We start from the raw sequence: 487,587 nt of genomic DNA, 5'->3' as shown, positions 1-487,587 counted from the left end.
AATTTTAGTGGACAAAAAAGCAGTTGTAACTTTCATATAAAAATAATTTATCCTAGGGCCTCCCTGGTGGCACAGGGGTTAAAGTCTCAAAGCTATCAAGCTATCACCCGCCACTGCAGCATCAGTTCAATCCCTAGCCACGGAGCTAACCCACACGGCGCAGCAGACCTCTCCTGTCTTGCCCGCTGCTCCCCTCAGCAGTGTATTTCAGTCAGTCTGCCTGTTCTGTTCCCTGCTCTGTCTCTGGTGAATCCTCACAGCACCTGCACTTCTGGCCTGTACTCCAGTTCTTGATGTATAAATAAATAGATCTTTTTTAAAAAAGTTTCTTTTTGTGTCAACTTAAATAGTAGTTGTCAATACAAGAAAACTCAATGATGATTTTGTAAAAGATCCTCATCCTAGTTTTTGGAAGTTTCCATGGTGATAGCAGTGATGTTACTGGGTCATGAGTACCCATGATCAGAGCACTGAGAACATGTGCTACTTTCAAAGTCCCCATTAAATATGATATACCTAACAGACATCTGCACAAACACAAATAACTTTATTCATGTTAGAACAGTGTTTAAGAAGACAGAGTTTTAAGGACTCTTGATATAATCAATTTCTTGAACTCAGATTTGTTTTCAAAAAACTATATTCACGCTGAGTATTTTACTTACAGAATTTTGCATGTAGCCCACTATTTCTGCCTAAAGGTAAAATACTGACTGGATTTGCTTAATTCCCCATTGTTTTGCTGTTTCAACATGATTGTTATACCCCCTGTCATTTCATTGTTCAGTCTAAGGTTATATTTCTTTCACTTTTAGCCTCTTTTGAGCTTCATTTTCTCTCTTTATGTTGTCGAGTATAGCTTCGAGGTATAGGGGATGACTTCCCAAGGTCCACAACAATTACCTCCTTAGAAAATGTCACTCCTTTTAAAGGTCTTTTGTGGTTTTCAGCAGCTGAAGGAGGTTTATGCAAACTCTGATCCTGGAAGAAAATAGGACAAATTGTATAAATTGATCAATTAATGAATGCAACAAGTCCTGCTTTTAAAAAACATAGGTTGATTGGGCCTCACTGGTGGCACAGAGGGTTAAAGTCTCAGTGCTATCAAGCTATCAGCAGTCACTGCAACTTGAATTCGATACCCAGCCAGTGAGCTAACCCTCATGGTGCAGCAGACTCCTCCTGTCTCGCCTGCTGCTCCCCTCAGCAGTGTATTTCAGTAGATCCACCTGTTCTGCTCCCCATTCTGTCTCTGGTGAATCCTCTCACCTCCTCTCATATCTGTCCTACACCCCAGTTCTCCTATGCATAAATAAATAAAAATAAATCTTTAAAAATAAAATATATAGGTTGATAGATATATGTGCCTTGTTAGTGAGGAACAGAAAAATTATTTCTAAAAGATGTAAGAAAACAGTGATAATCCATCGTGATCTCATTTTAATAGTTCTGTGGTTACAAAAGCATATATTGATCTATTCAAATAGAATTTAGTGATATGTTATTCTCTCTGTGAAGTACTCAAATCCAAAAGGCACCTGGCCTGTCTTGCCTGACTGGGCAGGGGTTGTGTGCTGGAGGGTGGGAGGGTGAAAATCACTATGGAGCCCCAAACATGGAACTCAAGAAGGCACTGGCAACAGTTGTGTGCTTTTAGAGAAGAAGCCTGGAACTAGAACAGGGATATAGGGTCGGGTCCTGAACTTGGCCATTGTGGAGGTGTGGTCTTGAACAATTCATCTCATGTTCTCATTTGTAACACTCCTGAGAGTGCTGGATCCCTATGTGATCTCCAAAGTCTCTTTCCAGTTCTAAGATGCCAGGATTCTGAGAAAAGCAAAATGAAGGGGAATTATCAAGAAAAACACAAGTGTTGGGAAGAACAAGAAGCAAGTGTCTGGGCTTGGCACATAAAACCGGTTTAATAATATGAACCACTAAGAAGAGTGATTTAAATGACTGTGGATGGGCCTCCTGGTGGCGCAAGGAGTTAAGCACAGCACTATGAAGCAAACGGCAGCCTCTGCAGCAGCCTCTGAGTTTGATCCGAGGCCAAGGAGCTACCTACATGGTGCGGCAGCCCTCTTTTGCCTCGACCGCTGTTCCCTTCAGTAGTGTATTTCAGTCAGTCTGCCTGTTCTGTTCCCCACTCTGTCTCTGGTGAATCCTCACCCCCTGCATCTCTGGCCTGTACCCCAGCTCTTGTATGCATAAATAAATAAATCTTTAAAAAATAAAAATAAGGGCCTCCCTGGTAGCACAGGCGGTTGAACACAGCGCTGTGGAGCTGTCCGTGGCCTCTGCAGTGCTGGTTTGATCCCCGCCAGCCTTGGAGCAACCCACATGGCGAGCAGACCGCTCCTATCTCACCCGCTGTTCCCCTCAGCAGTATATTTCGTCAGTCTGCCTGTTCTGTTCCCTGCTCTGTCTCTGGTGAATCCTCTCACCCTCCCGGGCATCTGGCCTATACCCCAGTTCTTGTATAAATAAACATAATTCTTAAAAATAAATAAATAATAAATAATAAAATAAATAAATAAATGACTGTGGACACCGCAGGCCTTATAGGTCCAAACTAAGTTACAGGCAGACAAGACTCTTATTGTATCTAATCAAAAAATGTACCTCCTTTTCAAGCTAACATTCCAAATTGCCCCTCAGAATAGAAAAGCCCATCACCTCTTTATCATCTTTGTCACCATCCTCAGCATCTTGCTTCTCTTCTGTTTTGTCCTCGTCACCCACTTTGTTCTCTGTGGATATGGGCACTGATTCTTTACTGTGTCTCTGGACAAGAATGCCAGGCCTCGGGGGCATGTTCAAGTCCACGGGTTGCTTTAGGGGAGTCCTAGAAATCCATCAATCAGTAAACTTTTAAAAATTTGTACAGGGCCTCCCTGGTGGTGCAAGGGGTTAAGCAAAGCACTGTGAAGATATCCACAGCCCCTGCAGCAGGGTTTGATCCCCAACCAGGGAACTAATCCACATGGCAGAGCAGACCTTTCCTGCCTGGCCCGCTGCTCCCCTCAGCAGTGTATTTCAGTAGATCTGCCTGTTCTATTCCCCACTCTGTCTCTGGTGAATCCTCTCACCCCCCGCACCTCTGGCCTGTACCACAGTTCTTGTATGCATAAATAAATCTTAAAAAAAAAAATTTGTACATCCTAGCCACCATTCCCACATGCAAAAAACAGCTTTCCACTACACTGCAAGATGCAGACTTACTTTCCTTGGTCTCCTAAATTGCTCTTCTCCACATTAGCAGCTAAACAATCTCTACCATCTGTACAAGGAATGTTTTCTGAATCTTCCGGTTTCTCGATTTGGAAACTAAAAAAACAAATAAAAAAATTTCAGGGAAAAAAAATTGGTCTTGATTTTAAGACTTGGCTTGGAACATCACTTTTAAAAAGAAACTAGCATTTCTAAATCCCTGAAATGGAATAAGTAGATAGCTACAGCAGTATTCTTTGCTCAATTTTAAAATGTTTTATATTATTTCTAGATAGATTTTCTAGTGTGACTTGAAATTTGATCCCAATTTATCAGCATGAATTTATACCATTTATATAAAAAAGCCACCAATAAAAGGAAGATGCAAATGAGACAAAGTAGAAGGATGGTGAAGAAAGTGTTTGCTGTGGTTTCCAATCTCATAAGGTTAGTTAGAAGGCTCATCCACGCTCACAATCACAGACTGTCCAAATACTTTTTTCCAGCTCAGTTTGAAGGTCGTTCTCTTGTTCTTTCAGTTTTCTAGAAACAGAAGAATAAAAGGTTGTTTTCTTTGTTGTTCTTACGACGAGTATCATAAAAGAAGCTCTGCTTATTTCGGCGGAGTTGACTCACACTGGCTAATTTCTTTCCATGTGTTGGGGGCTGAGGTGGCTAGAGGGGAGACTGAGCTGGGACACTTGTGATCACTCAGGTCACCTCCCCTCACCCCAAAAAACGATCAGAATCTGGAGGAGAAAGGAATTGGAGCAGCTGGAGCTGAGCCCAGCTCCCCATTCTTTCTTCGGTGACATCACAGAATCATGGAACCACTGAATTAGAGAGACAGGAAGGTCACCCAACCCACCCATCACTTGAGGCAGAGGAATCACAGAACTCTTCTCAGAGGGCATGGGTGAGTGCTGCAACACACTGTTCTGGCCACAATTTGGGTAAGAATTTTCCTTAGTCTCCAAACACCATCTTAACCTCAGATAACATCTTGCTGCTGCTTTCACAGACCATGAAGTGCGGGCCCACTTTCTTCTTACAAAATTCCTTTCCATGACTCTCAGGTCAGTAATCAACTTACCTCCTAATGATATTCTCTCCAGGTTACAGCCCATATTCTTCAGATTCTGCTGGACTGGATCTACTCCCTAGACACACAAGGAAACAAGCTCTAAAGGGCCTGGCAACAGAAGAAGATGAAGAAGATGCTCAGAGAGAAGATGACCTGCAGTCTTGACCTAACTCCAGGCGAGAGTGAGTGATGACAACAAGGAGGAAGAGGGTAGGGCTACGGTTTTCTGAGTGTTTAGAAAAGGAGCTACAAAGGAATATGGCAGCTGCTGTCAACTATTTCTCAAAGTCAGAAGGTGAGCTCTGGGGGTCTTTGGGTTGCAGTAACAATAGCTCTCCTGGGGCCTCCCTGGTGGCACAGGGGTTGAAGATAGCACTATCAAGCTGTCGCCAGCCACTGCAGCAGGAATTCGATCCCCTTGCCAGCCAGGGAGCAACCCACATGGTGCAGCAGACCGCTCCTGTTTCGCCCGCTGCTCCCCTCAGCAGTTCACTTCAGTAGATCCGCCTGTTCTGCTCTCCACTCTTTCTGGTGAATCCTCTCGCCCCCCCACACCTCTGCCCTGTACCCCAGTTCTTGTATGCATAAATAAATAGATTTTTTAAAAAAAATAGCTCTCCTCCTGAAGTGCAGGGACTGCGACTTTTTTGTCCTTAGACAAGCCACCAAATCAGGACCTGCACATTCCATAAATGTTGAATAAATGTGTGTGTGTGGGGGGAGGGGGCATGTGTAAGCATAAGTGGAGTTATTGGAGGACTCAGGCCAAGGCTGATTTTGTAGATTATGTGAACATCTGAGGGCCTCTCTGGTGGCACAGGAAGTTGGGCACAGGACTGTGAAGCTATCCGCAGCCTCTGCAGCTCGAGTTCAATCCTGGGCCAGGGAGCACATGGTGCTGCGGCCCTCTCCTGACTCGCCCGCTGCTCCCCTTAGCAGTGTATTTCAGTCACACTGCCTGTTCTGTTCCCCACTCTGTCTCTGGTGAATCTTCTCACCACCCACACTTCTGGCCTGTACCCCAGTTCTTGTATGCATAAATAAATCTATCAAAACAAAATCATCTGGGCCTCCCCGGTGGCTCAGCGTTGAGCGCTGGGTTGCGAGGCTTGTCCTTGCTTTCCATCTACACTGCTGCCAGACTGAGACTTCTCTTTTGTCTTCTCTTATCTCATGTCCACGTAAAAGATTTCTTTGGGAGATGCGGATATTTTGTATAAATCTACTGTGGTCACACTGGTCTAAGCATGTGTAGAATCCCACCAAACTGTATACTTAAAATGAGAGTACTTTCTCCTCCTTATTTTGTAGATATTATACCTGAATAAAAAGGGGGAAAGGGCCTGCCCCCATCTGAGTGAAAGACAGCGCTGGTCCAGAGTGCCTGCTGCTGCCAGCTGGTCCTGTCTCCAAGATTAGTTGCCACATACTCTGCAAGCAGAGCCCTTCAGCAAGGATACAGTACTGAAACAGATCTGCCCGTGGCCCAGCAGCTCCACCTCTTATTGCGTACACTAGAGAAGGGAAAGCCAGACTCAACCAGATGTTTGTGCCTTATTGGACATTAAATAGGTTCTCTTTAGTCTCCCAATGACAACTGAAGTAAGAGTCTCGCCTTTTTTTTCCTTTGATCAAATTAATGCAGACTTTTCCTCTATCAAGTTAGTGGGCTGCTTGGAAATCTCATTTTAGGTTTTAGAAAGCTAAGTATAAGTTCCTGAAACTCTTCGAATTGTGATATTTAATAGGGTACTTCGGTTAAACTAGTTTTATTTTTCCTTTTACATTGATAGTCAAAACCTCTCAAAACCATTTTTATTAGAGGATGAAAGAGAAAAAAATGGCATCAGATACCAAGATAAATGGCTCTTACCACAGTACACATAATTTCCACACAGAAAAATTTGCTCTGCTGAAAAATCTTTGTTATTTATGATTCGCAGTTAACCTTTTCATGCAGAAGTCATTTAAAAACTTCAGAAAGTCATTACAGCTTGATAGGTTTCAGGCAATCTATTCATCACCCAAAGGATTTTCATGGAACAAGTAGCACCGGTTTGCCTTTGGCAGGATTGGTGATAGCAGACAGCACTCCTCTCGGTAAGAAAATGGGCACCAATCCCCAAATGTGACTTTGTAGTAGAAGCACCTGAAAATTCAATGCGAAAGATTTAGCCAACTTTGACAGTTAAGTTCTACTCATCTGGAATTGAAAAGTCCTTGAAAGAGAAAGTGTCAGGAGCAGTGTACAGTTGCTATTATATTACAACGGCCCATATTTGGGTTATAGCCACAACACTTGAGAGCCACCCCACCCGCCCCCCTTCCAGGGCACATTAAAGTTCCCTTGTCTTGTGCTCTGCTACAGGCTTTGTGAGGATGGACGAATACAGAGTTGGATTCAGCACACTGAGCCATCACTTCAGAGGCCCCAGCCCACTCTCCTGGATTGTGAAGGGCCCACCTGGGCTGCAAGCAGGAGAATGTTCTTGCCACTTGTTTGAGCATCATGTCTCTGCCTGAGGCTGCTGCTGTTAGAGGTGACGTTGTTACCACAGCTGTTTACCCAACTGGAACAAATTGGTGGGAGTAGTTTGTTCCTCCTCTTTTTTCATTTTCTTCAACTTATACACTTTTTGCCTTAATTTCCTTCTAAATATAATTTTCTCTAAATATAATTTTCTCTAATGTGACACAGTTAGTGAGCCCCACATTCCAAGGACTTTGAAAACCAGATTGGTCCCTGATCCCATACCTTTTCTGAAATGTCTGGGAAACATGAAAACTGATCTGGTTTATATGTTTCTGGGATACAACCTGACCTATTACTATGAGTCCAACCCAGGGCCTCCTTGGTGGCACAAGGGGTTAAGCATCAGCACTATGAAGCTATTGGCAGCCACTGCAGCATGAGTTCTATCCCCCACCAGAGAGCTACACACATGGCACAGCAGGCCTCTCCTGTCTCGCCCTCTGCTTCCCTCAGCAGTGTGTATCAGTAGATCCTCCTGTTCTGCTCCCTACTCTGTCGCTGGTGAATGCTCTCACCCCCCACATCTCTGGCCTGCACGCCAGCTCTTGTATGCATAAATCAATTTTTTTTTCATTTGCATATACCAAGCCCCTTTTCGTGACGTCACCAGAGCGCGCCTGACAAACCTGTGACCCTTTTTTTTTTTTTTTTAAGATTTTTTTATTTATGCATACAAGAGCTAGGGTACAGGCCAGAGGCGTGGGGGTTGAGAGAACTCACCAGAGACAGAGTGGGAAACAGAACAGGCAGAATGACCAAAGCACACTGCTGAGGGGAGCAGCTGGTGAGCCAGGAGTGGTCTGCTGAGCCATGTGGGTAGCTCCCTGGCTGGCTGGGGATCGAACTCGTGCTGCAGTGGCTGCGGACAGCCTCACAGGCTGCGTCCTAACCCCTTGCGCCACCACAGAGGACCCCAATAAATAAATATTAAAAAAAAAATAGTCCAACCCAGCGAAGGGCACTGCCTAATTCCAGCCCACCTCCAGAGCAAGCTTCCCCCAGAGCATGTACAGGCCATACCTTTTGCCCATTACAATGTTCCTCCCCATTTAACACCCCCTTAAAAACTCTAGCACCATAGCAGGCATTGGGGACCATTATCAAGAGGCAGCTGGAGGGCCTCCCCTGGTGGCGTAGGCGGTTGAGCACTGCACTGTGAAACTGTCCGCAGCCTCTGCAGCGCAGGTTCAATTCCAGCCAGCCGGTGAGACTCCCACATGGCGCAGCAGACCTCTCCTGTCTCGCCTGCTGCTCCCCTCAGCAGTGCATTTTGTCATTCTGCCTGTTCTGTTCCCCGCTCTGTCTCTGATGAATCCTGTCACCCTCCTGCACATCTGGCCTGTACCCCGGTTCTTGCATAAATAAATAAATAAATCTTAAAAAAAAAAAAAAGAGGAGGATGGAGGGACTGATTTTGGTGTTTGCCTTGGTAGTTCAAGCCTTACAGGCTCAGGGCACTGTCTCCGCCTGAGGCTGCTGCTGTTAGAGGTGACGTTGTTACCACAGCTGTTTACCCAACTGGAAGAAATTGGTGGGAGTAGTTTGTTCCTCTTCTTTTTTCATTTTCTTCAACTTACACACTTTTTGCCTTAATTTCCTTCTAAATATAATTTTCTCTATTTATACTGTTATGATTTATATATATATTATTTTCATCTATTTTTTTATTTGTCTTTCTCAACCCCTCTAATCATAACCGCTGACCTAAACATTTTCTGAAAAGAATAACAGGAATTATCTAGGGCTGGGCTTCTCTATCTATGGCAAAGAAGCAGATTTTCATTTTTTCCTCTCAATCCTCTGAGGACCAATACTTTAGTAACACAGAATTAAAGTGATCAATAAAAAGTGTGAAATCGGGGCCTCCCCAGTGGCGCAGTGGGTTGAGCACAGCGCTGTGAAGCTGTCCGCAGTCTGCAGTGCGGGTTCGATTCCCGGCTGGCCAGGGAGATTCCCACAAGGCGAGGCAGACCTCTCCTGTCGTGCCCACTGCTCCCCTCAGCAGTGTATTTCATCAGTCTGCCTGTTCTGCTCCCCACTCTGTCTCCGGTGAATTCTCTCACCCTCCTGCACCTCTGGCCTGTACCCAGTTCTTGTATAAATTAATAAATCTATTTTTTAAAAAGTGTGAAATTGTTAAGGTTTCTAGGCATTTACTCTCAATTTCTGGATTTTGTTACAAATAATTTAGGGACCAACACTAAGGAGCAGTGATTACCAATTCTCTCATTTATTTGTCTTTGACAGCATTTTCCTTTAGAAATTTTGGAAAATGCAGAAAAAAGAAAATAAAATCTCTTATAGTTCCACCACTGAAGAGATAAAAACTGGTGAAATATACTGATATTTCATACGGTATACACACATACACACTCCCCCCCACAGATCTTACTTTACATTTAAAAACTTTTAAAGCTTTTTTATTTATTTATTTATTTATTTATTTATTTATTTATTTATTTATTTATTTTTATAGAGGTATGCTTTATTTATTTGTTTTGCTGGTTTGTTTGTTTGTTTTGTTTGTACATGCACTGGGTACAGTCAGAAGCGCGGGAGGGTGAGAGAATTCACCAGAGCCAGAGTGGGGAGCAGAGCAGGCAGAAGGACTGAAGTACACTGCTGAGGGGAGCAGCGGGCGGCAGGAGAGGTCTGCGCACCATGTGACCCTCGCCGGCGGCTGGGGAGCAGCCAGGGATCGAACCGGCGCCACAGAGGCCGCGGGCAGCTTCGCAACCCAGCGCTCAACCGCTGCGCCACCGGGGAGGCCCTAAAGCTTTTTTTAATTGAAGTTACATTGCATTATAACATATTTCCAGTGTGCATCACTGAAAATCAACTCGCGTATATACAATATTCAGTTTACCACTAAAAGTCCAATTCTATTCTTTGCTTCTCACCCGCTTCTCACCATATGTTTATCTACCCTTCTTCCCCCCTTTCCTTCTGGTGTATATGTATTTTTAAAAAAGATTTATTTATTTATGCATACAAGAACGAGGGTACAGGCTAGACGTGCAGGGGGGTGAGAGGATTCATCAGAGACAGAGTGGGGAACAGAACAGGCAACTGACTGAAATACACTGCTGAGGGGAGCAGTGGGCGAGCTCCCTGACTGTCCAGGGATTGCACGTGTGCTGCAGAGGCTGTGGTTAGCTTCATAGTGCTGTGCTTAACCCCTTGCGCCACCAGGGAGGCCCTGTATATGTACTTTTATATTAAATTTTTTAAAATTTGGAACTACTGTATATATTTTGTTAAATTTAACATTTTTATTATGAAAATTTTCCAATGTCTTTCAATTTTCATGAAAATGACCCTTGGGACCCCTCTTTTGGGCTGCTCATTAGAAAGCCCCACTCTGGACAGCTTACTTGGCCCCAAGGGCCCTGTTGCAGCAGTCAGCTGCACACACTCTTCCTTGGATCAGAATAGCAGCATAGGTGCTGAGATACATGGAAGGACTAAAGAATTGTTTGTTTTTTCTCTGTTAAGCTCCAGAGAAACTTCTGGAGTTATACTTTCATAGATCTCTCAGGCAACTGTGAAGCAGAGCTGTCACATGCAACGACCTGCAGATGCATTATAGCATCCACGACTATGGAAGCCATGACACCATGGATCTATGGCCTTGACTCTCCACATACAGATTAAGTGACACACAACCCCAGAGGAAACCACACTCATTCCCTGCCCCCATCCCCATCAACTCGCTCAAGAACCTCCTTCCTTCATCTAGATTCAGGCACCATGCTTAAAATTGGAAGAGGAGGGCGCAAGGGGTTAAGCGTCAGCACTATGAAGCAGTCCACAGCCTCTGCAGCACGAGTTCGATCCCCAGCCAGGGAGCTGACCCATATGGCACAGCAGGCCTCTCCTATCTTGCCAGCTGCTCCCCTCAGCAGTGTATTTTAGTCAATCTGCTTGTTCTGTTCCCCACTCTGTCCCTAGTGAATCCTCTCACCTCCCCGCCGCCACACAACCTCTGGCCTACACCCCAGCATAAGTAAATAAATTTTCAAAAAAATTTCAATCTGGTATAACAGGGTAAAAGATAGTAATTTTCCAGCACCCATCAGTCTATGATAGTTGAGGGCCAGGCATGCTGTGTGTGAGGGTTCAATTTCTTACCCACACATAGACATCTAGAGGGTTGTGTGTGGGTGTGTAAAGATGTGCCCTGGGAAGGACTGAAGAAAGAGCATTTTCTTTGAGGGAAGGGAGTGAAGGATTGATTTCAAGAGAAGAGCGCAAGACTAGGACCCAAACATAAGGCATACTGTTTTCTTTTCCTTGGATTTTGGGAACCATCATATTTACGATTCTCCCCTCCCCACTGAAAGGTTCGGCTCGGTAAAGAAAAGGAGAGCCAGGCTAAATTTCTCAAAGGGAGGGAAAATTTATTGCACCCTGGGCGGACACATGGACCCAAGGTGGGGGTCCGTGAAGCCGCGCCCATTGTGAGGAGAGATGTCCCTTTTATAGGTTGAGGAGAGGTTAGGCAGGAAAACTGGGTTGGCAGCGGGGGAAACAGGTTTAGGTGGAACAAAGTTGTTTTTCATGGAGCCGAGTTGTTTTTCTCCTGTTTATGGCTTCAGTTTTGGGTTGTTGGTATCAGTGGTCCTGGTGTCAGGGTCATCTTGTCTTTTTCTATGTGGGCTTCCTCATTCCTGGCCCCTGCATCGACTTTTCACCCACCATGTTGTAACTCCTCCTAGTTATCCCCAAGTTTTCAGTAAACCCTTTGCACCCTTCTTTACAGAGGCACTGGAGACTTAGGTGGGAAAAGGCTATCCATGAGACTTTGGACTCCTTCCCTCCACCCCCTGTTGCTTCTGCCAAGGTGGACAGTGAGAGAGGAAGGCCCGTTCTCTACGGCTTGCACACCAGCATACGAAGAACATCTGCAGAGGTTCAATTTCATCCCCTCGGTAAGTATTCAAATAAAGAATACTCACTTTCACCCTTCTCTCTGTTTCAAGAGAAATAACAATAGTAAACCATTTCCCTCTCTCCTCACTCCTCTTAGATGTCCAGTCACCACCAGCTTCCTTCCTCTCAAGTACAAAATTCTTTAAAAACTATTTCTTTCCCTTGCAAGGTTAGTTTCTTAAATGGCATGCTGTTCATCTTAAAAGGCAAATAACCTCAACTAGAATTTGAATAAAAAAATTTGCAGCACCCACACTTCCTACCCTGATAGATTATGTGCGAGGATGACGGCCAACAATTTCTCCCATTCCTGTCTACACAAGCCACACCTCCACCCAGAGGGGGAGTCATTTCCTCTGCCTTTGAATCTGAGGTGGCTAGTGACTTGCTTTCACTAATAGAAAGTTAACAGAAGAAATGCACTGCTGATTCAGCCCTAGACCTCAAAAGACTTGCAGCCCTTGCACTAACTCTAGGGGCCCTGAGGCACCAGGTAAGAAGTCTAACCTTCCAAGCAGAGGGTAGACCTAAATGTGAAAAAGACACTAAATGTGAATAAGGTCATCTTGGAAAATTCAGTCCCAAACAAGTGATCTCAGCTGTCTTAGTCCATGGGGTGCTATAACAGAAATATCATAGAACTGATATGGGCCTCCAGGGGTTAAGTCTCAGAGTAATCACCACTACAGCCTGAGTTTGATCCCTGGCCAGGGATGTGACCCACATGGTGCAGCAGACCTCTCCTGTCTCACCCGCTGCTCCCCTCAGCAGTGTATTTCAGTAGATCTGCCTCTTCTGCTCCCCCCTCTGTCTCTGGTGAATCCTCTCATCTCCCTCGACCCTGGCCTACACCCCAGTTCTTCTATGAAAAAATAAAATCTTAAAAAAAATACTTTTAAGACTAAACCAAGAAAGATGGTGGGAGAACATGTATCTACTATTAATAGTAGTTACCTTAGGAAGGTGAAATGGGCCTTCCTGGTGGTGCAAGGGGTTAAGACACAACCTGTGAAGCTATCTGCAGCCTCTGCAGCATGAATTCGATCCCTGGCCAGGGAGCTACCCACATGGTGCAGCAGACCTCTCCTGGCCCGCCCGCTGCTCCCCTCAGCAGTGTACTTCAGTCAGTCTTCCTGTGCTGTTCCCCACTCTGTCTCCCGTCAATCCTCTCACCCCCACACCTCTGGCCTGTACCTCAGTTCTTGTATACATAAATATTTTTTTAAAAAGGTTAAATTATGGGAGATTTTTATTTTTTATGTTGCACATTTTTGAATTTGAAAAAGTTACTGCTTTATTTTTTTAAAAGGATAAATTTAAATGGTTCCAAAAGAAATATGAGGTACACACTGAGAAGCTTCTTACCCCACTTTAGTCTTTCCTTCCATCCCATAGGAAAACATGATTAGTAGTTTCTTGTGTATCTTTCCAGAATTTATGTGAAAACAAGAAAGGATCATACAATCCTATTCTAGTAATTCCATTGGCACCATTTTGCCATCAGTATAGCTCACTTTGTACCTGTGTCATATGTGGTAATTCTTGAAATACTCCAAACTTTTCAATATTATTATGTCTGCTGTGGTATCTGTGATCAGAGATCTTTGATGTTACTATTATAATGGTTTGGGGGCACCATGGCTATACCCACATAGGATTAACTTAAATGTTGTGTGTGTTCTGAGTGCTCCACCTACTGGTGGTTTCCCACCTTTCTCCCTCTCCTTGGGCTCCTTGAGAGATGAGGTCAATTAATAACCCTACAATAGTTTCAAGTGAAAGGAAGAATCATACACCTCTCACTTTACCTCAAAAGCTAAAAATAGCCCTCCATGGTGGCGCAGGTGGTTAAGTGCGGCGCTGTGAAGCTGTCTGCAGCCTCTGCAGTGCCAGTTCGATCCCCGCCAGCAGCGGAGATGCCCACACAAGGAGGCGGACCTCTCCTGTCTCGCCTTCTGCTCCCGTCAGCAGTGTATTTCATTAGTCTGCCTGTTCTGTTTCCCCGCTCCGTCTCTTGGGAATCCTCTCACCCTCCCGCACATCTGGCCTATACCCTGGTTCTTGTATAAATAAAAAAATTCTCAAAAAAAAAAAAAAGCTAGAAATAATTGTTTTGAAGAAAGCATGTCAAAACCCAGATAGGGCCTCCCTGGTGGTGCAAGGGGTTGGGACGCAGCCTATGAAGCTATCCGCAGCCACTGCAACATGAGTTCAAACCCTGGCCAGGGAGCTACCCACATGGTGCAGCAGACCTCTCCTGACTCACCCACTGCTCCCCTCAGCAGTGTATTTCAGTCAATCTGCCTGTTCTGTCCCCTACTCTGTCTCTGGTGAATCCTCTCACCCCCACACCTCCGGTCTGTACCCCAGTTCTTGTATGCATTTGCATTCTCTTATTACAACTGATACGAAAAATCTTTTTGTCTTAAACATATATAATGTTTAAGTCTATTTTTTAAAAAGATTTATTTATTTATACAAACACTGGGGTACAAGCCAGAGGCACAGGAGGGTGAGAGAATTCACCGGAGACAGAGGAGGGAGCAGAACAGGCAGAAGGACCAAACTACACTGCTGAGGGGAGTAGCGGGCGAGACAGAAGAGGTCTGCCACGCCATGTGGCTATCTCCCTGGCAGGCCGGGAATGAACCCGCGCTGCAGAGGCTGCAGACAGCTTCACAGAGCTGCGCTCAACCCGCTGTGACACCGCGGGGACCCTAAGTCTATTTTTAATGCTTTTTTGTGAGCTTTTTGTTTCCCAGTCCTTGGTCAATTTTTCTAGTAGCTGACCATAAATTAGTAGGTGTCACACAGTAATTAGTTAACATATTTGTATTTGGAGAAAACGATTAAAAAAAATAAAAAGATGTTAAAATTCCTTTTGTAAAAATGAACATACCAGCTTTCCTCCCCGGAGTCTGTAAAGCTGCCAGATTGATTCACCAGCTCCACCAGGAGGGGCACAGGGACATGCCGATGCCCACTCCAAGAGGACCACGCCGACGCCGGGCATCCATGGCGCACGCGCACTTCATTTCTACCGGGAAATTTGCCTGCGCATGCCCCACTGACTCCCAAATACCCGGGCACGGGCTTATAAACCCACGTTCCTGGGAAACTCTGCTACATGATCCTGCCTTCTCAAGGCTCATCATGTCTCAGAAAATTTCAGAAGATGTCTCCAGGCACTCTGAATAAGAAATTCCATTACAGCATGACAATTCCTGTGACACTCCAACAACAGTGTTTCATCCAGCGGCATTCAACACCTGAGTGCTCAATGGCGTCTCAAACAGTATTTAAAGTTGATACTTTTTCTTTGAGGAGGAAATTGGATAAAAATTATATTCAAGCATGTTGAGTTTAATAATGTTATGCTTTTTTAATATGCCACAGGTTTTGCAAGAGAGAAGCGCTCTCAGACAGAAAAGCCTGAAAAAGCCACCTGTTTCACACATAAGAAAAGTTGCTGACTTGTCTCAGTTTGGTTGATGCGATAATTGAAACCTCACAAAAATATATAACCTAATTGGACAAGGGGTCACATTTCTGTAATTTGTGAGACTTCTTGAAAGTGGTGGATAGAAGCCCAAGGAGTTCAAGCTAAATCTAGAGAGCTGGTTCTACATGTCGGAGAACTGATTTCTTCCATAAGGAGCAATAATGTTTTCCCTCCTGGAAAAACATCTTGGATATCCAGTATCTGGTTGTATTATAACCTGAAAAGAGAAGCTTATTGAGAAACCAGTACATTTTTAAAAATAGGTCCTAGTAAATGTTGCCATTTTTGAAATGAGATAGCATAGCTCAATGTTTCTTCAAAATGCACACTTTTTACATCATTTCATAAATGGTATGTGTGTATACACAGAAACTGGAATATTATTCAGCTGTAATAAAGAATAAAAATCTCAGCATTTGCAACAGCCTGGATAGATCTTGCGCACATTACGCTAAATGGAATAAGACAAAATTGCCTTTTGGCTAAGATCAAGTGTGGAATAAGACAAAGACAAATACCATGTGCTTTATATGTATTGTCAAACAAGGATCTTAGAGAACTGGGAAGCAAATGGCTGAGACAGTTCCAGATCTCAACATATAGGAGAGCAAAGAGTTAAACCTTCTAATTGCAAAACTCTGAGGAGATTCAGAATCCTTGCTTGATATACTGAAAGCAATAGTTTGTTAAAACTGGTCCTTTTAAGTCAGGTAGATTTCTTATCTGATTTACTCAAGGACATTAGTGTCTAATCAAATGTCACCACATTTTATTACTCAAAGGTAACAATATATAGGTAAAAACTATCTTATTCTGATACCAGGTTCTAACTACTGCTCTTTGGTGAATGGTCCATTTCACCAGAAAGAATCCAGAGGATGAACAGTTTGTTTCCTTATAACCTAAAATTCATACCAGCCTCATTAACATACTAAAATCTCCACCTGTGGGAGGAGTTGAACAATTTTTCTGAACCTGCCACACATGTGGAAGTATGAGATACCCGCAGAGATGAACGGTGCCACCCAGACTTTGTCCCACTCTTTTCCTCCCTTTTCAAAAACCCTTAAAAAAAGGAAAAAAGAAAGAAACCTTTCTCCTATTCAGGGAGAATGTCTGTGGGACCTTAACCCCTTTTTTGCTATTACCCACAGAAAGGAAACTATCCTTCCTATGACAAATTTTGTGTCTGGTCTATTTGAGGCACTTCCAAGTGATGAATCCCTTGAGTTCAGTAACATGTAGGATCTATAAAGAAACACTTGATCTTTGATCTGTTTTGGGTCAATATTTTTTTTCTTTTTGTGCAAGGTATGAGGTGAGGGTCTAACTTCATTCTTTTGTATGAGGTTATCTATTCAATTGTCTCAGGATTATTTGCGGAAAAACCTATCTTTCCCCACTGCACAGTCCTGGTACTGTTACTGAAAATTACGTGGTCATAAATATGAGCTTATTCCTGAACTCCACTCTGTTCCATTGATCTGTCTTTATGCTAGTACTACATTGTTTTGACTACTGTAGCTTTGCAGTTAACATTTGAAATCAGGGTCTCCCTGGTGGCACAAGGGGTTAAGATGCAACCTGTGAAGCTAATCACAGCCACTGCAGCATGATTTCGACCCACAGCCAGGGAGCTACCCACATGGTGCAGCAGATCTCTCCTGACTCACCCGCTGCTCCCCTCAGCAGTGTAGTTCAGTCCCTCTGCCTGTTCTGTTCCTCAGGTGAATCTTCTCACCTCCCACACCTCTGGCCTGTACCCCAGTTCATGTATGCATAAATAAATAAATCTTTAAAAAAAAGCATTTGAAATCAAGGGATGAATCTTTTTTAATTTCTTTCAAAATGCTTCTAGTTTTTATAAGAACTGGTCATGTCACTGACAAATATTAAGAGCCAAGCTAGGTATATTTTCTCAAAGAAAAATCTTGGAATGAGAGCTGCTATTAAGACTATATTCTAATAAACCCACAGATTTATGGTCAACTAATCTTTGACAAAGGAACAAAGACTATGCATTGGAGCAAAGAAAGTTTGTTCAATAAATGGTGCTGGGAAAACTGGGTCGCTACATGCAAAAGAATGAAGCTTGACCACTACCTCACACCATACACAAAAATCAACTCAAAATGGATTAAAGAACTAGACATAAGACCTGAAACCATAAAATACATAGAAGGAAATATAGGCGAAACACTACGGGATTTGCACATCAAAGACATCTTTACAGACACATCACCCAAAGCAGTGATAGTGAAGACAAAGATAAACAGCTGGGACTACATCAAATTAAAGAGCTTCTGCACAGCAAAAGAGACAATAACAAAAACAAAGAGAAACCCCACCAACTGGGAGAACATTTTTGCACCCAACACTAATGATAAAGGACTGATCACAAAAATCTGCAAAGAGCTGATGAGACTCAGCAACAACAAAGAAAATAATCCAGTCAAAAAATGGGCAGAAGAGCTAAAAAGAAACTTCTCTGAAGAGGAAATGCAAATGGCCAACAGACATATGAAAAAATGTTCAACATCACTTGTAATCAGGGAAATGCAAATCAAAACTACCATGAGATACCATCTCACACCAGTGAGAATGGCACATATTAAAAAAACTAGCAACAACAAATGTTGGCGAGGGTGTGCAGAAAAAGGAACTCTCCTGCACTGTTGGTGGGAGTGCAAACTGGTCCAACCACTATGGAGAGCTGTGTGGAGATTTCTGGACCTACTAAACATAGAGCTTCCATATGATCCAGCAATTCCACTCCTAGGTATTTACCCAAAGGACACAGAAACATCCATTCCAAAGAGCACCTGCACCCCTATGTTTATAGCAGCACTGTTTACAATAGCTAAGCTTTGGAAACAACCCAAATGCCCAAAAATAGATGACTGGATCAAGAAGATGTGGTACATATACACCATGGAATATTACTCAGCATTCAAAAAAGATAAACACATGCAATTTGCAGCAACATGGATGGCGCTGGAAGTTATCATGCTCAGTGAAATAAGCCAAAAAGAAAAAGAAAAATACCGGATGGTCTCACTCATAGCAGGAATCTAGAAAACTTAAATAAGGGACCAGGAAAATGAATATAAGAAAGTGAAAATCAAAATCAACAAAAAACTATGAACCAGAGATACTTTGTGGGGGGGGGGGGGCGGGAGGGGAAGGATTGGGGTCAGAATGGGGCATTTGCAATTGTATGGGGGAATATAAAAATAAAATTTAATATTAAAAAAAAAAAGACTATATTCTAGCCTTCACTCAGTAAACTTGTCTGAAAACAGCACAGGTTAATACAGTAGAAAATGGGGGACTCCCTGGTGGTGCAAGGGGTTAAAGCATCAGCACCATGGAGCAATCCGCAGCCACTGCAATACAAGTTCGATCCCCAGCCAGCAAGGTGGCCCACATGACACAGCAAACTTCTCCTGACTCGCCTGCTGCTCCCCTCAGCAGTGTATTTCAGTCAATGCGCCTGTTCTGTTCCCTACTGTCTCTGGTGAATCCTTTCACCCCCACACCTCTGGCCTGTACCCCAGTTCTTGTATGTATAAATAAATAAATCTTTTTTTAAAAAAAGTAGAAAATGAACTATAACCACTACCAAAGTATTAGGTGCCTTGTTTCTTTCATGCACTAAATGCAAACATACACCAGTCTCAGTAACAGGAAGAGGGATAACAAAACTTTCAACAATTAAAATAACAATGCAACAATAACAGTTAATATTATGGCAGACTTATTATTATTAGCCATAAAGTACTGTGCTAATAGTTTTAGATCTACAAATCTCCCCCACCACCCAACAATTTGCTAAGAGTGGGACTATCATCCCTATATTATTTTTCTCAAATAATCACCTTCAAATAAAACTGGGAGAGACAGCCTATTAGAGGTAGACTACTTAGTTCCTTATAACTGAGAGGTGTGAAAGGTGAGATTTATAATAGTTGCTCAGTGAATAGTTGAAGGTTGATTACAGGAAATGAAAGGTGCTTCTTTTTGCTCTTGAAAGATTAGCATGTTAGTGATTCAGGCTTTGTTTCCAAAGCTTTTAGCACATCATATAATACATGGGTGTGCCTTCTAAAGAAAAATAACAAATGATGCAATGGTGTAGAATCAACCCTATCACCAGATAACCTTTTATCTGGTGGTGATAGAATATTTTATCCTTTAAATGTTCTGTTCAATCTTTATCAGGATAGCCTCACTTGAAGGAATCTTAAAATTTACAAAGTTTACCTTGTGAAAAAGCTAATTTTCTATGAAAACGAGTGAGATAGAGCTCATCCAGACCATATCTGAGAAGATGTAATGACTCAGATCAAGGGACTTTTCAAAAACAACTTTTGTCATTAATGTTTATTTCAATTTAAGAAATGTGAATGTAAAATTAATGTAAGGTAAAATCTCAAAAGTATTTGGCAAAAGTGGGCCTCCTGGTGGCGGAAGGGGTTAAGCACAGCACTGTGAAGCAATCTGCAGCCTCTGCAGCATGAGTTTGATCCCCAGCCAGGGAGCTACCCACATGGCACAGCAGACCTCTCTTGTCTTGCCTGCTGCTCCCCTCAGCAGTGTATTTCAGTGAGTCTGCCTGTTCTGTTCCCCACTGTCTCTGGTGAATCCTCTTACTCCTGCATCTCTAGCCTGTACCCAGTTCTTGTATGCATAAGTAAATAAATTTTAAAAAAGTACTTGGTAAAAGAAATGCCATAGAGTTTGATTTAAATGTTTGTGGTAACTGTGCTATGTATTATAAACAAAAATTGACATAATAAAAAAGCACATTCTGAAGATAATTAAATTGTTTATAAAAATCAAATCAGTGGTACAGTCCACCCCCCAGAGGAGAAGTAATTTGCTTTGCTGTCATCAGTTAAAAATGAAGAAAGTGTTGTTTTTTTTTTTTTTTTTTTTTTTTTTGTGGGACCCTCGCTGGTGGCCGGGGAACGAACCGGTGCTGCAGAGGCTGCGGGCAGCCTTGCAGCCCAGCACTCAACCGCTGCGCCACCAGGGGAGGCCCGAAAGTGTATTAGTGTATTTTCTTTTTCTAACCTGTGACCATCACAACACTAAATACATGTACATACCTAAATCTTTTTAATTAGAGAATAATATAATAAACTACAACAAAACTCTGGTATTTAACAGGTAGATAATATGCTGCAAAACAATTTCTTTTAAAATAAAAAGTCTTATAATCCACTTCAAAAATATCAAACAACTTGGAAAAATGCATAAAATGGAACAAAATTCCCAAACAAGTTCAAAAACCATGGCAAAGTCATATAATATCAAATATCTAATTTCATTTATCAACTGAAACACTCACTAAAAATGATTTGTTACATTCAGTGTAGACTGAAAGTAACACTTCAGCATTTCAACAGAAACTGCCTTTCTGTTACATATTATCAAAGCCTGTCCTCTAAAAAATTTAAAGAATTTCAACTATAAGGCAAATGAAGACTAAAAATACAAACAGTGCATCTTAAAGTTTTTCAGAGACTTATGCTATATGTAATTTCTAAACGTAGCTTCTCATATGCTTCTGTGTGAAACAAATTTTTCCTGAGCACTCTTTCTGCTTGGTTAGTAATAACTGCTTTAAAGGGCTACAAAAATATGGTTGGGATTCAGAGCCCCGAGAACCGCAGAGTTGGGGTGTCACACAACTGAAATGATTTACTATGCCAAAACTTTCAACAGTTATTTTAAGAAATTCAGAATGACACTGGCTTCATAGATGAAAGTGGTAATAATTAGAAATGCCACTTTAGATGACCAACAGATAAGCATTAAAAACCAAAAGAAAAAAAAACGATTGGATTAACATTGTGCTTTCCATGGAATAATGCTGAAAAAAACGAACTCTTCTACCCAACACAGGTAATACCTCACCTTGAAACTTTATTTAATGCAGTCTTGAGGTCTGTCACTCCTTAGTATTCATGCAAACTTAATATTAGAATCACTGGAAATTTTATCACAAAAACTGTAGTCCTCAATGGTATCCCAAGATTTACAGCCCAAAAGACATACCACAGTCAGTGCATATGCATGGCAGCACTACCAGCTCTCCTCCCCTAAGGCTTTAAAAATAGCTTAGCTACTTGAGAATTTGGGTCTCTTCTCTTTCAAATAAATAAATAAAGGATAACAAATATTAGGAATCCCTTAACTATGCAATTTTATAAATACTAATTTTCTACACAGTCTAGATCACACTAAGGAAAATCAGAGTTAAGAAGTTTCATATTTACAATTAGATTTCATAAGAACTAACCATATAACCCTTAGCATTTATGTGGTTTGCATGAATGATTAATAACACATTTTAAAGTCATCAGTCTGAAGATCTTCAAGAAGTGAGCAATTTCAGACATCTAGAGGTGTGTCTTCTGTCTTTTCAGTTATATCTGAAGGTGCTTTATACAGGACGCCCTTGACCAAAACGATTTTTAGACCTAGATTTTTTAAACAGAAAAGAAAGTCAGTTGCTGCTATTTTAGATAATGTTGGCTTGACAGATCAAGGTTTAATAAAACTTCGTGTAATTCCATAATCCACTTTTTAAACCCCTGAAATGATTAGTATTTTGGTATTCAGTGTTCTTTGATTTTTGGGAGATAATATGGCATATGTGCATATATACATTAGCAGAAATGTCCCATAATTGAATATATGAATATTTCTTCAGTGAAATGAATGTTTACATCAAATGGGATAAATAAAAATTATAAATAGCATCATTGTAGCACAGTTAGGTTTTATTTACCACTTATGTATGAAAAAAATCTTCTGGCTTTCTAAGATTCTTGGATTTCAGAATTGCAGATAAGGCATTTAGATCTGGAGTACTAATGACCAAATCTCAGTTATTGTTCATCTTTATAAGAAAATTGTGAAGTAAAATAACACAGAACCCACAGATTAGATTTTATTAACAGAATAAAGTAAAACAAAGAAAAGACCTCAATGATTTATATAAATGATATATAACCTATAGACAGTATTAAAATTCTGCTAATTCACAGCACTATAGCTTATATTTTTATCAGCAGGGGACGCAACAGAGGTGATTCAAACAGAAAACTTAATAAACTATACATTTTTTAAAAAATTTTATTTAATTTAGAATATAAGGACTGGGGTATAGGCCAGAGGTGCATGGTGGGTGGGAGGGTGGGTGAGAGGATTCACCAGAGACAAAGTGCAGAGCAGGCAGTTTTAATACAGTTGCTAAGGGAAGCAGTGGGCAAGACAGGAGAGGACTGCTGTGCCATATGTGAGTTAGCTCCCTGGCTGGGGATTGAACTCAGCCATAGCAGTCACAGTGCTGAGACTTAACCCCTAGGCCACCAGGGAGGCCCTATACTTTCACTAAACTTTGTGTTCATGGGCCTCCCTGGTGGCACAGGGGTTACAGAGCTATCAAGTACTATCAAGCTATCACCAGCCACTGCAGCATGAGTTTGATCCCCTTAGCAGTGTATTAAATCTGCCTGTTCTGCTCATCACTCTATCTCTGGTGAGTCCTCTTACCCCTGCACCTCCCCGCCCTGCACATATTGCCAACACTCCAGTTCTTGTATGCATAAATAGATCTCTAAAAAAAAAAAAAAGGTGCCCCCCCCCCAAAAAAAAAAGGTCACCCCACAGCTTTCTAAGCTCATTTATGCTGATTTACCTTGTGTTTTTCTCTGAGTTGGTTTGCCGTGCACTGACTGGCACTGAGGCCTTGATTTGTGCTTCTAGCCTGGAGTAAATACCTCCTGCAAACTGCAGAGAAAGGAGCACAATTAAATTATCTTTAAGAAATCAACAAAAGCTCTGCTTTATTAAAATGGCACACATTTTAACGCAGAAGCAATTTTATTTGTGAGTTCTAAAATTTAGGCTCTTTGAGTTATAATTTACATGTGTAATTTTACATTATTCATTAATGTAAAGTTGATGCTTTTCTAGAGTACAATTCAAGTTTTGACAAATGCATGTGTTTATGTTAACACAGAACAGTTCTACCACCCAAAGAAAATTTTCTGTGCCTCATCCCCTTCTGCCTCTTTTAAATTGAAAATTTGCCATTATCAATTGCTGGCTACTAGTGATCTGTTTTACATCCCTAAGTTTTTCATTTTCCAGAACATTATATAAATAGACTTACATAGATCCTTTTGAATTTGGCTTTCACTTAGCATAATGTACAGGAGCTTCATCTACATTGCTACATGTATAAGTAACTTGTTCCTTTTTATATGTACCATAATTTTTCTCATTTGTCAGGTGAAGAATATTTGGGTTGTTTCTTGTGATCCAGAATAAAGCTACTATAAACATGTAGGAATTGATGTGTAGTGTAAAAGAATATTTAAGATACTACCAAAGTGGCCATTCCATTTTGCATCTCTACTAGTTATGAGTTATAGTTGCTCTGCATTCTTTTTTTTTATGTTTAATTTATTTTATATAAGTCTTACATCATTTTTCATTTTTTCACAATGTATGCATTTTCATTTTGGTTATAGTCCCCACACAATTGCTCCCCCCTTATTTTGACCCTAATCCCTCTTCTCCCCTGATTTCTCCCCCGTTAGTGTGTCTCTGGTTTATAGTTGCTTGTTGATTTTGATTTTTTCTTTATTATAATTAGTCTTTTTCCTAAGTCCCTTATTTAGGTTTTCTAAATTCCTGCTATAAGTGAGACCATCCAGGATTTTTCTTTTTCTTTTTGGCTTATTTCACTGAGCATGATCCCTTCCAGCTCCATCCATGTTGCTGCAAATTGCATGAATAGAGCTTCCATATGATCCAGCAATTCCACTCCTAGGTATTTACCCAAAGGACACAGAAACGTTAATTCAAAAGGGCACCTGCACCCCTATATTTATAGCAGCACTATTTACAATAGCTAAGCTTTGGAAACAGCCCAAATGCCCAAAAATAGATGACTGGATCAAGAAGATGTGGTATAGGGCCTCCCTGGTGGCTCAGCGGTTGAGCGCTGGGTTGCGAAGCTGCCCACAGCCTCTGCAGCGCCGGTTCGATCCCCAGCTGCTCCCCGGCCACCGGAGGAGGGTCCCACATGGCGCGCAGACCTCTCCTGCCGCCTGCTGCTCCCCTCAGCAGTGTATTTCGGTCCTTCTGCCTGTTCTGCTCCCCGCTCTGGCTCTGGTGAATTCTCTCACCCTCCCGCGCTTCTGACTGTACCCAGTGCATGTATACACAAACAAAAACAAAACAAACAAATAAATAGATAATACATGCCTCTTAAAAAAAAAAAAAAAAAGAAGATGTGGTATATATACACAATGGATAATTACTCAGCAATCAAAAAAGTTGCTCCACACGCATTCTTGCAGCAATTTTTCAAGATCTTCCTATTGGTGTATTGTGGTATCTCACTCAGGTTTTAATTTACATTTCCCTAAAACTAATGATGTTGCATCTTTTCATTTGCTTATTATTTGACATCTATTGATATATCCCTTCTTTCAATGAAATGTCTGGCTAATCTTCTGCCCATTTATTTTTATTGGATTGCTTATTTTATTATTGAATTTTAAGAGTTCTTTATATGTTCTGGATACAAAGTCTTTACTATTTAAGTGTTTTACACATATTTTCTCATAGTTTATGGTTTATCTTTTCATTATCTTGACAGTGTATTTCAAAAAGAATTTTAAAATTTTGATAAAGTCTAACTAGTTGTTGTTTTCTTTTACGGATCATGCTTTTGATGACATAGTTAAGAAATAGTTGCCTGACCTAACATCACAAAATTTTTTTACTATGTTTTCTTTTAGAAATTTTATAGGGAGATACATTTTTAGATAGAAGAGCTTAGGGCAAGAGTTATTACATCTACATAATATCAACACTAATGATATTATATAATGTTACAAGATGACATTTTATTTTAGAGATATATGTAAGCACTGCATGAAAAGTTGATTAAAATCAGTGATCTTCAGAAAGCCATTCTCTAGGTATGAGCATTAATCTACTCTTGGTGTGACATGAGTCTTTTGGTGATGCTGTACTTTATTCTGTATGTTACAGACAACCTATTGACCATGGGTAATATGAGATGGTGGGGAACTTTTATAGGAATGAACTGACTAACTGGTACACAATATAAAACTATTTAAATTATACATTTAAAATTCTGTTTAAAACATTTTTATATTCCTCACGATGAAAATGAAGTAGGAAGGCATATTTAAGCAACAAAAATATACTGTACATAATTCTTACTTCTTTTGCTTCCTTTGACTTGACACGGTCTAGATCACCTAATCTCATCTTTATTAGGTGTCCTGTAATTTCAGACATCCGTCGCTGGTCTGAAGGTAAAAAAAAACAACAAAACTTACTTTTTTTTTATGAGGGTGATTTATAACTTTTATTTCTCAAAGAAGACTGCAATCATCAAGAGTTTATGAAAATAGGGGCCTCCCCGGTGGCGCAGCGGTTGAGCGCTGGGTTGCGAAGCTGCCTGCGGCCTCTGAGGCGCCGGTTCGATCCCCGGCTGCTCCCCGGCCACCGAAGGAGAGTCCCACATGGCGCGCAGACCTCTCCTGCCGCCCGCTGCTCCCCTCAGCAGTGCGCTTCGGTCCTTCTGCCTGCTCTGCTCCCCACTCTGGCTCTGGTGAATTCTCTCACCCTCCCGTGCTTCTGACTGTACCCAGTGCTTGTATAAATAAATAAATAAATCTTTAAAAAATAAAAAAAAGAGTTTATGAAAATATCACTGGATATTATTTTACCTCCATATTGTTTGAGAACTTTAGGGTGCAAGTGGCCAAATGGTTCATATGTCAATAATGGTGCTATTTTGCGGACTGTAAACCAAGCCTAAAACATATTCAGTCATCTTTAAAGTGAAATAAATCAAAGTCAGCCTGAGAGACCTCAAAACCACGGGTGCATAAAACAATATATTATTTATTGGGATTGTCTAGTAATGAAACTGATATATAAGGGAATGTGCTAATTCTGGGTCTGATTCCAGCTGGACCTTTAAAGTTGGTCAGCATAATACATAAAATGAAAAAATCCTGTCATTGTTATTATATTTATTTTGTATATTATCCAAATAAAAAAGCTTACCATCTTCCCTTTGTGCATCCTGATTGAATCTCAATGATCTTGTGGCATCCCACTTATTTTTCTGCATACTCACACTATTAAAAAAATTAAATAAAATTCAGCATTGAAGCTGAATGTCTATTCTTAAGACTAGACATCAGACCAGATTAAAGAGCAATACTCACACGAAAGGAGACACATCTCTAGAAGTTGACTGAAAAAAAGTAGAAAACATTACGGCCCAATTAGAACATATTTACTCTTAGTGTCATAGTTAATAATAAAGGATTTATATTTTAGTGCAAGATACTGTACCAAGAGCAATACAAGTATTTCATTTAAGCTTTTTAATAATCATGTGAGACAGGTGCTATTTATGGTAAATTTATGGTAAAACTAGCTCAAAAATGTTAAAAAATTTGTCCAAAGAGATACAGACCTAGAATTTGAGCCCAACTTCATGTCTAATGTGGAAGTCCCAGCTCATGTAATCTTTTAGAATTAGCCCATTTGTGATACTTAATATGAAGAAGAAAGGACAACTTATCCAGTGCAATTATGTGGAACTTGTTTCAACTCTAACTTTTTACACATTTTTGAAATCTCTGGTCTTTCTTTAAGTCAACTGTGGTTTTTATTGTTCTCTTATTCTTACCTGGTTTTTTATCCCTTCCTTTGAAAGCATGGGGAAATAACAATTATTTTGAAAGGTAATAAAAATTGCATTGATTTAAACATTTAAAAACCTATCTTATTTTAAAGTCTCTTTATTTTTTGAATAATAGCTCAAAATTGAAAAGGAACAAACAGCACCCATAGTAAAAAACCTCTGTGCCCCACTCAGTTTTCTTCCTTCGGTACAACCAATATTAATTTCTTGTCTAGCTTGCCAGAGACATTTTCTGCACATACAAGGAAGTTCATATATTTCCTTTATCTAAACAAATTATTTCAGTTTACATAGCTCTGAACTTTCCTTTTCTCACCTGTAAATATATTATCCATTTTTACACTGCTAGTGTTCCATTATGATATGTTACTTTCATTTCCAGATTTCTCCTAGCTATACTTGCTTATGTATTTCTTGGTATGAACAACAGAACAGTACTGGATAATTCAGAGTTACCTTACCTTTTCCAATGCCTTCTCTTTTTTTTGACCACAGGGTGAAGACATCTGTTTTTTCGGTTGTTTAGTGAACTTCTTTGGTTTCTCCTTTTTCCCTGAAAACAGATGGTCAATATTTTGACATAAGCCCCAATACTTCTCCAATAAAAACTTAACAAATTTGTTACTTCCAAATAAAACTATTTTTAAGAAAAAGAAAACATTGCTTTTGAAAACTAACAAATTACCTCTGAGTAAAAAGTTGATTTATGGAGAAGCCAAACTGATAGTGCTCTACAGGGGTTCATTTTAATTACTTTTCATCTTTCTACATGGTGAAAACCTTTGAGGGGGAAAAATGAGGGCAATGAATTCAAAGTCCCAATGAAATTAAATGTAGAAAAAATGTTGGGGAAAACATCGTATTTATTTTCTGAATCTAATTCGACAACAGAATCAGTGCCTAATTCCAAACTTGGTATAAAGTAATAGCAGCCTAGAAATTTAAAAAGGAAATTTTAGAAATAGGAAAGCCACAGAAAATCTGAGATCCAAAATGTGAGCATAAACCTAAATTCCTAGCTGAGTAGTACACTACACAAGTATATGGGAGGCTCTACAAAATCCAGACAAAAGGGCAAGGAAAAACTAAGGTGGGATTGTCAATCTATATAAGACAGAATTGTTCTTAATGAGATATGGGCATTTCTTGTGCCTCTGACTGAAAGTTTTCCTCCAACAATTCGAGCTTCTGATATCAGATGCCTTACTGATTTGAGGTATAAGAAGTCAGACTTGAGAATGGAAAACAACTAGAAATCCAAAGGCAAACCTACTGAGTAGGTGAACCACTAAGTATTTAAGACTGCAAATATGAATATAAATTGTCTAAACCCTTGGCCAACGACCAAACTACTGAGGCTGCCTTGACTCCTGTGAGCAGGCTAATCTAACTATGGTAAGCAGCAGAAAACAAACAAACAAACAAACAAAAACCTCGTGCAGACAGAAGACAAAATAGATTTCAAAGTTGCACAATAATAATTTATGCCTAGTTTTAAACTAAAAGTTACAGGATAAAAAAATGGAAAGGAAGCAGCCAATAGAAACAGAATCTGGGGGCCTCCCTAGTGGTGGAAGGGGTTAAAGTCACCCCTATTAAGCTATTGCCAGCCACTGCACCATGAGTTCGATCCCCGGCCAGGGAGCTAACCCACATGGCTCAGCAGATCTCTCCTGTCTTGCCAGTTCCTGCCCTCAGCAGTGTATTTCAGTCGATCTGCCTGTTCTTCTCCCCACTCTGTCTCTAGTGAATACTCTCACTCCTGCCAACTCTGGCCTAACACCCCAGTTCTTGTATGCATAAATAAATAAAAATAAATCTTTAAAAAAAGATTTAAGAGGCCTCCCCTGGTGGCACAGGTGGTTGAGCACAGTGCTGTGAAGCTGTCCACAGCCTCTGCAGCGTGGGTTTGATCCCTGCCAGCTGGCAAGAATCCCACATGGCGCGGCAGACCTCGCCTGTCTCGCCCACTGCTCCCCTCAGCAGAGTATTTCAGCAGATCTGCCTGTTCTGCTCCCTGCTCTGTCTCGGATGAATCCTCTCACCCTCCCACACATCTGGACTGTACTCCGGTTCTTGTATGCATGAATAAATTAATCTTAAAAAAAAAAGATTTAAGGGCCTCCCCTGGTGGCGAAGCGGTTGAGCGCTGGGCTGTGAAGCTGCCCGCTGCCCACAGCCTCTGCAGTGCCGGTTCGATCCCCAGCCACCGGCGAGGGTCCCACATGGCGCGCAGACCTCTCCTGCCGCGTCCACTGCTCCCCTCAGCAGTGTATTTCGGTCCATCTGCCTGTTCTGTTCCCCACTCTGGCTCTGGTGAATTCTCTCACCCTTCTGTGCTTCTGACTGTACCCAGTGCTTGTATAAATAATAAATAATCTTTAAAAAAAAAAAGAAAAATAAATATTAAAAAAATTTAAGATTTAAGAAACAGGAAACTTAAATAGCACTATATTAATTAAAGAAGATGAATTTCATAATTACCTCCCCTCCCCAGAGAAACTCAAGGCCCAGGTGACTTTATCATACATCTATGGAAGAAATAATACAAATTCTATAGAAATTCCTTCAGAAGAGAGAAATGAAGAATACTTTCCAATTCATTTTATGAAATAAATCTTGCCCTGATATCAAAATTTGGATGGGACATCATTTAAAAAAAAAATCAAAACTACAAATATCTTGCTACAAATATTAGCAAGTCAAATACCATTAGAAAAAGAATATTTCGTGACCAAGTGGAAGTTACAGAAAACTTGAAAAAAATCAACATAATCAATCATACTGAGATGATGGAGAAAACTGATATTATCGCAATAGATAGAGAAAAAGCAAAATTGAATACCAATTCACTAAGTAACTCAGCAAATTAGAAATTGAAAGGAACTTCCTCAATGTCAAAAAGGGCATTTAAGAGAAATGAACAACTAATATTGCACACTTAATGGTTAAAAATTGAATGCTTTCTACCTAAGCCAGGGAACAATGTAAGGATGTATGTTCTCATCCCTTTTATCCATATCAAGCACTCAGTAGTAAAAAAGTTTAAGACAAAGAAATAAAAGAGATATATATTGGAAAGTCTAACGCATCTGGCCTGTACACCGGTTCTTGTATAAATAAATAAATCTTTTAATAAATAAATAAATAAATAAATAAATAAATAAATAAATAAATAAACCTACTTCCATAACAGCCTAAAAAATACTTAGGAATAAATTTAACAACAGATGTTTTACATGTGCATACTTTGAAACTACAAAATATTATTAAGAGACAATAGGGGCCTCCCTGGTGGCACAAGGGGTTAAGACACAACCTATGAAGCTATCCGCAGCCTCTGGAGTATGAGTTTAATCCCCGGCCTGCCAAGGAGCTACCCACTTGCGCAGCAGACCTCTCCTGATTCGCCTGCTGCTCCCCTTAGCAATATACTTTGGTCAATCTGCCTGTTCTATTCCCCACTCTGTCTCTGGTGAATCCTCTCACCCCCTACACCTCTGGCCTATACCCCAGCTCTTATATGCATAAATAAATAAATATCTAAAAAAAAAAAATCCTTAAAAAAAAAAAAAAGAGGACAATAAAGAAGACCTAAATAATGGAGAGAGATTTTGTGTACATGTACAGGAACCTACCAAAAAAAATTCTCCCCAAACTGATTTTTGTAAACTTACAACACTGTTTCTAAAATACACAGGAAATGCAATACACCTAGAAGTGCCATATAATTAAAAATGAAAGACCAATTTTGAAGGACTCACACCACCAGATTTTAACACTCACTAAAAACTATAAAAATTAAGCCAGTGTGATATTAATAGACTAATGTATAGATCTTAGACTCAGTGGAAGAGAATAAAGCATCCAGCAAGATACACATATAAATGCTCAACTGATTTTTTTAAACAAAGGTGCCTATGTAATACAACATGGGGAAGAACAGTCTATTCAACAAGTGACTCTGAACAACTGACTATGTACATGAGGGAAAAAAAGGAAGTTTAACCCATAACTAATATCACAAACAAAAATTAACCCGAAGGATCAGACTTTAAAAAAAAATGCTAAAAGTGTCAACTTCTAGAAGAAAACATAGCAGAAAATCTTTGTGACTTTGGAGCATGTAGAGATTTCTTAGCTATTAAAGTATGAAACAGAAAAGGAAAGCTACAAAAATCAGAGTTCACAAAATTAAAAACTTTTACTTTTCAAAGGAAACCTTTAAGAAAAGTAAAAGATTGAGAAAAATATTTGCAAAACATTGATTTGGATCTAAAACTTAAGAATTCATGATTAAATAATTAATAAGGCAACCAATTTATAAATAGACAAAAAATTTCAGCAGACGCATCACAAAAAAATATACAAATGGTCAGTAAGCACAAAAAAAAAGCTATTTTAACACTATATACTCACTAGAATAGCTATGAAAACAATACTACGAAGTATTAATATGATGTACAGCAACTGAAGCTCTTATACATTACTTGTAAAATGCAAAATGGTACAATCATTTTGCAAAACAATTTGACAGTTTTTTATAAAGCTAACCATAATCTTACTTATGATCTAGCAATTCCATTTGTAGGTATGTACCCAAGATACATGAAAATTTATGTCCACACATTTGTATGCAAATTCTCACAGCAACCTTATTTATAACAGATAATAGCTAAGAACTGGAAACATCCTGAATGTCCATAAAATGGTAAATGGATAAACAAATGATGCTATCCATATAATGGAATACTACTCTGCATTGAAATGGACCAAATTACTGATAGATGCAACAATATCAATCTCAAAAACATCATACTAACTGAAAAGTCCATTTACATGAAATCTTAGAAAAAGTAAACTATAGTGACAAAAAAACAGATTAGTGGATGCCTGGGGGTAGGAGTGGGGAAACGGAACTGAGTATAAAGGGGTAGGAAGGAATATTTTGCAGTGATGTTCTCGGCCTTGATTTTGGTGGTGGTTACACAACTGTATGCCAAAACTCATTGATTCATACACTTAAAAAATGAGTGAATTTGGGTCTCCCTGGTGGCACAAGGGGTTAAGACGCAACCTATGAAGCTATCTGCAGCCACTGCAGCACAAGTTCGATCCCCGGCCAGGGAGCAACCCACATGGTGTAGCAGACCTCTCCTGACACACCTGCTGCTCCCCTCAGCAGTGTATTTCTATCGATCTGCCTGTTCTGTTCCCCACTATGTGTCTGGTGAATCCTCTCACCCCCCACACCTCTGGCCTCTATCCCAGTTCTTGTATGCATAAATAAATAAATCTTTAAAAAAAATTGGAAAAAAGTGAATTTTATTAAATTATACTTCAATCAACTGTTAAAACAACAACATAGCAGCTTTTTTTCCTTGATTAATTAAAATTGAAAAATTATAAGGGACTAACTTTTTCATTAAGGGATTCAACATGTATGGAAAAATGTGAAACTTAGGAAGAAGACAGGGAAAGTTACATGTCCTTTCAATATCATATTGGAGAAATGTTTAATAGTCCAACTCACAAATTATTTCATTCTCTGAAAATGTCCTTCCTTTGTCTAACTTTTCTATGTACTACTGATTAAAGGCCCAGATGTTAAGTTTCATGTTAACTTGGAAATTTTTGTGTCAAATAGAAATGCAAATGATTAGTAGAAAAGATAATCTTAAAGGTTATGATGGGTTCACTGCCTTATAAAATATTAATCAGTTTTGTATCTTACTTGCAATTTTCTATTAACATTCTTTTTTCAAATGTTTATATATAGCCAAGTCTTCAAATGACTCTGAAATAATTTCCTGTTATTTCTTTCACTAAAGAGATGAATATTTCTTTCACTAAAGAGATGAAAATTTTTGACACATGTTCATTCTATAGTTGCATTAAATCACATTCTTAATTAAATCATACTTTAATGAATATTACTTAATGCTTCATTTGCATGTCACTTCAAATCATCTTGGGAACACAGATGTGAGTCATACATTTTGAGAAACATATTAGGTCATAACTGAAATGAAACTTGGAGGATTATTCCTCAGTACACTGCACATTATAACTTTATGAGTATACTGCCAGGGTTAGGGAATTTTTTCAATTAACTAATTTTTTTATTGAAGTAATACTTGATTATAGCATCATATAGGTTTCATGTATATAGCCTTTTTTACATCAGCATCTGCATATAACACATTGATATTTGCCACTTGACTCTAGTTTGTATTCATCACTATAGTGAATCTTGATGTCTTCCTTAATTTTTTCCCCATGTTATAAAATGCCATGCAGACTTATAAAGCCAGTTCCTTATCCTTTATACTACAGCCCTCAGGATATAACCCTTCATGTTTTATACTTAGACATTCAGATATTTTAACATATAAATCAATACTTTGTTTCTTGGATACTTCTTCTTCATCACCAACTTCATCTTCAGTAACCTCAGATCCAGTGGTATATTCTTCTTCTTCTGAAAATAACGACTGCTGCTTCTAAATAAAAAAAACATGAAACAAATTCTACTAAAAATGTAATATCACGTTATCTAAATTTATGTTGGATGAATTAGCCAAACTAGAGTTGATAAAATGATCACTGCCTACCACAACAACCAGGAAAAGGCCAATGAATATCTACATTTAGAACAGGATCATATTATAGCAAATGTTTTTCATTTATTTTCTTCATAGATCTTAGCAGAGTGATGGGCACATAATAAATACTCAGTATTTGTTGACCTGAATCTCTACCATTCAACTGGATGTATATTCCCTTGATAATAAGATTAAATTCAAATACAATAATGGCCAATATTAAAGCAGTCTCTTAAACAAGCACATGTGAATTCTCTGGGTGGATGTGACTTTGGATACTTAACCATATCTGCTTTAGTTTCCTACACCTATTCACTATATATTTGTCATCACTAAACCAAATCCCTCTTTCATTCTTGTGAATATTGGTGGCAGATTGCACAGTAAAAGGCAAACAGGTAAAGAAAAAAAAATCAACTGATCAATTAAACCAAAAAATTGGAAATAATGATTTGTTGTTTTGTTCACTATCCTATGTGACTTAAAATTTTAGAAGCTGTAAAGGATGATGACATAAATTATAATTTGTAAAATAAGATACTGTTAAGATTAAACTAAACTGTGCCTCCTCAGTGGCGCAGCAGTTGAGCGCTGGGCTGCGAAGCTGCCCGCAGCCTCTGCAGTGCCGGTTCGATCCCCGGCCATCAGGCAAGGGCCCCACATGGTGCGCAGACCTTTCCTACCGCTCCCGCTACTCCCCTCAGCAGTATATTTTGTCAGTCTGTCTGTTCTGCTCCCCGCTCAGGCTTTGGTGAATTCTCTCACCCACCCGCGCTTCTGACTGTATCCAGTGCTCGTATAAATAAATAAATAAATCTTAAAAAAAAAAAAAAAGATTAAACTAACTGTAATTTAGGAAGAAATAAATCCATATGAACATGAAATATAATTGCTCACTTACCAGCTGCAGAGTCCAGTTTTTCACTGACAAAAACTATAGAAAAAAAAGACAAAGGGAACAGAGATTAATGAATCTGCATATACCCAGACTGCATGCAGCTCCTTATTTCCATATGGATATTACAGAAGATAACTTTTTAATGTTTATACAATAGTTTATTATAAATTAAGGAAATAGATTATATATGAATATTCAAGAAATCTAGTTTGCTATTTTGCATTTATTCATAAATGTTAATGGCTGAATTATCTATAGCCAATTAGAGTATATAATGTACGTTACATAGTATATTTCACTTTCTTAAGTAAATGCCAGTTTAACTAACACAAAAGCAGGAAGTTCACAAGCAGAAATTCTCTGGTTGTTAGTAACAGGAATCAAAACTTTCCAGTCACCTTAAAACTATTTCAGTTCTGAAACCTTTAAAAAAACTAAATGTTCCTGATTACAACTGAAAAAAGAATTCTATACCAAAACAAAGTTTAGAGAAGTAGGAGTAGGCAAAATATCTCATTCTTACCATCTTCATTACTCAAATAATTTTTTGTCCCAATAAAATAATTATTTTTCCATAATAAGATCATGATTTTTTTCATCAAATTTATTAGTTATTAATTCTTTAAGGGCAAGAAATGTGTTCTACTAATTATCCCAATGATTCTATTTACTCAGTCATTAATACCTTATTATGGTTAGGTATAGTTACTAAATGCTAATTAACTGAAAATTTTAATTTCACTCAAAACCATTGTCTGTTCAAGATTACATATCATCAACTGTTTATATAAATAAAGAATAAGTGACACAAGCTACTCACAGCATTAAGCTCCCCACTTTTGGGGCCCCATGGTGTATTGGGCTCCAGCAAAACATCACAGTCCAGCCCTTTTTCATCAGAAGGACCAAGCCCAGAATCGCTTGAAAGAAAAAAGACATTTTTTTTATTGTGAAGTGTTCAATATTTTAAGAATTTAAATGCAAATTATTACCATTTATTACAAATTGCTCTTAAGATACATTAAAAATAATATCATTCTAAAGTATAAGGTAGGTACTGCAACATTACATTTCTTATCTAGTGATTCCCCTAACAAAAGTCACCATATGCAAGAAAGCACCACTGCACTATAAGAAGCATCCTGTCAGGTGGTGAGATGAGCTGCTGTGACAGGTACCGCTTTGACAAAAGCCTTTATCAAAGGGTCCTCCCACCCTCACAGTGACAGTCTGCTACAACTGCACAATGATGGCAGTGACTTCAGAAATTACTGAAGTCAAGGGGTTCAAATTTATGCAGAGCTGACCTCAACCATCACCTTTCCCCATATTGTATCAATTATGCATTTAAGAAAGGTTTAAGTAACATGGGAAAAGAAAAAAGTCCTCCAAAAATTAAATTGCAGGTTCCAACCTTTACAATCAAATTAGCTTTCTTCCTCCTGGACCTCTAATATTTCAAGGTATGTTTTCTATCAAATAAACACACCTGCTTGCTCTTATTCAAAGCTACCATGTATGTTCAGTTAAGCCTTCTGAAATAATAAAAACTATTAGTGATTTGGAGAGGCAGTAGGGGACACAGGATTCTGAGATGGAACCCACTAAATAAAACAACAGTACAGTGTCATCACAGCCTCCTCACCTAATTGCATCTTTAGAAAAAGGCACAATAATGACATCTTTGTGCTTGTGTAGATCATCCAGTATTCTAGCAGTCGGGCAGGATAGCAAATCTCCACCTTCACCTTGATCATGAAGAGCAACCATGTGGTCCCTCACTTTACAGCCCTGTCATGTAAAAGACACTAAATTAAAGAGGCTGGGGCATTACAGAAACATTCATTTAAGGATGACTATAAGTTTTTGTTTTTCTTTGCCCAGTCATACTATATCAACCATTTCACAAGGAAAAAAAAAAAAAAAAAAAACCTCAAACATAAATGTATGCCTTAACGAATATAAAAAAAAAATCCATGTAACAAACTTCCACATTAAGAAATAGAGTACTGCCAACATTCCAGGAGTTCCTGTGGACGGGCCCATTACTTATTACAACACTGCCCTTCTCCCAAAAGATAACCTCTATCCCAACTTTTTACCATTTACCAATGTACCCCTAAACAATATCGTTTAGTTCTGTCTCACTTGTTTTGTCCAACATTGTTTATATGATTGTAGTAACAATATTTGCTTTAATAGATAGTATTTCACTATATGAATATACACAATATAATACATGCAGGTATGGGTTTCTTATTATCTTATGGGGAGTCACCAGATTTCTTAAATCTATAAATATTTTTCAATAATTCTGAAAATTCTCAGCCAGTATCTCTTCAATTTATGCCTCTGATCCACTCCATCTTCTACTGGGAATTCCATTAAAAAGTGAGACACCCGGGGTCTCCCTGGTGGTGCAAGGGGTAAAGACACAACCTATGAAGCTCATCACAGCCATAACAGCACAAGTTCGATCACCGGCTAGGGAGGTGACCCACATGGTGCAGCAAACCTCTTCTGCCTCGCCCCCTGCTCCCCACAGTAGTGTATTTCAGTCGATCTGTCTGTTCTGTTCCCTGCTCTGTCTCTGGTGAATCCTCTCACTCCCCAAAAACTATGGCCTGTATCACAGTTCTTGTATGTATAAATAAATAAATCTTTTTTAAAAAAAAGTTAGATACCTCACACAAAAAGACAAAAACTATGATTTATCTATATAAAGTACTTAGAGTAATCAAATTCAGAGACAGGAAGTATAGTGGTATTTGTCATAAGCTGAGAGGAAGGGAAACAGGAATGGGGAATTATTATTTAATGAGTATACAGTTTCAGTTTTGCTAGAAGAAAAAGTTCTGGAAATTGAGAGGAGTCTGAAGAAGGAAGGAAGCAGGATGAGGAGCAAGGAGACCTGTAGGAGGCACATGGAGCGGAGAGACATGTGAAGAAACTGAACTTGCTTCTTGGTCCTGGACTGGTTGAAACAGATAACGAAAAAGACTTCAGCCAGAAAATGGACAAAATGCTTAAATTCAGCTATGGATGTCAGATTACTGGGAGTTTAAAAACAACAGCAACAAAGATGCTGTTTTTTTGCTGAGGGTGGTACTTAAGTGTTGGCAGCCCATCACCCTAAGGAAAGCCAGAGTCTTCTGAGAATGCCTGTTTACTCTGCACACGGAGTTCCAGGATCTTAGACGTTCTGGAAACAGAACTTTTTCCCAGAATTGACTACTGTTCTCTGAGGACATGCTGGCTTGTGCGCATGTTCCTTACTAACCAGAAAAGCTTGTTTTTAGTAGTGACTTATTAATTTGTATTAGCAAAAACACAATTGCATGCTATTTTCTTGTGCCTTTGTTCATATCTTCAATAAAAGCTGGGGCTGGGAGAGTGAAAGGCAGAGCTGCTCTCGATGGCACTCTCTCTAGCCTCCCCCATTGCAAATTCAAAAAAAATAAATAAATAAAAGTTCTGGAAATTGGTTGCACAACAATATGGATATACTGAACACTACCAAATTGTGCACTTAAAGTATGGTTAGATGGCTATTCATTATTATGCATATTTCACCACATTAAAAAAGTTAGATATGTATTCTCGTTCTTTAATTTTTCTCATTATTCTGTCTTTACGCTTCATTCTGGATAGTTTCGTCTGATATATCTTTCAATTCACTAATTCTTCAACTGTATCTAATGTGCTGTTAAATTTGCCACTAAGCTTAAATTTCTACTCCCAAGGTTCTTTTCGGTGCTAGCATTTCTATTTTAATTTAAACCATCTTTGTCCTTTTTTTTTTATAGTTTATAATTCCCTTCTATAAATTTCCAAGCTTGGCTTCCAATTACTTATGCAAGAAATCTTATTTATTTTATAGTCTGTGTCAGTAATTCCAATATTCATAGTTTCCATGGTTTGCTTTTGTTGAATAAATTCTGCAGTTCCCATTCTTGGTAACTTAGCTTTATCTTTATTTGCATATCAAATACTTCATTTAAGAAACAATTTGTAGAAATAAGCTGATGCGTAGAATAATATTATCTTTTTCCAAAGAGTATTTTAACTGCTTTTTCCAGATGTCTGGGGAGAGGGGCAATCCAAGATTACCTTAATCCAAAAATTCAAAGTTTGAAATTTTCTAGGGTAACTCCTTTTACTCACTGTGTTCCTTTTAGGCATACTGCTCTGACTTCTTTGAATACTCTTTCCCTTTCTCTTTGCCTCCCATACTCCTACCTACCTTCAGATTGCAACCAAATGCCAATTCTTTATGAAAGCTTTCCTAGACCAGGCTAGTCTGACATGTGTGACCTTACTTACTTCTCCAAACATTTCTTTGCACACTTTTTTTTCTCTTTTAATTATTATTGCCTAGACAATAAGGTTCATAATGGCAGAAACAATCTAATTTTACACACTGCTTTGCCTTGCACAGTTTGACACAATTTTGGTGCTTTATATTTATTGCATGGATGATGAAGAGAAAGATTTTTGGTTACTTTCATCTGCTTGTAAAACTTATACAACATTTGGGCCTCCCCTGGTGGTGCAGGCGGTTGAGTGCCACACTGTGAAGCTGTCTGCAGCCTCTGCAGCACCGGTTCGATCCCAATAGGCTGGTGAGGGTACCACATGGTGAGGCAGACCTTTCCTGTCACGCCCGCTGCTCCCCTCAGCAGTGTATTTCATCAGTCTGCCTGTTCTGTTCCCTGCTCTGTCTCTGGTGAATCCTCTCACCCTCCCACGCATCTGGCCTGTACCTTGGTTCTTGTATAAATAAATAAATCTTTTAAAAAAAATGGTGTAAATTAAAAAAAAAATTATACAGCATTTTAAAAAGTTTTAGTGATCTAGGATTCTAGCCTATATCAGAATTCACATATTGCACCAATATACATGTGTGAGGATATTCATTGCAACATCTGGAAACAACTAAAATGTTCACCAGTAGGAGAATGGTTTAATAAATTGTGATATAAGCATGTCTTGTAATACTATACAGGATTTAAATGAAATGACAGATAGATAACCCAAGTATACTGGTGAGTAAAAAAGGTGAATTGCAGAATAGCATGATCTTATTTCCAATTAAAAAAACCTACAAAAAATTTGTTAATGAAACATATAAACCAAGATTTGAAGGGAAACTGCTATCTATGGTTACCTCTAAGAACAGATGTTGAATAAGGAGAGATGTAAAGAAGAACTTCTACTTTGTATTATACTTACGTGTTGGTTAGTCTTTTCTAGATAAATGCATTACCTTTATACTTTAACAACAATAAAAGGGGGGAAGATATAAATAAAAAGTGTTACTCTATAACTACAAAAGGACAACATTCAAAATTCACCTTTGTAAGCTGAGTGGGATCAAACCGAAGAACCTTTTGGTTACAGCAGGGATAAATTCCAGTGCCAATGATAGTAAGCGAATTTGCTGTGGTAGGGTAAACCACTGTTTCCGAGTGATACTGACAATGTGAAAATTCTATACACAGAAAAGTCTGAATAGAAGGAAAAATAAAATCAAGTAATCTCACAATGAAATTATGTATCTCAAAAATACTTTACTCAAGTCTGTATGTTCCACTTACATAAAATGTACAGAAAAAGCAAATCTCTAGAGATACAACTGAGGCTAGTGATTTGGTTCCTGGGACTGGAAGTGGGACTGGGGAATGGCAGGAATTGAACACAAGTGATCTTTTGGGGGAGACAGAAATATACTAAAATTAGGTGATGGTGATGGTTTGCATAACTCTGTAAACTTACTAAAAATGTATACCAAAAAGTATGAATTGTATGGCATGTCATTACAGCACAAAAAAGCTATTAAAAAGCAAAACAAAAACACTTTGTCCAAAATTCAGATCAATTAAATTGATATTAAATGGATTAATTAATCAAATCAGATACATCAAACTAATTACATAAATCAATTAATTAAACTGATACTACATTTTATTTTATAATTGGTCAATCATAAAAAAATGAAATAAAAGTTTGCCTCATTTGGTTATTTTCTGATATTTTTTAAAGTAAATATTCAGTTTTAGTATTAATGAAAACTAGGGAGTAAAAATCACTGATAAAAAAACTTATCTAGGTTTAATTATAAAATTAGTAGGGCTCAGAAATGTTTATAAATTAGTAAAATAATTTAAAGATCATAAAATTAACAATTCTAAGCACTGATCATAAACACAAAAGGACAGATAGTCTATAATTCAGTATTCTTAGTTCGCTGCTCCCCTCAGTAGTGTATTTTGTCAGTCTGCCTGTTCTGTTTCCAGCTCTGTCTCTGGTGAATCCTCTCACCCTCCTGCGCATCTGGCCTGTACCTTGGTTCTTGCATAAATAAATAAAATAAATCTTTTTAAAAAAAAGAAAGAAAGAAAGAAAGAAAGAAAGAAAACCAGTAAGGGTTTCACTTGCTTTCTTCATAAAAGACCCAAACTAGAAATCTACAAAGTCCTTCACTGGTGAGGTAATAATCACACTGAGATACTTCATACAATGGAGGACTATCATGTAGCAATAAAAAGTAGAAAACTGATATATACACAACAAGATGGATAAATTTCAAGTACATTTTATAAAGTAAAATAAACTCCACTCAAAAAGCTTAACACTATATGATTCTGTTTACCTGACATTTTGGACCAAGGCTGGGGTAAGAGGGGCAGAAGCAAATTTTTTCAGGGTAATGGAAGTATTCTATGCTTTGACTATGGTGATAATTATATATGTATTTGTAAAATCTCATACAAGTATAAATCTAACTGTATATAAATTACACTTCAATAAATCCAATTTTTAAAAATTATGAGGCTGTATAGAGACACCACTGGGTGGAAATTATACAATTTGAAACATCTCATTATATATTTTTTCTCTACTAAAAATCATTATCTGGGCCTCCCTGGTGGCACAAGGGTTAAGACACAACCTATGAAGCTCTCTGCAGCCACTGCAGCACAAGTTTGATTCCCGGCCAGCCAGGGAGCAACACATATGGCGCAGCAGACCTCTCCTGACTCGCCCACTGCTCCCCTTAGCAGTGTACTTTGGTCAATCTGCCTGTTCTGTTCCCCACTCTGTCTCTGGTGAATCCTCTCACCCCCTGCACCTCTGGCCTGTACCCCATTTCTTGTATGCATAAATAAATAAATCTTTTAAAAAATAAATAAAAAATAAAAATCATTATCCAAGCCAGAGAGGAAAATTATCAGGGGAAGGAAGACATTAGAGAGTCATAGGAAATTTTCTACAGAACACTGTGGATTTATACATGAGACTAATGAGGAATGATTGTGACCCAAAAAGGATATAGGGTATATTATAGGTTCCTTCAAATAGCAAACTTTCTTGTGCTTTTATTATAGACTTCATTCATTAAAAAATGAACAAAACCTTTTTGGGACCCCTATCTGCAAGGGTACCTTTTGAAGTTCTAAAGAAATTTATGGGCTAACAAAGAAACAGTATGGTTGGAAATAATAAAAGACAATAAGGACTCTGTATTGTGTTCCATTGAAAAACTGGATTTGGTCACTAAAAACTTGGTTTTCTGGGCCTTCCTGGTGGCTCAAGGGATTAAGATATAACCTATGAACCTATCCGCAGCCACTGCAGCATGAGTTCGATAGCCGCCAGCCAGGGAGCATCCCACATGGCACGGCAGACCTCTCCTGACTCGCCCGCTGCTCCCCTCAGCAGTGTATTTCAGTAGCTTTGCCTGTTCTGTTCCCCACTCTGTCTCTGGTGAATCCTCTCACCCCCAACACCTCTGGCCTGTACCTAAGTTCTTGTATGCATAAATAAATCTTAAAAAAAGGTCATATATTGCCTATACCTTGTGCCTATGCCACACAAACATACTAATTAAATTGCATATATCAAAAGAGCCTGCTCTCAATAGTTTGTGAAGCAGGATATTAAAACAAAAAACAACTCACCTGATAACATCTTGAACAAGTTAGCCAGTTGACAGTTCCCCACAAACGCCAATATACATCTCTCCAAGACTTTAATTCTTCAAAAAGACTATTCAAATATTCATGAACATCCCAAGTCTTATCTCTGGGGAAAAGAGCAATCAATATAAACAAATTTTTTTAGGCAAATGCTTTTAAATTAGTAGCTGATTTCCAAGAATATTGGCCAAATGATGCTGTGGAATGGACTATATTGAATGATAGATAAAATTTCATTTGGTGGTGCAAGGGGTTAAGCACCGCACTATGAAGCAGCACGAGTTCAATCCCCGACCGGCCAGAGAGATACCCACATGGCGCAGCAGACCTCTCCTGTCTCACCCGCTGCTCCCCCTCAGCATCATATTTCTGTCAGTCTGCCTGTTCTGTTCCCTGCTCTGTCTCTGGTGGATTCTCTCACCCTCCTACCCCCGCATCTCTGTCCTGTACCCCAGCTCTTGTATGCATAAATAAATATTTTTTTAAAAAATTTCATTTGGGAGCTTTTTATTCTTTCTTTTTTCTGTGAAAAACAGAAAAAAGCATGAAAGAATTAATGGTATTGAATGCCAAATTATTTTAGCTAAGCTAGGTAAGGAATTATAAGATATATATAATTGGATCAGGTAACAGCTGGGATTTAGGAACATGTTGCTAAATGGAAGCTATATTCTAATTATACATATTGTAAAATAAGTAATTACTGATAATTCTAACATTTCATTAATGTTGCCAAGAGGTATAGCTCATAGGTAGAGCATTTGACTGTATTTCATTACTGTATTAGTTCTTCATATTATTTTTAAAAGGCATTTTCTAGTAATTGAGTAATATAGGAATATGAAAATCAGGTCTTGGTAACACACTTTTAAAATTAAATAATAAGCTTATTAAGTTAAAAAGGCTATTTGTAACTCTATTTGCTGTTCTCCTATGTAACTCATGTTCTTATTTCTCCCAAGTCTCTTAATCCTTTTGGACTTTTTCTATTTTTTGTCCTCACTTCAACAAATAACAAAATACAATTATTACAAATTACACAGGCACAACAGTTTTAAAGATATTTAAAGACAGTTTTTAAAATGTATGCATCGGGGCCTCCATGGTGGAGCAGGGGTTAAAGTCTCAGTGCTATCAAGCTATTGCCAGCCACTGCAGCATGAGTTCGATCCCTGGTCAGAGAACTAACCCACATGGTACAGCAAACCTCTCCCTCTCCTGTCTTGCCTGCTGCCCCTCTTCGCAATGTATTTTAGCAGATCTGCCTGTTCCGCTCCCCACTCTGTCTCTGGTGAATCCTCTTACCCCCTCGCCCCTGCACCTCTGGCCTACACCCCAGTTCTTGTATGCATAAATAAAAATAAAACTTAAAAAAAATAATCCATAATATCATCAAAGACAACATTACAAATAACTATGGGCCTCCCCGGTGGCGCAGCGGTTGAGCACTGGGTTGTGAAGCTGCCCGCAGTCTCTGCAGCGCCGGTTCAATCCCAGGCTGTTCCCCAGCCACCGGAGGAGGGTCCCATATAGTGCGCAGACCTCTCCTGCCGCCCACTACTCCCCTCAGCAGTGTACTTTGGTCCTTCTGCCTGCTCTGCTCCCTGCTCTGGCTCTGGTGAATTCTCTCACCCTCCCACACTTCTGACTGTACCCAGTGCTTGTATAAATAAATATATAAATCTTTAAAAAAAAAAAAAAAAGGACAAATAACTATTAGTGAACAAATTTCTAGTTTTGTTTATTTATCTTTATTTACTTCATTTACCACTAATAATTTTCTATGTAAGCATATATCCTTTTAAAACAGTATTCTCAAAGGCTGCACATCAAGAATGATTAGATGTGCTTTACATAGATATAATATTGTATGGGTATATTTTAGTTCAGTTAATCATTTGGGTGTTTAATCTTTTTCTTTTATTTAAACACTATAACAATAAATGTCCTTCTTAAGTGCTTTCACAAACCCAGCATAACCTCTCTGGATAAATCCCCACCAGTAAAATATTGTCAGACAATTTGCACATTTTTAAAGTTTTTGCTTCTCTGAGATAGTATCTCAATTTAAAACACTCTCCATCTCCAACTCAGAATGAGAATTAGTTTTGAACTTAAAGTTGAGTAAAACAGGACTAAGAATACTTAGTCCTGGGGGACTGGCAAAGCATGGTGAATAAATAGACATGGAAAAGACAGTTTTCTTCATTTATCAAATTAATCTGAAAATAAATTTGGTTCTCTCATCAAATTCAATACAACATCTATATGTGTGTGTGTGTGTGTGTGTGTGTGTGTGTATATATATATAACTATAACTAAAATCCATTAGTGAAGAGATATCATTTTAATGGCACTGATTAGAATAGCTTTGTAGATTGATGTATTTTTGGGCCTCCCTCGTGGCTCAAGGGGTTAAGCACAGCACTGTGAGGCAATCTGCAGCCTCTGCAGCACTAGTCTGATCCTCAGCCAGGGAGCTGACCTGCATGGCACAACAGACCTCTCCTGTCTCGCCCACTGCTCCACTCAGCAGTGTATTTCAGTCAGTCTGCCTGTTCTGTTACCCACTCTGTCTCTGGTAAATCCTCTCACCATCTGCACCTCTTGTCTGTACCCCAGTTCTTGTATGCATAAATAAATCATTAAAAAAAATTTGTACTACCTTGAAGCTTAAAAAGACATAAAATTTACCCATTGAGTAAAATACAACTTTGATTGGGAAGAAGCATTTTTCTAAATCAAAGTTGGATCTCATGTAGAAAAGATGCTATCCTAGTAGATTAGAGGAATTTTTTTTTTTAAGATTTATTTATTTATACAAGAACTGGAGTACAGGCCAGATGTGCGGGAGGGTAAGAGAACTCACGGGAGACAGAACGGGGAACAGAACAGGCAGACGGACCAAAGACACTGCTAAGGAGAGCAACAGGCAAGGCAGGAGAGGTCTGCCTTGCCTTGTGGGTATCTCCCTGGCCAGCCGGGAATTGAACCTGTGCCGCAGAGACTGTGGACAGCTTCACAGTGTGGTGCTCAACCTGCTGCACCACTGGGGAGGATGTAGAGTATTATTTTTTATAAATATATTATAATTCACATTTAAAAAGCTATTTTCTTTTCACTCACCTTATGTGAATGTAGATAATATTTCCATGTTGATCCACATTGATTTTTCCAGGAATACAAGGAATTCTCCTTTCTGTTTCTTTTGTTAAAAGTTTCTTACACAAACAACATCTATGATACAAAGAAGATAAAAAAACACCCAAGAAGAAAATTTTAAATGTGGCAAAATTAAATATTTAGGTGTATTATGTAGTATACCAAAGAAAAACACATCACCATACCTGTATAATGTTGCTGCATTATTCCGAGAATCTGGATTCAAGTACTCAGGATCAAAGAGTCTTTCAATCTTCTTACAAAAAAGTTTGCTATCAAGAACAGATGATTAATGAATTAATTTTCTATATTCACTTATCTAAGTTATATGATAGTGATGAAATAAACACTGACCGATGTTTTCTGCACATGTAGAAAGGAAGAAAGCCTCACTTTGGGGATTTATAACACATTTTCAGTGCAATACATCTACTAATGAAAACTGCTTGATTAAGAACCAATTTTCACAAAAAATAAGACTTATGGGTATCTAAACTCTTTTAATCCTTTTTTATTGGCATATTCAACATCAAAGATTTTGGAAATTGAACAATCCTAAATCTACTCATAAGCTGGCATGTGATCTCTGGCAACTTACTTAAACTTTCTCAAAATAACAGTTGGGATTTAGGCATATGTTGCTAAATGGAAGTTATAATCTAATTGTATATATATTGTAAAATAAGTTATTACTGATAATTCTAACATTTCATTAATGTTGCCAGGAGGTATAGCTCAGGAGTAGAGCATCTGACTGTATTTCATTAACATACTAGTTCACGTGAAAAAAAGCTGTATTTGGGCCACTCCGGTGGCACAGTGGGTTAAGCGCCATGCTGTGAAGCTGTCCGCAGCCTCGACAGTGTGGGTTCTGGTCCTGGCCAGCCCGCGAGAATCCCACATGGTGCCGCAGACCTCTCCTGTCGTGCCCACTGCTCCCCATTGCTCCTCTGTCGTCTGCCTGTTCTGTTCCCCACTCTGTCTCTGGTGAATTCTCTCACCCTCCCGCACCTCTGGCCTGTACCCCAGCTCTTGTATAAAAATAAATAAATCTTTAAAAAAAGAAAAGCTGTATTTTATTTTCCCTCACCTTATGTGAATGTAGATAATATTTCCTAGTTTCTCATCAATAAAATGTGGTTAATGATGCCATACTCACAATGTTTTATGTGGGTTAATGAGACAGTGTTTTTAAAACGTGCCATCATGTTAGACATTCAATAAATGTAACTACTAACTATATATTATGCATAACTACTTTATGTACAATATGACTGAACTTTAAAAATCTTCTGATGTAGGTCATTAATTCTAATCATAGGTCTGAACTCACCATTTCCTTTGTATGTCTGCTGCTGTTAAAGGGCACACTTGCAGTTAGGATCCCCAAAACTACTTTCAAGTATTTAGTTTGAGACTAATTCCCCTCTGTCTCATAGCTCTTAAGGACCAAGCTCTTAGATAATCTTCTGAATTATCAATTTCTCCCTCTCTAAAGAATCATCCTGAACAGTATATAAACATAATCCAGTATCTCACTTCTATAAAGGAATCCTCTCTTGAGCCTACCTAACAGTGACTGCTAATTTTTTTCAGCAATCATTAAGAGCAAAACATCTGGAAAAAGCTGCCTAAAACTAATTGGTCACATTTCTGTTCTCATCTTACTCTACACACCATGTTGATAGAATGAAAGGCTCAATATTATTAAGATGTTAAATATTCCCAAATTGACTATAGGGTTCAACATTAACCCCAAAATCCAGCAGAGGGTGTGTATGTGGTATGTGTGTGTGTAAAAGGGCAGGCTGATTATAAAATTTATATGGAAAAGCAAAGGCCCTAAAATGATCCAGCTGCAATCTCAAAGAAAGGCAAAGTTGGAGAATTTACATTACTAGACACCAAAAAAATATTAAAAAGCTTCAGTAACTGAGTGTGCTACTAATACAAGGATAAACAAAGAAATAGAACAAAAGGGAGAATTCAGAAATAAACCTTGCTTATATAGTCACCTGATTTATAGTAAATGTGACACTGCCATTCAGAGGGAAAAGGATGATTTTGTTAGAAAAGTTAATACTTACGTGGCTTCAAACCTCATTTATTTTTAAATTTCTGTTTTAAGTCTTGACCTCTGACCTAAATGTAAGCATATATCCATACACACATCCACATATCCAGCTATGTATCTGCCATCCTATGGACCTGCCATTCTAAGAAGTGTATTAACTATATCAAATAATCTTAACAAGACCCAAGTCTAATATCCTTCCCACAGCAATTAGAATGACCTTTTAAAAACAAATCAGGTTATATCGCTCATTTACTTCTATTCACACTAATAAAGTATATCCTCCTCGCTATGACCTAAATATTTTATAAATGATATGACCACAGCTGACCTCATACCATAAGGCTTATCTTAATAATTTTTCCACTAAGCCCTGTCTTAATAATTTTTAACACAATTCATTACCAAAATATGCTCCTGTGGGCATTATAAAATATAATTTAATTACTTTTTTTAATCTTGATTTGTTCATTGGCTCTATATAAATTTTAGTGCAGTTAAAATAAAATGCAGGGACCTCCCTGGTGGCCTAGGGGTTAAGTCTTAGCACTATCACCAGGATGACCCAGGAAGTTAGTCCACATATGGTACAGCAGACCTCTCCTGTTTTATCCACAGCTTCCCTTAGGAGTATATTTCAATAAATCCAACTGCTCTGCTCCCCACTCTGTCTCTGGTGAATCCTCTCACTTCCCACAATTCTGGCCTACACCCCAGCTCTTCTATGCAAAAATAAATAAAAACCTGAAATAAATAAAATGGAAATATGGTTCTAAATGTAATCTGAATATAAAATATTTCACTAAAATGAAATTGAAATATATTTCTTCTAAAAAGAACATTACATTTAAAATTAAATTAAACTACCTCCTAAACTTATCTTTCTTGTCCTTTAAATCATCAACTTCATTATGTGTAAACAGATCGGCTATACGTGTAAGAAGATTTGCATTAATACAGTTCATGTTGCATGGCGTAGCTACTATGGCATTCATATTTCTGTGGCAATACTGAATGCATTGTTCAACCTAAAAAAAGAAAACACACACACACACAGAATAGAAAATAAACATTGCTAAGTGTAGCATGAAAGATAATGTCACATCAGTACTTTTCAAAGATAAAATTCATTAAAAGCCTGATCCATGCACTAACTGGTTTTGCCAGTTAGTTAATCTATACTGAGTTAATCTATTTGAGTTAATCTACACTGTTTCAAAGAGGTTTAGCAGGCAAAATTTGTACAAACACATATGCAAAAGAGAAAGAAACAAGGACTTAATAAAACCCCAGTCAGGGCCTTCCTGGTGGCGCAATGGGTTAAAACGCAACCTATGAAGCTATGCACAGCCAGTGCAGCACCGAATTTGATTCCTGGCCAGTCAGGGAGCAACCCACATGGTGCAGCAGACCTCTCCTGAATTGCCCACTGCTCCCCTCAGCAGTGTATTTCAGTAATTCTGCCTGTTCTGTGCCCCACTCTGTTTCTGGTGAATCCTCTCACCACCTGCACTTCTAGCCTGTACCCCAGTTCTTGGATGCATAAATAAATAAATCTTAAAATAAAATAAAACCCCAGTCAAATAAACAGTTTGATCAGGGGTTAAACGCAAATATTCAAGACAATTCATAAAACATTTGAATGATAAATTCATTAAAGAAAAAGAAAACAAGTACATTTAATGTTAAGAGTTTGATATGTATATGTCAGTTCGATATGTATATGATATAAAATGTATATTGTGTTTTCATGTTTTTTTTAAAAGATTTATTTATTTATGCATACAAGAACTGGGGTACAGGCCAGAGGTGTGGAGGTGAGGAGGTGAGAGGATTCACCAGAAACAGAGTGGGGAGCAGAACAGGCAGACTGACTGAAATACACCACTGAGGGGAGCAGCAGGCAAGACAGGAGAGGTTTGCTGTGCCATGTGGGTAGCTCCCTGCCCGGGGATCGAACTCGTGCTGCAGAGGCTGTGGATAGCTTCACAGAGCTGTGCTTAACCCCTTGTGCCACCAGGGGAGCCCTGTTTTGTCAACTACTCTTAAAAGACACGAGCATTTGATTTATACATAATTAAACATACACAAAATTGTATTGTTTAGTAGTTGGATACTCATTCTTAATTCACTGAATAATAAATGAAAGACATAAATAAGCAAACCATGCTTAGAGGAAATAAATAGTAAAAGAGGGCCTCCCTGGTGGCACAAGGGGTTAAGTCAGCACTACCAAGTTATCAGCAGCCACTGCAGCATAAGTTTGATTCCTGGCCAGGGAGCTGGCCCACATGGCACAGCAGACCTCTTCTGTCTCACCCCCTTATTCCCTCAGCAGTGTATTTCAGCCAGTTTGCCTGTTCTGCTCCCTACTCTATCTCTGGTGAGTACTCTTGCCCCCCATCCCAGTTCTTGTATGCATAAATAAATAAATCTTTAAAATAAAAAAAAATAGCAAAACAAACACATTCCAACTTTTATCTAATTTGACTTTAGAACAGAACTTCATTGGGGTAAAATTAATTCTGTTTAGTTTCATCTAATATAATAGTGAACATAAAAAGATACATAGAAGTCTTAATTCTTTACTAACCAAAGTACCTCCAAACCCAAACAGTTTTTTCTAATAGAGTAACACTCTTGAATTAACAACTAATTCTAATATATCTTAGAATTTCCTGGACACTTGAAAGAAGATTCAAGTTATATGTTAAATCAAGCATAAGTGATCTTTTATTAACACTTACCAATGAATCCATTTTCAAAAACTCTGAAGAAATAAGAATTGATATGACATTTCCTGGCTCTGGAAAAAGAGAAAAAAATTAAATTCTCCTTTTGATTTGTACATCAATCTCCTCAGAACAGGTTCCTTCTCACCTTAAAAAAGGATGTTATAGGGCCTCGCTGGTGGCACAGGTGTTAAAGTCTCAGTGTGATCAAGCTATCGCCAGCACGAGTTGGATCCCAGGCCAAGGAGCTAATCCACATGGTGCAGCAGACCCCTCCTGTCTTGCCGCTACTCCCCTCAGCAGTGTATTTCAGTAGATCCGCCTGCTCTGCTCCCCATTCTGTCTCTGTTGAATCTTCTCACCTCCCCCCGACCTCTGGCCTACACCCCAGTTCTTGTATGCATAAATAAATAAAAATTAATCTTTAAAAAAAGGATGTTATACTTTAACATATATAACAAATTTTATATAATCTTACTGTATCATATAGTTCAAATGCATGAAAGAAAGAAAATATAATGTTATAAGTCAAGGAATAGAAGAAACTCATAATAAATTTGCCCTGAAACTAGATTCAGATCAAATAAAAAGACTTGACAGGAAGATATGACATACACAAACTTCTCCTTAACTAAATCAGGAGAAAAGATAATTAAAATTTAGAATGTAATTAATGTAATAAATCACATACCAAAATCAATGAGTTTTTAAATGATTAATGAGAGCACTTGTTGAAGTTATTTCAAAGACAGCTCAGTCCCTGTTTTGAACAAATATTTAATTAAAGAAATTCTAAGAGATAAACTTTACTACTACAGAAGGACTAAAGTTACTTCCTATAGGTACAGTAAATGAACTTTCAGAGGCAAAAACAGGGAAAGGGTGAGTGACAACATCGACTTGGCAGTGAAGAGACACTAGGATTAAGTTTTCCCATAAAAACAACTGATAGGGAGAAAAAATAGTAAGTTCCTGCAGGACCTGGACATATTAAACAAACTTGGTGATGCAGTGATTCACCCAGACACAGAAGAAAGCTGAAACAACAGGGGAAGGGAAGAGAGAAAAATCATTGGAACCCTTCTCCCCTCCCCCACCCACAAAGCTGGCCTACTTCATCTAGCAGAAAAGGAAAAAAGGCTTGGAGACCACAACACCCAGAGAATCCTGAGACATCTGGCAGGCCCAGACAGTGACAGGTGGGTAAATGGGGCCTTGGTGCAGGCACATAGCACTGGGCGCAAACCCCGGCACTGTGACACTTCCCCTTCTGGAGACTGGTGAGACCATTTAACTGGTCGCTCTTACCAGCAGGAAGGACATTAGGAGGAGCCTCATAGGGCTGATCCCTACTTTGGGGGCCTCAGGACTCCCACCCAACTATCTCATGGGCCCAGAAAGAGTGCTGATCTTTCCATCACCAATAGCTACAGTTCAACCCATACCCTTTTGTGTTCTTTTTTTTTTTTAATTTGTTTATACAAGCACTGAGTACAGTCAGAAGCGCGGGATGGTGAGAGAATTCACCAGAGCCAGAGCAGGGAGCAGAACAGGCAGACAGATGAAGTACACTGCTGAGGGGAGCAGTGGGCGGCAGGAAAGGTCTGCGTACCATGTGGGACCCTCCTCCGGTGGCCGGGGAGCAGCCGGGGATCCAACCAGCACTGCAGAGGCTGCGGGCAGCTTTGCAACCCAGCGCTCAACTGCTGCGCCACTGGGGAGGCCCCCTTTTGCGTTCATTTTTTACTCTCCCTCAATATACCACAAGGGAGATAGCGAGGGGAGGGGGACCCTGGGAAGACTATCCTACTCATTGAGTGCCCAGCAGACCAGACTCCCCAGCAGACAGACTAAAACAGCAATGACTAGCTTACTGGGAGCCATCAGAGTCCTGAGAAACAATTCTCCCCTCATCTGTTTTTGTGTTTCTTTGCTTATTGGTCAGATGGTTGTCTGTTGTTCCTTTCCGTCTTTCCTTTTCTGATTCTTCTATTTTTCTTCTTTCTCCCCTTCAACATTACCATCACTACTTTCTCGTCTCTGTTATATTCCCTCCTTTTCCACCTCCTCTTTCCTCTTCCCCCTATCTGACCCCTTTCTTTTTTCTGTCACCTGCATTCCTTTTACATTTCCTTAGCTTCCTCTTCTATCCTCTTATCCCTTCTTTCTCTTTCAATCCCCATATTCTTCTGAGACTTGCCTAGAGGGAACATCCCACCCAGCTGGTCAACATCCCACCCAGCCTTCAAGCATGTCCCAGTGGACTTGGCCTCAGCATGTGCCTGGAAGTGTAGTGCTCCACATGAGACTCTTGACTACCACAGACTGAGACACTGGATCCCATCCTATGTAGTGGGGGTCGGAAAAGCAGGGGCTCCTTGAGCAAATCACAGCTCAGAACAACACCTACCATAATAGAAGAGTGGCTGGACGTGCACCCAGGTGAGAACTGCAGGAATCCCCCCAACTCCCAAGTCTGGTAGCCCCCAATGCCCTGGGAAGAGTGAGAGGAACTACCACTTACCTAGAACAGGGGTACAGCTAAAGAGAGAGAAGGGGGAACCACAATAGCCATCACCTATACCTCTATCCACCAGCCACAGCAGCTCAGACACTAGGCAGACACATTCACACCTCAGCAATAGAAATCAGAAGTCATGCCCACCAGCACCAGTGGTACAGGGGCACTATGAATAGAGCAAAGCTGAAGGCTAACAATGGGAAGAAAGAAAAATAGAAATGATCAAGTAAGCCCTTCTGGGAACAATACACCATAGAAAGTAAGTCCACCTCCAGAACCTGATAATACGGACATGGAAGAATATCTACACCTAACAGATAAAGAATTCCAAAAGGCCATAATGAAAACAATTCAAGAGTTAAGAGAAAATGCAGAGAGATAAGAATATAATCAATGAGGAACAAGAAGGAATCCCTAAAGAACAAAGAGAAGGACTAGAGACTATCCAGAGATTAGTGAAGGAGCTCAAGAATTCTGGGAGAAGCCACAAAAATAGAAGAAATGGAAGAATGAATCAGCACTCTTGAAGATATAGATATAAAAAGAACCAAAAAAGAAAAGAAAAGGAAACCAAAATTTGGGTCTTCGAAAAAATAAAAATAAAACCTCTAGCCAGGCTCACAAAGAAAAAATAGGAGAAAGCACAAATAAATAGGATCATAAATGAAAGAGGAGAAATTATGACACAGCAGAAATCAAAATCATCAGAAATTTCTATGAACAGTTACATGCAAACAAGTTCAACAATCTAGTAGAGATGGACAAATTTCTAGAACTATACAATCATCCAAAGCTAAATAAAGAAGAAACAGAACACCCAATCAGACCAATTACAAGCAGTGAAATTGAAACGGTAATCAAAACTCTCCCCCAAACAAAACAAAAAAAAAACAAAACTCTCTCCCCAAAACAAAAGCCCACGAGCAGACGGCTTCACAAATGAATTCTATCAAATGTTTAGAAACAAACTAGCGCCTATCCTACACAAACTCTCTGAAAAAATTGAGAAGGAAGGAACACTACCAAATATATTTTATGAAGCCAACACTACACTAATACCAAAACCAAGCAAAAGAAAACTACAAGCCAATCTCTCTAATCAACACTGATGCAAAAATCCTCAATATAATCCTAGCCAACAGAATCCAACAATGCATCAATAAGATAATTCACTGTGACCAAGTGGGATTTATTCTAGGGGCACAAGGATGGTTCAATATCCCAAATCAATTAAAGTAATCCAACAGATCAACAAAAAGAAAAATAAAAACCATATGATCCTGTCAAATGCTGAGAAAGCATTTGACAAAGTTCAACATCCGTTTATCATGAAGGCCCTTGACACTTTTGGGATAGAAGGAACATACCTTAACATAATAAAAGCCATATATCACAAACCCATAGCTAATATTCTCAATTGTGAAAAGCTGAAAGCCTTTCCCTTAAGATCTGGAACAAGACCACTCTCACCGCTGCTTTTCAATATAAAAGTATAAGCCCTACCCAGAGCAATAAGACAAGAGAAAGACATACACGGAATCCAAATAGGGAAAGAAGTAGTAAAACTATCACTATTTGCAGATGATATAATATACATAGACAACCGTAGAAACGCCAAAGGAAAACTAATCAAAATAATAAACCAGTTTAGTAAAGTACCAGGATACAAAATTAGGGAAAGAAGTAGTAAAACTATGACTATTTGCAGATGATATAATATACATAGACAACTGTAGAAACTCCAAAGGAAAACTAATCAAAATAATCAACCAGTTTAGTAAAGTACCAGGACACAAAATTAGGGAAAGAAGTAGTAAAACGATCACTATTTGCAGATGATATAATATACACAGACAACCATAGAAACTCCAAAGGAAAACTAATCAAAATAATAAACCAGTTTAGTAAAGTACCAGGATACAAAATTAACACACAAAAATCAGTAGCCCTCCTATATGCAAGCAATTAATCTGCAAAAGAAGAAATGAAGAAAACCATCCCTTTTATAACAGAAACAAGAAAAATCAAATACCTGGGAATAAACCTAACAAAAGAGGTAAAGGACTTGCCCAAAGAAAATTATAAAACATGGTTAAAAGAAATAGAAGACAGAATAAAGAAAGGGGCCTCACTGGTGGCACAAGACGCAACCTATGAAGCAATCCGCAGCCACTGCAGCATGAGTTTGATCCCCAGACAGGGAGCAACACACGCGGCACAGTAGACCTCTCCAGACTCGCCCACTGCTCCCCTGAGCAGTGTATTTCAGTCAATCTGCCTGTTTTGTTCCCCACTCTGTCTCTGGTGGATCCTCCCACCCCCCACACCTCTGTACTTGTATGCATAAATAAATAAATCTTTAAAAAAATAAAACAAAGAAACAGAAAGACATCCCCTGCTCATGGGTTGCAAGAATTAACATTATCAAAATGGCCATCCTACCAAAATAAATTTACAGATTCAATGCTATTCCAATAGAAATTTTGATGATATTCTTCAAAGAAATAAAATAAATATTGAAGAAATTCATATGGAACCACAAAAATCCTCGAATAACCAAAGTTTTCCTGATTAAAAAGAAGGAGAATGGAGGTATCACACTCCAAACCATACTACAAAGACATGGTAATTAAAACTCTATGGTACTGGAACAAAACACAGACAAATGGAATTGAATAGAAAACCCAGAAATAAACTCACATATTTATGGAGAACTAATCTTTGACAAAAAAACAAAGACTATGCAATGGAACAAGTATAGTCTGTTCAATAAATAGTGCCAGGAAAACTGGACTGCTACATGCATAAGAATGAAGCTAGACTACTACCTTACATCATGCACAAAAACCAACTCAAAATGGATAAAAGAATTGGACATAAGACTTGAAACCATAAAATATATAGAAGAAAATATAGGCAAAACACTACATGACATACATCTCAGTAACATCTTTTTTTTTTAAGATTTATTTATTTATACAAGAACTGGGGTACAGGCCAGAGGTGCGGGGTGTAAGAGAACTCACCAGAGACATAGCGGGGAGCAGAACAGGCAGACGGACTGAAAACGCTGCTGAGGGGAGCAGCGGGAGAGACAGGAGAGGTCTGCCACGCCATGTAGGTATCTCCCTAGCTGGCCGGGAATCAAACCCGTGCTGCAGAGGCTGTGGACAGCTTCACAGCACTGCACTCAACTTTCTGCGCCACTGGGAGGCCCTCAGTAACATCTTTAAAGACATATTGCCCAAAAGAAAGAAAGTGAAGGAATAGATGAACAGCTGGGATTACATCAAACTAAAAAGCTTCTGTACAGCAAAAGAGACATTAACCGAAATAGACACACTATTGATTGGGAGAAAATTTTTGCACACAATACAAGTGATAAGGGACTGTTCACAAAGATCTACAAAGAGCTGATGCGACTCAACAAAAACAAAGTAAGCAATCCAGTCAAAAAAATGGGCAAGTCTTAAAAAGACACTTCTCCAAAGAGTAAGTACAAATGGCCAACAGATACATGAAACATCACTTCTAATCAGGGAAATGCAAATCAAAATCACAATGAGATACCATTTTACACCAGTGGAAATGGCAGCAACAAATATTGGCGAGGATGTGGAGAAAAGGAAACTCTCCTACACTGCTGGTGGGAATGCAAACTGGTCCAACGACTACGAAAAGCTGTGTGGAGGTTCCTCAAACTACTAAAATATAATGCAGCAATTCCACTCCTAGGAGTCTACCCAAAGGACATAAAAAAAATAGATCCAGATAACTGGATCAAGAATATGTGGTATATACACAATGGAATATTACTGCGGTCAAAAAAGATAAACTCATGCCATTCACAGCAACATGGATGGAGCTGGAAGGGATTATGTTCAGCGAAATAAGCCAGAAAGAAAAAGAAAAATATCAGGTGGTTTCGCTTATATGAGGAATGTAGGGGAAATAGGGAACAGGAAAAAAAACTATAATAAATTAAAAACCAAAATTAACAGGCAACTATAAGTCAGAGATGTTCTGTAGGGGAGGGGGAAGGAAAGAGATCAAAAGAGAAGGGAAGAGCACAAGAGACTATGGTGATAATGCATGGGTGAACTGGTGGTGGGAATTTTATGGGGACTACACCTGAGAGGAGAAAGCAAACATTGTACAAAAAAGAAGAATGATGTAAAATATATATAAAATGAAAACAAAAACAAAAATAAACAAAAAATAAAACAGGGAAAGGATGAAGCCAATTGTCACTTTTGTCTTAATAAACCTAAGTCATCACCTATTTAAGAAAAAGAAAAATTACAATTTCTTATTACATTAGTAAGAGAATCATTCTAAATAAAGAAATATGTACACAATGATTAAGAAATCCTAATCTTTCCTTAAATAATAATTCTAGCGTAAATGTTCTTAAATAGAATGCTGAAGAGAGGAAGGAGCTAGTGAAAACATTCCTGAGGAAACTGTAATATAATCTATTCTGGAGATGATACAAAGTATGGAAACCTTTCCCATTATTTGGTCTCTAAAGTGTAAATAAATAAATAAATAAAATTTTAAAAAGTAACAAATTATAACTTCCTTAAACAACTTTTATACTATCAGTATATTTACTAATAAAAATTTAGAAATATTTTGGTATGTCTATAAATACCAATTTTAGTACACAGACTTTATTAAATCACAAATGCAATTTCCTGTACAAGCTATACCTAATGAAAGACTACTTAGTTATTATACTTTGTATCATCTAGGACACTAACTTTATTTTTTTTTAACTTTTTTTTTAAGATTTATTATTTATTTTTATACAAGAGCTGGGGTACAGGTCAGAGGTGCCGGAGGGTGAGAGGATTCACCAGAGACAGAGCGGGGAGCAGAACAGGCAGAAGGACTGAAATGAAATACACTGCTGAGCAGCAGGCGAGACAGGAGAGGTCTGCTGAGCCATGTGGGATTCTCGCCAGCCGACCGAGATTGAACCTGCACTGCAGAGGCTGCGGACAGCTTCACAGCGCTGTGCTCAACCCGCTGCGCCACTAAGGAGGCCCTAGAACACTGTAACTTTAAATTTCAAAATTAGGGCCTCCCTGGTGGCACAAGGGGTTAAGATGCAACTTATGAAGCTGTCTGCAACCTCTGTAGCACGAGTTCGATCTCCAGCCAGGGAGCAACCCACATGGCACAGCAGACCTCTCCTGTCTCGCCCACTGCTCCCCTCAGCAGTGTACTTCAGTCAATATGCCTGTTCTGTTCCCCAATCTGTCTCTGGTGAATCCTCTCAACTCCCACACCTCTGGACTGTACCCCAGCTCTTGTATGCATAAATAAATAAATCTTTAAAAAAATAAAAATAAATAAATAAATCTCTCAAAATCCCTTTGTGATTTTAAAAATGGGAATCTGAAAGGGCTTTTGTTTATATGGGTTACACTTATCATTCTTTACCATAATAGAAATTATAACATAGAATTTTATTATTTATTAATTCATTTGACAAGAATAAACATTAATATATCTTTACAAAAAGTAACTATTTTCCAAAATGAAAAATAAATTAGTAAGAAGTGGGCGTCCCTGGTGGTACAAGGGGTTAAGATGCAACCTATGAGGCTATCCGCAGCCTCTGCAGCACGAGTTCGATTTCCGGCTGGCCAGGGAGCTATCCACATGGTGCGGCAGATCTCTCCTGACTCGCCCGCTGCTTCCCTCAGCAGTGTATTTCAGTCAGTCGCCCTGTTCTGTTCCCCACTCTCTGTCTCTGGTGAATCCTCTCACCTCCCACATCTCTGGCCTGTACCCTAGTTCTTGTATGCATACATTAATAAATCTTTCTAAAAAAAGAACTGTAACACTGACATTTTTTGCAAATTTCCTTAATGTCTGACTAATAGAATACAGTTGGATTCTCCTCTTTCTACATTCAATCTGTGGGTAGTTTTATTTGATGCTACATCAAAGCTGGACAAATGGTAATTTCTTAAAGGCTAGTTACAATGGAATGTGAAATCATATCAATGAACTTTTCCTAATCTGTTATCTCAAAATCCACTGACCTGTACCTTGCACTTTGCATAGATCTTTAACTCATGTATGATTTTTTTGAAAACATCATGCACTGGTCATTTGAAAACTATTGGCTCATTGAGTTGTGTAGATCGTCTATGTACGGAAAAATTTCATTGTACAATATATTAAAAAATCATATTCATTAATATGCCCACCATTCTAATTAGAAAAGTCTTCAGAGATTTAGAAGTTGCCAAGCACATAAAAGCAGATAAAGGTTTTCCAAATATAATGTGTTGTTTCCCTTTCATTGACTAGATCCACTTAGTACATTTTCAAGAAAATGTCTGTTATCTACCTAAGTATGAAAACTATAAACTGTCAACTACTTTTTCAAGAAAAGCAGTTTTCTGGGTTTTTTTTAAGATTTATTTTATTTATTTATGCATACAAGAGCTGGGGTATAGGCCAGAGGTGCGGTGGGGTGAGAGGATTCACCAGAGACAGAGTGGGGAGCAGAACAGGCAGAGGTACTGAAATACACTGCTGAGGGGAGCAGCAGGCGAGACAGGAGAGGTCTGCTGCGCCATGTGGGTTAGCTCCCTGACTGGGGGATTGAACTCATGCTGCAGTGGCTAGCATTAGCTTGATCGTGCTGAGATTTTGTGCCACCAGGAAGGCCGGGTATTCTAATTTTTTTAAGAAGTAGCTACTCAGGCTTATAACTCAAACAGCCATGCAAGCATTTCCTGAAGACATTACACTTGCTATCAGCAGCAGTGCAGCTCTCACGTCATCACTTAAGAGTACTGGCTAGATGTATGTTCAAGAGTCAGAAGTTAATAAAAAAGGTGATTTTAACTGTTGCGTCAAGGACATGCTTTTTTAAAAAAATTATTTATTTATGCATAAAAGAGCTGCAGTGTAGGCTAGAGGTGCAGGGAGGGGGTGAGAGGATTCACCAGCTACAGAGTGGGGAGCAGAATAGGCAGATCTACTGAAATACATAGCCAAGAGAAGCAGTGTGCAAGACAGGAGAGGTCTGCTGCGCCATGTGGGTCACCTCCCTGGCCGGGAGAATCTAACTCATGCTGCACTGGCTGGCAATAGCTTGATAGTGCTGTCTCTAACCCCTGCACCACCAGGGAGGCACCTTATCAAGGACATTCTTAAGTGGAACTGGAGTTTTTCTCCCTTTTTTTCCTTAACTATAAGAATACAGAGCTAAAGAATACAGTGACCACTAGTATAGTTTAGTGCCCCCACCTTGATGAGTGCTCAAGTTCCAAAATTTTTACCCTCTATTACTTCTGCACCATCTTAACAAATGTCAACACAGAAAGACAAAGAACATCCTAGCAATTCTATGCAAATTGTACTGCTTATGCATCTTCTTCTTAAAAAACCAAAACAAAAAGAAAAATCTCTACAACTCAAAGTGTCCATATAAAATACACTGAGAACTGCTGATGTAGAGACCTGTCCATTTGTTATAAATTCACTATAATTTACTGAAAAGGATGAGAGATGTTTTCTAAAAGGTGGTTATTACATCTGAACAAAAATATTAATGTCCAGGGTCTCTCTGGTGGCACAAGGGGTTAAATCTCAGCACTATCAAGCTATAGGCAGCCACTGCAGCATGAGTTCGATCCCCAGCCAGGGAGCTAACCCACGTGGTGCAAGCAGACCTCTCCTGTCTTGCCCACTGTTCCCATCAGCAGTGTAATTCAGTCAATCTGCCTATTCTGCTCCCCACTCTTTCTCTGGTGAATCCTCTCACCCACGTCCCACCACTTCCCCCACACCTCTACCCTACGCCCCAGCTCTTGTATGCATAAAATAAATTTATTATAACAAAATACTAAAGCCAAACAATTTTTCCACATTTCAAGTTCAGTCCAAAGCAATTACCAGGTGACACAAAAATTTCACTACAAAATAAAGTAACAGATTATCTTTTACCTAAAGTGGGGATCTCAGAATCTTTATTCTCTTTGGTGGTTCTTTTAACGTATTTTATCAACCAGTTGAAAATGTGAACATCACAATGAACTGAAATGTCCACCTCTTCCCAGCGCTGGGCATCCACAGATAAATATTCAGCAAAGTACTTCATTTCTGATATCAAAAGATCTCGTGGACAAATAAAATCTTCTTTCAAGTTTTTTGCTTCATCACATACATGGATCACCATGTTTGGCCTTCATAAAAAAAAGTCACACAGAAATGAAATTATTAGAGTTTCAGAAGAGGAGTCAAGAATATTGACATTTATTGGAGGTACAAAAACACATTTTTGAAGGTTTTGACCACAAATCAGTTTCATAGGCTTCAACATTTTCAGAATTTAAAAAATATTTTTCACAAGTGTCTTGTTAACCTGATCTTTATCTTAGAGTATAGCTAATTTTAGTTTAGTGACTGATGTAACAAAAATATTTACTTATGAGGAACATAAAACAGCACTTTTACATGGCAATGGAAAGAGATAAGATTAAATATTAAAATTTTCTTACTGCTAACAAAGAGGAAAAACAGTTAAAATTATTCATTAAAAACTCAAAAAACTATCATGGCTACTATAGACTCAAAAAATTTTCATGGCTACCAATTTATTTTAGTAGCAAGAAAGTTTGTTTCTAGGTATTCACTACAAATAATTAGTTAATAAAAGTAAAAAGATTCTAAACACTACAGTGTGCCAAATTACATATTTAAAAATAATTTAAATTCAGACAATGCATCAGAAAGATGACTTCAAAAATTACATACTTTCATTTACTTTTCTTTGAAATATATATCATCCCAAAAAGACACATCAGTGTGATCCACAACTGTCTTCATGTCATCATTTATTTATTTATTTTTTTGTGTGACCTTCACTGGCGGCTGGGGAACGAACCGGCGCGGCAGAGGCTGCGGGCAGCCTCACAGCCCAGCGCTCAACCGCTGCGCCACCAGGGGAGGCCCTTCTTGTCATTATTAAAGGAAGAGAAACACTACCCTACAATATGAATTTAAAGTGTGTTTAATAAAACTTCATAACTTCTAATACAAAAAAAAATTATATTTGAGATAAAAATGGGCTACCAGAAAAAGGATCAGTCAACTTACTATCAAACTGAAAGAAATTTAAATAATTCTTTGCAAATTGTTTTTCAAAATAAATTGTGGTTAAAATATAAATAGGTACTGACTGTATAATGAAACACAAAGTGTCTGTGGCTATTTGGATCACAATATAAAATACTAAATAATTCCAGTAAAAAATTTTCCAGTGAATTTTTGTGTCACACAAACAAGCCTATCAGTTAAAATATATGTGAATAAATAACAAACTTAAAACGCGTGAGTTTTGTTTGTGGTAAAAAAACACAGAACATAAAATCAAACAGTTCAGCCATTTTTAAATTCACAGTTCAGAGTTCAGTGGCATTCACATTGTTATACTACTATATACCCAGAACTTTTCCAAACTTTTATGGCATGTGAACTATATATTAGTAAAGCTATTATTTAAAAAAAATCGAAACTAAAAATACACAAAGGAACATTCAAAGAAAATGAAAATTTTCTATATCTTGAGTGAAGGTTACATGGTTTACTCATTTGTTAATACTCATCAAAGTGAATATTTAAAATACCTACAATTTATTGTATATAAATATATAAAGCTATCAAAAAACTCGCAATTTACTGAAAGATATATTCTATTTTTAAATGTTTCTACAATAAGTAATTTTATTCAAATAGTTCTATAATTTACATCCAGTTTCTTTAATATAATTGGGAACTAATGACAGATATTTTTCTGAGTTTTAAAATATATTTTTTCAGAGTTTTGCTAATAAACATTATTTCTAATATTTACAAATATGAAAATAATATTTTAAAATGGGAAATTATAGTCTAAATTATAACAACATGAATAAGTTATATGTTTAGCTATAAAGCAACCATTTCTAGTTTAACACACAAGTCAATTGTTTCAACAATTGCATGATGTTAAATTCCTAACTTGTGGTAACTGATGTATACAATCACCAATCATATATAATTTAAAGTTTGATATTCATATTAACTCTTATCCAGCAAAGAACCAGCCTCCTACCCTTCAGTTTCTTCAGTCTTTTCTCCACCATTACGAGTAGTACAATTTTCACTTTCTGAAGAACAATTCCTTGTGGAAGCTATACTATGTCTTCCTTAAATACAGAAACAAACACATACAAAAACAAAGGGGGAGGTTAGTGTTTCTAGCTGAAAATGGGTTTTTACTTATTGAATGGTTATACTGTAAATGTGGTTTCTAAGGCTAATTAAAAGATGGTCTTTCGTCAGGAAGCATTTCCTTAATATTTCTAAAGGTATTTGGAGAAAAAGAGTACCAAAAAAGGATTGCAAATTGCCAGTGTTACACTGATGATTTTAAAAATACTGATATGGTATATATAGATGGGATCCAATGTTCAAAAGACAGGAATATAGTTTTCTCTTCCTAAAGCAAATTTTATTATCAACATTTTGACTGCTGCTACTGAGATTAAAATAATTCATTACACTCTGGGGATTACTACAATCAGCTATTATTTCTAATATAATTGTAGGAAACATCTCTTCTACTCTTCTACTATGGCATTTGAAGCTACTGTCGACTACAAGAAATGGTAGCTGTAAAAAAGATATCAAGAGAGAAAAGCAATATCCTCTAGTTTAAAAAAACAACTGAGTGAAAAGTACAGGTCAAATACCTTAAATTGATGACATTACTAGGTTAACAGACTGAAGCAGTAAATTTTGATATAGTAAAGCATTTCTCTTTTTCTCTCTTTCTCTCTCTCTTTTTTGATAGTGTTTAACTTTCTAGTAACACCGAACATTTCTTTCAAATATAGCAAAGGAAATTTCCAAATTTTGTCAAGATACAAATAGATTTTTCTGTTAATGATTACATTAGCCTTTAAATAAAGCTGATTGCAGTACATAATATTTTACAGAATTATAAGGCCAAGAACTACATCTTGGTTTTAAAATCTCACCTGTTTTGGAAACTGTATCCTGACCGACTGGAGTCTCCTGAAATTCTCCCTGTGTGTCAAGAAGTGAGGATTTAATATACATGGCTAAAGTTTCAATAGGACTCTCTCCAGTAGCCATTAGGGTATTATACTGGTTGTCAACAGGTGAACTCCCACTGCTCTTCAGTTCATCAAACCTTTTTGCACACTGTAATGATATAAAAGGAAGGAAATGTAGGTCTGGGTTTTCAGGGTTTTTAATTAAAGAATGAGAAGTTATTTTCTTGCCTCTATTTGAAGATACTTTTCTATAATCATTCTTTGCTAGTGTATATTAATCTGCTGGGTAACACTGAGACAACTAGCACAAATTCCAAAATATACAAGTATTTGACTTATTTTCTATTTTTTTAAAATTTGGCATAGAGAACTTTTTTTTTTTTTTTTTTTTTTGGTGGGACCCTCGCTGGTGGCTGGGAAACGAACCGGCACTACAGAGGCTGTGGGCAGCCCAGCACTCAACCACTGTGCCACCAGGGGAGGCCCTGGCATAGAAAACTTATTAAACTAGTAACAAAACAGCAAATTCACAAATTAAAAAAGGACATGGAACAATAAAATACAAAATGTTCAATCTCTTTAGGCTTTAAAGAAAGGTAAATTAAAAGTACAATGAGATAAACTTTATTAAAATTAAAATAGTAAATAAATGAGAATTTTGAAAAGACACATATTATTTGATAAAGAATGTGCAAGTTCGAGTACTTAGCTATGTTGATTTGAGGATGGATGACCCTTCTAGTGGGCAACGTGTATTAAAAACCTTAAAAATTCATGTGCTCTTTGAACTAGTAATTCTGTTTCTGAGATAATCCCCTAATGAAAGGAGAATAAGATATTTCTTCCAGTGGTATTTGCAGCAGTCCAAACTCAGAAATAATAGACTAAATATCCAACGAAAAGAACTGGTTCAATCAATTGTGATATAGTTCAAATAATACTACAAGTCATCAAATGTTGTAGGAAAAAAATGTTGAATAAGTCTATTAACTGAAATATAAATGCTTACAATATACTAATTGGAAAAGGAGGTAGCAAAATAGTACATTTGTTGTATGTTCAGTTTAAAAATTCACATATGTACAGAAAAGAATCTGGAACGATACATATGAGGTGTCAACATATCACTTTAGGTAGATTCTTTTATTTTTTTGCTCGTTTCGTATGTGTGTGTGTGCATGTGTATGTATTCTTTAAGGACATATTTTCTTATAGTAATAAAAAAATTAACACTACATAAAAGTAATCTGATTAAATTCAATGTATTTTAGGGCCTCCCCGGTGACGCAGCAGGTTGAATGCAGTGCTGTGAAGCTGTCCGTGCGTGCAGCCTTTGCAGAGCAGGCTTGATCCTGGCCAGCCAGGGAGATACCCACACAGCAAGGCAGACTTCTCCTGTCTCACCCGCTGCTCCCCTAAGCAGTGTTTTTCGGTTTGTCTGCCTGTTCTGCTCCCCTCTCTGTCTCTGGTGAATTCTCTCACCCTTCTGCGCCTCTGGCCTGTAGCCCCGTTCTTGTATAAACAAATAAATCTTTAAAAAAATTTTTTAAATGTGTTTTAGTTAAAAAAAAAATTCCTTTATTTGGTGAATTTAACTGCAGTAGATAATAGATGATATAATGGAATTATTAATTTTCTTAGGTTTGGTCATGGTAATATGGTTATGTAATGCCTTTATTTTTTAGGTGTATGCTGTAGTTTCGGGGGTGTATTTAAAGGACATGGGGCACTTTCAACTTCTCTATTTGTTTGAAAATATTCACAATGAAAAATTGGAAAACAGGGGCCTTCTTGGTGGCGCAAGGGGTTAAGTGTCAGCTCTATGAAGCAATCTGCAGCTACTTGCAGCACGAGTTTGATCCCCATCCAGGGAGGTAACCTGAATGGCGTGCAAACCTCTCCTGCCTCGCCCGCTGTTCCCTCAGCAGTGTATTTCAGTACATCTGCCTGTTCTGCTCCCCGCTCTGTCTCTGGTGAATCCTCTCACCCACCGCATCTCTAGCCTACACCCCAGCTCTTGTATGCATAAATAAACAAATCTTTAAAAAAAAATTGAAAAACAGTGGCATTCACAGGTTTGTCCTGTTTTAAAATCTAACATGTAAAAACTTGAAAGGTAAAAGAATATAAACTGGAGAACCCTGCTCCCCTCCCCCGCCCACAGAGGCGGCACTCTCCGACCGGCAGAGAGGAGGAAAACAACAAACCAAAACAGCCCACAAGAACAAACTACGCAGCAAGCGGGACTGGGAGTGGAAAGGAACTATTGCAGCCACCACACCCCGTGAACGGGAGCTGAGGCGAACCCTGCAGGATCCGCCGCGGAGGTGAGCGAACGGCTCCGGGCGCCATTAGAGAAGAACAAAGACCCCGGGAGACGCGCACACAGCCCGGGCTGCCGGTAAGCTGGCGCGGGAAAGCGGCGCGCTAGGCGCGCTTGAAAAGCAAGTGCAGACCGGGATCACAGCTGCCCAGGTCCCCGCGCCTGCGACCTAGGCTTGCGGGGAGACGCGCGGAGGTCCTCACTGAGGTGAAGGTCCCTCCCTGAGTGAGCAGGAACCAGGCGCCCAGGCACGGGAGCGGTGCAAAAGGCGCCATTCCCGCGCCACTGAACTGGGCTACAGCCCGCATCCTGGAACTGAGGGCTTTGAAACTGAGACCGGGGCACAAAAATTCGGGGCGTGGGTTCTCCACGACGGTGGGGCACAAGGCAGACACAGCACCCCAAAGCTGTTGAGGTGTACCCTACCATTCCCGCTCTGTTCCCTGTCCCACGGGGTGGGGGGAGGCGAAAAACAGCCCCCCAAGGACAATAGGAGAGATCTCTGGCGCCACCTAGCGACCAGGAAAAAAAAGTCACTAACACCCCATAAAACAGGAAATTTCTTAAGACTGCTTGAAAAGGGCAGAAGGCGTCTGGAGGACCCAGTGGCCAGCCGGGAAGTTATTCCACGCCAGGCCCCTTCCGACCAGCAGTCTGAGCCCACAGAGGGAGCAGGCACAAACGTCCGGGGCAGACCGCGTGCGCAGAAGAGTGTGCCTGAAACCGGAGGCGCAGGGACTGCATCCCGCTTTGCTATTTGAGAACAGGGACATTTCTTCAGTAAAAACTGCCTAAAACCAGCAGAAAGCTCCCCCAGAAGACAGAGATGGCTCCTGGAAGAGCCAGAGGGGAGCGGAGAAGTTCACCCAAGATGTCAGTCAGTCCGAGCAATACAGTGTCCCAACGCATACGACAAATTAGAAAACAGACAGTAGGGAGTAGAAGAACCACACGCAACCTAACAACTCCTCAGGAAAGAAGCACACCACAAAAAGAAAACCACTCCCCAGATTGCAACGACAGCAACTTGGAAGAACTTCTGAGCCTTCCAGAAAGAGAATTTAAAATTGCCATGATTGAAAAAGTGATAGATCAGAAGAAGGAAATTGAGTCCCTAAAGAGGGAAAACAATGGTCAGAAGAATGAAATTGAGTCCCTAAAGAGGGAAGTAAAAGAAATGCAGGAGATCAAAGAATTAATGGAGGAACTAAAGAACTCCGGGAAAAGCAAGGAAAGCAGAATAGATGAAATGGAAGAACGAATAAGTTCTCTTGAAGACACAGAAATAAAAAGAACCAAAACAGAAAAGGAAAGAGAAGTACGAAGGAAAAAGAATGAAGAAAGACTTCGGGAACTATCTGACTCCATGAGGAAAGGAAATATAAGAGTTATAGGAATTCCAGAAGGAGAGGAGAGAGATGTAGGAACAGAGAAAATATTCCAGGAGATAATTGAAGAGAACTTCCCAAATGCGAAGGAGCTGAAAATTGATATACAAGAAGCAAGAAGAACACCAAACTTCCACGACGAAAGGAAAAACACAGCAAGACACATAATAGTAAAGCTCCCAAGAATCCAGGACAAGGAAAAATAATGAAGCTGACAAGAGGGAAGAAACAGATAACATTCAAAGGAAAACCAATCAGGCTGACATCAGACTTCTCTGAAGAAACACTACGGGCAAGGAGAGAGTGGAGGGACATAGTCAACAGACTCCAAGAAAACAGATGCCAACCAAGAATACTCTATCCCGCAAAGCTCTCTTTCCTCCATGAAGAAAGAATATGGACCTTCCCAGACAAAGAGAAACTCCGGAATTTCATTACGAATAAAACCCCACTCCAAAAAATACTACAAGGAATCCTAAAGCCAGAACCTCAGAGGGACAAATAACAACGAAAGAAGACCAAAAAAAAAAAAAGTTATTAAAAGAATAAATAAAATCAAAGGAAAGACAAACATAATGGCAAATACAGATGCTAACATATCAATATTAACTCTAAATTTAAATGGACTAAACTCTTCAATAAAAAGACACAGAGTTGCAGCCTGGATTAAGAAACAAAACCCAACCTTTTGCTGTCTCCAGGAAACACATTTAGCTACAAAAGATAAAAATAGGCTCAAAGTCAAAGGATGGAAAACAATCCTACAAGCAAATTGGCCAAAAAAGAAAGCAGGAACAGCTATACTTATATCAGATAAACAGACTTCAAACTCAAAAAAATAAAAAGAGACCCCAATGGTCACTACATTATGATTAAGGGGACAATACTTCAAGAAGAAATAACACTCATTAACATATACTCACCAAACGAAAGAGCACCAAAATATATCAGACAACTGTTGTCCTCTCTGAAAACAGACATCAGAGAAAACACATACGTAGTGGGAGACTTCAACACACCACTATCAACAATGGATAGATCAACAAGACAAAAAATAAGTAAAGAAACTAAAGCTCTAAATAAGGACCTAGAGCATTTGGGCTTAACAGACATCTATAGAACACTAAACCCAAAAAAAACGGAGTACACATTTTTCTCAAGCGCACATGGATCATTCTCCAGGATCGATCACATACTGGGGCACAAGACAAACATCAACAGATACACCAAGATTGAAATCATACCAACCATCTTTTCTGACCACGAAGGCATCAAACTAGAAATAAATCATAAAAAGAAGGCAAGGAACTATCCTACCTCATGGAGATTAAAAGCCACACTACTGGAAGACCACTGGACTAACGAGGAGATCAAAGAAGAAATTAAAAAATTCTTTGAATTGAATGACAAGGAGGACACCAATATCCTAAATGTATGGGATGCAGCAAAAGCAGTAATAAGAGGAAAATATATAGCAATAGAAGCTCACATCAAAAAACAAGAAAGAACTCAAAGAAACAACCTAATCTCGAAGCTCAAAGATCTAGGAAAAGACAACAAAAAAAAACCCAAAACCAGTAGAAGAAAAGAAATAATAAAAACCAAAGCAGAAATAAATGAAATTGAAACTAAAAAAACAATCCAAAAGATCAATGAAACCAAGAGCTGGTTCTTTGAAAAAATAAATAAAATAGACAAACCCCTAGCCAGGCTCACAAAGGAAAAAAGGGAGAAAGCACAAATACACAGGATCATAAATGAAAGAGGAGAAATCACAACGGACACAGCAGAAATCAAATGAATAATCAGTAACTACTATGAACAGTTATATGGAAACAAGTTCAACAATCTAGAGGAGATGGACAAATTCCTACAACTCTACAATCACCCAAAGCTAGATAAAGAAGAAACAGAACACCTAAACAGACCAATTACAAGCAGCGAAATTGAAATGGTAATCAAAAACCTCCCCAAAAACAAAAGCCCAGGACCTGATGGATTTACAAATGAATTCTACCAAACATTCAGAGACGAATTAGTGCCTATACTTCACAAACTCTTCCAAAAAATTGAGAAGGAAGGGACAATACCAAACACGTTCTATGAAGCCAATATTACACTAATACCAAAACCGAATAAGGACAACACAAAAAAGGAAAACTATAGGCCAATCTCCCTAATGAACACTGATGCAAAAATCCTCAATAAAATTTTAGCTATCAGAATCCAACAATGTATCCATAAGATAATTCACCACGACCAAGTTGGATTCATTCCAGGGGCACAAGGATGGTTTAACATCCGAAAATCAATCAACGTTATCCAACACATCAATAAAAAGAAATATAAAAACCATATGATAATATCAATAGATGCTGAGAAAGCTTTCGACAAAGTGCAACACCCATTCATGATAAAAGCCCTTGAAATTCTTGGGATACAAGGAACATACCTCAACATCATAAAGGCCATCTATGACAAGCCAACAGCCAGTATCATTCTCAATGGTGAAAAGCTGAAAGCAATTCCATTAAGATCTGGAACAAGACAAGGATGTCCACTCTCACCACTGCTTTTCAATATAATACTGGAAGTCCTAGCCAGAGCAATAAGACAAGAGAAAGACATCCAAGGAATCCAAATAGGAAAAGAAGAAGTCAAACTATCACTATTTGCAGATGATATGATAATATACATAGAGAACCCCAAAATCTCCACAGAAAAACTAATTCAACTCATCAATCAATTCAGTAAAGTGGCAGGATACAAAATCAACACACAAAAGTCAGTAGCCTTCCTATACACAAACAATAAATCTGAAGAAGAAGAAATCAAAAAAACCACCCCTTTTATTATCGAAACAAAAAAAATCAAATATTTGGGAATAAATCTAACAAAAGAGGTAAAGGACCTATACAAAGAAAATTATAAAACACTGTTAAAAGAAATAGAAGAAGACACAAAGAAATGGAAAGACATCCCCTGCTCATGGATTGGAAGAATAAACATTATTAAAATGGCCATCCTACCAAAAGCAATATACAGATTCAATGCTATTCCAATCAAAATCTCAATGGCATTCTTCAAAGAAATAGAACAATTATTGATGAAATTCATATGGAATCACCAAAAACCCCGAATAGCCAAAGCTCTACTGAAAAAAAAAGAAGGAAATGGAGTCATCACACTCCCAGACTTCAAACTATACTACAAAGCCATAATCATCAAAACTGCATGGTATTGGAATAAGAACAGACGTACGTAAGACCAATGGAATTGAATAGAAAATCCAGAAATAAACCCACAGATTTATGGTCAACTAATCTTTGACAAAGGAGCAAAGACTATGCATTGGAGCAAAGAAAGTTTGTTCAATAAATGGTGCTGGGAAAACTGGGTCGCTACATGCAAAAGAATGAAGCTTGACCACTACCTCACACCATACACAAAAATCAACTCAAATGGATTAAAGAACTAGACATAAGACCTGAAACCATAAAATACATAGAAGGAAATATAGGCGAAACACTACGGGATTTGCACATCAAAGACATCTTTACAGACACATCACCCAAAGCAGTGATAGTGAAGACAAAGATAAACAGCTGGGACTACATCAAATTAAAGAGCTTCTGCACAGCAAAAGAGACAATAACAAAAACAAAGAGAAACCCCACCAACTGGGAGAACATTTTTGCACCCAACACTAATGATAAAGGACTGATCACAAAAATCTGCAAAGAGCTGATGAGACTCAGCAACAACAAAGAAAATAATCTAGTCATAAAATGGGCAGAAGAGCTAAAAAGAAACTTCTCTGAAGAGGAAATGCAAATGGCCAACAGACATATGAAAAAATGTTCAACATCACTTGTAATCAGGGAAATGCAAATCAAAACTACCATGAGATACCATCTCACACCAGTGAGAATGGCACATATTAAAAAAACTAGCAACAACAAATGTTGGCGAGGATGTGGAGAAAAAGGAACTCTTCTGCACTGTTGGTGGGAGTGCAAACTGGTCCAACCACTATGGAGAGCTGTGTGGAGATTTCTGGACCTACTAAACATAGAGCTTCCATATGATCCAGCAATTCCACTCCTAGGTATTTACCCAAAGGACACAGAAACATCAATTCCAAAGAGCACCTGCACCCCTATGTTTATAGCAGCAATGTTTACAATAGCTAAGCTTTGGAAACAACCCAAATGCCCAAAAATAGATGACTGGATCAAGAAGATGTGGTACATATATACCATGGAATATTACTCAGCATTCAAAAAAGATAAACACATGCAATTTGCAGCAACATGGATAGCGCTGGAAGGGATCATGCTCAGCGAAATAAGCCAAAAAGAAAAAGAAAAATACCGGATGGTCTCACTCATAGCAGGAATCTAGAAAACTTAAATAAGGGACCAGGAAAATGAATATAAGAAAGTGAAAATCAAAATCAACAAAAAACTATGAACCAGAGACACTTTTTGGGGGGTGGGGGGCGGGAGGGGAAGGATTGGGGTCAGAATGGGGCGTTTGCAATTGTATGGGGGAATATAAAAATAAAATTTAATATTAAAAAAAAAATAAAAAAAAAAAAAAATAAAAAAAAAAAAATAAAGCCAAATGCTACCAAAAAAAAAAAAAAAAAAAAAAGCATAATGAGACTGATTAACCATGGGACAGTTCTCAGAAATGTGTCAATGTAAACAAAGTATCAAGAAGCTTCAAAGATCTAAACATCAGAGCAAAGACCAAAGACTAACAGAACAGTTTGTTAGAAATCACTGACTTAAGCCTTCCTGGTGGTGCAAGGGGTTGAGACCTAACCTATGAAGCTGCCCACAGCCACTGCAGCATGAGTTCGATCCCTGGCCAGGGAGCTACCCATATGGCACAGCAGTCCTCTCCTGACTCGCCCACTGCACCCCTCGGCAGTGTGTTTCGGTCAATCTGCCTGTTCTGTTCCCCACTCTGTCTCTGGTGAATCCTCTCACTCCCCCACCTCTGGCCTGTGCCCCAGTTCTTATATACATAAATAAATAAATCTTAAAAAAAAAAATATAAACTGGGAATAAGATATACTAAAAATTAAATTCCTTCATCATTTCATGAAAGACCTATCAAACTAGGGCAAGTAATCTTTGTGGGTCCTGATTTTCTCAACTATTAGGGAAGATGGCGGAACTTTATTCATTCAAAGATTTAACAAATATTTGTTCCTTATATGTGGCAGTGGTGGTAAACATGCTTAAAACCTACTGGTGAAAATCAATAATGTCATTTCTACTTCCAGAATTCTGAGGCTATTCACTCAGTTTAGGATTTCTTTCTTTCTTTCTTTTTTAAATGTTTAAAACATTTATTTTTACATAGAAAAACTGGGGTGTAGACCAGAAGTGGGGGGTGAGAGGCTTCACCAGAGACAGAGTGGGGAGCAGAACAGGAGGATTTACTGAAATATACTGCTAAGGGGAGCAGAGGGTGAGATTGAAATACTGGCTCTGAAATACTGGAGACTGGCTTGGCTCCCAGGCTGGGGCTCAAACTCAGGCCACAGTGGTGATAGGGCTGACATTTAACATCTAGGCCACCAGGGAGGCCAGTTAGGATTTCTTTTCACAGCAAAAATTCTGAGTCAAAGTTTCTCAAACTAGGGTTTATGGATAAATTGCCAGAAATTTAAGAATTCCCTATAAAAATTTTTAGATTTTAAGTTTTGTTTCCTAGGATAGCATGAATAAAATCTTCTATATCACCAGGATGACAGATTATTTCAGTGCCTACTATTCTGTTTACAATTAAATTTGTACCAAGAAATACTTCAATTGTCCAAGATTAATTCTAAATGATGACAAAGGTGAGTAAGGGACTTGATAGGGGAGTGATGCATTCGTGCCAAAGGAAGACAAGTAACATCATGGTGCAACCTAAGGCTCCACAAAAGGTGAAAGAGAGAAAAGTGGAGAAAGAGTGAAGGCTTTGAAAGGCATAGGGCAGTATAGGCTGAACACAAAAAATTCTGTGTACAAGAGATTGCATAATATTTGACTTATAATCAGCAATTTAATTTTGGCAAAACACTATTAATTTTTACTCTAAGTGAGCATTATTTTAGTTTTCACTTATGTCTATAACAGGTAAATTTAGTTTACAGTGGTATAGGTATGTTTATATGTAGTAATGTTAGTGCACATTTAACTTACATTATAATAAAAATAATTTAAGTCAATACTGAGAATTCAAAAATTTTTTTTAAAAAGATATATATATCACTCCAATTTGAGAATCATTAGGGCTTTAATAATACATAATCTAATTTACAAATACTTTATTACCTATAATTTTATAGAAACACTTTTACTGCTTAAATTAAGATCTTATTAATTTTCAGTTGTAAACATGTAAAATGAGGTTGAATTTAAACACACCAGGTGGATTTTTATATATATATATATATTTATATAGCTTGAATTTGGTCAAATTAATACTTTTTACATTCAGCATTTATACATGCATATGAATATGTAACTCAAAAAAGTTTTCTTCTCCTAGAGCTAAACAGACACTGCTCCAAAGAGGAAATACAAATGGCCAACAGGTATATGAAAAAATGTTCAACATCATTTGTAATCAGGGAAATGCAAGTCAAAACCACAAGGAGATACTACCTTACACCAGAGACAATGGCACATATTAAAAAAACAGGAAACCACAAATGTTGGCGAGAAAAAGGAACTCTCCTAGCTGCTGGTGGGAATGCAAACTGGTCCAACCACTATGGAAAGTTGTGTGGAAGGTCCTCAAATTACTAAAAATGGAGCTTCCATATGACCCAGCAATTCCACTCCTAGGAATCTACCCAAAGAACACAAAAAACATTAAATCAAAAGGATACCTGTACCCCTATGTTTACTGCAGCACTATAATAGGCAAGATATGGAAACAACCCAAATGCCCAAAATTAGATGACTGGATCAAGAAGATGTGGTATATATTCACAATGGATGTTATTCAGCAATCAAAAAAGATAAACTTGGGCCTCCCTGGTGGCGCAAAGGGTTAAGACGCAACCTCTGAAGCTATCCACAACCTCTATAGCACGAGTTCACGCCCCACCCAGCCAGGGAGCAACCCACATGGTGCAACAGACCTCTCCTGACTTGCCCGCTGCTCCCCTCAGCAGTGTACTTTGGTCAATCTGCCTCTTCTATTCCCCACTCTGCCTCTGGTAAATCCTCTCACCCCTGCACCTCTGGCCTGTACCCCAGCTCTTGTATGCATAATAAATCTTTTTTTAAAAAAAAAAGATAAACTCATGTCATTCACAGCAATTTGGATGGAACTTGAAGGGATAATGCTCAGTAAAATAAGTCAGAAGGAAGAAGAAAAATCTCAGATGGTTTCACTTATAGGAGAAATATAGCGGAACCAAATAAGAAACCAAAATTAACAGGCACACTATAAATCAGAGATATTCTACCGGGGAGAGGAGGGTTGGAGGGGGTGTGGTGCGGGGAGGGCCAAAACCGGAGGGAAGAGCAAAAGGGACTATGGTGCTGGTGCACAGGTGAGCTGGTGGAAAGAATTTTACGGGAACTGTACTTGAGAGGAGAAAGCAAATATTGTACAAAAATGAACAATGATGTAAAATATATATAAATAAATAAAATTTAAAAAATGTTTCTTCTCTTAACTGTTCCTGTAAATTGATCACTTTTCCTGGTTTTTTTTTTAAGAGGTACCTAAGAGATTGTTAGTTACCTCTTTAGGTGTTAATCCAGGCACAAGTCTTGCCACAGTTTCCCAATTGATGGTCTGATGGACTCCGATTAATGGATAAAGGATCATGTCCAACACCATTTGGCTGTTATTGTTCAGAAAATTGTTGTTTTCTGAATACCCACGACTCATCTTTTGGAACTATGGGTAAAGAAGACAAAAAGATTTATTTATAACTTGAAATCCAAATGTTTTCAAAACATTATAAATCAGGTATAATTCATTCCTAAGAATTATCTACTACTATGCAAAGAAAAACTAAAACTGACCAAAAATGAGCACAGACTATACAGTTCAAATATTTTCCAATATAATGAATGGTGGATGGATAAATATATGGATATTTGATTAAAAAGTATAAAAAAATTAATGGTAGAATTTACATAGTAGGCATATGGGTGTTTACTATAACATTCTTTTGACTTTGTTGTACGTTTAACATTTTCAAATAAGCACCAGACGGAAAACAAACACAATTTATCCTCCAAAAATAATTCTTAAGTGTTCCTGATTTATACTCTGTCTAGCAATTCATGGATGGCAGAATTAATATGTTAAAACAATGAAACCCAGCTGGTTAAAAAGAATTAGGATGTTATTCTAGTCCTAAGCAATAATTCCTTTAGAACATATCTAATTTCACTGATATAATGAAACAAAACATAAAACCAAGTTAATCTGACATTTTAGAACAAGCATAATCCTTGTTATTGTGCCATGTAATTACTAGTTATAAATGACAGGGAGATTATATCTTGAAGTTAGTTATAATTCAATGAAACAATTTTAAAAGCCTGTTTGTGAGGAAGGGAAGAGGGATGGCTCTGGTATCAAAAAAGAAAAGCTTCCTCATTCAACCTTAGAGAATTTTAGGAATTTATGTCAATTATACCTGAACGTAGTTGAAATTTAAAAAACAGAATTTTGAAAACCTTTTTTGTATCAATGTATATGGGACATTTCTTATTTTATTCAAATATTTACTAAGTCCCCACAACATGCCAAGCATTATAGCTGGTCAGAATATAAATTTACAGATGAAAATAATGATAAAGTTTTATAGCTAGTCATGTCTATGATTTAATTGATGTTGAATTTTGAGTTGGGAATATAACCTCCAAATATAAATTGTTCCTATGGAAAAATATTTTAGGCCAAGAAGAACAAAGCAAAGATACACTGACAAACCAGTACAGTGGAAAAAAGTAGTATATACAGGAGTCTGTCAAAGCAAATCATTTCAGTTTCAGTAAAAAATTAAGCACTGTTAATAATGGACTGATATAGGGGCCTCCCTGGTGGCACAAGGGGTTGAGCCGCAACCTATGAAGCTGTCTGCAGCCACTGCAATACCAGTTCGATTTCCCGGCGGGCCAGGGAGCAACCCACATGGCGCAGCAGACCTCTCCTGACTCACACCCGCTGCTCCCCTCAGCAGTGTACTTTGGTCAGTCTGCCTGTTCTGTTCCCCACTCTGTCTCTGGTGAATCCTCTCATCCCCCACACCTCTGGTCTGAAATCTTTAAAAAAAAACCAGACTGACATACAGAATCAAAGGGACTATTTTGTGAAAGCATTGTGAAGACAATAAAAGCATCTCACAAATGTGATGCAGTATAAAATACAAGTATCTACCTCCTTAGGAATATGCTGAGGATTACATGAAATGTTTAAATATTGGACTGGGGGGTTGGAATGGAGACCCACATATTCAATAACTGTTAACTATGATTAGTACCATGTAATGGTTTATATAAGACACTGGTACAGGACATCAGGTGGCAGACATCTTGAGGTTAACCTACATGTTCCAGTATGAACATTAAAAGGAAACAACAGGGCCTCCCTGGTGGCACAAGTGGTTAAGCACTGCGCTTGAAGCAATCCACAGCCTCTACAGCACGAGTTTGATCCCCGGCCAGCCAGGGAGCAACCCACATGGTGCAGCAGACCTTTTCCTGTCTCACCCACTGCTCCCCTTAGCAGTTTACTTCAGTCAATCTGCCTGTTTTGTTCCCCACTCTGTCTCTGGTGAATTCTCTCACCTCCCACATCTCTGGCCTGTACCCCAGCTCTTGTATGCATAAATAAATAAATCTTTAAAAAAATAAAATGAAATAAAATGAAACAAAAAGAAGCAGTCTAAAATCATAGCATCCTAGTAACCAGAGAGGTACCTTGTTGATTGGCCAGAATCATGTGGTGGATAACGGTGTGAGCTATGGAACCACACTGCCCAAATTTTCACCCCAGCTCTACCACTTAAGGAATTAATCTGATATCTGATTCCGATTTTTTTTCTCTATGCTTCAATTTCCTCACCTGTAAGACAAAGATAATAAATAGTAGCCAGTCCATATAATTTTTTTTAAAGATTTATTTATTTATTTATACAAGCACTAGGTACAGTCAGAAGCACGGGAGGGCGAGAGAATTCACCAGAGTCAGAGCAGGGAACAGAACAGGCAGACTGACGAAATATACTGCTGAGGGGAGCAACGGGCACCACAGGAGAGGTCTGCTGCACCATGTGGGACCCTGGCCGGTGGACAGGGAACAAACCTGCGCAGCAGAGGCTGCGGGCACCTTGCAACCCAGCGCTCAACCACTGTGCCACTGGGGAGGCCCCAAGTCCATAAAATTTTGAGGTTATATGGACAGATACCTGGCACATAGTGAGGACTATGTAATGTTTATAATACAGTAACATTACCATTAAAGACTTCCTCAGATTAGATTCATAGAGATAAACGTGACTGAGAAAAAGAGCTACTGCAGCATTCCAATGAAGTATACTCTCAACAAAATGAGTAAAAGTCAGATCTAAATTCTCAGCCAGCTTCACCACCTCTAGCAGTACAACCTGTGGTTTTAACAGTCTCAGTTATAACATAAGGAAAAACTGTATGTTCCTTTGGTGTTACTGTAAAGATTAAATAATAAAGTATATATGTAAAGCACCAAACATACTACCTGACATACAAAAGGTGTTCAATATAAATCACTTATTATTGTCATTAAAAAAATCAAGGATTAGTTTAATAAATGTAAAATACTGTTTTGAACCCAGTTGAAAATATTTTACAGAATTTCATTGTTCTCCAATTCTTTGTCCAGCACATTATCATTTTCATACCACACAATCTGAGATGTATTTATTAGAGCATGGGATATTCTATTATAATTTGTTTAGGCCTCAGAGAAAACAGATTAAAACAATGCTGGGCAAAGATGTAGGTGAGGTTTATTCCCTATTTCCAAAAAGATTGATTTAAAAGTTCTAAAGGGCCTCCCTGGTGGCCTAGAGGTTAAATCTCAGGCTATCACAGTTATGGCCTGAGTTCCATCCTGGCCAGGGAGCTAACCCATTGTGTGCAGCAGACCTTTCCTGTCTCAAACTAGCTGCTCCCCTCAACAGTGTATTTCAGTCAGTCTCCCTCTTCTGCTCCCCACTCTGTCTCTGGTGAATCCTCTCACCAAGATCCCACCTCTGGCCTGCACCCCAGTTGTTATACACACAAATAAATAAAATCTTTTAAAAAATTCTAAAGTGTTTTTGTGGACTACAAAGTGCAGGCAACTGTCGATGAATCAAATATATTTTTGTCCATATTAAATACTAAAAAACTTACATGTGGATTTCAAATGTGCAACTCATTTATAATATACACATTTTTTTTGTTTTTTTTTTTGAGATGAATAAACAATTTAATTGAATAGTATATAGCATTATTGAATAAACTGCAGCTATGTATTTCAACATGGATACATCTCACAAACATAACGTCTTCCAAAAAGAAACCCAATTATGTAAGGTCCAATAACTGTCAATATATAATATACACATTTAAGAACAATTTAAATCATCTATATGTGAAGACTTTTTCTTTTTACATTTCCTTTACACAACTGAATCACAACCCGGGGCCGCCAGTCAGTGTAAGTCCAGTTAAATCAGTGTTCAAGAAAGCATCCCTGAGAGTCTGAATGTTAGTATGAAAGACTAGAACAGATAATCCTTATTAACACATAAATTCTCTGCTAATAGCTGTCACAGTGTACTTAGGGAAAAAAAAGTACATATTTATCAAAAACTGTGACAATAACAAAAAGTTCGAAGTTCAAATTACACCACTACTAAACCTACTCCCATTCATGATAAAATGGGACTTTTAAAGAACACACCTCAATCCTCTCTCCCATTCCCACAACCTTAGTTTATTTAAAACGTATTAAGATCAATCTAATTAATGAGTTAAGCCCAAACAGACGTCCACGTCTGGAATCTGATTTTTCTTTTTCTTATTTTTCTTTTGCTTTATTTCCTTTTCCTTTTTCTTATTTTTTTCCTATAGAAAAAGGCTCTTATAGGAGACTCTTCCCGCCTTGACAGAGGCAAGATGGAAAGGGAGGGACCAGCCGGGCCTGTCAAAGCCTTCAGCAGAACAGAGGGTGGGCGACACACTGAGTCACTCTCTCCGGCGGGAGAAGCCGTGCTCGGCCCCCTGACCGCGGTCGGGACTGACCATGAAGAGGAGAGCGAACTCCGTCTGACACCGTGAAAATCGCCTTCAAACCTTCCGCCCAGAGGCGCTCTGCGCTGCGCGTCCGCCCGGCACCCAGCCTGTGGGGTCCCCCCTTCCCGACCCCTCCGCCCCACCGCAGCCTCCCCGGGGGCAGAAACCCTGCCGGCGCCGAGAGGTTGGGGTTCGGACAAAGGCGACGAGCGCGGGACGAGGCTGGGGGAGATGTGGGGCACCCCCCGGGCGCGGCGCGGCGGGCAGAACCCGGGGCTCCCTCAGCTGGCGCGCCGACGGGGCGGCCGCGGGGACCCGTGGAGGGAGAAGGGGCGTTTGGGCGACCGGGACCGGCTCGCGCGGCCGGGGGAGCCGGGCCGCGGCGGGAACGCTCCGGTGGCGGGCGGCACCGCCCCTCGCCGCTGGCCGCCCCTCGCCAGGCCGCAGGCCCCCGACGCCGGCGTCTCGCTCACCTGCCCTGGGCCGCGCAGCCCCTCGCTGCGCCCCAGTCCCCGGCCGCCGGCACCACCCACGCTCGAGCCAACAAGCTCCAGCCGCCAGGCCCGCAACCCGGCCGCGGAGCCGCCCCCGCCCGCTCGCGGAGGGGCGGGGCACGCCCCGGCCCGACCCCGCACAGCCAATCCCGAGCCAACGCCAGGGCGGCGGAGCCAATGGGCGACGACCTCCTGCCGGGAGGGAGGGGGCAGAGCCGCGGCCGCTCCGGGCCTCGCCTTGGCCTTCCCCTTCCCCCTCTGCCGGCGCGCCCGGCTTGTCGCAGTGCAGCGTCCCCACCCGCCCGGCGTCCTGCTTCTTAGCAACCAGATGTTCTGAGGCTGGTCTTTGGTGACCATCTCTGATTTGAGTTCAGAAGAAAGGGGAACAGAGGAGATAGATAAGTCAGAGAATGGATGAAATGAATGTGGTTGGTGCGGGGTCACTTTGATGTACTTTAGATTAAGAAGAGTGGGAAAATATCTTGGCTGAAGTGTATATGAGGAGGTGTGTGTTGAAAATGTGAATAGCTCTAGGTTACAAATTCAGTTTTCATACATCACCATGTGTTTTTGTGGTGACTGGGAACCTAGTGAGATGTATAAGGCACTGTCTTGGAGGATAAATGCAATGTCAGTATTTCTAATTTTCACTGGAATGTGTCTATTCTCAGAGCCAAAACTAAATGTTAGTATCAGAAAGGACAGAAAAAGGAAAGCCCTATTTAAATAAATAATTACTATAATAAGCTCTGCTAAGTTACAACTACAGAATGTAATTTTTTCCAGTTGTATCACCTGTGACTTTCTGCAAGTCTTTGTTCTACAGAGACATTAAAGTTAGGTAAAGTTTGAACCATAGAGCTGTTAGTTGACAAATCTTAAAGAGAAACTACAGGTTCTCTATTCTCTCTTATCACACTAGCTGGAACTCAGTCGTGATGGTGGGGAGCCAGCTTTAACCTTGAGCACAAGGACAAGTCCCATAAGGGATTGCAGAGCAATAACAGAGAAGGAAGCTGGGTCCTGAATTACATTGTAAAGGACAGAGGATAATAAGCCCTGTGCTGCCTACCATGGGACTGTTACATGAGGAAAATGTTTAGTTACTAAATTTTTATATATATTTTTGGATTGTTAAAGAAACTCAGTGTTAACTTAGTCCCTAAATGAGAAAATTGGTACCTGAATGTAGTGTGCTACAGTAACAAAAATCTAAGGCATGTATAACTGAATTGGTTATACACACATTTTGCAGGCCAGAATGCTGGTGACTCTTACCAGATATATTGAGCCAAGGGTCACTTGGAAGGCAGTTTATTAGCTTGTTAACTGAGGAAAGTGTTTTAGAAAAGGTCAGAATGTGTGTTTGTGTTAGCTGCCACAAAAGCAAGGTTCAACAAAATGAAATCAGTTAAATAATTGCAAGTAGATAGAAGACTGCTGCTCTACAACTGCCCCCTATGCATAACTGCATAACTGCTATTGTTGTTGATCCTATACTATGAATCTCTGAGAGATCAATTTAATTAATGTCAGAAGTTTTTCCTCATCACTCTCCAGTCTTTTTTGAGCAATATAGACTTAAGAATGACAGAAATCTGTTGAGAGATCACCCTCTTCAGTCTTTTCATTTTAAGGGCAAACACACAGTTTAAGTGACTTATCCAAGTTCAAACAAGCAACTCATTAGGTTCAATGACCTTTGCCTAAAGAATCTTCCACTGATACTATATACACATACCTTCTCAAGGCCTTTTCTGCAAAAAAGGGCAATTTCATTTAAGACTTCCATCTTTTGGAACCTCCCTGGTGGCGCAAGTGGTTAAACTATGAGGCTATCCGCAGCCACTGAAGCACGAGTTTGATCCCCGACCTTGGAGCTGATCCACATGGCTCAGCAGACCGCTCCTGTCTTGCCCTCTGCTCCCCTCAGCAGTGTATTTCAGTCAATCCGCCTGTTCTGCTACCCACTCTGTCTCTGGTGAATCCTCTCACTACCCCCTCCTGAGGTCTACACCCCAGTTCTTGTATGCATAAATAAATAAAATAAATCTTTTGAAAAAAAGACTTCCATCTTCCCTTCCTCAAGTCTAATCCTTTTGCCTTGATAAGCTTATTTACCCCTCTATTTGTTTTAGTACAAAATTGCTTTAATAGACCCAACAAACAGTGGCTTAAATGGTGAAAGTTTCTTTATCAAATTACAGTAGAGGAAAGTCTCAAACTATAGGCCAGGCCCACTATGGCTGTTTCACCATCATTGACATAAAACGTCCACTTCTGCATCTGAGATGGTTGCACAAGTTTCATTTTTAATTCCACACCCCACAAAAGGAATGGGAAGAAAGGGCAAAGTATGCATGCCCCAGCACTTTTAAAGGAAGACCCAGAAGGCACATGTATCATTTTCACTTATATCTCATGGGCTACCATTCAACCATAAAGGGGAAGGCTGGATGATGCATTCCATAGGAACAGTTGTGTATCCAACAAAAATAAAGGGGTTCACTTTTAAGTTATGGGATTTGAAGGATGATTAGCAGTCTGCACAACAGTCTAATTTCAAGGATTTAATGCTACCCAGACCTCTGTTATTGACATCATTTGAAAAAAATTACTTTCAAAACATTAACAAAAGTTAATTGTGAAATTCCATTAATACAAAAAAATGCAGAAAAAAATTTGATAAAAGGCAATAAAAACAAATGTAAATGTCTCTTGAACTCCAGCTACTACCAAACATTAACTGAAGAACAAGATTTAAAACTAAGCATAACTTTCTTTACGACAAGACAGAATTGGATAAAAAAAACAAAAAAGGGGTCTCCCCTGGTGGCACAAGGGGTTAAGTACTGCACTACGAAGCAATCCGCAGCCTCTGCCGCATGAATTCAGTCCCCAGCGGCCAGGAAGAAACCCACATGGCGCAGCAGACATCTCCTGACTCGCCTGCTGCTCCCCTCAGCAGTATATTTCAGTCAATCTTCCTGTTCTGTTCCCCACTCTGTCTCTAGTGAATCCTCTCACCACGCACATCTCTGGCCTGTACCACAGCTCTTGTATGCATAAATAAATAAATAAATAAATATTTTTTTTAAAAAACCAAAAAGGTAATATGGAAAAGTAAAAGGTGTCAATAAGCACATTTTCTTCATCTGCTTCAGTGTCTGCAAGAAATTAAAAATGTGCTGGAGGTCATGTTCATTTCCAAAAAATGTCCTCAATGGATACTATGTCCCTATATGGAAATTTTTTTTGTTTGTACTACCAAAATGTGGAGGCTCCTGTTCACACCACTCAAATTGATGTGCCAGGTGTTCAGACTGTAAGTCCTACATGATGTCATCACACAAGTATTTGTGCGTTCTTGTTCTGTCTCCCCAACATTGTAGAATCTTGATGGCTGATTTCTAAACAATCTTTTCCCTTTTCTCCTTAGTATTTGTGGTAGTTAAATGGTAGAGGTAATTTCTCACCCCCCTTTTTTTAATTTTAATTTTTTTAAATATTTATTCATGCATACAAGAACTGGGGTACAGGCCAGATGTGCGGGAGGGTGAGAGGATTCACCAGAGACAGAGTGGGGAACAGAACAGGCAGACTGACTGAAATACACTGCTGAAGGGAGCAGCGGGTGAGACAGAGGAGGTCTGCTACGACATATGGGTATTTCCCTGGCCGGCCAGTATCGAAACCCTGCTGCAAAGGCTGCAGACAGCTTCACAACGCTGTGCTCAAGAGCCTGTGCCACCAGGGAGGCACACCGCACCCCCCCCCTTTTTTAAGATTTATTTATTTAGGCCCAATTTCACACCCTTCTAACTTGCAGCTATTAGAAAATGTCCCTGTTCCTATCAGCACAGTTCCACCTATGCCCATTAGCAGGACTTTAGCCCTTAAAACCAGATTCTGATTCAAAGCTGCACCTTGATTACATAGTTATTAACATGCATTTATTGTTTCATCAAGAACCTTTATTATATGCCAAGTGCTCTGCTAAGTGCTTAATACACAGTATGTTCTTGACAATTCACTGATATATTTATACTTTGAATGCAATGAATACTGACAAATTTAAAATGGTAAATGTATCAAACATTCATATTATAAAACTTATTTTGGTTGACTTAAAAACTTGTTTTGTTTTTTTTTTAAAGATTTATTTATTTATTTATATAAGCGCTGGGTACAGCAGAAGCGCGGGAGGGGAGAGGATTCACCAGAACCAGAGCAGGGAGCAGAACAGGCAGACTGACAAAGTACACTGCTGAGGGGAGCAGCGCACCGCAAGAGAGGTTTGCGCGCCATGTGGGACCCTTGCCTGGCAGCCGGGGATCAAACCAGCGCTGCAGAGGCTGCGGGCAGCTTCGCAACCCAGCGCTCAACCGCTGTTGCCACCGGGGAGGCCCGACTTAAAAATTTGTGGTTTCACTTACAAATGGAAAAATGTAAAGTATTATATGCTTAATTATTAATATAATGGCTGATAAGTGGGTTGTTCCAATCAGCTTATTAGTGTAGTTGCCAAGTATCATATATGGGTGAAAATTTTCAAAGAATTTCAAAGAATATTGCTAGAGTACAAAAAATACATAAAATGACAAGTATATCTGCATTTTTTCTTTGATAGGTCACTTAGAAATATTCTAAACCTTAAGTTTCCAAATGTCTATCTTAATTTAAGGACCGGGCCTCCCTGGTGGCACAAGGGGTTAAGCACCTCACTATGAAGCAATACACAGCCTCTGCAGCACGAGTTCCACCCCTGGCCGGCCAGGGAGAAACCTACATGGCGCAGCAGACCTCTCCTGTCTTGCCCGCTGCTCCCCTCAGCAGTGTATTTCAGTCAGTCTCTCTGTTCTGTTCCCCACTCTGTCTCTGGTGACTCCTCTCAACCCCCACATCTCTGGCGTGTACCCCAGCTCTTGTATGCATAATTAAATAAATCTTTAAAAAAAATTTAAGGACTTCTGGGATCTGTGGCAAGTGAGCAAAATAGGATGAAAGATATGTGTTAGTTGTGTTATTAAGTTTATTTGCACAAACTGTCTTCTTTCTGGTGTTAAAATCATTTCTTCTTTCCTGGCTTTTCCTCATGTCCCATTGAGGATATTGAGTTTCCCAATTAATTTCAAACTAATAAGTAGTTTTTATTAAGAAAGTATTATGTTAAAAATCTCAAAGAGGGCCTCCCTAGTGGTGCAAGGGTTTAAGTGTCAGCTCTGTGAAGCTGTCCATGGCCACTGCAGCACGAGTTTGACCCCTGGCTAGGGAAACACCCACATGGCGCAGCAGACCTCTCCTGGCTCACCAGCTGCTCCCCTCAGCAGTGTATTTCAGTAGATCTGCCTATTCTGTTCCTATTCTGATCTGCCTATTCTGTTCTGTACCACTCTGTCTCTGGTGAATTCTCTCACCACCTCCCGTACCTCTGGTCTACACCCCATTTCTTGTATGCATATTAATAAATCTTTTTTAAAAAACTCAGAGAAATAAAAACAGATATTGTAAAATGTAAAATTTGAAATAATTGACTCGGCAGGTTCAAAAACTGAGGGAATTCCTACTTTTGGCATTGTGGTGTTGAGCAACATGTGTGACTCTCCTGCTTTAGGTAAGACCCTGGCAGAGATAAATATATTAAAGCAGAGATCATCTCATAGAAAGTGGGGATGGGGCTTAAAAATCTATCAAAATAGGTGAACTTAAAAACTGCAGGCAGAAGGAAGGGTACCATTGCCTGAGGTTGGATGCCCATGGCAACTTAGCTGTCAGGATTCTTAGCTTTGGGTAGGTAAGTAGACAGTGGGAGAAGTTGATCTTGGTTTCCCACTCTTACTCAAGGCCTTCAAGGGAGGACAAAGTGGTCCCAGAATGACGATGCCTTCATACTACTAGCAGATGCAGAAGTGAATGTTCTGTGGAGTCAAGTCCTTCCCAATTTTATCTTTCAGAATTCACAAACTAATAATCAATGAACTCATAAAGGTCACCATAAATGTGAAGGGGCAGACACTATGCATGAGTCAGCACAAACAACAAACATTTTGGGTGTTGGCGTTTGTATAGACATTAACATGGCATGATTAAGTACACAAAAAATTATTAGCAATGAACAAACAGACTGAAAAAAGGACAACTTCTAGATATAACTAATGAAATATAAATTTAAACTATAATTACCGGGGGGTTAATGTTAATCAGAAAGAGTTGAAAAGTGGATATGCAAAATACAAGAAAAAATTACCCAAACTGCAGCACACAATGTGGAAAATATGAAAGACAAAGATAGGAAGGACAAGATGAGATCGGACATATGTCTAATTTGAGTCTCAAAGAGAAGAGATAGAATGGAGATAGGTGGGGTTTTTTGAAGGATTTATTTATTTATACATACCAGAGCTGGGGTGCAGGCCAGAGATGCTGGGGGTGGGGAGTGAGAGGATTCACCAGAGACAGAGTGGAGAGCAGAACAGGCAGACTCACTGAAATACACTGCTGAGGGGAAGAGCAGGTGAGACAGGAGAGGTCTGCTGCGCCATGTGGGTCAGCTCCCTGGCCGGGGATTGAACTTGTGCTGCAGTGGCTATGGACAGCTTCATAGTTCTGCGCCTTAACCCCTTGCCCCACCAGGGAGACCCTGAAGATAACTGTTATGAAATTTCCAGAATTGATTAGAAAGATGAATGCACGGATTCACAGATCCTAGAAGCAAATGAATTATGAATAAAACAAATTGAGAGCAATTGAAGTATCAATTGTCATCTAAAATGTATGCAATCCAAATGACTTGTAGTCTTTTCTCTATAGTGTACTTTCTGATTGACACTTACTGTACCGGCTTTAGACTAAAATTTTGCTAGTGTGCTGGATTATGAACATATTATTCAAAGTTAAAATCAACTAATTTTAAACTACTCCAAATTTAACTGATTAAGGGCATACCATTTGGCATTTCTTTTTATGTGTTTTAATCTCATTGACTCTACTAGTAGGCTAAGCAACAAAATATGCCTCTGAATATCTGGGGAAATATACTATAGTTAGTAGTTATGAATTTAAGTACCTTGTGCTGATGCCATTTGTTATTTTTTTTAAGATTTATTTATTTTTGTACAAGAACTGGGGTACAAGCCAGAGGCAATGGTGGGAGAGAGGATTCACCAGAGACAGAGCGGGGAGCAAAACAGGCACACAGACTGAAAGCACTGCTGAGGAGAGCAGTGGGCGAGACAGGAGAGGTCTGCCATGCCATGTGGGGATCTCCCTGGCTGGCTGGGAATCAAACACACACTGCAGAGGCTGCGGACAGCTCCACAGCGCAGTGCTCAACGCATTACGCCACCAGGGAGGTCCCTGTTATTTTTTTTTTTAAGATTTATTTATGCATATAAGAACTGGGATACCGGCCAGAGATGTGGGGGTGAGAGGACTCACCAGAGACAGAGTGGGGAACAGAACAGACAGATTGAAATACACTGCTGAGGGGAGCAGTGGGCGAGACAGGAGAGGTCTGCTGTGCCATGTGGGTAGCTCCCTGGCCAGGGGCTGCTGATAGCTTCATAGGTTGCATTTTATCACCTTGCGCCACCAGGGAGGACCTCTTTCTAAAAACTTCTGACATTAGAGTATTAGGAAAATTACTACATTCTTTTAGTATATGATTACCTAAAATATGCCAGTTAGTTTCAAGTGTGGGATGCAAAAGGATGTAAAGCAATATATGCCACAAAGAAAAACAAAGACCAGCAGGGAATGCAGAGAATGAAGGGGTGCAGTTTAAAAAGTGGGGTGACACGTATGGACTCATGGAGAAAATGACTCTTGGGCAATGACCAGAAAGATGCACAACAGGGCCATTAGGATGCCTAGGAGAAAAGTGCTCCATGCATAAGAAAACTGTCTGCAAAGGTCCTAAGGTGAAAGTATGCCTGGAATATTCAATAACTGCAAAGAAGTCAATGTAACATCTGCAAGGAAAGCAGAAGGCAAAGAGCAGGAGATCAGATGGCATAACACTTGGTGGACTACTATAAGGTCTTTTGAATTTCCACTGAGTCAAATGCGAAGCCACTGGAGGGCTTTTGACAGGGGAGTCTTGGTATAATTTACATATAGTTTTATTTGTTTTTATTTTAAATTTTTATTTTTTTAAAAGATTTATTTATTCATGCATACAAGAACCAGGGTATAAGCCAGATGCATGGGAGGGTGAGAGGATTCACCAGAGACAGAGCAGGGAGCAGAACAGGCAGATGTACTGAAATACACTGCTGAGGGGAGCAGCTGGTGAGACAGGAGAAGTCTTCAGTGCCAGGTGGGATTCTTGCTGGCCAGCCGAAACTGCAGATACTGCGGACAGCTTCATAGCACTGCGCTCAACCTCCTGTGCCACCAGGGGAGGCCCTATATACAGTTTTAAAAAGAATACTCTTCCTATTTTGACAACAAACTATAGGTCTGGTGAGGTAAAGGCAGAAGCAGAATAACAAGTCACAAGGATATTATAATAATCTGAGCAAGCAATGAAGTGGCTTAAACTGGAGGAGTAGTAGAGATGGTAAGTGGTCAAATGCTGGAAATATTTTGAAGTTACTACAACAGGATTTCCTGATATAAGGGGATACAAAATGAAAAAGAGAAATAAGATTACAAAGATTTGGCAAAAACAAATGGAAAAATGTAGTTGCCATTTACTGACAACTCCATGGTGGGAAGGGAATGGTGGAAAAACAGGTTTTGGAATGAAGGTAAATTTTTAAGCATACTAAATGTGAGATGCCTATAGATACCAAGTGGAGATATTAAAATGGCAGGTGGATATAGATTTGGAATTCAGGTAAAAGATGAGACCTGAGGATACAAATTATGTAGTCAAGAACATATGGTGTTAAGGATGGTTCAATATCCGAAAATTAATCAATGCAATCCAACACATCAACAAAAAGAAATATAAAAAACATATGATAATATCAATAGATGCTGAGAAAGCTTTTGACAAAGTACAATACCCTTTATGATAAAGGCCCTTGAAATTCTTGGGATACAAGGAACACACCTTAACATCATAAAGGCCATATATGACAAGCCCAAAGCCAGTATCATTCTCAATGGCGAAAAACTGACAGCATTTCCATGAAGATCTGGAACAAGACAAGGATGTCCACTCTCACCACTGCTTTTCAATATAATACTGGAAGTCCAAGCCAGAGCAATAAGACAAGAGAAAGACATACAAGGAATTTAAATAGGGAAGGAAGAAGTTAAACTATCACTATTTGCAGATGATATGATAATATACATAGAGAACCCCAAAAACTCCACAGAAAAACTAATGAAACTAATCAATCAGTTTAGTAAAGTAGCAGGATACAAAATCAACACACAAAAATCAGTAGACTTCCTATACACAAACAATAAATCTGAAGAAGAAATCAAGAAAACTACCCCTTTTATTAATGAAACAAAAAAAAAAATCAAATACTTGGGAATAAACCTAACAAAAGAGGTAAAGGACCTATACAAAGAAAACTGTAAAACACTGTTAAAAGAAATAGAATAAGACACAAAGAAATGGAAAGACATCCCCTGCTCATGGATTGAAAGAATTAACATTATAAAAATGGCCATCCTACCAAAAGCAATTTACAGATTCAATGCTATTCCAATAAAAATTTCAAGGGCCTCCCTGGTGGCGCAAGGGGTTAAGCACCACACTATGAAGCAAGCTGCAGCCTCTGCAGCATGAGTTCGATCCCCGGCCAGCCAGGGAGCAACACATATGGCGCAGCAGACCTCTCTTGACTCACCTGCTGCTCCCCTTAGCAGTGTATTTCAGTCAGTCTGCCTGTTCTGTTCCCTACTCTGTCTCTGGTGACTCCTCTCACCCTCCACATCTCTGGCCTGTACCCAGCTCTTGCATGCATAAATAAATAAAAATAAATCTTTTTAAAAAATAAAAATAAATAAAAATTTCAATGACATTCTTCAAAGAAATAGAATGTTTATTGATGAAATTCAGATGGAATCAACAAAAACCCCAAATACCCAAAGCTCTCCTGGAAAAAAAAAAAAAAAAAGAAGGGAATGGAGGCATCACATGCCCAGATTTCAAACTATACTACAAAGCCATAATAATCAAAACTGCATGGTATTGGAACAAGAACAGATACATGGACCAATGGAACCAAATAGAAAATCCAGAAATAAACCCACAGATTCATGGTCAACTAATATTTGACAAAGGAGCAAAGAATATGCCCTGGAGCAAAGAAAGTTTGTTCAATAAGTGGCGCTGAGAAAACTGGGTCACTAGATGCAAAAGAATGAAGCTTGACTACTACCTCATACCATGCACAAAAAACAACTCAAAATGGATTAAAGAACTAGACATAAGACCTGAAACCATGAAATATATAGAAGGAAATATAGGCGAAACACTACATGACATGCACCTCAAAGACATCTTTACAGACACATCACCCAAAGCAGTGATAGTGAAGGCAAAGATCAACAGCTGGGACTACATCAAATTAAAGACAATAACCAAAAGAGACAATAACCAGCAAAAGAGACAATAACCAAAACAAAGAGAAATGTCACTGACTGCGAGAAAATTTTTGCACACAACACTAACGATAAAGGACTGATCACAAAAATCTACAAAGAGCTAATGAGACTCAAAAAATAATAATAATAATAATCAAGTCAAAAAATGGGCAGAAGAGCTAAAAAGAAACTTCTCCAAAGAGGAAATGCAAATGGCCAACAGGCATATGAAAAAATGTTCAACATCACTTGTAATCAGGGAAATGCAAATCAAAACTACCATGAGATACCATCTTACACCAGTGAGAATGGCACATATTAAAAAACTAGCAACAACAAATGTTGGCAAGGATGTGGAGAAAAAGGAACTCTCCTGCGCTGCTGGTGGAAGTGCCAACTGGTCCAGCCACTATGGAAAGCTGTGTGAAGAATTCCTCAACCTACTAAAGATAGAGTTTCCATATGATCCAGCAATTCCATTCCTAGGTATTTACTCAAAGGACACAGAAACTTTAATTCAAGGGCACCTGCACCCCTATATTTATAGCAGTACTATTTACAATAGCTAAGCTATGGAAACAACCCAAATGCCCAAAAATAGATGACTGGGGCCTCCCCCGTGGCGCAGCGGTTGAGTGCTGGGTTGCGAAGCTCCCGCAGCCTCTGCAGCGCCGGTTCGATCCCTGGCTGCTTCCCGGCCACCGGAGGAGGGTCCCACATGGCGCGCAGACCTCTCCTGCCACCCGCTGCTCCCCTCAGCAGTGTACTTCGGTCCTTCTGCCTGCTCTGCTCCCCGCTCTGGCTCTGGTGAATTCTCTCACCCTTCTGCTCTTCTGACTGTATCCAGTGCTTGTATAAACAAAACAAACAAATAAATAAATAAATAAAACATGCCTCTATAAAAAAAAAATAGATGACTGGATCAAGAAGATGTGGTATATATACACAATGGAATATTACTCAGCAATCAGAAAGATAAACTCATGCAATTGGAGCAACATGGATGGAGCTGGAAGGGATCATGTTCAGCAAAATAAGCCAGAAAGAAAAAGAAAAATACTGGATGGTCTCACTCATAGCAGGAATTTAGAAAACTTAAATAAGAGACCAGGAAAAAGACTAATTGCAATAAAGTAAAAATCAAAATCAACAAGCAACTATAGACCAGAGACACGCTACAGTTGGGGGTGGGGGGAGGAGAAGAGGGATTAGGGTCAGAAAAAGGGGGTGGAAATTTTGTGGGGAATATAACCAAAATGAAAATGCATACACTATGCAAAAATAAAAATGATGTAAGAATTATATAAAATAAAATAATTTATTAAAAATAAATAAATAAAAGAACATATGGTGTTGTCAGCTACCAGAATGAATGAGATCATCAAAGAAATGAGTATAGATTAGGAGACCCAAGGTCTAAATCCTGAGGTACTCCAATATTTAGAGGTAGGGATACGAGGAAAACTTAGCAAGATGACTGAAAAGTAGGGGTAAATGATACCTCGTGGAAACTAGGGGAGTATGCTGTCCTGGGAGTTAAGGGGGGAAAAGATTTTCAAGCAGAAGGAAGTGTTCAACTGTTATCACAAGTCAAGTACAACAAGGACTGAGAACTGTTCACTGAATAGCAGTGTAATGATCACTGTCATTTTGGTGGGGCCAAAAACTGGCTGGAGTGTATTAAGACAGAATAGGGACAGCACTGTGGACAACTCTTTCACGAGTATGTAAAACATGGTTGCAGAAAATTAGTTTTGTTTCTAGTCAAGCACAAGGGATTGATTTTCACCTTTATCTCCTTTTCCCTCAAAATCAGCCATGGTGACAATAAACAAATGAGAAGCATTAAACAAGGACACAGCATGAGAGAGAAGGCAACAAAGAATGAGACTTTAGGAACTCAAAAAGTGTTAACTGAGCCTCCCTGGTGGCCTAGGGTTTAAGTTTCAGCACTACCACTGCAAAGGCCCATCACTATTGCCTGAGACCATCTGAGTTCCATCCAGGCCAGGAAGCTAACCCATGTGGCACAGCAAACCTCTCCAGTTTCACCTGCTGCTCCCCTTAGCAGTGTATTTTAGTAGATCTGCCTGTTCTACTCCCTACTCCAATCCTCTTACCCCCTCCCCCATACCTCTGGTTGCACCCCAGTTCTTTGCAAAAATAAATGAAATCTTTATTTTTTTATTTTTTTTTTAAAGTACTTTATTTTTTTTAAGATTTATTTATTTATTTATACAAGCACTGGGTACAGTCAGAAGCGCGGGAGGGTGAGAGAATTCACCAGAGCCAGAGCGGGGAGCAGAGCAGGCAGAAAGACCGAAGTACACTGCTGAGGGAGCAGCGGGTGGCAGGAGAGGTCTGCGCGCCATGCGGGACCCTCCTCCGGTGGCCGGGGAGCAGCCAGGAATCGAACCGGCGCTGCAGAGGCTGCGGGCAGCTTCGCAAACCAGCGCTCAACAGCTGCGCTACCAGGGAGGCCCTAAATGAAATCTTTAAAAAAAAAAAGCGAGGGGCCTCCCTGGTGGCGATGGTGGTTGAGCGCAGTGCTGTGGAACTGTCGAATCCCCGCCGGCCTCAGAACAACTCACATGGCGAGCAGACCTCTCCTGTCTCGCCCGCTGCTCCCCTCAACAGTGTATTTTGTCAGTCTGACTGTTCTGTACCCCGCTCTGTTTCTGGTGAATCCTCTCGCCCTCCGATGCATTTGGCCTGTACCCCGGCTCTTGTATAAATAAATCTTTAAAAAAAAAAAAAAGTGATAACTGACTTAGCAGAAAAGAGGAAATAACATCTAAGACAGGGTTTTTAATGGCATCAATTAAAACTGTTTATTGTAGAACCTTTGAAAGGGCCAGCACTTAAAAACATTAACCACCATTTTTTTCTTAAAGATTTATTTATTTATACATACAAGAACTGGGGTATAGGCCAGAGGTGTGGGGAAGGGGGCTGGGGTGGGCGTATTCACCAAAGACAGAGTAGAGAGCACAACAGGCAGATTGACTGAAATACACTGCAAAGGGGAGGCGTGGATGAGACAGGAGAGGTCTGCTGTGCCATGGGGGTCACCAAACTAGCAGGCCGGGGATGGAATTCATGCTGCAGTGGCTGGCGATAGCTAGATAGTGCTGGGTCTTTAACTCCTGGGCCACCAGGGAGGCCCCTTAAGCACCATTCTTTGTAGCCAATTACAATAAACAGAAAGTAGGCAAATGAAAAAAGCAAGGCAATGTTATGCCAGGAAAACTAGAAAGTTATAAAGAAATGGACAATAGGAAGGAAAGACAAAATTTATATGATTTTGCATTACAATAATGCAAACATTCTCACTGACTTAATTGTTAAATATATATTAGTAAGATGGGGTAAGGAGAACTGTGGGATAGCAGTGTAAGGCAAATTCTTCATGGGGAAGAGGAGTGAATTATTGCTAAAATTGGTTGTCAATAAATCATAAAATTGGTTTATGATTATTATTTAGAAATCAGTAGCTAAAAATGTGGTTGCTTCTGGAGATTACTATTTCCTATGTTTGCTACAATTTGATTTTTAAAAACCATGTGGTTGTACTAGCTATAGAACTTTCAGTTAGCAGTTTAGTCTTGTGGATCAAGATATGCAGAAATCGTTGCTGCTGAAGATGTGAAGGAAAAAACCCCTCATATCTTGCGGGTGCAAGTATAAACTCAGCCAGCCATCTGGAAACAATCCAGCATTAGTTAATTGAAATTAGACATATTCACCCATTCCACTCTAAGACATATATAATAAAGACAAACTACAAACAAAAGGCAGGTGCATAGGAAGACATGTACAAGTTTATAAAAATGGGAACAATCTAAGTTATAGCATGTGAATAATAGAATAATATGTACAAATCAGAAGCACGTTATATAAAGGAACATGAGTAAGTCTTAAAAACCTACTATTTTATGATTAGAAGTAAAATTAGATCTACACCACAGTATCATTTATATAAAATTGAAAAAACATACAAAAATATTATTACATAGTATTTTAAAGAAATAATCCTAAATTTCAAAGATGGCTTGGAAGGACAAACATTAAATAAAGTGGTGAAGGAGGAATACAGATTCAGGCAGAAGATGAAAACTTGGGAAAATAAAGCAGAATAAAAGTGTAGTCTTTCTAGATCAATGATATTGGTGTCATTGGCCTCCCCTGGTGGCGCAGCGGTTGAGCGCTGGGCTGCAAAGCTGCCCAAAGCCTCTGCAGCGCCGGTTAGATCCCCGGCTGCTGGCGAGGGTCCCACATGGCGTGCAGACCTCTCCTGCCGCACCCGCTGCTCCCCTCAGCAGTGTATTTCGTCAGTCTGCCTGTTCTATTCCCCGCTCTGGCTCTGGTGAATTCTCTCACCCTCCTGCGCTTCTGACTGTACCCAGTGCTTGTGTAAATAAATAAATAAATCTTTAAAAAAAAACAAAAAACTTAGATTAAATATTATTTCTTTAAATATGAAGAACTATTCTTAGGGCATATTACATAGTAAGTACCCCACAGGATTTGTGTTAGCTAATTTTAAAAGAAACAATTCATTCTTCCAAATAAGATAAGTAAAAAATGACCTAATATCAAAAAACACTTCAAAATAATGGGAAAAAAATTTCTTTTGTTGAATAAATATCCCATTGTATTTTTATAATTTGACTGTTCTGGTACTAAGCAAATTAATTTAAAATTAAATTTTGGGCAAAGTTATAAGTGAATTCATTTAAATTTTTATTTTTTTTATTTTTTTATTTTTTTTTATATAGAGGCATGCTTTATTTATTTATTTGTTTGTTTGTTTTGTTTATACATGCACTGGATACAGTCAGAAGCGCGGGAGGGTGAGAGAATTCACCAGAGCCAGAGCTGGGAGCAGAGCAGGCAGAAGGACCGAAGTACACTGCTGAGGGGAGCAGTGGGCGGCAGGAGAGGTCTGCGCGCCATGTGGGACCCTCCTCCGGTGGCCGGGGAGCAGCCGGGGATCGAACCGGCGCCGCAGAGGCCGCGGGCAAATTCGCAACCCAGCGCTCAACCGCTGCGCCACCTGGGAGGCCCTCATTTAAATTTTTAAATTAAGTATGGGTGTATCTGAAATTCTAGACTAATATAAATATTTTGAAACATTTTTAGAGGATGTAAGACGTTTAAATATACATGGAAGAATTTACAAAGCATATAGTTGCCATTACATAATTTTGACTGTGATATAACATATATATAGTGTGCATGAGTACATTTTTCAAAAAGCATTCTCATATGCGGCAGATATAATAGCTGTTCCTAGAGCTATCAATGAGGAAACTGAAACAATGTGAGTTAATTCTTAAGTAAGTATATAGTGGTATCCAGATTAGAACTAGGTCTCCCAAAACCCAGTTTTGTAGATAGAAGTTTAATACTTTTCTTTAAATCACATGAAAGTAACGCAGATATACTAGTTTATAGCAGTTTAATATATACAATATGAAAAAGGACTTTTTAAAGTAATTTCAATCCTGCAAAAAGAGTATAGTTTATCTTAAAAAAGTCAATCAAGCTTAATATATTTTTATTTGTCCAACAAAAGTAACTTCACAATTTATTAAAATTAAAAATGTAACTGCATTCAATTTTTTGGTTTTTTCCCCCATTAAGAAAGCACAAGATAAAGGACAGCTGTATTCAAGTAAATGTGTAATTATGATTAACTGACAGACTAAAACATGAAAATTCAGAGTTCTCTTACTCTGAATAAGAGTTCTTTTTCTTTCTAAATTGAGCTGTTTAAGATGTTTTCTTATTGTAACTTGTCATTCATTTTTAATTGAAAATTTAATTGGTTCCAGTTAGTAATTTGCATAAAGTAGCACTTTCTCAAATATGTTCCTAAAAATAACAATATTGGAGTCTTAACATTACACTTAATGTCATTTAAAAAATTATACTAAAACTGTCATAAGAAAGGTTACAAAATTTCTCTGTTTTAGTCCTAAATCCCTTTTGCAGAACTTTGATAGCAAAGGAATTTTCAAATACAAATAGTAGCCAGATGATATATATTACAATATAGCATACCAACCAAAAAATAAACACTCTAAGAAAAGTGAAATTGTTATTCATTGTGTCCTTTAATTTTTCCCTATACATCTTCAGTAGTAGTCACAAATTCTATCTTAAAAGACTCACCTTTCAAACCTAGTGTGGACATAAGATTTCACTCCCATTTCTTCCAATTTAGACCAATTTAGAAGTCTCAATACTAAATTTAATAATTTGCTTTATCAAGAATTTGTTTCAAGAACAAAATTCACACAAATGATTCTCTAACAAATCAAAGCAGAACCTCTAACTGTAGAACACAAGTGGAAAATAAAACATAAGAAAACATTACTTCAACTTGAAGACTACGCCTAGGAAAAACAGGCATAAGACAAATAAACTTTACTATCTTTTTTTTCTGCACGAGGTCGTTTGTATTTTAAATGTTACGTATTTTACTGCCATTTTAAAAATGTTCCCAAGAAGCCTTTAGTAAAGTTTGTCTATGTGAGTATATATACTTTTTATATATACTGGTGAACATAAATTATGTTAAGAATGATAAAAATACTTAAAGTCCTTATCAAATAATTCCAAGTTTCAGGGGCCTCCCTGGTGGCACAAGGGGTTAAGTCTTAGCACTATGAAGCTATCTGCAGTCACTGCAGCAAGAGTTCCATCCCTGACCAGGAAGCTACCTTCAGGCACAGCAGACCTCTCCTGTCTGACCTGCTGCTCCCCTCAGCAGTGTATTTCAGTCAATCTGCCTGTTCTGTTTCCCACTGTCTCTGGTGAATCCCCTCACCCGCCCTCCACCTCCACCCTGCAACCCTGGCCTGTACCCCAGTTCTTGTGTGCATAAACAAATCAATCTTAAAAAAAAATTCCAAGTTTCAACAATACTTGTAAATGCTTTTTTAAAGAACTATATTCTTGATAGTATTATTTTGTAGTTTGATCATAGCAAGTATACAGATGTTTCAATTTTATGGGCAAATATCTATTCAGTGTACTGAAATTTAACAGCATTTAATGTCATTAAACAAAAAACAAGTCAAATAGCATCATCATATTCTAAATGGCAAGTGAGCATTTTATTTAGTTTCAGTAGTAAAAACTAAATCTAAAAGAAAAAAATTGTGAGTCCAATGAAACACATTTTCAATATTTAAAGAATAGCCTGAATATGTAATTTAAAAAGTAATTATACTAGGCAGAGCAGAGAATATTTGAGAAGACTGAAAATCATTACTGCTAGAACTAATTATATCATTAAGTACAAACACAAATGGCTTGTGTCTTGGTTGGAGCAAAAGGAAGCAAATCTTTCATATATTTTGATTCATTCAAGATGAAAACTAGTTATATTGCAAAGGGATAAAAAGTTATAAGACCCTCAGAAGAAATGGAAATAATCTGTAAGAAAGATAAATTTTAGTTTTTTTAGTAGCAAAGAGAACGATTAGGGCTGACCAGTCTGGAACTATCTCCCTTACAATGCTTCCAGTGACATTTTCAGGATACATTTTAAAAATACAATAATAGGTAACAGTATCAATTGTTGGTGGGTAAAAGTATATTACTGGCTAAAGCAAATCCAACACTAGACATAACATAGATCAGAAAACTTTTATTATTCAGTTTAATTAAGTTGTAAAAAAATCAGCTTTTTTGCCTGTTCTCATATGTTATCACTCAATTTCTGAGGATTCCAAGTCAATTAACATAGAATTAAAAAAAATTAATGATCCCTACTGTAGCAAACTGTGTATTCTATGGTTTATCAATCTTAGTCTTTCAATAAACACAGGGCTTTAAATAAGATGAAAATGATAGCAGTCTCCATAATCTTAAAATTGAGGTGATACAAACATACTTATGGTCCAATAACTTGTAAAATGTAACCAGGTCACTAGACCAACATACTAGCATATAACTTTAATAATTTCTAGCAGCAAAACACCTGGAATAGCCAATAACAAATGTTTTCATTGGATTTAGATTAATTTCTTTGTAACAAGTAATTTTAAAAAGTACTCTAAAGAACTGTTCAACTGCAGGCAAACATAAAAGATATCAGAGATCTTGTTTATCTCCACTTTTCCCAGTGGAATCAGATGCAACTGGAACCTTATTAATTTCGACAAAAACAGATTCAAAGGCAGCTTCCTGTTCATCCAAAGAATCAGTAGCTGTGGCTCCTTTATTTAGTGTTGTGTTGGTAAAAGGTTGTTGTTGCTTGGAAACTTTACTGGATTCCATTGCTTTTCTACCTCTTCTTTTACCAAGAATTTTGACATAATTAGCAGGTATAAGTCCTGTTGTTTGACCATCAAGACTAGCCAGAAGCCAACCACGCACTTTGGGTTGCTGCTCTGATGGAAGAAAAGACAGCCTTTTAATTATAACATACTTTAGAGGTTCAACAGAATACTGATAATATTAAAATTATTACGTAAAATATTAAGCAAATTTTGTGTTACACCTACATAGTAACGTATATAAACAACCTGTGCTGAGGTCCTTTAATAATACTTGACAATTTCTAAATATTCATGTTGGAGTTTCTGTAGTATACACTTCACATGAAAAGAGAAAGCAATACCAGTCTCAGCAAACAAAGACTAACAGGAATGCTTAGATGACACTACATAATTTCTTTGTTACATTTAGTGCTTGCCTCAAGTTTTTGTGTAGGGATTAACAGATTTTGAAATTCAAGTATTTTGAGTTTGGAAGAGATAATATAAATGAACTATTTCCTTATCTCAGTGAAATATTATCCTAAAAACTCCTCTGGGCAACCTCCCCTACTCCCCCAGATCTGGAAGGTCTTTAAATTGACATGAAAGAGAAATCCCAGTAACTATCTTAGAGTTAACTAATAATGACCAACATCCTTTGTTGCAGTTTTTAATACTACAATAACACATTCTAAAAATTCAGATAATTCTGATTTAATTTCATTACCTTTGAGAGCTAAGTTTAGCATATCACCAGCACGGAAAGATATTTCTTCTTCAGATACGGCAGTAAAATCATATTCTGCTCTAGCAACTACATGGTCATCCTCACCACTTGCCCAGTTGGTATTGTCTATAAACCAAGTGAAGAATTAAGATTATTAAAATTTACAAAAGGAAAATATATTTATTTCAGTGACTACTGGTTGCTAGCTGCATAAATTTATTTACCATGAATAAAGCACTAACACAAAGGAAGTTTATAACTAACAGTGTAAAATGAACAATATTTTCACTGGGATATCTATTATGAACTTTTTTTCCCAAACTCCAAATTCTAGTTCCTTTAAGCCAGAGGTTGGCAATTTTTTTCTGTAATAAGATTGTAAATATTTTAGGCTTTGCATGTCATGTGGCAAAATTAAACATTGTATAGTTATTTTATAAGGAGAAAAAAATTTCCATAATTTTTTTTACAAAATTCAAAATATAACAATTCAGTTATGTGTGGTTGTATCCTAATAAAAGTTTACTAAAAGACACTGATATTTGAAATGCATATAATTTTCTCATCATAAATAGTATTCTTTTTATTTTCCCGATTACTGAAAAATATAAAAACCATTCTTAGCTTATGGACTGTACAAAAACAGGATCAAGTCAGATTGGGTCTATAGGCCAGTTTGCAGACTCTAGCTCCAAGCAGCTAAGAACTTCTTTTTTTTTTTTTTTTTGTATTTGTATTTTTTTAAAGATTTATTTATTTATTTATACAAGCACTGGGTACAGTCAGAAGCACGGGAGGGTGAGAGAATTCACCAGAGCCAGAGCGGGGAGCAGGCAGAAGGACCGAAGTACACTGCTGAGGGGAGCAGCGGGAGGCAGGAGAGGTCTGCATGCTATGTGGGACCCTCCTCCGGTGGCCGAGGAGCAGCCGGGGATCGAACCGGCGTTGCAGAGGCCGCCGGCAGCCTCGCAACCCAGCGCTCAACCGCTGCGCCACCGGGGAGGCCCAAGAACTTCTTTTTACAGTTCTTGATCTTACTATAGCACATGACACCCACCATGCATCATCCTTCTTCCCCTTCTTGAAACTTCTCTCTCCACCTCCACTTCTATAATATAGGAATAACATGGTTCTACTTCTGTTCTTTCTGATTTCCATCCTATTCCCTCTCCTTTTCTTTCCTCCATATTAATAACATCCACGTATTTCAACTATCACTTCTATGTGAACAACTCTTAATGTTTCCCTCTTTCTTAAAATCTTATCCTCTCTTTTAAAGTGCTTTTCAAAACTTTCTCAAGTTCTACTTGAATGTTGCACTGGCACACCACATTCATTATATCCCTAACCAAATAACTGATAATTGCTCACAAACCAACTGTTCCATGCGATTTCTCTGTTATTTATTTTAGTGATTTTATCTTCAACTAAATATCCAGAATGTGGCTACATTTCAGTATCTTTGTCACTGTAACTCAGAGCCAAGCCACGATCATCTCTCATTTGCATTACTGTAATGGGGCTCTTGACTCTCTGAATTGGGTGCATCTATGCTGACTACCTAAAACCACTCTTAGCAAAAAAGTTTTCTCCTAAACCTTTGAAGTCTGACTATAACTGAGACTCTCAGAAGAGGAGGGTGGGAGACTGGGAGCAAAGTCGGGAGGGGACCCATTGGATTATGATAGAAGATTACAGGTACTTTGGTAGTAGGTGTGGTGTGATAACATACACTTGTATAGGTGTGAATCTATACTCCTAAAACATAGTGTTGTAAATCAATATGATCTCAATAAATACAATCAAAAATCCTTTTCCTTTTAAATCCTTAGTTAGGGCCTCCCCTGGTGGCGCAGGTGGTTGAGCGCAGTGCTGTGAAGCTGTCCGCAGCCTCTGTAGCACAGGTTCTATCACGGTTGGCTGGAGAGAAACCCGCATGGCGAGCAGATCTCTCCTGTCTCGCCTGCTGCTCCCCTCAGCAGTGTATTTTGTCAGTCTGTCTGTTCTGTTCCCCGCTCTGTCTCTAGTGAATCCTCTAACCCTCCCTCGAATCTGGCCTGTACCCCTGTTCTGTAAAAATAAATAAATCTTTAAAAAAAAAGTCCTTAGATCATATCACTCCTTTGCTCACAACTGCCATGGTTTCTCATTGCCAAATTCTTACAAATGCCTGTAAGGCTTATTATTCTTCACTCACTCTCCTGTTCCCTCATCTCCTACTTCACACACTGCTTCACTTCCACTATCCTGCTGTTCACATGACATCTCAGACACACTGCTATTTAAATACCTTTGCAATTTTACCATTCTCTATGCCTCAAGCACGTCTCTTAAATAGCTACATGGCTTACTCCCCTATCTCAGGAGGCTTTCCCTGACTATATGGAGCACTGTAACCCCAGGTTCTCCTGCTTAACTTTTTTTTACTTACTTGTTTATTGCTGTTTGCTCCCCAAGGTAGTCACAAGGGAAAGGATGTTTTATTTACTGCTTAAACCTCAAACTATCTGACATGTAGCAGGCTTTCCACATTTATTAGATAAATGAATAAAACGGTACCTTCTAATAACCCAAACTTAAAGGTTTAGGGTATTTCCTTCTTTTCCTTTATACAACATAGTTAGCTAGTAACTAAGACTGTTGAATATTGTATATCTGTTGGCCTAAATAACCACTTTTGCAGTCAAAAGCAAAAGCACAATAACTGATATTCCCAAATTAAAAATGACTTATTAAGCACCTTCTACATACCAAGTGCACTGTTAGCTTTTGGGAACAAAGGTAAATATAACCTTAAATTCTTATGAATCTTACCCTCCAATTTCAACATGTTTTAACCAACCCTAACCTACACTTATACACTGCAGACCAATCTCATTAGAGCACTGTTCAAATGTGTGTCACAAGCCTACTTAAAAACAAAAACTAACAAAAACCATCCTTTCTAAATGAAGATTAAATCTTTCAATGGATCTTCCACTATGAGCCTTCAACATAATTTCTCAGCCTTATTTCTTATTATGTTTCTCTTCAACATTATAGGGTATCTGCCAAACAAATGTCATGTTACCTGCCTATGTACTTTTGTTCAAGATATTCCATCTGTTTGGTCGTCTTTTTTTTTTTTTCTTCTAATACCTACCTAACTGATGAAATGGTACCAATCTTTCAAAAACCTAACTTAGATGCAGTTTCTTTCTAGATGCCATTAGCTAATAAAGGTGAGCTTCCTTTTCTAAGTTGACAGCATTCTATACCAGCTGATGGAGTCGGGATTTAAGAGTCAAAGAGGCCTGGTTTTGCTTCAGGTTCTGCCTTATTAAAAATATGAACTTGGGGCAAATGATTCTCTGAATCTCAGTTTTGTCACTTGTAAAATGAAGATATTTCCTATGTCTTAGGGTTATAATAAGAATAAAAAAAATACACAAGCTGATTCTTGCATACAAAAAAGGATCTCCTCAACTGTCACATTCCTCATCATTCTGCTTCATCACAATTACCTATATATTTGTCTTATCTACTTCCCCATTAATAAGTTTTAGAAATACAGGGGGAGTAAGTCCATCACAGCATCAAGTTTAATACCTTATAAATAGAAGTTAGACAATATATAGCATTAATTAAGATAACAATAACCAACAAACTTGTTTTTGTTACATATTCCTTTCCCAACTCTGAAGTTCTTAAACGAAAATATAACTGGATCAAAATATTAAGATACATATATAAATATTTAAATACATTTAAAGAATACTAATTTAACAAATCTATTCTTATAATTTAAGATTGTTATATGGTCTCTGAATCTATTTGCCTACTCTTACCTGTTATTTCATCGCTGTGGGTAGACAGCAGCTTCCAGATGAGGTAAGGACCACCAAGGATAACAGCAAAGAACAAGAATATTGGCCAAGATTTTGCTGAGTTAGCTGCTCTGTCCTCAGCACCCAGGCAAGCCACAGTTCCTTCACTTTCTGCCCATAGGTCCTCATTCTCAGAGCCTCTTCTTAAACCTATCATCCACTGTAACCGCCTATAAAGATACCTTATAGTCCTAACTAATGCGAAAGCTGAAAAAACCTTTGTAAAGTGTATTTTTAATCGGGAAAAGTGATTTGCTACATCCAACACAGCCCTGAAACTGTTATAGACAGCTGAAAAGGTAGCATCCATCATCATACTGACAGAGGCAAATGCATGTACAATACTTTCAATGGACTGAAATGCACCTCTGCTGCTTTCTTCAGCTTGCTGAACAAATCTACTAGGTGGAAGATCATCTACACGGAGGCGGTTATAACCTAACCCATTATATCCATAACTATAAGGGCTATAACTTCCATAAAATGAATTTCCATAGGCACCATATCCAGAGGAAAATGTACTGTAAGCAGGTCTGAAAGTGTTCACACTGCTATTTCCTGTCTGTTGTGATGGTCTTGGAAGAATAGGTGGGGGCACTCTGGTAAGTGTTGGTTGTCCAGGTCTTGTCAATAAAGTAGGACCCAAATCAGTAGATCTAAAACCAGAAAAGATTCAAAATATTAACTTAAGCATATAATAAATTCAATCCAAAGTAAACACTAACAGCCTCTATATTAGCAAGTATTATGACAGAGTCTACTGAAGATGTCTTGAGAGTGAAAAACTAATTTCTAATATGCAGAAGCTTAGAATCTTGTGTTAAGACAAAATGGATAAAATAAAATAGCTGACTGAACTCTGCTATTTTGCTTACTTATGCTGGCATTAATAGTTTCATCTTCAATCTGTGGTTTCTTTTTTAAGACACCCATTTCCCCAGGGTTAGTTACAACTAGATATCTGTCCATTCTAGCATCTAAAATGGCACTATCTTAACTATTAGTTTTTTTTAAGATTTATTTTTATTTATGCATATAAGAACTGGGGTATAGGCCAGAGGTGTGGGGGGTGAGAGGATTCACCAGAGACAGAGTGGGGAACAGAACAAGCAGACTGACTGAAATATGATGCTGAGGGGAGCAGCAGGCAAGAAAGGAGAGGTCTGCTGTGCCATTAGCTCTTTGGCAGGCCGGGGATTGAACTGGTGCTACAGAGGCTGTGGACAGCTACATAGGTTGCATCTTTTTTTTTTTTTTTTAAGATTTATTTATTTATTTATACAAGCACTGGGTACAGTCAGAAGTGCGGGAGGGTGAGAGAATTCACCAGAGCCAGAGTGGGGAACAGAACAGGCAGACTGACGAAATACACTGCTGAGGGGAGCAGCGGGCGACAGGAGAGGTCTGCGCGCCATGTGGGACCCTCGCTGGTGGCCGGGGATCGAACTGGCGCTGCAGAGGCTACGGGCAGCTTCGTAACCCAATGCTCAACCGCTGTGCCACCGGGGAGGCCCCATAGGTTGCATCTTAACCCCTTGCGCCACCGTTAGTTTTAAAATAGGTCTTAACAGTCAATAAAACAAGTCCTCCCACAATATTTCATCTTCAAGAGTGTACTGATTATTTGACGCTTTGAATTTCTATGTTTTATTTTCTTTTAAAGATTTATTTACTTATGCATACAAGAACTGGGGTACAGGCCAGAGGTGTGGGGGGGTGAGAGGATTCACCAGAGACAGAGTGGGGAACAGAACAGGCAGATTGACTGAAATACACTGCTGAGGGGAGCAGTGGGTGAGTCAGGAGAGGTCTGCTGCACCATGTGGGTAGCTCCTAGGCCAGCCAAGGATCAAACTTGTGCTGCAGTGGCTGCAGATTACTTCATAGGTTTCATCTTAAGCCCTTGTGCCACTAGGGAGGCCCCCTCTATATGTTTTAGGTGAGCTTGGTGTTCTATACCCATCTCAAAAAAAAAAAACAAAAAACAAAAAACCCCAAAAACAAATCCTAAAATTACAAAACACCATTGAGATTATGTTAAAGATTACATTGAATCTGTAATTTGAGGTAATCAACCTCTTTACAATATTGAGTTTCAACCCATGAATACAATGTATACTCCATTTAATTACATCTTTTAAATATTTTTTTCAATAATGGTTTATAAAAATAACTTTAGTATCACTAATGTTTTATAGTTTACTTTAAAAATTCCCATTATTTGATTTTTTTTTAAAGATTTATTTTTATTTATTTATACAAGAACTGGAGTACAGACCAGATGCGTGGGTGAGAGAATTCACCAGAGACAGAGCGGGGAACAAAACAGGCAGACTGACGAAACACACTGCTGAGGGGAGCAGCGGGAGAGACAGGAGAGGTCTGCCGCGCAGGAGAGGTCTGTGGGACCCTCGCTGGCCAGCTGGGATCAAACCAGCGCTGCAGAGGCTATGGACAGCTTCACAGTGCTGCGCTCAACTCCCTGCGCCACCAGGGGAGGCCCCATTATTTGATTTTTTGATGCTATTGTATATAGCGGCTTTCTAAATTTCATTTTATTGCTGTTATATGGAAATCATTAACCTTTTGTAATATGGCCTGCGAATCATTGTGGAAGTACCCCAAGTATTATTTTGGGGTTATCAATAAATTTTAGCAAGTAGGTGAATTAATACAGAATCCACAAAATAACTAGGATCTTCTGTAAATGGGAATCATACAGTAAGTATTTTATGACTGGTTCTTTCACTAGTCAGTCAGAAGGGTTACCCATGTTGTAGCATGAATGTATCAGTACTCTGTTCCTTTTTTAGTCAAGTTATACTTATCTATACATCAACTGATGGATATTCGGGTTGTTTAAACTTTTTTACCAGTTATGACTAATGCTGGTTTTGAACACCTATTTTCAATTTTTTTGTTTAGATATTTGTTTTTGTATCTCATGGATATATATATGCTAGTAGTATAAGCTAAGTCATTCACTAACTCTGTGTTTAACTATGTTAAATAACCTGGATCTGAACTGCCAGACTGTTCTCCAAAACTATTCATATGATATTTAACCAGCAACGGGGTGGGAGGTGGGGGTAAAGTTTTCCTAATTTCTCTACATTTTGCCAATATTTGTTATTTTTGATTTGTATTTCCCTGATGGCTAATGATATTAAATATGTTTTCATGCGCTTATTGACCAATTTTAGATACTTTGCCTATTAAAAAAATTAGGGGGCCTCCTTGGTGGCACAAGAGGTTAAGACTCAACCTAAGACGCAATCTGCAGCCAATGCAGCATGAGTTCGGTCCCTGGTCAGGGAGCTACCCACATGGCACAGCAGACCTCTCCTATCTGGCCCACTGCTCCCCTCAGGAGTATATTTCAGTCAATCCGCCTGTTCTGTTCCCCACTCTGTCTCTGGTGAATCCTCTCACCCCCCCACACCTCTGGCCTGTACCCTCGTTCTTGTATGCATAAATAAATCTTTTTTTTAAATTAGGCTATTTGCCTTTGATTTATGAAAATCAAAATGTCGTTTAATTTTTTTTTAAAGATTTATCTATTTATACAAGAACCGGGGTACAGGCCAGATGCACGGGAGGGTGGGAGGATTCACCAGAGACAGAGTGGGGAACAGAACAGGTAGAGTGACAAAATACACTGCTGAGGGGAGCAGCGGGCAACACAGGAGAGGTCTGCTTCGCCATGTGGGATTCTCGCCAGCCAGCAGGGATTGAACCCGTGCTGCAGGGGCTGTGGACAGCTTCACAGTGCGGTGTTCAACTGTCTGTGCCACCAGGGAGGCCCAAGTTTTTTTTTTAAAAACAAAAATTCAATTAAAGTTTGCACATTGTAGTTGGTTGTTTGTCTTCTCTTTGAAACTAGCCCAATCATATTTTTAAAATGTCCCTGAATTTTTGGAGAGTCCAATCAGTTTTCTTCTAGAATGGCCCTCATTGTGGGTTTGTATTATAAAATGTTTCACTTGTATCTATATTCTCTGTGCTTTCAGTTAAATTTAAGATTGCAACTAAAGGCTTGATTAGAATCAGGTTAACATTTTTTTAAAGATTTATTTATGCATGTACACAAGAACTGGGGTACAGGCCAGAGGTGTGGGAGCTGAAAGGATTCACCAGAGACAGAGTGGGGAACAGAACAGACAGACAGACAAACTGAAGTATACTGCTGAGGGGAGCAGCGGGAGAGTCAGGAGAGGTCTGCTGCACCATGTGGGTAGCTCCCTGGCCAGCCAGGGATAGAACTCCTGCTGCGGAGGCTGAGGACAGCTTCCCAGTGCTATGCTTAACCCCTTGCGCCACCAAGGTGGCCCAGGTTAACAATTTGACAAGAACAACTCCTCATGGGGCCTCTCTGGTGGCGCAAGGCATTATGACACAATCTATGAAGCAATCCATAGCCACTGCAGCATGAGTTTGATCCCCGGCCAGGGAGCTACCCACATGGTGCAGCAGACCTCTCCTTACTTGCCCGCTGCTCCCCACAGCAATGTATTTCAGTCAATCCGTCTGTTCTGTTCCCCACTGTCTCTGGTGAATCCTTTCACCCCCCCACATCTCAGGCCTGTACCCCAGTTCTTGTATGCATAAATAAATCTTATTAAAAAAATTAATTCATGGGTGATTTTTTTTCCTTCATATTATATCACATCATAAAAAATGGAACAAAACTTTATGCTTCCCTCAGCAGTTTATTTTAGTAGATCTGCCTGTTCTGCTTTCCACTCTATCTCTGGAGAATTCTCTCACCCCTATCCCCACACCTCTAGCCTACACCCCAGCTCTTGTATGCATAAATAAATAAGTCTTTTAAAAAATCACTTAACATCCATTAGACTACAAATACACAATTAAGAAATAGCAACACTGAGTGTCAAAGAAATGGAGAGAGACAATACCTTGCTAGTGAAAACGTAAAAAGTGGTATACAACCACTTGGGCGAGCAATTTAATAACAGTACTTCAAAATAAGCATATGCTGCTATGAAGTGATTTCCACTCTGAGTAATGCATTAGATATCATCCTCTTGGAAATGTGCACAAGGAGAAAGGCACAGAATGTTTATCACAGCAGCTTTAAATATGTAACAACTAATATCTACAATGGAACAAATAGTCACTTTCATATACCGGAATTTCCTATTGCAATTAAAATTAACTACAGCTACAAGTAGGAACAAGGTAAACCTCCAATGACAGTGGGAAAACATATTGCAAAGTGATACATACACTTTGAAGATATCTATTTAATTGAAAATATTTATTTTATACACATGTACATGTAAATGTAGACACAATATATATACACAAAATACACACACAAACCTAAGTAGTAAAGTATAAAACATTATTTGCTCAACTAAACACCAAGTAAGGGCAGTAGTTACTGGGGAAAGAATGGGAAGTTTGAACTATTTTTATAATTCTTATTTTTAAAAAATTCTGATGCAAACCTGGCAAAATGTTAGTATTTCTTTAAATTGGGAGTGAGTACACAAGTTTTTTTTGTGTTTTAACTATCAATATTTCACATTTCATTTGCAGAAGTGTGAACCTATACCCCTGAACCATATGTGGTATTGCAATCAATATTATCTCTATAAACATTAAAAAAAAATTACAAAAGGGGTCCTCTCTGGCACGCAGGGGTTTAAGCGTCAGCACTATGAAGCTATCCACAGCCACTGCAGCACCAGTTTGAGCCCCAGCCAGGGAGGTGACCCTATGGCGCAGCAGACCTCTCCTGTCTCCCCTGCTGATCCTCTCAGCAGCGTATTTTCAGTCAGTCAGCCTGTTTTGTTCCCCACTCTGTCTCTGGTGAATCTTCTGACCCCCCACACCTCTGGCCTGTACCCCAGTTCTTGTATGCATAATAAATCTTCAAGAAATAGAAAAGAACTATTTCACAATAAAAAATGGGAAATGGATTATTTTATATAAACAGATCTAAGAGCAGTTTAAAATTTTTTTAAGTCAAACCCACTCATAAACAATGTAGCAGAGTGTCATCTCAGCTTAACAGCATAATTAAAAGTTATGTATCTATCATCACTAAATTAAATAGCTACTGTATTCAGGCATTTTAGCGTTTAAAGAAAAGCTTACAACACTTTAAAACAAGCATAAATATGTTGCAGTATGTAGGGGATTTCTGTGTCAGGAAAACCTACAGTAGTAGATGATCTAACACCGAGTCTCATCATCTGAATTAGGATACCCAGATCATCCAACACAAACCCACAAGGTCGTGAAACTCATTTTTAAAAAATTCCACTTTAAACTCTTTCGAAATGTAGATCGATTTGATACTGATTAAAATGAAACAAAAACACGGCCTTATAAAAATCACACGTTTTGCACCCAGACCTTCGATAAGCCTCAGATTTAGAAATGCCACTTTAAAGTTGCTTCTCCAAGTCTTTATTCCAGAGCTTGATTTACACTGAAAAAAACAGAGAAAACCGCAAAGAGATCTTTGGGGTTTCCACCAACTTCTCCAGAGGTTGGTAAAAGATTTACGAGAGACTTTGTTCCTATCGAGCCGGGGCTGGACAAATGCCACTGTCATCTGCTGCTGACCGAAAGTCTAATACTTCAATAGAGTCAAGAAGTTCTGTCAAGGTGTCGCGCAAACACAAAGAGGCATGAAGCAGCCCCCTTTCTTCTAAGCTCTGGGATCCAAAGAGCTGGTCAAGACTTCACCGGAAAAGGACGCAAACAAGTGCTGCGAAGTCAGAAACAGCAGACAGACTACGAAATTCCCCTCCTATGCGCCTGGACTCCAACTCCAGCCCCTCAAAATTGGGGGGCACGTTGAGAGGGGGAGGGGACACCTCACCCCAACAACGGACTCAACCGCCTCCTGCAAAGTCCCGACTCCGGCCCACCAAAACCACGGCCTGAAGAATCCCACACTCACTGGAAAGCGGGGCCGGGCCCTGCCCCCGGGCCGGCCCCAGGAATTCGGCGGGTCTCCCAAGGTTTTGGGGGAGGCGGCGGCTGAGACCCCATCTCCTCCGGCTCCGCTTAGCTCCCGCTCGGCGCAGGGGCTCGGGCGGCCGGGGTACACTGGCACCTAGCGCGTCAGGCACAACGAGCAGAACGCCGAGCCTCCGCCCCGCCCACCCCTGAACTCGGGACGCGGCTTTTTTTGCTTTGCCTACTGGGACCAAAGGGCCGAAAATGCCATCAGGTGAGGGGAAACTCTGTTATTGTTGGTCCTAAAAAGAGTTTCCATTCTAAACCTGAGGGTTAGGGCTCATCGATATTTCTGTCAGCGGCTACTGTGTCCTAGACGTCGGAGTGTCTCCGAGGCTTCTCCCGGACTCGTCCAGTTGCAGCCCAGAGTATTGCCGCACTCACTCTTGCACTCTTAAACCCACGGGGGAGGGCTGTGTGTGCGTGCGTGTGTGTGTGTGTGTGTGTGTGTGTGTGTGTGTGGCGGCGGGCCAGGCATTTTTTCTGTTTCCTTACAAATAGGGAAGAGTTCGCTTAATCCTCTTGAGAGGGGCTGGTACTTTCGTTCTAAAGCTCTCGTTTCCTCGGGGAACAGAATTGCTAGACGCAATAGGTGCGTAGTCTTTAGTCTTCCCTGTCCCCTCTGAGGGCCGGAAGGGGTTAAATCTCAGGCTCCGGCTTGGTGGGAGAAGGTGAGGCAGGGGATACTGAAGTGGAGGCTTGCGAACGGGGTGCGGGAGAGGTGTGGATAGAGGGGATCGTTTCTTTCCTCCTGGATCGGCTTTGTTAGCAAGGAAGGGTGAGTGAGAAGTTTCTTGGAGCTGATCGAAGAAGGTAAGGTAAGGGTTTGCTTGGCCAAAGGAGAGATTCGAGGTTAGACGTGGGGTGAACCTTCCAGGACTCTAGTGTAGATACAGCTGAATGTATCGGCAGTTCAGTGAGGTTCTGAGCACCTGCTGTGGAAATCCACACCCCACCCTCGTCCCGGTAGAGGAATGCCACCCTGCTAGGTGGAAATGAGTTTTAAACGATCCTGGGATGTGACACTCAGTCTAGTCAGTTGGTGTTTTTTCCACATGCTCTGCTTCCCTGTTTGTTTATCCAATCGTCCGACAGGTGGAATTAAAGTATCTTTTATGAGTTTTATGTAAAACAAACATGTAAATGAAAACCAAAACTCTTTAAAAATTTTTACTGCAATAACTATTGGTTTGTAACATTCTGTTGGTTTCCTGTGTACAGCGTTAAAGTTTGACATCTCTATATGGTACATTATGATCCCCACCGAAAGTCTAATTTCTGTCTACCACCATATAACTGGCCCTTTTACCCTACTTGTTTACCACCTCTCACTCCATGACCACCATTTTATTATGGTAATCTCAGAGTTTGTTTTTATTTTGTCTGAAAAGCAAAAATCTTAACAAAGGCAACCAACAAAAACCTTACACTATGGACTTGCTTTCAAAGATAAGTCCCATGAAACAACTGATTTCAGATGTCTTATGAAATCCCACCCTTTGAGGGCTGTAAGTCAAGATGATGCAACTAAATTTAGGGCATAATTTAGTTCCGTCTTTTATTGTTAATGTGCTTGAGAGACTGCTAGGATGTTGCTAGGTGAAAATGATTTTGACAGCTTCATAAATCCATTAATTATTAACACATATACATTGTACAGGGCTTTATTTTGTTCTTTATTTTTTTTTCCAAGTCCCTTTCAAATTACTTAGGACAGGAGATTTCCTAATTCTCAACATGTTTGAGACCTTCTTAGAGACAAGAGATTGTTGATTTTGCATGATACCTTTATCCTGTTGAACCTACTGGAGAAATAAACGTTCATTCTTTAAATCAAAGGGAAAGAAGCATACATTTAAATAAAACCATTTCACTTAAATTCCCCAGAAAATCTTTGATACAAAGTGTACTTTTTTTTATACACTTACCAGTTTGTTTATTGGGGAGGAAGAATTCTCTCTGAGTTAAAGATTAATTCTGAATTAAATGAAATTGGCTTTAACTAATGGAAAGGAGAAAAGACCATTTAAAATAAAGGGTGAGGGCCTCCCTGGTGGCACAAGGGGTTAAGACACAACCTATGAAGTTGTTATCCACAGCCACTGCAGCAGAAGTTTGATTCCTGGCCAGGGAGCTACCCACATGGCGCAGCAGACCTCTCCTGTCTCTCCTGCTGCTCCCCTCAGCAGTGTATTTTCAGTCAACCCGCCTATTTTGTTCCCCCACACCTCTGGCCTGTACCCCAGTTCTTGTATGCATAAATAAATAAATCTTTAAAAAATAAAATAAATAAAGGGTGAAACAGAAACCGTTTCATTATGAAGGTAATGCTGTCAGGGATACACTTGAACTGCTGATAATTAGCCCCTCACAGAATTCCAACCCTATTTAGTGCCTAACTAGCAGATTAAATGAATTTGGGGCCAGGGATATAGATCAGTTAGAGATAATGATGACACAGAGCTTCATTATTTAGAGGGTGTCCTCCACATATTCTGTGTAATCTCTTAAAAATACCCTGGGACCCAAATTTACTTAGGCAACTGTGAATTGGTGTTTCCCAATCCTGAAACACTCCCAAGTCTGCAAATTCTCTCTGGTGTGTCTGGACAAGCCTGGTTTTCTTCTCTTCCTTTCTCTGTCAATCCAGCCAAAGGCAATCTAGTTTTTGTAGTCCTGACTGCTGAACTGATTTTTATGATGAAGACTCTTACTCTTTTTTTTTTTTAAATATTTATTTTATTTATTTATGCATACAAGAAATGGGGTTTAGGCCACAGGTGCTGGGGGGGAGGGGCAGGGAGTGAGAGGATTCACCAGAGACAGAGTGGGTCACCAGAAAACAGGTGAATCTACTAAGACACACTCTTGAGGGGAGCAATGGGTGAGACAGGAGAGGTTTGCTGTGCCATGTGGGTCAGCTCCCTGGCCGGGGATTGAACTCATGCTGCAGTGACTGGCAATAGCTTGATAGGGCTGAGACTTCAACTTCTGTGCCACCAGGGAGACCCCTAATTTTTGTTTTGTGTGAAGGATCTACTTCTTAATTAGTAGTCACAAACATTTAGAAACTTGCAAGTAAGTAGTGAGTTTTAAAGGGTTGGAAAGCAAACTAATTCTAAGAATCCTATCTTCATAGTAAGCAGGTGGTAAGAAGTTTACCCTCCCCCTAATTTTTAAAAAAGATTTATTTATTTATGCATACAAGCACTGGGGTACAGGCCATAGGTGCAGGGGGTGAGAGGATTCACCAGAGACAGAATGGGGAGCAGAAGAGGCAGATGTACTGAAATAACTGCTGAGGGGAGCAGCAGGCTAGACAAGAGAGGACTGCTGTGCCATGTAGATAGCTCCCTGGCTGGGGATCAAACTTGTGCTGCAGTGGCTGTGGATAGCTTTATAATACTGTGTCTTAATCCCTTGCACCACCAAGGTGGCCCCCAAATTTTAAACACATTCATTTGATTTATGAAACTGCACACATTAAAATGTGCCACTCACTGTCTTTTATCTACATAACCACACTTATACTGCAACATTGCCATACAATCATTATTTTATAAAATATCACTGGTTCTTCACTTTAAATAATGTGAACTGATTCATTAATCAGAAGCTCTATTTTTGCCAAACTAGATGATTAGTATTTTCCTTCCTGGCAACAAGAAACTTATATTGGATTTTCCTTCTTTCTTTAGTATTTTTTTTTAAGTGAGCCTGTTCAGTCTTAGAAGGTAGCAACTTACTTTCAATAAGTAATCACTCTATAAAGTATTTTGTGTTTGATTTTGTTGGTGGTTTTGCTTGTGTATTAAATGTACAGGTTTTTATTCTCATTTTGTTAGTAATTGGTTGTCATTTTATTATTTCATCAAAATAAAAATGATGTTTTTGGATACTGATCAATTTTTGTTAAATACTTGACTGCTTAACTATCATTAAGGTTAGTCAAGTATTATATAATATGGATCAATCTACCTTTTTTCTAGCTAACTCATTTTTAATTGCAAAAAGGAAAAATTTATTGACTGTGCTACTCTGTGATCTGAGTATGTACTAATACTGAATGGTACAAAATAAAAAGTGAAATTTGTCGTGTGCATTACTTTCCTCTGAGACTATTTTCCATTACTTTTATTTTTATATGTTGTGGTTATTTTTAGGTATTTAATCACAATGCAGAATGCTAAACTGCATTTTTTGACAAAGACTTTCATCTGATTCAATCCTATAAATTTCCTTCAAATTTATGTTTCAATGTGCATTTAATGAAAGGGACTATACTGAATAGTACAAAAAAATGTTTTCCAAACAAAAGCTAGTTTTTAGCCCCTAAAGTCTGTGAAAGTTTTTGAAACACAAAAGATGCTCATTAGCTTTTCATTTTTTTCTTTTTTTCTAGGTGTAATTCAGTATGTTTCCACTGACTGAGGAAAACAAGCATGTCGCCCAGTTGTTGCTCAATAGTGGTACCTGCCCAAGATGTATCTTCAGATTCTGTGGTGTGGATTTTCATGCACCTTACAAACTTTCATACAAGGTATCTTCATTTTTTTAAGTTAAGAAGATTTTTCTATTTTTACATGAATAGCTGTTTATTTGAGGGCATGTATCTATCATAATATTACTTTAAAGTTTTTAAAACTACAATAAAAAATTACTGATAATGTTAATGTATACAGTAAGTTATAAAGGAGCAGAGGTGATAGTCCTGAGATCCTTTATTAAGTGGGGACACTGTGGGTTTGGTTGCCTTTCCCCTCCCCTTTTTAAAAGATTTATTTATTTATGTGTAGAACTGGGATATAGGCCAGATGTGAGAATATTCACCAGAGACAAAGTGGGGAGTAAAAGAGGAGGATTTACTGAAATTCATTGCAAAGAGGAGCAGCAGGCAAGTCAGAAGAGGTCTGCTGTACCATATGTGGGTCAGCTCCCTGGCCAGGGGTGGAACTCATAGTGGTGAAAGCACTGAGACTCAACCCCTAGGCCACCAGGGAGACCCGGCTTTTTTCCTCTTCCTGTTTTCTCTCTTTTTTTTTTTTTCCATTTGTGTATACAAATAGGTATTTGGAACCCTCTAGAAGTGAGTACTTATCTTCATCATCTTTACTATGTGGAGATCTTTGTCATTTATGATAATATACAGAAAGCTTTGACATTTAATAAAATACTTGCCCATAAGATATGTAACATATATTGGTGAAATACATTTGCTTCTAATAGTGATGTTTTTGTCAGAGGCATATAATTACATTAGGTCTTTGACTAGTTTCTTTCAATGTTGTTTTGTTATAATATTGATGAGAAAAAACAAATCTGTCGTACTTGGATGAAATCACTTTATTTGAGGACCTGCTTGCATTTTAGGTTGCTTCACTTACAGTTTCTAAGAACCTATCGACTACATTAACATTTGTAAACAGTATGTACACAGACACACATACACACAATCAGTTTCTTACAATTTTTATTTTTATTTATTTTAAAGATTTGTTTATTTATACAAGCACGGGGTACAGGCCAAAGGCACGGGAAGGTGAAAGAATTCACCAGATGGCGCAGCGGTTGAGTGCTGGGCTGCAAAGCTGCCTGTAGCCTCTGCAGTGCTGGTTCTATCCCAGGCCACCGCCTAGGGTCTCACATGGCTGCTCCCCTCAGCATTGTATTTCGTCACTCTGCCTGTTCTGTTCCCTGCTCTGGCTCTGGTGAATTCTCTCACCCTCCCGTGCTTCTGACTGTACCCAGTGCTTGTATAAATAAATAAATAAATCTTTTAAAAAAAAAAAAAGAATCCATCAGAGACAGAGCAGAACAGGCAGAACGACAGAAATACACTACTGAGGGGAGCAGCGGGCATGACAGGAGAGGTCTGCCATGCCATGTGGGAATCTCCCTGGCCGGCCGGGAATCGAACTGGTGCCGCAGAGGCTGAGGACAGCTTCACAGCGATGCGCTCAACCCGCTGCGCCACTGGGGAGGCCCTTACAATTTTTAAAAATTGCTCAGGAGTTAGCAATAGCTTCTTTTCCCCTATGTATTGTTTCTATTATTTTGGAAATAATTATTATACCCAGTATTCATTTAGCATTATTATATGTCACGTTCTCATCTAATTCTATAATAATCTATTAGGTAAGTACATACTATGATTGTCTCTATTTTCAGATGAAGAAACTGAGGCACAGTTTCTGCCCAAAGTTACACAGCTGTTAAGTGAGCAAGCTAGGATATGAACTGTCTGAATCCAAAGCCTAGAATTTGGAGCTAGAAGACATGGATTTGAATTCCAGTTCCACAACCTCCCAGCTTCAGTTTTCTCTTCTATATATGGAAATGATAACATCCATCTCACAGAATTTTAAGGGACAATACCTAATAAAGTATGTGAAAATACTTTGAAAACTGGAAATGATATATATGCTATGATGATTAATATGTGTATATTTATTTATATACACTACAACTATAAAATAAGATTGATTTTGTGTAGCTCTCCTTACACATTTATTCCACACATTATAATATTTTATTCTAAGATATTACTGTAAGATTTAAAATACATATTATATAAGGAGACTGAGTGTTACTAACTTTTGTTTGTATCATTTTATGTAAATAAACACAATATTTGGTGAAAATTTTTTGGTAAATATAATTTTGATCTGTTCTATTCATATAACTATATATGTACACATAGCTATATATGTACACATATACTATATATGTATTATGTTATACTGATGTTATATATCTTAGATAATAAATAATAAATAATAAACATCTTTGTGTGGGTCATAATATATCTGTTTGAATATATTATATATATATTTTTGGTAGAGATAAAATAGATTTAATTTCTTAATAAAATGAATTAAATTTATTTGAATGAAAAAATTTTTTCCCGTTGAGTCAGTAAATTGTAATCTGAGTGAATTTCAAAAGAGTATTTATTCAGTGACTCAGTACAAAAATCTGTCTATTCTAAACAAAACAGAGGAAAAATTCTCTGGGCATTTTAGAATATTGGAATGTCTGAAATATGAGACTATGGTTTCATAAAAATGACATATTTTGTATTTTATTAATATTTTTTAAAGATTTATTTATTCATGCATACAAGCACTGGGGTATAGGCCAGAGGGGTGGGGGCGGGGTGAGAGGATTCACCAGAGAGAGTGGGGAGCAGAACAGGCAGATCTACTGAAATACTGCTGAGGGGAACAGTGGGTGAGGCAGGAGAGGTCTGCTGCATCTGTGGGAAGCTCCCTGGCCTGCCAGGGATGGAAGTTGAGCTCATGCTGCAGTGGTTGCCCATAGCTGTCTTTAACCTCTGTGCCACCAGGGAGGCCCAACACATTTTACATTTTAATACAAAGAGTGAAAGAAATTAGGCAAACCAGAAGGTAGTAGAGGGCTTATTTCAATTACTGCATATAAATGATGTGTAATCATGGTGCCAAATTTCAGTACTGCCAGCACCTGTTTACTTGTGCTTAGTAAATTGTCTTGAAATTATTTTTACTTAGAGTCTAATTTTTCAGATTTCATATTAAGTAAATATTATTCATACAAGATTTTAGTGATTGTGAGAGCCTAGCAAGGATGGAAATTCAGTTTGTATTTCTATTTGTTAATATTTAGGATTTATCTTTTTAACTGAAACTAGCAAATGAATCAGCCTTACAATAGAACTACAAATTAACAAGTTTGTTAATGGAACCCTTCTGTCTCAGATTTAGGATTTAAACTTTACTGATATATGAAACTCTTTTGAAAAAATATTCATACTTGTTATAGGAAGTAGCTAATTCTCTTTTAAGTTCTCCAGAAAGCCAGTGCTGGCTAATAAAATTAGTTGATTGCCTCAAAATTGATATAAATCAACATTTTGTAAATCTGTGATGTCATAACTTTCACAATTCACTTTACCCCTAAGGGCATTGTCAAAGGGTTATTACTTTTTTTAAACTTTCCAGGAGTTGCTCAGTCAACTGCAGAACTTTCTGGAAACTAAAAAAGATGAATTAATTTTGGAAGTTCCAAATCCACCTCCAAAGAAAATTCGACTACAAGCAATAGAAGATGGGATTGGTAATCTGAGTCAAAATGGAGAGGGGAGGATCTCTGTTATTGAAGATGGAAGCTTTGGTCCCAAGAACTCAAATTTAAATGTATGCAATATATGCCTAGGAATTCTTCAAGAATTCTGTGAAAAAGAATTCATTAAAAAGGTAAATAATCTATTTTTTCTAATTGTGTAATTTTCAATCTTAAGGCCTAGAATTCTTGAATGTAAAGTAAGAAAGCCACTGACTTAAATTTGTTTCACACCAATGGATCATTAAAATTTTCTTATTTTTTAAAACAAAAGCCTACTATTCTGAAATTGCCTTTTAACAACATGATATCTGACAATAAAATATGTATCCATGAATTTTGGTGATGAGAGCTATTTAGTTGAAAACTAATGACATTTTTCCCTTGCTGTTTCACATAACTAAGGAGATCGAGAAAAGCTCCCTCTCACTCATACCTGTTGGTGTCTCAAAAAGACAAGTATGATAGCCTTATGGAAGGTACATGATTGAATGTGGGATTGCCTTTTGATTCCAGCTGTCAAGAGTGTCAATTTTGGCTTTATTTTGTTTAAAATCTGTTTAAAATTATAAAGTAAGCTAGAAAACAATTTTGACATTTGACAGATAGTTCTGCAAGTGAGCCCTGTATGGTGTGACTTTTGTGTTATTGGTCTTCAGGGTCATGGGTAGCAAATGTTTGATCAGGATGTTTTTGAGAATTCTCTACTCAAAGATGAAAGTCTAAGAGTGTTGCAGTATCATCTCCTAGATCCAAAATTCATGTTATGAAGATTATAAAATTTTTGGGAATTTATGTAATTGTAATACTTTTTTAGGTGTGTCAAAAGGTTGAGGCTTCTGGGTTTGAATTCACCAACTTGGTATTTTCAGTCTCCTTTCCACCACAGCTATCTGTAAGAGAGGTAAGATCATTTATACATATAAAACTGTATGTGAAATGTATACAGGAATTTCTCAAAAAAAATGGAGCTGTAGAAATATTCCTTACTTTATTACATTTTGTACATTTTATATACTTAATAATTGAAAACAACTTACAGCTGCTTAATAATGTTGAGTGAATGGATGAAAATAGAAAATATTGGCTCAAGTTAATTTATTCATCACAGGACTGCCATCTTTCAGAAGGTTCATGTTCAGTTGCAGGCTTTGGTTTGGCATTAGCTCTGTGGAAGACATGTTCATCAGAGAAATAGATCTCATATAATGGTCATAGGATAGTATCTTTTTTTTTCTTAAGATTTATTTATTTATTTATTCATTCATTCATTTATTTATTTATTTTTACAAGCACTGGGTACAGTCAGAAGCGCGAGAGGGTGAGAGAATTCACCAGAGCCAGAGGGGGTAGCAGAGCAGGCAGGACCGAAGTACACTGCTGAGGGGCGCAGCGGGCGGCAGGAGAGGTCTGCGCGCCATGTGGGACCCTCCTCCGGTGGCTGGGGAGCAGCCGGGGATCGAACCGGCGCTGCAGAGGCTGTGGGCAGCTTCGCAACCCAGCGCTCAACCGCTGCGCCACTGGGGAGGCCCTAGGATAGTATCATTTAAACTATGATGAACCTTATATGCTGGAGTAAAATATAAAAAGGTGGCATTTCTAGTCAGTAGAAAAAGAGTATAATCTCTCATGTTTATTTTAACTTCTTTCTTAAGTGAAAAAAAAAAATAATAGTCATTACTGTAAAATTCTTGTGTGTGAAAACTGACATGAAAACATACAGTTTTTGTTAATATTGTTACATGAAGTATAGGAATAATGACCTATGTAATCTCAAATTATAGTTATGAGTGCTAAACATATCCATTTATATATTTAAGGTGTCTGTTCCCCAAGAATCCCAAATTATCACCAGAATATTACATTTGGTACCATCACTTTCTTTGGGTGAGATGTTTGTTAGCCCCAAAAAGCTTAAAGTCAATTTAAGAAAGATTGAGCTGGATAAAGTGGTAGAAAAGAGCTAGGAAGTAAAAAAGAATAGAATGATTTTAAGTAGTATGTCTGGTGATGACAAAATGAGTGAATGAAAGAATAAAGGGGTTAATAATGATATACTGAGTATATATTCATAAATACTTCAAGTCATTTTCTAATTAATCATTCAAGCACTTCTCACGAATAGGTTATCCAATTTTAGTAGAGAGAAACTTGCAAAAGCTAAGTGACTCACAAAAGTTGCAGTGTTTGAGTAGCAAAAATAGGAGTAAGTATGTTCAGGGCCTCCCTGGTGGCACAAGGGGTTAGGACACAGCCTATGGGGCTGGGGATTGAACTTGTGCTGCAGGCCTGTGATTGCTTTATAGTGTGGTGCTTAACCCCTTGCTCCACCAGGGAGGCCCTATAATTGATTTTTACTCCTAGACTTTCTAGAAGAAATATGCTACTATGCCAATTATTAGGGAATTAATAAATTTCCACAGTGTAGTGTGTCAGGTGACTCATTGTTTTCCTTATTATTATTATTTTTTATTAAAGATTTATTTATACAAGCACTGGGTACAGTCAGAAGCACAGGAGGGTGAGAGAATTCACCAGAGCCAGAGCGGGGAACGGAACAGGCAGACCGACAAAATACACTGCTGAGGGGAGCAGTGGGCGTGGCAGGAGAGGTCTGCGTACCATGTGGGACCCTCGCTGGCGGCCGGGGATCGAACCGGCACTGCAGAGGCTGCTGGCAGCTTCGCAGCCCAGTGCTCAACCACTGCACCACGAAAGGAGGCCCTGTTTTCCTTATTATTAATGAGTAATATGCTTTTACTAATTCTTTTAAGGCTAATAATTACTCAAGAGGTTTGTAGTTTATATGCAGTGTATATTTTCACAATGCAGATTTTTTAGCAATTATATATGGGTCACTTTGTGATTTTGTTTCATTGTGAGTTTTTATTTTATTGCCGTCTTTTATGACTTCTTTGTAGTTGAGATATGTTATTTAGGCCAGATAATATAAATTGCCTTTCAAGCTCATTAACTTATTTGTTACATATCTCAATTAAAACTTTTTGGAGTGGAACAATTTCTTAATAGTTATTCTTAAATATGCATAGGACTTACTTGGAGAATTTCCCAGGCCCCATCCACAGGGATTCTGATACAGTAGGTGGGTGAGATCCATGAATTTGCATTGGTGATGTTAGTGCTGCTGGTGTAAGGACCACACTTTGAAGCATAATGTCCCATCAGATAATGGGAGAACAATTGACAATTTGAAAATCTTTTTAAAGTTGGTCCTAAATGAAAAATAGGTAACTTTTGGAATCTGGGCTGGAAGATAAAAGGACTGGGAGGCTCAGAGAATGTGTAATTTAGATTTTAATTCAAATCAAATCATCCCGACCAATAAAAGAAAGTCTGAAAAGAATATATTCTAATGAATATGATATTGGAATGCTGTCTTTCTCCATATTTATATAAATGTTAATATCTGCATATATTTACTTGACTTTTTATTTTGTAGTAAATAGTATTTTATAGACAGTGGTAAGACTTGCCCAGTGAAGCTCTATGCATTTCACTCAACTCCAACCGTTATCAATTTTGTTTTTTTTGCTAGTTGAAGCTCAGTTTCAAAAAAAAAAAACATATGAGGGCCTCCCCTGGTGGCGCAGTGGTTGAGCGCTGGGCTGCGAAGCTGCCCGCAGCCTCTGCACTGCCGGTTCCATCCCCAGCCGCTGGAGAGGGTCCGACATGGCGCGCAGACCTCTCCTGCCGCCCGCTGCTCCCCTCAGCAGTGTATTTCGATCCTTCTGCCTGTTCTGCTCTCAGCTCTGGCTCTGGTGAATTCTCTCACCCTCCCGCGCTCCTCACTGTACCCAGGGCTTGTATAAATAAATAAATAAATCTTAAAAAAAATTATATGAAAGGTAAAGTTAGATTAGTGCAAATATAAAAAGCAAGCTTGCATTTGTAAGGATAACAATTAGAAAATAAAATTTCTAATGAGTACAGACTTGCAAGAATTTCTTTTTTTTTTTTGTAAGATTTATTTATTTATGCATGCAAGAGCTGGGGTAAAGGCCAGAGGTGTTGCGGGGGTAGGTGAGAGGATTCACTAGAGACAGAGTGGGGAACAGAACAGGCAGATTGACGGAAGTACACTGCTGGGGAGCTGCAGGCAAGTCAGGAGAGGTCTGCTGCACCAGACTTGCAAGAATTTCTAAGGAAGAATCGGGGTACTTAAAGTTATATTTAGAGCAAAAAAAAAAAGATGATAAAGGAGCTAAATCTGCTATATGGAATTTAAAATATACTGCTGTTAAATGATATAGAGAAAGCTGAATTCTGAAAAAATTGCTTCTGTCCTTTATGTCAAGGAAAGTGACCTTCAAACTGAAAAGGGTATACTGGGTAGTAGTAATGGAGAATAAAGCACCTCATGATGGGGCGTCTCTAAGGTGTACAGTGTTTGGATCTGCATGAAATACATTCCATGATAGATTCAGAAAGGAGTTACAGTTGTCTGCGATCTTTACTTTTAAAAGACAGTAGATTTTCTGAATGATTTGAGATTAAATAAGGGTGGTTCCAATTTCCAAAGTGAAGAAAATTAGTTTTGTTAAAGTTCAGCTGGTGAACTTGACCCTAAAACTCTGGCACAATTCTAGATGGGGAACTAGGGAAGTAAAATGTGGGCACTGAAGATAAAAAAGATGTTGTTGTTCACACAATGAACACGTTTCCTAAGAACAAAGCATGCATCATTTCTTCCTTTTCTAGGCTAGCAGGACTGGTAGAGCAGGGAAATAGAGTATGGTTATTGTGACTAATATTTTTTTTAGATTTATTTATTTATACAACAACCACCTGCGCCAACAGGGGAGACCCTATTGTGACTAATATTTTGACCAGGTTTCTTCTCATGATAACTTCCTGAAGGTGGCAGGAAAACATGAGAAGAGGGCCTCCGCCCTGGCACAGTGAGTTGAGCACAGCTCTGTGAAGCTGTCCATAGCCTGTGCAGTGGTTGGTTCTAGCCCGGCCGGCAGGCAAGAATCCCACATGGCGTGGCAGACCTCCGGTCTCGCCTGCTGCTCCCCTAAGCAGTGTTTTCGGTCCATCTGCCTGTTCTGTTCCCGGCTCTGTCTCTGGTGAATCCTCTCACCCTCCCGCGCATCTGGCCTGTACCCCAGTTCTGTATGCATGAATAAATCTTTAAAAAAAACACATGAGAAGAGTGTGAAGAAAATTGGATGGCTTGTCCCTGATTGGCCATACCAAAAAGGAGCCTGATTGATACCTGATATCAAACTGAACAGTGTTTTTCCACATGTGCTCTGCAGATTAATCACTTGAAACTTACTTGGGGGAAGGCCCTTTTCTTGGACTTCTTGAATCAGAATCTCTAGAGATGGGATGAGATATGCTTAATGTCTCCCTACACATTGAAATTCAAGAATCACTGAACTTTGGGGAGATTTCTGATCTACTGCAGGACTCTTCATGCCTTACTCTGTTCATATTTTCTATCAGTGATAATATAATGGGAACACTCAATATAGGTGAGTGTGACAGAGTTGAGAGTATAAGCAGATAGGCTGAGAGTTATAATTGAGATCCAAAACAATCTCGAGAATAAGGAATCTAACAAGATGAAACATAACAGGAATAAAGGTAAGTACTTAGATATAGAAAACCAGCTATCAAGTAAAGGATGAGGCAGTAGTGACTTAAAAACTGTGTTTAGACAAACTTAAGGGTTTTAGTTAATAGCCCAGTAAGAATTAGAGGTTTGATATAACCTCTTTAGGTTTAATGCAGACATTAGAAGTATAGTATCTGGAAATGAAGGTGATCAGTCCTGTTTTACTCAGTACTGGTCATTCAGTGACATTTCAGATGGCGCATTCTATTATAGAAGGAAGGACAAATGGAAAGGCATTTTATGGTAATCTGATTCGTAATCCTCCAAAACTTGTGAATATGTTACCTTCTGTGAAAAAGGGGGATTTAGTAGATATAATTAATAATGATTAAAGACTTTGAGATGGAGATTATACTGAATTATCTGGATGAACTCAACCTAATCACTTGAGTTCTTAAAAATATCTTTCCCCACTGAATTCAAGGTCAGAGGGAGATGTGATTATGGGAATATGTCGTGGAGATGCCGTGTTGTCTACTTTGAAGAGAGGAGAAGGAAGACAAAGAATATATGGCTGACCTCTAGAAGATTGAAAGGGCAACACAATAGGTTCTCATAGCCTAGTGCTTCCCTGCTGACAACTTAAATTTTGGCTCAGTGAGAACTATGCCTAAATAATTGTAAGATAATAAATTTCTTTTTTTTTCATTTTTAAAGACTTTATTTATTTATTTTTTGCATAGAAGAACTGGGATACAGGCCAGAGGAGACAGACTGGGGGCAGAGCAGGCAGATGCACTGAAATACACTGCTGTGGGGAGCAGCGGGTGAGACAGGAGAGAGGTCTGCTGCGCCATATGAGTTAGCTCCCTGGTCGTGATCGAATTCAGGCGGAAGCAGTGATAGTGCTGAGACTTAACCCATAGGCCACCAGGTAGGCCTCCTTTATCTTTATCTTATTTTAAACCAATAAGCTTGCAGCAATTTGTTATAACATTAGAAAATAAATATACATTTAGAGATGTGCTTTCAGAGTGGTGGAGACATCCAAAACCATTCATAGGAGCACCACTGCAGAGACTTGAGTGATTTTATTTGGAGAATAGATGATTCAGTGGGATGAATTTGCTCTCCTTACATATTTTCAGGACATCCTTATGAACAGGAGTTTTCTGCTACAGAGATAGAATCAAGAGAGAAATAGGGCTTCCTGGGTGGTGCAGGGGTTAAAGAGCACTATCAAGCTGTTGCCAGCCACCGAAGCACAAGTTTGATCCCACAGGAAGCCAACTCATTTGGTGAAGCAGATATCGCCTGTGTCGCCCACTGTTCCCCTCAGCAGTGTATTTCAGTATACCTGCTTATTCTGCTCCCCACTCTCTGGTGAATCCTCTCACTGTCTCCCTCCCCCCATACCTCTGTCCTACACCCCAGTTCTTCTATGCATAAATAAATAAATCTTTAAAAAGAGAGAGAAATAATTTTCAGATATAAGGGGTTATCTATAACAAGAAAGACTTTTTAGGGATTATGAGTTTTCTATTACCAGAATGTAAGCTGAGACTGGGCAAAACTTGGCAGAGATATTAGACTAAATTTGCATTTATGGGAAAAGAGTATGCCTTTAAGTCCTTTTAAAAGTAAACACTTCAGGGCCTCCCCAGTGGCGCATCGGTTGAGCGCTGGGCTGCGAAGCTGCCTGCAGCCTCTGCAGCACAGGTTCAATCCCCAGCCACCGGCGAGGGTCCCACATGGTGCGGCAGACCTCTCCTGCCGCCCGCTGCTCCCCTCAGCAGTGTATTTCATCAGTCTGCCTGTTCTGTTCCCCGCTCTGGCTCTGGTGAATTCTCTCACCCTCCCGCGCTTCTGACTGTACCCAGTGCTTGTATAAATAAATAAATAAATAAATAAATCTTTTAAAAAAAAAAAAAAAAAAGTAAACACTTTAGGGCCTCCCAGGTGGTGCAAGGGATTAAGTCGCAGCACTATGGAGCTATCAGCAGCCATTGCAGCATGAGTTCAATCCCCAGCCAGGGAGCTGACCCACATGATGCAGTGGGCCTTTCCTGTCTTGTCCTTAGCATTGTATTTCAGCAGATCTGATAGTTCTGCTCCCCACTCTGTCTCTGGTGAATCCTCTCACCCCCTGCACTTATGGCCTACTCCCCAGTTCTTGTATGCATAAATAAATAAATCTTTAAACAAAATTTAAAAAGTAAACACTTCAAAATCCTGTTCTTTAAGGTTTATCTTTACTAGTAGATTCCAGTAGAGGGCAGTGTTATACCATTAGTTTGGCTTATCGGCCCCTCCTCAAGGGTAATGTTTGGGAAAGTTTGTTTACTCTATTGGCTTTAAATGGATATGTTGCCTCTTAAATGTTACTTTGGTTTTGTGAAACTTTACTTTAAAAAAAAAAAGATTTATTTATTTATGCATACAAGAACTGGGGTACAGGCCAGAGGTGCAGGGGTGGTAAGAGAATTCACCAGAGACAGAGTGGGGAGCAGAACAGGCAGACTGAAATACACTGCTGAGGGGAGCAGCTGGCAAGACAGGAGAGTTCTGCTGCACCATTGGGCAGCTCCCTGGATGGCTGGGGGATCGAATTCGTGCTGCAGAAGCTGCGGACAGCCCCATAGTGCTCTGCCCAGCCCCTTGAGCCACCAGGGAGGCCCAGAAACTTTACTTTTTTGATATGCAACTTGATATGATTGGAGTTTTATTTATTAAATCAAACCTTCCCCCCCCTTTTCTATGTTATATGTTGTAATATCTATGTTTTGCACTAGTTCTACATAGCTCTAGGAAAGTAGCCAAAAATAAAAGCAGAAACATTTCTGTCATAGAATATATTTACAAAAATTGTCTATTCTTAAATTCTGACAAAGTGGTAATCAAAAGACTGGATTTTTTTTTTAATCTATAGATTCTTAACCAATTTGGGATCATCAATCTCATTAATAATCTGAAAAAAAAAACATAATGTCAAGAAAGCAGTGAATTTCTTCTCCTAAAAATACACATATTCAAAAGTTTGCATGTATTTATAGGGACCTCTTAAACTTCTAGCTATTTATCTGGAATCTTTCTTAACTGGATATGCCAGTAGTTTTCCCCTTTTATAACCGATGATGTGCTTACTTTTTCTGTTTTTTCTAATTGGGTTTAGCTGATAGACCAATCTGATGAAATTGCTTTCATTTCAAGTAAAGAGGGCTACACCTTTAAGTTCATATTGTGTGTAGGCCTGAGATGACTGTCTTCATTCATTAGTCTGACTGATTTAGCATGCATATTTTCTGCAGTCTATCTTCCATGACTTGTCAATTTTTAATTTGCATGGCAGGTACCTTACCTAAAGCAGTTTTTGTTCTTTCTCACCCATCATTTAAGGCCAACTCCAGGTTCACTTTATTTTATTTTATTTTTTTTTTATAGAGGCATGTTTTATTTATTTATTTATTTGTTTGTTTGTTTTGTTTATACATGCACTGGGTACAGTCAGAAGCGCGGGAGGGTGAGAGAATTCACCAGAGCCAGAGCGGGGAGCAGAGCAGGCAGAAGGACCGAAGGACACTGCTGAGGGGAGCAGCGGGCGGCAGGAGAGGTCTGCGCGCCATGTGGGACCCTCCTCCGGTGGCTGGGGAGCAGCCGGGGATCGAACCGGCGCCGCAGAGGCTGCGGGCAGGTTCGCAACCCAGTGCTCAACCGCTGCGCCACCGGGGAGGCCCTCCAGGTTCACTTTAATTGACAAACTTTTTTAGCACTTACTAAGGAGTTCTCAGAATTTGTAGCCCAATTTTTGTTTGTTTGTTTTTTTATTTAAATTTTATTTTTATATTCCCCATACAATTACAACCCCCTTATTTTGATCCCAATCTCTCCTTTCCCTGCCCCCACCCCCCCATAGAGTATCTCTGGTTCATAGTTGTTTGTTGATTTTGATATTTTATTTCTTTTTTTTTTCCATAGATATACTTTATTTATTTATTTGTTTTTGTTGGTTTTTTTTTAATAAATTTTATTTTTATATTCCCCATACAATTGCAACCCCCCCATTTTGACCCCAATCCCTCCCCTCCCGCCCCCCAACCCCCCAAAAGTGTCTCTGGTTCATATTTTTTTGTTGATTTTGATTTTCACTTTCTTATAGTTATTCATTTTCCTTGTCCCTTATTTAAGTTTTCTAGATTCCTGCTATGAGTGAGACCATCCAGTATTTTTCTTTTTCTTTCTGGCTTATTTCGCTGAGCATGATCCCTTCCAGCGCCATCCATGTTGCTGCAAATTGCATGTGTTTATCTTTTTTGAATGCTGAGTAATATTCCATGGTGTATATGTACCACATCTTTTTGATCCAGTCATCTATTTTTGGGCATTTGGGCTGTTTCCAAAGGTTAGCTATTGTAAACAGTGCTGCTATAAACATAGGGGTGCAGGTGCTCTTTGGAATTGATGTTTCTGTGTCCTTTGTGTAGCCCAATTTTTGTTTAGGTTTAGTTGGTTAGAACTTACTTCAATAATCCCTATATGGTCCACTTACCCATGCAAAGCATATTTTTTACAAGATTGCTGAATAAGACACTGAAAAACAGGGCCTCCCCAGTGGCGCAGCGGTTGAACGCTGGGTTGCAAAGCTGCCCACGGCCTTTGCAGCGCCGGTTTGATCCCAGCCGCTGGGCGAGAGGCCCACATGGTGCGCAGACCTCTCCTGCCATGCCTGCTGCTCCCCTCAGCAGTGTACTTCGTCCGTCTGACTGTTCTGCTTCCCACTCTGGCTCTGGTGAATTCTCTCACCCTCCTGCACTTCTGACTGTACCCAGTGCTTGTATAAATAAAGAAATAAATCTTAAAAAAAAAAAAGACACTGAAAAACATACAAAAATATGGAGATCACTATATTTGCCCCTTAAGGGTCTTTCAAGAAAATCTTCATTGATGGGTTGGGGAAGGGAGATTGGGGGTGGCTAAGTAACCTTGCTGTGTTTTGTATATAGAGGCTGCAACACTTAAAATCTTTCACAATAAGGGCCTCCCTGGTGGTGCAGGGGGTTAAGATGCAACCTATGAAGCTATCTGCAGCCACTGCAGCACTGCTTTGATCCCAGGCCAGGGAGATACACACATGGCGCAGCAGATCTATCCTGTCTTGCCCGCTGCTCTCCTCAGCAATGTATTTTGGTCAATCCGCCTGTTCTGTTCCCCACTCCATCTCTGGTGAATCCTCTCACTACCCCCTCACCCTAGTACCCTAATTCTTGTATGCATAAATAAATATATCTTTAAAAAAAACAGCTTTCACATAACATGCAGCAACTCAAACCCTCCTTTCTGATAAAAGGGAATTCCAAAGGCATGTTCCTGTGAGCACATTATGGGTGTATGAAAGGCTGTATTATTAGAATCATAGAATCAAAGATTTGTGGGAGATTTGTTCTAGAACTTCATTTAGAACAGGTTCATCTAGCTTTTTATGGAACTTGTTGAAAAATGATGATTTGTCAGTGCTCTTACCACCTCACCACTCCATGTGTAAATCCATTTACATCTATTGAGAGTCTCTAATTAAGAGTCTAGGAGTCCCCAACTTTTGTATATAAGCTGATTTCCTTTTAGTCTCTGAAAGTTTAATGAATCCCCAATATTTGTGTATTGGGTAGACGATATACTTGTATGATTTCTTTTTTAAAGCCACACAGATTGGGAACATTTTACTTAATCATCTCATCCTTATCTGAAGAGGAGAAGACAGGTTTGTCAGGTATATCACAGTTATTGGAATTTGGGTATGCCTCCCTTCTTCATGCTTTGTTTGTTTTTTTTCTTAAAGATTTATTTACTTAGGCATACAAGAACTTGGGTGTAAGTCAGAGGCGTGGAGGTGGATTGAGGAGGATTCACCAGAGAGAGTGGAGAGCAGAACAGGCAGATCCACTGAAATACGCTGCTGAGGGGAGCAGTGGGCAAGGCAGGAGAGGTCTTATGTGCCATGTGGATTAGCTCCCTGGCGGCCAGGGATCGAACTTGTGCTTGCAGTGGCTAGTGATAGCTTTATAAAGCTGTCTGCACCACCAGGGAAGTCCTTGTTTGCTTGTTTTTAAACTACACATCTCTCCATCTTTCATATGTGTACTTTATTTTTTTAAAAAAAGATTTTATTTTTACATAGAAGAACTGGGGTACAGGCCAGAGGTACAGAAGGTGAGAGGATTCACCAGAGACAGTAGGGAGCAGAGCAGGTAAATCTACTGAAATACACTGCTGAGGAGAGCAGCAGGTAAGTCAGGAGAGGTCTGCTGCAAGGGGATCAAACTCTGCTGCAATAGCTGCCAATAGCCTCATAATGAAGAGATTTAACCCCTTGCACCACCAGGGAGGCCCCCTTATGTGTGCTTTATTACCTAATTACCTTGACTCATTGCCTTTTCTTAACTACTCCACTAAGCCCAATTCAAGAACATAACTCTAAGGAGCAGGTGATCACCAGAATTATAAATCCAGGCAGAGCTGCTGTGTTGTGGGGAACATGGAACTAGACATGGAACCAGGTTCAAAATTCTTACTTGATACATAACTGGCACATGTTCCAAGGGACAAACAATGAGTGACATGTGATTAGTCAAGATCTATATAGAACCCAAGTCCTGGATAGGACAGATAGTCAGAAATCCAGTTGTCAAGGAGTCTCACATCACCACTATGCTTTAGACTTAGTAATTCTGACCTAGTAAGTTATGATTTTTTAAAAAAATCATTCATAATGATAGCAATATATAAGTATAAAGTGATACTTTATATGTAAAATAGTAACATCACCACAATTACTTATTCTTATGTTTTAGGAGGAATTAGATAAAACCCCTTTCCTAGGACAAAAATGAGTAGTGATTGCTACCGATTATTATTTGCATAATAGTTACTGCATGTCCTCTCATTTAATCATCATAGCCATTTAAAATAGGTGGTGTTATTATCCCTATTTTACAGATGATGAAATTGAAACTCAAATTGCATTGTTAATAAATAGCAGAGCTAGGATTTGAACTCTCTCTGTCCAACTGTAAAGTGTATGTTTATCATTATTGCTGTCCTGTACTGCCTACATTATGATTTGGTCAAATTTCAAAAAAAGGTTATTGTTTTTCTGTGACTATAGGGCACACTTAGACTAGGTTTTGATCTTCTGTGGCTTAACAAGTGTGGTGATAAACAACCAATCCGTTTGGTGATTCTCTAAAATTGTAACTTTGAAGATAAAATAAAAATTACATTTTTTTAGCATTTTCCCACCACACTTGTGGTTAAGTTTTGTTATCAGTTGACTAGAATAGGTTCAGAGGAGGTTTTGAATCCAAGATCTTATTAACAGCAGATATCTTAAAATAGAAGAATTTCCAGTCATTTTTGTGAGGAGCTACTTTTGATTTTCTTTGATTTAATGGAGATTGGTATGTTTGTGTGATAATGAGTTATAATGTTGAAGTTCTATAATTGACTTCTAAGTGGAGATGGGAATGTGTAAGGCTTTCAGCCATGTCCTTTATCATGGATGTGCCCAAATGTCCAAGAAGGAGGGAGATGGTGGCAGGTACTTCCTTAAAGTCAGACATATCCAACTTCATTAACTTGTCAGAAACCTTTCTTGAGGAGTAGAGCTAGTGCTTTCTTCCCTTTAAGAAAAAAAAAAGTCAGCTAGTATTTTTAGACCAACCAGGTTTGTGTTAAGAAGTGTTGATTATGGTAGTGCTGCAGCATTTGTTTCTCTTTCTTAAAATTATGCTGTGCTGCTTAAAATATTGAAAGTTATCTTTATAAATTTTTCCTTATAAATAAAACTGAGTCTACTTTCCCTTAATGATAATACAGAATCAATACTAGAAACTGTTTCCTAGAGTTGATACCATTCAATGTCCCATCCAGAAATCTTTATTTGTGCATTTATTGTTAAGAATAACTGAGGACTGCCGCCCGCTGCTCCCCTCAGCAGTGTACTTCGGTCCTTCTGCCTGCTCTGCTCCCTGCTCTGGCTCTGGTGAATTCTCTCACCCTCCCGCGCTTCTGACTATACCCAGTGCATGTATGAACAAAAAACAAACAAACAAACAAACAAATAAATAAATAAACATGCCTCTCTAAAAAAAAAAAAAAAAAAAGAATAACTGAGGACCTCCCCTGGTGGCGCAGCGATTAAGTGCTGGGCTGCGAAGCTGCCCACAGCCTCTGCAGCGCCGGTTTGATCTCCAGCCCAGGTGAGGGTCCCACATAGTGCGCAGACCTCTCCTGCCACCCGCTGCTCCCCTCAGCAGTGTACTTCGGTCCTTCTGCCTGTTCTGCTCCCTGCTCTGGCTCTGGTGAATTCTCTCACCCTCCCGTGCTTCTGACTGTACCAAGTGCTTGTATAAATGAATAAATAAATCTTTTTTTTTAAAAAAAAGAATAACTGAGTATCTTTCTTCTTGCCATAACTATTATGCAGTTATCCAAATAGATAACTATTTTTTTCAACTAATTAGGAGACTCATCATTTATAAAACTCACTGCAAAAATCTTAATTTACTCTTGGATTGTCATTTCACAGGCTACTTCCTTTTTGCTGCTTGCAGTTTTTTGTTTAACCATTAGCTGTGTGGCAGTCTCTATAACTATAGCAGGAGTGCTCAGAGAAAGTACTGGCAGAAGGAAGTGGGCATGTTTTTGCTTTTTTTAAAAAAGATTTATTTATTTATTTATGCATGCAAGAGCTAGGATGCAGGCCACAAATGTGGGGGGTGAGAGGATTCACCAGAGACAGAGTGGGGAACAGAACAGGCAGACTGACCAAAATACACTGCTGAGAGGAGCAGCGGGCAAGTCAGGAGAGGTCTGCTGCACCATGTGGGTATCTCCCTGGATGGGGATCAAACTCGTGCCGCAGTGGCTGTAGATAGCTTCATAGTGCTGTGTCTTAACCCCTCGTGCCGCCAGGGAGGCTTCAGGATGTGGACATGTTTTTATTTAAAATTTTTAGATATATACATATATAGCAATGTCATACATTTTCATTAAATCATAATTTAAAAACTCATATAGGTAATGTTGAAATATTGATATGATTTATTTATTAAACATCCTTGATTATCTTTTTTTCTTAAGATTTATTTATGCATACAAGAGCTGGGGTACAGGCCAGAGGTGTGAGATGATTCACCAGAGACAGAGCAGGGAATAGATCAGGCAGATTGACTGAAGTACACTGCTGAGGGGAGCAGCAGGTGAGACAGGAAAAGTCTGCTGTGCCATGTGGTTTGCTCCCAGGCAGGCCGGGAATCGAACTCGTGCTGCAGAGGCTGCGGACAGCTTCATAGGTTTCGTCTTAATCCCTTGTGTCACCAGGGAGGCCCCTAAACATCCTTGATTATCTTTTCATAAATATAGGATTTCTCCCCTCAGGTGCAGTTACCATTGTTTCCTCACCACCAAAATGGTAGTAAAGAAACTTATTTTTATAGTTCTAATGGTTTTGTTGTACATTCCTTAGGATATTTTACAATATGATCATTATTTTTAAAACAGTTTTTTTCTTCAGTTGATATTTTTTCCTTTTGATTTAACAAGGTCTCATTAAATTGGTACTTTTACTTTTCTGGATACTGCAAGGACCCTAGAATGCTTTAACTCCAGTTATCACTTTATTTATGTGTCTTGTGTGTATTTTCATTTTTTACATATTTAAATCTCACATTATTATTATTAGGACTTATACAGGCAATAGTCTATACAGTGAAAACTCATTTAGATTTACCCACTTACTTATCCTTTGTAACTCCTTGAATCGCTGTGCTTTCACCTGAAATCTGCTTAAAGAATATTCTTTTATTTCTTTCATTCTTCTTTTCTTTTTTTTAAAAGATACATTTATTTATTTATTTATTAAAGATTTATATTTATTAAAGATTTATTTATTTATTTATACAAGCACTGGGTACAGTCAGAAGTGCAGGAGGGTGAGAGAATTCACCAGAGCCAGAGCAGGGAGCAGAACAGACAGACGGATAAAGTACACTGCTGAGGGGAGCAGCAGGTGCGGCAAGAGAGGTCTACGCACCATGTGGGACCCTCGCTCGTGGCCAGGGATTGAACCGGCGGGCAGCTTCGCAACCCAGCGCTCAACCACTGTGACACCTGGGAGGCCCTCTTTCATTTTTCTTAATATGTGGCTCTGACAGTAAGGAATTTACTCAGTTTTGTGAAAATGTTTTTATTTCATCCTATTCTTGAGGAATATTTTCACTGGATATCTAATTCTAAGTTGTTTTCTCTTCTCTTAGCATTTAATTAATTCTGCTTGTTTTCTTTTCTTTTTTTTTTGTGGTTGTTGAGAAATGGATGTCATTTTATTAGTCATTCTTTTAAAGGTAATCTTTTTGCTTTGCAGTATTAAAGGTATTCTCCCTACTTTTATTTTTGAGCAACTTTGCTATGGTGTGTCTAGGTACATTTTCTTTATGTTTGACCTATTTGGGATTCATGAGATTTTTCATCTCTGGTTTGATATTATTTATCAGTTTTGAGAATTTTCATTTGTTATTAATTCAAATATATTTCTGTTCTGTTATTTTTCCTTTGCCTGAAATTCCAAATAGACATGTTAGACCTTTTCATTGAACCTATTTATATGTTAAAAAAAAATTATCCTTTTGATTCTCTTATGTTACTTTGGGTATTCTTTTAAACTGCCTTCCAGGTCATCATTATCATTTCAGTTATGTCTAATTTGTTGTTAAGCCTGTCTATTGAGTTTTTAATTGATGTTGGTGAGTTTTTTCATTTCCACACCTTAGGTTTGTTTAATTTATGTAGTTTCTATTATAGTTTTCTTTCAATGTGTTCAATATTTTATTTTTCCAAGTTTATTGAGATATAATTGACATATAACAATATTTTCTTTTTTATTTTCCCACATGTAGTTAACATTGCTTAAATTTTAAAGCAAGACCTGTTAACTCTATTTTATGGATCATCTGTGTATATGTTTCTACTGCTCATTTTTTCGTCATCTGTCTTCTTATGTGCCTTTTAAAAAAGTGTTGGGCATTAATTATAAAAAATATAAATAATTTGAAGCCTAGAATAATGTTATCTTTTGAGAAGATTGTTTTTTTCTTCTTGGTTCTGGCCCTGGACATCAGCAACTCTGAATCACCTTGACCGTTTTTTGTACATTTAAAGGCTGTTCTATTCCCCATTTACCCTTACTCCTAGAGTATAATCCTTCAGGGTTTCAGACAAAGCCCAGGTCTTGTCCTTTGTTAGTGGATGCTGGACCCTAATTCTGGGCCCTTTTTTCTTGATGCTCAGCTACCTCTTTTTTTTTTTAATATTTATTTATGCATATAAGAACTGGGGTACAGGCCAGAGGTTTGGAGGGTGAGAGGATTCACCAGAGACAGAGTGGGGAGCACAACAGGCAGAATGACTGAAAACACTGCTGAGGGGAGCAGTGGGCGAGGCAGGAGAGGTCTGCTGTGCCATGTGGGTAGCTTCATAGATGAATCTTAACCCCTTGTCCCACCAGGGAGGCCCTCAGCTACCTCTTGATTAACAGATGTTCCTTGGAGGGAAAGCTGCCTGACTTATCCTGGTTTCCTTCTTTTGGATTTTAGCCCTGTAATTTTTTATTGCTTTGTTAACTTTCTGATATCTTCAAGCTGATTTTAAAAAGTTTTGTCCAGCTTTTCTAGTTGTCCCTAGCAGGAGGACTGATCCACCATTACCAAATATTCTCAATTTTATTTCCAGTTTTCTTGCCAAGTTTTTCACAGCTATGTCTTTAATTTTCAACACTTAACATACTTTTTTCTCTTCTTTCCCAATGTATCTGTCTTTGTGTGTATGTGTGTTAGAAAAGTAAATTCCTGATTTGTTTGATAAATCTTTCTAAGAATATTGAGATGTTTTGCTATTGTTGAAGTTTTTTTCTTATCTCGCGCTTCTTAAAGGTTGCTTTTTTTTCTGTTTATTTTGGTGTGTCTCTTCCATGTTAGAGACTTTCCTCAGTTGTCTGCTGATCCTTGGTTGGCTGGTCATAATTAGGAGCACAGAATAAAAATCAATTGGAAGCCAAGTGCAAGTAAGGAGGGATGATTCACTGCCTCAGTGTTACTCAATAGTGAGTGATGTCTCCATTATGATTGTCTTTTGGTCTTTCCTTGAGCAGGTCATCTTCTTCGCAGAAGTGCACTCTCCTATCTAGAGAGCTCCTAAGGTCTCCAAGTTGAGGAGCTGGGGAGGGCTCAGGGGTGGTGTATGTCAGGATCTCTGTGCTTGTGTATGTCAGGATCTCTGTGCTTGTGTATACTCAGTGAAGTGTGACTGCTTTAACTGTGACTCATGATTCCAGTCAGAATACCCTCATTTGATCATAGCCAGAAACATTCTCTTTTCTAGGAGTTAGGGAGGGGCATTCCCCTGGCTGAACGGAGTGGGGTGAGGAATTCGAAGAGCTGCGTCTTTTTCAAACAGATTCTTAGTCAGTAATCTTTATTTTGCTCCCCCTACTCCTACTTCAAAAATTCCTTGGTGCTATTTTTTCCCCAGACTTTTATTGATTGTGGAGTGTCAGTTTCCCCTGCTCCCAAATTTAGGATTCAGCTTTTTGGGGGTCTGCTAAGTCCAAGCCACTCTTCTGCTTTCCAACTTCCAAACTATTGCTATTTCATACAGCCTCACTGTCCCCATCCTGGTAGATTTTATGTACTTTTACCAAATCTCTTTAATGTTGTTTTAGAGGATTAGCAAAAGTTCTTGCCTAAGTTTGACCTTCCCCTCTTACCCAGAAGTCCAACATATTTGTTTACTTTTAAGATATAATGTTTGTATTTAATTTTTATTATGGTTACATTATTTTTATTTAATGCATTAAATTACCAAGGTGTAACATCTTGTTTCTTTTAGCTGTGCTTTATTGTACTGTAACAATCCTAATGGAAATCTGTCCATTTATTTTACTAATTAATTATATGGAAGAATATGAGCAGAAAACATGTAAAAAATTTTATAGTAGAGTTTATATTCTTTTGGGGCATTAATAGTAGGATTCATACCCAATAGTGACCCTTAGAATGTTTGTAAGTTTTTGCAAACTGACCATAGATCTGAGGCATACAGCAGGGGAGGGGGAAGCAGAGGGGTCAAAATGGGGGGGGGTGGGAATAGCACAAGGGATGGGTTATGGGTGCTATGGTTGTGGAAGAACTATTGGAGACTACACCTGAAGGGAGAAATCAAATATTATACAAAAAGGAACAAAGATGTAATAAAATAAAAGAGAGAAGAATGTAAATTTTAAGCTTATATAATGGATGAGTGGTAGAAGAGAAGAGGGAAAAACATCAGACTTCTGAGTATATTTAATAATCATGAGATCATATACCTTGTCTAATTTGTTTAGTTATTTTAGTTTCTGTTTTAATATCGTATTGCACAAAATTATTGGTGGTATATGAATAACTCATCATACTACCATTCTCTAGAAATTTACTTGAAATGTCCCACTCACCACAGCGTTGTCATTAGATCTTGCCATTAGGCAGGTCTTTGCCAAGTTATTCTTAGGAACCCATGGTTCCTTTTTTCTTCTTTCTAACTGTCTCCCTGTTTCTTTTTTTTAAGATTTATTTATTTATACAAGCACTGGGTATAGTCAGAAGCGCGGGAGGGTGAGAGGACTCACCAGAGCCAGAGTGGGGAACGGAACAGGCAGACTGATGAAATACACTGCTGAGGGGAGCAGTGGGCACAGCAGGAGAGGTCTGTTGCACCATGTGGGACCCTCTCCAGCGGCTGGGGATGGAACCGGCGCTGCAGAGGCTGCTGGCAGCTTTGCAGCCCAGCGTTCAACCGCTGTTCCACCAGGGGAGGCCCTCCCTGTTTCTTACCTCTTTTTCTTTCCTTCTCCCTCTCCGCTCCTTACTCTGCCTTTCCTTCATTCTCCCTTCTCTCCTTCTCGCTCTTCTTTCCTTCTTTCTTAATACTAAATCAGTTCTATAAACTGGACAGGATTTAATGGCTAAGAGCCTTTCTCTTTTCTCTAGTATCTTACTGCATTTTAGTGTTGAGTGTGTAGTTTGATCTGCCTAGATCATTTGCCCTTATGTCTCACACATCTGTTAATAAGCATCCATAGCTAGAAACTGCAAATAGTATTCCATTCTCAGATTCACAACAAAATTTTAAAAATAGCATCTACCTTAAACTAAAACTAGGCTGAAAGACTGAAATTAGAACTGAAAGTTTGGAAAGGACAAAACTTGAAGAAATCTCCTTTTTTGTTGAATGTGCTTTAAGAAGTATCTTAATATACTTTTTGAATTGCCAGAGTCAAGAGACTTGTGTTATAAAAACAATTAATATTCTTTGATAGACTATTTCATTTAGGCTTCCAGTTATATAAGAAACAGTAATCTCTGTTTAATGGATGAGCAAACAAGAGATAAAAGGGTATTTTTTAAAAAATTTTTAAATTTATTATGCATGCAAGAACTGGGGTACAGGCCAGAGGTGTGGGGAGCGAGAGGATTCACCAGAGACAGAGTGGGGAGCAGAACAGGCAGATCTTCTGAAATACACTGCTGAGGGGAGTAGTAGACCAGGCAAGAGAGGTCTGCTGCACCATGTGAGCCACTTCCCTGGCCAGGGGTTGAACTCATGCTACAAGGATAGCACTCGTGCTGCAGTGGCTGCAGATAGCTTCATAGGCTGTGTCTTAACCCCTTGTGCCACCAGGGAGGCCTCTAAAGGATATTTAACAAATCACTTGCTGTTAAGTAGAAAGAGTTTTTTTTAAGATTTATTTATTTATGCATACAAGAACTGGGGTACAGGCCAGAGGTGTGGGGAGGGGCTAAAAAGATTCACCAGAGACAGAGTGGGGAACAGAACATGCAGATTGCTGAAATACACTGCTGAGGGGAGCAACAGGTGAGACAGGAGAGGTCTGCTGCGCCATGTGGGTAGCTCCCTGGTCGGGGATTGAACTCATGCTGTAGTGGCTGTGGATAGCTTCATAGTCTGCATCTTAACCCCTTGTGCCACTAGGGAGACCCAGGAAGAGAATTTGAACCTACTTCTTTTTTCTCGGTATCTCATGCGTTTTTCAGAACAATTTAGAAAGCCTCTTTCCCATTCTGGTTCTGACATCACTTAGGCAAATCCCTGGAAAGAAAAGGTAGTGATAGGCACACTAGACCTTAACAGATCAGAAGAGTTTATCATTTATTTGGAAAGATTTTGTTTATACTTTTCAGTGCTTTGTTTTGATAAATTTAGAACGACTCAAATAGCAATAGCTTGACATATAACCTGTTTTTCAAATATAATAAAATGTATTATTTTGGAGAAAGAACTTTCCATAAAAGTCATGATATATGAGAGTTTTGTATACATTTTGCAGTTTACAAAGATTTTATTCTGTCATTTCAACATCTGTATTGTACTTATGGGGAATGAGATTTATGTTAAAAATGGTCACTGTTCTCTTTAAATTGATTACAGAATCTTTTAAAACAACTGGGTTACTTTCAGAAACATACAATAACCTGAACTAGTTTAACATAGTCCATTCATTAAAATTTCAGCTTGAAATGATCCTTGAGGATATCTTTTAATGAATAGCTAAAAACAAATTTGCAATTGACATGTTAATTATATGCAAAAAGTATTTTTAATGTACTTGAGAGTCCTTTAAAACTGCTTTTTAATACATTTAAAGCATCCCCCCCATGCTCATTTGCATTATTAATCTGCTCTCTCTATGAAGGAAACATGTACTAAAGAAAGGTAACTTTTCCCTGACCCCTATTCAAAACATGCATTCTGAATTAATAGATACTCTTAATGCATTTTCTTTGGTTTCCTTGATATAAAAGTGCACTTTTTAAAAAAGATTTATTTTATTTATGTATGCATACAAGAACTGGGGTGTAAGCCAGAGGTGCGGAGATGAGAGGATTCACCAGAGATAGTGGGGAGAAGAACAGGCAGATCTACTGAAATACACTGCTGAGGGGAGCATCTGGTGAGACAGGAGAGGTGTGCTCTGCCATGTGGGTCACCTCCCTGGCCAGCAGGGGATTGAACTCGTGCTGTAGTGGCTTGCAGTAGCTTGATAGCACTGTGTTTAACCCCTGCACCCAGGGAGGCCCAAAAGTGCACATTTTTGATGTAGAAGTCTGTTTTCTCCTTTTAAGGTGTTCCTCACCCTTTCAGCATAATGCTAAAGGGCTGCAGACACCACTAAAGTAGACCATGTGATGTAGGGCCCATTCAAATAAGGCACTGAGGAATAAAGAGGAAGAGAAAGAACCAAGAAGTATATGTTAAGCACAAATCCCTCTTAGAAGTATTAGAGTTCAAAAAGCCTATACATTTTTATTTTTTATTTATTTATTTTTAAATTTTTTTTTAAAGATTTATTCATTTATTTATACAAGTGCTGGGTACAGTCAGAAGTGCGGGAGGGTGAGAGAATTCACCAGAGCCAGAGAGGGGAGCAGAGCAGGCAGACTGATGAAATACACTGCTGAGGGAGCAGCGGGTGCGGCAGGAGAGGTCTGCGCCATGTGGGACCCTCGCTGGTGGCCGGGGATTGAACTGGCGCTGCAGAGGCTGCGGACAGCTTTGCAGCCCAGCGCTCAACCGCTGCGCCATTGGGGAGGCCCCTATATATTTTTAAAAAATAAAAATTTATTCTCAACCCAAAGATAAAAATTATTCTGTTCTACTGATTTATCATTGCTATAAATCAATAGTGAAATAAGTATCCTAGAAATGTGGTGCATTTTAAGATAAAATGGTCCTTAATCTGTTAGATAGTATTTAATTTAGGACACTTCTAACTAAGAGTATATAAGCATATAGATTATATAATATCTTTTAAATTTCTGAAATGGATTCACAAGATTACATTTTTTTCTTTCTAAATTAAAGTATAGTATATCCTTGTTAATAACTTCAAACAAGAAGAGTATAAAGTTAAAAATGAACTCTTTTTCCTGCCTCCCATTTTCTGGAGTAACATTATGGTGTTTTTTTCCAGACCTTTTGCTGGGCACACACCAACACATACATACATGTACCTACATGGTTTGGGTTTGTTTTGCTTTCATGGAACATACATATTCTACAAACCATTTTTCTCATAACAGCCTATGGTGGACATTCTTTCATGTCAGAACTTATGAGCTCACTCACATATACTTCACTTGTATAAATTATGATTAAATCATAATTTCTAAAATCATTTCATTTAACCCATTGACATACATTTATATCACCTTCAATTTTTATTATTACAAATGAAATTTACAACAAGCATTTGTCATTGCCGCAGTCTATGTAGAGCTTCTGTACGATCTATATTTCTGTCCAGTGAATTCTTAGAAGTGGAAATGCGGGGCTGAAGGAAATACACATTAAAAATTTTGATAAAGGGCCTCCCCGGTGGCGCAGCGGTTGAGCGCTGGGTTGCGAAGCTGCCCGCAGCCTCTGCAGCGCCGGTTCGATCCCCGGCTGCTCCCTGGCCACCAGAGGAAGGTCCCACATGGCGCGCAGACTTCTCCTGCCGCCCGCTGCTCCCCTCAGCAGTGTACTTCGGTCCTTCTGCCTGCTCTGCTCCCCGCTCTGGCTCTGGTGAATTCTCTCGCCCTCCCGTGCTTCTGACTGTACCCAGTGCTTATATGTATAAATCAATCAATCAATAAACAAATCTTTAAAAAAAAAATTTTTTTTGATAAATATTTCCAAGTTGCCCTCTTAAAAGATGGTACCAGGACCTCCCTGGTGGCACAAGGGGTTAAGCATAACACTGTGAAACTATCTGCAGCCTCTGTAGCACGAGTTCAATCCCTGGCCAGCCAGGGAGCTACCCACATGGCACAGCAGACCTCTCCTGTCTTGCCAGCTGCTCCCCCCAGCAGTGTATTTCAGTCTGCCTGTTCTGCTCCCCACTCTGTCTCTGGTGAATTCTCTCACCACCCCTGTACCTCTGGCCTGTACCCCAGTTCTTGTATGCATAAATAAATAAATCTTTAAAGAAAAAAGAGAATTCCAAAAAGATGCCACTCTTTTCACTAAATTATTTTGGTTTATATAGTAACTTTTCAAAAAATGTTAATGTTAACATGTAATGAGTTTATTGTTTTCTTACGAATATTAAATGATTTAGCAATATTTTTTAAGTCCATAGTTTAATTGCTGATATGATAACTATTGATATATCCATAATCAGCAGAAACAAAAGCTAGTTTGGCTCCTCAGAATTTTTTTAATTAAAGATTTATTTTATTTATTTATGCAGAGAAGAACTGGGGTATAGGCCAGAGGTGTGGGGTGTGCGAAAATTCACCAGAGACAGAGTGGGAAGCCAAGCAGGTGGCTTTACTAAAATACTAAAATACGTTGCTGAGGGGAACAGCGGGGTGAGACAGGAGAGGTCTGCTGAGCCATATGTGGGTCAACTCCCTGAGAGGGGATTGAACTCAGGCCATAGCAGTGATACCACTGAGATTTAGCCCCTAGACCACCACACAGGCCCCAGAAAATTTTAAGAATGTGGTCAGGAAACTATTCCTCCTATTTGTAGACTCAGTGTCTCACCCTCTATTGTCTTATGTGTCCTGTCCTCCACTTTGCTGGATTTTCAGGGACTAGTATCTCCATTTGCCAGCACTTAGGGATCAACTTCCTGGGCCCTGCAACTTTCTACTCCTGCATTCCAGTTCTGGCTGGGGTGATTATTTTCTTTCTTTCTTTTTTTTTTTTCCAGAGATTTATTTACTTATGCATACAAGAACTGCAGTAGAGGCCAGAGGTGTAGGGAGTGAGAGGATTCACCAGAGACAGAGTGGGGAGCAGAACAGGCTATTGACTGAAATACACTGCTAAGGGGGGCAGCAGGCGAGTCAGGAGAGGTCTGCTGCACCATGTAGGTCACCTCCCTGGCTGGTCGGGAATCGAACTCATGCTGTAGTGGCTGCAGGCAGCCTCATAGTGCTGCATCTTAATCTCTTGAGTCATCAGGAAGGCCCTGGAGTGATTATTTTCTTGTTATTTTGTAGAGTTTCTTTTTGGTTTGTTTCTCATTCTCCATCTTATTGAAATTGAGCTGGTTTATAACACTGAAGTCTCTTAAATTCACAAGTTCACTTTATGTTAACTAGTATTTCAGTGAGAGTGCTAGTTCTCTAAAATCAAATTTTAAGAGGAAACACATTTGCACCCCCAGCCACACCCATTGCTAACTTATTTGTTGAGATGTTTTTGCTTCACTGATGTTAACTCTAGAGTTACCTGAAATTCTGCCCTCATTAGCAAGAATTATCCCCTTATTATCATATGATACTAAAAGAGAACACTGAACCATATTTATCATTATTTGTGTCTATCCCAGAATCTTTTATTCCTTGCAGCTGTTCTGTCTTTACTGATCCTTTTCTCTTCCTCCACTCCTATCCCACCTTCCCACTACCATTGATTTACTCTGAAGATAATTTCTAATCAGATCATTCACATCTAGGCAAATATTAGCACCTAGAATATTGGAAAATACAATGAAAATTCTCCTTAAAACTCACAACATAAAACCAATAATTCTTGGCCTGCCTTGTGGCTCAGGGATTAAAGTCTCAGTGCTATCAAGCTATCACCAGTCACTGCACCAGCCACTGCAGTATGAGTTCTATCCCTGCCTGGGAGCTGACCCACATGGCACAGCAGACCTCTCCTGTCTCGCCTGCTGCTCCCCTCAGCAGTGTATTTCAGTAGATCTACTTGCTCTGTTCCCCACTCTATCTCTGGTGCATCCTCTCACTCCCCCCCCCCCCACATCTCTGGCCTACACCCCAGTTCTTATATGTATAAATAAATAAAAATAAATCTTAAGAAAAAAGCAAAACACAATAATTCTTCTGGGAATTGGGTTAGTAGAGTCGTAAAACCTAATTTAGCCCTGAGATTCATTCTATCTTTGCTGATTTGTTCTTGCTTTTTCCCTCTTGTCAAAAATAAAAATCACCACCACTTTAATGCTATCTAAAGGCTTTTTTTTTTAATCACCAATAGTAGTAGTAAAGAAAGTTAGAGAAAGAAAGTCACTTTTCTTTTTTCTCAAACCTGTAAAGAAAGATAATGTAAAGGATTTGGGTGGGCCTTTGAGGCTCCGGGTGAAAGAATGGGATTGATGCAGGAAGATGGTGAAGGTGAGGAGATATGGGGGAGTCTTTACTTCAACCAAGTGGCAGAGTGGAGTAGTATTCTTCTTCCTCTCTTGCCTTCCTCTCTGCCTCCATGCCTGACACAAGGGTGCTGTGGGTCTCTGAGGCAAATATTCAAGGCTGTAATAGATTTGGGAGTGGGAGAGGGGGAGGAGGGAAAAATCTCAGGCAGTTGTGCTAGGTGGAAAGAAGGAAGAAGAGTTTATATTTTCACCAACCTAGTTTTTGAGCCTATTGAAGCTATTTGTGAATAATAAAAATACATAAGTGTCTATCTGTATGTGTGTGTAAATCTATATGCAAGGAGGAAAGGAAGGAGCCTTTCCTCTAGCTCTAGCTCCCCACACGAGAATTGTCATTTCCCTGTTGGTACACATCTATATTTGTATTATCTTTGTTATTATAAATGAACTCAAGATATTTGTGGACTACAAAAGACTTGTGGTTTAAGGGCATTAGTGATAATTCAGAAACCCCACATCACTGCTGATCAAGCTTGCTAGTCTTTATCTTCATATTTCTTAAAGCTGCCTACACCTTCCATCACAACCAGCACTGCCTTCATATGTTACTTCTTTCTTTCTTTTCTTTTTTAAGATTTATTTTTTTTTATTTATGCATACAAGAACTGGGATGTAGGCCATAGGAGCAGGAGGTAAGAGGATTCACCAGAGACAGAGTGGGGAGCAGAAAAGGCAGATCTACTGAAATACACTGCTTAGGGGAGCAGTGGGCAAGACAGGAGAGGTCTGCTGTACCATGTGTGTCAGTTCCCTTGCCGGGGATCAAGCGCATGTCACAGTGGCTGGCGATAGCTAGATAGTGCTAAGAGTTTAATCCCTGTGCCACCAGGGAGGCCCCGGTTACTTCTTCCTTGAATTACTGCTTCAGCTTATCAAATGTCTTCATTACGCTTCATTTTTATTTTCCCCCTAATTCACATCAGAGTGAGCATTCCTGAAGATAGATATGCTCATGAAGATTACACTGCTTAAAATCCTTCTGTGGTACCATATTGCCTTAAGTGTAAAGTTTGAACCCTTTAGTATTGGTATGGAAGTTCTGTGACTTAAATCCTGATTCCTCCTCTGTACTCCCAACCACACATTCTCAGCCCTTTAGGGACCATTGGCTCATAGTTCCCAGAACCTGCCTGACCATCTCTGGCCTTTGTACTATAGGATTTCCTCTTTGGGGAACATACTTTCCCCATTTTTCACCCAGTTAATGCTAAGTAACTGACTTTTAGAGCTTAGATTAGTTGTCAATTTTCCTGCAGACTGAGCTGAAGGGTGGAAGGGGTTAAGTCTCAGAGCTATCCAGCTGTCCGCAGCCACTGCAGCAAGAGTTCGATCCCTGGCCAGGGAACTGACCCACATGGCTCAGCAGACCTCTCCTGTCTTGCCTGCTGATCCCCTCAGCAGTGTATTTCAGTAGATCCTCGTGTTCTGCTCCCCACTCTGTCTCTGGTGAATCCTCTCACTGCCCCCCCGATCCCCCCACCTCTGGCCTACACCCCCAGCTCTTGTATGCATAAATAAATAAAATAAATCTTAAAAAAAAAGACAGCTGAAGTTGCCTTACATGTACTCTCTAAATATATCCCTGTCACAACCCTCACCACTCTATTTTTAATCAATATTTGTTATTTATTATTAGTATTTATATCATTTTGTTTCCCTTTACTCTCTCTTAGTTCATGGGTTTCCATTTGGGCAAAGACTGGTCTCTATTTTCAGTACAGATCTCACCATATAGGAGGTACAATATTTCAAATAATGAAATATTGAGCTCCTTCATTTATAGTTGAGAAACCAAGGTGCAGAGAAATAAATTACCCATAAATCAACACACACTATTATTTTTTTAAAGAATAGTTTTCTGCCATATTTTTTTTTAAAGATTTATTTATTTGTACAAGAACTGGGGTACAGGCCAGATGTGCAGGAGGGTGAAAGGATTCACCAGAGATAGTGCGGGGAACAGAACAGGCAGACTGACTGAAATACACTGCTGAGGGGAGCAGTGGGCGAGACTGGAGAGGTCTGGCGGTGCCATGTGGGTTGCTCCGCGGCTAGCAGGGATTGAACCGGCACTGCGGAGGCTGCAGGCAGCTTCACAGCACTGCGCTCAACCGCATGTGCCACCAGGGAGGCCCAACACACACTATTTAAAGGCAGACTGCCATCTAGTCTAGTGTTTGTTTTCTCTTTCAGGAATTACAGATTCACATGTCTATTAAGGCCAGAGAGACAACATATTTTTATAATTATTCTGTCATTTTCCCAGGACATGTGTTTTTCTAATACTACATTTTCCCATATATGATAAAGATCTATTTTGATAAAAGAAATGTTTTCCTCTTAAACTACCACATAAGAAAAACAATAGTGTGACGATCATGGTTATGTTGTGACTTGAGAAATTATAGATGATCCAAAGTTGTTCCTTCATTGAGGTGCCATGGGAGTTGTATACACATAAATATGGCGCTCAGTGTGTGGTTTTAGTCTTTGGATTCTTGCCCTAGCCTGGTACTCAAAAGCTCCTGACCTTTCCCGTTTCATCTCTAGTTGTTAAGCTCCCATATACACTGGTAGACACACGGACATACCCTGTACATACCATCTTTAATGCCTCTCATCCTCTCTGTCTTTTCTTCCTGCTGTCTCTGCTTAAATTAACCTCAATACATTGCCTGCTACCACCCACTCTTATTGTTTGGTGCTTGATGGACCCCAGCTCAAAACTCTAAACTCAAAAGCTGTTTCTAGGCAGAGACTTCTGTGGTGTGTGAGCGTGTGTGTGTGTGTGTGTGTATTAACAGATTACAAAAGAACTTTTGCAAATATGTTATTCAGCTGTCCCATTTAGGTACAGTTGCCTAGAATTCTTAACATAGTTAAAGGAGAGTCCAGGATTAAATTACATGGTTCTTGAATTTTCAAGAGGTGGCTTATTGCCTTTGGTATCAAATTTGATTAAACTTGTTAACTTTAATGCCATTTGGTTCTGTTGGGGAAGAAGAATTAAATTGCTTTCTCTAGAGATTGAATTTTTTTCTACTGACTAAGGAACAGAACATTTATTAAAATTATCTTGGTGACCTGAAAGAGAAATGTACTTCTTTTACCTCAGCGGAAGCAGGTCCAGGGCATTATTAGCACATGGTAAAAATTGAATAATTGAGCAACACTGACTTCTTTGGGATTCAGCCTTCCAGCCCCTGCTGTGTGATTAGTTCTGTCCAAGCTGCTGGCATGCCAGAGCAGGGAGCCTGCAGAGGATTAGGAGGGAAAAACCCTTTAGTAAGTCTCAGATACTAAAGACATTTGATTTAATTTTACATGTTACACATGATAATCTGGTTTCCCTTGGCAACCTTCAGTTCTGCCCTGCTTTATAATCAGATGATTGCAGGATACAGGCAGACTTGGTGGCCTCACCTGGAAGTGGCTATAGAGAACAGAGTTTACCTCAGGAGTGAAAAATGTCACTGAAAAAAGCCAGAAGAGTCTGAGTCCCCATGAAGGGACAGAAAATTCTCTATAGCTTAGATATCCGTGAAAATTTTGTTGATGAAGAAGGAGGTTCCAGAACTACCTATGGAGAGTAATTTGGGATGAGAGGGAAAGGGATCAAGTCTTGTAAATCTTTGCAGTGATAATGTTATTTGTGAATTGTAGACAAGGTTTTAATTAAAAAACTACAATAATAGTTATTATTTATTAAATACATGCCAGGAATCTTACTTGGTTCTTTACTTACACAGTTTCATTGAAACCTTACAATATCTCTGCAAAGGATGTATTAATATCTGTTTTATAAATGAGGAAGCAAGTACTTTGTAATGGCTTAAAATAAGGTGACGCAATTTTGACTACAAGATTTCAGCTTTAAGAGAGGTATTATTCCTTTTTAAAACACCTCAAAGTCCTCTAAAGTTTAATTTTACCTCTATTGGAAACATTATGTAGACTTATAAATGTCTATTAATGTAGCCACCTAGAAAAGTTTAAATTATAATCATTTTGTTCTAACTCTCTCATTTTGTATCTTAGGAAATTGAATAATAGTTCACTTAAAGCCTAAAGCAGGGTCTGCTGACTCCTAGGCTGACTCCTAGTAATTTATATATTATACTATGCTCATAAACTTTCAAAGGGGACTTGAATAAATGGAAGGAAAGTAGGAGGGGGTCTTATAGTATTATGAATGGTATTAGTTTGGGCTTGCAAAATTAACAAATCAGAAGGTACAGATATTTAGGCATTGGCAACAGTTCTTATAGCTAGTGATTAATTTATTTGGCTTGGCTCATGTCTTTTTTTTTTTTTTAAGAGTTATTCCTTTATTGTAAGATTTTTATTTTATTTATTTTTGCGTTGAAGAACTGGGATATAGGCTAGAGGTGCAAGCGGTGTCTCCCCACAGAGACAGAGTGGGGAGCAGAACAGGAAGATCTACTGAAATACACTGCTGAAGGGAGCAGTGGGTGAGACAGGAGAGGTCTGCTGTGCCATGTGGGTTAGCTCCCTGGCCAGGCATAAACTCAGGCAGTAGGGGCAGTAGTGCTGCAACTTAACCCCTAGGCCACCAGGGAAGCCCTTGGCTCACATCTTAATGAATTAATGTACTGAGTTTTTCCAAATGATCATAAGTTTCTAGAGCCCTCCTGGTCATTTAAAAAGACATACAATATCCACATACGTATCTGTGTGGGTATTCATATGTATATGTATGTATTCATATGTATGTGGTATGCATGTGTGCATGTATCTACAGGTCTAGAGGTGGATACAAATATGTGAGTGGTAATGTGATAATGACTGGCCATTTTTCTGACATGTAGAAACAGAGACTACATAATGGCATTTTAATGACTTACACATATCGACTTCTGTTACATTCACAAGGTGCTAATACTGAGGAATGGCATGTCTTTACCTTTCTTTGGGATGAAAACTGTGGGAGTCTAATAGCAAACTGAGCAATCTTAATGTTATACACTTACTATGCAAAGTATTGTACGTGAATTTCATTTAATCCTCCTAACAACTGTGTTTGTGAATGTTGTCTTCATTTCAGCAACTCTTTTAGTTTATTTATCCTTCTCAGCACATTTCCCCTAACATTTTATTATGAGAATTTTCAAATACAAAGTTGAAAGGATGGTACAGTGAACATCCACATACCCACCTAGATTCTATAATTGTTCCTATTTTTCCATATTTGCTTTCTTGAATATCTAGCCAACAGCTTATCCATCTATCCGTCTTAGTTTTTGTTCTATTTCAAAATGAACTACAGAGATTAGTACATTCTAGTGCTAACCATGTACATGTGAATGTCTTCAATTAGAATTAAAATGTGTTAGCCCTATTAAAAATAAAAACAAGAAAAAAATGAGCTTTTTCAGTTCTGTGTTATGGGGAAATAATGTGTACTCAGCCACTTTGGGTCTTCCCCTATGAAATAGTAAGATAATTTAAGAATAAAAAGTAAGCTACCCATGTTAAAAAAAAAAAAAAAACATTTGAACCTCAATAATGAGAAATAGAAATCTATCGGGAGAAAGGGGGGATACCCCTGTTGAATTCCTAAGCCACAGCAAGTCAGCATTACAAAGTGACATCTTACCTCATTTCTGAGGTCATCACACATTTCTGAACATTAACTCCTATGTAAAAGGGAGACTTTGATTAGCAAATTAGCTCTGTACTTTGGTGATGATATTGCAGCTTAATTTCAATGAACATTTTTTCTCCTTTTCTCCTTTCTTGGTGTGACTAAATTGCTACACAGCATGCTGCATGGTTGCTGGTAAAACAGGAAATGGGGTAAGTAATTTAGGTAGGGAATTTTTACTACCATTTAAATATAAGACACCTAGTTTTACTACTTTTACAAAGTAGTACAAAGTAGAAAAGCAGTACTTTTACTACTACTGTCTCTTTTTTTAGAGTGAGCTCACTAGCTACTAAAGAAATGGGCACAAAAAGAAAATTTTTATTGTATAAATAGGTGTCAACTTTGTTTAATTCATTAATTTTCATATCATATTCATAGTCTATGAAAGCAGATTCATTTTTTTTGGGTGACAAATGTGAATGTGAATATATATTTTATATGCATTAGGTACGTATATAATATAGTTTGTAAAGATAATTTAAAGGAATAAATTTGGTCTTAGAAACTATATTTTGAAATTAATTATTCTATAAAAGACACAAAGTGAAATCCTAGTTAAGGTTGAACAATTAAGTGAAACAGTTGGCAGCCAAATGTGTTTTGAATTTAGAATTTTTTAGATTTTGGAAATGTAATCTGATGTTAAATACCCTATGTAACATACCTCTCCTCCAGGGTTGGGGTGGGTGCTATATAATCAAATATATGAATGTTTCTGCAGTAAAACATGTAACTATTCACACACATATAGCAAAGTCTCTAAATAGCTACACATATTCAAATCACGGTTTGACTGACAACTGTGTTTTTGGAAAAAAAAAATCTGTAATTTTCCAGAGCTTTAAGGATTTTGAAGCTAAAAATCTAGTAACACAAAAAGGGCCATGATGTTGCTGGAGGGCCTGGTATTCTCTAGAGAGAAAAACACAGAGGAAAGTATGGGTTTCTCTATTAGCATCTCTTATTTCGTAAAGTGATTTATAGAAAGGTAATTTGGCTTTTTTGGAGGATTTGTACTTCATATTTGTACTTCATATTTGTACTTCATACTTCAAAAGGTAATAATCACTTGTTTATTGAAGGTTTTGGGGTTTAGTCAGGTTGTATTAAATTAGTCTCCAATGTTTATTATTCTGGCATAATAATTTTGATTCTGCATTTGAGAAATTTGTCAGCAAAGTCTGAGCATACTATTTTTAAAATGCTTCCAGTTTCCAGCCACTGGCTTGTGAGTTGCTATTGTTATTTTTCATTAAAGGATTTTAAACTAAGCTTAGTTCTTTCAAAAGATTCTGATTAATATATAGATACTGAGACAGAAAAAATAGGACACTAATCTTTTCCTTCAGTGTCTCCAGTTCATTCTATGTTTAAAAGATTATAGAGGAATTGTTATTAAATAATTGATGCAATTGGAAAAAAAATTGTGTTGGCTATTTTGGGTCATCTTTTCTCTAGAATGGTTGTCATGTATCTATACAAAAGTGACTGCAGTTGACATCCTCATTTGTAGTTACCTGACAGAGGAGAGAGGGAAATGCAATTTCTAAGTACTAAATGGGGGTTGAATTTACCTTAATGACTACTAATTCCACTAAAAGACAGGCTTTCATGCTAAGGATCTCTGTGAAAACATGTACCCTAAATCATATCAGAAATATTGTTAGCCACATTCAACGTGCAGGACTGAAAACCTGTCAGTTTAATATTTTATATTTACCTATATTAAGGATAAGGTTTCTAAGAAGATTGTTAACCCTTCCTCTAGCTCTTTGATCTGGAAGTTGGAGTTTTTAAACTGAGCTAAAATGTTCTACATGTATTATTTCAAAGACTATGAAGTTTTTAAAATAAACATATAATGAGTATTGTTTTAACCATTGTTAGGATTGGCACTTGCTGCAACCCTTTGTACTCTCCAGAGTCTAAACAGTTTTTAAATCATTTTCTGTTCTTGTGTTTTTTTTTTTAACTTTTTATCCTTTGAAATGCATTCTCATACATTATTTACTTTTCAACTATGATCTTATTTTATGTAAATATCATTAAACTATTGATACAATATTAAGATAGTCATTTAAAATACCTAAAAATGTCCCTGATATTCCAAGAATTAGAAAGTTTATGAAGTGCAAACACTTTAGTATTTTTTTTTAAAGATTTATTTTTATTTATTTATGCATACAAGAACTGGGGGGTAGGCCGGAAGGTGTTGGAGGTGAGAGGATTCCACCAGAAATAGAGTGGGGAGCAGAACAGGCAGATCTACTGAAATACACTGCTGCGGGGAGCAGTGGGAGAGACCGGAGAGGTCTGCTATACCATGTGCGTAACTGCCTGGCCGGGGATGGAACTCCTGCCAATTGCAGTCATGCCGCAGTGACTTGTGATAGCTTGACAGTGCTGAGACTTTAACCCCTGGGCCATCAGAGATACCCACATTATAATATTTGAATAGGTTCTTAAATATAGAGAATTGACTGTTTTTTCAGTTTAGGGCTTGTCTGGATATTTCAATGTTAAACTACAATACCAAAGTATATGAAAACATTCCTACCAATTGTAATCTCAACTGAATATAGAATGTGTATTTCTTAATTTACATTTTTAGAGGAACAGTAGTCCCTGTATATGTCTTCAGGTCAATTAATTTTAGCTAGTAGCTAAATTATTTCCTTCTTCCTATCTGTAGTTAGTAGTGTCTTTTGATCTCAAAGAATTAAATTATAAAGAATGTTGACTATAGTTGTTTCTATCATTGAAAACTGGACTTTAAAAGAGATGATTCACAAGTGTCCCTCGAATCTCTTTTGTGGCCCTATAAATAGCCATAAGACTAATTTAAAGTTTTAATTATTTGAATACTGTGGGCATGTTAGTCTGTTAGAGATCTTACATTGTTCTTGTAGGGTATAGCAGAGAAGTTTTAATAATACCATGCCATGTTTTTCTTTCTTTTTACCTCAGTTCCTTTCTATCACAATTTTAGATTGCAGACTAAAAGCTAGAAATCATAATTGGGACTTCCCCAAACTTATTTATTGGCTCATGAGTAGATTTGGGGGAAATGTTAGATTTTTATTCAGACATTTATCTGATATTAAGTTGATGATCATTTCAGAACATTGATACTTTAGGATTTAATATTTCCTCTTAAGCAGTAAAGGAGGGGGGAAAAGTACAGCTTTACATTCATTTCCCAAAAGTAAGCCCCCATTATCAGAAAGAGAATAGATGCAAACATTGTTAGTTTTGGTTGATACAGTAACACAGTTTTGTAGTTTTTGAGCAATAAAGAGTCCTTTCTGTCCCACTGAAATCTTTTCAATTCTAGCTCAGAAAAATTCATAGCTTACTTATATTTTCGGAGCTTTGAAACTACCTTATATGCCACTAGGAAAAAATGCAGTTCCTTGATTCTCCCAGAATATAAGGTTCATGAATGAGGATTTTTTTGGTTTGCTTTGTGAAAGGTTCGGCGCGGTAAAGAAAAGGAGAGCCAGGCTACATTTCTCAAAGGGAGGGAAAGTTTATTGCGCCCCGGGCGGACCTCACGCACCCAAGGTGGGGGTCAGTGAAGCCGCCAACGTTGTTAGGGGGAAGCAGGGTTTTATAGGGCGAGGAGAGGTCAGGTGGGAAGTTGGGCTCGTATGGCGGGAAAAGTTTGTAGGGCAGGTATAGGTTCGTGGGGCAGGTAGGGGTTCTTTGTCTGAGAAGAGACTCGTGGGGGGGAGGGGGGAGGCGCACCGCCTGAATCCTCCAGGCAGGTATCCGCATTCCTGCCCCCCAGGTGGGCTTCCTGGTTGGCTCCTGCATTCCGGCCTGCTGCATGGACCTTTCACTTTGTTTTTCTGCTTTCTATCTAATATGTAAAATGGCACCTGGCACATAGTAGGCACTCAAATATTTTTTTAATTGCATAAATTCTTGCCTTTAATAGAAAAAATGAAATTTTTCGTTCAGTGAATTAATTTTTCTGTTATTCAGAAAACAGAGTCTGTCGCCTGGAAGAAATGATATAGTTCAGCTAAAAGAAGCCTACAAATGGATAACTCATCCCCTGTTTTCAGAGGAACTGGGTGTTCCCATTGATGGAAAGGTAATGGGTCATTAGCATTGTTAATTTTGTTCACTGGTTTAACTAGTTTTACTTTATTATATGGCGAGTTTTGGTTAGCTGAAAGAATCTTCTTTTTAAATAATCCAGTGGAGGATGTTTGATTTTAAAATGGTAATTTCTAAGTCTTAAATTGAGTTTAAGTTTTTCTTTTTAAAGACTTCTTTGCGATCCAAGACACATATAAGTGTAACAGGTGTAGTGCCTCCTAATTGACCTTAAAAGGTTAGACGTAATTTATGCCTTTAATATATTTATAGTTTAATTGAAGAGATATATTTACTGATACTAAGCAATACATAAATAACTATGAGCAAGTGAGAGTCAATTCTAGACTATCTAATTTTGGTTATCTGTGGCTAATCTTGTTTTCAAGTAGGCAGGCATCCTATTCATCTGCTGTGAGCAGTTCCCTCTGTTTAATTTTAGGCAGAGACTGCCTTTGAACCAGAACAGTCAGTCTTCTCCCCTATTCCAGAGCAGACCTTACCTCAGTTTCTGGATTGGATTGAATTTCAGGGATGAATTCAATAGGTTTCCAGATGTGGAAATGTTAGTGGAACAGGACACATTCCCAACCCATTTTAAATTCAATCTTGGGCCTCCCTGGTGGCTAAGCGGTTGAGCTCTGGGCTGTGAAGCTGCCCGTAGCCTCTGCAGCGCCGGTTCGATCCCTGGCCACTGGGCAAGGGTCCCACATGGTGTGCAGACCTCTCCTGCCTCCCGCTGCTCCCCTCAGCAGTGTACTTAGGTCCTTCTGCCTGCTCTGCTCCCTGCTCTGGCTCTGGTGAATTCTCTCACCCTCCCGTGCTCCTGACTGTACCCAGTGCTTGTATAAATAAATAAAAATAAATCTTAAAAAAAAAAATAAAATTAAAAAAAAAATCAATCTTAATAATATGGTCTCATTGTTTCACCATTTTGCTTGAAGGAAATTCCCTGATTATCAGACATACTCCTATTCAGGTAAAATCACAAAACCCTCTTCCAAAGTTAAAGTCCACCCCATTCTAAATTACATAGCTTTGTTTCTCTCTGTTACTAAGAACAAACTATGTGCTTTAAACTGGGGAGAATAATGAATAAAACCACTTCACAGAGGAAATGAGGTAATGAAAGTACTTTGGAAAATAGAGAAGTCCTGATGCAAAATATTTTTACCTCAGCTTTCAATTTTGAAGTGTAAATAATTTTACACCTTGAATCAGTGAGAACAGAAAATAGAAAAAAAAAGGTACAATAATAGATTCAGGATGACTGCAGTTTTTTTGAATAAAAGGAATATGTTGTAATTTAAGTTTTATTTTATAGTCTGATGAAGAGCAAAAAAGCCTATTCATTGTTTAGAGTAGCAAGAAGCTTGCTGACAATCCAATGCAATAAGTTCATACAGAACTGAGAAAATACAGCACTCAATAAAATAGTGACTTAATATGTCATCTTTTTCTCAATGTTTTGTATATTCTCCATGGAGGTAAATATATAGTGAGTATGAAGTGCTTTTTATGTGTACAAGGATGCTCTTTGTAGAATATTTAATACCTTAAAAATTTATTAAAAACTGAAAAATAAATGTCCAACAGTTTCTACAGTTGAAAAGATACCCATGATATAACATTAATTGAATAAAGCAATTTTCTGAAAGTATATTTAATATCCCAAAAAGTATATACATTTGTGTCTGTATTTATAAAAATGTTGAGAAGGAAACACACCAAACTCTTACTACCTCTACCTCAGTGGTATGGGATTGAAAAACCATCCTGTGTTTGATTGTTTTATAATTTGTATGTATCACTTCATAATAAAACAAAAAATGAAGATCTCTCTTTTACAATTCAGATCCATAAAGAAGTTTGAATGATTTTTTTAAAAGTCTCATATAGATTTTTTATTTTTATTTTTTTATTATTTTTCAAGATTTATTTATTTATTTATACAAGCACTGGGTACAGTCAGAAGCACGGGAGGGTGAGAGAATTCACCAGAGCCAGAGCAGGGAGCAGAGCAGGCAGAAAGACCGAAGTACACTGCTGAGGGGAGCAGTGGGCAGCAGGAGAGGTCTGCGCGCCATGTGGAACCCTCTTCCTGTGGTCAGGGAGCAGCCGGGGATCGAACCGGGGAGGCCCTCTCATATAGATTTTTTGAACATGCTTTTTTGCCTTGTTAATAATTCTCAGTATAATATTGGCATGGATAATTCTTTGTTTATTTCAGCTACCTCTGTCCAATTCCCCGAATTCTCATTTATCTTCACATTTAATTTTTATACAGTGTACTAAGTCATACAAATATATTTTAAAATGTGCTTTACACTTGTTTTTTGGTAGGCTCACTAGTGATTGAGCTTTAGAAATTAAAAAAAAAAAAAAAAAGAAAAAAGATTTCCTTTACAGCTGCCCTGTGAACAAGCTGATTTGATAATAGTATTTCCAGTTTTCCTTGTCACTCTTTTTCTGAGCCAATTTTGATAGTTAATTTCTATTTCCATTCATAAGTTCTTAGATGTTGGTTTCCTTTTGCTCATTTTAAAACTGTCTTTATAATTTTTAGAGCTTGTTTGAAGTGAGTGTGGTCTTTGCTCACCCAGAAACAGTTGAGGATTGCCACTTCCTGTAAGTTGCCACGTAAACAATGTCAATTGTGTAAAATGTTGTTAATGCTCTTTGGCTTTCATGAAGATAGTATTGCTCCTCTTCTAATGAATAGCAGAACTTTGTTCGTTTAAAATGTGCTCTATGAGATAGGCAAACCAGTGCAATTTTTTTTTTTCCCGATGACCTGAACTTCACAACCATGTTGTATAAATTATATTTAAATTACATTCATCCTAGAATAAACTCATTAACCTTTTATATTAACTTGAATTTTACTTTAGACGTGTGATATGCCCAGATTGTTTCAAGCCAGCCAAAAACAAACAGGTAAGTATTCCTGCCTTTTCTTCTGTAGCGAGTTTTCTCTGACCTGAATATTCACATTAACTGTAAAAAAGATATGCATTAGAAATGTCATAATCTATTATACTAAGAATCAGTCTTTAAACATTCCCAGTTGCTACATTAATTTTTTAATTTATTTATTTTTAAATTCTTAACACCTTTGCCTCTGGCTAGGAAGTCTTAACACAGATTCTCATGTTTGTTTTGCTGCTGGGTTGTTCCCTGATGTTAAATTTAGAACTAGTGTTTCAATGATGTTTTTGTTATCTGTTTGGGGAAATTGAACTTTTAAAATTTTAATCCTCAAAATTACATCATCTGGGAAAATTTGTGGCATCAGCATTCCAAGCTTTTGTGTAATACCCATTTTCTAGAAATTAGTGTTTTAAAGATGTAATCCAAAGTAAATTATTTAGGACAGTCCTATTTCAAGTTACATTTGCCAAGAAAAAGGCATTTTATTCAAACTCAACTTTATTGTCTACATGTACTTTTGGTTTCTATTGTGCCAGGATAGAATGGCAAGATGTGCTATTAGGAAACTTTCATACCTAGTTACTTAGCTCATTTTGTGCAGACTCGGGCACTCCTAGTTTTACTGACCTTCATTTTGTTGTTTAAAAGAACGTAAGTTTATTATTAAAGATACGTTTGTTAGTCCTTCATTGATAATTGTTGGGCCTTGTAGAACTTGGGGAATAGGTGGAGGATTTGTAGCACTTGCCAGATGCCCTGTGTAGAAATACTCAGACGTGCAAACAAAGCCTAAAGCAGTGCTTTCCTCTTTTTCTCACATCATGGCACACCTGAAATGTTATCATTGTTTATCCAGCATCCTGAGCTTAACAGATGTAGTTGCTCTATATTGTAAGCAATAGGCCCAGAATTTCTGGGGTCCCTGGCTTTCTGACTAAAGAGATCAACATCTTGGAACAACTGTAGCTCACTGCTTTGCCATACCTTGGGACGCACTGCCCAAAGCACTGCAGGCCACATTTATTAAAGATATGTTTTTGTTGTTGTTGTTATCTTTGAGGACATATGAAAGTACAAGTGTCAAATAGTAGGATTAGGAAATTTGTGTCAAGGCATCAACATACCATTTAGTTAATAGGTGTAACAGTTTTCCTGCCTCATAGCTGCAGGTAAATTGAATAACCTTGAAATTCTTTTGGTCTTCAGGTTTTGTATCTTAAAGAAAAAAGCAATCACTTAATTTTCAGTTCTAACTTTATGACCCTAAACCAAAATATGGTTAGAAAACCATTGCTTTCACGATAAACTCTTGAGATACCGTTATTGTCCCTCTTTTCAGTCAAATAAAAAACAATCGTGAATTATCAGAGTAATCCATGTGTATATGCACTAATTGGTTTTACAATAGTATATCTAACATGGGGTTTGGCTTTAATTAAAAAAAACCCAGTAAGGACATTTGTTGTAGATACCCATCTCTTCAATATAGTGGATTCATTTACTTTGTCACTAATGAGTGACAGTGAGTTGGTAGATGCCAGGGCAGGTGGTTGACTTTGTTTTACCCTTATCCTGGCAGCCAATTCCTATAATTCCTGGGAAGAAAAAACACTCAAAATGCATTTGCTATAGTGTTATAGATTTTGTATTTGAAAAATAGTATATTTCAAGGAGAGTGGGACAATGAAGTGAAGAAGATATGCTCTGGCATTATACCATCTACCGGGGGGTCTAGACACAGGGTAGATTGAAGAGGAGGGTGATGGAGGAGGACTGGTTGCAGGCCTGATGTTATGAACACTTATGTTTTATTTATTTTCTTGAAGCCACTAAGTATTTCCCCCTTTTAAATATGGCTTTAAAATGATATAATTTCTTACCACTGATGTTTTCCTGTCTATATGATAAAAATGTTTTTCTTCTCATTTTGCCCTATGTAGTCAGTATTCACTAGAATGGCAGTCTTGAAAGCTTTGAATAAGATAAAAGAAGAGGATTTCCGCAAGTAAGTAGTTGTACAGAAACAAGAAAGCATCATGGAATCTTAGACTAGAGGGAATGTTAGAGATAATCTGAATTAAAAAGCAAGTCTGGAATAGGATTGTGTCTTAGTCACTGTTCTAGTTCCTGTCTCTGGTACAGTACTTAACATGTAGTGGGGTTCAGTAAATGTTTGTCAAATTAATATTTGAATTTACGAATCAAGTCCACTTTGCTTATCGTTTAGATGAGGATGTTGAGAACGAAAGAGGGAGTTGACTTGCCTAAGATTTTAACTGGGTAATAGATAGTGGACCTAGAGTCAGGTTTCTTGACTCTCCAGTCCAGTGCTGGTCCTATTACATCTGTAATCTTGCATGTCCTAGTATTTTTCCATTTCCAGAAGGCAATAAAAAGATTCATGTGTTAGGGCCTCCCTAGTGGCACAGCAGTTTGAGCGCTGCACTGTGAAGCTATCTGCAGCCTCTGCGGTCCTGGGAGAAAACCCACATGGTGCGGCAGACCTCTCCTGTCTTGCCCGCTGCTCCCCTCAGCAGTGTCTTCGGTCCATCTACCTGTTCTACTCCCTGCTCTGTCTCTGGTGAATTCTCTCACCCTCCCACGCCTCTGACTGTACCCCAGTTCTTATATAAATAAATAAATCTTTTTAAAAAAAGATTCATTTGTTAAAACATGCAAGATACAATGAACCTGATAGTCTATTTTTTGTTTTGATGAAATATTATTGTAGTTACCCATCCAGGATATCCTTGAATAAGTTTCAAGCAATGAATTTATGAGGAAGATTTAATACATTTTACTGGGTAAAGGCATATCTCAGTATTGAATTATTTTTATTAAATTTTAGAAAGTGAAACAGTTACTCTTTACAAGCAAGAGTTCTGAATAAATTATTTCTTTGTTAAACATTCTTGGGAAACTATATGAAATTTTTAAGCCATGCATTTGGTGTTAAGTTCACATCTAATCAGGTTTCTAGTACAGTTTGGACATTCCTATGATGAACAGAGAATAAAGTCATACATTGCTCTTTCCTTCCTGTCTTCAGTTGGATTGAAATTTTTAGCTACAAGGAAATAGTCTGCCTCATTCTATTTCTTTCTTTCTTTTTTTTTTTTTTTTTTTTTGACTCTATGTTTTGACTCCCAAGATCTTGAAATAAGTTGGAAAAGATAGAAAAAGAGTAGAATAGCCCCGTGGAACTTACTCATAGACTAATCTGTCACTGCACATCAACTTTCCACAAATAATTGAGGATTATGTAAATCAGCAGCAAGTGTTTGTGGATAGCAAAATAGCTAAAGAACTTAGAGAAGTTTCTGCTTCATATATATGGATTTTTCTCCCAATCTCACGGTTGTTAAAAATTGTCATCTGGGAACATGAGGCCTCCTGAGCATGAAAGGTAGTAGGAAAACCCTGATTTATTTAGTACCACTCTCATGTATTAAAAGTAGTATTCTAGGGCCTCCCTGGTGGTGCAGGGGTGAAGTCTTAGTGCTGTCAAGCTATCACCAGCTACTACAACATGAGTTCAATCCTCAGCCAGGGAGCTGACCCACATGGCACAGCAGACCTCTCCTGTCTCACTCTCTGCTCCCTTCAGCAATGTGTTTCGGTAGATCCTCCTGTTCTGTTCTCCGCTCTGTCCCTGGTGAATCCTCTCACCCCTTGTGCCTCTGGCCTACACCCCAAATCTTGTAAAAAATAAAAATAAAAATAAAAATAAATCTTTAAAAGTAGTACTTCAGAGGCCTGAAAGATCCTTAAAATTCCTACACTTAAATTAGGAAAAGGCTTTAGTCCTTGAGCAACTTGAGTTCTGTGTCTGTCTTCGACCATGCCGATTCATTGTAGTTATGTGATTTAATATCATGTCTGGAAAATAGTGGTTATAAAATTTATTTTGTTTTACAGGCAGTTTCCTTGTCCTCCAAGCTCACCAAAGGCAGTATGCACTGTTCTTGAAATTGAATGTGCTCATGGTGCTGTTTTTGTGGCTGGTAAAATATTTAGAATATACTTGCATTGCCAATTTATCACCCTTTCTCAAAAACCTCAACCAACTCCTCTATTTTCTTCTTGTTAGGTTATTAGGTTCTGATTAGCTAACTCTTTGGAGACTAGAACTGACAAACAAGCTTATTTTCTATAGGCATTCTTAGGGATCAGTCAGGAGGTGTCCTGTAAAACACCATTCCAAAGGGAAAGGTACTTCTCAGATTTTGATAGCTTTTATCAGAGAAACATGTGAAATATGGGTAGATGTAGAAGCCAGAAACTGGTCAGGAGAAACAGCCATGGAAATGATGTTTTATAACATGAAAGCAAACTTGAACAAATAATTTTATCATTTCAGAATGACTAACACTTCTGTCTGAAAAAAAAAAAAAAAGATTGTCTTAACTTTCCCAAGAGATAATTTAGCAGAGAGTTTTTGTTTTGAAAGCTACAGCTGTTTCATAGTAATAGCTGAAATGAGATTGCTGTTCAGATCCGTGATCCTCTGCCCTGGGGTGGTTAAACTGCCTGCCTTAGCATAGCTTTCTTCATAAAGCAGTGAGTCATGTTCTTGTTGGTTTGTTTTTTTTTAATTACAAACTTTAAAATTTCCTTTATTTCAACTCTTTGGAATATATTATCACCAGTGACTATTACCTTGAAAGTATTATTAATCAGGCATAAAAGTAGTAGTTGTTTTTTTTTAAATGACCCTCTGTGTGTTCTATAATTATTATAATTTGTTCAGTCAATCAGATCATTAAAGATATTGAGCATTCCCTTAGAACTCCTTTGATGATTCATATCATGCCTTTAGCCATGTCTTCTATTGTTACCACAAATATTTTTATTTTTCTGTGTGTCTGGGTTCCCTTGTAAGCTAGTTGAAGGCTAAGTCTTGCTTTATCTCTTAGTTCCTAGAATATTGGCACTCACTAGGTAGTTTTTATTTTTTTATCCTGTTGTGTTAAATCACACCATTCCATCCAGGCAATTTGATTTTTCATTGGCAGGGAGATATAATAAATACTCCAGGAACTTGCCACAAACTCCTTGGATAATTGATGGAGAAAGGAAGCTGGAGTCTTCAGTGGAAGAATTAATTTCAGATCATCTTTTAAAAGTATTCAAAGCAGAGAGTAAGTGTTGTAATATTTATATATTAAATACATATCATTCGTAAATAGATTTCTTGGAGGTAGCCAGAAAGATTTTACAAACACTGTCAAGTTTGGGACTCTGACCTGGCAGTGTCCCATGAATAGGGATTTCTGAGTCCTGTGTTCTTCTGACCTGAGTTGGATTTGAGCCAAAGGACCCAAGGATTTGTTTCATCTCAAAATAACTGCTCTTTCTTGAGCAAATTCAAAACAATTGAAACTACTTTCAGTGAATGCACTAAAGTTTTGAGCTTGGGACACCTTACCCTTGACCTCTTTTTTTCAAGGGAATATGAGGAAATTCAAATACCATATCCACATCCAGTGCATGTTTAAGAATAATCATTGGCAAATGCCTGCCTTCCATTTTAACTACTAAGCCTTAACTGGAATAAAGTTCAGGCTTAGAGAAAATAGATCAGCAGTTATTACTTTAAGAGACTTAATGGTAGTTTTCTTATGTTTTGATTTCCTAGGTATGAATGAGCCTAGGTTTGTAGGATGAGTCAGATCCTGTCAAGCTTGGTTTTTCTCAATAGGCCTGTTAGGTCAAAGGCAGAAGAAAACCTGTGATTTCATGGAGGAAAGGGACTAAGATTTCAATGTCAAGATATCATGCTAAGTATCAAGAAAAACTGTAGGCAGTGAGTAAATATATTATTATTTGGAGTGGATCTCCCAGCATAACTAGAGTATTTTTTTTTTTGAGAGACAATCTAGATAGCTGTTTTTCTTTATGGAAAACCGTAAGACAAGTCTACTTTAGGAATGACAGATATATTATTGACATGAGATATGGTTGTCCCTTCCAGTTCTCTGACTTGTCAAGAGGAAAATGAAGTACTTCAAACCACATCCTTCATAATTTATTGCCTGTTAGGTAGGTGACCCTTTATTAAGGGTCTTTAAGAATTATTTACTGAATGGAGATGAAAGTAACTTAGCAACTTAATGTTTTCCAAAATCTTAGCAGTGAGGACTCTGGGCTATTGTCATGAGCGTTTACCTACTTAATTTAATATTTATACACTCGTTATCTCGTAAGAGTTATCCAGGGCCTCCCTAGTTACGCAGGGGTTAAAGACACAGACTATCAAGCTATCTATAGCCACTGTAGCACGAGTTCAATCCCTGGCCAGGGAGCTACCCACATGGCACAGCAGACCGTTCCTGTCTCACTCGCTGCTCCCTTCAGCAGTGTATTTCAGTTAATCCACCTCTTCTGTTCCCCACTCTTTTTCTGGTGAATCCTCTCACCACCCCTTCCCCCCACACACTTCTGGCCTGTACCCCAGCTCTTGTTGTTTTTTTTTTTTTAATTTTATTTATTTATTTATACAAGTACTGGGTACAGTCAGATGTGCGGGAGGGTGAGAGAATCCACCAGAGCCAGAGCGGGGAGCAGAGCAGGCAGAAGGACCGAAGTACACTGCTGAGGGGAGCAGCGGGCGGCAGGAGAGGTCTGCGCGCCATGTGGGACCCTCGCCGTTGGCCGGGGATTGAACCGGCACTGCAGAGGCTGCAGGCAGCTTCCCAGCCCAGCGCTCAACCGCTGCGCCACCAGGGGAGGCCCTGTACCCCAGCTCTTGTATGCATGAATAAATAAATCTTAATAAAAAAGTTATCCAAACTATGAAGAACTGAGAATAAAACTTCAGCACAAAAATGTCTCTTTCAAACTCTTTTTGGGACCTCCTTCCTCTCTTTCTGTAAGAAAATTCAAGAAATTTCAGTTCTGATTATTTGGACCCCAAGAAAGCTCCCGTTACCATTAGGGATGCTTGGGGACTCTGAAACAACTTCCTAGGTGAACTCTTCATTTAGCTATGGGTGCCATCCTAACACAACACTACTCCTGAGTTAGTGGACTCTAAAGATCCTGATATTGTAGGTTTACTAGCAGCTTGACCATGGAGTGTAAACAAGGGTCCTTTGAAACTTATTGTTCCACAGATTCCTACTCTCTGCCTAGCCTAGATTCTCCACCTGGAGAAGATCTTGACCTTGTGCCCTTCCCAGCTGCTGGCTTGGCCAGTCCTTGATGTTAATGTAGCACTTCTGATCCTAACTAGAATTCCAGGTTGCCTTGGATATCTAGCCCTTACCTACCCAGCCCAGGGTTGCTTCTCTTTGTAAGACCCACAGCTTTGGGCCTTGTGACTCAGAGAGGAGCCCACTTTACCCTCAGAGCTCACGATAGCCTACTGTCAGGTGTTGACCTTGGCTTGCAAGAGGATTTCTTAAAGGTGAAGGGAGAAACAAATCCTACTTTCTTCACAGCTCAGCAACCTAGAAAGGAGGGCTAATCTTCAGTGCTGTTTTCATGGGATTTTTCAAACCTTTTAGCAGTCCTTCTTCTAAAGTCTGCATTGCATGTAGAGTTTTTCCTGGGGGCCACCCCGGTGGCGCAGCGGATTGAGTGCTGTGCTGTGAAGCTGTCCGCAGCCTCGGCAGTGCAGGTTCGATCCCGTCGGCCAGTGAGAATCCCACATGGTGCCCCAGACCTCTCCTGCCGCGCCCGCTTCTCCCCTCAGCAGTGCATTTCTGTCATCTGTCTGTTCTGCTCCCTGCTCTGTCTCTGGTGAATCCTGTCACCCTCCCACGCCTCTGGCCTGTACACCAGCTCTAGTATAAAAAATAAATAAATATTTTTTTTTTTTTAAAAGAGTTTTTCCTGGGGGAAATATGGCAGTCAAAATGGCTCACACCCTCTTTTTCTCCTCCCTTTCCCCTTTGTTCTTCCAAGCAATCTTGTTCTTCCTCATTTTATGCTAGCCAACGTGGCTGGACTATTGAGGAATAAATGCCAGTCTCGTGACTCGTGTTGCAGTTGTGCTTTTTGTGCAGGAATGTTCTGTGCTTTCCCCATCTTAGCCTTACCCACTATATTATAATCCCTACCACTCCGTAGTCAGCTTTGTGAGGATAAAAACTGTGTCCATCCTGTTTGCTTTTGTCTCCCCAGCATCTAGCACAGTGCCTTGTACACACATCCTGTCGTATTTGTTCTTGAAGGAGGTGGTGAGCCTGAGTTCTAACCCTCAACCTCTGTGTTCAGAGACCTCGAACTTTACCACTCTAATGACTGACCAGGATTCCCTAAACATCTCAGCCCTTCCCAGTCCCTGGTCCAAAAAGACTGGTCTTGCTTGTCCCTGTGGGCACAAGTGTGAGCTCCTCTGGCTATGTCTCTGTGGTGTGGCATAGCTGTGGTCAAGAGGCGCTGGAGCCGGACTGCTCAGTTCAAATCCTGACCCTACTACTTAGCACTGATGTGACCTTGGGCAAGTTACTTATCCTGTTTCTGTCATACCTTCCTTATAAGTACAATGGGACTAATGATAATATGTACTTCATAGTGTTATCATAAAGCATTGATGCCTCCTCATGGTAATGTTTGTTGTAATGATGATGGTGAAATTATCTGTCAGTTTTGTGTCAATGAAAGTTGTCAGGTAATACACATAAGCCCTTTAAAAAGCTCCACAACATTTCCCCCTTCTAATATTTGCAACTTTTAGTATCTGATGATCCAATGTGCACTGACTTTGTCATGTCCCAGCCTAGGTTTGCTTGTATTATGGATTTGCTTTTGGAGTCAAACTTTTATTTTCTCCTCTTATTTTCATCGGGTTTAATTCTCAAATAAATATTCTTGCTTTGTTTTGTTTTAATAGCAAAAAGAGAGAAGACAACAGATTTATCACCGTAAGCCTGTGGCCAGAGAAGTGGGGGTCTCTGGCTTTCCCGAGTGCTAGGGGCTGGGCGGGTAATTAAAGCCTGGCTTTGGTATCAGAAGCACTTATCTCTGCCATTTAGTCATGTGTCCTGGGGAAAGTACTTCACATATCAGAAGTGTTTGGTATCTTTTATTTAATGCCTACTTCCTGAAGTAATAATGATTAAATGAAATCGTATTTATGTGGATTGTTCAACGCAAATCAGATTTCTGCTCAGGGGTGGGTGTAAATGTCATAGGGCTATTACGTCTCTGATTTTTTCCCTCTTTGTCTGCTTCCCAAAGGTTTTAATTTTTCATCCTCTGGAAGAGAAGATGTAGATGTGAGAACATTAGGAAATGGTAAGACTGCACTAGCATTACTTGATTGGAACTAACTTTCAGATTATTACCCTTTTGAAAAAGACAGATTTATTATAGTCAGACAAATCCCAAAGTGGAAAGAGCTCAGAGCTTCTCCAAATAAAGAAGCTTTGTGGATTATGGAGCCACCTTTATAAATAATACGATTACATTTTGACAGAAATCATTTCTTCAGGGACCATCTTGTTGCATGTCTGTAGATTATAAGAAATTATTTCTGTGCCTTAACCAGGTGATACCTGTTTTCTTCCCCAAAAGCTTGATGATTAATTGTCCCATTTTGTACATTTTTTCAACATACATCTTCATTTTAAAAATGATTCTGTTCTCTTAATCTTCATTTCTCTCATTTTACATTGTTTCATTACAAGAAAAATGATGAGAGTTAGTCCTGAGCTATTTGATTTATAGTCCTTTCCTCTCATGGAATCACAGCCTTTCCATTTCAGTAGTTGATTAGGTTAGGATGGATTTCAACATAGTATACCTGGGCATTGCTGCATGGGACAATGTTACATTAGTGTTACCAAGACAGTTAGTGTTTGGATTTTATTTTGTAATTAACACAGGCTTGTTCATGGACCTCCGGGAAAGCAGTCATTTTCACATACTGCCTATACTGGGGTTTAGCAGCCCTTCAAAAGCCCCTTGATTCTTTTCACACATTATTCCCTCCCCCAGACGTAGTCATGTCACTAAATTTTCAGCCCTCTAGAGTTCAACTCATTTTTCACACCTCCTAACCCTCTTGCATTAGCTCAAATGTTAACTCCATCAACACGTTTCTGTTTCATGACGGGGTGTGTGCTGCCAGGAAGGCCCTTTGCAATTGAGCTGGTGAATCCTCATAGAGTACATTTCACTTCACAAGAAATTAAGGAACTTCAGCAGGTAAACCACTTCATGACATGGAAATCGTCATGTTTCTGCAACTCTGTAGCTGAACTAGAGTTACTAATTGTTTTTCTTTTTCTGCTACTACAGAAAATTAATAACTCCTCTAACAAAATCCAAGTCCGTGATTTGCAGCTTGTTACAAGGTAATTGTAGGCTCACTGGAGATGATTTCAAGAAGGAAATTTATATTTCGTAAGGGAATTGTATCTAGGATATATAAAGACCAGTCACACTCAATAATAAAAAAACAACCAAATTAGAAATTCATCTTTAAAGAAATGGTAACCAATGAATACATGAAAAAATAATACTCAAGGATCATTAGTCATTAGAAAAATACAAATCAAAGTGACTTCACAGTTACTAGGATGGGTATAATCAAAAATACAGAAAATAACAATGGTTGGCAAGGATGTGGAGAAATTGGAAATATACATTACTGGTTGGATTAAAAGTGTGCCACTTTGGGGGCCTCCCTGGTAGAGCAGAGGTTAAAGACACAGCACTATCAAGCTATCACCAGCCACTGTAGCACGAGTTCAATCCCTGGCTAGCCAGGGAGCTGACCCACTTGGCGCAACAGACCTCTCCTGCTCGCCCACTGCTCCCTTTAGCAGTCTATTTCAGTACATCTGCTTGTTCTGCTCCCCACTCTTTCTGGTGGATCTTCTTACTTCCTGCACCTCTGGCTTACATCCCAGTTCTTGTATGTATAAATAAATAAATCTTTAAAAAAAAAAAAGTGTGGCACTTTGGAAAACAGCTTGGTAGTTTCTTTTTCTTTCTTTTTTTTTTTTAAGATATATATATATATATATATATTTAAAGATTTATTTATGTGTACAAGAACTGGGGTACAGGCCAGAAGTGTGGAGGTGTGTGAGAGGATTAACTAGAGACAGAGTGGGGAGCAAAACAGGCAGATTTACTGAAATACACTGCTGAGGGTAGCAGCTGGCGAGTCAGGAGAGGTCTGCTGTGCCATGTGGGTAGCTCCCTGGCTGGCTGGGGATTGAACTCGTGCTGCAGAATGCTGCAGATAGCTTCACAGTGCTGTGCTTAATCCTTTGTGCCACTAGGGAGGCCCAGCTTGGTAGTTTCTTAAAAGGTTAAATAAATAAAATAAATAAAATAAATAAATTAAATAAAATAAATTAAAAAAAAAAGGTTTAAATCTAGAATTACTGTATGACCCAGCAGTTCTACTTCTAGATTTATACCCAACAAAAATGAAAATGTATGTCCACACAAGACTTCTATATGAATGTTCACAGTATTATTCACAATAGCTGAAAGATAGAAACTACCCAGATGTCTGTGAATAAACAAAATGTGGATTATCTGTACAATGACAAATTATTCAGTAATAAAAAGGAATGAAATGCTGATATATGCCACAACATGGATAAACCTTGACAGCATTATGAAAGATGCCAGATACCAAATAACACATACTATATGATTACATTTTTTATGAAATGTTTAGAGTGGGAAAATCTGTGGAGACAGAAAGTTGATTAGTTGTTGCAAAGGGATGAAGTGAGGGATAGGGAATGACTACAAATAAGTACAGAGGTGGGGTGATAAAAGTATTCTAAAACTAGATCGTGGTGATACCTGCACATTTCTGTAAATATACTAAAATTCAGTGAATTTTACAGTTAAAATGGGAATTAGATGTAAATTATATTTCAACAGAGTTGTTTTGAAGAAAGAAGTTTAGGGCAAGGCTTGTGTGTGCTTCATATATTCAGACTAACTTTCTTTTGTTTTTGTTTAGAGAGGCAATAGGACATATGAAAGAAGGTGAAGAAGAAAAGACCAAGACATACAGTGCCTTAATATGGACAAATAAAGCAATACAGAAGAAAGACATTGAATTCCTGAATGACATAAAGGTAGTTTAAATACTCTAATTCTTTTTTTTTTTTTAAAGATTTATTTATTTATTTATACAAGCACTGGGTACAGTCAGAAGCGCAGGAGGGTGAGAGAATTCACCAGAGCCAGAGCGGGGAAACAGAACAGGCAGACTGATGAAATACACTGCTGAATGGAGCAGCAGGCCGCAGGAGAGGTCTGCACGCCATATGGGACCCTCCCTGGGGGCCGGGGATCAAACCGGCACTGCAGAGGCTGCAGGCAGCTTCGCAGCCCAGTGCTCAACTGCTGCACCACCAGGGGAGGCCCTAAATACTCTAATTCTTTTACTTTTATTCTTCTATTGTTTATAAAACAATAGCTTTATAGCTTTTGTCTTCCAGTCTTTTGTCTTCTAGTTTGTTACCAACAAGTCAAGGAGAATGGGCTCTGGGACTGTAAGACAAAGCCTGGCTCTGTCATTATTGATGGATAACTGGGCAATTCATCTCATCTGCCTGACAGGCAGTGTTGCTAGTGGTTAAGAGCTTGACTCTGAGAACAGGCTCTGCGTAAAAATGCTGGATCTGCATTTCTTAGTTGTGTGACTTTGGACAAAAATTTACTTAGCCTCTTTATGCTTTAATTTCTTCATCTGTAAAATTAGTTAAAAGAATTAAGTGAGTTTAATCATATAAAGCACTTAGAACAGTTTTTGGCACATAAAATACAGTCATCAGGGGCCTCCCTGGTGGCCTGGAGGTTAAGTATCAGCGTTATCGTTGCTACGGCCTGAATTCGATCCCAGGCCAAGGAGCTAACCCACATGGCGCAGCAGACCTTTCATGTCTTGCCTGCTGCTCCCCTTAGCAGTTATTTCCATATCTGCTTGTTTTGCTCCCCGCTCTGTCTCTGGTGAATCCTCTCATCCCGCCCCCCTCTACCGCATCTCTCGCCTACACCCCAGCTCTTATATGCATAAATAAATAAAAATAAATCTTAAAAAAATGAATCTTAAGAAAAAACATTCATCAATGCTATTATCATAATTGGTCATCTTTATAAAGGAAATACAAAATAAAACTTACAGAGTTGATGCTAAGATCAAGTTCATAAATAAAACATGTTATAAGTAAAAAGAACAAAATAATATATATGCTGCACATAGGTTTTTGGCACATGCTAGGTTTCCTTCACATTAACATGTCACTCTCAAGGCTCTACCTGTTTATTTGCATATATCTTCCTATCTGCTCCACTTCTTCCAGTAAAGATAATTTACTTTCAAATACAAGGAATGAGCATAGTGGGCACAAAGATGTATATAGTTATTACAACATTGTTTAAATGGCCAATATTTGGTAATAATGTAGCTGGCCAATGACAGGGACTGGTTAATGTTATGGCTTATTTGTTTGATGGACTAGTACTGACCAGCTGTTAGAAATTCTGTGATGAATATTTATTGACAAAGGAAAATGTATCTGATAAATGCTAAGGGGGAATGAATAAGCTATATATGAATAAGCTATGACACATCGTGATGTAAACATTCACACACTATATATTCACACACCTGCACCCACATGCACACATGACTACATATAAAACAAATCTTATGGCAAAAGATACCATAAGTTGAGGATTTGCATATGAAAAGTATAAATACCCAATAAAGAAAAACAAACAAAAGATATGACCAGGAAGCTGAAAAAAGAGCAACTCCAAATAGCCAAGACTCATTTGAAAGTTGTTCCACCTCCATGCTGAAGTAACAGTGAGAAATCACTTTGTTCCTCTTGGACTCAGAACACCTATTGGTTGGAGTTGAGAAGGCTAGTTGCATACATTGTTAGCAGAAATTTAAAGTGTTTTATCCTTTTTGAAATATTGAGCCATGACTATAAAAAAAAAAAATACCCTGGACTTCTTCCCAGAACTCTCACTGCTGGCAGTCCTGTAGAAATAAGATTCCAGTGTGGAAGGATATGTGCACAGATGCTTATTGACTTTGTGCTAAGTGACAAAAGCAACAAGAAGATTTGAAACAAAGTGAATTTCCTTCAATAAGAAAGTGGTAGAATAAATTGGAATATTCTACAGCTATTTAAAATTAAGGCTAAAGCACATGTTATCCCTTTGAATTAGTGTGTGTTTGTTAGGAAAAAAGGTAGAGGAGGTAGGTTTATATCTATTGAAGGAACACTCATAACATGAGGAAAAAAATCAAAGTGTAGAACAATGTTGGTAATGTTAGTGTTTTAGTGAAAATATACGAGATATATGTATTCCTACTGAGGGAGGTTCTCCACAATGAGGGAATGGACTCGATCTCTCCAGTGGTCCTTCAGTTCTCAGTTCTGTGGTATATAGCTAAAGGCCTTTGGGGTTTGGCCCTTCTATCCAAGTCCTTTAGTATGGTTAGTCAGACTTCAGACAGCTGTCTTTAAGATTACAAAACAGGGCCTCCCTGGTGGTGCAGGGGTTAAACACAGCACTATCAAGCTACTGCCAGCCACCACAGCAAGAGTTCGATCCCCAGCTGGCCAGGGAGCAACCCACATGGTACAGCAGACCTCTCCTGTCTCCCCTGCTGCTCCCCTCAGCAGTGTATTTCAGTTGATCCACCTGTTCTGCTCCCCACTTTGTCTCTAGTGAAGCCTCTCAACCTCCCCACCTCTGGCCTATATCCTAACCCTTGAATCCATAAATAAATGAAATAAATCTTAAAAAAAAATAAATAGATGCGTAATCTGGGGGCAGCCATTAAAGAGCTAATCAGAAGTAATGTCGAAAGATGATTTTTTAAAATTATTTTTAAAGATGTATTTTTTTTTAAAGATTTATTTATTTATTTATACAAGCACTGGGTACAGTCAGAAGCGTGGGAGGGTGAGAGAATTCACCAGAGCGGGGAACAGAACAGGCAGACTAACAAAGTACACTGCTGAGGGGAGCAGTGGGCGAGACAGCAGAGGTCTGCTGTGTCATATGTGGATTAGCTACCTGGCCAGGTATTGCACTCAGGCCTCATTGGTAATAGCATGATAGCACAGAGACTTTACCCGTATGCCACCAGGGAGGACCCGAGGATGGGAGTCTTTTAGTGGTTTACAGCCCAAGTGAGACTAGTTGAAGTGAGACACGTTCACTTCCAATAATTTTCTTAACTGTTAGGGTTAGAACAGTTTTCAAGTATTCCTTTTGGCATCAAAAATATAAAAACTGAGTTACTGCCCCATACTGAGAACAAGCCACTTCAAATTTACTACTTGTTTCCTCTTTTTAAAGAGGAACCTACTTCTAAGAAGAAGAAAAAAATCACTTGTGTGTTATATGTGTTTCTGAAAACACATTAGTCCCCAGCAGTATGGGGTAAGAGTGCTATGTTAGAGAAAATGAAGTGATTTCCTTTTGTGTGCTGAAGTCAAGCAGACCAAAACAAATAAACAAAACCCAAAACAAAACACTCAAGCATGTGCTGACCTCGGTGTTAAGTTGGAAGCCGTGCTGGGTCTTGTAGCTGGGTTAGTGTTTCCATGGACTGACTCGTGGGTCAGAGTCAAGTCTCCTAGGTACAGTGGAAGGTAAAGGAAACAGAGCTGAGGAACATTCCTTAGCCACTCATTTAAGGGCTGACAGTTTCTGGACTCTAAAATAAAAGCCGCATCTTTAAAGATTCCTTAATAGTTCAGCCTTGTCCTCTTTTTTTTTTTTAAGACTTTTTGGGCGAGAAAAATGTCAAATCTTAGGGAGACAGCTTATCTCATCAGAATAAAGTGCTTTTCTAAAATCAAAGAATTAAAGAACATAAAAACCCATGAGTCAGGAGGGGCCACTGACTCTCTGCTTTGATAAAGCAGTTGCATCCGTTCATTCAAGTGTAGTCTTTGTCAGAACTTGCTCTCAGACAACTTGATAGAGGGAGGCCAGACAGAAACCTTTCTTCACTAAGCAGCGCTTCAGGTGTTCACTAATCATGTAAATTAAGGAGTTGTTCCAACAAGAAATTACAGAGGATTCAAAGTTCTTATGAACCTACATTTCTGGTAATGCCTTGTATCTATTTTTGAAACTTGGAATCAATGAGCTTTTTGCAATATTAACCTCTGTTTCTTAATTTATATCTTGTGACATAAAAGGAAATCTCTTAATAGTAAGAAAAACAAGCCTGTGCCTCTAAAGTCTGAATTATAAAAAGACATGCAGTGTTATTATTCTCAAGTACTTTGAACTAGGCTAACAAATACCGAGAGGTACTGGTTTATTGTACACATTTATTTTGTAACTGTTATGTTGAAACATCACCCTAAAACATGCAAATTGCCCATACACACAAGTAATGCTGATGTTCCACCTTCTACAACCAGTCATTTGTCACCTCAGCCTGAAATCCCCACATTTAGGTCACTCTGTTGACTTAGGGGATAAAAAAATAAGGACATGCCTTCTAGAAGAACTCTGTTGAAGGCAGGATACAAATCCAGGGTCTGAACAGTTATAACAAAGAGAACTTGGGTACCATTTACTTCAAAGTTATTTTTTTTTTAATGGTCTATTGGAAGCCCCAGAAAATGAGCAATTATGGTCAAGGTTATGAAGAATCCCAGAGTTTGAACCTCCAGTGGTATATGGAGCCCTAAGGAAATCTGGTGAGCCGTGGATAACAAAGGAGGTGCTAACACAGGCTTCACTGGGCAGCAAAGCTGACTCCATTGTTGTGTATCATATCCTCCTCTAGGACTTAAAGATCAACCAGAAAACACCTCTACGGGTTCTTCACCGGAGACCCCTGGCTGTGAGAACTCGAGTCATTCACTCCATGGATACTTGCTACGTGGATGAGCATCACTTCCGCCTCCATCTGAAGACTCAAGCTGGAACGTATCCTTTTGACCTTCTGCATAGCAGTAACCTACCTACCAAAACTCTCTGGGAAGAGTTCATGTTACCCTCAAAAATAGGGTCAACTGGATCTGGGAGGGAATAAGGAAAAGATTAGGCTGGAGATGAATCCATTTTGCTGTTGTTTTGGGGTGTTTTTTTTTCCCACTAGTTTTTCCAAGTGACATTTTAAATCACAAGGAAGGAAACAGCAATTTCAGTATGTACTTAGGTTTCTTGTAATTACAGTGTCTCACACAATGTTGAGCGTGTTTTCAGTACTCAAACACTTTTGATTGATTCATTTTCTGTCTTTACACATTTTGCAAGTCACATATTCCTGACCATGTTTGGATTCTCTCAGAATGTTTGAACATTTGCCCCAGATGATTAAACACTGATAGTAGATGGGAGTGGCCCTACTTTACATACCCATCTTCATTTGGCCACTGGCCCAGAACAATAGAGAATAGTCCAAGGCAGATCACTTGCCCATAACCTACCCTGACTTGTGTGGTTTTGTATTCGAACTGCGTTACTGGGTAGAATTGATCAGGGAGCTACTAGTCTGAGCTTTAATTTACTTTTCAAAGGTGCTGCTAGTTTTCATTTGTTGATTTTATAGTGTGGTTTCAATCGCCTGACGTGATAAAATACTTTCTAACTAGTTATACAACTAATGATATACACATGGATGTAGGGGGGGAAATGTCATTTTAATCACCAAGTAGCATTCACACCATATTGCTGTAATTAGTTTGCCTCTCCTACCCACTGACCTCCTCCCACCTCTTCCAACCCTGTCCCAATCTAAGAGTGACCAGGATTTACTCAACTGAAATATGTACAATATGTACAGGTTATTTTTTTTAAAGATTTATTTATTTATGCATACAAGAACTGGGGTACAGGCCAGAGGTGTGGGGGCAGGGGGGAGTGAGAGGACTCACCAGAGACAGAGTGGGAACAGAACAGGCAGACTCACTGAAATACAGTGCTGAGGGGAGCAGCCGATGAGACAGGAGAGGTCTGCTGTGCCATGTGGGTAGCTCCCTGGCCGGGGATCAAACTTGTGGGGCAGTGGCTGCCGATAGCTTTATAGGTTGTGTCTTAACTCCTTGCGCCACCAGGGAGGCCCTGTATGGGTTATTACCTTCTAAAATTTTCTTAATGTTTTGCAGTTTGGATCAAGGAATGACCTATTTAGACCCCAGTGAACATATTTTTATCCTTGTTCTTTGGAGCACATTTACCTATTGTAGGTGGAATGTGGCTGGAATTTCAAAGAAACCAGTTTAAAAAAACTTTTTACCTAATCCTAATTTTAGTTTTTGATGTACCTGGGAGAAAAGTGGTGTAATGCCTTTTCAGTCTCGTTGAAATGTATTCAGAACCAACCGTGTACATATACTCAAAATTCAAAAAAACTATCTGGCAAAGCCTTAGCTCCCATATGGTAATATATAAAGGTGTATGATTTTTTTATCATATATTGTTCTGTGTACTGAATCAGTTCATTTGACAATCACCTCACCCCTCTGGCTATGAATAAGAACTGTTCTGAACATTTTTAACTGGTTATTCTGGGGGATTTCTGGTCACCTCTCCCTATCATTGCTATTCAGATGGAGCATTCCCTAAAGAAAGTTGAGAGAATGATGACAGTTGTTGAGTAATTATGCAAAGTAATTAGCAAAGAAGACAGTTACTAGATAATTACGCATCTTATGCCTGAGTGAAAACATTTGATGCAGGCAGAGTGAATACATTTTAGGAAAGCGAGGAGTACTTAATATTGGCACTTATAGTGTTAACTTTTTGCATCTGAGAATAAACTTATTTTTTGTATTCAAAATGATTTATTAAAAAAACATGCTGCTGAATGAGTTTTTACTAAATGCTGATAAGCATGGTGAATGAAGGTAGCAGAATCCCTGTATAAGGAATGTTCATATTATCTTGTTAGTGACCTATTCTACCATTAGTCATTGGCTGTAAATTTTTGGGACCTATGTGGGAAGAGAGAGATTTGACTCTTTTGCTAACCATGTTTGCAAATAACTAGAATATAGATCCTTTGATAATCCTTCTGAAGGGCCTTCATCAAGACTAAATGACCCTTCCATCCTATTGCTGTTGTGTCACTGAGTCATATCACAAGGAAAGTTATCATTAGGGTCACTGTGTATAGCCCTGTGGAAACCCATCATCTGGGAGATGCCAGGTGCCATAATTAAACATGGAACCCAGAAAGGTGACAAAATAGAAATGTAGCAAGAAAGAAAATAGTAGAGGGGTGGGTGTTGTTTAGTGTTGAACTACAACTAATTTTAAAAATCAATACCCAAATCTTGGGACTTGGAAATGAGCTGAAGAAGAAATCCATGATTCTGGTTAAGTTTGATGTAACCACAGGTCCCAGGTCCTGATATTGGCTATTAGGCTGGGAAGAGCCAGTGTGTCATAGCTTATTTTCTAACACACACATATCACAAATCACAGCTCAGAAATCACCTTTTTTTTTTTTAACAATGGCTTTTGTTTGCTATTTCCCTTTCCTCTATTAAATCTCTCTGAACAGTTGGCTGTCTTCTTATTTTCCTTAAACCAATCTCAGCTACATTAAAGAGTTTGTACATGGAGACTTTGGAAGAACCAAGCCAAACATTGGCGCTCTGATGAATGTGACTGCAGACATTCTTGAGCTGGATGTGGAGGTAAACCTTTTTATTATACTCTTTGCACAGTAAATTCAACCAAGCTTTTGCTTTTTTGGCATTATGCTAAATAATACCCCTCACCTTAGTAAGTATTTGAAGATGGTCAAAATCTCACAATAGCATTGTATTGCAGGGAGAGACTGTCTTCAGATTTTTTTCTCTTAAAAAATGCAAGGTCTCGGGCCTCCCCGGTGGCGCAGCGGTTGAGCACTGGGTTGCGAAGCTGCCCACAGCCTCTGCAGCGCCGGTTCGATCCCCGGCTGCTCCCCGGCCACCGGAGGAGGGTCCCACATGGCGCGCAGACCTCTCCTGCCGCCCACTGCTCCCCTCAGCAACGTACTTCAGTCCTTCTGCCTGCTCTGCTCCCCGCTCTGGCGAATTCTCTCACCCTCCCGCGCTTCTGACTGTGCCCAGCACATGTATAAACAAACAAACAAATAAATAAATAAAACATGCCTCTTAAAAAAAAAAAATGCAAGGTCTCACTTATGATTCTTGGGAATATGTAGCTAATTTACTAAATATGCTTTACATGTGGCATGAGCCATACCTAAGCCCTTAAACCAAACAAGGAAATGGGCTTTCCTTCATATGTCCTTTGGACTTTATAGAGTTTATTCTCATACCTATTTTGTTTTATAAAGAACGTAAGGTGGGCTTCTCAGAAATGTATTCAGGACTGGCATAGAAAATGGGATAAGTCAATGGTTATTAATAAAAGTAGTTCTATAAGGAACTCCCTATAGAAGTGGTCCAAATTCTCTGCTTTTGTAGTCTGATTTGAAAGTTGTAACTTCTTAAATAATCAGAAGAATATATAGACACATCTGGCAATTTTCCATAAATATTTTTCACATTTGGGCATTCGTAGGTATTGTCACAAGTTGTGCTCCTTAATTCAGTGTAGGAGCAGAGTTCTGCAACTCTACGCCCACTCTCATCTCTGCAAAAAACAAACAAAAACCTTCACGAGAGGCTAGTGTTTTGCACTTGGTAATAAGTATCAGTTCTAAAAAAGAAGTGGGTATAGTAGCAATCAAATGATCACCTTACCACCAAGCCTCTAGAGTACTTTCAGATTTGATTTTATATAACCCTGGTGGGACAGTCAGTGATAGTACTTTCTAGGTTACAGGGGACCTTCTCAGTGAGACTTATTTTGAAAATACAACCTTCTGTGAAATAAAAGAAAATCCCCAAAGCATTCATCTTCTTTGACTGTAATTCTTACAACAGCTTAGGAGTACTGAAGACATAGGCCAGTGTTTCTCAGCCCTGATTGTCCCTTGCAATCACCTGTGGAGGTTTTTTTTTTTTTTTTTTTTTTTAAGATTTATTTATTTATTTATACAAGCACTGGGTGCAGTCAGAAGCGCGGGAGGGTGAGAGAATTCACCAGAGCCAGAGCAGGGAGCAGAGCAGGCAGAAGGACCGAAGTACACTGCTGAGCAGCGGGCGACAGGAGAGGTCTGCATGTCATGTGGGACCCTCCTCCGGTGGCCAGGGAGCAGCCGGGGATCGAACCGGCACTGCAGAGCCTGTGGGCAGCTTCGCAACCCAGTGCTCAACCTCTGCGCCACCAGGGAGGCCCTGTGGAGTTTTTTTCAAAGGTTATTTGAAGAACTGGGGTACAGGCCAGAGGTGCTGGGGGTTAAGAAGATTCAACAGAGACAGATGGGGAGCAGAAGAGGCAGAGTGACTGAAATATACTGCTGAGGGGAGCGGCGGGTGAGACAAAACATGCTGCAACATGTTGGTCACCTACCTGGCCGGGGATGGAACTGGTGCCACAGTAGGTGCGGACGGCTTCATAGTGCTGCGTGTTAACTCCTTGCGCCACTAGGGAGGCCCCACCTGTTTCTAAACTGTAACATGCCTACCCTCCCCTGCCCTCATAACATACACAAGACTGTGACCAATATTTTCAGGCTTGAGAAACCACCAGTTTACTTAGATATGGGTGTTTAGTATATGGCTATCTTTCAAAAAAGAACTATTTTGTAAAAGACACAAACATATGCAATAATTTCTTAGGCTTTTCTAATGAAATTTTTCTGAGTCTGGTATGTAAAGGGATTCAGATTAATTTCATTAACTTTTAAAAAATATTAGAAAAAAACTATTTAAAAAATAATTTTAGGTTTTAAAAACAAGTCTCAAAAATCATGGAACAAATGGATTTCTTTTTAAAAACTTCTCCTAAATCAGACCCTCTAGGGTAGTTAAGACCAGGTGTAATTTCATACTTCTAAGACCTGGAACATGATTGTTTATGTGGGGACAAAATAGCCTGTTATTGTTATTTTGTTATGACTTGAAGATCAGGGTTTTGTTCTAGAAGAGCCAAACCAGGCTGAGTATACGTAAATTCAATTTTAAAAGAACAAAAGTTCTGTATGATAAACAAAGATCCTTAATCCTTTTCTATTTCCAGGTGTTTTTTTTTTTTTTTTAAGATTTATTTATTTACATAAGAACCGGGGTACAGGCCAGAGATGTGGGAGGGTGAGAGGATTCACCAGACACGGGGGAACAGAACAGGCAGACTGACGGAAATACACTGCTGAGGGGAGCAGCGGGCGAGACAGGAGAGGTCTGCCGACAGGCTAGCAGCCTCGCAGCACTGTGAGCACTGCTGCCTGCACCACCAGAAAGGCCCCCAAGTGTTCTTTCATATTCATTTATTTTACATTTAGTTGTTAAGTTACAAATAAGACTAAGTTTATAGTCTACTGGAGTACCCATTAAATCCAAGTGAGAAAATGAAAATGATCAGAGAATAAAAGTTGCTGAGACTTCTGAGGGAGAATTAGTGTTGCTATGTGAATTTGTTTACTATTTTACCTATCTGAGTAACCAAATACTCAATGAATTCAGGAATAGGCCTTGGGCCCAAGACTCCCAAGTCCTAGAATGGATTTTAGATTTGAATTATGGTATTTAATGGCTCATTTATTCAAACGCAGTTACTTCTTTTACATTATAGTAAAACTATTAAAGATATACTGTATTTCCAGTAAATGCTTACTAAAACAGTATATGTTTTAATGACTTGCTTTCTTCCTTGTAGTCTGTAGATGTTGACTGGCCCCCTGCTCTGGAAGACTAGCTTTCAAACTGGGAAACAAAGGTTTTCCTGGCCCGCTGTGGAAGTCCATTTAGCATACACTGTAAAAATGGCTGTTTACCCACCATAAGGGTGTCTTGGTAATTACTTGGATCATGTTGATCTTTGTATTTTTAAATTTGTTGTAACATCTCAGGATCTACATATGTGCATATTTTGTTATATTCTAAGAATGTCATGATTTTTCTTGTTTCCTCTCCAACCCCCAACAAACCAAACTATGGATAATGAAATAATTTTTTTAATGCTTCATTTAGAGAGGTACACAAACAAGATAAATTTTGATAATCTGAGCTGTAATTTCTTTTAGCAAAATTTCCCTGCACAAGATACATACCATGTTTGAAATCATGTTATAAAATTTAAAAATGAATTTGATAAACATTATACTAGATTTATGCAACACAGTATCCTATAATACTCTAAGATATCATATGCAAATGTGACATGATTATCATATGCAAATGTGACATGATTTTTATTTTTCCTAATAAGTTTCAAGCAAGCTATTACCAATAGAAGTTGTTGGTGTGATTTGTCACATCTTAATTCACTTAAAGTTACTATTGTGACAATCTAAAACTGTCAATACATTTCCCGGGGAGGGAAAGTAAAACCTTAGGAATTGAGGCATGGCATGGTATGGAAACTCCTTTCTTTTAAATGAGACACAAGTGCCTTCAATAACTTCAATCCCAGGGATAAGACTTCAAAGAATCGAGATTGCTAAAGGTAAACTGATACTAGTCCTGAGTGCTTCCTTATATTACTCAATTTCAAACATCTTCATCAGGTAAATAGGGTATTATCATTTTCATTTTATAAATATAAAAACCAAAGAGTAGGCATTAAATGATTTATCTAAAATTGTTAGTTACTTCCAAACCTAGGATGAACTGAAGTTTCCTGTCTCCAGGGTCCTTTCTAATAAACCTTGTTATTGAGCACCTACTATGTGAAGGAGAATCCTAAGGATGTCATTTAAATGTGCATACCACCATGATACTTGACACCTGACCTTTGGAAATGAGAGCAAATCAAGGAGCTTACAAAAAAAAAAAATAACCGAAGTATATTTCATATGAGCTCATATGACTACCATTGTTAGTAAGTTAATTATCAATTGGTACTATAAAGAGGAAAAACATTAAATAAGTTAAACCTAAAAAAAAGTCTATCAGTAAGTTTCAGAATAATCTAATTGTTTCAGATTTAAGTGTAATTTCCAACATTCTGATTCACCTATTAGCTTATTTCAGAACACAGGCGACTTGAATTACTGTTTCCCATCTTCCCAGCTCCTAGATACGAAGATATATTATCCATTTTACAAATCAGGAAAATAACATAATTGACATAAGAAGCTCCATATGTGAATAACAGCGAATTATTTTTTTCACTATTTCCAAGGCCAGGAAATGAGAAAGCGATAATAGAAAAAAGCTTTTGATAAAAAGTAAAGCTTTTGGGGCCTCCCCTGGTGGCGCAGCGGTTGAGCTTGGGGCTGCAAGGCTGCCTGCAGCCTCTGCAGCGCCAGTTTGTTCCCCGGCCGGCCGCCGGCAAGGGTCCCACCAAAAGAAAAAAAAAAGCTTTTGTGTGAACATTTTTGAGTTTTGGTGGAAATGTTGCTACCAAAGAGAGCTAAATAATTTGGGAGATAATTTTTTTGCAGGTTTCTTTTTGACTCATCTTTGAATTCAGTGAATCTGCAAAATGGAAGAACCTCTTCAGCAAACTTAAATTAGAAGACTTCTATTTCTATTTCTGAGATATGCAAAATTTTAAGAATAGGTATTAGCTGTAAATACTTTTTCAAAATGTTCATGAGACATGGGTCTTTAAAAATTAATGTAGCTCTCTGTTTTATACAGAACTATAAATATTAGAGTACTATAGTTTCATTTTTGCCTCTATAAAACTATTTTGTTTTGTGATTGCCTCTGATAGCATTGATTCAACATATTTTTAATAGCACTTAGAAAAGTGCTTTATATCTTTGTCCTTTATATCTTTGTCCCGATATAGTCTGTGGTTTAGTTTAGGCAAAACATCAACTCTGAATACCTGGAAAAGTAAAAATAAAGTTGATAAAGTGAAAAACTTTCCAAGTAAAATAATTACATTTGTAAGTTATGCAAAATAAATTTAGAAGTTAAATTTCCATGTGGAAAGAGAAAAACATCTTACTTAGAGAGGATCTGTCCTTTAGAGCTTTATTCTTTGATTTTTAAGTCCATGTAAGAGAATGAACTTTGATGGAAGCTTTTCTCAATTGATGTTATAAAATGGTACCCTTTTTTAAATTATGAAAACAACTGATACATTTTTAACTTTTTCATTTTGAAATGACTTCAACCTGATAGGAAAATTGTAAGAAAAGTACAAGGAACTTTTTCTTCCTGAACCATTGAGCCAGTGCTGCCCCATCACCCTGCATACATTAGTATATAAAATACAATATATTCCTGTATTTTCAATATAGCAAAATCGGAAGGTAACACTGACATTACTGTAATTTAACCCACAGACCCCATTTGAGTTTCACCAGTTATCCACCAATATTCTTCATAATGAAGGGGTCTCACTTTGCATTTAGTTATGTCTGTTTAGTCTTATCAATCTGTAAGTTTGTAGTTCCTTGACTTTCATGATTTTAACATTTCTGAAGATTTCAGGTCACTTTACAACTGTTCCTCAGTTTGGGTTTGCCTGATCTTTCCTTACTAGACTCAGGTTTTATGCTAGCGACACCACCAGAGAAAAAAATACTATCTTTCTGCATCTTATTAGGTATCATGCTATTTTGATTTGTATAGTTACTGATGACTAGGCTTTGATTAGTTATTGAAGGTATACACTTCTCCACTCTTATACTTTTCTTTTTAATAACTATCTTTTAGGAATATTATCAAACTTTCACTCACTACTGAAAGATTTTTACCTGAACCAGTTATTATCACAATGATTATAAAATATTCATTCTCTGATCCCACCATCCCTTTACCTTCATTGGTTGGCATTCCACTGCAAGGAGCCTTCCCTTCTTGTGATTTCATGACTTCCTATTTTTTTCTATGGGTTATAATCTGTCCCTAACATTTATTTTGATTTCTGAGTATTGGTTTGGCCAGTGGCTGTTCTTTTGATCTGGCTCCTCTATCCTTTTGACATGCCCCACCATACTTGTAGCATGTTCTTACTTCCTATTACAGAGACACTCCAGGCATAGCTTGAATTTCATTTGCACCAGCCCTAGAATTGGCTAAACTGCTGCTTTTTAGTGGAATATGACATTTAGAAACCAAAACCTGGGCAATAGGTGTGCTCATTGCTATCATGACATTGCTGTGCCCAACCCTCTTGTGGCAAATGTACACACTTACATCTATGTACTTCTCTCTACATGTATGTAGAAAATTATGAGTTGTAATTTAAAACAGTGTTTACAATTCCAACTTTATTTTCGTTTTCTCCCTTTTCATATTTGTAATTCCTCTCTGACAGTGAGAAATCTGGCTCCTATCAGCTTCAAAGTATTTACTTAATACATCAGTTGCCCTCAAAACCAAGCTCCTATTGATGCATCCTTATTCCAGGTGACTGAGACTCCCCTCACATGTTCTTGGATCCATACTTACTCCCACACTTAAGTCATCGCCTGGGCTCCCTGTGGCAATATCTACCTGCACCTTGCTCAGTTTAAAAATGACTTTGTCCTGAATTATTCAGGAAAGGAGAGGGATAGGCAGAAAATAAGTCAAGAAAGCAACAAATGAAATGAAAATGGCATCTTAGTAAAGTAAAAATCAAAATCAACAGGCAACTATAAACCAGAGAGACAATACGGGGGGGAGAAGGGAGTAGGATCAAAACAAGGGGGGGTGGGAATTTTACAGGGATGATAACCAAGATGAAAATGCATACATTGCACAAAAAAGAAAAATGATGTAAAAAATATATAAAATAAAAATTTAAAAAAGGGCCTTCCCTGGTGGCGCAGTGGTTGAGCGCTGGGCTGCGAGGCTGCCCGCAGCCTCTGCAGCTCCAGTTTGTTCCCCGGCCGCTGGCGAGGGTCCCACAAAAAAAAAAGAAGAAAGAAAAAAAGGCATCTTAGCACTCTCACAAAATGATACTTTCAAAGAGGTTAATATGCATTTGAATATATAATTCATCTTTGGCATTCCATAAAAACACCTACTATTTCTACAAGACAATCATTTTTATATCAAGTAGCAACAAAATATTAAGGAATTTACAATTTTTTCCATTTATTACCAAGAAAAAAATCACTGTATACAAAGACATTACAAAGGTAATAAAATATTATGTACAATAAAGGTATTTGACATCTGAAAAATGTTTGCATCTAGGTATCACACAACATTAAATAATTGAACAGTACCTGAGAACTTTCAAAACTCATATTTCATCAGTACCTCAAAATTCATTTATGTCATTAAGAAGCATGTAAAAATATTTGGAACTGTCAGAAAATAGTGCCACTTCGCAGGGCTCTGGATATCAGCCAGCAGTATTTTAAGTACATTCTTTTAAAACAGAAGCTGTCAGTTCTGAAGGGGTCATCTGGTTTGAACCACGCATTAAGAATGCCCATTACCCAAAGACTTTGTGTTGTCCTTTCTGTCTCACCTAAAAGGTATCTTAACTGTGCAATAGTGGTTAGCATTTTTAACTAATTCGCTAATAAAAGCAACTGTGTCACCAATTGAGTCTCTGAGATTGAATTCCACAAATGGATCCCAAAGTCTTTCAATTGTCTATTTTTTACTACCTTTTGTGCAAAGCTTATATATATTTTTTAGATTTATTTATGCAGACAAAAGCACATGTAATTCTTCAAATTTTCTAAAGTCCAATAGTAAACTTAGGTTGTTGAAACAAATAAAAATGTTAGAGTATGGTAAGTTCTACCTTCTCTAAATAGATTAATTACTAGCAGTTGGTGTTTTTCACCTAAAGCCAGAGTCATTTAGAATAGAAAAGTACTTAGAAAAAACTGTATCAGCATTTTGCTTACTAATGAGGGTAGTTAAATAGCATGAAGTTGGACTTATGTTAAATAGCATGAAGTTTTCTATTATATATAATGCAAAAAGGATTCTAATTTTGTACTTTTCATACTCAACCTTTGAAAACAAAGTTGATCAGAAGTTTTTCAGTTGCAGCTTCCTTAGCTATGATGATAATCCTGCTTAGGAAGATAGTCAAACTACTTCCAATTCATAATCAACTTTGGCAAAGAAATTCAGAGTTACAGTTTCAGAACTGGAAGTCATTATCATCATTATATAATAGAAAATGTTTCTGGAAAGAATAAGAAATAAAGGTCCTCAAGATCTGGACAATGGCTAGCCACTCTAAAGAGAAACCCTCCTTAGGGTTCTTCCTTAAGACTAATTCATAGTGATATTTTCACCCTGCCATGTATCAGACAAATGGAAGGAGTGTTTTGGATTAGAGCTTAATCAGAGCCACAGGAGGTATGTGTGTGTGTTGGTTTAATAACATTTGATTAGCATTATATAATTTTACAGTATTTCTTATGCATTTTCAATTTAATACTACACACCTTGTGAGGCAGGCAGGTTAGGAATTATCTGTATTTTATATCTGAAGAGAGATTCACAGATGGTATGATTTGCTAAATAATAAACAGCTTTAAGTGAGAGAGCTTAATATTCAAACCCAAATGTGTTGACGAAAAAATCCCTATTCTTTCCATTTTTCATGCTATTTAACATTTACAGCAATGTCTTTAACCTCAACAATCAATTTGTGATATAACAAATTATTTGGTGCTACTAAGCAGCCTGAATCATGAAATACAAGTCTCTTAACATGGCAAGTACAGTTTTTCTGAAGCATTAAATTAGAAATTGATGACCCAGCTATTGATGTTCACTATAGTTCTAATTTAAAAGGCCATTAAGAACATATATTATGTTCTTATAATATAAATCAGAGTAGCAGTAGGAGCAGGTAGATTGGCAAGGTATATGAAGGAAACTTCAGGAAATAATTGTTTACATATATAAAAATTCATTAAGTTGCACATTTATAATTAATTCACTTTATACATTTTACTGTTATCCCTTAAAAGAACATGGTGCTTTGCACATTAGACATTCAAAAATGTAATACATTATCAATTGCATGAATACTAGAGTGTCTGTGCAGGGGTAGGGAGTCAAGGAAATGCAACGTGGCAGATTGAACCTGCCACATATCATAGAGAGAAGCAAGGTCAGAGACAATAAAGAATCCTAATAACTTTCAATTTCTCCCTATTACAGTTCTCCTTAGTACAGAAAGTACTAGGGTAAAGTATTTCACAGGCTGGAAATCTTGGTATCACTGCAGGTCAAGTACCTTTCCCATTAAGAATCTTATCCTCATCCACATTTTTATACAGACCTATGTTAATGTCACCCTTCCCTCTTAAAAATAGCTACCATTTATTCAGCAGCAACTATTCTTGGGATTGTGGTGAGTGATGGCTTTCCAAGTATAAATGAGACAAATCTTAAACAACTATAATTCACTTAAAAGGAGGTCTACAATAAGGGCATATGCAAAGCTGTGCTTCAACTATCAAAAAGCATAGTCTTAAAGGCTACATCTTTAAACTCAACAATTTGTAGTATTACAAATTATTTGGTGCTGCTAAGAGCTGTTGAAGAGCAGAGGCAGCATGGACAACATGTTAAGGACATGGAGTTCCTATTGTCTAAGAAACTTTTTTCAGAGAATGTTAACTATAATCGGGCCTAAGGGAGAATGAGATATTTTTTAACTGTATATGAAAAACATTCTTGTTGGGGAAAGAGAGCGAAGACCTATACTAAGTAAGCAGTAGAAATGAAAGAGGGACAACTGCAAGAGATTTTTTCTGGAGGTACACTCAAAAGGACATAATGACTATGAGTGTGAAAGAGAAAAAGAATTAAAAAAATGTGATTTTGAGATTCCTATTAAATATCTTGGGTGGCAGGGTAAATGAGTACCATTTCATAATACCATTAATGAAAGAAGAGAATGCAAGGAGGAACCGATTTATAAAGGCATTCGGGACACCCAGGGGGAAAACAGCACCAACCAAGGGCTGGGGTTGAGACTAGGAAAAAAAAGTCAATCTGAGAGAACTCTTGTCTAACACAGAAGGTGTTAAACAATCCCCTACTATGGTCTATTAAAGTATATTAATTATGTGCTTATGATTTTTAAAATTATGTAACAGAATGTTTCATATTTATCTTTTGTTTCTAGGTATAAAACAAAACCGGTCTTAAGTTAGTTATACTTAGTATCAAGATAGTCCCATCATAATTAAGATTGTCCTACCATCATTTTGCTACTGGTATTACTTTGCTTTACACTATTTGGATTAACATTATTAATCCTCAACTTTAAGTACATGACTGATATAAATCCAATGTCACATAAAACAGAACTGTAAAGATCATAAACATTTAATAATTAAAGCTACTTACTCCTTTCAAAAAACAAAGCTCTATTTAGTAGTACTCTGAACATTAAATATTTACTGATCATCGCTTATTATGCTTATTATCATATTGCTTAAGATGAGGCAGATACTTCTACAAACTGGGAATGCAACAAACAAAAAAATTTCTGCCATATTAAACAATTACAATCATAAACATTTAATAACTAAAGCTATTTACCCCTTTCAAAATTCAAAGCTCTAGTGGTACTCTGAACATTCAATAAATATTTGCTGATTATTGCTTATTATGCTTATCATATGGCTTAATATGAGGCAGACACTTCTACAAACTGGGACTTCAACAAACAAAAAAATTTCTGCCATATTAAACAATTACAATCATAAACAATAATTAAAGCTATTTACTCCTTTCAAAAAACAAAGCTCTATTTATTAATACTCTGAACATTCAATAAATATTTTCTAATTATTGTTTATTATGCTTATCATATTGCTTAATAAGAGGCAGTTCTACAAACTGAGGATTCAACAAACAAATTTCTGCCTTCATGGGGCTTGTATTTCAGTATAGGGAAACAAATAGTAAACAATATGCTTCATAGTATTGTAGAAACAAAATAGTAAACTCTATGCTTCATAGAGTCCAATCACGGTAAGTGCTATGGACAAATATAAAGGAGGGGAAGACATGAAATGCCAAGAGATAGTCGAGGAACGCTGTATCAGGTTAACAGTTGAGTGTGACTGAAGTTTGTAAAGGTGTAAACTCTACATATATCTCAGAGAAAATCATTCAAGGCAGAGAGAACACCAAGTATAAAGGTTCTGATGCAAGACTCTGGTTGGTGTTTTTGAAGAGGAGCACTGAGGCCACAGTGCCTGGAGCTGAATGAGGGAGAAATGGTAGCAGATGAGGTAGAGAGGGAGTTTAGGCCTGCTAATTTTAAGAATTTTGGTCTTTACTCTGAGTGAGATGGAGAGCCACTGTATGGCTCTGAAAAGATCGATATAATTTGTTTTAAAAGTATGATCACTTTAGCTACTTTAGGAAGAATAGTCTGTAGGGGTACAAGGATGCTTTTGGGAAGCTATAGTTTCAATCCAAGTAAGAGGTGATGGTGCCTTGGGACAGGATGTTGACAGCAGAGGTCAAAAGAGGTGGTCAACTATCGAAAGCTGTATGGAGGTTCCTCAGTCTACTAAAAATCAAGTCACCATATGACACAGCAATTCCACTCCTAGAGATCTACCCAAAGAACACAAAAACACTGATTCAAGAGAATACCTGTACCCCTATGCTTATTGCAGCGCTGTTTGTAATAGGTAAGATATGGAAACAACCCAAATGCCTCAAAATAGATGACTGGATCAAGAAGATATGGCATATATACACAATGGAATACTACTCAGCAATCAAAAAAGATAAACTCATGCCATTTGTGGCAACATGGATGGAGCTAGAAGGAATTATGCTCAGTGAAATAAGAAGGAAAAAGAAAATATTGGATGGTTTCACTTATAGGAGGAATATAGGGGAACCAATAAGACATCATGGGAAAAAAATAGTAACAATTCAAAACACAACACAACAAAACAAAAACAGATAATTATAAACCAGAAACATCCTGCAGGGGGAGGGAAAGAGAATGGAAGGAGGGAGGAAATTCTATGGGGACTACACCTGAGAAAAGAAAGCAAACATTGCTTAAAAATGAACAATGATGTAAAATATATATAAATAAATAAATTTAATAAAAAAAAAGAGGTGGTCAGCTTTGGATATATTTTGAAGGTTGGGCTTATGTATTTGTTGTTGGACTGGATATGGGAAATAAAAGGGAAAAAAAAGGAATCAAGGATGTCTCCAAGGTTTGGATCCTCAGCAACTAGAAGTGTTTATTGACATTTATTGATTTGGGGAAAGCTGAAGGAGAAGCAAGTTAGGGAAGGAAAATCAAGAATTCAGTTTTGGGTATGTTGAATTTGAGCTTTAATTAAATGTCTCAGAGAAGTCAAAAAGTCAGTTTTACACATACGCATAAGCTTTAAGCTGGAGTTCTGGGGACAGGTCTCAGCTAGTAGTGAAACTGGGAGTTGACAGTATGAAATTGTATGCAATAACAGGAACTGAAGACATAATAAAAAAGAGAGCTCTAACGAAATCTTCCTTCAAAACATAAGTAGTAAAGTTAAAGTTATCAGCAATACAAAAAATTTGGACTTCAAGGTAAAGCTCACTTTACCTTCTGCCCAACTTAACACTTTTTTAAACAAAGATTTTATTTATGCATGCAAAAACTGGGGTATAGGATAGAAGTGCGGGGAGAGGGGTGAGAGGATTCACCAGAATCAGAGTGGGGAGCACAGCATGTGAACTGACTGAAATACACTGCTGAGGGGAGAAACAGGAGACAGGAAAGATCTGATGTGCCATGTGGGTCACCTCTCTGGCCAGGGATCGTGGTTGCCCATAGCTTTATAGTGCTGAGACTTAATCCCTTGTGCCACCAGGGAGGACCCCAACTTAAAACATTTTAAAGGAATTTTGTTATGTCTTCTTCAACAAGCCTCAGAAAACCCCTTAGGGGTCACCTTGGCCCAAATTATAAGTAATTTTTTCAATGACATAGTCATTACAGGTTTTACCTTAAATTTGCTTAAAAGCAAATATTAGTTCATTCATTTAACTAAAAATGCATTAATACATTATTGAAGCAGTATATAAAAGGAGGTTTGGAAAATGAGATCTACTGTTCTGAAATTGGTCCTTGGAAAAATGTGATGGGACTCTAATTCCCAGTGCACACAATATCAGGTTTCAGGAGAAGAAACAGTAAAGTCCTTTTTCTAGTTTGGAATTTTCCTTTTACTTTGTATTCTACATACCCAAATTTTTTTTTTAATGGAAAAATTGATTTTATTCATTTTAACATGTCACAGATTCATATACACTTAGATGGTCAAATAATGATTTAACTTAGGTTGAAAGTAACTTTCAGTGCTTATGTAGGATTTTATAGGACATCATCACACAGCTCAGTCTGGGTGGATTTATCTACTCTTGAAGCAAAAGCTTTCTATAAATGCTGGACTTTTTCCAGCTCTTCCTGAAGGGAGAAATGAGTTCATCCCTCTCTTTCAGCTATAGCTTCAGCAATGAGCATTCACCTTTCATTATACCCTGACAAACCCTCTGACAGCTAAATCAGGATCTCCAGAGCTAAGACTGCCTGTTAGAGGAATCCCCTACACACCCAGTTTTACATACCTCTTCTCAATGAAGAAGTTTTTGGACTATTATACATTAAAAACAAAAACAAAAATCCCTGTTGTTATAGCCTCAGAGAAATATAAAATACTGCATCTATGTAACATAAAACAACTGCACACTTTTAAAAGGATTTAAACCTTGAATCACCATTTACATCTCACAAGCTGTCTGAAAAAAATCCAAACTCAAATGAGTCAGTCAATTGCTCATTCTGCATACTACCAATACTTGAATACTGACTACTTTGAATAAAACCGTGACTGTTTGTATTAGTACTGTTTGATGGTCCTGACTCATTTATTATGCTGTTATCCGCACAACTGAAGTCAGATCTCTCAAATGCATCTGATTGTGAAGTAAAAGCAGAACTAGAATTGGTGCCTGCTGACATACTGGAAGAGGACATCTGATGGAACTGTCTCAAGTCTCTTGAGTTTAACACTGAATTACATGAGGGGTTTTCAAGATTCATGCTCATGAGTCTTGGATTATCAGTGTCCCTCATGCTATCATTACTAGGTGTTATCATATTCACATGACAGTTAGGCAGCACGTTGGTATCAGAAATACCATATAAATCCGGTGGTGAGATGGATGATGCTGCCATTCTGCCTATATCACTAATATTATTATAAATGCAAGCATTAGAAGCATTCAAATCATTCACAACTGGTATTTCCAAGAGTGATGAGATACCTTGTGAATTAGAGGGAAGCGTCCCTGTTGGAAAACTACTTGGATTTGTACTGCCTGAGTGTGAAGTGGATGGGGCCACTGATGACCAGCTTGAAGGAGTCTGAGGTACCATCGAGGGTATGGCTGAGGGATGATGTGACAATGCACTTGAAATGGTCACAGACGAGGAATAGTAGGATTCTGCTTGACTTGAAACTTCTGAAGGTCTGGCCATTTCTGTTAAAACCGGACTGTGAGAAAACAAGTTCGATTCTGTGGGGGGAGGGAAAAATGTACTTTTACAAAGCTAAAATAAAAACTGTAAAAAGCATTATTTCTAAATTAAAATTGCATAAATACACAAAAAATTTTCAAGGAAACTGATGTAAAAATTTTAAATAAAAATGTTAAGTAGAACTAAAATTATTACAAGTCCAGAACTAAATTCTGTAATACTTAACTGTTTTACAATATGTATAAAATAATTTTATTAAGTTACTTTGGCATTTCACTCCAGTTAAATAGAAAAATCTAGCTTTTGAGGTCCCTAAAAGCATTTTTGAAAAGTAAAACATAAATATCAGAATTAATGGGGTCCAAATAGTCAAAAGATTTTTATATTCTCCATTTTTAGGAGAAAATGGAAAGATGAAGGAAACACTCATTCGGGATGACTGAAGAGATCCACATAACTTTCTAAAGTGTATTAAGATTTACTCTGACATAATAATTTCTGATAAAATTCTGAGTATAAAAAAAAAAAGGATTCTGTATTTACATATATTATGATGGCTGTATATAATAAACCAGGAAAAAGCAGTGATTTAAGAATGTAAGTGGACAAAACACTCCCAATTAACTTTTGGTTTAATTAGCTAAATCAGATGTTGGCAATGTTTTTTTCTATAAACTGCCAGACAGTAAATATTTTGGGCTTTGTGGGCTATTTACAGCCTTTGTCAAAATTGCTCAACTTGCAGGGTTGGGGAACAACCATAAACAATATGTAATCAAATGAGTATGTTCCAATAAAACTTTATAAAGTTAGCTGTCTGGTCAGATGTGAACCATTTTTTCACAACATGCTCTAATTATCACCATATGAAAGCAACATAATTTCTTGAACAAATGCGCCAGTTTCTAATAGGACCTTCAAAAGCTGAGGTCAATTCATTCAATATTCAAAGCATAAAAGAATATTAGTAGGATCAAAGAATCTATTTTTAAGAATAGAATTCCACTGGTCTTTCTGATTCTTAGTCATACTTAGACTGTTAAAATACCTTTTTTTTTTTAAATACCTTTTTTGATGTATCTTCCTTCTCCGCTTGATCCTGGGGGACCAGTTCTAGGTCTTTCAGGAAAATTAACTGCTATGATAAAAAATTTTTCCATTATTAAATATAATTTGAAAAACAACATTAACAGTTCAAACTTGAAGAAATGAATAAAGAAACAATATTTAAATACAAATCAAAATATTCTTACCACAATCCTGCCATATTTTCTGGAAAAATAGAGTTGTTTTTTGTTTCTTTGCTTTATTGCCATAAGTATCTGGTTAAAAAAGAACCAGGAAAATATGTAAATCATCACAGAATTAAGCTTCCTTTTCTTTAGTAAGTAAACCAGTGTTTTATAAAACACCTATATAGAAATTGCTTTGAATAAACGTATATAATATGGATTTAATAAATGTTGCAGATGTGTCCCAAGTAAGGGTATTTTTCTCTCAGTGAAAAAACAGCTAATAACATTCATGTTTTTTCCTGTAGTACCTATGTTAACAGGGTCAATTCATGCAACAAGGGTAGATAAGGACCAAAATGGAGACCACTCAGCATGGCAAATTTGCCATAATAAAAAGGATATAAAAAAGGAGGAAAACAGAAACTCAAAAATAAAACAAATCTTGATAATTTTAGAATTATTTCAGATTCCTTTCCTTAGAAAAAGATACAAAGGGCATAAAGACCAGTAAGTCTAAATTAATTGAAAACTTTCAGAAAAGAAACAGATTATGAATAAACATTAACAATATTCACATCTTACAAGAAAATGTTATTAGCAGAACTAACTTTAAGTACTATGTAAAACATTATCACCAAAAAGTCAGACCTTTTTCATCTGGCAGATATCTAAAATCCATAGATTCACTAACTTCCTGGTCAGAAGGTCTCCGCAACTGCATTTTCACTGTTACTGGTTCCATTATAGCTTTGCAATATGGTGGAGTCTTGAAAACAATGGCTACTTGACGATGTACATCAGCTTGTGAAAAAATGCCTTTTGCTTCCCAATCATTCAATACAAACCGAACTTCTATGTCATCTAGTAAACAAGAAAGCAAAAAATAACAAAGGTAAAACAAAGTAAAATGTATTTATTAATCTAAAATATATTCAGAATTCAAAGAGATAAACAACAAATAAATACCTTTCTGAACTTTGTCACAGAGTAGAAATATTTCATCTCCTCCACTGACACTTCCACAATTCTTGTTTACACGACAAATCCTTAATTCTGCAGTATTAGGAGCACCTAAATATAAACAAATTTCTTTAATGGGTTGGTACCTTCATAACATTTTATCCTTCTTGAAGGAGAGAACATTAGGAAAACAATTTACAGGATGGATAAAATTTTTAGTGATAGGTAAATTAAGGACACTAATACATTAACCTTCCATGTGTCCCATTCTTTTATAACTGTACTGCCAACCTGGTTGGGCAGGAGCTTTGTAACTTCACTTCTAGGCAATGACAGGCTCTGTAAGTAAACCTCTCCTGTTTCTAAATTTGGAGTCTTCCAATCCATCATACATACTCACCAGATTAATCTTCTTAAATCATGGCCAGAACACTATGGCAATCAAATTTCCATAATTCCTATTATTTGGAAAATATTATTCCAACTTTCCCTGGCATTCAAAACTCTCCATGAGATACTCTGACCTACCTTTATAGCCCTATGTCCCACTATCCTTCTACATGTAGAGCTGGCACAGTCATAGACTACTGGGAGACATATGTAAGTATGTATTTATTACTTGTGCACGCGTGCGCGCGCGCGTGCGCGCGCGCGCACACACACACACACACACACACACACATAGAGTATGAGGGCAGTTTCATAATCTTTTAAAATTAAACATCCATATCCTTGGATCTAGCATTTGTCAACATTTCTACTCTATAAATTTATGCTAATTTATAAATTTATGTACAAATAGGCACACACAAGGATATTTACTGCAGTAAAATTTGTTAAAGAAAAAAGAAAAAATCAAGAAGGAAATAATTCAAATGTCTTATAATGAGGTAATGGTTTATTAAAATTATGATATAGTCATAAAGAAACATACAGTTACAGAAAAGAATAAGATACCTGAAAGGGAAAGGTTTAAATTATATTGCTAAAAGAAAAAAAGTAGGTCTAAAAAAAGAATAGTAATGATTTTTTTTTTAAGTTGTCAAAAATAGATTGTGTAAATGATGATACTGGTAATGTTTTTGCATATATATGAAGGAGAAACTAGTAAAATATGTACCTGAGAATCATGGGGTTTTTTGGGAGAATGAGATTATGGAAATTTTATCTCCTTATCTACTTCATAACTGTTTGAATTATTCTTGTAACAAGTATATTCTTCCGAATTATCAAAATATTTGAAAATAAACTATTAAGAAAGACAACTATACACAAGAAAACAAAGTACTCACGGTTATCATAAATTGGGTTAGAGACAACGGGAGGTAGAGCAGTTGTCAAATTACCATGTGCATCAGGGAGGAAAACTTGAAAACATAATCTCACCACATTGAGGTCATAATCTTCAATATCAGACAGCTGTGGTTCAGGGACTAAAGAGTACATATTTTTAAGAATGTAGAATTGTCACATAGAACTAAAATCCAACTAGGTCTCCCTCCCTTCCCACTATATCCAATAACCTTGAGTAGTACCCAAATCTGTACTAACAAAAAAAAAATGGTATACAATCTTAAGAATCCTTTTATTATTATGTAGGCAACAGATAACAGAAATCATAAGTTATAGACAGTCAAGAAATTACTATCCTATAGCCATCTGATCTGAAATAGTACAGCATAATCCCAAATTGACATTAATAACAAAACAAGTTAATAAAAAATGGCTGCACATTATACACAACTGAGAATAGGTATTCATTTATTAATTTTACAAATTAAGTCTAGCCATTATGTTAAAGATTTTAAATGATCTCCTCCACCTGTACAAGAATTACTATCATTCCCATTTTACATAGAGACTGATTTTTAAGAGAGAAAATTACTTGTCTAAAGTTTCACAGCTAAGAAGTGGTAAAGCAGGAATTCATACTCAGGTCATTGAACCCGGTCTATGCTCTTAAAAATTGAACTCTATTTGAAAATCTTACATAGGATTCGCATAAAAATTATATCACAGGAATATATTCAGAGCAATATTTTGGAGATGGAAACAACAGGGTTTCCCTAGAAATATGTGCAGGTTAGGATTACCTTAAGGAGAAAACATCTTGCAGCTCTGAAAAAAATATAAAACCCCACTTTTATAGACTATACTACAATGAGTTTGTTAAATTGCTATCTGAAAATAAATCCAAATGCCATTAGCTGTAGCAGTAAATCATAATAGTCATATTTTTTAAAATGTGAAATATATGTATTACATGAAATTTTATTTTTCAGAAACTATTAAAATATATAATGCTAACTTAGAAAACACAGTTAAAGCTCAAACTCCTTAGTCCTCCAGGCAATAACTAATAAAAACAGCATATTCTTGACTTTTAAAGTTAAACTACACTTCAGTCTCAGTAGCTATTACAACATTTAAAAGTATCAGCATTTTAAAAAAGATTTATTTTATTTATTTATATATACAAGAACTGGGGTCTAGGCCAGAGGTGCGGGGGAGAGGGGGTTGAGAGGATTCACCAGAGACAGAGTGGGGAGCAGAACAGGCGGATTTACTGAGATACACTGCTAAGGGGAGCAAGGTGAGACAGGAGAGGTGTGCTGTTCCATGTGGGTCAGCTCCCTGCCTAGGGATCGAACTCGTGCTGCAGTGGCTGCTGATAGCTTGACAGCATTGAGACGTTAAGCCCTGTGCCAATAGGGAGGCCCCAAAAATTATCAGCAATTTTAAGCCTAACAATTGAAAGGTTCAATAAGCACATATTTAGACAACTAAAAGGTGAAAATGCTGAGACAAACACCTGTATCATAGCAGATTACTGGCACAATTATATATGCAATGAGAAATCTACCTCTTCAAATTTAATTTTTTGTAGTATCATAAATTTAAAGTTCAAGACATTAATTTTGTTAATATTTTATTTTATATAATTCTTTCATCATTTTTCATTTTTGCACAATGTATGCATTTTCATTTTGGTTATATTCCCCATACAATTGCCACCCCCCTCTTTATTTTTATTTTTTTAAAGATTTATTTATTTATTTTTACAAGCACTGGGTACAGTCAGAAGTGCGGGAGGGTGAGAGAACTGACCAGAGCCAGAGTGGGGAACAGAACAGGCAGACTGACGAAATACACTGCTGAGGGGAGCAGTGGGCACGGCAGGAAAGGTCTGTCATGCCATGTGGGACCCTCGCTGGCGGCCAGGGATTGAACCAGCGCTGCAGAGGCTGAGGGCAGCCTCGCAGCCCAGCACTCAACCGCTGCGCCACCAGGGGAGCCCCCCCCCTTTATTTTGACCCTATTCCTTCCTCTCCCCACCCTCCACCCATAGTGTGTCTCTGGTTTATAGTTGTCAAGACATTAATTTTTCTCAATTCCAAAGATGAGTAATCAATACATACAAAAATAAACTATCAATAATAGTAGGTAAGTGCTCCTGAGAAGTTTAAAAACAAACTTACATTAATGAACAAACAGGGTCCTCCCTGGTGGCGCAAGGGGTTAAGCACCATACTATGAGGCAATCCACAGCTGCTGCAGCATGAGTTCGAACCCCGGCTGGCCAGGGAGAAACCCACATGGCAAGGCAGACCTCTCCATCTCGCCCGCTGCTCCACTCAGCAGTGTATTTCAGTCGGTCTACCTATTCTGTTCCCCACTGTCTCTGGTGGATCCTTTCACCCCCTGCATCTCTGGCCTGCACCCCAGTTCTTATATGCATAAATAAATAAATCTTTAAAAAAAATGAACAAACTGTCAGTCATACAAAAAAGAACAAATTAGAATAAACACCCCAACATGTATGTATCTCAAAAATATTAAGCTGAGCAAAAGGAACCAGATATAAAATATATACTATGGGGCCTCCCTGGTGATGAAGGGATTAAGTCTCAGCACTATGAAGGTATTGGCAGCCACTGTCAATGGGCCTGTTCTACTCTCCATCCCTCTCTAGTGAATCCTCTCACCTCCCCGTACCTCTGGCCTATACCCCAGCTCTTGTATGCATAAGTAAATAAATCTTTAAAAATTAAATAAAATACATACTATATGTTTCCATTTACCTGAAATTCTAGGAAAGACTGAGTCTATTGCAATAGAAAGCAAATTAATAGTCGACTAGAACAGGTCAGGGTGAACTGACTGGGCAGGGGACCAAAGAAATTGGGGGTGGTGGTGGTGGTAGTGGAAATGTTTCTTATCTTGACTGTGGTGGTACCATGTATACATAATTTGGGTGGATCTTATTGTACATAAGTTAGATCTTGATAGAAGTTTATTTAAAACTTTTTTAAATGGTGCATAAAAGAAAACTGAACTGGTTAATCAATCAAAGCTTAAAAACATTTAGTCACATAATTGTTCCATCAAAGAGAAAAAAACTCTACCTTCTCTAAAAATTGCTTTCATGGAATTTTACTTTCAATTTTCTTAATGTGTGGGAATATAATTAGTATAACATCATAATTACTTCCATTTTTGAAAAGCATGATTAAAAATCACTGACCAGTAAGCAGGAATCAGGACCAAAATCTGGTTCAAAACTACTTCTTTTCTGCAAAGTCTAATCTCATTCTCTGAAATAGAAGACATATCTCCTCTCTCTTCGTACAACACTTGATCTACACCTCTCTTACACACTTTAATTGATAATTATGTATGCACACCTTATCAACCCTTTCGACTAAGTTCCAAGAAGGCAGATGTGGTCAGGTGCATCCTCATATTTTACTAAGCATGGAATATAGTGACTTACATAAAATAGATGTTTATTAAACAATATCTCAGCGAGTGACTGAAAAATGAATTTTTTTAAAAGGCCATTTACCTCCATTTAAAAAAATAATAAATTGGGCCTCCCCGGTGGCGCAGCGGTTGAGCGCTGGGTTGTGAAGCTGCCCACAGCCTCGGCTGCGCCGGTTCGATCCCCAGCTGCTCCCCGGCCACCAGAGGAGGGTCCCACATGGCATGCAGACCTCTCCTGCCGCCCGCTGCCCCTCTGCCTGCTCTGCTCCCTGCTCTGGCTCTGGTGAATTCTCTCACCCTCCCGCGCTTCTGACTGTACCCAGTGCTTATATAAATAAATAAAAATAAATCTTTAAAAATAATAATAATAATAAATTTTAAAAAGAAAAGGCATTGCAAAATAAAGGAGTCTCTCTAAAATCAGTGTTTTGTAGGCTTAAAGTATTAAGTAACAAAAAAAAAGAGTGTTTGAGCAATCAAATATTTAGACATTTTCAAAAGTTGGTCAAGAAAACTGTAAAGGAAAAATTGATGAAGGGAGGTAGGGTAGATAGTATGCATTGGGACCCACTCTACCATGAGAACTAGAAAAGTGGGACAAAAATGAAGAAAATCTGTCCTAAGGTATCAGAGACTTGAGGGATCAAGATGAGTCATTTGAGGGAGGGAGAGCAGAACCATGTAGCCAACATACGGGAAAAGAAAACTAAGACATACATTCCTATTTCTACTAACTGTGCACCAACACTTCTGAGTGTCCTACAATTTAACTCAGTGCTGACCCTTGTGCACTAGATTTTCAGTTTATTATAGCAGGATACAACTCAGGAAAAGGGAAGAGATTCATAATTCCAAGAGTGTAGGAGCTGCACAGAGCTTTCAATCCCTCCCTGCACATATTACTCTCTCAGCATCTCCACATAGTCACCAATTTAGAAACTCCAAACTCCTTGGGTTAGAAATTTTATGGGGGCCTTCTCTTTTAGGCATAGTTGATTAAATCTTTGGTTTCTGTTGATCAATTGAACCTCCTGTCTTTCTGTCTTTCTCCCGTTCCAACAGGTGAGAGAACTGAGATTGAAACCTCCAAATTTGAAATAGTATGGTTCAGTGGGCAATCAGTGGCCCCTTCCCCCGCCCTCTGGGGTTTTCCAAAAGCCACCTCATTAAAATAAAGTCAGGTGTGATTGAAAGTGGCATGTTATGAATAACAAAATAAACCCCTTTCTTTTTTTTCTCTTATCATTTATCAAATTCCAAGCTCTATAACAGAAATGTATATTCATGTACATTTCTTATAAATAACAATAATCACAGAAACCCAGAGAGGTAAGTTCAGAGTCAAAGAATACTTTTTTCTTGCCAATTTAGTAAGAGGTGGCTAAGAGGATGAGCAGTTGAGACAAAGACTTCATAAAATAAAGGGAGCTGAATCTGCCAAGAATGGAGGCTCTGGTAAGGAGCAATACCTACGAGGTAAGGGTGAACTGGATATCCCTCTCAAGGGATGAAAACCCAGCTTCAAATAATTTAAATTGCTCACTGATTTTAGGTAATTTGGGAATGCTAGTGTGACTAGACAGAAGAAAATGTTCTGAAGAAAGAGAGCATGCTGGACCTAAAATCTTTGCAATTTTTCATATAATCACTGGTATTCTATTTGAAATAATCAGATATATGAGACAAGATAAGGTAAATTTTTTAAGAAAAGAAAAACAAGGGGGCCTCCCTGGTGGCGCAAGAAGTTAAGCACATTACTATGACTATGAAGCTATCCACAGCCTCTGCGGCATGAGTTCAATCCCTGGCCCGCCAAGGAACTGACACACGTGGCGCAGCAGACCTCTCCTGCCTTGCCTGCTGCTCCCCTCAGCAGTGTATTTCAGTCAGTCTGCCAGTTCTGCATCCCACTCTGTCTCTGGTGAATTCTTACTCCCCATATCTCTAGCCTGTACCCCAGTTCTTGTATGCATAAATAAATTTAAAAAAGAAAACTGAAAAAAAAAAAAGAAAAACAAGACTATAGAAATAGACCACAAAGGATTCAAATAATGAAGTTTAAAATAATTATATTTGATGTATTTAGTTAAAAGGCAAGCTTTTATTATGTACTACACATTAAAATAAATGACAAATATGGATTATGAAAAAAGAGACAGGATAAGAAATATGTGTATAAATGAAACTAATATAACATGAGAAGTGTTATAAGGAGTACTGAAGGCATAAAAGAAATACCCTGATTTCTAAGCCTAGAGGGCTTAGAAGAAACTAAAATGACTGCAAAGGAAGGATAATTAAGTACACAAGAGTCATTTTTCCCTTGTTTTTTAAACTTCAAGTGTTAAGCTGAAAGGAAAGGCTTTTCTTTTATTAAACCAGACTTTAGAGATGAGAATCTATGTCAGAGACTACTCAGCTTATTAAACTGTGTTCTGAGCCTCCCTGGTGGCACAAGGGATTAAGATGCAGGACTACGAAGCTATCCGCAGCCTCTGTAGCACAACTTCGATCTCCAGCCAGGGAAGTGACCCACATGGCGTGGCAGACCTCTCTGACTCACCCGCTGCTCCCCTCAGCAGTGTATTTTAGTACATCTGCCCATTCTGCTCCCCACTTTGTCTCTGGTGAATCCTCTCACCCACCACATCTCTGGCCTGTACCCCAGCTCTTGTATGCATAAATAAATCTTAAAAAAAAAATAAAAACTGTGTTCCTTTTCAGACTATATGCTGGTGGTGTGTATTTTCCTAAAACTCAACTACAAAAACAGTGCTCTTTCAACAATTCAATGTCTTCTACACATGGAAAAATAGAAAAATGCCTATTAAAACTGAATTGCAAATTCTTTACTGTCAAAATTCTATGACTTATTCACTGAATATTAGAATTTCTATATCATAAAATACATAGCTAGAAAATTATAATTTTTTCTTGCTTTAGCAGTAAGAATTCTGTAAAGTATAACTCATTCTTTTGTTCCAGTTAAATGGACATTGTTAAAATTTGATACTGGAGTCCTTAGACTCCTTATTTGCCTAGTTTATACTTTGACACACAATAGAAAATTTGTACACGAAGCCTCAAGTTTATCACTTGATTGCTGTATACCTTATTTGCAAGAAATAGTTCCTGTTTAAAAGAACTAACGAGGGCCTCCCTGGTGGTGCAAGGGGTTAAGAAGCAACCTATGAAGCTATCAGCAGCTTCTATGAAGCTATCAGCAGCACGAGTTCAATTCCCGGCCAGGGAAGTGACCCACAAGGCACAGCAGACCTCCCCCGTCCCGCCTGCTGCTCCCCTCAGCAATGTATTTCAGTCAATCTGCCTGTTCTGTTCCCCACTCTGTCTCTGGTGAATCCGCTCACCCCCCCCCCCAAACTTCTGGCCTGTGTACCCTAGTTCTTATATGCATAAGTAAATAAATCTTTAAAAAAAAAAAAGAACCAATGACAAGAAAAGATAAGGACTGGTTTTAAAACATACTAGACTATGTAACACACAAAATAACCCTATGCAAAGAATAATTTTCAATAGTCTTTGAATTTTCACAGATGCTCTTCAGAAAACAGACTGAGCATCAGCCTAGATTAGAATTTGTAGATCCTTTTCTGCTAAATAGTTCCAATTCTACTGTCCATAAATATGAGAAAAATAAAGTCATTTAAGTCTCTTATAATTCTTTATCAGAATTTTCTTATATTAGTTGATACATCTATAAACATAGACACAGAAATTGTTCGGCTCTGACAAATGGTAGTGGTAGAATCTGAACTAACATATTCTGAAAATAACATAAACAGCCAAAAAAGGGAAAATTCTATAGTTGAGTTCTAGTTATTTTGTTTTTTAGTGTTTCAAGTTTTCTCAGAGGGGTTAAATTTCGTTTTGCCTATTAGAAATGCAGTTTATATAATTTCAAGATTAAAAAAATGACTTTCTATTATGAAAACTGCATCAGAATAGAAAAAAAAAAAAGCCTACTTTAACCATACAATTTAAAAAATTATAAACCATTCCCCTAACTATGGGTTCCTGGACCCTTACCCTGCTGTTTTTTCCTTTAGCACTTTTCATTGTCTAATAAATTATACTTATTTTGTAGATTTGTTAATTACTGATTTCTCTACATTAGAACATACACTCTTAAAAGGCAGGACTTTGTTTTGTTCAAATACCTAAGAACAACCTAGGACTAAAGGGATTAAAGAAGGCAAAAATCTGTTCAATGAATACACAAATAATTAAGTTGGGAATCCTATTTATAACAGTAAGCAATGTATTAACTCTTAGTTGTAAAGAGAGATTCAATAAAACACTAGTTAGGTGCCAAAGGCCCTGTCCACAATGATCATGAAATTCATTTCAGAAGAAAAGTGCTAAACAAATAAATGATCCAGCAGATACCACAAAGCTTTTCATAATCAATTGCTAAGTGGGTGATACAGTCAGGAGGGTATTACCTGAGGGCTTGAGAGAACTGAGAATGATTTCAAGGTATTTCAAGTAAGGTAAGCAACTTGAATATTTTTAGTAGGTAAGTACAAACAAAGCATTTTCATTCACTCTATCATGTGTTCATTAATTCTTTCAACAAATGTTTATTAAGCCAGAAATACACAGAAGATAGTCTCTATCCTCCAGAGTCTTATGATTTAGTGAAGGAGAAACATTTAATAAAGATAGAGCAAATCATCTTAGAAATATGTACAGAATTTTGGGAAGACAGAAGAATACTTCATTCTGTGGAAAGGACAGGGAAACCCTTAATCTTAAATTTGAAGGCTAGACAGGAAAAATTTACCAGGGAAATAAGGGCACTGAATGCAAAGGAACTGCATGCATAAGTGGCGCTTCTAACATAACAAATAACTCCTAATGGCACAAATGAAGTGTGCAGGTGTGTATTCAGAGTTAGAAGAAGGGTAGGTGGAAACCTGAAGCAGAGAATGAAAGGTAGAAGTGGTGCTGGAATAGAGAATGAGGATAAGATCATGAAAGGTTCTGAATGCCATGCCCTGGAATTTGAACTTGAGAAGTATAGTTAGTTTCTCAAATTGTAGTCTCCAAGGATCATTTGTATCTGAGTCATTGAGAGTAGCTATTTCCAAATTGTACTTTGGGACTTTATGGTCATAAAATTAACTTAATGGATTGGAAAACCACATGCAGTGGGCCTATTTTTTAATCTATGTATGTGTACATATTAAGCAGAGAGATCAAATCTATTTCCTACTATCACAGTCAAGTAAGTCAGGAAACACCAATCTAGATGGTTGTTAAAATGCAGTCATAGGTCCATACCAGACTTATTAAGTAAGTGGGAATATGACCTGGAATCTACACTTTTTTTTAATTTTTTTTTTAAGATTTATTTATTTATTTACACAAGCACTGGGTACAGTCAGAAGCATGAGAGGGTGAGAGAATTCATCAGAGCCAGAGCGGGGAACAGAACAGGCAGACTGACCATATACAATGATGAGGGGAGCAGCGGGCGGAGGTCTGCGCACCATGTGGGACCCTTGCCCAGTGGCCGAGGATCGAACCAGCGCTGCAGAGGCTGCGGGCAGCTTCGCAGCCCAGCGCTCAACCACTGCGCCACCAGGGGAGGCCCTTAAGTTTTTTGTTTTTTTTTTAAAGATTTATTTATTTATACAAGAACCAGGGTATAGGCCAGATTCGCCGGAGGGTGAGAGGATTCACCAGAGACAGAGCAGGGAACAAAACAGGCAGACTGATGAAATACACTGCTGAGGGGAGCAACAGGTGAGACAGGAGAGGTCTGCGGCATCATGTGGGACCCTCACTGGCCAGCCGGGATCAAACTGGCACTGCAGAGGCTGCGGATAGCTTCACAGTGCGGCACTCAACTGCCTGCGCCACCAGGGAGGCCCTGGAATCTACATTTTTAATAAGCACTAAGAAAGAGACGCCTATGCACACTCACATTGAGAATCACTGCTAAAGAGTATCTTGGAGCCACTGAAGGATGACAGAGTTCTGAAATGACTGATAGTAAAAAAAAAAAATGGAGAAAATGGAAATGAGAGATGGCCAGGGTAAATGAACAAAACAGTTGTTTTTTTTTTTTTAATTTCTTAAAAAGACTTATTTATTTATACAAGCACTGGGGTACAGGCCAGAGGCACGGGAGGGTGAGAGAATTCACCAGAGACAAAGCGGGGAGCAGAACAGGCAGAAGGACCAATGTGCACTGTTGAGGGGAGCAGCGGGCAAGACAGGAGAGGTCTGCAGCGCCATGTGGGACTCTCCCTGGCTGGCCAAGAATTGAACTGGTGCTGCAGAGGCTGCGGACAACTTCACAGCGCTGCGCTCAACCCGCCGTGGCACTGGGGAGGCTGAACAAAACAGTTTTTCTGAAAATAGTGAGGGTTCTTAAAGAGGAGCAGTGGAAGAAAAGATAGGGAAGATGTTAGTACTACATGTAAAAGACTTTTGAATTCAGGGCCATTTAGTTTTTAAACAATTTAAAGAACTATAACATGTCTGCTCAGTGGCTTAGCTGATAAAAGTGCCTAATGAAGAGTTACTATAATTTCTTCTAAAAATCACAATGATATGCTAAGGCATTATTCCAAAATGACTGTTTAATGGGAAGGTACTTAATAAATGGTAGTTATTATTTATAATCTCCTTGTGTAGAACTACATTATTCCTGTTTTATACTGCATCTCAACTGAGATGGCCTCTTTAATTTAGAAATGTGAATCAAAAATTTTAAATGAGCATACTCTTGATCTAGAAAATTTCCACTTCTGAAAAGTTACCTAAGGAAAAAGTCACATAAGAGTTCAAATTACATATTCAAAGCAGCTTTTTAAATAAATAAAATGAAAATAACCTGATCTATCCAAACAATAGATTTTAACTATTAACATGGATATATTAACTATTAACATGGACTATTAAGATACATTCCTGAGCAGAAAAAAGAAACAGTAGAATAAGAAATATAGCATGAGTCCATTTGTTTAAAAACTGTGATTATGTGATATATATATATACACATATGTATATATATGTGTTTACATGACTATATGTGTATAAGGAAAATTCTAGAAAAATACACATCTAATTTAACAGTAGTCTCTTCTGGTAAGTATACTAGAAAGGGAAGAAGGGAACTTTTGTTTTCAACACTTCATTGTTGAATAAATATTATGAAAAATAAAGATCTAGGGAAAAGAGATGCAGACTTATAGTTCATAGAAACATAGTACTTGTCTAGGAACATATTCATTAAATCATTATTCTAAATTATTTTCATAGATCCAGGGGAAGTACAAACAATATAAGGAATACCGTAAATATGACATGAAGAAATCTAGTTTTTGAAAATTTTAGTCATTCAGTTGCTGAATTACACACTATAAGTGGTATAGAGACTTTATAATGTAGACTTCTGTAATGGAGGATGTCAGCAATGTAGCTTGGTAGTCATTTCTTTTTTTTTTTTTTTAAGATTTATTTATTTATGCATACTAGAGCTGGGATATAGGCCAGAGGTTGGGGGGGGCGGGCGGGTGTGTGTGAGAGGATTCACCAGAGACAGAGTGGGGAGCAGAACAGGTGGACTGACCAAAATACACTGCTGAGGAGAGCAGCTGGCGAGACAGGAGAGGTCTGCTGTGCCATGTAGGTCACCTCCCTGGTTGGGGAGCGAACTCATGGCTGTGGATTGCTTCATAGTGCTGACATTTATAATGCTGACATTTAAACCCTTGCACCACCAGGGAGGCCCCCGGTAGTCATTTATTTCTTAAACAATACAGACTACTGACTATTACTAGGTGCTACACCAGACAGTGCCAACCCCAGCAAAATGCACAAACACGAAAATATTTTGTGTAACTCCTATGCATTTCTATTCTTCTTTTCCACATTGGGATTAATTTAAGTTTCACTGTTGAATATCCTCTTGAGTTATACCAGTATCTTATAATCACAGTGCCTATAATATTCAGCAAGAGGAGTGTATATTTTCTACTGAACTGGCAAGAGGCCACAAATTGAAGATAATTAGAACATTTTTGAGAAGGTTTTCTTATAGAAAACAATGGTAATCTCCACTGATACTAGAGAATCTTGTCTGCAAAAGGATTTTTTTTTTCAGCACCGGGAAAGATTTTGAATAGTCTTCATTCCTCACACACATGTATAAGTCAACAAGCAGAAAAGTGAACAAAGAACTTAAAACGGCTTTTCAAATACAGGTTAAAAATACAAACAGAAATTACAGAAATAAATTAATATCAAATAATAGAAATGATTATATCAAACATACCATTGAAAGGATTGATTCCTGCTCTTACTCTTGAAAAAATAGCTTCTTTTACTTCTTTTTTCTTCACACATCGAATACCTAAATTTTGAAAACTAGAAGGAAAAAAAGATTTTTCATACTGCATTACAGCAAAACACAAAAACTAATAAATGGAGTTGTACTAATTAATACTGCAGAAATCAAGCACCACTGAGTCACATTGTTAAACAAATATATTAAAGCATGAAATACATTTCCAATTGGTATAATAAAGATGTAAAGGCAGAAAAGTGGGACTGTATTTCTAAGCAAACCATTCAAAGAATAGCATGTACTATATCATTTTTACAGATGGTATTTACAACTATACCTTACGAGTATGTCAAATATACCAAAGTAGATGGAGATTAACAAGAAAGTGACAGCTGAAAACTAAAATTATTATCCAAAACAAATTCATAATCAAATCAAATCTCTGTACTTGATAATGTAAAATAAAAGTTGCAAAAAGATCCACATAGGCTTACTTCCATAGGTATGTTTTGCTGAGCCCATAAAAGTGCTTACCTTTATTTAAAAAAAAAGTGCAGACTACCAACATTTAAAAATCAGGTAATTTCATATAAAATGTACTTCTGGCTTTTCTTGAATGTTTTAAAGTCTTGCAACAGTGTGCTGGCATAGAAACACTGGCTATAGCTTACTAGCCTCTGCAGCCCCATTTAAGAAGCACTTTCCAGTTCACTACAGTACCTGGTAGTTCTCTTATACTTAGGGAGCTCTGACTTCACTGCTAGTAGCAGCAAAATAAATTATTATGTAGAATTATAAAAGAAGTTAAAATAGTAATTTATCATTGAAAATTTTTTTAATTACAAAAATGTTTAATACTAACAATAATATTTAAGCAAAGGTTCAAAATGTCATTTATGGAAAACTTCTCAATAGCTACAAATATTACTAATTTGCATATGTATATACAGATGATGGTGGGGGGAACTCCCCTGCCACCACCAGTCATACTTGTTCCCACATGGAAAAACCATGACATCATTAAAGCTGGGTGGGTGTGAATAAGGAAGCAAAACCTGATTATAATAACATTACTATTTATTCAAACTGCACATAGCACCTTGCAGTAAGAAACTGTCTGCCTTGTTTGCCCCTCTCCATGTCCATCCTATCTTCATCTCTTCACATTCACCACACTTATGATTCTGTTAGCACCGAAAATCTTTGACATTTCTTCCTCTGCTCCAATAATTAAAAATCAAATATTGAATTCACAATCCTTTCTTGAAACTATAATTCTCTCCTGCAAAAGTATTCTACTTCTTTGAAAGATGCTTAGCTTGGTCCTCACTTTTTCTTTCACAAAAGATTTTAAAGAATTTGTCATTTTAATATATTTATATGCTACTTGATTTGGTCTCATATGAGTAATCATATCTGATGATTATTCACAAACTATTAGAAGTAGTAGGGATTTCTTCTGACATGAAGAAACCAAGGATCATAGAGATTATTTGAATCAATCATTCACTCATAGTTGTTGGGTTTTTTTTTACAGATTTATTTATTTATGCATACAAGAACTGGGGTACTGGCAAGAGATGCGAGAGTTGAGAGGATTCACCAGAGACAGAGTGGGGAGCAGAACAGGCAGACTAAATGAAATACACTGCTGAGGGGAGCAGCAGGCAAGACAGGAGAGGTCTGCTGCGCCATGTGGGTTAGCTCCCTGGCCAAGGATGTAATTCGTGCTGCAGCAGCTGTGGATTGCTTCACAGTGCTGACACTTAACCCCTTGTGCTACCACGGAGGTGCCCATTCACTCATAGTTACTAATTTTGGGGGTTCCTAATATGCACCCAAACTCTGGAAAGGAATACATTTATATAAACCTCCTCATGGAGTGTAAATGTAGTGCAGGGACTGGCAAACTATAGCCCCGTTGACCAAAACCAGTCCACCACCTGGTTTTGTAAATATAGTGTTACTGGAGCCAGCCAAAGTGATTTGTTTACTATGGGTGTTTTAAAGCAAAAACAGAGTTGAACACACAGACCAAAGAACATGTGGCCTCAAAGTATAGAATATTTACTATCTGGTCCTTTACAGAAAAAAGTTTTCTGACCCCTAGAGTAGTGAAGCAGAAAGAAATTAAGTGATCACACAAAAAATGCTAAACTGAAACCATGACAAGTTTTATAAAGAAGATATACATGATGTCATGGAGCCTATTTTGGAAAAGTGTCTATCAATTCAGGAAGGGGAGACAAGCCACTTGTTTGCCCCTTTCTGTGCTGATGCTGTCTTATCTTCATGCAGGAAGACAATATACTATGAATAGAAATGAACTAGAAGAGGAAAGAATTTCAGGAAGAAGGGACACAGCATGGCAAAAAATACAGAACATTGTGAGAAAGAAAGAACATTGTGATTGGAGTACACAGTTCAAGAGGAGTACAATATAAGAGGTTAGAAATACAAGTGGGCCATGTGTACCTTGTAGACTATATAAGGAACACTGTCCTTATTCCACATAAATCATTAAAATGTTTTAGACAGGGAGGGAGGGCAATCCAATCTCTATTTGAAAAAAATCACTCAATGAATGAATGAATAAATAATTTCTTAAGATTAAAATTTAAAAAAAAATCATTTTGGCTAAAGTGGAAGATAGACTGGGAAGAGAGGTACAAAAAAATGTTGATGCAAGAACACCAGTCAGGGGACTACTCATTCAGTCCACATTTAGGCTTCAATGGCAATACTGTGATGATGATGGAGGTCACTAAGAGAAGTGAGCAGTTTCTAGAGCAATTTATGAGATTCTTTTTTTTTTTTAAAGATTTATTTTATTTATTTATGTATACAAGAGCTGGGGTGTAGGCCAGAGATGCAGGAGGGAAGTGAGAAGATTCACCAGAGACAGAGTGGGGAGCAGAGCAGGAGGATCTACTCAAATACACTGCTGAGAGGAGCGGCAGGTGAGACAGGAGAGGTCTGCTGCGCCATGTGGGTCAGCATGTTGGCCAGGGATTGAACTTGTGCTGCAGTGGCTGCCCACGGCTTCATGGTGCTGAGACTTAACCCCTTGTGCCACCAGGGAGGCCCCCATGAGATACTCTTAGTGAAGCAATGTGCATACCTGTGTGAGGTGACATCCCTAAAGTTTGACCTTTTTCAGTAACCACTAAGATAAGATATATTGGAAGGCCAATTTTGAGATGAAGGATAAGATCACTGTTTGAGGCATTCTAAGAGAGTAAGTGAAAAAGACAATCAGATTAACACCATTGCCCCCTGAAAGGAAGTAGGGCTCCTTAGGTAAAAAATGATGATTTCAGAACTGGGGCAAGAAAAGTATGAGTAAGTCTTGAACACTGTTGTGTCAGAAAGTAAGTGCTCAGAGAAAGACAGTGTCATGTCAAAAGAAGGTTTTTTTGATCAAATGTGGGTCAGCTTGAAAATCAAAACAGTAATTCTAGTAAAGGACTTCAGCGGATTGTATATAAGAATCCATAGGGCTATCATGGTATTTTCTTTTCTTTTTTTTTTTTAAATAGAGGCATGTTTTATTTATTTATTTATTGTTTGTTTTGTTGTTTTATACATGCACTGGGTACAGTCAGAAGCGCGGGAGGGTGAGAGAATTCACCAGAGCCAGAGCAGGGAGCAGAGCAGGCAGAAGGACCGAAGTACACTGCTGAGGGGAGCAGCAGGCCGCAGGAGAGGTCTGCGCGCCATGTGGGACCCTCCTCTGGTGGCCGGGGAGCAGCTGGGGATCGAACCGGCGCCGCAGAGGCCGCGGGCAGCTTCGCAACCCAGCGCTCAACCGCTGCGCCACCGGGGAGGCCCTATCATGGTATTTTCTTAAGGAGGGGAAGGGAAACTTTTTCTTTACAAAAGAAAGTCAATTAAATCACAAATAGTACTGCATGTCTCCAGAAAGGATATTTTGAGAATATAGTATTCACTTTTGCACATTTCTTGCCCAAAATGTTTCCTGTTAATATGAAATTATTATTCGTATTAATGGTACCATGGATATAATCATGAGCAACCATGTAGATTAATACACATTGAAAAACAATCTTCAAATCAAATAGCCTAGACTTCAAAAATATTAATGCCATGAAAATTCAAAAATGACTGGAAAAATGTTTTAAATTAAAGGAGACTAAATAAATACGATAACAAAATATAATTTATGAGCCTTATCAGGATCCTGGATTGGCGGAAAGGCAGGACAGCCAGAACTGGACATTATTGCATATAACTGAGGTTACCCTAAAATTTAACTGCCTATAACTAAGATCAAGAAGAAACAGCCAGGACCTCCCTGGTGGCACAAAGGGTTAAGTCACAGCACTATGAAGCTATCTGCCGTCACTGTAGCATGAGTTCTATCCATGGCCAGGGAGCTGACCCACATGGAGCAGTAGACTGCTCCTGTTCTGCCAGCTGCTCCCTTCAGCAGTGTATTTCAGTCAATCTGCCTGTTCTGTTCCCCACTCTGTCTCTGGTGAATCCTCTCACCCCCCAACACCTTTGACCTGTATGCATAAATAAATAAATCTTAAAAACAAAAAAAAGGAGCAGCCAGAAAAGTAGGAAGTAAAACAGGGGAGTTTGATCCCACAAAAATCAAAAAATAAGACTGTTTCAAGAAAGGACATTTCAAATGTCCTAATGTTGTTCGGAGGTTACATAATATAAAAAAAGAAGTATTTCTTGGGCCTCCCCGGTGGCACAAGGGGTTAAGCACCACACTATGAAGTAATAAGCAGCCTTTGCAGCATGAGTTCAATCCCTGGCCAGCCAGGGAGAAAACCACATGGCACAGCAGACCTCTCCTGTCTCGCCCACTGCTCCCCTCAGTAGTGTATTTCAATCAGTCTGCCTGTTCTGTTCCCCATGCTGTCTCTGGTGAATCCTCTCACCCACTGCATATCTGTATATATATACAGCTCTTGTATACATATATAAATAAATCTTTTTAAAAAAATCAACAATAGGGGCCTCCCTGGTGGCACAGCAGGTTGAGCGCAGTGCTGTGAAGCTGTCTTCAGCCTCTGCAGCGCCGGTTTGATTCCCGGTCACCAGGAAGATTCCCACATGGCGTGGCAGGCCTCTCCTGTCTCGCCCGCCACTCCCCTCTGCAGTGCTTTTGGTCTGTCTGCGTGTTCTGTTCCCCACTCTGTCTCTGGTGAATCCTCTCACTCTCCCAAGCCTCTGGCCTGTACCCCAGCTACAGGGGTATTATTGTATGAATAAAAAATAAATCTTAAAAAAAAAACAATAAGTAAGTATTCCTGCTACCATTGTGAGCTGTAACTATTAATGAAGAATTAAAGGTTAGTGCTAATGCAAATGGTAAGAAAATTTAAATGTACACGATCATAAATAGAAGTAGAATGAGAAATTAGTTTATTCTGCTAAAAAAGTAACACAGGCACATGGATATGAAGTAAGTTGTCAACACTTCCTTATTCCTTAAGATGTCTGTGACTGTGTACTTACAACAAAGGTCTGCGTTCTTGTCCAAATTCTGCTTCATAGTAGCCATCTCTGCAGTCCTTTCCTACCAAATCATGAGGATGTGGTTTATATGGGTCATTTTTTGTTACTAAAGTAATTCTCACTTTTCCTTTTCCACAATAGTTCTTAATCTGAAAAGAGAAATAAAATATATGATCTATAAACAAAATCTGAACTATCAGAGTTCCCTTTACATAATGTAGTTAGTACCACATAAAGTCCAAATGACAGGTAATTGCACCTTGGATAAAATCTTCCAGAGAATACCAATAGGGAAGAATTTAACTCTCAGTTCCTTGTCATATTAATTTCTTCCCGAATTTCAGCTGGTCTTCCATCTGATTCTGCTTATTTTCCTTACAAACCAAGTAAAACTATACCAAAATTTTATCAGAGAGCAAGAAGAAACACTTAGATGTTAAATCACTGAATGCACTACTCAGATTGATTGTTATACTACAAATGTCCCTTAAAGTATAAATGTAAGTACACTGGATGATAGCACCAACATGATCATTCACTTGCTAAGGGACATTTCATTTCACAAAATTATTTTTGTTAATCAGTAAGCATATCTCACGTGTCCACTGCATATAAAGCAGGCAATAAAGCAAGCTGAGTTTCATAAAATTAAATTTTTTGACAGAAAGTACAACTAGGACAAAGTGAATAAAGAAGAAAAGTTAAACATGAGAGAGGAAGGAGTGTATTCTGAGCGTGGTGAAGAGCTAATGCTTAGTTTGGAAGCTAGCAAATTTGCAAGCATAAAGCAGGGAATATAAAAACCAGCACATGACATGGGTAACTCAAAAGGCAGAAGTCACCAAAATTCCTAATTTTGAATTTAAAATTAATTTGAACAGTAAGCAGGAAGAACAGTAAGCAGGAAGTATTTCTTGTGTTTCTGAATGAATGAGAAGGTAACTTCTCAAAACTGTAAGATAGCTAATGTAGAATGCAAGCTGTAAAGAATTTAGAGCCAACTGGAATAAGGATAGATTTAAAAAATATTTTAGAGAACATACCCAAAAAAGCTGATTTATATAAAGCTGAATAACGGAGAAGAGATACAAAATCACTTTTTAAAGGATAAGAATAGTGTTTTCTTTACCTTTTATAGCATCTCTCCCATTTAAACACTTAAAAAAGGATTTAGTTAATCAAATCCATATTGCTGTCAAAACATGTGAATAAAATCAGGAATTTGAAATTCAGTACATAATTTTGTCATTGGCATAATATATAATTTAGCATTTCCTTTAAGATCAATAGGAAAAACTGAAAAACAGATTTACAAAAGTAAATCTACTTTTACTTTCAAAGTAAATCTATACTGGGCCTCCCTAGTGGTGCAAGGGGTTAAGCACAGCATTATGAAACTATCCGCAGCCACTGCAGAATGAGTTCAATCCCTGGCCACCCAGGGAGATATCCACATGGCGAGGCAGATCTCTCCTGTCTCACCCACTGGTCCCCTCAGCAATGTATTTCAGTCAGTCTACCTGTTCTATTTCCCACTCTGTCTCTAGTGAATTCTCTCACCCGCAGCACCTCTGGCCTGTACCCTGGTTCTTGTGTGCATAAATAAATAAATAAATCTTTAAAAAAAATTAATTCTACATTTACTTTATAAGTAAATTTACTTAGAAAACAGTAAATTAAGATCTGTTGATAAAAGTTTAATACCTTCAAATTCCAGTCATTAAGGTTTTTTTTTTTTTTTTTTTTTTTTTTTTTTATAGAGGCATGCTTTATTTATTTGTTTGCTGGTTTGTTTGTTTGTTTTGTTTATACATGCACTGGGTACAGTCAGAAGCGCGGGAGGGCGAGAGAATTCACCAGAGCCAGAGCGGGGAGCAGAGCAGGCAGAAGGACCGAAGTACACTGCTGAGGGGAGCAGCGGGCGGCAGGAGAGGTCTGCGCGCCATGTGGGACCCTCCTCTGGTGGCCGGGGAGCAGCCGGGGATCGAACCGGCGCCGCAGAGGCCGCGCGCAGCTTCGCAACCCAGCGCTCAACCGCTGCGCCACCGGGGAGGCCCTATTAAGGTTTTTGATTGGCATTTAAAGGATTAAAAAATTCACTAAGAATCAAATGAAATGAAGTATGAAATATTGTATGAGGTGCATTATTATAAATATGAATGTAAATATATAACCACAATATCATAATTACAAATAATATATACAGTACATTTTATAAATATAGTATTATTACCGAAGTCATGATGAATTAAAAACTAATCTCAAAATTTATGATAATATGAAAAAACTATATTTAACAGGTGACTATATTTCAAATCAGTCAATGCAACCCCAAAGTATCAGGGACAGGCAACAAAGGTAATGGGTGGGTGGGTGGGGACAGGAAAGACAAAATGTTCTCTCCATAGTCCTTAGATTAAGCCAAGTGACTGCAGAAAGAATTCTAATTGAGGGCCTCCCTGGTGGCACAAGGGGTTATGAGGCAACCTATGAAGCCATCTGCAGCCTCTGCAGCACAAGTTCGATCCCTGGCCAGGGAGCTACCCACATGGCACAGCAGACCTCTCCTGACTCGCCTGCTGCTCCCCTCGGCAGTGTATTTCAGTCAATCCTCCTTTTCTGCTCCCTACTCTGTCTCTGGTGAATCCTCTCATCCTCTGCATCTCTGGCCTGTACCCCAGTTCTTGTATGTATAAATAAATAAATCTTTAAAAAAAAAAGAATTCTAATTGAGTTCCCAAATCCATGTTTTTATTTTTTTTATTTATTTTTTTTTTTTTAAAGAGTTATTTATTTATTTATTTATTCATTCATTCATTCATTCATTTATGCAAGCACTGGGTACAGTCAGAAGCGTGGGAGGGTGAGAGAATTCACCAGAGCGGGAAGCAGAGCAGGCAGAAGGACCGAAGTACACTGCTGAGGGGAGCAGCGGGCGGCAGGAGAGGTCTGCGCGCCATGCGGGACCCTCCTCCAGTGGCCGGGGAGCAGCTGGGGATTGAACCGGCGCCGCGGAGGCTGCGGGCAGCTTTGCAACCCAGCGCTCAACCCCTGCGCCACCGGGGAAGCCCGCAAATCCATGTTTTTAACCTAAAGAATAACTTTGCTCACCTCTGGAAGAAGAGAATGCCTTTTCCTCATTAGCTCTGTGATTCAAGAAAGGGATCACCACCCAAAAGCTGCCAATGTATAAATCACTATAAATCACTCTACTTAGATTAATATACAATGTCTAACTATCTGCGCAGATGTAGAATCAATACTATAATTAAGAAATGTCTCAAGACCTCTATCTAGAATATACCAATTTAAAAGAATAAAAAAGAAAAGCTGAGGAAATGACCGAAGAAAGGTCTTTAATAGAGCTATTCAGCTGAAATAAGCAACTAAGAAACACACAGGAGAATGAATGATGTTATTACCTGGATAGACGGGTATGTTCGGTTGTTTTCGGTGCTGCGCTCCCCTGGAATGCTGCCTGCTGATCGCCCTTCACATTTGTATCTAAAACGCATTCCTCTCTGCCTGGGCTGTTCAAATATCTCAATGTATGGGTTACACCCACCTGAAAATTAATGGGGAGAGTAATATTAGGATAGCAATAATAGCATTTTGTTTTCTTCAAAACAGCAAACAAAAAGATTTTTCTTCCCAATAATACATAACAAGATTGAAATACAATTATTCAAGATTGAGGGGTAAAGAAACTTTTTTCTGAGTCCTTATGCAGTATTATAACACAATCATTCAAATCACAATGATGAGAACTTTACAACTTAATATGTATAGCTAATACCAGTGTGAAATTTTGAGATGAATAGTTCAGAAATAAGCACTTTTCACGAGACCAAGCAGAACGACTTCCCTCAAGATTCCCCAAGAAGGATCAAGAAGTTAATTTCCGCAGCCACTGCAGCACAAGTTCAATTCCCGGCTGGCCAGGGAGAAACCCTCATGGTGGGACAGATCTCTCCTGTCTCGCCCCCTGCTCCCCTCAGCAGTTTACTTCAGTCCATCTGCCTATTCTATTTCCCACTCTATCTCTGGTGAATCCTCTCACCCCCCACCCATGCATCTCTGGCCTGTACCCCAATTCTTGTATAAAAATAAATAAATCTTAAAAAAAAAGAGTTAAGCTTGGGCCTCCCTGGAGGCACAAGGGGTTAAGATGCAACACTATGAAGCTATCCACAGCCTCTGCAGCATGAGTTCAGTCCCCAGCCATGCGGCTACCCTCAGCAGTGTATTTCAGTCAGTGGGCTGTTCTGTTCCCCACTGTCTCTGGTGAATCTTCTTTCTCTCTCTCTCTCTCTCTCTCTCTCTCACACACACACACACACACACACCCCTCTGGCCCACACGCCAGTGCTTGTATGCATAAATAAATCTTTTAAAAAAAGTTAATCTTCAGAAATACTGTATTATATTCCAAAAGTGAATTTATCTGCTTGGTTTTACATTAGATCCTTAATAGCAGACTAAAAGGCCATTCACTGAAAACAAAAATGCATTTAAATCCTTACAAAGGAATTTTTTTAATCTCTCTTTTGGAATCTTAAGACTTACAAAGAGCACACCAAAACAAGTTCCAAAAGGGACTTTAGGCTTAACAGAAATTTCAATCAGTCCCATCTAAACCTCTTCTAAAGGATAAGACACAATGGAGAAAAAATAATTATTTTTGTAACAAATACAATTCAAAATATGCACCTTTAGAATGAACAACTGAGATACAAAAGGATCTCAAAATAAGTATGCTGAAAGGAGATCAAAAGAACAAATACTGTAGGATTCCATTTATATAAAACTCTAGCATATATAAGTTAATTTGTAAAAAACCAAAAACAAACAAACAAAAAACAGCTGCTTAAGAATGGAGGTATGAGGCCTCCCTAGTGGCACAAGGGCACAAGATTCCCCAAGAATCTTGTGGATTCATAGTCTCAGCACTGTGAAGCTATCAGCAGCTAATGCAGGAAGAGTTCCATCCCTGGCCAGGGAGCTGACCCACATGGCGCAGCAGGCCTCTCCTGTCTGCCTGCTGGTCCTCTCAGCAATGTATTTCAGTCAATGGGTCTGTTCTGCTCCCCATTCTGTCTCTGGTGAATCCACTCACCGCCCACTGGCACCTCTTGCATGCAAAAACAAATAAATCTTTAAAAAAACAACAACAAAAAAAGAATGGAAGTGTGGAGTGGACGGGGGGGGGGGGGGGGGGGGGGGGGGGGGGGGTGGGGGGGGGGGGGGGGTGGGGGGGGGGGGGGGGGTGGGGGGGTGGGGGGGGGTGGGGGGGGGAACTTTTGGGGAATGATGGATATGTTAATTTTCTTGATTGTGATGATTTCGTTTGTATACTTAGGTCAAAACTGATCAAACTGCATACTTTAAACATTTGTAATTCATTGTAGAATAATCATTTGTCAACAAAGTTGTCTAAAACATATTCATCTTGGGCCTCGCTAATAGCGCAAGGGGTTAAGCACCGCACTATGAAGCAATCCACAACCTCCACAGCAGCACGAGTTCAATCCCCAGCCGGCCAGGGAGCAACCCACATGGCGAAGCAGACCTCTCCTGTCTCGACTGCTGCTCCCCTCAGCAGTGTATTTCAGTCGGTCTGCCTGTTCTGTTCCCCACGCTGTCTCTGGTGAATCCTCTCACACACACCCCCGCCACATCTCTGGCCTGTACCCCAGTTCTTGTATGCATAAAATAAATAAATCCTTTTAAAAAAATAAAAATAAAGCATTCACATTTAGCCCCTGTTATTATCCATGTTCAGTGAAGACATTCACTCTGTGCTCACAAGTAGTGTATTTAGTGTCTTCATTTTAGGGGTGTGAAGATATGTTCCATTCCAAAAAATATAAACTCCCTCAGTCAACTTAGTGATTTGCAAACTCCCATAATTAGATACTCATTTCTTTAACTACAGCCTTATTCTCTGTTAAAATGTATGCAAATCTGCAGAAAGGGTACCACAGTGGGTCTTACCAGTACAATGTGGGAAAGAGGCCATTTGAATCCTATTCAGCTATACTTATGGGTGAAAATGCAGGAATGTCCACACCTATCTTGTCTCTGACTTTTTAAATTGGGGACAACACTAATAGCACCTATCTCCTAGGCTGTTGTGAGGATTAGAGTAACATGTAAGCTCTTATCTAGTAATGTACACATAACACTTACTTAGTCTTTTATTATTTCAACTACTTTCTTTTTTTTTTTTTTTTTAAAGATTTATTTATTTATACAAGCACTGGGTACAGTCAGAAGCGTGGGAGGGTGAGAGAATTCACCAGAGCCAGAGTGGGGAACAGAACAGGCAGACTGACGAAATACGCTGCTGAGGCGAGCAGCGGGCAGCAGGAGAGGTCTGCGCGCCATATGAGCGCCCAGTGCTCAACCACTGCACCACCGGGGAGGCCCTCAACCACTTTCTTAAAACATTTTTATTTATAGGTGATACCATGATGGTATCACAAGTGCTACTTTCAAGGATTTTTACAAAATAATTATTATACTATTAAAAAAAACAACACAATTTTTGTTTATGCTAACAGAAATTTGCATAAAATAGAGGAAAAGAGTCAGGGATGCCAAAGTATGTCAAAGGAAACAAAGGGCTACTATGGGCCTCCCTGGTGGAGCAAGAGTGAAAGGATGTACTATCAAGCTATTGACAGCCACTGCAGCAGGTGTTCAGTCCCCAGCCAGGGAGCTAACCTACGTGGTGCAGCAGACCTCTCCTGTCTTGCCCACTGCTCCCCTCAGCAGTGTATTTCAGTAGATTGCCTGTTCTGCTCCCCACTCTGTCTCTGGTGAAACCTCTCCCCCCCTCCACCTCTGGCCTACACCCCAGCTCTTAGATGCCTAACAAATAAAATAAATCTTTTTTTTAAAGAAAGAGTTAATAGGGTCTCCCTGGTGACCCAAGGGTTCAGTCGCAGCACTAAGAAGCTATCTGCAGCCACTGCAGCATCACTGAAGCTCAATCCCCAGCCAGTCCAGGAGCTAACCCACATGGTACAGCAGACCTCCCATGCTGCCTGCTGCTCCCCTCAGCAGTGTATTTCAGTAGATCTGCCTGTTCTGTTCCCCACTCTGTCTCTGGTGAATCCTCTCACTCCCCACACCTCTAGCCTGTACCCCAGCTCTTGTATGCATAAATAAATCTTTTTTAAAAAGGTCAATAAAGCAAAAAGGAGAAAGATAAAAGGAAAGCATGTCCAAAGGTGTGACAATACAGAATAGTTTAAGAATCATTAATATATTGGGGCCTCCCTAGTGGTGCAAGGGGTTAAGCACAGGACTATGAAGCTAACCACAGCCTCTGCAGCACGAGTTTGATCCCCTGCTCAGCCAGGGAGCTACCCACATGGTGCAGCGGACCTCTCCTGACTCTGAAACACTTCATACTTAGAGAATTTAAAGCCAGAGTACATCTGGGGGATACTGATTTCATTCTATGAGTGACAGAGTATTAATGAATGGCTTAATGAAAGGAAATTATCATCAGATTGGCATTTTTTAAAAAGATTTATTTATTTATGCATACAAGAACTGGAGTACAGGCCAGAGATTTGGGGGTGGGGGAGATGAGAGAACTCACCAAAGAGAGAATGGGGAACACAACAATCAGATTGACTGAAATATGCTGCTGAGGGGAGCAGCGGGGGAGTCAGGAGAGGTCTGCTGTGCCATGTGGGTAGCTCCCTGGCTGGGGATTGAACTCATGCTGTGGTTGCTGGGGATAGCTTCAGAGAGCTGCATCTTAACCCCTTGTGCCTCCAAGGAGGCCCCAGATTGGAATTTTAAAGTAAGGATTCTGATGGCAGTGGACAGACTGAAGAGAACAAAGCAAGCTGATCAGTTTAGAGATAGTTACAATAATGTGGGCAATAATGAGTATATGTCTTAAATATGACAGTGATAATAGGAATGAAGAATTTTTTTAAAAGATTTATTTATGCATACAAAAACTAGGTGTAGGTCAGAGGTGCAGGGGGTGAGAAGATTCACCAGAGACAATGGGGAGCAGACATGGATCTACTGCTGAGAAGAGGTATGCTGAGCCATGTGGGTCAGCTCCCTGGCCTGTGATAGCTTGACAGCACTGAGATTTTAACCCCTGTGCCACCAGGAAGAGGCGGGGGGCTCCAGGAATGATTATTTTAAAGATTGACAGTTCTTGGTCAATGACTGAACATTAGGTGATGACTCCAGCCTCCGCTGTGAGTAAAGCATTACTATTACCTTTTAATTTTTCTCTGTTTGGATCAGATGTCTAATTTTTTTTTAAATTCAAAAGACAGGGAAAACTGACTTTAAATCAAGTTCATGATACTTATTTCAATTTTATTAAAAACTTTAATGCCTAGAGATGGAGCATTCAACAATTTCACATCCTTATATATCCTTATATATTTCAAACAATTCAAATTCACATTTCAGTTTCAAATATTTCATAACCCTATATATCTTTGTAGGAATAATATTTAAAAGTATGTCTTTCAATAGTTCAAAATATTCATCAGCATTTTTAAAGTAATAGCTTAAATCATTTATGTGGTTGAACTAAAGGTCAAATAAATCCCTGCCTACTATTTATTTAAAGGTGTCTTGATGGGAAGTTGATATAAAGTAACATCATTAGTGGTAAAGGGCTAATTGGAGGAGGGGTGAATAAAAATGCTAGGCTTATACTGAGTATTCAAATATTACAGTAGTTATATACAATGCTTCCTTAAACTAGAGAGTATGTTGGGCTTCCCCGGTGGCGCAGCGGTTGAGCGCTGGGTTGCGAAGCTGCCCGCAGCCTCTGCAGTGCCGGTTTGATCCCCGGCTGCTCCCCGGCCACCAGAGGAGGGTCCCACATGGCGCACAGACCTCTCCTGCCTCCCCTCAGCAGTGTACTTCGGTCCTTCTGCCTGCTCTGCTCCCTGCTCTGGCTCTGGTGAATTCTCTCACCCTCCTGCGCTTCTGACTGTACCCAGTGCTTGTATAAATAAATAAGTAAATCTTTAAAAAAAAACCAAAAAACTAGAGAGTATGTTTATGGGAAAAGTCTATAGCCAAGGGGACAGAAAAACAGTAGTTGAAAAGTTAAATAAAACATTAAAAAAATTTAAACTATAAAAATGACAGAAATAGCGGCTTCCCTGGTGGTGCAAGGAGTTAAGATGCAACCTTTGAAGCTATCTGCAGAGTTTGATCCCCCCTACCCACCAGGGAGCAACCCACATGGGGCAGCAGACCTGACTCGCCCACTGCTCCCTTCAGCAGTGTATTTCGGTCAATCTGCCTGTTCTGTTCCCCAATCTCTCTGGTGAATTCTCTCACCCTCCACACCTCTGGCCTGTACCCCAGTTCTTGTAAAGATAAATAAATAAATCTTTAAAAAAAAAAAAAAGACAGAAATATTAGTTATATAACATCAAGTACTGAAAAAAACTGTGAAATCTAGTCTTATCATATAAGATCTTTATTGGTTAAAAAAAAGTTTCACTTACAACCATGTAACATAGTTTACTGAATAGTCTATATTCCTCCAGTTGAAAATAATCTCCCCTTCTTCTCAATTACCATAAATTTTTATGGCAATTATTCCAAATAATTTTGGAAAGATCCACTGTTTTATCTGTTCTTGAAAAAAGCTACTTGTAGGCAGGAACTCTGTTTTACTCATCAGCACCTTGCACACAGATATTCAGTAAATATCTGTTGAATGAATGACAGAAATCTAAGGATTTTTTTGTTTGTGTAAGTTATAGAAACTGAAGGACTACATTATTAGTTAATCAGATTTACCTTATTAGATTCTACTACTAGGAAAAAATAGTGCTTTGTAGGTACTGGACTCGCTGTATATTCATGCTCATAAAGATCCATTCATATTCTGATATATTTATCTGTATTTAATGATTTTCTAAAAATTCCCCAGCTATAAATCTATATTATGCATCAGAGCAATACACCAGTTTCTTCCTTGCTTAGTATTCTGTTTTGAAGTGCCATTCTTCCTGAAGATAAAAAGTGTACTGAAATGTAGTCATCTATGGAATGGAGAAGGTAAACTATAAATCAGGAAATTGTAGAGAAAGTGAGTACTCTTAACTAAGATTATCTCAAATTCTGAAATTTTAAAAAGTACTGAAATATCTAATGATTTACAATGGAATGTCCACAGCCAACACTGGTTCTAAACAAGTTGATTGCTATACTTTTCCTTAATAACCAATACTATGCAAAGTTGGAATTAACCCCTATATTTTGAACAGTAATTGTAAAATGCTAATACAGACCAGAATAATATATGAAATATAGGCAGGATGTTTGCAAGATGTATTTACACTTTTGTTTGAACTTAGGCAAAAGAGTGCTGCTTAAAATTAGTGCCTATATAATAAAGTATGAGTTTAAGATGAAAAAATTTCATTGAAATTGAAGTTAAAAACAGATCATCAACTGTCAGAAATTGACACATTACTAAAACTGTATAGCTAGAATTAGGATCCAGTTTGTAACTGTATAGTGAAAAGATGTTAGTCATTATATTGCTGTTTTAAAGCACTTTTCCCATTTAAAGCACATTTCCCATTTGATCTCCTTAATCTTCATAAAAACATAACATGAATTGTTATCCCATTTTACAGATGATAGGATTTAAGTTCAAAATACATGAAGTTATAAGAAAAAGAAATTATGATACTAGCAAATGATAGCTGGGATTTCAAAGTGTCAAATTCAAAGAACAAGAACAAAAAAGCAGGGGATAACAAATACGTAAAATAAAGGCAACTTAGTTAAGAAGATAATGCATCTTGGTACAGGCAAAGACAAGTGAGTATTTAGATGAAATGAGAGAGCACAGTTCATAATGGGGATATATATCAGAATCACCTAGGTAGCTTTTTCAAAACATACAAGTCCTGACCTCACCTGATCTGCTGAATAGAAATAAAAATGTATCTAAAGCCCAGACATGTTTCTGAAAAAGACTTTCAAGCAATTCTAACACACCCATGACTAAGAACCACTGCCCTGAAACACAAAGTGGAAAAACAAACGCACATATCTACAGAAGCAATCCAAAAATTAATGTACAAGTATGGGTTGGGTAATGGATAAAATGGACAGAGGAATTCTGACTACTTGTAACTGCTAAAAAGTTTATCCAAATGCAAGCAAGAGAAGGACATTACTATAGGGACACCCTTCAAAAGCAATGATTTATTTGAAAAGTAAATTATTTGCAAAATTATTATTTTAACTATCAGGAAATTTCTTACAATACAGCACACAAATGATTATAACACACTAATACATCAACAGCACAGTTGAGAATACCTGACTACAGGTCACATCTCCATCACAGAAATAATGGATATGAGATTGCCTGAGACCAAAGGTGCTAAAGGAGGTAACACTTTTCCAAATATCATCTCAACTTACTTTGGAGAAAAAGGAAGTAAGACCTACTTTTCTTTCCTAAAGTCTAGGAGCCCAGGTAAATCATGGTGATGAGCTTTACCTTAAGGCACCACGTCAGGCTTTCCATTTCTTCCTAAATATGATCAAAATTTAGAGATACAATTTCTTAATGTAGACAGAACTGAATTCAATTAACAAAGGAGCAAAGAAAACTTAAAACCAATTCCCATGAAGAGAGAAAAAAACTAACACTGAATGTGCTAAAGGAATCAAACTAAAGATAAGTGGTATCAATCAAGTTAATAAAATGATACATGATTTATCTACTGAGTGGTTTTTGATTTACTTTTCCAGAATGATTGCATTCATTTAAGAAGGAAAAAAAAAAAAGAACAAAGAAGAAAAAAAGACTACCTCCAAACATCCCTGTCAAATTCTATTCAAGTTTAAAGATACACAAAACCATTTCAATTGGTTTTAAAAGTAAATGGGTATTCCTCTCTTATATAGTCTCGAAAGATAATTTTCTATCTAGCATCTGGTCTAGTCGATTGATATAAGTGTTGTTACTCTAAAAATTCTAAAATTGTCAGAATAGTTAAACAATAATTTAGTGCCACATATCTCTAGTATTCCCTAGTTACTCAGAGGTCTGAGTTCCAAAACAGTTCCCCTAAAAGAGAAAACTAACACTTATGGGCATGCATCATCTCATCTGATCCCAACAAGGCACTGCAGTAGTTATTCCCATTTTTATTTCAAAGTGGCAGGCTAGTTCCATCCAAGACTAAAGTCCAGGTTTATTCCAATATATCAGGCTCTCTCTCAATTGGGTCTTAAAAATCCAAGAGAGGGAATTTTCAGATGAGTATCTGGTGCAAACAAGTAAATAAAAGTGTAAACGATTTAGGCAACAGAGATTCTACTGCTGTAGATTCCACTGGCATGGGGGAGGGAAAGAAGTCTTCAAAAAATACTTCTAGTGTGAAAATGTAGAGAACTATTTAAAATCTGTCCTAGATCATGCATGTATTTAAATTAAACATAGGTAGCAGAAGCAAATCATCTCTTGATTAAAATAGATTTTAAAAAGTAAAAATTACAGGATACCTATTTAAGTATGAGTTAAATTCTTTTCTTAATATAGGTATATCCTGTGCAATTATTTGGGTCATGTGCCTATAATCATTTTCAGAGAACACAGAAGAGAGAAAAATGAGACAAAAGGAAATTCTGAGTTTCTTAAACTGCATTTAAGAAAGATACTACAGTGCTCACTTTGGCAGCACATATACTAAAATTGGAACAATACAGAGAAGACAAGCATGGCCTCTACAAAAGGATGACACAAATTTGTGAAGCAGTCCATATTTTTAACCAAAACAAAGAGACACCCCACTGATTGGGAAAAAATCTTGGCACTCCATACAACTGATAAGGGACTGATCACAAAGATATACAAAGAACTCACATGACTCAACAAGAACAAAGTAAACAATCCAGTCAAGAAATGGGCAGAACTACTTAAAAGACACTTCTCCAAAGAGGAAATGCAAATGACCAACAGACATACGAAAAAATGTTCAACATCCCTTATAATCAGGGAAATGCAAATCAAAACCACAATGAGATACCACCTTATACCAGCAAGAATAGCACATATCAAAAAAACTAGCAACAAATGTTAGCAAGGATGTGGTAAAAAAAAATAGCTCTCCTGCACTGTTGGTGGGAGTGCAAACTGGTCCAACCACTATGGAAAGCTGTCTGGAGGTTCCTCAGTCTACTAAAAATGGAGCTACCATATGACCCAGCAATTCCACTCCTAGGGATCTACCCAAAGGACACAAAATCATTGATTCAAAAGAATACCTGTACCCCTATGTCTACTGCAGCACTATTTAGAATACGTAAAACCTGGGAACAACCCAAATGCCCAAAAACAGATGACTGGATCAAGAAGATGTGGCATATATACACAATGGAATACTATTCAGCAATCAAAAAAGATAAACTCATGCCATTCCCAGCAACATGGATGGAACTAGAAGGAATTATGCTCAGTGAAATAAGCCAGAAGGAAAAAGAAAATATCAGATGATTTCACTTATAGGGAAACCAAATAAGATCAGGAGGAAAAAATAATAATACAAAAGAGAACAAAACAAAACAAAATAAAAACAAACAATTTTTGGGGAGTGCTTTGATTACTGCTTCAATTTTGCCAAGTAAGACATCAGTATAAAAAAATAGTAACAGTACAAAACACAACAAAGCAAAAACAGACAATTATATATCAGAGACATACTGCAGGGAGGGAGGAGGGAGAGGAATCAGAGGGAGAGAAGGAGGAGCACAGAGGACTGAGGTGATGGTGCACAGGTGCATTAGGGAAGGAAATTCCATGGGGACTACACCTGGTTTGGGGGGGAGGCAAATATTGTTTAAAAATGAACAATGATGTAAATTTTTTTTTAAAAAAAAATATTAAAAAACTCAATTATAAACCAGAGATACGCTGCAGGGGGTGAGGAGCGAGAGGGATCGGAGCACAGGTGAACTGGTGAAGGAAATTATAAGGGGACTGTGTGTGTGTGTGGGGGGGGCAGACTGTTTAAAAATGAACAATGATGTAAAATACATATAAATAAAAAAATAAAATTTAAAAAAGATATTACAAACTCCAGATGTTCTACACATACTCCAGATGTTCCTAATTATTCACTATTTGATTACTTCCTTGTCATTTCATTCATTCATCTTATGTCTATCATTTATCACCTTATTTATACCACTGTTTTTTCTACCTTTTCATGTGTTGCATTTCTGAAACAGCCTTCAGGTTATGTGGAGTCCTTTATTTAAAGTCATTTTCTGGCCTCCCTGGTGAGGCAAGGGTTTAAGTCTCGGTACTATCAAGCTAAGGGCAGCCACAGCTGCACAGAATTTGATCCCCAGAGCTAAGCTACATGGTGCAGCAGACCTCTCCATTTTCACCCACTGCTTGCTCCCCTCAGCAATGTATTTCAGTCAGTCTACCTGTTCTGCTCCCCACTCTGTCTCTGGGTGAATCCTCTCACCACCATACCTGTGGCCTACACCCCAGTTCTTGTATGCATAAATAAATAAAAATAGATCTTTTTTTAAAAAGTCATTTGCTTTAACTATCAACTCCTACCTATTTCAGCTGTTATTATAGATTAAGTTGCATCATACAACAAGAAAGGGAAAAAAATCAATGTATCTTTCCTGAAATTCATACAACAATATAGTTGTAGTGTGGGTCATAAAAGCTTTTCCTTGTGTACTTTCTTTTATATGACACTGCAGAAATATACTAATGAAAATTGTGTATAAAAACAATTTAAATTTGAACACATATTTTACCAAAGACAGTACTATTTATTAGTAAAAAGAGCTATGTATACACATTTTGCACTTTTTATAGAAACAATGAGAAGCGTTAAACTCAGATGTAAAATAGCTAATTTTACTTATACTAAACAGAATAGAATCATAAACACAGGAAGAGTAATGACTCTAACTATGCCTATCGTAGATGGACCTGGGAACATTTTCTTCTCAAAGACTGGAATTAAGGTGACATTCAAAAAATAAGTATAAAGACAGTTTAATTAAAACCAGAGCTGAGAAATCCTAAATAATTAATCTGATAATTTACCTGGACAAAATTTATAATCATATACCTATCAAAGTCCCTGTTACTCATGACACTTATATAATTTTGCTTGTGAGATTATGATCTGTTACTCCTACGTTCTAGATAGCACATATTCAACTGCACATACCCATTTACATATGACATCCGGTGAGAAATGAAGAAATGGTCTTAAATGCTTGGTAATCAATACAAATACTTTGTATTTTGAAGTTTAAATACAACCTTACAACAAAGAGAACCTAAACTATACAATGATAAACCAATTGATCAGTTTTTTCTGTTACTCTTGGCTAAATTGTTGTTTCAAAATAGGATGGAAATTTATAATTCACTTAGTGAATCTTTTTCTCTAAGGTCTTTACCACTGACTAAAAAAGTATATCCATACTCCTATTAAAATTTTTTTGCCTAGTTTTCGAATTACAAGTTAAGTAACTTGTTACATTTTAAAGTCACATTTTACTGCCATTTCAGAAAAGGGAGAAAAAACATAAAATTACCCCACAACTTTTCACTCCTTAAATTTTTCCCCCTTCAACTTAAGAATCAGTCCTCACAACCCCACAAAATGTAGTGTCATTAAACAAGTTTAAATTGTGTCACATTTTAAAATTGGGTGGGCCCTACACTATACAATATAAGCAGTTGATTCTTTCCCTCTTTCTTTTGAAAGAATTAGAAGTATTACATTAATGTAACACATTAGCAAAGCCTGATTAAGTTGCCAACATGCTGACCTTTTTTTTAATTTGTAATGCTTACCATTTTTTATTACATTCATGCAAAATCTCTTTCTGATAACCAACAAATAAGTCAACTAGTTTGAAATCATCTGTGCATTTTTAATCTAAAACGTACTTTGAATTCATGAATTAACAAGTCACTGAAGTTTGGAGGCACTGAAGTGGCTAGGGAGAAAGTTCAAATATTTTAAACTACACTTGTATTTTCACATGGAAACCACAGACAAACTGAAATGAAATGTCATGTGAAACACCCCAATTTCCTTTTCAGCATATGGCAGCAGCTATAGCATTGTTCAGCTCAAACCTTAAACAAAAAAGCCACTTATGTTCGCTACTTCCTCTTCTCTGCTGAACATCAGTCTTCTACTAAAAGTCTCTGAATCAGGGAGCTAGGATGAAAGTCAAGAATTAATAAGCTCCTTCTTCAGCCTCCTAGGACGAAGTTAACGTGTTCTTTAAGGCCTCACTGCCTTTCTCAGCCCCCTCGGTCGGGAAAGCGGCCCCACGAGCCTAGCCCCAATCCAGCAAAGGGCCCGCTCGCCACAGTGAAAGTAACTTCCACTTGGGTCCGCGGCGGGGCAAACCCGGGCGGTCGAGAACGACCCTCCCTCCCCTCTCAGCCGCTTCTGGGCACATTCCTTCCCCACCAAAGCAAGAGCCCACACTTTATTGCCGAAATAAACATTTACAGAAGTGTCAGAAGGTGGCTTTCATCCCTACCCATATTTTAAATCACGGATATTCTAAAAACCCGCTTTCCCTTTCTCTACCAAAGGCAAAAACAAAACCACCGCTTCTGCTCGGCAAACTAGAAAGCAGGCGCTTATTTCACAGTAAGAAATTATCCGCTTCGTTGAAGCAACATTTCACTTAAGACCTGTGGGGACTTCTGAAGTCGCGCCCCACTGTGCGACCTGTCAGCCCGGCGGCAGTCACCCGGCGGCCTGGGTAAGAAAGGCGAAGCTCTCGAGGGCTCCGGTTCCTCATTCCCGTTCTAAAACATAAAAGCACCATTTCAACAGCAATCGCGGTTTAAACGCGAGAACGCGTCGTCCTCCTTTAGAGTCTTATTATTTCCCTAATCCTAAAATCAAGTCGCTGGGAATTTCTACGGTTCCGGCCAGCCCAGGGGCACCAAACGCCAGAGCGGGGCTTTGATTTCGCAGGCAAACCCCGAACCGGGCCCCTTTTCAAAAAGCTGACACCGCGCCAGGCGAGGCAGCTGTGAAGCCGGAAGGCGCCACCACCAGGGCCGAGCCCCCAGGCGCGCGCAGCGGTGCCCGCGGGACCCCCCCGCGCCCCCCGCGCGGGCACTCACCCGAGGCCATGGCGCCGCCGCCGCTCGCTCCGCGCCGCGCGCAGACTGGAGCCGCCGCGTCCGTGAGGCGGCCGAGCACCTCTGCCGGCGGGACCCCCGGGCCCCGGACCACCCCCGGCGCCGCCTCCTCCTCCCCGCCCTCCGCTGGGTTTAGCGGCTCACACCTCCCCACCCCCTGGATTCTCGCGCTCCGGTCGCCCAGCGTCGCCAGCGCAGGTTGCGGGAGTTCGGCCGAGAGGGCGGAGCGCGGCGGAGCCCAGCGCCGTGGGGCCCAGGGGAGGGCGGCGGGGGATTTCCCGCGGCTGACGTAGCCGCTCGCCGCCACCTTCCTCGGGGGCGGGGGGCGGGGCGTCGGCGCCCGCCCGCCCGCCCGCACCCGGCGTCCCCGCCCCTGCGCGCCCCCGCGCGCCCCCGCGGCTGCCACGCGCTCGAACGCGGTCCGCGGAGCCCGGGCGCGGGACCGTCGGGAGCGCGGGGGACGCCGGGAGCGGGAGGCGCGGTCCCGTGCGTGCGAAAGCCGCGGGCACTGAGAAATCCCCCTCCCCCGTCGTCCTTCCGCGAGCAGTGTAAAGTTCAGTGGCCGGTGGGCGGCACGATGACGTCGCGAGGGCCGGCCGCCGGGAGTGTTTGGAGGCGGGCCGGGCGGCGAAGTCGCGGAGCCGGAGGGCTCGGCTGTCCGGGGTTTTCGAGGGGTGGTTCCCCTTCTTCCCGATTTCGCACATGCAAATCCCGCCCCCGCGCCGGCGGGCGGCGCTGCGCGGGCCGGCCCGGAGCCCAGGGGAAGCGCGGAAGCCGCCGGCCTCGGTGGCGTCTGTAAGGCACGTATTTGCATATGGGGACCCCTGGAGCCCCGCTTCTCCCGCCCCTTGTATGTAAATTCCTATTATCTATACATTCTTAACCTACTAAAACTTTTTAAATTTACGGCAGAGCGACTTGGCTGTCTCATTACGCAGTGTACCCGAGATGAGTGTGGTGGACACTGGCCTGGAATTTGGGGGAGACGTCCGCGGGGAAAGGAGGATGAGACATTTAGAATATTCGAGGACTCCAGTGTTAACTTTGTTTCCTTCGTGTGCTGAATACCTCCTGTGTGTCATTTTACAACGTACTATTTATAACGTTATCTTCATTTTATAGGTGAGGCAACCGGGGTTCACGAAGGTAATTTGTCCATGCTTCAGAATGCTGGTAAAAAGTAAAGCAGAGTTTTAACCCAGGGTTGTCTGATTCCACCGCTCCATGCTCTTTCTACTGTGCCTTGCTGTATGGAGGGGGGATAGGAATATCACTGTGTCATATGGGCGCCTAAAACTCGCGTCTCCAATTGGGGAAATAAAAACAGCATCTCCAGTCAATCCACAAAACACACTGTCCACAAAATGTAGAAAATACTAAAAGTTTTCTTGACTAAGCATCAAGACACAGTGTGATGCACAAAAGAGATTGCAAAGAAGTCTCAGGCCTTTATAGAGCCAGGCAGATCCAGTCCATTATGTACTTGTCTTTCGCCAAAGGAAGAAAACAATGGGAATAACTTCTTGGAGCCCCAAGAGCCTAAACTCCCACGGAGACAGGAAGAAGGGGCACCATTCTCCTTGATGTTCACATTTCAAAGAGATGGCTCTAAGTCCCACATGAAAGACCTTAGGAGGATGCAAAACTGGCAAGAGGCTTATTTAGCTTTTTTAAAAAGTATACATATATCTCAAAGAGGGAAAGCATTTACAATTTCGACTTTTCTAAAGGAATTGCTAAATGCGAAGGTTGAGGCTAATGTCTTCTGTCCTCTTGGCACTAGAGAATGATTTAACTAAAAGTTTTAGTCCTGTGTTTACCATTACAATATTGAATGTCAGACTGTAAGGGCAATTGAGCACAAATATTTAAGAATCCATTAGGAGGTCCAGCGACAAATAAGAATGGGAAATGTTTATTTGTTTATAACCCACTTCCAGAAACAGATAGCTTTTAGGTGCTTCTTTAACTTAATAGGGCATAATGTTTGTTTATTGAGGAGTTCTGGACCAAATAATCTGTCCCAGTTGCAATACCCCAGACTAGCTCTAAAACCACCTCTATTTATGACATCACAAATTGCACCTTACGAGATTTAAAACTACAATTTTTCAGTCAATTTGTTTTATCTTTTATTTTTCAAAAACTCACCCTTATTTAAATCACCCCACTGATAGGATGGCATATCTGTATTTATTTCCAGGGCTAGTTTTATTTGTCATATGACTAAGCTATGGATTTATGGTATCTCATTTTTTTTTCTTTTCTTTTCTTTTTTTTAAAAAAGATTTATTTATTTATACAAGCACTGGGTACAGTCAGAAGCGCGGGAGGGTGAGAGAATTCACTAGAGCCAGAGAAGGGAACAGAACAGGCCGATTGACGAAGAAATACAGTGTTGAGGGGAGCAGCCAGCGGCTGGAGAGGTCTGCAGGCCACGTGGGACCCTCACTCAGTGGCCGGGGATCGAACCGGTGCTGCAGAGGCTGCGGGCAGCTTCGCAATCCAGCGCTCAACTGCTGCGCCACTGGGGAGGCCCCTATGGTATCTCATTTTTAAAGTTTTTTTTATAACCCTTTCACTATTTCTTTAATTAGCTATGCCCTTTTTTCAAAGATCCAGTCCATATCTGAAAAGTAAAAATATTTTACTTGTGCAGGATAAAATTTTTCTTTAAGATTTTATTTATTTATGGGCCTCCCTGGTGGAGCAGGGATTAAAGTCTCTATAGCTCTATCAAGCTATTGCCAGCCACTGAAGCGTGAGTTTGATCCCTAGCCAGGGAGCTAACCCACATGGTGCAGCAGACCTCTCCTGTGTCGCCTGCTGCTCCCCTCAGCAGTGTATTTCAGTAGATCTGCCTCTTCTGCTTCCCTCTGTCTCTGGTGAATCCTCTCATTCCCCCCACCTCGGCACCTCTGGCCTACACCCCAGTTCTTCTGTGCATAAATTCTTGTATGCATAAATAAAAATAAAAATCTTTTTTAAAAAGCTTATGCATACAAGATCTGGGGTGTAGGTCAGAGATGGGGGGATATGGGGGAGGCGTGTGTGTATGTGAGAGGTTCACCAGAGACATATTGGGGAGCAGAACAGGCAGATTTACTGACATACACTGCTGAGGAGAGCAGTGGGCAAGACAGAAGTCTGCAGAGCCATGTGGATTAGCTGGAGTCGGGAGGGGAAACTCATGCCTCAGTGGCTGGTGATAGTTTGCGAGCACTGAGACTTAACCCCTATGCCATCAGGGAGGAGCTGTGCAGGATAAACTTATGTAGAAAAACAAGGAAGATTACAAGGCTGTAGATGGGCTAAAAGTAACAAAAATGTGAATAGTAATTTTTATTTTGGAGGGGACATGTGCTGGGGAGAAAAAGCTTATCACTGTAAAGATGATTGTCAGCTAGTTATTGGAGACTGTAGAATAGCAAATGATATTTTTCCTGGAGTGCTTACAGTCTTGACACTATTTGTTTCTTTCAACAAATATTTACTCTGCCAGGAGCTCTTTAGGTAGCGACACGTATATTATTAGAATCTCCGCTTTTGTGCAGCTGTGTTCTACATGAACGATATCAAGTATGTTAGCAAATAAGATCACTTAAAATATCTTATTTCTTTATTGTTGTAAAATTAAGGCAGCGGGGGTGTTAAGGAAGATTGTAAGGTGCAATTCCAGTTGTGTAAAGAAAACTATTGGAGAGTTTTAAGTGTGTGACTGATTTGTGATTATATTTTTTGAGATGTTTACACTGGCTGTAAGTATACCCTGACTAGGCGCAAGAGTGAAGGCAGAGCAGTTGAGAGACTGTTGCAGTAGTGTGAGATGTAAAAGTGGTTTTGACTAGTCTTTTAGCAGCAGAGATGGTGAAAGGAGGTCAGATTTAGTTAGATATTGTGGTGAAATACCTACGACTTCTTGATGGATTGAATGCAGGTAAGAAGGGGAAAAAAAGGGATCAGGGATATTACCTCCAATTTTCATCTAAGCAATTAGCTAAAAAGGAAGACTTGTGAAGAAGTAAATTTAAGAGGAAAATCAGGAGTTGTGTTTTGAACATATTAAGTTAGTATACATCCTAGCAGACAGTTGAATATACAGAACTGGTATTCAGTTCTCAGTTAAGGGAAGAGGTCAGGGCTAGAAATAACAATTTGGAAACCAGAAGTATTTCATTTTAGACAGTATCACCTAAAGAAATTTCTAAAAAAAAAATCCTAGATTGGGCCTCCCTGGTGGTGCAGGGGTTAAAGACAGCGCTATTAAACTATTGCCATCCACTGCAGCTTGAGTTTGATCCCCGCCCTGGCCAGGGAGCTACCCACATGGTGCAACAGACCTCTCCTGACTCGTCCCACTGCTCCCCTCAGTGGTGTATTTTGGTAGATCTGCCTGTTCTGCTCCCCACTCTCTCTGTTGAATCCTCTCACCTCCCCCCCCCACCTCTAGCTTACACCCCAGTTCTTGTATGCATAAATAAATAAATATTTAAAAAAAAAAGAATCCTGGATCCTCCCAATCTTAGAGAACTAGTAGAGGAGAAGGAGTGGATAGTGAATTATGAGGGAAGAAAACTGAGATTTTGGTGTCCTAGAGAATGTTTCAAAAGAATGGAAGTGATTAGCTGTGTTAAATACTGTTGAAAGACCGAAAAAGATGAGAATAAAGAAATGACCTTAGAGTTGGCAAGAAGGAGTCATAAATGACCATAAGAGCTGTATCAGTGGCGTGGTAGGGATGAAAACTGAACTGGAGGACGCTGAGAAGAGAATGATGAAAAGGATGAGTATAGACATCTCTTTGAAGAGTGCTAAAGGAAACAGAAATGGGGTAATAGCTGGAGGGGAATGTGGAGTTTTATCAGGCTAAGGGCTATCACTGACCTCAATCTCAACATGTTAACACAATTCAAGTTTATCACATGAGTCACAGTCCAATGTAAGTTGAGAAGCTTTCTTCCAGGAGTAGCCCAGGGATGCAGGTGCCTCCTGTCTTGTAGCACCAACATGTGATCCTTAGAGACACCTAGGAACTAAAAGAAAGGATCAGGAATGGGAGGTTTTGATGCACCACCCCTCAAAATGGAATATGTTACTTCTGCTCATGGTGTACTTTCCATATGACCTCCACAGGAGGACTGAGAAATGTCATTTGAGAAATACAATATAGCTGTGTATACAGGAGGAAGAGAAGAAAATGGATATCAATGTGCACTAGCAGTCTCTGGCACTGAAATTTTGTTTTGTTTATGGAGAGTGATATTTAGACAAATTTGTATAAAGGTGATATTTAGACAAATTTGTATAAAGATGATATTTAGACAAATTTGTATAAAGATTGGGTAGTGAAGGAGAAATTGTTGATGGTAGAGAAGGGGGCAAGGAGTGAGGAAGGGAGAAAGGATGAAATCCAGAGCTCAGGTTATGGTATGGAATTGGTCATTGATCAGGATGGGGATACGTCCTCTGTGCTGACAAGAAGAGCAGAGCAGATGCAGAGAATCTGGTAGACTTGATTTTTTTTTTAAAAAGATTTATTTATTTTTATACAAGAACCAGGGTACAGGCCAGAGATGCGGGGGGTGAGAGGATTCACCAGAGACAAAGGTGGGGAACAGAACAGGCAGACTGACCAAAGTACACTGCTGAGGGGAGCGGCGGCGAGACAGGAGAGATCTGCTGCCCCATGTGGGTAGCTCCCTGGCCCGCCGGGGATCAAACTCGTGCTGCAGAGGCTGTGGATAGCTTCATAGTGCAGTGCTTGACCCCTTGCGCCACCAGGGAGGCCCTAGACTTGATGTTATGAAGGTGAAGTAGTGAGTCAAAAGAATTGCCTTTTTTTTTTAAGTGAAGTATGAGGTAAAGTTCAGCTGAGAGTAGAGAAGAAGGAATGGGAAGGTTCAAAGACAAAGAGACCCATACTCATCCCAAGCACAAGTTCTACTCAACATGTCTCCTAAATTATTCTTACTCCCATATTCTTTGTACCGTAATCTACATGTTAGAAAGGGGGGAACCATCTTTGAATTTTGTTCTAACCAACCCCAAACTTATCCATCAATATCCAGTCACCAAATCCTGCTGACTTAGCCAATCAAATATGAATTCATTTCTTCTCCATCTTGACTGTCACTGTCCTCATTCAAATCTTCATCATATCTCAACTGAATAATTAGAATGGTCTTCTGTTTCGTCCGTCTATATGTTTGTTCCCTTTTAAAGGCATCCAGGGCCACCCTGGTGACGCAAGGGGTTAGTCTCAGCACTATCAAGCTATCACCAGCCACTGCAGCATGTGTTAGATTCCCAGCTAAGGAGGTGATCCACCTGGCACTGCAGACATCTCCTGCCTCTCCCTCTGATCCCCTCAGCAGTGTATTTCAGTTGATCTGCCTGTTCTGCTTCCCCGCCCTATCTCTGGGGAATCCTTTCACCTCCCCCTGCCTCCCATCGGCACCCCCCCCATACACACACACCTCTGGCCTACACCCCAGTTCTTGTATGCATAAATATATAAAAATAAATCTTAAAAATAAATAAATAAAAACTAAAAGCCATCCAAACCTATTCAAACCCATTGCTGCTTGAGTCTCCTGTTGGAATACCTGTCAAACCATCTCACTCTTGTGCTTTAAAACCATGCATTACCCTTGGGTATAAACTCTTGGACATGGATGACAAATTCCTTTATAATCTGACCTCTGTCACTTTCTTCAGCCTCATCTTCTGTACTCCATGACATGTACTTTATACTCATTGAATACTTCATAGTTTGTAATTTCCATAAGCTATGCTGTTCTTCATATCTCTGCCTCTCTTGCTTTTTTGTCCTGTCTAGAATGCTCCTCCCCAGAGGCATGTTTATAGATTGAAAGACTCACTATTGAAAGACTCAGTGAACATTATCAGATATCCAAACTTATTGTAAAGTAAAAGAAAGTAAGATAGTGTGATATTGGCCCAAATTTAGGCCAGTAGAACAGTGGGCTGGATTAGAAAAATCCAGGAACAGAGCCATACATATAGAGTCATTTGTTTATGACAGTCTCCACTGCAGGTGGAAGTAAAAGAGGTATTTTCTTTTCTTTTTTTTTATGATTTATTTATTTATACAAGAACTGGGGTACAGGTCAGAGGCACGGGAGGGTGAAAGAATTCACCAGAGACAGAGCTAGGAACAGAACAGGCAGATGGACCAAAGACACTGCTGAGAGGAGCAGCTGGCAAGGCAGACCTCTGCCGCATCATGTGGGTTTCTCCCTGGCCAGCAGGGAATTGAACCCAACTGCAGAGTCTGCGGACAGCCTCACAGCATGGCGCTCAACCTGCTGCGCCACTGGGGAGGTCCAAAAGAGGTCTTTTCATTAACTGCTACTGGGACAACTTTATCATGTCTGGAAATAATAAAACCTGATCCTGACCTTACACCATACATAAAAAATTATTTTAAATGGATTTATAAACCTAAATTTGAAAAGTAAAATAGTAAAACTTATAGGCAAATACCTTTCATGATATTGGGATTAGTAAGCAGAGAGATCAATAGCATTACACAAAAAAACACTATCAAAGAAAAAGTAGGTAAATTGAACTTAACTAAAAATGCCACTGCGAATGAAATGAAATGAGAATGAAAAGGCAAGGCAAGTCCTGGGAGAAGATACTTGGAATACAGGCTTTGAATAAAGAACTATGTGGCATGCATAGAGGTGCTCTGCTAGATCCCCATTTTAGAGTGGTTCTTTTTTTAAGATTTATTTATTTATGCATACAAGAACTGAGGTACAGGCCAGAAGTGGGGGTTTGCGGGGGAAGGATTCACCAGAGTTAGAGTGGGGAACAGAATAGGTGCATCTATTGAGATACACTGCTGAGTGGAGCAGTGGGTAAGACAGGAGAGGTCTGCTGCCCCATGTGGGTAGCTCCCTGGCCAGGGATCAAACTCATGCTGCAGTGGCTGGAGATAGCTTGATAGTACTGTATCTTTAACCCCTGTGCCACCAGGGAGGTCCCTTAGAGTGATTCTCTCTCAACTTTCAAACAAAGCCAAGTGTTTGCTTTGAAGCACTTGGCCAGTTATGAGCACAATGATGGTACAAGGTGATGCTCTCTGGCCAGTACCAGATGACACAAAGGGGGCAACCTTTGTGTCAGTTCTCCCCAGTGGGCTGATTGAGACTTTCCCAGAGATGTACCCCAGTCTGATTCTCTTCCTACCTAATTCTGCTTCCTTCCTCCTTTCTTTTCACAGGTGTTAGACCTTTATTTGAAGACTTTCTCTATTTCTTCTTTTTCTCCCCTTATATCTTTCACAGGTATTACCCCCAATAAATCTCTCACTCTGCTCATCTCATGTTGACATCACTCCCAGGGGACTCAACTGGTATTCTCATATCCAGTCTACAAATCAATAGGAAAAAGATAGACCATCCAGTTTTAAATTGGGTAAAAGACTCAAATAGGCACTTTAAAAGAGGGATGACCGAATGACTGATAAGCAAATAAAAGGGGCCTCAGCACCTCTAGACATCAGGGAGATGTGTATAATAGACATAATGAAATATTGCTATACCTTCAACAGAACGACAAATTGAAAGGATGATACCAGATATAGAACAAATAAAATTCTGTTAATTTTTTTGTGGGAAATAAATTGGTACAACAATAAAGTAGTAGTATCTATAGTCATGTGTCATATAACAATAGTCCAGTCAACAGTGAACTTTATACATCCCAGTGGTCCCAATAGTCTATGTTAGACAGCCTAGGTGTGGAATAGACTCTATCATCTAGGTTTGTGTGATATTGACACAACAATGAAATCCCCCAGAATCACATTAAAAATATCCCTATCATTACATGATGCATGTAATGAGAATGCATGAAATGTACTGAAGGTAAAAAATTGGGTTGTTGGAAAAGTCATGACTATCTTTTCTATGTTTTCTATGTAAAAATGCATCATAACTTCTGACAACTCAGTATAAATACCCTATGACCCAGCAGTACTACTCTTGGATATAAATGGAACAGAAATAAGTGCTTATATCCACCAAAAGATGGATAAGAATGTTTCAGTTACTTCTATTCATATTACCCATCAAAAGGAAAACAACTCAAATATTCATCAATAGAATAAACTATAGTATATTCATACTATAGATTTCTCTGCAATAATGAAATAGAATATAGTGCCACACTATAATGTAAATTAATCTAATAAACATGTGAAAAAACCTTGCACAAAGAGTACATACCTCTAAATCCACATTAAAAATTCAAAAATAGATTAATCATGTGATCAAGAACAAAATATTGGGTAACTTTGGGGGGTGGAAATTGATAAGAATTGGCCCTGGGTGCCTTTGAATTGCTAGAAACATTCTGTTTTTTGATCAGGGTTGTGGATGATAAAGACTCTCTTCTTGACCAAACTCTAATCAGGCTCTTTTCGCCCCCTTCCCAACTAGATCTCAGCCCTCACCTAAAACTGCAGCCTCTCAGCACAAATTATTCCCCACTTACCCCACCCCCAGTGCTTGCTCATGCACACATGTGAGCAAAGTCTAGCATCATTTCTATCCATTCTTAGAATGACTAAGGGTTAAATGCTTAGGTTTCTGCTTGGGAAAGCGCAAAGCTGCCAGAAGACTTTACTATTTACTCTAGTCAATACCTAAAGATCGGGCCCTTGTCTTTTGGTCTCTGGGAGGATAGGAGCCTAACTTCAGTAACAGGCAGTTAACAAACTTAGATGACCTGTTTACATCGACCAACACCCTTCCAACTTTTTGTAAATTTCCACTTCCCTAACTGCTAATTCCCCCTTCCCTACCCCGCTCTCTTTGAAAATGCTTTGTCACTGCTGCACAAATCAAAGTTGAATTTAGTTTATGCTGGGACTCTCTTCACTATTTCAATAGTTACTGTGTACAATCTCTGCCACTTTAGAGGTTTACCATTGACACAGTTACATATGTTTAAAAATTGAGCTATACTGGTATATAAAGACTTCTGCATTTCATGTATATTATAATTCAATTAAAAAAAAAAAACTTGAAAAAGATTTGAGAATACCTATTCCTGTTCAGTATTTCTGTGCTCACTACCTCCTCCTCACTTCCGAATACACACTCAGGACCTTTTTTCCTGTAGCCTGGCTGGTTACTGAACATCCCACTGCGTCTGGCCTCCAGAGGGTGGTATGTCATACTCCTTTCATTTGGATAACTTCTGAGCCTATGTAGTGCCGCCATGATTGATTTATTTTGAAAATTTGTTGTAATTACATTTTTTCCGAATACACACTTCTTCACTTGGCTCACTCCTACTCACTTTTTAAGACTCCGTTTACAGGAAGCATTTATAGATTTCCTTGGCCAGATTGTTCCTTCCCTGTGCAACATTATAACCAGCTTATCTATCATCCTAATTGCCACTCTGAATTACAGTTATCTGGTAATATGCCTGGCTTCCTCCCTAAACTATAAAATCCTTGAAAGCAAGAACTTCCTTATTCACAGTGCATGGCACATAGCAAATGTTCAGTATTTGCTGAATGAATTGTCCCAACTATATAGCTCAGGACCTTTTTTCCTGTAGCCTGGCTGGTTACTGAACATCCCACTGCGTCTGGCCTCCAGAGGGTGGTATGTCATACTCCTTTCATTTGGATAACTTCTGAGCCTATGTAGTGCCGCCATGATTGATTTATTTTGAAAATTTGTTGTAATTACATTTTTTCAGTTTGATGACTGATGTTTTTCATTTCATCAACAACGCAATCTCTTATGGAACAATTTTGCTTTTGATCTCTCACTTTCACTCTTTCATATTCTTCTGGAGTTATAGGCCCAGAACACATTCATTTATGATCCAACATGTTTTTTTTTTTTTTTTTTTTTAAGATTTATTTATTTATACAAGCACTGGGTACAGTCAGAAGTGCAGGAGTGTGAGAGAATTCACCAGAGCCAGAGCGGGGAGCAGAACAGGCAGATTGACGAAGTACACTGCTGAGGGGAGCAGAGGGCACGGCAGGAGAGGCCTGCGCGCCACGTGGGACCCTCACAGGCGGCCGAGGATCGAACTGGCGCTGCAGAAGCTGTGGAAAGCTTCGCAGCCCAGCACTCACCACTGTGCCACCGGGGAGGCCCGATCCAACATGTTTTTTAAAGATGTAACTTTCTTGCATTAGAAGTTTATTCACTTGATTTTCAAATTTATGTAGTATGTTAGGGGATCTTAAAAGGAGTATTCAGGATTATTTTTCCTTTGCTGCTGAGCCTGGTATGATGATATACACTTGAAGGGGTGGGAACTGCTTATCCTGAAACATGTGTTGTAAACCAAATTACTTCAATAAAAATATTTTTAATTAATAAAATGAATAACTGAGTTTTTTAAAAAAGGATGTAACGTCTTGATTATTGCATCAGTTAAAAAAAGATTTTAAATATTTAAGGCATGATCTCATCAGATCTGTTCCTATTTTTATAATTTATATCTGTAACATCCCCTTTACTATCTAGAAGTGAAATTCATAGATAAAATCTAATTTACATGTATATTTTTTAAAAATAAAAATAATGTTCTAACAGCAATATCTTAGAGAAATAAAAAGAAAGACATTTATCAAAAAATAATACTGTAAGTGTATTTCGGTCAATCCGCCTGTTCTGTTCCCCATTCTGTCTCTGGTGAATTGTCTCACCTGCCCCGTACCTCTGGCCTGTATCTCATTTCTTGTATGCACAAATAAAAGTAAATCTTTAAAAAATAATAATACTGCATTTTGTAAATACTAGGTGTGATACAAGAGAGATTTGTGTGTGTGTGTTTGTGTATCTGCCCCAGTTCCTGGCACAGAGAAACTTAATCTCTTAGAATTTCCAGGGGGAAAGCAGTATATTTTGATCTAATAAGGTGACTCTGGGAGGACTCCCAGATGGCTCCTGGATAAGGGCTGGTACACGTCATGATTAGAAGTTTAGAATTTTCAGCCTCACCACCCCATTCTCCAGAGAGGGGAGAGGGCCTGGGAATGGAGTTAATAATTGGTCATACTGGCCTCCTTGGTGGTGCAAGGGGTTAAGCAAGGCACTATGAAGCTATCTGCAGCCTCTGCAGCACGAGTTCAATCCCAGGCAGACCAGGGAGCTACTCACACATGGTGCAGTAGATCTCTCCTGTCTTGCCCACTGTTTCCTTTAGCAGTGTATTTCAGTCAATCCACCTGTTCTGCTCCCCACTCAGTCTCTGGTGAATACTCTCACCCCTCTCCCCTGGACCTCTGGCCTACACTCCAGTTCTTGTATGCATAAATAAATAAATCTTAAAAAACAAAACAAAACAACCCACCCATGCTTGTAATAACTTGGAAATAAGACCTTTGGTGCTGGATCCTCAGTGATCTAGCCAATAGCCCAAAGCAGGTGACTTCTGAGGTAAACTGACTATTTAGGGTTTGAGCTCCTGAAAAATGCTCTTCAACAAAATATGTATTTCCTTGGGCCTCCCCTGGAGGCGCAGCGGTTGAGCGCTGTGCTGCGAAGCTGCCAGCAGCCTCTGCAGCGCCGGTTCAATCCCTGGCCGCTGGTGAGGGTCCCACATGGCAAGCAGACCTCTCCTGCCAGGCCTGCTGCTCCCCTCAGCAGTGTATTTCGTCAGTCTGCCTGTTCTGTTCCCCACTCTGGCTCTGGTGAATTCTCTCACCCTCCTGTGCTTCTGACTGTACCCAGTGCTTGTATAAACAAATAAATAAATCTTTAAAAAAAAATTATATATTTCCTTAAAGTGGGCATTTAATTCTATCAATATTAAGTTAAGACATAGTATTTTAATTTTCACTTCCTGTGCTATACTTGTGTGGGTACTGTTGCTCAAGACCACCTGGCAGATTCAGAAATAGCAAGGTGACTGCCTAGGCCAAAATGGAAGTTTACAACTTTGACAAGGCCCCTTGACCAAGAGTACAGGAAACAAAAGTCAACCAAACAGGAAGTAGAGTAGAATGGAGCAACCAGAAATATTTGGGTGTAGCCCAAGCATTAATCTAACTACAGAATATATAAATTTCAAGTAAATTATTGAGCTGAAAGCTTTCATCTGTAAATAATTAAAAAGGATCCTGAAAGGCAGTGGGGGGGGGGCAAGGAAGTAAAAGGAAGAGAGAAATGTTTCTTACTAGAGTAATTACTACATTAACCAAAGACTATCTTTTTATTGATAATGGCAGTTGAAAAGCCTTTCTGCAAATTCTTTGACCCTTCTCCATGAAGAAATGAATTTGGTGGCCTTCGTCTTTGAATCCGAGCTAAACCTTAGTGACTGGTGGACCAATAAAGTATGGCAGAAGTGATGTTATTTCACCCTCCAGGTTACGTCATCAAAGGTTGTGTAGATTCTACCTGTTTTGCCAGTCCCTGCATTATATTCATGAGCCACTGTGTAAATAAATAGCAGCACCACCCTGAGACCACCATGCCATGAGAAAGTACCAGCTAACCCATGGAGACAGACCTTGGGGAGAGACCCTACTGCATGAAGAAAAAGAGATGCCCAGCTCTTCAAGTGCCCACTCTTCCAGCTCCTGCCACCAACTTCAATCACATGACATATTCTAAGCCAGAACCACCCAGTGGAGCCCCTCCTGAATTCCTGACCCATAGAAACCATGAGAGATAATAAAATGATTGTGGTTGTGTTAAGACAATGAGCCTTGGAATGGTAATGCAGCAACAGATAATTGGAACAATAGATGAGGTGATTTAAATGCTATGGTTCTTTAATAAGTAAGGAAAGAACCCAAGGTCCCATTAGAAGTCATTACAACTAATTACTGTGATAAACAAGGTGAAGTGGGGGTTTCCAACAGAGCACCTGATAACAATAATAAAAGCAAATCATTAATTGGTAATACCAAGTAAAAATTTTTTAAAAATCTTGTTTTGAAAGGACTTCAGTTAATATGACATGTGTAAAGATTATGACATATTTCTCAAGGACACTTTGTATAAGTAATTTTTCTATTTCAGAGATTCACATTACCAATAAAATATGACATTTTGGACTGATATCTGACATGACACAACTCAGCAATTCAAAAGCTACTAACTAGAAGATGTAGGATCTCTGTGCACTGGGTACCAGTTTTCTGACCTTAGGACATCCTGTCATGTATTGTTTCTGTAAGGGAAAGCCGGGACACTGTACATCCAGGACATATATTAGGACTTGGATTAAATTTCAGGACTTGGATTAAAATTAATACTTGAGGGCCTCCCCTGGTGGCGCAGCAGTTGAGCGCTGGGTTGCGAGGCTGCCCATAGCCTCTGCAGCGCCAGTTCAATGCCCGGCCGCCGGCGAGGGTCCCACAAAAAAAAAAAAAGAAACAACTTGAGTGTTAATTCTTGTTGTTTTAATGTATTGAAAAACATTAATACAAATTAAGATCAACCAAAACAAATGTAAAAAAGTGACAAGGGGGCCTCCATGGTGGTGCAAGGTGTTAAGACACAGAACTGTGAAGCTATTCACAGCCTCTGTAGCATGAGTTCTATCCCTGCCAGGGAAGTGACCCACACGGTACAGCAGACCTCTCCTGTCTCACCTTCTGCTCCCCTCAGCAGTGTATGTCAGTCAATCTGCCTGTTCTGCCCTCCACTCTGTCTCTGGTGAATCCTGTCACCCCCCGCACCTCTGGCCTGTACCTCAGTTCTTGTATGCATAAATAAATAAATCTTTAAAAAAAGAGGAATTTTAAAAAAAAGGAGAAGTGTACATGAAATGTGCATGAAATGTCTAGAATAGACATGGGGACTGACTGCTAATGAATACAATTGGTATGAAATTTCTTTATGGGGCCTGCCCTGGTGGCGCAGTGGTTGAGCTCTGGGCTGCGAAGCTGCCCACAGCCTCTGCAGCGCAGGTTTGATTCCCGGCCACCAGCAAGGGTCCCATATGTCACGACAGACCTCTCCTGCCGTGCCCGCTTCTCCCCTTGGCAGAGCATTTCTTCATCAGTCTGCCTGTTCTGTTCCCCGCTCTGGCTCTTGTGAATTCTCTCACCCTCCTGCGCTTCTGACTGTACCCAGTGCTTGTATAAATAAATAAATAAATAAATAAATAAATCTTAAAAAAAAATTCTTTACCGGGTGCTGAAAACGATGTAAAATGTATAGTTTTTGAACTATATCTCAATAAAGCTGTTAGAAAAAAATGTAACGTGGGAAAGAAGTTTCTATAAAATGAGAAGGAAAAATCAAATCTCTTTATCATAATTAATATATTTTCACTAATGCTCAGAAGTCCCCTTGACTAAGTGAGATTATGCTGAGATTCCTCTAGGTCAGAGTTTAGCAAACATTTTTCTATAAGAGGCCAGATAGAAAATATTTTAGACTTTGCAGGCTAAAAGGCATAATCATGGCTATTCTGTAACTCAATAACACGAGATAAAACAGATTTCTGCACATCTTTAAATGATGAAATTAAAAATATAATAATTGAGTATCTTTTTTGTAATACAGGTCTATTAATGAGAAGAACAGAATTCTTTTTTGAGGGGGAGATAGCATTTCACTTAAGTGAGGTTCAAAGTTAATGTTCCCTATCATCAAATTGATAGCAAATGTTCTGGGGAAAAATTGCATAGCTAGTGGGTCATATAAAAGCAAGCAGTGGGCTGGATTTGGTCAGTTTTCCAACCTCTGTTCTAGAGGACTAAATTCCTAGAGCTTCCATACAAAAGTACCACAAACTAGGTGCCTGACATTTATTATCTTATGGCTCTAGAAATCAGAAGTTGGAAATCAAGATACCACAGGGCCATGTTCCATGAAACAGTCTAGGGGAGGAGACTTTTTTTTTCTTCTTGTAGCTGCTGGTCACCTTGGTGTTTCTTGGTTTGTGACATCACTCCAATTTCTCTCCTCATATAGATGTCTTCTCTCTGCATCTATGTCTGTGTTTCTTTTTTTCTTTTTCTTTTTTTTTAAAAGATTTATTTATTTATGTATACAAGAACTGGGGTACATGCCAGAAGTGTGGGGGAGGGGTGAGAGGCTTCACCAGAGACGCCGTGGGGAACAGAACAGGCAGATTGACTAAAATACACTGCTGAGGGGAGCAGCGGGCAAGACAGGAGAGGTCTGCTGCACCTTGTGGGCAGCTCCCTGGCCGGGGATTGAACTTGTGCTGCAGTGGCTGCAGATAGCTTCATAGGTTGTGTCTTAACCCCTGCGCCACCAAGGAGGCCCCTGTTTCTTCTTTTCTTATAAGGATACCGTCATACCCTAATTCAACATTACTTCATCTGAGCAAAATACATTTGCAATGACCCTATTTCTAAATAAGATCAAATTCATTAGGCAGATTTAATGAATGAAGTTAGGACTGGAAAACATACTTTTGGGGTACATAATTCAACCCACAACAGCAATGGACTGGGGCAGAGAGCCCCAAAGTGTCCGTGGGCCAAAACTGTCCTTATTATAGACCTCTTAGAACATACTGAGGCTACTGACCACCAGATTTAGCTCAGGTTTCATCCCAGGGAACACTTGAAAATGTGGAGCAAATAGAAAGTACCACCCTTCGTAGTTCCCATAACTCCAATTTCTTGGACACTTACTTTTTGTTGTTTTAACAAAAAGTCAGATCAGTGCTTTCATCTAAGAATGACATTTTTTGGGCCTCCTTGGTGGCACAAGGGGTTAAGTCTCAACACTATGAAGCAATCCGCAGCCACTGCAGCACGAGTTTGATCCCTGGCCAGGGATCCACATGGCACAGCAGACCTCTCCTGTCTTGCCTGCTGTTTCCCTTAACAGTGTATTTCAGTCAATCTGCCTGTTCTGCTCTCCACTCTGTCTCTAGTGAATCCTCTTACACCCCGCATCTCTGGCCTGCACCCCATCTCTAATACGCATAAATAAATAAGTCTTTAAAAAAAAAAGAATATGTGATTTATTATTAGAACAGGAGGACTGGATTCTAGCCCTTCTATACTAGAACGAATGTTTCTTAACTGTCTTAGGCATCCTGAAAACTTCATGATAGATTTGATGTTCTAGAAAGTGGGCTAATTTTTGTCTTTATAGTTTGTTTTCACTTTAAAAAGCTGTTATAGTGGTCAAAGTAAAAGTTATTGGTGATTTGTATCACTGTTGTAACAGTGATGGTGGAGAGAAGTGGATGCATTCACTATCCATGGATGATAATCTATAGTATTTGAAAATATGTATAAGGTGAACAAAAAGTTGTCAACAATGACTTTCACATTTTTTTGTGTGATCAGGTAGGTGGAAAGTGATACATTTGAATGAAATAAGGAACACTGGAAGAGTTTTAGGGGTAGAAAGAGGAAGATCCTAGATTTAGTATGAATAGGTTTGATTTGGCAACTTGTGAATGACAATGTTTGCTTATATGACTATGAAGCTGGAAACCTAAGGCCTGGCCTCCCTGGTGGTGCAGGGGTTCAAGTCTCTAGCACTACTATGCTATTGGCAGCCACTACAGCATGAGTTTCATCCAAGGCCAGGGAGCTAACCCACATGGCGTAGCAGACCTCTCCTGTCTCACCCACTGCTCCCCTCAGCAGTGCATTTCAGTGGATCTTTCCTGTTCTGCTTCTCACTCTGTCTCCACATCCCCGAGACACCTCTGGCCTACACCACAGTTCTTGTATGCAAAAATAGATAAAAACAAAATATTTAAATAAAAAAACAAATAAACAAACAAACCTGGAGACATAAATATGAGAGTTTATTGGGATTCAAAAAGACCAGTGAATAATGTCCTGTTTTCTGAGTTTAGAACCAAATGAAACGGATCTTAGGGCCTGAAAATTCAACTTTATTGGTTAAACTGGATTGTAGAATACTGCTCTTGATCTGTAGACAAAATTGGGCTTTTTAATGTCTTCCCTGAATTTAACCTATTGGCCCTCAACTGAAAACCTTTCTATTTCAGAAACAGAACCTGGCCCAAACAAACTGTCCCGTAGGAGAGTGTTCTGAGTACCTGCTGCAGGAGGTACAGATTGAGAGAGAAGAGGAGAGGAGAAAAGAGAGAGAGACACCCAAGCTATCTGTGAGTCACTCCCTCTGGGAGAACTGAGTGTTTTAGCATGAAACACAGTATACTCCAAGAGGTAATTGAAGGGAATTTAGCAAAAGGATTACTTGCAAAGGTGTGGTGTAGGCAAGATTAAAGATAACAATAAGGTAGGTAGAAGCATCCAGGAACCACATACTGGGAAGTTCTGTTAGGGATAAAAGGAGGGAGCTCTTACCAGAACTCCATGAGTGCCATAGCCCCAGGTAGAGGCCCTGCCTAACAGGAATGTAGCAGTGGACAGGAGCCACTGCCAAAACCATGACTGGGGCCATGAGGGATTAACAAGTTTCCCACTTGTTCTTCTCCCTTTAGAAGTCCATTTGAAGCCAGAAGACTGTGATGACTTGGCAATGCAATCTGCAGCAGTCCAGGCACAGAACAGGGCAGAAAAAAGTGTGAGGAATGGACAATCAGAATAACCAGTACTCAGTAAGGACTGGAGAGAGGCCAAGTGGTGTCACTTGATTTATTTATGCATGCAAGAACTGGGGTCAGACCACAGGTGGTGGTGGGGGGGGTGAGAGGATTCGCCAGAGACAGAGTGGGGAGCAGAACAGGCAGATCTACTGAAATACACTGCCGAGGGGAGCAGCAGGTGAGACAGGAGCGGTCTGCTGTGCCATGTGGGTCACCTCCCTGGCCCTGGATCAAACCTGTGCTGCAGTAGCTGCAGATAGCTTCACAGTGTTGCATCTTAACCACATGCGCCACCAGGGAGGCCCAGTATTACACTGACTCTAATAGGCAAACAATTTTTTTTTTTTTTTTGGCATTTTAACCTATTTGATACTGGGAGTCATTACAACCATATCAGCCAGGCACTGTTGTGATGTATATGCTGTTGCACAGTGTGTGCACCAAAACTGGCAGAATCAGTGTCAGCACCTTGGAAGAAAACCCAGCAGACAGAGCAGAGTGTTAGAAACACTCCATCACCAGAGCTCTTTTCTTTTCTTTTCTTTTAAGATTTATTTATTTATACATACAAGAAGTGGGGCACAGGCCAGAGGTATGCGTGTGGGAGTGGGGGTGTGTGTGAGAGGATTCACCAGAAACAGAATGGGGAACAAAACAGGCAGATTGACTGAAATACTCTGCTGAGGGGAGCAGGGGGCAAGACAGGAGAGGTCTGCTGTGCCATGTGGGTAGCTCCCTGGCCTGCTGGGGATCTAACTGCAGAGACTGAGGATAGCTTCACAGTGCTGTGCTTAACCCCTTGCACCACAAGGGAGGCCCACCAGAGCTCTTAATGACATAGAGGATGACACTATCTGAGATCACACAAACCACTGAGTTAAAAAGTGGTTCCACCATAGAGATAGGAGGTAGATTAGTGGTTGTAGGCGTGTGGAGAGTGGAAGGAGTGGAATGGGGAGTGACTGCTAACAAAGAAAGGGTTTCTTTTGGGGGTGGTGGAAGTGTTCTGGAAACGATAATGGTGACGTTTGCATAATTGTAGATTTATCATTGCATCATGCACTTTAAAAAGGGTGAATTTTATGACATATGAAGGATATCTCAATTGTCACAAAATGATTCAGAACATTGAGAAGTTGGGTAATGGACACATGAAACTGAACAATTTTTACAACTTATTATGCAACTAAAATTATTTCAAAATAAATTTTTGAAAATTTGAAAAAATGCCTTTGGGAATACCATCCAAAATGAAGGCAAAAAAAAAAAAAAATTCTGCATTCAGGGCCTCCATGGTGGCGCAATGGACTAAGTCTCAGTGCAGTGAAGCTATCAGCAGCCACTGCAGCAGGAGTTCCATCCCTGGCCAGGGAGCTACCACATTGCACAGCAGACCTCTCCTGTCTTGCCCCCTGCTCCCCTCAGCAGAGTATTTCAGTCTATCCGCCTGTTCTGCTCCCTATTCTGTCTCCTGGTGAATCCTCTCACCCCAAGTACCTCTGGCCTATACCTCAGTCCTTGGATGCATAAATAAAATTGAAAAAAAAAAATCTGTATTCAGAGTAATTTATAGATTTGTGTGAACTATCTCCTAAGAGGAAAAGGTAAAATGATGTTCTGTAAAAGATCTTTTCATTCTTGAAAACAAATGTGATTCAGAATAATTGAATTTTGAACAGAAAGAACTTCTAAGAATACTTCAAGTTATTTTCCTTTTTGTATATGTATAAGTACAACATATGATAAAAATCTATCAAAGGAAGTTTAAGAGAGCTTGTTAAGTATAAAATAAACATTGTCAAAGTTTAGTTGACAGTTTCTCCTTTCTTTTTTGTTATTATTTTTATTTATTTATGCATACAAGAACTGGGGTGTAGGCCAGAGGTGCGGGAGGGTGAGAGGATTCACTAGACACAGAGTGGGGAGCAGAACAGGTGGATCTACTGAAATACACTGCTGAGATGAGCAGTGGGTGAGACAGGAGAGGTTTCTGCTGCATCATGCGGATTAGCTCCCTGGCCAGGTATTGAACTCAGGCCGCAGTGGCTAGTGATAGCTTGATAGCACTGAGACTTTAACCCCTGTGCCACCAGGGAGGACCCAGTTTCTCCTCTCTTGGTAGCTTGTTAAATGCTATAAAATACTGTATTATATTCCTAGGAGGAATGAAATCTCCAAATTAAATCTCTGTGCTTGTCTAGAATAAAGACGGCAGATACTTAAGTCCATGTTGTTGCCCACACAAACTCACACTGTTTAGCCTCAGCCCAGGGGCCTCACTCACAATGCCTTGGGAAAATGGGGTTCCTCAGCAGCTGACACCAAAATTTCTTCTATGTTCCACTTTTCAAGTCCAAAGAATTAACAGGACATGGAAGATTTTTACCCTACAACCAGCCACATATCCAGAAACTTAGGAAAGATGAGCAAATCTGTTTGCCCTACAGGAAGGTGAGTAGATTTAGACTTGTGTGTCATTGCTGAGTATTGGCTGTGAACTGTAGAAACCAGTTCTGCTTATTTAAGCAGAGGGAATTGACCTACAGTTCTTCGGGAACTTGGAAGAGGGAAGACTGAAAAAACCTGTCTTGGAGCTGTGCCTATGAACTGGTCCCATTGTCAGCAGCTGGGCCGTGGAGCCCTGTCACGGGGCATTCCTGAGTCCTGATTCAGAGTCTAGGATGGGTGCATCTCACGGGTGGCTCCTAACCATGTGGCTAGAATCTTGTCTATGGTTATAAAAGAACCTGGGGAAGTGAGTGACATTTTCTGCTCTGTACGATGAGATAGACTGTCTCCCCCAAGATTTTAAGGAGGTGAAAGAAGTTCAGAGGATAGGCAGCCAAAAATCATGACAAATGTTTACTTCAAACAAAATAAGCTTCAGGAATTCCGAAACATGTAAGTATTATGGTAGCCTGGAAGAACCTAGGTGAGGACTGGCAGTATATGAAGGAACAAGGGAAGACTCAGAAAGCATGAGAGTACAGCTTGTTGGCATCAGCCTTATCTGAAGGACTCTCAGTGTGTGTGTCAGTTTTCTAGAATTCTTTTTTTTCCCCCAAAGATTTATTTATACATGCAAGAGCTGGGGTGCAGGCCAGAGATGCTGGGGCGGGGATGAGAGGATTCACCAGAGACAGAGTGGGGAGCAGAACAGGCAGACTGACTGAAATACACTGCTAAGGGGAGCAGAAGGAGAGACAAGAGAGGTCTGCTGCTCCATGTAGGCAGCTCCCTGGCTGGCTAGGGATCAAACTCGTGCTGCAGAGGCTGCAGACAGCTTCACAGGCTGCATCTTAACCCCTTGTGCTACCAGGGAGGCCCCACTTTTTCATCTTTATGTGCCTTTCCTAAAAGTTCCCCTACAAAACTTTCCTGGGTATGGTCCTTCAAGGCATGTTCCAAGCCTGCATTCTCTACTGTCATAATTGAGCCGTCTATGTTCATTTTCCCAGACCTCCCCTCTCAAATCTGGCCACTGTTGCGTGACTACCTGGTGTGACTGTCATAGTCTTTAAAGGGTGATTCCCCAATTAAACTTATTGTTGACTCCCTCTCTGACCTTTTAAGAGGGCACTTCTCAAAAGCTTCCTAGAACTGCACTCCCTGGTTGGGGGCGGCGGGGTACAGATAATCCAGTCTGTTCTCTAAAATATCACCCCTGTGAAAGATTTTTGGATCTCAGTCACCCTCTCTTGTTTAGTAATAGTCAAGGGTTATTACTAAGAGTTTCTTATACCTTCCTTGAGAGCAGTCAGATCTGGGCATATTCCCTGTCATCTTTCATGTGGGTCTAACCTGGCTTCCATGAGCAAATCCCGTCTCTGAAGGACGTCCTTCTTTCCACATGGCAGTGGTGGTAAGGCCCAATACTGTATAGTCAGAATGGACTCTGACTGCAAACCCCATGGTGTGTCCCTAACTGAGTCCCAGGGTTTCCCTGTTGAAACCACACTACCCCCAATTCTCCATCACCACCCTGGTTCCCTTATTTATATTTCTCTCTCTAGTCTTTCATTCTGACTTCAAGATCAAAGTTTTGTTAATGAAAACTTGTTCATAACACATATTAGAGAAAGGTAAGACAGGTTCTTTATTCAGGAACCACTGCGGTAGGTGTAGGGATCCTTGCAATGGGGTTTTCAAGTAAGGGAGATATTGGACTCAACTCTCAATACAACAAGGAAAATAGGAGCTTATAGCCAAGGAGCAGTTTTGGGGGTCAGTAGATGGAGAGTTACTAAGAGGAAGCATGAGGGGTAAGGGATAATTTGGTCTGAACAGGATTCGTGCTTAGAGTATGCCAAGATGACATGGTAGCCCTTGGAGGATGGTGGAAGATGAAGAATTCAGTCAGGTATCAGGGGTGGACAGTTTGCAAGGGTGGGCCATCCTGGCTAAACTGGCTTAGCAAGATTCTTGCTAAAATTGGACAATGCAGACTGTTTACAATAGCTAAGCTTTGGAAACAACCCAAATGCCCAAAAATAGATGACTGGATCAAGAAGATGTGGTACATATACACCATGGAATATTACTCAGCATTCAAAAAAGATAAACATATGCAATTTGCAGCAACATGGATGGCGCTGGAAGGGATCATGCTCAGCGAAATAAGCCAGAAAGAAAAAGAAAAATACCGGATGGTCTCACTCATGGCAGGAATCTAGAAAACTTAAATAAGGGACCAGGAAAATGAATAACTATAAGAAAGTGAAAATCAAAATCAACAAAAAACTATGAACCAGAGACACTTTATAGGGGGTGGGGGGTGGGGAGGGGAGGGCTTGGGGTCAAAATAAGGGGGTTGCAATTGTATAGGGAATATAAAAATAAAATTTATTTTAAAAAATAAAATAAAATATACAAAAGTAAAAAAAAATAAAAAACTTTACAATAAAAAAAAAAGATCATTTAGCAAACCATGTATCTTTAAGTTTTACTATGTGAAACTTAAAGGAACAACTGTGTTTGTTAGGATACAAAGTCTAGGACAAAAGTTACTGTCTTTGGTGTGTACATTATCCTGTTGATGAGAATAGAATATTCTCCTATTTGAATAAATTGTACTTTATATCCACTGTCAAAGTTTATACATTTACTCCACAGTAGTCTCCATTAGTTTAAACTTGTGGCTATTATTTTGTCTTAAATTTGTGTGCCATAGGTAATAAATGTGTTTTTTAATTAGTCTACTAAAAAAAAAATAAAATAAAATTGGACAATGCAGAGACGTTCACTGAAGCCCAAATGTCAGTGCCTTGTTGAGAGTTCATAGGAGCATGGCATGACTCTGCTCTAGTAGAGAATCTTTGTCAGTTTGTAAACCAATTCAGCTCCTCCTTGATTTCTAGAGTTAATATGTTCCTGGCACAGAACTTCTACTATTCCTTCCTAGCCTTTGGTTTTACTAATATTTTCCTTAAGGCCTGCCATCTCTTATTTGTTCATTAATGAAAAGTCACCACCCTCTGCTACTATACCTCCAAATCTGAGTCTCTGATCAAAGCTACGGTCAGACTTCAATAACAAATTTAGAGAGGAATTTGATTCATGTAGTTGTGGTAGTTTTATTTTTTTTTAAAGATTTATTTATTTATGCATACAAGAGCTGGGGTACAGGCCCCAGAGATACAGGGGGTGAGAGGATTCACCAGAGACAGAGCGGGGAACAGAACAGGCAGAGTGAGTGAAATACACTGCTGAGGGGAGCAGCGGGCGAGACAGGAGAGGTCTGTTGTGCCATGTGGGTTGCTCCCTGGCAGACCAGGGATTGAACTCATGCTTAGAGGCTGTGGATTGCTTCACAGTGTGGTGCTTAACCCTTGCGCCACCAGGGAGGCCCAATGTCATTGTGGTAGTTTTAGAAGGCTGTAGGTAAGTCATAAGGAATCAAGAAGTTATTTCCACCAAAGTTCTGCCCTTGGCCCTAAAACTGGATTCAATTCAACATAACAAGGAAGAGAATTTGAGGCAATTGTTTAATGCACTTAAAGCTAGAACTGCACATGCTAACATAGTCTAATCTAGTGGTTCTCAGGTGTTCCCAAGACCAGCAACATTGTCTTCACCTGGAAACTTATTGGAACAGCTAGTTCATCATTCTTGTCCCATACCTACTGAAGCATGAGGTGGAACCCCAGAAAACTCTTTCAAGAAACTTACTAGGTGATTCTTACGAATGCTGACATTTGAGAATCACCACTCTCACCCAGGTAGAGCTTAGTTCCCTTTGCAGGAAGTTCCATATGAAGCTCAGCTTCCTGTGGGCTGTTCCTGCCTATGAACATTGTAGGGACAGCAAGAAATTTTCCCAATCACTAATGCCTAAGGAATTTGTTCACTGAAGCCCTGCATGTTTTAAATGCAACTCTAAAGACTCATCTAAGTAGGGCTCACCTAGTTAGATTTGCAAATTGAAACAGATTGTACAACTTGGGCACAGGGAGGTTGAAAAGCCTGCCTTTACTGAGCCCCTGTGGCACTAATCTCATTAAACTGCTGTATCTTAAAACAGTCAAGGATCTAGAAGCTCTGTGCTTACTAAAATACTGACATCTCCTGTTTCAGCCACACCTTTTCTCTGGATATATCTTAAATCTTCAAAGCTCTGTCATTGTGTCTGTTCCTTAAACTTTTTTTGTTTTGTGGGCCATGTATAGTTTTGGGGAGTGGGGAGAAAACAAATTAATCTTCCCCTTGTTCCCCCCTCCCACTCTGAGATCAGAGCCAATTGAGAAGTAGGACCAGATCACTGCTAGGGATTAATGTGTCAACTTTTTTGCCGATAAAGTTGAATGGGAAAATGCAGGTGGGACTCTACAGACACCATCAGGTTTCCTCATAACTCCCCTTTGAATTGAACTTCCCCAGCCCAGTTACAATCTCCTGGCAGAGACAGAGTCAGGTCTGGTGAGGGACCAGGTCCAACCATGAGGTCACTAGAGCAATGCAGCCTCCTTCCACCATCCAATCCACTCATTTTTTTTTTTTTTTTAAGATTTATTTATTTATGTATACAAGAACTGGGATACAGGCCAGAGGGGCAGGGAGGTGAGAGGATTCACCAGAGACACAGTGGGGAACAGAACAGGCGGACTGAGTGAAATACACTGCTGAGGGGAGCAGCAGGCGAGTCAGGAGAGGTCTGCTGCACCATGTGGGTAGCTCCCTGGTCGGGGATCAAACTCGTGCTGCAGAGGCTGCAGATAGCTTCACAATGCTGTGCTTAACCCTTTGCGCCACCAGGGAGGCTCCACTCATATACTTTAGAGAACAGTGATAAGCGTTGAGAAGCACAGGAGAGGTGCTCAAGCACCAGAGGGCCAAGCCTTTGGGTAGTCACTGGGGGATGCCCAGGAGGGAGATTTTTAAGGATGAGAGAGGCCAAAGCTTGTTTATAAACTGCTGGGAAAGGAAGTGGCATGTGCTTGTGGCGGTGGTGGCAGGGTCAGTAGCTGGTGCTTCACTCAGCCAGGCAAGGCACCTGGGTGCTGGGGTCTGTCTGTCTGGAGCAACTTTTCCTAACTTGCACAGAGATGCAATATGAGCTAAGAGCAGTCCTGGATGGGAAGATGCTGGTACACAGGAGCCATAAACTATTGTACCCTACAAAACCAGGTGTAGTCCTGCAAAACCGAGACTAGAAGCAGAAGGCTTTTGCCTCCAGATTCATATAGCTCCAAACCCACCTTAGGGCAGAAATAATAAAGGTGCTGCTTTACCTCGAGTTTACCTATATTTTAGGCAGTTGCTAATTATTTTAACACCGTGTATTCAGATCCTGATCTGAAAAGATAATCAGGGTTCAATGGGCTTAACCATACTTTGGTGATGACCCTTTAGTTGCCCAGGCACACACTTTAGATTAACAGTGCGAGGGGCTACAGAGGTAACAGACCAACCTTTGATTCTCAGCACGGGAGAGTGTCTGATGATCTGGTGGCCTCTCCCTTTCCGCTGATGGTCTCTCCCTTTATCTAATGAGTTTCAGAGCCCATAGTTGCTAAGGGCTAACCTTCATATACAGTTTTTTTCTTTTTTTACAATATCTTATTTTTTTACCAATAAATCATTTTCAACTATAATATTGTAGAAATGATACCATCAGAAATTTTCAGTGATAAGCTTCTCCTTGCTAGTACCAAATGTTTCAATTTCTTAAACCAAATATCATATGGCTACATATTTAGAAAACTGAAATAAGTAGAAGTGGAAGAGCATATTTGGCAATTTTGTTGAGGATCTCATAGCTCGCTTGGTATTTGTTTTCCTTAGTATTTTTGTTGTCCTACAATAGAAACCAAATTCCATAAATAAACACATGGTACTACAAAGGTACATTTAGTTTATATTAAAATTAAGTCTGATATTGAGGAAAAAATTAGGATTGATTCTAAAAGTTTATTTTAAGTTGGCTTCAGAATAATGTAGATATTATTTTTTCTTTAAGCACATACACATGCATACCCAATCCTATCAATGTTGGTTATGCAAATAAAAAATACATATACAATGTGTGTGTCTGTCTCAATAATGATTTGAGTGTTTTTGTTTATGTGTTCTAAAAAATTTATTCATTTTAATATTTTTATTGCAGTAACACTGCATTGTAACATATAACATTATTTCAGGTGTGCATCCTTGAAAATCAACATGTGCATATATTACATTAAGTTTACCTCTTAAAGTCCAATTCTATCAAAAGAACATACCATTGCTCTCTTTGTCCTGATTTGCATTGTCCTGCCTTCCCCCTTCCCTACTGGTAACCTCTAATTTATCTCATAGACTGAATATTTATTTTTGTTTTATTTTGTTCATCTGTTTGTTTTCTATAATACATGAAATCATAGAGTCTTTCTCTGTCTGGCTAATTTCACTAAGAATAATACCCTCTAGGTTATCCATGCTGTTATATATATGACAAGATTTTATCTTTTTTATAACTAAATAATATTCCATCATGTATCTATACCACATCTTCTTTATCTATTTGCCTATCAATAGGGACTTTGATTGTTTCCAACTCTTGGATATAGTAAATATGGCTACAATAAATGGCTAACAGGCATATGGAAAAATGTTCAACATCACTTATTATCAGGGAAATGCAAATCAAAACCAAAATGAGATACCACCTCACACCTGTGAGGATGGCCCATATTTAAAACACCAGAAAAAACTAATACTGGCAAGGATGTGGTGAGCATTTGTTGGTGGGAATATAAACTGGCCCAGCCACTATGGAAAGCTGCAGAGATTCCTCAGAATGCAAAAAAATGGATCTACCATATGATCCAGCAATTCCACTCCTAAGAACCTACAAAAACACTAATTTGGAAGGAAATACACTTCTATGTTTACTGCAGCACTATTTACAAAAGCTAAGATATGGAAACAAACTAAATGCCCCAAAATAGATAAATGGATCAAGAAGATGTGGTATGCATACACAATGAATACTACTCAGTGATCAAAAAAGATAAAACCATGACATTTGCAGCAACATGGATGGAACTAGAAGGCAAAGTAAGTTAGAGGAAAAAGATAAGTATTGGATAGTTTCATTTATATGTAGAATATAGAGAAACAGAACAAAGGGTCAGGAGAAAGACAAAACTTCCAAGCTGGACCATAGATCTGAGGATTACAGTAGGGAAAGGGGAGGGAAAGGAGTTATAACAGCGGAGGGAAGAGCACAGGGACTGTGGTGATGGTTCACTGGTGCTATTTGTGGGAGAAATTATGGGGACTACATCAGAGAGGTGAAATCAAATGCTGCCCCAAAATTAACAATAATGTAAGAAAATAAATTAAAAATAAGGATGCAATAAACATGGGAGTGTGTATATCTCTTCAAATTAGTGTTTTTGTGTGTATTTTACTTAAATTTAAAAAACTAGTTCTCACCACACACCAATTAAATGAGAGTCCCAGGGTATAAGGCCCTGGTGTAGGCATTTTCAGGAATACAACCAGGGTGGCGGACTCTGCCTTGTGCCTTGCTGGAGCTGTTCTCTCCAAGAAGGAAGACATGATGTCTTGTGTCTGGGCACTGAGTGAGTGAGCCTCAGAGCGCTGGGGAGGACAGAGATGTCTGGTGGAGAGAAGGCTGGAGGAGTCTTTGCATGCATGGCCAACAGCAGGACTGGCCTGGATGCTCTCACCTCTCAGGGTACTCAGCCAGGGGCCCTGCTTGCAGATCAACTGCCTTCAGGGACTGCCTGCAACAACCTCCCTTTAAAAGGTGATGCCTGAATTTAACTTCAACTTCATTATTCAAAATAGTTGCCGCAACCTTTAGTTCTTTTTATTTACTTGGCCCATGGTGGAGATTTTGCCTGATTATTTGTATGTTTGTTTCACTTAGTGACTAGATGTTGTTGTTTGAATTCTTGTCTGTCTGCCTTTGAATATATTGCTTTTTAGTCCACAAACTCTACAACCACATCCGATGGCTATGCCAGGAGGTCTGGGTGGGTTTTGTAACTCTTGTCCCACATGTGAAGAACAAGCAAATTCTCAGTGCACTGCACTCCTAATCTTTCCTAATAAAGTCTTCAACTTTATCCAATTGAGAAAAGGACTATAAACAATGAAAAATTTGATCACTACTTTGATTTTTAGAAACGGAAAACATTTATGGCCAAGCCATGTAGCTTGATTGAGATGCTACACTGTAAAATTTTTTCCTACAGAGGCTTTACCCAGAAAAAGCTCTAAAATTCAACCTAAATAACATTTTAACAGGACTGTAGCTTCTTTCACTTAAAAAAAAAAAAAAGTCTTGGCCTCCGATGGCTCAAGGGGTTAAGTCTCAGCTCTATGAAGCTATCCACAGCCACTGCAGCAGAGTTTGGGGCTAGGGAGCTAACCCACATGGCGCAGCAGACTTCTCCTGTCTTGCCTGCTGCTCCCCTCATCAGTGTATTTCAGTCAATGGGCCTGTTCTGCTCCCTACTCTGTCTCTCTCTGGTGAATCCTTTTTCCACCCACCTCCCCCAACCTCTGGCCTGCACCCAGGCTCTTGTGTGCATAAATAAATATTTTTTAAAAAAAAGAAGTAAACTTTTTTTTGCTCCAAGCTCAAAGCAAAATATATAGATTTTTATATATGGGCATTGAAACAGAATGCATAAATACATTTTCAGATGCAAAAATGTTCTTATAACTTATATTTTCTGAGGGAAAATCTGAAAATGTGTTATCTTTTGTGTAGCTGTTGATTGTGCTTTGTCATTGGATTATGAGCGATAGCAATATTTTCAGTGATGTTGGTTTTTACTCCACGAAAAAGATGAGAAAAAAAGTATTAAACATGAAATACAGCCAGCGTTGTCTACACTGTAGCTAAAGTTTTCATGGTAAAGCAACTGAGCTCCAGAAGCAGCACAATTAGCATCACCTGGGAATGTGTTAAAAATGCAAATTATTGCCCACCCCACCCTCACTTGCTAAACTAGAAACTCTTGGGGGTGGACCCAGTAATCTGCTTTAACAAATCCTCCCAGTGATTCTGTAGGTCCCGAGAGTGGAGAGCTATTGCTCTGAAGAATAGTGTGAAACTAATTTATCCAGCGCTCAAGAGATCCATTCTGTGTATAGGTGCTTTGTCTGATAAGTTTGTTTTTTGCTCCCCATTCATTTTGCCCCAAAGCAAACCTGTGCTGGCAGTTTTCATCTCCGCCTGGGGAGCTTTTAAAAATGTCTCTCCCCACATGGGTCCCTACATCCAGGTGCTTCTCTCAAGCGCTCAGGCTGATAAACTCAGTTCTATATTCAGGTACTTTTGTGGTTGAGACAGATGATTGTTAACACCTGCCCCCGAATTCTCTTGGTTGCTTCCTGCAAGTCCTGTGAAGCAGAACTCAGGCCCCGAGCTTCTGCTTGTCCAGATCTAAAGGTCTTTTCTAAGGCCTTTTCTTAGCCTTGCATGCAGGTAGCTCTGCAGACCACAGCAACGCTTGGCAGATGAAACACGCCCTTCTGGCACGCACCGTGGCCGGCCCCTCATCTGCACACCAAGCACCAACTCTGCTGTCTTTCCTGAAGATGAGATAAAATGCATTAAGCTTTTAGTTCAGTGCACAGAGAAAAATGTCAACAAATGTTAGCTATACCTAGCTTCATTAACTAGCTTCATTAACTAAAAACATATGGGTCTCTTCACAAAAATACCTGCTTAGAAGGCCCATCTTAATTGTTTCATCTTGAATTCTCTATACCAAAAATAATACTAAGAGGGCAAACTTTTAGAAATGATGGCATAGAATGTGGTGATGGGTCCACAGATGTATACTGACCTCCAGATGAATCTACTGCATACATTAAATACCTGCAGCATCTTGGATGTTTAAGAAGACCTTGATAGAATTGTTAAAAAAAAAAAAAAAAGGAAATGCAAACTGTTGGACCCCACACTGCAACTTCTATATTAGAAACTCAGGGCATGAGGCCTCCCTAGTGGCACAGGGGTTAAAGTCTCAGCATTATCAAGCTATCGACAGCCACTGTAGCATGAGTTCAACCCCTGGCCAGGGAGCTAACCCACATGGCACAGCAGACCTCTTCTGTCTCACCCTCTGCTCCCTTCAGCAGTGTATTTCAGCAAATCTACCTGTTCTGCTCCCCACTCTGTCTCTGGTGAATCCTCTGAGCCCCTGCACCTCTGGCCTACACTCCAGTTTTTATATGCATAAATAAATAAAAATAAAAAAATATATATATTAAAAAAAGAAGCTCAGGGCATGGGGCCCAGACCTCTAGGCCACTCTGACATTTGAGGACTACTGTTCTAGCCCTTTCCTCCCAAGAAGGTTAAAGATGCCTCACACTGAGTCTACTACGTTGGAATCCTCCAACCCTTAGAATTAGAACACTAGACAGATGCATTTTTGGATCAAAGCTCAGCTCCCCCTAGGCCTCCCCGGTGGCGCAAGGGGTTAAGATGTAACCTATGAAGCTATCTGCAGCCGCTGCAGCACAGGTTCGATCCCCAGCCAGGGAGCTACACACATGGCGCAGCAGACCTCTCTTCACTTGCCCGTTGCTCCCCTCAGCAGTGTATTTCAGTCACTCTGCCTTTTCAGTTCCCCACTCTGTCTCTGGTGAATCCTCTCACCACCCCCCATCTTTAGCCTGTACCCCAGCTCTTGTATGCATAAATAAATAAATCTTTAAAAAAAAAAAAGCTCAGCTCCCCTCAGAAACGCCATGACAAGACAATAATTTATGTGTAAGAAACATGCAGGGAAGACCTTTTTGTATCTCTGAGAAACACTTCTGCTGTTCACCAGATCCTTGGATAAAGATTCGTCCTGTCAGTTTTCTTAGAGATTAGAGCAAGCATGTATGTCTGTTTTTGAAAAAGAGTTTCAAGTTATGAAACTCATGATACCTAAGCCGCCAGGATGCTTCACTTTTACCACAATTCTAAGAAATGTTCTTAGGCTGGGTTCTCTCACACACCTCTCCTTTCTTCCTAAATGTGTGTGCCCTTTGTGTTTTATCGACTTCTTGTTTTATCAGCTATACCATGGCTACATTTTTTATTGTAAGTAATCTCCAGCATTGTGTGAGAAGATAAGGTTGATCCATAAGAAATAAATGTGATGACTATCTCTGTATAAAGCATAATGAGTTCCAGAGCCCAGTCAAGATCTCCCCATGAAGCTTTCCCCACGCCTCTCCCCACAGCTAAAATCACTATAGCCTCAGATAACATTGTTATTTGTTATTATAACACATATCACATATTGCCCTATATTCTGGGAGTTCGTGTTTATAAAGTACTTTAGATCAGTATGGGAACATACATTATACTCTTTATTATTACCTTTGCCATTACCATTGTTACTGTTTACATATGAATGTGTCATTCCCACTAGACCATAAACCTCTGAGGTGAGACGACCTTATTTACTGTTAGATTCTCAAGTGAGCCTGGTTTATGTGGCACTGGCAAGAGGGCCTTACACATAACTTTGATGAGGGTAAATAGGAGAGTGTTTTGAAAAGGAAATCATGACTTATCACCATTAGCTGGAACATTGTATTTCAGCTGATCCAGAGAAATCAGCTTGTCCCAACAAGGGCAGAACACCCGTGAACCCCAGTCGCAGAAGGCATCAGAAAAAGGAAGTGAAGGATAAATGTCATCACCGTCAGTGAAACTGAGTTCAGAAGAAACTCTGACCAAAACCAAAATGGAACCAACTGAAAATGTTAATGGTCATTTTTAGTAAGTCACAAGAATTTGAAGAAGGGCTATTTTAATAAGTAGAACCATTTCATTTTCCATATAACCTAAGAAATTAAGATCCAGATGGTTTCTTTCACATAGCCTCAGGTCAACTTTGCACCTTTTTTGGAGAAAGCAGTATGGTTTCACCTCTAATAACTTGTGAAAAGAAGCAAAAGGGATAGTGTCTTAAGTATCTGTTTACAAGGGAAAAACATAGTGGAAGTAGTATGTGGGATTATCCGACATAGCATTCTGGGGGTGGGGAAGATTCAGGCAGGAGAAGAAAATTGAGCAAAGAATAAGGTTTGCATGATATGTAGGTTCACTGTGAAACTAACAAAGCTCCTCATTATCTCCATCTTCTGCCCAAGCCCGGAGAGTGACCCTAGTGACTATGTGTTACAATCATGCATTAGACTTCATAAATTGGGGGCCTCCCTGGTAGTGCAATGGGTTAAGACGCAACCTATGAAGATGTCTGCAGCCACTGCAGCACGAATTCGATCCCCAGCCTGGGAGCTATCCACACGGCTCAGCAGACCTCTCCTGTCTCGGCCGCTGCTCCCCTCAGCAGTGTATTTCAGTCAATCTGCCTGTTCTGTTCCCCACTCTGTCTCTGGTGCATCCTCTCACCCTCCCACCCCTCCCCCCACCCCCGCACCTCTGGCCTGCACCCCGGTTCTTTTTTTTTTTTTAAGATTTTATTTATTTATTTATACAAGAACCAGGGTACAGGCCAGAATCGCGGGACGGTGAGAGGATGCACCAGAGACAGAGCGGGGAACAGAATAGGCAGACTGATGAAATACACTGCTGAGGGGAGCAGCGGGCGCGACAGGAGAGGTCTGCTGAGCCATGTGGGACACTCACTGGCGGGCCAGGATAGAACCGGTGCTGCAGAGGCTGCAGACAGCTTCACGGTGCTGCGCTCAACTGCCTGTGCCACCAGGGGAGGCCCTGTACCCCTGTTCTTGTATGCATAAATAAGTAAATCTTTAAAAAAAAAAAAAAAACAAGTTTCAGGCTCTATGAGAATGGAATGCTCTCGTTCTTTAGCTTTTGCTTTTCAGATTACTTTTGCAATCCTTTAGTTCTGCCTTGCCAGAGAAGGTGATGCAATAGCTAGAAGGTTCGATCATGAGGAAGGAGGTTCTTAGACAACTGCTGGGGAGGAAGATAGGTCACCATAGTTGAGTTCAAAGGGATGAAATATAGATGCTAGGATATTTTTTTGTCAAGGATTATTTTTGTCCTTCTAGGGTAGTGATTCTCAACTACTGGCAATCTCTTCCCCCGCACCCCACCCCAGACATTTGCAATGTCTGAAGACATTTGCAATATCTAAAGACATTATAGTTTGTCATTGCTGGACTGAGGTGAGCAGGGCTGCTATTGGTATCTTGTAGATAGAGGCTAGGGATGCTGCCTCACTAACCCCACTATCCTACAATAACCCCATGACAAAGAATTACCTGGACCAAAATGTCAATAGTGCCAATGCTGAAAAAATCCTTTTCTAGGGCACTCCTTTTACAACAATATAAGGTAACCTCTCAAAACATTTTGCAGTTTGCTCTCCCCCTCAAACCCACTGTCACGTACATAGCTGACTCTTCTTTTGTAATTCCCACTCCCACCCCCATACACACACCAAGGCTTGCTTGGACAGTGGCGCTGACTGAAACAATTGTGAGACCTGTTTCTGGGGCTTAGGTGTTAGAAACACGGTCCCCCCTATGTGGCAGTGAGCGGGCAAGAGATGTCTCAGCACTTCAGGAGAATCACAAGGCACTAGATAGGTGCATTCTACCAGTCTCCCTAAAGCTAGACCAATCCATCACTTCTTTGATCAAATGGGAATGTAAGTGCCATGTTGATCCCATTCCCAGGCGGCGGAGCCCACCAGTTCCAGCGCCGAGTTACCACTGGATCACCCCAAATTTCTGCCCTCTGATCTCAGCTACCTTCACTGCCTCAGGCTGCCTTCTTGTCACCTTCTGATGCATCTCTAGTATTCCCGCCAAATTACTCAACCCCCAGCTCCAAACCCTTTGCTCCCAATCTCCCTTCTGCACAGGCCCTGGCTCCTGCTTTGCAGAAATGAGTAGTAAAGTAACTGTAGCGGCCATGATTTATATAGCTGCCACAAGAACTAAGCTGGTGCAACATCTAAGTTTCGTCCACAAGGTAAGTATCGATAACCCTGTTTTGCAGGTGATGAAACCAAGCTTGAAGAGGCCTCTAACTTCTTCCAAGTCACAATGCAGGCTTGTGGTTCCGAGACTGCCCATCTTCAGAATGAACTCCCTGCATTTCCCTCTTCTGAAAATTGGTGTTTTAATCTGGTCTTTCAGGCCAGTTTTTGCCTCCTTTTTTTTTTTTAAAGATTTATTTATTTTATGCATACAAGAACTGGGGTACAGGCCAGAGGTGCGGGGGGTGAGAGGATTCACCAGAGACAGAGTGGGGAGCAGAACAGACAGATGGGCTGAAGTACACCACTGAGGGGAGCAGTGGGCAAGACAGGAGAGGTCTGCTGCGCCATGTGGGTAGCTCCCTGGCTGGGGATTGGAACTCGTGCTGGAGAAGCTGTGGATAGCTTCACAGTGCTGTGCTTAAAGCCTTGTGCCACCATGGAGGCCCCTGCCTCCTTTTTGATTGGGTTTCCTCCTGCCTCCTATGGTCCTTCACTCCCTTAATTCTCTCCTTGGCATTTCCTGCCCTCTGCCTCCTTCCCCTATCCTATCCTTCTTCAGCAACACACTCCTGCCTCAGCTACCTCCTGCTCATCTGCCTCCTTTGCTTCAGTGTCAACTTGTCCAAAGGAAAAGCATCTCAATTTGTCCACTCCTGCACACAGTCTTCCGCACACACTCCTGGGCCTGTCCAGTCACCTACTCCCTCCCCAGGCTCTGCTCTCTGCCAGATGGGCACTCAGTCCCCCTCCTACTCTAATTTCTCAGCGCCTGGGAAGGTATCCTGACAACAAAGGTGATGGTGATGACTTCACATTGAGACTTAGGCACAGAACAAACACTTCCCAGAGGCCACCGAGATGCTGAAGCTCAGCTCCTGGGGAAATTCCTTTGGGCTGGAGTTTTGTTCATAGAATGACGACACACTATTGCCATTTTTTGAGCTGTGATTACCAAATGGAAATACCCTATTTCACCAGAGACTGAGATCCAAAATCTTGAGCTGCATATCTAAATGTCATTTACCTCTTCATGGTAACCCAGGCTCTGAGAAAGAGAAACACATGACTGTATGTGAGGGGATTCAATTCCTGTTTTTCCTTCCTGTTTGTTCTCTGCTAAAATAGAATAAGAAATATCTAAAAGAAACTTCTTGGTATTGTTACCCTGATAGCATATCATTACTACACATGTGCCCATGAAGAAAGGTCTGACAATAGTTTTTGAGCTGTTGGCATCAATTTTTATAAGGCAAGTACGGAACATGGGGCATTAAATCTGTATTTGGTCACAAAATCCCTTTTCATGGGTAATTCCATTCTCACACCCTCTCCACTGCGATGTCTGTGTAAGAATTTCCATAGTAGTAGTGGTAAGCTTTTGTCTAACCATCTATCCATCTATTGGTTCATTTCTCAATTCAACAAATACTTATCAAAATGGCATGCTCTATCTTCGGATGCGATAGTTAAACAGAACCAGTGTCTGTTTTCAGGGAGTACACACTGGTCTGCTGCTTACAGTTCAATGTGATATCAGTGCTGGATAAGAGAAATGTAGGATGTGATACATTTATGTAGATTCTCACCCCAGAATAGGGGGTGGCTAATCAAGGGCAGTTTCTAGGAGAAAATAACATCAAAGGTAAAACCTGAACGTTTTAGGTGAATGTTTCACGTTGGGGTATGGGGGGAGGAAGAAGTTTGTTCCAAAAAGAATGGTATTTCTAGAGAGCTCATGTCAAGGGTGAGGGAGATTTAGGGACAGAGGAGAGAGTTTTTGGATCACTGGATGAGGTAAGAGGAGAATGGAGAGAGATTATCAGTGTCATCATACCCAATACTTCTAGTATATTAAGTGGGTGCTTTATTATCCCCATTTTGCAGATGTGGGAACTATGACCAGGCGGTTAACTAACCTGCCAATAGTCACTGAGCTAGTCTCAGGAGTTCCCAGCACAAGCCAGTGTCTGTGCCCTTAACTGCCACAAAACTGGCCCTCACCTTGCCTTTGAGAGAATTTTCTTTTTGAAGACTTTTTTATTTATGCATACAAGAACTGGGGTACAGGCCAGAGGTGCAGGGGGTGAGTGGATTCACCAGAGACAGAGTGGGGAACAGAACAGGCAGATCTGCTGAAATACACTGCTGAGGGGAGCAGTGGGCGAGACAGGAGAGGTTTCTCCCTGGCAACTATGTGGGTTGCTCCCTGGTGGGGGATCGAACTAGTGCTGCAGTGGCTGAGAACAGCTTCATAGGTTGCATCTTAACCCCTTGTGCCACCAGAGAGGCCTGTGAGATAATTTTCAAGCCCTCTTGCAGCAGTGGTTTGAGGTCCCAGAAGAAAAGAATAGATTGAGGCAGTGATTTATATACTTAGTGGGAAATCTGAGTGAAAATTTTTTTAAAGATTTATTTTTATTTATTTAAGCGTACAAGTACTGGGTGTAGGTCAGAGGTGCAGATAGAGATGATCCACCAGAGACAGAGCGGGGAGCAGAACAGGCAGATCTACTGAAACACACTGCCGAGAGGAGAAACGGGTGAGACAGGAGAGGTCTGCTGTGCCATGTGGATTAGCTTCCTGGCCTGGGATTGAACTCATGGGCAGTGACTGGCTATAGGTTGATAGTGCTGAGACTTTAGCCCCTTTGCCACCATGGAGGCCCCTGAGTAAAAATTCTTCACTCGAAAAAGCCTGTCCTCTCCCCCTGCTCACCTCCATAAATCAGGCTAGGGTAAAGGAACTACTCTTCTGAGGGATATTTTCATTTGTTTATTTATTTATTTTTAAAATTAAATTATTTATTTATTTTAAAGATTTATTTATTTTTATACAAGAGCCGGGGTACAGGCCAGAGGCGCGGGAGGGTGAGAGGATTCACCAGAGACAGAGTGGGGAACAGAACAGGCAGACTGATGAAATACACTGCTGAGGCGCGCAGCGGGCAAGACAGGAGAGGTCTGCCGTGCCATATGGGACCCTCTCAGGCTGGCCGTGATCGAACCGGTGCTGCAGAGGCTGCGGACAGCCTCACGGAGCTGTGCTCAACCGCCTGCGCCACCAGGGTAGGCCCGGTATTTTCATTTAAATGGGGAAAAGGCAAATAAATTTAGAATAACGTAATTGGCAGGGTAGGAAAGATGGAGACATTTTGGGGTAGAAGCCTAGCCTGTGCCTCCCAGGGAAACAACTAGGTAAGATAAAGGAACCACCTAGTCTTATACTTCAAGGCATTTTTTTTTCTACTTAGTAGAGTTGGTATAAATCATCAAACTGTTTATTTTCTATCAGGAAATGACTAAAGCTCTTGAATATTGCACATTAAAATTTTCCCCCCTCCAATTACTGATGACATATGTGAAAATTATTCAAGTTGACTCAAGTTGTAATTTGGCTTATGTAGGGATAGCTGAATTTTGTTTAATTCAGTGATTGGTCTAGATCAAACAACAGCTTCATATCCCTTAAGGTAGAAGACAAAGAGACTTGATGCCATTAAATTTTGCAAGTGGTGAAGTGTATGGCTAGTTCACCCAAATATATACATGTGATAAGACTTCTCAAAACCAGAGAATCATTCATGAATAATTACCCACTATTTAGATTGAGCCTTGAATCAATGAGAAATCTGGTATTTGTTCATGATAATTGTTCTAGAGTAAAAAGATTTGTTTGAAATTTACTGTATATTACCCTGTCTTTTTTTTTTCTTTTAAAGATTTATTTATTTATGCATACAAGAGCTGGGGTCAGAGATGTGGAGGGTGAGAGGATTCACCAGAGACAGAGTGGGGAACAGAACAGGCAGACTGACTGAAATACACTGCTGAGGTGAGCAGCAGGCGAGACAGGAGAGGTCTGCTGCACCATGTGGTTTCTCCCTGGCCAGCTGGGGATCAAACTCATGCTGCAGAGGCTGCGGATGGCTTCATAGTGTAGTGCTTAATCCCTTGCACCACCAAGGAGGCCTATTACCCTTTCTGAATCAAATGCTCACATCCCTTTTTTATCCTAGTTGCTTAGTTACCTCTCAAGAGAGTAAACAGGAGAGTAGGTAATATTTTAGCTGCCAAGACTGACTTGAGTTAAAATACCCATCTCCTAATACCCTCTGTGGTAAAATGAGTGAGGACTGAGTTAAATGTTTATTTCCCATATTGGCTGAGTGTGTCTATCTGTGTGTAATTAGACAGGATTAGCAAAAGAACTTTGGGCCTCCTGGGTGGTGCAAGGGGTTAAGCACAGCACAGTAAAGCTATCCAAAGTCTGTTCTGTTCCCCATTCTGTCTCTGGTGAATTCTCTCACCCCCCCACACCTCTGGCCTGTACCCCAGTTCATGTATGCATAAATACATAAATCTTTTAAAAAAAGAAGGACCTTTCATGAGACTGATGATCACTGATGGACAATGTGAACATGAACATATTGGTTTAGTGCCTAAGGACAGAGGAACTATCCATTTTCCATCCTTGTTTACAGCGATACCTAGGGAACTCAAAGTCACATCGAATCGAGTATGGTTTGTCAGCTAGTCCTCTCTAATCAAGCCATTACTTATTTCCCCACCAGAAAATGGTTCCCCTGGCCCTTTCCTTACTACTTAAAACTCTTTCACTTGGTCAGATCTGATTTTGTTATTGCTCTCAGGAATGTGGCTAGAGAGTATGGTTAACAACTTCTATTTGTTAATTTATTGGATAGATAATTAGTTGATTGATTACCTTGAAAATTCAGGAATGTCATTTATATCATGACATTTTATATAATTAACACTTTATTTTTTTATTGGCTCATAGATTCTCTCTGCCCTTTAGGTACATATTGTAGTCAGAAACACAGTGTTAGTTTCTCTGTTGCTATTGGGTCCAATTGTCACAGCAGTTAGAACATGTGTGATGTAGTGCTTCTGCCTTGAGGTGTTGAGAGAGTGATTGAGTGGAGGGGAGAAGGGAAGTGAGTGACTAAGACCAAACAAACCCAAGCCTGGTGAAGCCGATGGCTTTTTGAGTGTGGGTGGGATGAGATTGCCATGGTGATTCTCATTCCATCAACATCCCATTCATTAAAACAAATGGACCCTTTCTGAGCTACACACTAGGTCTGACCTTGAGAGCTCACATTTGTAACTCACCCCCAAGTGGGCCCAGCAAAGGAGATAGAAAGTCCTGAGGCTCATCAACAATCAACAACTGCTTTTTTCATGTGATGCAGTGGTTGGAGTTAGTTTTCACACTTCTTAGGCCTCGTGTTAATAAACTAGAAAGGGACAGACTACAGATGACTTAGATAGAAGAGGGAATAGGGGCATCCCTGGTGGCCTAGGGTTAAATCGCAGTGTTACAGTCTGAGTTCTATATCTGGCCAAGGAGCGAACCAACATATGGCGCAACAGACCTCTCCTGTCTTGCCCAGGGCTCCCCTCAGCAGTGTATTTCAGTAGATTGGTCTGTTCTGCTCCCCACTCTCTCTCTTGTGAATCCTCTCACTGCCCCCTACCCCATTTTATACTCCAGTACTTCTACACAAAAATAAATAAATAAAATCTTAAAAAAAAAAATGAGAGAGAATGTATTTGACAGAAAGAAGTTTCAATAACTCAATTCAACAACTCAATTTGGTGTGAGAACCAGAGAATCTATCCCTCCCTTACCTCTCCTTCACAAACCAAGAAACTTCTCTCTGGCTAACTCTGCAAGGAAGAGATAGGGGCCCTTCCCACTATGGAGGTGCCACAGCCTCACATTTCTCAGCTTCCCATTCTTTCTCTGTCTCTTGCAGCCTCATGTCCCTATCATGTCCCTAGAGCCATCAACGTTGGAGGATCCTCAAATCTCCATCCTAGGCCCTCTTACTCCCTCCTTCAGATTTTATTTACGCCCACAGCTTCAATCATCACCTCCAGAGAATTCACATATTTATTCTCCAACACAAACCTTACTCCAAACTGGCATATATTCTTGGGTGTCTCAGAAACATCTGAAACTTTCCTCATTTTCTTGGTAATAAGATCCCTTAGTTGTTGGAAGTGGCATGATACCAAGCTGAAAAGACAACAGTTTCCAGATTCTCCTCCAGCCAGCAATGGGCAATGAGATGAATAAAGAAAGGGAAAGTCCTTTTAAGGATGGCTAACACAGCTGGAAGTTTTGCTATTTTTACCCTTATGCCTTCTTCCTTCTTCTGCCTGGAATGCGGATGTGATAGGTGGTGCTATAGTGGTCATCTTGAGAGTATGAGGTGAACTGGCACCAAAATGACAGATAATATGGTGGGATGAGCCTGTGATTAAATGTTTACTTTCTATCTCTAGTCAGCACTGTAGTATAAAATGATAAATTTCATCTTATTGGAGCCACTTTTATTTCAGGTCTCTTAAACATTATTCCTAGCAGTTTTAATACCCTCTTCCACACCTCCATCCTCATCTGGCATCAGGTCTCACTCCACTCTTCTCTTCTCTAGTCCTCTCTCCCTGAGCTCACCATCCTGTCTCCTACCACTTAGCCTTCCTACATTTCATTCCCAGTGCCCAGATTTCCTCAGAGAAGCCATCCTTGATCTATTCCACTAGGCCAAGTCCACCATCATAGATTCTCAAGCACCACCAGCCTCTCCTTAGTAGTACATGTTCCCATTGTGATTTTACAATCCAGTGCATGGGACTCTCATCTGTCCCCGCTTCTAGATTTTATGCTCCATGTAGGCAGGGACTGTGTCTATTTATTTTATTACCTTTGTATCATTTATACCTAGACACAGTTTTGTGATAAGTTGATTGAATGAATGTACCAGAAAGGAGTTACTCAGACCCGTATGGTTCATATTTTTTAAATTCTAGAAAGATTTCTAATTGACTTAGCTGGGACGAAGTTTCCACTTCAAGACTATGAACAAGAACTGGGTATATAAGAACATGGCAGCTTCCATTCAAATCACATTTTTGGAGTAGGGAAAGGAACAATCCCCGAAGAAGGAAAGGGGAAAAATAGATAGATGCAACAATAAATACCCCTCATTTTAAGGTCACCCTTCCAGCTTATTTTTACATGCTGGGAATGTGAAAGAAGGAACATTCACCCTATAATTTAGTTCAGGTCTTACATGCCCTAGGAAAGAATATGGTCCCCAAATTCTTGTGTTTGGTACATTCCTACAGGGTCTATTCTGAATTAATTGTGAATAGATAATGACAAAAAGAATGAAAACCTCATTTTATCAGATTTTATGACTTCTGCTCCATTCAACAAGCACTTAAAGTATAAACTCTCCACTCCACCCAAAGCTCTTCTCCATGGCCCCAGCTGCCCTCTTTGGCCTCTTCCCCCTCTCTTCCACACTCCTTCCTGCTTCATTGAGTCCCACCCTAACCTATTACTGTCAAGCACATACCTGCCTCAGGACTTTGAACTGCTGTTCCTCTGCCCGGAATTCTCTACTCCTGGATCTTGACCGGGCAGTTCCTGAGAAAGTTGAGTTGTCATGGCTTCTATGAACACTTCTGCAGTTTGTATAATGCACAGAGATGCCAACTGGAGGCTGAAACTCAGTCCCAGTGCTGCCCATGAAGCTGTGAGCTCTGAGAAAGAGGGGTAATTTTTTTTTTTTACTAGAATCATTCCACACATCCTTGGGCTTACACCTGGCCAGAGGGGAGATCTCTATTTGACACAAGCCATGTAAGTGATGACCTCTAGCAGGCGGGCCTCATCAGAATTAGAACATTTTCTCCTCTACTGTGTGATGACCTTGTGGCTAAATCACACTGGCGCTGAGAACCTTGAAGCTGACTGATGGTGGAGAAGGGAGGACTTTATGCGGTGATCCTGGAAGGTAGTTCCGGCCCTGCTCTGTATTCGTGTCTTCTGGTTCAGTCCCGTCTTCACCTCATGTACCTCATTGTCTCACAAGTATATTCTGAGCTCCCCTTAGGTGCCAGGGAGGAGAGAATTGGTGTGCAGATTCCCTTTGGGAGGCCAGCCTAGAGGAAGAGAGAGAAAACCAAATAGTCATACCAATATTTAACTTGAAACTCTGATGAGCCTAAGGGGTGGGGGAGCTTTGAGTACTTCTAGTAGGGGGATCCTAGTGGAAGATGAGGTGTTGGGGAGACTCCCTTGAGGAAGTAATTCAAGCTGAGAATGGAAGGGTGGGCAGGAGGTGACTGGGCAGAGAAAGGATGGGATTGATGTGGAAGGCAGCCAGGATTGAGGATAAGAGATGAGCCCCTCTCTGAGTGCAGGTCACTCTGGTACCCAAAGATGCTTCAGACAATCTTTTTAGCTCTTAAGAATATGCAGTTGTTATTTCTGAGGTGACATTTGCAGATCATTCTGGTAAGTCACCCTTTCAGGTCCCAATAGAGCATGACTCAACAGTCTTGCTTTCTGCTCGAGACAACCGATTGTGCACCTCTGTTCCTGACTCCACAGTGACATCACATGGGTAGCCTGAAACTGGTCATGGTGGGAGTATTTATACCAGAGAAACTGGCAAACCAGTTGGCACCTTTTTTTTTCTTAGAGAGCTGATGTTACACATTTAATAGCACGCCCCTGAGCATGACTGCTCACTGCCTTAGAGAAATGACCAGTTACTCAAAGCATCACAAATTTTCTCGAAAATGCTGCATTGATGATAAAATGTTATGACAGACCTTTGGATCCTGTCTAAGAATAGGAAAATGAAAGACCCTGCTGCCTCCTCGAGGTGGAGCATGATTTCTGCTGCTCATGAACGACACTGGTCTTTGGCTGTCAAGAAGCAGTCAATGCTGTCATTGGAGAGGGATGGAAATGGTTGGAGTTGGCTGGTCAGTGCTGTTTGCTGACTACCTCAGGGTCGGAATCTCTTACTAGGTCCTGGGGGAGAACTGTAAAAGTCCTCCAATGCCTCATTTCTTCCCTCTGAGAACTGGCAGCTTTCTGCCACTCTAGTGGTGTGAGGAGGGTTTGATTCAGATAGTGAATCTCTGGAGAGCACAGGCTGTCTTAGTCACCCTCACGTTACTTACATTATCTGTGAGGTACTTAATCACTCCCGAAAACATGGCATTTGAACTAATGCACAGTATGAAAGAGAACCCAGAAAGGTTACACAGATAGCTCCACGTCTAGTCCCAGACTTTTGTTTGTCCTTGTCACTTGCCTTTCTAGCAACTTGTATTTAACCTGCTAGACTCAACTTGAGGAATTGAGTCCCCACAGATGGGGTGAAATGCCTGTCTGAGCTGCTTTTGAGGAATTATCTCCAGAATCTGTCCTCCCAGATTATTCTACTCCACCCTCACCCATCTATCGTGAGTGCCTCTATCTCATTCATCACTCTAGCCTGGCCCCTGGAATAGTGTTTGGCACAAAATTGATGCCCAATTAATACTGAATGTGTGAAAGAGGGACCGAAGTTAGTGCAAACAGGAACTTAAACTTCGAAACATTGGAGAAAGTCACACTGAACAAACTCCTGCATGTCAGACATATGAAGGGTTGCAGAATATGCCAGGATTATTTTCAGTTAAAAGCAGACACAAGAAAATCTCTTAGCCCTCCTATTTACCTAAAAGCAGGACATAAATCTGTAAAGGTGTCCTCCCATCCCCTCTCTACTGAAGGACAGTTAATCACTGGACACAATCTGGACCCTTATCAGCCCAGAGACAACACCAGAGCAGTACACATCACAAACTTTACTAACTAGCCTTTGTCTTCCACGAGTCTTCCTCTCCTATATCTGCCTCTACAATCTAGAAACTCAGAGTCCTTTACTTTTTCCTGTCACTTCTCTAAAAATGTACTGTTTGTTACAAAGGAATAAAAGCCCAAGTCCCAAGCACCCCTCTGTTACTCATCGGCTGCTCATGTGCATCATAAGTTTATTAATAAGTTTAATATTAATAAGTTTTAATTAATATTAATATTAATTAAAGTTTATTAATAAGTTTATTAATAAGTTTCTGCTTGCATTTCTCTTATTGACCCCTCAGTCTGATTTCCAGACCCCAGTGATGTGAGCGAGAACCAGATACTTGACCCAGCAATTAAGAACTGTTTAGGGGCCTCTCTGGTGGCACAAGGGGTCAAGCACATTACTATGAAGCTATCTCCAGCCACTGCAGCACGAGTTCCATCCCTGCCAGGGAGCCAACCCACATGGCAAAGCAGACCCCTCTTGTCTCACCTGCTGCTCCCCTCAGCAGTGCATTTCAGTAGATCTGCCTGTTCTGCTCTCTACTCTGTCTCTGGTGAATCCTCTCACCCACTGCACCTCAGTTCTTGTATGCATAATAAATCTTTCTTAAAAAGTAATTAAAAAATAAAGAAAAAGAAAAAGAACTATTTAGAGGATGGGCCCTTATCTTTCTTTGTTTCCTTTATGACAACATTACCACCTCCATCCCCAGGAGCCATTTTGTCGCCACACTGATTTTTTTTTTAAGATATTTTATGGGGCCTCCTTGTTGGCTCAAGGGGTTAAGCACAGCACTGTGAAGCTATCCACAACCTCTGCAGCATGAGTTCAATCCCTGGCTGGCCAGGGAGCAACCCACATGGTGCAGCAGACCTCTCCTGTCTCGCCCACCGCTCCCTCAGCAGTGTATTTCAGATCTGCCTGCTCTGCTCCCCACTCTGTCTCTGGTGAATCCTCTCACCCCGCCCCCCCCCCCCCCCCGCCGCATCTCTGGCCTGTACTCTAGTTCTTGAATGCATAAATAAATAGATATTAAAAAAAGAAAAGAAACATTGGGCTAGCAAAACCTAGACAACTTTCCAAAATCTGGAACCTAAGAGGATCATCTGACTTCTTTTTTTAAAGATTTATTTATTTATGCATAACAAGAGCTAGGGTATAGGCCAGAGGTGTGTGTGTGGTGTGTGGGGGGGTTGAGAGGATTCACCAGAGACAGAGTGGGGAGCAGAACAGGTGGATCTACTGAAGTACACTGCTGAGGGAGCAGCGGGTGAGACAGGAGAGGTCTGCTGCACCATGTGGGTCACCTCCCCAGGCGGCCAGAGATCCAACTTGTGCTGTAGTGGCTGGTGATAGCTTGATAGCGCTGTCTTTAACCCCTGCGCCACCAGAGAGGTCCCTCATCTGACTTTTTGGTCAAACATGGTCACTTGGGAACAAGCAGCACTACTCTGAGATGTAGTGGTGTTGGGCCCAGGTCTTGATATAGCAATCCTCTGACCGGCAAGCAGGCAACCGAGCCATAGAGAGCTTGCTGTGGCAACGCGCCCTTGAGAGGAAAAGTTTCTTTTATTAGCACCTTGTTGAGGGAGGAAGTGATGAATGTCTCTCCCTCAGCCCTGCTGGGCTCTCATAAGATCAGATCTCGCATGGAGGAAGCTCAGGAACCACAAAGCAGCCACCACACTCAAGGTGTCCTCAGCACCCCAGCACTCATTGTTCTCCTTTAACTCATGCTTGATGTTTCCGCCCAGCTGGCTCTCCCTTGTGAGCAAATGGAAAGAAAGTAAAAAATCTGGAAAGAATGAATGCACCAAATAGAACGGAGTCACCATGAATCAAGCCAGGGAGAGGTACACAACCCCTGGACGGCAGGCAAGAAGAACAGGGCCTTTGAGAGGAAATCCTGTAGCTTTCCTTACCCCACATTCTGTTTAACCCAGGTTACTGGAGGGTCATTCACCTCCACTTGCACCTGGGAGCTACAGGCATCAGCTGTGAAAAGGGCCACTGAGCCCTCCCTGGTGGGCACAAGAGGTTAAGATGCAGAACTATGAAGTTATCCACAGCCACTGAAGCATGAGTTTGATCCCTGGCCAGGGAGCTACCCGCATGGTGCAGCAGACCTGACTTGCCCACTGTTCCCCTCAGCAGTGTACTTCAGTAGATCTGCCTGTTTTGTTCTCTGTCTCTGGTGAATCCTCTCACTCCCTGCTCCTCTGGCCTGTACCCCATTTCTTGTATGCATAAATAAATAAATATTTTTAAAAAAGGCCACTGAGGCAGTGTACCCCATTAAGCCCCGGCTCAGCCTTCACCCCTGAATTACTCAGATGGCAGTGTGACCAAATCCACATATAAGCTACGTAGTCTTCGTTTCATGCCTCGCCTTAAGCTTCCTAGGTATCAGTCTCCTCATCTGCAAATTGGGGGTAAAAATAATGTTTCCTCCCTCATAGTGTTTTATGGGGATGAGATTAGTGAGTAAAGTGATCAGAACAGATCTTGGCATGAGCACGGCCTTTATTATTACTGATGATATCTGGCCCTTGGGCAAGCTGTTCTCACACCAGAGCGGGTACTACCTTCTAATTTCAACTGAAAGACCGACAGGTGAGTACGGTTTTAGTCATCTTTGCCAGTCCTCTCTGGAGTTCAGGCAGGGATATTGCTGCCCCCTTTGGGTTGTCCCTTCGTGATTGACTCGTTTTCTCCTTCTCTCCCACTCAGCAGTCCTGCCCCAGGAGGGGGAGGTGAAGATAACCACTGTCCTTGTGGTGGGGGCGGGGTGCATAGCTAAGAGGAAACATTGATGAAGCCCCTGATGACTCATGAGTCACTTTACTTTTGGCTCCACAGGGTGAGGTCACAGCACTGACACGGAGCCCAGGCTCAGTTCTGCTTGGCCTAGAAAAGGAGCAGCTTTCATGTGAGGGTGCCCAGAGCCCTGCGGCTGGTCAAGGGCTGTCAATGCCACTCTCCTCATCTTAATTTGTTAAAGGGATGATGATGAGCTGGACTCATGCAAACCCAGTTAGGACTTGTTCATCTGCTTGTTAGTGTGGTTTTCAGGGACTCAGCTGATTTGTTCTCCAACTCTCTAAAAGAGCCTTCCTCCTTTCTGGAAAACTATTGGTCGATTTATTCTGAGCATCACAGGTTGAGCTCCCCCAGGAAGCAGGCTCTGCAATAGAGACTTGTCTATGGGACATTACTACTGGGAGCGCTCGCAAGAGCAACACCTGCGGGGGTTGCCAGGGAAGCAAACAGGCTGGGTAGAAGTAAAGGTTGAACTTTTATGCTGTCCCAAAAATGTTTCAACTGATGCCATAAGGAGCTTGGACCTAGGATGCGCCTTCAAAATTGGAGCCCAGGGCTGGCTTTACATCCCCCACGCTGATCGCTGGTTCAGGCTGCTCTGATCTAGGGTGAGGCAAGCCCTGAAGATGGGCTGTGAGCTTCTGGGGTAAAGAACATCCTGTCCTGAGGGGAGATCTGAGCAGGGTACTTCAGATCTGCCACACTGAGTGCTAGCCTTAGACCTTTCTGCTTTTCCCACATGTTCAAGTCCTTCCCATGCTCTGTGATCTACAGAATACAATAAGAGAGAGTACAGGTTTTAGAGTCTGACAGACTCATGTTCAAATCCTAATTCTGCCATTCATTTGGCAATATTTACAGCGTGTCTCAATATTTCAGTGCTGTTCAGGCACTAAGAGTAAAAAGTAATAAGACTCCTGCCTCTGGAACTTATAGTTCATGGGTGGCAGGGGAACTGGACACACATATAAAAAATGTATATGATATGTATGTGTTATACATACATATGTATTATAGGTATATAGTAGATATATAATGATTAGTGAGATGGAAAGAATTATGTAGGGTGCAGGTAATGGAATAGTGGGAGCATTGTTTGTGTGTGGAGGTCAGAGAAGGCTTCCCTGAGAAGGTAGCATTTGAGCCCAGATGTGACTTGGGGAAGGTGGGGCTTTGCAGAGATATGGGGGGAGGGTGTTTCAGGTAAAAGGCACCTTAGGTGCAAAGGCCTGAGAAGGGGGGACTTTGCTGGGAGCATTCAGGGAACACCTGGAGGCTAAGGTGTGAGGTGGGTGTAGGGAAGGAAGATCAGAGAAGGGGGGTTCAGGAGTAGGAGATAAAAAAAAAAGTCAGAGAGGATTTTAGAAAATACCCACAATAGGCAGGCCTATGGAGACAGGGAGCAGTTTTCCTAAGGCTGAGAGAGGGGACATTTGGGAAGCAATGGCTAGGGAATGCCAGCTTTCTTTTTGAAAGGATTAGGGTTCTAAAATTTATTGGGATGATGACCACACAACTCTGAATATGTTAAAAACAACACAGTTCTGCACTTTCAATAGGAAAGCGTCATGGCATGTGAACAGCATCTGAAATATTTACTTTAAAAATCAGAGCAGGGGGCCTCCCTGGTGGGGCCAGGGGTTAAGTCTCAGCACTTAACCCAGGAAGCTACAGCCAGCTACTGTAGCTCGAGTTCAATCCCCAGCCAGGGAGCTACCCCACATGGCACAGCAGACCTCTCTTGTCTCACCTGCTGCTCCCTCCAGCAGTGTATTTAAATAGATCCACATATTCTGCTCCCCACTCTGTCTCTGGTGAATCCTCTCAACACCCCCTCCTCACGCCTCACACCTCTGGCCTATACTCCAGTTCTTCTTCTTCTTTTTTTTTAAAGATTTATTTATTTTAAAGATTGATTGATTTTTTAAAGATTTATTTATTTATTTATTTATACAAGCACTGGGTACAGTCAGAAGCTCAGGAGGGTGAGAGAATTCACCAGAGCCAGAGTGGGGAGGAGAACAGCCAGACAGACGGAGGACACTGTTGAGGGGAGCAGTGGCACGGCAGGAGAAGTCTGTGAGCCATGTGGGCCCCTTGAGGGCAGCCAGGGATCGAACCGGTGCTGCAGAGGCTGCGGGCAGCTTCACAGCCCAGCGCTAAACCGCTGCGCCACCAGGGAGGTCCTATTTATTTATTTTAAAACTTTATTTATTTATGCAGATAAGAGCTGGGGTACAGGCCAGAGGTGTGGAAGGTGAGAGGATTCACCAGAGACAGAATGGGGAGCAGAACAGGCAGAGTGACCGAAGTACACTGCTGAGGGGAGCAGCAGGTGAGTCAGGAGAGGTCTGCTGTGACATGTGGGTTGCTCCCCAGCCGGCTGGGGAATCGAACTCGTGCTGCAGAGGCAGCAGACAGCTTCATAGGTTGCATCTTAACTCATTGCACCACCAGGGAGGCCCCTAAAGATTTATTTATTTATTTATTTATTTATGCATACATGAGCTGGGGCATAGGCCAGAGATGCGGGGGGGGGGGGAGGAAGGGGGAGGGTATGTGTGAGAGGATTCACCAGAGACAGAGTGGGGAACAGAACAGGCAGACAGACTTACTGAAGTACACTGCTGAGGGGAGCAGCAGGTGAGCCAGGAGAGGTCTGCTGCGCCATGTGGGTTGCTCTCTGGCTGGCCAGGGATCGAGCTTGTGCTGCAGAGGCTGTAGATTGCTTCATAGTGTGGTGCTTAACCCCTTGCTCCACCAGAGAGGCCCTACTCCAGTTCTTGTATGCATAAATAAATAAAAATAATTCTTTAAAATGATAGATAAAAATTAGAGCAGGACACTGGATCATGTGGGGCCTGCCTGGTGAGTGCCTGTACACTTACTCTGAGATGGGAACAGGTTTTAAGCAGGAGAATGAAATGAGCAGACTTGCATTTGAAAAGAACCGCTTGGGACCTCCCTGGTGGCTCAGGGGTTAAAGACAGCACTGCCAAGCTATCACCAGCCACTACAACATGAGTTGGATCCCACCAGCCAGGGAGCAGCCCACATGGCTCAGACTTCTCCTGCCTCACCGGCTGCTCCCTCAGCAGTGTATTTCAGTGGATCTACCTGTTCTGCTCCCAGCTCTCTCAGGTGAATCCTCTCACCAACTCCCAGTCCCCCCACCCCCCACCTGCACCTCTAGCTTATGCCATGGTTCTTGTATGCATAAATAAATAAATCTTAAAAAAAAATAATAAAAAAGAAAAGAAAAGAACCTCTCTGCTGATGGCTTGAGAATGGCCTGTCAGGTCACAGGCCTGGAAGCAGGGGTTGGGGAGGAGCTGCTGGAATAATGGGAAGCAAGGGAGAGGTCCTGGTGCCTTACAGCAGGATGGGAAAGCAGGGGTCTAGGGAGCTGAATTCAGACACCCCGTAGGAGCTGACAGGAAGTGCTGACAGGATGCCTGGGTGAGGGTGTGTGAAAGAAAGGGGTCAAAGATTTTTAACCCTACATGTAAAGTGCAATTGCCATTAACGGGGATGGCGACCACGGGGAAGCAGTGCGCTTGGGGGAGGAGTCAGGAGTTTGTTTTTAACTGAGTGAAGTTTGAGGGGTCTATTAGGGATTCTACAGAAGCAGTTGGCAGTATAGAGGTTCAGGGGAACAGTCAGCACTGGAGGTGAACTCTGGAAATTACCAACATATTTATGGAAATTCATCTTGAGACTGAATGCGACCCCAGGGAGGAGTAGACACACCATTCCCGGCCCTGGGTCTGAATCTCTGAGCCCTAGTTTTCTAAGCTGTGTTGTGAGCATTGGCAGGAGATGCACGGTGGACAGAAAGCTGAGTGCTTAATGCTTAGCAGGTCTCTCCCACTGCCTCTCAATCTCAGAGTTCCTCAGACAGACTTATTATCTTCTTAGCTTGCTTTGAACTTTTGTGTCCCGGCCATATTATTTATAACTCAGTACTGAGCACCAACTGCAAATTGACTACTCAGCTGCCAATATCAGCTCCCTAAGGATTCTGGTTACACTTTTTACTCTCCAAGGATGTACCTTGGAGAGGACAGGAAACCCCATCTAACTAGTGCTAATGGGTGGCAAATTGCGGGCTCTCACAGGTGCCACCAGCCCTGGGCTGCTGAGCAGGAGACATTCATTCACACCTGAGACATGGGTGAGAAGTTCACTAAGGAAGCAGAAAGTGAGCTGAAGCTTAAGAGTTGGAAAGGAATGTGTTGGGGAAAAATAAAAGCAATGTTTTGAGGCAAGATGGGGATGGAAGGGAAGGCAATTCAGGCAGATGTGATGAGAAGAGAACCACAGGGATTCTTTGTAGTTGAGGGCTTTAGGGAGTTCAGACAGGCTGGAGTGTCAGGCTGGAGGAGCTGGTGGAGGGTCTTCCATTTTAGCATCTGGTAATCCATGAGAGAGTTGTCTAGCTGCCCACGATTACCCCACTCTGAACACAGACCTGGGGCCTCTTGCTTCCTCTCAACTTTAAGCCTATCACATCAGCTCATTAGCTTCACTGTGACTGCTATGTTCTGCCCATCTCACCATGACCTGCTAGTCTCCTCATGTTTCCCTTGTGTGGTTCCACCCCTGCTGGACATTTTTGTAAGCATCGTCAACTGATTTGCCATTTTGAGTTTCTACCCCAGCATCTTAAAAACTTCCTAACCTGATCATTTCAGCAGCCTCTTTCTCTTCTATTCCAGGGTGTTAAGGTGACTTAAGTGCATATTGCACCAATCTCAATTGGACCCTGGAGAGTACTGATACATTCTTTTGTGCCTCCTCAGCCAGCTCAATTTCCCATCTTCCACTGTGCTGTACCAAAACTTTGTTCCTCTTTTTCAACTTGCTTTCAACACAGAAAATGGGAGGATTTCGGTGCCTGCTCCACAAACATCTGCCTTGTGCCTCCCCAAATATACCTATTTCTAATTAGTTATCTGTTGCTATATTCAAAACTTAGTGGCTCAAAACAACATTTATTTTCTTACAGTGTGTGGACTCTGACTGGGGTTGGGTGGGGTGCCTCTCCTTCAGGGTCTCTCATAAGATTGCAATCAAGGGGCCTTCCTGGTGGCGCAAGTGCTTAAGTCTCAGCAGTATGAAGTTATCAGCAGCCAGGAGTAGGAGTTCAATCCCCAGACAGGAAGCTGACCCACATGGCACAGCAGACCTCTCCTGTCTCACCTGCTGTTCCCCTCAGCAGTGTATTTCAGTAGATCTGCCTGTTCTGCTCTCCATTCTGTCTCTGGTAACTCCTCTCACCTCTCCACAACCCAGCTTTTATATGCATTAAAAAAAGAGATTGCAATAAAGTCATTGGCTGGTGCTGCAGTCATCTTGAGGCTTGATGGGGCTTGAAGGATTCCCTTCCAAGGTCACCCATGTGGGCCCTTAGATAGGGTTGCCTTCCAACATGGCAACTTTCCTCCCCCAGAGGAAAGTAAGACAGATACCCGAGATGGAAGCCACAATATTTCTGTAATCTAATATCAGAATTGGCATACCATTACTTTTTTTTTTTTTTTAAAGATTTATTTATTTATTTATGCAAGCACTGGGTACAGTCAGAAGCGCGGGAGGGTGAGAGAATTCACCAGAGCCAGAGCGGGGAGCAGAGCAGGCAGAAGGACCGAAGTGCACTGCTGAGGGGAGCAGCGGGCGGCAGGAGAGGTCTGCGCGCCATGTGGGACCTTCCTTCGGTGGCCGGGGATCGAACCAGCGCTGCAGAGGCTGCGGGCAGCTTCGCAGCCCAGTGTTCAACCTCTGCGCCACCAGGGGAGGCCCGGCATACCATTACTTCTACAGCATTCTGTCCGTTAGAAGTGAGTCAACAATTCCAGACCCCACTTAAGGGGAGGGGATTACAGAAGAGAATGAATACCAGGAGGTGGAGACCACTTGGGTTCATCTTAGGAGCTGCCTATGACTACTTCACTACTTTTCTTTTCCATATTCCTTCTCCCTGCCTGGACTAATTCTTCAACATGTGCTAATGTTCCCCTCCTCTGGATCTAGCTCTATAAAATTATCTATAATTGTTCCCCTGACTTCTTCCCCTCAATCTTAATGTTGAAAATCAAATAATAATAATTTCGTGTTCAGAATGATCCCAGGTTAATAATAACTCCCTCCACCTTGATCTTTGACCCCTGCGATCTCCTGCTGGTCTTCTTGAGAATGTGACCTTTATTCCTAGCATTCACTTCCACCTCCACAGCCAAGCTCTGCTAAGGTCATCTTAAATGCCAGATCACATGGTTACCTTTCAGTCCTTAGTTGACCTCTGCAGTATTTAATCTTGTTAACTCTCCTTCTTAGTGTCCTTTGCCTTGCTGACCACTTTTTCAACTTCTCCTTTCTTCACTTACTTCTAAGTCTGAGATTGTCTAGTCTTTGACCACACTACTCAGCTACACTTCCTCTCATTCCCCGCATTCAGCAGTCCCAGCACCTCTGTTCTGATAACTATTGTTGGAGCTGTGAATCTTAGTTGTCCGACTCTGAGATGAACAATAATACATTTCCTGATTTTGTTTAAATCTATTTCAGTCTGACATTGAACCTCCACTATACTAAACTGGAAGGGAAATAATCTAGTCATCGTTAACTATCTCTTCTTCCACCCAGAGATTGGCCAAAGTGAGCTGCCCTTAGGAGATCCTTCTAGACAAAGTCCTTGGTTTTTGGCTCTCACTGGTAACTGCTGAGATGTTCCCTGGTCTGGCCACATGGTTCCTTAAAGCCATTGACCTTGCTACCTGCAGCAAAGAGATGTTTGGCAAAGTGAGCGTTCCTGTTCATAACCACTGATCAGCTGCCTTCTCTGAGGGCGTCTCACTTCCCTGGTGAGTTGATGCAGAGCAGAATCCAGACTGCAGTGCTGAAGTACTTGATGATATTTTTTTACTGTTCCCAGTACCACACATCTCCTCTCTCCTCTTAGAACTCTTAAAGTCCCTACCTAAGGAACACCAAGCACAGAAACAAGTGACTGCTTTTTCACCCTGAAAAACCATCTCAGGAAAGGAAGTACTGTAGGCCTGACCATTTGCTTGAAAGGCAGAGGGAAAATGACAGCAAAAACTGACAAACAAAAAAAAACACCCACAAAACATACTCTAATGTTGTCAGGAGTTTGGCAGTGGTTTCGGTAAAATAACACTGTCTTTTCTCCCTCGTGAGTTTGTAGGAAACAGAGATCAATAGATTTGCCTTGTTGCTGATAAAGCTAGCTGACTGGAGGCTGTGGCTTTGGATCAGCTCCAAGTGGCTCACTCTACAGACCACTACAGCCCAGGGAAGCCCCTGAGTGCACTCACTGCCAAACTGATCACAAGGTGCCAGCCAAGGAACAGGTCATGGGCTGCACATGCTCAGTTCCTTCCCCAAGTCAACTAGTCAGATAAGTCGTCCCTCTGCTCATTTCTCTACTAGGAGAACAAATCTCACAAGACTAGTCTTTCCGCCTCCTTGTACCCCAAGATCTTATAAAAACGCTGCCACACTGTGAAATGTGGCTATTCTCCAAGGCCTCTGTCCTGGACTCCAGACCAGTATTTCCCACTGTCTAATGCATATCTCTGCCTGGATGAACTTGAGGCAGCTCAAATCTGAATTCATGATTCGCTCCCACAATGCTTCCCTTGTATTCTTGGAATTGATTAATGACACAATCTGTCTTCCAACCCAAGGAGCAGGAACTATCCACTACTCTTTCCTGTTTCCATTTATCAGCAGATGCCATCATTTCTACCACAGAAACCTTTGGAAACATGTCCCCTCTCTGCTGCCTTAGTATCCTCTCTCCCTATTTATTTATTTTTTTAATTTCTTTTTATTTATTTATGCATACAAGAACTGAGGTACAGGCCAGAGGTGGGGGGTGGGCAGTGAGAGGATTCACCAGAGACAGAGTGGGGAGCAGAGCAGGCAGATCTACTGAAATACACTGCTGAGGGGAGCACCATGTGGGTCAGCTCCCTGGCCGGGATCGGGATGGAACTCATACAGCAGTGGCTGGTGATAGCTTGATAGCGCTGAGACTTTAACTCTTGCGCCACCAGGGAGGCCCCTCTCCCTATTTCTTAGCTGGATCATGGCAGGATTTTTTGTCTCCCTGCCTCTGTGTTTGGGAAAACCTGTTCTCCCAAACACATCTAGTACTCCCTTTACACAGCCTTACTACAGCATCCAAATTCTAGTACCTCTGTCTTTTGCACGTGGTTCCCTCAGCATTGCCTTTCACCCCTCCCATCTGTTTGTCTGCCTGAAAAATTCCTAATCGTATAACATTCAACTCTGAGATGATTCTTCTCTACCACCACCCCTTATCCAGGCAGAAGGGACCCCTCTCCTGTGTCTCCACAGTGCAGAATCACCCAGACGCCAGCCCACTTCCCACAGCATGATAGATCCTTCAGTGTCAAGACAAGTCTAATTCTTATTTGGGTTCTGGGTGCCTAACTCAATGTCTGGTGAATATTAGGGGTTTGAGAAACGTTTATGGAAAGAATGACCTCATGGCTACAGTCTCCCACTGGCCCTACCAACTTAACCTAGTCAAACCAATCAATTTTGTCCTTTCTTCCCTCCCTCCCCATCCCCTTCACCTGGTGACCTTGGAGTGGCCAATTGGCACAGAGCTCACAGGGAACTGAATGGTGTTTTCCCTCTGGTGTGCTCAGCTGGAGGCAGGCAAAACAGGCATCTCTGCAGGTAGTGAGTGGGCCTTGCCGAGGAGCAGCTGCTCTGTGCAACCTCTGGGCCTCCTGCAAATCAGACTCATCGCCTTCACTTCCTGTGCTCACGGAGATTAGATACTGCCTAATCTACACCAGTTTTGGTTTTTTTTTCCTCTTAATATTTGAAACTACCAACTACCAGTTGCCATCCTAGTGGGTGGCTTTCAGAAATCCCCTCTTTTCTGGTGTTTGACTTCTAAGATTCAAGAAACTAGTCTATTTGGAAAGAACCTGCACTGAAAAGTTCTTTGAATTGCCGTGAAGCACTGGCAGGAAGTGACTTGGGATCTGGGTTACAGTCTTGTTTCACTCCCAGGAGAGGTGGGAGTAATGAGGTATAGTTGCATCTGGGTGTGGCTGTATCTTTACATCACACCAGTGGCCAATTCTCATGCGTGGCCAGTTTTTTTTTTTTTAAACGATTTATTTATTTATGCATACAAGAGCTGGGGTACAGGCCAGAGGTGTGGGGGGTGAGAGGATTCACCAGAGACAGAGTGGGGAACAGAACAGGCAGACTGACTGAAATACACTGCTGAGGGGGAGTAGAGGGCAAGATAGGAGAGGTCTGCTGCGCCATGTGGGTTGCTCCCTGGCCGGCCGGGGATCTCATGCTGCAGAGGCTGTGGATTGCTTCATAGTGTGGTGCTTAACTCCTTGCGCCACCAGGGAGGCCCTGTGGCCAGTTTTAAAGATGGTGGCTGATAGGAAATCAGAGGATGCATTTTAAACTGGCAAGGGTCTAAGCACACTGGTGGTGCACCTGGGGAAGGTTCAGTATTCTCTTCTTACATGATGAATGTGTGAATATGCACTACTGAGCCATGATATGGTATAATTGTATTTCCTTTATATTGACCATTTTAATTCCCCTAAAATTAATGTACCATTTAAAAATTGTACTTGGTTGTTCTCAAACTCTGACAGAAGTGTCAATTTCCTCTCACTATGATGGAGTATATCAGGTAAATCTTCATTTCCTTTCAGTTTTTTCTTTTTCATGGTGATATTCCTCCTGTATGCATTTGTCTTCCTGCTCCAACCTAGACCGATGTGTAAATAATGCAACAAAGCTGTCATTCTGACAAGGTGTCTGCCCATCCTATTTGTAGAATCCTATCCATTTTTCAGAATGCTTCCATGTCACAATTTCCTTGTGAGGTCGTTGAAAGGGCAAGAGTTTTAGATGGGAGAAGGCCAAGCACAGGGGAGTTGTTAGGTAAAAGTTATACAGGAAGAGGCAGAGGAGGCTAAAACTGGGCTCTTCTCTCAGCCTTAGTCTCTCTATAGGAGGCCATAGTGCCCCCTGCAGCTTGGCGTAAGTGACCATTTTGCACTGGTCAGGTTAAGTTCAAAAGTTTAAAGAATGCAAAACCTCTACGGAATGCAGGGTGGCAGGATTTGATCCACATTCCCACACTCCTATCTCACTTCTTTCATAAGTGGAAGGTATGGTTGAGCATTAGACTTTGATCATACTTCCTGTGTCTGCCAAGAGTGGTTAGGGAATCTGAAGCCAGTCATATAATCTATGCCTTAATTTCCTCATTAGTAAAATGAGAGTGTTACCTCATAGTCATTCAAAGATTTAATGCCATAATATTTCAAAAGGCACATCCTAAAAATGCTTAGTAAATATTAAACACTTTTATAATCATGGTCTAGAATTTCCCAGAAGACAGTAATGCTTTTACCATTGGATCTCAGTTCTTAGCTCTCCTCAAGTTCCTCCTGGACAATATTGGGCTATTATATGAGAGCTTATGTACAATAGAAATTTCAAAATGAGTAATTTATGCATCTCGGTTAAATGACTTTTGGTTAATATATACGTCATTCTTCAGTTTAACCCCAGTTCACCCTCTAGGGATAGATGATATCCCTTGGCCAACTGAGGTCACAAACCAAAACTAAAACAAACACCATTCAAATGTCTCAATTCTTGCTTTTTGCTGATTTGGGGTTTTTGCTTTTTTTTAAAAAAAACTATCAATTGATGCACAGATGTTAAAAAATTTTTTGGCAAGATGTTTCCTTTGGAGAAAGGAATAATTCATCTATTTCTTACTACAATCATTTCAGTACTGTTTGTCCTAACAGTTTGCAGTATAGCACAGATGATTAAAGGAAGATGAACCAAGTTTGAGATGAATTTCTTGGATAGAACATCTAATGCCGTGGTGTATTTCAGTAGGTCTGCCTGTTCTGCTCCTCACTGTCTCTGGTGAATCCTCTCACATCGTTCCCCCACCCCACCTCTGGCCAACACCCCAGTTCTTCTACGCATAAATAAATCTTAAAAAAAGAAGGAACTTTTGACACTGTGTATCCAAAATTTTAGGTCATTACTCAGGAGAGATAGTGAAATCACAACTAGCACTTAACAAGAAATAAAACAACCTATCAACCTGTATTACACTTGGTAGTAAAGTGTTTTATGAAATTTAATTTGTGTGTGGTTATAGATACACACACATCCATGTATGTATATGTGTGGCATGTAATGTAAAATGTGTTTCTTACAGTAATAGTTGAAAAAAACTGAAAATCATATCTTAATGATTTTCACATTTAGTTTGCCTCGAAATGTTGTTAGTTTCTTTGTCATGCCTCTTTTCTAGATAATCAAAAACCAACTAACCAAACAGAACTCATGCATTTTCCGCTTTAGCACTTTCTGGGTACCCAGGACTTTTGCTACTACTGAAACTTTACAACCTTGTTAGGAGAAATAACTGCGTATTATAATAGTAATTGGAAATGTTAAAAGGCACAAGTAACATGTTGGCCATGGTATTATGGAATGCTTTAGTGGACATTAGGCCCAAGTTTTCAGTTATCAGAGAATGGGTTAGAAGAATGTCTTTTTAAGGTCTAGTAAGTAAATATTAGGTTGGATTACATGACTTAGTTTTTAGAGCATGTGCTTTAAATTTTTTTTTTTTATAGAGGCATGTTTTATTTATTTATTTGTTTGTTTGTTTTGTTTATACAAGCACTGGGTACAGTCAGAAGCACAGGAGGGTGAGAGAATTCACCAGAGCCAGAGCAGGGAGCAGAGCAGGCAGAAGGACCGAAGTACACTGCTGAGGGGAGCAGCGGGCGGCAGGAGAGGTCTGCACGCCATGTGGGACCCTCCTCCGGTGGCCGGGGAGCAGCCGGGGATCGAACCGGTGCCGCAGAGGCCGCGGGCAGCTTCGCAACCCAGCGCTCAACCGCTGCGCCACCGGGGAGGCCCTAGAGCATGTGCTTTAAAAGCAATAAATCCATTTTGCCTTTTATACCTTAATGCATTCAGATCCAAGAACTCATTATTTACCCAGCATAGCATAGTAAATGTGTTCAAGTTACATCTTAGGAACGAGTTGCTCGGAAATTCACACACCAGAGGTGGTCAGCTGGCAATGCAATCAGAAAGCTCACTCTTCATAAGTGACTGCTAAGAAGTCCTTCTGTTATCCATAGTTCAGTATACACAGTAAGCTTTACTAATTAGCTTAACAAATGGCAAATAGCGCCTCCCTGGTGGCACGCAGGGGTTAAAGACAGCACTATCATGCTATTGCCAGCCACTGCAGCACAAATTCGATTCGCTGGCAGGCCAGGGATAAAGACTCTTGCTGCTCTGGCTGCGGATAGCTTCATAGTGCTCAGACTTAACTCCTTGCACCACCAGCGAGACCCCTTTGCAAATAATCTTAATGATATAGCGACAAGTTCTTGTGAATTCAGATGTGGATTAACATGAACATAGCAAGCTCTGTAATTTATGCTTGCATAGCCAGCCAGGCCTCGCTGCTAAATGGACCTCTGCTGGACATTAGTGGAGGATTCTGGTCTCCTAATGTTCACCACAAAGATGCAGAATTTTGTTCCCAATACTTGAGGCAGATGCTACCACTGTTGCTACTGCTTGCTAAAAATGTTTAATAAGTGATTCTGCAAGGCAAACTGAGTCTGAGCTGGTTTTTTTTTTTTTTTTTTTTTTAAGGAGGACTGACTGAAATACACTGCTAGAGGGAGCAGCGGGTGAGACAGGAGAGTATAGCTTCCGGGTTTTGAATGGGATAGTCTGGATATAGGTACTGGGCATGGGGGATTAGGCACAAATGCTTTTTAGCTCTCCAGATGATTCTGATGCCTGTTTTAGTTCAGAACCACCGATCAAGTCTGAGCACTCTATTTTATAAAGAAACTAAAACCCAGAGATTTGAAGTGAGTCATTCAAGACTCACTGCTAATTAATGGTAAAAAGGTACTATTGTGTTTCCTATTATATAACAGCGATTTTCACATTTCTGAAAATACTACTATAACCTCAATTCCACTGACACAGCCTTTGCACTATACATAATTAAAATACACATTTTTTTGAGCTGTGTTTTTCTATCAGGCAGGTAGTGGCTATCTGCCAAAAAGAACCTGAACGGTAAGTGGCCAAACTGGCTGTCAGTTTGAAAAATAACCAAGTAAAGATGTCTGGCACTTTTGAATTACTCTCAAATAATATCAGTCAATCATCAACACCTATTTATCAAAGCACTTTTATTTGATTACTTATTCCAGACAAATAGTGAGGTTTGTGTGTACAACTAATAAGACAATCCAAATAAAAGACAGGAAAAAAAATAACTATACAAACAACTATCTAGGAAAGAATGGCAGTTGCATTCATTTTATATAATACTGTGGAGTGATGTAGCACCATTTACCTCAAAGAGAGCCAACATACTTCATAAGATAATGAGTTTTGTGTAGCAGTAGCTTAAAAATGATAGCTAGGTAGTTTGATAACCTTATGTTCAACTAATCTCAAATATAAAATTATCAGAAAAATTATTTCAGGACAAAAATAGGGAATTTGTAAAGAATGCAACCTTGCACAATTAAAAAACAAATCCTAGAAAAATAGTTACCATCATTGAGACTGGTTTTCTTCCATTATCTGAATTATTTATCACTATATCATGAACTAAGTTCTAAGTTTTGGAAGATTTAACAGTTCATTATTTAAACACACACAAACTTTATTAAATTGCTTTTTAAACTAAAGTTCTATTTATTGGTCTGTTCAGTCTGCTCTGCTCTGAACCACAACATGGAGGAACAAGACAGAACTGTTAACACTACCGAAATCAAAAGATTAGGATTTTAAATGATTTCTGTTTCTTTTTTCCCTTTCTAATGATCATGCTAAGCTATCTACTCTGATCAATCTTAGGTTGAAATTTGTTGAGCACAACTTTGACCCTGCTAATGAATCTAAGTTAACATGAGAACATTTATAAATCCATTAGTAAATATTTTTCCAAATATTGGTGACATTTCATCTGAAATATATAAAGAAACTTTAAGATAAATTGGAGATCTGTTTGAGAATCTTCCATCAGCCTACCTTGCTAGTTAAAAGTGAGTATATTTTCAGAAATATACTACAGAAAAATCATAGAGAGAAAATTCCAGAGTCTAGGATTATTCAATCCTGGAAAGCTGTCGTTCCTAACCCCCTTTTTTTTTAAAAAAAAAAAAAGCAAATAAACAAAAACTTCTTACAATACATTCACAAACGATTCCCTTAGGTTTTATGATTTCCAAGTGAGAATTCCTATTTCAAAGCTGTGGGGTACAGTGGAAAATAAGTTTAGCATGTCAACATTGCCCATCTTTATTTAATTGCTTTAAGTATTTTAACGTCACTAAATTGTTGCCTTAAGACAAAGTTACTCTTATTGTATCAATACAGTCTTTTAAAATTCATTTTTCCCACCTAAGTTTTATAATGTTTTAAGTCATGTCCCTGTCTTTGAAATAATGGTTAAGTCCCTATGTTTAAACGAGCAGATTTTCTTTGGTTATATTCTATTTTTTAGTCAGTCATTGAAAAATGAGCATATTAAAATTTAACATGCCCGTGTGAAAATGAACATATGTTTACATTTTGAAGGTTATCTGACTTTATAAAATATAGTTTCACACTTGAAAAACACATCTACTTAGTGCTTCTGAACATGACATACAATCTCAGACCATACCTTTCTCTTTTACTTACTTGGAAACAGAACAGTGAAGGTCTCCTACTATGGTAACAAAATGTACTGAAAAATCAAAACACTGCCATTTGTGACCAAGCCCACCATCTCAAAAGCATTTCATAACTCTCCCTCCAGTTACCAAATAGGTTGAGGAATGCTATCTTTGAAAAGTCTAATGTTGAGCCACTGACCACGTCTTAACACCATGTTCAATAGGCTCTTAAAACAAGAGAAATGACTACACATAACAGTTAGGCTTATTGCTTTCTTATTAAAGGAAAACTCCATTAGTCACTCTAAGAATCTGTTTATATAATAACGTAAACATGGATGTATAGGGAATCCTAGAAAAAACTTTGAAGACTGAGAAACAGGGGATAATAGGTAGGTATTAAATACAGAACTGCAAACACATTTCACATATAAAATCTAATCAAATCCCTTACTAAATATGTTTTCAAAGTTTGAAGTTATAATTATTCAGTCTTTGTAAGAACTCACCTTGGCTCATATAGAGTAGTATTTGTAGAACAAATCTCAAAGTATTTGAATAAAGGAATATTGTCAGTTAAGAGAAAGCTTTCCAAAGAACCTACAACTTGGTTGTTATATAAGTCTGTCTTTTGCTATGTGAAAAGTGAATGGTACAATAATTTTTTCCTTGTTCTTCTTTACTTCTAAGAAGTTCTCCTTTATGAAATTTAAACATCAGAATTTCCATTTCAGAGACCTCGGGGTCAGAAAACAGGAGTGGGAGAAGAAAGATACTACTCTCTGACCATCAGAATTTAATTATTTCTACTTAGTGGTAAAATGTTTGCAAGACAAAAAATGGACTGCTATTACTCCATGGCTAAATGGTACCCCATGAATCCTATAAAACAATACACAACACTATTTTTCCAGTACTATTTAAATGTACCATTTTGTGTTTTCCCATCTCACTAACTGGTGAGTGAAAGCAAAAAAGGTAATACATACCAGCATTCCTGGCTGTGCAATCTATACATTTTAATAATAATTCAAGCATAATCTATATTTAAAAAAATTAGACTAAAGAGAGACAGTAAAGTTTTTAAAGTTTTCTCTTTGAAAAGATGGTATCTTACAGTACATACAAAAATACTCTGAAAATACATACGACTTCATTTACAAAACACTGAATCAACATATTACAAGAAGAATTACATGGTCATGGATTTTAATAAACTGAGCATGCGTTCATGAAACTTAAAAAATATTAAGAAATGCACTGAAAAAAGCAGTGTAAAAAATGACAACTCATATAGTTAAATAAAAATTACAAAGGTCCTGAGCCAATTCATGGTTGGTAACAATGTCATTCAAAAATGCCTTTAGGTTTCAGTAAAATCCACTGTTTATTTCTGCATGCCTAGTTCATGAAGAAACTGTTTGAAGTTGTGGGGCAAGTAATGGTCAGGTATTATCATGCCAAGTTATTTTACACCTCAAAAATACAAGTTTGCCATAAAGGTATGTTATTGTTGACGCTGGAATGAATTGCTCATCAGTAAAAAATACCAGTCAACTAACAAGAATGGCATGAGACAGGATATGTAACAATTTCACCATTCATATACTGACTTTCAGTATCCTGGTTATATTTTGATTCTTAATAAAGATGCATTTCGAAGGCCTCCATGGGAGGCAAAATATAGAGAATTTATGGTGCCCAACTCTTATGTAATCACTGGACTAATCCTCCCTGGTAGCTATGCAACATCTGGACAGAAAGGCACAAAAAATAAAAATTTAAATATTCTATGTGCCAATCTGGAAAAAATAATTTAAATCAACAGAACAGACATTAAGTACATTTACACAAGTGAGAAAAACAGAAAAGATACCTCACATTCATCTCAGGTTTCACAAAGTGGCTTCAACACTAAAGTAAATGTGTTACAGATGGAAAATAACAAGACATTTTTTTTTTGTTTTCAACTTTTTCAGTTTTATACAATGATTAAACATAAGACTTTAAAAAATAAACAAAAAAAAGTTCAGGATTTCCTTAAATCAGTGTCCAAGTAGCCAAGAACTGGTTCCCATAAGAGAAACAAGCATCGAAAGTTAAGGCAATAAAACCTCCAACGCAAAGCCATAATATTGTACATGACAATTTGATAGAGGTGATCCTCAGAGAACTGTATGTAGCAACCAATGAGAGAATGCTACAGCATCTGCAGGTCAAAGTGTGAGAGTTCAAAAACCACTTCAAGGTTGTTAGGCTGATGACTGTAACTTTCACCTTATTTTATGTATGACAACCACTTCTATTTAAAAAAAAAAGTGGTTACATCTATGCCACTAAATGATTGCATATTCACTTCAGTGAGGCAGCACTGCTTTTACCGATTGAGGGTCAGTCGAATAGAATTTTTGATGACACGGATTTTGTTTGCTGGAACTGGAGATGATGAATCTGGTAGTTCTTTACTGGGTAGTCTCTAATACAGAGAAACAGAGAAGGAAAAGCCATTGTATGTTATAAAGGTCCAACTAGTAAATCAGCCACAAACTTGAATTTTCTCCAAATCCTTTAAGTTCTAAACACTCAAACTGAATATTGAATATTTTCCATCAGGTGACTTTTTTTCCCCCTTTTAAACAGAGGTGAAAAGCAGAGGGAGCGCTTTGGAAAAAAGGAGTAGAAGTTGGAGCAGTGTTAAGTATAGGAAAGAGGACTTTGTTAAATCAATTGCTGCTCTGGACTAAGAAATGTATAAAGAATATATATAGTCCTCGGGCCTCCCTGGTGGTACAAGGGGTTAAGCACAGCACTATGAAGCTATCCGCACCTCTGCAGCACGAGTTCGATCCCTAGCCTGCCAGGGAGTAACCTATATGGCGCAGCAGACCTCTCCTGTCTCGCCCACTGCTCCCCTTAGCAGTGTATTTCAGTCAGTCTGCCTGTGCTAATCCCCGCTCAGTCTCTGGTGAATCCTCTCACCCCCCTCCCTCCACACCTCTGGCCTGTACCCAATTCTTGTATGCATAAATAAATAAATCTTTAAAAAATATATATATAGTACTCAAAGTCAGCCAATGGTAAAGAGAAACAAGAAGCACATAGGTCATTAAACAGGAAACTTTTAGGATATCAAGTGAAAGATATGTGTGTGTTATAGAGGAAAACATGATATACAGATAGTTACATGAATGGAAACACTATGTTTCTTGTCAAGAGATGACTGCAAAAGTTAAATCTCTGGTACACTGACTAAATAAATACCTGTATCATACCAACAATTTAAAAATCATGGAAAATTTCAGACATATATAAATGTGAAAAATAGAACAATGAAGACTTAATGCCACAACCCAAGATTCAGACATTAAAATTTGCCATGTTTGGCTTATTCTTTTATGCACAAGGCAGACATTTCATTTCACTCTTTCATACTTTAATATACATATCGAATTAATTTTATTCTATCATCACATATTTATACCCATATACTTTGTAACCCACTCTTACATTAGAAGAGAAATTTCACAAATTCTACAATAATAGAAAATTTGAAGGTACATTCTATTTTGTTTTAGAATGGGCAATAAAGCCTAGGGAAACTGGCATGGTAATGACTGTGATGAGAAGCACTTTGTTCTTTAATGAGGGGTAAAAATAAGGCTGTTTACTAGAAACTCTCAAAGAAGGGCTTTCTCTCAATTATACAAGTCTGACTGTTGAGCAACTACTTATTAGCTTACCATGCTTAATACTACTATATTATTAGCTTCAATGGCAAGTCTTTGAAAAAAAATTTTTTTATTGAGGTTTAGGGACTATTTTTTTTTTTTAAGATTTATTTATTTACGCATACAAGAACTGGGGTGTAAGCCAGAGGTGCGGGGGGAGAGGGGGATGGTGGTGAGAGGATTCAACAGAGACAGAGTGAGGAGCAAAACAGGCGGACTGACTGAAATACACTGCTGAGGGGAGCAGCAGGTGAAACGGGAAGAGGTTTGTTGCGCCACGTGGGTCAGCTGCCTGATGGGGATCAAACTCTTGCTGCAGTAGCTGCGGATAGCTTCACAGAGCTGAGCCTTGTGCCACCAGGGAGTCCCAGTTGAGGGACCCTTGATGCTTAAGTTTTAAAAGTACTTTAGTACATACACCACTACATTTTGGCTTATCCAGAATACTAGTAAGTATGGCTCCTAACTATTGATTTTGACAGTAAGCAGTGACACACAATTCTGACCAATACTATTAAGAATTGGTCATACATCTTTACAGACACATCACCCAAAGCAGTGATAGTGAAGGCAAAGATAAACAGCTGGGACTACATCAAATTAAAGAGCTTCTGCACAGCAAAAGAGACAATAACAAAAACAAAGAGAAACCCCACCAACTGGGAGAACATTTTTGCACCCAACACTAATGATAAAGGACTGATCACAAAAATCTGCAAAGAGCTGATGAGACTCAGCAACAACAAAGAAAATAATCCAGTCAAAAAATGGGCAGAAGAGCTAAAAAGAAACTTCTCTGAAGCGGAAATGCAAATGGCCAACAGACATATGAAAAAATGTTCAACATCACTTGTAATCAGGGAAATGCAAATCAAAACTACCATGAGATACCATCTTACACCAGTGAGAATGGCACATATTAAAAAAACTAGCAACAACAAATGTTGGCGAGGGTGTGGAGAAAAAGGAACTCTTCTGCACTGTTGGTGGGAGTGCAAACTGGTCCAACCACTATGGAGAGCTGTGTGGAGATTTCTGGACCTACTAAACATAGAGCTTCCATATGATCCAGCAATTCCACTCCTAGGTATTTACCCAAAGGACACAGAAACATCAATTCCAAAGAACACCTGCACCCCTATGTTTATAGCAGCACTATTTACAATAGCTAAGCTTTGGAAACAGCCCAAAGTGCCCAAAAATAGATGACTGGATCAAGAAGATGTGGTACATATACACCATGGAATATTACTCGGCATTCAAAAAAGATAAACACATGCAATTTGCAGCAACATGGATGACGCTGGAAGGGATCATGCTCAGCGAAATAAGCCAAAAAGAAAAAGAAAAATACCGGATGGTCTCACTCATAGCAGGAATCTAGAAAACTTAAATAAGGGACCAGGAAAATGAATATAAGAAAGTGAAAATCAAAATCAACAAAAAACTATGAACCAGAGACACTTTTTGGGGGGTGGGGGGCGGGAGGGGAGGGATTGGGGTCAGAATGGGGCGTTTGCAATTGTATGGGGGAATATAAAAATAAAATTTATTATTTAAATTAAAAAAAAAAGAAATAAATCCAAATATATATGATATCAGCATGCATATAAACAGAAAAAACTCATCTGTTAAAAGATGAGTTTGGAATAACAACAACAAATTCAGCTATATGCTGGTTAATAAAATTTGAGTATAAAGTTAAAAAAAAAAAAAAAAGAATTGGTCATAAATTACTGTGCTGAGCACTAAATTGCTCTTCAAAAAATAAAACCCTAGAGGTTGAACATAATCTCACTAAATTTTCAACTTTCATACTACTTCCTTTTCTAAACTTTTGAGGTACATATATTTAGAATCATATAGTTTGTTCGCTACTTCTATCCTCAACTGCCAATTTTACTTCTGGTCTGAGGATGGGCAAAATATTACTCTTTTTCTTCATCCAATGTTAGACTTTCAAATAAGCTTTTTGTATGTGAAGATTATCTATGAATTTTAACTTATGTGTTTTATCTATGAAAAAGACTGTTGGGCCTCCCTGGTGGCACAAGGGGTTAAGTGTCAGTACTATGAAGCTATCAGCAGCCACTGCAGTTTGATTCTCGGCCAGGGAGCTCACCCACATGGTGCAGCAGACCTCTCCTGTCTCACCCACATTTCCCCTCAATGGTGTATTTCAGTAAATCCACTTGTTCTGCTCCCTATTCTGTCTCTGGTTAATCCTCTCACCCCCATCACTTCCCCTGCCCCCTGCTCATCACCTCTAGCCTACACCCCAGCTCTTGTATGCATAAATAAAGTAAACCTTAAAAAAAATAGGGAAAGAAAAAGACTTACCTTTTTGCGTGATGTATCAATAGTTGGAATAGGCATACATTCTCCTCCTATGGCATCCTAAAAACAGAAGCATTATATGGAAGTGAAAACTTTCTTTCTGACATGCAAATTTATTTTTATATGAATTAAAACAGAACCAAAGCATGACAGATCTAATCTGATCCACTTTGGAATACAGCATAAAGCTCCTTAAAAGTATTTTAAAGCACACTATTAATATATTTACCATTGATTTCCTTTTTCTATCTTCGGTAGCACGTGAGTCCTTAAATGTTGACTCAAGTTGAATAAACTAAAAATGTAAACATTACAATGAGTTGCTATTATGTACCACAAAACCATACAAATACATATAAACTGAGAAAACTAGTCATTAGGCTATCATTAAAAACTATCAAAACATGGTTGGTGAGTGAAGAGAATTTAAATTACATTGAATTCAACTGTTACCCTTAAATTCTACAATTTGGGTGACCTTTTTGGTTAAATCAATTCAGATTATAATAAATAGTTTTACCACCACCTACTGGAGGCAGAGGAAATTAACAATAATACGATTATTAGGTTACCAATAATGACTGTGTGTAGTGTAAGACAAAAAGAAACTTAGACCAATCATTCAAGTTTTCAGACACATTAGTAATCTGAATTTAGGATGAACAATTACTATTGTTCCTTTAAGGTCTGGGTAAATAATCTTATTAAATAGAGGTCAATGGAATAAGATGGTCATAGCGAGTTGTTTGTTTAGTACTATTTTAATTTTTAAAAAATCAGTTACTGAATTACCAAGTAAGTCATAATTTACCTTTTCTATGTCTTTCAACCTCTTAGAAGACCCATCTATGGATGGGGAATGGGATCTCTTTGTTGTAATATTCTTAGTTATATTTGACATTCCATTTAGATGTGGTTGTCCCTGGGCAGGATTATGGGGTGTTGTGATTCTAGGAATGACATTTCGTCCTACTACAGTAGGAATTGTGCACACAGCTGGGGGTGATACAGTTTTTACTACAGAGTCAACTTCTGAAATGAAAAAAAAAAAAAAGTTACTTTTATTTTTAAAATTTTATTAGCCTCCACCAAACCACCTGTGCCCTACCCCATTTTAAGTATAGTTATGTATATTTACAGTAGAATCATTAACAATAAAAGTTTAGATACCTACTTGCACCAATGACTGGAATAGACAGACCTTGAGCTGGTGGGACACCCAGTGGCTTTTCCAGAATTACAACAGCAGACTCAGGACTATTCCTATTAAAAGTATTAAGTTATCATTAAGTGATTTAAATACTACTCATTTAAAAACACTTATTTTAACATTTAGAATCACTTCTTTCGAGTACTCCTATTTTAACATTTCATGGAAGAAAAAGGAAAAAAAGTAAAAGACCAAAGTGTGGATTAAGAGAAAAAAATTAAAGAGTATCTGTGCATTTCTGTGTATTTATTTAATCCCACATATTCATAATCATATACTATGTCCCACAGGATCACTACAAATTGCCAAGTATTTCTAAACAAGAAGCTGACTAGCAAATGATAAAACTTTTCAACAATTAAAAAAGGAATTTTGCAAAGGTATACAAAAGTTTACATTATCTTCAAATAATGTAAGACTGAAAGGACAATTTTTAAATACCGACCTTTCTGCTTCTCCTGCAGAAGGATTATCAGGTTTGGAAGGTTTGTTTGTAGACACTGGAGAATTAAAAGGTGTTCCATTATCAGTATCTCTGGAGCTATCTAAACAATTGCTATCCAGAGATGATCTTTTGGATTGAAGTCCACTGGAACTCCGACTGACATCAGAAAGACTTTGCTGAGAGAGAGAGAAATCTTTGAAATCTCAGGATTTCAAAACAAAGAAATAATGGTTTCAATTCTAAAGAACATATAAAACAGTTCTTTTGAATTAATGAAGTTGATATTTTAGTCTTAGACTGAACTAGCTATATACCTTTCCTCTTTCCACTCAATAGCTTTAGATTATAACTAACAGTTTTACCACCACCTGCTGGAGGCAGAGGAAATCAACATTATAATACAGTAAATACGATTATTAGGTTACCAATAATGACTATGTGTAGTATAAGTCAAAAAGAAACTTAGACCAATCATTCAAGTTTTCAGACACATTAGTAATCTGAATTTAGGATGAACAATTAATATTGTTTCTTTAAGTTTTGGGTAAATAATCTTATTAAATAGTTAGAATGCAAATTTAATGCTAGGATCACTTATAAACCACATTGGACAGTTAAGATTATGAACTTACCTTTTTCTTCTTTTGAAGAATCTCTGCTGGTAGGTAATGATGAAGCTGTTTTTTTTTAACATGAGTTGCTTCAATTTTCATTCCCTCTTTTAGCATGTTTATATTGTTTGCTTGTCTGTACACTGTAACAATGTCAATATGTTAAGTGGGAAACTTCTATCTCAACTAAGGGCTCTGTTTTCTTTTTCTAAATACGTGCATTTTCAACATCTCCCATCACTACATACACACCCTCTTACAGAACAAGTATTTCTAAAACATTTTCACATGTCACAATCATATTCAAGTAACAACTGGTTTTCTCATTTCCAACTTCTAAGACTTTCTTTTTTTAAGATTTATTTATTTATGCATACAAGACTGGGGTACAGGTCAGAGATGCAGAGGGTCAGAGGATTCACCAGAGACGGAGTGGGAACAGAACAGGTGGGCTGACTGAAATACACTGCTGAGGGGAGCAGCGGGCGAGACAGGAGAGGTCTGCTGTACCATGTGTACCATGTCCCTGGCCAGGGATTGAACTTGTGCTGCAGTGGCTTCGGATAACTTCGTAGGTTGTATCCTAACCCCTTGTACCAGCAGGGAGGCCCCTAAGACTTTCTTATAATTAAATCTCCTCAACAAAATAAATGTATTTTAAAAAGGATTCCCCCCACTAAGTCTTGGTTTCTGTTTCCCAAAAGGCATATTTTTCTCATAGTCTTTGCTGAAGTCTAGTCATTATACCAAACACCCAAGATGCAACTCAAGCTTTTCGCTTCCATGTAGCTTTTTAAAAATTCAGTATTCAAAGAACATCAGACATAGGAAACCATCTAGAAGTACATTCTTATTGTTGAGGTAGGGAAATAAGGCTTAATGACCCTAAACACCTTGCTGGGATCAGAACACCCAAAACCCTAAGTTCCCATTCTAGAGCTCTTCTCATCATATAAGAAAATCAGTTTTATTAACTACCACATAAATTATTTAATGTTTGTTTACTGTGAATAATTAATTAATTATAAATTTTCTGAACAGGGCTGGGAAGCTTCATTTTACTACTATGAGATGTGGTAAATAATTTAATTTCCTGGAGTCTTGGTATCCCCATCTGGAGAAGAATGTTTTATTTATTTATTTTTAATTATTTCTTTATAAAGATTTATTTAAAAAAATTTTATTTATTCATGCATACAAGAACCCGGGTACAGGCCAGATGTGCGGGAGGGTGAGGGGATTCACCAGAGACAGAGTGGGGAACAAAACAGGCAGATTGAAATACACTCCTGAGGGGAGGCAGAGGGCCAGACAGGAGAGGTCTGCTGCGCCTTGTGTGGGTATCTCCGCGGCCGGCAGGGATCAAATCTGTGCTGCAGATAGCTTCGAAGTGCTGCGCTCAACCACCTGTGCCACCAGGGAGGTCCTAAAGATTTATTTTTATTTATTGATGCATACAAGAACTGGGGTGCAGGCCAGAGGTGGGGGGTGGTGGGGGTGGAAGTGGTGGTGAGAAGATTCACCAAGACAGAGCGTAGAGCAGAACAGGTGCAGCGGCCGAGACAGTAGTGGTCTGCTGTGCCCTGTGGGTTAGCTCCCTGGTGGGGGATTGAACTCATGCCACAGTGGCTGGTGATAGCTTAATAGTGCTGAGACTTAACCCTGGTGCCATTAGGGAGGCCCTGGAGAAGAATGTTTTATGGGCCTGTAATAAACATAGCTTCCCAACTTGCAAAGCTGGCTTTGAAAATGAGCACAAATTAGAAAGGAAAATTTTGTATTATTTTAAATTCCAGATTGCTTGTGAAAGAATTACCAAGGCCTTCCAAGTGGTGCTAAGGGTCAAGTTTCAGCACTATCAAGCTATCAGCAGAGTTAGATCCCTGGCCAGGGAGCTAGCCCACATGGCACAGCAATCCTCTCTTGTCAAGGCTGCTGCTCTCGCAGCAGTGTATTTCAGTCAATCCGCCTGTTCTGCTTCCCACTCTGTCTCTGGTGAATCTTCTCATCCTCCCCGCACCTCTGACCTACACCCCAGCTCTTGTATGCATAAATAAATAAAATAAACCTCAAAAAAAAGTTTCCAAAGTGTTTAAGTTCTGTGATTCCACCCTCAGAGAGACTGATTCACTATTTCTAAAGTGAATATAGGAATCTGCATTTTCATGATGAAAGGGCTAATTTAAGAAGAATGTAGAAAGCTCACACAAGCAAACCATGAATATTAATAGTATGAATGTCCACTATTCCAAATTAAGACCACTCCAAATATATTAAGATAGCCCAGAGCAGTGTTATTAGAGAGCTATATGTAAAAGGCACCTTTTTCATTACTTTTGAAACACATTCAGCAACCCTACACTGGTGATTTTTTTTTTTAATTTACTTTCTGTTTTTAAAATAGATAATATATTCACATAGCAGAAAACTCAAAGGGATCAGCCGGGTCTCCAAGACACACCTGGTTCCTCGATCTAGAAATAATCAGTTTTTACCAGTTTCTATTTTTTAAATCATGTACTCTTCTAGAGAGATCTATGCATCTATAAGCAGATGTGCATGTATTTTCTTAAACTATATAAATGACAGCACACTACACACTTTTCTGCAATTATCACCTGCCTGCCCACCCCCCGTCTTAATATGTATTGGAAATTGTTTCATCATGTCTTTACTTCTAAAAATACTAGCATAGATTTCCATAATATGGATGTACATATTCATCTAATTGTGAAACTTTAAAATATGCAGCCATAGGCAGGTTCGAACCACAGCTTTAATAATAAAGTCTTACCTGTATCAGTAAATGACTGTATATCATATGTCAGGTCTATGTTAACACTTTCTGCATTTTCTACTCTCCGAAAAATTATTCCGAGGAACCACATTGATATATAATTATTGCTATAAAGTAAAATTTAAGAATTTCCATTAATTTGTTACACTTTTACAGATGTTATTTGGTAATTAGTAATTAAAATTAGGTCTCTAATGAAGGTTAAATACAAATTTCAATGTTATTTTCAATACAAGTTAAGAATGGCCAAATTCTCAAAACTGACATCCAGGACACAGGTAAGATATCCTGTGTTGTTATAAAGAAGATTAAGTGGATTGAAATGACTTACTAAATACATAATTAAAAATGCTCCAAGTATTGTGATAAGAGCTTTGGGTAGGGTTCTGTGGATTACCAACATAGCAGGTACTTAGTTTTAATGATAACCACTCATACTCAAAATATAATGTATTATCCCTCCATCAATGCCTGTTAAATAATAATCTCACAACTGATCTTAATGCATATATCAAGTAACATTATTTAAGAAATATAATGTTAAAAATAGTTAACTTACTCTTTATGATGTTCCTTATTTCCTGGGAATGACTGGGGATTTACATGGGCAAGAGTAATAAATTCATTCCGTTCCAAGTTTCCAACAAGTACACGTATTTTAGATTCTACTAATCCAACCCTAAAATAAGACAACAGACAAGATTCTTCCATATTAAATTTGGAGCTACATCCAAGTAAGTCAAGTAACATATTAGCTCTGCCGCCCTATGTTTCATCAATTTTTTTAATTCAACATATTAGAGACTATTTAAAAGTTTAAATGATATAAGCCAATGCTGATTCAATTAAAAAAAAAAAAACAAACTACAAACAATAAAAGTAAATTACAAAAAACTAAGGAGTTTGTGTTTTCCCTTAAGAAGAATTACCTTAGGGAACTCCCTGGTGGCCTGGGGATGAAGTCTCAGCACTATCACTATGGCTTGTGTTCAATCCCTGCCAGGAAGCTAAGCCACATGTGGTGCAGCAGATCTCTCCTGTCTTACCTGCTGCTCCCCTTAACAGCGTATTTCAGTAAATCTTCCTGCTCTGCACCCCACTCTGTCTCTGGTGAATCCTCTCACCAACACCCACCCACCTGCACCCCAATAATTCTATGAGTTTAAAAAAAAAAAAAAAGCACTTCCAGTCTAAAATATCATGCCTTAGTGAAGAACCTAAAATATTAATTTCTGGGCCTCCCTGATGGCACAGCGGTTAAAGTCTCAGTGCTATCAAGAAATTGCCAGCCACTGCGGCATGAGTTCAATCCCTGGCCAGGGAAGTGACCCACATGGAACAGCAGACTTCCCCTGTCTCACCTGCTGCTCTCCTTCAATGTATTTCACTAGTTCTGCCTATTCTGCTCCCTACTCTGTCTCTGGTGAATCCTCTCCCCCTCCGCACCTCTGCCAGCACCCTAGTTCCTCTGCACAAAAATAAATAAATCTTTAAAAAAAAAAAAAAAAAAGGGGGGCCTCCCCAGCGGCACAGTGGGTTGAGCGCAGCGCTGTGAAGCTGTCCACAGTCTCTGCAGCACAGGTTCAAATCCCGGACAACTAGGGAGATACCCACATGGTGCGGCAGGCCTCTCCTGTCTCGCCCACTGTTCCCCTCAGCAGCGTATTTCAGTCAGTCTGCCTGTTCTGCTCTCCACTCTGTCTCTGGTGAATCCTCTCACCTTCCCGTGCCTCTGGCCTGTACCCCAGTTCTTATATAAAAATATATAAATCTTAAAAAAAAAAAAAGGGCCTCCCTGGTGGTGCAAGGGTGTAAGTCGCAGCACTATGAAGCTATCCATAGCCACTGCAGCACAAGTCAGAGCCCCAGTCAGGGAGGTGACCCACATAGAGCAGCAGACCTCTCCTGTCAAGGCCACTGCTCCCCTCAGCAGTGTATTTCAGTAGTTTCGCCTGTTTTGCTCCTCACTCTGTCTCTGGTGAACCCTCTCATGCCCAACCCCCCAACCCCACCATACCTCTGGCCTGTACTCCAGTTCATGTATACATAAATAAAACTTTAAAAAATAAATAAAAGTAGCCCCAGATAACATATAAACAAGGGTGGCTGTGTTTCAATAAAACTTTATTTATTTTTTAAATATTTATTTATGCATACAAAAACTGGGATGTAGGCCAGAGGTGTGGGGATGGGGGTGGGGGGGGTGAGAGGATTCATCGGACACAGTGGGGAGCAGAACAAGCAGATCTACTGAAATACACTACTGAGGGGAGCAGTAGGCTAGACAGGAAAGGTCTGCTGTACCCTGTGGGTTATTCCCCTGGCCGGGGATTGAATTCGGTGCTGCAGCAGCTGCTGATAGTTTCATTGTGCTGAGACTTAACCCCTTGCGCCGTCAGGGAGGCCCAGGTGTTAAAATTCTTGAAGCAAAAATGAATACAGTATTTGAAGCCGGACATGTCAATACACTGGACATAGAGGGAATAAATTTAGATGCAGTAGAAAGAAGACACCACTCCTTAACCAAAAATATCTGTTGACAGAAGCTTGAAAATTCTGAAACCTTTCATGCCATCATCCACTAATTAAAAAAATATTAAAATGTCTGTTCCTTCCAGTTTTGATGGGGAAAACATTATGGCAAGAATGGAAAACTCAGTGAGAGGCTAGGCAGAGGAATAATCCAAGCTGATTCACAATTTTGCTTAGACTCAAATCTGACAAACAAAAAAGACAAGAGCCACACATCTATCCTTATCTCATGTCACTCCTTAGTCTGAAATCTTAATTTGATGCTATTTCTTAAACACTGACACTCCATGATTACGTACAACAGCCACTAATCTGACTTAATAATCTTGAAAACTAAGGGTCTTTCATAAATGTCAAAGTACAATATAAACATGTTACCACCACAGAGTAAGTAGAAAACTTAAAATTTAAGTCTTACCACTCTAGATGGTTTTCTTCTGTTGATGCACTGGCAGTCAATACTATGTAATGTCTATGAAGAATTTTCAGCAACAATTGGGAAAAAGTCAGAAACATTGTTAGGTCCCACCTTTCCATCATTATTTTTTCTCCCTCCCAATGAACAAAAAACTCATGTAGACACATAGTTTATGAAAATTAAAATGTGCTCCTGCTTTCACAGAATTGTAGACCCTGCAATCAACAGTGCACTAAAAACAAAATACCTACTCATATTGGGTTAGATACTACTAGAATACAGAAACTCATAGCTTAGGATTTCTGCTAAGCTATTCTCTACCTCACTTGAAATGCAGTGACAACTGTCATCCATCATTCATTATTAACTTTTTAAGTTTAACATTCTTCTTTAAACATACACACAAAATAAAGAAAATTTCAAATACCTATACTTTTGGAAAAAATTTGGTGGTTCAAGCAGTTTGGACCAATCTGATTTCCCTTGAAGAATTTCATCTGTGACTGCAAGACCTAAATTAAAAAAGAGAGATTGATTTTGAATAGTGACCTTACATTGTCAACTTCTCTATCACCCTACTCCCAAAACTTCTCACCCCATCAATTTCTCGAATTAAAAAAAGGTATAAATGTTTTATGTTCTTGGGGCCTCCCTGGTGGCTCAAGGGGTTAAGATGCAACCTATGAAGCTATCCGCAGCCACTGTAGCACCAGGTTCTAGCCCCCCGGCTGGCCAGGGAGCAACCCACATGGTGCAGCAAACCTCTCCTGATTTGCCCGCTGCTCTCCTCAGCAGTGTATTTCATCAGTCTGCTTGTTCTGTTCCTTGCTCTGTCTCTGGTGAATCCTCTCACCTCCCACACCTCTGGCCTGTACCCCAGCTCTTGTATGCATAAATAAATCTTTTAAAAAAAAAAGTTTTATGTTCTTTTTCAGAACACAAAAATCAATTTCTACCAGTTTGGGCTGGCTCTATTTTGGGCTTTAATATCATATATTTTGGAAAACCAAACATTTGAAAAAACAAACATTTGAAGAATTTTTAGAAATAATAGGTGATATAACTTTAACTGCCAATCCATAGAGAATAAAACTGTCAACCAAGATCTTGTGGGAATATGTAAGGGGCAACAGGGCCAACAGGTTTACCTTGTTTAAATTCTTCTACCATTACTGTTCGAGTTGATGTGGACACATTATACGTAGAATTCTGTTGTGGGTAGGCAGGGGTGATTATGGGCATGAGATGATACCTATCTGATGGATTTACCTGTGAAATTAGAAGCAGAATAATTGATCTATTCTCCTATTTCAGTTGTCCTCACTTCATTTCCCCAAAAGTCTGAAGAATATGAAATATAAATTTAATACTACATCTCCTCAATTCTAAGAAGCACATTTCCTCTCCCCAACTACATTTAAAATTTCTTAAGTCAGCTAATCTGACAAAGTCAAAGAAAATTCTGTAGAAGTTTATTTTTCCCCTAAGAAGCTACTGAGTTAACGGTGTACATTATAAAAAAATGGTTGTTCAGAACCAAGGAAATCCAGTAAGCACGGCTGCCAAGGGATTATTGGGTCCAACAGTTCTCAGTCCTCTTTCTGCACCCACTCAAAAGAGGACTTCCCCTGAGTGACTTAGAACGAGCACTCACTCTAAAAGCAAATTAAAATGCAAGGTAAGTATAAGTTATGCTATTTGAAACCATGAATCTGCTTTAAATTCTGCTGCAAAATTAATCGTAACATTATCAGTAACTAATTACTTGTAAGAGTTGTTAGTGGGTTATGACATTTTAGTTAATATACCCACTCACAGTCTTACATGGATGATTTTTAATGATACATTTGGATCGGAATTGGAAATACAAATCATCTGGACCAAAAAATAAAGCAGGAGAAGGAAAAGCACTGTAGTTATACAGACGGAAGATGATCAGGGACAGGCAGAATTATTTTCAAGTGGATTGCAATTTAGAGGAACGTCCTTTTCCTAAGAAAAGGAAATTCTTTAATAAGTCACATACCCGAGGATCCCAAACTGGCAAATTCAAATTGCTTTCTTCTGGTTGCTTCAGCAGCACAGGATTTGGCCATTCCCTAACATGAAGAAGGCATATTAACTCACATAGGACCTCACTTCATATATACTATACGAAATGTTATAATCATTAAGACTGTTTCAATTTTCATACGGTAAATGTTTTGGTTATTAGGTATTGAAAAAAAAGAAGAAATGGGTAAGAGAATGAAGTACACAAAGGAAAAAGCTGGTTATTTTCAAGCAGTGTTCTCTGAAAGGGCAAATACTATTTTGCTTATCAACTATAATGAAATTACACAAATTTTTCCCTTCTTATTTGCATTTATGGATTTAATGCTGATTTATTAACACCATCAGCTAACATTTACTGAAAATACTTATAACAAATCCATGCAGTAGTGATGATTATTTTCTCCGTTTTATATATGAAGAGATAGTAAACAACCTCTACATTGCTAATAATAGGCAGAGCCAAATTTATTATGGTCACTCTCTCAAGCTAAAGGCCCACCCATACAGACTCCTAGAAAAATTGCTGTACCTGGTGGCCCATCACTGCCACAGATGTGATGTTTTTAAATTTTGTACTTCACAAAGAATGTAAAAAAACAGAAAAGGTCTATGTATAGCTCTTACATTTCCAACAAATTTATATATAAGTAGAGCTTAGCAAAATTATGCATATAAATACTTACCACTTGGAAAAAACTAAAAAGAACTTATGAACTAGGGTAGAAGCTGCTGCATTCGGATACAACTGGCAAGTTCTTGCAACTAGCATTGCCCAGGAAACACCACCAAGGAATCCCAACATGTTGGAATAAATACCACGTCCTAGGAAATCAATAATATCTTTGTTATTGTTAGGACTTACCATCCATGACTTCCAACCATAAGGAACAGTATAACTTCCTTCCTTATGCTGTTGTTAAAACTCTTCCCTTATAGGAACAACATTAAAATAAACAAGCAGTCTTTCATAGAAGGTACACTGTCTTATTAGTGAAGCAAAAGCTGTTCATATTACTCTCTTGGCTTACTCTTCCAATACAGACACCTCAGTTTCCTGCCTCTGGTCTCACTGCCCAAGTGGGCCCTACTGATACAACACAAATTTCCCTCCTCTCAATATCTGTGGCTGATAGAGAAACGAAAGGAGGAAAGATATCTGGAGAGTTTACAAGTAGGAAAAATAAACATTTAATTAATAATCATATCTGTGGGAAAACTGAAGTGTAAAGTTGGGGACTAACCAGTATTCTTCAGAATTACCCACCTCTCCATAAAGTACAATATACCATTAATATTACTCACTTTTTTATAGCAATCTATAAAATAGCATACCATATTTTATCAAATCTAAGATGTCCTTAATACATTATATAGCATTATTCTACATCCAGCTAAGAGGAAAAAAAATAGGAAATCTCCAATTTGGCTATGACGAATGTGAAAAATATGCATCTGAAAAATGACAAAACATGGTATATAATTTAATCTGTAAGGTAAGACAAATTGCTTATGTTGTCTTTTCATTGCAAATGACCTTCTCCTGGGCCTCCCTGGTGGCGCAAGGAGTTAAGTCGAAGCACTATGAAGCTATCTGCAGTCACTGCAGCTTGAGTTTGATCCCTGAGTTTGATCCCCAGCCAGGGAGCTAACACACATGGTATAGCAGACCTCTCCTGTCTTGCCCACTACAGCCCTTAGCAGTGTATTTCAATCATTTTGCCTGTTCTGCTCCCCATTCTGTCTCTGGTGAATCCTCTCCCCTCCTACCACACCTCTGGCCTACATCCCAGCTCTTGTATGTATAAATAAATCTTTAAAAAAACAATTACTTTCTCCTGACCTTTACAAAACTCTTGAGGCTAAGGACAAATTTTATTGATTTTAAAGTCTTTTTAGATGTCCAATATGGTGGTCACATGTGGTTAAATTTCTGTAATAGTTTTATTATCACTCACATACCATGAGATTCACCCATTTAAAATATAAAAATCAGTGTTTTTTAGTATATTCAGAGCTGTACAAGCATCACCATTATAAATTCTGGAATGTTTAAAACATCTTTAACAGTCACATCCCTCTGATTTACCCCTAATCCTCTCATACCTAGGTAATCATTACTTGACTTTTTAGACATGCCTATTCTGAACATTTCACATAAATGGAATTGTACTATATTTAGTCTTTTATGACTGGCTTCTTCCATTTACTGCTATGGTTTCAATGTTCAGATATGTCATATCATGTATCAGTATTTCATTCCTTTCTATTGCCAAGTAATATTCTACAATACGGATATACCACCTTTTGCTTATCCATTCAACAGTCGGTGGACATGTGATTGATTCCACTTTTGGGCTATTATGAAAACCGCTGCCATGCACATATGTTTATGTGGATATATGTTTTCAACTCCTTAATTTCTCGGGTACACATTTCAAGAGCTCAATAGCCACCTTGCTACTGTACTGGACAACAGATATGAAACATTTCCATCATCACAGAGTTTTACTGGAGTGTACTGTTTTAGATTATGTAAAACCTGTGCTAGATGTGCAGCACTACTTACATGTAGCTACAAATAACACAAAATGTGCTATGCCAGAGCATGACTGGGCCTTTTATGAACCATATGCTGAACACACTGGTATAGTTCCAGGACTCATTAGAAGAGTGTTATAAGGTAAAAACAAACATAACTGGGTTGTCAAAAAAGTCATAATGTATTTTTTCTGTTTTTCAAGCAAAAATACATCATGACTTTTCTGACAACAAGTATCACCATAGGCTCTTCATTTAATACATTTATTGAATACCTATTACAAACTGGACTCTTTCCTGGTGATGGGGAGACAAATACAAGTAAGACAGTCCTGCCCACTGAGAGGGCTGAAGACCAGTGAGGGTTTCACTCTAAGTTCTAATTCATTCTAACTGCCTGGCTGAAATGGAAGATGGAAAGTCAGGGTTTTCAATTTTCACCCAATAGAGGAGGAGATAGAGTCACATCAGAGCACACCTAAAAGAAACAGCTTCTCCAAAACTTATTGGACCTCAATTCCCCGACAGTATCAATATGCTCAAGAGTTCCCATATATGCTTCTATCATTAGCAACTAAAAATTGCAATTTCATAATGTAAACATAAAAGACTTAGGATACTTACGTTTTGCCCATAACTTGACTGCTCTTAGGGTGAGTCTAAAAGTTTCTTTATTTGGCACTAAATGCAAAATTTCATCAGTAACTCTACATCCTAAAAAAAAAAAAAAAAAGCATTCTTTTATTATGCTACAAAAGCCAGTTAATTCCAATACCCTTCTAACTTTCAGATTCTTAAATGCTAAGAATTATAAGGTAATAAAATACACTGGTTTATTTTCCTTATGTATTTGAAATTTAGCACTTACATATGAGAAATCACTTGCTTTTAAAGAATTGAAAAGCATACAGGCAATGCAATCAGTATTAAAATAAGAGATGGGTCTGAAAATCTTTTTAGCTTTCTCCTGCATTTTACTTTACTGTTAATCAAAAGCCTCCAAGTTATAAAAAAGTTATTGCTTTAATGCAAACCTTATCCACAAATATTGTGGCTTACTGTTGCACCACAGAGTGCAGTAAAATGCCAAATACTTCTGTTAAACAAGAGACTATAAACTAGTGGTTCTCAAAGTGCAGTCTATGAACCCCTGGGAATCTGTTAGGTCACATCCATTACTCTAATTATACTAAGACTTTCCTTGCCTGTTTCACGGTGTTAACATTTGCACTGAATGCAAAAGCAGTGGTGGATAAAACTGCTGCTACCTTAGCAGTGAATCAAGACTATGACCAAAATCTTATTAGCAGACAATATCTTCACTGTCACATGTTTGCAGCTAGGAAACAGAAAAGGAATATATACAATGTTTGAGCATGTCCTCAGTAACATGAACTACCTGCTTTTTTCAAGTTAACATCAGTTTTACTTGAAAGCATGTTTGACAAACCGTGGCTATTCATATGAAAGTTAGCAGATGTCTCCTAAAAAAATGAATAATGTGAGGGCCTCCCCGGTGGCGCAGCGGTTGAGCGCCGGGTTGCGAAGCTGCCCGCAGCCTCTGCAGTGCCGGTTCGATCCCCCGGCTGCTCCCCGGCCACCAGAGGAGGGTCCCACATGGCGCGCAGACCTCTCCTGCCGCCCGCTGCTCCCCTCAGCAGTGTACTTCGGTCCTTCTGCCTGCTCTGCTCCCTGCTCTGGCTCTGGTGAATTCTCTCACCCTCCTGCGCTTCTGACTGTACCCAGTGCTTGTGTAAATAAATAAAAAAAAAAAAAAATCTTAAAAAAAAAAAAAAAAAAAATGAATAATGTGAGCTCCTCACTTCAAAGAAAACAAATGACAAGATATGTTGCCAATAATAAAATTTAAACTTTCAAATAAAAATTAAGATTTTTGGATAACTAATATCTGCTACTGTGAGCTTGACAGTTTTACAATATTTGACTTTTGTGATCAGACTGATTGGTGGTGATGTTAATATGATTTTTGGAATAACGTATAATGAAATAAGTGTTAACATTTAGAAAATACAAATAACTTTGTGAACCTGCATTTTCCAAACAACCAAGGCATTACTGTACAAAATTATACATGAGTAAAATATCCATTCAAAGAACAAGACAGACCAATGGATTTTTAATTTAACATTAAGTGACATAGTTTTAGATCTAATTAACCTTTACAAAAGCGTCACTCTTATTCAGCAATAAAAGGAACAAGTTACAAAAAAAAGAAATACTACAAATGTGGATGAGCTTCATAAACATTAAGCTAAGTGAAAGAAGTCAGACACAAAAGACCACAAATTGTATTAGCCCATTTATATGAGATGTCCAGAAAAGGCAAATCTATAGACAGAAAGTAGATTAGTAGTTGCCTGGAACTGGAGGATTAGAAAGTGGAATGACTGCAAATGGGTTATGAGGGATCTTCTGAGGATGATGAAAATGTCCTGAAATTGTGATGTGGTGCACAAGTCTGTGAATATACTAAAGATTATTAATAACTATACACCTAAAAAGGATGATTTTTATGGTATGTACTCATAGCTGTTAAAAAGAAAAAAGAAAATGTCACTGGTCAAATTCTCCTGTAGTATCAAAAGGGTACTAAAATAATTTTTTTTCAATTACACATATTTAGAGGCTGTATTTTCTTCCTACGCTTCAAGCAAAACAAAATATTACAAGACTGACTATTAATTCAGATATGAGACTATAGCTGTCTTCTACTGTATTACTAATGTGGCAAATACTGAAGATATAACCTACATAAACAGAAGCACTTTGGGGTCCTCAAAGTTTTACAGGGCAGAGAAGTGCTGAGACCACTGTGTTTGAGAACCACTACTACAAACACAAATAACATTTTAATTTGTGTTTCAGATGTTTAAATATGGTCAAATCATCTCTGAATAAAGAAAATTACATCATTTTCAACTGAATTAGTCTAGTTTCTTAAAAAAAAAGTTCAATTTAAGTGTTCTGCAAAAAAAAATCTGTGTCTAGCTGGTGTCAAGCAGGTACCTGAGATTTCTTTTAAGAAGCTTACCATTTAAGCTGCGAATACACCTTATATCAAGGCTTCTCAGTCGAGAGTCGTCTCTTAGATCTAAATTATCTGATATGGTTTGTATTGCCAGTCTTGCAAAAACTAGATCAATCTTTGAAAAGATGCAAAAAAGGAGAAAATATTACCTTTTCTTCTAGTCAATTCTCCCCACCTCCCCTCCTTGAAAATGTAAAAAGTTCTAATTACTGCTTTGGGAAGTTTTACTGAAACTTCAAAAGGTTCATTTAGGCAATCTTATATGGGAAAATCATTAAGTTTTGTGAGGGTAAATTTTTAAGTTAAGAGAAAGCATTTTAATTTTGGGATATATCCCAAGCATTAAAAAAAAAACAAAAACAAAAAACATCAAAACCCCATGAGTGGATTTCTAGATAAAGACAGCAGATTCAACACACATTTACATTCACTCTTTCTTGAAACCCCACTAAAATACCACCAAATGTTTTTTTTTTTTTGGGGGGGAGGGTTTGGTTTTATTTGCAACTCACGAGGACAAATACAAGGACATAATAGCAAAGACTATGAATACTAGAAAGCACATGGACAAATGGTAGGAGACCTAGCAGATTTAAGAAAGCAGAGGTAAAAATGTATCTAGGAATTAAGGACAGAAGGCTATAAACACATCCATACATAAAGAAAAGGAACACTTAAGAGAATAAGCAAGTATTTCTGGAAATTAAATATATATCAGAGGAATGGAAAACAACTGAAAGTTTAGGAAATGAGAAAACACCAAAAATCAGAAGAAAAATATGAACATAATGTTAATAAGTAGAGAGATTTAAAAAAAAAAAACAAAAACAGAAGGCAGTCCTGGAGGTTTAACATATAAATATTAGGAGTTTCAGAAAAATGAGAAAAAACAAACTCTAATAGCATTCCAAATAATTTCTCTGAAGGACAGGAGTTTTCAAACTGAAAGAGGACTACTGAGTATCTAGCCTATTGACTGAAAATACATGTACCAAAGAGTGTTGCCATGAATTTTACAACTATGAAAATGAGGGAAAAAAATAAGGTAAGTTTCTGAAGAGATAAATAAGGTCAAATACAATGAGGACTGAGAAATCAAAATGGCATCCCACTTATCAACACAGCACTGAAGCGGCCTTCAAAATTCTGAGAAACATTTCCCACCTAGAACTCTATACTCAAACTATCAATTTAATGTGAGAACAGAATAAAGACATTTTTAAGCATGCAAGATGTAAAAATATTTGCTTTTTCAAGAAGCTAGTGGGTGAGTTTTACTAAAATGAAAGTAAATCAGAAAGAAAACGCTAGAGAGAACCAAAAGGAAATCCTAGGATGATGTAAAGAAAGATGTCAAGATAGCTATATATCCGTCATATTTGTGAATAGAAACAGTTGATAATATTCAGTGAGTTATTTTTTTCAAGATGATTATGGACAAAAGCTTGAGGAATGTAAACCTATCTAGAGGAGATTTAGAAACCTGGGGGACAACCAGGTCTGAATTGGTCATAAGTATAAAAACCAAGGAAACAAAACAATTATTAACTCCCAAGAAAATAAATGGTCACACAGCAAAAATGGTAATCTGGCATACTTTGTATTCAGTTTTGAACATTATTTATATCAAAATAATGTAAACAATGGATACTGCTCAACCAAAATTACAGTACTAAGCTGTAATAATTTTAGGAGATTATAGGAATAAGAAAGGAGTGTATAAAATCATGAGGGGTAAGGATGGAGGTTGGTTTGTTTTTCATGTTGAGAAGTCAATGGTATAAGAGAGGGGAAGATGAGAGACTAAAGACCACCTGAGTCTTTAAAATGCATATCTGTGCAAGTCTGATTTAAAAAAAAATAAAGAAAACTTCATGGTTCAATTAAGGTCAGAAAAATTTTAAACACTTACTTCAATACCATCAAATTCAAATTTTATAACAGGTACAAAGGCATCTTCTACAGCCTACAAAAGAGGAAAACAATTATAACATGTATAATTCTTTCTCTACCTTCCTGTCAACACAGTGAATTGCTCCCAATTTGTATTTTTTAAAAGATGTATTTATTTATGCATGGAAGAAATGGGGTATAGGCTAAAGGAGATGGGGGTGAGAGGATTCACCAGAGATGGAATGGGGAGCAGGACAGGAGGATCTACTGAAATACACTGGTAAGGGGGACAGCAGGTGAGACAGGAGAGGTCTGCTGTGCCATGTATGGGTTAGCTCCCTGGTGGGGGATTGCGCTCAGGCTGTAGTGGTGATAGTGCTGAGACTTAATCCCTAGGCAACCAGGGAGGCCCCCAAATTGTATTTTAACTCAAGGGAAAAAGTGAAAATGTGCTTGGTCCTACATTCTAGGTAAGTTCTACTTTTTGATTGTGTAGTAAAGCCTTCAAAATTGTTATGATGCAGTTATTTAGCTTATTGTCCTCCTAAAAATATTCACTAGAAACTGGTAGATAGAAACGCTATCATCTAAGTACTATTTTTTTTTTTTGGAAGACTTACTTTTATTTATTTATACATACAAGAACTGAAGTGTAGGCCAGAGATGGGGGGTGGTGGTGAGAGGATTTACCAGAGACAGAGTGGGGAACAGAACAGGTGAATCTACTGAAATACACTGTTGAGGGGAGCAGCAGGTAAGATAGGAGAGGTCTGCTGTGCCATGTGGGTCAGCTCCCTGGCTGGGGATGTAACTCATGCCGCAGTGGCTGGTGACAGTTTGATAGTGCTGAGACTTTAACCCCTGCGCCACCAGGGAGGCCCTAACTCCTTACTATTTCTTTTTATTTTTTATTTTACAGATTTATTTATTTATGCATACAAGAGCTGGGGTACAGGCCAGAGGTGCAGGGTGGGGGGGGAGGCGGGGATGTGTGTGTGAGAGGATTCATCAGAGACAGAGTGGGGAACAGAACAGGCAGACTGACTGAAAAATAATGCTGAGGGGAGCAGTGGGTGTGACAGGAGAGGTCTGCTGTGCGCCATGTGGGTTGCTCCCTGGCCAGCCAGGGGATCGAACTCATGCTACAGAGGCTGTGGATTGCTTCATAGTGCTGTGTTTAACCCCTCGCGCCACCAGGGGAGCCCAGTACTTACTATTTCTTGAGCTTAAACTGAAAACTGATAAACTGAAAGCTGATTATTTTTAAAGAGTGCTAGTGATAGAAATAAAAACATAGATTCTGACCAACCTATCAAAACATAATACAGTAACTAGTTTGGTAGAAATGTCTTTCTGAGCCTTTCTTAATCCCCCATCTAATAAATTCTTAACTTCTCTATTCCCAATTACCACAGGTCCTTTTACCTTCACCTTATCCTACTACTTCAGACTGCACTAAATTTACATGCTTTGTTTCCCCAATCTCTCCCTCCCAGAAAAAAATGTGGTGCTTACTATTATATTTATGGGACTAAGGCCAGTATCTGACGAATCACTAGTGCTAAAATTTTATTTGAATGACTGGCTAGATATACACTTATAAAGAGTTACTATCAAACTTTATATAGAAAGGCAGGCACCATCTGATTTACATTAATCATTTATCAGACATTATACTAATAAGTGGTTTCTGTAAATTATCCCAGTAGTTCTCAAAAAAAGAAAAAAACCTTTTAAAAATCAGCACATTTTCATTTTACAGATGAGGAAACTGAGGCACAAAGCGAATAGATGACCAAAATCTAAGCACTAATAAGTAGTAGATTCTAAATTCAAACTAAGATAGGTACAACTATAAAGTCCCTGTTCTTAATCATTACATATTATTTTAACAAGATATAGTAACTTCTAAGAAGTATTTTAATAATCATAAGCCCTAGCTTTTACAATATTTGTTAACAAGTTCTAACACATTAAATATCAGAGGACACTTACTCTTAAGTTTCTAATGCCATCTTGATGTTTCAATTTTTCAAAAAAAGACTGAAAAAAATCAGATCTCTCCACATGTCTTGGAGCTACACAAAGTGCATCAATGTCAGCTCCTGCAAATCAAAGCATTTCTTATCAAGAACAGTATACTATGTATTATGTAAAAATATATACAATACATGTACAGAACAAAATATGTTGATTAGTAGTAAGATACTGGGAATTTCTTCTTCTGTATTTTCTAATTATAAAACAAATAAGAATTTGTTATTGAAACTTCTTATTAGAACATAGACAAGCAATTACCTTTGGTGTGTACTCCAAGTCGGTAAGATCCAAATGTGAAAATTTTACCACCAACAGTAGCCACAACAGAAGGTGGGAGATTCTAAAATAAAATCAAATCAAAGGCATTTAAGCGCTTAAATTATTCAGCATAAAACTCACCCAAGTGCTACTGAGATTTGTAAAAGTACTTTTGGGAATACAAAAATGAATTCATTCCCACTACATATTCACACCCCTCTAAAGAAAAACATTTTTTACCACTTGACCGTTCTTGCCTCCTCCTATCACTGTGTTTTCAGTGTCATATCCTCAGTCAATTCAGGCTCCCCTTTAGTTTCATTAATAGATAGATATGCGTCATTTCTTGATTCTAGGTTTGGAAGTTTCTTTCAAGAAAATTGGGTCATTCTTGATAGGATCGCCTTGTAAAAGTTAACCTAACAAGTTTTATTAACATCTTTTTTACTGTAGAGAATTAGAATGCTACTTTTCACCTCTCTCTAGAGCCATTTCTAACTTCCCATTAGATATTTTCACTCAGACTTTCTGATCCAATCTAATATCCAGGCCTGAAAGAAGCAAAAAAAGTTTTTCCTAGTATACAAACCCAGGTATCCTTCCTCATTTCTCTATTTTTGACCTGGGGTGGTTCACCTCTCCTCAGGCAACCTGGTGGGCCCTGATCCCAGGAGGCCACCATATTGATGCTGAACTGAGTGCAGACACCTGATCAGCATAGCTCACTTTTGCCCAGAACTCCTGGTCTCAAGCCATCCTCCTGTCCCAGCCTCCCAAGTAGCCAGGACTACAGACTTGTGCACCATGTCCAGCTCATTTCTTTCTTTCTGTTCCTTGTTTTCCATTCCACCCATACTCACAATCACCATTCTTTTTCCTGGCTTACCAATTTTTAGTTTATATCCTTACAGTATGCCCCCTTTCTATTTAGCTATCATTACCCTAACCTTAGGCTACTTAAAATTATTCTAACTTATCTGCTTGCTTTAAGTTTTTATTTTCTCATTCCATGGTGTACAAAATTCATTGGCTAATATCCTTCAATTCCTCTATAATTCTTCTGCTCAAAACTAACCAATGCATATTCTTTAAAAACTGAGATAGGATCCTTGGGCCTGCTATTGAAAGTGCCACAACAGGTTCTTAAGGATCTTCCTTGCCTTGTCTCTTAATCTTCCCTTCTAAAGTTTCAGCTGCAAAGACTGTTAACATAATCTGTCTTTTTTCCATTGCATTTGCCACTGTCCCTGCCTGGAATGCTTGACCATCCTTTGTAGGTATCTCAATATCATCTATTTCTCAAAGTTTACTTCAAGTTCTATATCCCCTTCTGTGACACTCTACCCCTGCCAACCTGGCTCTATTATCTTTAACCCCTTTTAAACTACATTTATCAATCCTTTTTTTTTTTTCCTGTTTATAAGTCTCATCTCTTCAACTATACATTCCTTTAAGATGAAAATTGTGTCCATCACTTCTCTTATTTCTCCACATCTAGTGCAAGTTATAAAGAATAGTATCTGCTGATTACCTTGGATAAAAGTATCTGTATAACGGGATATCATGTTTGTTACTTCCTCTGTTTATTTTTTATTTTTGTTTCTTTTTAAAAAATATTTATTTATTTTGCAGAAGAACTGGGGAGTAAGCCAGAGGTGCAGGGGGTGAGGGGATTCACCAGAGACAGAGTGGGGAGCAGAACAGGTCAATCTACTGAAACACACTGCCGAGAGGAGCAATGGGCAAGACAGAAGAGTCTGCTGTGCCATGTGGGTTGGCTCCCCGGCCAGGGATGGAACTCAGGCTGAGGCGGTGACAGCTCAGAGTCTTAACCCCCAGGCCACCAGGGAGGCCCTATTTCCTCTGTTTAATGACTATTAATGTTTTAAGAATGTCACATGGGCCTCCCTGGTGGCACAGCGGGTTGAGTACAGAGCTGTGAAGCTGTCTGTAGCCTCCGCAGTGCCGGTTCCATTGCCGGCTGGCCAGGGAAAATCCCACATGGTGAGGCAGACCTTTCCTGTCTCGCCCGCTGTTCCCCTCAGCAGTGCTTTCAGTCTGTCTGCCAGTTTTCTTCCTGCTGTCTCTGGTGAATCCTTGCACCCTCCCGCAACTCTGGCCTGTACCCCAGCTCTTGTATAAATAAAAATAAATCTTAAAAAAAAAAAAAGTGTCACAAATAATTTTACAGCTAGGAACAAGTCAGTAAACATATTAGTAACTAACATAAATCCAAAAGATAGGAAGTCAGGATATTTTGGTCTAAGTATATTTTTAGTTTACCTTTGTGCATTGAAAAAACATGACTCTTGCATGACTTATGAGAAAGTGATATACTGAATCAGAGAGTAAAATAATTTCCCCAGAAAAATAGAATTTAAATGATTTTTTTAAATAGAGGCATGTTTTTATTTATTTATTTATTTTTGTTTATACAAGCACTGGGCACAGTCAGAAGCGCGGGAGGGTGAGAGAATTCACCAGAGCCAGAGCCGGGAGCAGAGCAGGCAGAAGGACCGAAGTACACTGCTGAGGAGAGCAGCGGGTGGCAGGAGAGGTCTGCGCGCCATGTGGGACCCTCCTCCGGTGGCTGGGGAGCAGCCAGGGATCAAACCAGCGCCACAGAGGCTGCGGGCAGCTTTGCAACCCAGCGCTCAACTGCTGCGCCACCGGGGAGGCCCTAAATAAAATGATTTGACTTGAGATTCTAGACTATTTAAAGTTTATATATATCCCACTTCAGGAAATGACCTTTGAACTAACAAATCCTTCAGATATCTTCCCCAACTGTAATATGAAAATAAATGAAATTTAAGAAATAAATGAAATTATAATTGACACCAAAAATGACCACCATCTTATCCATGCAATGGAAGATGTTATAACCAATTTTTTTTTTTTTTAAATTCATGGCTTGCATCTCACCAACTTAGAATTCAACTTTCCTGAAAACCTCAACTATTGATAATCCTGCTAAGAGCTCATAAAAGAGCCAGATAGCTTTTTGGTAGCAAAAACAAAAAACAAAAACAAACAAACAAAAAAAAAACAAAAAATACAAAGAACCCCAGCAAAAACACCAGTAATTTACACTCACGGACAGTTTTAGGAGAGAGTCCCTCATGAGCTTATTCAGAGCCCAGTGTTTAAAAGAACAAGTTCTAAATATGTATCATAGATACAGAAAGAAATAAGTTGTGAAAGCAAGTATTTTAACAGGTATTTAACTAATTTCTAAAATCATGCAGATATTAAGGAGATAGAATGGGAATTTAAATCAAGTAACACTGACTATTATGAAAGATTAACTTTCAGCTGACAGCTATTAAGGGAGAGCTAACACTGAAAAAACAAAATACAACAGTTTGAGCCACTTAATGAAGGAGCAAACAAATTACCCAGTTGAGCATGTCCTACCTCATTTTAGTATAACCTGTAGCGATGACTTTCAAATGAATGAAAATCAACTATATTCAAAATACTCTAAGAAAGCCAAAAAAAAAAAATATATATATATATATATATAATCAACTATAAAGGAAAAATAATTATGCTACTGGAGGGGGAAAAAGCTGTATAGTTATAAATTGGGATTTGCAAACGTCTATGTTTCAGGAGCCAGGTGGGTACAAAAATGAAATTGCACGTAAAGGAAAGACAGAAACTCATTGATATATGACAGCTGTCTCAGAGAGAAGGCAGGAGCCCAATTCATGCAAGCTCCTTCCTGCCTGTCACAAGTGTTATCAGACCTGCTATTTCACTAGAAGTCTGAAATTTGGCTTAAGTAAAATTTCTTGATATTTAAATTTTGGTTCAGTATACATGAGTTACCCAAGACCTTTATGGAAGTTGTAGGCTGACACTGGTTATCTCTGGAATGACACTGGCTATGTCTGGGGTAAATCCTCATTTAGAAGAGCCTCAGCAGTCTAGAACAATTCATTACCAAATATACCTGACAGACAAGTTTTAATGTATTTCAGATTATTCAACTACTGCATCTTGCTACTTATTAGACTTTGACTAATGATCAAGACATAATGAAAGTATGAATTCAATGTAGTTTAGCGTCTTACCTTACTCTCACTGACATCAGAAATCCATTCTTTTACTAAATTGTTCAATTTACCAAGAACCACCAGCCTATAATAAAAAATAACATGCCTTAGATGAAAAGTAAAACAAACAAAAAACCCAAGTAATTAAACATATAAGTTGTACCTTTGTGTTGGTGCTAGAGTAAAAGCATTTAACATACATGCTAATGCTATCATGTCTGTTGATACATGGCACATCTCTTTGGCATTCTGAACTCCCTAAGTGTTCCAAAGAGACGATAAATGTAAAGATAATATCTTTGAGTTATCTTCAAAATTCAAGAAGCCTAATAAAAAATCAAAATTACCTTCAATAAGACTGCAGAGGCCAGCTGAATTGTCAACTTTCCTGGCCTTACTATGGAATAAAATCAATTCAATGTGGTAATGACAACAGAGGTTAGCATTCTTTCACTGATAATCATATGTCTTTAGTTAATTAAAATGGATAAATTAGTTATTGGCTAATGTTTATGAAATACTATTACTTAATAAAAGCAATTTGGTTTAAAAAAAAAAAAAACAAACAAACCCAATGGCATGCCCAGACCCTCATTTTAAGAAAATATTCATCTCAAAGACACCATGTGCAAAACAGAATTCCTGAGGTGTTCAGACTTGTGTCTCCTTAGTCTTCCCAGATAATGGAATTCCATCCTTGAAGATGTTAATAACAAAAACCTTGGCACCATCCTTGACACCTCTGTTACATTCCAGTCATTAAACAATATAACCAGAAATCTACTAGTTCTTTTCACCTCCATCCACTTCCATCTCCCTAGTTTCAATCATCATGATTTCCTTCCTGAATTATATAATAACCTCCTTATTAATCTCCCCACTTCTGCCCTTTACCCATCTTCAAAGTATTATTAATATAGCAGCCAGAGTGACTGCTAACACATGACTCGGATCATGTCAATCTTCTGCTCAAAACCCTCAGAGTAAAAACCAAAACCTTTATAAAAGCTTATAAGGTCCTGAGTGACTTTGCTCCCAAGTTCTTTCCTACCTCACTTCTTTATTTTATTTATGCATACAAGAGCTGGGGTACAGGCTAGAGGTGTGGGGGTGGTGAGAATTCACCATAGACAGAGTGGGGAGCAGAACAGGCAGATTTACTGAAATACACTGCTGAGGGGAGCAGTGGGTGAGACAGAAGAGGTCTGTTGCCCCATGGGTGTTAGCTCCCTGGCCAGGGATCAAACTCATGCTGCAGTGGCTACGGATAGCTTCATAGTGCTGTGACTTAACTCCTTGTGCCACCAAGGAGGTCGCCCCACCTCACTTCTCTAAGCCCATATTCCTCTGCTTTCTTATTTTGCTTCAGACACCCAGGCTATATTGCTATGTATTCTTTAAATATACCAAGTATACTCCTATGTCAGGCCTTATACCTAGAATGATCTTCTACTTTTAGCTCTGTCCCTCACCTTCCAACTTTCCCTTAAACATCACCATCTCAATGAGGCCTTCCTCTATAACTTCCACTCCCAGTTTATTTTTCTCAGCATTTGTCATATGTAACATTGTATTTATTTTACTTATTAGACTATTAGTCTCCTCCCCTAAATTCCACCTAAAATCTAAGATCTAAGATGGCCAAAAGTTTTCTTTTTGTCATTGTTGTATCCCTGAGCAGAGACATTGAAGGTACTCAACATGTTTGTAGAATTAATGTTTAAATAATGTACTATAACAAGTTTACATTTTCAAATGACATACCTGTGGTTCAATTCTTCCTCATCTTCAAACACTCCAAATGGTTTCATAGCATCAATTAATTTTTGTGTGTAAATATGATCAATTTCTTTAGGACATGCCAAACTAATTGGAGAGGTGATTCCATAATGTTTTTGTTGACGCTGGCTGTCCAGCACGGTGTTTCTATTTTAAAAAATGAAATAGAAAAAAAGTTTAAAGTATCATATCACACTGATAACAAAAACCTATCCATTCATATTAATTTAACTTAAAGGTTTACTGAGTACCAACAGTCAGGACAGGAACTTTTTTTTTTGTTGTTGTTGTTGTTTATACAAGCACTGGGTACAGTCAGAAGCGCGGGAGGGTGAGAGAATTCACCAGAGCCAGAGCGGGGAGCAGAGCAGGCAGAAGAACCGAAGTACACTGCTGAGGGGAGCAGTGGGCGGCAGGAGAGGTCTGCGCGCCATGTGGGACCCTCCTCCAGAGGCCGGGGAGCAGCCGGGGATCGAACCGGCGTCGCAGAGGCTGCGGGCAGCTTCGCAACCCAGCGCTCAACCGCTGAGCCACCAGGGAGGCCCTAGGACAGGAACCTTTTTATAAGGAAAAAAAGGGTATTTTTATGTTTATTTTGATGAAGGACTATTCATACTGCCTCCAGTTTTGATGGTGAGCATGTCTTTTCAAGCCAAAAGCAGCATGTGTTGGCATCAGGACAACTATGGCAACACCACTCAGCTCAAATGCAAAGAGCCTGAATGGGAGCAGGGCCAAGGCCACCTCCATTACACCCTGCAGACTTAAGTCAAGTACCATCCAGATTTGAATCTTTAAAAAGCAATCAGTCACTTGAAAGAAAGCACTAAGTAAAAAAACAATGATTTTTTTCCCCCTCAGGGAAGAAACAAAAAACATCCCACTAGAAGGTCCTTGTGGAGTATTTGGCTTTACAAAACGAAATCACAACTAGATTTGTGTGTCCTTGAGAAATCTGCATTAAAGTCAGTTTATGGCCCTAGTATTTTGTAATGTTAATTATTTTCACTTAAGCTGGTAACCCAAATCATTTTCTTACTGAAAAATTATCATATTCTTTATACTAACAGGCAACCTTTCATAGGTTGCAATATAAACAATCCTCCAAAGGATCCTAGTCATTAAGATATTATAAGACCTAAATAAAGCAAAGCATAATTTCTTAGAGTTTGGATTTACATTTACATAGATCAATAAATTCAAAACATAAAATTTGGGACCAACATGAATTGGTAAAACTTATTTTGTTAAGAAAGTAAAAGCAAACATACAATAACCAACATTCCTGACCTTCACCACGCATTCTTGAAAGATCAAACACCAAACAGTAAGAAATGTTATCTCAAAATAAATTAGCCCTATAAACATTAACACACAATATAGTAATGTTTAACTTTAACCAGTCAAAACATTAGTTTATCACTACTAAATTCATAAAGAAAGGCATCCACTTTAAAGATATGGTTAGGTAGAGGGAGAATCAAACAGAATATAAAACAGCCTGTGTATGAGCTTCCAAAATCAATCAATGACCTAAAGAACAAAAGGGAAATATCAATATTGTGACTTTAATTTCTTTCCTTATTTGTTTTTCTGTAAAACAAAATTTTAATGATTTCAAGTTATAACTTTTTAAAGGATTGATTTATTTGCTGCAAAGAGGGCTTAGAGAAGTGTTTTGGTGTTTATTGTTTATGTGTTTATATCTGGATAGCACAAACTGATTATATATGAACAATGAATTAATCTCAAGAAACCTGAGAGGAAGGAAATGAATAAGTACCATTTATAATGAAGTACCCAAGATTCAAAGAGAAAGAGGAAAAGCAGGAATTTGAACTCCAAAACCCAAGATTTTCCCACTACTCCATTTCCCTGCTATAACTATTTCAGTTCTCACACTATGATCTCCCCTCAGTTCTACTTTCTTTCCTGCATGCTGAAAAAGGTCCCCACTAGCACTAAAATTCCTAATGTTTGGTTCTGACCTCCCTCACCTCACAAGGGGTGGGGGACCAGCGAGGGAAAGCAAACAACAGAACCCAACTTCTTCAATCCATCAATTTCACTTATAGTAGACACCTTTGAGAAATCCTAGTTCAAGTGTACAAGCAGAGATGTACAAGAGAGCTCAGTGCCACAGTAACCTAGAAAACTCTGTAACAACCTAAAAAAAGTCACAACAGGAAAAGGCCTAAATTAGCGTGTATCCCTACAATGGAAGACAATATGGTAACTAATAGGAATTAAAAGGCGAAAATACTAACATGGACAAAAAGCTCAGTTACTATGTTGTATTAAAGAAGGGAGCTGAGGGATAACAAGTGTGACACTAACTATATAAAGTTTAAAAACAAGTAAAACAATGTCAGTCATGAACACAAACACGCAGTAGTAACATTTTAAAAATGCAGCAACAACAAACATCTAATTCTGGACTGTGAGGAACTCTGGGGAGGGAGGAGAATGGAACCAGAGGAGATGGGAGACTCCCATGTGTTTGGAATGCTTGATTTCTTTTAAATATATACACATAACCACTCTCATACACAGAATGCTATATTTTGGGAGCGGTGGAGGGTGGCTACCCAAATGATGCTTATGATATTCTCTGCATTTTCTGTATGTTGAAATTATTTACTAATAACCCCAAATGTAAAAAGCTACAACAAAATCTTGGCAAGCATGGACACGGTTTCTGACTTATCAAAGTGTAAGCAGGAGGTATAGTCCAGTAGATACATAGTAGGTAGGTGGGGAGGCCCCGGGGTGGGGGTGAGGGCCGAAAACACCATAGTCTATTATAGAGACGCCCAGGACTGGATAGGTCATTCAATTCTGAAGACCTGGAGACAGCCGGTCGGAAGGGAGGAGGGGGAGGTAGGGGGATGGTATTTGCGCCAATGCAGACCGGAGCCGAGACCGGCTCAGACAGTGCAGGCAGCAGGAAAGTGACTGACAATTTCTCCCCATGGACACACGCGCCTCTCCTCCTCCACACCCTGGTCTGCGGGCGTCCTCGGAGGCGGGACGACGGGGGGCAGAGGAGGGCTCCAGGAGTAAGCGAGTCGGTGCAGGGGTACCTAGTGAGCCGCCGGGTGCAGGAGAGGTGCCCTTGCCCACCGACCGAGAGCGGGAAAAGCGACCATCCGGGCGAACTCCGGGCAGGGACCCGAAGCCAGGTCCCCGGCCCACCACCACCCCAGCCCACCACTCCCGGCTTCGCTCTCAACTGCCGCCCCCCAACACGTACGCAGACATCTCTTTCATCGCTTCCTGCGTCTCCCTCTCCGGCGAGCGGCTCTCGCGGTGGAGTCCTGTTCCTGCCCTTCCCTTCTCGCCGTGTCCACTTTCCGCTAGTCGTTTGTAGCTCTCGTGCTCGCTCCCTTCCTCACTTCCTACGGCCGAGGCAGCCAACCGAATAGTGGAAACACTACAAAACCGGCTCTATTTATGACAATACAGTGCGGCCGACGCCAATATGGCGCCGCTTCCCAGCCTGCCCCTCGCCCGCCGTGGCTCCGCCCCCGGGGCTGGGCCCGCCCCGTCCCCTCCCCTCCCCCGCCCCGTCCCCTCCCCTCCCCCGCCCCGCCTTTGGGCCCGGGAGGTGCCCGCGCGGCCCCGCCCACAGGGGCGCTGAGCTCGCTGCCGGCGCTGGCCCGGCAGAGCGTTTGCTTTTCTTTGTCCGTAAGCTAGGCAGACCCCTTGGAAGGTAATTTGAAATGTCTCTTTTGGTTCTTTAATGAGGGCCTGTATCAGATCTATTAAAAAAAATCCCAGCCTTGCTTGGCAAAAAGTATATTGACTCTTCCATCATCCCGCATCTTTAATTAGTTATAGTCAAATGTAAAGTGATCAATTCACTGGTTGAGCAGATTGTCGTAAGAGGGTCACACCCAGGACCGTATGATTTACAGTTTTCCAGGCGAAAGCAAGATTGTTAAGCAGGGGCTAACTGTTCATTCACTCATCTCTTACATACCAGCCACTGATTCAGGACGTCCTGGCAGTTAAGCAAAAGAGGTGGAAGGGGAGGGATCGCCAGCCGTTTGCAATAGTGTGAGTTCAAGGCTGAAAATCTCAAGCTTTCAAATATTGCAGATCCTGTGAGTGTAAGGCAGAAAATGAGAAAATAACGACGAATTAAAAAATGTTAAAGTGTAGAGGTAATTTCAAATACAAAATCATTACAAGGAAAAACTACTTTTTCTTGAATGTGACTTGCAATCACAGTAATAGGGGGAGATTCATTCTCATTAATAATTCATTATAGAATTCATGCATTTAAAAATATGTATTGAAAACCTAATCTGAGTCAACCACTGTATTAGGCTCATAAACCAGATGTATTTTTTTTAAGTGTTTCCATGTTTTCTTTTAAGATTTATTTATTTATTTTTGCATAAAGGAACTGAGTGAGGTGTAGGCCAGAGGAGCAGGGGAGAGGAGGTGTTGAGAGGATTCATCAGAGACAGACTGGGGAGCAGAACAGGTGAATTTACTAAAATAGATGCTAAGGGAGGCAGTGGGCCAGAGAGGAGAGATCTGTAGTGCCATATGTGGGATAGCTCCTTGGCCAGGGACTGAACTCAGAACTCAGGTCATAGTGGTGATAGCGCTGAGACTTAACCCCTAGGCCACTAGGGAGGCCCAAACCAGTTGTATTCTTTAACCTTATGAAGTTCAGAGTTTAGTAAGGAAACAATCAATATTAATGATAATCTTCTGTGGTAGAACTATGACACCCTGAAGATACTTAGTTCCTGCCCTTGAGAATTCACAATCTAGTTGAGGACCACAAACATAGAAATTGTTAAAAATACAGTATGATTTGTAATACAGATGGGGTTAAGGTATTTAGGGAGGTCTAAAGAGGGCCACCTAAAATTGGAGGACTACTCAATCAATATTCCTGTAAAAGGAGATGCTGCCTAACTTAGCAAGATTTTTGAGTAGTGATTGGGTGCAGGTGGTAGGGAGAAGGCAAACCCTACTCCAGGTGGCATAGCGAGGAGCATAGGGTTCTAGTTTTGCTACTTACTAGTCTTATGACCTCAGGAAAATTAACCTTAAAAAAGACTTTTTCCGGGGGCCTCCCTGGTGGCATAGGCTGTTGAGCGCAGCGCTGTGAAGCTGTCCACAGCCTCTGCAGTGGCGGTTTTGATCCCTGCAGGCCTCAGAGCAACCCACATGGCCAGCAGACCTCTCCTGTCTCGCCAGCGGCTCCCCTCAGCAGTGTATTTCGTCAGTCTGCCTGTTCTGTTCCCCGCTCTGTTTCTGGTGAATCTTTTCACACTCCCGCACATCTGACTCATACCCGGGCTCTTGTATATATAAAAAAAGTCTTTTTCCGGACCTCCTGGTGGCACAAGGGGTTGAGTCTCAGCACTATGAAGCCATAGGCAGCCACTGTAGCACGAGTTCCATCCCTGGCCAGGGAGATGACCCACCTGGCGGAGAGGACCCACCTGGCGCAGCAGGCCTCTCCTGTCTCGCCCACTGCTCCCCTCAGCAGTTTATTTCAGTAGATCTGCCTGTTCTATTCCCCACTCTGTCTCTGGTGAATCCTCTCAACCCTGACAACTCTGGCCTACACCCCGGTTCTTGTATGCATAAATAAATAAATCTTAAAAAAAAGCCTTTTCCTCAACTGTAAAATGAAGACAGGATTGTAAGAGAATTAGGTGAGAAGAGTATGTATGGCGAATATTAATCTCAGTCCAAAAATTTTAGACATATAAGAAATAATGCTTTTTTTTGGTAAAACTTGACTTTTGACTGTAATCCAGTCATTCTTCTGAGCTGGCAAAGACAAACTTTACCATCTGGGGGTCTCCCTGCCACCCTTCCCCCCACTCTTGAGGTAATGCCCAGTATTAGGGGAGGTAGGGCAGGTAGTTCAGTGGTATCTAAAGCTATCAACGACATTTTTACATTTCTACTTATCTATCGAAAGCAATATCATAACAATTCTTTTAAATTTTCTTTTCCTTTATTTGTAGTTTGACTCCATTTTAATTCCTTTTCTTCCCATTTTCTTTCTTAAACTACCTGGGGTTAAATGCTCCACCCCCATTTCAATACAGACACTTTCAAGGAAGAATAAATGTTCCTTTGGTGTGTGTGTTTGTGGGGGGGGGGAGGTCTACATTGTAGCTGTCTTTTTAAAAGTAAAACATTTTAAATTACAGAAGTAACTTGTATTCTTAAAATGTAAGTGGTAGTCTGTTCCTCCCTTGCATCCCTAACTCCAGTTCTATTTACAAGAGGAACCATTACCAACAGCTGGATATCTGTCCTCCCTGAATGTTTTCTGTGTACTTTGTATCACATATAAAGTATACCAGAGTTATGTTTTAACTGTTTTTTGTTTTTGAAAAGCAGGATCATATTGTTCTGCTCCTTGAATTTTTTAACCTCAGTCATGAGTATCTTTCCATGTCAATAAATGTTTTGGACTGAATTGTGCCCTCCAAGATTTCATATATCAAAGTCCTAACTCCCAGTACCTCAGAATGTGACTCTAATTGGAAATAGGGACTTTAATGCAATAGTTAAATTTAAATGAGGTCATTATTGTGGGCCCTACTCCAATATGACTGGTGTCCTTATAAGAAGAGGAAATCAGGGCACAGATGGGTACAGAGAAAAGACTATAAGAAGGCGAATGGAGAAGATTACCATCTACAAGCCAAGGAGACCTAGGAACAGGCCATTTTGCTTGACCCCTTCAGGTTTCTTGCCTCCAGATTGTGAGAAAATTAATTTCTGTTGTTTAAGTCACCCACCCAATCTGTGGTACAGTACTTCTTTATGGCAGCCCTAGCAAAACAATGCAGTAAATGTATACCTTCTTTGTCCATTTAAATGATAATGTGGTGACATTTATCATAGATGATATATTGTTAAATACATTGAGCTTTTTTCCTGTTAAGTGTGTTTATATTATAAATAATGCCATAATAAGCATCCTAATATGTGCATTCCTTGTACTTGTGTCACTAGTCATTGAATAGGTTCTTTTTTTTTAAAAAAAGATTTATTTATGTATGTATACAAGAGCTGGGGTGCAGGCCAAAGATGTGGGGTGGTGAGAGGATTCACCAGAGACAATGAGGAGCAGAACAGGTGGATTGACTGAAATACACTGCTGAGGGGAGCAGCGGGTGAGGTAGGAGAGATCTGCAGGGCCATGTGAGTCACCTCCCTGGCCAGGGATTGAACTCATGCTAGAGTAGCTGCAGACAGCTTCATAGTTACGTCTTAACCCCTTGCGCCACCAGGAAGGCCCCATAATTGAATAGACTTATTTATTTATTTATTTATTTAAAAAGATTTATTTATTTATACAAGAGCTGGGGTACAGGCCAGAGGCGTGGAGGGTGAGAGGATTTACCAGAGACAGAGCGGGGAGCAGAACAGGCAGAAGAACCCAAAGCACTGCTGAGGGGAGCAGCGGGTGAGACAGGAGAGGTCTACGGCACCATGTGGGATTCTTGCTGGCCAGCCGGGATCGAACCCATGCTGCAGAGGGTGCGGACAGCTTCACAGCGTGGCACTCAACCACCTGCGCCACCAGGGAGGGCCCCATGAATAGATTTTTAATGATGGATTCACCACATCAAAGGGTATGTATATTTTAAAATAAAATTTATATATTTCAAATTGTATTCTAAGAAGGTTATACCAGTTTACACTCCAATGAACAATATGTGTGGGATGGTCTCTTTGCTCAACCCCTCACAAATGCTAGATTTTAAAAATATTTCATACTTACAAAAATTATAAATGTATAGAAAAGTAGAATAGGATAATTAAACACCAAATACCTTTCACTTAAAGATTATTTTTGCGTTTTATCATATGTTGCACCTATTTTCTTGTTGATAACATGACATTTCACTCCTAAATATTTCAATATGCATATCTAAATAAGGATAGTTTCCTGCATAACCACAATAATACCAAAATCCACGTTTTCTCCATTTGTCCTCAAAATATCTTTTAATAAAGTTTGTTCATATTAAGATCCAAGCAAGGGCCTCCATGGTGGTGCAAGGGGTTAAGTCTCTGCTCCCCTCAGCAGTGTATTTCAGTCAATCTGCCTGTTCTGCTCCCCACTCTGTCTCTGGTGAATCCTCTCACCCCCTGCACCTCTGGACTATACCCCAGTTCTTGTCTGCGTAAATAAATAAAATAAATCTTTACAAAAAATTCAAGCAAGAACTATGATTACATTTGGTTATTGCATGTCTGAAGCATATTTTACTCTAGACTAGACATCTCTCCTGTCACTTCTTAGTTCTAGCTCCTTTCTACCATTGACAGCCCTCCCTTCCCCAGCTTTTTATTTTTCCAATGACATTGACTTGGTGAGACCAAGCTAATTGTCCCCTAGAATGCTCCAATTTCTGGATTTTTCTCATTGCTTCCCTGTGGTGTCAATAATAACCCTCACATTTTCTATATACATTGAAAGTTGGATATTGATCAAGCAGGGACTCCACACACTTTGAATGACAAAATAAAATATATGGTTCAATTTGCTGTCAGTGGTTCCAGTCTTATTCACTTGGTCTTGAACAAATAGAAGTTGGATGTTGTCAGAAATTGATATGGATCCTGTTATAGACTGCATGTTTGTGTACCCTCCAAATTCATATATGGAATCCCTAATCCCCAGTGTGACAGTTTCTGGAGGTGCAGCCTTTAAGAGGTAATTAAGTAATGAGTCCTCATGATGGGATTAGTGGTCTTATAAGAAGAGTCTTTCTTCTTTCTTTGCTCTTCATCCTATGGGGATGTAATGAAAAGACTGTCACTTGCAAAGTCGGAAGAGGACCTCTATAGGGACACAAATCTGCTGGCATCCTGATCTTGACCTTCAAAGTCTCCAGAATTGTGAGAAATAAATTTCTGTGGTTTAAACCACCCAGTCTATGGTATCATGTTATAGTAGCCCAAACTAACAGGTTCCCTAACAAATTTTTTATTATTATTTTTTAATTTAATTTTATTATTTTTTATTAAAATTTAAAAAAAAATATTTATTTATTTATTTATACAAGAACTGGGGTACAGACCAATGCGCAGGAGGGTGAGAGGATTCACCAGGGACAGAGCGGTGAACAGAACAGGCAGACTGACAAAATACACTGCTGAGGGGAGCAGAGGGCGTGGCAGGAGAGGTCTGTGGCAGAAGCTGCAGACAGCCTCACTGCGCTGCACTCAACCGCCTGCGCCACCAGGGGAGGCCCTACCAAATTTTTTAATAGTGTGAATCAGATTCAGATGACATAAAAAGGGGGAAAAAGCTAGCAGTAATGATATTTCAGAAATGCAGCAATATTTTGTTAAAGAACTGTGTGGGAGGAGTGAGTAGAATGGGGGAGTTTGTAATATGGAAGTCACTTCTCTATCAATGTGTTAGGGTCTTTGGGATAAGGTCCTTACTTTTTAAGGTTTTATGCTTGGACAGCCAGTTTGTACCTCACTGGTGCTTCAGCCTGTCACTGAGGGTGTCCAAAAGAAAGGACCTGCTTTTCTTTAACCCCCTTCAACAGATTGGCCTCCACCGCTCCCACATTAGGGGTGTCAGAGGGTGCCCTCTAACATCTTATGCTAACACTCATAATTTGTCTCCTCTCAGAAGGATTGCTTCTGTGGTTTGTTTTTTATTTTGCTACCCATTTCATTCAGCATTACATTTTAGCGTTAATTATCAGTATATCAAATGTGAAATTTCAATTGTCTCTATAGTTGCCTTATTCGTACATTTTATTGCTTAAAGATATCAATTTGGTGCAAAGGATAGTCAAGGCAGGTGCCTATTCATTTTTCTGTATCTAGAGTAATATGTAAAGTCTGGACATTCTTTTTAAACAATTCAAGATCCCATGGATTAGATGCGTTTGCCTCTGAGCACAGCTCCAATTCCCAGTATCTGGATTTTCATGGTTTGTGTTTAAGGGGTAAGGCTCCCTGCATCTCCAAGTATTTCTTGCATTAAAAAACCCACCAGCTTCTTTGGAAGAACCTTTGCTCTGTGCGCTTAGATGCGTCCAACCACGCGAGTTAGCAATCAGCAGCTTTCCTAGGAAGTGTGTTAACTGCCTGAAGTCAGAGAACTCAGCAACCACTCCCAACTGTTTCTTCTCTACACATTTGAAAGGGCAGAAAAAGTGTTTACACCAATTTAAAAACTTTTCCCCAGAGCATGGGGGATTAACATACAAAATAAGTGGACGGGGCAGGTAGGTTCCCCGCTTCCCTCCAAATTGAAGCCAAGATTAATTACGGTATTCACCTGTTCCTGGAACAGGCCGGGTAATGGATCCTGGCTGTGAGCTCTCCGAAGCAGCACTAATCTCACAGTTCTCGGCAGACTCAAGGCTTTGATCAACTCATTCCCTCTCAGCAGGCCAACACGGTAGCCACAGGATGCAAGTGCTTAGTTTACAATCATGTTAATCTTGCTTTTTGTTTGTCTTTAGCAGTTGGAGATTAATGAGTTTGGGTGTTTAAATTTTCAACCAGCCTTTTTCTAATCACTTGTCCGCAGTGTTGCTGGCAGTTTTATTACTTTGATTTCCCAAATCAATCAGGTATACAGTTTCCTCGTCCACTCTTGGTTATGGTGCAGGAAAAGACAGTCCTACCAGGAATTGTTGCTGCTGCTCTAGTTTCTATGAAAGGCTACTGTGAAAATAATTTAGCACCTTTGAAGGACTTTTCATAGGATTTCATTGCTGAAAGCATCCCTGGCTTTTTTGGATAAATCAGAGACATTTCTAGTGTATTTTACAAAGGATGTTGCCATGCCTATTTTTCATCTTTAGGGACTCAAATTAGCTTATATTTTTGGGATGGTGAAAATTAATTCAGAATTTGGAGTAAATTCTCTAGCAGATAAAGATTTTGATACTCCAACTCCTAATTCTGTCTTCTAAATGGAGGAAGACAAACTCCATTCCTCCAGGTTTCCTTCAGTGCGCCCTTCTTGGTGTGCACATACACGAACTGGGTCTTGAAGATTCTCAAAGAGGTCTTATACCAGAGAAATCCCCCTCAGGCCTAATTTAAGAGATTTTGTATAGGTAGTGCCACTGAAGATTCAGTGAGGGGCAGAATGGCTTTTCTTTAACATAGTGATTACCTATTGTAGGGTAAGGAAAAATATCAGGCTTTTCTGCCCTCCTGCCATCAGGATAGATGATGGATCCTTAAGGTCCTGAATGCATGCCTGATGGTGGGCACCTGGGCTAAGACTGGGCTTTTAAGGGTGGTGTCACGGGGACTCCAGGAGCAGCAGCAGAAGCTGAAAGAGAACTGAGAGAGAAGCAGAGAATGCCAGAGAGCCCAGATAGAGTGAGGATTTGCTCGGGGCTGGGAGGCCTGCCAGCCTCCCGGCCCCCCAGCACCCCTGCCTGCCATATGCCTGGTGAACCCCAATAAAAGACCAGCAAAAACCCACTGAGGACTCTGACTCCTTCTTTACCTGGACTGCATGGGATCAGAAAACCTGCACTGTGGTCCATTCTTGTCTTTACAATTGGCGTAGTCGGCAGGATGATCCATGCAGACGGGTATGGAGCCCTCCGAAGACCTGGAGGGACTAAGGAGTAAAAGACTGCCTGTGAAGACGCTGGAGGCATCATGGTGACCCAGGAGATGGACAAGGTCCAGAATCTACAGGACAAGACCACACCTGGAGGAGGAGACGCTCAAGAGGACCAGCCAACGACACCTGAAAGGACCAGCCAAACACCCCTGAGGCAGCAAGAATCATTGGCAAAGAGAGGACCAAGATTTGGAGCTCTCCAATGCTGATTCAGGGAGAGGTCAAGAGACTTGGACTGATGGACTGACAATTGAACTTGGACTGACAATCCCGCCAGAAGGCGGAGGACCTTGCAGGTTGATATGTTTTGGGACCCTGGGAGTGGAATAGTTTTGTTTGTAAAGCCCAGGAGATGGGAATCTGGGGGTGACCAGTGGGCCTTGATGGCCAAAAGCAGCCTGTGCATGCCCAGCAGCCAGGTGGAGGAGAAAAGCCAACTGAGATGGCAAAAGCTGGTGCTGATGCTAAGTTGAGAAGCCCTGAGTGGCTGTTAAGCAAGCCTGAGTATGCTGAAGACCTGTGAGTCTTGTAAAATCACCTGTGGGTGATGCCCTGCTCGTTCTTGAGTGAGGGTGAGGAACTGAGGAACCCGTCCTTGGGGGACTGGTGGGGAACGTGGCTTGGGGTGGAGCCCAAACCAAATGTAGAGTTTGGCTCCCCGACCCATGTGCTTGTGCAGTGGGTTGGCCTGAGTGCAGGGGTCTGCGAGTCGCATTGGTGGCTATGAAAGCCAAGTGTTGGAGCGACTGCAGACAGAAACCTTGAGGGTTGGCGATTACCCCCAACAGAATAGAATCGCCAATCCCAGAGCTAGTGCATCCTGGGGGTGGATGCTGTGTGTGTGTGGCTTGTAGCCGAGACTATAGCCAGAGAAGGCCAGGAAGCCTGACGGCTCCTGGTGTGTTATAGTAGATGCCGTGAGTGATTCCCCTCCCTCGTATGAGCAGTGCCTTCGGCAGCAGATTTGGTGGCTCATCTGCTGGTACCAATAATTGTCTTTTGCACTAGGTTGGTGCCCTGCCTGGACTTATTTGTGTTCTGTTGTATTTTGTTATATTGTGATACATTTGCTTTTGTGGGCCATGGCTGCATTGTTTATGTTTGCTTAGAAAATTGTATATATATGTATAGACTGTATGGCAGAAAACCCTGAGGGGGTGGACTGTAGGGTAAGGAAAAATATCAGGCTTTTCTGCCCTCCTGCCATCAGGATAGATGATGGATCCTTGAGGTCCTGAATGCATGCCTGATGGCGGGCACCTGGAGTAGGGTGTGGGCATAGGTAGTTGGGATTCACCTGGGCTAAGACTGGGCTTTTAAGGGCGGCGTCACGGGGACCCCAGGAGCAGCAGCAGAAGCCGAAAGAGAAACCGAGAGAGAAGCTGAGAAGAAGCAGCAGAAGCAGAGAACGCCAGAGAGCCCAGATAGAGTGAGGATTTGCTGGGGGCTGGAGGACTGCCAGCCTCCCAGCGCCCCAGCACCCCTGCCTGCCATATGCCTGGTGAACCCCAATAAAAGACCTGCAAAAACCCACTGAGGACTCTGACTCCTCCTTTACCCGGACTGCATGGGATCAGAAAACCTGCACTGTGGTCCATTCCTGCCTTTACACCTATGTAAAGTGCAAACCTGGCCATGCTCTTTGGCTTAACATCCCTTAATTTTCTTATGTCCTCTGGGTCATGTTCCAACAAGTTGACAGATGCATCTTGCCATTGTGAGTTCCTTCTTTATCTTTGTTCTACCAGTTCCTAACACAGTCCTGATTGGGAGAACACTCTCAATGGGGAGCTGTTTGAGGCAGTTATTGAGGAAAGAACATCATCTTGTCATATTGGCATTGTAGGGGAGTAAAAATTTTCTACCCTCAAATATGTTTTTAGCAAGAGGTTTATTTCATGGGAGGGCCTCTGAAGCTAGGGTGAAGGTTGCTTTTGAAAAGAGATATTTATAAGTAAACTTTCTATAAGGATGTGTAGCAGGAAAATATTAATATAATCTCCTTATCTCTTTTCACTGGAGAAGGCAGATCTTCATTTGCATAGCTTTGTCTACAGTGCCTTCCTTGGTAAATTCCCTAACTGACCTCCCCATTCTCACCACCACAACCTCCCCTGTCTCAGCTAAGCTATTTAAGATGGCATCCAAAATCATGTGGGCTAGTTCCTTGTCACACTGCATCTCTCTCATGAATACAGAAAGTATACATGTTATTATTACATTTCTTTTTTGCTTTTTTCTCTTATCAGTCTGTCTGATACTCATTTGACTATTTGCCAGCTAGGAAAAACCCAGACAGTAAGGGATGATTTCCAAGTAGCCCTCCCTCTCCCTCTACACACACACACACACACACACACACACACACACACACACACAGAGAGACAAAGATGCATTTAGGAGTCTGTCAAGTTGTCCTGAGCACATAATGGCAATTCTCTAGGACCTCTAGCCTGGATGATGTGGAACATCCACTTCTCAAGCCTGATGAGGCTCTTCCTCACCCTCAAAACTCTAGGGATTGGGGTCTCCCTGGTGGCACAAAGGCTTAAGTTGCAGCACTATGAATCTATAGGCAGATGCTGCTGCATAAGTTTGATCCCTGGCCAGGGAGCTGACCCACATGGCACAGCAGACCTCTCCTGTTTCGCCCACTGCTCTCCCTCAGCAGTATATTTCAGTAGATCCGCCTATTCTGTTCCCCACTCTGTCTCTGGTGGATCCTCTCATGCCCTGCTCCTCTGGCCTGCACCCCAGCTCTTGTATGCATAAATAAATAAATCTTAAAAAAAAAAAAACAGCTCTAGAGATTGGCCTTAAAAGCAAGTTTGTGAGGCTCTACTATGTGCCTTTGTGTGAAGGACAATGAAGTTAAAGTGGGCATTATGCTGTGGTGGTGGGGCAGAGATGGGAAAGAAGGTGTGGGAGCTAATGTAGATAGCTGAATGGGGTGTACTGGTAGAGATAACTCTCTAAGATGGCTGTGGAGTTTGTGGGCTGCCGCTGTGTCAGGTTGCATTTTCTAAAGATGATTATATCACTGTAAAGCTAATCCACATGGCCTCCTTATCATGTGGCTTGATACTCCTCCATTGAGAGATGGGCCTATGTTCCAACCCCTGAACCCCAAGATACTATGTAAGAAGTCCTGTCGCCCTGAAGCTGCTTTAGAGGGGGATGTTTGAGCAGCCCCAGGTTGTCCTGTAGATGGCGTTGCATTCTCTCGAGGTTAGACATCAGGGATGTGAATGAAAAAATCTTTGCAATAACTCTAACCCCTACCAGTCTGACAAATTGTATATAAAAGAAACAACAGGGGCCTCCCCGGTGGCAGAGCAGTTGAGCGCTGGGTTGTGAAGCTGCCCACAGCCTCTGCAGCGCTGGTTCGATCCCTGGCCGCCAGGCGAGGGTCCCACATGGTGCGCAGACCTCTCCTGCCGCCCGCTGCTCCCCTCAGCAGTGTATTTCAGTAGATCTGCCTGTTCTATTCCCCTCTCTGTCTCTTGTGAATCCTCTCACCCTCCCGTGCTTCTGACTGTACCCAGTGCTTGTATAAATAAATAAATAAATCTTAAAAAAGAAAAAAGAAACAACAGGTAAAAAATGCAGTCTTTACACCAAGTCCTACAAAGATTTAAGTACTTACTTGCTCCAGCCACTCACAAAAGTGGAATTTTAAACCAATCAGTCTGGAATTTCTTGGAATATACCAGTGAGATCATCTGCCCAAGATCCCCTTGCTTCCCATAAGGGAAGGTGGCTTTGCCTGAAGCAATCTTTCTTTTCTTTTGCTAATAACCTTGTCCTACCCATTTTCTGACTATAAAACCTTCCGTTTGTCTAACCCCTCTCTTAGAGCACCCTTTTACAACCTAGGGAGGATGCTGCCTGATTCAAGAATTTTTCAATAAAGTCATTTAGATCTGTATGTGTATGCAGATAATCTTTTTTCCCCCCAATATTTATTTATTTTTGCACACCCCCCCTTATTTTGACCCTAGTCCTTCCTCTCCCCCACCCTCCCCATAGTGTGTTTCTGGTTTATAGTTGCTTATTGATTTTGATTTTTACTTTGTATTAATTAGTCTTTTTCCTGATCCCTTATTTAGGTTTTCTAGATTCCTGCTATGAGTGAGACCATCCGGTATTTTTCTTTTTCTTTCTGGCTTATTTCGCTGAGCATGATCCCTTCCAGTGCCATCCATGTTGCTGCAAATTGCATGTGTTTATCTTTTTTGATTGCTGTGTACTCAGAAAATCTTTGTTTTTTTTCTTTTAAAGACATTTATTTTATTTATGCATACAAGAACTGGGGTGTAGGCCAGAGGTATGGGGCGTGACCTCTCACCAGAGACAGAATGAGGAGCAAAACAAACAGATCCACTGAAATACACTGCTGAGGGGAGCAGCGGGTGAGACAGGAGAGGGAGAGGTCTGCTCGTAACAGGGTGGTCCCCGGGAAAGGGGGAGGTTCAAGGTTTCCTGCCCCACCCAAGGGAGGGTGGAGCTGAGCAGGGAGAAGAAGAAGCTGCAGAAGGGAAGGTAGAAGGGGAGGAAGCAGGATGGAGAGCCAGAAGGAGACCTGGAGGTGGCACATGGAGCAGAGACAAGTAAAGAAACTGCGCTTGCCTTTTGGTGGTGGACTGGCTCAAACAGATGTAGGTGAGAGACCTGTGGGGAGGTAACAATAGCAGCTTTTATCTTGATTTTGATTTTGCTCTTTTTCTTCCAGACTTGTCTGGATGTTTCTGATCCTTTTCTGTGGGTCCCTACTGAAAGGTGTTTTGGACTTGTGGAAGGCTTTGGGGCCTTGCTCTGGGCCAATCCTGCTTGGGTGGAGTTTTACGCATGAGGGGATGGGTAACTTTGGGTGCTTGATTTAGGAACTACATGCTTTGCCTTTCCTGTATTGTTTACTAGTTCCTTCTCATATGTTTTGTGTTGATGTGGCAGATGGCAGAACCTATTTGGAGCAGGCAGGTTTGAGAGGTCTGGGGTGCCCCTCTCCCTGCCCTGTAACATGTTGAGCCCTGTAGTTCAGCTCCCTGGCCAATGATTGGACTTAAGTCGCAGTGGCTGGCGATAGCTTTTTTTTTTTTACCTAGGAATAAACTTTTTTTTTTTTTTTTTGCTGGCGATAGCTTGATAGCACTGAGACTTTAATCCCTGTGATGCCATGGAGGCTCCTGTTCATTTCTTTATATATTTTTTAAAGATTTATTTATGCATACAAGAATTGGGGTATAGGCCAGAGGTGGGGGATGGTGAGAGGATTCACCAGAGAGAGTGGGGAGCAGAACAGGCAGATCCACTGAAATACACTGCTGAGGGGAGCAATGGGCAAGAAAGAGGTCTGGAGAGGTCTGCTGTTCCCTGGCTGGGAATGGAACTAGTGCTGCAGTGGCTGCCAATACCTTTGTAGTGCTGACGCGTAACCCCTTGAGCCACCAGGGAGGCCCTCTTGTGTTTTCCTTTTTTTTTTTTTTTAGATTTATTTATTTATTTATACAAGCACTGGGTACAGTCAGAAGCGCGGGAGGGTGAGAGAATTCACCAGAGCCAGAGCGGGGAGCAGAGCAGGCAGACTGATGAAATGTACTGCTGAGGGGAGCTGCGGGCGTGGCAGGAGAGGTCTGCGTGCCATGTGGGACCCTCGCTGGCGGCCGGGGATAGAACCGGTGCTGCAGAGGCTGCGGGCAGCTTCTCAGCCCAGCGTTCAACCGCTGCACCACCAGGGGAGGACCCTCTTGTGTTTTTCTTAACAAATGTTGTAAGAGACCTTGAACAGAACTCAGCTGAGTTGTTCTGGAATTCTTGATATAGATAGATAGATAGATAGATAGATAGATAGATAGATAGATAGATAGATAGATACAATGAGAAGTAAATAACTTCCAAAGTTTTTACATTTACATGTTATCCTAAGTTATGCACTTTTGGTGATTCATTAAAGAGCTATAATGTCTAGAAAAGGAAACTTGAAACATTTACCAACCTGTGCATAAATTAAACTAAAATATATGTAATATATACAATATGTACAATATCTATACATATATACACATACACTCACATATATAATATATAGTAAGGGTAGTTGAACTTTTTTTTCTTTTTCTTTTTTTTTTTTTTAAAGATTTATTTATTTATTTATACAAGCACCGGGTACAGTCAGAAGCGCGGGAGGGTGAGAGAATTCACCAGAGCCAGAGCGGGGAGCAGAACAGGCAGAAGGACCGAAGTACACTGCTGAGGGGAGCAGCGGGCGCTGCAGGAGAGGTCTGCACGCCATGTGGGACCCTTGCCCGGTGGCCAGGGATGGAACCGGTGCTGCGGAGGCTGCAGGCAGCTTTGCAACCCAGCGCTCTACCACTGCGCCACTGGGAAGGCCCGAAGTTTTTTTCTTTAAAGATTTATTTTATTTATACAAGTGCTGGGGCACAGGCCAGAGATGCTCGGGTGAGAGCATTCACCAGAGACAGAGCGGGAACAGAACAGGCAGACTGACAAAATGCACTGCTGAGGGGAGCAGCAGGCAAGACAGGAGAGGTCTGCCTTGCCATGTGGGATTCTTGCCGGCCAGCCGGGATCAAACCCGCGCTGCAGAGGCTGCGGACAGCTTCACAGTGCTGCACTCGACCACCTGTGCCACCAGGGAGGCCTGGCAGTTGAACTTTTGTCTCATAAATTAGAACCTTGAAAGACTATAAACGATTATGTGATTCGGATGAGTTTATTTCAGAAAAATAAAGGTTGGTTTAACATTGAAAAGTTAATTTAATATGATTAACTATTTACAGAATAAGGGGAAATGGTATCAATTTAATTTAATATCAATATAATCAATTTAATTATCAGTATTATTTAAGACATTTAGTAAAATCCTATATATATTCATATTTGAAAAAAAAGTCTAATGCCAATGGGTAGAAAGAGTTCCATAATCTGATAAACAGTTCTTTAAGAAAATTATTTATAATAAGTTTCATGTTAAATAGTAAATATCAAAACCATTTCCCCTGAAGTCGGGAACAAAATAAGGGTGTTCACTGTCATTATTTCTATTCATTTTGTCCTAGCTAGTACAAAAGATAAGAAACAAAATAAAATGTTTATGCCTTAAAACAGAAGGAAAAAATGATTGTTATCTACAACTGACATTCTCATAATGCAGGAAATTCATAAATAATCTACTGATAATTATTAGAATGAAAAGAATTTAGAATCTAGCAAGCTTGCTGAATACTATAATCAACTACTTTTCTGTGTACCATCAGCAATCAGAAAATGATGGCTAAAAAATAGCATCAAAGAGCTTGAAATAGCATCAAAACATCTTAAAACCTTATAGTTAAAAATAGAAAAAATAGGCTCCAAACGGAGTTCTTCATGCTGGCCTCCACCTCTGACTCCCACCCCCAGATTTAAGATCTAATCTCACTGCAGTTTCAACTGCAAGTATAATCCCAAACCAATCAATTTGGAATTTCCATGTTAGCACCCGTGAGGTAATCTGCATAATACGCTCCCTCCTACCCCAAAAGGAAGTTGGTTTACTTGAAACAATCTTTTATTTTGCAGATCACCCTGTCCTCATCTCTGTCTACAGACAGTACCTAGTGGGATGCTGTTGTCTAAATTTGTGCATTTTGCTTTTCAACAACATCAGACCTGGAAAATAGATAACTTTATATTTGAGAAACCTGGCGGATACCGCCTTCACCTAGTGAGCAAAATTAACATGACCAGCTAAGGGAAGAATTGACCTTATGTTCCTTCTGATATGGGTGTCCCAAGAAAGACACAATGTCACTTTCATGGTGTTTCCTGCCCTCAATGCATAACATATATATATATATATATATATATATATATATATATATATATATATTAAAATCATGAGGAAATACCAAACTCAAATCAAGGATGTTCTAAAAAAAACCAAAAACTGACCTGTATTCTTAAAAAAAAAATCTCAAAACACAGACTGAGAACCTGTTCCAGATTAGAGAAGGCTAAAGATATGACAACTAAAAGCAATATGTGAGTATATCTAGGTAGATCTTAGACCAGAAAAAAAGCAAAACGATTTTATTCTCTATTGCTATAGGGGATATTAGTGAACAAATTGGTGAAGGCTGTTGAGGCTGTTATTTGAATGTTGGATACGGCTTTAGGAATGGCAGCTTCTACTTATGTAAGGTCATAAGTCATGTAGATTAGATAAAAATAATATGCTAATTTCCTGAATTTGATATATATGTTATAGTTATGAAAAAGCATAATTACTTTTAAAATACAGATTGAAATATAGGTAAAATGGAATTGAATCTGCAATTTCCTCTCATATGAGAAAATAGAGGAAAACACCATGTTTCTATGGACTAGAATACAGTTCTTAGATTGATCTAAATATTCATTCAGCCCCAATAAAACACTTAATAAGCTTTCTGTTTGCTTGCTTTTGTAGATTTTGGCAAACTGATTTGAAAACTTATGCAGAAATACAAAGGCCAAAAATACGTAAGATAATTTTGAAAAAGAGCAAAGTAGAAGGACTTGTTACTGCTGATCAAAACTTATAAATCTATAGTTATTTAAACAGCATAGTGTTGTTCAAGGATAGATAAATAGACCAATTGGAGAGTGTGGGTTCCTATGAGCTTGCTACTAGCTGGCCACTCATGGGCAACTGTGACCTATTTGCTATCTACAAGTCACAGCTGAGCATTCCTTGATTACCTACGGAGTATAGCTCCTATCACGAGGCAGGCCCAGGGAGCCTAGGCCACTGTTGACCTGATTGTGTCAGTGTCTCCATGGTGGTCTCTGGATGACTCTGCTTGTGATAACATCAAATACTTTGCTGACGCAAATGTCTCTTGGCGTTTGGTCACGATGTCTCCTTCCCTGTCCCTCATAAAACTTCGTCCCCCATTCCTATTCCACCCTCCGGACTTTATTCCTCATACCACTGTCACATGATCAGCTTTTCTAGCCTGTATGCTTTCAATAAATGGCACAAGAACTTCTGCTCAAGTAGCAGAGTCTTGCCTTGCAAACCTGCTCCACGACAACTGTGTCCCTCATCCCGTTCCCACCACAAATTCCCTGTTGCAACTGGACAGAATAGAGTGGCCAGCAATAGAAACACATGTGGACTTTTTTTTAAAGGCTAGTTTTATTTATTTATGCATAGAAGAACTGGGGTGTAGGACAGAGGTGCCGGGGGTGAGAGGATTCACCAGAGACTGTGGGGAGCAGAACAGGCAGATCCACTGAAATACACTGCTGAAGGGAGCAGTGGGTGAGACAGGAGAGGTCTGCTGCGCCATGTGGGTCATCTCCCTGGCTGGGGATCGAACTTATCAGCAGTGGTTGGTGGTGATGGCTCGATAGCCCCGAGATTTTAACCCCTGGGCCACCGGGGAGGCCCCCACACAGACTTTTGATTTTTGACAAAGGTGATATTTCAGAGTAGTGGGGAAAGATGATCTTTTCAATAAATTGTGCTGGTACAGTGGGATATCCATATGGAATAAATGGAACTTGATCCCTACTCATACCATACAGAAAATTAAATTCCAGGAAATAGACCTAACTGTATGAAACTTTAAAAAGAAACATAAAAATTCTAAAGTCCATTAAGCATGAAGGAAAGGATTTATAAACACAACCAAAATAGCATAAAATATCTGTTTATCAATTCACACCATTAAGAGAGTGAAAAGACTGGCCACATTGAAAAGACTAGCTAATGCCAGTGGATACAGAGAACTCTTTTCAAAGTGGTTAGACAAATACAGACAAGCTGTTTAAAAAATGGGTAAAAGATTTGAACAGATTTTAAAAAATGACTATTAATACATGAAAAGGTACTCAAACTCATTAGTAATTGAAGAAATTAAAGATGAAAACGGCAATAAAATGCACTGAAATTACAGACTGGTAAAACCAGTTATTAATGAGGTTGTGGACCAAATGGGAACTCTCATATACTGACTGTGATGTAAATCATAGGACCAAGTTACGAAGCTGTTTAGCAGTATATCCAATTGAACAAACACACACCCTAAGGTCCAGCAATTTCACTTCTAAACATATACCCTGGGGAATTGTGAACACATATATAACAAGAGCTGTATACAGGAATATTTTTCATATTAACCTGGATTCATCCCAAATGAATGAAATGAACTGTAGCTATATTCAATTACATGGATGAATTTCTCAAATATCATGTTGAACAAAATACCAAAGAATATGTTCATTATGGTTCTAAAACACAGAATAACAACACTTTAAAATGTTTTATTTTTTGAGTTATAATTTATTTAAATTTTTAAAAAGATTTATTTATGCATACAAGAACTGGGGTATAGGCCAGAAGTGTGGAGGGTGAGAGGACTCACCAGAGAGGGGGGGAACAGAACAGGTGGATTGACTGAAATACACTGCTGTGGGGAGCAGCGGGCTATGCCATGTGGGTCACCTCCTGGCCTGGGATCGAACTTGTGCTGCAGTGGCTATAGCTTGATAGCACTGTCTTTAGCCCTTGTGCCATCAGAGAGGCCCCTGAGTTATAATTTAAATAGAGAAAAAGCACACATTGGAAGTTTACAGAATAAGTCTTACATATGTGAATGCTCATGATCACCACCCAGGTGAAAAGACAGAACATTCTCCACACCCCAGCAGGCATGTTTTCTTCCTGGGTGGCAGCACCAACATGAACCACTGTCCTGACCTATTTTGATCATTCATTAGTTTTCTCACAGATTACTATTTCTTGACCTAATTTTGGATACATGGATATGGTCATTACTTCATTTTCTGTACACTTTAGATTTGTGCAGTTTTCAGTATGCATGTTATACTTCAATTAGAATTTTAAAAAAGCACTTTTTGTGGCATTTTATGGCACAGATACTGCAGTTTTATTCAGGAATGTTCTAAGTACTAGCTTTTTCCATTTCTGCTACTAAAGGCCTATTTCATGATTCTGTGACTTTTGTTTTATCAGTCTGTATTTAAACAAGAATCACATTAAAATAGAAAGGGCAAATAACATTTAAAAAAATCACTGTGCTACAAAAGTCATTAGTTCTCTGTGAAGAGAGGTAATGAATACACTTAGTACTTTTTTCTTTTTTTTAATTAAGATTTACTTATTTTGCATACAAGAGCTGGGGTATAAGTCAGAGATGCGGGGTGTGAGAGGATTCACCAGAGGCAGAGTGGGGAGCAGAGCAGGCAGACTGACTGAAATACACTGCTGAGGGGAGCAGCAGGCAAGACAGGAAGTCTGCCTCACCATGTGGCTATCTCCCTGGCTGGCCGGCCGGGGATCAAACTCGTGCTGCAGAGGCTGCGGATTGCTTCATAGTGCTGTGCTTAACCCCTTGCGCCACCAGGGAGGCCCACTACTTTTTTCTTCTTCAGCTTTCTTGGTCTTCTGAAGAGAACCTGAAAGGCATTATGAAGATATGGCAAAAATTGACTAACAATTGGCAGATAAAAGTGTCCTGTTTAGACTCAGAGTCCGCCTGAGTATTCTATCTCCCTGTAAATCCCATTTAATTAAGGTAGGACCCCAAGTCTGGTCTTCAAGCTTAGAGTTTGACATTAAAATCCCAAGGTAGAATCTCCATTATGCCTACTGGTATTCTTTATTATGAGTTTCTTAGTTTCATACTGGGACCATACACAATTCTGTCTGCAGATTCTGAGAAATTGATGGGAAGAGGGATACCAATAATGATGGAAAAAGTGAAGTTTTATGTAGGAATTGACTTTCTGTTGTTTTTGTTCCTTCCCTCCCTCTCCTCATGTTGCAAAACTTTCCAATTAAGGTAATGTTGAACAGTTGTTATGGCTAATGTTAAAGGATATTACTTTTATCTGCGATCCAATTTAATCTTCATTTTATGAAGTTACCTCAAAATGAATTGATGGTTTTAAAAAATCACTTTCCGGAAACAAGTAGTTTGGGACATTGTGTCTTTACTATTAGGTGATCATCAAGTAGAATTTATGTTTGAAGAATTAGAAGCAGTTAATTGCACTCAAATTATGACTCTCTCCTGAGGAAAGTACTTTGCAGACTAGAATTATTAGTCCCATTTTGTAAATGAAAAAGCAAGCATTGGAGAAATTAAGTCCTCAGTGTAAAATTAGAGCCTGGAATGAGACTCAGGGTTTCTTTTTGTACCAAATCATCAGACCACAGGCAATTTTCAGAATTTAGCTGAAAATAAAGATATTTGTCAAACCACTTCATAAATTAGCATGCAATAGTAAAAGGGAATCTCTGATCCTCTTTCACATTAAACTCATGAAATCATATTTAATGTGTACTGTAACTAAGATAGGAGGCTTATATTCTCAGTCTCATTTGGTAACCTCAGGCACCTAAGCTAGAAACCCAAGAGTCTAGGAGCCAGTCTTTCCTCCATCCTTTCTTCTTCTCCTGTCTCCCTCCCTCCCTCCCTCCGTTCCTAGCTTTTTTTTTTTTTTTTTTGAGTTCATGCTTAATCCTTGCTTCTTTTTCATGTCCTAATAAACTTTGAGTTTTGCTTTTTTCCCCTTTTTATTTATCTATCTATTTATTTATTTGTTTGTTTTTACCCAAATTTTTACTTGTATCAGGAAGGGAATTTTCATCAGAGATAAGTGGTAAGCTCATTAATATTCTTTTATTTATTATTATTTTAAAATTCTATATATTTTTTACATAATTTTTCATTTTTGCACAATGTATGCATTTTCATCTTGGTAATAGTACCCATACAATTCCCAACTTGCAAGAATAGTGCAAAGAATAGGATTTATTTGTTTTTGTCAAACTACTTGAGCATAAATGGTGCTCTAACTTCCCACAAATTTCCTGGAGATTTATCCAAGTTGTTGTATGTAACAAAAGTTTATGCCTTCTTATTCTTTAGTAGAGTTCTGTGGTACAAGTTTGTTTCACCTTTTCCTTTTGAAAGATATCTGAGTTGTTTCTATTTCTGTGATAGAATAATTATAATGTAATATTTCTGTTACAAATAAAGCCTCTCTAACATTCATGTACTGGCTTTTGTGTGAATGTTAGTTTTCATTTCTCTGGGATTAAAAACCCAGGAAGGTAATTGCTGAGTCAAATGTGGTTGCACGTTTAATTTTATAAGAAATTGCCAAATTGTTTCAGAGTGGCTGTAATAGTTGGCATTCTACAACATGTGAGCGATCTAGTTTGCCCACATCCTCTCCAGTATTTAGAGCTATCATATTTTTATTTTGACTATTCGGATATGTATGTAGTGGTATCTCATTGTGGATTTAGTTTGCATTTCTTTTTTTTTTCCCAAAGATATATTTATTTATGCATACAAGAGCTGGGATACAGGCCAGAGATGCAGGGTGTGAGAGGAACCACCAGAGACAGAGTGGGGAACAGAACAGGTAGATTGACTGAAATACACTGCTGAGGGGAGCAGTGGGCAAGTCAGGAGAGGTCTGCTGTGCCATGTGGGTATCTCCCTGGCCGGGGATTGAACTTGTATTGCAGAGGCTATGGATTGCTTCATAGTGTGGTGCTTAACTCCTTGCGCCACCAGGGAGGCCAGTTTGCATTTCTTTAATGGCCAATGATTTTTTAAAATTTAATGGCCATCGATTTATGTGCTTATTTGTTTTCTGAATATTTTCTTTGATGAAATATCTGTTCAGGTCTTGTGTTTTGAGCTATGCAATCTTCTTTTATGTCAAATTTATGATATCACAGTTAACATGTACCTTAAAATATAAAACCTTACATTCTCAGTCTTAGCTGGTAGCTGCTATTCACTTGAGGTAGAAACTTGGGAGTCATTTTTCACCCCTGCTTCTCTCGTGTCTCATGTTTCATAAGTCCTTCACTCTTACATTAACTGGATTGTTTAAATTTTTACTATTGTGTTTTAAGAGTTCTTTTTCTATTCCAGGTACAAGTCCTTTGTCAGATTCAAGGTTTATGATTATTTCCCCTACTCTGTAGATTATCTCTTGAATTCTTTTTGTAGAGCAGAATATTTTTCTTTTCAATGAGGTCCAATTTATCAGTTTATAAAGAATGCTTTTAGTGCCAAGTTTAAGAACTTTCAGTGTCATGTTTAAGTTTAAAAAACCTCTTCATTATCCATAAAAACCAAAAGAGTCGCTCAGTTGTCAATCTTGAAGATGTCAGATTTTTTCCACATGCCCGATGCCTACATCACAACTCAAAACAACATGGTCAATAAAAGCACTGCTATTTTTTGCCCAGCAAATGAAATTCTATAAAATATTTTCCATTGCCTTGTAATTTTTTTTAACTTCTTCTTTTTTTTTTTTTAAAGATTTATTATTTATTTATTTATTTATTTATTTATTTATTTATTTATTTATTTATTTATTTATACAAGCACTGGGTACAGTCAGAAGCTCGGGAGGGTGAGAGAATTCACCAGAGCCAGAGCGGGGAGCAGAGCAGACAGAAGGACCGAGGTACACTGCTGAGGGGAGCAGCGGGTGCCAGGAGAGGTCTGCGCACCATGTGGGACCCTCCTCTGGTGGCCCGGGAGCAGCTGGGGATTGAACAGGCACTGCAGAGGCCACGGGCAGCTTCGCAACCCAGTGCTCAACCGCTGCGCCACCGGGGAGGCCCTGCCTTGTAATTTTGAAGGAATTTTATACCTAGGATTCTTAGCTTGGGAAATAAATAAAAAGAATTTATCAAATGAAAAGATTTTTAAAGATTGTTTTACTTCACCTATGGACAAAGGTAGTCTTGGCATTTCATTTTCCCCTAAAGTTTTCCTATTTAAAATGTTATTTATAATCTTTATTATGTCTGAATTAAAGATAATGTGTCATGGATATTATGTTACTTGATAGGGGAGTGAAATTTTGAAGTGGCAAAGTTGATGCTATGCTGTGACTTCATGTTTATTAGATATCAACACCCAACTAGGTATTTTTTCTTGACATTGTCATGGCTAAACTGGAAGTAAATAGTTTCATTTTGTGTTATGAATACAAGTAGTACACCAAGTAGTTCCACGAATGTTAGGTTACCATATAACAGAGTCCCTTTGATTCTGCATTATATCATTCTTTCAGTTTTATTAACATTGGCTCTAAAAGAATATAAAGTTCTTCATAAAACTATCCTACTACTACACTCTTTCTTAATCTTCATATTAGGTATCAATATATTTCCCTATTTATTTTAGAATTTGAAAAATTTAAGCTAATTTTATATGTAAAATTGTTAGCTTCACAGTCATCATTGGCATTTTACTCTTTCAATAAATAAATACACACACACATTTCATCTAACTGGTAGAATTTTCACTAATAAAATATATCAGGAGAATATATTCAAAACTGCATCTAGAATTCTCACTGATTTTGGAAAACAAATACTCTAATACTAGCCAAGAAACCAAATTACATGCGTTGTTTCCGTAACTGTTAATGTTACATATGGTGGTGACATATGCTTTTATAGGATCACTAATTTTGCAGAGGTTTTCAGAAATGTTTGAAGGTGGGCACTTGGAGATGCACCGTGGCTTCACTAGCCATTGTAGCTCTGAGCCTCCCGACCCCTTCCCCTAGGAGACCTTAGCAGCCAGGGCTCCACAGTAACCCAGTGTAACAACTGAAAGGCCATGATCAAACATGCAAACATGTCAGGGGAGATGTAACAGGACTCAGCCAAGTGTACTACTCAGGCACTGGAGAAGGACAGTGTTGCCCATATTAAGAGGGAGTTTGCTAAGAAGCACAACCCCACCTGGAGCTGCATCAAAGGGGAAACACTTTCCTAGTTATATGACACAGGAAACTAAACACTTCACCCACTTCCATCTGGGCCAAGGGCCATTCTTCTCAAGAATTCAGTTTAGGGCCTCCCTGGTGGTGCAGGGGTTAAAGACAGCGCTATCAAGCTATTGCCAGATACTGCAGCACAAGTTTGATCTCTGGCTGGCCAGGGAGCAACCCACACGATGCAGCAGACCTCTTCCGTCTCACCCGCTGTTCCCCTCAACAGTGAATTTCAGTAGATCTGCTTGTTCTGCTCCCCACTCTCTCTGATGAATCCTCTCACCACCCACACCTCTGGCTTACACCCCAGTTCTTGTATGCATAAATAAATAAATCTTAAAAAAAAAAAGAATTCAGTTGAAATCTGATAGAACGTATGGGCTGTGCTGCCACACGATGACGACAGCCATCCTAAATTCCAAATATCAGAGGCTGACCTCTTCAGTCTTGCCTGAGGGAACACCTCAATCTGAATCTCTTTTGTACTGTTTGCACAGGGCATTCTCTGTAGTCATTTGTTGTGATTATAAAACAGTTGTGCAAAGTCAATTGGCAGATTCTGGCTGAATTCTGAGGTTGAATCCAACTTCAGAGTATGCCTGCTATTTATTGTATAACATATCCTGTGATACTAACATATTATGTACATCACACACATACACACACACACAAATTACATTAGATGTCCTAGCATTTGCACTCTCTGTGGTGTGAGCCTTCCCCTTTTGGGGACCACTGACCTATAAGATAAAGCTCAAGCTCTTTAATCTGATGTAACAGCTCTTCAAGCTCAAGCCACTGTTTATCTGTCACTTCTCTCTGCCTTGAACCTTATGCTCCAACAACACTGAATGGATTGTGGTGTCCTACAAGTTCTGCTGTTTCCTGTCGCTGTGCCTCTGCTTGGGCTGTATCCTGTGTCTAGCATGGCATTTTCTTTTTTTGCTTGACTAATTCCATTCACCCTTTTCTCTCGTCTCAGACATCACACTCTCCAGGAAGTTCCTTGATGCCCTTTTTTTCCTCCTTTGAGGCTGTTAGGTGTCCCTCCTCTTGGCTCCCAAACTCCAGGCATGTAATTCTATTCTTAGACTTATTAATTGTATTTTAATTATCAGGGGGTGCCCTGAACTGATTTAGCTAATGTTTCTGCCACCCTGGAGAATTGGGGCTGAAATAGAAATTAAGTTGGGTTATAGAAAAGTTGAAAAAATTGTAGTTTTTATACACATGAGAATTCTCAGGCTGAGGTTTGAATCTACTACCTTTACTGTTCCTGGCCCCTGGTACAAAGAAACATATTTTGCCCAGGAGTTAGGTTCAAAGGTGAAGAAGGTGAACCACACATGGGAATTTATTAGGTAGATTGATAGAAAGCAGATAACACTGTCAAGTGAAGATGTTCAAGGAGAGTTTAATAAGGGAATGTCTAATAACAGCTGTTTCCCTTTACTTTCAAGCGTATCTTGGGGAGCAAAAATCTTCCACCCCAAAATGTATCTTTGGCAAAAGATTGACTTCCTGGGAGGGGTTCTGAAGACTGGGGGGATGTTGCTTTTGACAAAGACATCTCTCTGTTAAGGTATCTTCCTCATAGTACTGGGGAGAACTGATCTCCTTTTCTCTTTAATGAAGAAGGCAGAACTTAGAGCTGCATGACTTTGTTAAACGCTCTCTCTTTCTCTCTCTAAAGATTTATTTATTTATGCATACAAGAGCTGGGGTACAGGCTAGAGGTATGGGGAGGGGGAGGTGAGAGGATCCACCAGAGACAGAGTGGGAAACAGAACAGGCAGATTGACCAAAGCACACTGCTGAGGGGAACAGCGGGCGAGTCAGGAGAGGTCTGCTGTGCCATGTGGGTAGCTCCCTGGTGCCTGGGGAATCGAACTCATGCTATAGAGGCTGTGGCTAGCTTCATAGGTTGCATCTTAACCCCTTGTGCCACCAGGGAGGCCCATTCTTGGTAAACTCTTAACTGAATTTCCCCTATTCTCACCATCCTCTCCAACCTCCACTGTCTTAGCTTAGCTATATAAGATGGTGTCTGAAGCCATGTGGGTGAGTTACTCAGTCATGCTGGGTCTCTCCCATGTGTTCAGGAAGTATAAATGTTACTAAACTTATTTTTATTTTTCTTTCATCAATCTGTCAGATGCTTGTTCGATTATTTTCTAGTTTAGAAGAACCTAGAGGGTATGTGTTGACTTCTTTTGTGTCCCAATAATAGAATCACATATATTTTTGTATTTTTTGGTGATCAAACACTGGAAGTGTGAACTTGGAGTGTGTAAAGCCACATTTCATATTACTATATGAGAAAGCAAAACATGTTGGTTTACAGGGGTAGTTTCTTCTTTCATCAACGGAGAAATGAAATCAAATGGACAAATATATTAAATTCATTAAATAAGGTGTGGCAAAGGCAGTTGGTTGATTTATCATTGAAGAAATGAAGTCAAATGGTCAACCAGTTAGTTCTTTTCTGTTCTATGGAAAAACATGTCTTATGGCCAGAAATGGCAAAAACGCTGTGGCAAAACTGTTGGACACAATCTGGAAAGATCCCTTATACAGAAGCTTCTGTCTCCACGGAATTGGGGTGATCACCCTCCTGGTACATGGATGCGCCCGCTACCCAGAAGCTCCCTGAATTCATTACTTTGGGAATGTTAATGAAGATTTCATCACATAGTCATAATTGATTATTATCTCCCCTTCAAGTTCCTTTGTGGTCTCTAGAGAATGGGGTAGGGTGGGATGCTGCTGAAAATTCCTAACTTCTAATCCTGCGTTGGTCTTTCTGGGACCAGCTACTATGCAGGAGCCCAAAAGAGTTGACTCGTTAAAACAAAGATATTCCTGGGGCCTCCCTGGTGGTGCAAGAGGTTAAGACGCAACCTATGAAGCTATCTGCAGCCACTGCAGCACGAGTTCAATCCCAGGCCAGCCAGGGAGCTACCCACATGGTGCAGCAGACCTCTCCTGACTCGCCTGCTGCTCCCCTCAGCAGTGTATTTCAGTCAATCTGCCTGTTCTATTCTCCACTCGGTCTCTGGTGAATCCTTTCAACCCCCACACCTCTGGCCTGTACCCCAGGTCTTGTATGCATAAATAAATAAAATCTTGAAAAAAAAAACAAAAACAAAAAACAAATACAGTCCTATCATTCAGGAAATTACACAAGTCTTTGTAGCTCTGGATCAGGAACCACAGAAAATGATTTTCATGGCACCCATACTCACAAGGGTTTAGGAACTCTGTGTTAGACATTGAGACCAATGTATATATTTGTTCTTATTTCACAGGGACCATATACAGAGGTATCAGCATATGAGCCAGAAGGGATTGTGCAGTACCCAGGGCTTGTAACTGCATGTTCTGCTCCCATACCTAGGCCTGCAGGGACCATGGGAGGGCATGGTTACAGGAGTTCACAGACAGAGAATTCTGGAAGGATAAGGTCATCTGACAGGAGCAGAGGTCTTTGAAGTGAGTCTGCTGGGAAGTCCGTCTCCCCCCTTGCTCTCCTGCCTCTCCATCTCCGACCAGTGAGCCCCTCATACCCCACCTAACACACATCTTTGGTTGAACCTAAGGGAAGCCAGAGGGCAAAGCAGCTGTTGATGTAGTCCTGGTTAAAGAGCACAGTGGGGAAGGTGGAGAGAGGAGTTGGAGGGCAAACAGAAGACATCCAGCACAACAGATAACCCAAAGTACACTTGAAAATTCCTAAAATCCATCACTCACCCCTCTTCTACTTACTTAGTCTTGAGGTTGCGTGTACGAAACCCTTAAATAAGTGGCATTACAAAGTGATGGCAAATGCCAAAATTCAAACACAGCTGTTTACTGGAAGTGTCGGGGAAGTCTATAATATGAAAGATTAGCAAAATATCAGCCATCACAGATATAAATACCTCACGGGGTCAGGCAGGTGATAAAAATCAGACAAATAAAAATCAACAGATGTGATCACAGGCAGCAGTGGGCGTACTCTTCTGGCTCACTTTCCTTATATCCCCTTTCTTCAGCCTTTAGTCCATAGTGATGAGCAAATACACTGATGGCTACTCACTCTGACTGTAGAGTGGAATTGATATAAAGCAGTCTCTTCCATGTCCTTCCGGAAGACTGAGCTCCCTAGTAACCGTGGGGGAGTCTAGGAGGGCTTCTGGGAGCCTACTGTGTGCAAACACTCTTCTAAGTGCTTACCTGGCTTAATACCTGCCTGGTCCCTGCAAGGCAGGCGTTATGAGATTGCTCAGGCCAGATGCTAAGCAAGGGCCAGATGACCTGCTTCATCTCTTCAGTGCTGCATTCCAGGCAGTACTATGTAGCAGGCAAAGCCAAACAGGACTATTTATACATTTTTAAACTTATTTGAATCTAACTTGGTTTAAAGACAATGAGTTTCCCAGAATATTTCAAATATTACAAATGATATCATTAAGAAAATAGTAAATCTGGAAAATAATAAAACTTATTTTTAAAGGGGCTGAATAGGGCCTCCTTGGTGGCGCAAGGGGTTAAGCACAGCACTGTGAAGCAATACGCAGCCTCTGCAGCACAAGTTGGATCCCTGGCCAGGGATCAACCCACATGGTGCAGCAGACCTCTCCTGTCTCGCCCGCTGCTCCCCTCGGCAGTGTATTTCAGTCAGTCTGCTTGTTCTACTCCCCACTCTGTCTCTTGGTGAATCCTCTCAGGCCCTCTATCTCTGGCCTGTATCCCTGTTCTTGTATGCATAAATAAATAAATCTTTAAAAAAACATAAAATAAAGGGGCTGAATATTTGCATGGCCACAGTCTGGCTGCATGAACCCCTGAAATGGGGAGTCATAGGATCCCTTCCCCTATGTCTAGGTCACTTGGCTTAAGTAATCAGCTCCATCTGGCCTGCTGCTATTTTTCTTAACAGGGAGTTTTATTTTTTCAAAGGATCAATTTTGGAATTTATTCATCCTTCCTATCACTTTTTCCCCTGTAACTTCTTTAATGTTTTTTCTTGTCCTTATTAGCATCTTCTTTCTATGTTTTCTGTGTCTGCTCTGTTGCTATTTTCAATGTGTTAACTGGAATATTTAGGTCATTCATTTTGAGTCTTCTTTTCTAGTGTTAGCATTTAAGACTCCAAACTTTGGGGCCTCCCTGGCGGCACAGCAGTTGAGCGCTGGGTTGCGAAGCTGCCCGCAGCCTCTGCAGCGCTGGTTCGATCCCTGGCTGCTCCCCGGCCACCGGAGGAGGGTCCCACATGGCGCGCAGACCTCTCCTGCCGCCCGCTGCTCCCCTCAGCAGTGTACTTCGGTCCTTCTGCCTGCTCTGCTCCCTGCTCTGGCTCTGGTGAATTCTCTCACCCTCCCGAGCTTCTGACTATACCCAGTGCTTGTATAAATAAATCTTTTTTAAAAAAAAAAAAAAGACTCCAAACTTCCCTTTAATACCACGCTTGCTGACTCTCACAAGTTTTGTCGTTGTTTTTTATTATTCAATTCTAATTGTTTCTATAAATTTTGTCATGATTTGTCCTTTGGCTTACGGGTTATTAAAAACTGTTCTAAAATTTCCAAGTGTAAGGGGACATTTATCTCTGTAATTGAGTCTTCATTTAATTGGATTGTGGTCAGAGACTATGTTCTGTATGATGGATACCCCTTCTTTTCAATTTGTTGAAATTTGCTTTAGAGGGTATTTCAACTCTCAAAGTGTAGTCTACAGATCCCTGGGGATTCCCAAGCCCCTTTGAGGAGGTCTGTGAGTCCATCATTATTTTCATAACAAGACTGGGACACTGCTTGCCATTTTCACCATGTTGCTGTTTGCGTTGGTGATGTCCTAGCTGTGGCACCACACTGCTTTATACATAATCCTTGTATTTGTCACCGCCACAAACTCACAGGGGAAAGAAAACCAGTTTCATTTAAGAATGTCCTTCATGAAACAGTAAAATATTATCCTTTTAGTAAATTTTAAGCCTTGAGAATACATCTTTTTGTCTTCTGCTTGACAAGATGGAAAGCACATATAAAACATGTTTGTGCATAATGGAGTTCAACGGCTGCCTGTGGTATAGCTCTTGTGTGATTGTTTGAGTGAGAGCAGAATCAGCTTCTTCTTTTTTTTTTTTTTTAAATATTTATTTATTTATTTATACAAGCACTGGGTACAGTCAGAAGCGCGGGAGAGAATTCACCAGAGCCAGAGCAGGGAGCAGAGCAGGCAGAAGGACCGAAGTACACTGCTGAGGGGAGCAGCGGGCGGCAGGAGAGGTCTGCGCGCCATGTGGGACCCTCCTCCGGTGGCCGGGGAGCAGCCGGGGATCGAACTGGCGCTGCAGAGGCCGCGGGCAGCTTCACAACCCAGCGCTCAACCGCTGCACCACCGGGGAGGCCCAGCTTCTTCTTTTTTTAAACTGGAACAAATAACTGGCAAACAAAACTGGGTTACTCAGGGTTGGGTATTTGGTAGACATTTTCTTGAAAATGGTCATTGCCAGCCACTTTGAGGAAAATAACTGATAATAGTTGTTGTCAGTATTAAAATTTGAACCTTTAAGTAAAAATTCAAATTTTGGAGTTCTGGATCTGCCACTGTAAGCCTGACAGTTTCCTGATACATAAAACATTTCTTTTTTTAAAAATTTATTTATTTTTATATAAGAGCTGGGGTACAGGCCGGAGGCGCGGGAGGGTAAAAGGATTCACCAGAGACAGAGTAGGGAGCAGAACAGGTAGATGACCAAAATATACTGCTGAGGGGAACAGCGGGTACGACAGGAGAGGTCTGCCATGCTATGTGGGGATCTCCCTGACAGGCCGGGAATTGAACCCATGCTGCAGAAGCTGCGCACCGCTTCACAGTGCTGCACTCAACCCGCTGTGCCACCAGGGAGGTTCCTACATAAAACATTTCTGATGAGACTAATGGTGATACCAAAAAGTGTGAGTTTTAGAAATATAGATTGTATAATGAAATGTATCAACTTTTGGAAGATCTGCATAACTCTGAACCATTATCTTCCAGATGATCAGTGAAAACTGTTAAAAATTATGCATGAGTAAAAGATCCACACAAATAGATTTGTGTGCAAAATAGATTGATAGATTTTAATGGAACAGAATAAAGTTCACTGATATGCCTTCAGATTTCACATTCAATTACCTCTTTTTAAAAGGTTTTATTTATTTATGCATACAAGACCTGGTACAGGCCAGAGGTGCAGGGGGTTGAGAGGATTCACCAGAGACAGAGTGGGAAACAGAACAGGCAGACTGACTGAAATACACTGCTGAGGGGAGCAGCAGGCGAGTTAGGAGGGGTCCACTGTACTATGTGGGTAGCTCCCTGGCTAGAGATCGAACTTGAGCTGCAGTGGCTGCAGATAGCTTCATAGGTTGCATCTGAACCCCGTGCGCCACCAGGGAGGCCCCCAATTACCTCTTAAGAAATTATCAACTGCACAATGGACTATGGTGGGGAATTATGGGTGCTTTGGTGGTGGGAAAGCTACGGTGAACATATCTGAAGGGTGAATCCTATTCTGTCAAAATATTAACAAGGATGTAAAACAACAGTACTTCATTTAAAAAAAGATAATGAACACATATATCACATGAAAAAAGAATTATCACTTCTTGAATTTTGGTGTAGTATCAGAGAACATCCGCAATTAATATACTCCTCTCTTTTCTAGCTCCATATTCATGTGTCAATGCCTTCCAGTTAAAGACCACCAAGAACTGATCTGTAATTGAACAAGCTGGGTTTATTATTCTCAGCAAGGAAGGAGAACATACACCACAGGGAGCTGTCTGTCATTTTGGTAAGATAGCTTGAGAAGAGAATAGGATTTGGGTTTCTGTTAGGTTATTTGCGGGAAGGGCTTAAGGAAACAAAACTTTATTCTGGATTGGGTGCTGTCAGGATCTTAATTAATCTTACTATAGGAAGGGATGGTAAGTCAAATGGTGATTCCCTCACTCCACCCACAAAAAAGATATGTCCACATTCTTACCTTAGACCTTACTAGTGTTATTTTATTTGAATAAAATGGTCTTTGCAGATGTAATTAAGTTAAGGGTCTCCAGATGAGATCATCCTGGATTATGTAAGTGGGCCCCAAATCTCTGACAAGTGTCTGTGTAGAGAAAGGCAGAGGGGGATTTGAGAGGCAAAAGCCATGGGAAGACGGAGGCAGGTGTTGGAGTGATTTGCCCACAGGCCCAGGAACACCTGGAGCCACCTGGACCTGAACGAGACAAGGGAGGGTTCTCCTGTCCTTTCATCAGGAGAGTGAACTTGGGGACAGCTTCATTTCTGACTTCTGACTCCTGAACCTTGAGAGAACAAATTTCTGTTGTTTTAAGTCACCAAGTTTGGCATTTGTAGTAGCGGCCTCCAGAAATAACATAGAAAGACAGGCTGGAGTGCCACTGAAGCTGTAATTGGTATAGAAGGAGCAATTATTCATGCTGTCACACACAGGGGGATGTTCGGGCACCTTTGTAGTTGAGAAAAGGTCATGGTCTTATTTTTGTCTTGGCCTATCATTGTCCCAAAGTGGCCCTGCGAGTTGTGGATGTTCTGTACATTGTTGATGTTTGGCCTCTCAGCTGTGAGTATCAGGCCAGGTCTTAGCAACATCAAGGCCTGGCTGGGCCTCGGGGGCTGCTGTTCTCTTTCTCATGTGTGAGGATGGACTTTCCTGATAGATTTCAATAAACCTATCAGAACAGATAGAATGTAGAAGCTACTATGATGATCTAGTTGTTTCCTACTATGCCAAACATTAAAGAAATTTGCCAAAATGGAGGACAAAATCATTTTCCTCATTAATTAAAAGTTTTTCATAAAAATTTATTCATGATAACATGCAATGGACCTATTATTTAAAATTAAAAATGTGTATTTGTTGGGCCTCCCCGGTGGCATAGCAGGTTGAGTGCCGCGCTGTGAAGCTGTCCGCAGCCTCTGCAGCGTGGGTTCGATTCCTGGCTGGCCAGGGACAATCCCACATGGCGGGGCAGACCTCTCCTGCCTTGCCTGCTGCTCCCCTCAGCAATGTCTTCCATCCATTCGTCTGCCTGTTCTGCTCCCCACTCTGCCTCTGGTGAATTCTTTCACCCTCCCATGCCTCTGACTATATCCCAGTTCTTGTATAAATAAATAAATCTTTAAAAAATGTATTTGTTAAGTTAATAAATAAGCAAAAAGCTCTTTGGAATCCTCAGTAATTTTTCAGAGTAAGTAGTCCTGGGGCCAAAAATGTTGGAAATCACTGGCCTAATTCATTGTCAGTTTTTGTCAATATACAATGTGAACTTGTCTCATTGTTGGGAACAGGGTTCATATATAGCAACTAAATCAAACTTGCTAAGTGTGGTCTCGTCATCTATATCTTTACTAAGTTTTTGAATGTCTGACCTACCTATAATTTGGAGAAGTGAATTGAAATTTCCCACTTCCATGATTAATTTTTCAGTTTCTCCCTGTAGTTCTATCAATTTTTATTTTATTTTAAAGATTTTTCATTAAGCCAGATAGTTTGGTTTATTAGTTATGTGGTATATAGTGATTTATTCCCTCTGGGCTTTATTTTTCTCATATGTAGTCTGTAGATGATAATAGTTTCACTTCACACATTTCTCAGTATTTACTATTGATATCTTCTTCTGTCGTGCTTAGTGCAGGAGTAGAAACGGAAAACAGTTGGATTTATTCAGTTATGATTTTGTCTGGGCAAAGGCTGGGGAGAAAATAAAAGTGGCAAAGGATTGTATGATGTTGGAAAAACAATAGTGGGATTATACAGACTGGATAGGAAGAGAATTAATCCACTTGAACTTTGGGGAGAAAATACAGCAGACATGTTAATGAGTGAAGGATGAGCATGATGGGAAGGGGTTCCTGGTGTGCTTCAAAGACAAACTACTAGGATAAATTTGAGGTCCAATGTGAGGTACCAGGTGGGGGTGCAATAAAGGGGTTAGGGTAATGCATGGGCTGTCTACATTGATAGATGTGTGTCTGAAGTCACACAAAACAGAGGTATACTGGCTTGACCAGGTGGTGGAGGAGCAGCAGGATGACACAAATCTCAAAGTAAACTTGATGCTTTCATTGTGGCACTAGCACCTGAATATATGCCAGTCCTGTTGTGGTATTGGAGACTTGGGAGAACCAACAATTTCACTAGCGGTGGATGCAGGGTTTAATCAGACCTTCTTCAAGAAACTCAGATTTCATGGATTTGGGACTTCCTGGGGTCAGGGGGAAGATGATAGTGCTGGGGAGTGTGTTTAGTGTGGAACAGGATATAATGTAAAGCGTAAGGGAGAGAGCAGCGGTCCAGTAGGTCAAAGGGGAAAGCCACAGGGATTTTCCATTGGCAGAGATGGCCAAGGATGAGAAAGGTGTGAGGCATGCTGGGATTGGCCTGCTGTAAGATTCAAAAATAATCTAGACAATGAGAGACAGAATAGGGCACTAGGTTGTGCTGATTCTTAATGCTGTAGCCAGGAGAATCAGGTATAGAAAGATCAAGAAAAGAGGACTTTTTCAATGAGTGGAGTCCAATAGAGCAGACTGTTTCACAGGGTAGTGAATTTACCAATGTAATCACCTAACTTTGTTTTAAAAGAAGGTGCATGGATGTCTTTCAGCTGAGAGGACTGGGTTGCAGGACCTCCAAAAATTCTAACAGAAAATATTAGAATTCGAGAGTATAGTATTTGGCTATGTCTCCCTCTAGTGGTTATTATGCAAAATTAACAAAAACACAGATATTTCAAAAAGGAATTAAAAATCTCTAACCCAATGGCAAAGGTTTCTGGTTTTCAGAATATCCTAAATTCCATTTGGTGGTCAATTCTGCATGAAACCCAGGTTAGCATCTGGACATTTATTGTTTGAATCACATTGATGATTTTTCTAAATCTGAGATGGTTCCATCAGGGAGATAACAATGATTAGCAAGCTTCTGCGTCAGGCACACAAAGTCTAGGGATGGAGTGTAAGACCAATTAGACTTCTGCTTTCATGGGGCTGGCATTCCATTATGGAGGAACAAATCATCAATAAGCAACAAATAAAAAAGTGGCAATCTCTGATTAGCGCTATGCAGAAAAAAAACCACCCAGGGCAGTGACAGGGACTAAGGAAAATAACCTACTTAGGATAGAGTGGTCAGGGAAGACTTCTTTGAAGAGGTCGTAGTTTAAGATGAGAAGAGGCAGAAGGCATGGAAAACAAGCAAAAAGGGCTCGGAGCTGGGAAAGAGGTCAGCCTGCTCTGGTTGCTATAAACCTTGGACACAACTAGGACTAAGTTAGCAAGTGGCTGTCAGCCAAGCATGGGGTTGTGGTTGGAAGAGGCAGTAGGGTCACATCAACCAGACTTTGTAGGCTACGAGTTCTCTAATGACACCTTTCACCCTCTCTTAACAGATAGCATTTATTATTATTATTATTATTATTAAAGATTTATTTATTTATGCATACAAGAGCTGGGATACAGGCCAGAGATGGGGGGCCGGTGACAGGATTCACCAGAGACAGAGTGGGGAACAGAACAGGCAGATCCACTGTAACACACTGCTGAGGGGAGCAGCAGGGGAGACAGGAGAGGTCAGCTGCGCCACGTGGGTCACCTCCCTGGCCGGGGATCAACTCATGCTGCAGTGGTTGCTGATAGCTTCACAGGTTGCGTCTTAACCCCTTGAGCCACCAGGGAAGCCCCGATAGCATTTATTTTAAACATTCATTTTGTTGAAATTATCTGAGCCTATACCTTTGCTTCCAAAAGTATTTGAAATACTTTCAAATGTGAATTTGTTTTTATATTAACTGATTTTTAATCTGTAGGCTTATCATATAATAAATTTCCTTGGTACTGAACATTCTTTCTGTATGGGTATATGGTAGTGAATTGAAACAGAATGTGGAACTGGAAACATTGGATTTTTTCTTGAAAACCATTTCCATTTACATAGGACATTGTTCTCATGAGGGATGTGAACTTTCAAGGCACTGACTTCCTCCTGATGAGACATTGAAGTGAGCTTTCTTTCCACAAAGACAACTTCTGTAATTGAACCATCTCATCTAAAAAGAGACTGACTAGAATTAGCCAGCCCCACATTCCAATAGTTCTGTATTGTGAAAAGCTTAACATCAAGGAATTTCAGAAGCAAGTTAAAAATTTAAAGCTCAATGTAGAGAAGTCAGCCTTTTTGGATCTAGATATTTCTTACTTTAGAAAAATAACGGAGAAATGAGGAATAGGAATGCCAGACAGAGCAGGAGTATTAAGTGTATAAAAGGAGAAGCTTCACTGACAAGAGGGAAGAAACAGATAACATTCAAAGGAAAACCAATCAGGCTGACATCAGACTTCTCTGAAGAAACACTACGGGCAAGGAGAGAGTGGAGGGACATAGTCAACAGACTCCAAGAAAACAGATGCCAACCAAGAATACTCTATCCCGCAAAGCTCTCTTTCCTCCATGAAGAAAGAATATGGACCTTCCCAGACAAAGAGAAACTCCGGAATTTCATTGCGACTAAACCCCCACTCCAAAAAATACTACAAGGAATCCTAAAGCCAGAACCTCAGAGGGACGAATAACAACGAAAGAAGACCAAAAAAAAAAAAGTTATTGAAAGAATAAATAAATAAAATCAAAGGAAAGACAAACATAATGGCAAATACAGATGCTAACATATCAATATTAACTCTAAATGTAAATGGACTAAACTCTTCAATAAAAAGACACAGAGTTGCAGCCTGGATTAAGAAACAAAACCCAACCTTTTGCTGTCTCCAGGAAACACATTTAGCTACAAAAGATAAAAATAGGCTCAAAGTCAAAGGATGGAAAACAATCCTACAAGCAAATGGGCCAAAAAAGAAAGCAGGAACAGCTATACTTATATCAGATAAAACAGACTTCAAACTCAAAAAAATAAAAAGAGACCCCAATGGTCACTACATTATGATTAAGGGGACAATACTTCAAGAAGAAATAACACTCATTAACATATACTCACCAAACGAAAGAGCACCAAAATATATCAGACAACTGTTGTCCTCTCTGAAAACAGACATCAGAGAAAACACATATGTAGTGGGAGACTTCAACACACCACTATAAACAATGGATAGATCAACAAGACAAAAAATAAGTAAAGAAACTAAAGCTCTAAATAAGGACCTAGAGCATTTGGGCTTAACAGACATCTATAGAACACTAAACCCCAAAAAAACGGAGTACACATTTTTCTCAAGCGCACACGGATCATTCTCCAGGATCGATCACATACTGGGGCACAAGACAAACATCAACAGATACACCAAGATTGAAATCATACCAACCATCTTTTCTGACCACGAAGGCATCAAACTAGAAATAAATCATAAAAAGAAGGCAAGGAACTATCCTACCTCATGGAGATTAAAAGCCACACTACTGGAAGACCACTGGACTAACGAGGAGATCAAAGAAGAAATTAAAAAATTCTTTGAATTGAATGACAAGGAGGACACCAATATCCTAAATGTATGGGATGCAGCAAAAGCAGTAATAAGAGGAAAATATATAGCAATAGAAGCTCACATCAAAAAACAAGAAAGAACTCAAAGAAACAACCTAATCTCGAAGCTCAAAGATCTAGGAAAAGACAACAAAAAAAACCCAGAACCAGTAGAAGAAAAGAAATAATAAAAACCAAAGCAGAAATAAATGAAATTGAAACTAAAAAAACAATCCAAAAGATCAATGAAACCAAGAGCTGGTTCTTTGAAAAAATAAATAAAATAGACAAACCCCTAGCCAGGCTCACAAAGGAAAAAAGGGAGAAAGCACAAATACACAGAATCATAAATGAAAGAGGAGAAATCACAACGGACACAGCAGAAATCAAAAGAATAATCAGTAACTACTATGAACAGTTATATGGAAACAAGTTCAACAATCTAGAGGAGATGGACAAATTCCTACAACTCTACAATCACCCAAAGCTAGATAAAGAAGAAATAGAACACCTAAACAGACCAATTACAAGCAGCGAAATTGAAATGGTAATTAAAAACCTCCCCAAAAACAAAAGCCCAGGACCTGATGGATTTACAAATGAATTCTACCAAACATTCAGAGACGAATTAGTGCCTATCCTTCACAAACTCTTCCAAAAAATTGAGAAGGAAGGGACAATACCAAACACGTTCTATGAAGCCAATATTACACTAATACCAAAACCGAATAAGGACAACACAAAAAAGGAAAACTACAGGCCAATCTCCCTAATGAACACTGATGCAAAAATCCTCAATAAAATTTTAGCTATCAGAATCCAACAATGTATCCATAAGATAATTCACCACGACCAAGTTGGATTCATTCCAGGGGCACAAGGATGGTTTAACATCCGAAAATCAATCAACGTTATCCAACACATCAACAAAAAGAAATATAAAAACCATATGATAATATCAATAGATGCTGAGAAAGCTTTCGACAAAGTGCAACACCCATTCATGATAAAAGCCCTTGAAATTCTTGGGATACAAGGAACATACCTCAACATCATAAAGGCCATCTATGACAAGCCAACAGCCAGTATCATTCTCAATGGTGAAAAGCTGAAAGCAATTCCATTAAGATCTGGAACAAGACAAGGATGTCCACTCTCACCACTGCTTTTCAATATAATACTGGAAGTCCTAGCCAGAGCAATAAGACAAGAGAAAGACATCCAAGGAATCCAAATAGGAAAAGAAGAAGTCAAACTATCACTATTTGCAGATGATATGATAATATACATAGAGAACCCCAAAATCTCCACAGAAAAACTAATTCAACTCATCAATCAATTCAGTAAAGTGGCAGGATACAAAATCAACACGCAAAAGTCAGTAGCCTTCCTATACACAAACAATAAATCTGAAGAAGAAGAAATCAAAAAAAACCACCCCTTTTATTATCGAAACAAAAAAAATCAAATATTTGGGAATAAATCTAACAAAAGAGGTAAAGGACCTATACAAAGAAAACTATAAAACACTGTTAAAAGAAATAGAAGAAGACACAAAGAAATGGAAAGACATCCCCTGCTCATGGATTGGAAGAATAAACATTATTAAAATGGCCATCCTACCAAAAGCAATATACAGATTCAATGCTATTCCAATCAAAATCTCAATGGCATTCTTCAAAGAAATAGAACAATTATTGATGAAATTCATATGGAATCACCAAAAACCCCGAATAGCCAAAGCTCTACTGAAAAAAAAAAGAAGGAAATGGAGGCATCACACTCCCAGACTTCAAACTATACTACAAAGCCATAATCATCAAAACTGCATGGTATTGGAACAAGAACAGACATACAGACCAATGGAATCGAATAGAAAATCCAGAAATAAACCCACAGATTTATGGTCAACTAATCTTTGACAAAGGAGCAAAGACTATGCATTGGAGCAAAGAAAGTTTGTTCAATAAATGGTGCTGGGAAAACTGGGTCGCTACATGCAAAAGAATGAAGCTTGACCACTACCTCACACCATACACAAAAATCAACTCAAAATGGATTAAAGAACTAGACATAAGACCTGAAACCATAAAATACATAGAAGGAAATATAGGCGAAACACTACGGGATTTGCACATCAAAGACATCTTTACAGACACATCACCCAAAGCAGTGATAGTGAAGAGAAAGATAAACAGCTGGGACTACATCAAATTAAAGAGCTTCTGCACAGCAAAAGAGACAATACCAAAAACAAAGAGAAACCCCACCAACTGGGAGAACATTTTTGCACCCAACACTAATGATAAAGGACTGATCACAAAAATCTGCAAAGAGCTGATGAGACTCAGCAACAACAAAGAAAATAATCCAGTCAAAAAATGGGCAGAAGAGCTAAAAAGAAACTTCTCTGAAGAGGAAATGCAAATGGCCAACAGACATATGAAAAAATGTTCAACATCACTTGTAATCAGGGAAATGCAAATCAAAACTACCATGAGATACCATCTCACACCAGTGAGAATGGCACATATTAAAAAAACTAGCAACAACAAATGTTGGCGAGGATGTGGAGAAAAAGGAACTCTTGTGCACTGTTGGTGGGAGTGCAAACTGGTCCAACCACTATGGAGAGCTGTGTGGAGATTTCTGGACCTACTAAACATAGAGCTTCCATATGATCCAGCAATTCCACTCCTAGGTATTTACCCAAAGGACACAGAAACATCAATTCCAAAGAGCACCTGCACTCCTATGTTTATAGCAGCACTGTTTACAATAGCTAAGCTTTGGAAACAACCCAAATGCCCAAAAATAGATGACTGGATCAAGAAGATGTGGTACATATATACCATGGAATATTACTCAGCATTCAAAAAAGATAAACACATGCAATTTGCAGCAACATGGATGGCACTGGAAGGGATCATGCTCAGCGAAATAAGCCAAAAAGAAAAAGAAAAATACCGGATGGTCTCACTCATAGCAGGAATCTAGAAAACTTAAATAAGGGACCAGGAAAATGAATATAAGAAAGTGAAAATCAAAATCAACAAAAAAACTATGAACCAGAGACACTTTTTGGGGGGTGGGGGGGCGGGAGGGGAAGGATTGGGGTCAGAATGGGGCGTTTGCAATTGTATGGGGGAATATAAAAATAAAATTTAATATTTAAAAAAAAAAACTCAAAAAAAAAAATAAAATAAAAAATAAAAGCTGTAAAAAAAAAAAAAAAAAAAAAAAAAAATGGGAAAAGGATCTAAACAGACATTTCACCATAGGAGAGAGACAGATAGCAAACTGACACACAAAAAGATGCTCTGCATTGCTTATATTTGGAAATGCAAACCAAAGCCACAATGATATTTTACCTCACACTGGTTAGAATGACAATTATCAAAATTAAGAAATAATAAATGTTGGCAGGTATGTGGAGGGGAAAAATACCTTGTCAACTGTTGGTATGACAGTAAATTGGTATAGTCATTATGGGGAACACAATAGAGGATCCTCAAAAATATCTGAAATAGAACTACCTTATGGGTATTAACCTAAAGCACATGAAAACATTAACTCAAAAGTATATTTGTACTCCAATGTTCATTGTAGCACTAGTCACAATAGTGAAGATATAGACACAGTTCAAGTGCCCAAGAACAGAGAATGGATAAAGATGTGGTACACACACACACAGTGGAATACCACTCACTCATAAAAAAGATGAAACCTTGCCATATAAGACAAACTGAATAGAGCTTGAGGGGATTACACTAAGTGAAATAAGTCAGAAGGAGAAAGGCAAATACTGTATGATTCCACTCATTTGTGCAATAGAAAGAAAACAAAAACAAACCTTTGGACTATGACAACACAATGGCAGTTACCAGAAGGGGGAAGGTGTAGGAAGCCTGCTTGATTGGTGGTGGGTGGGCATTACCATGCAGTCTTGGAATCTATATAACATTGTAAACTTATGTTACCTCAACTTTTTAAAAAAATGCACCTTTTAATAATGTAGCTTGAAAACATGGAAGAAACTAGAAAAAAGAATGTTACCACAATGCAACAAATGAATAAGGAAAATATATAAAAATGCACAAATAGCAGCTGCTTGAGGAAAGAAATACTTACATCTTTCCGAATGGAAAATGGAGCCAGGCTGAAAATAAATCAAATGCTGGTCGTGCAATTCGTGAACAAGGTCAAGAAAGATACAAAAAAATAGGTGGGACCAAAATGAGCAAAGGGAATTGGAGGAAAATAAGCATTCAGTTGCTGACAAACCCAGATTACACATACAAATAAGAAATAAGAAAAAAAATAAGAGCAGAAATAAAATACTTAGGAATAAATTTAACCAAAGAAGGACCACAATTGAAAATTGAAAACTACTAATCAGTGTTGAAATAAATTTAAAAAAATTAAATAAAAGCAAAGACATCATGTATTTATGGATTAGAAGATTTAATATTTAATATTGTTATGATGGCAATATCCCCCATATTACTCAGAGTCAATGCAATCCTTATCAAAATTCCCACAACCTTTTTACAAAAATGGAATTCCAAGGTATTCCAAATAACCAAAACAATATTGGCAGGGAAAAGAACAACATAAGGTTCATATTTCCCAATTTCAAACCTTATTACAAAGCTACAGTAATCAGACCATGTGATATTGGCATAAGGATACTTGTATAAAGCAACAAAATAGATTTCTGTGCACCCAGAAATAATCCCATACATCCACAATCGATTGATTTTTCAATAAAGATGCCAAAACCATTCAATGGGAAAAGGATAGTTTTTTCAACAGATGGTTCAGGGGCAACAGGATATCCATATACAAAAGAGTGAAGTTGGACTTTATTACTCACCATATAGAAAAATTAACAACCTAATTATAAATACCTATATGTAAAAGCTACATCTACAAAATTCTTAGAAGGAAATACAGGAGTAAATCTTTATAGCCACAGATTAGGCAATGTTTTCTCAAATATAATACCAAAATCATAAGTAGCATGAGGAAAAATAAATTGGGTTTCATCAAAATGTAAAATTTTGTGCCTCAAAGGATTATCAATGAAATGAAAGACAACCCACAAAAGGGAAGAAAGTATTTGGAAATTATATATCCAGTAAAGATTGTATATCCAAAATATATAAAGAGTTCAACAACAAAAATAAAAAAAAAAAAAAAAAAAAAAAAGAAGCTTCAGAGCCACCCCACAGTTGGCAGATGGCACTCAAGCAGCCAGAGGGCTCACGCTGCTGTGCCATTTTAGACACATTTGTTTACACCTAGCTACCTGTGCACCAGCATCCCTGGTATTACCACATGAGCGACACCCAAGTTTGCATGTTTATATATCATCAAGATGGTGCTAAGTGATGACATTGAGTGAGTGTGCTTCTAGTTATAGAATTATTTTACTGTTTTCCATAAAGCACACAGTTAACAGTAAGAATAAATTTTGCATTTTGTTACTCATTCTGACTAAATCCAGGCAGTCTGTTTCTCAGTCAGTTCATGGCCATGTTCATTCCTCTATATGCTTCCATATGTTAGAGCTTGTGTGCTTACTTAATGGTGCTAAGACCCAGCCAGCCACTCCAAAGCTCTGTGTGTCATATTGTTCACACGAGAAATCTGTCGTGCATGATACAGCGTATCAGCCTTTAGATTAGTCAACATGCTGGGTTGTAATTGCCTGTGCTTGTATGATATGCCAAGCTGAAAATAAAAGCCGGTCAGGGTGCAGACTTTTGGGGGGGAAAATGTCCGTGTCTCAAAGCTATTCTCTCTGCCTAGAGCACTCTATACCTATCATTTCATATGCTTTCTATTTTCTTAACTTACACGTTATTTCCTAAAAATGATACATTTAAGGACACATCCCAAAGAGAAAGAAACAGGCAGAAATAAAAACATAGTTCTTGAAAGAGAGGTCAATAGTTGGGACAAACTCTAGACCAGAAAGGAACAGAGAATTAGTAAATTGGAAAAGAGTGTTAAGGAATTCACCCAATAATCAATAGAAAGGAAGTGAGGATATATTTTGGAGGTTTTAGGCACATCTAATAGGAGTTCCCATTAGACTTGAGATATCTAAAGGTAAGTAATCTATCTGCCTATGAACTGAGAGAAGCCATCTGCCATGCAAATATGTGAGAAAGCATGAGTGTCAATGTGTAAATATATTGTATTGATAAGAAAAAGGCAAGTAACTGAATGAAAAATAAAAGTTCACATACAGGAAACTTAAATGGTCAATAACTATATGAAAAGACAGGCAATCTTTTTAAAAATTAGGGAAAGACAAAAAAAATACAATGCCAATGAAAAATCAAAATAGCACTGAAGTACTAGCCCAAACCTACTGCTGTTTGGGTATAACAGCTTTGGAAGCAGCTTGTCAATATCTGGGAACGTTGAAAACAGTGCACAGCTTGGGACTCAGTAATTCTTTTCTTAGTATATGCCCCAGAGCAAACGGAACATGCATATCCTGGTGGCTAGAGGAAGATTTTTTTTTTAAAGATTTATTTATTGGGCCTCCCTGGTGGTGCAGGCAGTTGAGCGGCGCACTGTGAAGCTGTCCGCAGCCTCTGCTGTGCAGGTTCGATATTGGCTGGCAGTGGAGAAACCCACATGGTACAGCAGACCTCTCCTGTCTCGCCCGCTGCTCCCCTCAGCAGTGTATTTTGTCATTCTGCTTGTTTTGTTCCCCGCTCTGTCTCTGGTGAATCCTTTCACCCTCCTGCACCTCTGGCCTGTACCCCGGTTCTTGTATAAATAAATAAAGAACCGGGGTACAGGCCAGAGGTGCAGGAGGGTGAGAGGATTCACCAGAGACAGAGCGGGGAACAGAACAGGCAGATCTACTGAAATACACTGCTGAGGGGAGCAGTGGGTGAAACAGGAGAGGTCTGCTGTGCCATGTGGGTTAGCTCTCTCGCAGGGGATCGAACTTGTGCTGCAGTGGCTGTGATAACTTCATAAGTGCTAAGTCTTAGCCCCCTTGAGCCACAAGTGAGGCCCCTAGTGGAAGATTTTGCAAGGGTTTTGAGGTACTGATAGTCAAGAGATCCTTCAGCTTCCATGTATACTTCCCCCAAGCAATTCCTGTGTGAATCTTTCTCATCTCCTCCTTCAAAAAACCGCCTTCAAAAAAAAAAAAAAGAAGGCACACTACTTTTTAATATTTGCAGTGGTCAGAATTGGGATCATTAACCTAAACTACTTCTGTTGCCCAAAATTGCCATTCTCTTTGACTAAATAGAAAAAGTTGCACTATAATGTATATAAAAGTATTTTTTAATTTTATACATAATTTTAAAAAATAATCTTTTTTATTTAAATTTTATTTTTATATTCCCCATACAATTACAACCCCCTTATTTTGACCCCAAGCCCTCCTTCCCCCGCCCCTCGCCCCCCATCCCTCATAGAGTGTCTCTGGTTCATAGTTGTTTGTTTATTTTGATATTTTCTTTCTTATAGTTATTCTTTTTCCTGGTCCCTTATTTAAGTTTTCTAGATTCCTGCTATGAGTGAGACCATCCGATATTTTTCTTTTTCTTTCTGGCTTATTTTGCTGAGCATGATCCCTTCCAGCTCCATCCATGTTGCTGCAAATTGCATGTATTAATCTTTTTTGAATGCTGAGTAATATTCCATGGTGTATATGGACCACATCTTCTTGATCCAGTCATCCATTTTTGGGCATTTGGGTTGTTTCCAAAGCTTAGATATTGTAAATAGTGCTGCTATAAACATAGGGGTGCAGGTGCTCTTTGGAATTGATGTTTCTGTGTCCTTTGGGTAAATACCAAGGAATGGAATTGCTGGATCATATGGAAGCTTTATGTTTAGTAGGTCAAGAAATCTCCACACATCTCTCCATAGTGGTTGGACCAGTTTGCACTCCCACCAGCAGTGAAGGAAAGTTCCTTTTTCTCCACACCCTCGCCAACATTTGTTGTTGCTAGTTTTTTTAATATGTGCCATTCTCACTGGTGTAAGATGGTATCTCATGGTAGTTTTGATTTGCATTTCCCTGATTACAAGTGATGTTGAACATTTTTTCATATGCCTGTTGGCCATTTGCATTTCCTCTTCAGAGAAGTTTCTTTTTAGTTCTTCTGCCCATTTTTTGACTGGATTATTTTCTTTGTTGTTGTTAAGTCTCATCAGCTCTTTGCAGATTTTTGTGATCAGTCCTTTATCATTAGTGTTGTGTGCAAAAATGTTCTCCCAGTCGGTGGGGTTTCTCTTTGTTTTTGGTATTGTCTCTTTTGCTGTGCAGAAGCTCTTTAATTTGATGTAGTCCCAGCTGTTTATCTTTGCCTTCACTATCACTGCTTTGGGTGATGTGTCTGTAAAGATGTCTTTGATGTGCATATCATGTAGTGTTTTGCCTATATTTCCTTCTATGTATTTTATGGTTTCAGGTCTTATGTCTAGTTCTTTAATCCATTTTGAGTTGGTTTTTGTGCATGGTGTGAGGTAGTAGTCAAGCTTCATTCTTTTGCATGTAGCGACCCAGTTTTCCCAGCACCATTTATTGAACAAACTTTCTTTGCTCCAATGCATAGTCTTTGCTCCTTTGTCAAAGATTAGTTGACCATAAATCTGGGTTTATTTCTGGATTTTCTATTCGATTCCATTGGTCTTGTGTCTGTTCTTGTTCCAATACCATGCAGTTTTGATGATTATGGCTTTGTAGTATAGTTTGAAGTCTGGGCGTGTGATGCCTCCATTCCCTTCTTTTTTTTTCAGGAGAGCTTTGGCTATTTGGGGTTTTTGGTGATTCCATATGAATTTCATCAATAATTGTTTTATTTCTTTGAAGAATGACATTGAAATTTTTATTGGAATAGCATTGAATCTATATATTGCTTTTGGTAGATGGCCATTTTAATAATGTTTATTCTTCCAATCCGTGAGCAGGGGATGTCTTTCTATTTCTTTGCGTCTTCTATTTCTTTTAACAGTGTTTTATAGTTTTCTTTGTATAGGTCCTTTACCTCTTTTGTTAGATTTATTCCCAAGTATTTGATTTTTTTTGTTTTGATAATAAAAGGGATTTATTTTTATTTCTTCAGATTTATTGTTTGTGTATAGGAAGACTACTGATTTTTGCATGTTGATTTTATATCCTGCCACTTTACTGAACTGATTGATGAGTTGAATTAGTTTTTCTGTGGAGTTTTTGGGATTCTCAATGTATATTATCATATCATCTGCAAATAGTGATAGTTTGACTTCTTCTTTTCCTATTTGGATTCCTTGTATGTCTTTCTCTTGTCTTATTGCTCTGGCTAGGACTTCCAATATTATATTGAAAAGCAGTGGTGAGAGTGGACATCCTTGTCTTGTTCCAGATCTTAATGGGAATGCTTTCAGCTTTTCACCATTGAGAATGATACTGGCTGTTGGCTTGTCATATGATGTTGAGGTATGTTCCTTGTATCCCAAGTATTTCAAGGGCTTTTATCATGAATGGGTGCTGCACTTTGTAGAAAGCTTTCTCAGCATCTATTGATATTATCATATGGTTTTTATATTTCTTTTTGTTGATGTGTTGGATGATGTTGATTAATTTTCGGATGTTGAACCATCCTTGTGTTCCTGGAATGAATCCTATTTGGTCATAGTGAATTATCTTATGGATACATTGTTGGATTCTGATAGCTAAAATTTTATTGAGGATTTTTGCATCAGTGTTCATTAGGGAGATTGGCCTGTAGTTTTCTTTTGTGTTGTCCTTGTTCGGTTTTGGTATTAGTAGAATGTTGGCTTCATAGAATGTGTTTGGTATTATCCCTTCCTTCTCAATTTTTTGGAAGAGTTTGTGAAGGATAGGCACTAATTTGTTTCTGAATGTTTGGTAGAATTCATTTGTAAATCCATCAGGTCCTGGGCTTTTGTTTTTGGGGAGGTTTTTGATTACCATTTCAATTTCGCTGCTTGAATTGGTCTGTTTAGGTGTTCTATTTCTTCTTTATCTAGCTTTGGGTGATTGTAGAGTTGTAGGAATTTGTCCATCTCCTCTAGATTGTTGAACTTGTTTCCATATAACTGTTCATAGTAGTTTCTGATTATTCTTTTGATTTCTGCTGTGTCTGTTGTGATTTCTCTTTCATTTATGATGCTGTTTATTTGTGCTTTCTCTCTTTTTTCCTTTGTGAGCCTGTGTAGGGGTTTCTCTATTTTATGTATTTTTTCAAAGAACCAGCTCTTGGTTTCATTGATCTTTTGGATTGTTTTTTTTAGTTTCGATTTCATTTATTTCTGCTTTGGTTTTTATTATTTCTTTTCTTCTGCTGGTTTTGGGGGTTTTTTTTGTTGTTCTTTTTCTAGAGCTTTGAGCTTTGAGATTAGGTTGTTTCTTTGAGTTCTTTCTTGTTTCTTGATGTGAGCCTCTGTTGCTATATATTTTCCTCTTATTACTGATTTTGCTGCATCCCATACATTTAGGAAATTGGTGTCCTCCTTGTCATTCAATTCAAAGAATTTTTTAATTTCTTCTTTGATCTCCTCATTAGTCCAGTGGTCTTCCAGTAGTGTGGGTTTCAATCTCCATGAGGTAGGATATTTCCTTGCTTTCTTTTTATGGTTTATTTCTAGTTTGATGCCTTCATGGTCAAAAAAGATGGTTGGTATGATTTCAGTCTTGGTGTACCTGTTGATGTTTGTCTTGGGTCCCAATATGTGATTGATCCTGGAGAATGATCCATGTGCACTTGAGAAAAATGTGTACTCAGATTTTTTTGGGTTTAGTGTTCTATAGATGTCTGTTAAGCCCAAGCACTCTAGATCCTTATTTAGAGCCTTAGTGTCTTTACTTATTTTTTTGTCTTGTTAATCTATCCATTGTTGATAGTGGTGTGTTGAAGTCTCCCACTTGTATGTGTTTTCTCTGATGTCTGTTTTCAAAGATGACAATAGTTGTCTGATATATTTTGGTGCTCCTCCGTTTGGTGAATATATGTTAATGAGTGTTATTTCTTCTTGAAGTATTGTCCCCTTGATCATAATGTAGTGACCCTTGGGGTCTCTTTTTACCTTTTTGAGTTTGAAATCTGTTTTATCTGATATAAGTATAGCTGTTCCTGCTTTCTTTTTTGGTCCATTTGCTTGTAGGATTGTTTTCTATCCTTTAATTTTGAGTCTATTTTTATCTTTTGTGGCTAAATGTGTTTCCTGGAGACAGCAAAAGGTTGGGTTTTGTTTCTTAATCCAGCCTGCGACTCTGTGTCTTTTTATTGAAGAGTTTAGTCCATTTACATTTAGAGTTAATATTGATATGTTAGCATCTGTATTTGCCATTGTGTTTGTCTTTCCTTTGATTTTATTTATTCTTTTAATAACTTTTTTTTTTTGGCCTTTTTTGTTGTTAATTGTCCCTCTGAGGTTCTGGCTTTAGGACTCCTTGTAGTATTTTTTGGAGTGGGGGTTTATTCGTAATGAAATTCCAGAGTTTCTGTTTGTCTGGGAAGGTCCTTATTCTTTCTTCATAGAGGAAGGAGAGCTTTGCGGGATAGAGTATTCTTGGCTGGCATCTGTTTTCTTGGAGTCTGTTGACTATGTCCCTCCACTCTCTCCTTGCCCACAGTGTTTCTTCGGAGAAGTCTGATGTCAGTCTGATTGGTTTTCCTTTGAATGTTATCTGTTTCTTCCCTCTTGTCAGCTTCATTATTTTTTCCTTGTCTTGGATTCTTGGGAGCTTTACTATTGTGTGTTTTGCTGTATTTTTCCTTTCATCATGGAAGTTTGGTGTTCTTCTTGCTTCTTGTATATCAATTTTCAGCTCCTTCTTCACGTTTTGGAAGTTCTAAATTATTTCCTTGAATATTTTCTCTGTTCCTAAATCTCTCTCCTCTCCTTCTGGGATTTCTCTAACTCATATTTCCTTTCCTCATGGAGTCAGATAGTTCCCGAAGTCTTTCTTTGGTCTTTTTCCTTTGTACTTCTCTTTCCTTTTCTGTTTTGGTTTTTTTTATTTCTGTGTCTTCAAGATTACTTCTTCGTTCTTCCATTTCATCTATTCTGCTTTCATTGCTTTTCCCAGAGTTCTTTAGCTCCTCCATTAATTCTTTGATCTCCTGCATTTCTTTTACTTCCCTCTTTAGGGACTCAATTTCATTCTTCTGAGCATTGTTTTCCTTAATGACTTCAATCAGTTTTTTCATCAGGGAAATTTTAAGTTCTTTTTCTGGAAGGCTCAGAAGTTCTTCCAAGTCACTGTAGTTGCAAGCTGGTGGGTAGTTTTTTTTTTTTTTTTTTTGTGGTGTGTCTTTTTTCTGAGGCATTGCTACTTTGATTGTAGTTTTTCTTTTCCCTGCTGCCTGTCTTCTAATTTGCCTTTTGTGTTGGGACACTGTGCCGCTGGTACTGGCTGGCATCTTTTTGGTGTGTTCTTTAGGGAGTTTCAGAAACTGGCAACAAACGAGTCAAAAACTGTTATGCCAGAAGTTTAGTGAGGCAGTGGTACTTTGAGTATGTTAATGGTCACCGTCACAGAATCTCTCCTCCTTCTGTGTTTAGTTACAAATGTGTATCTTGAAGTCCCAAAGACTTCCCTGGAGGTGGGGCAGCTGGATTGCACTCTGGGTTCCAAATCTCTGGATCCTCCTCTGGGTTCCGACTTCCTGCCAGGTGGGACTATGCTTGTGGGGGCCTTCAGCTCACCTCTGACTACGCAGGGAACCTTCTCCCTCTGGCTCCATGGGGAGCCTTCTGCCAGATTCAAGCAGTCTTTATTGAAGAAAGGTCCCTGTTCTAAAATGGCGCTTTGGAGACAGGCACACTCTTCCGCGCGCCCGGTCTGCCCTGGCCGTGGGTGCCTGCTCCCCCTCTGGGTTCGGACTGCTGGCCTGGAGGGGCCTGGCTTGGGCAAACTTCCCAGCTCACCTCTGGCTCCTTCGGGAGCCTTCTGCCGGTTTCTAGCAGTCTTTACTGAAGAAAGGTCACTATTCTAAAATAGTGATTCGGAGACAGGCACACTCTTCCATGCGCCTGGTCTGCACCGGCCGTGGGTGCCCGCTCCCCCTCTGGGCTTGGACTGCTGGTCAGAAGAGGCCTGGCTTGGGCAAACTTCCCAGCTCACCTCTGAGTCCTCTGGGAGCCTTCTGCCGGTTTCAAGCAGTCTTTACTCAAGAAAGGTCCCTATTCTATGGGGTGTTGGTGATTTTTTTTCTGGTCACTAGGTGGCGCCAGAGATCTCTCCTAGTGTCCTTGGGGAGCTGTTTTTTTTTTACCTAGTGGGACCAGGGAACAGAGTGGGAGTGGTGGGGAAAGCCTCAATGGCTTTGGGGTGCTGTGTCTGCCTTGTGCCCCACCGTCGTGGGGATCCCATGCCCCGAATTTTGTGCCCCAGGTCTCAGTTCCAAAGCCCTCAGTTCCAGGACGCGGGCTGTAGCCCAGTTGCAGAAATGGCGCCTTTTGCACCCCGCTCCCGTGTCCGGGCGCCTGGTTTCTGATTACTCAGTGAGGGACATTCACCTCAGTGAGGGCCCCGTGCGTCTCCCCGCAAGCCAAGGTCGTAGGCGCGGGGACCTGGGCAGCCTCGATCTGCGTATCCTTTTCAAGCGCGCAGCTTTTCCGCACAAGCTTACCGGCTGGCCTGGGGCTGTTTGTAGGTCTCCGGGAGTCTTTGTTTTTCTCTAATGGCGCCTGGAGCCATTTGCTCACCTCCACGGCGTATCCTGCAGGGTTCTCCACAGCTCCCGTTCACGGGGTGTGGTGGCTGCCATAGTTCCTTTCCACTCCCAGTCCCGCTTGCTGCGTAGTTTGTTCTTGTTGGCCGTTTTGGTTTGTTGTTTTCCTCCTCTCTGCCGGTCGGAGAGTGCTGCCTCTGTGGGCGGGGGAGGGGAGCAGGGTTCTGCGCTTTCCTCCCTTCTAGTCCTCTTTTATGGCCACTTTCTTCTTCGGGCAGTTTGCTGGAGTCGTCTGTTTATCTTCCGTGTCCCAGTTCTCACTGGGACCTGCCGCTTTTCCTCCCTATTAACTTTTTTTTAATGGGAGATCTTACTCGCAGCGTCTCCTCGCCGCCATGTTGATCTGCCTTCTAAATCTGCAAGTTATACATAATTTAAAAAAAGTTTCAAAAGCCAAACACTAGAGCAAGTATACATCAACATGTTTACTGAAAGAAAACCATGCCTTTTTTTCCCACTCCTTGCTTTAAAAAGCTCCCTTCTTTTTTGCTACATTTTACTTCACATTACTATAAATTAAGCAAGAGAAACAGCATGTAGATTTACTTGTATTTTAAATAACTTACTGTAAAATAGAGTAATTATATTAGAGTCACATAATTTTATGTTGGCTTGATGACTCATTAATTTATGGACAAGATAAAAATTTTATAAAAGACAGTTTCAATAATGTATTCAATAATAAATAGCTTATTTTATGACATGCTTTGAAATTCTTTTTAGCGTCCTCTCCTGCCTCTTGTGTTACTACTTTCATAAATTTTAATTCTGTGTTTTAGACTGATAAGATACAATTTGATATAGCTAATGTCATAGGCACTCTTTCTAGTGGGCTTCATTCCTTCTGGCGTCTTTGTGCTTCCTTCTGGAGTTATTTTCCTTATTTTATTTTATCATTTTTGTTTAGAGGTACTGTCAGTGCCAACCGCCCTTTAGTTTCCTGTTAATAAGTTATGTCCTGAGTGTGCCCTGGGTGTCCCCATCACCAGGGTGTGGTTGCATTCCTCTCTGGGTGTTTCTTCACAAGTTACATGGGCCTGCACTTCGTGGTCCCCGAGTTTTGCATTGAAGAAATATCCATGAGGACGTAGCAGAAGCATCGCCTCTGACTTCCAGAGGGAGCCCGGCAGGGACCGCACCCTGTGGCAATGCTGTGTCTTGGTTTACAGGTGAAGTGGCCTTTGGCACCCAACGAGGCGTGATTGACCGTTGTCTCCTGTTTTGACCCTGACCAGGAGCGTCGCTGAGGACATAGCAGAGGGAGAAAGGAAACCCACACCCAGCCTGCGGGTCACCTGCACGGCTCGGCCAGGCCTGGCCAGGCCTCTTCTGGAGGCGCGCTGCTAGGAGCACCGACACTCCGCGGCCTGAGTGGCACCAGCTCAGGAACTGGCTTGGGGTTGGCGTGCCAGGGAGGCCCGGCGACGCTCTTGGCCCTCGCATCACAGCTGGAGAACCAGGAGGAGGCAGCGGGTTCCTGCAAAAAGAGCAGCTCTTAATCTGGAGCTTGTGGGTATTGAGACCTGTGGCACCCACGGGGCCTGCAGCTCACAAGCGGCTGCACTGACTGCCCGACGCCCTGCGGCCATGGTCTTAACGTTTTAAGTGCAGGTATGCTGGCGATGGATGTCCGATTTTTATTTTTCTGGAAAATCACTTTATTTTCTTTTTTTCCCTAAGATCTATCTATCTATCTATCTATCTATCTATCTATCTATCTATCTATCTATCTATCTATCTATCTATCTATCTTTCTATCTATCTATCTATCATCTATCTATTCAAAACTGGGGTACAGGCCAGAGGTGTGCAGGGAGTGAGAGAATTCACCAGAGAGAGTAGGGGAACAGAACAGGCAGACTGACCGAAATACACTGCTGAGGGGAGTAGTGAGCACAACAGGAGAGGTCTGCCGTGCCATGTGGGTAGCTCCCTGGTGGGCTGAGAATCAAACCCACACTGCAGTGGCTGCGGACAGCTTCACAGCGCTGCGCTCAACCCCCTGTGCCACCAGGGAGGCCCCTGGAAAATCACTTTCATTCTTGAAGAATGTTATTCCTGGGTACTGATTTCTAGGTTGGTAGGTTTTTGTTTTTGTTTTTCCGAACCTGTGAAGATACCTTTCTGGCATTGTTACCTGCTTCTGTTTAGAATTAAACAGGCAGCATTGCTATGACAATGTTCCTTTTCTCTCCGGTTGCTTTAAGTTAGAAATGATTCTCTCTCTCTCTCTCTCTCTCTCTCTCTCTCTCTCTGTCTCATATTTTATTCATTCCAGGGGGCCTGGCACCCCTGTCATACTTTCTCTTCAAATCTAGGCCTGGCTGCTTTTGCCACAGGTCAACCTAGAGTTGCAGCAGGATACAAGGTGTGCAGATTGTCTCATCTTACGCACCGCTTTCCAAATGATGATGTTCCTTTAATCACCTACCTTCTGCTGCTCAGAGCAAAGTCAAAATGATTTTCCTTTTCCTCAATTTTTGGCAATTGTGCTCTAATATGTCCAATTGTGTTTTGCCATTTATATTTATTATACTTATATGTATTCTATTTGGTCTAATAATTCTTGATTCTATTAATTTATCCTTTTATTAGGTTTGGATAATAAGAGGTGGGGTGGGCACTATGTTAGTCTTTATGTACTATACTATTTAAGTATTAAAAAAATGTTAAAAGCAAATGACAGGCCCTACCTCAGTATTCACCTAGGAACCTACTCCCACTTATTTGCTCACTTTTGAATTCCTGGTTTGCCATTTTCATCCCCAAGTTTAAGTGTTCTGTGTAATTGAGAAATGTAGACACATTTTAAAAACTAAGAAGACTTAAATAGTTACTAACAATTATCATTTTAACCACAAGTGTTATTTTGGTTCTATGCACTGTTTGTTTTATTTCCAAAGTCCCAGTTCTTTATCCTCAAAGAACTGTGCCTATATGCAGTGTGTTTAATCTCAGATGGACTCAACAAACCATCCAGACATGAGCTACCTCTGATAGAGTCTACTTGGTGCTGGTCACATAACTGATTTTTTTTTAAAAGATTTATTTATTTATGCATACAAGAGCTGGGGTTCAGGCCAGAGATTCGGGGGTGGGGGGTGAGAGGATGCACCAGAGACAGAGAGGGGAACAGGACAGGCAGAGTGATCAAAGCACACTGCTGAGGGGAGCAGCGGGTGAGTCAGGAGAGGTCTGCTGCGCCATGTGAGTTGCTCCCTGGCTGGCCAGGATTCGAACTCGTGCTACAGTGGTTGTGGATCACTTCATAAGTTGCGTCTTAACCCTTGCACCACCAGGGAGGCCCCACGTAACTGATTATTGATGCTGATTACATATAGATCCTGAGAGGGACTAATTCTCTTTGGACCTTCCAGGTATCTCACAGTACTGTAAGTCTGAGGTGTCCCCCCAAATGGGATCCATTGACACGGGATGTTAGAGAGGATGAGAGACAAAGGGCATATGGGTACCAATATACTGTTTTTGTTTTTTTTCTTTTGCTAAAGGCTGATTCTAGAAAGAGAAACCATATAAGTTCCCTTTTCCCCTAACTTTAATTCCCTTGTGGCAAGTAAAACTTTATAAATATATAAAGCAAATCTGACCCTATTTAAAGAAACAGGAACAAAGAGTAAATATTTCCATAGCTCCATATGCAAATATGAGAAAGGTAGTTTAGGGAATTTTTAAACATTTAAACTTTTTTTTTTTTAACACAGGTAATAGGGTCACATAGTACAAACCTAAAAGTATAAATGGTATGACTTCCTTCTTCCTTCATAGTCTTCTACTTCTATTCTCTAGATTCAACTACTATCCTCAATTTCTTAATTGTCTTAGATATTATCATATAAGTATGTGTGAATATACACACATGTTTGTTCTAGGGGTTTACTTGCAGGAGTTGGCTCAACAGTTCTTTATTTTTTTTTAAAGATTTATTTATTTATGCATACAAGAACTGATCAGAAGTGTGTGGTACAGGTCAGAAGTGTGTGGGGGGGGGGGTTGGTGAGAGGATTCACCAGAGACAGTGGGGAACAGAACAGGCAGACTGAATGAAATACACTGCTGAGGGGAGCAGCGGGCGAGTCTGGAGAGGTCTGCTGTGCCATGTGTGTCCCCTCCCTAGCCGGGGATTGGACTAGTGCTGCAGTGGCTGCAGATAGCTTCATAGTGCTGATGCTTAACCTCTTAGGCCACCAGGGAGGCCCTCAACAGTTCTTGGAAGACTATTGTCATCATGTCTGATACTGGGACTTGAAGTCTTTAAGGTAGGTAATTAGGAAGGGAAGATGGAAATAAAACAAAGTTGAAGGAGAATTCAGGGGAAGGTGAAGTAGTTGCAGGTCTGGGCTGCTGCCATATGCTAAAGAGATGAACTAACAGATAAACAAAAATGTGTGTGCTCTACAAAAATGCCTGCTTCTAATTTTTAAACGTAAAAGTCAAAATGGGGGCCTCCCCTGGTGGCGCAGCGGTTGAGCGCTGGGCTGTGAAGCTGCCCACAGCCTCTGCAGCGTTGGTTCGATCCCCGGCCACCGGTGAGGGTCCCACATGGTGCGCAGACCCCTCCTGTTGCACCCACTGCTCCCTTCAGCAGTGTGCTTCGTCAATCTGCCTGCTCTGTTCCCCGCTCTGGCTCTGGTGAATCCTCTCACCCTCCCGCGATTCTGACTGTACCCAGTGCTTGTATAAATCAATCAATCAATCAATCAATCAATCAATCAATCAGTCAATCTTGAAAAAAAAGTCAAAATGGCTGCTGCTTTATTTCTACTTTCTAAATCTCGTGCAGAAATGTCTCTTGATGCCACTTTACTTGGTAACAAGCAGGGAAAGGAATTCTGGGAAATTCAGTTCAGGCTGGTCAAGTCAATATGTCACAAAGATAATGTATCTAAGTACAATTTTGTTATTCTTACACAAATGCTACCATACCATATACACTCTTTTGCACTTTGCTTAGAGATTCTATTAAATCATTATATGTTGACTCGTGCCATTCTTTTTAATGGTAGCACAATATTGCATTGTGTTTGAGTTATTCTTATCCTTTGCTATTTTGAATAATGCTGCAGTGAATAACCTTGTACATGTCATTTTGCTTATGTGCAAGTCTATCTGTGTGATGAGTTCTTAGAAGTTCAATTTCTGGGCCAAAGGGTATCTGCATTTAAAATTCTAATATATTTCCTAATTGCTCTATGGAGGTTGTATCAATTTGCTTCCTAATTAACAAAATATGACAATGACTGTTTTCCTGTACTCTTGTAACATGGTGTCTTTTCAAAGATGTTTCTTTGCAAATATTATAGATAAAAAATATATTTCAGCATGGCAGTATGATTTTAATTTTTACTTGTCTTATTATGAATGGGCTAGGTCCCTTGGGAATATTTGTGGGATAGGAAAGGAAAGAAATGGTTAGAAATTTTAATTTGAGCTGAACTCAATGTTCATTTAAAAAGTCATCTTTAAAATGCTGGTCCCTCCTCTTCTAAAACATAGTGGGTATTAAAGAACTCTCACTGGTAAGAAATAATATTGGTGAGAAATAGTGTACAACTATACCATAAAAATTCATAATTTTTGTAGAAGGCAAGAAACTAGAGTGCAAACTGGAATTTGCTAAACCTGTTTTTTTCCCTAATTTAAGCAGATACATAATATAGGTAGGATTAAGTGAGAACAGTGTCCTATAAAATACCTGATTTTTTTTTTATACAAGAACCAGGGTACAGGCCAGATGTGTGGGAGTGTGAGAGGATTCACCAGAGACAGAGCAGGGAACAGAACAGGCAGACTGACGAAATAAACTGCTGAGGGGAGCAGCAGGCGAGACAGGAGAGGTCTGCCACGCCATGTGGGACACTTGCCGACTGGCCGGGATCGAACCTGCACTGCAGAAGCTGCGGACAGCTTCACAACGCGGCGCTCAACTGCCTGCGCCACCAAGGGAGGCCCTAAAATACCTGATTTAAGATAATTCTTTGGAACAATTTTGGATTGTATTCGTCTGAAAAACAAGACATTGATACTGAAAACAGTTTTTCCACCCTGAACTATTTCTAGATGGTCATTGATAGCAAAATGTTAAATATAACTCTATTCCAGGTATTTGTGTAGAACAAAGTTATCTGTTATTTTTGGAGATGGCTAGAGCCTACTCTTTTTTTCTTAGTTCTTTAATTCTTAGAGAAAGATTAGCAATTAATTTCTTTTAAAAAATATAGGGGGCCTCCCCGGTGGCGCAGCGGTTGAGCGCTGGGTTACGAAGCTGCGCGCGGCCTCTGCGGCGCCGGTTCGATCCCCGGCTGCTCCCCGGCCACCAGAGGAGGGTCCCACATGGCGCGCAGACCTCTCCTGCCGCCCGCTGCTCCCCTCAGCAGTGTGCTTCGGTCCTTCTGCCTGCTCTGCTCCCCGCTCTGGCTCTGGTGAATTCTCTCGCCCTTCCGCGCTTCTGACTGTACCCAGTGCATGTATAAACAAAACAAACAAACAAACCAGCAAACAAATAAATAAAGCATGCCTCTATAAAAAAAAAAAAAAAAAAAAAATATAGGATGTCCTTAGGTATGGTTGACACAATATTGTAAGGGGGCAAAAATCTGCAACCCCAAAATGTGTCTTTTTGGCAAAAGGCCGATTTATTTGATGGGAGGGTCTGTGAAGTAAGATTTTGGAAATGATAAACTTTTATTTGTAAAAGAGTCTCCCAGGAAGACCTAATCTCCTATCTCTTTTCAATGGGGAAGGCAGAACTTAAGTTGTATACCTTTGTCTACTCTGCCTTCCCTGGCAACCTCCCTAACTAACCTTCCATCCCCTCCCCTATCTTAGCTAAGCCATTTAAGATGGAGGTCAGTGGGCAAGTTACTCAGTCATGCTGGGCCTCCCCATATGTACAGGAGGTATATATGTTAATATTAGACTTCTTGACTTTTCTTCTTATCAATCTCTCTGATGCGTGTTTGATTATTTGCCAGCCTAGAAGAACCCAGAGGAGTAGGGAATGATTCCTTTGCAACCCACCAGTATTAATGGCCCATTTCATAACTTAGCTATTTGCATATGGCTTTTAGGTATTTTATTGTTTGACTTAGTAGGAAGTTTTCAACATCTCAGCCTTCATTCTCCAATGGATTATCTTTTTCTAGAGGAATTCTGATCCATTCCATGAAAATAAGACCAGTTCTCTCCAGGGAAATTTCCTTTCAAAAGTAAGTGTGTAGCCAGTCCACACCACTGGGGTTAAAAGCGGCGTTACATTTGTTATGTTAAAGACATTCAGGGAACGGTATTAATGAGTGTGTGTGAAGTTGATATTAATTATGTTCTCTGGTAAGTGTAGGGGATGTTTTATTATAGTAAGTCATCAGAGATAAGTACATACAAATGGAAGGCATACATTAATACTTAGCTATCATACAGGCTTATTTATTTTACCTGAGGAATCAAAATTGTCTTCTACTGTGGTTAAGAGAATCACAACCTCAACATGGGGGAGGGGTCCTCATCCTAATAGTTGGGTAACTCTTATTGGAAGAATTGTGAAGTAGTTGAGACCATACCCTACTTTTAAGTTTCCTGGATGTTGAAAGAAGACATGAGCCATCTGGGTCAAAACCAAAAGACTTCAGGGCTTCCTGGTGGCATAGGGGTTAAAGTCTTAGGACCTCAGGAAAATTAACATTAAAAAGCCTTTTCGGGCCTCCCTGGTGGTGCAAGGGGTTGAGTCTCAGCACTAAGAAACTGTTGGCAGCCACTGCAGCACAAATTCCATCCCTGGCCCGGAAGATGACCCACATGGCACAGCAGACCTCTCCTGTCTCCCCTCAACAGTGTATTTCAGTAGATCTGCCTGTTCTGCTCCCCACTCTGTCTCTGGTGAATCCTCTCACCACCCCCCCACACCTCTAGCCTATACCCTAGTACTTGTATGCATAAACAAAATTAAACTTTTTTTAAAAAAATAAAAAAAAAATACTCTAAAGACTTCATTAATCAAGGGAGAGTAGGCAGCTTGATCTTGTTCTCACCCATATCCATGGGGGCCACATGGAGACAGGTCAGGGGAATACTGTGCATATATTATGGTTGGTTTTGTTTTTTTTTTTTTGTCATAGCTGAGGTACCTTAAGTTTAAGAAATCACCAGTCTTGTAATAAAGAGGGCTGCTTGCAGACCTGCCCAAACTTTGCACTCTAATGAGACCTCTTTATTATCCCGAACAGCAAGCAAAGCTATCCTCTTTCCTGGAAGGAGACACTGTCTCTATCTTCTTAAACAGCTCACGTGAACAAATAATCCAGAATAAAAGTGGTCACAAATCAAAGAGGGGCCATGAAGAAGGGCTATTTTCCTGACCATGGCTCAGGTCTGAATTCCTGGTTTTTCTTTTTCATGTTTTCTATAGCCAAGATACAGTTGTCTTTCCTAAGTATCAGCTTCTGTTAGTAGGTAACTTTCATCTGTGTAAAGGGTTAGTTAGAAAAAATAATGGATTCTGATCATAGGGTATGGAGAATTATGTACCTTTGCCTATGTCTCAGGTTGATTTATGAGAATTAAGTGAAGGAGAGCACCCTGAGTGTCTGATTTGGCCTCTTGGGGAAACTTCAAAGGCCACTCAGTCTTCTTGGATGTTAAGCTACATCTAACAAGGACGCCCCAGCATCTAATAGGGCCAAGAAGACAGATGTTGTAACGAATTTGGGAAATCATGGGCTTGAATACTGGTGGCACTTCTTGATACTCACTGATGAGCTTAAGAATCTCAGAGACATCCAGGCAATTTGAAAGACCTTGCAGAAAAAAAAAAAGATTTTCTGGGACCCAATTATGTCATCCATAAGAAAACACATCACATCACCAACCCCCTGAAGTGGCTAACCTTTGCCTAAGGATGCAAAACAGATTTTCTTCGAGTTCTCAGTAAATCTCTGAGGTGGTAGGGAACACTGAACATAGTGAATATTTAAAGAAAGGATCTCTTTGGGGCTTCTGCCAATAAAATATTCTCTAAGTCAAAGAGTACTTTCACCTTTCACTTTCTTAATAATGAAAGTGCAGGTCATGGTGGCAAGCTTCCAGCATCCTCAGTGTTAGGAAAAGACTGACCAGTCTGTGGGTATCCTCTGGGAAAGTATTCTCTTCTCTCTCTTTAAAAAATTAATTTCCCTCATGCAGAGAACTATAATTTTTTAAAACCCTACATTTCACTTTAGAACTACTCACTCGGCAATACTGGATAGAAATGGTAAATGTTTCTCACTGACGGATGGAAGTCTTGTTACAGTTGTATTAAGGACAGGCAAGGATTCTTCTTTTTCTCTTTTATTTGCAGGAAATTAGAAGAAAATTATTGACACTATGATGTTAAAATATTAGAGAAAACTTGGAAAAGAAGAGTCACCCATAGTCATATTGTCTGCCCAGGCAGTTATTTTTTTTTCATTTTTGAATGTTGCCTGGGTCCTTATTTAAGTACATATGTATTTCTGGCATAGATGCCAGAGATGTTTATAGCAAGTGGCAACTCAATTTATGTATATATCATGCCAGATTTTTAGGGAATGGGATTTTTCTTTAAAAAATCATCATATGCTTCTAATGTGTTTAAAAAGACATGCCTTAATTTATCTTGCAGCTTAGCTGTTATTTTATTTCACTAGAGGGAATAAATATATTTTCTTCCGACAGTAGACACTCAGACCAGTTGCTTTTTGAAGTCATTCCTAGTTTTGATAGAGAGACCCCCTCCCCTTGCCATTGATTCCCTTTTTGTCTGGTATGACATGTAAATACACATTCAATTAACCTAAATAGTCTTATCAGACTATTGAAGTATACATTAAGCAGAAATGGTGCTAAAATTATAGCCCATATCCTGTAGCTTGCGATTGTGATCTGATCTGTTGGAGATAATGTTTGCTCACAATAGTATCAAAATACAAGCTTCACAAAGATGTTTCTAGCTGAGGAATCTGTTAGATTATATTGTGTTAGCATATACCTCTCTATTGGAGCACTCAGTAAAAGCTTCAAACGGTCGTCATACATTACTTGTGTGGTGTATTTTTAAAATTTTAAGGTTAGAAAAAGCATAAAGGTAAGTAAAAAAAGATGTAGTTGAGATGTACTGGGGGAAATCTTTCCTTGTTGGTGGCCCCTTGCAAATGCATTATTGGGTGGGAAGGATATTATGACAGAGAATGCTGTGTGTTCATCCCAAATCCACTTGCTCCTTTTCCAGACACCACGGCTGAAATTTTCCAGCCCCCTTTGCAATTAGGTGTGAGCACATGACTGAATGAGCTCATGTCATTGGTGCCACTTCCAGGCTTGGGCCATAACAAACTCTTTAACAGCAGGTGGGTCTCCATGCTCTTTGTCTTGCCTGGATGATCCAGAAGAGTGTGATGACCTTAGAAGCTGTGAGTTTTCTAAGGTAGTAGAGCCACATGATAGAATATGTTTGTAAGGTAATTGTCTGATTAGGAACATCTATTTTGCAATTAACTTTAGCAAGAATCATGCCCATTGTTTGAGGCAAATGAGACTTGGGAGTTATATCTATAATATTATAGCTACTAATATTACCTAACTAATATAACTATGAAGTAAAAAGTTATTTGTATAATCACACGCTCTGTTTTTGTTCTTCTGTAAACAACCCCTAGTGATGGCAGAGAGGGTACTAGCTAAAACTATTTTGTTTTGTTTTAAAGATTTATTTTTATTTATTTATGCATACAAGAACTGGGGAGTAGGCTAGAGATGTGGGGGGTGAGAGGATTCGCCAGAGATAGAGTGGGGAGCAGAACAGGCGGATCTACTGAAATACACTGCTGAGGGGAGCAGCCGGCAAGACAGGAGAGGTCTGCTGTGCCATGTGGGTTAGCTCCCTGGCTAGGGATGGAACTCGTTCTGCAGTAGCTGACAATAGATTGATAAAGCTGAGACTTTAACCTCTGCACCACCAGGGAGGCTCTAGCTAAACATATTTTGAAGTTAAAGCACAAATGAGGACTGAAATGCCCAGAGCAGTCGATTGTCTGCAGGCTCTAGAAGCAGCTCAAAGCAGTGGTGAAACAGGACGTATCTGGGACCAGACTGTGGGAATTCCAGTCCTGGCTCTGCAACTTATTATCTGTGCAACTTTGGACAGGCTATCCAAGCATGTCTTAATCCAATTTCCTATTCTGTAAAGTGGGAACATTAATAAGAGTGTGTGTACCTCCTAGGGAACTTGTAAGATTTAAATGAGATAATATATGTAAAGTGCTTCCAGCTGTGCTTGGCACATAATGTTAGTTTGTTGTTAATCCCAAGTAAGAACGATGTGTCTGGCCAGGGGCCCAGAGGAGGTGAGGAGAGAGTCTGTGGGTGTAGAATTCCTACACCCTCAATGATGCTCAATCTTTTGGCCAAAACTACCCCCTTGATGAGTTTTGCAAGAAAAAAATCTGTGGTAAGACACTCCCAAATGGAGGGAGCACCTCAAAGTTCTGCAAGGAGTATCCCTCCTTCCTTCTAGTGTGTGTGGATGTGCCCTGCCTCCCACAGGGACTCCTTTCTTCATCATCACTAAATGGCAGATTGTATGTCTTTCCCCCTTTTCCTTCTCCTATCCCTTTTGGTCTCCACATCTTCAAGGTGGAGAAGCAACAACAGATATTTACAAAACCCTCTTTGTTATTACTGGTTCTACCCTTTGGTTAGCCTCCGGGTAGAAATGAGCTACCTTTAAGATACCTTGAGTGGTGAATTACAATTCTATTTAAAGTCAGTATTGAATCTTTAAGCATACTGTGGAATTGCGAGACACAGACTTGAAATTTGCTGAATAAAGATAGGCATAACTGCTTTTCACATCTTTTATTATGTTGTGATAAAACGTAACACTTTAACCATTTTTAGGTGTACAATTCAGAGGCATTAAGTACACTCACAGAGTTGTGCCACCACTACCACTATCAGTCTCCAGAACTGCTCATCATCCCCAACATAAATTCTGCACCTGTTAAACAACTCCCCAACCTCTTTCCCCCAACCCTGGTACTCTCTGTTCTACTTTCTGTTACTGTACATTTACCAATTCTAGGCACCTAATAGAAGTGAAATCATGCAGTGTTTGTCCTTTTGTGTCTGGCTTATTTCACTTAGCATAATGTTTCCAGAATTATCCCTGTTGCTGCATGTGTCTGAATTTCATTTCTTTTGGTGGTTGTGCAAAGACCATGTTCTGCTCATCTGCTCACCTGTTGATGGATACTTGGATTGGTTCCACCTTTTGGCAGTTGTGAAAAACATTCTGCGAATATGGGTGGAGAAGTATCTTACGTGCCTGCTTTCAGTTCTTTTGGAAAAAGAGTGGAAATACTGGTAATTCTTGTTTAAAAAAGATTCCTACATATATCTCATTGGCCACAACTATGTCACAAGGTGTCTCCTCAATGCAAAGGAGGAGAATAGGACTGAGAACAGGAAGTTTAATTTTTTTTCTCCCCAGCCTTTGTAGTAAAGAAAATCAAGAAAATATGGGCTGGGAAAAAGTGGTGAGTGAACCTACCTATAGTATCTGCCTCAGTATACATCTTGGAAGATGAATCTAGAACTGTGATTCCCATACCACTGCAATAGGCAACATGGATAAGAATTGATTCCCTATGAGAACTGTAATGTTGCTGGTACTTTATAAATCCAAATTCAATTCTATCCTTTCCTGGATCTAATTTTGAATGATTTTATGACTTAAAGGAACTGCCTCATCTAATTTCAGTGGGAATTTAGATAAATCAGCTTTTGATAGGTAATTACCCATGCTTTGGTTTATATAAAATAGACTTTCCAACAGAAGGAGGGAACTCAACTGTAGATAAAGATAATTAAATGATAATTAAAATTGGGTGGTTTAGCAATAACAATACAAATGGAGAAGGGGCAAGATGGCATTTTGGAAAGGACGCCATTTCTATTAGAATACCAGAACTAAACACAAGTAGCTCAGTTTAAAGATAAGTATTCAAAGATTATTATTCAGTTACTCCAAAATTTGTGATCTGGCTTACCTGAAAGCATTCATTTATTGCCAGTAGTTTTGGAATAGGATTTAGCTATTGCATTTGTAGACACTAGACATTCAGAAAGAAGACCTGTCCTTATCTTTGATATAAGTTTTACATATCCATTGTTAAGAAGAGAATCTCCCAGGCAACAATCTTATCAATAATAGATTCAACACTGGAATGAAGGATGGAAAAATCAAAGCATGAATTAGATAGTTTGTATATACATTGCTATACATTGATAAAGAAAGAAGGATGAGGGTACTAGTTAAGATGTAATTGCAGGTGCATGTAACCCAAGTAACTGTGGGTGAAACAAGATAGTTTATTTCTCTTTTGTGAAGATGGTACAGGGGAGGTATGGTGAACCTCCTTCAGGGCATTACCAGGCACCTTGACTCTTTCTCTCCATTTCTTTCTTTTTCCAAACAGCAGGGTGGGAGCAGGGAAGGGGGATGTCACATCATTTGCCTTTAGGGGTATGACCTCTGGTGTTCCACTGTACCCAGCATTTGGACATATGGCTGCTCCTTAATTCAGGGAGTCTGGAAAGTGTAGTTTTTATTCAGATGCCCTTGCATTCAGCTAAAAATCAGGGATACTATTTTTTTTTGTTGTTTTTAAAGATTTATTTATTTATTTATACATGTAAGAACTGGGGTACAGGCCAGAGGTGCGGTGTTGGTGGTGGTGAGAGGATTCACCAGAGACACAGTGGGGAGCAAAACAGGCAGATTGACTGGGGAGCAGCGGATGAGACAGGTGAGGTCTGCTGTGCCGTGTGGGTCACCTCCCTGGCCGGGGATCGAATATGCTACAGTGGCTGCCGATAGCTTCGTAGTGCTGAGACTTAACCTCTTGCACCACCAGGGAGCCCCAGGGATACTATTATTTTAAAAGCAGAGAATGGATTTTGATATACAATTTTGATATATAACAGCCTTTGTTTCAAGAAAACTCTTGCTATTTATAGGAAACAGACCACTTATTTTAAAGCAAATTTGAAAATTTTCTTACCAGAGATCTTGAGTTTGTGTAGAGACAAGCCCTTCCTAGCTTCTTGACAGATTAGTAATCCTTTCTTCCTTATGAGTTCTGGGACTTCTAAGTGCATAGTCAGAGCCAGCTGTTCCCCTATATTACCCAGCCTCCTGAGCAGCACAGGCTCCCCAATTACTCTCCTCTCACTGGAGACACACATAGAACAAGACACTCTCTGGCTGTGTGTGCTATTTATTGCAGATTAGATAGTTATCTACACTGCCAGTTACTTCCTGTGAAGAGGATTACAGCCACATCCTTCCCCTGTAAACTCTGTGCCTACTCACCATTCTGATTTGATGCATAGAAAAGTAGTCAACAGAAAAACTAGGACGGCGGTGTTGCAGGAGAGTTAAGGAGTCTGTGAGGTGGTTGGAGAGAAAAAATTTCTGGGCAGCCCATGGAGAAAGAAGTGGATGTAAGGGAGGAAGGTAACCAAGAAAGGGGAAGAAAAGCAATCGTGAGCAAAACGAAATACGTTTCCCTGTTCCTAGTGAAAGTGAAATACATCTGGGGACCTATGAAGCTCTCACATCAGAGAAATCAAGGCAGGCATAGATCTGAGGTGGCAAAGGCTACTAACTTAAGTTCAGGGTGAGTTAACAGAAGAGTAGGAAGCCGAGCAAGGCGAGGGCAGTACAGGAGGAGCAGGGGACGAGTGTGCCATGGCTGGTGTCGGAGAAGACTAAGTGGAAGGCTGCCCCATGCTCTGTGTCCAGTAAACCTCAACCAGCTGAGATATTGATCCAGCAACTTCATACCTCTTGCCTATTTCACTGTTACCCTCCTCCATTTTGCTCAGTTTGGATTTCATGGTTCATCCCTAAAATCATGTTCCTACGTAATATTCAATTTACATGTCTCTCCCTCATGGTTTTCTAGGAAAACCTCAATTCTGGTTAAACCCAGTGTCCCTCCAGCTCCCTGCCTGCCCTGGAGCAGCTGGATGAGACAGGAGAGGAGCCCATAACCGAGCAGCATCCTGGCCCAGCAGTCCTGCACATTGGCATGGTCAAGGGCCATTTACTTGCCCATCAAACTGTCAGTATCATTACTCTCCTGCTCACTCTTAGCTGTTGGCCAGGCCCCTTTTCATTGAAAAAATAAAAGCAATCAACAGGGAATAGCTCAGAGACTTCAATATACTTCCCCGGGTGGCCATGAACACAAGATGAATGTCTCAGGTAGCACCTGTGCACCCCCCAACTTATCTGCAAAAGGACTTACCCTGCAATGATCCCCTTTCTCTGCATCATTACTGCCCCCTCGCTACTGGGTCATTCCCCATGGTCCCCACGCCTGTGGCTGCACTTCACACTTAGAAAACATCTTCCTTCAGCATTGACTCCATTTCTCTGTTCCTCTGAACAGTAGCACTGAGGGGCCACATTGTGTGGGACTTTTCTTGTTGTCCTACAACTGGTGATTAAGGCCAAAGATGGGGACGGAGAGGAGCATATTAAGGTGTGGCAGTATAAGACAGTGATGTCTCTGTGTCCCAACTATCACTTTACTTTCCCCTTCAGTTCCTAGTCTATTAAAAACAAAGAAGACAGAATCCCAGTGATTGAGTTTTCAGCCCAGTGGGGAGAGCGGTGTCTTTCTCTGCCCTGCCCTAATACCTGTGAGGAGGGACCCAGAAATTCACTTGTGACTACAACTTTGGGAGACGAGCGTCCCAGCTGGGTATCTGTCTCCCTCTGCCCATTTGAAAGGAGGAGTGGGGAACAGGAGGGAGGTCAGGGCAGAGATGAGGTTGGAGGGACAGCTATTATGTGTTCCTTTTTCTTGGAGATTTCTTTTTGGATTCCTCTATTCTCACACTCTAATCTGAACTTGTTGCTCTCTAAGTCTGCTGCATGGATGTATCCTGGGACATCCTCTTGTTGTTTTCCTGGGAATGTTCTTTACCACTTCCTTAGGTCCCCTGTCTCTTGTTTTGATGAAGTACATCCACCAACATCTGTCTCAGAAATAACAAATAGGTAGTAAATTGAGACTCTGTACATTGGAAATAATCTTTACTTTCACACTTGATTTGTTTTTTCCAGTCCAGAGTCTCCATGGTTCATCCTCCCTAGATGTCTACTTCTTTGGGCAATGGCAATCTACCAGCTGCGGGGGACAGAGTAAGGGTCTAGGAGGTTTCTTCTTCTTCCTTTTTTTTTTTTTTTACATTTTAAAAGGACAGGTTTATTAGGAGAAAGAGAAAGAAAAAGAGAGGTGGGCCTCCCCTGATGGCGCAGGCAGTTGAGCGCAGCGCTGTGAAGCTGTCTGCAGCCTCTGCAGTGCTGGTTTGATCCCTGCTGGCCGGCGAGGGTACCACATGGCACAGCAGACCTCTCCTGTCTCACCCGCTGCTCCCCTCAGCAGTGTATTTCATCAGTCTGCCTGTTCTGTTCCCCGCTCTGTCTCTGGTGAATCCTCTCGTCTATAGGCCGTGCATCTGGCCTGTACCCCGGTACTTGTGTAAATGAATAAATAAATCTTTAAAGTAAATAAATAAATATTTAAAAAAAAGAAAAACGAAAAAGAGAGGCACCTGCATGGTCACAGGTGGGCAGGAGAGAAAATCTTCTTATGAAGATTTTCACTCATTCCTGCTTTTGGTTCCTCCCAAATCTGTCCCTTCAGAATTACCTGCTACCTTCAATTCCCGAAACTTCCCAAAGTTCTTTGGCACAAGGAGCATTTCTTGCTCCTCCAGACTATAGGTACCTAACTGTCAAATTTCTTCAGGCTGCTAGGTCAGTTATCATTCATCCACCTGCTTTCGGGATTCCAAAATTTTGTTGACATCTGTCATATGCTCCCATTCCCTCTCCTATTCATTCTGTGTATAGATGTATGCGTTTAAAACCTTTTGTTGTCACTTTAGTGGAAATTCAAAGGGGAACGGAAATAAATGCAGCTATTCAGTCTCCATTCAGCTTAGAAGTCTCATTCTCTCAACTCACTCTAATCAGACTTTTAGCCCCATCATTTTGCTGAAACTGTTCTTATCAAGGTCAAAACCTTGCTTAATCCATTGTAAAATCTCTATCTTTATATTACTTGAATTCTCAATGGAATTTGATTCAATTAATCACCTTCTTCTTGCAGCACACTCTCCTGTCTTTCCTGCTACCTCTTAGCAGCAAAGAGGCTTCTTTTCTGGCTTCTCCTTTTTTTTCACCTCTAAATGTTGCAGTGCCTGAGGGCTCAGTCCTTTACCCCTATGTCCTCTTCTCTACTTGTATTTTTTGGGTGACATGCCATCTTGTGGGTTTAATTATCATCTACACTCCGTAACTTCCATATATAAATGTATGAAAATATATATAACATATTCAAGTCCAGTATCTGTAACACCTGCATCAGTAATATCTGTATCACTTGCATCAGCCCATTGTCTACCTGTCACTTGCAGTGGAAGTCCAAAAGAATCTCAAAATAGAGGGCCTCCCTGGTGGTGCAGGCAGTTGAGCACAGCACTGTGAAGCTGTCTGCAGCCTCTGCAGTGCCGGTTCGATCCCCGCCAGCCTCGGAGCAACCCAAATGGCGCAGCAGACCTCTTCTGTCTTGACTGCTGCTCCCCTCAGTCTGCCTGTTCTGTTCCCCGCTCTGTCTCTGGTGAATCCTCTCACCCTCCCGCAAATCTGGCCTGTACCCTGGTTCTTGTATAAATAAAATAAATCTTTAAAAAAATCTGAAAATAGAGCTTGGTTTTATCTCTCAAACCTGTTTCTATCTCATCTCCATCTCAGTATATTCACCTGAATTTTACTCAGGTTGAACACCCAAGAATTGTCCTTGATTATTCTATTTTTCTTATACCCGTATCAGTCTAACCACAGTTTATAGTGATTTCATCTTCAAAAATATATCCTGGTTGGACAATTCATCACTTCCACTTACAGGTCCAAATCACCCCCATGTCTCATTTGGACTCGTGTCTCTGGTCTTGTTGGCTGTCATTCTTGCTTTCCTTTCAAAACTGCAGTCTATTCTCCACATAGCAGCAAGAGTACTCTATGTAAAGAGCAAGTCAGCAGTGTCAACCCTAACTCAACTACCCAGTAGTGTCCATGATACTGTGAATGAAGCCCCTTATTTACCAAGGCCTATAGGCCAACACCAACTGACCTCCACCTCCGTCTCCATCTTCCTCTCATTCCGCTCTGGCCACACCACCCTTCTCTGGCCATCTGAGATAAACCCTTTTCTCTAGCAGTCTCCATCCCCTTAGTAAGCCACCTGCTTCTTAAAGTTCCTGGAGACAGCTCTCCCCAGTGGTGACCACAGGTGGGTTTGCCACAGGGAGAGACAGGAGGGAGAGTGATCACAAAGTCTTTAGGATTTTGCCTTGAGGGAGAGCTGTTAGTAGCCTCAAATCTCTGACCATGACCTGGCCCATGAAAGCTGTTAGCACCCTGGAGGATTCATTCAGTACCACATAGACTCTCAGCCATGATGGAGAGCAAGAGACTTGAGTCCATGGGCTGTGTGCTGTGCAATACTCTGTCCTGTGCTAGCTCAGAAATCCTAGGCCTGGCCCTGGGGGTATCTTTCTTGCTGTGCTACTGGGTCATTTAGTCTTTGGTGTAACCAAACCTTATTGTGCACATATTATGCTCCAGGTGCTGTTCTAGAAACTATGGGTACAAAGATGAAGATCACAAAGTCATTACTTTCATGGAATTTACATTCAGGTGGAGGAGTAAATATGATCTCAGACTAGATAATGAATCGTCATTCCATAGGTCAGTGATTGTCAAAGTGTGATCCATGGACCTCTGTGGAATTCTGAGATACATATAGGAGGTAAAAATTATTTTATAAAAATATTAAGATGCTATTTGCTTGTGCTGCTCTTTCGAGGCTGCTTGACAGGTGATGATGACATGGGAATGGTATGTGTGATATGGTAGATATTGGTAACTGCAACCCACAGTGCCACATAAATGAAAATTCTTGGGGGTCTTCAATAATTTTTAAGAGTATAAGGGGGTCCTAAGACCAACTAGTTTGAAAACCACTGTAATGGATAAAGAGTGGGGTGGTGGTGGGAGGTAGTTATTATGAGATCCGTGCAAAGAAATCGGTGCTATTCCAACGAGTATGCCTGTGGACACAGGGGTGGGAGCTGGTCACGTTCCCCAGGCCCTTGGGGAACCTGATCCCTAGGCATCTCCCTTGTAGTGGGACTATGAGCTGATGCCCAGCCTTAAGGGGCATTGTTCACTAGTGCCACTCACCACAAGTTTTTTCCTCTTTTTTTTGAACCCCAGGAAGACGCTTCCGAGGGTTTCACCTCTTATGCCTACTCTTACAAATATGAAACTCACATTAGGAGCCTACAAGTTCAGAGTTGGGACCATTTGTGACAGCTGTTATGAGAAGCAGGACACCCCAAGGCCTTGGTGTCCAGCCTCAGCCTATTCCTGTTGGTGTCGAGGGCATTGCATTGTCTGACTTGGTGTATCCTGGCAGAATCTCCAGAGGCAAAGGGCAAAGAGCTCAGGAAGCCAGATCACTCCCCAAATGAGTCACCGAGGCTCTTTGTGACATGGTGATGTCTCCTGGGCCACTCAGCAAATTGTTCCCCTCATGGAGCCTCCTCAGCTCGACAGTCTGTCAGTGCATTTGCTGGGAACCTGCTAGCCATGTGAATCGGTAGGCAATCCAGGCATTGAAGTAGCAGTTCCCAGGAGCTGAGGGCTAACTTACCTATCTATCAAATCCTGTCTCTCTGCTGACATCTGGAGAAACTAGGTGACACCCACACACCTGAGGCCTCGGCAGCAGCCCAATTAAAGGTTGTAGTTTTTCTTTAGTCACTTGCTAACCTTGAAGCTTGAGAGTGTGAATATTGGGCTTTGCTTCAGATCAAACCTCATGGATATTTCAAGGTCTAAGCATTTGGAAATTAACACAGGTGGAAGTTTTATTGGGTCACCTTTGGTATTGCTTGAGGTTGGTCCCTGGGCAGTGCCTGATCAGTGAGTCTCACTTATTTTCAAGGTGGAAGCAACCTGTCCAGAAAAACCCTGAACTTGCCACTGGATAAAGGTTTAAATGGGCTTTCTGCCAGAGAATTGCATTTGATAGTTGCGTGGGTGCAGCCCATGGCAGGAATCCACACAGCTCACAGGAGATCTGTGGGGCCCTGGGGTGTTGCAATGTCACTCTGTCTGGGTAAGTGACAGCCAGGATGTGGGATTTGGTGATTATTTTTGGTTTGGTTTGTTTCTAGCTCAGAAGAAAGACTATATATAACATTGAGAGAGGCATAACTTCTAGAATGTCAAGGTTGGTGCTAATAGTGAATGATATAGTAATATATGTTACACGGAACCACAAGCTTGCAAGAGCAATCCTCGCACACTAGATGAAAGGATAAATCTTCTGTTGTGTAATGGGAAAAGAAAGCTGGCAATGTAAATGCAGTCTTAATATTTTTTTCCAGCATTGCATGTGTAATTAGGCATTCAGTGACTTCCTCATCTAAGGAAATTTGACTTTAATGGGAGCTATGTGGCTAACTAGAGAAGAAGTCTTTTAAAAATGCAGGGGTGAGGGTGGGAAGGTATTAACTGTTAAGATGGATTATTTCCTTGGCCTTGAAACAAACAAAACAACCTGTTCTATTCCTCCCTCCTGCCCCCCTCCCCCAACCCCTTTCCAATCTGCAAGCATATAGACTATGTGGCTAGATATTAGACTCACATTCCAAGTATTTGAAATGAAGCAGGACCAGAATGGGTCAGATAACCTTCTAATCATATGTCATGTTTTAATCATTTAAGGTCCTCCTTCAAAAGGGTTTCTGCTTAATAAATGCAACTTCATTGGTGTCTGGAAATGGCACAGTTTAGTCAAAACCTTAGAAAATAAAGGTGTAATCTGGGGTCAATCCAAAATTTACCATTAGGAGAGAAAGTTTCAAGCAGAGTTTAACCAAAGCTGAAACAATAGAGGCACACCCTGTCTACTCCCCTCACCCCCGCCTCCAACCTCAGCACTTTCCAGACAATTATTGGGGCACAATAGGATGGTAGTGTCCTGACCAGGATGAGCACTAGATCTGACAGCACTAAAAGTGTTTGCTGGGTGCCAAGGAGGAAAGGGTTAAGAAATAAAAGCAGAAACTGAGTTTGAAGATTGGAGACTGTGGACAGTCCTCAAAGGTGACCATCACTCCCCAAGCACCAAGTGCTCTGTGGCTCATTGTCGGGGCAGGACAGCGCCACAGGGCAGGTTTTCTATGATCCCAGCAGATGGGTTAAGGGAGGAGTTAGAGTCCTAGAGCCCTCAGTGGCTTTTCAGGCTTTTATTGGGATTTACCGGGTACATGGCAAGTAGGGGTGCTGGGTGGCCGGGAGGTTGGCAGGCCTTCCAGCCCACAGCAGGTCTTCATTCTGGGCTCTCCGGCCTTCTCTCACATTCTCTCTGCTCTTCTCATGGCTCTGCTTCTCTCTCGGCTTCTCTGCTCTGCTGGTGTCCCTGTGACGCCGCCCTTAAAAGCCCAGTCTTAGCCCAGGTGAATCCCATCTACATATGCCCACACCCTACTCCAGGTGCCCGCCATCAGGCATGCATTCAGGACCGCAGGGTTCCGTCATCCATCCTAATGGCAGGAGGGCAGAAAAGCCTGATACTTTTTTTATCTTACCCTACACTCATCCTGGGGGCTCATTCCCAAGGGCATACTCTGATAGCAGCACAGAGCTCCCCTCATATCTTCAGATTAAATGCCACGGCCCCTACGTGGCCTCAAGACACAGGCCTTTACAATTAACCTGTTAAGGAAGGGAATTCTTTCTAATCAGTAGTAGTTAAATGTTTTAGAAGAAAATATAACCACTGTTCGTTCCTCTCCTGGCATTTTATAGAAAATATTTTGAATTGTCAAAAGGGGGCATCCTTGCTTTTCTAGACAAAAGAAATAATCCGACTTTGCTTTTTGAGAGACGTCTTGGTGGGAATCGCAGGAGGCTGCAGAGCTGGTGGGGATTCTAAACAGAACAGGTGTGCTTTTGAGGCTACCCCGGGGTGCAGACCTGGTGTGTTACCACCTCGCTCTATGAGGGTGGTCATGGGCCAGCAGCACCCAAGTCACTGTGACAAGCCTGGATCGCAGGCCCTGCCCCAGACCGGCTGGATCAGAAGCTGCGTTTCAGCAAGTCCTAATGGTCAGTGAGTGCCTTCAAGGCTGGGAAGTCCTGCGTCTTAGCTGTATTTCTCATGCTGCCCAGGAATTAGAATCACCTGGGGTGCTTGTTAAAAACAGATTCCTGGGCTTCCAATCCTGACATTCTGATCCAGAATTTCCAGTAGAGAAGCCCAGTAACCTTTATATTCAACAAATTTCCCGGGTGACACTAGCCATGACTGAAGCGTGAGGAACACTACAAGATACTTAATATTTTTGAAAGTACATAGTGATCTTTTAAAAAACTGCTTTCTCCAGAACACATCTTCCTTCTGAAAAGGCTCAGTCTCCCCTTTCCTTTCCACTCGTACTCTTGAAAATAGTGAGCTACAGAAGGGCAGGTGGGGATCGGAGAAGTGTCAGGAAAGGGCTGCCTGTCCCAGGGTAGCCCCAGAGGCTGGAGGAAGGAGCTGTGGGCGCGCCCTGACGCTGCAGGAACCGGGGTGCTGCCAGCAGAGGGCAGCAAAGCACGCCCTGCGGAGGGGACCGGCTTCGAGCGCCCGGCGGCCGGACGCGCGGGGGGAGGTGCCCCTCTGCAGCTCGCTGCGGCCACCTCCTGGAGCGCTGGATGGGCCACAGGTCTGGGCGAGCAGACGTGTGTTGGTCAAGTCAGTGGGGTCGCAGTAGACTCCGGCCGGATCTGACAGGTACAAGCAGAGTCTGAACCAGCACTGTCAATAGAAACAGAATGTGAGCCACACAGAGTATTTAAACTCTTCTAGAAGCCGCGCTTAAAAAATTTGAAAAGAGGGCCTCCCCGGTGGCGCAGCGGTAGAGCGCTGGGTTGCGAAGCTGCCCGCGGCCTCTGCGGCGCCGGTTCAATCCCCGGCTGCTCCCTGGCCACCGGAGGAGGGTCCCACATGGAGCGCAGACCTCTCCTGCCGCCTGCTGCTCCCCTCAGCAGTGTAAAAAATTTGAAAAGAAACGGGTGATATTAATTTTGACAGTAGATCTATTTTGCCAGATATAGCTAATGTCTGATCATTTTAACATGTCATCAATATGCTATATTGTATCAATGAGATCATTTGCAGTCTTTTTCTGTACTGACTTTTTGAAACCCGAGTGTGTTTTGTGGCTGTGATTCTGTCGGCCATGTCTCAAGTACTCAGTGGCCACACGTGGCAGTGGCTGCTGGACTGGATGGTGCAGCTCTGGGTGGTTGAAGAGCTGAGGGAGAATGAAGAAGCTGGAGGATTAGGATCTGTAATGGGGCAGGATTAGAACCCAGCCAAGGGACAGATTCCGGTATTTTGCATGTGAGGGGCCACATTTCAGCTCATTATTGAACACCTCCTGTATGCCAGGACTGGTTTGGAGGCTGGAGATAGGGAAACCCTCCAACACGATCCTTGACACTGAGGACCTGGGTGCTGACTAGTGGGGAGTCCACCAGGAAACAATCTCTCTGGTCTGAGTGGTGCTCAATAAGGCAGGTTTAGAAGCAGGTTGGGGTGAATCCAGAGACAAATCCTGTGACACCCTGGGGAGCAACACAGAATGACAATTAAGTCAGAGTTGGTTTTGTTTTGATTTTCCTCCTCATAATCATTTCCAGGTTTTCTCAGAAGTTGTTTGAAACACATATTTGTTTGGTCTGGAGAAAGAAAATCTGGCTGAGGTGAAAATCCCTGAGCTAGCTCTCAGGCTCCCTGAAAAAGGAAGCAAGTGTACCATCCGCTGGCTGCCACGCAGGAGCCCATCCAGGCGCTTCCTCCCCCCAACCTTATACCAAAGGTTGGACCCACCACATTCAAGGTCTCTTATTCCCCCAGCAGTGTCATTCTAGGTTAATGCTATTTTGGGAGTGTGCTTCTTCATTTCAGTGTGAATTTCCTCATCTTTCTGCACAAATTGAGTGAAATCCTTAGTGCATTTTTTTTCTTAGATGGATGGAAGCTAAAAGAGAATGGAAGGCCTCCAGCTGTTTGAGGCTCTGTCCTCAACGACAATCAAAATTCTCCATCTTTTCTTGTTCTTGGCACTTTCTGATTGAAATAAGATTCCAGCATTTATCTGCACCTGCAATTTTGACAAGAAAGGAAAATTTAAAAGACAAGTGAAAGAATTCTCTGAGGGAAGTCAATGAGTCGACAGTAGTCAGACGCCTGTGAATCTCTTTTTGCATTCCTCCGTCAATTAAGCTACAGTCACATATTGGAGAGCAGAACTTAAGTCTGTGAGTAGAAATGCAAAAATGTGCGTCGATCGGTAGCAGGAACCTTCCTTTGGAGCGAACACTACTTGGAGAGCAGCTGATGATCCATTTGGCATTGAAATGGAGGAGATTTTGAGTCAAAGAGGCCACTTTAAATTATAGATTTGAGTTTAGCTGAAGGTCAAACTTACCTTGCATGAATAAAATCTTCAGATTTTGGACTATACTCAGAAAATGCAGGCTATGAGCACATGAGCATTTCCTACAGGGAATAAGAGCTGTTTAATATTACTGCCCTCTGCATAATTATTGCTCATATGAGCAAAGCAGATACCAAGAGAGAAGGCAGAATTACAATCTGGTGCCCGTTTTGATTCTCAATAGCTACAACTATGAGTTTAGACAGGAAGTCGCCCAGAGGCCTGAGAGGAAGAGTGAGAGAAGTTGGTAGTGGTTGGTAATTTTGAAAGATTATTTACCTAATCCCATATGACATAATTAATCTCCTATCTCCAGAAATTTGGGAGCCTTCTGTGGGATCATAATGATGATGTAGCTATCAGAATGGGTAAGTCACCTACCTTAAGACTTCCTGGCAGCCAAGTTGAAGAGGGAAGTGTAGTGAGTTACAAATGCATCACTTGGGATGGAGAAATGTGTTCACCTCTCAAAAGAAACTGGGACATTCATAAGGAAGTGGTTTAAACATTAAAATTAGTTGATTCATGGTTGTAATATTCTTTTCAAGCTACTGGTTCACATTACAGGTTAGTGATTAGGATTTAGGAAAGTGAAAATGCACTTCAGAGGTTTGCAAACTTGTTAATATGAATTAACTTCTTTCCCCAACTCCTTGCTCCAATGCTAATTTAAAGACTGTTTTTCCCCCCTTGGTTTGCTGTGTTAATTGGATTACAGGTATAATCCCCCCCCCAAAAAAAAAGTAATCTCTGAGGTTATGGTTTGTACATTCTGCTGCATTTTGTGGGATTATCTCTCAAAGGCAACAGATTAGAAGCACTGGTTGGTGCAAATAAACTGAAGTTAGTGCTGTAATCCCTTCCAGTTAAGATCGGCCTGGGAGACTTTGGGGCCATAATGAGGGAAAGAATGCTAGATTAGCAGTTTGAACACCTGCGTCCTAATCTCAGCATTGTGACTAGTCATGTCAAGCCATTTTATGACAAGTCATTTTACTTCCCCAGGACTCAGTTTTCTATGTAAAATGATGAGCTAGAACTACATCAACATTTCTCAAAACTTGGTCCAAAGAAAACTGGTGCTTCAAAATGTAGATATCCTACGCATGAAGAATTGGAGTCAAGTAGAGTTGGGGAAACCTCATCTCCCTTTTGCCCACCACAATGTCCACTTAGCAAATAATAGGACTCTGAAGAATTCGTTAGTAAAGAAACTCACTTACGTATGTATTTGTGTGTAAAAACATGTATCTTATATATTATAAATGCATTTTTATTTTATTTTAACTAAAGAGTTTTTGGTGGTCCAGAGGTTTTACTTATTTCTAGCCCTATCATGCCCTGAGTTCACAGGGGATGGGTTCTGGTAGCTCAGGCCTTTCACAAAGTGGTTTCCCTGGGTGGAGAGGCTGGCATCTCAGTTGACCTTTCTTTTTGGCATCCTTCTATCTCACCTCATTTTCCTTCACATGTTATAGGAAGTTATCTCACCTCTTCAAGTGCTTAATATGTTCAACATAAACATTAATTCTCTTGGCAAGAATCTCGCCCTTTTCTTGTTTGTTTACAACCAACTGCATGCTGGGTAACAATGTAGGCTCTTCTGGTTTTGCCAGGGGGACACTTGCCCATCCCTTTGATGTCTCCAGTATCACTTTTCATGTAGATTCACATGTATATGGCCAAACCAAAAGCTCCAGGTTTCCTAAAAGGCCTGGAGAAAACAAAGGGGGTGGCTCTCTCTTTCCCCTTGTGTTGGATTCTTGGCTGAATTGCTGGTAGATGGGAATTCCAGCTGAAAAGAACTTTCAGGGCACAGAGGGACATTTTCCCACCCCATCAGGGTTCCTATAAAGCCGAATGGATGAACAAATCAACATCAGACAGATTAGTATGAGAAAAAGCCAAAATTTAATAATATTTATGTGGAGAATTTAAATCGTTGTAATTTCTAAAGGATAATGGAATAGACCAGAAATATTTATCCTGCATTTAGGGATCTGGGATGTCAGGAAGGGAGGGACTTTACATGACAGACAAGAAGGGGTCACCTCATCCTTACTCTGAGAGTAAAGGTGAGGTTTTGAATAGAGAGGATGTGTTCACTGATAAACCTACAACTGAATGAGACCCCGCAAAGGGTATTCTTTTTAGGTCATGAAAGGTAAAGCAGTCATTGGTTCTTTCATTAGGAAAAGGGCAGAGTCTTAGGACTTGAGGATCTCTTCTTCAATTAGGGAAGCACAAAGGACTTAGGCAAGGACAGATGCTTCTCTTCAGCCTTAAGGGAAATCCATTGCTCATAGCTCAAAATACTCTGGTGCCTGAGCAGGGCATCTTGAGGAGACCAGTTCTGAGAATCTTGGGGGGTTCAATTTGGATACCTTCAGAACTATATATATATAGTTTTCTATATATATATATGTTTATATATATATAACTATATAAATATATATATATATATATATATATATATATATATAAGTTTTCTTTAGGGAAAAAAGTGTTCCAAGACCAAAATAAGTTTGAAAATACCTGCATTTAAAAACATATGTTTTTCCCTAAAGAAAACTTATTAGTTTCTGGAATATGGTTGGTTAATGTTAAACCAGACCAGGGGCGCTCAAACCTTTTGTTCTCAGAACTCTTAAAAATTATTAAACACTCCAAAGAGCTTTTTATTTATATTAGTTATCATATTAGATGTTACAAAGGATACATTTAAAATGTAAAACAACATAAACATGTAAAAATGTTTATGTATTCAGTGAAAATAATTGCATGTTAATCTAAATAACTTTTTTTTTTTTAAAAAGTAACTATTTTCAAAACCAAAAAATATTGAGAAGAGTAGTCTTGTGTTTACATATTGGATATGCTAGATGCCTGGTAGAAGGCATCCGGATTCTTATGTCTACTTCTGCACTCAATGTGTTGTTTTGCTGCAGTATATGAGGAAAATCCAACTTTATAGAGATATATAATTGAAAAAGAGGAGGATCCTGATAATGTGAATGGGAAGTGATATTAATGAAATTTTCACTGTCCCATTAAAATCCCACACTCCATTTCCAGTAATCCCAAGTGCACATTTGAAGATGGTGATTGCCTCCTCTAGATTTTTATTCTTCCCATCAGCTCTTCCCTCTTCTGTCCATAAAACCATAGCTATGTAGGGGTGACCTTGAGATATCCTGTAACAAGACATCATTGATGATAAGAAATACAATTGCTTTAATTTTAACTTCTTATGGAGGTAAAATATGTGTATATTGTTTACATAATTATTTCAACTTCTGAAATACTAAAGTGGAAAAAAATCTTGAGTTTTAAAACCAAGAAAATACAGTGCAAGGGGAAGGAGACTGAATCCTTTAATATTTTAATCAGTGCCATTAACACATTAAAAAAAGAATATATATCTAATAAGTAACTTGTATATAGGACACATAAAGACCTTTTACAATCCAATAATAAAAAGACAACCTAATTAATAATAATCTAAGTAGAAGGCTCTCCAAAGAAAATATACTAATGGCTAATGAGCACGTGAGAAAATGCTCAGCAGTGGGGAAATGCAAGTCAAAACCATGAGTTACTACTTCACATTCAGCAGGATGGCTATATTCAGAAAGTCAGATAATAACAAGTGTTGCCAAGGATGTGGAAAAATCAGAACTCTCAAACATGCTTGTGGGAATGTAAAGTGGTGCAGCTTCTTCGGAAAACAGACTAGTAGTTCCTGAAGAAGTTAAATGTAAAGTTACCATTTGACCCAGCTCTGCTTCTGTCTCACTAAACAAACTTCAGATTAGTAGTTCAGTATGACACAGAAAAAGAGTAGAACTTGGGTTGAGTGACTGAAACTTTCTAGCTCCGAGGAAAGAGATAACCCATGTGAAAGGAATCAACAGCTTCTCCAATTTATATTTCAGTGTCTTGTGTGTTTAGTTAGCTGGAGTTTACCGTGGAAAGTCTGATCATCTCTTGATTTGTTGATCAAGTCCATTTTCAAATGCTGCAAGGTTGAGACTCTGATGCTGGACAGTGATATATTTGTCAAGACCATTCAAGCCAGGAGGTCTCTTGAGGGCCCAGTGGCCGACTTTCCCAGGATGACACCCATGACCTTTCTGCTCACACATCTTTCTAACTATAACCAATGTGGCATCATGATACATGGGCTGACATTGATCTTCAGTAGCCTGGGCAAGAATCCTGCCAGTTCTGTGGACCAACAAGCTAGTTTCTAAGTGAGACCCTTAATTGCTATTGACTATTCTGACATTGTGAGAGTGGACCCGTGGTCATTTGTTTGGCTGCTTTGACTTGGGAGGGTGAAAAATGCACTCAGAAATGGAATGGTGTTTGACCCTGCTGGGAGACTCAATGGCCTAGAACTTGTTACTAAGGCAATTTTGTGCATGACTCTTCTGCTCTCTGCCCTAGCTTTTTTTTTTCTTGTGGAACAGTAGGCATAGGAAGGCACACTCACCATGCTAGAGATGGAGAGAGGGAAATGGGTAGACTAAACAGGAAGTGGGCTGGCGTAGGTGAGCAAGGATGATGAAGGGCACATTTTGAGGTCATACTATCTCCTTGGGGGGTATTTTCATTTGGTCCACAAATGCTTACTTAGTTCTTGTAATAGATAGCAAAGAAGACAAGCTAGTCACTTTCCTTAAGGAGTTTTTATTCTGAATTATGGGTGAGGTGACTATATCCACTAATCTGCTAAGGGGGACACCTAATTGGTCACATTATTGGGTACATGGTCATTAGTGCTAAATATCTGCCTGGGTGCTACCAGAAGGTCCAGAAGGCATGGGTCTGGGGAAGGTGGGAGAACACAGATAATGATCAAATCCACATTTCAGCCTGAGAAGAAGCTCCCAGAACAAGCTTAAGCTGTGAACTGGGAGGGTGAGTTTGCACACGCAGTCATATAGACATGGCATCTGGCTGAGCTTTTTGTTTCCTTTGCTAACTCCCATCTCAAAGTACTCCAAAGGCTGTCATGTTTTAGGAATCCTGTAGTGATCACCCTGTTTGCCAGTGTGCACCACAGGTGCCATGTTGAGGAAAAATCAAGTCTTGATTTTGGAGGAAAATAAGGACCTGGGGCAGTGACTGTAGGCTTGTCGGGGCTAAAAGAAAAGAATTAGAGGGAAAGTAAAAGAGGAGAAAATTTGGAGACAGAAGGTAAGAGGGAAAGGAGAAGTCCAGAGAGAGGAGAACCTGGTCAGATGTCCAACAACCAGGGGCGGAGGCGGCCTTGCAGGTGCGTCTTCTTCGCCAGCAGAAGGCCTTGCACATGATGGATGGGGTCTGCACGGCATTCTTCTATTTCCATTTCACCAGACTCTGTTGTTGTTTACACTTTAAAATATTATGAGGTACAGCAGAGAGAGAGGAATGGTATGAAATGCAGCAGAAGTTTGACAGTAACAAATATAACTAGGTGGCAAAATGAAAACAAGAAGATAAGAATAGATTAGGATATTAAGAAAAACAAGGTATTTCTTTCAAAAAAAAAAAGAAAAAGAGAAACTAAAGTCAGGAGAGGAATTTAAAGAAGATGAATTTTACTAAGTGCTGGGAATTGGAAGCTGGCACAGGAAAACAATTACTATTCATAGGGGAAAGATCTAGGTTTTGGGGGACAGGAACTTAATGGTTAGGGAAGGGGGCTCTTTAGGAGAAAGACTACCAAAGTTAGAACAGGGCTTAGTGGAGGCCTCTAGTATAAGCCCTGAAGCTTAAACTTCAATAGTTAAACTGTAAATCCTCCTGGCATTATACGGTAGGGACTTGCTGATGTCCCCTGAAGCACTCCAGCCCACATTCCAGACAGCCTGCAGCACAGTCTGTAGAAGGGCCCTGTGGCCAACATTCACCAGCAAAACAGCTGGGGCAGTGGACTGGCTAGCCCTTCTCTGTAAAGGTATATGCAGTGAGGAGTATAACTTCCCCCTCAATTAAATGGGATAAAAAAAATAGAGCTTTTTAAAAAATTAAGATGACTAGCATAAGATAACTAATATTATTGACAACTCTATTTCAGTGGGTGATGCACAGTGAAAAACTATGAATGCTAGTATTTAATTAGTGGCCCTTAATTTTATGGCTACTTCTTTGAGCAAGTAGCTTACCTCTCTGATACTTCCTCACTTATAGAAGAGTAGCGGTGCTTACCTCGTGGAGACATTGTGAGGGAGGGTTACAGGAAATAATGCACATAAAGTACATAGCCTGGTATGTGGACAGCAGTCAGTCTCAAAGTGCTTATCTGCAGCTTGGAGAATGAGGAACAATTGCATCTTTTTTATCCCCTGTGCGAGGCATTGGACCTGCTGTTTAGGAGACCGCTGAATTGAGCCAAAACATACCTTGGATTAATCTGGGTGATCGGTTTAAATATTTATTTTTAATTATTTATGCATACTTACTGGGGTACAGGCCAGAGGTATGGGTGTGTGTGGGAGAGGATTCACCAGAGACAGAGTGGAGAGCAGAGCAGGCAGATTTACTGAAATACACTGCTGAGGGAAGCAGAGCGTGAGATAGGAGAGGTCTACTGTGCCATATGTGAGTTAACTCCCTGGTTGGAAATCGAACTCAGGCCTCAGTAGTGATGGCATGATAGCACTGAGACTTAATGGGGTGATCAGTTTAAATGACTGAGAAACATTATAAAATGCTTCTCCCCTAATGAAAATAGCTATTTTCTTGATGATAAGAAGAAAGCAGGGTAAAATGCAAGAACACAAGAATAAAGTGAAACTATGAAGAGCTGGGGTGACCATGTAAGCAAGAACAGTGTTGGGAAGGAACAGGAGAGCTCTTATAATTAGACTGTCCCAGGAAATGTGTTGATCCAACTTATAAGCTCTGTTCCCTCCAAATGGCTGTTAGCATTTTTGTTATGTAGCCTTCAAGTTGTTTTCTTATATTTATGCTGTAAATACTATTTTCTAACCTGCTTTTCTTTTATTTAACAATGTCATGACATATTTTCTTGTCAATAAATATAGATCATGATCATTACTTTTAATGGCTGTGTACTACTCCACTCGATGTACCATAATTTATTTAACTCATTCTGTGTTGGTGCATATTTAGATTATCTCCATTTTTTGAGAATTATAAAATATTTATAAGGAAATTTCAAGTTGCTTATTATCACTATGTGGTTTGGAAATTGGCAGGGACAATATCCTGGAGGCCAATTATTTTCTCTAAGGTGCTTTGCCCTCGATAGCAGCAGTTTCTGTTGTCTCCAGGGGCATAGTTACCATCTTGTGAACTGGCTAGCCATTCTCATTATGGGTATATGCAGTGAGAAATAGTGTATCCTCCCCCTTATTAAATGGGATTAAAAAAATAGAGCCTTTTTATTAAAACAATAAACTAAGCATAAACTAATATTATTGACAATTGTATCTAAATGAATGACACATTTTAGTCAAAGAAGTAAAGAGCTGTTAATACTGTTATTTAATTAGTGGCTATTCTGTTGCTGCTTTAGTAAAATGTTTCATTCATTCATTTATACATTCATTCATTCAAAATTTACAAATGGCTTGCTTGTGTTGGCCTTAGAGAACTTTTCTGTAATCTAAATCAAACATAGTAAGGCCTCATTTATGCAGATTCCGTTGGTTCATTAAGGAACTTTTAATGTATTTGTTTGTGGCGTGTGTGATATTATTCATGCAAATACTTCACTTCAATTGAGAATAACTGATTCTGTTTCTCTGCATGGAATTCCAAGGCATGCTAGCCCCTGACTATTCTCAAGGGACGTAGCCTAGAGAACTTTGCAGTCTCCACATTTGGGAACTCTGTGATAGCACTTCTTGGGGAATGTTGTGGAGATGAAGACAAGAAGAGGAAACAAAGTGTGCTGAGATGCAGATGGTGGGCTGTCGACAGAAAACCTAGCAGTCACACTGGTTTGGGATGCTGAGAATTTCTGAGTGGATTAACTGTTTAACAGTTGTTTCAAAGCAGGAATAAAGAGCCAAGTCTTGAGAGTACATGGGTAAAAGATGGAGAGATGTTTGAAAAGTATCTGGAGGAAAAAGGATAAAGACAATAGAGATAAACAGAAACAGGCCTACATTATACCCTGCCCTCAAATTAGTGTGATATGAAGAAGCCTCCGAGTGAGGGCCTCTGTTTTCTAGTGCTCTGTAACAAATTACCACCACTTTTGTGGCTTCCACTAACACCCATTTATTATTTCTGTATGGTGTCTGTAGGTTAGAACTGAGTGGGACCTCAGGCACTGAATAACACTAAATAACAGGGGTCTCCACTCAGGGTCTCTCTCAAAGCAGAAATCAAGGAGTTGTCAGGGCCATGTTCTCATTTGGAGCTCAGGGATCCCTTCCACATTCATTTGTGTTGGTGGCTGAATGCTGCTCCTCACGCTGGTCAGACTGGGACCCATTTTCTTGCTGGCTCTTTGCAGGGTTGCTCTGAGCTCCTAAGACCTCTCAGGCCTGTAACAGTGTGGCCACTTACGTTCTGTTTGCTCAGAGGGAGACTGTCTTTTGCTACCTCTAGTCACTTATTTTTAAGCTCAGCTGAGTAGATCAGGCCTTTCCTAGATAACATCCCCTTTTGACAATTTCAAAGTCAAAGTCAAAACTGATCAGAGATCTTAATTCCTTCTGCAAAATCCCTTGTGCCATATAATGCATCATAGTCACAGGAATGACCTCCTGTCATAGTCACAGGTCCTGCCACACTCAAGGAGAGGGTGTTACACAGACACGTGTAGCAGGGGGCAGAAATCTCGGGGCACATCTTACAGTTCTGCCTACCACAATGTGATAGACCAAAACAACTAAAAAAAGCATTTTTATCATGGGCCTCCGAGTCACTTGGGTTCTTAAACAAGAATGTGGTGAACACAGTGCACACTGATGCAAATGTTCTGGTGATGACAATGACAAGTCTTTGAACAGCAGAAAGAAAATCCCTAGGTGTCTGGGCCAGCCCCTTGGTTGAAGACCCAGGTTGAGGGGGTGGTGAGATGGGGATCTAGGCAGGGCTCAAGGGGGAAAGCTTTCCAATTCTCAGTGAGCTCATTATCTAAGTCTTCCAGTTTAGCCCTGAGGTCCCACTCAGTTAAAGGTCACTGGCTAAGCCTTGTGTTCCTAAGAGGAGGTCTTCAGGGATTGGGGTCCAACAGAGGATGGTCAAGATGGTGTGTATTACTGGGATTTGTAGGTATGAGTGTGTGGGACTGGGTGCGATGGGGAGATCTCGAAAATTTCAATTTTATCTTCAATACCCAAGACAGGGGTGTCCACTTTAACTTCCACACCCACTCTTAAGATGTTGTATATGGAGGGCCTCCCTGGTGGCGTAGCAGATTGAGCACAGTGCTGTGAAGCTGTCCGCAGCCTCTGCAGCACGGGTTTGATTCCCAGCCGGCCAGGGAGATTCCCGCATGGCGCTGCAGACCTCTCCTGTCTCACCCGCTGCTCCCCTCAGCAGTGTTTTCGGTCCGTCTGCCTATTCTGCTCCCCAATCTGTCTCTAGTGAATTCTCTCACCCTCCCACTTCTCTGGCCCATACCCTAGCTCTTGTATAAATAAAATAAATATATAAAAAAAAGATGTTGTGTATGGAAAGGTAACTGAGAGGGAAGACATCTCTACCCTAGAATTGTTCCCCTTTAACCACCAGACATTCTTGTGGATAGCTCAATGAAGTACCCCTGTGGAAGAGTTAGGAGTATTGGTTGCCATCTTCGAGAGAACAAATTTCAAGCAGCTAAGTGCTCCAGCACCACGAACTTCAACTTTCCTTCTATGGTTAAGATGAAGGGGGAGGGGAAGTAGGAGGAGATCAGGACCCTCTTTATTTCTGAAGAGATGCCTTGCCCAACCAAATTTGAACAGGGAGAGAGTAGAGAGTGGAGCAGGATCTTTCCAACTGGAAGAACCAGGTTAGAGGAATCCAGATACAGAGACTGGCTTCACTCAAGCACGTTGGTGGTCATGGCTTCGGAAATGTCTGTGCCTGGTGACCACAGTCCTGGGCTATGGGTTGAACAGGTTAAACTCATGTTCGCAAAGCTGATGGACAACACCCATTTGCAACTACTGAATACAGTTAACAGTATTGAATACTGTTAAGTACCGAATACTATTAACAGTATTCAGTGGTTGTATCAAAAAGCAGTAAATTTCATAAACACCAGAGTCTGCAGGAACTTAAACCACCTACATTTGGGAACTTAAAAATGGGTGGGCAGTGGAGATGCCTGCTGGGGTATAGCCTGGGAGGTGTGGATACCCTGATGCTGGGCAAGTGGCGAGACTTACTCATTCGTAATACAGAACATGCTCCTTGCAATGCTCAAAGCCTAGGGCACTGCCTCAGTAGAGTGGCAGCAAGCACAGCTCCTGTCGGTCAAAGCCACTGACGAAGACCGCTATGTTTGAGGGGCCATTGAGGGGCAGTTCTTGCTCTGCATGGAGGCCTGGGGTGGAAAATTAGAAGTTAGAAAGGATCTCTGGCTTCCAATGTCCTACTACTTGCCAGGAGCTCTTCTGAGTGGTGTATGTAGGTATCCCTTCTATATAGATGGGGAAGCAAAGACATGGAAAAGTCAGTTGTTGGAGGTCATATAAGAGGTAGGACTGGGTTTTGAACCAAGTCAGCATAGGGTCAGCTTCCTGTGCTCTGGTATCCTGCCATGTGGCCCTGCCTTAGATACACAGAATTTGATACTTTTCCTTCATGGCAAGTTGTACTCAGAAATTGGGAAAAAAAATGTCTAGCTCATAAAGACCAGTAAAGGGGAGGATGGGGTGCCTGGGAGGTGTCCTTTTCTCTCTCCACTGCACACTGCCTGCAAGATTACTGGTGGCGGTGTTACAGAAATGCCACTCTCCACTTCAGGGCTATTGGTACTTGCGGTGCCAGATGGCTGTCCTCGGGGTTCACTGCAGCTGAGCATAAATATAAAACCCGCCATTTCTGAGGGGGCGGGGGGATGATGCCCAGGTGTGTGGTTCTGGAGCAATTTTGACTCAAGTAAATCAGTAGGTCCATATTAGAAGACACGTGTTAATTTATTGCAGCAAGTTTTATGTCTTAGTCAGTCATTAGCAAAATTTCGTACCAGAAATTCTTTCCTCTTTAATCTTGGTGGGATTGGTATTACACATAACTCGGCTATTAAGACAAAACTATCTTGCAGAAAGGGAGGTCGTTAATCTAAGGGGGTTTTGCAGTGTGAAATGCAAATGCTCGGTGACAGGTATGCTGGGAACCCCCAAAGCCTTCTTAATCTGCCATAAAGGGATCTAAGGAAAGATTTGATTGTTTTGTTAACACAAATAAGAAGCCCTTCTGTAGCTCAGCGCTCTCTGCAGTTCCAGTTCCTTTCCCATTTGTTCAGAGAAACTTTCCAGCCCCTGGAGGGTCAGTTCATCAACACGTCCTTTCACTTTGTGTTTCAATGACAGGCCTGGGATTTGGGGTCTACATTCCCAGAAGGTGAGGATAAAGCCAGGATGCTCTCTCGCTCCGCCTTGTCTCCTCTGTGGGCTTCTGTGGCCAGTTCTTTTTTGTGGCTGCCGCCTCCCTCTGGATCAGCATACCCGGATGCTGCTTTCTGGGTTGACGGAGCCATTGCTCAGGCCTGAGGAAAGAGGTGGGTTGGGGAGTGACTCATCTTTTCTCCAAGTCAGGAGATTCTGTCCCAACAGGTCAGATTCTGGTTAGGTTTGCTTTTCTGCCATGAAATAGTTGTGTGTCCTTGTGGGCTAGTCCTCTTGAGTCCTCAGTTTCCCCAGCTGGGACTAACAACTGCTAAGTTCTTCCACCTTTAAATATGACAGTGTAACCTCTGCTGCACAGTGCGCAGGGGCCCTCAGGGCTGAACCTCTCAGTAGCTCACTTGATCTGGTATGTGATGCTTCCCAGGGTTTGTTACCAAGATTTGATAGAGGATGTTAAAAGGGTGGGTTCTGGTAACCTGACTGATTCAAATCCTGGATCTCTGTGATCTTAGACACATTTTATGACCTGTATATACCTTGATTGCTCATCTAATAATAGTAACGCCCGCACAGAGCACTTGTGAGAGTAAAATAAGCTAATATGCATAAACTACTTCATACAATTTTTTTAAAGATTTATTTTTATTTTATTTATGCATACAAGAACTGGGGTACAGTCCAGAGGTATGGGTAGAGGTGTGTGAGAGGATTCACCAGAGATAGTGGGGACCAGAATAGGCAGATCTGCTGAAACACACTGCTGAGGGAAGCAGCGGGCGAGTCAGGAGAGATCTGCTGCACCATGTGGGCTAGCTCCCTGGCTGGGGATTGAACTCATGAACTCATGCTGCAGTGGCTGGTGATAGCTTGGTAGTGCTGAGACTTTAACCCCTACACCACCAAGGAGGTCCCACTTAATACAATTCTTAATATACACTACATGCTAAATGTTAGCTGTATTTTTTGTTTTATTATTGATTGTAACTTGGAAAAACTATGGACTTACATTTTTATTACAAGTGTAACCAACAAACCACTTCCTTCCTTCCCTCCCCCCACAAAGATAAATTAGTCTTTATTTAGAGATTGGTATAGCAAGGTGGCAAACCCTTCTTTTCCCCCACATCCCAAGTTCTTAGGAGAGTGTTGCCCTCACTTGGGGATGAAGGTGAGGACAAGAGCTCCTTTGGGTTCTGCCTGCAAGCCTTTCTGGGGCTGGCCCTGGTCTCTTCCTGGCCTTCCTTTCTGAAGTCCATTGATTCCCCTTCCTCCACCCACCACTGTCTCTCATGTGCCCCAAATGTGCACAGCTTTCTGGCTTGGCTGCCTCTCAAAACCTTTGGAGTACTTCTAGAACCTTCAGTGGTATTGAGCAGCAAGATGTCTTTGTGTCTTTCTTTCGCTCTCACCATTTTCTCTCCCTCCTCCTGGCTCTCCACCTATTCTTCTCACCGGGGAGTCCCTGCTGGTTTCTCTTCCCATCTTTTCCTCCTCATCCCCAAAGAGTCCTCCAAGGATTCATCCACAGTGGTCTCAGCTTAGTGCTTTGCAAAGAAACTTCTGTCCCTCTGCACCTTTCGGGAAAACGATAAGCCCAAAAAGTTTAGGAAAAAAATTCATTATCTTTGATGGGATTTTGTTACCAGCCCTGGCCAGGAGGGACCCAAGTTCCCAGGAAATCTAAATTAATAAATGCCCTACCAAAGGGTGGGTGGGGGAGGGGGTGGGAATCCAGCTACACAGATATGTAATTTCTCTTTGAGCTTTGCAATGAAGGGCAAGAGTCTTAAACAGAAAACCTAAAATGCCATCTAGCTAGGAAAAAGGATTTAAAGCATCCCAGAGAACCCTAGGACTGTTTGGAATCCATTTTGAGCAAAGTGGAAATATTTGGATGAGTGAAACGGCTGTTCTCTTTTAATTGGCATCTGGTTGATCAGGGACTGCTATCTACGATCATGAGAGGGTTGTCAGGAAAATCAGCGTATAGAACATTTCACTAACAAATTCCTAATTTCATCTGTGCCAGCCACAAAACTTATTGTACTCATTTTGGCTTTCGAATGAAAGAGCAACTGGCGGGTACCTTTGGGGTCTCGGAAGAAGATTGAGAGAGGTTTGTTAGTCTATTAGAAAGCAGAGGGAGCGGTTCTTCCCTTCAGCTGTGAACTCTAGAGAAGTCTATTAGAAACTCTCCATGTAGCGCTCGAATCTCCTTCCCCTTTGATTCAATCACCCCGAGTCATTAGGCTGGTTGAACACCACTTTAGACTATGCACTATAAATAATTAAAACATAGAAACATGTGCGGTCACCTGATTCAGCCCCAAGAGGAGGTGGTAATGCAGAGAGGATGCCTGACTTTGTGCTGAGCTTCTTGCTTATGGCCACGATTTTAAAATGGCCTCTCCAGTCCCAGCCCCATTCTCTAAGCAGCAGCCCTGCAATTCAAACTGGCATTGGCTCCCGGCAAACCCCACTGAGAATCCTGAAATCGGAACCCTCTGGGCCATTTCTCCCTCTTGGTGTTATCTGTCAAGATGATCCTGCTAGTCTTCAAGCCACTGAGGGCAGCAGATGATACTCTCCTAAAAAGGGTCATGTATTTATTTTCTAGAGCTACCCTAACAAAATTACCACAAGCTTAGGGCTTCAAACTACAGAAATGCATTCTCTCAAGGTTCTGGAGGCCAGAACTCCAAAATCAAGGTGTCTGCAGGGCTGTGTTCTCTCTGTAGGGGGCTCCTACCCAGCCGCTGCCAGCGTCTGGTGGATCCCGGTGTGCCTGGGCTTGGGCCAGCATGGCTCCAACCTCTGCCTCTGGCCTCACGTGGTCTTCTCCTCTGTCTGTCTGTCTCCTCAGGGTCTTTTCTCTTTTTGAAAACACACCAGCCATTGTATTTAGGGCCCACCCTTTTCCAGTGTGACCTCATCATAATGCCATCTGCAAATGCCCTAGACTGGGACATCCCAGCCCCAGCATAGCCCACATAAGCACTTCTTATCCTACATGCACTTCCAGAACCTTGCCACTCTCCCATGAAGAGGGGCAATCTATGCCTCCTCTCTGACCTGAGGGGGTCCTCCTGATGGCTTCAACCAGCAGTGCAGTGGAAGTGATGCTGTATGACTTCTGAGGCTAAGTCATGAAGACAGGAGTCCCCCCGGCCTTCCTCTCTGTGCTGCTGGTCCCTGAAATACAGCCACCATGCTGTGAGGAAGCCCAGGCACAGGGAAGGGACCATGTGCAGAGATACTGAGGGCCCCACACCTCAGCCCCAGATACCATCTGTGTGAGGGTGCCGTCTGGGAAGAGGGTCAATTGACTCTCAGTCAACCACACACCTGATGCTGCATGCAGTACAGACAGGCCTTCTCTGCTAAGTCCTGCTCAAATTGCATATTTATAAGCAAAATAGATGATTGTTGTTTTAAGCCACTATGTTTTGGAGTGGCTTTTATGCAGCAGTAGAGACCTGGAATGTGAAGCCTAAAACCATTGTAACTCCTCGGGGCCCACTTTCCTACCCCCATACAGTTCTACAGTTTGCCCAGAGGCTCTTCCCTTCTTCCTACCCCTACCTAGCTGGGGACCTATTTCTTTCACTCTGAATTACATCCCTGGCATCTTAACTGGCCTCAAGTCTTTGGTCCCCCTTCCTCCCACCTAAGACATCCCTCTAGTGCATTTTGGTCTTGCCTCTACCCTGCCCACAACTCATCTGACAACTCTATCACTTAGAGCCTTTTTCCACGTTCACTAACTGAGAGACAAGACCTCTTTAATCCAGCCTTAGTTTACTTCTTGCCTCATCTACACTTTGTCCACAAGGATTCTGTGCCTGCAAGAAACCAGACCGTTCATTGTTCTAAACACATCTTGAGCTCACTCTTCTATCTTAGTAACTTAGTTCTACTTTTTCAACATTTGATAATGGGTTTTGAACATCAGTTCATGCCAGACAATGTGCAGAAAACTGGTGAATATGAAACAGTGCTGCTCCCACCTCCACCCCGATCCATCTTCTTTCTGAAATTCTACCTGTTTTCTTTTTTTTTTTTTTTTTTTAAATATTAAATTTTATTTTTATATTCCCCCATACAATTGCAAACGCCCCATTCTGACCCCAATCCTTCCCCTCCCGCCCCCCACCCCCCAAAAAGTGTCTCTGGTTCATAGTTTTTTGTTGATTTTGATTTTCACTTTCTTATATTCATTTTCCTGGTCCCTTATTTAAGTTTTCTAGATTCCTGCTATGAGTGAGACCATCCGGTATTTTTCTTTTTCTTTTTGGCTTATTTCGCTGAGCATGATCCCTTCCAGTGCCATCCATGTTGCTGCAAATTGCATGTGTTTATCTTTTTTGAATGCTGAGTAATATTCCATGGTATATATGTACCACATCTTCTTGATCCAGTCATCTTCTTTTGGGCATTTGGGTTGTTTCCAAAGCTTAGCTATTGTAAACAGTGCTGCTATAAACATAGGAGTGCAGGTGCTCTTTGGAATTGATGTTTCTGTGTCCTTTGGGTAAATACCTAGGAGTGGAATTGCTGGATCATATGGAAGCTCTATGTTTAGTAGGTCCAGAAATCTCCACACAGCTCTCCATAGTGGTTGGACCAGTTTGCACTCCCACCAACAGTGCACAAGAGTTCCTTTTTCTCCACATCCTCGCCAACATTTGTTGTTGCTAGTTTTTTTAATATGTGCCATTCTCACTGGTGTGAGATGGTATCTCATGGTAGTTTTGATTTGCATTTCCCTGATTACAAGTGATGTTGAACATTTTTTCATATGTCTGTTGGCCATTTGCATTTCCTCTTCAGAGAAGTTTCTTTTTAGCTCTTCTGCCCATTTTTTGACTGGATTATTTTCTTTGTTGTTGCTGAGTCTCATCAGCTCTTTGCAGATTTTTGTGATCAGTCCTTTATCATTAGTGTTGGGTGCAAAAATGTTCTCCCAGTTGGTGGGGTTTCTCTTTGTTTTTGGTATTGTCTCTTTTGCTGTGCAGAAGCTCTTTAATTTGATGTAGTCCCAGCTGTTTATCTTTCTCTTCACTATCACTGCTTTGGGTGATGTGTCTGTAAAGATGTCTTTGATGTGCAAATCCCGTAGTGTTTCGCCTATATTTCCTTCTATGTATTTTATGGTTTCAGGTCTTATGTCTAGTTCTTTAATCCATTTTGAGTTGATTTTTGTGTATGGTGTGAGGTAGTGGTCAAGCTTCATTCTTTTGCATGTAGCGACCCAGTTTTCCCAGCACCATTTATTGAACAAACTTTCTTTGCTCCAATGCATAGTTTTTGCTCCTTTGTCAAAGATTAGTTGACCATAAATCTGTGGGTTTATTTCTGGATTTTCTATTCGATTCCATTGGTCTGTATGTCTGTTCTTGTTCCAATACCATGCAGTTTTGATGATTATGGCTTTGTAGTATAGTTTGAAGTCTGGGAGTGTGATGCCTCCATTTCCTTCTTTTTTTTTCAGTAGAGCTTTGGCTATTCGGGTTTTTGGTGATTCCATATGAATTTCATCAATAATTGTTCTATTTCTTTGAAGAATGCCATTGAGATTTTGATTGGAATAGCATTGAATCTGTATATTGCTTTTGGTAGGATGGCCATTTTAATAATGTTTATTCTTCCAATCCATGAGCAGGGGATGTCTTTCCATTTCTTTGTGTCTTCTTCTATTTCTTTTAACAGTGTTTTATAGTTTTCTTTGTATAGGTCCTTTACCTCTTTTGTTAGATTTATTCCCAAATATTTGATTTTTTTTGTTTCGATAATAAAAGGGGTGGTTTTTTTGATTTCTTCTTCTTCAGATTTATTGTTTGTGTATAGGAAGGCTACTGACTTTTGCGTGTTGATTTTGTATCCTGCCACTTTACTGAATTGATTGATGAGTTGAATTAGTTTTTCTGTGGAGATTTTGGGGTTCTCTATGTATATTATCATATCATCTGCAAATAGTGATAGTTTGACTTCTTCTTTTCCTATTTGGATTCCTTGGATGTCTTTCTCTTGTCTTATTGCTCTGGCTAGGACTTCCAGTATTATATTGAAAAGCAGTGGTGAGAGTGGACATCCTTGTCTTGTTCCAGATCTTAATGGAATTGCTTTCAGCTTTTCACCATTGAGAATGATACTGGCTGTTGGCTTCTCATAGATGGCCTTTATGATGTTGAGGTATGTTCCTTGTATCCCAAGAATTTCAAGGGCTTTTATCATGAATGGGTGTTGCACTTTGTCGAAAGCTTTCTCAGCATCTATTGATATTATCATATGGTTTTTATATTTCTTTTTGTTGATGTGTTGGATAACGTTGATTGATTTTCGGATGTTAAACCATCCTTGTGCCCCTGGAATGAATCCAACTTGGTCATAGTGAATTATCTTATGGATACATTGTTGGATTCTGATAGCTAAAATTTTATTGAGGATTTTTGCATCAGTGTTCATTAGGGAGATTGGCCTATAGTTTTCCTTTTTTGTGTTGTCCTTATTCGGTTTTGGTATTAGTGTAATATTGGCTTCATAGAACGTGTTTGGTATTGTCCCTTCCTTCTCAATTTTTTGGAAGAGTTTGTGAAGGATAGGCACTAATTCGTCTCTGAATGTTTGGTAGAATTCATTTGTAAATCCATCAGGTCCTGGGCTTTTGTTTTTGGGGAGGTTTTAATTACCATTTCAATTTCGTTGCTTGTAATTGGTCTGTTTAGGTGTTCTATTTCTTCTTTATCTAGCTTTGGGTGATTGTAGAGTTGTAGGAATTTGTCCATCTCCTCTAGATTGTTGAACTTGTTTCCATATAACTGTTCATAGTAGTTACTGATTATTCTTTTGATTTCTTCTGTGTCCGTTGTGATTTCTCCTCTTTCATTTATGATTCTGTGTATTTGTGCTTTCTCCCTTTTTTCCTTTGTGAGCCTGGCTAGGGGTTTGTCTATTTTATTTATTTTTTCAAAGAACCAGCTCTTGGTTTCATTGATCTTTTGGATTGTTTTTTTAGTTTCAATTTCATTTATTTCTGCTTTGGTTTTTATTATTTCTTTTCTTCTACTGGTTCTGGGGTTTTTTTGTTGTTCTTTTTCTAGATCTTTGAGCTTCGAGATTAGGTTGTTTCTTTGAGTTCTTTCTTGTTTTTTGATGTGAGCTTCTATTGCTATATATTTTCCTCTTATTACTGCTTTTGCTGCATCCCATACATTTAGGATATTGGTGTCCTCCTTGTCATTCAATTCAAAGAATTTTTTAATTTCTTCTTTGATCTCCTCATTAGTCCAGTGGTCTTCCAGTAGTGTGGCTTTTAATCTCCATGAGGTAGGGTAGTACCTTGCCTTCTTTTTATGATTTATTTCTAGTTTGATGCCTTCGTGGTCAGAAAAGATGGTTGGTATGATTTCAATCTTGGTGTATCTGTTGATGTTTGTCTTGTGCCCCAGTATGTGATCGATCCTGGAGAATGATCCGTGTGCGCTTGAGAAAAATGTGTACTCCGTTTTTTTTGGGTTTAGTGTTCTATTGATGTCTGTTAAGCCCAAATGCTCTAGGTCCTTATTTAGAGCTTTAGTTTCTTTACTTATTTTTTGTCTTGTTGATCTATCCATTGTTGATAGTGGTGTGTTGAAGTCTCCCACTACATATGTGTTTTCTCTGATGTCTGTTTTCAGAGAGGACAACAGTTGTCTGATATATTTTGGTGCTCCTTCGTTTGGTGAGTATATGTTAATGAGTGTTATTTCTTCTTGAAGTATTGTCCCCTTGATCATAATGTAGTGACCATTGGGGTCTCTTTTTATTTTTTTGAGTTTGAAGTCTGTTTTATCTGATATAAGTATAGCTGTTCCTGCTTTCTTTTTTGGCCCATTTGCTTGTAGGATTGTTTTCCATCCTTTGACTTTGAGCCTATTTTTATCTTTTGTAGCTAAATGTGTTTCCTGGAGACAGCAAAAGGTTGGGTTTTGTTTCTTAATCCAGGCTGCAACTCTGTGTCTTTTTATTGAAGATTTTAGTCCATTTACATTTAGAGTTAATATTGATATGTTAGCATCTGTATTTGCCATTATGTTTGTCTTTCCTTTGATTTTATTTATTTATTCTTTTAATAACTTTTTTTTTTTTTTTTGGTCTTCTTTCGTTGTTATTCGTCCCTCTGAGGTTCTGGCTTTAGGATTCCTTGTAGTATTTTTTGGAGTGGGGGTTTAGTCGCAATGAAATTCCGGAGTTTCTCTTTGTCTGGGAAGGTCCATATTCTTTCTTCATGGAGGAAAGAGAGCTTTGCGGGATAGAGTATTCTTGGTTGGCATCTGTTTTCTTGGAGTCTGTTGACTATGTCCCTCCACTTTCTCCTTGCCTGTAGTGTTTCTTCAGAGAAGTCTGATGTCAGCCTGATTGGTTTTCCTTTGAATGTTATCTGTTTCTTCCCTCTTGTCAGCTTCATTATTTTTTCCTTGTCCTGGATTCTTGGGAGCTTTACTATTATGTGTCTTGCTGTGTTTTTCCTTTCGTCGTGGAAGTTTGGTGTTCTTCTTGCTTCTTGTATATCAATTTTCAGCTCCTTCTTCTCATTTGGGAAGTTCTCTTCAATTATATCCATGAATATTTTCTCTGTTCCTACATCTCTCTCCTCTCCTTCTGGAATTCCTATAACTCTTATATTTCCTTTCCTCATGGAGTCAGATAGTTCCCGAAGTCTTTCTTCATTCTTTTTCCTTCGTACTTCTCTTTCCTTTTCTGTTTTGGTTCTTTTTTTTCTGTGTCTTCAAGATTACTTATTCGTTCTTCCATTTCATCTATTCTGCTTTCATTGCTTTTCCCAGAGTTCTTTAGTTCCTCCATTAATTCTTTGATCTCCTGCATTTCTCTTACTTCCCTCTTTAGGGACTCAATTTCCTTCTTCTGATCTATCACTTTTTTAATCATGGCAATTTTAAATTCTCTTTCTGGAAGGCTCAGAAGTTCTTCCAAGTTGCTGTCGTTGCAATCTGGGGAGTGGTTTTCTTTTTTGTGGTGTGCTTCTTTCCTGAGGAGTTTTTAGGTTGCGTGTGGTTCTTCTACTCCCTACTGTCTGTTTTCTAATTTGTCGTATGCGTTGGGACACTGTGTTGCTCGGACTGACTGACATCTTGGGTGAACTTCTCCGCTCCCCTCTGGCTCTTCCAGGAGCCATCTCTGTCTTCTGGGGGAGCTTTCTGCTGGTTTTAGGCAGTTTTTACTGAAGAAATGTCCCTGTTCTCAAATGGCGAAGCGGGATGCAGTCCCTGCGCCTCCGGTTTCAGGCACACTCTTCTGCGCACCCAGTCTGCCCCGGACGTGGGTGCCTGCTCCCTCTGTGGGCTCAGACTGCTGGTCGGAAGGGGCCTGGCGTGGAATAACTTCCCGGCTGGCCACTGGGTCCTCCAGAAACCTTCTGCCCTTTTCAAGCAGTCTTAAGAAATGTCCTGTTTTATAGGGTGTTAGTGACTTTTTTTTTTTCCTGGTCGCTAGGTGGCGCCAGAGATCTCTCCTATTGTCCTTGGGGGGCTGTTTTTCGCCTCCCCCCACCCCGTGGGACAGAGAACAGAGCGGGAATGGTAGGGTACACCTCAACAGCTTTGGGGTGCTGTGTCTGCCTTGTGCCCCACCGTCGTGGAGAAACCACGCCCCGAATTTTCGTGCCCCGGGTCTCAGTTCAAAGCCCTCAGTTCCAGGACGCGGGCTGTAGCCCAGTTCAGTGGCGCGGGAATGGCGCCTTTTGCACAGCTCCCGTGCCTGGGCGCCTGGTTCCTGCTCACTCAGGGAGGGACCTTCACCTCAGTGAGGACCTCCACGCGTCTCCCCGCAAGCCTAGGTCGTCTCCCCGCAAGCCTAGGTCGCAGGCGCGGGGACCTGGGCAGCCGCGATCCAGGTCTGCACTTGCTTTTCAAGCTCCCCGAGCGCGCCGCTCTCCGCGCTAGCTTACCGGCAGCCCGGGCTGTGTGCGCGTCTCCCGGGGTCTTTGTTCTTCTCTAATGGCGCCCGGAGCCGTTCGCTCACCGCCGCGGCGGATCCTGCAGGGTTCGCCTCAGATCCCGTTCACGGGGTGTGGTGGCTGCAATAGTTCCTTTCCACGCACAGTCCCGCTTGCTGCGTCGTTTGTTCTTGTGGGCCGTTTTGGTTTGTTGTTTCCTCCTCTCTGCCGGTCGGAGAGTCTGAAATTCTACCTGTTTTCTAAGACTCAGTGCCAAACCTCTTCTACGAAGCCTCTCTGGGTTCCTTAGCTAAAAATGATCTTCGCTTTCCTTTGAACTCTTGTTACATCTTCTTCAATCCAACCAAATGACTTAGAGCTCTGTGACCACATTAAGATTTCCCAAACCTCTTGTGCAATTGATATGTTTTTCCTTCACCCTTTTCCAACTGGCTAACTCCCACCAATGTTCATAATCTCAATTCAGATATTGTCTTTTGAGAAATTTTCTGTGATTCCTTTGGTCTGGCTTAGATATCCCATGGAATATTTTTCTAGGCCCAGGATAGATCCCATGTCTGTCTCTGTGGCCCTGGGAGAACATGGATTCGGTCTTTTACTTCTGTATCTTATGTACCCAGCCCAAAATAGTGCCTTATAAATGTTAGCTGAATGAATGAATGTTGAACACACGAAGAACTTGCTAGAAAGATCTCAAAGTCCTTTCAACATGGCTGGATATAGAAAAAGGATTTATAGATATAGAAAAAGCCATTTAAGGTTGGTGGCCATGTTTCAGTTTCTTTGAGTGGATTTTTGAACTCAGCTCCACGTAAAGGAACTCTACATACACCCCTTTCTTGGCTCCCAAACATATTTTGGCAGTGAAGAAACATTTAACCAGAAGACATTCAATTTAGCATTTTGCTCATTGTTCTTTGTTCTTTCTAAATGTCTTGTTTCTTCAGAAATTTGTTTCAAGCATAGGGACAGCATATTCTATTTCTTTTGATTCCCCCATAGCCCCTCAATATTTATTCAGCATATTTTTGTGGGGAGACGTAACTAACCCCCCAAATTATTGTCAGTTTCTTTTGAAAATCACTGCTTTTGTGTGTGCCCATCTAGAAAACTGCTTCCTTGCCTCGAATGGATAACGAAGGTCTTCGACTTGCTGGACTGTTGAAAGAAGTGAATTGTAAAGAAAAGTGCATTCTGGGGGGAATCCCCCATCTCATATCCTTTAACTTGTGTTTCCTTTTGGGGATAGGATAGCGAACTCCTAGTTTCCTGGGATGTCATTATATATCCTGGGGTTTAATCACCCAAGACTTGCTCCCCCTCTCCCCCCACTATCACCCTTAAAGTGTCCCCAGGGATAATGAAGACATTACTGTGGGAGAGAGGTAGGCACTTAGAAAAATCCAAGTTTCAAGCTCTAGTTAGATGACCTCTCTTAGGCTTTAATATTAAATCTGAGGCTCTTGAGAGCATTTGCTGAGGGAATCCATCATCCTTTTATTTTGTAGTTCCTGGGTCTTACTCACTGTTATGACTCCAGGGAAAAAAATACCATGACTAGGACTTGAAATGCGGCACCTATAGTATCTTGAGTTAATGTTACTTGGAGCTTTATCGAGGAACAATTCTGCCGTGAAATACTCAGCTGTAAAAGAAACGAGACTACTGAGAAGGATTCTTTTGAGTGTCTCTGGCATGCAGAGAGGCGATGGGGATCTGCGTGTGTACGTGTGGGAAAGTGAGGGGGGATGATAAATAGCACGCTACCTCTCCTTTAAGAGCACGTCCTTTTATTCCTGACACTTAAAAAGACACTGTCAGAAAGATGTTTTACTGATTTGACTTTCTGTGCAGGGGAACGTGCAACAGTTACCTAGTAAGTGGTTTTATAGGGAGTCTCACCCACACGTTATAATAAACTGAGCCCGAAGATAACATATCTTTTGTGCTTTTACAGTGCTTGGATGATAACTGTGAAAAATTATCTAGTGGAGGTTAGCAAACTGTACCTGTGGTCTTTTTCTCATGACCTCTGTATGATAAAGTTTACTATCTTGGAGCATGATGCATTGTCAAATAATAGGTTTGCTTGTCTGGCCAACAAGAAGTAATTGAGGAGTGTTATAGTTTTACAATCCGTGTTTCAATGACTCTGTTGCTTTTGAGTTGTTAGACCTGAACAAAATGGGTCAATGTTGAAAGAATAAGTTTTTTTCCCCTCTCCTCCCACCCCCTCTCCCACCTTCTTTATGGAGGTGTTTTGAAAAAGAGGGATAGGATATAGGCCTTGACTCTATTAGCCTGGGCATCCCTGGCTTTCCATTTTGGCTTGAGATGGGAGATCTTGGTCCTAGTTTAATGACTGAGAGCAAATTTGGATTTGACGTATCCACAAATATCTACTGTGCACTCTTGTATTCTTTCTGTCCTTGAGGAGAAAATAGACTAACAAACTTATTTTGGTTTAAAGATTCTTTGGACCTCAGATCTATGTCTTTAAGGGATGATTTTCCCTGCATATTCTTAACACTTGTTGGGAGCAGATCAAAGCTTGGGTACACAGAACACATGGTGCAGCACACTAGCTGTGCAGAAGCCAGGCCCCCTGCCCCCCAACATTCTGCAGTGCTTGAGTGTTGCACCAAGTATTAGGGGGAATTTTGAAAAACCGAGGTTTTGGTGATTTATAAATACAGTCATCATTCTTTCAAAAAAGAAACTACTGAGAAACCAATTGCTGCTTAGCAACCTCCTTCCCCCGCATCAGCATCTACACATACACTTGTCTTAGAAGTGATTTTTTTCAATAGGGCTATTTTTTTGTAAGATTTATTTATTTATGCATACAAGAACTGGGGTGTAGGCCAGAGGTTCGGTGGGGTGGGGGTGAGAGGATTCACCAGAGACAAAGTAGGGAGCAGAACAGGTAAGTCTACTGAAATACACTGCTGAAGGGAGCAGCAGGTGAGACAGGAGAAGTCTGCTGTGCCATGTGGGTCATCTCCCTGGCCAACGACCGAACTCATGCTATAGTGACTGATGATAGTTTGAAAGTGCTGTATCTTTAACCCCTGCATCACCAGGGAGGCCCTCACTAGGGCTATTATGATAAAAAACTGAGAGGTCTTTCATGTGTAAAAAGAGTTCTTTCACTGTTATGGGGGCCAAGGAGCTTTTAAGGAAAATAATAAATAAGGTACATGATTGGGATTCATATTTTTGCAGGAATTTTTTTAAAGATTTATTTATTTATGCATACAAGAACTGGGATACAGGCCACAGGTGTGGGGGGGGGAGGTGAGAGGATTCACCAGAGACAGAGTGGAGGAACAGGACAGGCAGATTGACTGAAATACACTGCTGTGGGGAGTAGAGAGTGAGTCAGGAGAGGTCTGCTGTGCCATGTGGGTAGCTCCCTGCCTGGGGATGGAACTCCTGCTGCTGTGGCTGCGGATAGCTTCATTTGTGTCTTAACCACTTGTGCCACCAGGGAGGCCCTGTGCAGGATTTTTTGATGGACTTAGTTGTGTTTGCTGATGGTGGGGTCTACTAAAATTACAAGGAGGCCATAAAGAACTGGTAATCTAGAAAGCCAAAAATATACAAAGAATTTTTAAAACTCAACAGTAAGAAAACAAACAACTCAATTAAAAATGGGCCACAGACCTAAACAGACACCTCTTCAAAAAGATAGATGGCAAACAAATACATGAAAAGATGCTTCAAACTAAAAAAGAAACTTCTCCAAAGAGGAAATGCAAATGGCCAACAGACATATGAAAAAATGTTCAACATCACTTGTAATCAGGGAAATGCAAATCAAAACTACAATGAGATACCATTTTACACCAGTGAGAATGGCACATATTAAAAACACTAGCAACAACAAATGTTGGCAAGGATGTGGAGAAAAAGGAACTCTCCTGCACTGCTGGGGGGAGTGCAAACTGGTCCAGCCACTATGGAGAGCTGTGTGGAGATTTCTGGACCTACTAAACATAGAGCTTCCATATGATCCAGCAATTCCACTCCTAGGTATTTACCCAAAGGACACAGAAACATCAATTCCAAAGAGCACCTGCACCCCTATGTTTATAGCAGCACTATTTACAATAGCTAAGCTTTGGAAACAGCCCAAATGCCCAAAAATAGATGACTGGATCAAGAAGATGTGGTACATATACACCATGGAATATTACTCAGCATTCAAAAAAGATAAACACATGCAGTTTGCAGCAACATGGATGGAGCTGGAAGGGATCACGCTCAGTGAAATAAGTCAGAAAGAAAAAGAACTATAAACCAGAGATACATTACGGGTTGGGGGAGAGGGAAGGGGAAAGGAAGGGTCAAAATAAGGGGGGGTGCAATTGTATAGGGAATATAACAAAATGATAATGCATACATTGTGCAAAAATGAAAAATGATGTAAGAATTATATAAAATAAAATATTAATTAAAAAAAGAAAAGATGGGGCCTCCCCGGTGGTGCAGCGGTTGAGCGCTGGGTTGCGAAGCTGCCTGCGGCCTCTGCGGCGCCGGTTCGATCCCCGGCTGCTCCCTGGCCACCAGAGGAGGGTCCCACATGGCGCGCTGACCTCTCCTGCCGCCCGCTGCTCCCCTCAGCAGTGTACTTCAGTCCTTCTGCCTGCTCTGCTCCCCACTCTGGCTCTGGTGAATTCTCTCACCCTCCCGCGCTTCTGACTGTACCCAGTGCATGTATAAACAAAACAAACAAATATAATAAATAAATAAATTAATTAATTAAAAAAAAAAGAAAAGATGCTTCATATCACACATCATCAGGGAAATGCAAATTAAATCAACAGTGAGGTACCATTACTTACCTAATGGAATGGCCAAACTATGAGCACTTTGACACCACCAAATTTAGTCAAGGACATGGAACGACAGGAACTCCATATCCTGTTAGAGCTAAATAAAATGAGCTATCAAGTCACAAAAAAGATATGGAGGAATCTTAGCTGCATATTACTCAGTGAAAGAAGCCAATGTGAAAAGGCTTCATGCATAATCTATGATTCCGACCATAAGACATTGGGGGAAAGGTGAAACTATGGAGACAGATCAGTGGTGCCAGGGGTCGAGGGTGGCGGGAGGATGAATAGGAGATGCAGAGAGGATTTTTAGGGTAGTAAAAATATTCTGTATGATGCTATAATGATGGATAGATGTCATTATGTATTTGTCCAAACTCACAGAAGTTACAACATCAGGAGTAAACTATGGTTTATGAACTATGGACTTTGCATGATTATGATGTGTCAATATAGGTTCATCAGTTCTAACAAATATATCCTTCTGGTGGAGGGTGTTAATAATGGGGCAGGCTATGCATATGTGGGAAGAGGTTTGTATGAAATTTCTCTACCTTCTCCTTGATTTTGTTGTGAACCTAAAATTGCTTTAACAAAAAAAGTCTTAGAAAAAAAAAACAGTGGGATTCTGCTGGATCAGAGGTAAAATCTACTCTAAATTACAGAGTGTTAGGCATGATTAACCAAATTCAACAGTGGACTCTGAGAATCACAAGGGACTGGTGGTCCCTCTGTGGTGTGCTGGCTGCTACTTGCATGCTTCACCTAGTGGTGGCACCCTCCCTCCCTGTGGAAAGAAGCTTGTGTGTGTAAAGTTCACCAAGCCATGATACCGTTTTGGAACACCTGCGAGAGACACTAACAGAGGAGAGAACAACTGTCAGTCAGCATACAGTGACGATGACAGGGCCCTAGGGAGAGGGCTCAATAGCCAAGAAGTGGACAGTGTGATGGCTTGGGTGGCGGCCTGGGAAAGCATGTGGATAGGCCTGAAAGTGAACAATGGCAGCTGTTGGGCATGTGGGAAGCAAGATTGAACTGGGAGGGCTGTGGGCACTACCTCCCTTCCCTGCAGCGGGGCAGGGGCGATCTTGAAAGCAAATCTTAGGTCTAACAGAAGTGAACGCCACTATATTGACAAGACTTAATTTTACCCACAGGGTGAAGTTCATGGACATCCTTTCCATTACTCAAGTAACTACACTCCCAGTTATTCCATCCCAATGTTTTCAGACAGAAGAGAAAAACACCTCAGGGAATATGGTTGGGACATCATCTAAGATACCGTAGGATGTTGTAATAATAGTTATCAACTGCTGCCTAACAAATCACTACAAACCTGAATGACTTAAAATAATGATAAACATCTATGATCTCACAAAGGTCAGGAATTTGGGAGCAACTAAGCTGGATAATTTTGTCTGAGCCTCTCATGTGGTCCAAGTCAAAAAGTTGACTGAGGCTGCAGTGTGGGAGGTTTCACATGGGCAGCAAGATGTGTCAAGATGGCTTCCTGGAAGTTGTGGGAAAAATCCTCGGTTTCTTGCTGGCTGCTGACAGGAGGTTCTTCTCCTTGTAGATTACTCTGTAGATCTACCTGACTTCATGGTTGGCAGCTGGTTCCTCACAGTGAGTGTTCCTAGGAAAAAACCAAAGAAGAGACCACAGTGCCTTTTATAATAACACAAGCTGGGAAGTCACACACACCCACTTCCTGTATTCTCTGTTAGAAACCTGTCACTAAGTCTAGCCCACATGCAGGGGGAGGAGTATTAAGCTCCACCTTTGGAAGAGAAAAGTGTCAAAGAAATTATGGGGATATTTTAAAACTATCACAGCGCTGCTGCTCTTGTGTATAATCCCCTCAAGCAGCTAAAGGGTTAAGAGGAGTGTCCAAAGTGTAGGAGAGAAAGACTTTATTTGGAGAAAGGTGTGGCTAAATTTGCCTGCCTTCTAGAGGTAAAATCTATTATGAGTCATAGAAATGCTTTTTTGTTATTTTGAAATCAAAAGATGGGCTCCAGACATGACTGCTTGTTAAATTGGATGAAATTAAAAATAGCTTCCACGTTGGGGGAGAGGGGGGAGATGATTAGTTCTCAGGATATATTAAATGTCCTCACATGAGAAGGGAGTCAGCTATTGGGAAAGGCTGCTTTGGAAAACATATGCTGTGTCAAACTCCGCCAGCAGATGCAGAATCTGCTGCTAAAGTTAGCTCCCTGAGAACAGAGTTGGATGGGCTGCCATCACAGATGTCTCTGGAACCAGCACCCGAGACAAATATAATTCTTACCGCTGGAAAGCAAGCCCCCCACAAGAGCCTTCTCACCCTGGTGGAGGGGTTGCAGGGAGGTGTCAAGGCAGATTTATGACCCCACACGCTGACTCCTCTGCGATGCTTGAGAATAATGGGTGATTTTTAAGCCACGAGGTGTCCTGCTATTTTGCTTTTCTAAATTTGAGAATCCTTCCTAAGGTGAATTCCAGTTACTTTAGGCAGAACCCATGCTATATAAAATCCAAGGCCCGATTGGAAAGATTTTAAAACGTGTATTTTGAGATTTATAGTCTGAAATGTTGGGTGCAGAGATGTGTTCCAGTTGTCTAAAAACAGTAAAGAGGAGTTAGAAAATGACGATAAGGAGAAACAATTTAAATTATTTCATTAGCAAAAGCCAAGCACTTGCTCCAAACAAGAAGGGGACCCAGTTTTGTGGCAGATGACAGATGAGATAACATGCTGAGCTTCCAGTATGTTACAGACTAGGGTTTCCCAGCAGGGATCACAGAATTCTGTGATTCAGAGATCCAAAGGGATTCTCATCATGCCCAGCTGGGGGATGATGCAGATGTGTGTCCTCTTTGAGAGTCAGAGGGCACATCAGCATCTTAATAGCTCTGAGAAGCCCTTCAGTGAAGAGACCTGTTTGATTATGTTTAGTGTCTTAGTTCCCAAACATATAACCATGGAATTTTCCCACCTCTCAATTCTGTTCATCTCCAGCTCTTGTTTCTGTTCCTTGGGAATATCAGCTTCACAAGGGCACATCTTTGTCTTACTCCTGCTACTAGCCCCAGAGCCCAGAACAGTGCCTGCAAGTTCATAAAGGTATAATCATGGCACTTACCACACCCCTACCAAGACCCTCTACCCAATTTCATGTTCACGGTTTTGTGTTCTTTCCCTGAAGGAGGACCTCTACCACTGTTATCAGCTTTAGGTGCCCCCAAACCTGGATTATTCCTGCCTGAAAAAAATGGTTATTGAATAACTGAATGAACAAAGAGATAACTATGAAACCAGGGTTCCTGGGACTCCATATTGGGAAACAGCATCCTGGAGACATCGGATGCCTGACAAGAGGGCACGATGGTTACTGTTCACATTAGATTGAGGAAGTATGAGAGGGAAATAAAATGTCTCTTGGGAAAGAATATAATGCAAAAAATTGGAGTTGGAAATAAAGTCCAATTGATTTACATCTGACCATTAGGGGACTAGGGTTCATCACATCTTGTATCTGATATAATGTTAGAGAGTTTCATCTTGAGAGTTTAGAGGTCCCGGGCAGGGAAGTCCCTCTGCTCCTGAGCAGGGACGCTCAGAGGTTCCCCGGACTAGTTATTGCCCTGGTAGCCTGGAATAGGGTCCCTCTCATACATGGCAAATTGGATTCTGACTGTGTTGGTTGGTGAGCACAGTTCCTGAAGCCAAAAGGCTGTCTGGTTTTGACCTTTACAGCCAATTTTTCCCCTTTCCCTTCTAAATGCTGATTTAACCCTTAAGTAAAATAAAGCAGATTTTTAATAGTTCCACCAGACCTCTCACATCCAGATGAACATTGTCTTTTAAAGACAGTAGATTGGGGACCAGCACATGGGCTCCAATACAGCTGTTGCTAATAAAAATGTTTGTGGCCCTCTTTTGCAATTGCCTTTTGTGTCAATTATGAGACGCATGAGACAAATCTATCCCCTTGGCCATATGTCGTTTTTGACCAAAAATGGTCTTACCCAGCTTATCCTGTAAAATGGCCCGGAATACTCAGCTGGCTTGATTTTAAAGTCACTTTAGGAATTTTATTCAAACTCAAAAGACAAAAATTTTCCAGTGTTGAGATTGTTCTAGAATATATGCCATGTGATCTGAAAGCACCTCCCCAAGGGGATACCAAGCCATTCTGAGCTTGGAGAGCAACTCTGTAGAGTGTGCAGGCTTCTGGGAGGGCTGCCCAAAGGGAAAATCTTTGTGTCATTTGTCCAGGTTTTAATAGAGTTTGAAAGTTCTGATTCTGAATCCTGGTTACTCATCCCAGTCACCTGGGGAGCTTTTAAAGCTCTCCATGCTTACTTTCCTGAGGGTTCAGATGCACTGGTTTGGGCTTAGGTCCAATATATTCATTTTATATTGAGGGGTGCGTGTGTGTGATTTGAATGTGCAGCCAAGATTAACAACTGTGTTAAATAGTCAGTCTTACCAACTTTGATGACAGTTGTTCCTGTTGTGATATGTATTTGTTGTGACTAGGTCAAAAGGCACCACTGATGATTTTTTTCTAAAGAACTGTTTCTTTTTAAATTTTGTTTATTTAAGATTTTTTTTTTTTTGCGTAGAAGAACTGGGGTGTAGGTCAGAGGTGCTGGGGGTGGGGGAGGATGAGAGGATTTACCAATGACTAAGCAGATTTACTGAAATACACTGCTAAGGCAGCAGGTGACACAGGAGAGGTCTGCTGTGTCATATGTGGGTTAGCTCCCTGGCTGGGGAACGGGGATGAATTCAGGCAGCCAGAGTGGGCCATCATGGTGATAGTGCTGAGACTTAACCCCTAGATCACCAGGAAGGCCCACTACTGAAGATAAATCAAACAACACATGGGGTAACGTTTTTTGGGGGTTGTCTGGCATAAACTGTCACTGTGCACCTTGGCCACTAGGGGGCAAATGCTAACACTTATTAGTGAGAATGCAAATAGAGTAGCTTTCAAGATATAAAAATCCCAGGAAATAAAAGGAAAGGTGGGCGGAAATTTTGTTTGTGATCAGATACTCCTCCCCTAACCCTCGTGCCTAATTTTACTAAGTTTCCCAAGTGCCATGATCTATCCCCAGGTATCAATCATGGAACCCCTGTGCAAACTAGAAGAGAGGGTGGTAGAGAAAGAAAAGTTGCTGATACATTGTGAGCACTGTGGTGTGTCAGACACCAGGCTGGGTGTGTTGCATCCATTATCTCGTTCAATCCTGTAACCCTATGAAACAGCATTATCACCTCCTTTTTATAAGAGGTGAGGAAACTGAGGCCTGGAGAGGTGAAATCACACAGCTTTCCTTTTACACAGCAGTAGATCAGAATTTCAAATCAAGGTCTTTCTGATTTCTAAATCCATGATCTTTCTTTATGCTCACAGTCTTTTTGGGGAAGGATGGAGTTTTGGTGTATGAATTTTATATTTTTATTTTGTCATCACATATCTGACTGATTTAAAGTGAGTGGTTTGGTGCTATTGTCATTCTTCTCAGAATGGCTGTAAGGGATGTGTCTCTCTCTCCACTGAAGATGTTCCATCTTCTATAGATGAGAGTCAGATTCTGTGTCCAAATATCAGCTGTGAGGTTTAGGGGAAAGAGCTCCAGGCTATAAATCAATGTGGAAATGGTCCATTAACTCCCCTCTGGTGCCTGAGAGAATAAAAGCTCTGTGAGGGCTCTCTCTACATCATTTATCTAGTTCTTGGCACATCATAGATTCACATAACTATTTGTTGAATACCCAAGTTGAAGAATGAATGCGTGCCTGCATAATTAAAGTCTTGAGATCTAAATTGATGTCTTGGATCTAAAACTTATTAGTTATATAATCTTGTCTAAGCCCTATCTCTTCTCTGGACCACAGCTTTCTTATCATTAAGTTGGAGTGATTCTTCTAGAAATTCTTAAGTTTCCTTCCAGACTTAATTCTTGTAGGCATCCACTTCGACCCCTTCATTGGATAGATGAATGTGAGGAAGGACTCTGGGGTTCAGCTCTGGCCAGCCTCAGGGCTCTGCACACAGAGAGAAATGGTGGGCGAGACCCTCAGTGCTTGATATAGCTATTAAGGAATGTAGAGGAGAAACCCCACACTACTGCTTGTGGCTCAGAGACCAGAATGTGGGGCTAGGAAGTGACGAGAGAGAAACTGGGGAAACAGACTCACAACTTTAAATGAATCTTTGTTGCTTTATCTTTTAAAGTAAAAAATAGACGGTGGGGCACTAGAGAATGAATTATTCATGTAAATTAAAAAGAATTGCAGGATTTCCAGGATCTGAAGGAGAGGTGATTGGTCTCATGCTTTGCTTTGTGTATGAAGACATGGAGAGGAGTGCTGAATTCTTCCGTCCTTAGCTTCCCTGACCATGGTGTCAGGGCCAAGCTGTCCACATGGGACTGTCAGTGAGGGAGGGCATTGCTCATTGTACTGGCTTAAAATAGCTAATTCGGCAAGTTCTCTACACATTTCTCAGCCTCCAGAAAGCTAGTTTCAGCAGAGCGTGCAACACATATTATGCCTTCATCACACTTGGATTTTATGTAAACATACACTGATCACCAATGGATACTTTTGAAAGATTAATTTTAGTTCTTATGGACTTTCTGATTTGTCTCCAGACACACCCAAAATAGCTGCATTCCTCGTCCTGTTAATGAGCATGATCACAAAAATACACAGAACATGGCTCTACGTCACCAAGGGCCAAAACTCCCAGGAGATCTCCCCAATTCCAGAATATAATTGAGAAATCATATTGGTCATTTTCTCACCCATGAGGGAGGAACCCAATAACTCAAGACCAGCTTCCTGAATTCAGCTCTTGTTTTTGCCACAACAGACTCAACTTTCCTTCATTCAAAATGTAGTAATGGGGGCCTCCCTGGTAGCTCAAGGGGTTAAGATGCAGCACTATGAAGCTGTCTGCAACCACTGCAGCATGAGTTCTATCCCTGGCCAGGGAGGTACCCACATGGAGCAGCAGACCTCTCCTGTCTTGCCCACTGCTCCCCTCAGCAGTGTATTTCAGTAGATCTTCCTGTTCTGCTCTCCACTCTGTCTCTGGTGAATCCACTCACCCCCCACACCTCTGGCCTGCACCCCAGCTCTTGTGCATAAATAATGTAAATGCATAAATAAATCTTTTTTTTAAAATCCCAAAATGTAGTAATGCTACATCAAAGTTATTGGTTCTTGACTGTGCCAAGCTTGTTCTGAGCACTCTCTATTAATGAATGTTGTCCTCACAACCACCTCCTAATTACCATTTTATATGACTGTACTATGTAACACAGCTTTACTATTATCATTACCATGTTAGGAATAAGGAAAGAAGGGAAAAAGAGGTCACGAGTTTACCCAAGGACACAGAGAAAGTGGTGCCACTGACTTCAGGGTTTGTACTTTAAACCCCTACATTATAGCTCCTCTCAAAAAAATGTCTAGTAAGCATCACTGTATAAAGAGCAGGGCCATGCTGGGAAGGGGCCTGCAGTGTGTCAGCCCAAACAGATGGGACTTAGGTGAATGTCTTGGTCAAATATGCTGGGAACTCGGTAACGAACTAGGAGGAGAAGCAGAAGCCCACCTGTGTGGATGAAGCACAAGAGATGGGAGATGTTGTGGGACATCACAGCTCTGTGGCCATGCAGGTTGTCAGAGGTGCTCTCCAGAAAGAAGGTGTAGCTATAAGCCAGGTAAGCTGCACCTGGAGGCTGCCTCCACCACCCCACCCCTGCCAGCCATTGTCTCAGCACAGGGCTTGGGGTGGACCATATAAGGTGAAGGTCTTGGTAAGACAGCTGGCTGTGCTGGCACAGGCAGAGATGGTGTCTTGGCCCAGAGTTCCTGGGTCCCCATGCCTTCTTTTTTTTTTTTTTAAAGATTTATTTATTTATTTATACAAGCACTGTGTACAGTCAGAAGGGTGAGAGAATTCACCAGAGCCAGAGCGGGGAGCAGAGCAGGCAGAGGGACCGAAGTACACTGCTGAGGGGAGCAGCGGGCGGCAGGAGAGGTCTGCGCGCCATGTAGGACCCTCCTCCGGTGGCCGGGGAGCAGCCAGGGATCGAATCGGCGCTGCAGAGGCTGCGGGCAGCTTCGCAACCCAGCACTCAACTGCTGCACCACCGGGGAGGCCCTCCCCCATGCCTTCTTGACCTCTGGAAGCCATGTCTTTCTTCCACTGCTGGGATTAGGAAGAAAAATCATCCTCACTCCTTTCTTGCAACTCTTTGTCAGGGGCAGAAGATGTCAGGGAGTCCTCCCCAGGAGCTATCAAAGTGGCAGGGCAGGATGTTCTATTCACGCCTGCATTACTATGTGCCCTCATCTGTGCCCTGGGAGGCCAGCTTCGGCAGGCTGCTCACCTGGGCCCATGTGTGCTCTGGGTTGGTCAAGGGGAGGCACTAGCAGGAGGTTGGAGGGTGCGAAGAGAGTCCTGGGTCTGACAGAGTTTGTGTCCCGCTGTGACATTAGTTCCTGCCTGGCAGCCCCTTCTCTTGGGGTGGTCTGGGGGGAGGGGTTGACTCCAGCTCTCACTGGCTTTCAGCTATGTGATTACTCTCTTCACCCCTCAGGCCAAGGGATAGAAACTGTTACCATCTCTTGCTGGTTCCTGGGGTCTCCGCGGCCCTCAGAGTTCACTGAATCTTGAGCCTCTGTAAAAAGCCCTTTTGTTAAGGTCTTCGGTCAAACCCTTCTGGGTGGGCTCTGATTCCTGCCTGGGTCCTGCCTGATATCTCAGTTCTTGCCCCTTCTACCACAATTGTGTCATTCCCAACTTTGAATCCTGATTTGCTGAAGCTTCAGGCTCCTGGCTGTCGTTTTTCTCCAGGGAACACCCACATTCTGGTTCTGGTACTTCTCTCTCCTGCCCTGCCTTACACCTCAGTCTGTCCCTCCTTCTGCTATGTGTCTCTGTCCCCAGATATCACACACTTCACTGGCCTTCTGATCTGAAGTTTCCTTACTGGTTCCCAATTCTTTTATAATTCCTTACAATGGATCAAATATGTCTGTTAGGCCCCTGCTATGTGCCTGGCATTCTGTTAAATGCATTCATGCATGTTACCTCACTTAATCCTCATAATTATCTGATGAGATTAGCATTATACTAAGAGATGGAAAATGAGCTTCTGCCTGGCAAACATAATTCCCTCCTTTTCTGCTAATGGCACCTCAAATTTCCTTTGGGAAACCACTCCTCCCCTATTCTGAGCCTTTGCGATTCAGGTGAGGCTAGCCCCATTAGCTCCCTCGCCAGTGGAGACACCCTGATGCCTCAGAGATGTGTGGATCACTAGGTTGGATCAATCGGAGTTAACTCTGGATCTTTGGTTGGTATAATCAGAAAAGATGCTCTAAGGAGGGAAACTCTAAGCCTTGCTGCCACCTGATAAGAGAATCTGGCTGGGAATGTTGCCAACCCTGGAGGGAAGCAGAGTCAAAGACTGATACACAGCCGTGTGGACTATTCATGCCATGCAGACATGCTAGAAGTTGGTTAACATATTAAATTTCTTGGTGGGTGGAGGGCAGTAAATTTGCTTTAAACTGCGTCGAGTTGGGTTTCTATCATTGCAACTAGAAGAAGCCTGAGCAACATAGAGATTAAGTAGCCTTTGTAATATCACATATCTGATAGTTGTGGAGCTGTGAGTTGAATCCAGGTTTGCCCAGGTTGAAGTACCTGAGCTAGGTTCTTCAAGGCCCCTGAGGATAACAATGGCTGTGAGAACTTAGCATGTCCAGCAGGCCTCCCTGGTGGTTTTCACTAGAGCTTAAAATAGTGAACAGACCTTTCTTGCTTGGGTGTGATTGTCTTGCTTGTAAGTTGTCGAGGAATCATTATCATGTACATTTTTAGTGACCTCAGTGGCAGCTCCACAGTCTTCCTCAAAGGAACTTGAGTTCTATGGCTAGTTGTTTCTCATCCATTTCTCCTTCTTCCTTAGTAATAATACGCTTCACATGTACCTTTTGATGTATTGTTTAAATTTGTTATTGTGGTACCATTGGTTTACATTGTTGTTGTATTTTGGATGTATAGGATCCCGCCTTGGGTGTCATTTACACAGTGCTCCCATGACCAAAGCAGCCACAGTCCACCACCATAGTCTACTGTGCTCCCTCCCCACTTTGTTTCCTACCCTCCCCTCCTCTGGTAACCCCAGTTCTATAGTCAGCTTCCAAGTGTTAGTTTTTTACTTTATTTGACCCTTTGTGTTTGGTTTCTCTACATTCCATATTTAAGTGACACCACCTGGTATTTGTCTTTTTCTTTCCTTTCCTTGCTTAGTGTAATCCCTGCCAGCTCCCTCCATATTGCTGCAGATGGCATGCATTTATCTTTTTTGATCACTGAATAGTATTCTGTTGTGTATATATCCACATCTTCTTGAGCCATTCACTTATTTTTGGCCACTTAGGTAGTTTCCATAGTTTGGCTATTGTAAATAGTGTTGCAGTGAACATAAGAGTGCAAGTTTCCCTTGTAATTAGTGTTTTTGTGCTCTTTCAGTAGATTCCTAAAGTGAATTGCTGGGTTGAATGACAGATCCATTTTTAATATTTTGAGAAAACTCCACATTGCTTTCCATAGGAGCTGGACCAGTTTACATTCCCATCTATACTGTAAGAAGTTTCCTTTTCCTTCACATCCTCAATAGCATTTGTCATTTTTGAAGACAAAATTTCCTAATGTGGTCATATGATTAAATTCTAAGCAAAGGAATGCAAGAATAAGAAATGTGTACAACTCCCAAGAAGTATCCTTGAAGAGAAAAGTAGGCAAGTCCATCCTCCAGTGATTTCTTCTTTATCTTGTCTGGAATACAGTTGATTGCTGGACTTAAGCAGCCATCTTGGACCATTGAAAAGAAGTCATGTATTGAGGAGGGAAAAGCAACAAGATAGAAGCTTATGTCTCTGATGATCATTAAATTGCCTTCTAAACTTAAATTGCCTACATTCATATTGGGAGATGTAACCTCTTCCATTTATGCCACTCGTTTAGTGTTGATATTATTGTCATCACTGGCGGCTGAACCTAATACTGACTAATACAGGTCCTTTCTGGAAATCAGTTCTGGGGAAGGGCAGAAGCCTTCTGTAGCTTTGGGGACAGATCTGCAGATGGGCCCTGAATAATAGCTAGGAGCTTATGAATACCAGAGTGATTGGCCAGAGATGAGTTTATGTGATCTAAAGATGTTAGGGACTTATCCCAGGGGGCCTGCGGGGATATCCTATTATTTGCATTTTTTATGCTTTTTCTTCAATATGACAAATATCTGGCTCTACAAAACCTGGGTCCAGCTTAGGCATCGATTGCTTTTTTTTTACTTTCAAAGGCATAGACTCGGGGACTGCAGGACATCTCAGGAAGGAAGACACTGTTTCCTCTGTCTACCTCCCATCCACACTGTTGGATCACCTTTAGGAATTCTTGTCATCTTTTGGAAGCCTTCCCTGAATGTCAGGAACCAGCTTGTGCCTTTTACTCCCCCCATTACAGGTCTCAGAATTTACCTCATTTTTTATCTTGTTCTCAGCTGGTAATATAGAAAGATCACTGACCTTGGAATCACAAGACCTGGATCTGAGGCCTGGCTCCACTTCTAACTAGATGGAAGACTTTGACCAAGTAATTAGGTTCTCTGGCCTTCAGGTTTTTTTAATCTCTAATGAGAGGATGATAGCACTTACTTCAACTAGTTAGCCTGAGGATTAAATTAGATAAAATATGTGTAATTGCTTGCTTGATGATGAAGTGTGATAGAATTAAACATATTATGATTACTAGTATGGCAGTCCCCAAAGGGTTGTGCTTCCATTTTAACATTAGTGCTGTCTGCTGAGCCCCACCTAAAATTCAATCACCTGCTACTGCATATTGTCTCTAATTGTTTTGGGTGTCAAGTTAGATTATTCTAAGTATATTGATAAGTCCTAGAGGCAAGGATCATGTTTTATAATCTCTGAGCACCTAGAACAGGACTGGGCTTACAGAAAGCACTTAAGTTACAAATGGCAGCAAGAATGGGGTCAGAATTGCTATCCCACAAAAGAAAATTTGTCAGAAAATGTAATCTTGCCTTGGGTCTCGCCCTTTGCCATATTATTATCAGGACCTATTGGACTTGGAGAGGCAGACTCACATCGAACAAGTTCACAGGAGACTGATGCATAGCAACCGGAAGTCAGTTTATTAGTTCGGAGTAGGGAACTGCTTTCTGATCATTGAAATGTTCATGTTTCCTGCCTAGGCCCTCCTGAGAGGCTAGATCTCTACTGAGAAGGTTTCCTGGTGAGCCTAGAACCATGATGTGGGTTGTAGGGGTTGGAATAGACACGGTGCAGGTTTTCTGATCCCATGCAGACAGGGTGAAGGAGGAGTCAGAGTCCTCAGCGGTTTTTTGCAGGTCTTTTATTGGGGTTCACCAGACATATGGCAGGCAGGGGTGCTGGGGGGCCGGGAGGCTTGGCAGTCCTCCCAGCCCCCAGCAAATCCTCACTCTATCTGGGCTCTCCGGCCTTCTCTGCTTCTCTCTCGGCTTCTGCTACTTCTTTCTCGGCTTCTCTTTTGGCTTCTACTGGTGTCCCCGTGACGCCGCCCTTAAAAGCACAGTCTTAGCCCAGGTGTACCCACTTCAGGTGCCCACCATCAGGCATGCATTCAGGATCACAGGGTTCCCTCATCTATCCTGATGGCGGGAGGGCAGAAAAGCCTGACATTTTTCCTTACCCTACATGGGGGCATTTTGGGAAGTGTTTAACCATGTCCACTTTGTGGCTCATGTGTTAACTCTACCCCACATCAGAGTCCCCAGAGTCCCCTTCTCCAGGGAACAGAAAGTTTCCATTCCCTGGATTTAGTGCCTCTCCCACTTTAACAGCAAAGAATAAATTGGATCAACTTCCTACTCATTAGACTTCCTTTCTGTGTTCCAGACTGTCCCTTAAAAGGGTATCATATAAATGATTTTATATCTCCTTATTAAATTACAATCATATACAGTTCTGCTCTTCCAACTGTCTTAGTCAACTTGGGCTGCTACACCAAAATACCATAGAGCAGGTAACTTAATAACAGAAATTTATTTGTCATGGTTCCAGAGGCTAGGAAGTCCAAGATCAAGGCACCCGTTTGGTTCCCAGTGAGGATCCCCTTCCTAGCTTGCTGATGGTCTTCTTGTTGTATCTGCCCATGGTGGGGTCTCTGCCTTTTCTTATAAGGACAATGATCCCAAAAGGAGAACGCTACCTCTGGATCTCAGCTAAATAAACCTAATTGCTTCCTCATACCATCACATTGTGGAGTTAGGGCTTCAATATATGAATTTGGGGGTGGGCCAGAAATATTCAGTCCATACTACTAAGGTTATGTCCTAATTACTTCATTATCTCAATTGGTGCTTGCCTCCCTATCAATTTAGCTATCAATCAGTCATTATTTATCTACCTATTGTTAAGAAGCAATTGGTCTCTTATTATGAAGAAAGCCTGGCTTATGCGTGCTTCACTTGCTCTTCCTGTGGACCTCTGTTGCTTTCAGAAGATGGGAGGGAGGGAGGTCCTGATGTAGGGGCTGCCATAAGCAATTGGGATTTGAGACACCACATTTCTCAATCTCTGGGCTCTCTGTCACAGATGCGAAATCACATCCAATGTGCACGACTTAGAAAATATTTTTCAACTGACTTAACTCATGCAAAGAAACCAGATTTTAAGTGCTTGACACCTCACTGTTGTTCCTTTGGAATCAGGGATTCTGGCACTATCTGTGCATCAAATAATTGGATAACGTTTGTGGTGTCGATCGCTGGATCCTGTGCTACGGCTTCCAGGCTTCCCGGCAGGGACTGACTTGTTGATTTCTATTGCCACCTGTTTTCAGCCCACCTGAAATGGATCATCTGAAAATTCACCCGGCCCTGAGTCATAATCCAATGCAGTTAAAAGGCACTTTCTCTCCTGCTGAGAAATTAACACCTTTTCCTTTGTCCCAACTTTCTGGGATCATTTCCAATATGTCCTGGCTGGGAGTTAATTACATCTGTGTTGACACATACTCAATTGCAAGTGGTTTTGCACATGCAAGAAACCTGTTGAGATTTTCCCTTTTGGGTCCCAAACTGCTGATCCATCCTTTTACCCCATTTTTCAGGGTAATTTTTCCATTTGCCTGGAAAGATTGGAATTTAAAGTAGAAAATTTATGGGATTCCCCACTCTAAGAAAATCATGGTCTTCTACTTTCTCACAAAGCTTTTTAAATTTCAAGACCTGTCTTCTGCACAAAACTTCACATTTTCTATTAGGGCAACTGGGTTTATGATTACAGGAAGCTCTCAGAGGCAGGGCAGAAGCAAACAAATAAGGTTAGAATTCTTAACTCCACAACAGCTGTTTCAAGAACACAGAGCTCAATACCAGAGTCAGAAGATCCAAATGTAGGTCAAGTAATTTTTAGTTCTGATTGGATATTACATATGCACAGCCGGGAGCCTTTTTTTTTTTTTTTTCCCCCATCAAGAGTTAGAGATTTGGGTGGGTTGCAGAAGAAGTTATTATCAGCAATATCTAAAATCTGTGGTTCACCCAAGAGGCATATGTCAGCCTCATCTGATCTGGGTTTATTTTAGCGTCCAGAGTCCTGTCGTGAGCATACATGGAGAGCATTGGGGAAGAGCACCCTTGCCCTCTGAGTTGTGGTTGAGTTGCTGACACTCCTGCATATGTTGATCCTCACTTAGCTGGGTCAGTCGATGCTGCTGTGTCACCACGGGGCTGAGGGAAACAACTCTCAACTCTGGGCTATAATTGAATCACAGGTGTATCTTATTTAGCCTTCATGTATTCATTTATTTATATGTTTTTTAATGTGCTAACTTCAAAAAAGTAGAATGTTTTGTACAAAAATCAGGATTGTGAATGCTTTTTTTTCTTTTAAACTGAGGTATTGGTAACCTTGGCATCCCAGCATGGTAACAGCAGGCTGTCACTCTGAATGATGCTGCCCCCTTTGGATGGGGCCTGTGCCTGCAGTTGGCCTGTTCTCATGCTTACATCCTCATTTCCATTCCTGCTATAGACAAGCATTTGCCCCTTTACCATCACATTCTGGAATGTCCTACTCAAATGGCCTGGTGCTCTTCAACAGCATAAGAGAGATGCTCTGAGCTGCTCTGGGGGGAAGAGACTCAAGTTAGTCTCAGCTATTTATGTGAAAGTCAGAACAGTTGACCTTGAAAAAATGAGTCATGAGTTATAGGGTAGGTTTTGTTGTGTGGTGATGAGGGAGGAACGCTGAGGTTTTGAGTAAGAGCAGGAAAGACAAGGGGTGGCTGTGAGCCCTGGGGCAGGTGATACCCGACACTTTTGCAAAGAGAACTGAGAAAGTGTTGGGGTGTCTGGGGTTATGCCAAGGGAGAAGTTATGGCCATGGCACTCTGTGCCTGGGTTATTTAAACCAGGTCCTCATCCCAGGAGGCTGTGCACTCCCTGAGTACAGTGCTCTGGTCATGGGTACTGTTTTAGTCATCTCTGTGTTATGGCATCCACTCTGAGGGCTCAGTAAATGGTCCCCAAATGAGACTGAAAGACTGTCCGCATCATGCATGTTATGTGCGGGCATGTTTATGTCTATGCACATGTCTAAGAGTGGGAAGGGAGAAGTAGGGGAGTGGATAAAGAGTGAACATTGAAAGAGAGAGAGAGAGAGAGAAAGTGTCTTGTATATAATACACACCAAGAATTACAGGGCTTTGTCATCATATGACAATGGTTCATTTAGAAATATTTTCCCTCCCATCCCAAGGACAAGGAGCGGTGGTGGTCAGTGGATTGCATTCTTGCCCCCAGGCCCAGGGATCCACAGCAACAGCTCTGAGTAATGAAGGCTGTGGTGAGTGGCCTCCTTTAGTGAATCACTAGATACTCACCAACCCTCCTCTGACATCTATTTTCTTTAAATCTGTCCCCGTTTCTAACTCAGAACACATTTGTACCTCTCGTGGCACAGATGGGGTATTTGTGTGTGAAAGGCAATGTGACAGAATGGGTAAGAACCCTGGACCTGAAGTTAAGCAGGCCTGGGTTCAAGTTGGCCCCACATGCACCCCCAAGCCCTTAGCTGTGTGACAGTAGGTAAGCTGCTTAGTCCCGCTGAACTTTGGCTTCTTTGTTGAAAGTGGAGATAATCATAGTACCTAGGTCTTAAAGTTTATGTGAAGAGTAAACAGTGCTTGGCATTTGGTAAGTACTCAATAAATGTTTCCTAGCATTATTCCAAAGTTCAAAGCTAAAATGGATTCTCCAATTTGTGACTTTCCTCTAAGACAGTATTTTCCTATTGCGTTCTTTACAATTACAAGAAGCTTGGCCTATATGATTTCAGATGAAGGACAGGACTTAGCTCCCCAATACTGCAATGACTTCCCCTGCTTTGGGGTGTGGATTTGCAGTGGTGACCCACAGGGACATTATAGAACAGATTTCTATTTGTGTGCTGTGACCCTTTTTATTTTGGAGTAAGGAGCTGGCACTGTTCCCTGCTGTGTCACACAAATTCTCAGATCACTTACCCTTGTTAAAAAATGCCATCTGCCTCAGTCCTTTTTGCAGAAAGCCTCCCTGACTTCCATTGGGTTGTCCCAGGGAACTGCCTGACCACACGGCTCAAAACTAACCATACTGGCGGCCCACCACAGCAGGAGGGGTTGGCTCAAACCTCACACCAATTTTCCCCTCCAGATCCTTTGGAAACCTGGAACTTCTCCCAAGTGTACACAGATACCCACTTTGGACCTGAACTAGGGAAAATTCCTTATAGCCCCACATATGAAGTTGAAGGCTCTTTCTTGCTTCCCCCATTTCCACCCTCCTCCCTCCCCTTTCCCATCATAGAAAGGGAAGATGAAATGCAGCATTAGCCCTTGTTCCTACAGCCCGGCTCCTCGGATGAGCATGTCAGGCTGCATACTGTAGCTAAACATAAATGAACGGTTATTAATGATGGTCATAATGTTTTCTAGCAGTTAGCTGGCTGTGATTCTAGGATTTTTTTTTCCACTGTGTTTTGAAGGGTTAGGTTATTTAAACTTACCATCAAATAGAATCAAATCAAAGTGAGCTAATTTTTCTTAAACACTAATCATTTTAAGGCTATTGAACTAAATATAGAGGCAGTTCATTAAATCATTAAAACAGCCTGCAATAATGCTCACAAAGTCATTATGGAGCTATTCCCTAGCCAGAGAGGTAGTGTTGCCTTAAGCACAGTTTAATCAAATTAGATGGTGGGCTATGTCATGGGGCTTCTCCTATTGATATTCATTAAAAATACATGATTTATCACTAATCTCTGTGAGGTAGATCCCACTCTTCCAAATGAATTTTGTAAATGTCAAGGGGAAGAAAACAGAATGGCGTATTGTTATAATAATTTAAGAGTGGTGTGATCACATTTACATTTTATATACTGTGCAATTTAGGAACAGATAATAGCTTTAACAAGGCTAAACTTTTTTCCTTAGTTAAAGTTAGAACAGAAAGGCTGAACCCTGAGGATTAGCCATTATATTTTATCGCAGAACAGGCCCTAACATTTGAATTATCTTTTAGTAGAATGGTAGCTTGTCCCATTGTTCAGCAAATGCTTTTCTCAGTCTCCTTGGTGGAGGGATTTCTGCATAAACGTATGCTAGCCTAGTAGGTCGGAGTCAGATTCCACTTTTCAGGTGTTCCTAGGGCTGGGCAGTTGGGAAAGGTAATTATTTTGGGTCCCTTGGAATCTTCCTTCTCCCTCCTCCATCACCCTTGCGCCTCCAGCTGTGGCCCTCGCCACCTCAGTGAACCTTGCCCAGCTCCTTCCTTCCCAGTGGACTGTAAAGGGCTGATAACAGTTTAAAAGTCTTACCCCACCCAGAGGTATTTGCATTTTAACTGGGATCAAAGCTGAAACTAAAGGGATTAAGTCCTAATAGTAGAATTTCAAGCATCAACCAGTGGGTGAAAGAGGATTTTTCTGTTGCCAGAGGGGCCTTCCTTTGGGCCTTGAAGGGAAAGGAGGGCGTCCAAATGGGCAGGGTCAGATCAGGGAAGGACGGAGGGAAATTGGGTAGCAGGGAGAGCCATGCTGCTTTCTCCTTTCACGGTGTGTGTGTGTATGCGTGTGTGCGTGTGTGTGTGTGTGTGTGTGTGTGTGTAACTGTGAAATGAGCTATCTCTGTTTCAAAAACTCCCTAAGCAGGTATCTTTCTAGGGGGTACACTTTGAAATACTGTTATTTTGACTTGTCCTCTAAACATTTTTTTCCTTCAAAAACTGGGGACTAACGTTTGAAACTCAAATTTATAGTTTGGTTTAAAACTCTCAATCTTGCCTTTAAAATACCCCTGAAGGTAGAAAGACACTTAAAGACGGAGCAGCACCTTTCCGATATGAAAATGTGCCTGTTCTTAGCAAGACACATGAGATGTCTCCCTACACTTAAGACGCTTATCAAAAGCTTTTCAGAATATGACTTACAGCCAGAATGGTCAGAATCAGCAGACAGAGGCACTTGATTTGTGCAAGATAGGAGGCTTTTAGCATCTTGGCCATTTAACCTAATCTAAAAGAGAAACACAGCTTACATGAAATCCTACTTATTTTACTCTGCTATATTGCAGAATAATGGAATGCCACCCTTTTCTGCACAGGAGATCTCTAACTTGACTCTTGGCTCAGTGGGAAGCTCTCAGAACCATTTCCAATGCCAAACTCAAGATACAATAGGGTCTGGCCATTAGCCACGGAATCTCCTGCCCGTGAAATAATGGAGATCTAAACAGAATGCTACTGAATTATTGGCAGGAACTGACTTAACTTCTCAAAATAATAAACGGGGGTCCCAGCAAAGCCTCTTGTTAAGTAGGTAAATGTCTAATTCACCTGGGATATTGTTTCCAAATTCATTTCATCTTCAGTAATTTGACGAAAGGAAGCACTGTTCTGGCGGTTTTTCTTGTACAAGGCTGCACGCACCTAGGGGCAGGGTGCATTTATTTCGATGATTAATACCTGCAGGTTTTGTGGCTTAATGGGAAAATGCTAGATATATTTGAAATGATACTGCCTTCTCCCCCCTCTTCATTTGTCAGGTAAACACCTTGATTACTTGTCTTCCAAGTTTGTGTTCAGTAGAAATTATGTTACCTACTGACACTTTGGAAACATTATTCTTGCATATTTGTGGTTGGAGAAGTTCAAGAGTTGCATGCTGACTGATTTCAGGTGGGCAGTGTGGGGTCTGCATTGTTTAACTCACAGCTCTTTTCAAAGATGGATAACAGGAGACTGGGAGAATAAATGGAATGGAATAGAATATTTTTCCTTCTGCTCCCATGGCACCTCGAAATCTCACCAAGAACCATAGGATCAGCTTTGCTACCACTCACTTAAAGGGGTTTGCCTTATTTTCACAGGTTTGTTAAAAACAGAAATGTGAGGACTAAAATTAGAGGTCGTGGGATTAAGAAGGTTGAGCAGGACTAAAGTGAATGACTCATCCTGGTTTTTCCAGGTCTGTCCCCATTTTTGCATTAAAAGTCCTGTATCCTGGGAAACCCCTCATCCTTGCACAAAACAGCATGAATGGTGACCCTAAGAACTCTCCTTTGGGCCTCCCTGGTGGCGCAAGAGGTTGAGCTGCAACCTATGAAGCTGTCTGCAGCCACTGCAGCACGAGTTGGATGCCCGGCCGGCCAGGGAGCTGCCCACAAATCAGATCTCTCCTGACTTGCCCACTGCTCCCCTCAGTAGTGCGTTTCAGTGGATCTGCCTGTTCTGTTCCCCACTCTGTCTCTGGTGGATCCTCTCACCCCCCACGCCTCTGGCCTGTACCCCAGCTCTTGTATGCATAAATCAATAAATCTTAAAAAAAAAAAAACAACAAAAATGCTCGTGCCTTGGTCATCCCATCTAAACAGCTGCATAAGCTAAGTCACGTGCATTTTAAATAAATACACACTCGCGTGCGTACACGCACATGAAGAGAGTAGAGACTGTGACTATCTCCTTTAAAACAATTCCATTCTTATCCTTAATAATCAAAATACTTAGATATCTGACCTATTAATAAAAATTATTTTTCACATCTATAATCCTCTAAATAATTGAAAAAAATGTTTTCATGGTTATTGTCCCAATGTAACCCTCAAACCTAGGACAATAGCCCATTTTACAGAAAAGAAAACTGAGGCCGAAAACAATCAGTTTTCTGTCTCAGGAAACTTGTCTTGCCACTAGGGTGATGGTGGTGGCCTTGCCCCCATTTCTTAGATTTGAAATCTTTATTTAGGAGATATTCACAGAACAGTACTCCCCACCAGGATCTGGTGAGGCTGACAGAGTTTTCAAAACTGCCTAGTTGATCTCATCCCAATTTTCTCCCAGGTCTGATTCAGAAACTATTCCTTTACCCTACAGTCTCGCCCTAAGAGTGTTCCTAAACTTCCCTCCAAGCTGAGCTTGCACATCATGGTATCTTCAGATGGGTTTCACTTAACCATCAAAAGAATAATGAAGTCACCCAGGTTTTTTAAGGGATGCCGAAGTCATTTGAGAACCAGAGGATGTTGGCGTGAGTGTCCTTGGCAGAGTACTCGGGGTGTGCACATGTGTGTGGGCGTAGGTGTGCGCGTGTCTCTAACAGACCCTGTTTGCACCACTCTGTGTCAGTGCCGAGAAGAGGGCCTATGGCCAATGATGTCACCATTAAAAAGATGTCCATCTCTTTATTGACACAGTATAGACGCTTTCAATAGATAATAGTGCCATTAACTATCCTGTGGTCATCAGCCAGCCCCTCCCCACAGTGTTGCTAAGGCTGGGAGCTCCCCGGGATGTAATTAACCTTAGACCCAGATCTGCCTCTTTCTTCACATGCTTGAAGTCTCAGCCCAGGCTCTCACCATGGGCCTTCGAGCTGCATTTTCCTGCTAAGTTTGGTGTGTGCTGGGGTCCTGCAGGGAGAAGAGATACACACATGTTATTAGCAAGAGCACGTAGCACAGGGCTGTGTACAGGTGGCAGCTTAATAAGTACTCTTGGGTGACAGAATTGAGTTGTCAGACCCTTTGTTATCCTGGCTATTCATCCTTTTCTGTCATTGCTTGAAAGACAGGCTGACACAGCCAGGAAAAAAAATTAAAAAAAAAAATAATAATACAACAAACAACCCAGAAAGCTCTTAATGCCTGGCCTTCAAATGACCAATAGAAAAACAGGTTTCAAAAAGATGAGTGAGGCTAGAGTCATTTGCATAGAATGCATGACCCCTGGACCCCAAAACCCTGGGCAAGGTCTCAGAAAGCTACTTTTTAAAAATATTTATTTATTTATATATTTTCATATCGTTGTTCATTTTTGTACAAGTTTGACTTCTCCTCTCAGGTGTAGTCCCCATAAAATTATCACCACCAAGATACCCGAGAACTGCCACCATAGTCTCTTGTGCTCTTCTTTCCTGTTTTTACCCTCCCCGACTGAATGTCTCCTATTTATCATTTGCCTGCTAGTTTTGTCCCCCCCGCCCCCCATCATGTGTTTGGTCCCCCTACATTCCTCCTATAAGTGAAATCTTCCAATATTTTTCTGTTTTCCTTTAGAAGGCTACTTTTTAAGTTGAAAGATAGTGAGGAGTTTCCTTTCTCAAATTTACCTTTTTTCCTCTTACAATAATCAGTTTCCATGATCAACAGCACAGGTCAGTTTTCCTCCAGGAGAGCAAGGATCTGTCTTTTCAGTGCTTACTCCCAGAGCTCAGTACAGTGCCTGGCAAACAGCAAGTGCTCAGGACATATTTGTCAAAAAAAAAAAAAAATGAGTACCATAAACTCTGGCAAAAAAAAAGAAAAGAAAAAAGAAAATAAGAATAACATCTATTGTTTTACTACGTCAGCAACCTCACATTTAATAATACTAGAGAGTAGTCTTAATTACACACTATATGTACTAGATTAGGTAATAGAAGCTGCATCTGTATGAAGCAGGTTTAATGAAATCTTGAGCATATTCACACTTCTTTATCTGTTCTAATTAGACCTTGAAATTTCATCTTTTATTGAACAAATACTACTAAGAGTCTGGTGAGTGCCACATGGAACATGTATCTGACCTGTAATGTAAATACTTAATGATCGACACTGCATGGTGCATGTCCCTAGGGTGTCGAGGGACAGGGGAATACAGGTTGTGAGTCTTCATAGGACCAGACTTGTTAAGGTAGCAAGAAATACTGAGCTGGTGAGACCCAGGTTCCTGGAGTGAGACATAACTCCAAGCTTTCTGTATATGTCTACCAGAAACAAGGACTGTTTTGCCTAATTTGGGCTATCTTTATAAACTCCAAAGTTGTTTTGACTTCTATGCCAGATTCAAAGATCACAGAAGGCACCCTGGCCAGAGGCACTTGATCTGTGGGGAAGAGGGAGAGTTTCCAGGGGCGATGAATTTTCCATATCAAGGGGGACTGGCATGGTGGTTTGGTGGAGGGTGGGTGGAACAGGTTACACACGGAAGAGCAAAAATGTAACCGCCAAAAATTTCCAATAAAATTTAAAAAAATTTCCCACATCAGGTATAAGAGAGAGCGCATTCCCACTCCTGGTTTGAATTCTTTCAGATTACAGCCTCTCATGGTTCCTGGTTTTCTTTGAGGGAGACATGAGATAGAGTGAAGAGGAGGTATGATGTTGAATACTCAAGGGAAAATGTAGTTGCAAAAAAGAAGGGGAAAAGGGATGAAATTTAGTTTAAATAATAGAGGGAAGGAGAAGCCAACCCAGAGGGTTCGGTTTCTCTTAAACTAAAAAGAGACATAGAAATACAGATTACTCATTGCAGGACCAGACTTGGAACTGTTTTCAACTATAATGTGTATGAATGACATTTTAAATTGCATCCTTTCCTATCACCCAATCTCCATGTAAGTTACAAAGGTTACAACCAGGTTTGAGACTGGGCAACCTCTGCCTGCACAGAAAGTATCTCCCATGTTCTTTCTTCCAATTAGACGTAAGTATCATGGGGTGTGAATGTGAGTTCCAATTTCCAAAGGCACCCAAACAAAAGAATCATGGCACCCCTCAGGGGGCCTCAGCTTTTGGCTACTTTATCTCCTTTCTTAAAGGAGAAAGCAAGGTCCAGTGGTGGAACTGAACCCAAACTTTATTAGAAAATCTCAACTGTCTCTCTTAATCTTTGGAAAACAAATTCAAGAGAACAGAGAGCAGACATGCTCTATGGATGGACAAATTTTCTTGATGTCACAAATTGTAAGTAGGTGAACCAGAGAATTTTCATGTCAGTTTGGAACAAACTTTTGTACGAGGTATGTTTCTTGCCCTTCATAGAACAAAGATTTTTTACCATCATTTGAAAATCTGAGCTGTGTATTTTTACTCAGTGAAAGCTTATGGCCTATGAGAACAAATTTCTTTATGGCATTAATTCAGAAGGTTGAAAACAATTTTTCAGCATGATGGAACTCCTTTATGGCATGTGGGAAAGATCATTCTTAAGAAGCAAACAGATGCAGTTTTTATAATCATTAAACATCTTAGTTCATAAATCTTTTTTCCACCTGACCCTTAAAGCTGAATGAGAATAAATGAAATAGGATTCACGATTCTTGTAATTTTTGACACTAAAAACAGATGCATTACACTGTAGCCTTTTGTATTAAATTTCCTTTTTTCTTTTCTCAATACATTTCTTTGAAGATGGAAGGAAAATCTGTCATCCATTGTAATAGACTCTTGTTTGTTTTATAAGACTGATCACTGAGAGTAATTAAAATATATTAATTTAGAAAAGTCAATGCATAAGCACTATTTTTTTAAAAAGACCTATTTTATTAATGTGTTTAAAATGTACATTTCATCTTTCTACATAGGAAGAAAAAACAGGTGTCAGAACAATAAGAATAGTCAGCTTCACTTTTGTAAATTGAAACAATTACATGTGCAGAGAAATGATCTACACCCAAAAAAGGTGTTGATAGTGGTTGCCAAGGAGCCTGAGATTATGAGTGCTTTTTGATTTCTTCTTCTTGTCTTTTCTTTCTCTCATGAACATGAATTGCTCTTGTCATGGAAAGAAAGTAAAAAAAACAACACTCATATAAGACATAATGCTTATAAATAATACTTATCCTATTCACAAGAATAAACAAATAGTACATCCTGGATTTGGTGTGTATTTTCTTAACTCCCGAAGTCCTTTGAATCTCCCTAGCCATTCCCTTGTGGCCCATTTTCCAGTTAGAGCTAACTCCGACACTCAAATGCTCCTTGGGAAGGTGAAGAAGAGGCCCCTTGTAATGGGAAGCAAAAGCTCACCTGGGACATGGAAAGAAGCATTTACTTCGTGTCTTCCTTTCGGTGGTATTGATACCAAAGATAAAAGAACTAAATCCTGTCTCCTTTCCAGAGTTTAATTTAACCAGTCCCTCTTTTTCTTCTTCTTCCTCTCTCTCTCTCTTTTCCTTAAATTTTCTCCAATTAAATTTGAAGCTTCTTTAGGATAAGGACCTTTTTTTTTTTTTTTTTTTTTTTTAGCCTGCTATCACGACTCTTGGTACAAGGTAGAGGTTCAATTTGTGTTTGTTGAAAGACCCAGAGATGCTAAGTGATTTTTCCCAAAGACACACAGCTGGTTAACAGCAAAGTCAGGACTAGAATTCTGGCTGAATCAGGAAGCATAGTGTGCCAAACCAAAAGGAATGTTGTTCTCTTAGGCAGGAGGGTTATGTTAGCAAACTGATTAGGACATCACATATGTCACCAGGCTGAGGACAGAGAAAGGGAGAGTAAAGGCAGGAATCAAGCTGATACACTTTGGTACATGTTTGCTAAAGCTCTGTTCAGCATTTCAGTTGCTCCTTCATAAAACTGCTTTTAACCATTGTTTTCATCTTCTCATGAGCAAGAAGGCTTATAGCTTAGTAAAAAGTGCAGACACAGCCAGCATTATATTTTTGCAGATCGCTTCTCAGCCTTTTGGTTAAGATCGAGTGTAATATATTTTTGCAAACAACGTTCATGATAAATTCATTCAGCAAAGGAAAAAAGTAAATCCATCTACATCGAAATCACTATGAACCTGTTTCCATTTCAGGCCCCCAAGAGACAAAGCACTGAGGTGAAAGCAACGAGAGTACAACTGAGAGATTTCTTTCCACTGAAACATCTACCCCATGAAACAGCCAGTGCAACCCGCAGACCCAGGAGGTGAGAAAGAAAATGATTTTGTTCGGTAAAAGTATTCTGAGTTACCACCTTCTTTGGAGAGGGAAGAATTTCATTTTTCCATCTGACAAATGGAGAAGAGCCTGTTTTCAGTGAAGACACTGGAGTTAATCATCCCAGGATAATGGGTACCTTTGACCGAAGACACAGCCCCGGGAATTGTGGCTTCATTCCCTTCAAGTGTTGATCAAGTCTCAATCTTCGGCATGGTTGTGACATATTCTATTTCTGTAACTCCCTTTGAGAAAAGCATCCTATAATTTTTATCCACTTCTTGTAGTTGCTGCTGATGGTGATTCGTATCTCCACTAGAACCATGCTGGGCAGAATTGACCCTTTGCGAGCATCCCTTCATGACACGATGAATAGGAAAATAGAGGGGTGCCTAAAGGAGAAAGCAAGCAAGCACGGGAGGTGGAAGACAGAACTGCGATGACGGAGGCAGGAAGAGTCAGGGTCACACCTCAGTTTGACTCTCACATGCCTTTGCACCCACATCCAGCTTGTTTCATTAAAGACATGCTGTTTGGAAAGCCTCCGAGTCCCTGCAGAGCTGATTTAGAGAATGAAACATCTCAGATGTGCCAGTAATTTGACTTCCCTTCAAAACAATATTATAAAAATACTACTTACCTTGAATTTGATAGGATATGTAAGAGAATGATATTCTAGAAATTAAAATTGTAGACATAGGCCAATTTTTTTTTTAAACTGGTCCACTTCTACTGGCTAAAGTAGATTTAATGTTCTGAAGGAAAATCATGTTTTCTACCTTTCTAAAAGTTCTGGCTCTCTTTTCTGTTTCCTTATGTAGGGCTTTTCTGAACTTGACCATTTTTTGGAAGAGGATTGGAGTTTTAAAAATTTCCTGATGGCAGCTCTGGGCTCCGTGTGCTCGTATGCTGTTTTCAGAATTCCCACTGGCTGACCTCGGGTGTGTTTCTCTGTTAGGGTGTTGCTTACTCTGGTAAGGAATTTGCTTTTATTAATTAAAAAATATTTAAAGATAATCAGAGACTCACAATAATTTGCCAAAGGAGTAAAAGAATCCTGTGTGCCTTTCCCAGTTCCCTCCAAAGGTGACATCTTATGCAGCTGTAGTGTGATCTCAAAACCAGGACAGTGACATTGGTGTATTTCTGTGAACTTGATGATAGACTTAATTCAGTTTTCATGATTTTTTAAAGCATGTACTTATTTGAATGCACATGTGTGTGGTTCTATGTGATTTTATTTATGGACTTGTGTAGCCACCACCAACAATCAAGAATCAGAACTCGCAACTCCCACAGGTTACCGGGGGTGAATTTTAAAATTTCCTTTCCAGATTACTGTGTTTCTGGAGGAATAGGAGTGTATTCTGATTCTAGGGTGGCCTTAGCAAATTAATCAATTGGGTGGCTTAAAACAGCAGGAGTTTGTTGTCTCACAGTTCTGGAGAATGGAGGTCCAAGATCAAAGTGTTTTCATGGTTGGGTCCTTCTGGGGGCTGTAAGGGAGAAACTATTCTGTTTTCCTCCTCCAGCTGCTGGTAGTTTGCTTGCAATTTCTGAGTTCCCTGGTTTGTAGATACATCACCCCAGTCTCTGCTTTCATGTCCACATGGCATACCCCCTTTGGGCTTATCTGTGTCCAAAATTCCCTTTATATTAGAACAATAATCTTTTTTTCCCATTTTTTAAAATTATATTTTTATATTCCCCATACAATTGCAACCCCCTTATTTTGATCCCAATCCCTCCTTTCCCCGCCCCCAACCCCCATAGTGTGTCTCTGGTTCATAGTTGTTTGTTGGTTTTGATTTTTTCTTTCTTATAGTTATTCTTTTTCCTGGTCCCTTATTTAGGTTTTCTAGATTCCTGCTATGAGTGAGACCATCCGGTATTTTTCGTTTTCTTTCTGGCTTATTTCGCTGAGCGTGATCCCTTCCAGCTCCATCCATCAGAACAATAATCTTATTGGATTAGAGCTCACCCCTACTGCGTCATTTAACTTGAGTCCCTTATAAAGTGCTCACTCCAAATAAGGTCACAGGACTTCATGTAAATTTTGAGGGGATGTAATTCAACCTATAACAAGAACTAATTAATATTTCTCAAGCTGTTCTGATCTATAGCTGACACCTGAGTTAATGGATATCCTATTTCCCCAATTATTCTGAGGCTGAAATGCCCTCTGTAGATTGGTGTCCTTGGCTGCGACCTGGAAGGTCTGAGTATTTCAATGAGAGATACTCTGGGACCTAAGAAAATTCCAACACCTGACTTAATAAAAAGATTACTATATAGAAAATGATGTCTTTACATGTTTGGTTCTCACCAAACATGAAGTGGCCAGAGTTCATTTCCATGTTGTTTGTTCCATAGACACCTTTTTTCCCCTCAAGGTTTATCCACATTGTAGCAGGTATCAGTAATCCACTTTGGTATGACTGAATAATATACCATTGTACCAATATACCACAATTTATTTACCCCTTAATCAGCTGATGGATATATGGATTGTTTCTACCTTTGGCTGTTGCAAATAATGCTGCTGTGAATGTATGTGTACATGTGTTTGATTAAGTATATGCGTTCACTTCTCTTGGTTCTGTGACCAGAGAGAAATTGCTAGATTGTGTGGTAATTATGTCTTTACTTTTTTCTTTTCCATCTCCTTTTCCCAACCACCATACCATGTCCCTTTTCCTTTCTCCACCCACTTCACTATTAATCTCAGAACCATCACTGCATTTATTAATGTCTGTTAGTATTTATAAGTATTGCCTGGTATGTCAATGTCCAGTATTTGTTTTTGCATTCTGACTTCCTTTACTGCAGGTAATTCCTTCAACTCCCTCCATTTTGCCATAAATGGTGGCATTTCATCTTTCTTTAATGACTGAATAATATATTGTAGTATGTGTATCAACTTCTTCGTGATCCAGTCATCTATTGATGGCATTTAGGCTGCTTGCATATCCTAGCTGTTGTAAATAATTCTGCAATAAACATAGAGGTTTTTTTGCATTGATGGTTTCATGTTCTTTTGATAGATGCCCAGAAGTGGGTCTACTGGGTCATATGATATTTCAATTTTTAGTTTTTAAAGATTGATCCAGATTGCTTTCCATAATGTCTGTATCAGTTTACATTCCCTCCAACAGTGCAGTAGGTTTCTCTTTTTCTTTCTTTCTTTTTTTTTTTAAACAATGTTACCTCAATTTAAAAAATATTATGAAAAAAGTTTATTTTTTTACATCATTTTTCATTTTTAAACAATATTTGCTTCCCCCTGTTAGGGGGAAAAGGATGTCCTAAAGCTATTTCCATACAAAGCTTGCCCTATAACACCCCCACCCCCTCAGGTGTAATTCCCATAGAGTTTCCTTCACCAAGGCACCCGTGCACCATCACCTCAGTCCCCTGTGCTCCTCCCTCCCTCTGATCTCTCTCCCTCCTCCCCCTCCCCCCGAAGGATGTTTCTGATTTATAATTGTCTGTTTTGCTTTGTTGTGTTTTGTACTGTTGTTATTTTTTTAATTAATAAATTTTATTTTTATATTCCCCATACAATTGCAATCCCCCCATTCTGACCCCAATCCCTCCCCTCCCGCCCCCCACCCCCCAAAAAGTGTCTCTGGTTCATAGTTTTTGTTGATTTTGATTTTCACTTTCTTATAGTTATTCATTTTCCTGGTCCCTTATTTAAGTATTCTAGATTCCTGCTATGAGTGAGACCATCCGGTATTTTTCTTTTTCTTTTTGGCTTATTTCACTGAGCATGATCCCTTCCAGCGCCATCCATGTTGCTGCAAATTGCATGTGTTTATCTTTTTTGAATGCTGAGTAATATTCCATGGTATATATGTACCACATCTTCTTGATCCAGTCATCTATTTTTGGGCATTTGGGCTGTTTCCAAAGCTTAGCTATTGTAAATAGTGCTGCTATAAACATAGGGGTGCAGGTGTTCTTTGGAATTGATGTTTCTGTGTTCTTTGGGTAAATACCTAGGAGTGGAATTTCTGGATCCTGTGGAAGCTCTATGTTTAGTAGGTCCAGAAATCTCCACACAGCTCTCCATAGTGGTTGGACCAGTTTGCACTCCCACCAACAGTGCAGAAGAGTTCCTTTTTCTCCACAACCTCGCCAACATTTGTTGTTGCTAGTTTTTTTAATATGTGCCATTCTCACTGGTGTAAGATGGTATCTCATGGTAGTTTTGATTTGCATTTCCCTGATTGCAAGTGATGTTGAACATTTTTTCATATGCCTGTTGGCCATTCGCATTTCCTCTTCAGAGAAGTTTCTTTTTAGCTCCTCTGTCCATTTTTTGACTGGATTATTTTCTTTGTTGTTGTTGAGTCTCATCAGCTCTTTGCAGATTTTTGTGATCAGTCCTTTATCATTAGTGTTGGGTGCAAAAATTTTCTCCCAATTGGTGGGGTTTCTCTTTGTTTTTGTTATTGTCTCTTTTGCTGTGCAGAAGCTCTTTAATTTGATGTAGTCCCAGCTGTTTATCTTTGCCTTCACTATCACTGCTTTGGGTGATGTGTCTGTAAAGATGTCTTTGATATGCAAATCACATAGTGTTTCGCCTATATTTCCTTCTATGTATTTTATGGTTTCAGGTCTTATGTCTAGTTCTTTAATCCATTTTGAGTTGATTTTTGTATATGGTGTGAGGTAGTGGTCAAGCTTCATTCTTTTGCATGTAGCAACCCAGTTTTCCCAGCACCATTTATTGAACAAACTTTCTTTGCTCCAATGCATAGTCTTTGCTCCTTTGTCAAATATTAGTTGACCATAAATCTGTGGGTTTATTTCTGGATTTTCTATTCGATTCCATTGGTCTGTATGTCTGTTCTTGTTCCAATACCATGCAGTTTTGATGATTATGGCTTTGTAGTAGAGTTTGAAGTCTGGGAGTGTGATGCCTCCATTCCCTTCTTTTTTTTTCAGGAGAGCTTTGGCTATTCGGGGTTTTTGTGATTCCATATGAATTTCATCAATAATTGTTCTATTTCTTTGAAGAATGACATTGAAATTTTGATTGGAATAGCATTGAATCTGTATATTGCTTTTGGTAGGATGGCCATTTTAATAATGTTTATTCTCCCAATCCATGAGCAGGGGATGTTTTTCCATTTCTTTGTGTCTTCTTCTATTTCTTTTAACAGTGTTTTATAGTTTTCTTTGTATAGGTCCTTAACCTCTTTTGTTAGATTTATTCCCAAATATTTGATTTTTTTTGTTTCAATAATAAAAGGGATGGTTTTTTTGATTTCTTCTTCTTCAGATTTCTTGTTTGTATATAGGAAGGCTACTGACTTTTGCGTGTTGATTTTGTATCCTGCCACTTTACTGAACTGATTGATGAGTTGAATTAGTTTTTCTGTGGAGTTTTTGGGGTTCTCTATGTATATTATCATATCATCTGCAAAGAGTGATAGTTTGACTTCTTCTTTTCCTATTTGGATTCCTTGGATGTCTTTTTCTTGTCTTATTGCTCTGGCTAGGACTTCCAGTATTATATTGAAAAGCAGTGGTGAAAGTGGACATCCTTGTCTTGTTCCAGATCTTAATGGAATTGCTTTCAGCTTTTCACCATTGAGAATGATACTGGCTGTTGGCTTGTCATATATGGCCTTTATGATGTTGAGGTACGTTCCTTGTATCCCAAGAATTTCAAGGGCTTTTATCATGAATGGGTGTTGCACTTTGTCGAAAGCTTTCTCAGCATCTATTGATATTATCATATGGTTTTTATATTTCTTTTTGTTGATGTGTTGGATAACGTTGATTGATTTTCGGCTGTTAAACCATCCTTGTGTTCCTGGAATGAATCCTACTTGGTCGTGGTGAATTACCTTATGGATACACTGTTGGATTCTGATAGCTAAAATTTTATTGAGGATTTTTGCATCAGTGTTCATTAGGGAGATTGGCCTATAGTTTTCTTTTTTTGTGTTGTCCTTGTTCTGTTTTGGTATTAGTGTAATGTTGGCTTCATAGAACGTGTTAGGTATTATACCTTCCTTCTCAATTTTTTGGAAGAGTTTGTGAAGGATAGGTACCAATTCGTCTCTGAATGTTTGGTAGAATTCATTTGTAAATCCATCAGGTCCTGGGCTTTTGTTTTTGGGGAGGTTTTTGATTACCATTTCAATTTCGCTGCTTGTAATTGGTCTGTTTAGGTGTTCTATTTCTTTTTTTTTTTTTAATTTTTTTTTTTAATAGAGGCATGTTTTATTTATTTATTTATTTGTTTGTTTGCTTGTTCGTTATACATGCACTGGGTACAGTCAGAAGGGCGGGAGGGTGAGAGAATTCACCAGAGCCAGAGCAGGGAGCAGAGCAGGCAGAAGGACCGAAGTACACTGCTGAGGGGAGCAGCGGGCGGCAGGAGAGGTCTGCGCGCCATGTGGGACCCTCCTCTGGTGGCCAAGGAGCAGCCGGGGATCGAACTGGCGCCGCAACCCAGCGCTCAACCGCTGCGCCACCGGGGAGGCCCTCTATTTCTTCTTTATCTAGCTTTGGGTGATTGTAGAGTTGTAGGAATTTATCCATCTCCTCTAGATTGTTGAACTTGTTTCCATATAACTGTTCATAGTAGTTATTAATTATTCTTTTGATTTCTGCTGTGTCCATTGTGATTTCTCCTCTTTCATTTATTATCCTATTTATTTGTGCTTTCTCCCTTTTTGCCCTTATGAGCCTGGCTAGGGGTTTATCTATTTTATTTATTTTTTCGAAGAACCAGCTCTTGGTTTCATTGATCTTTTGGATTGTTTTTTTAGTTTCGATTTCATTTATTTCTGCTTTGGTTTTTATTATTTCTTTTCTTCTGCTGGTTTTGGGGTTTTTTTGTTGTTCTTTTTCTAGATCTTTGAGCTTCGAGATTAGGTTGTTTCTTTGAGTTCTTTCTTGTTTCTTGATGTGAGCATCTATTGCTATATATTTTCCTCTTATTACTGCTTTTGCTGCATCCCATACATTTAGGAAATTGGTGTCCTCCTTGTCATTCAATTCAAAGAATTTTTTTAATTTCTTCTTTTATCTCCTCGTTAGTCCAGTGGACTTCCAGTAGTGTGGGTTTCAATCTCCACGAGGTAGGAGAGTACCTTGCCTTCTTTTTATGGTTTATTTCTAGTTTGATGCCTTCATGGTCAGAAAAGATGGTTGGTATGATTTCAGTCTTGGTGTACCTGTTGATGTTTGTCTTGTGCCCCAGTATATGATCGATCCTAGAGAATGATCCGTGTGCGCTTGAGAAAAATGTATACTCAGATTTTTTTGGGTTTAGTGTTCTATATATGTCTGTTAAGCCCAAGCACTCTAGATCCTTATTTAGAGCTTTAGTGTCTTTACTTATTTTTTGTCTTGTTGATCTATCCATTGTTGATAGTGGTGTGTTGAAGTCTCCCACTACGTATGTGTTTTCTCTGATGTCTGTTTTCAGAGATGCCAATAGTTGTCTGATATATTTTGGTGCTCCTTCGTTTGGTGAATATATGTTAATGAGTGTTATTTCTTCTTGAAGTATTGTCCCCTTGATCATAATGTAATGACCACTGGGGTCTCTTTTTATCTTTTTAAGTTTGAAATCTGTTTTATCTGATATGAGTATAGCTGTTCCTGTCTTCTTTTTTGGTCCATTTGCTTGTAGAATTGTTTTCCATCCTTTAACTTTGAGTCTATTTTTATCTTTTGCAGCTAAATGTGTTTCCTGGAGACAGCAAAAGGTTGGGTTTTATTTCTTAATCCAGCCTGCAACTCTGTGTCTTTTTATTGGAGAGTTTAGTCCATTTACATTTAGAGTTAGTATTGATATGTTAGCATCTGTATTTGCCATTGTGTTTGTCTTTCCTTTGATTTTATTTATTTATTCTTTTAATAACTTTCTTTGGCCTTCTTTTGTTGTTATTCGTCCCTCTGAGGTTCTGGCTTTAGGACTCCTTGTAGTATTTTTTGGAGTGGGGGTTTAGTCGTAATAAAATTCCAGAGTTTCTGTTTGTCTGGGAAGGTCCTTATTCTTTCTTCAAAGAAGAAGGAGAGCTTTGCGGGATAGAGTATTCTTGGTTGGCATCTGTTTTCTTGGAGTCTGTTGACTATGTCCCTCCACTCTCTCCTTGCCCGTAGTGTTTCTTCAGAGAAGTCTGATGTCAGTCTGATTGGTTTCCCTTTGAATGTTATCTGTTTCTTCCCTCTTGTTAGTTTCATTATTTTTTCTTTGTCTTGGATTCTTGGGAGCTTTACTATTATGTGTCTTGCTGTATTTTTCCTTTCGTCATGGAAGTTTGGTGTTCTTCTTGCTTCTTGTATATCAATTTTCAGATCCTTCTTCGCGTTTGGGAAGTTCTCTTCAATTATATCCATGAATATTTTCTCTGTTCCTACATCTCTCTCCTCTCCTTCTGGGAATCCTATAACTCTTATATTTCCTTTCCTCATGGAGTCAGATAGTTCCCGAAGTCTTTCTTCGGTCTTTTTCCTTCGTACTTCTCCTTCCTTTTCTGTTTTAGTTCTTTTTATTTCTGTGTCTTCAAGAGTACTTATTCGTTCTTTCATTTCATCTATTCTGCTTTCATTGCTTTTCCCAGAGTTCTTTAGCGTCTCCATTAATTCTTTGATCTCCTGCATTTCTTTTACTTCCCTCTTTAGGGACTCAATTTCATTCTTCTGGTCATTAATTATTTTCCCCTTATCATTGTTTTCCTTTATGACTTCTGTCAGTTTTTTAATCACAGCAATTTTAAATTCTCTATCTGGAAGGCTCAGAAGTTCTTCCAAGTTACTGTCGTTGCAATCTGGTAGATGGTTTTCTTTTTGCGGTGTGCTTTCTTGCTGAGGAGTTGCTGGGTTGCATGCGGTTTTTCTACTCCCTACTGCCTGTTTTCTAATTTGCCGTATTCCTTGTGACACTGTGTTGCTGGTACTGGCCAGCATCTTGGGCGACCTTCCCAGCTCACCATTGGCTCCTCTGGGGAACTTCTGCTGGGTTCACAAGTCTCCAGCAAAGAAATGTCCCTGCTGCAAAATGGCGATGCTCCCCTGCACGCCCGGTCTGCCCCAGCGGTGGGTGCTGCTCCCCTCTGGGCTGGAACTGCAGGCTAGAAGGTGCCCGGCGTGGGCAAGCCTCCCAGCTTAACCTCTGTCTCCTCGGTGAGCCTTCTGCTGGGTTCACACAGTCTCCAGCAAGAAAGGTCCCTGCTGCAAAATGCCGGTGCCGGGGACGCGCTCCCCTGCACGCCCGGTCTGCCCCAGCGGTGGGTGCTGCTCCCCTCTGGGCTGGAACTGCAGGCTAGAAGGCGCCCAGCATGGGCAAGCCTCCCAGCTTACCTCTGTCTCCTCGGTGAGCCTTCTGCTGGGTTCACACAGTCTCCAGCAAGAAAGGTCCCTGCTGCAAAAAATCGGTTTCTCTTTTTCTATATCCTTTCCAGCACTTGTTGTTGAGGATCTTTTTAATGTACAGAGTCACCTTTTTAAAAAAGAAGGCAATCTCAACACCAAACATAAACAACCCAGTTCAAAAATGACCTAAGTATTTGAATAGACATTTAAGACATATCTCCAAAGACCAATAAGCACATGAGAAGATGTTTGATATCATTAGTTATCAGAGAAATGCAAATCACAACCACAATAAGATGCTATTTCACATCTCTAGAGTAACTGTAATGAAGGAACAGCAAGTGTTGGTAAGGACATGGATACACTGGAACTCTGTATATTGCTGGTGAGAATGTAAAATGGTGCAGTTACTGTGGAAAATAGTTTGACAGATCCTCAAAAAGATAAACATAGAACTATCATTGTGACCAGCAATTCCATTGTTAATTATATAGCCAAAAGAATTGAAAGCAGGGACTCAAAGAGATACTTATACATCAGCGTTAATAGCCCTGGTACTTAAAATAGTCACATGGTGGAAAGTATCAACAGATAAATGGATTAAGAAAATGTGGTATAGACACACCATGGATACTCTTCGGCCATAAAAGGGAATCTGTTGACATATGCTACAATTTGGATAGACTTTGAAAACGTTTTGCCTAAGGAAGTAAGCCAGACATAATATGACAAATGTTGTATGATTCCACTTCTATGAGGTGCCTATAACAGGCAAATTCATAGATGGAAGGTAGAGTTACAAGGTTCAGGGGCTGCAGCAAGAGGGAAGGGGAAATTATTGTTTAGTGGGGTTTATGTTGAAGACAGTAAAAAAGTTTTGGGTATTGATAGTGGTGAGGGTATATGGCACTGTGAATATATTTAATGACGTTAATTATACTTCTACAAATGGTTAAAATGATAAATTTTGCTATATATATTTTGCCACAGTAAAAAAGTGGCCTATCCATCAGAAAAGGGCCCTGTTTTGGGGGAAATGGAACTCATATGCTCCTCAGTTATTATCACAATGGTTAAAGAGAATCTCCTTGAAGTCCTATTTTTAGACACGATTTTTCATCCTAAATCCCATGTTATTAACTTATTGTACTGAATATTACACATACTTATTAAGCATTTACCTGAACAAGGCACCATCTCTACTCCTAGTGAGTTCACCAAAGCACTGGGGGAAAGAGAATCTTTGTCCAGTTCTGGGATGGAACCAGTTCAGTGACTCATATACATGTTGATAAGAAATTGGTCTTGAATGGTGGATAAGATTTCACTGAGCAGAAGTGAGTGAACAACATGTGCAGAAATCCAAAGGCAGGAAAATGCAAAGTGTATCTGAGGGACAGCAAAGAGTGTGACTGAAGATTTGGGCGCACTGAGGTAGATGGGGAAGACAAGTTTGTACAGTGTGCTTCGTGGCCTATTGTAGAAAGTTTGGTATACCAGGTTGGGGATATTTGGGGATCTACATCCTTTGTAGTCACTGTGGAAGGTAGATAAGGTGGGAGCTGCTCTTCCAAAAGATTCATCTGTTGAGATTGATGGTTCAACGTGGCAGTTTCAGCAAGAGCCGCAAATAGGGTGATGCAGCAGAAACAGAACAGTCCAGAGTGAGAGAGGGACTTTCTTCAGAGGAGAATCTCTTTGGGTGGACAGTGAGAAAAGGAAATAGGAAAATCTGGAGAAGAAGGCATTTTAGGAGAGAAGTCAAAGAGTTTGATTTACCACAGATGGGTTGCCAGGGCCTCACATATTGGAAGCACTACAAATTCATACTTGTTAACCTTAACAAGGACTTCAACACTCGGTTCCCTCTGTCTTTCTCTCCAGGAGATATTTCAAGCCCTTTCGGTCTGCCTCAGATTTCCTCCTGTTCTGTCATCTTCCTCCTCACTCAAAGTCTCCAACTTTGCCAAGAATCATTGAAGTCATCAAATCAGAATTTCTTCAGCTTCTTACCCTCCTTGCAACAAAATGACCTGCTTCTTCTGACACGACTCTCTTCCTTCCCCATTGCTCCATACTCCTGGATTGTCCACCTCTCTTTCAGAACCTGGGATGATCAGTTATCTCCTCATCCTCCCATCACACCAACTTTCACTTCTCTATTGGCTTCTCTTAGATATGTTTAATGCTTATACTGCTCTCTTCTTTAATGCAGCCCTTCATTGGCCATATATCTTTCCAGATACTTCTTCTTTTTGCTTTCCCACTCCAACCAATCTTATTGAAAGAACAGTTCTCCTGGCAGCATACGTTTACAGTGAGGCACTCACCCTTGTCCCTAGTTTCCCACTCACTCCTCACTCCGTCGTCTGGCTTCCACCTCCATCATTCCACTCAAACTGCTGCTACTACATTCACTAACAATGCCCAAGATCTGCCCTATGAACATGGTCAGTTCTATTCTGACATGACTATCCTTGGGATTTTTTTTAAAGCAGATTTATTAAGAATGTAATTTATAGGGGCCTGCCTGGTGGCACAGGGGTTAAAGTCTCAGCGCTAATCAAGCTATTGCCAGCTACTGCAGCATGAGTTCGATCCCCAGCCAGGGAGGTGATCCACACGACACAGCAGACCTCTCCTGTCTCACCTGCCTCTTCCCTCAGCAGTGTATTTGAGTGGATCTACCTGATCTGCTCCCCACTCTGTCTCTGGCCAATCCTCTCACCCTCTGCACCTCTGGTCTATACCCCAGTTCTTATATGCATAAATAAATGAAAATAAATCTTTATTTAAAAAAGAATTTACACACCATACAATAAACACCTATTTAAAATATGCAGTTATTATATTCACAGAATATGCAGTCATCACCACAACTGGGGTTTGGTTTTTTTTTTTTTTTTTTTTGTGGGACCCTCGCTGGCGTCCGGGGAACGAACCGGCGCTGCAGAGGCTGCGGGCAGCCTCTCAGCCCAGCACTCAACTGCTGCGCCACCAGGGGAGGCCCACAACTGGGTTTTTTTTTAAGTCATTTTTTTACTGTGGTAAAAAAAACCAAAGCATAAAATTCACCACCTAGGTTTTTTTTAAGTATACAATTCAGTATGTTAAGTACATTCATATTGCTGTACAGCCACTTTCACCATCCATCTCCAGAAATCTTTTCATCTTGTACAACGGAAACTGCTTAAATTCTGGACCTATTAAGCAGTTACTCATATTTCCCTCTTCCCTCAGTCCCTGGCTACTAGCATTCTACTTTCTTTATCTATGATTTGACCAATCTAGGTATCTCATGTTAGTGGAATAATGTAGTATTTGTCTTTCTATGATTGGCTTATTTCACTTAGCATAATGTTCTCAAGGTTTATCCATATTGCAGCATGGCCAGTATGTCCTTCCTTTTTAAAGGCTGAATAATATTCCCCTGTATGTATACACCACTTTTTTTTTCTTTTTCATCTATTCATCCATCGATAGGCCTTTGGGTTATTTCCACCTTTTGGTTATTTTTACTAATGTAAAAAAATTCCATTTTCTCTATATCCTTGCTTTTTTAGGTAGTAGTCATCCTAATTAAGTGAGGTGATATCTTATTGTAGTTTTGATTTGCCATTTCCCTTCACCACAACAATGAGCAAAGAGGACGAGCTCCAGAATCTCCCCTTGCCACCCACTGTTCAGCTCTGCAGACACCAAACCCAGCACCATAGGCAGTGGTCCAAGGAGCAACTGTCCCTGCATGGAGAGACAAGAAGATCATCCCAATGGGGTTTGGAACAATAACATTGTTCACTGTCAGGAATAGATATGGTTTCATTAACAGGAATGACCCAAAGATGTTTTTATATACCAGACTGCCAGAAAAAAAGAATTCCCCCAAGAAGTACTTTGGCAGTGCAGGAGATGGGGAGACTATGGAGTTTGATGCTGTTGGAAGAGAAAAGTGTTCAGGGACAGCATGTGCAGGACCTGGTGGAATTCCAGTGCAAGGCATAAATATGCAGCAGACCTGTAGCCATTATAGCTGCAATCTGCACTGCAAAGTCTTCCACTCGATTACCAGCAGGATTTCAAAAATAGTGAGAGTGAGGGCCTCCCTAGTGGCGCAAGGGGTTAAGATGCAACTGAAGCTATCTGCAGCCACAAGAGCAGGAGTTCGATCCCCAGCCAGGGAGCTACCCACATGGCGCAGCAGACCTATCCTGACTTACCCACTGCTCCCCTCAGCAGTGTACGTCGGTCACTCTACCTATTCTGTTCCCCACTCTGTCTCTGGTGAATCCTCTCACCCCCCACACCTCTGGCCCGTACTCCATTTCTTGTATACATAAATAAATAAATCTTAAAAAAAAATAGTGAGAGTGGGATAAAGAATGAGGGATGGGAAATTATACTCTAAGGTCAGATTCAACAGTGCTGGCCTACTTAATACTAGCAGAGACCATATGGCATTGACCACAGTATTCCACAAGGGTGCAGATGACCAAGTGCAAGACAGCAAGATAGTCCAGTGCGGCAGAATGTGTATTTGAGTATAGGCCACTGTTCTCAGGGACCCTTTTCTCCAAGAACAGCCTAGAGAGGACAGCAACACAGAAGATAAGAAAAATTGAGGAGATGAGACTCAGGGTCATCAGCCACTTCATTATCAGTATCATCACAACTTCAATTACCAACGCAGATGACCAGAAAAACATAAGCCACAAGGTGGCAGAGACAAAAACAACAGACTCACCATTGAGAATTGGTCCATTCTGAGACTGAGCAGAGCGGGGCTGAGAAAATGCAGATTTACCATCTCCTCCCATCATCCAATTTAGTCATGCAACAAGAAGAAATGAATATAAAATTCCAGCATTAAGAAATGAACAAAAGTTTAGAGCTGAAGGCCTTAGGTGTTTGCCCATTGACCAGATAACCGGAACTACCTGCACTATCTATGCAATGTGGGAGTTTTATTATTTTTACCTAAAGACATCTCATTTTGGTAATAACAAACAAGTTGGGTTTATTTTGTTTGTTTTTTGGTAAGGCCTGATTTTTCTCAACACATCTTTAAAGGCTTTCAATTTTTTTTGTTTCAAATATTTAGTCAAGTTGAGAATTTAAGAAGCTCATTTTTAGTTTGTAATATAAGTTTACAACTTGATTTTTTTCAAAAATGTCAATAAACTGCAAGCATATGTTAATAAAGTTCTTAAAAAAAGAAGTGTCTATTCAAGTCTAATTCCTGAATTGGGTTGTTTATTTTGTTGTTGAATTGTAGGAGTTCTTTATATATTCTGGATATTAATCATCACAACCAATTTTAGAACAATTTTGTCACCTCAAAAAGAAAGCCCACATCCCTTAGCTGTCATCCTAATCTCCCACCTTTACCCTTGGAATTTTGACATTGCTGTTACTGTTTTCTTGAAGAACTCTCTTGTCTTGACTTATAGAAAATTGCCCTGTTCCGATTTCTTCCTACTTCTCCCCTTGTACCTTTGCTCCATTTCCTCTGCCATCAAATAAACTTGAACATTCTTTAAAATTCCATCCACAAGCCTCTTCTCTTTTCACTGTATTCTCTCCTTGGGTCATCTCGTTTCTGTCCATGATTTCTATCTTAATTGTCAAATCTCTGTTCCCATCTCTTACTGTTTGAGACCACAGCCAGTCTGTCTCCACTTCCTGCTGGCTCTAACTCCTAACTCTAAGTCCACTGATTATTCTCTGAACCCTGACCCCCACTACCATCACCTCTTACCTGGATTACCTCATAGCTGATTTACTGGTCTCCCTACTTTCTGTCTCGCTGCCCTCAAATACACGTATAGTTTCCTGAGAGATTTTCTGCAGTGTGGATCTGATCATGGGATTGCCCTCTAAACATCTTCACTTCTGTATGTTCCTCTTGCCTCAGGGGTCACTATGCAGGCAGCTCCTTCTGTTTGAATATACCTCCCTGCCTCTGCATACCTGACCATGCCCCTCCTATGTCAGTTTAGAGCTCACTTTCCCCAGAATGCTTTGCCCTACTACCCAGGCCAGGGTCAGTAGCCCACTTCCTAAGTGCCTCGTGTCTCTGCCCACACCCTGATTTCCCATTCATTTTTCTGTAACTTTCACCACACCCCCTGTGTGCTTCCTTGACACACAGTAGGTCCTCAATAGATATTTGTGCATGAATTTGTGATAACTTTTCTAGTACATTGGACTATTGTTCCGGAATTTGATGGAGAATAAAATAGAAATTTGAGGACTAATTGCATGCAGGAGACAGTAGAAATGTTATAGTTAATGTTTCTTGAATCTGAATATATGCTTTATTAGAATAAGTATATAAATATACTTATAGTAAGAGTATATGTGTTATTAGTATACAAAGTAATATTGTAAATAAGTATGTATGTATTAAAATAAGTATATACATACTTTTTAAAAGTCTGAATATATATCATATTATACTCACATTTGTAAGGCAGCTGCAAAGAATTCTCAAGTCTCTCTGTCTTCAAAATTTCTCTATCTGTGTCAGAAGCCCAGTCATTAATAATTATTTGGGCAGTTTCAGATGATCCCACATTTGACTTGAGCTGCACAGATTTGTTCAGTGCTAGAACTCAGAGTTTATTCCAGTCTGCTGCAAGCGCTGCAGAATCATCGCTCTTGTCCCCGCTATTTCTTGTAAGGAACTATTTGAATTCTGGATGATATGACCAGGAAACTGTTGACATTTTGGCTTGCAATGATTTCAGACATACTCCTGATGAGCTACTTCAACACTGAGAGGGAGAATGAAGGTTACACTTGAGACCTCATAGTCACTGCTTTCCATGATAGAATATATCCTTAAATGCCTAGACCCTGGAGGTGTGATGACAGGTCACTAAGTACTCACTAGGTTTATCTAGCCTCCACGACTCATTTAGGCTAACAGCAGTTGGGAGAGGTAGATATTATATCCATCTAGAGAGGCAACTAGTGAGAGCTAGAGAAGTTTGGTCTCAGTGACTTAGCTTGTAAATAGTGAAGCCAGGGTTCAGACCTAGTGATGCCAGGGTCTGACTCACTCCCAGGCTTCCAAGTCCTGCCTCAAGCACCTTTCAAGGGACATCCGAAGCAAAGTCAGTCAGCCTGGGGTCTGAGGGGGACGTGGCTAAAGCCACATAATGGCAAAAACAAGGCAAATATACTATGCACCTAATTCACAATGGGCTTCTACTTCTGTCACTGCTTTTAATCTTTTCAAAAATCCCAAGGGTGTGGGGACAGGGCCATTATCCCCATTTTAGAGATGAAGGGACTGAGACATAGGCAGGTTAAGCGACTTGCCCACTGTCTCCCAGCGAGCCAGCGCACAGCTGATGTAGAACCCGGGTCTCCTGGTTTTTAGTTAAAAAGCTTTTTTCCATTACAGCACAACCCCATGGCCTTCAGCTTTCAGACGCTGAATGAACAGCGGCATACGAATTAACCAAGGTTACTATATTATCTCCTAAAATGATGGTTTCCCGTCTGGAAAAAAAAAAAAAAACAGCAAAAATTCACTAACGGAACATGTGCAAAATACAATTTCACAAGGTCATTCTTACCCAGAGCTGTTTTAAAAAATTATTATTCTCCATTTGGGCTTTTGGTCCATGATCCAATGGAGGGTGTAGTTAAATGGTAATTTAAAATTTTAAACAAACAGTGTTTCAGAATTGAGTTTTGGTTAATAGGCCTGATTTAGGAAGGTGGTGGGTTTGGAAGATGTATGTTAAAAGGGACTGAGAAATTGGTTGACCAGCACAGTCAGGGAATTTGAAGATGTCCATTTGGATAAGAACAACTTAAGGATCAGCAGCTGGGTTTGGTGGGTCATGACAGCACAGTCAGCACTACGAGTTGGCTACGTACGTGTCTTCCAAGGTACAGACACGCATGGTGGGTTGCAATGGGCGCAGCAACAGAATTTGGTTACTAAGAACTGTATATATAATGTATACAAGTAATGTACTTGGGATTTATGCTGGTTTTACCTAAAAAGTATGTTTATTTTGTGGAAAGTATGCTGTCTATACATGTATGTTCTTGTAATTTAACAGATATTGATCAGGGTCCCGGTTTGTTCAAGGCTAGGTACTGGATTTTGAGTCAGAACTTTCAAAGTTATGTGAGTTAGTGAACTTCAGGGATGCCCAAGCCCCATCTCCTGCCCACTGCTCTTTGAGGGGTGCCCAGGTCCTCACTTCATCCATAAAGGTGCTTGGGGGGGATTCCGGGTTTCTGAGCCTCCCAGAAATTCAAGAAGCAGATGTTGGAGGGGAAAGCCCCACCTACCTTTCAGCTTTGTTCCCAGGCCAAATAAAACCAGAAGTGTCTTTCTATTTTGAGAAAAGCAATTTATTCTGGACTCATGTTTTCTCCCACACTTGGGTAGGTGAGATAATCTCAATGCAGTTTTATCAGCCTTAACTCTTGAATTCTTGGCTGCTAAACTTAAAAAAAAACTCAAAGAAGCATAAACCGCCCATTTCCATACCAAAGAGCACTGGGCTCTTGGAAATCTTTATCTCTGTAGTGGAGGTGCTTGTCTCATATTCTGTCACGGAATGGTGAGAAAATCAGCTATAAGAAGAGAAAATACAACAAAGACAGAAACTTAAAACTAACCCGGTGATAACAATGAAGAAATAAGCATATGTTCTCCCCTCCCCCCACCCCCTCCTTTAGCAAATATGCTGAGAAGGAAAATCTCACATAAAACAGTCTTTCACATCACCATACATCAGGACTCACAATGTAGATCGTCTGAACTTCACAATGTTTGGACTCAGGATTGCTTTTGTTTTCAGTTTTTGCTTAAGTTCTTAAGAAATGCCTCTCAAGATGCATTAAAACACAGAACAAGAAAAATTAAAAGGTGCATTTGACAAAGTGGAACACAAACCAGGGTTCTTCTCCAACCAGAAATTCATTGTTTTTTGTGTGGTGGAAGTTTTATGGATGCTCTGAAGGTCACACAGATGTTAAGGGAAGTCTGTAGTTACAATTTCACGTCTGTGCTTATGTGCTATATGATAAATCACATTTATCTCTCCAAACATTTCAGCCACTTGTTATCATTTTTCAATTATTTTCACTCTGTTCTAGGGGGCTTTCTCTGGGATAATTTGTCTCTTAAATCTCCTGTTTTTTATTTGCCCCCAGTGAGAGAAGCAGGAAGTGTTCTGCAGATCTTGGAAATGAAGAAGTTGGCTGTTCCCCACAAACTCTGAGTAACTCTTAACCCCACTCCCCCAAAGAGATTTTTTTTTCAACCTGATGAGAGAAAGGCCAAAAATTGAATGAATCAAATGATAGGAATAGGAGTTCCAAAACCAGGGAATTTTCCTGAAGAAAATAGTTTATACATAGGGAAGAATCAAACAGGCCCCCAAACAAGATAAAACAATTAAGAGCATATTTAAAATTTATATTTATGATTTTACATTGATTCAAAGGATTTGGTTTCTATTTTAAAATATGTAAATGAAACTTTCCCTCCAATTCGTGTATATCAATATTGTCATACTTAATATGTAGCAGATTAGCCAACTCTATTGAAAGTGGTAAAGTAAGGATAAAAATAGGACCTCCATAGGGCTGTTGTAAGGATTAGAATATATATAAAAATGATTATATCAAGATAGCACCAATATTTGTTTGTTACTATTGTTATTATTCCTTCTGACTGTAGCTCCATATTTTTTTCCCACAAAATTGGCATCAAGTTGCAATATTCTTTTGCCATTTACTGTTTTTTTAACATAATAGCTTTCAATGTTAACTATAAATCTATATTTTTAGAAGATATAAAGGATAAAAGAGGAAGTGAACTAGATTTGTTGGACTCAACCAGTCTTGAAAACGAATGTCAGAAATTCACAAGATCATTCTCCTCTAGAAACCTGTCATAAGAGAGCAGAATAAATTGCACCCAGGTTCTGTGAACTGACTTGGCAACCAGACCCTCAGCAAACAGCAGGAGGCTTATTTGCAGGAGTAGCCATGCCTCATATCCGTCCGGGCAGGCCCCTGAACGTCTGGTGAGCTCCGATGGTGACAACATGGTCGAATTACTTCTTAAGCAGAATCAAAGTTTCATTATTGTTTGGGAACAATATACATTTGGGCTTTGGGCTGCCATTAGCTGTTTTGAAGAACTAAAATCCCCATCAAATTTGACTGATTCTTGGGAGAAAAGCCTTTGTGTGTGTTTGCTCTTCCTCCAGAAAATGGCAGAGTGCCCTATGGTGAGATGAGGAGAGACTTTTTTTACATTCCAGCACCATAAGACACTCACTTGACATTCCACTCCTCCATCTCTTTAAAAAATATATAAACAGACAACACTTGAGATGCTGGGAAATGATGCGACCTAGAAAGTGAGATGACAGATGAAATGAGGGAAGGATCTCCAGGAACACAGTCTTGTCGGGGTGGATCTTGTCAGAGCAGATTCTCTGTGACCATAATAATGGACTTTTAACACGAGCTGGGTTGCCTCATTTCTGAAGAGTCGAGGTTAGAGAAATTCTTAAAAAGGAAAAATAAATATTGCTCTAATTGGAGCCAGAGGTGAGAGAGGGTGGGACAATGAGCAAACAAGGATTATTGGAAAAAGGGACGCGTTAGAAATGAGTTAGCTGAAAATTTCAGGAATTTCGTCCATTGCAAAGCTGGTCCTCTTGTTTGAGAAGAAAGGAGAGCATCCAGGAATGAAGAGGAAGACCCAAATTACAGGACAGTGAATGTAAGGTAAATGAAAAGAGAAACCACTACTTTCTGCAGGTATTGAGGCCAGGAAATTCAGTGTTACGAGAGGCTGTGTTGGCTGAATCTCAAAAGCTTTGGGAAAATTTCATGCTAATGAAAAATATTCATAGTTAGTCAAGATTAGATAATAGTTACATGAGCAGAAACTGGGGGATATTTAAAAGATCTAAGTAAATAATAATGTCCCCAGCCTGCCTGGAAATTTCTAGAAAGTTGTTCCAGTGCCCCATATTTTTCTTGTCTATTTCCTTGTTAGTGTCTTACACTTTGGTCAATGGCTACCTTTTTTTTTTTTTTTTTAAGCAGGTGCTTTATATGTTTTATTTCTAATTCTTATTAAGAACCCCTTTTTATATTTAATGGCATTGAAGCTCACTGAGCCATAATGAGTTGCTCAAAGTCATTGGGAGGCAGAACTGAGATTCAAATCCAGGTCTGGCCTATGGCTGAATGGGCAGAATTTCTTAGTACATTTCATAGGACGCAGAGAACTTAAGATGTAAAGTAGCAATTTGACACCATACAATCTGGCCACCTTTACTTTTACTTAGAAATGTAGACACTAGGTCTAAAGGTGAGAAATGATTTGTCCAAGGTCCCATAGGAAATGGCAGAGCAGAGACTAATTTGTTAAATAAATTAATTCATGAACCTGGGATTTCAATAGCAGCTGAAGGAAGATATTTGCACACCTCACAAATTCAAGTTCCCTCAAAATGCGTAGGTTATTTTTACACCCTCCATGATTTAAACAATCCACATCTGGGCAAATAAATAAAGAAATGATACACTTCTTTTTTTTTTTTTAAGATTTATTTTATTTATGCTGGGGTGCAGGCCAGGGGTGGGGGGAAGGGCGGAGGTGAGGGAATTCACTAGAGACAGAGTGGGGAGCAGAACAGGAACATTGACTGAAATACACCGCTGAGGGGAGCAGTGGGGGAGACAGGAGAGGTCTGCTGAGCCATGTGGATCAGCTCCCTGGTCAGGATCTGCAGGTAGCTTCACAGTACTGAGACTTAACCCCTTGCCCCACCAGGGAGGCCCGATGCACTTCTATTTTTAAGATATCAGATAATAGCACTGAAGGAAGTAAACCTTTTTCTTATTAATCTTTCTGCCTCTGCTAGTCTCAGTTTACCAGGACCCAGCCTATATCAGGATTGCTCTTGAGAGTAGAAATGATTAATGATGGCATATTTGAATTAAACAGAAATGTGAATGATAGAAACTTGAATATATTCAACAACTGGCATCTCATTCAGTCAATACTGGGTCACAATAAGTGTTAGGGCTACTAAGTTGAATAGAAGAAGATTTTTGCTTTTAAAGATTTTATAGCTTAATGCAGAGACAGACATACGAACAAACTGAAAAGTATCACACACAAACAAGAATTTAACCTGGTAGAGGTTCTTAGGATATCTGTCAAATGAATACAACAATATAATTCATACTTAGCAAATTTGTGTTTGTAAATTGGTGCTCCTACTCTTCACATGTACGTGAAATTCTTTTTCTGTTACTCCTCGTGAATTCTTTTTCTGTTACTCCTCCTATCTTTGTTGTATTGATTAGCTATTGCTGCATAACAAGTTACCACAGAGTGACTTATATACGGCACCACCATTTATTAGCTGACTGTGGGCTGGGAAGCTGGGTGCGACTTCACTGGTCCTTGGGTTCTCTCTGGGCTCTCACAAGAGTGCAGGGTATTGCTGGGGCTAAGTTTCTTAAGGCTTAAAGGGGGTGGATTCATTGTAAGCTCACCTTTGATCCCTCGCTCTGTGGTTCCCCTCTGTGGGTTCCCCACAGTATGGCAGCTGAGTCCCCTCAGAGTGAGAGGGTGAGAGACACAGTGAGTGACAACCAGCTAAGAGTCAGTCCTTCATAACCTAATCTTGGAAGTGACACCCTATAACTTTTGCCATATTCTGCTTGTGAGAAACAGGTCACTAAGTCCAGTCCACATTCAAGGGGCTAGGATTACACAGTGCCAGGAAGTGATCATTGGAGACCATCTTCGAAAACTGCCTGCTGTTACTTAGACTGTGGATTTATTTTCTTCGTGAATTATACTCTCAATGCTGTCTTCTCTTTGACCTAAACCAGAAATACAAGAGCCACCTATTACTTCTTTGCTTCACTCCAGGTTGCAGTGAGTCCATCACATGCCCTGTTATTTCTAGTCTGCCTCCTAAATATCTCTAAAGGTCTACAAATGGGGAGCCCACATCACTTGCCTGGATGTAGGATCAAAATAAAAATCTCAGTGTTCTTTCCAGCTCCAGTCTGGATCCCTTCCAGCCATTCTGCATAATGCCAGCACCATCTTTCTAAGGCAGAGATCTGAGTAGGACAGTCCAGTTTAATGTCCCCCAGTGGTTCCCATAGTCTTCAGAATAAAGCAAGAACCTCTCTGCATGGCAAACAAGGCCTTTGTCATCCAGACCTGCTTGCTTCTCTGAGGTCTCCTCTTCCTTGTATCCCAGGCTTCAAGCCTGCCTCTATCTTCCTCTGAATAATCTTTACTTAGGACTCTGCTCAGAAGAGATGTTCCCTGGGAAATCTTCTCCGACCTCCCAAAAGCAGATTGAGCTTCCTTCTAGTGTTCCTGATAGAAGGCGACCTATTGTGTGACCATTTTCCAAGAGCGTGAGGCCTACAGAGTCATCTGGTGTTCTCATGAACCCCAGCTCCACCCTACTGTTTGTGATGTTTCTGGAAAATTCCAGAGAATAGTCGTATTCTCCAGAGAAGTCATAATCACTTCTCTGAAGGTTTGACTTGAGTCTGAGTTTCAGCAAACCTGTGTCTGTGTTTTTGGGGAGCATGCAATTCAATCCTCAACACCATCTATTAGGCCCCTTCTGAATGCTAATATTCTATAATCCTAATAAAAAGAAGGAATATTTGAGTTTATAGATCCTACTGTTGATTCAGATTTTCTCCTGAATTTCTTCTTTCACTAATCATATTCTTTGGACAGGCATCCCATTCCTTTTGATCTCAGATAGAGTTCAGAGGAAGTCAGGAGAGAATGGGCAGTGTGACTACAGCTAGTCTACACAGGAAGGCTGACCAAGACTCTGACAGAAAGGCTGACCAAGACCTCAAGGAATGTGATAGGCCACTCTTATAAGGTTCATCTCCTGTCCTTGTGTTACTGTAAACACATCATGGAATTAGTAATATGAGTTAGTCTATGCAGCTATGGAAATGGTGTTATCATGGAATCATTGAATATACACTTCATGAAAAGGAGGTAGCCATGACTCTGTCCAGCCTGCCCAAAGAGACAGTTTCCAGAACAGAATGAGGAGCAACTTGGTTGAGGCATCAACATTTTCCCACCCTTTATGCTTATTCACTTATATCTAATTCTCTCTGCTCAGTCTGCTAGGGACTGACCCCAGGAGGTTCTGACAAAACACCTTTGGGAGTCCTGACAGTTCTTAGGCCATCATGAGCCTTGGAAAGACTGAAAGTAGTTGTCATGGAAGAAAGCACAGCATCTTCAAACCATGAGGCCTTTTTGAAGTGGATCTTCAGTGTGATCGCGCACCAGCAGCAACGGCTCACATGTCAAAGCCATGAGGATATCAGATCAGATCCACAGCCAGTCTCAGAGACCTAGTTCTCTGTGAACAGAAGAGTCCCCAAAATAGAATAACAGCTCTCTCCCCAGCCCCCAATCTGCTTGGCTTGCCACCTCTGTTAGACAAGTAATAAGTATTCTGGAGGACTTTGAAACTTGAGGATCTCATAGCCATGTCTTTAAGGCTGTAAGACAAAAACACTTCTGCTGTTACACTCTGATGAATGCAGTTGAGCAATGATTTTGGTAGTTTAAGGCAGAAACCTTCCCCTCAATAATGATTTTTGCCCTGAGTTGTCTGGAAAGTGCTCACATCCTTAACTCTCCACCCTTGATAGCCTTTATATAAAATAGATCACAAGTAGCATTACAGGGCAGTAAGGAAGCAGATGTCCAAAAGGGTGGCCCAGACATCAGGCTTAGCGCTGCTCATAAGAGCAGGCATTGACTGAAGTTCCCAGCAGTTCCCAAGAAAATGAGGGAGAAGTGGGACTTGCAGAATCTTTCTAGAGGAGATAAATCAACTGAGAAGTGGCCCCGGGACTCTGTCTAGTCTAGGGCAGAAGGAGTGAAGGAAAGAAACTCCTGAAAGCATGTAGAGATTATATAAAGATAGTCGGACACCTTGGCAGTCTCTGGCATCCAGTGGGACTCACCACTCCTTCTTGACTCTTATCAGACCTCTTCTCACATCTGCTTGCCCCAGATAGCTTCTCCCATTTTACTTATTTATGTATTTATTTTTTGATTAATGTTTTTCTTACATGGTTGCACTCCCCACAGTTCTCCCACTACCATATCTCCTGTTAACCATCACCTAATTCCCTGGTGTTTGTCCCTCCCGTGTTTTGACCACCCCTTCCTTGCTGTATGCCTCAGATCTATGGCCAGCTTGTTAGTTTTGACTTTTTCTTGACCTTTTGTTTGGTTTCTCTATATTCAACATATAAGTGAGACAATCCAGTATTTATCTTTTTTTCTTTTGACTTATTTCGTCTGGCATAATCCCTTCCAACTCCATCCATGTTGCTGTGAATGGCATGAGTTTGTCTTTTTTGATCGTTGAGTAATAGTCCATTGTGTAGATATACCACAACTTTTTGATTCATTTGTCTATTTTGGGCTCCTGCCCATTTTAAAGTTACAGGCACTGAGGGTCACAAAAGGCCAGTTAACGTAGTTACAAGGGTAGTGAGCAGTAGAGTCTAATGTAGAAGCTTACCTTTGTGCTGGCCTGCTGGCTTTAGGCCCTTCTTAAAGTGCAGGGAGAGCACGGTGCATGGGGCCCTGGGTGGAGAGGGCCACCAATAATGATTTCTGTTGTTACTCCCACTGTCACTGATGCTGAACTTTACTGAGAACACACCACCCACACTCCAGCCCTGTGCCAGACACTGTGAAGGACACTGAAGATGGCTTTCACTGTCAAGGTGCATGAACTATCACTGGAGAGGTTAAAAGACTGAACCAGATAGAAAACAACATAAATAGTAGTCAACAAATATTTATTATGCTTCTACTATATGTGAGATGTACTTCTACAGCAGGCAACAAGGATCCAGATAGAGTTCCAGCCTTCAAAGACCTTATAGTCCAGAGAGGAGTGATGCTCCAGAAACACACAGACAGCAATACATCCACCAGGTAATTTTACATACAGGAGAAGTCCTGTGAAGAATACAAACTAGAGTAATATGGTAGGGGATTACTGAGGGAAAGGGTGATAGGGTCTCTCTGTGAATGTCATACTTGAATTGAAGCCTGAACAGTGAGGAGGGAACCATGTGGAGACCTAGGGACAGAGCATTCAAGATAGGAGGAGCTGGCACAAGATTTTAGGTGCACACAGGCACATTTGAGAGTGGCATGTGGCTAAAGATAGAGAATAAGTGGGCAAGTGCAGAGAAATGAGGCCCAAGGAATATCAGGGGCCAAAATAGATAGAGCCCTGGAGGATTTGGGATTTATTTTTTGATTGCAATGAGCCTATCAGAGGGGAAGGAAAGACTGTAATTAAAGCTCTAGGAAGATTCTCTGGTTCTGTGCAGAGGATGGATGGCAGTGACTACAGCAGAAGGGGATATGGGAGTGCAGTGGAGGGACTGCTGTGGTTAACCAAGTGAGAGAGGGAGGTGGCTAGAAGCAGGGCTTAAGCAGTGAGGGTGGTAGGAAGCAGTCAGACTGGCAATGCATTGGGAGTTAGAGCTAATAGGATCAATTGATGGATTCCTTTTGTGGCTTCCCTCCTGCTCTTGACTGAGATGGGGGAGCTATGGGGAACAGTTTGTCAAGGGACAATTCTGTTTGGGTCAAATGATGTTTGAGGTTCCTTTTAGACATCTCTATCAGACAGAGTTTAACCAGAGAAGCAGAATTGCTGAAATATACTTAAGTACATACGTGTGTGTATCATACACACACAGAGATATGCATACATACATATGCATGTATATACTAGTGTGGGCATCCTGCAGAAACTGAGGCCTTTTGCCACAGAGCTGAATACACACCTGGCTCAGGATTCAGAGATGCTGAAAAGAGATCCAGGGGAAGGTGGAGCAGGTGCAGACTCCGTCACTGCTTCACAAGTGAGTCAGCAATAACTGTGCACTACAGCATGGGTGCTGCTTTCCTTCTACCTTTTGGGGGATCTTAGAATTTCCCAAGAATATACTTTGTAGACCATCCTCACTGGAAATATTCAAGAGAGGAAATGCTGGGGAATGTATTTCAATCTAGTCAAGACGACACATTCAATCTAATCAAGACCACACATTGCTAAGCCACCATAACATCCACATGGAGTGCTGAGTGAGTTGTTGAAAAGAGGAGTCTGGTGCTCAGGGCGAATGTCCAGTCCAGGCTGGAGGAGCCCTTCTAAAGTCACGGTTCATAAAGCTGCAGAGCTGGGTGAGAGCCTGTAGGGAGAGAATATGGACAGAGAATGAAAAGAAAAAAATACAGAGCTCCATGGTACTTCAATATTTAGAGGTTTGCAAAGGGTAATGAAAAAAACAACAACAGTGGGCACTACTAGACAAATACAGTGGCACAGACGTAGGAGGAAGAATGGAGGAAAAAGCAGCCAACCACACCAAGCTCCCCTAAACACCTCTGAAAACTCAAGTGGGATGAAGACCGTGTCCATGTGACTCTGTGAAGAGAACATCTGAGTGCTATTTAGTATCCTAAGTGCTGTGGCCTGAATGTCTCCCCCTGCCCTTTCCACTAAGATGTGGAAATCCTAACCCCAAAAGAGGATGGTTTTAGCAGGTGGGGTCTTTGGGGAGTGCTTAAACCATAAGGTAGAGCCCTCATGAATGGAGGGCTGTGTGTCTTATAAAGGAGTTTCCAGAGGGATCCTCTGTCCCCTTCCATCCTGTGAGGACACAGTGAAGAGATGCCAGTTGTGAACCAGGAGGAGGCCCTTCAACAGAACAAGGCCAAGCTCATACCTTGTGAGATGCGGATGTCTGTTGATGATGAACAGCCCAGCCTGTGGCATTTTGTCCTGGCAGCTCAAATGAATCAAACTATCATCCAAGTATAAATACAATGCTGCACAACAGGATCACGGCTGGTCAGGAGTGGGAAGATCAGTCCCCGCTGATTGGGGAAGATCTCGGAAACCAGTTGCTTATCAGATGGAACTGGAGTATGTGAGAAGAACGGGATCTTCAGGGGCTTGTTCATCTCTTAACATTTTCAAGAGCCATGTAAAAGTCACAAATCCCAAACCACTTCCCAACAACCCACACAGAGACCTCTCAGCCTCCTATGCACATCTAAGAATAGCCCACTTGGCTGCAGTTGGCCTGAAATTCTTGCTTTTTGCGTCAAAACACTTGGCCACTATTTTCAGGCTGACACTCCTTTCTACAAATGAGAAGAGGTGCCACTGCTTGTTGGAAGAGTTCTCACTTATTTGCTGTTGGCAAAGGAACATATCAGAGACTGGACAGTAAGTCAAAGAGTTTGCTGAGAGAAATCACTTTGGTTCTTTGCGGGTGGGAGAATCTTGATGTAAGTGGCTCAAGCCAGGCCAAAAAAAAAAAAAAAAAGGCAGGATTAAAAGATTTCTAAAAAAAAAAAACTTTTAGTTTATTTAGTATCCAAGTGATCCAGAAATCTTCAAAGAGGATTTTCAAACAAAAGAAATCCTCATTTATAAATGTGAAAGCACCACTAATTTTGAGGGAAGCCCATTTTTGCACGAAAGGCTTTGCAAGAGAGAAGGAGACAGACCCAGCCTCCCTTAATAAAGACACTGGGGTGTGTTTTGGCAAATAAATTTAGCTCACTTGTAAATTTTATTTTAAAATATTGGTTTTTGAAGTATTTACGATAAGCAGCAAGAGTGGCTGTTTCAAATGGGTGATGAGATGGGTTGTTTAGTTCTGCATCAGATCTGTGCTTTCTTATCCTTTTCAGTTTGCTAAGGGAAGGAATTCCTTGTGATCCTTGCTACACTACACAGTTGTATTGTGACTTAGGGACCCTTGGCACTTTTCCCTTCGCGGGTCCCTTCCTCCATAAAAACATAAAAAATTCCATTTTACTGCTGCATTCGTATAAAAATGACAGAATTAAGGTTATATATTAAATCATTTTCTTTAACCTAAAATTTCACTCTCTTTCTTCTAAAAAGAAATCAAAGCATTTTTGTGGGCCTAATGCTTCCTATTGCTGCTGTAGCAAATTTAATGACTTAAAACAATACAAAGGTATTCTCTTCCAGTGCTGGAGATCAAAAGTCCAAAATCAGTCTCACTGGGCTGATATCAAGGTATCAGTAGTTCTGACTCCTCCTGGAGGTACCGGGGAGATCCCCCTTCAGCCTTTCTGAGGCTACCCACATGCCTCTGCTTGTGGCCCCTTCTCTCTTTAGAGCCAGCGGATTAACATCTTCAAACCTTACTACCCGCTGTGTCTGCGTCCACCATCACATCCCTTCCCTTCCTCTTGTAAGGACCCTTGCAATGATTTGGGACCCACCCAGATAATCCAGGATAATTTTGCCATCTCAATACCCTTCATGCAATCACATCTGTGAAATCTCTTTTTCTACGTAATGTCCACAGGTTCTGCGAACCAGGATGTGAACATCTTGAGGAGGGACATTATTCAACCTACCGCAATCTCTAAAAGTATTGTGGGTCTGAGGCATGGACCTGAGGTGACTGATGGATAAGTTGGTCCTCACTTAAAGTGCCAAATGCACTACGTCCTTCATTGAGATAGACTTGCTATAGAAAAAGTTGTGCTTAGAGACAGTCTATTCACATTCTGGAGCAAGTTCTTCATCTCCTAGGAGAGTAGTAGCAAATGGTTAGGGGCAGACAGAAGTGCAGCAAGCTATGTTTGTTTTAAATAGTGGCAGGAATTTTCCCATTGTTTCCTTTGTTCTCTGTATTTACATCGGTTTGAGCAATTCTTGGGTGCTCCTGTGCATCTCCCAAAGCGGCTTGTGTTTGAAATAATTCAGAATGTTGAGCAGCAGGCCTGGTCTCTGGTCAGTGCTGGACAGCCAGTGGGGCTTCCACTGAGGCCCACTGAGGGATGAGTGAATGGATGATGGATGACTGGATTAATTCAAATGAATCGAATTCAAACATTGAGTGCCTACAGGCCTACCTACCAAGTAAGTGATCTGTTTACGAGTGGGACCACAAAGGTCTTTAAAGAGAGTAAACAAATAAAAAGCTCTGAGCAAATATCTCAGAAATCCAGCGTTGTGGAGGAGGGCAATCTGGTTTACCTGGTTTAGTTACCTGCTTTGGAGTCCTCAAGTTGGTGGTGTCCAGGCCAGGATCATCGCAGCTCCTTTGCCCCCCGGGTTCTTCCTCTAAGTGCTTGGAAAGGCGGTCCAGACTCCACTTGCTAGTGGTGGCTGGACGGGGGTGTGGTGGGGAGCCGGGAGGAGAAAGGGTGGCGGTGGCGGCAGCAGCGGCCTAACGAACACGTAATTTTCTTCTCACTTCACTCGTCCCTCTCCATCTGACATGGCAGGTGTGCTGAGAAGGAATGGTGTGTGAATCGATTTGGAGAGGATCAGTGACACGGCAGTGAGCCAGGGCCGCGCCCCGAGCCATTGATCGCCTCCAAATCAATTTGCACACCGCTCCCACTTAGGTCACCTGCCATCTCAGACAGGGAAGGGAACAGTGAAGTGAGAAGGAAATTATGCCAGGAAGTCTGGGGACCCTCTCTCAAGAACGTGGGGGTCAGCCTTCAGCTGCCCTCGCATCTGCAGCCTTTGGAGGGGACAATGCTCCCCAGCCCAGACCCCTCGGTCTCGCTCCCCTGGCCCTGAAGGGAGGGGAAGCGTGAAGGCTGCAACAAAACGGGGCCATTCTGAAAATCTATCAGTCTTGCGTTCACCTCTGGGGTTTGGGCTGCCACAGTCATATCCTAAGAGCTATTTCAGAAAACCCAAATTGCCAACAGTAATAATCTCTCCGCCTCGGGACTGGTTTTCATTTGTGCCTCTCAATGCACTTTACAATTAATTCTCACCAACCTCTGACTCCCATGAGTCAGGAGCCCAAGGGGAGCCCAAGGCAAGGCTTAGAAGCTCCATGGATCTCCCATTGAGAGGGCAAAGGACTTCCCCACTGGGAAGAGAGGCTCGGAGGCCCAAGTCTTCCTCAAGAAGCCAACGACAATCTTCTTTTTTGAGAGGAGAGAAGGGAAGGTGGTACAGGGGTGGTTAAGATGCTGGAGGATGTCTCTGACTCCTGGCCTGTCCAGAAAACCTCATTTCAGCCAAGAAGCATCTTAGTCATTTACCAAGGCTGAAGATTTGACCAGTAAGCAGTTTTCAAAGTCTACCAACCACCCAAACACTGAGTGTATGTGGGGAAAGGTTCTCTTCTCTGGAGCAATGGAATTGGGTTCCACCACCACCCTGCTTAGGTCACCGGGAGCCCAATAAAACAGAATGGAAGGTTATACCCTGCCTGAAAGTTCTCAGCCCAGTGCAGGACGTCAAGAGCTTCCTCAGGAAATGGACACTGAATCTAGGGAGGTGGGTGGGTGGGGGGATGGAATCTGCTGTAAGTTGACCTAGTTCCTTTTCCCAAATGGGTGGTTGAGGATATAAGTAGATTACAGTTGGTTGGGTACATTCTACAGGAAGTGGATTCCTTACTGATATTAAATATTTTGATGACCGCATTGAAAGCAGGACCAAGGCAGGCCCAACTGAAACCTAGTGGCAAGAGCAGAGAATGTGGAAGGACACACCCACTCTGAGCTCTAAAGAGAAAACAAGAAAACCAGCCAACCTACCTCATGTCTCTTGCTATTTCTGGCTACAGCAGTAGTGCCTCCCCTGCTAGGAAGGATATTGGGGGTATGATCCCTGTCCTGCCACTGCTTCAGAGATTTGTCAGAGCTCCAGGAAAGGGATGGTTTTGCATTTTTGGAAGTTGTCTCTAGGGACTGGAAATAAAACAGTAGAGACTGTGACTCAAGAAGCTCTCACCTGTTCACCAAATCAGACCATCCGCTCTAAGTGGGTTGGTGAAACAGGGTTCCCGAATGCTCACTGTCCAGACCTAGCACACTCCCATACTCACACATTCTCCTCTTCTCACCGCAAGGCCACGCCTTCCCAGCCCAGCTGGGGGTCCCTTCTGGGTGAGGTCTTCAGGTGCTCTGCTCTCCCTGTTCTCAGGATGCTAACTGTTTCCAAGTAGTCTGCAGGCTCTATCTTCTTTGTGATGTAGAGAGACTCTTCCAGGGCCCAAGCCCCGGCTGTTGCACATGCCCCTTCGAGCCCAGCCTCAGGTATGCCCACCTTTCTGTCCCATCGTTTTCTGCCAGTCCCACTGAGCACTTCCCAGAGTGAGGCTCTGGCATCATGAAGAAGACAATGGCACCTGCGGGAACTCGGCTGGCGGGACATAGAGATGCAAGGGTCTCCTCAGATTTAATGCTCTTGGGAGTCAGGCATGACTGGTCAGAAGGTCCAATTCTGCAAATATGTCACAGAATCAAAGCTGTGGGGATTGGAAGTAGCATAAATGTAACCAATTCTAACTTGGCACACCACCTGAGGGGCTAAATTGCTTGGATTACACACTGGAAGATGGGGCTGGGAGTTTAGGGAGAAGATTAGGTTGAAGGGAGGTGGAGCATCACTTCTGAAAGCTTCTAGTCCTGGCTTCCAAAATAAGTTAAAGGGTAAAGCTCCTTTACTACTTGTTTTCCCCAGGTGAGTATTTTCTGAGGCAAGAACCACGTAAGAAGAGTTTGGTCAACAAAGTAAGGATAATAGACACCTTTTGCATCCTTTGAGGCTGCAACTCTCATCTGTTGAGCAAGATGGTTCAATCAGGGCAATCTGCCTGATGGGGTGTCATGAAAAATGTGGGTGACTTGTTGGCTTGTCTGTGTATCATGGTCTCCAGATAGCTGGGACCTGGCATATTTAACTACTTACTGATCTTCGACTCCAGCAACATCTGCACATAATATATACCAGAGGCAATTTATGAAATCTTTTTAATTTATTAAATGTTTTCGTTTTGAACAGGAAGTATGTGCACCTGGTACAAAATTCCAAGGAATCAGGAACCACCGTCTCACACCTCTGGACACACAGTTCCTTTGGGTCACAAGGGCAAAAACTGTAACCAGTTTCTTTTGTGACGTTGCAGAGATATTTCAGGCATATGGCAAACAACTATAGTAGTAAACATTCTGGGTCGTGGCTCTGAA

At 40.1% G+C, this 487,587-nt stretch overlaps 6 protein-coding genes, 3 long non-coding RNA genes and 1 other non-coding gene across 19 annotated transcripts; 4 read left to right on the top strand and 6 right to left on the bottom strand.

The window, feature by feature from the left end:
* Window positions 1-535: 535 nt before the first annotated feature.
* On the bottom strand, window positions 536-4,012 carry CUNH2orf74 (chromosome unknown C2orf74 homolog). The gene is made up of 5 exons (XM_037528811.2): window positions 3,850-4,012; window positions 3,563-3,756; window positions 3,226-3,330; window positions 2,680-2,848; window positions 536-981 (listed from the first exon to the last, which is right to left on the bottom strand). The coding sequence occupies exons 2-5, from the start codon at window positions 3,676-3,678 to the stop codon at window positions 829-831; spliced, it is 543 nt and encodes a 180-aa protein (XP_037384708.1). The 5' UTR covers window positions 3,679-3,756; window positions 3,850-4,012; the 3' UTR covers window positions 536-828.
* Window positions 4,013-4,052: 40 nt separating this feature from the next.
* On the top strand, window positions 4,053-15,724 carry LOC119258979 (uncharacterized). 2 transcript variants are annotated; one of them, XR_005128367.2, is made up of 5 exons: window positions 4,053-4,129; window positions 4,329-4,592; window positions 6,666-6,837; window positions 11,593-11,761; window positions 15,159-15,724. It is a non-coding gene; the product is annotated as an uncharacterized LOC119258979 (long non-coding RNA). The 2 variants fall into 2 exon arrangements; XR_005128368.2 differs by lacking the exon at window positions 6,666-6,837.
* On the bottom strand, window positions 15,108-80,668 carry SANBR (SANT and BTB domain regulator of CSR). Of its 5 annotated transcripts, none has more exons than XR_005128366.2 (22): window positions 80,127-80,213; window positions 75,583-75,741; window positions 64,069-64,255; window positions 63,141-63,234; window positions 60,992-61,230; window positions 50,512-50,570; window positions 48,632-48,792; window positions 45,876-45,962; window positions 45,655-45,765; window positions 42,511-42,634; window positions 39,904-40,056; window positions 36,195-36,340; window positions 35,370-35,469; window positions 34,553-34,585; window positions 33,450-33,549; window positions 27,508-27,599; window positions 26,562-26,590; window positions 26,398-26,471; window positions 25,543-25,631; window positions 22,976-23,067; window positions 21,572-21,752; window positions 15,108-15,481 (listed from the first exon to the last, which is right to left on the bottom strand). XR_005128366.2 is itself a non-coding variant. In XM_054701582.1 (22 exons), the coding sequence occupies exons 3-22, from the start codon at window positions 75,730-75,732 to the stop codon at window positions 21,716-21,718; spliced, it is 2,157 nt and encodes a 718-aa protein (XP_054557557.1). In that variant the 5' UTR covers window positions 75,733-75,741; window positions 77,778-77,922; window positions 80,591-80,668; the 3' UTR covers window positions 19,688-21,715. The 5 variants fall into 5 exon arrangements, 4 of the variants coding, with proteins under 4 accessions (XP_054557557.1, XP_054557556.1, XP_037383349.1 ...); XM_054701582.1 differs by lacking the exons at window positions 15,108-15,481; window positions 80,127-80,213 and adding exons at window positions 77,778-77,922; window positions 80,591-80,668 and having other exon boundaries at window positions 19,688-21,752; XM_054701581.1 differs by lacking the exon at window positions 15,108-15,481 and adding an exon at window positions 77,778-77,922 and having other exon boundaries at window positions 19,688-21,752.
* An 18,131-nt stretch (window positions 80,669-98,799) lies between these two features.
* PEX13 (peroxisomal biogenesis factor 13) lies at window positions 98,800-111,123 on the bottom strand. The gene is made up of 4 exons (XM_037527449.2): window positions 110,963-111,123; window positions 103,987-104,681; window positions 100,160-100,285; window positions 98,800-99,564 (listed from the first exon to the last, which is right to left on the bottom strand). Exons 1-4 carry the CDS (start codon window positions 111,052-111,054, stop codon window positions 99,266-99,268), a joined length of 1,212 nt encoding a protein of 403 aa, XP_037383346.1. The 5' UTR covers window positions 111,055-111,123; the 3' UTR covers window positions 98,800-99,265.
* A 44-nt stretch (window positions 111,124-111,167) lies between these two features.
* On the top strand, window positions 111,168-181,861 carry PUS10 (pseudouridine synthase 10). Of its 5 annotated transcripts, none has more exons than XM_054701580.1 (18): window positions 111,168-111,235; window positions 115,424-115,561; window positions 119,001-119,255; window positions 119,939-120,025; window positions 150,763-150,797; window positions 154,636-154,747; window positions 157,319-157,380; window positions 157,644-157,689; window positions 159,624-159,688; window positions 161,602-161,687; window positions 162,699-162,824; window positions 166,870-166,926; window positions 167,762-167,838; window positions 167,932-167,987; window positions 169,625-169,742; window positions 174,446-174,588; window positions 177,206-177,305; window positions 180,379-181,861. In XM_054701580.1, the coding sequence occupies exons 2-18, from the start codon at window positions 115,436-115,438 to the stop codon at window positions 180,415-180,417; spliced, it is 1,590 nt and encodes a 529-aa protein (XP_054557555.1). In that variant the 5' UTR covers window positions 111,168-111,235; window positions 115,424-115,435; the 3' UTR covers window positions 180,418-181,861. The 5 variants fall into 5 exon arrangements, with proteins under 5 accessions (XP_054557555.1, XP_037383342.1, XP_037383341.1 ...); XM_037527445.2 differs by lacking the exon at window positions 111,168-111,235 and adding an exon at window positions 111,401-111,613; XM_037527444.2 differs by lacking the exon at window positions 111,168-111,235 and adding an exon at window positions 111,628-111,692.
* A 2,774-nt stretch (window positions 181,862-184,635) lies between these two features.
* Window positions 184,636-230,104, bottom strand: REL (REL proto-oncogene, NF-kB subunit). The gene is made up of 10 exons (XM_037527443.2): window positions 230,060-230,104; window positions 216,303-216,445; window positions 212,881-213,029; window positions 207,373-207,464; window positions 195,593-195,733; window positions 194,307-194,411; window positions 193,989-194,201; window positions 193,359-193,427; window positions 193,172-193,243; window positions 184,636-192,143 (listed from the first exon to the last, which is right to left on the bottom strand). The coding sequence occupies exons 1-10, from the start codon at window positions 230,067-230,069 to the stop codon at window positions 191,353-191,355; spliced, it is 1,785 nt and encodes a 594-aa protein (XP_037383340.1). The 5' UTR covers window positions 230,070-230,104; the 3' UTR covers window positions 184,636-191,352.
* On the top strand, window positions 225,584-225,688 carry LOC119259989 (U6 spliceosomal RNA). Its single transcript, XR_005128635.1, has one exon. It is a non-coding gene; the product is annotated as a U6 spliceosomal RNA (small nuclear RNA).
* Window positions 230,105-290,871: 60,767 nt separating the features above from the next.
* Window positions 290,872-327,600, bottom strand: PAPOLG (poly(A) polymerase gamma). The gene is made up of 22 exons (XM_037527442.2): window positions 327,356-327,600; window positions 324,088-324,249; window positions 322,342-322,408; window positions 318,263-318,344; window positions 317,960-318,069; window positions 315,984-316,037; window positions 314,075-314,186; window positions 311,647-311,736; window positions 309,168-309,306; window positions 308,456-308,528; window positions 307,578-307,698; window positions 306,857-306,941; window positions 306,430-306,483; window positions 304,039-304,158; window positions 303,477-303,586; window positions 300,704-300,825; window positions 300,072-300,247; window positions 299,591-299,679; window positions 299,228-299,448; window positions 298,646-298,711; window positions 298,420-298,476; window positions 290,872-294,827 (listed from the first exon to the last, which is right to left on the bottom strand). The coding sequence occupies exons 1-22, from the start codon at window positions 327,370-327,372 to the stop codon at window positions 294,729-294,731; spliced, it is 2,226 nt and encodes a 741-aa protein (XP_037383339.1). The 5' UTR covers window positions 327,373-327,600; the 3' UTR covers window positions 290,872-294,728.
* A 70,909-nt stretch (window positions 327,601-398,509) lies between these two features.
* On the top strand, window positions 398,510-431,489 carry LOC129146936 (uncharacterized). The gene is made up of 3 exons (XR_008554321.1): window positions 398,510-398,727; window positions 414,974-415,161; window positions 430,963-431,489. It is a non-coding gene; the product is annotated as an uncharacterized LOC129146936 (long non-coding RNA).
* On the bottom strand, window positions 415,123-417,833 carry LOC129146937 (uncharacterized). Its single transcript, XR_008554322.1, has 3 exons — window positions 417,325-417,833; window positions 416,419-416,583; window positions 415,123-415,149 (listed from the first exon to the last, which is right to left on the bottom strand). It is a non-coding gene; the product is annotated as an uncharacterized LOC129146937 (long non-coding RNA).
* Window positions 431,490-487,587: the final 56,098 nt, after the last annotated feature.

Source organism: Talpa occidentalis, unplaced genomic scaffold, assembly GCF_014898055.3.
Source record: "Talpa occidentalis isolate TD23 unplaced genomic scaffold, MPIMG_talOcc4v2.1 talOcc4.5, whole genome shotgun sequence".
Classification (NCBI taxonomy): domain Eukaryota; kingdom Metazoa; phylum Chordata; class Mammalia; order Eulipotyphla; family Talpidae; genus Talpa; species Talpa occidentalis.
The sequence above is the reverse complement of the archived record's forward strand: the minus strand, read 5'-3'. Positions and strand labels throughout refer to the sequence as shown.

Excerpts from the sequence above, each read along its gene's own strand:
- CUNH2orf74 (XM_037528811.2), bottom strand. The coding sequence starts at position 3,678 with ATGAGCCTTCTAACTAACCTTATGAGATTGGAAACCACAGCAAACACT. Across the intron at positions 2,849-3,225 it reads AATTTAGGAGACCAAGGAAA|GACTCCCCTAAAGCAACCCG; the intron begins GTAAGTCTGCAT and ends ATGGATTTCTAG. Across the intron at positions 982-2,679 it reads GTGACAAAGATGATAAAGAG|GATCAGAGTTTGCATAAACC; the intron begins GTGATGGGCTTT and ends ATTTTCTTCCAG.
- SANBR (XM_037527450.2), bottom strand. Across the intron at positions 61,231-63,140 it reads AAGACTGAAGAAACTGAAGG|GCCAAACATGGTGATCCATG; the intron begins GTAGGAGGCTGG and ends TTTTTTATGAAG. Across the intron at positions 33,550-34,552 it reads AAAACTGGACTCTGCAGCTG|AAGCAGCAGTCGTTATTTTC; the intron begins GTAAGTGAGCAA and ends TTTTTTATTTAG.
- PEX13 (XM_037527449.2), bottom strand. The coding sequence starts at position 111,054 with ATGGGGTCTCAGCCGCCGCCTCCCCCAAAACCTTGGGAGACCCGCCGA. Across the intron at positions 104,682-110,962 it reads GGGCCCGGCCCCGCTTTCCA|ATCTACTGATTTGGGTCCTA; the intron begins GTGAGTGTGGGA and ends TTCTGGTTTTAG. Across the intron at positions 99,565-100,159 it reads GCTAAACTTAGCTCTCAAAG|AGCAGCAACCCAAAGTGCGT; the intron begins GTAATGAAATTA and ends TTCTTCCATCAG.
- PUS10 (XM_054701580.1), top strand. The coding sequence starts at position 115,436 with ATGTTTCCACTGACTGAGGAAAACAAGCATGTCGCCCAGTTGTTGCTC. Across the intron at positions 157,690-159,623 it reads AGCCAGCCAAAAACAAACAG|TCAGTATTCACTAGAATGGC; the intron begins GTAAGTATTCCT and ends TGCCCTATGTAG. Across the intron at positions 177,306-180,378 it reads TTCTTGAGCTGGATGTGGAG|TCTGTAGATGTTGACTGGCC; the intron begins GTAAACCTTTTT and ends TCTTCCTTGTAG.
- REL (XM_037527443.2), bottom strand. Across the intron at positions 213,030-216,302 it reads GAACATACCCGTCTATCCAG|ATTAAGAACTATTGTGGAAA; the intron begins GTAATAACATCA and ends TTCTCTTTTCAG. Across the intron at positions 193,244-193,358 it reads GAAAATATGGCAGGATTGTG|CAGTTAATTTTCCTGAAAGA; the intron begins GTAAGAATATTT and ends TTTTTATCATAG.
- PAPOLG (XM_037527442.2), bottom strand. Across the intron at positions 306,484-306,856 it reads AATTTTTTCCAAAAGTATAG|ACATTACATAGTATTGACTG; the intron begins GTATTTGAAATT and ends AATTCTTCATAG. Across the intron at positions 300,826-303,476 it reads ACAGTCATTTACTGATACAG|TGTACAGACAAGCAAACAAT; the intron begins GTAAGACTTTAT and ends ACATTGTTACAG.